At 44.1% G+C, this 576,716-nt stretch overlaps 2 protein-coding genes, 5 long non-coding RNA genes and 8 pseudogenes across 25 annotated transcripts; 9 read left to right on the plus strand and 6 right to left on the minus strand.

Annotated features, from left to right (window-relative positions):
* Nucleotides 1-3,591: 3,591 nt before the first annotated feature.
* On the minus strand, nt 3,592-11,908 carry LOC309621410. Its single transcript, XR_014239991.1, has 2 exons — nt 11,857-11,908; nt 3,592-11,146 (listed from the first exon to the last, which is right to left on the minus strand). It is a non-coding gene; the product is annotated as an uncharacterized lncRNA (long non-coding RNA).
* Nucleotides 11,909-11,943: 35 nt separating this feature from the next.
* Nucleotides 11,944-413,973, minus strand: LOC309621411 (uncharacterized protein). Of its 11 annotated transcripts, XR_014239992.1 has the most exons (12): nt 413,658-413,796; nt 413,454-413,500; nt 412,660-412,743; nt 282,102-282,193; nt 281,861-281,921; nt 275,717-275,890; nt 275,513-275,559; nt 274,719-274,802; nt 18,446-18,537; nt 18,205-18,265; nt 16,734-17,075; nt 11,944-12,234 (listed from the first exon to the last, which is right to left on the minus strand). XR_014239992.1 is itself a non-coding variant. In XM_082408907.1 (8 exons), the coding sequence occupies exons 1-5, from the start codon at nt 331,010-331,012 to the stop codon at nt 280,715-280,717; spliced, it is 417 nt and encodes a 138-aa protein (XP_082265033.1). In that variant the 5' UTR covers nt 331,013-331,362; the 3' UTR covers nt 273,579-274,802; nt 275,513-275,559; nt 275,717-275,890; nt 280,390-280,714. The 11 variants fall into 11 exon arrangements, 5 of the variants coding, with proteins under 5 accessions (XP_082265036.1, XP_082265033.1, XP_082265034.1 ...); XR_014239993.1 differs by lacking the exon at nt 16,734-17,075 and having other exon boundaries at nt 11,954-12,234; nt 413,658-413,973; XR_014239995.1 differs by lacking the exons at nt 11,944-12,234; nt 16,734-17,075 and adding an exon at nt 17,600-17,620 and having other exon boundaries at nt 413,658-413,973.
* On the plus strand, nt 14,759-48,317 carry LOC309621409 (uncharacterized protein C2orf78 pseudogene; annotated as a pseudogene). The gene is made up of 3 exons: nt 14,759-14,899; nt 34,640-35,143; nt 48,195-48,317. The product of its transcript is annotated as an uncharacterized protein C2orf78 pseudogene (transcript).
* Nucleotides 200,660-210,470, plus strand: LOC309621419. Its single transcript, XR_014240000.1, has 2 exons — nt 200,660-200,788; nt 206,579-210,470. It is a non-coding gene; the product is annotated as an uncharacterized lncRNA (long non-coding RNA).
* On the minus strand, nt 218,941-284,846 carry LOC309621412 (mitochondrial import inner membrane translocase subunit Tim8 A pseudogene; annotated as a pseudogene). The gene is made up of 2 exons (XR_014249748.1): nt 284,714-284,846; nt 218,941-220,852 (listed from the first exon to the last, which is right to left on the minus strand). The product of XR_014249748.1 is annotated as a mitochondrial import inner membrane translocase subunit Tim8 A pseudogene (transcript).
* Nucleotides 220,796-378,653, plus strand: LOC309621418. The gene is made up of 3 exons (XR_014239999.1): nt 220,796-224,115; nt 236,975-240,286; nt 378,031-378,653. It is a non-coding gene; the product is annotated as an uncharacterized lncRNA (long non-coding RNA).
* LOC309621414 (uncharacterized protein C2orf78 pseudogene) lies at nt 268,989-273,435 on the plus strand (annotated as a pseudogene). The gene has a single exon. The product of its transcript is annotated as an uncharacterized protein C2orf78 pseudogene (transcript).
* LOC309621415 (RING finger protein 11-like) lies at nt 277,482-280,372 on the plus strand (annotated as a pseudogene). The gene is made up of 2 exons: nt 277,482-278,703; nt 278,918-280,372. The product of its transcript is annotated as an RING finger protein 11-like (transcript).
* LOC309621406 (uncharacterized protein C2orf78-like) lies at nt 281,938-295,269 on the plus strand (the record flags this gene model as incomplete). Its single annotated transcript, XM_082408905.1, has 4 exons — nt 281,938-281,947; nt 288,344-288,427; nt 291,326-292,075; nt 293,354-295,269. 4 exons carry the CDS (start codon nt 281,938-281,940, stop codon nt 295,267-295,269), a joined length of 2,760 nt encoding a protein of 919 aa, XP_082265031.1.
* Nucleotides 315,519-316,591, minus strand: LOC309621407 (heterogeneous nuclear ribonucleoprotein A3 pseudogene; annotated as a pseudogene). Its single transcript has one exon. The product of its transcript is annotated as a heterogeneous nuclear ribonucleoprotein A3 pseudogene (transcript).
* Nucleotides 333,273-334,432, minus strand: LOC309621408 (heterogeneous nuclear ribonucleoprotein A3 pseudogene; annotated as a pseudogene). The gene has a single exon. The product of its transcript is annotated as a heterogeneous nuclear ribonucleoprotein A3 pseudogene (transcript).
* LOC309621420 lies at nt 338,598-346,192 on the plus strand. The gene is made up of 2 exons (XR_014240001.1): nt 338,598-338,726; nt 344,516-346,192. It is a non-coding gene; the product is annotated as an uncharacterized lncRNA (long non-coding RNA).
* On the minus strand, nt 356,878-422,787 carry LOC309621413 (mitochondrial import inner membrane translocase subunit Tim8 A pseudogene; annotated as a pseudogene). Its single transcript, XR_014249859.1, has 2 exons — nt 422,655-422,787; nt 356,878-358,789 (listed from the first exon to the last, which is right to left on the minus strand). The product of XR_014249859.1 is annotated as a mitochondrial import inner membrane translocase subunit Tim8 A pseudogene (transcript).
* On the plus strand, nt 358,716-377,432 carry LOC309621417. Its single transcript, XR_014239998.1, has 2 exons — nt 358,716-362,052; nt 374,913-377,432. It is a non-coding gene; the product is annotated as an uncharacterized lncRNA (long non-coding RNA).
* Nucleotides 415,424-418,313, plus strand: LOC309621416 (RING finger protein 11-like; annotated as a pseudogene). The gene is made up of 2 exons: nt 415,424-416,644; nt 416,859-418,313. The product of its transcript is annotated as an RING finger protein 11-like (transcript).
* Nucleotides 422,788-576,716: the final 153,929 nt, after the last annotated feature.

Genomic DNA, 576,716 nt, shown 5'->3' on the forward strand with positions numbered 1-576,716 from the left:
AATGACAAGTACTTCCATTACATTTTAACTCTACAGTCTCATGGCCTGGAATTTTGGCATTATTCAGATTCGTTATGTCTCTGCAATCTTTACTCATTCATGTATGAAAAGAAATTTTCTGAGGACCATTCTGCAGGCGCAATGCATTTTTGATTTGAGGGGGAGGATATATTAGAGTTATCATCTACCATACTTGCAGAAGTAATTGACCAGTTCTGATTTTCTGATGGTGACTACTAGACAGTTATCACCTTAGTTCCTGCTTTTAGAAGTTCTAATCTTGCCTTTCAGAATTAAATCTACGTCAAAATGTTATTTTGGGGGCAGACGAGCTAGTACGTTTTCGTACTGAAACGCCAGTTGCCAGTTTGAACGGTGCATATCTAAAAACTTTTCACAAGAAAAGACTGTCTTTTGGTGCCATCGACTGTATTTCTAATTTTGACTCTGTCTTATCAATGTGTATCTCTGGTCCTAAACTTTAGTGGTTATAAATAAATGAGCATAAACCCATTTTTCTGAAAGAAAAGCATCTTTCAGCAGGCACCTTGCCGGCAGAAGGTCAGCAATAACAATCTTCATACATGAAGAATAGCTGTATAAGGTGATGTAAGAAAATACAGCCTTTTTCCTATATTAGAGATGTTTTCCTAAGTTCAGTTTCCACCTAAAAAGTCATTATTTAATTGAAAAGCTTTTCTTTTTCCCCCCCTGGGTCTCTATGATGGTTTGTCTGATCAATGAACACGGGAATGAATTTCACCTAGATTTTAATTAAACTAAAAAGTACTACAAAAAGCCTGAAACATCTCTGAGATGGTGGCAGTTACTTTTTCCCCAGTTGTAATAAGGCATTAACAGGTGAGTTTACTCTCACAATAATAGAAATTATAACAGAAGAAGCCAGCCAGTGTGTATCTCCTTTCAAGACTCTCTGCAACAGAAAGCTTAAATCATGGTAGCTGATAATGTGAGTTGACTTGTAGTCACTTCAATCTTTATGCGTAAGCCCAGTTGCAGAGAACAGAGTGGGTTGATTCACATCCAGGCGCTAAGGGATGATGAGATCATTAGAGGAAATGCCTGAGACTCTCCCACGGACTAAGGAAAGTGGATTGTTGTGGTTTACCGACGGCATCTGTAAATGAATTCAGCAACAGTTCTATGTTCTATCCCATGGTGGGTCCTCAGCACAAATTGTCACACACAGTGCAGACCTGTGAATTGTGGTTATTGATTGAATCTGTGGAAGTCAAATTAGCGTGACGGCACGGTTCTGACGGTTTGCACTTAGTGCTAGCCGTAGTGTGTGTAGCACTGCACCAAACGTACAATACCCAGCGCCCACATTTTTGTTGGGACTGTCCACTGTTAAATGGAAATGACGCTGTTGGTCACCTTCCATTGTTCTTGTACCCCTGATTCAGTAACAGAAGATGTAAGAACAGAGAGCCCGAGAAGCTTTTTTCTCCAAATAAGGCTTCATAATCGACATGTATTTTAGTTTGCGTACATGAATAAACACATTGTTATAGCTTTCTTGAGATCCTTAACATACCATAAAAGTCACCTATTTAAAGCGTACAGTTAAGTGTGTTTCAGTGTATTCACCGAGCTGTGCAACCGTCACCCCAGTTTAATTTTAAGACATTTTCAACACCTACCATAAACACCCTATGTACATTAGCAGTCACTCATTTCTCCCAATCTCCCACCCCTGCCCCAGCCCCTGCCCCGGCTGTGGTTACTAATCTGCTTTCTGTCTCTATAGATTTCATTATTCTGGACATTTCATGTAAATGGAATCATACAACATGTGATCTTTTGTGACTGGCTTCTTTCACTTAATATTTTCAGAGTTCATCTACACTGTAGCATGTATTCATTCCTTTTTATGGCCAAATCATATTCCACTGTATGAATGCACATATTTCACTTATCTATTCATCAGTTACTGGACATTTGCATTTCTTCCACTGCTTGGCTACTATTAACAAAGCTGCTGTGAACATCCATGTACAAGTTTTTGTGTGGACGTATTTTACATTTCTTTTGGGCATATGCCGATGAATGGATATACTCTGGATAATACAGTTAACTCTATATTTAACCATTTGGGGAACTACCAGACTGTTATGCAAAGTATTGTTACCATTTTGCATTCCTAGCAGCAATGTATGAAGGTTCCCATTTCTCCACATCCTTGAAAACACTTGTTGGCGTCTGTCCTTTTGATTTTCACCATCCTAGAGGGCTAACTAGATACATTTTGTTGAGAAAGAATTTATTTTTAGACTATTTTCTATTTTTAAATGTTTACCGTTTTATAGGCAGGAATGAACTTAATCAGAAAGATTGAAACTAGAAGCAGAAACACACACACCAAGGCTCCTCCCTCATTTAATCAGATGTAAACGTGTGTGCTTTACACCCAGCGGTGCATACCATGTCCTCTGGAAGTGCCAGAGGTTCTCAGACTCGTTCTCGGAAGGGACCGTCAACACTTCCGCTGCCTCTGCTCCACAGGGTGCTCCAGCCTCTGCTTCAACAGCTCCACCACTCACTTGCCGCTCATTGGCAACTTGTTCCATTTGTCTAAGGCTCCAGCTGGCAAAGGTTTTAAAACTTAAAAAGATCCAAAATCTGCCTGTACTAGATTTCCTGGCTCTGCTTCCAGTTCTGCTCTCTGAAGGCACAAAAGAGACCTAATCTTCTACCTCTCAGGTCCCCACTTCCTTCCCTGAAGTATTTTCCCTCAGGTCTTCACTCTTTGAACCGTTTCTCACAGGTCATCCTTTCTACTCCCCTTTCCTAAGTTGACAGCTTCTGGGTCTATTTGTTGACATCCTGTTTTTAAGCATGTCCCTTTGAACTAAGCATGTTGTGCTTCAGATGGTGACAGAGGATTTATCATCTTCCTTTCTGTAAGCTAGAACATTTCTATGGCCTAACATATGTTTTACTCCTATTGAACTCACCAAAGCCATTAAACCTTTATTGCCACACTCTTCCTTGTAAGTTTTTGTTTTGTTTATTCTCATTTCTTAAACTGACAATACATGGTACAAAATTAAAAATATAGAAAGGAGTATTTGATACAGTGTCTTCCCTCTCCCGTTTCCCAGGCACCCATCTTTCCTTTCCAGAGCTACTCAGTGTGACTTGTTCTGGCATATCTTTACAGAGATTTTTAAAACACTTTATAGAAGTTTAATTTACATACCATAAAATACATCCATTTTAAGTATACAATTCAATTATTTTTAGTAAATTTACAGAGCTGTGCAATCATCACCACAATCCAGTTTTAGAACACTTCTGTTACCCAGAAAAGTCCCTTATACCTGTTTGCAATCAATCCACATTCCCAGCCCCAGACAACCTCCAATCTGCCTTTTTCCTTTTCTGCACATTTCATGTAAATAGAATTATATAATATCTAGTCTTTGCATCTAGCTTCTTAGCATGATGTTTTCAAGATTCATCCTTGTTATAGTGTGTACCAGTACTCCTTTTTATTGCTGGTTAGTATTCCATTGTATGGCTCTACCACATTTTGTTTATCCAGTTGCCAGTTGTTGGACATTTGGATTGTTTCATTTTTTTTTTTTTTTTCCGGATAACGTGAATCATGCTGCTATGAACATTTTTGTAAAAGTTTTTCTGTGGACATAGGTTTTCATTTCTTTTGCATATATACGCAGGACTGGAATTGCTGGGTCATATGGTAAGTTTATGTTTAGCTTTTAAGAAAATGCCAAAGTGCAAGCCCCACAAACAGCAAGAAAGTTGAAGAATGAGGTCAGCATTCAAAAATGGGGTCAAATCTACAGCTGGGAAGTGGTGTACAGACAGGTAGAATTTAGATCCTGAGCCTTTAATAAGCACTACCTTCGCTCAGTGCTCTCTGTTTTTAGACTCTATATGAGAACACCTAGGGCTTCCCTGGTGGCGCCGTGGTTAAGAATCCGCCTGCCAAGGCAGGGGACACGGGTTCGAGGCCTGGTCAGGGAAGATCCCAGATGCAGTGGAGCGACTAAGCGCATGTGCCACAGCTACTGAGCCTGCATTCTAGAGCCCGGGAGCCACAACTACTGAAGCCCATGCGCCTAGAGCCCATACTCCGCAACAAGAGAAGCCACTGCGATGAGAAACCCGCACACCGCAACCAAGAGTAGCCCCCGCTAGCCGCAACTAGAGAAAGCCCGTGCACAGCAATGAAGACCCAGTGCAGCCAAAAAAATTAATACATAAAATAAATAAGTTCAAAAAATAAATAAACAAATTAAAAAAAAAAAACAGAACACCTAATGCAGGTGGGAAGGTGGGAGGGACACTGTAAAGGTCATCTATGCTACATGTACAAGAACCCCGAGAGCACACCAATAGGTACCACATTTTTCACTGCTGTAGCCGATCATTCCCCCTGTACTACCACACTGTAGCATTCCCTTCCCTGATCTACTGCTACAGTCTCTTTGGAAGGTGTTTCAGAACTCTTGTTATGAGAGTGCCAGTTGAACTGTCCTCACTTCCTTCATTTATACCAGGATTGAAGACCTTGTGGTCCGAGATCCTGTCCAGAGAGCAAGCAGGCTAAGACTCTGTCTTTGTTGATGTATTTCATCAGAAAGGGCTCTACCCCCTCTCCTAGTTCATGGTGTGAAGTGTTCTTAGCCTCTCAGGAAAGTGGGGAGAATTGGAAAGACTCTACATGAGAATGCTAGGCTTTGTAAAACACTTTAGTTTTTTAAAAATAAGACTCATTTTGTATTGGACTTATAACAATCCTATGAAATACAAAGAAAGCCAAGAATCAGTGACATGAAATGATCACCAGTAAGAACTACAACAGTCACCGCTTATCTCGTAGCACAGGGCATTGTCCATGATCCTTAAGAAGAGTTACTAGAAATGCCTCGCCCATCCTGCCCCTAAACACCAACACAGCAATCATGTACCTTGAACGGTACATGATTGCTGTGTTGGAGTTTAGCGGGAGCATCTCACTTACCAGGGACTGGACTTTTACCTTGATTCCTTTGTAGTGACGGAGACATCCCTGGTGATGAAAAATTCCCTGGGATTGCAACCTCCAAGCCAGACATTTTGTGTGACACAAACTCAAGAACTCCCCAAGTCCTGCAGTAGCAGAAACAGTCACATATTTGAGAGTAACCCAGCATCTGAACTTGGGGACATTTCAGTGACAGCTCCAGTCCAGAGTGCCAGGCGTCTCCTGGCCCTGCCTCCAGCTCCAAGCCAGGGACAAATAGAGAGTAAGCACGTGGATGATATTAAAACCAAGCTTTCAAAGATTCTGGATGCCTAACACATCCCAAAAGAAAACCAAGATCCTCCACTACTCCCTTTAGGAATCCCTGATATTCACCAGCCGCTGGCCTGCACCGATCCCCTCAGCCAAGAGGAGCAGCCTGGTTCTGAAAATGCTGATCTGGGAAAGAACAGCCTGAGTCGTGAGGACCTAGGGACACTCGAAAATGGGATCGAATCCAGCAGTGGTCTTGCAGACATTACTACACTGGCGGAGGATATTCACCTTCCCCAGCTCTTTAGTTCTTTGAAAGATCTTGATCAATCCCAAGGTCCCAACGGGATCAAAGCCAAAGATGCCAGAGCCTTTAAGGTGAATCAGGTGCAGGAAAAGCCAAGTGTCATAAAGGTTCCCTCTGATCAACCCAGGAAGAACAAACAGAAAGCCTCTGAGCCTATCAGTGGCGCTCCCAAGGCCAAAATCCAGCCAAAGAATCCAGAGTGCCTGTTAGGGGGAGAAGTGGTTACATGCCACGCTGCAGTCAGTGACAGGGCTCCTGTGAACACGGCCAAGCACTCTCAAGGCAAACCTCAGAAAGCTGCATCCAGAAAGATCAGCAAAACTAAGAGCCACGGGCAGGAAAAGACCAAAAGGACCAGAGGAAGAAACAAGGCTGAAGAGAACAAGCAGTCAGGGAACAAAGTCAAGGCAGAAGAGAAGCCAACAATTCCCGAGACGAAGCGAAAAAAACACCAAACTGAGCTTTAAAAAGCCTCGAACCTCCCTAGGCATGCGCATGCTGGAGTCTGTGAAGGTTCTTCATGCGCTGGGGAAGAAGGATGATAAGAAAACTGGGCTCTCTTCCTGTCGGCTCTTGGGAAATTCAAGCAACCCCAAAGACCCCCAGCCATCCAGCCATGGCGGCATACCCCACATGAGGGTAAGAGTGCTGAGAAAACTCAAGTCGAAGCCCAGAAACCAGTCAGCAGTGCTGAAACAGAGTGTCTATCCTCATCCCAGTATGAGCGGCCTCCTCCTGGGAAGGTCAAGTTGATACCTCTGCCTTTTTCTGCCTGGGACAAGCCTCAAGCTCGACCCGCTCCTCGGAGGCCACAGTCTCTGGCCTCACATCGGCCTGCTGGGGCTTACCGTGCCCAGCCTGGTTCTACTGACTCAGCTCAACCTGCTGCAGTCAATTCATCCCAGCCAGTTCCTGCCTCTCTGCCAGGTCCCGCCAAACCAGCTCAGCCAACTGTGACCAACCCAACCCAACCGGCTTGGACCAACCATACCCAGCCTCGTGTCCCCTCAGTCTGCTGCTCTTAGGCCTGCACCCTACAAAACTTCATCTGGCGCTTCTCTCCAGCGGGAAGCCTGTTCCCCCTGCTGTGACTAAGCGCCAGTCCCCATCCAAGCTCCAAACCCAACTTCTATGCCAAGACTTCAGCAAGCAACGAGTTCCATGGAGGGAACCCAACGTGCCTGAGCCAGTCATGTCAAAGCCCATCGAACAAGAGCAGAGGCCAGAGCGAGAGGCCATGAAGAGGCGGGCTCAACAACGTGAGAATGCTGCCAGATACACCTCTTCGGGGAAGCTGCAATTTTTCACTGAGAGGGAAAAAGAAATGGAAATTGCTGTCTACTACGGATACGTCAAGTGAGAGCTGCTAGGATTCTTGGTGCCACCTTGGCTACCAGCTGTTCTTCCATACATAGGTAAGATAGGTATAGAACTGAATAAGTAAATGGAATACAATTAATAGATGAGTAATAAACCTTAAGAATTTTGAGATGCTGCTAACTGGGGCGTGAGAAAGGAAGGACTGAAAGTTGGATGGGAGAATGAAGGAAAGGGGTAAAAACTGAGCAAAGAGGAAGGAACTTGGCCCAGGGCTAGGAAGGCCAAAAGAGACGTATGGATTTAGGAAAGGAAGCAGGAGCGAGGATGAAATGGCAGAAGTAAAAAGCAGGGTCAGAGGTCTGGGTTGAAAGAACACAATTGGAGTAGAGTTGAAGGTGACAGAAGATGAGTCTAGGTTTACTAGGAGAAATAGAAAAAGTCTCTCGGGGACGCTGGCCTTAAGTCTCACAACCACCAGATAGGTATTTCAGAAAACAAGAGGTTCAGGACACATCTCTGAAAGGTCTGAGTTGCCTTATTCAGGTGTGACTATAGTGGGGGAATAGGGAAATCTACCAGAGAAGTGGCTAGGGCTCAGAGTTATCCTAGGGGCAGCTGACGACAGGGGCAGAGCCAAGGGAACTGCTGCATCAGGAGGCCCACGAATAGGGCCTGGTATGTAAATCACGATGTACTCAACACCTAAGCACGAGGGGAGCGAATGCGCTCTTCAGTTAACCTTGGCAAAGACAGGCAAGGCCGGTATTCCTGTGCCACTTCACTTACAGAGGTGCAGCAAAGGGCTGAGGTCACATCCCATGTGGAGGTACAAGGACTCAATTTGAGGCCCAAATGCCTCTGAAGTCCTCTGTATTTGCAGATGCCCGTAGGCGGCCAACCTGGCTTTCAGAGCACAGCATCCTGAGGTTACTGGTGGACGAGATCAAACTTCTGCACGCGCCTAAATATTAACTTGAGGGGCTTCCTCCATTGAGCAGGGCACGTGCCGCCTTTTGTAAACATCACCATCTACTGAAACGCATGAGAAAAAATCCGACGGAAGCGTCCACTCTCACGGGTGAGAGTGGTGGGGGCACGCGCACTGGGCAGCAGCTCCAACAGCCACAGGACGCAGGCGCCCAGGGGTTCAGAGGCTCCCTGGGAGGCCTCGTGGGGCAGCTCGAGGGAGTGACGATGGGAGAGAGCGGCAGGGCTGGGCGTGAAAAGGAATGCAGTGGGGAGAAGGGAGAGATGGAGACAGTGGATAGTGACTATGGGAAAATGGGCAATTTTCATTTTCAAAATTATTTTTTTGAGATGTCATTCACATGCCATAAAATTCACCTTCTGAAACTGCAAATTCAGTGTCATTTAGTACATCCACAAGCCTATGCAACCATCACCGGCATCTAACCCATCACGTTTTCATCACCCCAAAAAGAAGCCCCCTTAAGCATCAGCAGGCACTCTTCATCCCCTCTTCCTTCAGCCCTGGCAACCATTAATTTGCTTTCTGTTGCTATGGTTTTGCCTTTTCTGGACATTTCATGAAATAATACAAATGTGACCGCTGTCTCTGGCTTCTTTCACTTAGCATAATGTTTTCAAGTTCGTCCATGTTGTAGCATGTGTTAGTACTTCATTCCTTTTTATGGCTGTATAATATTTCACATATCCACCACATTTAAAAAAATCCATTCATCCACTGATGGGCATTTGGGTTTTTTTCACTAATAATGTCCATTTTTTGAGAGTTTATTCTGTGCCAGGCAGCACCAGGCTGAGTTACTGACCTTACTTCACAGATTAAGAGGCTTGGAGAGTGTGAAGAGTTTGCCCTAGATTAAGAGCTAGCAATTGGGGGAACTGGGGTTTGAACTCAGGCAAACTTCAGAGGTAATAGATTCACATGACAGAACACTAGAAAAGGTACACAAGGGTATTCAATGAAAAGTGACCCTTTTCCCCACGTTCCCCAGCCACACATTTCCCTCCTCAGAGACATCTGCTTTGGCCGTGCTGTGGATCCTTCCAGAGAAATATTTATACCCCAACATTTATGTATCACAACTTATTGACTAATCTGTCCCACTGATTTGAAATGTCACTTTTATGGTATAACAGATTCTTATACGTATATATATATTTTAATGTATTTATTTATTTATTTTTGGCTGCTTTGGGTCTTTGTTGCTGTGCGCAGGCTTTCTCTAGTTGCGGCAAGCGGGCTTCTCATTGCGGTGGCTCCTCGTGTTGCCGAGCACGGGCTCTAGGCGCGTGGGCTTCAGTAGTTGTGGCACACAGGCTCAGTAGTTGTGTCTCACGGGCTTAGCTTCTCCATGGCATGTGGGATCTTCCTGGGCCAGGGATCGAACCCATATCCCCTGCATTGGCAGGAGGATTTTTAACCACTGCACCACCAGGAAAGCCCCTTATACGTATTTATATTTCTCTTTTCAGAGCTGTCCTGACTCTTTCTTGCCTATCTGTTATGTTTGCCATTTCTCTAAAATTCTTTTTATCTTCTTTTTGATTTAAAAAAATTTTTTCCTCTTCTTGTTTGTTTCTCTTAAGGCATTATCCATTATGTTCATTCACTCGTATTATTTTATTTAATTTATTTAATTAATTAACTTATTTATTTTTGGAGGTGTCGGGTATTAGTTGCAGCACGTGGGCTCTTTGTTGCAGTGCGTGGGCTCTTCCTTGCGGCTCGTGGGCTCTCCAGTTGTGGCGCGTGGGCTCCAGAGCACGTGGGCTCAGTAGTTGCGGCGTGCGGGCTTAGTTGCCCTGCAGCATGTGGGATCTCAGTTCCCCAACCAGGGACCGAACCTGCATCCCCTGCACTGCAAGGTGGATTCTTAACCACTGGACAACCAGGGAAGTCCCCACTCTTGTATTATTTTAAATTTAGTCCTCATTTCTGAAACTTTTTTCTTTTATTTTGAATTCTGTCTTGAGTTCTATCATCTTACCTAATTCTGGTTTATGCTGTTCTTTCATCTTTTTTTTATTATGGTAAAATATACATAAAACAAAATTTATTATTTCAACCATTTTCAAGTATACAATTCAGTGACATTAAATACATTCACAATGCTGTGCAACCATCACCACTGTGCAAATTCAAAATAATTATGTCAAAAGATTGAGCAGGACATCAGAAAGATGGAGGCAGCAGCATAGCTTCTGAATCTCTCCAAACCCTTTCATGGAAGAAGATCAACTAAAACCAAACACCCATAGGTGGCATTTATCAGCATTTACCATTTCCAGAACTTTTCCACCATCCCAAACAGAGACTCTATAGCCACTAAACAATAACTTCCCATTCCCTCCTCGATCCATGTTCTTTCATCTTTCGCATTGTTTTTCCTAACATCTTTTAGCCCACTTTGAAATAATAGGTTACAGTTTTGATCTGTTTTGTGGACCTGTCTTTTCCAACTTGATTTTATTGTCTGAAGACATGCTATTCTGCTCCTTATTCTCTTTTTTCTTACACTACCTCTGTACGGGATTTGATCCCAATCCTTTTCTGTTACTGATTTTTGGATGAAAAAAGTTTTACAGCACTTTGAAAAGGTGGTGCGAGGCCATGTGGAAACATGTTCTTCATGGCTGTTTCATCAATGCTTCACTTATACTGCTTTGGAATAACTGTTTTCCAGGAGGCATAAACCAGTGGGCTTTACCATTGGACAGAGTGCAGAGAAAGGACCCCACGAAAGCTGATCACCTTAGCAGAAATGACTTAGTTATGATTTCACCCAAGATTGGTCACAAACCAGCCTGGGAAACTCAAGGCACCAGAGACAAGGCATAATGCCATCTTTCCTTCTCTCTGCCTCAGCTCTCAAGGATTGGTCACCTCCATGTTATTAGTAACTATTATTTGGTTTCTGTTCATAATTACTATCAGGAGACACAGCACTTAGGGGCCTAATTACACTGCCTAGCTACGCACCATTCTTCTTCATCTTGGCTTCCTGTCCACCAGCAGGAACCTGATTTAGTTTTGTTCTCCCTTCACCACAGCCCAGTAATTTTTGTGCATGACTCTCAGTCTCACCAGAATCTGTATCTCTCACTCTGCCCCAACATTCCACCCCATCATTCGCTCCCTGAAGTGTACTCTAGAAATTTCGGTCAACTGGATATTTTACCACTGTTCACCATCTCTTATGAAACCAGAAGACGAGCAGCTTTCTTATGGAATGACGGAGAACTTGTAAAGATAAAACACCAGTCTGCAGGAGAAAGGGAAGAAGAGAATGATGGAAATCGTTTCTGCAAAACTAGTTTTACATTACGTTTTGTTTGTTCCTGGTAAAGAAACTGAAATCTTCTAAACATTAAAAAAAAAATCTAAACCACTAAAGTCAATAATACAGGAATATAACTTTTGAAAAAAAGTTCTTTGGCTGCGCAGCATGTGGGATCTTAGCTCCCCAACCAGGGGTTGAACCCACGCCTGCTGCATTGGAAGCGCAGAGTCTTCACCACGGGACCACCAGGGAAGTCCCAGGAATATCACTTTTAAAGGAGAAGTTATAAACCCCTTGGTTCTATGAACTGGAGATTTTTAGTAAGAAGTCATGTATTTTAAATGACTTGGAGCTTTAAAGGAAGGAAGGAAGGAAGGGAGGAAGGAAAGAAGGAAGGAAGAAAAAGGGACTTCCTTGGTGGGGCAGTGGATATAATATCAAAAGTAAATTAATTAATTAAATAAATTTTAAAAAGAAAAAAAAAATGCTGAAATCCACTGACTAATTATTCAGGCTATTATATCTTGCTATTTCCAGATACATCCCTTTATAAACTTTTGGTAAAAGGTTATCGTATGTCAGAACAAATGAATTACAGACTTTTCTATTTTTCCAAAATTTGAGAAATTCCCTTACATTTCTCCCTTCAAATTTTATAACAAGGGAAAAGTAGTGACAACCCTTATACTTACATTCAATTGCATCATCTGGCCACATGCCTTCTACATCAATCAAGTATCTACAAAACAACAAAATTCGAGTCATTTGTAAATAAAAAGGAAAGAAAATCAAGTTTTTGCAAAAAAAGGTCCAATTGTGCTTTACAAATACAGATAGAAAAATCCTAAGAAAATATCAGCATATCTAATCAATAATTATTAAAGCATGATATATACCATGACTACAAAAAGGCTTTATTCCGGAGTTTCCCTGGTGGCGCAGTGTTGAGAATCTGCCTGCCAATGCACGGGACACGGATTCGAGCTCTGGTCTGGGAAGATCGCACATGCCCCGGAGCGACTGGGTCCGTGAGCCACAACTACTGAGCCTGCGCGTCTGGAGCCCGTGCTCTGCAACAAGAGAGGCCGCGATAGTGAGAGGCCCGCCCACCGCGATGAACAGTGGCCCCCGCTTGCCGCAACTAGGGAAAGCGCTCGCATAGAAACAAAGACCCAACACAGCCAAAAAAAAAAAAAAAAAAAAAAAAAAAACAGGCTTTATTCCAAGGACCAAGGATGCAAGGATAACGCAACTTTAGAAAATCTATTAATATAGTTATTTACATTAATACAACAATTTAATCAATAAATGAAAGAGAATAAAATACAGGACCAAACTGGCAGATGTTAAAAAGTTATCTGATAACATACAACGGTCAGTTTCGGTCAAAATGCTTTGTACACTAAAAACAGGAGACTTAATATGACAAGAGTATTCATCAAGAACCAACAAATAACAAAAGACAAATTAGGACAAATATTAACATCATATCTAAAAAACCCTATCTAATCAACCACAGGAGCCAGAAACTTAGGAATCACCATCACTGACAGCTATTTCTCCCTCACCCTCATCCTCAACCCACCACCAGTGCTGACAATGATACTGCCTACATACCTCTAGAATCTGTCCACATCTTTCCACCAAAATGACCACCATACCCTGGTCCAAGCCACCATTATGCCCAATTTCTACACAAGTCTCCTAACTTGCTTCCTCGCTTCCACTCTTTCTCCCTGCAGTGTATTCTCCACTCGGTAGCAAAACGATAGGTTGAAAATGCAATTGGGTATGTTCCACACACTCACCTTCAACAAAAATAGTTCAATGGTTTTCTATTACTCTTCAAGTCTGAAACCTTAAACATAAGCCTGCACGATCGAGCTCCTACCCACACTTGCAGCTCCATTATAATGACATGCTCCCCCAACGGCCCCACCTTCCTGGCCAGTTCCTCCAACACAGCATATGCTTTCCTCTTAGAGGGTCTTTTGCTATTCCTTATGCTCAGAAATCTCTCCCCAACGTCCCTATCTGGTTAATACCTACTCATCCTTCAGATATCAGCTGAAACATCCCTAAACCTTCTCTAATCTCCATGATGAGATCAAATCCTCCCTAAAATATGCTCTCATGGTACCATGTCCCTCTCCTTGGCACCTGTCAGAGTTGTAATTCTACATGCAGAGTGTGATTCTTGAATAGCTATTCCCTCTCTGGACTGCTAGAATTCACAAAGGGCAGGCAGGTCAAGTCTCCTCACTCACAAAATTTCTCAAGTCTTTTTGCTAGCACCCAGCACAGTGCTTAAACATAACAGATGCTCAATACGTATTTCCTGCATGAACAACCATACATTGGTACAGTGTAGCAACACCCACAAAAAGCATAAGGGCATAAACTCCTTGATGCAGAAGTCCCATTCTGAGTGAAGTTAACTGAGACAAAGCATATATATTCAAAGATGTTCACACAGGAATGTTCATTACTTTGATGTTTTATAATATCAAAAACTTCTGACTTGTACATGTTCATCAGTAAGCAAAGGAACAATGCAGCCTTAAAAAAAAAAATAAACCGATCAACAAAGGATTAATCTCCAAAATATATCAATAGGTCATGCAGCTCACTATTAAAAACACAAACAACCCAATCAAAAAATGGGCTGAAGACCTAAATAGACATTTCTCCAAAGAAGACATACAGATGGCCAAGAAGCACACGAAAAGCTGCTCAACATCACTAATTATTAAAGAAATGCAAATCAAAACTACAATGAGGTATCACCTCACACCGCTTAGAATGGGCATCATCAGAAAATCTACAAACAGCAAATGCTGGAGAGGATGTGAGGAAAGGGAACCCTCTTGCACTGCTGGTGGGAATGTAAACTGATACAGCCACTATGGAGAACAGTATGCAGGTTCCTTAAAAACTAAAAATAGAATTACCATATGACCCAGTAATCCCACTACTGGGCATATACCCAGAGAAAACCATAATTCAAAAAGACATATGCACCCCAATGTTCACTGCAGCACTATTCACAATAGCTAGGTCACGGAAGCAACCTAAACGCCCATCGACAGGTGCACGGACAAAGAAGATGTGGTACGCATATACAATGGAATATTACTCAGCGATAAAAAAGAACGAACTTGGGTCATTTGTAGAGACGTGGATGGACCTCGAGACTGTCATACAGAGTGAAGTCAGTCAGAAAGAGAAAAACAAATATTATATATTAATGCATATATGTGGAATCTAGAAAAGTGGTACAGAAGAACCGGTTTGCAAGGCAGAAATAGAGACACAGATGTAGAGAACAAACGTATGGACATCAAGGGGGGAAAGCGGGGCAGGGCGGGGGTCGGTGGTGGTGAGATGAATTGGGAGATTGGGATTGACATATATACACTAATATGTATAAAATAGATAACTAATAAGAACCTGCTGTATAAAAAATAAATAAATTTTTTAAATTCAAAAATAAATAAATAAATAAACTAATTAAAAAAAAAAAAAAAAAAAAAAAAGAATGAGGTTGGGAGACTGTCAAAACAGCACACAGATCACACACTCAAGCCCCGGAAGATGGGGAACTGCCTTAAGTCCCCCACTTCGGATGACATCTCCCTGCCTCACAAGTCTCAATCCGACTGGGCTAGCTTTGGCAAGGGGACGGAGCTGGATCAGGAGCTGCTGCTGCCATATCTGGATCAAGTTCCAGTTTTGGTCTCTCATCCAACACCTAGTCAGACTCGCCTAGCACCTCAGCTGAGAGGAGCAAATTAGGATAGCTCAAAGAATAGGCCTCATACAGCATCAGCCTGAAGGAGTTTATGACCCTGGAAGAAATGGATCAGAAAAAAGGATCCGGGGGACTTCCCTGGTGGTGCAGCGGCTAAAGACTCCACACTCCCAACGCAGGGGGCCCGGGTTCGTTCCCCGGTCAGGGAACTAGATCCCACATGCATGCCGCAACTAAGAGTTTGCATGCCACAACTAAGGAGCCCACCGACTGCAATTAAGACCCGGCGCAACCAAATAAATGAATAAATAAAATAAAACAAATATTTAAAAAAAAGATCGGGGAGTGTGTGATCTGTATGATGCACTTTGTTTATGAGAACCCAATTTGATTTCTGCTGTGTATGCAGATCACCTGGGCTGTACAGATGACTGGCTGATGAGATCCTTCACGTGCCCCTCCTGCATGGAGACAGTTGATGCAGCACTGCTTTTGTCCTACGAGACTAACTGAGCCAGTGTCTCTCACCTGACTTCAAGTGAACCATCATTTTTGGTGGTTTTGATCTTTTGTGGTTGAGCCCAAAGAGCCAGGGATTAGGAATTAAGATCATGCATGAAAGTTTCCTAAAAATTCCTGAACGGCTGCAGATGTTGGGGAAAAGCACGTGATATTTTAGAAATTTAGGGGGAAAAAGGAGGATGGTATTTTTATGTAAAGCCTTCACCCAGTGTTGAAAAATATAATTGTTATTTAGATCTTGTTATTCCTCCAGTACATAGGAATTGTGTAAAGTGTTACAGCAGCTATATATGTTTCAACTGTGTGCCAAAGATTAGGATAAAGATAGTGGTTGTTTTTCCTAAGTGAGATAACTTTCTTCTTCCCCCTACCCAAATTCTTTTCTGAAGTTGCTGGCATTTGGGTCAAGGTTTTATGAAAAGCCACATTTTAGAACACTGGCACAAAAAAAGGAGTTTTAAGCTGGTTTGCATAGTTCTTTTTTTGTTTTAGAATAAACATAGAGCACTTATATTTTTTACTTTATAGGAACTCCACAAGTTAAGGTCCCATTGTTCTTTTGCTGTGATTGTTGTTACTATTGATGTTGCTGTTTTCTGTCTTTGCTGGTTCTTTCTAATCTACCATTTGTCATTATTGGCATATGATCATCTCAGGGTCACAAGATGGCTGCTGTAAAACCAAATATCATATTCTCACAAAACAAGGAGGAAGCAGAAAAAGAGCCCAAATGGTCATTTTCCTAATGCCTATTTATCTTTTCTCAGAGAAAAATATCATTCTCATAAGCACAATAACAGCCTTCCCTTAATTACTCATTTGCCAAAACAGACTGATATGACCATTCGTAAGACAATTCATGGCAAAGAGGGATATGATAATGATTGTCTTAGCCTAACAAGGATTTATCCACTCAAGCTGAATGCTTCACTCCTCAAAAAAGTCATAAAGCTCTATGAGCAAGGAAGAACTACTAAGTGACTGTTAAGTAAACCATCAGAATTGTTTGTCCAAGACCATACGATTCTTTCTTTCCACTGGAAATGGAATTCATTGCCTTAGGTCTTTTTCAATAGTGTACTATTACTGTTGGGGCTGGCTCTGTGCTTGAAAACCAGCTGAAAACCAGTTATAACCTGTTACAAGTGCTATATCTGTTTGCAGTTAAGAAATGCAGAATTCAAAGTGATCTCCTAGCTTGTAAGCCAACTGAGATTCACTGTCCCTCTTCTATAAAAAAAATGAGCTAATGTGTCCAGAAACTAACTCTAGTAAAGTGGGGTTTATTAACATTACCCTTTCTTATGAGTTTCGTCAAATTATTTTGGTTGTTAACATGGTGATAATTAAAAGTCAAGGTAAATTTTAAATATTAAGAATTCTGATGTATTGAGCTTGAATTATGCCACCATGCTTATGTAAAAATGAAAGTGGCACCATGGTTACACTGAGAAAAGTTTCTCAGTTGTAACCATTTTGATTTCTTCTTTCCTGTGACCTCCTTCCCTGTTGTCTTGAAGCACAGCAAAAGGATACTGCATGTCTTCTTACTGTAGTGCTGAGGTTATTGAAGTTATATAAAACACATCTCAGTCTCTTGTTTCTTGGAAGGAAAGTCCTGCTAGTTGACTGACAATTCTAAGCAGGGAGAATTAAGAGAAATGTGTTTCATGTTTTGCACACAAATGAAGAATTTGTATAATCACGACTTCACAGCTGTGATCTCAAAAAAGAAGGAATTTCTCTCTTTCTATTTTTCTTGCAATTAACGTAAGAACACTCTAAATCTCTAAGTTTCTGAAGCGTTAGTAGAGATGGTCTAGTAAAGATGTAGTTGTAATGTTTTACCCATTTAGCATGTGTTTATTTTTCCTTATGTACTCCAAGGTGACATATTTGTTCAGCTCAGTGATATTACAGCTAAAACAATCATTCATTAGTAAAAGGAGAAGCAATCTCAACCTAACAAATCAGAAGTGTTTCTTATTATTTTATACTGAGTTGAATATTTGACTCTTAACACTTTTTGCTACATACAAAACACAAGTCTCTTGAAGGGTTCCTCATAAGTGCATTATACAAGGATTTAGTATGTCCTAAGCACTTAAAGATTTGACATTCAACTGTAGTAGTATCCATGTTGGTTACTTTTCTTACGAGCCCCATGATGAGTTGGAGAAACACTGAAAGAATTAAGAGTATCAGGTTCTATTAAATTGTTACATGTATCTTGCTTAAGTTTGTGCTCATTTATTTATATCCAACTACATAAAGCAAATTTGGAGGAAAAAAAAGAATAATAAATAAATAAGAATGAGGTCTCCAAATATTGTCAGACGAAGATGTCCTCCATATATTAAATTATAAACCAGAATGTCTAAAACACTATACCATTAAATCACAGGTACAGTCAGTTCTGTATATCCAACGGTTCCATAACCTGCAGATATGGAAGCCCGACTGTACTACACCATTTTACATACGGGACTTGAGCATCCGAGGATTTTCGGATCCATGGGGAGTCCTAAAACCAATCCCCCTGCAGATACCAAGGGACCATTGTATATGCTTATATCTGCATTTTTTACGTCTGAAAAAATATGTGCTAAATTATTACTGGTGGTAACATCTGAGTAGGGGGCAAAATTGCCTTCCACTTCATACACTTCTCTGACTGCATTTTTTGCATTCAGCTTACATTAGCTTACATTACTATTGTAAACAGAACAATTTAAACATGCTCTGCCTCTTGGGGTTGGCAACTCACCTGCACATGAGGTAGCCAGTCCTGTTGAAACCATGGGTACAGTGGACACCAAGAAGTCTGTCTAGAAAACAGGGAATATGGAATTAAGTAAGCGAAGTAGATACACTAAAAACGAGTTATACAATTTTCTGAAGAGTAGCCTTTATTAGTTACCACAACACTACCACTATCCTGAAAAGGAAAAACTCTGAAGAAAAGAGTGTTTTTGCAGGAACGTACTATAAAGAATTAACTACTATACAGTCAAAATTCATTGTCTCTGGGAAATTTTGCATAGCCTCCAATCAGATGCAATAGTGTGGACTGGAGAATGCCCATCAGGAACTGATCTGACTATAGAAAAAGGGAGTGGAAAAAAAAAACAGGCTATCAGAAGAACAGAATTTGTTTTTGAGTGAAACAAATGGAATGCCTTCACTTTTAATGCTCAATATTAAAAAGAACAAACGGTTTCTGAAGGGCTCTTGGGGTCCCCAAAGCACTTCCATTCCTTCTCTCCTTCACTGCTCCTCACACGCCACGGGTCTATGTGCCTGGGGAGTTCTCGGGTTAAGTAGCACCGTTCTTATTTCACAATGAAAAAGTAAGGCTTGAGAACGTAAGCCCAAGCTGCAGAGCAGGCAAACAGAAAAAAGACTAGAATCGAGTCTCAGATTTTTCCAACGATGCCACAGTATTTTGTGGTCCAGGACTTAAAAAAAATTATATGAGAGAGTAAATAAAAAACAACAACATGTAGCTGATCTCTGCAAAAGCTATGTCTGTGACTAGGTGGTGTCTGGCATTCGTCATCTCCTGCCTGGAATACTACCGCCCTACAATTCTAACAATCTCTTCTATTTCAACTGATCCTCCACATGGAAGATGTTCTCTCTCTAAAATATAAACTTGGCTGGATTGCTCTGTTGCTTAAAAATCTGTTGTAGCAATGCAACTTCCCTAACACGAAGCGTCTGCAACTTCTCCAGAGTCTCTGCCCCTGCCGTCAGTTCGGCATCGGCTACTGGTACCCCTTTCCAGACACTCATGGGTAGTGCCTACCTTTACCAACATTCTAGCACGACTATGTTACCTGGAGTTACGGACCACAGCCAGATCTCCACTTCAGCTGCTTCCTATCCAGGTGTTCTTGAGTGGGACATCACAGCAAGCACTGAAAAGAATTCTTCTTCACTCGGAGACTTTACTCTGGCACTCACTGACCGGCATACAGCTGCTTCCTCCATGTTTCTGGCAGCCCAGTATGATAAAACTTCAGACGCCAATAACATGGTCCCTCTACATCCATCGCTTTCTGCCAGCCTTGCTCAGGGAACACCATCTCAGATTCCAAATCAGGGGCAGAGCCACCTGTCACTTACCTACCAGGAAGGAAGCCAGGTATATTACTATAACCAAGGCACACTGGGGTCTTTACTGTATGGAGAACTTGGCTCCTGCCCGCAATCCTATGGCTCTGTGTCATACACAGGAAGTAGGGCCTCTGTGCAACCAGAAATGGGAATGGGACTGAAGGAGATTCAGCCCACAAATATCCGACCACCAGCTTCCACCTCTGCAATCTGCCACCCTGTGTCTGCTCAACGCATCACAGAAACAAGTTTTCAAGGTGAGTACACAAACGGCAGAGAAAGTTGAAGAATGAGGTCGGCATTCAAAAATGGGGTCAAATCGACAGCTGGGAAGGGGTGTAGAGACAGGTAGAATTTAGATCCTGAGCCTTTAATAACCACTACCTTCTCTCAGTGCTCTCTGTTTTTAGACTCTATGTAAGAACACCTAGGGCTTCCCTGGTGGCGCCGTGGTTAAGAATCCGCCTGCCAATGCAATGCGGGGGACACGGGTTCGAGCCCTGGTCTGGGAAGATCCCACATGCCGTGGAGCAACTAAGCCCATGTGCCACAACGACTGACCCTGCATCCTAGAGCCCGTGAGCCGCAACTACCGAAGCCCACGCGCCTAGAGCGCATGCTCCGCAACAAGAGACGCCACCGCGAGGAGAAGCCCGCACACCACAACCAAGAGTAGACCCCGCTAGCCGCCAACTAGAGAAAGCCCGTGCACAGCAATGAGAGACGCAGTGCAGCCAAAAAAATAAATACGTAGAATAAATAAGTTCAAACAATAAATAAATACATAAACATAAATTACAAAAAAAAGAACACCTAATGCAGGTGGGAAGGTGGGAGGGCCACCGTAGAGGTCATCTATGCTACATGTCCAAGAACCCCGAGAGCACACCAATCGGTACCACACTTTTCACTGCTGTAGCCGATCATTCCCCCTGTACTACCACACTGTAGCACTCCCTTCCCTCATCTACTGCTATAGTCTCTTTGGAAGGTGTTTCAGAACTCTTGTTATGAGAGTGCCAGTTGAACTGTCCTCACTTCCTTCATTTATACCAGGATTGAAGACCTTGTGGTCCGAGATCCTGTCCAGAGAGCAAGCAGGCTAAGACTCTGTCTTTGTTGATGTATTTCATCAAAAAGGGCTCTACCCCCTCTCCTACTTCATGGTGTGAAGTGTTCTTAGCCTCTCGGGAAAGTGGGGAGAATGGAAAGGACCCTATATGAGAATGCTAGGCTCTGTAAAACATTTCAGGTTTTTAAAAATAAGACTCATTTTGTATTGGACTTACAACAGTCCTATGAAATACAAAGAAAGCCGAGAATCAGTGACAGGAAAGGATCACCAGTAAGAATTACAGCAGTCACCGCTTACCTCGTAGCATAGGGCACTGTCCATGATCCTTAAGAAGAGTTAGTAGAAATGCCTTGCCCATCTTGCCCCTGAACCCCTTGAAAGGTACACGACTGCTGTGTTGGTGTTTAGGGGGAGCATCTCACTTACCAGGGACTGACTTCTCCCTTGATTCCTCTGTAGTGATGGAGACTTCCCCGCTGATGAAAAATTCCCTGGGATTGCAACCTCCAAGCCAGACAGCTTTCCTATGGAATGACAGAGAACTTGTCAAGGTGAAACACCAGTCTGCGGGAGAAAGGGAGGAAGAGAATGATGGAAATCGTTTCTGGGAAACTATTCTTACATTATGTGTTGTTTGTTCCCGGTAAATAAACTGAAATCTTCTTAACAGTAAAACAAAATCTAAACCACTAAAGCCAATAATACAGGAGTATAACTTTTGAAAAAAATTTCTTTGGCTGCGCAGCATGTGGGATCTTAGCTCCCCAACCAGGGATTGAACCCACGCCTGCTGCATTGGAAGCGCAGAGTCTTCACCACGGGACCACCGGGGAAGTCCCAGGACTATCACTTTTAAAGGAGAAGGTACAAACCCCTCGGTTCTATGAACTGGAGATTTTTAGTAAGAAGTCAATATATTTGTTGTTAGGCTCATTTTATGTTAGGCTGTCTCCCTGCACAGGATGCAGGCGCCTTGAGGATGGAAGTCATATCCCTCTATAGTACGTCCCTCTTCTTTCTGCTTTGCAGTTTGCTGCTCCACTTGCTCAACCCCACCTAGTAATAACCTATACTTCCCTTGTTCCTGTTTTCCCATCTGGAAAACAGACAAAAGGCAACCAAACAACGCAAAGGTCTCAACAAATAAGGGATATCCAAAACCAGAGATGGCCAGAACTTCTGTACCCCTGATGAAATAGTCCTCATACAAAACCTGATAATCAAATTCCTTAATGCTAGGAATCACAGTGAAAAATAGTATCTGAACTGACTTCTGTCAGATGAGTGAGAACTAAGGTTAATTCAGTGTATCTGAAGCATAGAAAGTGAGGGCAAAAGTGGCACAAGATGGGGCTAGAGAAGCAGAGAGGATTCTAGACCACGCAGAGTCTTAAAGGCCAACAGTGTGTTTTCTATTCTCAAAACAATGCTTGTGAGCGATGTTTATGAGCAACGTTCCAACTTGCTTTGAAGGTTTCTTGTGTGAAGAGTGGATTGGAAGGAAACAAGATATATGGACACCAGTTAGGACCTAATCGCAACAGACAGGCAAGTTCAGTATTAGGAAGTTGAGGAAGAGCTGGCTGACAGATTCCAAAGAAATTCAGGAGATGAACTGAAGCGGGCTTAATGGGGTAGGAGATGGAGGAAAGGAAGGTCTTAGGGAATTCAAGGGTTTACTGCACACATGAGCAAAGTCTCAAAATTAATCATTTGAACGTACAGAGGCGGATCTCCCAAATGACACCGGTTAGGAAGCAACGGTACGCCCTTTAGAATTCCTAGAGACAACACAAATCAACTGTTTCGATGGAAAATTCGGCGGGACTCTTGATTTCCATGGGAATACAGAGAAAAGAGACACTGATCTGGCTTGCAGGTATATTTAGGAAGTTGTTAGCCGGACATCACCTACTAGTATCATGTAAGTAGGCCGTCCGAAGTAGGAAGCTTAGGGGAAAAACCTGGAGGAAAACTTAAAAGCTTAAGCCACACCTCTACACTACACCACCTTTCACAATTTCTTCTCAGATAAGCATCATCCCCATCAGTGAAGAAACTCGTTCGTACCTCATAATAGGAAAAACAGGCCTAAAGATTCAATGTGTGTCTTGGGAGGTCCCATCTATGCGATATCTTCCTGGGACCAGAAAAGGCCCCAGGAAGATCCATCTCTGCACCCCTGAAAGCTTACCACCAAGGAAAATGACTAGGTCCATAGATTGCCTCCCTCAAACCAGCTTACCTCACACATAGATCATTAGCAACTCCGCCCTTACTCACATTATCACAGTCACAAGAGTGGTTAGGGAGAAAAGCACTAACCAGGGGAACTAAAACAGAGGCAATCCAGGCCAAGCTGGGCTGGTGGCAGATATCTTGCTCCTTACGCTCGGGTGCATAATGCGACTCACCACAGTGCCTTTTTCACAGACCCTTTTGAACGTTTCTCCACAGAATCCAACAGCTCAAGTTAGTTCATGACGCTTCAAGGTCAACAATCGTCAAGAGAAAAACATGCAATATGTCTTACAATGTTGGATTCCTTACAAACAGGACAAGGAGATAACCATGTAGACAAAACCAGAGCATTTGAAAACATCTGTATTCTACAAACACACCAGTGAATGCTATAAATAAGGTACTATGACATAAAACAAAATGAAAACTAGATGTGAGACTGTTCTCTTCAGTGTACAGACTTCATGGCAGTTGCTGCACACTATCTAGCTACTTAGATCTTTAACTCTCTGTTCTGTTAATACCAAATGAGGCCCAAGTGTGTCAACCTGTTTCCCACAGAAACCAAAAAGTCTACATGCATCTCTTTTCTCCTGTGCCCTTTCACCTTACCTGCTCCCAATTCTCCACCAACGTCCTCCTCTTTCTCTAATTATTCTCCTCTTCATTTTGCTTGGCCTTGCCCCCAAGCATGCAAGACAGAGAGTCCTAGAGGTCCAAGATTCTAGAGTGGCTGTTTGCAAGGCGGAGGAGATTACAGTAACTGCCACACTGTATATACTTCTGTGCAAAGAAAAAGGGACAGTGTTCAGAATGTCTCTCACATATAACAAGAGCTGGAGATGGCAGGATACCTGTGTGGCCCAAGGAACTAGAGCTAGCAAATTATGGGCCAAACAATTGCAACCAAAGGCTGGAAGAGGAAAGGTCTGCAACCAGCTCTGTCTCCTAGCTCTCTGGTATTTGCTGCCAACGGGCAGAGTCTATTTCGTGAAGCATCAAGCACTGAAAAGAAGACTCCTGCTGCTGGAAGGTGACAGGAAGTAACGTCCAATGCAAGATCAAGGCTTGTCCTCGAAGCAATGCCCATAATGGAAGAAAAAAAAAAAAGAGAAAGCGGAAGAGAAATGTTAAGTCGCAAGTCCAACCTGGCCCCCAGCCTAGCCCAGCCCAAGGAAGGTAGGAGTCAAGGAGAAGAAACTAAAAGAGAAGAGCCTTGGACCACAACATTCTCCACAAGGTACACTCAACAAACTTCACCCTACTCTTGAACCAAGTTACAAAGAGAGCTTCTTAATCCCTACTTTGGCTCCTTAAAAGCTGCTATCAGTTCACTCATTAGACACATATGATTTCAGAACAACTGTAATAGTTCAAACTAGATGGCTCTTTCCTTCCTAAGGATTATTAATTAAAGAAGATCTATATAGCTCTAAGTATATGATACATAAAATAGAATACTCTGTAGAATATAAGTAACTCTTAGTTCAGTGTATTAATGAACGTCTGTAAGAAATGTTGCAATGATTTCCCTAATGGAAGAGCCTGGGGGAGGTAAATCTGTCTTCTAGGATTTCCTCCCCAGAGCTCAGAAACTCAGGTGTTGTTTTAGCTCTCCTACACTCTCTTCACCCAAGCCCGCCTTCCTGTTGGGGATCGGACCTCCCTATTGGCTCTCTCATACCTTTCAACTGCCTGCTTTGTGACATCACTCTCCTACCAAACCTACTACCACTTGGTAGAGTCTTGGGGTTTCCGTGGAGCTGTTTGGACCAGTAACCAGTGACCTCTGTACTGGACACGTGCGCCGTTCAGCTGCAGCCACTCAGACATCCTCTAGTGTTGTCTCCTCATCCCTTGTACCTGCAGTGGATGCTTCCTCTTCTCTGACCATGTCAGGTAAGAAAAGAAACTTTGGAAAGTTTTGCGTTCGATTTCTTTTGCCCCTAAATTGAGTAGGAGATTCAAAATAGCATGGAATAATGAGGGAAAGTATTGAACTACACGTCTGGAGACCTAATTTCACTTTTGACTTTGACGTTTACTATCTGTGTGACTTTGGACAAATCACTGGCTGTCTCACAAAGCCTGTTGCTTTCCTTAACTGTTACGTTAGGATACCACGTTGGGTTGATCACTCTGATCCCCTTCTTTTCCAGTATTGAGCCTTAAAGGGTACCCATGTAGAAAACGAAATCAGACACTTCTCAAGAGTGTTTCAACAGAAACATAGAAAAGCCAGGGGACATAGAAAACTAGCAATATATACCAAGATGTTTCATCTCTAATGGTCTCCCTCCACTAGGATTTCGACTAGTTGAAAAGAGAGAATAGGGAGAGAGGATGGAGAGTACTGGGCTCTACAGGGAGGCACAGAGTCGAGCGTAAGGAAGTTTAGGATGGTTTTCATTAGCACAGGCCAACAGGCACCAAGAGATGGGAGAAAATGTAAGAATGAAGAGGGAAAGCATAGAGGAGCTCTCAAGAAAAACGGAGTTTGCAATGGAATGCTGATGGGAACCAAAGATTTTCAATTAAAGCAGAAACAGCACAGAGGGAAACCTGCTCAGAGCAGGGCAAAACCAAGTTGATGGTAGCAAACCCTTACATTAACAGACTAAGAAGGAAAGTAAGGCCAGAACAGGGGATCACCAGGAAAGGCAGCTTATCAGAAAAGTCATACTCCGTTTTCTTTCTTTTATTGCCTCTCTGAATACAGTTGGCCACTTGACAGTTTTGAATATAAACATTTTAGAAATACGTTTTAGAAATGATGCCTCCTATAAACAAGCAACCACAGTGGTTATCTAGGGGGCTGCTTTTCAGTGTTTTATTCTTTCTAATTTTTAAACTAGGTAGACATTTCACCAATTCAACATTTTAAGTGATATCTTCTAAATTGAATCAGAAGGACTATTTTCCTTGGTGTGATATGTAGGTTCTAAGGCAAGGCTGCTTTTCATTTTTACAGTTATTTCCTTCCTAACACAGAGAGCACATTGATCAACAGCCATCGTTCGCTTGTAGAGCTTAGCTACCGAAGAAGAAGAAGAAAAAGTCAAGCCCCACATCTCTAATTCCCCCCCCCACTTAGGGAATTCCCTGGCGGTCCAGTGCTTAGGACTCGGTGCTTTCACGGCCAGGGCCACGCGGCGCGGCCAAAGAAACAAAACAAACAAACATCCACGTTTATCGAAAACCATATTGTGGAGTCCTGTGGATTTTCTTACATTTGAAAATCTTTTTTAATTGGATTCTAGGCATGATGGTTTTTTGAGGTTTTGGGATGCCATCTTCTTGGATGCTGAAGATGATTCTAATCTAAGTTCTAGGATAAATCCAAAAACCTTCCTGATACATTTTAAGCTTCCTTTCTGCTTATTATATAAGCTATATTCATTGAAATATATATTTCTCCTAGGCTTAATACCTCTTACTTGCTGGGTAAAAATATGAAGGAGCACAATAATGAAACTCTTTTACACTTATTATTTTGCTGTCTGCTTCGTACCGGTTTTCATTGAAATACTTGTCTATATGTGTTGTGGCTACCTATACATGCACATTTATTGCATTCTGTTGCTTGTTATGCATTTTTTACTGACATACCTTCTCTGTCTGTATGCATTGGCTAGGAATTCATTCACCTCTATCACCTCCATCGTGTTTTCTGGTTAATAGTATTCACTAAAATAGAGTGGGCAAAATTCACTTTCATAATATTGCATGGATAGTACAGAATGCCATTTGTTAGTAAATTCATTAGGCTTCGATACTTGCCACATACCCCAGTTTTCATTAATATCTATGGATTTCTTTTTCGTTAACGTAATATGCTTGTCATGATTTTTCTTTGTCTTTCTAGAACTTATTGTATCTTCCTCCATATAAATCATACGCAATAGATCAGCTTATTCATCTATTAATTATTACTGCTATTATTATTGGTGGTGGTGTTATAACCACTTTATAGGTGAGGAATCTGAAGTAATCAGATAACTTTTCCCTTTCCAAAAGCACTTAAGAAATCCACTTTCGGGTAATCATTTTGAGGTAGGATGAGAAACCAGGCTTGAAGAGGGCAAAAATGACTCTTTCAATTCACCAGTTGGACTGAGCTGTACGTCACCTCTAGGTAATAGCGTGGGAACTGCACAAGCAAAGGGAGACACTGAAGACGACCATGGTAATAGCCGTACTGTTTTCTAATGGACAAAAAAAATGCCTATATTATAAGTTCTATTTCTCCTGCTTTCTGGCAGTATCATGCTCAGAGTGGAGTCCTGGCAAGGAAGTCAGGATACTTAGGTTCTGAAACCTGGTAATGATACTAACATAATGAGAGAACTTGAACAAGTCAACCCGACCTCTCTGAGCCTCAGTTTCCTTACTCACGAAATGAGACTGAGAACATCGAAGTTCTCTAAGGGCCTCCTAGTTCTAAAATGCTTCCAGTCTAGGAAATAGCATAGAAGTCAATACGAGTGCAGGCTGAAGGGAAAGACAGGGCAGGGAGAAGGTTGCTTCCAGCCTAGAGAACAATCTCTGAACCACACCACTTGGCTCTTCTGCCCGTCTGTGCCCAAGATGGGAGCACAGGCAGTGAATAGAGAAGAGTGGAAAACTGCTCAGTCCTTACAGCCATCATTAACTGTCTGATTTTGGGTTTCTCAGGAAGTAGTGATAGTAGAGGTGTCCTGATAGCAAGAACCTTCAGATGATGCCGTTCCTCAAACGTAGTGAGAATTTCTCAACCTCCCTGAGTTTTTCATGACCCTCTTGTTCTTACAGAAAATTTCCAACATCCATCTCTACTTGGAACTCTAAATTCTCTGCAGCATTCTCCTCCTGTGGTGAGCAATGCAACTTCCCTAACACGAAGTGTCTGCAACTTCTCCAGAGTCTCTGCCCCTGCCGTCAGTTCGGCATCGGCTACCGGTACCCCTTTCCAGACACTCATGGGTAGTGCCTACCTTTACCAACATTCTAGCACGACTATGTTATCTGGAGTTACTGACCACAGCCAGATCTCCACTTCAGCTGCTTCCTATCCAGGTGTTCTTGAGTGGGACATCACAGCAAGCACTGAAAAGAATTCTTCTTCACTCGGAGACTTTACTCTGGCACTCACTGACCGCCACACAGCTGCCTCCTCCATGTTTCTGGCAGCCCAGTATGATAAAACTTCAGACGCCAAGAACATGGTCCCTCTACATCCATCGCTTTCTGCCAGCCTTGCTCAGGGAACACCATCTCAGATTCCAAATCAGGGGCAGAGCCGCCTGTCACTTCCCTGCCAGGACGGAAGCCAGGTATATTACTATAACCAAGGCACACTGGGGTCTTTACTGTATGGAGAACTTGGCTCCTGCCCGCAATCCTACGGCTCGGCGTCATACACAGGAAGTCGGGCCTCTGGGCAACCAGAAATGGGAATGGGACTGAAGGAGATTCAGCCCACAAATATCCGACCACCAGCTTCCACCTCTGCAGTCTGCCACCCTGTGTCTGCTCAACGCATCACAGAAACAAGTTTTCAAGGTGAGTATAACAAACGCCAGAGAAAGTTGAAGAATGAGGTCGGCATTCAAAAATGGGGTCAAATCGACAGCTGGGAAGGGGTGTAGAGGCAGGTAGAATTTAGATCCTGAGCCTTTAATAACCACTACCTTCGCTCAGTGCCCTCTGTTTTTAGACTCTATATGAGAACACCTAGGGCTTCCCTGGTGGCGCCGTGGTTAAGAATCCGCCTGCCAATGCAATGCGGGGGACACGGGTTCGAGCCCTGGTCTGCGAAGATCCCACATGCCGTGCAGCAACTAAGCGCATGTGCCACAACGACGGAGCCTGCATTCTAGAGCCCGTGAGCCTCAACTACCGAAGCCCACGTGCCTACAGCCCATGCTCCGCAACAAGAGAAGCCACCGCGATGAGAAGCCCGCACACCGCAACCGAGAGTAGCCCCCGCTAGCCGCCAACTAGAGAAAGCCCGTGCACAGCAATGAGAGACCCAGTGCAGCCAAAAACATAAATACGTAGAATAAATAAGTTCAAACAGTAAATAAATACATAAACATAAATTACAAAAAAAAGAACACCTAATGCAGGTGGGAAGGTGGGAGGGCCACTGTAGAGGTCATCTATGCTACATGTACAAGAACGCCGAGAGCACACCAATCGGTACCACACTTTTCACTGCTGTAGCCGATCGTTCCCCCTGTACTGCCACACTGTAGCACTCCCTTCCCTCATCTACTGCTATAGTCTCTTCGGAAGGTGTTTCAGAACTCTTGTTATGTGAGTGCCAGTTGAACTGTCCTCACTTCCTTCATTTATACCAGGATTGAAGACCTTGTGGTCCGAGATCCTGTCCAGAGAGCAAGCAGGCTAAGACTCTGTCTTTGTTGATGTGTTTCATCAGCAAGGGCTCTACCCCCTCTCCTAGTTCATGGTGTGACGTGTTCTTGGCCTCTCGGGAAAGTGGGGAGAATGGAAAGGACCCTATATGAGAATGCTAGGCTTTGTAAAACATTTCAGGTTTTTAAAAATAAGACTCATTTTGTATTGGACTTATAACAGTCCTATGAAATACAAAGCGAGCCGAGAATCAGCGACAGGAAAGGCTCACCAGTAAGAATTACAACAGTCACCGCTTACCTCGTAGCATAGGGCACTGTCCATGATCCTTAAGAAGAGTTAGTAGAAATGCCTTGCCCATCTTGCCCCTGAACCCCTTGAAAGGTACACGACTGCTGTGTTGGTGTTTAGGGGGAGCATCTCACTTACCAGGGACTGACTTCTCCCTTGATCCCTTTGTAGGGATGGAGACCTCCCCCCTGGTGATGAAAAATTCCCTGGGATTGCAACCTCCAAGCCAGACGTTTTGTGTGACACAAAGTCAAGAACTCCCCAAGTCCTGCAGTAGCAGAAACAGCCACATACTTGAGAGTAACCCACCATCTGAACTTGGGGACATTTCAGTGACAGCTCCAGTCCAGAGTGCCAGGCGTCTCCTGGCCCTGCCTCCAGCTCCAAGCCAGGGACAAATAGAGAGTAAGCACGTGGATGATATCAAAACCAAGCTTTCAAAGCCTCTGGATGCCTACCAGATCCCAACAGAGAAACAAGATCCTCCACTACTCCCTTTAGGAATCCCTGATATTCACCAGCCGCTGGCCTGCACCGATCCCCTCAGCCAAGAGGAGCAGCCTGGTTCTGAAAATGCTGATCTGGGAGAGAACAGCCGGAGTCGTCAGGACCTAGGGACACTTGAAAATGGGATTGAACCTAGCAGTGGTCTTGCAGACATTACTACACTGGCGGAGGATATTCACCTTCCCCAGCTCTTTAATCCTTTGAAAGATCTTGATCAATCCCAAGGTCCCAACGTGATCAAAGCTAAAGACACCAGAGCCATTAAGGTGAATCAGGTGCAGGAAAAGCCAAGTGTCATAAAGGTTCCCTCTGATCAACCCAGGAAGAACAAACAGAAAGCCTCTGAGCCTATCAGTGGCGCTCCCAAGGCCAAAATCCAGCCAAAGAATCCAGAGTGCCTGTTAGGGGGAGAAGTGGTTACATGCCACGCTGCAGTCAGTGACAGGGCTCCTGTGAACACGGCCAAGCACTCTCAAGGCAAACCTCAGAAAGCTGCATCCAGAAAGATCAGCAAAACTAAGAGCCACGGGCAGGAAAAGACCAAAAGGACCAGAGGGAGAAACAAGGCTGAGGAGAACAAGCAGTCAGGGAACAAAGTCAAGGCAGAAGAGAAGCCAGCAATCCCCCACACGAAGCGAAAGGAACACCAAACTGAGCTTCTCCAACAGAGCTTTCAAAAGCCTCGAACCTCCCTTGGCGTGCGCATGCTGGAGTCTGTGAAGGTTCTTCATGCGCTGGGGAAGAAGAATGAGACGAAAACTGGGCTCTCTTCCTGTCGGCTCTTGGGAAAGTCAAGCAACCCCAAAGACCCCCAGCCACCCCCAGCTATCCAGCCATGGCGGCATACCCCACGTGAGGGGAAGGGTCCTGAGAAAACGCAAGTCCAAGCCCAGAAACCAGACAGCAGTGCTGAAACAGAGTGTCCGTCTCCAGCCCAGTATGAGCGGCCTCCTCCTGGGAAGGTCAAGTTGATACCTCTGCCTTTTTCTGCCTGGGACAAGCCTCAAGCTCGACCCGCTCCTCGGAGGCCACAGTCTCTGGCCTCACATCGGCCTGCTGGGGCTTACCGTGCCCAGCCTGGTTCTACTGACTCAGCTCAACCTGCTGCAGCCAATTCATCCCAGCCAGCTCCTGCCTCTTTGCCAGGCCCCGCCAAACCAGCTCAGCCAACTGTGACCAACCCAACCCAACCGGCTTGGCCCAACCATACCCAGCCTCGTGTCCCTCAGTCTGCTGCTCCTAGGCCTGCACCCTCCAAAACTTCATCTGGCGCTCCTCTCCAGCGGGGGAGCCTGTTCCCCCTGCTGTGAATAAGCGCCAGTCCCCACCCAAGCTCCAAACCCAATTTCTACTCCAAGACTTCAGCAAGCAACGAGTTCCATGGAGGGAACCCAACGTGCCTGAGCCAGTCATGTCAAAGCCCATCGAACAAGAGCAGAGGCCAGAGCGAGAGGCCATGAAGAGGCGGGCTCAACAACAACGGGAGAATGCTGCCAGATACACCTCTTCGGGCAAGCTGCAATTTTTCACCGAGAGGGAAAACGAAATGGAAATTGCCGACTACTACGGATACGTCAAGTGAGAGCTGCTAGGATTCTTGGTGCCACCTTGGCTACCAGCTGTTCTTCCATACACAGGTAAGACAGGTATAGAACTGAATAAGTAAATGGAATACAATTAATAGACGAGTAACAAACCTTTCGAATTTTCAGATGCTGCTAACTGGGGCGTGAGAAAGGAAGGACTGAAAGTTGGATGGGAGAATGAAGGAAAGGGGTAAAAACTGAGCAAAGAGGAAGGAACTTGGCCCAGGGCTAGGAAGGCCAAAAGAGACGTATGGATTTAGGAAAGGAAGCAGGAGCGAGGATGAAATGGCAGAAGTAAAAAGCAGGGTCAGAGGTCTGGGTTGAAAGAACACAATTGGAGTAGAGTTGAAGGTGACAGAAGATGAGTCTAGGTTTACTAGGAGAAATAGAAAAAGTCTCTCGGGGACGCTGGCCTTAAGTCTCACAACCACCAGATAGGTATTTCAGAAAACAAGAGGTTCAGGACACATCTCTGAAAGGTCTGAGTTGCCTTATTCAGGTGTGACTGTAGTGGGGGAATAGGGAAATCTACCAGAGAAGTGGCTAGGGCTCAGAGTTATCCTAGGGGCAGCTGACGACAGGGGCAGAGCCAAGGGAACTGCTGGATCAGGAGGCCCACGAACAAAGCAGGGGCATAGCCGCCTGTCACTTCCCTGCCAGGAAGGAAGCCAGGTATATTACTATAACCAAGGCACACTGGGGTCTTTACTGTATGGAGAACTTGGCTCCTGCCCGCAATCCTACGGCTCGGCGTCACACACAGGAAGTAGGGCCTCTGGGCAACCAGAAATGGGAATGGGACTGAAGGAGATTCAGCCCACAAATATCCGACCACCAGCTTCCACCTCTGCAGTCTGCCACCCTGTGTCTGCTCAACGCATCACAGAAACAAGTTTTCAAGGTGAGTATACAGACGGCAGAGAAAAGTTGAACAATGAGGTCAGCATTCAAAAATGGGGTCAAATCGACAGCTGGGAAGGGGTGTAGAGACAGGTAGAATTTAGATCCTGAGCCTTTAATAACCACTACCTTCTCTCAGTGCTCTCTGTTTTTAGACTCTATATGAGAACACCTAGGGCTTCCCTGGTGGCGCCTGCCAATGCAGGGGACACGGGTTCGAGCCCTGGTCTGCGAAGATCCCACATGCCGTGCAGCAACTAAGCGCATGTGCCACAACGACGGAGCCTGCATTCTAGAGCCCGTGAGCCTCAACTACCGAAGCCCACGTGCCTACAGCCCATGCTCCGCAACAAGAGAAGCCACCGCGATGAGAAGCCCGCACACCGCAACCGAGAGTAGCCCCCGCTAGCCGCCAACTAGAGAAAGCCCGTGCACAGCAATGAGAGACCCAGTGCAGCCAAAAACATAAATACGTAGAATAAATAAGTTCAAACAGTAAATAAATACATAAACATAAATTACAAAAAAAAGAACACCTAATGCAGGTGGGAAGGTGGGAGGGCCACTGTAGAGGTCATCTATGCTACATGTACAAGAACGCCGAGAGCACACCAATCGGTACCACACTTTTCACTGCTGTAGCCGATCGTTCCCCCTGTACTGCCACACTGTAGCACTCCCTTCCCTCATCTACTGCTATAGTCTCTTCGGAAGGTGTTTCAGAACTCTTGTTATGTGAGTGCCAGTTGAACTGTCCTCACTTCCTTCATTTATACCAGGATTGAAGACCTTGTGGTCCGAGATCCTGTCCAGAGAGCAAGCAGGCTAAGACTCTGTCTTTGTTGATGTATTTCATCAGCAAGGGCTCTACCCCCTCTCCTAGTTCATGGTGTGACGTGTTCTTGGCCTCTCGGGAAAGTGGGGAGAATGGAAAGGACCCTATATGAGAATGCTAGGCTTTGTAAAACATTTCAGGTTTTTAAAAATAAGACTCATTTTGTATTGGACTTATAACAGTCCTATGAAATACAAAGCGAGCCGAGAATCAGCGACAGGAAAGGCTCACCAGTAAGAATTACAACAGTCACCGCTTACCTCGTAGCATAGGGCACTGTCCATGATCCTTAAGAAGAGTTAGTAGAAATGCCTTGCCCATCTTGCCCCTGAACCCCTTGAAAGGTACACGACTGCTGTGTTGGTGTTTAGGGGGAGCATCTCACTTACCAGGGACTGACTTCTCCCTTGATCCCTTTGTAGGGATGGAGACCTCCCCCCTGGTGATGAAAAATTCCCTGGGATTGCAACCTCCAAGCCAGACGTTTTGTGTGACACAAAGTCAAGAACTCCCCAAGTCCTGCAGTAGCAGAAACAGCCACATACTTGAGAGTAACCCACCATCTGAACTTGGGGACATTTCAGTGACAGCTCCAGTCCAGAGTGCCAGGCGTCTCCTGGCCCTGCCTCCAGCTCCAAGCCAGGGACAAATAGAGAGTAAGCACGTGGATGATATCAAAACCAAGCTTTCAAAGCCTCTGGATGCCTACCAGATCCCAACAGAGAACCAAGATCCTCCACTACTCCCTTTAGGAATCCCTGATATTCACCAGCCGCTGGCCTGCACCGATCCCCTCAGCCAAGAGGAGCAGCCTGGTTCTGAAAATGCTGATCTGGGAGAGAACAGCCGGAGTCGTCAGGACCTAGGGACACTTGAAAATGGGATTGAACCTAGCAGTGGTCTTGCAGACATTACTACACTGGCGGAGGATATTCACCTTCCCCAGCTCTTTAATCCTTTGAAAGATCTTGATCAATCCCAAGGTCCCAACGTGATCAAAGCTAAAGACACCAGAGCCATTAAGGTGAATCAGGTGCAGGAAAAGCCAAGTGTCATAAAGGTTCCCTCTGATCAACCCAGGAAGAACAAACAGAAAGCCTCTGAGCCTATCAGTGGCGCTCCCAAGGCCAAAATCCAGCCAAAGAATCCAGAGTGCCTGTTAGGGGGAGAAGTGGTTACATGCCACGCTGCAGTCAGTGACAGGGCTCCTGTGAACACGGCCAAGCACTCTCAAGGCAAACCTCAGAAAGCTGCATCCAGAAAGATCAGCAAAACTAAGAGCCACGGGCAGGAAAAGACCAAAAGGACCAGAGGGAGAAACAAGGCTGAGGAGAACAAGCAGTCAGGGAACAAAGTCAAGGCAGAAGAGAAGCCAGCAATCCCCCACACGAAGCGAAAGGAACACCAAACTGAGCTTCTCCAACAGAGCTTTCAAAAGCCTCGAACCTCCCTTGGCGTGCGCATGCTGGAGTCTGTGAAGGTTCTTCATGCGCTGGGGAAGAAGAATGAGACGAAAACTGGGCTCTCTTCCTGTCGGCTCTTGGGAAAGTCAAGCAACCCCAAAGACCCCCAGCCACCCCCAGCTATCCAGCCATGGCGGCATACCCCACGTGAGGGGAAGGGTCCTGAGAAAACGCAAGTCCAAGCCCAGAAACCAGACAGCAGTGCTGAAACAGAGTGTCCGTCTCCAGCCCAGTATGAGCGGCCTCCTCCTGGGAAGGTCAAGTTGATACCTCTGCCTTTTTCTGCCTGGGACAAGCCTCAAGCTCGACCCGCTCCTCGGAGGCCACAGTCTCTGGCCTCACATCGGCCTGCTGGGGCTTACCGTGCCCAGCCTGGTTCTACTGACTCAGCTCAACCTGCTGCAGCCAATTCATCCCAGCCAGCTCCTGCCTCTTTGCCAGGCCCCGCCAAACCAGCTCAGCCAACTGTGACCAACCCAACCCAACCGGCTTGGCCCAACCATACCCAGCCTCGTGTCCCTCAGTCTGCTGCTCCTAGGCCTGCACCCTCCAAAACTTCATCTGGCGCTCCTCTCCAGCGGGGGAGCCTGTTCCCCCTGCTGTGAATAAGCGCCAGTCCCCACCCAAGCTCCAAACCCAATTTCTACTCCAAGACTTCAGCAAGCAACGAGTTCCATGGAGGGAACCCAACGTGCCTGAGCCAGTCATGTCAAAGCCCATCGAACAAGAGCAGAGGCCAGAGCGAGAGGCCATGAAGAGGCGGGCTCAACAACAACGGGAGAATGCTGCCAGATACACCTCTTCGGGCAAGCTGCAATTTTTCACCGAGAGGGAAAACGAAATGGAAATTGCCGACTACTACGGATACGTCAAGTGAGAGCTGCTAGGATTCTTGGTGCCACCTTGGCTACCAGCTGTTCTTCCATACACAGGTAAGACAGGTATAGAACTGAATAAGTAAATGGAATACAATTAATAGACGAGTAACAAACCTTTCGAATTTTCAGATGCTGCTAACTGGGGCGTGAGAAAGGAAGGACTGAAAGTTGGATGGGAGAATGAAGGAAAGGGGTAAAAACTGAGCAAAGAGGAAGGAACTTGGCCCAGGGCTAGGAAGGCCAAAAGAGACGTATGGATTTAGGAAAGGAAGCAGGAGCGAGGATGAAATGGCAGAAGTAAAAAGCAGGGTCAGAGGTCTGGGTTGAAAGAACACAATTGGAGTAGAGTTGAAGGTGACAGAAGATGAGTCTAGGTTTACTAGGAGAAATAGAAAAAGTCTCTCGGGGACGCTGGCCTTAAGTCTCACAACCACCAGATAGGTATTTCAGAAAACAAGAGGTTCAGGACACATCTCTGAAAGGTCTGAGTTGCCTTATTCAGGTGTGACTGTAGTGGGGGAATAGGGAAATCTACCAGAGAAGTGGCTAGGGCTCAGAGTTATCCTAGGGGCAGCTGACGACAGGGGCAGAGCCAAGGGAACTGCTGGATCAGGAGGCCCACGAACAAAGCAGGGGCATAGCCGCCTGTCACTTCCCTGCCAGGAAGGAAGCCAGGTATATTACTATAACCAAGGCACACTGGGGTCTTTACTGTATGGAGAACTTGGCTCCTGCCCGCAATCCTACGGCTCGGCGTCACACACAGGAAGTAGGGCCTCTGGGCAACCAGAAATGGGAATGGGACTGAAGGAGATTCAGCCCACAAATATCCGACCACCAGCTTCCGCCTCTGCAATCTGCCACCCTGTGTCTGCTCAACGCATCACAGAAACAAGTTTTCAAGGTGAGTATACAGACGGCAGAGAAAAGTTGAACAATGAGGTCAGCATTCAAAAATGGGGTCAAATCGACAGCTGGGAAGGGGTGTAGAGACAGGTAGAATTTAGATCCTGAGCCTTTAATAACCACTACCTTCTCTCAGTGCTCTCTGTTTTTAGACTCTATATGAGAACACCTAGGGCTTCCCTGGTGGCGCCTGCCAATGCAGGGGACACGGGTTCGAGCCCTGGTCTGCGAAGATCCCACATGCCGTGCAGCAACTAAGCGCATGTGCCACAACGACGGAGCCTGCATTCTAGAGCCCGTGAGCCTCAACTACCGAAGCCCACGTGCCTACAGCCCATGCTCCGCAACAAGAGAAGCCACCGCGATGAGATGCCCGCACACCGCAACCGAGAGTAGCCCCCGCTAGCCGCCAACTAGAGAAAGCCCGTGCACAGCAATGAGAGACCCAGTGCAGCCAAAAAAATAAATACGTAGAATAAATAAGTTCAAACAGTAAATAAATACATAAACATAAATTACAAAAAAAAACAACACCTAATGCAGGTGGGAAGGTGGGAGGGCCACTGTAGAGGTCATCTATGCTACATGTACAAGAACCCCGAGAGCACACCAATCGGTACCACACTTTTCACTGCTGTAGCCGATCATTCCCCCTGTACTGCCACACTGTAGCACTCCCTTCCCTCATCTACTGCTATAGTCTCTTTGGAAGGTGTTTCCGAACTCTTGTTATCAGAGTGCCAGTTGAACTGTCCTCACTTCCTTCATTTATACCAGGATTGAAGACCTTGTGGTCCGAGATCCTGTCCAGAGAGCAAGCAGGCTAAGGCTCTGTCTTTGTTGATGTATTTCATCAGAAAGGGCTCTACCCCCTCTCCTAGTTCATGGTGTGAAGTGTTCTTGGCCTCTCGGGAAAGTGGGGAGAATGGAAAGGACCCTATATGAGAATGCTAGGCTCTGTAAAACATTTCAGGTTTTTAAAAATAAGACTCATTTTGTATTGGACTGACAACAGTCCTATGAAATACAAAGAAGGCCGAGAATCAGTGACAGGAAAGGATCACCAGTAAGAACTACAGCAGTCACCGCTTACCTCGTAGCATAGGGCACTGTCCGTGATCCTTAAGAAGAGTTAGTAGAAATGCCTTGCCCATCTTGCCCCTGAACCCCTTGAAAGGTACACGACTGCTGTGTTGGTGTTTAGGGGGAGCATCTCACTTACCAGGGACTGACTTCTCCCTTGATTCCTCTGTAGTGATGGAGACTTCCCCGCTGATGAAAAATTCCCTGGGATTGCAACCTCCAAGCCAGACAGCTTTCCTATGGAATGACAGAGAACTTGTCAAGGTGAAACACCAGTCTGCGGGAGAAAGGGAAGAAGAGAATGATGGAAATCGTTTCTGGGAAACTATTTTTACATTATGTGTTGTTTGTTCCCGGTAAATAAACTGAAATCTTCTTAACAGTACAACAAAATCTAAACCACTAAAGCCAACAATACAGGAGTATAACGTTCGACAAAAATTTCTTTGGCTGCGCAGCATGTGGGATCTTAGCTCCCCAACCAGGGATTGAACCCACGCCTGCTGCATTGGAAGCGCAGAGTCTTCACCACGGGACCACCGGGGAAGTCCCAGGACTATCACTTTTAAAGGAGAAGGTACAAACCCCTCGGTTCTATGAACTGGAGATTTTTAGTAAGAAGTCAATATATTTGTTGTTAGGCACATTTTATGTTAGGCTGTCTCCCTGCACAGGATGCAGGCGCCTTGAGAATGGAAGTCATATCCCTCTATAGTACGTCCCTCTTCTTTCTGCTTTGCAGTTTGCTGCTCCACTTGTTCAACCCCACCTAGTAATAACCTATACTTCCCTTGTTCCTGTTTTCCCATCTGGAAAACAGACAAAAGGCAACCAAACAACGCAAAGGTCTCAACAAATAAGGGATATCCAAAACCAGAGATGGCCAGAACTTCTGTACCCCTGATGAAATAGTCCTCATACAAAACCTGATAATCAAATTCCTTAATGCTAGGAATCACAGTGAAAAATAGTATCTGAACTGACTTCTGTCAGATGAGTGAGAACTAAGGTTAATTCAGTGTATCTGAAGCATAGAAAGTGAGGGCAAAAGTGGCACAAGATGGGGCTAGAGAAGCAGAGAGGATTCTAGACCACGCAGAGTCTTAAAGGCCAACAGTGTGTTTTCTATTCTCAAAACAATGCTTGTGAGCGATGTTTATGAGCAACGTTCCAACTTGCTTTGAAGGTTTCTTGTGTGAAGAGTGGATTGGAAGGAAACAAGATATATGGACACCAGTTAGGACCTAATCGCAACAGACAGGCAAGTTCAGTATTAGGAAGTTGAGGAAGAGCTGGCTGACAGATTCCAAAGAAATTCAGGAGATGAACTGAAGCGGGCTTAATGGGGTAGGAGATGGAGGAAAGGAAGGTCTTAGGGAATTCAAGGGTTTACTGCACACATGAGCAAAGTCTCAAAATTAATCATTTGAACGTACAGAGGCGGATCTCCCAAATGACACCGGTTAGGAAGCAACGGTACGCCCTTTAGAATTCCTAGAGACAACACAAATCAACTGTTTCGATGGAAAATTCGGCGGGACTCTTGATTTCCATGGGAATACAGAGAAAAGAGACACTGATCTGGCTTGCAGGTATATTTAGGAAGTTGTTAGCCGGACATCACCTACTAGTATCATGTAAGTAGGCCGTCCGAAGTAGGAAGCTTAGGGGAAAAACCTGGAGGAAAACTTAAAAGCTTAAGCCACACCTCTACACTACACCACCTTTCACAATTTCTTCTCAGATAAGCATCATCCCCATCAGTGAAGAAACTCGTTCGTACCTCATAATAGGAAAAACAGGCCTAAAGATTCAATGTGTGTCTTGGGAGGTCCCATCTATGCGATATCTTCCTGGGACCAGAAAAGGCCCCAGGAAGATCCATCTCTGCACCCCTGAAAGCTTACCACCAAGGAAAATGACTAGGTCCATAGATTTCCTCCCTCAAACCAGCTTACCTCACACATAGATCATTAGCAACTCCGCCCTTACTCACATTATCACAGTCACAAGAGTGGTTAGGGAGAAAAGCACTAACCAGGGGAACTAAAACAGAGGCAATCCAGGCCAAGCTGGGCTGGTGGCAGATATCTTGCTCCTTACGCTCGGGTGCATAATGCGACTCACCACAGTGCCTTTTTCACAGACCCTTTTGAACGTTTCTCCACAGAATCCAACAGCTCAAGTTAGTTCATGACGCTTCAAGGTCAACAATCGTCAAGAGAAAAACATGCAATATGTCTTACAATGTTGGATTCCTTACAAACAGGACAAGGAGATAACCATGTAGACAAAACCAGAGCATTTGAAAACATCTGTATTCTACAAACACACCAGTGAATGCTATAAATAAGGTACTATGACATAAAACAAAATGAAAACTAGATGTGAGACTGTTCTCTTCAGTGTACAGACTTCATGGCAGTTGCTGCACACTATCTAGCTACTTAGATCTTTAACTCTCTGTTCTGTTAATACCAAATGAGGCCCAAGTGTGTCAACCTGTTTCCCACAGAAACCAAAAAGTCTACATGCATCTCTTTTCTCCTGTGCCCTTTCACCTTACCTGCTCCCAATTCTCCACCAACGTCCTCCTCTTTCTCTAATTATTCTCCTCTTCATTTTGCTTGGCCTTGCCCCCAAGCATGCAAGACAGAGAGTCCTAGAGGTCCAAGATTCTAGAGTGGCTGTTTGCAAGGCGGAGGAGATTACAGTAACTGCCACACTGTATATACTTCTGTGCAAAGAAAAAGGGACAGTGTTCAGAATGTCTCTCACATATAACAAGAGCTGGAGATGGCAGGATACCTGTGTGGCCCAAGGAACTAGAGCTAGCAAATTATGGGCCAAACAATTGCAACCAAAGGCTGGAAGAGGAAAGGTCTGCAACCAGCTCTGTCTCCTAGCTCTCTGGTATTTGCTGCCAACGGGCAGAGTCTATTTCGTGAAGCATCAAGCACTGAAAAGAAGACTCCTGCTGCTGGAAGGTGACAGGAAGTAACGTCCAATGCAAGATCAAGGCTTGTCCTCGAAGCAATGCCCATAATGGAAGAAAAAAAAAAAAGAGAAAGCGGAAGAGAAATGTTAAGTCGCAAGTCCAACCTGGCCCCCAGCCTAGCCCAGCCCAAGGAAGGTAGGAGTCAAGGAGAAGAAACTAAAAGAGAAGAGCCTTGGACCACAACATTCTCCACAAGGTACACTCAACAAACTTCACCCTACTCTTGAACCAAGTTACAAAAAGAGCTTCTTAATCCCTACTTTGGCTCCTTAAAAGCTGCTATCAGTTCACTCATTAGACACATATGATTTCAGAACAACTGTAATAGTTCAAACTAGATGGCTCTTTCCTTCCTAAGGATTATTAATTAAAGAAGATCTATATAGCTCTAAGTATATGATACATAAAATAGAATACTCTGTAGAATATAAGTAACTCTTAGTTCAGTGTATTAATGAACGTCTGTAAGAAATGTGGCAATGATTTCCCTAATGGAAGAGCCTGGGGGAGGTAAATCTGTCTTCTAGGATTTCCTCCCCAGAGCTCAGAAACTCAGGTGTTGTTTTAGCTCTCCTACACTCTCTTCACCCAAGCCCGCCTTCCTGTTGGGGATCGGACCTCCCTATTGGCTCTCTCATACCTTTCAACTGCCTGCTTTGTGACATCACTCTCCTACCAAACCTACTACCACTTGGTAGAGTCTTGGGGTTTCCGTGGAGCTGTTTGGACCAGTAACCAGTGACCTCTGTACTGGACACGTGCGCCGTTCAGCTGCAGCCACTCGGACATCCTCTAGTGTTGTCTCCTCATCCCTGGTACCTGCAGTGGATGCTTCCTCTTCTCTGACCATGTCAGGTAAGAAAAGAAACTTTGGAAAGTTTTGCGTTCGATTTCTTTTGCCCCTAAATTGAGTAGGAGATTCAAAATAGCATGGAATAATGAGGGAAAGTATTGAACTACACGTCTGGAGACCTAATTTCACTTTTGACTTTGACGTTTACTATCTGTGTGACTTTGGACAAATCACTGGCTGTCTCACAAAGCCTGTTGCTTTCCTTAACTGTTACGTTAGGATACCACGTTGGGTTGATCACTCTGATCCCCTTCTTTTCCAGTATTGAGCCTTAAAGGGTACCCATGTAGAAAACGAAATCAGACACTTCTCAAGAGTGTTTCAACAGAAACATAGAAAAGTCAGGGGACATAGAAAACTAGCAATATATACCAAGATGTTTCATCTCTAATGGTCTCCCTCCACTAGGATTTCGACTAGTTGAAAAGAGAGAATAGGGAGAGAGGATGGAGAGTACTGGGCTCTACAGGGAGGCACAGAGTCGAGCGTAAGGAAGTTTAGGATGGTTTTCATTAGCACAGGCCAACAGGCACCAAGAGATGGGAGAAAATGTAAGAATGAAGAGGGAAAGCATAGAGGAGCTCTCAAGAAAAACGGAGTTTGCAATGGAATGCTGATGGGAACCAAAGATTTTCAATTAAAGCAGAAACAGCACAGAGGGAAACCTGCTCAGAGCAGGGCAAAACCAAGTTGATGGTAGCAAACCCTTACATTAACAGACTAAGAAGGAAAGTAAGGCCAGAACAGGGGATCACCAGGAAAGGCAGCTTATCAGAAAAGTCATACTCCGTTTTCTTTCTTTTATTGCCTCTCTGAATACAGTTGGCCACTTGACAGTTTTGAATATAAACATTTTAGAAATACGTTTTAGAAATGATGGCTCCTATAAACAAGCAACCACAGTGGTTATCTAGGGGGCTGCTTTTCAGTGTTTTATTCTTTCTAATTTTTAAACTAGGTAGACATTTCACCAATTCAACATTTTAAGTGATATCTTCTAAATTGAATCAGAAGGACTATTTTCCTTGGTGTGATATGTAGGTTCTAAGGCAAGGCTGCTTTTCATTTTTACAGTTATTTCCTTCCTAACACAGAGAGCACATTGATCAACAGCCATCGTTCGCTTGTAGAGCTTAGCTACCGAAGAAGAAGAAGAAAAAGTCAAGCCCCACATCTCTAATTCCCCCCCCCACTTAGGGAATTCCCTGGCGGTCCAGTGCTTAGGACTCGGTGCTTTCACGGCCAGGGCCACGCGGCGCGGCCAAAGAAACAAAACAAACATCCACGTTTATCGAAAACCATATTGTGGAGTCCTGTGGATTTTCTTACATTTGAAAATCTTTTTTAATTGGATTCTAGGCATGATGGTTTTTTGAGGTTTTGGGATGCCATCTTCTTGGATGCTGAAGATGATTCTAATCTAAGTTCTAGGATAAATCCAAAAACCTTCCTGATACATTTTAAGCTTCCTTTCTGCTTATTATATAAGCTATATTCATTGAAATATATATTTCTCCTAGGCTTAATACCTCTTACTTGCTGGGTAAAAATATGAAGGAGCACAATAATGAAACTCTTTTACACTTATTATTTTGCTGTCTGCTTCGTACCGGTTTTCATTGAAATACTTGTCTATATGTGTTGTGGCTACCTATACATGCACATTTATTGCATTCTGTTGCTTGTTATGCATTTTTTACTGACATACCTTCTCTGTCTGTATGCATTGGCTAGGAATTCATTCACCTCTATCACCTCCATCGTGTCTTCTGGTTAATAGTATTCACTAAAATAGAGTGGGCAAAATTCACTTTCATAATATTGCATGGATGGTACAGAATGCCATTTGTTAGTAAATTCATTAGGCTTCGATACTTGCCACATACCCCAGTTTTCATTAATATCTATGGATTTCTTTTTCGTTAACGTAATATGCTTGTCATGATTTTTCTTTGTCTTTCTAGAACTTATTGTATCTTCCTCCATATAAATCATACGCAATAGATCAGCTTATTCATCTATTAATTATTACTGCTATTATTATTGGTGGTGGTGTTATAACCACTTTACAGGTGAGGAATCTGAAGTAATCAGATAACTCTTCCCTTTCCAAAAGCACTTAAGAAATCCACTTTCGGGTAATCATTTTGAGGTAGGATGAGAAACCAGGCTTGAAGAGGGCAAAAATGACTCTTTCAATTCACCAGTTGGACTGAGCTGTACGTCACCTCTAGGTAATAGCGTGGGAACTGCACAAGCAAAGGGAGACACTGAAGACGACAATGGTAACAGCCGTACTGTTTTCTAATGGACAAAAAAAATGCCTATATTATAAGTTCTATTTCTCCTGCTTTCTGGCAGTATCATGCTCAGAGTGGAGTCCTGGCAAGGAAGTCAGGATACTTAGGTTCTGAAACCTGGTAATGATACTAACATAATGAGAGAACTTGAACAAGTCAACCCGACCTCTCTGAGCCTCAGTTTCCTTACTCACGAAATGAGACTGAGAACATCGAAGTTCTCTAAGGGCCTCCTAGTTCTAAAATGCTTCCAGTCTAGGAAATAGCATAGAAGTCAATACGAGTGCAGGCTGAAGGGAAAGACAGGGCAGGGAGAAGGTTGCTTCCAGCCTAGAGAACAATCTCTGAACCACACCACTTGGCTCTTCTGCCCGTCTGTGCCCAAGATGGGAGCACAGGCAGTTAATAGAGAAGAGTGGAAAACTGCTCAGTCCTTACAGCCATCATTAACTGTCTGATTTTGGGTTTCTCAGGAAGTAGTGATAGTAGAGGTGTCCTGATAGCAAGAACCTTCAGATGATGCCGTTCCTCAAACGTAGTGAGAATTTCTCAACCTCCCTGAGTTTTTCATGACCCTCTTGTTCTTACAGAAAATTTCCAACATCCATCTCTACTTGGAACTCTAGATTCTCTGCAGCATTCTCCTCCTGTGGTGAGCAATGCAACTTCCCTAACACGAAGTGTCTGCAACTTCTCCAGAGTCTCTGCCCCTGCCGTCAGTTCGGCATCGGCTACCGGTACCCCTTTCCAGACACTCATGGGTAGTGCCTACCTTTACCAACATTCTAGCACGACTATGTTATCTGGAGTTACTGACCACAGCCAGATCTCCACTTCAGCTGCTTCCTATCCAGGTGTTCTTGAGTGGGACATCACAGCAAGCACTGAAAAGAATTCTTCTTCACTCGGAGACTTTACTCTGGCACTCACTGACCGCCACACAGCTGCCTCCTCCATGTTTCTGGCAGCCCAGTATGATAAAACTTCAGACGCCAAGAACATGGTCCCTCTACATCCATCGCTTTCTGCCAGCCTTGCTCAGGGAACACCATCTCAGATTCCAAATCAGGGGCAGAGCCGCCTGCCACTTCCCTGCCAGGAAGGAAGCCAGGTATATTACTATAACCAAGGCACACTGGGGTCTTTACTGTATGGAGAACTTGGCTCCTGCCCGCAATCCTACGGCTCGGCGTCATACACAGGAAGTCGGGCCTCTGGGCAACCAGAAATGGGAATGGGACTGAAGGAGATTCAGCCCACAAATATCCGACCACCAGCTTCCACCTCTGCAGTCTGCCACCCTGTGTCTGCTCAACGCATCACAGAAACAAGTTTTCAAGGTGAGTATAACAAACGCCAGAGAAAGTTGAAGAATGAGGTCGGCACTCAAAAATGGGGTCAAATCGACAGCTGGGAAGGGGTGTAGAGGCAGGTAGAATTTAGATCCTGAGCCTTTAATAACCACTACCTTCGCTCAGTGCCCTCTGTTTTTAGACTCTCTATGAGAACACCTAGGGCTTCCCTGGTGGCGCCGTGGTTAAGAATCCGCCTGCCAATGCAATGCGGGGGACACGGGTTCGAGCCCTGGTCTGCGAAGATCCCACATGCCGTGCAGCAACTAAGCGCATGTGCCACAACGACGGAGCCTGCATTCTAGAGCCCGTGAGCCTCAACTACCGAAGCCCACGTGCCTACAGCCCATGCTCCGCAACAAGAGAAGCCACCGCGATGAGAAGCCCGCACACCGCAACCGAGAGTAGCCCCCGCTAGCCGCCAACTAGAGAAAGCCCGTGCACAGCAATGAGAGACCCAGTGCAGCCAAAAAAATAAATACGTAGAATAAATAAGTTCAAACAGTAAATAAATACATAAACATAAATTACAAAAAAAAGAACACCTAATGCAGGTGGGAAGGTGGGAGGGCCACTGTAGAGGTCATCTATGCTACATGTACAAGAACGCCGAGAGCACACCAATCGGTACCACACTTTTCACTGCTGTAGCCGATCGTTCCCCCTGTACTGCCACACTGTAGCACTCCCTTCCCTCATCTACTGCTATAGTCTCTTCGGAAGGTGTTTCAGAACTCTTGTTATGTGAGTGCCAGTTGAACTGTCCTCACTTCCTTCATTTATACCAGGATTGAAGACCTTGTGGTCCGAGATCCTGTCCAGAGAGCAAGCAGGCTAAGACTCTGTCTTTGTTGATGTATTTCATCAGCAAGGGCTCTACCCCCTCTCCTAGTTCATGGTGTGACGTGTTCTTGGCCTCTCGGGAAAGTGGGGAGAATGGAAAGGACCCTATATGAGAATGCTAGGCTTTGTAAAACATTTCAGGTTTTTAAAAATAAGACTCATTTTGTATTGGACTTATAACAGTCCTATGAAATACAAAGCGAGCCGAGAATCAGCGACAGGAAAGGCTCACCAGTAAGAATTACAACAGTCACCGCTTACCTCGTAGCATAGGGCACTGTCCATGATCCTTAAGAAGAGTTAGTAGAAATGCCTTGCCCATCTTGCCCCTGAACCCCTTGAAAGGTACACGACTGCTGTGTTGGTGTTTAGGGGGAGCATCTCACTTACCAGGGACTGACTTCTCCCTTGATCCCTTTGTAGGGATGGAGACCTCCCCCCTGGTGATGAAAAATTCCCTGGGATTGCAACCTCCAAGCCAGACGTTTTGTGTGACACAAAGTCAAGAACTCCCCAAGTCCTGCAGTAGCAGAAACAGCCACATACTTGAGAGTAACCCACCATCTGAACTTGGGGACATTTCAGTGACAGCTCCAGTCCAGAGTGCCAGGCGTCTCCTGGCCCTGCCTCCAGCTCCAAGCCAGGGACAAATAGAGAGTAAGCACGTGGATGATATCAAAACCAAGCTTTCAAAGCCTCTGGATGCCTACCAGATCCCAACAGAGAACCAAGATCCTCCACTACTCCCTTTAGGAATCCCTGATATTCACCAGCCGCTGGCCTGCACCGATCCCCTCAGCCAAGAGGAGCAGCCTGGTTCTGAAAATGCTGATCTGGGAGAGAACAGCCGGAGTCGTCAGGACCTAGGGACACTTGAAAATGGGATTGAACCTAGCAGTGGTCTTGCAGACATTACTACACTGGCGGAGGATATTCACCTTCCCCAGCTCTTTAATCCTTTGAAAGATCTTGATCAATCCCAAGGTCCCAACGTGATCAAAGCTAAAGACACCAGAGCCATTAAGGTGAATCAGGTGCAGGAAAAGCCAAGTGTCATAAAGGTTCCCTCTGATCAACCCAGGAAGAACAAACAGAAAGCCTCTGAGCCTATCAGTGGCGCTCCCAAGGCCAAAATCCAGCCAAAGAATCCAGAGTGCCCGTTAGGGGGAGAAGTGGTTACATGCCACGCTGCAGTCAGTGACAGGGCTCCTGTGAACACGGCCAAGCACTCTCAAGGCAAACCTCAGAAAGCTGCATCCAGAAAGATCAGCAAAACTAAGAGCCACGGGCAGGAAAAGACCAAAAGGACCAGAGGGAGAAACAAGGCTGAGGAGAACAAGCAGTCAGGGAACAAAGTCAAGGCAGAAGAGAAGCCAGCAATCCCCCACACGAAGCGAAAGGAACACCAAACTGAGCTTCTCCAACAGAGCTTTCAAAAGCCTCGAACCTCCCTTGGCGTGCGCATGCTGGAGTCTGTGAAGGTTCTTCATGCGCTGGGGAAGAAGAATGAGACGAAAACTGGGCTCTCTTCCTGTCGGCTCTTGGGAAAGTCAAGCAACCCCAAAGACCCCCAGCCACCCCCAGCTATCCAGCCATGGCGGCATACCCCACGTGAGGGGAAGGGTCCTGAGAAAACGCAAGTCCAAGCCCAGAAACCAGACAGCAGTGCTGAAACAGAGTGTCCGTCTCCAGCCCAGTATGAGCGGCCTCCTCCTGGGAAGGTCAAGTTGATACCTCTGCCTTTTTCTGCCTGGGACAAGCCTCAAGCTCGACCCGCTCCTCGGAGGCCACAGTCTCTGGCCTCACATCGGCCTGCTGGGGCTTACCGTGCCCAGCCTGGTTCTACTGACTCAGCTCAACCTGCTGCAGCCAATTCATCCCAGCCAGCTCCTGCCTCTTTGCCAGGCCCCGCCAAACCAGCTCAGCCAACTGTGACCAACCCAACCCAACCGGCTTGGCCCAACCATACCCAGCCTCGTGTCCCTCAGTCTGCTGCTCCTAGGCCTGCACCCTCCAAAACTTCATCTGGCGCTCCTCTCCAGCGGGGGAGCCTGTTCCCCCTGCTGTGAATAAGCGCCAGTCCCCACCCAAGCTCCAAACCCAATTTCTACTCCAAGACTTCAGCAAGCAACGAGTTCCATGGAGGGAACCCAACGTGCCTGAGCCAGTCATGTCAAAGCCCATCGAACAAGAGCAGAGGCCAGAGCGAGAGGCCATGAAGAGGCGGGCTCAACAACAACGGGAGAATGCTGCCAGATACACCTCTTCGGGCAAGCTGCAATTTTTCACCGAGAGGGAAAACGAAATGGAAATTGCCGACTACTACGGATACGTCAAGTGAGAGCTGCTAGGATTCTTGGTGCCACCTTGGCTACCAGCTGTTCTTCCATACACAGGTAAGACAGGTATAGAACTGAATAAGTAAATGGAATACAATTAATAGACGAGTAACAAACCTTTCGAATTTTCAGATGCTGCTAACTGGGGCGTGAGAAAGGAAGGACTGAAAGTTGGATGGGAGAATGAAGGAAAGGGGTAAAAACTGAGCAAAGAGGAAGGAACTTGGCCCAGGGCTAGGAAGGCCAAAAGAGACGTATGGATTTAGGAAAGGAAGCAGGAGCGAGGATGAAATGGCAGAAGTAAAAAGCAGGGTCAGAGGTCTGGGTTGAAAGAACACAATTGGAGTAGAGTTGAAGGTGACAGAAGATGAGTCTAGGTTTACTAGGAGAAATAGAAAAAGTCTCTCGGGGACGCTGGCCTTAAGTCTCACAACCACCAGATAGGTATTTCAGAAAACAAGAGGTTCAGGACACATCTCTGAAAGGTCTGAGTTGCCTTATTCAGGTGTGACTGTAGTGGGGGAATAGGGAAATCTACCAGAGAAGTGGCTAGGGCTCAGAGTTATCCTAGGGGCAGCTGACGACAGGGGCAGAGCCAAGGGAACTGCTGGATCAGGAGGCCCACGAACAAAGCAGGGGCATAGCCGCCTGTCACTTCCCTGCCAGGAAGGAAGCCAGGTATATTACTGTAACCAAGGCACACTGGGGTCTTTACTGTATGGAGAACTTGGCTCCTGCCCGCAATCCTACGGCTCGGCGTCACACACAGGAAGTAGGGCCTCTGGGCAACCAGAAATGGGAATGGGACTGAAGGAGATTCAGCCCACAAATATCCGACCACCAGCTTCCGCCTCTGCAGTCTGCCACCCTGTGTCTGCTCAACGCATCACAGAAACAAGTTTTCAAGGTGAGTATACAGACGGCAGAGAAAAGTTGAACAATGAGGTCAGCATTCAAAAATGGGGTCAAATCGACAGCTGGGAAGGGGTGTAGAGACAGGTAGAATTTAGATCCTGAGCCTTTAATAACCACTACCTTCTCTCAGTGCTCTCTGTTTTTAGACTCTATATGAGAACACCTAGGGCTTCCCTGGTGGCGCCTGCCAATGCAGGGGACACGGGTTCGAGCCCTGGTCTGCGAAGATCCCACATGCCGTGCAGCAACTAAGCGCATGTGCCACGACGACGGAGCCTGCATTCTAGAGCCCGTGAGCCTCAACTACCGAAGCCCACGTGCCTACAGCCCATGCTCCGCAACAAGAGAAGCCACCGCGATGAGATGCCCGCACACCGCAACCGAGAGTAGCCCCCGCTAGCCGCCAACTAGAGAAAGCCCGTGCACAGCAATGAGAGACCCAGTGCAGCCAAAAAAATAAATACGTAGAATAAATAAGTTCAAACAGTAAATAAATACATAAACATAAATTACAAAAAAAAACAACACCTAATGCAGGTGGGAAGGTGGGAGGGCCACTGTAGAGGTCATCTATGCTACATGTACAAGAACCCCGAGAGCACACCAATCGGTACCACACTTTTCACTGCTGTAGCCGATCATTCCCCCTGTACTGCCACACTGTAGCACTCCCTTCCCTCATCTACTGCTATAGTCTCTTTGGAAGGTGTTTCCGAACTCTTGTTATCAGAGTGCCAGTTGAACTGTCCTCACTTCCTTCATTTATACCAGGATTGAAGACCTTGTGGTCCGAGATCCTGTCCAGAGAGCAAGCAGGCTAAGGCTCTGTCTTTGTTGATGTATTTCATCAGAAAGGGCTCTACCCCCTCTCCTAGTTCATGGTGTGAAGTGTTCTTGGCCTCTCGGGAAAGTGGGGAGAATGGAAAGGACCCTATATGAGAATGCTAGGCTCTGTAAAACATTTCAGGTTTTTAAAAATAAGACTCATTTTGTATTGGACTGACAACAGTCCTATGAAATACAAAGAAGGCCGAGAATCAGTGACAGGAAAGGATCACCAGTAAGAACTACAGCAGTCACCGCTTACCTCGTAGCATAGGGCACTGTCCGTGATCCTTAAGAAGAGTTAGTAGAAATGCCTTGCCCATCTTGCCCCTGAACCCCTTGAAAGGTACACGACTGCTGTGTTGGTGTTTAGGGGGAGCATCTCACTTACCAGGGACTGACTTCTCCCTTGATTCCTCTGTAGTGATGGAGACTTCCCCGCTGATGAAAAATTCCCTGGGATTGCAACCTCCAAGCCAGACAGCTTTCCTATGGAATGACAGAGAACTTGTCAAGGTGAAACACCAGTCTGCGGGAGAAAGGGAGGAAGAGAATGATGGAAATCGTTTCTGGGAAACTATTTTTACATTATGTGTTGTTTGTTCCCGGTAAATAAACTGAAATCTTCTTAACAGTACAACAAAATCTAAACCACTAAAGCCAACAATACAGGAGTATAACGTTCGACAAAAATTTCTTTGGCTGCGCAGCATGTGGGATCTTAGCTCCCCAACCAGGGATTGAACCCACGCCTGCTGCATTGGAAGCGCAGAGTCTTCACCACGGGACCACCGGGGAAGTCCCAGGACTATCACTTTTAAAGGAGAAGGTACAAACCCCTCGGTTCTATGAACTGGAGATTTTTAGTAAGAAGTCAATATATTTGTTGTTAGGCACATTTTATGTTAGGCTGTCTCCCTGCACAGGATGCAGGCGCCTTGAGAATGGAAGTCATATCCCTCTATAGTACGTCCCTCTTCTTTCTGCTTTGCAGTTTGCTGCTCCACTTGTTCAACCCCACCTAGTAATAACCTATACTTCCCTTGTTCCTGTTTTCCCATCTGGAAAACAGACAAAAGGCAACCAAACAACGCAAAGGTCTCAACAAATAAGGGATATCCAAAACCAGAGATGGCCAGAACTTCTGTACCCCTGATGAAATAGTCCTCATACAAAACCTGATAATCAAATTCCTTAATGCTAGGAATCACAGTGAAAAATAGTATCTGAACTGACTTCTGTCAGATGAGTGAGAACTAAGGTTAATTCAGTGTATCTGAAGCATAGAAAGTGAGGGCAAAAGTGGCACAAGATGGGGCTAGAGAAGCAGAGAGGATTCTAGACCACGCAGAGTCTTAAAGGCCAACAGTGTGTTTTCTATTCTCAAAACAATGCTTGTGAACGATGTTTATGAGCAACGTTCCAACTTGCTTTGAAGGTTTCTTGTGTGAAGAGTGGATTGGAAGGAAACAAGATATATGGACACCAGTTAGGACCTAATCGCAACAGACAGGCAAGTTCAGTATTAGGAAGTTGAGGAAGAGCTGGCTGACAGATTCCAAAGAAATTCAGGAGATGAACTGAAGCGGGCTTAATGGGGTAGGAGATGGAGGAAAGGAAGGTCTTAGGGAATTCAAGGGTTTACTGCACACATGAGCAAAGTCTCAAAATTAATCATTTGAACGTACAGAGGCGGATCTCCCAAATGACACCGGTTAGGAAGCAACGGTACGCCCTTTAGAATTCCTAGAGACAACACAAATCAACTGTTTCGATGGAAAATTCGGCGGGACTCTTGATTTCCATGGGAATACAGAGAAAAGAGACACTGATCTGGCTTGCAGGTATATTTAGGAAGTTGTTAGCCGGACATCACCTACTAGTATCATGTAAGTAGGCCGTCCGAAGTAGGAAGCTTAGGGGAAAAACCTGGAGGAAAACTTAAAAGCTTAAGCCACACCTCTACACTACACCACCTTTCACAATTTCTTCTCAGATAAGCATCATCCCCATCAGTGAAGAAACTCGTTCGTACCTCATAATAGGAAAAACAGGCCTAAAGATTCAATGTGTGTCTTGGGAGGTCCCATCTATGCGATATCTTCCTGGGACCAGAAAAGGCCCCAGGAAGATCCATCTCTGCACCCCTGAAAGCTTACCACCAAGGAAAATGACTAGGTCCATAGATTTCCTCCCTCAAACCAGCTTACCTCACACATAGATCATTAGCAACTCCGCCCTTACTCACATTATCACAGTCACAAGAGTGGTTAGGGAGAAAAGCACTAACCAGGGGAACTAAAACAGAGGCAATCCAGGCCAAGCTGGGCTGGTGGCAGATATCTTGCTCCTTACGCTCGGGTGCATAATGCGACTCACCACAGTGCCTTTTTCACAGACCCTTTTGAACGTTTCTCCACAGAATCCAACAGCTCAAGTTAGTTCATGACGCTTCAAGGTCAACAATCGTCAAGAGAAAAACATGCAATATGTCTTACAATGTTGGATTCCTTACAAACAGGACAAGGAGATAACCATGTAGACAAAACCAGAGCATTTGAAAACATCTGTATTCTACAAACACACCAGTGAATGCTATAAATAAGGTACTATGACATAAAACAAAATGAAAACTAGATGTGAGACTGTTCTCTTCAGTGTACAGACTTCATGGCAGTTGCTGCACACTATCTAGCTACTTAGATCTTTAACTCTCTGTTCTGTTAATACCAAATGAGGCCCAAGTGTGTCAACCTGTTTCCCACAGAAACCAAAAAGTCTACATGCATCTCTTTTCTCCTGTGCCCTTTCACCTTACCTGCTCCCAATTCTCCACCAACGTCCTCCTCTTTCTCTAATTATTCTCCTCTTCATTTTGCTTGGCCTTGCCCCCAAGCATGCAAGACAGAGAGTCCTAGAGGTCCAAGATTCTAGAGTGGCTGTTTGCAAGGCGGAGGAGATTACAGTAACTGCCACACTGTATATACTTCTGTGCAAAGAAAAAGGGACAGTGTTCAGAATGTCTCTCACATATAACAAGAGCTGGAGATGGCAGGATACCTGTGTGGCCCAAGGAACTAGAGCTAGCAAATTATGGGCCAAACAATTGCAACCAAAGGCTGGAAGAGGAAAGGTCTGCAACCAGCTCTGTCTCCTAGCTCTCTGGTATTTGCTGCCAACGGGCAGAGTCTATTTCGTGAAGCATCAAGCACTGAAAAGAAGACTCCTGCTGCTGGAAGGTGACAGGAAGTAACGTCCAATGCAAGATCAAGGCTTGTCCTCGAAGCAATGCCCATAATGGAAGAAAAAAAAAAAAAGAGAAAGCGGAAGAGAAATGTTAAGTCGCAAGTCCAACCTGGCCCCCAGCCTAGCCCAGCCCAAGGAAGGTAGGAGTCAAGGAGAAGAAACTAAAAGAGAAGAGCCTTGGACCACAACATTCTCCACAAGGTACACTCAACAAACTTCACCCTACTCTTGAACCAAGTTACAAAAAGAGCTTCTTAATCCCTACTTTGGCTCCTTAAAAGCTGCTATCAGTTCACTCATTAGACACATATGATTTCAGAACAACTGTAATAGTTCAAACTAGATGGCTCTTTCCTTCCTAAGGATTATTAATTAAAGAAGATCTATATAGCTCTAAGTATATGATACATAAAATAGAATACTCTGTAGAATATAAGTAACTCTTAGTTCAGTGTATTAATGAACGTCTGTAAGAAATGTGGCAATGATTTCCCTAATGGAAGAGCCTGGGGGAGGTAAATCTGTCTTCTAGGATTTCCTCCCCAGAGCTCAGAAACTCAGGTGTTGTTTTAGCTCTCCTACACTCTCTTCACCCAAGCCCGCCTTCCTGTTGGGGATCGGACCTCCCTATTGGCTCTCTCATACCTTTCAACTGCCTGCTTTGTGACATCACTCTCCTACCAAACCTACTACCACTTGGTAGAGTCTTGGGGTTTCCGTGGAGCTGTTTGGACCAGTAACCAGTGACCTCTGTACTGGACACGTGCGCCGTTCAGCTGCAGCCACTCGGACATCCTCTAGTGTTGTCTCCTCATCCCTGGTACCTGCAGTGGATGCTTCCTCTTCTCTGACCATGTCAGGTAAGAAAAGAAACTTTGGAAAGTTTTGCGTTCGATTTCTTTTGCCCCTAAATTGAGTAGGAGATTCAAAATAGCATGGAATAATGAGGGAAAGTATTGAACTACACGTCTGGAGACCTAATTTCACTTTTGACTTTGACGTTTACTATCTGTGTGACTTTGGACAAATCACTGGCTGTCTCACAAAGCCTGTTGCTTTCCTTAACTGTTACGTTAGGATACCACGTTGGGTTGATCACTCTGATCCCCTTCTTTTCCAGTATTGAGCCTTAAAGGGTACCCATGTAGAAAACGAAATCAGACACTTCTCAAGAGTGTTTCAACAGAAACATAGAAAAGTCAGGGGACATAGAAAACTAGCAATATATACCAAGATGTTTCATCTCTAATGGTCTCCCTCCACTAGGATTTCGACTAGTTGAAAAGAGAGAATAGGGAGAGAGGATGGAGAGTACTGGGCTCTACAGGGAGGCACAGAGTCGAGCGTAAGGAAGTTTAGGATGGTTTTCAGTAGCACAGGCCAACAGGCACCAAGAGATGGGAGAAAATGTAAGAATGAAGAGGGAAAGCATAGAGGAGCTCTCAAGAAAAACGGAGTTTGCAATGGAATGCTGATGGGAACCAAAGATTTTCAATTAAAGCAGAAACAGCACAGAGGGAAACCTGCTCAGAGCAGGGCAAAACCAAGTTGATGGTAGCAAACCCTTACATTAACAGACTAAGAAGGAAAGTAAGGCCAGAACAGGGGATCACCAGGAAAGGCAGCTTATCAGAAAAGTCATACTCCGTTTTCTTTCTTTTATTGCCTCTCTGAATACAGTTGGCCACTTGACAGTTTTGAATATAAACATTTTAGAAATACGTTTTAGAAATGATGCCTCCTATAAACAAGCAACCACAGTGGTTATCTAGGGGGCTGCTTTTCAGTGTTTTATTCTTTCTAATTTTTAAACTAGGTAGACATTTCACCAATTCAACATTTTAAGTGATATCTTCTAAATTGAATCAGAAGGACTATTTTCCTTGGTGTGATATGTAGGTTCTAAGGCAAGGCTGCTTTTCATTTTTACAGTTATTTCCTTCCTAACACAGAGAGCACATTGATCAACAGCCATCGTTCGCTTGTAGATCTTAGCTACCGAAGAAGAAGAAGAAGAAGAAGAAAAAGTCAAGCCCCACATCTCTAATTCCCCCCACTTAGGGAATTCCCTGGCGGTCCAGTGCTTAGGACTCGGTGCTTTCACGGCCAGGGCCACGCGGCGCGGCCAAAGAAACAAAACAAACAAACATCCACGTTTATCGAAAACCATATTGTGGAGTCCTGTGGATTTTCTTACATTTGAAAATCTTTTTTAATTGGATTCTAGGCATGATGGTTTTTTGAGGTTTTGGGATGCCATCTTCTTGGATGCTGAAGATGATTCTAATCTAAGTTCTAGGATAAATCCAAAAACCTTCCTGATACATTTTAAGCTTCCTTTCTGCTTATTATATAAGCTATATTCATTGAAATATATATTTCTCCTAGGCTTAATACCTCTTACTTGCTGGGTAAAAATATGAAGGAGCACAATAATGAAACTCTTTTACACTTATTATTTTGCTGTCTGCTTCGTACCGGTTTTCATTGAAATACTTGTCTATATGTGTTGTGGCTACCTATACATGCACATTTATTGCATTCTGTTGCTTGTTATGCATTTTTTACTGACATACCTTCTCTGTCTGTATGCATTGGCTAGGAATTCATTCACCTCTATCACCTCCATCGTGTCTTCTGGTTAATAGTATTCACTAAAATAGAGTGGGCAAAATTCACTTTCATAATATTGCATGGATGGTACAGAATGCCATTTGTTAGTAAATTCATTAGGCTTCGATACTTGCCACATACCCCAGTTTTCATTAATATCTATGGATTTCTTTTTCGTTAACGTAATATGCTTGTCATGATTTTTCTTTGTCTTTCTAGAACTTATTGTATCTTCCTCCATATAAATCATACGCAATAGATCAGCTTATTCATCTATTAATTATTACTGCTATTATTATTGGTGGTGGTGTTATAACCACTTTACAGGTGAGGAATCTGAAGTAATCAGATAACTCTTCCCTTTCCAAAAGCACTTAAGAAATCCACTTTCGGGTAATCATTTTGAGGTAGGATGAGAAACCAGGCTTGAAGAGGGCAAAAATGACTCTTTCAATTCACCAGTTGGACTGAGCTGTACGTCACCTCTAGGTAATAGCGTGGGAACTGCACAAGCAAAGGGAGACACTGAAGACGACAATGGTAACAGCCGTACTGTTTTCTAATGGACAAAAAAAATGCCTATATTATAAGTTCTATTTCTCCTGCTTTCTGGCAGTATCATGCTCAGAGTGGAGTCCTGGCAAGGAAGTCAGGATACTTAGGTTCTGAAACCTGGTAATGATACTAACATAATGAGAGAACTTGAACAAGTCAACCCGACCTCTCTGAGCCTCAGTTTCCTTACTCACGAAATGAGACTGAGAACATCGAAGTTCTCTAAGGGCCTCCTAGTTCTAAAATGCTTCCAGTCTAGGAAATAGCATAGAAGTCAATACGAGTGCAGGCTGAAGGGAAAGACAGGGCAGGGAGAAGGTTGCTTCCAGCCTAGAGAACAATCTCTGAACCACACCACTTGGCTCTTCTGCCCGTCTGTGCCCAAGATGGGAGCACAGGCAGTTAATAGAGAAGAGTGGAAAACTGCTCAGTCCTTACAGCCATCATTAACTGTCTGATTTTGGGTTTCTCAGGAAGTAGTGATAGTAGAGGTGTCCTGATAGCAAGAACCTTCAGATGATGCCGTTCCTCAAACGTAGTGAGAATTTCTCAACCTCCCTGAGTTTTTCATGACCCTCTTGTTCTTACAGAAAATTTCCAACATCCATCTCTACTTGGAACTCTAGATTCTCTGCAGCATTCTCCTCCTGTGGTGAGCAATGCAACTTCCCTAACACGAAGTGTCTGCAACTTCTCCAGAGTCTCTGCCCCTGCCGTCAGTTCGGCATCGGCTACCGGTACCCCTTTCCAGACACTCATGGGTAGTGCCTACCTTTACCAACATTCTAGCACGACTATGTTATCTGGAGTTACTGACCACAGCCAGATCTCCACTTCAGCTGCTTCCTATCCAGGTGTTCTTGAGTGGGACATCACAGCAAGCACTGAAAAGAATTCTTCTTCACTCGGAGACTTTACTCTGGCACTCACTGACCGCCACACAGCTGCCTCCTCCATGTTTCTGGCAGCCCAGTATGATAAAACTTCAGACGCCAAGAACATGGTCCCTCTACATCCATCGCTTTCTGCCAGCCTTGCTCAGGGAACACCATCTCAGATTCCAAATCAGGGGCAGAGCCGCCTGCCACTTCCCTGCCAGGAAGGAAGCCAGGTATATTACTATAACCAAGGCACACTGGGGTCTTTACTGTATGGAGAACTTGGCTCCTGCCCGCAATCCTACGGCTCGGCGTCATACACAGGAAGTCGGGCCTCTGGGCAACCAGAAATGGGAATGGGACTGAAGGAGATTCAGCCCACAAATATCCGACCACCAGCTTCCACCTCTGCAGTCTGCCACCCTGTGTCTGCTCAACGCATCACAGAAACAAGTTTTCAAGGTGAGTATAACAAACGCCAGAGAAAGTTGAAGAATGAGGTCGGCACTCAAAAATGGGGTCAAATCGACAGCTGGGAAGGGGTGTAGAGGCAGGTAGAATTTAGATCCTGAGCCTTTAATAACCACTACCTTCGCTCAGTGCCCTCTGTTTTTAGACTCTCTATGAGAACACCTAGGGCTTCCCTGGTGGCGCCGTGGTTAAGAATCCGCCTGCCAATGCAATGCGGGGGACACGGGTTCGAGCCCTGGTCTGCGAAGATCCCACATGCCGTGCAGCAACTAAGCGCATGTGCCACAACGACGGAGCCTGCATTCTAGAGCCCGTGAGCCTCAACTACCGAAGCCCACGTGCCTACAGCCCATGCTCCGCAACAAGAGAAGCCACCGCGATGAGAAGCCCGCACACCGCAACCGAGAGTAGCCCCCGCTAGCCGCCAACTAGAGAAAGCCCGTGCACAGCAATGAGAGACCCAGTGCAGCCAAAAAAATAAATACGTAGAATAAATAAGTTCAAACAGTAAATAAATACATAAACATAAATTACAAAAAAAAGAACACCTAATGCAGGTGGGAAGGTGGGAGGGCCACTGTAGAGGTCATCTATGCTACATGTACAAGAACGCCGAGAGCACACCAATCGGTACCACACTTTTCACTGCTGTAGCCGATCGTTCCCCCTGTACTGCCACACTGTAGCACTCCCTTCCCTCATCTACTGCTATAGTCTCTTCGGAAGGTGTTTCAGAACTCTTGTTATGTGAGTGCCAGTTGAACTGTCCTCACTTCCTTCATTTATACCAGGATTGAAGACCTTGTGGTCCGAGATCCTGTCCAGAGAGCAAGCAGGCTAAGACTCTGTCTTTGTTGATGTATTTCATCAGCAAGGGCTCTACCCCCTCTCCTAGTTCATGGTGTGACGTGTTCTTGGCCTCTCGGGAAAGTGGGGAGAATGGAAAGGACCCTATATGAGAATGCTAGGCTTTGTAAAACATTTCAGGTTTTTAAAAATAAGACTCATTTTGTATTGGACTTATAACAGTCCTATGAAATACAAAGCGAGCCGAGAATCAGCGACAGGAAAGGCTCACCAGTAAGAATTACAACAGTCACCGCTTACCTCGTAGCATAGGGCACTGTCCATGATCCTTAAGAAGAGTTAGTAGAAATGCCTTGCCCATCTTGCCCCTGAACCCCTTGAAAGGTACACGACTGCTGTGTTGGTGTTTAGGGGGAGCATCTCACTTACCAGGGACTGACTTCTCCCTTGATCCCTTTGTAGGGATGGAGACCTCCCCCCTGGTGATGAAAAATTCCCTGGGATTGCAACCTCCAAGCCAGACGTTTTGTGTGACACAAAGTCAAGAACTCCCCAAGTCCTGCAGTAGCAGAAACAGCCACATACTTGAGAGTAACCCACCATCTGAACTTGGGGACATTTCAGTGACAGCTCCAGTCCAGAGTGCCAGGCGTCTCCTGGCCCTGCCTCCAGCTCCAAGCCAGGGACAAATAGAGAGTAAGCACGTGGATGATATCAAAACCAAGCTTTCAAAGCCTCTGGATGCCTACCAGATCCCAACAGAGAACCAAGATCCTCCACTACTCCCTTTAGGAATCCCTGATATTCACCAGCCGCTGGCCTGCACCGATCCCCTCAGCCAAGAGGAGCAGCCTGGTTCTGAAAATGCTGATCTGGGAGAGAACAGCCGGAGTCGTCAGGACCTAGGGACACTTGAAAATGGGATTGAACCTAGCAGTGGTCTTGCAGACATTACTACACTGGCGGAGGATATTCACCTTCCCCAGCTCTTTAATCCTTTGAAAGATCTTGATCAATCCCAAGGTCCCAACGTGATCAAAGCTAAAGACACCAGAGCCATTAAGGTGAATCAGGTGCAGGAAAAGCCAAGTGTCATAAAGGTTCCCTCTGATCAACCCAGGAAGAACAAACAGAAAGCCTCTGAGCCTATCAGTGGCGCTCCCAAGGCCAAAATCCAGCCAAAGAATCCAGAGTGCCCGTTAGGGGGAGAAGTGGTTACATGCCACGCTGCAGTCAGTGACAGGGCTCCTGTGAACACGGCCAAGCACTCTCAAGGCAAACCTCAGAAAGCTGCATCCAGAAAGATCAGCAAAACTAAGAGCCACGGGCAGGAAAAGACCAAAAGGACCAGAGGGAGAAACAAGGCTGAGGAGAACAAGCAGTCAGGGAACAAAGTCAAGGCAGAAGAGAAGCCAGCAATCCCCCACACGAAGCGAAAGGAACACCAAACTGAGCTTCTCCAACAGAGCTTTCAAAAGCCTCGAACCTCCCTTGGCGTGCGCATGCTGGAGTCTGTGAAGGTTCTTCATGCGCTGGGGAAGAAGAATGAGACGAAAACTGGGCTCTCTTCCTGTCGGCTCTTGGGAAAGTCAAGCAACCCCAAAGACCCCCAGCCACCCCCAGCTATCCAGCCATGGCGGCATACCCCACGTGAGGGGAAGGGTCCTGAGAAAACGCAAGTCCAAGCCCAGAAACCAGACAGCAGTGCTGAAACAGAGTGTCCGTCTCCAGCCCAGTATGAGCGGCCTCCTCCTGGGAAGGTCAAGTTGATACCTCTGCCTTTTTCTGCCTGGGACAAGCCTCAAGCTCGACCCGCTCCTCGGAGGCCACAGTCTCTGGCCTCACATCGGCCTGCTGGGGCTTACCGTGCCCAGCCTGGTTCTACTGACTCAGCTCAACCTGCTGCAGCCAATTCATCCCAGCCAGCTCCTGCCTCTTTGCCAGGCCCCGCCAAACCAGCTCAGCCAACTGTGACCAACCCAACCCAACCGGCTTGGCCCAACCATACCCAGCCTCGTGTCCCTCAGTCTGCTGCTCCTAGGCCTGCACCCTCCAAAACTTCATCTGGCGCTCCTCTCCAGCGGGGGAGCCTGTTCCCCCTGCTGTGAATAAGCGCCAGTCCCCACCCAAGCTCCAAACCCAATTTCTACTCCAAGACTTCAGCAAGCAACGAGTTCCATGGAGGGAACCCAACGTGCCTGAGCCAGTCATGTCAAAGCCCATCGAACAAGAGCAGAGGCCAGAGCGAGAGGCCATGAAGAGGCGGGCTCAACAACAACGGGAGAATGCTGCCAGATACACCTCTTCGGGCAAGCTGCAATTTTTCACCGAGAGGGAAAACGAAATGGAAATTGCCGACTACTACGGATACGTCAAGTGAGAGCTGCTAGGATTCTTGGTGCCACCTTGGCTACCAGCTGTTCTTCCATACACAGGTAAGACAGGTATAGAACTGAATAAGTAAATGGAATACAATTAATAGACGAGTAACAAACCTTTCGAATTTTCAGATGCTGCTAACTGGGGCGTGAGAAAGGAAGGACTGAAAGTTGGATGGGAGAATGAAGGAAAGGGGTAAAAACTGAGCAAAGAGGAAGGAACTTGGCCCAGGGCTAGGAAGGCCAAAAGAGACGTATGGATTTAGGAAAGGAAGCAGGAGCGAGGATGAAATGGCAGAAGTAAAAAGCAGGGTCAGAGGTCTGGGTTGAAAGAACACAATTGGAGTAGAGTTGAAGGTGACAGAAGATGAGTCTAGGTTTACTAGGAGAAATAGAAAAAGTCTCTCGGGGACGCTGGCCTTAAGTCTCACAACCACCAGATAGGTATTTCAGAAAACAAGAGGTTCAGGACACATCTCTGAAAGGTCTGAGTTGCCTTATTCAGGTGTGACTGTAGTGGGGGAATAGGGAAATCTACCAGAGAAGTGGCTAGGGCTCAGAGTTATCCTAGGGGCAGCTGACGACAGGGGCAGAGCCAAGGGAACTGCTGGATCAGGAGGCCCACGAACAAAGCAGGGGCATAGCCGCCTGTCACTTCCCTGCCAGGAAGGAAGCCAGGTATATTACTGTAACCAAGGCACACTGGGGTCTTTACTGTATGGAGAACTTGGCTCCTGCCCGCAATCCTACGGCTCGGCGTCACACACAGGAAGTAGGGCCTCTGGGCAACCAGAAATGGGAATGGGACTGAAGGAGATTCAGCCCACAAATATCCGACCACCAGCTTCCGCCTCTGCAGTCTGCCACCCTGTGTCTGCTCAACGCATCACAGAAACAAGTTTTCAAGGTGAGTATACAGACGGCAGAGAAAAGTTGAACAATGAGGTCAGCATTCAAAAATGGGGTCAAATCGACAGCTGGGAAGGGGTGTAGAGACAGGTAGAATTTAGATCCTGAGCCTTTAATAACCACTACCTTCTCTCAGTGCTCTCTGTTTTTAGACTCTATATGAGAACACCTAGGGCTTCCCTGGTGGCGCCTGCCAATGCAGGGGACACGGGTTCGAGCCCTGGTCTGCGAAGATCCCACATGCCGTGCAGCAACTAAGCGCATGTGCCACGACGACGGAGCCTGCATTCTAGAGCCCGTGAGCCTCAACTACCGAAGCCCACGTGCCTACAGCCCATGCTCCGCAACAAGAGAAGCCACCGCGATGAGATGCCCGCACACCGCAACCGAGAGTAGCCCCCGCTAGCCGCCAACTAGAGAAAGCCCGTGCACAGCAATGAGAGACCCAGTGCAGCCAAAAAAATAAATACGTAGAATAAATAAGTTCAAACAGTAAATAAATACATAAACATAAATTACAAAAAAAAACAACACCTAATGCAGGTGGGAAGGTGGGAGGGCCACTGTAGAGGTCATCTATGCTACATGTACAAGAACCCCGAGAGCACACCAATCGGTACCACACTTTTCACTGCTGTAGCCGATCATTCCCCCTGTACTGCCACACTGTAGCACTCCCTTCCCTCATCTACTGCTATAGTCTCTTTGGAAGGTGTTTCCGAACTCTTGTTATCAGAGTGCCAGTTGAACTGTCCTCACTTCCTTCATTTATACCAGGATTGAAGACCTTGTGGTCCGAGATCCTGTCCAGAGAGCAAGCAGGCTAAGGCTCTGTCTTTGTTGATGTATTTCATCAGAAAGGGCTCTACCCCCTCTCCTAGTTCATGGTGTGAAGTGTTCTTGGCCTCTCGGGAAAGTGGGGAGAATGGAAAGGACCCTATATGAGAATGCTAGGCTCTGTAAAACATTTCAGGTTTTTAAAAATAAGACTCATTTTGTATTGGACTGACAACAGTCCTATGAAATACAAAGAAGGCCGAGAATCAGTGACAGGAAAGGATCACCAGTAAGAACTACAGCAGTCACCGCTTACCTCGTAGCATAGGGCACTGTCCGTGATCCTTAAGAAGAGTTAGTAGAAATGCCTTGCCCATCTTGCCCCTGAACCCCTTGAAAGGTACACGACTGCTGTGTTGGTGTTTAGGGGGAGCATCTCACTTACCAGGGACTGACTTCTCCCTTGATTCCTCTGTAGTGATGGAGACTTCCCCGCTGATGAAAAATTCCCTGGGATTGCAACCTCCAAGCCAGACAGCTTTCCTATGGAATGACAGAGAACTTGTCAAGGTGAAACACCAGTCTGCGGGAGAAAGGGAGGAAGAGAATGATGGAAATCGTTTCTGGGAAACTATTTTTACATTATGTGTTGTTTGTTCCCGGTAAATAAACTGAAATCTTCTTAACAGTACAACAAAATCTAAACCACTAAAGCCAACAATACAGGAGTATAACGTTCGACAAAAATTTCTTTGGCTGCGCAGCATGTGGGATCTTAGCTCCCCAACCAGGGATTGAACCCACGCCTGCTGCATTGGAAGCGCAGAGTCTTCACCACGGGACCACCGGGGAAGTCCCAGGACTATCACTTTTAAAGGAGAAGGTACAAACCCCTCGGTTCTATGAACTGGAGATTTTTAGTAAGAAGTCAATATATTTGTTGTTAGGCACATTTTATGTTAGGCTGTCTCCCTGCACAGGATGCAGGCGCCTTGAGAATGGAAGTCATATCCCTCTATAGTACGTCCCTCTTCTTTCTGCTTTGCAGTTTGCTGCTCCACTTGTTCAACCCCACCTAGTAATAACCTATACTTCCCTTGTTCCTGTTTTCCCATCTGGAAAACAGACAAAAGGCAACCAAACAACGCAAAGGTCTCAACAAATAAGGGATATCCAAAACCAGAGATGGCCAGAACTTCTGTACCCCTGATGAAATAGTCCTCATACAAAACCTGATAATCAAATTCCTTAATGCTAGGAATCACAGTGAAAAATAGTATCTGAACTGACTTCTGTCAGATGAGTGAGAACTAAGGTTAATTCAGTGTATCTGAAGCATAGAAAGTGAGGGCAAAAGTGGCACAAGATGGGGCTAGAGAAGCAGAGAGGATTCTAGACCACGCAGAGTCTTAAAGGCCAACAGTGTGTTTTCTATTCTCAAAACAATGCTTGTGAGCGATGTTTATGAGCAACGTTCCAACTTGCTTTGAAGGTTTCTTGTGTGAAGAGTGGATTGGAAGGAAACAAGATATATGGACACCAGTTAGGACCTAATCGCAACAGACAGGCAAGTTCAGTATTAGGAAGTTGAGGAAGAGCTGGCTGACAGATTCCAAAGAAATTCAGGAGATGAACTGAAGCGGGCTTAATGGGGTAGGAGATGGAGGAAAGGAAGGTCTTAGGGAATTCAAGGGTTTACTGCACACATGAGCAAAGTCTCAAAATTAATCATTTGAACGTACAGAGGCGGATCTCCCAAATGACACCGGTTAGGAAGCAACGGTACGCCCTTTAGAATTCCTAGAGACAACACAAATCAACTGTTTCGATGGAAAATTCGGCGGGACTCTTGATTTCCATGGGAATACAGAGAAAAGAGACACTGATCTGGCTTGCAGGTATATTTAGGAAGTTGTTAGCCGGACATCACCTACTAGTATCATGTAAGTAGGCCGTCCGAAGTAGGAAGCTTAGGGGAAAAACCTGGAGGAAAACTTAAAAGCTTAAGCCACACCTCTACACTACACCACCTTTCACAATTTCTTCTCAGATAAGCATCATCCCCATCAGTGAAGAAACTCGTTCGTACCTCATAATAGGAAAAACAGGCCTAAAGATTCAATGTGTGTCTTGGGAGGTCCCATCTATGCGATATCTTCCTGGGACCAGAAAAGGCCCCAGGAAGATCCATCTCTGCACCCCTGAAAGCTTACCACCAAGGAAAATGACTAGGTCCATAGATTTCCTCCCTCAAACCAGCTTACCTCACACATAGATCATTAGCAACTCCGCCCTTACTCACATTATCACAGTCACAAGAGTGGTTAGGGAGAAAAGCACTAACCAGGGGAACTAAAACAGAGGCAATCCAGGCCAAGCTGGGCTGGTGGCAGATATCTTGCTCCTTACGCTCGGGTGCATAATGCGACTCACCACAGTGCCTTTTTCACAGACCCTTTTGAACGTTTCTCCACAGAATCCAACAGCTCAAGTTAGTTCATGACGCTTCAAGGTCAACAATCGTCAAGAGAAAAACATGCAATATGTCTTACAATGTTGGATTCCTTACAAACAGGACAAGGAGATAACCATGTAGACAAAACCAGAGCATTTGAAAACATCTGTATTCTACAAACACACCAGTGAATGCTATAAATAAGGTACTATGACATAAAACAAAATGAAAACTAGATGTGAGACTGTTCTCTTCAGTGTACAGACTTCATGGCAGTTGCTGCACACTATCTAGCTACTTAGATCTTTAACTCTCTGTTCTGTTAATACCAAATGAGGCCCAAGTGTGTCAACCTGTTTCCCACAGAAACCAAAAAGTCTACATGCATCTCTTTTCTCCTGTGCCCTTTCACCTTACCTGCTCCCAATTCTCCACCAACGTCCTCCTCTTTCTCTAATTATTCTCCTCTTCATTTTGCTTGGCCTTGCCCCCAAGCATGCAAGACAGAGAGTCCTAGAGGTCCAAGATTCTAGAGTGGCTGTTTGCAAGGCGGAGGAGATTACAGTAACTGCCACACTGTATATACTTCTGTGCAAAGAAAAAGGGACAGTGTTCAGAATGTCTCTCACATATAACAAGAGCTGGAGATGGCAGGATACCTGTGTGGCCCAAGGAACTAGAGCTAGCAAATTATGGGCCAAACAATTGCAACCAAAGGCTGGAAGAGGAAAGGTCTGCAACCAGCTCTGTCTCCTAGCTCTCTGGTATTTGCTGCCAACGGGCAGAGTCTATTTCGTGAAGCATCAAGCACTGAAAAGAAGACTCCTGCTGCTGGAAGGTGACAGGAAGTAACGTCCAATGCAAGATCAAGGCTTGTCCTCGAAGCAATGCCCATAATGGAAGAAAAAAAAAAAAAGAGAAAGCGGAAGAGAAATGTTAAGTCGCAAGTCCAACCTGGCCCCCAGCCTAGCCCAGCCCAAGGAAGGTAGGAGTCAAGGAGAAGAAACTAAAAGAGAAGAGCCTTGGACCACAACATTCTCCACAAGGTACACTCAACAAACTTCACCCTACTCTTGAACCAAGTTACAAAAAGAGCTTCTTAATCCCTACTTTGGCTCCTTAAAAGCTGCTATCAGTTCACTCATTAGACACATATGATTTCAGAACAACTGTAATAGTTCAAACTAGATGGCTCTTTCCTTCCTAAGGATTATTAATTAAAGAAGATCTATATAGCTCTAAGTATATGATACATAAAATAGAATACTCTGTAGAATATAAGTAACTCTTAGTTCAGTGTATTAATGAACGTCTGTAAGAAATGTGGCAATGATTTCCCTAATGGAAGAGCCTGGGGGAGGTAAATCTGTCTTCTAGGATTTCCTCCCCAGAGCTCAGAAACTCAGGTGTTGTTTTAGCTCTCCTACACTCTCTTCACCCAAGCCCGCCTTCCTGTTGGGGATCGGACCTCCCTATTGGCTCTCTCATACCTTTCAACTGCCTGCTTTGTGACATCACTCTCCTACCAAACCTACTACCACTTGGTAGAGTCTTGGGGTTTCCGTGGAGCTGTTTGGACCAGTAACCAGTGACCTCTGTACTGGACACGTGCGCCGTTCAGCTGCAGCCACTCGGACATCCTCTAGTGTTGTCTCCTCATCCCTGGTACCTGCAGTGGATGCTTCCTCTTCTCTGACCATGTCAGGTAAGAAAAGAAACTTTGGAAAGTTTTGCGTTCGATTTCTTTTGCCCCTAAATTGAGTAGGAGATTCAAAATAGCATGGAATAATGAGGGAAAGTATTGAACTACACGTCTGGAGACCTAATTTCAGTTTTGACTTTGACGTTTACTATCTGTGTGACTTTGGACAAATCACTGGCTGTCTCACAAAGCCTGTTGCTTTCCTTAACTGTTACGTTAGGATACCACGTTGGGTTGATCACTCTGATCCCCTTCTTTTCCAGTATTGAGCCTTAAAGGGTACCCATGTAGAAAACGAAATCAGACACTTCTCAAGAGTGTTTCAACAGAAACATAGAAAAGTCAGGGGACATAGAAAACTAGCAATATATACCAAGATGTTTCATCTCTAATGGTCTCCCTCCACTAGGATTTCGACTAGTTGAAAAGAGAGAATAGGGAGAGAGGATGGAGAGTACTGGGCTCTACAGGGAGGCACAGAGTCGAGCGTAAGGAAGTTTAGGATGGTTTTCAGTAGCACAGGCCAACAGGCACCAAGAGATGGGAGAAAATGTAAGAATGAAGAGGGAAAGCATAGAGGAGCTCTCAAGAAAAACGGAGTTTGCAATGGAATGCTGATGGGAACCAAAGATTTTCAATTAAAGCAGAAACAGCACAGAGGGAAACCTGCTCAGAGCAGGGCAAAACCAAGTTGATGGTAGCAAACCCTTACATTAACAGACTAAGAAGGAAAGTAAGGCCAGAACAGGGGATCACCAGGAAAGGCAGCTTATCAGAAAAGTCATACTCCGTTTTCTTTCTTTTATTGCCTCTCTGAATACAGTTGGCCACTTGACAGTTTTGAATATAAACATTTTAGAAATACGTTTTAGAAATGATGCCTCCTATAAACAAGCAACCACAGTGGTTATCTAGGGGGCTGCTTTTCAGTGTTTTATTCTTTCTAATTTTTAAACTAGGTAGACATTTCACCAATTCAACATTTTAAGTGATATCTTCTAAATTGAATCAGAAGGACTATTTTCCTTGGTGTGATATGTAGGTTCTAAGGCAAGGCTGCTTTTCATTTTTACAGTTATTTCCTTCCTAACACAGAGAGCACATTGATCAACAGCCATCGTTCGCTTGTAGATCTTAGCTACCGAAGAAGAAGAAGAAGAAGAAGAAAAAGTCAAGCCCCACATCTCTAATTCCCCCCCCCACTTAGGGAATTCCCTGGCGGTCCAGTGCTTAGGACTCGGTGCTTTCACGGCCAGGGCCACGCGGCGCGGCCAAAGAAACAAAACAAACAAACATCCACGTTTATCGAAAACCATATTGTGGAGTCCTGTGGATTTTCTTACATTTGAAAATCTTTTTTAATTGGATTCTAGGCATGATGGTTTTTTGAGGTTTTGGGATGCCATCTTCTTGGATGCTGAAGATGATTCTAATCTAAGTTCTAGGATAAATCCAAAAACCTTCCTGATACATTTTAAGCTTCCTTTCTGCTTATTATATAAGCTATATTCATTGAAATATATATTTCTCCTAGGCTTAATACCTCTTACTTGCTGGGTAAAAATATGAAGGAGCACAATAATGAAACTCTTTTACACTTATTATTTTGCTGTCTGCTTCGTACCGGTTTTCATTGAAATACTTGTCTATATGTGTTGTGGCTACCTATACATGCACATTTATTGCATTCTGTTGCTTGTTATGCATTTTTTACTGACATACCTTCTCTGTCTGTATGCATTGGCTAGGAATTCATTCACCTCTATCACCTCCATCGTGTCTTCTGGTTAATAGTATTCACTAAAATAGAGTGGGCAAAATTCACTTTCATAATATTGCATGGATGGTACAGAATGCCATTTGTTAGTAAATTCATTAGGCTTCGATACTTGCCACATACCCCAGTTTTCATTAATATCTATGGATTTCTTTTTCGTTAACGTAATATGCTTGTCATGATTTTTCTTTGTCTTTCTAGAACTTATTGTATCTTCCTCCATATAAATCATACGCAATAGATCAGCTTATTCATCTATTAATTATTACTGCTATTATTATTGGTGGTGGTGTTATAACCACTTTACAGGTGAGGAATCTGAAGTAATCAGATAACTCTTCCCTTTCCAAAAGCACTTAAGAAATCCACTTTCGGGTAATCATTTTGAGGTAGGATGAGAAACCAGGCTTGAAGAGGGCAAAAATGACTCTTTCAATTCACCAGTTGGACTGAGCTGTACGTCACCTCTAGGTAATAGCGTGGGAACTGCACAAGCAAAGGGAGACACTGAAGACGACCATGGTAACAGCCGTACTGTTTTCTAATGGACAAAAAAAATGCCTATATTATAAGTTCTATTTCTCCTGCTTTCTGGCAGTATCATGCTCAGAGTGGAGTCCTGGCAAGGAAGTCAGGATACTTAGGTTCTGAAACCTGGTAATGATACTAACATAATGAGAGAACTTGAACAAGTCAACCCGACCTCTCTGAGCCTCAGTTTCCTTACTCACGAAATGAGACTGAGAACATCGAAGTTCTCTAAGGGCCTCCTAGTTCTAAAATGCTTCCAGTCTAGGAAATAGCATAGAAGTCAATACGAGTGCAGGCTGAAGGGAAAGACAGGGCAGGGAGAAGGTTGCTTCCAGCCTAGAGAACAATCTCTGAACCACACCACTTGGCTCTTCTGCCCGTCTGTGCCCAAGATGGGAGCACAGGCAGTTAATAGAGAAGAGTGGAAAACTGCTCAGTCCTTACAGCCATCATTAACTGTCTGATTTTGGGTTTCTCAGGAAGTAGTGATAGTAGAGGTGTCCTGATAGCAAGAACCTTCAGATGATGCCGTTCCTCAAACGTAGTGAGAATTTCTCAACCTCCCTGAGTTTTTCATGACCCTCTTGTTCTTACAGAAAATTTCCAACATCCATCTCTACTTGGAACTCTAGATTCTCTGCAGCATTCTCCTCCTGTGGTGAGCAATGCAACTTCCCTAACACGAAGTGTCTGCAACTTCTCCAGAGTCTCTGCCCCTGCCGTCAGTTCGGCATCGGCTACCGGTACCCCTTTCCAGACACTCATGGGTAGTGCCTACCTTTACCAACATTCTAGCACGACTATGTTATCTGGAGTTACTGACCACAGCCAGATCTCCACTTCAGCTGCTTCCTATCCAGGTGTTCTTGAGTGGGACATCACAGCAAGCACTGAAAAGAATTCTTCTTCACTCGGAGACTTTACTCTGGCACTCACTGACCGCCACACAGCTGCCTCCTCCATGTTTCTGGCAGCCCAGTATGATAAAACTTCAGACGCCAAGAACATGGTCCCTCTACATCCATCGCTTTCTGCCAGCCTTGCTCAGGGAACACCATCTCAGATTCCAAATCAGGGGCAGAGCCGCCTGCCACTTCCCTGCCAGGAAGGAAGCCAGGTATATTACTATAACCAAGGCACACTGGGGTCTTTACTGTATGGAGAACTTGGCTCCTGCCCGCAATCCTACGGCTCGGCGTCATACACAGGAAGTCGGGCCTCTGGGCAACCAGAAATGGGAATGGGACTGAAGGAGATTCAGCCCACAAATATCCGACCACCAGCTTCCACCTCTGCAGTCTGCCACCCTGTGTCTGCTCAACGCATCACAGAAACAAGTTTTCAAGGTGAGTATAACAAACGCCAGAGAAAGTTGAAGAATGAGGTCGGCACTCAAAAATGGGGTCAAATCGACAGCTGGGAAGGGGTGTACAGGCAGGTAGAATTTAGATCCTGAGCCTTTAATAACCACTACCTTCGCTCAGTGCCCTCTGTTTTTAGACTCTCTATGAGAACACCTAGGGCTTCCCTGGTGGCGCCGTGGTTAAGAATCCGCCTGCCAATGCAATGCGGGGGACACGGGTTCGAGCCCTGGTCTGCGAAGATCCCACATGCCGTGCAGCAACTAAGCGCATGTGCCACAACGATGGAGCCTGCATTCTAGAGCCCGTGAGCCTCAACTACCGAAGCCCACGTGCCTACAGCCCATGCTCCGCAACAAAGAGAAGCCACCGCGATGAGAAGCCCGCACACCGCAACCGAGAGTAGCCCCCGCTAGCCGCCAACTAGAGAAAGCCCGTGCACAGCAATGAGAGACCCAGTGCAGCCAAAAAAATAAATACGTAGAATAAATAAGTTCAAACAGTAAATAAATACATAAACATAAATTACAAAAAAAAGAACACCTAATGCAGGTGGGAAGGTGGGAGGGCCACTGTAGAGGTCATCTATGCTACATGTACAAGAACGCCGAGAGCACACCAATCGGTACCACACTTTTCACTGCTGTAGCCGATCGTTCCCCCTGTACTGCCACACTGTAGCACTCCCTTCCCTCATCTACTGCTATAGTCTCTTCGGAAGGTGTTTCAGAACTCTTGTTATGTGAGTGCCAGTTGAACTGTCCTCACTTCCTTCATTTATACCAGGATTGAAGACCTTGTGGTCCGAGATCCTGTCCAGAGAGCAAGCAGGCTAAGACTCTGTCTTTGTTGATGTGTTTCATCAGCAAGGGCTCTACCCCCTCTCCTAGTTCATGGTGTGACGTGTTCTTGGCCTCTCGGGAAAGTGGGGAGAATGGAAAGGACCCTATATGAGAATGCTAGGCTTTGTAAAACATTTCAGGTTTTTAAAAATAAGACTCATTTTGTATTGGACTTATAACAGTCCTATGAAATACAAAGCGAGCCGAGAATCAGTGACAGGAAAGGCTCACCAGTAAGAATTACAACAGTCACCGCTTACCTCGTAGCATAGGGCACTGTCCGTGATCCTTAAGAAGAGTTAGTAGAAATGCCTTGCCCATCTTGCCCCTGAACCCCTTGAAAGGTACACGACTGCTGTGTTGGTGTTTAGGGGGAGCATCTCACTTACCAGGGACTGACTTCTCCCTTGATCCCTTTGTAGGGATGGAGACCTCCCCCCTGGTGATGAAAAATTCCCTGGGATTGCAACCTCCAAGCCAGACGTTTTGTGTGACACAAAGTCAAGAACTCCCCAAGTCCTGCAGTAGCAGAAACAGCCACATACTTGAGAGTAACCCACCATCTGAACTTGGGGACATTTCAGTGACAGCTCCAGTCCAGAGTGCCAGGCGTCTCCTGGCCCTGCCTCCAGCTCCAAGCCAGGGACAAATAGAGAGTAAGCACGTGGATGATATCAAAACCAAGCTTTCAAAGCCTCTGGATGCCTACCAGATCCCAACAGAGAACCAAGATCCTCCACTACTCCCTTTAGGAATCCCTGATATTCACCAGCCGCTGGCCTGCACCGATCCCCTCAGCCAAGAGGAGCAGCCTGGTTCTGAAAATGCTGATCTGGGAGAGAACAGCCGGAGTCGTCAGGACCTAGGGACACTTGAAAATGGGATTGAACCTAGCAGTGGTCTTGCAGACATTACTACACTGGCGGAGGATATTCACCTTCCCCAGCTCTTTAATCCTTTGAAAGATCTTGATCAATCCCAAGGTCCCAACGTGATCAAAGCTAAAGACACCAGAGCCATTAAGGTGAATCAGGTGCAGGAAAAGCCAAGTGTCATAAAGGTTCCCTCTGATCAACCCAGGAAGAACAAACAGAAAGCCTCTGAGCCTATCAGTGGCGCTCCCAAGGCCAAAATCCAGCCAAAGAATCCAGAGTGCCCGTTAGGGGGAGAAGTGGTTACATGCCACGCTGCAGTCAGTGACAGGGCTCCTGTGAACACGGCCAAGCACTCTCAAGGCAAACCTCAGAAAGCTGCATCCAGAAAGATCAGCAAAACTAAGAGCCACGGGCAGGAAAAGACCAAAAGGACCAGAGGGAGAAACAAGGCTGAGGAGAACAAGCAGTCAGGGAACAAAGTCAAGGCAGAAGAGAAGCCAGCAATCCCCCACACGAAGCGAAAGGAACACCAAACTGAGCTTCTCCAACAGAGCTTTCAAAAGCCTCGAACCTCCCTTGGCGTGCGCATGCTGGAGTCTGTGAAGGTTCTTCATGCGCTGGGGAAGAAGAATGAGACGAAAACTGGGCTCTCTTCCTGTCGGCTCTTGGGAAAGTCAAGCAACCCCAAAGACCCCCAGCCACCCCCAGCTATCCAGCCATGGCGGCATACCCCACGTGAGGGGAAGGGTCCTGAGAAAACGCAAGTCCAAGCCCAGAAACCAGACAGCAGTGCTGAAACAGAGTGTCCGTCTCCAGCCCAGTATGAGCGGCCTCCTCCTGGGAAGGTCAAGTTGATACCTCTGCCTTTTTCTGCCTGGGACAAGCCTCAAGCTCGACCCGCTCCTCGGAGGCCACAGTCTCTGGCCTCACATCGGCCTGCTGGGGCTTACCGTGCCCAGCCTGGTTCTACTGACTCAGCTCAACCTGCTGCAGCCAATTCATCCCAGCCAGCTCCTGCCTCTTTGCCAGGCCCCGCCAAACCAGCTCAGCCAACTGTGACCAACCCAACCCAACCGGCTTGGCCCAACCATACCCAGCCTCGTGTCCCTCAGTCTGCTGCTCCTAGGCCTGCACCCTCCAAAACTTCATCTGGCGCTCCTCTCCAGCGGGAGCCTGTTCCCCCTGCTGTGAATAAGCGCCAGTCCCCACCCAAGCTCCAAACCCACTTTCTACTCCAAGACTTCAGCAAGCAACGAGTTCCATGGAGGGAACCCAACGTGCCTGAGCCAGTCATGTCAAAGCCCATCGAACAAGAGCAGAGGCCAGAGCGAGAGGCCATGAAGAGGCGGGCTCAACAACAACGGGAGAATGCTGCCAGATACACCTCTTCGGGCAAGCTGCAATTTTTCACCGAGAGGGAAAACGAAATGGAAATTGCCGACTACTACGGATACGTCAAGTGAGAGCTGCTAGGATTCTTGGTGCCACCTTGGCTACCAGCTGTTCTTCCATACACAGGTAAGACAGGTATAGAACTGAATAAGTAAATGGAATACAATTAATAGACGAGTAACAAACCTTTCGAATTTTCAGATGCTGCTAACTGGGGCGTGAGAAAGGAAGGACTGAAAGTTGGATGGGAGAATGAAGGAAAGGGGTAAAAACTGAGCAAAGAGGAAGGAACTTGGCCCAGGGCTAGGAAGGCCAAAAGAGACGTATGGATTTAGGAAAGGAAGCAGGAGCGAGGATGAAATGGCAGAAGTAAAAAGCAGGGTCAGAGGTCTGGGTTGAAAGAACACAATTGGAGTAGAGTTGAAGGTGACAGAAGATGAGTCTAGGTTTACTAGGAGAAATAGAAAAAGTCTCTCGGGGACGCTGGCCTTAAGTCTCACAACCACCAGATAGGTATTTCAGAAAACAAGAGGTTCAGGACACATCTCTGAAAGGTCTGAGTTGCCTTATTCAGGTGTGACTGTAGTGGGGGAATAGGGAAATCTACCAGAGAAGTGGCTAGGGCTCAGAGTTATCCTAGGGGCAGCTGACGACAGGGGCAGAGCCAAGGGAACTGCTGGATCAGGAGGCCCACGAACAAAGCAGGGGCATAGCCGCCTGTCACTTCCCTGCCAGGAAGGAAGCCAGGTATATTACTGTAACCAAGGCACACTGGGGTCTTTACTGTATGGAGAACTTGGCTCCTGCCCGCAATCCTACGGCTCGGCGTCACACACAGGAAGTAGGGCCTCTGGGCAACCAGAAATGGGAATGGGACTGAAGGAGATTCAGCCCACAAATATCCGACCACCAGCTTCCACCTCTGCAGTCTGCCACCCTGTGTCTGCTCAACGCATCACAGAAACAAGTTTTCAAGGTGAGTATACAGACGGCAGAGAAAAGTTGAACAATGAGGTCAGCATTCAAAAATGGGGTCAAATCGACAGCTGGGAAGGGGTGTAGAGACAGGTAGAATTTAGATCCTGAGCCTTTAATAACCACTACCTTCTCTCAGTGCTCTCTGTTTTTAGACTCTATATGAGAACACCTAGGGCTTCCCTGGTGGCGCCTGCCAATGCAGGGGACACGGGTTCGAGCCCTGGTCTGCGAAGATCCCACATGCCGTGCAGCAACTAAGCGCATGTGCCACGACGACGGAGCCTGCATTCTAGAGCCCGTGAGCCTCAACTACCGAAGCCCACGTGCCTACAGCCCATGCTCCGCAACAAGAGAAGCCACCGCGATGAGATGCCCGCACACCGCAACCGAGAGTAGCCCCCGCTAGCCGCCAACTAGAGAAAGCCCGTGCACAGCAATGAGAGACCCAGTGCAGCCAAAAACATAAATACGTAGAATAAATAAGTTCAAACAGTAAATAAATACATAAACATAAATTACAAAAAAAAAGAACACCTAATGCAGGTGGGAAGGTGGGAGGGCCACCGTAGAGGTCATCTATGCTACATGTACAAGAACCCCGAGAGCACACCAATCGGTACCACACTTTTCACTGCTGTAGCCGATCGTTCCCCCTGTACTGCCACACTGTAGCACTCCCTTCCCTCATCTACTGCTATAGTCTCTTCGGAAGGTGTTTCCGAACTCTTGTTATGAGAGTGCCAGTTGAACTGTCCTCACTTCCTTCATTTATACCAGGATTGAAGACCTTGTGGTCCGAGATCCTGTCCAGAGAGCAAGCAGGCTAAGGCTCTGTCTTTGTTGATGTATTTCATCACAAAGGGCTCTACCCCCTCTCCTAGTTCATGGTGTGACGTGTTCTTGGCCTCTCGGGAAAGTGGGGAGAATGGAAAGGACCCTATATGAGAATGCTAGGCTCTGTAAAACATTTCAGGTTTTTAAAAATAAGACTCATTTTGTATTGGACTGACAACAGTCCTATGAAATACAAAGAAAGCCGAGAATCAGTGACAGGAAAGGATCACCAGTAAGAACTACAGCAGTCACCGCTTACCTCGTAGCATAGGGCACTGTCCGTGATCCTTAAGAAGAGTTAGTAGAAATGCCTTGCCCATCTTGCCCCTGAACCCCTTGAAAGGTACACGACTGCTGTGTTGGTGTTTAGGGGGAGCATCTCACTTACCAGGGACTGACTTCTCCCTTGATTCCTCTGTAGTGATGGAGACTTCCCCGCTGATGAAAAATTCCCTGGGATTGCAACCTCCAAGCCAGACAGCTTTCCTATGGAATGACAGAGAACTTGTCAAGGTGAAACACCAGTCTGCGGGAGAAAGGGAGGAAGAGAATGATGGAAATCGTTTCTGGGAAACTATTTTTACATTATGTGTTGTTTGTTCCCGGTAAATAAACTGAAATCTTCTTAACAGTACAACAAAATCTAAACCACTAAAGCCAACAATACAGGAGTATAACGTTCGACAAAAATTTCTTTGGCTGCGCAGCATGTGGGATCTTAGCTCCCCAACCAGGGATTGAACCCACGCCTGCTGCGTTGGAAGCGCAGAGTCTTCACCACGGGACCACCGGGGAAGTCCCAGGACTATCACTTTTAAAGGAGAAGGTACAAACCCCTCGGTTCTATGAACTGGAGATTTTTAGTAAGAAGTCAATATATTTGTTGTTAGGCACATTTTATGTTAGGCTGTCTCCCTGCACAGGATGCAGGCGCCTTGAGAATGGAAGTCATATCCCTCTATAGTACGTCCCTCTTCTTTCTGCTTTGCAGTTTGCTGCTCCACTTGTTCAACCCCACCTAGTAATAACCTATACTTCCCTTGTTCCTGTTTTCCCATCTGGAAAACAGACAAAAGGCAACCAAACAACGCAAAGGTCTCAACAAATAAGGGATATCCAAAACCAGAGATGGCCAGAACTTCTGTACCCCTGATGAAATAGTCCTCATACAAAACCTGATAATCAAATTCCTTAATGCTAGGAATCACAGTGAAAAATAGTATCTGAACTGACTTCTGTCAGATGAGTGAGAACTAAGGTTAATTCAGTGTATCTGAAGCATAGAAAGTGAGGGCAAAAGTGGCACAAGATGGGGCTAGAGAAGCAGAGAGGATTCTAGACCACGCAGAGTCTTAAAGGCCAACAGTGTGTTTTCTATTCTCAAAACAATGTTTGTGAGCGATGTTTATGAGCAACGTTCCAACTTGCTTTGAAGGTTTCTTGTGTGAAGAGTGGATTGGAAGGAAACAAGATATATGGACACCAGTTAGGACCTAATCGCAACAGACAGGCAAGTTCAGTATTAGGAAGTTGAGGAAGAGCTGGCTGACAGATTCCAAAGAAATTCAGGAGATGAACTGAAGCGGGCTTAATGGGGTAGGAGATGGAGGAAAGGAAGGTCTTAGGGAATTCAAGGGTTTACTGCACACATGAGCAAAGTCTCAAAATTAATCATTTGAACGTACAGAGGCGGATCTCCCAAATGACACCGGTTAGGAAGCAACGGTACGCCCTTTAGAATTCCTAGAGACAACACAAATCAACTGTTTCGATGGAAAATTCGGCGGGACTCTTGATTTCCATGGGAATACAGAGAAAAGAGACACTGATCTGGCTTGCAGGTATATTTAGGAAGCTGTTAGCCGGACATCACCTACTAGTATCATGTAAGTAGGCCGTCCGAAGTAGGAAGCTTAGGGGAAAAACCTGGAGGAAAACTTAAAAGCTTAAGCCACACCTCTACACTACACCACCTTTCACAATTTCTTCTCAGATAAGCATCATCCCCATCAGTGAAGAAACTCGTTCGTACCTCATAATAGGAAAAACAGGCCTAAAGATTCAATGTGTGTCTTGGGAGGTCCCATCTATGCGATATCTTCCTGGGACCAGAAAAGGCCCCAGGAAGATCCATCTCTGCACCCCTGAAAGCTTACCACCAAGGAAAATGACTAGGTCCATAGATTTCCTCCCTCAAACCAGCTTACCTCACACATAGATCATTAGCAACTCCGCCCTTACTCACATTATCACAGTCACAAGAGTGGTTAGGGAGAAAAGCACTAACCAGGGGAACTAAAACAGAGGCAATCCAGGCCAAGCTGGGCTGGTGGCAGATATCTTGCTCCTTACGCTCGGGTGCATAATGCGACTCACCACAGTGCCTTTTTCACAGACCCTTTTGAACGTTTCTCCACAGAATCCAACAGCTCAAGTTAGTTCATGACGCTTCAAGGTCAACAATCGTCAAGAGAAAAACATGCAATATGTCTTACAATGTTGGATTCCTTACAAACAGGACAAGGAGATAACCATGTAGACAAAACCAGAGCATTTGAAAACATCTGTATTCTACAAACACACCAGTGAATGCTATAAATAAGGTACTATGACATAAAACAAAATGAAAACTAGATGTGAGACTCTTCTCTTCAGTGTACAGACTTCATGGCAGTTGCTGCACACTATCTAGCTACTTAGATCTTTAACTCTCTGTTCTGTTAATACCAAATGAGGCCCAAGTGTGTCAACCTGTTTCCCACAGAAACCAAAAAGTCTACATGCATCTCTTTTCTCCTGTGCCCTTTCACCTTACCTGCTCCCAATTCTCCACCAACGTCCTCCTCTTTCTCTAATTATTCTCCTCTTCATTTTGCTTGGCCTTGCCCCCAAGCATGCAAGACAGAGAGTCCTAGAGGTCCAAGATTCTAGAGTGGCTGTTTGCAAGGCGGAGGAGATTACAGTAACTGCCACACTGTATATACTTCTGTGCAAAGAAAAAGGGACAGTGTTCAGAATGTCTCTCACATATAACAAGAGCTGGAGATGGCAGGATACCTGTGTGGCCCAAGGAACTAGAGCTAGCAAATTATGGGCCAAACAATTGCAACCAAAGGCTGGAAGAGGAAAGGTCTGCAACCAGCTCTGTCTCCTAGCTCTCTGGTATTTGCTGCCAACGGGCAGAGTCTATTTCGTGAAGCATCAAGCACTGAAAAGAAGACTCCTGCTGCTGGAAGGTGACAGGAAGTAACGTCCAATGCAAGATCAAGGCTTGTCCTCGAAGCAATGCCCATAATGGAAGAAAAAAAAAAAAGAGAAAGCGGAAGAGAAATGTTAAGTCGCAAGTCCAACCTGGCCCCCAGCCTAGCCCAGCCCAAGGAAGGTAGGAGTCAAGGAGAAGAAACTAAAAGAGAAGAGCCTTGGACCACAACATTCTCCACAAGGTACACTCAACAAACTTCACCCTACTCTTGAACCAAGTTACAAAAAGAGCTTCTTAATCCCTACTTTGGCTCCTTAAAAGCTGCTATCAGTTCACTCATTAGACACATATGATTTCAGAACAACTGTAATAGTTCAAACTAGATGGCTCTTTCCTTCCTAAGGATTATTAATTAAAGAAGATCTATATAGCTCTAAGTATATGATACATAAAATAGAATACTCTGTAGAATATAAGTAACTCTTAGTTCAGTGTATTAATGAACGTCTGTAAGAAATGTGGCAATGATTTCCCTAATGGAAGAGCCTGGGGGAGGTAAATCTGTCTTCTAGGATTTCCTCCCCAGAGCTCAGAAACTCAGGTGTTGTTTTAGCTCTCCTACACTCTCTTCACCCAAGCCCGCCTTCCTGTTGGGGATCGGACCTCCCTATTGGCTCTCTCATACCTTTCAACTGCCTGCTTTGTGACATCACTCTCCTACCAAACCTACTACCACTTGGTAGAGTCTTGGGGTTTCCGTGGAGCTGTTTGGACCAGTAACCAGTGACCTCTGTACTGGACACGTGCGCCGTTCAGCTGCAGCCACTCGGACATCCTCTAGTGTTGTCTCCTCATCCCTGGTACCTGCAGTGGATGCTTCCTCTTCTCTGACCATGTCAGGTAAGAAAAGAAACTTTGGAAAGTTTTGCGTTCGATTTCTTTTGCCCCTAAATTGAGTAGGAGATTCAAAATAGCATGGAATAATGAGGGAAAGTATTGAACTACACGTCTGGAGACCTAATTTCACTTTTGACTTTGACGTTTACTATCTGTGTGACTTTGGACAAATCACTGGCTGTCTCACAAAGCCTGTTGCTTTCCTTAACTGTTACGTTAGGATACCACGTTGGGTTGATCACTCTGATCCCCTTCTTTTCCAGTATTGAGCCTTAAAGGGTACCCATGTAGAAAACGAAATCAGACACTTCTCAAGAGTGTTTCAACAGAAACATAGAAAAGTCAGGGGACATAGAAAACTAGCAATATATACCAAGATGTTTCATCTCTAATGGTCTCCCTCCACTAGGATTTCGACTAGTTGAAAAGAGAGAATAGGGAGAGAGGATGGAGAGTACTGGGCTCTACAGGGAGGCACAGAGTCGAGCGTAAGGAAGTTTAGGATGGTTTTCAGTAGCACAGGCCAACAGGCACCAAGAGATGGGAGAAAATGTAAGAATGAAGAGGGAAAGCATAGAGGAGCTCTCAAGAAAAACGGAGTTTGCAATGGAATGCTGATGGGAACCAAAGATTTTCAATTAAAGCAGAAACAGCACAGAGGGAAACCTGCTCAGAGCAGGGCAAAACCAAGTTGATGGTAGCAAACCCTTACATTAACAGACTAAGAAGGAAAGTAAGGCCAGAACAGGGGATCACCAGGAAAGGCAGCTTATCAGAAAAGTCATACTCCGTTTTCTTTCTTTTATTGCCTCTCTGAATACAGTTGGCCACTTGACAGTTTTGAATATAAACATTTTAGAAATACGTTTTAGAAATGATGCCTCCTATAAACAAGCAACCACAGTGGTTATCTAGGGGGCTGCTTTTCAGTGTTTTATTCTTTCTAATTTTTAAACTAGGTAGACATTTCACCAATTCAACATTTTAAGTGATATCTTCTAAATTGAATCAGAAGGACTATTTTCCTTGGTGTGATATGTAGGTTCTAAGGCAAGGCTGCTTTTCATTTTTACAGTTATTTCCTTCCTAACACAGAGAGCACATTGATCAACAGCCATCGTTCGCTTGTAGATCTTAGCTACCGAAGAAGAAGAAGAAGAAGAAGAAAAAGTCAAGCCCCACATCTCTAATTCCCCCCCCCACTTAGGGAATTCCCTGGCGGTCCAGTGCTTAGGACTCGGTGCTTTCACGGCCAGGGCCACGCGGCGCGGCCAAAGAAACAAAACAAACAAACATCCACGTTTATCGAAAACCATATTGTGGAGTCCTGTGGATTTTCTTACATTTGAAAATCTTTTTTAATTGGATTCTAGGCATGATGGTTTTTTGAGGTTTTGGGATGCCATCTTCTTGGATGCTGAAGATGATTCTAATCTAAGTTCTAGGATAAATCCAAAAACCTTCCTGATACATTTTAAGCTTCCTTTCTGCTTATTATATAAGCTATATTCATTGAAATATATATTTCTCCTAGGCTTAATACCTCTTACTTGCTGGGTAAAAATATGAAGGAGCACAATAATGAAACTCTTTTACACTTATTATTTTGCTGTCTGCTTCGTACCGGTTTTCATTGAAATACTTGTCTATATGTGTTGTGGCTACCTATACATGCACATTTATTGCATTCTGTTGCTTGTTATGCATTTTTTACTGACATACCTTCTCTGTCTGTATGCATTGGCTAGGAATTCATTCACCTCTATCACCTCCATCGTGTCTTCTGGTTAATAGTATTCACTAAAATAGAGTGGGCAAAATTCACTTTCATAATATTGCATGGATGGTACAGAATGCCATTTGTTAGTAAATTCATTAGGCTTCGATACTTGCCACATACCCCAGTTTTCATTAATATCTATGGATTTCTTTTTCGTTAACGTAATATGCTTGTCATGATTTTTCTTTGTCTTTCTAGAACTTATTGTATCTTCCTCCATATAAATCATACGCAATAGATCAGCTTATTCATCTATTAATTATTACTGCTATTATTATTGGTGGTGGTGTTATAACCACTTTACAGGTGAGGAATCTGAAGTAATCAGATAACTCTTCCCTTTCCAAAAGCACTTAAGAAATCCACTTTCGGGTAATCATTTTGAGGTAGGATGAGAAACCAGGCTTGAAGAGGGCAAAAATGACTCTTTCAATTCACCAGTTGGACTGAGCTGTACGTCACCTCTAGGTAATAGCGTGGGAACTGCACAAGCAAAGGGAGACACTGAAGACGACAATGGTAACAGCCGTACTGTTTTCTAATGGACAAAAAAAATGCCTATATTATAAGTTCTATTTCTCCTGCTTTCTGGCAGTATCATGCTCAGAGTGGAGTCCTGGCAAGGAAGTCAGGATACTTAGGTTCTGAAACCTGGTAATGATACTAACATAATGAGAGAACTTGAACAAGTCAACCCGACCTCTCTGAGCCTCAGTTTCCTTACTCACGAAATGAGACTGAGAACATCGAAGTTCTCTAAGGGCCTCCTAGTTCTAAAATGCTTCCAGTCTAGGAAATAGCATAGAAGTCAATACGAGTGCAGGCTGAAGGGAAAGACAGGGCAGGGAGAAGGTTGCTTCCAGCCTAGAGAACAATCTCTGAACCACACCACTTGGCTCTTCTGCCCGTCTGTGCCCAAGATGGGAGCACAGGCAGTTAATAGAGAAGAGTGGAAAACTGCTCAGTCCTTACAGCCATCATTAACTGTCTGATTTTGGGTTTCTCAGGAAGTAGTGATAGTAGAGGTGTCCTGATAGCAAGAACCTTCAGATGATGCCGTTCCTCAAACGTAGTGAGAATTTCTCAACCTCCCTGAGTTTTTCATGACCCTCTTGTTCTTACAGAAAATTTCCAACATCCATCTCTACTTGGAACTCTAAATTCTCTGCAGCATTCTCCTCCTGTGGTGAGCAATGCAACTTCCCTAACACGAAGTGTCTGCAACTTCTCCAGAGTCTCTGCCCCTGCCGTCAGTTCGGCATCGGCTACCGGTACCCCTTTCCAGACACTCATGGGTAGTGCCTACCTTTACCAACATTCTAGCACGACTATGTTATCTGGAGTTACTGACCACAGCCAGATCTCCACTTCAGCTGCTTCCTATCCAGGTGTTCTTGAGTGGGACATCACAGCAAGCACTGAAAAGAATTCTTCTTCACTCGGAGACTTTACTCTGGCACTCACTGACCGCCACACAGCTGCCTCCTCCATGTTTCTGGCAGCCCAGTATGATAAAACTTCAGACGCCAAGAACATGGTCCCTCTACATCCATCGCTTTCTGCCAGCCTTGCTCAGGGAACACCATCTCAGATTCCAAATCAGGGGCAGAGCCGCCTGCCACTTCCCTGCCAGGAAGGAAGCCAGGTATATTACTATCACCAAGGCACACTGGGGTCTTTACTGTATGGAGAACTTGGCTCCTGCCCGCAATCCTACGGCTCGGCGTCATACACAGGAAGTCGGGCCTCTGGGCAACCAGAAATGGGAATGGGACTGAAGGAGATTCAGCCCACAAATATCCGACCACCAGCTTCCACCTCTGCAGTCTGCCACCCTGTGTCTGCTCAACGCATCACAGAAACAAGTTTTCAAGGTGAGTATAACAAACGCCAGAGAAAGTTGAAGAATGAGGTCGGCACTCAAAAATGGGGTCAAATCGACAGCTGGGAAGGGGTGTACAGGCAGGTAGAATTTAGATCCTGAGCCTTTAATAACCACTACCTTCGCTCAGTGCCCTCTGTTTTTAGACTCTCTATGAGAACACCTAGGGCTTCCCTGGTGGCGCCGTGGTTAAGAATCCGCCTGCCAATGCAATGCGGGGGACACGGGTTCGAGCCCTGGTCTGCGAAGATCCCACATGCCGTGCAGCAACTAAGCGCATGTGCCACAACGACGGAGCCTGCATTCTAGAGCCCGTGAGCCTCAACTACCGAAGCCCACGTGCCTACAGCCCATGCTCCGCAACAAAGAGAAGCCACCGCGATGAGAAGCCCGCACACCGCAACCGAGAGTAGCCCCCGCTAGCCGCCAACTAGAGAAAGCCCGTGCACAGCAATGAGAGACCCAGTGCAGCCAAAAAAATAAATACGTAGAATAAATAAGTTCAAACAGTAAATAAATACATAAACATAAATTACAAAAAAAAGAACACCTAATGCAGGTGGGAAGGTGGGAGGGCCACTGTAGAGGTCATCTATGCTACATGTACAAGAACGCCGAGAGCACACCAATCGGTACCACACTTTTCACTGCTGTAGCCGATCGTTCCCCCTGTACTGCCACACTGTAGCACTCCCTTCCCTCATCTACTGCTATAGTCTCTTCGGAAGGTGTTTCAGAACTCTTGTTATGTGAGTGCCAGTTGAACTGTCCTCACTTCCTTCATTTATACCAGGATTGAAGACCTTGTGGTCCGAGATCCTGTCCAGAGAGCAAGCAGGCTAAGACTCTGTCTTTGTTGATGTGTTTCATCAGCAAGGGCTCTACCCCCTCTCCTAGTTCATGGTGTGACGTGTTCTTGGCCTCTCGGGAAAGTGGGGAGAATGGAAAGGACCCTATATGAGAATGCTAGGCTTTGTAAAACATTTCAGGTTTTTAAAAATAAGACTCATTTTGTATTGGACTTATAACAGTCCTATGAAATACAAAGCGAGCCGAGAATCAGCGACAGGAAAGGCTCACCAGTAAGAATTACAACAGTCACCGCTTACCTCGTAGCATAGGGCACTGTCCGTGATCCTTAAGAAGAGTTAGTAGAAATGCCTTGCCCATCTTGCCCCTGAACCCCTTGAAAGGTACATGACTGCTGTGTTGGTGTTTAGGGGGAGCATCTCACTTACCAGGGACTGACTTCTCCCTTGATCCCTTTGTAGGGATGGAGACCTCCCCCCTGGTGATGAAAAATTCCCTGGGATTGCAACCTCCAAGCCAGACGTTTTGTGTGACACAAAGTCAAGAACTCCCCAAGTCCTGCAGTAGCAGAAACAGCCACATACTTGAGAGTAACCCACCATCTGAACTTGGGGACATTTCAGTGACAGCTCCAGTCCAGAGTGCCAGGCGTCTCCTGGCCCTGCCTCCAGCTCCAAGCCAGGGACAAATAGAGAGTAAGCACGTGGATGATATCAAAACCAAGCTTTCAAAGCCTCTGGATGCCTACCAGATCCCAACAGAGAACCAAGATCCTCCACTACTCCCTTTAGGAATCCCTGATATTCACCAGCCGCTGGCCTGCACCGATCCCCTCAGCCAAGAGGAGCAGCCTGGTTCTGAAAATGCTGATCTGGGAGAGAACAGCCGGAGTCGTCAGGACCTAGGGACACTTGAAAATGGGATTGAACCTAGCAGTGGTCTTGCAGACATTACTACACTGGCGGAGGATATTCACCTTCCCCAGCTCTTTAATCCTTTGAAAGATCTTGATCAATCCCAAGGTCCCAACGTGATCAAAGCTAAAGACACCAGAGCCATTAAGGTGAATCAGGTGCAGGAAAAGCCAAGTGTCATAAAGGTTCCCTCTGATCAACCCAGGAAGAACAAACAGAAAGCCTCTGAGCCTATCAGTGGCGCTCCCAAGGCCAAAATCCAGCCAAAGAATCCAGAGTGCCTGTTAGGGGGAGAAGTGGTTATATGCCACGCTGCAGTCAGTGACAGGGCTCCTGTGAACACGGCCAAGCACTCTCAAGGCAAACCTCAGAAAGCTGCATCCAGAAAGATCAGCAAAACTAAGAGCCACGGGCAGGAAAAGACCAAAAGGACCAGAGGGAGAAACAAGGCTGAGGAGAACAAGCAGTCAGGGAACAAAGTCAAGGCAGAAGAGAAGCCAGCAATCCCCCACACGAAGCGAAAGGAACACCAAACTGAGCTTCTCCAACAGAGCTTTCAAAAGCCTCGAACCTCCCTTGGCGTGCGCATGCTGGAGTCTGTGAAGGTTCTTCATGCGCTGGGGAAGAAGAATGAGACGAAAACTGGGCGCTCTTCCTGTCGGCTCTTGGGAAAGTCAAGCAACCCCAAAGACCCCCAGCCACCCCCAGCTATCCAGCCATGGCGGCATACCCCACGTGAGGGGAAGGGTCCTGAGAAAACGCAAGTCCAAGCCCAGAAACCAGACAGCAGTGCTGAAACAGAGTGTCCGTCTCCAGCCCAGTATGAGCGGCCTCCTCCTGGGAAGGTCAAGTTGATACCTCTGCCTTTTTCTGCCTGGGACAAGCCTCAAGCTCGACCCGCTCCTCGGAGGCCACAGTCTCTGGCCTCACATCGGCCTGCTGGGGCTTACCGTGCCCAGCCTGGTTCTACTGACTCAGCTCAACCTGCTGCAGCCAATTCATCCCAGCCAGCTCCTGCCTCTTTGCCAGGCCCCGCCAAACCAGCTCAGCCAACTGTGACCAACCCAACCCAACCGGCTTGGCCCAACCATACCCAGCCTCGTGTCCCTCAGTCTGCTGCTCCTAGGCCTGCACCCTCCAAAACTTCATCTGGCGCTCCTCTCCAGCGGGAGCCTGTTCCCCCTGCTGTGAATAAGCGCCAGTCCCCACCCAAGCTCCAAACCCACTTTCTACTCCAAGACTTCAGCAAGCAACGAGTTCCATGGAGGGAACCCAACGTGCCTGAGCCAGTCATGTCAAAGCCCATCGAACAAGAGCAGAGGCCAGAGCGAGAGGCCATGAAGAGGCGGGCTCAACAACAACGGGAGAATGCTGCCAGATACACCTCTTCGGGCAAGCTGCAATTTTTCACCGAGAGGGAAAACGAAATGGAAATTGCCGACTACTACGGATACGTCAAGTGAGAGCTGCTAGGATTCTTGGTGCCACCTTGGCTACCAGCTGTTCTTCCATACACAGGTAAGACAGGTATAGAACTGAATAAGTAAATGGAATACAATTAATAGACGAGTAACAAACCTTTCGAATTTTCAGATGCTGCTAACTGGGGCGTGAGAAAGGAAGGACTGAAAGTTGGATGGGAGAATGAAGGAAAGGGGTAAAAACTGAGCAAAGAGGAAGGAACTTGGCCCAGGGCTAGGAAGGCCAAAAGAGACGTATGGATTTAGGAAAGGAAGCAGGAGCGAGGATGAAATGGCAGAAGTAAAAAGCAGGGTCAGAGGTCTGGGTTGAAAGAACACAATTGGAGTAGAGTTGAAGGTGACAGAAGATGAGTCTAGGTTTACTAGGAGAAATAGAAAAAGTCTCTCGGGGACGCTGGCCTTAAGTCTCACAACCACCAGATAGGTATTTCAGAAAACAAGAGGTTCAGGACACATCTCTGAAAGGTCTGAGTTGCCTTATTCAGGTGTGACTGTAGTGGGGGAATAGGGAAATCTACCAGAGAAGTGGCTAGGGCTCAGAGTTATCCTAGGGGCAGCTGACGACAGGGGCAGAGCCAAGGGAACTGCTGGATCAGGAGGCCCACGAACAAAGCAGGGGCATAGCCGCCTGTCACTTCCCTGCCAGGAAGGAAGCCAGGTATATTACTGTAACCAAGGCACACTGGGGTCTTTACTGTATGGAGAACTTGGCTCCTGCCCGCAATCCTACGGCTCGGCGTCACACACAGGAAGTAGGGCCTCTGGGCAACCAGAAATGGGAATGGGACTGAAGGAGATTCAGCCCACAAATATCCGACCACCAGCTTCCACCTCTGCAGTCTGCCACCCTGTGTCTGCTCAACGCATCACAGAAACAAGTTTTCAAGGTGAGTATACAGACGGCAGAGAAAAGTTGAACAATGAGGTCAGCATTCAAAAATGGGGTCAAATCGACAGCTGGGAAGGGGTGTAGAGACAGGTAGAATTTAGATCCTGAGCCTTTAATAACCACTACCTTCTCTCAGTGCTCTCTGTTTTTAGACTCTATATGAGAACACCTAGGGCTTCCCTGGTGGCGCCTGCCAATGCAGGGGACACGGGTTCGAGCCCTGGTCTGCGAAGATCCCACATGCCGTGCAGCAACTAAGCGCATGTGCCACGACGACGGAGCCTGCATTCTAGAGCCCGTGAGCCTCAACTACCGAAGCCCACGTGCCTACAGCCCATGCTCCGCAACAAGAGAAGCCACCGCGATGAGATGCCCGCACACCGCAACCGAGAGTAGCCCCCGCTAGCCGCCAACTAGAGAAAGCCCGTGCACAGCAATGAGAGACCCAGTGCAGCCAAAAACATAAATACGTAGAATAAATAAGTTCAAACAGTAAATAAATACATAAACATAAATTACAAAAAAAAAGAACACCTAATGCAGGTGGGAAGGTGGGAGGGCCACCGTAGAGGTCATCTATGCTACATGTACAAGAACCCCGAGAGCACACCAATCGGTACCACACTTTTCACTGCTGTAGCCGATCGTTCCCCCTGTACTGCCACACTGTAGCACTCCCTTCCCTCATCTACTGCTATAGTCTCTTCGGAAGGTGTTTCCGAACTCTTGTTATGAGAGTGCCAGTTGAACTGTCCTCACTTCCTTCATTTATACCAGGATTGAAGACCTTGTGGTCCGAGATCCTGTCCAGAGAGCAAGCAGGCTAAGGCTCTGTCTTTGTTGATGTATTTCATCAGAAAGGGCTCTACCCCCTCTCCTAGTTCATGGTGTGAAGTGTTCTTGGCCTCTCGGGAAAGTGGGGAGAATGGAAAGGACCCTATATGAGAATGCTAGGCTCTGTAAAACATTTCAGGTTTTTAAAAATAAGACTCATTTTGTATTGGACTGACAACAGTCCTATGAAATACAAAGAAAGCCGAGAATCAGTGACAGGAAAGGATCACCAGTAAGAACTACAGCAGTCACCGCTTACCTCGTAGCATAGGGCACTGTCCGTGATCCTTAAGAAGAGTTAGTAGAAATGCCTTGCCCATCTTGCCCCTGAACCCCTTGAAAGGTACACGACTGCTGTGTTGGTGTTTAGGGGGAGCATCTCACTTACCAGGGACTGACTTCTCCCTTGATTCCTCTGTAGTGATGGAGACTTCCCCGCTGATGAAAAATTCCCTGGGATTGCAACCTCCAAGCCAGACAGCTTTCCTATGGAATGACAGAGAACTTGTCAAGGTGAAACACCAGTCTGCGGGAGAAAGGGAGGAAGAGAATGATGGAAATCGTTTCTGGGAAACTATTTTTACATTATGTGTTGTTTGTTCCCGGTAAATAAACTGAAATCTTCTTAACAGTACAACAAAATCTAAACCACTAAAGCCAACAATACAGGAGTATAACGTTCGACAAAAATTTCTTTGGCTGCGCAGCATGTGGGATCTTAGCTCCCCAACCAGGGATTGAACCCACGCCTGCTGCATTGGAAGCGCAGAGTCTTCACCACGGGACCACCGGGGAAGTCCCAGGACTATCACTTTTAAAGGAGAAGGTACAAACCCCTCGGTTCTATGAACTGGAGATTTTTAGTAAGAAGTCAATATATTTGTTGTTAGGCACATTTTATGTTAGGCTGTCTCCCTGCACAGGATGCAGGCGCCTTGAGAATGGAAGTCATATCCCTCTATAGTACGTCCCTCTTCTTTCTGCTTTGCAGTTTGCTGCTCCACTTGTTCAACCCCACCTAGTAATAACCTATACTTCCCTTGTTCCTGTTTTCCCATCTGGAAAACAGACAAAAGGCAACCAAACAACGCAAAGGTCTCAACAAATAAGGGATATCCAAAACCAGAGATGGCCAGAACTTCTGTACCCCTGATGAAATAGTCCTCATACAAAACCTGATAATCAAATTCCTTAATGCTAGGAATCACAGTGAAAAATAGTATCTGAACTGACTTCTGTCAGATGAGTGAGAACTAAGGTTAATTCAGTGTATCTGAAGCATAGAAAGTGAGGGCAAAAGTGGCACAAGATGGGGCTAGAGAAGCAGAGAGGATTCTAGACCACGCAGAGTCTTAAAGGCCAACAGTGTGTTTTCTATTCTCAAAACAATGCTTGTGAGCGATGTTTATGAGCAACGTTCCAACTTGCTTTGAAGGTTTCTTGTGTGAAGAGTGGATTGGAAGGAAACAAGATATATGGACACCAGTTAGGACCTAATCGCAACAGACAGGCAAGTTCAGTATTAGGAAGTTGAGGAAGAGCTGGCTGACAGATTCCAAAGAAATTCAGGAGATGAACTGAAGCGGGCTTAATGGGGTAGGAGATGGAGGAAAGGAAGGTCTTAGGGAATTCAAGGGTTTACTGCACACATGAGCAAAGTCTCAAAATTAATCATTTGAACGTACAGAGGCGGATCTCCCAAATGACACCGGTTAGGAAGCAACGGTACGCCCTTTAGAATTCCTAGAGACAACACAAATCAACTGTTTCGATGGAAAATTCGGCGGGACTCTTGATTTCCATGGGAATACAGAGAAAAGAGACACTGATCTGGCTTGCAGGTATATTTAGGAAGTTGTTAGCCGGACATCACCTACTAGTATCATGTAAGTAGGCCGTCCGAAGTAGGAAGCTTAGGGGAAAAACCTGGAGGAAAACTTAAAAGCTTAAGCCACACCTCTACACTACACCACCTTTCACAATTTCTTCTCAGATAAGCATCATCCCCATCAGTGAAGAAACTCGTTCGTACCTCATAATAGGAAAAACAGGCCTAAAGATTCAATGTGTGTCTTGGGAGGTCCCATCTATGCGATATCTTCCTGGGACCAGAAAAGGCCCCAGGAAGATCCATCTCTGCACCCCTGAAAGCTTACCACCAAGGAAAATGACTAGGTCCATAGATTTCCTCCCTCAAACCAGCTTACCTCACACATAGATCATTAGCAACTCCGCCCTTACTCACATTATCACAGTCACAAGAGTGGTTAGGGAGAAAAGCACTAACCAGGGGAACGAAAACAGAGGCAATCCAGGCCAAGCTGGGCTGGTGGCAGATATCTTGCTCCTTACGCTCGGGTGCATAATGCGACTCACCACAGTGCCTTTTTCACAGACCCTTTTGAACGTTTCTCCACAGAATCCAACAGCTCAAGTTAGTTCATGACGCTTCAAGGTCAACAATCGTCAAGAGAAAAACATGCAATATGTCTTACAATGTTGGATTCCTTACAAACAGGACAAGGAGATAACCATGTAGACAAAACCAGAGCATTTGAAAACATCTGTATTCTACAAACACACCAGTGAATGCTATAAATAAGGTACTATGACATAAAACAAAATGAAAACTAGATGTGAGACTCTTCTCTTCAGTGTACAGACTTCATGGCAGTTGCTGCACACTATCTAGCTACTTAGATCTTTAACTCTCTGTTCTGTTAATACCAAATGAGGCCCAAGTGTGTCAACCTGTTTCCCACAGAAACCAAAAAGTCTACATGCATCTCTTTTCTCCTGTGCCCTTTCACCTTACCTGCTCCCAATTCTCCACCAACGTCCTCCTCTTTCTCTAATTATTCTCCTCTTCATTTTGCTTGGCCTTGCCCCCAAGCATGCAAGACAGAGAGTCCTAGAGGTCCAAGATTCTAGAGTGGCTGTTTGCAAGGCGGAGGAGATTACAGTAACTGCCACACTGTATATACTTCTGTGCAAAGAAAAAGGGACAGTGTTCAGAATGTCTCTCACATATAACAAGAGCTGGAGATGGCAGGATACCTGTGTGGCCCAAGGAACTAGAGCTAGCAAATTATGGGCCAAACAATTGCAACCAAAGGCTGGAAGAGGAAAGGTCTGCAACCAGCTCTGTCTCCTAGCTCTCTGGTATTTGCTGCCAACGGGCAGAGTCTATTTCGTGAAGCATCAAGCACTGAAAAGAAGACTCCTGCTGCTGGAAGTTGACAGGAAGTAACGTCCAATGCAAGATCAAGGCTTGTCCTCGAAGCAATGCCCATAATGGAAGAAAAAAAAAAAAGAGAAAGCGGAAGAGAAACGTTAAGTCGCAAGTCCAACCTGGCCCCCAGCCTAGCCCAGCCCAAGGAAGGTAGGAGTCAAGGAGAAGAAACTAAAAGAGAAGAGCCTTGGACCACAACATTCTCCACAAGGTACACTCAAGAAACTTCACCCTACTCTTGAACCAAGTTACAAAGAGAGCTTCTTAATCCCTACTTTGGCTCCTTAAAAGCTGCTATCAGTTCACTCATTAGACACATCTGATTTCAGAACAACTGTAATAGTTCAAACTAGATGGCTCTTTCCTTCCTAAGGATTATTAATTAAAGAAGATCTATATAGCTCTAAGTATATGATACATAAAATAGAATACTCTGTAGAATATAAGTAACTCTTAGTTCAGTGTATTAATGAACGTCTGTAAGAAATGTGGCAATGATTTCCCTAATGGAAGAGCCTGGGGGAGGTAAATCTGTCTTCTAGGATTTCCTCCCCAGAGCTCAGAAACTCAGGTGTTGTTTTAGCTCTCCTACACTCTCTTCACCCAAGCCCGCCTTCCTGTTGGGGATCGGACCTCCCTATTGGCTCTCTCATACCTTTCAACTGCCTGCTTTGTGACATCACTCTCCTACCAAACCTACTACCACTTGGTAGAGTCTTGGGGTTTCCGTGGAGCTGTTTGGACCAGTAACCAGTGACCTCTGTACTGGACACGTGCGCCGTTCAGCTGCAGCCACTCAGACATCCTCTAGTGTTGTCTCCTCATCCCTTGTACCTGCAGTGGATGCTTCCTCTTCTCTGACCATGTCAGGTAAGAAAAGAAACTTTGGAAAGTTTTGCGTTCGATTTCTTTTGCCCCTAAATTGAGTAAGTAGGAGATTCAAAATAGCATGGAATAATGAGGGAAAGTATTGAACTACAAGTCTGGAGACCTAATTTCACTTTTGACTTTGACGTTTACTATCTGTGTGACTTTGGACAAATCACTGGCTGTCTCACAAAGCCTGTTGCTTTCCTTAACTGTTACGTTAGGATACCACGTTGGGTTGATCACTCTGATCCCCTTCTTTTCCAGTATTGAGCCTTAAAGGGTACCCATGTAGAAAACGAAATCAGACACTTCTCAAGAGTGTTTCAACAGAAACACAGAAAAGCCAGGGGACATAGAAAACTAGCAATATATACCAAGATGTTTCATCTCTAATGGTCTCCCTCCACTAGGATTTCGACTAGTTGAAAAGAGAGAATAGGGAGAGAGGATGGAGAGTACTGGGCTCTACAGGGAGGCACAGAGTCGAGCGTAAGGAAGTTTAGGACGGTTTTCATTAGCACAGGCCAACAGGCACCAAGAGATGGGAGAAAATGTAAGAATGAAGAGGGAAAGCATAGAGGAGCTCTCAAGAAAAACGGAGTTTGCAATGGAATGCTGATGGGAACCAAAGATTTTCAATTAAAGCAGAAACAGCACAGAGGGAAACCTGCTCAGAGCAGGGCAAAACCAAGTTGATGGTAGCAAACCCTTACATTAACAGACTTAAGAAGGAAAGTAAGGCCAGAACAGGGGATCACCGGGAAAGGCAGCTTATCAGAAAAGTCATACTCCGTTTTCTTTCTTTTATTGCCTCTCTGAATACAGTTGGCCACTTGACAGTTTTGAATATAAACATTTTAGAAATACGTTTTAGAAATGATGCCTCCTATAAACAAGCAACCACAGTGGTTATCTAGGGGGCTGCTTTTCAGTGTTTTATTCTTTCTAATTTTTAAACTAGGTAGACATTTCACCAATTCAACATTTTAAGTGATATCTTCTAAATTGAATCAGAAGGACTATTTTCCTTGGTGTGATATGTAGGTTCTAAGGCAAGGCTGCTTTTCATTTTTACAGTTATTTCCTTCCTAACACAGAGAGCACATTGATCAACAGCCATCGTTCGCTTGTAGATCTTAGCTACCGAAGAAGAAGAAGAAGAAGAAAAAGTCAAGCCCCACATCTCTAATTCCCCCCACTTAGGGAATTCCCTGGCGGTCCAGTGCTTAGGACTCGGTGCTTTCACGGCCAGGGCCACGCGGCGCGGCCAAAGAAACAAAACAAACAAACATCCACGTTTATCGAAAACCATATTGTGGAGTCCTGTGGATTTTCTTACATTTGAAAATCTTTTTTAATTGGATTCTAGGCATGATGGTTTTTTGAGGTTTTGGGATGCCATCTTCTTGGATGCTGAAGATGATTCTAATCTAAGTTCTAGGATAAATCCAAAAACCTTCCTGATACATTTTAAGCTTCCTTTCTGCTTATTATATAAGCTATATTCATTGAAATATATATTTCTCCTAGGCTTAATACCTCTTACTTGCTGGGTAAAAATATGAAGGAGCACAATAATGAAACTCTTTTACACTTATTATTTTGCTGTCTGCTTCGTACCGGTTTTCATTGAAATACTTGTCTATATGTGTTGTGGCTACCTATACATGCACATTTATTGCATTCTGTTGCTTGTTATGCATTTTTTACTGACATACCTTCTCTGTCTGTATGCATTGGCTAGGAATTCATTCACCTCTATCACCTCCATCGTGTCTTCTGGTTAATAGTATTCACTAAAATAGAGTGGGCAAAATTCACTTTCATAATATTGCATGGATGGTACAGAATGCCATTTGTTAGTAAATTCATTAGGCTTCGATACTTGCCACATACCCCAGTTTTCATTAATATCTATGGATTTCTTTTTCGTTAACGTAATATGCTTGTCATGATTTTTCTTTGTCTTTCTAGAACTTATTGTATCTTCCTCCATATAAATCATACGCAATAGATCAGCTTATTCATCTATTAATTATTACTGCTATTATTATTGGTGGTGGTGTTATAACCACTTTATAGGTGAGGAATCTGAAGTAATCAGATAACTTTTCCCTTTCCAAAAGCACTTAAGAAATCCACTTTCGGGTAATCATTTTGAGGTAGGATGAGAAACCGGGCTTGAAGAGGGCAAAAATGACTCTTTCAATTCACCAGTTGGACTGAGCTGTACGTCACCTCTAGGTAATAGCGTGGGAACTGCACAAGCAAAGGGAGACACTGAAGACGACAATGGTAATAGCCGTACTGTTTTCTAATGGACAAAAAAAATGCCTATATTATAAGTTCTATTTCTCCTGCTTTCTGGCAGTATCATGCTCAGAGTGGAGTCCTGGCAAGGAAGTCAGGATACTTAGGTTCTGAAACCTGGTAATGATACTAACATAATGAGAGAACTTGAACAAGTCAACCCGACCTCTCTGAGCCTCAGTTTCCTTACTCACGAAATGAGACTGAGAACATCGAAGTTCTCTAAGGGCCTCCTAGTTCTAAAATGCTTCCAGTCTAGGAAATAGCATAGAAGTCAATACGAGTGCAGGCTGAAGGGAAAGACAGGGCAGGGAGAAGGTTGCTTCCAGCCTAGAGAACAATCTCTGAACCACACCACTTGGCTCTTCTGCCCGTCTGTGCCCAAGATGGGAGCACAGGCAGTTAATAGAGAAGAGTGGAAAACTGCTCAGTCCTTACAGCCATCATTAACTGTCTGATTTTGGGTTTCTCAGGAAGTAGTGATAGTAGAGGTGTCCTGATAGCAAGAACCTTCAGATGATGCCGTTCCTCAAACGTAGTGAGAATTTCTCAACCTCCCTGAGTTTTTCATGACCCTCTTGTTCTTACAGAAAATTTCCAACATCCATCTCTACTTGGAACTCTAAATTCTCTGCAGCATTCTCCTCCTGTGGTGAGCAATGCAACTTCCCTAACACGAAGTGTCTGCAACTTCTCCAGAGTCTCTGCCCCTGCCGTCAGTTCGGCATCGGCTACCGGTACCCCTTTCCAGACACTCATGGGTAGTGCCTACCTTTACCAACATTCTAGCACGACTATGTTATCTGGAGTTACTGACCACAGCCAGATCTCCACTTCAGCTGCTTCCTATCCAGGTGTTCTTGAGTGGGACATCACAGCAAGCACTGAAAAGAATTCTTCTTCACTCGGAGACTTTACTCTGGCACTCACTGACCGCCACACAGCTGCCTCCTCCATGTTTCTGGCAGCCCAGTATGATAAAACTTCAGACGCCAAGAACATGGTCCCTCTACATCCATCGCTTTCTGCCAGCCTTGCTCAGGGAACACCATCTCAGATTCCAAATCAGGGGCAGAGCCGCCTGCCACTTCCCTGCCAGGAAGGAAGCCAGGTATATTACTATCACCAAGGCACACTGGGGTCTTTACTGTATGGAGAACTTGGCTCCTGCCCGCAATCCTACGGCTCGGCGTCATACACAGGAAGTCGGGCCTCTGGGCAACCAGAAATGGGAATGGGACTGAAGGAGATTCAGCCCACAAATATCCGACCACCAGCTTCCACCTCTGCAGTCTGCCACCCTGTGTCTGCTCAACGCATCACAGAAACAAGTTTTCAAGGTGAGTATAACAAACGCCAGAGAAAGTTGAAGAATGAGGTCGGCACTCAAAAATGGGGTCAAATCGACAGCTGGGAAGGGGTGTAGAGGCAGGTAGAATTTAGATCCTGAGCCTTTAATAACCACTACCTTCGCTCAGTGCCCTCTGTTTTTAGACTCTCTATGAGAACACCTAGGGCTTCCCTGGTGGCGCCGTGGTTAAGAATCCGCCTGCCAATGCAATGCGGGGGACACGGGTTCGAGCCCTGGTCTGCGAAGATCCCACATGCCGTGCAGCAACTAAGCGCATGTGCCACAACGACGGAGCCTGCATTCTAGAGCCCGTGAGCCTCAACTACCGAAGCCCACGTGCCTACAGCCCATGCTCCGCAACAAGAGAAGCCACCGCGATGAGATGCCCGCACACCGCAACCGAGAGTAGCCCCCGCTAGCCGCCAACTAGAGAAAGCCCGTGCACAGCAATGAGAGACCCAGTGCAGCCAAAAAAATAAATACGTAGAATAAATAAGTTCAAACAGTAAATAAATACATAAACATAAATTACAAAAAAAAGAACACCTAATGCAGGTGGGAAGGTGGGAGGGCCACTGTAGAGGTCATCTATGCTACATGTACAAGAACGCCGAGAGCACACCAATCGGTACCACACTTTTCACTGCTGTAGCCGATCGTTCCCCCTGTACTGCCACACTGTAGCACTCCCTTCCCTCATCTACTGCTATAGTCTCTTCGGAAGGTGTTTCAGAACTCTTGTTATGTGAGTGCCAGTTGAACTGTCCTCACTTCCTTCATTTATACCAGGATTGAAGACCTTGTGGTCCGAGATCCTGTCCAGAGAGCAAGCAGGCTAAGACTCTGTCTTTGTTGATGTGTTTCATCAGCAAGGGCTCTACCCCCTCTCCTAGTTCATGGTGTGACGTGTTCTTGGCCTCTCGGGAAAGTGGGGAGAATGGAAAGGACCCTATATGAGAATGCTAGGCTTTGTAAAACATTTCAGGTTTTTAAAAATAAGACTCATTTTGTATTGGACTTATAAACAGTCCTATGAAATACAAAGCGAGCCGAGAATCAGCGACAGGAAAGGCTCACCAGTAAGAATTACAACAGTCACCGCTTACCTCGTAGCATAGGGCACTGTCCGTGATCCTTAAGAAGAGTTAGTAGAAATGCCTTGCCCATCTTGCCCCTGAACCCCTTGAAAGGTACACGACTGCTGTGTTGGTGTTTAGGGGGAGCATCTCACTTACCAGGGACTGACTTCTCCCTTGATCCCTTTGTAGGGATGGAGACCTCCCCCCTGGTGATGAAAAATTCCCTGGGATTGCAACCTCCAAGCCAGACGTTTTGTGTGACACAAAGTCAAGAACTCCCCAAGTCCTGCAGTAGCAGAAACAGCCACATACTTGAGAGTAACCCACCATCTGAACTTGGGGACATTTCAGTGACAGCTCCAGTCCAGAGTGCCAGGCGTCTCCTGGCCCTGCCTCCAGCTCCAAGCCAGGGACAAATAGAGAGTAAGCACGTGGATGATATCAAAACCAAGCTTTCAAAGCCTCTGGATGCCTACCAGATCCCAACAGAGAACCAAGATCCTCCACTACTCCCTTTAGGAATCCCTGATATTCACCAGCCGCTGGCCTGCACCGATCCCCTCAGCCAAGAGGAGCAGCCTGGTTCTGAAAATGCTGATCTGGGAGAGAACAGCCGGAGTCGTCAGGACCTAGGGACACTTGAAAATGGGATTGAACCTAGCAGTGGTCTTGCAGACATTACTACACTGGCGGAGGATATTCACCTTCCCCAGCTCTTTAATCCTTTGAAAGATCTTGATCAATCCCAAGGTCCCAACGTGATCAAAGCTAAAGACACCAGAGCCATTAAGGTGAATCAGGTGCAGGAAAAGCCAAGTGTCATAAAGGTTCCCTCTGATCAACCCAGGAAGAACAAACAGAAAGCCTCTGAGCCTATCAGTGGCGCTCCCAAGGCCAAAATCCAGCCAAAGAATCCAGAGTGCCTGTTAGGGGGAGAAGTGGTTATATGCCACGCTGCAGTCAGTGACAGGGCTCCTGTGAACACGGCCAAGCACTCTCAAGGCAAACCTCAGAAAGCTGCATCCAGAAAGATCAGCAAAACTAAGAGCCACGGGCAGGAAAAGACCAAAAGGACCAGAGGGAGAAACAAGGCTGAGGAGAACAAGCAGTCAGGGAACAAAGTCAAGGCAGAAGAGAAGCCAGCAATCCCCCACACGAAGCGAAAGGAACACCAAACTGAGCTTCTCCAACAGAGCTTTCAAAAGCCTCGAACCTCCCTTGGCGTGCGCATGCTGGAGTCTGTGAAGGTTCTTCATGCGCTGGGGAAGAAGAATGAGACGAAAACTGGGCGCTCTTCCTGTCGGCTCTTGGGAAAGTCAAGCAACCCCAAAGACCCCCAGCCACCCCCAGCTATCCAGCCATGGCGGCATACCCCACGTGAGGGGAAGGGTCCTGAGAAAACGCAAGTCCAAGCCCAGAAACCAGACAGCAGTGCTGAAACAGAGTGTCCGTCTCCAGCCCAGTATGAGCGGCCTCCTCCTGGGAAGGTCAAGTTGATACCTCTGCCTTTTTCTGCCTGGGACAAGCCTCAAGCTCGACCCGCTCCTCGGAGGCCACAGTCTCTGGCCTCACATCGGCCTGCTGGGGCTTACCGTGCCCAGCCTGGTTCTACTGACTCAGCTCAACCTGCTGCAGCCAATTCATCCCAGCCAGCTCCTGCCTCTTTGCCAGGCCCCGCCAAACCAGCTCAGCCAACTGTGACCAACCCAACCCAACCGGCTTGGCCCAACCATACCCAGCCTCGTGTCCCTCAGTCTGCTGCTCCTAGGCCTGCACCCTCCAAAACTTCATCTGGCGCTCCTCTCCAGCGGGAGCCTGTTCCCCCTGCTGTGAATAAGCGCCAGTCCCCACCCAAGCTCCAAACCCACTTTCTACTCCAAGACTTCAGCAAGCAACGAGTTCCATGGAGGGAACCCAACGTGCCTGAGCCAGTCATGTCAAAGCCCATCGAACAAGAGCAGAGGCCAGAGCGAGAGGCCATGAAGAGGCGGGCTCAACAACAACGGGAGAATGCTGCCAGATACACCTCTTCGGGCAAGCTGCAATTTTTCACCGAGAGGGAAAACGAAATGGAAATTGCCGACTACTACGGATACGTCAAGTGAGAGCTGCTAGGATTCTTGGTGCCACCTTGGCTACCAGCTGTTCTTCCATACACAGGTAAGACAGGTATAGAACTGAATAAGTAAATGGAATACAATTAATAGACGAGTAACAAACCTTTCGAATTTTCAGATGCTGCTAACTGGGGCGTGAGAAAGGAAGGACTGAAAGTTGGATGGGAGAATGAAGGAAAGGGGTAAAAACTGAGCAAAGAGGAAGGAACTTGGCCCAGGGCTAGGAAGGCCAAAAGAGACGTATGGATTTAGGAAAGGAAGCAGGAGCGAGGATGAAATGGCAGAAGTAAAAAGCAGGGTCAGAGGTCTGGGTTGAAAGAACACAATTGGAGTAGAGTTGAAGGTGACAGAAGATGAGTCTAGGTTTACTAGGAGAAATAGAAAAAGTCTCTCGGGGACGCTGGCCTTAAGTCTCACAACCACCAGATAGGTATTTCAGAAAACAAGAGGTTCAGGACACATCTCTGAAAGGTCTGAGTTGCCTTATTCAGGTGTGACTGTAGTGGGGGAATAGGGAAATCTACCAGAGAAGTGGCTAGGGCTCAGAGTTATCCTAGGGGCAGCTGACGACAGGGGCAGAGCCAAGGGAACTGCTGGATCAGGAGGCCCACGAACAAAGCAGGGGCATAGCCGCCTGTCACTTCCCTGCCAGGAAGGAAGCCAGGTATATTACTGTAACCAAGGCACACTGGGGTCTTTACTGTATGGAGAACTTGACTCCTGCCCGCAATCCTACGGCTCGGCGTCACACACAGGAAGTAGGGCCTCTGGGCAACCAGAAATGGGAATGGGACTGAAGGAGATTCAGCCCACAAATATCCGACCACCAGCTTCCACCTCTGCAGTCTGCCACCCTGTGTCTGCTCAACGCATCACAGAAACAAGTTTTCAAGGTGAGTATACAGACGGCAGAGAAAAGTTGAACAATGAGGTCAGCATTCAAAAATGGGGTCAAATCGACAGCTGGGAAGGGGTGTAGAGACAGGTAGAATTTAGATCCTGAGCCTTTAATAACCACTACCTTCTCTCAGTGCTCTCTGTTTTTAGACTCTATATGAGAACACCTAGGGCTTCCCTGGTGGCGCCTGCCAATGCAGGGGACACGGGTTCGAGCCCTGGTCTGCGAAGATCCCACATGCCGTGCAGCAACTAAGCGCATGTGCCACGACGACGGAGCCTGCATTCTAGAGCCCGTGAGCCTCAACTACCGAAGCCCACGTGCCTACAGCCCATGCTCCGCAACAAGAGAAGCCACCGCGATGAGATGCCCGCACACCGCAACCGAGAGTAGCCCCCGCTAGCCGCCAACTAGAGAAAGCCCGTGCACAGCAATGAGAGACCCAGTGCAGCCAAAAACATAAATACGTAGAATAAATAAGTTCAAACAGTAAATAAATACATAAACATAAATTACAAAAAAAAAGAACACCTAATGCAGGTGGGAAGGTGGGAGGGCCACCGTAGAGGTCATCTATGCTACATGTACAAGAACCCCGAGAGCACACCAATCGGTACCACACTTTTCACTGCTGTAGCCGATCGTTCCCCCTGTACTGCCACACTGTAGCACTCCCTTCCCTCATCTACTGCTATAGTCTCTTCGGAAGGTGTTTCCGAACTCTTGTTATGAGAGTGCCAGTTGAACTGTCCTCACTTCCTTCATTTATACCAGGATTGAAGACCTTGTGGTCCGAGATCCTGTCCAGAGAGCAAGCAGGCTAAGGCTCTGTCTTTGTTGATGTATTTCATCAGAAAGGGCTCTACCCCCTCTCCTAGTTCATGGTGTGAAGTGTTCTTGGCCTCTCGGGAAAGTGGGGAGAATGGAAAGGACCCTATATGAGAATGCTAGGCTCTGTAAAACATTTCAGGTTTTTAAAAATAAGACTCATTTTGTATTGGACTGACAACAGTCCTATGAAATACAAAGAAAGCCGAGAATCAGTGACAGGAAAGGATCACCAGTAAGAACTACAGCAGTCACCGCTTACCTCGTAGCATAGGGCACTGTCCGTGATCCTTAAGAAGAGTTAGTAGAAATGCCTTGCCCATCTTGCCCCTGAACCCCTTGAAAGGTACACGACTGCTGTGTTGGTGTTTAGGGGGAGCATCTCACTTACCAGGGACTGACTTCTCCCTTGATTCCTCTGTAGTGATGGAGACTTCCCCGCTGATGAAAAATTCCCTGGGATTGCAACCTCCAAGCCAGACAGCTTTCCTATGGAATGACAGAGAACTTGTCAAGGTGAAACACCAGTCTGCGGGAGAAAGGGAGGAAGAGAATGATGGAAATCGTTTCTGGGAAACTATTTTTACATTATGTGTTGTTTGTTCCCGGTAAATAAACTGAAATCTTCTTAACAGTACAACAAAATCTAAACCACTAAAGCCAACAATACAGGAGTATAACGTTCGACAAAAATTTCTTTGGCTGCGCAGCATGTGGGATCTTAGCTCCCCAACCAGGGATTGAACCCACGCCTGCTGCATTGGAAGCGCAGAGTCTTCACCACGGGACCACCGGGGAAGTCCCAGGACTATCACTTTTAAAGGAGAAGGTACAAACCCCTCGGTTCTATGAACTGGAGATTTTTAGTAAGAAGTCAATATATTTGTTGTTAGGCACATTTTATGTTAGGCTGTCTCCCTGCACAGGATGCAGGCGCCTTGAGAATGGAAGTCATATCCCTCTATAGTACGTCCCTCTTCTTTCTGCTTTGCAGTTTGCTGCTCCACTTGTTCAACCCCACCTAGTAATAACCTATACTTCCCTTGTTCCTGTTTTCCCATCTGGAAAACAGACAAAAGGCAACCAAACAACGCAAAGGTCTCAACAAATAAGGGATATCCAAAACCAGAGATGGCCAGAACTTCTGTACCCCTGATGAAATAGTCCTCATACAAAACCTGATAATCAAATTCCTTAATGCTAGGAATCACAGTGAAAAATAGTATCTGAACTGACTTCTGTCAGATGAGTGAGAACTAAGGTTAATTCAGTGTATCTGAAGCATAGAAAGTGAGGGCAAAAGTGGCACAAGATGGGGCTAGAGAAGCAGAGAGGATTCTAGACCACGCAGAGTCTTAAAGGCCAACAGTGTGTTTTCTATTCTCAAAACAATGTTTGTGAGCGATGTTTATGAGCAACGTTCCAACTTGCTTTGAAGGTTTCTTGTGTGAAGAGTGGATTGGAAGGAAACAAGATATATGGACACCAGTTAGGACCTAATCGCAACAGACAGGCAAGTTCAGTATTAGGAAGTTGAGGAAGAGCTGGCTGACAGATTCCAAAGAAATTCAGGAGATGAACTGAAGCGGGCTTAATGGGGTAGGAGATGGAGGAAAGGAAGGTCTTAGGGAATTCAAGGGTTTACTGCACACATGAGCAAAGTCTCAAAATTAATCATTTGAACGTACAGAGGCGGATCTCCCAAATGACACCGGTTAGGAAGCAACGGTACGCCCTTTAGAATTCCTAGAGACAACACAAATCAACTGTTTCGATGGAAAATTCGGCGGGACTCTTGATTTCCATGGGAATACAGAGAAAAGAGACACTGATCTGGCTTGCAGGTATATTTAGGAAGCTGTTAGCCGGACATCACCTACTAGTATCATGTAAGTAGGCCGTCCGAAGTAGGAAGCTTAGGGGAAAAACCTGGAGGAAAACTTAAAAGCTTAAGCCACACCTCTACACTACACCACCTTTCACAATTTCTTCTCAGATAAGCATCATCCCCATCAGTGAAGAAACTCGTTCGTACCTCATAATAGGAAAAACAGGCCTAAAGATTCAATGTGTGTCTTGGGAGGTCCCATCTATGCGATATCTTCCTGGGACCAGAAAAGGCCCCAGGAAGATCCATCTCTGCACCCCTGAAAGCTTACCACCAAGGAAAATGACTAGGTCCATAGATTTCCTCCCTCAAACCAGCTTACCTCACACATAGATCATTAGCAACTCCGCCCTTACTCACATTATCACAGTCACAAGAGTGGTTAGGGAGAAAAGCACTAACCAGGGGAACTAAAACAGAGGCAATCCAGGCCAAGCTGGGCTGGTGGCAGATATCTTGCTCCTTACGCTCGGGTGCATAATGCGACTCACCACAGTGCCTTTTTCACAGACCCTTTTGAACGTTTCTCCACAGAATCCAACAGCTCAAGTTAGTTCATGACGCTTCAAGGTCAACAATCGTCAAGAGAAAAACATGCAATATGTCTTACAATGTTGGATTCCTTACAAACAGGACAAGGAGATAACCATGTAGACAAAACCAGAGCATTTGAAAACATCTGTATTCTACAAACACACCAGTGAATGCTATAAATAAGGTACTATGACATAAAACAAAATGAAAACTAGATGTGAGACTCTTCTCTTCAGTGTACAGACTTCATGGCAGTTGCTGCACACTATCTAGCTACTTAGATCTTTAACTCTCTGTTCTGTTAATACCAAATGAGGCCCAAGTGTGTCAACCTGTTTCCCACAGAAACCAAAAAGTCTACATGCATCTCTTTTCTCCTGTGCCCTTTCACCTTACCTGCTCCCAATTCTCCACCAACGTCCTCCTCTTTCTCTAATTATTCTCCTCTTCATTTTGCTTGGCCTTGCCCCCAAGCATGCAAGACAGAGAGTCCTAGAGGTCCAAGATTCTAGAGTGGCTGTTTGCAAGGCGGAGGAGATTACAGTAACTGCCACACTGTATATACTTCTGTGCAAAGAAAAAGGGACAGTGTTCAGAATGTCTCTCACATATAACAAGAGCTGGAGATGGCAGGATACCTGTGTGGCCCAAGGAACTAGAGCTAGCAAATTATGGGCCAAACAATTGCAACCAAAGGCTGGAAGAGGAAAGGTCTGCAACCAGCTCTGTCTCCTAGCTCTCTGGTATTTGCTGCCAACGGGCAGAGTCTATTTCGTGAAGCATCAAGCACTGAAAAGAAGACTCCTGCTGCTGGAAGGTGACAGGAAGTAACGTCCAATGCAAGATCAAGGCTTGTCCTCGAAGCAATGCCCATAATGGAAGAAAAAAAAAAAAGAGAAAGCGGAAGAGAAATGTTAAGTCGCAAGTCCAACCTGGCCCCCAGCCTAGCCCAGCCCAAGGAAGGTAGGAGTCAAGGAGAAGAAACTAAAAGAGAAGAGCCTTGGACCACAACATTCTCCACAAGGTACACTCAAGAAACTTCACCCTACTCTTGAACCAAGTTACAAAGAGAGCTTCTTAATCCCTACTTTGGCTCCTTAAAAGCTGCTATCAGTTCACTCATTAGACACATCTGATTTCAGAACAACTGTAATAGTTCAAACTAGATGGCTCTTTCCTTCCTAAGGATTATTAATTAAAGAAGATCTATATAGCTCTAAGTATATGATACATAAAATAGAATACTCTGTAGAATATAAGTAACTCTTAGTTCAGTGTATTAATGAACGTCTGTAAGAAATGTTGCAATGATTTCCCTAATGGAAGAGCCTGGGGGAGGTAAATCTGTCTTCTAGGATTTCCTCCTCCCCAAAGCTCAGAAACTCAGGTGTTGTTTTAGCTCTCCTACACTCTCTTCACCCAAGCCCGCCTTCCTGTTGGGGATCGGACCTCCCTATTGGCTCTCTCATACCTTTCAACTGCCTGCTTTGTGACATCACTCTCCTCCCAAACCTACTACCACTTGGTAGAGCCTTGGGGTTTCCGTGGAGCTGTTTGGACCAGTAACCAGTGACCTCTGTACTGGACACGTGCGCCGTTCAGCTGCAGCCACTCAGACATCCTCTAGTGTTGTCTCCTCATCCCTTGTACCTGCAGTGGATGCTTCCTCTTCTCTGACCATGTCAGGTAAGAAAAGAAACTTTGGAAAGTTTTGCGTTCGATTTCTTTTGCCCCTAAATTGAGTAGGAGATTCAAAATAGCATGGAATAATGAGGGAAAGTATTGAACTACAAGTCTGGAGACCTAATTTCACTTTTGACTTTGACGTTTACTATCTGTGTGACTTTGGACAAATCACTGGCTGTCTCACAAAGCCTGTTGCTTTCCTTAACTGTTACGTTAGGATACCACATTGGGTTGATCACTCTGATCCCCTTCTTTTCCAGTATTGAGCCTTAAAGGGTACCCATGTAGAAAACGAAATCAGACACTTCTCAAGAGTGTTTCAACAGAAACACAGAAAAGCCAGGGGACATAGAAAACTAGCAATATATACCAAGATGTTTCATCTCTAATGGTCTCCCTCCACTAGGATTTCGACTAGTTGAAAAGAGAGAATAGGGAGAGAGGATGGAGAGTACTGGGCTCTACAGGGAGGCACAGAGTCGAGCGTAAGGAAGTTTAGGACGGTTTTCATTAGCACAGGCCAACAGGCACCAAGAGATGGGAGAAAATGTAAGAATGAAGAGGGAAAGCATAGAGGAGCTCTCAAGAAAAACGGAGTTTGCAATGGAATGCTGATGGGAACCAAAGATTTTCAATTAAAGCAGAAACAGCACAGAGGGAAACCTGCTCAGAGCAGGGCAAAACCAAGTTGATGGTAGCAAACCCTTACATTAACAGACTTAAGAAGGAAAGTAAGGCCAGAACAGGGGATCACCGGGAAAGGCAGCTTATCAGAAAAGTCATACTCCGTTTTCTTTCTTTTATTGCCTCTCTGAATACAGTTGGCCACTTGACAGTTTTGAATATAAACATTTTAGAAATACGTTTTAGAAATGATGCCTCCTATAAACAAGCAACCACAGTGGTTATCTAGGGGGCTGCTTTTCAGTGTTTTATTCTTTCTAATTTTTAAACTAGGTAGACATTTCACCAATTCAACATTTTAAGTGATATCTTCTAAATTGAATCAGAAGGACTATTTTCCTTGGTGTGATATGTAGGTTCTAAGGCAAGGCTGCTTTTCATTTTTACAGTTATTTCCTTCCTAACACAGAGAGCACATTGATCAACAGCCATCGTTCGCTTGTAGATCTTAGCTACCGAAGAAGAAGAAGAAGAAGAAGAAAAAGTCAAGCCCCACATCTCTAATTCCCCCCCCCACTTAGGGAATTCCCTGGCGGTCCAGTGCTTAGGACTCGGTGCTTTCACGGCCAGGGCCACGCGGCGCGGCCAAAGAAACAAAACAAACAAACATCCACGTTTATCGAAAACCATATTGTGGAGTCCTGTGGATTTTCTTACATTTGAAAATCTTTTTTAATTGGATTCTAGGCATGATGGTTTTTTGAGGTTTTGGGATGCCATCTTCTTGGATGCTGAAGATGATTCTAATCTAAGTTCTAGGATAAATCCAAAAACCTTCCTGATACATTTTAAGCTTCCTTTCTGCTTATTATATAAGCTATATTCATTGAAATATATATTTCTCCTAGGCTTAATACCTCTTACTTGCTGGGTAAAAATATGAAGGAGCACAATAATGAAACTCTTTTACACTTATTATTTTGCTGTCTGCTTCGTACCGGTTTTCATTGAAATACTTGTCTATATGTGTTGTGGCTACCTATACATGCACATTTATTGCATTCTGTTGCTTGTTATGCATTTTTTACTGACATACCTTCTCTGTCTGTATGCATTGGCTAGGAATTCATTCACCTCTATCACCTCCATCGTGTCTTCTGGTTAATAGTATTCACTAAAATAGAGTGGGCAAAATTCACTTTCATAATATTGCATGGATGGTACAGAATGCCATTTGTTAGTAAATTCATTAGGCTTCGATACTTGCCACATACCCCAGTTTTCATTAATATCTATGGATTTCTTTTTCGTTAACGTAATATGCTTGTCATGATTTTTCTTTGTCTTTCTAGAACTTATTGTATCTTCCTCCATATAAATCATACGCAATAGATCAGCTTATTCATCTATTAATTATTACTGCTATTATTATTGGTGGTGGTGTTATAACCACTTTACAGGTGAGGAATCTGAAGTAATCAGATAACTCTTCCCTTTCCAAAAGCACTTAAGAAATCCACTTTCGGGTAATCATTTTGAGGTAGGATGAGAAACCAGGCTTGAAGAGGGCAAAAATGACTCTTTCAATTCACCAGTTGGACTGAGCTGTACGTCACCTCTAGGTAATAGCGTGGGAACTGCACAAGCAAAGGGAGACACTGAAGACGACAATGGTAACAGCCGTACTGTTTTCTAATGGACAAAAAAAATGCCTATATTATAAGTTCTATTTCTCCTGCTTTCTGGCAGTATCATGCTCAGAGTGGAGTCCTGGCAAGGAAGTCAGGATACTTAGGTTCTGAAACCTGGTAATGATACTAACATAATGAGAGAACTTGAACAAGTCAACCCGACCTCTCTGAGCCTCAGTTTCCTTACTCACGAAATGAGACTGAGAACATCGAAGTTCTCTAAGGGCCTCCTAGTTCTAAAATGCTTCCAGTCTAGGAAATAGCATAGAAGTCAATACGAGTGCAGGCTGAAGGGAAAGACAGGGCAGGGAGAAGGTTGCTTCCAGCCTAGAGAACAATCTCTGAACCACACCACTTGGCTCTTCTGCCCGTCTGTGCCCAAGATGGGAGCACAGGCAGTTAATAGAGAAGAGTGGAAAACTGCTCAGTCCTTACAGCCATCATTAACTGTCTGATTTTGGGTTTCTCAGGAAGTAGTGATAGTAGAGGTGTCCTGATAGCAAGAACCTTCAGATGATGCCGTTCCTCAAACGTAGTGAGAATTTCTCAACCTCCCTGAGTTTTTCATGACCCTCTTGTTCTTACAGAAAATTTCCAACATCCATCTCTACTTGGAACTCTAAATTCTCTGCAGCATTCTCCTCCTGTGGTGAGCAATGCAACTTCCCTAACACGAAGTGTCTGCAACTTCTCCAGAGTCTCTGCCCCTGCCGTCAGTTCGGCATCGGCTACTGGTACCCCTTTCCAGACACTCATGGGTAGTGCCTACCTTTACCAACATTCTAGCACGACTATGTTATCTGGAGTTACTGACCACAGCCAGATCTCCACTTCAGCTGCTTCCTATCCAGGTGTTCTTGAGTGGGACATCACAGCAAGCACTGAAAAGAATTCTTCTTCACTCGGAGACTTTACTCTGGCACTCACTGACCGCCACACAGCTGCCTCCTCCATGTTTCTGGCAGCCCAGTATGATAAAACTTCAGACGCCAAGAACATGGTCCCTCTACATCCATCGCTTTCTGCCAGCCTTGCTCAGGGAACACCATCTCAGATTCCAAATCAGGGGCAGAGCCGCCTGCCACTTCCCTGCCAGGAAGGAAGCCAGGTATATTACTATCACCAAGGCACACTGGGGTCTTTACTGTATGGAGAACTTGGCTCCTGCCCGCAATCCTACGGCTCGGCGTCATACACAGGAAGTCGGGCCTCTGGGCAACCAGAAATGGGAATGGGACTGAAGGAGATTCAGCCCACAAATATCCGACCACCAGCTTCCACCTCTGCAGTCTGCCACCCTGTGTCTGCTCAACGCATCACAGAAACAAGTTTTCAAGGTGAGTATAACAAACGCCAGAGAAAGTTGAAGAATGAGGTCGGCACTCAAAAATGGGGTCAAATCGACAGCTGGGAAGGGGTGTACAGGCAGGTAGAATTTAGATCCTGAGCCTTTAATAACCACTACCTTCGCTCAGTGCCCTCTGTTTTTAGACTCTCTATGAGAACACCTAGGGCTTCCCTGGTGGCGCCGTGGTTAAGAATCCGCCTGCCAATGCAATGCGGGGGACACGGGTTCGAGCCCTGGTCTGCGAAGATCCCACATGCCGTGCAGCAACTAAGCGCATGTGCCACAACGACGGAGCCTGCATTCTAGAGCCCGTGAGCCTCAACTACCGAAGCCCACGTGCCTACAGCCCATGCTCCGCAACAAAGAGAAGCCACCGCGATGAGAAGCCCGCACACCGCAACCGAGAGTAGCCCCCGCTAGCCGCCAACTAGAGAAAGCCCGTGCACAGCAATGAGAGACCCAGTGCAGCCAAAAACATAAATACGTAGAATAAATAAGTTCAAACAGTAAATAAATACATAAACATAAATTACAAAAAAAAGAACACCTAATGCAGGTGGGAAGGTGGGAGGGCCACTGTAGAGGTCATCTATGCTACATGTACAAGAACGCCGAGAGCACACCAATCGGTACCACACTTTTCACTGCTGTAGCCGATCGTTCCCCCTGTACTGCCACACTGTAGCACTCCCTTCCCTCATCTACTGCTATAGTCTCTTCGGAAGGTGTTTCAGAACTCTTGTTATGTGAGTGCCAGTTGAACTGTCCTCACTTCCTTCATTTATACCAGGATTGAAGACCTTGTGGTCCGAGATCCTGTCCAGAGAGCAAGCAGGCTAAGACTCTGTCTTTGTTGATGTGTTTCATCAGCAAGGGCTCTACCCCCTCTCCTAGTTCATGGTGTGACGTGTTCTTGGCCTCTCGGGAAAGTGGGGAGAATGGAAAGGACCCTATATGAGAATGCTAGGCTTTGTAAAACATTTCAGGTTTTTAAAAATAAGACTCATTTTGTATTGGACTTATAACAGTCCTATGAAATACAAAGCGAGCCGAGAATCAGTGACAGGAAAGGCTCACCAGTAAGAATTACAACAGTCACCGCTTACCTCGTAGCATAGGGCACTGTCCGTGATCCTTAAGAAGAGTTAGTAGAAATGCCTTGCCCATCTTGCCCCTGAACCCCTTGAAAGGTACATGACTGCTGTGTTGGTGTTTAGGGGGAGCATCTCACTTACCAGGGACTGACTTCTCCCTTGATCCCTTTGTAGGGATGGAGACCTCCCCCCTGGTGATGAAAAATTCCCTGGGATTGCAACCTCCAAGCCAGACGTTTTGTGTGACACAAAGTCAAGAACTCCCCAAGTCCTGCAGTAGCAGAAACAGCCACATACTTGAGAGTAACCCACCATCTGAACTTGGGGACATTTCAGTGACAGCTCCAGTCCAGAGTGCCAGGCGTCTCCTGGCCCTGCCTCCAGCTCCAAGCCAGGGACAAATAGAGAGTAAGCACGTGGATGATATCAAAACCAAGCTTTCAAAGCCTCTGGATGCCTACCAGATCCCAACAGAGAACCAAGATCCTCCACTACTCCCTTTAGGAATCCCTGATATTCACCAGCCGCTGGCCTGCACCGATCCCCTCAGCCAAGAGGAGCAGCCTGGTTCTGAAAATGCTGATCTGGGAGAGAACAGCCGGAGTCGTCAGGACCTAGGGACACTTGAAAATGGGATTGAACCTAGCAGTGGTCTTGCAGACATTACTACACTGGCGGAGGATATTCACCTTCCCCAGCTCTTTAATCCTTTGAAAGATCTTGATCAATCCCAAGGTCCCAACGTGATCAAAGCTAAAGACACCAGAGCCATTAAGGTGAATCAGGTGCAGGAAAAGCCAAGTGTCATAAAGGTTCCCTCTGATCAACCCAGGAAGAACAAACAGAAAGCCTCTGAGCCTATCAGTGGCGCTCCCAAGGCCAAAATCCAGCCAAAGAATCCAGAGTGCCTGTTAGGGGGAGAAGTGGTTATATGCCACGCTGCAGTCAGTGACAGGGCTCCTGTGAACACGGCCAAGCACTCTCAAGGCAAACCTCAGAAAGCTGCATCCAGAAAGATCAGCAAAACTAAGAGCCACGGGCAGGAAAAGACCAAAAGGACCAGAGGGAGAAACAAGGCTGAGGAGAACAAGCAGTCAGGGAACAAAGTCAAGGCAGAAGAGAAGCCAGCAATCCCCCACACGAAGCGAAAGGAACACCAAACTGAGCTTCTCCAACAGAGCTTTCAAAAGCCTCGAACCTCCCTTGGCGTGCGCATGCTGGAGTCTGTGAAGGTTCTTCATGCGCTGGGGAAGAAGAATGAGACGAAAACTGGGCGCTCTTCCTGTCGGCTCTTGGGAAAGTCAAGCAACCCCAAAGACCCCCAGCCACCCCCAGCTATCCAGCCATGGCGGCATACCCCACGTGAGGGGAAGGGTCCTGAGAAAACGCAAGTCCAAGCCCAGAAACCAGACAGCAGTGCTGAAACAGAGTGTCCGTCTCCAGCCCAGTATGAGCGGCCTCCTCCTGGGAAGGTCAAGTTGATACCTCTGCCTTTTTCTGCCTGGGACAAGCCTCAAGCTCGACCCGCTCCTCGGAGGCCACAGTCTCTGGCCTCACATCGGCCTGCTGGGGCTTACCGTGCCCAGCCTGGTTCTACTGACTCAGCTCAACCTGCTGCAGCCAATTCATCCCAGCCAGCTCCTGCCTCTTTGCCAGGCCCCGCCAAACCAGCTCAGCCAACTGTGACCAACCCAACCCAACCGGCTTGGCCCAACCATACCCAGCCTCGTGTCCCTCAGTCTGCTGCTCCTAGGCCTGCACCCTCCAAAACTTCATCTGGCGCTCCTCTCCAGCGGGAGCCTGTTCCCCCTGCTGTGAATAAGCGCCAGTCCCCACCCAAGCTCCAAACCCACTTTCTACTCCAAGACTTCAGCAAGCAACGAGTTCCATGGAGGGAACCCAACGTGCCTGAGCCAGTCATGTCAAAGCCCATCGAACAAGAGCAGAGGCCAGAGCGAGAGGCCATGAAGAGGCGGGCTCAACAACAACGGGAGAATGCTGCCAGATACACCTCTTCGGGCAAGCTGCAATTTTTCACCGAGAGGGAAAACGAAATGGAAATTGCCGACTACTACGGATACGTCAAGTGAGAGCTGCTAGGATTCTTGGTGCCACCTTGGCTACCAGCTGTTCTTCCATACACAGGTAAGACAGGTATAGAACTGAATAAGTAAATGGAATACAATTAATAGACGAGTAACAAACCTTTCGAATTTTCAGATGCTGCTAACTGGGGCGTGAGAAAGGAAGGACTGAAAGTTGGATGGGAGAATGAAGGAAAGGGGTAAAAACTGAGCAAAGAGGAAGGAACTTGGCCCAGGGCTAGGAAGGCCAAAAGAGACGTATGGATTTAGGAAAGGAAGCAGGAGCGAGGATGAAATGGCAGAAGTAAAAAGCAGGGTCAGAGGTCTGGGTTGAAAGAACACAATTGGAGTAGAGTTGAAGGTGACAGAAGATGAGTCTAGGTTTACTAGGAGAAATAGAAAAAGTCTCTCGGGGACGCTGGCCTTAAGTCTCACAACCACCAGATAGGTATTTCAGAAAACAAGAGGTTCAGGACACATCTCTGAAAGGTCTGAGTTGCCTTATTCAGGTGTGACTGTAGTGGGGGAATAGGGAAATCTACCAGAGAAGTGGCTAGGGCTCAGAGTTATCCTAGGGGCAGCTGACGACAGGGGCAGAGCCAAGGGAACTGCTGGATCAGGAGGCCCACGAACAAAGCAGGGGCATAGCCGCCTGTCACTTCCCTGCCAGGAAGGAAGCCAGGTATATTACTGTAACCAAGGCACACTGGGGTCTTTACTGTATGGAGAACTTGGCTCCTGCCCGCAATCCTACGGCTCGGCGTCACACACAGGAAGTAGGGCCTCTGGGCAACCAGAAATGGGAATGGGACTGAAGGAGATTCAGCCCACAAATATCCGACCACCAGCTTCCACCTCTGCAGTCTGCCACCCTGTGTCTGCTCAACGCATCACAGAAACAAGTTTTCAAGGTGAGTATACAGACGGCAGAGAAAAGTTGAACAATGAGGTCAGCATTCAAAAATGGGGTCAAATCGACAGCTGGGAAGGGGTGTAGAGACAGGTAGAATTTAGATCCTGAGCCTTTAATAACCACTACCTTCTCTCAGTGCTCTCTGTTTTTAGACTCTATATGAGAACACCTAGGGCTTCCCTGGTGGCGCCTGCCAATGCAGGGGACACGGGTTCGAGCCCTGGTCTGCGAAGATCCCACATGCCGTGCAGCAACTAAGCGCATGTGCCACGACGACGGAGCCTGCATTCTAGAGCCCGTGAGCCTCAACTACCGAAGCCCACGTGCCTACAGCCCATGCTCCGCAACAAGAGAAGCCACCGCGATGAGATGCCCGCACACCGCAACCGAGAGTAGCCCCCGCTAGCCGCCAACTAGAGAAAGCCCGTGCACAGCAATGAGAGACCCAGTGCAGCCAAAAACATAAATACGTAGAATAAATAAGTTCAAACAGTAAATAAATACATAAACATAAATTACAAAAAAAAAGAACACCTAATGCAGGTGGGAAGGTGGGAGGGCCACCGTAGAGGTCATCTATGCTACATGTACAAGAACCCCGAGAGCACACCAATCGGTACCACACTTTTCACTGCTGTAGCCGATCGTTCCCCCTGTACTGCCACACTGTAGCACTCCCTTCCCTCATCTACTGCTATAGTCTCTTCGGAAGGTGTTTCCGAACTCTTGTTATGAGAGTGCCAGTTGAACTGTCCTCACTTCCTTCATTTATACCAGGATTGAAGACCTTGTGGTCCGAGATCCTGTCCAGAGAGCAAGCAGGCTAAGGCTCTGTCTTTGTTGATGTATTTCATCAGAAAGGGCTCTACCCCCTCTCCTAGTTCATGGTGTGAAGTGTTCTTGGCCTCTCGGGAAAGTGGGGAGAATGGAAAGGACCCTATATGAGAATGCTAGGCTCTGTAAAACATTTCAGGTTTTTAAAAATAAGACTCATTTTGTATTGGACTGACAACAGTCCTATGAAATACAAAGAAAGCCGAGAATCAGTGACAGGAAAGGATCACCAGTAAGAACTACAGCAGTCACCGCTTACCTCGTAGCATAGGGCACTGTCCGTGATCCTTAAGAAGAGTTAGTAGAAATGCCTTGCCCATCTTGCCCCTGAACCCCTTGAAAGGTACACGACTGCTGTGTTGGTGTTTAGGGGGAGCATCTCACTTACCAGGGACTGACTTCTCCCTTGATTCCTCTGTAGTGATGGAGACTTCCCCGCTGATGAAAAATTCCCTGGGATTGCAACCTCCAAGCCAGACAGCTTTCCTATGGAATGACAGAGAACTTGTCAAGGTGAAACACCAGTCTGCGGGAGAAAGGGAGGAAGAGAATGATGGAAATCGTTTCTGGGAAACTATTTTTACATTATGTGTTGTTTGTTCCCGGTAAATAAACTGAAATCTTCTTAACAGTACAACAAAATCTAAACCACTAAAGCCAACAATACAGGAGTATAACGTTCGACAAAAATTTCTTTGGCTGCGCAGCATGTGGGATCTTAGCTCCCCAACCAGGGATTGAACCCACGCCTGCTGCATTGGAAGCGCAGAGTCTTCACCACGGGACCACCGGGGAAGTCCCAGGACTATCACTTTTAAAGGAGAAGGTACAAACCCCTCGGTTCTATGAACTGGAGATTTTTAGTAAGAAGTCAATATATTTGTTGTTAGGCACATTTTATGTTAGGCTGTCTCCCTGCACAGGATGCAGGCGCCTTGAGAATGGAAGTCATATCCCTCTATAGTACGTCCCTCTTCTTTCTGCTTTGCAGTTTGCTGCTCCACTTGTTCAACCCCACCTAGTAATAACCTATACTTCCCTTGTTCCTGTTTTCCCATCTGGAAAACAGACAAAAGGCAACCAAACAACGCAAAGGTCTCAACAAATAAGGGATATCCAAAACCAGAGATGGCCAGAACTTCTGTACCCCTGATGAAATAGTCCTCATACAAAACCTGATAATCAAATTCCTTAATGCTAGGAATCACAGTGAAAAATAGTATCTGAACTGACTTCTGTCAGATGAGTGAGAACTAAGGTTAATTCAGTGTATCTGAAGCATAGAAAGTGAGGGCAAAAGTGGCACAAGATGGGGCTAGAGAAGCAGAGAGGATTCTAGACCACGCAGAGTCTTAAAGGCCAACAGTGTGTTTTCTATTCTCAAAACAATGTTTGTGAGCGATGTTTATGAGCAACGTTCCAACTTGCTTTGAAGGTTTCTTGTGTGAAGAGTGGATTGGAAGGAAACAAGATATATGGACACCAGTTAGGACCTAATCGCAACAGACAGGCAAGTTCAGTATTAGGAAGTTGAGGAAGAGCTGGCTGACAGATTCCAAAGAAATTCAGGAGATGAACTGAAGCGGGCTTAATGGGGTAGGAGATGGAGGAAAGGAAGGTCTTAGGGAATTCAAGGGTTTACTGCACACATGAGCAAAGTCTCAAAATTAATCATTTGAACGTACAGAGGCGGATCTCCCAAATGACACCGGTTAGGAAGCAACGGTACGCCCTTTAGAATTCCTAGAGACAACACAAATCAACTGTTTCGATGGAAAATTCGGCGGGACTCTTGATTTCCATGGGAATACAGAGAAAAGAGACACTGATCTGGCTTGCAGGTATATTTAGGAAGCTGTTAGCCGGACATCACCTACTAGTATCATGTAAGTAGGCCGTCCGAAGTAGGAAGCTTAGGGGAAAAACCTGGAGGAAAACTTAAAAGCTTAAGCCACACCTCTACACTACACCACCTTTCACAATTTCTTCTCAGATAAGCATCATCCCCATCAGTGAAGAAACTCGTTCGTACCTCATAATAGGAAAAACAGGCCTAAAGATTCAATGTGTGTCTTGGGAGGTCCCATCTATGCGATATCTTCCTGGGACCAGAAAAGGCCCCAGGAAGATCCATCTCTGCACCCCTGAAAGCTTACCACCAAGGAAAATGACTAGGTCCATAGATTTCCTCCCTCAAACCAGCTTACCTCACACATAGATCATTAGCAACTCCGCCCTTACTCACATTATCACAGTCACAAGAGTGGTTAGGGAGAAAAGCACTAACCAGGGGAACGAAAACAGAGGCAATCCAGGCCAAGCTGGGCTGGTGGCAGATATCTTGCTCCTTACGCTCGGGTGCATAATGCGACTCACCACAGTGCCTTTTTCACAGACCCTTTTGAACGTTTCTCCACAGAATCCAACAGCTCAAGTTAGTTCATGACGCTTCAAGGTCAACAATCGTCAAGAGAAAAACATGCAATATGTCTTACAATGTTGGATTCCTTACAAACAGGACAAGGAGATAACCATGTAGACAAAACCAGAGCATTTGAAAACATCTGTATTCTACAAACACACCAGTGAATGCTATAAATAAGGTACTATGACATAAAACAAAATGAAAACTAGATGTGAGACTCTTCTCTTCAGTGTACAGACTTCATGGCAGTTGCTGCACACTATCTAGCTACTTAGATCTTTAACTCTCTGTTCTGTTAATACCAAATGAGGCCCAAGTGTGTCAACCTGTTTCCCACAGAAACCAAAAAGTCTACATGCATCTCTTTTCTCCTGTGCCCTTTCACCTTACCTGCTCCCAATTCTCCACCAACGTCCTCCTCTTTCTCTAATTATTCTCCTCTTCATTTTGCTTGGCCTTGCCCCCAAGCATGCAAGACAGAGAGTCCTAGAGGTCCAAGATTCTAGAGTGGCTGTTTGCAAGGCGGAGGAGATTACAGTAACTGCCACACTGTATATACTTCTGTGCAAAGAAAAAGGGACAGTGTTCAGAATGTCTCTCACATATAACAAGAGCTGGAGATGGCAGGATACCTGTGTGGCCCAAGGAACTAGAGCTAGCAAATTATGGGCCAAACAATTGCAACCAAAGGCTGGAAGAGGAAAGGTCTGCAACCAGCTCTGTCTCCTAGCTCTCTGGTATTTGCTGCCAACGGGCAGAGTCTATTTCGTGAAGCATCAAGCACTGAAAAGAAGACTCCTGCTGCTGGAAGGTGACAGGAAGTAACGTCCAATGCAAGATCAAGGCTTGTCCTCGAAGCAATGCCCATAATGGAAGAAAAAAAAAAAAGAGAAAGCGGAAGAGAAATGTTAAGTCGCAAGTCCAACCTGGCCCCCAGCCTAGCCCAGCCCAAGGAAGGTAGGAGTCAAGGAGAAGAAACTAAAAGAGAAGAGCCTTGGACCACAACATTCTCCACAAGGTACACTCAAGAAACTTCACCCTACTCTTGAACCAAGTTACAAAGAGAGCTTCTTAATCCCTACTTTGGCTCCTTAAAAGCTGCTATCAGTTCACTCATTAGACACATCTGATTTCAGAACAACTGTAATAGTTCAAACTAGATGGCTCTTTCCTTCCTAAGGATTATTAATTAAAGAAGATCTATATAGCTCTAAGTATATGATACATAAAATAGAATACTCTGTAGAATATAAGTAACTCTTAGTTCAGTGTATTAATGAACGTCTGTAAGAAATGTTGCAATGATTTCCCTAATGGAAGAGCCTGGGGGAGGTAAATCTGTCTTCTAGGATTTCCTCCTCCCCAAAGCTCAGAAACTCAGGTGTTGTTTTAGCTCTCCTACACTCTCTTCACCCAAGCCCGCCTTCCTGTTGGGGATCGGACCTCCCTATTGGCTCTCTCATACCTTTCAACTGCCTGCTTTGTGACATCACTCTCCTCCCAAACCTACTACCACTTGGTAGAGCCTTGGGGTTTCCGTGGAGCTGTTTGGACCAGTAACCAGTGACCTCTGTACTGGACACGTGCGCCGTTCAGCTGCAGCCACTCAGACATCCTCTAGTGTTGTCTCCTCATCCCTTGTACCTGCAGTGGATGCTTCCTCTTCTCTGACCATGTCAGGTAAGAAAAGAAACTTTGGAAAGTTTTGCGTTCGATTTCTTTTGCCCCTAAATTGAGTAGGAGATTCAAAATAGCATGGAATAATGAGGGAAAGTATTGAACTACAAGTCTGGAGACCTAATTTCACTTTTGACTTTGACGTTTACTATCTGTGTGACTTTGGACAAATCACTGGCTGTCTCACAAAGCCTGTTGCTTTCCTTAACTGTTACGTTAGGATACCACATTGGGTTGATCACTCTGATCCCCTTCTTTTCCAGTATTGAGCCTTAAAGGGTACCCATGTAGAAAACGAAATCAGACACTTCTCAAGAGTGTTTCAACAGAAACACAGAAAAGCCAGGGGACATAGAAAACTAGCAATATATACCAAGATGTTTCATCTCTAATGGTCTCCCTCCACTAGGATTTCGACTAGTTGAAAAGAGAGAATAGGGAGAGAGGATGGAGAGTACTGGGCTCTACAGGGAGGCACAGAGTCGAGCGTAAGGAAGTTTAGGACGGTTTTCATTAGCACAGGCCAACAGGCACCAAGAGATGGGAGAAAATGTAAGAATGAAGAGGGAAAGCATAGAGGAGCTCTCAAGAAAAACGGAGTTTGCAATGGAATGCTGATGGGAACCAAAGATTTTCAATTAAAGCAGAAACAGCACAGAGGGAAACCTGCTCAGAGCAGGGCAAAACCAAGTTGATGGTAGCAAACCCTTACATTAACAGACTTAAGAAGGAAAGTAAGGCCAGAACAGGGGATCACCGGGAAAGGCAGCTTATCAGAAAAGTCATACTCCGTTTTCTTTCTTTTATTGCCTCTCTGAATACAGTTGGCCACTTGACAGTTTTGAATATAAACATTTTAGAAATACGTTTTAGAAATGATGCCTCCTATAAACAAGCAACCACAGTGGTTATCTAGGGGGCTGCTTTTCAGTGTTTTATTCTTTCTAATTTTTAAACTAGGTAGACATTTCACCAATTCAACATTTTAAGTGATATCTTCTAAATTGAATCAGAAGGACTATTTTCCTTGGTGTGATATGTAGGTTCTAAGGCAAGGCTGCTTTTCATTTTTACAGTTATTTCCTTCCTAACACAGAGAGCACATTGATCAACAGCCATCGTTCGCTTGTAGATCTTAGCTACCGAAGAAGAAGAAGAAGAAGAAGAAAAAGTCAAGCCCCACATCTCTAATTCCCCCCCCCACTTAGGGAATTCCCTGGCGGTCCAGTGCTTAGGACTCGGTGCTTTCACGGCCAGGGCCACGCGGCGCGGCCAAAGAAACAAAACAAACAAACATCCACGTTTATCGAAAACCATATTGTGGAGTCCTGTGGATTTTCTTACATTTGAAAATCTTTTTTAATTGGATTCTAGGCATGATGGTTTTTTGAGGTTTTGGGATGCCATCTTCTTGGATGCTGAAGATGATTCTAATCTAAGTTCTAGGATAAATCCAAAAACCTTCCTGATACATTTTAAGCTTCCTTTCTGCTTATTATATAAGCTATATTCATTGAAATATATATTTCTCCTAGGCTTAATACCTCTTACTTGCTGGGTAAAAATATGAAGGAGCACAATAATGAAACTCTTTTACACTTATTATTTTGCTGTCTGCTTCGTACCGGTTTTCATTGAAATACTTGTCTATATGTGTTGTGGCTACCTATACATGCACATTTATTGCATTCTGTTGCTTGTTATGCATTTTTTACTGACATACCTTCTCTGTCTGTATGCATTGGCTAGGAATTCATTCACCTCTATCACCTCCATCGTGTCTTCTGGTTAATAGTATTCACTAAAATAGAGTGGGCAAAATTCACTTTCATAATATTGCATGGATAGTACAGAATGCCATTTGTTAGTAAATTCATTAGGCTTCGATACTTGCCACATACCCCAGTTTTCATTAATATCTATGGATTTCTTTTTCGTTAACGTAATATGCTTGTCATGATTTTTCTTTGTCTTTCTAGAACTTATTGTATCTTCCTCCATATAAATCATACGCAATAGATCAGCTTATTCATCTATTAATTATTACTGCTATTATTATTGGTGGTGGTGTTATAACCACTTTACAGGTGAGGAATCTGAAGTAATCAGATAACTCTTCCCTTTCCAAAAGCACTTAAGAAATCCACTTTCGGGTAATCATTTTGAGGTAGGATGAGAAACCAGGCTTGAAGAGGGCAAAAATGACTCTTTCAATTCACCAGTTGGACTGAGCTGTACGTCACCTCTAGGTAATAGCGTGGGAACTGCACAAGCAAAGGGAGACACTGAAGACGACAATGGTAACAGCCGTACTGTTTTCTAATGGACAAAAAAAATGCCTATATTATAAGTTCTATTTCTCCTGCTTTCTGGCAGTATCATGCTCAGAGTGGAGTCCTGGCAAGGAAGTCAGGATACTTAGGTTCTGAAACCTGGTAATGATACTAACATAATGAGAGAACTTGAACAAGTCAACCCGACCTCTCTGAGCCTCAGTTTCCTTACTCACGAAATGAGACTGAGAACATCGAAGTTCTCTAAGGGCCTCCTAGTTCTAAAATGCTTCCAGTCTAGGAAATAGCATAGAAGTCAATACGAGTGCAGGCTGAAGGGAAAGACAGGGCAGGGAGAAGGTTGCTTCCAGCCTAGAGAACAATCTCTGAACCACACCACTTGGCTCTTCTGCCCGTCTGTGCCCAAGATGGGAGCACAGGCAGTTAATAGAGAAGAGTGGAAAACTGCTCAGTCCTTACAGCCATCATTAACTGTCTGATTTTGGGTTTCTCAGGAAGTAGTGATAGTAGAGGTGTCCTGATAGCAAGAACCTTCAGATGATGCCGTTCCTCAAACGTAGTGAGAATTTCTCAACCTCCCTGAGTTTTTCATGACCCTCTTGTTCTTACAGAAAATTTCCAACATCCATCTCTACTTGGAACTCTAAATTCTCTGCAGCATTCTCCTCCTGTGGTGAGCAATGCAACTTCCCTAACACGAAGTGTCTGCAACTTCTCCAGAGTCTCTGCCCCTGCCGTCAGTTCGGCATCGGCTACTGGTACCCCTTTCCAGACACTCATGGGTAGTGCCTACCTTTACCAACATTCTAGCACGACTATGTTATCTGGAGTTACTGACCACAGCCAGATCTCCACTTCAGCTGCTTCCTATCCAGGTGTTCTTGAGTGGGACATCACAGCAAGCACTGAAAAGAATTCTTCTTCACTCGGAGACTTTACTCTGGCACTCACTGACCGCCACACAGCTGCCTCCTCCATGTTTCTGGCAGCCCAGTATGATAAAACTTCAGACGCCAAGAACATGGTCCCTCTACATCCATCGCTTTCTGCCAGCCTTGCTCAGGGAACACCATCTCAGATTCCAAATCAGGGGCAGAGCCGCCTGCCACTTCCCTGCCAGGAAGGAAGCCAGGTATATTACTATCACCAAGGCACACTGGGGTCTTTACTGTATGGAGAACTTGGCTCCTGCCCGCAATCCTACGGCTCGGCGTCATACACAGGAAGTCGGGCCTCTGGGCAACCAGAAATGGGAATGGGACTGAAGGAGATTCAGCCCACAAATATCCGACCACCAGCTTCCACCTCTGCAGTCTGCCACCCTGTGTCTGCTCAACGCATCACAGAAACAAGTTTTCAAGGTGAGTATAACAAACGCCAGAGAAAGTTGAAGAATGAGGTCGGCACTCAAAAATGGGGTCAAATCGACAGCTGGGAAGGGGTGTACAGGCAGGTAGAATTTAGATCCTGAGCCTTTAATAACCACTACCTTCGCTCAGTGCCCTCTGTTTTTAGACTCTCTATGAGAACACCTAGGGCTTCCCTGGTGGCGCCGTGGTTAAGAATCCGCCTGCCAATGCAATGCGGGGGACACGGGTTCGAGCCCTGGTCTGCGAAGATCCCACATGCCGTGCAGCAACTAAGCGCATGTGCCACAACGACGGAGCCTGCATTCTAGAGCCCGTGAGCCTCAACTACCGAAGCCCACGTGCCTACAGCCCATGCTCCGCAACAAAGAGAAGCCACCGCGATGAGAAGCCCGCACACCGCAACCGAGAGTAGCCCCCGCTAGCCGCCAACTAGAGAAAGCCCGTGCACAGCAATGAGAGACCCAGTGCAGCCAAAAACATAAATACGTAGAATAAATAAGTTCAAACAGTAAATAAATACATAAACATAAATTACAAAAAAAAGAACACCTAATGCAGGTGGGAAGGTGGGAGGGCCACTGTAGAGGTCATCTATGCTACATGTACAAGAACGCCGAGAGCACACCAATCGGTACCACACTTTTCACTGCTGTAGCCGATCGTTCCCCCTGTACTGCCACACTGTAGCACTCCCTTCCCTCATCTACTGCTATAGTCTCTTCGGAAGGTGTTTCAGAACTCTTGTTATGTGAGTGCCAGTTGAACTGTCCTCACTTCCTTCATTTATACCAGGATTGAAGACCTTGTGGTCCGAGATCCTGTCCAGAGAGCAAGCAGGCTAAGACTCTGTCTTTGTTGATGTGTTTCATCAGCAAGGGCTCTACCCCCTCTCCTAGTTCATGGTGTGACGTGTTCTTGGCCTCTCGGGAAAGTGGGGAGAATGGAAAGGACCCTATATGAGAATGCTAGGCTTTGTAAAACATTTCAGGTTTTTAAAAATAAGACTCATTTTGTATTGGACTTATAACAGTCCTATGAAATACAAAGCGAGCCGAGAATCAGTGACAGGAAAGGCTCACCAGTAAGAATTACAACAGTCACCGCTTACCTCGTAGCATAGGGCACTGTCCGTGATCCTTAAGAAGAGTTAGTAGAAATGCCTTGCCCATCTTGCCCCTGAACCCCTTGAAAGGTACATGACTGCTGTGTTGGTGTTTAGGGGGAGCATCTCACTTACCAGGGACTGACTTCTCCCTTGATCCCTTTGTAGGGATGGAGACCTCCCCCCTGGTGATGAAAAATTCCCTGGGATTGCAACCTCCAAGCCAGACGTTTTGTGTGACACAAAGTCAAGAACTCCCCAAGTCCTGCAGTAGCAGAAACAGCCACATACTTGAGAGTAACCCACCATCTGAACTTGGGGACATTTCAGTGACAGCTCCAGTCCAGAGTGCCAGGCGTCTCCTGGCCCTGCCTCCAGCTCCAAGCCAGGGACAAATAGAGAGTAAGCACGTGGATGATATCAAAACCAAGCTTTCAAAGCCTCTGGATGCCTACCAGATCCCAACAGAGAACCAAGATCCTCCACTACTCCCTTTAGGAATCCCTGATATTCACCAGCCGCTGGCCTGCACCGATCCCCTCAGCCAAGAGGAGCAGCCTGGTTCTGAAAATGCTGATCTGGGAGAGAACAGCCGGAGTCGTCAGGACCTAGGGACACTTGAAAATGGGATTGAACCTAGCAGTGGTCTTGCAGACATTACTACACTGGCGGAGGATATTCACCTTCCCCAGCTCTTTAATCCTTTGAAAGATCTTGATCAATCCCAAGGTCCCAACGTGATCAAAGCTAAAGACACCAGAGCCATTAAGGTGAATCAGGTGCAGGAAAAGCCAAGTGTCATAAAGGTTCCCTCTGATCAACCCAGGAAGAACAAACAGAAAGCCTCTGAGCCTATCAGTGGCGCTCCCAAGGCCAAAATCCAGCCAAAGAATCCAGAGTGCCTGTTAGGGGGAGAAGTGGTTATATGCCACGCTGCAGTCAGTGACAGGGCTCCTGTGAACACGGCCAAGCACTCTCAAGGCAAACCTCAGAAAGCTGCATCCAGAAAGATCAGCAAAACTAAGAGCCACGGGCAGGAAAAGACCAAAAGGACCAGAGGGAGAAACAAGGCTGAGGAGAACAAGCAGTCAGGGAACAAAGTCAAGGCAGAAGAGAAGCCAGCAATCCCCCACACGAAGCGAAAGGAACACCAAACTGAGCTTCTCCAACAGAGCTTTCAAAAGCCTCGAACCTCCCTTGGCGTGCGCATGCTGGAGTCTGTGAAGGTTCTTCATGCGCTGGGGAAGAAGAATGAGACGAAAACTGGGCGCTCTTCCTGTCGGCTCTTGGGAAAGTCAAGCAACCCCAAAGACCCCCAGCCACCCCCAGCTATCCAGCCATGGCGGCATACCCCACGTGAGGGGAAGGGTCCTGAGAAAACGCAAGTCCAAGCCCAGAAACCAGACAGCAGTGCTGAAACAGAGTGTCCGTCTCCAGCCCAGTATGAGCGGCCTCCTCCTGGGAAGGTCAAGTTGATACCTCTGCCTTTTTCTGCCTGGGACAAGCCTCAAGCTCGACCCGCTCCTCGGAGGCCACAGTCTCTGGCCTCACATCGGCCTGCTGGGGCTTACCGTGCCCAGCCTGGTTCTACTGACTCAGCTCAACCTGCTGCAGCCAATTCATCCCAGCCAGCTCCTGCCTCTTTGCCAGGCCCCGCCAAACCAGCTCAGCCAACTGTGACCAACCCAACCCAACCGGCTTGGCCCAACCATACCCAGCCTCGTGTCCCTCAGTCTGCTGCTCCTAGGCCTGCACCCTCCAAAACTTCATCTGGCGCTCCTCTCCAGCGGGAGCCTGTTCCCCCTGCTGTGAATAAGCGCCAGTCCCCACCCAAGCTCCAAACCCACTTTCTACTCCAAGACTTCAGCAAGCAACGAGTTCCATGGAGGGAACCCAACGTGCCTGAGCCAGTCATGTCAAAGCCCATCGAACAAGAGCAGAGGCCAGAGCGAGAGGCCATGAAGAGGCGGGCTCAACAACAACGGGAGAATGCTGCCAGATACACCTCTTCGGGCAAGCTGCAATTTTTCACCGAGAGGGAAAACGAAATGGAAATTGCCGACTACTACGGATACGTCAAGTGAGAGCTGCTAGGATTCTTGGTGCCACCTTGGCTACCAGCTGTTCTTCCATACACAGGTAAGACAGGTATAGAACTGAATAAGTAAATGGAATACAATTAATAGACGAGTAACAAACCTTTCGAATTTTCAGATGCTGCTAACTGGGGCGTGAGAAAGGAAGGACTGAAAGTTGGATGGGAGAATGAAGGAAAGGGGTAAAAACTGAGCAAAGAGGAAGGAACTTGGCCCAGGGCTAGGAAGGCCAAAAGAGACGTATGGATTTAGGAAAGGAAGCAGGAGCGAGGATGAAATGGCAGAAGTAAAAAGCAGGGTCAGAGGTCTGGGTTGAAAGAACACAATTGGAGTAGAGTTGAAGGTGACAGAAGATGAGTCTAGGTTTACTAGGAGAAATAGAAAAAGTCTCTCGGGGACGCTGGCCTTAAGTCTCACAACCACCAGATAGGTATTTCAGAAAACAAGAGGTTCAGGACACATCTCTGAAAGGTCTGAGTTGCCTTATTCAGGTGTGACTGTAGTGGGGGAATAGGGAAATCTACCAGAGAAGTGGCTAGGGCTCAGAGTTATCCTAGGGGCAGCTGACGACAGGGGCAGAGCCAAGGGAACTGCTGGATCAGGAGGCCCACGAACAAAGCAGGGGCATAGCCGCCTGTCACTTCCCTGCCAGGAAGGAAGCCAGGTATATTACTGTAACCAAGGCACACTGGGGTCTTTACTGTATGGAGAACTTGGCTCCTGCCCGCAATCCTACGGCTCGGCGTCACACACAGGAAGTAGGGCCTCTGGGCAACCAGAAATGGGAATGGGACTGAAGGAGATTCAGCCCACAAATATCCGACCACCAGCTTCCACCTCTGCAGTCTGCCACCCTGTGTCTGCTCAACGCATCACAGAAACAAGTTTTCAAGGTGAGTATACAGACGGCAGAGAAAAGTTGAACAATGAGGTCAGCATTCAAAAATGGGGTCAAATCGACAGCTGGGAAGGGGTGTAGAGACAGGTAGAATTTAGATCCTGAGCCTTTAATAACCACTACCTTCTCTCAGTGCTCTCTGTTTTTAGACTCTATATGAGAACACCTAGGGCTTCCCTGGTGGCGCCTGCCAATGCAGGGGACACGGGTTCGAGCCCTGGTCTGCGAAGATCCCACATGCCGTGCAGCAACTAAGCGCATGTGCCACGACGACGGAGCCTGCATTCTAGAGCCCGTGAGCCTCAACTACCGAAGCCCACGTGCCTACAGCCCATGCTCCGCAACAAGAGAAGCCACCGCGATGAGATGCCCGCACACCGCAACCGAGAGTAGCCCCCGCTAGCCGCCAACTAGAGAAAGCCCGTGCACAGCAATGAGAGACCCAGTGCAGCCAAAAACATAAATACGTAGAATAAATAAGTTCAAACAGTAAATAAATACATAAACATAAATTACAAAAAAAAAGAACACCTAATGCAGGTGGGAAGGTGGGAGGGCCACCGTAGAGGTCATCTATGCTACATGTACAAGAACCCCGAGAGCACACCAATCGGTACCACACTTTTCACTGCTGTAGCCGATCGTTCCCCCTGTACTGCCACACTGTAGCACTCCCTTCCCTCATCTACTGCTATAGTCTCTTCGGAAGGTGTTTCCGAACTCTTGTTATGAGAGTGCCAGTTGAACTGTCCTCACTTCCTTCATTTATACCAGGATTGAAGACCTTGTGGTCCGAGATCCTGTCCAGAGAGCAAGCAGGCTAAGGCTCTGTCTTTGTTGATGTATTTCATCAGAAAGGGCTCTACCCCCTCTCCTAGTTCATGGTGTGAAGTGTTCTTGGCCTCTCGGGAAAGTGGGGAGAATGGAAAGGACCCTATATGAGAATGCTAGGCTCTGTAAAACATTTCAGGTTTTTAAAAATAAGACTCATTTTGTATTGGACTGACAACAGTCCTATGAAATACAAAGAAAGCCGAGAATCAGTGACAGGAAAGGATCACCAGTAAGAACTACAGCAGTCACCGCTTACCTCGTAGCATAGGGCACTGTCCGTGATCCTTAAGAAGAGTTAGTAGAAATGCCTTGCCCATCTTGCCCCTGAACCCCTTGAAAGGTACACGACTGCTGTGTTGGTGTTTAGGGGGAGCATCTCACTTACCAGGGACTGACTTCTCCCTTGATTCCTCTGTAGTGATGGAGACTTCCCCGCTGATGAAAAATTCCCTGGGATTGCAACCTCCAAGCCAGACAGCTTTCCTATGGAATGACAGAGAACTTGTCAAGGTGAAACACCAGTCTGCGGGAGAAAGGGAGGAAGAGAATGATGGAAATCGTTTCTGGGAAACTATTTTTACATTATGTGTTGTTTGTTCCCGGTAAATAAACTGAAATCTTCTTAACAGTACAACAAAATCTAAACCACTAAAGCCAACAATACAGGAGTATAACGTTCGACAAAAATTTCTTTGGCTGCGCAGCATGTGGGATCTTAGCTCCCCAACCAGGGATTGAACCCACGCCTGCTGCATTGGAAGCGCAGAGTCTTCACCACGGGACCACCGGGGAAGTCCCAGGACTATCACTTTTAAAGGAGAAGGTACAAACCCCTCGGTTCTATGAACTGGAGATTTTTAGTAAGAAGTCAATATATTTGTTGTTAGGCACATTTTATGTTAGGCTGTCTCCCTGCACAGGATGCAGGCGCCTTGAGAATGGAAGTCATATCCCTCTATAGTACGTCCCTCTTCTTTCTGCTTTGCAGTTTGCTGCTCCACTTGTTCAACCCCACCTAGTAATAACCTATACTTCCCTTGTTCCTGTTTTCCCATCTGGAAAACAGACAAAAGGCAACCAAACAACGCAAAGGTCTCAACAAATAAGGGATATCCAAAACCAGAGATGGCCAGAACTTCTGTACCCCTGATGAAATAGTCCTCATACAAAACCTGATAATCAAATTCCTTAATGCTAGGAATCACAGTGAAAAATAGTATCTGAACTGACTTCTGTCAGATGAGTGAGAACTAAGGTTAATTCAGTGTATCTGAAGCATAGAAAGTGAGGGCAAAAGTGGCACAAGATGGGGCTAGAGAAGCAGAGAGGATTCTAGACCACGCAGAGTCTTAAAGGCCAACAGTGTGTTTTCTATTCTCAAAACAATGTTTGTGAGCGATGTTTATGAGCAACGTTCCAACTTGCTTTGAAGGTTTCTTGTGTGAAGAGTGGATTGGAAGGAAACAAGATATATGGACACCAGTTAGGACCTAATCGCAACAGACAGGCAAGTTCAGTATTAGGAAGTTGAGGAAGAGCTGGCTGACAGATTCCAAAGAAATTCAGGAGATGAACTGAAGCGGGCTTAATGGGGTAGGAGATGGAGGAAAGGAAGGTCTTAGGGAATTCAAGGGTTTACTGCACACATGAGCAAAGTCTCAAAATTAATCATTTGAACGTACAGAGGCGGATCTCCCAAATGACACCGGTTAGGAAGCAACGGTACGCCCTTTAGAATTCCTAGAGACAACACAAATCAACTGTTTCGATGGAAAATTCGGCGGGACTCTTGATTTCCATGGGAATACAGAGAAAAGAGACACTGATCTGGCTTGCAGGTATATTTAGGAAGCTGTTAGCCGGACATCACCTACTAGTATCATGTAAGTAGGCCGTCCGAAGTAGGAAGCTTAGGGGAAAAACCTGGAGGAAAACTTAAAAGCTTAAGCCACACCTCTACACTACACCACCTTTCACAATTTCTTCTCAGATAAGCATCATCCCCATCAGTGAAGAAACTCGTTCGTACCTCATAATAGGAAAAACAGGCCTAAAGATTCAATGTGTGTCTTGGGAGGTCCCATCTATGCGATATCTTCCTGGGACCAGAAAAGGCCCCAGGAAGATCCATCTCTGCACCCCTGAAAGCTTACCACCAAGGAAAATGACTAGGTCCATAGATTGCCTCCCTCAAACCAGCTTACCTCACACATAGATCATTAGCAACTCCGCCCTTACTCACATTATCACAGTCACAAGAGTGGTTAGGGAGAAAAGCACTAACCAGGGGAACGAAAACAGAGGCAATCCAGGCCAAGCTGGGCTGGTGGCAGATATCTTGCTCCTTACGCTCGGGTGCATAATGCGACTCACCACAGTGCCTTTTTCACAGACCCTTTTGAACGTTTCTCCACAGAATCCAACAGCTCAAGTTAGTTCATGACGCTTCAAGGTCAACAATCGTCAAGAGAAAAACATGCAATATGTCTTACAATGTTGGATTCCTTACAAACAGGACAAGGAGATAACCATGTAGACAAAACCAGAGCATTTGAAAACATCTGTATTCTACAAACACACCAGTGAATGCTATAAATAAGGTACTATGACATAAAACAAAATGAAAACTAGATGTGAGACTCTTCTCTTCAGTGTACAGACTTCATGGCAGTTGCTGCACACTATCTAGCTACTTAGATCTTTAACTCTCTGTTCTGTTAATACCAAATGAGGCCCAAGTGTGTCAACCTGTTTCCCACAGAAACCAAAAAGTCTACATGCATCTCTTTTCTCCTGTGCCCTTTCACCTTACCTGCTCCCAATTCTCCACCAACGTCCTCCTCTTTCTCTAATTATTCTCCTCTTCATTTTGCTTGGCCTTGCCCCCAAGCATGCAAGACAGAGAGTCCTAGAGGTCCAAGATTCTAGAGTGGCTGTTTGCAAGGCGGAGGAGATTACAGTAACTGCCACACTGTATATACTTCTGTGCAAAGAAAAAGGGACAGTGTTCAGAATGTCTCTCACATATAACAAGAGCTGGAGATGGCAGGATACCTGTGTGGCCCAAGGAACTAGAGCTAGCAAATTATGGGCCAAACAATTGCAACCAAAGGCTGGAAGAGGAAAGGTCTGCAACCAGCTCTGTCTCCTAGCTCTCTGGTATTTGCTGCCAACGGGCAGAGTCTATTTCGTGAAGCATCAAGCACTGAAAAGAAGACTCCTGCTGCTGGAAGGTGACAGGAAGTAACGTCCAATGCAAGATCAAGGCTTGTCCTCGAAGCAATGCCCATAATGGAAGAAAAAAAAAAAAGAGAAAGCGGAAGAGAAATGTTAAGTCGCAAGTCCAACCTGGCCCCCAGCCTAGCCCAGCCCAAGGAAGGTAGGAGTCAAGGAGAAGAAACTAAAAGAGAAGAGCCTTGGACCACAACATTCTCCACAAGGTACACTCAAGAAACTTCACCCTACTCTTGAACCAAGTTACAAAGAGAGCTTCTTAATCCCTACTTTGGCTCCTTAAAAGCTGCTATCAGTTCACTCATTAGACACATCTGATTTCAGAACAACTGTAATAGTTCAAACTAGATGGCTCTTTCCTTCCTAAGGATTATTAATTAAATAAGATCTATATAGCTCTAAGTATATGATACATAAAATAGAATACTCTGTAGAATATAAGTAACTCTTAGTTCAGTGTATTAATGAACGTCTGTAAGAAATGTTGCAATGATTTCCCTAATGGAAGAGCCTGGGGGAGGTAAATCTGTCTTCTAGGATTTCCTCCTCCCCAAAGCTCAGAAACTCAGGTGTTGTTTTAGCTCTCCTACACTCTCTTCACCCAAGCCCGCCTTCCTGTTGGGGATCGGACCTCCCTATTGGCTCTCTCATACCTTTCAACTGCCTGCTTTGTGACATCACTCTCCTCCCAAACCTACTACCACTTGGTAGAGCCTTGGGGTTTCCGTGGAGCTGTTTGGACCAGTAACCAGTGACCTCTGTACTGGACACGTGCGCCGTTCAGCTGCAGCCACTCAGACATCCTCTAGTGTTGTCTCCTCATCCCTTGTACCTGCAGTGGATGCTTCCTCTTCTCTGACCATGTCAGGTAAGAAAAGAAACTTTGGAAAGTTTTGCGTTCGATTTCTTTTGCCCCTAAATTGAGTAGGAGATTCAAAATAGCATGGAATAATGAGGGAAAGTATTGAACTACAAGTCTGGAGACCTAATTTCACTTTTGACTTTGACGTTTACTATCTGTGTGACTTTGGACAAATCACTGGCTGTCTCACAAAGCCTGTTGCTTTCCTTAACTGTTACGTTAGGATACCACATTGGGTTGATCACTCTGATCCCCTTCTTTTCCAGTATTGAGCCTTAAAGGGTACCCATGTAGAAAACGAAATCAGACACTTCTCAAGAGTGTTTCAACAGAAACACAGAAAAGCCAGGGGACATAGAAAACTAGCAATATATACCAAGATGTTTCATCTCTAATGGTCTCCCTCCACTAGGATTTCGACTAGTTGAAAAGAGAGAATAGGGAGAGAGGATGGAGAGTACTGGGCTCTACAGGGAGGCACAGAGTCGAGCGTAAGGAAGTTTAGGACGGTTTTCATTAGCACAGGCCAACAGGCACCAAGAGATGGGAGAAAATGTAAGAATGAAGAGGGAAAGCATAGAGGAGCTCTCAAGAAAAACGGAGTTTGCAATGGAATGCTGATGGGAACCAAAGATTTTCAATTAAAGCAGAAACAGCACAGAGGGAAACCTGCTCAGAGCAGGGCAAAACCAAGTTGATGGTAGCAAACCCTTACATTAACAGACTTAAGAAGGAAAGTAAGGCCAGAACAGGGGATCACCGGGAAAGGCAGCTTATCAGAAAAGTCATACTCCGTTTTCTTTCTTTTATTGCCTCTCTGAATACAGTTGGCCACTTGACAGTTTTGAATATAAACATTTTAGAAATACGTTTTAGAAATGATGCCTCCTATAAACAAGCAACCACAGTGGTTATCTAGGGGGCTGCTTTTCAGTGTTTTATTCTTTCTAATTTTTAAACTAGGTAGACATTTCACCAATTCAACATTTTAAGTGATATCTTCTAAATTGAATCAGAAGGACTATTTTCCTTGGTGTGATATGTAGGTTCTAAGGCAAGGCTGCTTTTCATTTTTACAGTTATTTCCTTCCTAACACAGAGAGCACATTGATCAACAGCCATCGTTCGCTTGTAGATCTTAGCTACCGAAGAAGAAGAAGAAGAAGAAAAAGTCAGGCCCCACATCTCTAATTCCCCCCACTTAGGGAATTCCCTGGCGGTCCAGTGCTTAGGACTCGGTGCTTTCACGGCCAGGGCCACGCGGCGCGGCCAAAGAAACAAAACAAACAAACATCCACGTTTATCGAAAACCATATTGTGGAGTCCTGTGGATTTTCTTACATTTGAAAATCTTTTTTAATTGGATTCTAGGCATGATGGTTTTTTGAGGTTTTGGGATGCCATCTTCTTGGATGCTGAAGATGATTCTAATCTAAGTTCTAGGATAAATCCAAAAACCTTCCTGATACATTTTAAGCTTCCTTTCTGCTTATTATATAAGCTATATTCATTGAAATATATATTTCTCCTAGGCTTAATACCTCTTACTTGCTGGGTAAAAATATGAAGGAGCACAATAATGAAACTCTTTTACACTTATTATTTTGCTGTCTGCTTCGTACCGGTTTTCATTGAAATACTTGTCTATATGTGTTGTGGCTACCTATACATGCACATTTATTGCATTCTGTTGCTTGTTATGCATTTTTTACTGACATACCTTCTCTGTCTGTATGCATTGGCTAGGAATTCATTCACCTCTATCACCTCCATCGTGTCTTCTGGTTAATAGTATTCACTAAAATAGAGTGGGCAAAATTCACTTTCATAATATTGCATGGATGGTACAGAATGCCATTTGTTAGTAAATTCATTAGGCTTCGATACTTGCCACATACCCCAGTTTTCATTAATATCTATGGATTTCTTTTTCGTTAACGTAATATGCTTGTCATGATTTTTCTTTGTCTTTCTAGAACTTATTGTATCTTCCTCCATATAAATCATACGCAACAGATCAGCTTATTCATCTATTAATTATTACTGCTATTATTATTGGTGGTGGTGTTATAACCACTTTACAGGTGAGGAATCTGAAGTAATCAGATAACTTTTCCCTTTCCAAAAGCACTTAAGAAATCCACTTTCGGGTAATCATTTTGAGGTAGGATGAGAAACCGGGCTTGAAGAGGGCAAAAATGACTCTTTCAATTCACCAGTTGGACTGAGCTGTACGTCACCTCTAGGTAATAGCGTGGGAACTGCACAAGCAAAGGGAGACACTGAAGACGACCATGGTAATAGCCGTACTGTTTTCTAATGGACAAAAAAAATGCCTATATTATAAGTTCTATTTCTCCTGCTTTCTGGCAGTATCATGCTCAGAGTGGAGTCCTGGCAAGGAAGTCAGGATACTTAGGTTCTGAAACCTGGTAATGATACTAACATAATGAGAGAACTTGAACAAGTCAACCCGACCTCTCTGAGCCTCAGTTTCCTTACTCATGAAATGAGACTGAGAACATCGAAGTTCTCTAAGGGCCTCCTAGTTCTAAAATGCTTCCAGTCTAGGAAATAGCATAGAAGTCAATACGAGTGCAGGCTGAAGGGAAAGACAGGGCAGGGAGAAGGTTGCTTCCAGCCTAGAGAACAATCTCTGAACCACACCACTTGGCTCTTCTGCCCGTCTGTGCCCAAGATGGGAGCACAGGCAGTTAATAGAGAAGAGTGGAAAACTGCTCAGTCCTTACAGCCATCATTAACTGTCTGATTTTGGGTTTCTCAGGAAGTAGTGATAGTAGAGGTGTCCTGATAGCAAGAACCTTCAGATGATGCCGTTCCTCAAACGTAGTGAGAATTTCTCAACCTCCCTGAGTTTTTCATGACCCTCTTGTTCTTACAGAAAATTTCCAACATCCATCTCTACTTGGAACTCTAGATTCTCTGCAGCATTCTCCTCCTGTGGTGAGCAATGCAACTTCCCTAACACGAAGTGTCTGCAACTTCTCCAGAGTCTCTGCCCCTGCCGTCAGTTCGGCATCGGCTACTGGTACCCCTTTCCAGACACTCATGGGTAGTGCCTACCTTTACCAACATTCTAGCACGACTATGTTATCTGGAGTTACTGACCACAGCCAGATCTCCACTTCAGCTGCTTCCTATCCAGGTGTTCTTGAGTGGGACATCACAGCAAGCACTGAAAAGAATTCTTCTTCACTCGGAGACTTTACTCTGGCACTCACTGACCGCCACACAGCTGCCTCCTCCATGTTTCTGGCAGCCCAGTATGATAAAACTTCAGACGCCAAGAACATGGTCCCTCTACATCCATCGCTTTCTGCCAGCCTTGCTCAGGGAACACCATCTCAGATTCCAAATCAGGGGCAGAGCCGCCTGCCACTTCCCTGCCAGGAAGGGAGCCAGGTATATTACTATAACCAAGGCACACTGGGGTCTTTACTGTATGGAGAACTTGGCTCCTGCCCGCAATCCTACGGCTCGGCGTCATACACAGGAAGTCGGGCCTCTGGGCAACCAGAAATGGGAATGGGACCGAAGGAGATTCAGCCCACAAATATCCGACCACCAGCTTCCACCTCTGCAGTCTGCCACCCTGTGTCTGCTCAACGCATCACAGAAACAAGTTTTCAAGGTGAGTATAACAAACGCCAGAGAAAGTTGAAGAATGAGGTCGGCACTCAAAAATGGGGTCAAATCGACAGCTGGGAAGGGGTGTAGAGGCAGGTAGAATTCAGATCCTGAGCCTTTAATAACCACTACCTTCGCTCAGTGCCCTCTGTTTTTAGACTCTCTATGAGAACACCTAGGGCTTCCCTGGTGGCGCCGTGGTTAAGAATCCGCCTGCCAATGCAATGCGGGGGACACGGGTTCGAGCCCTGGTCTGCGAAGATCCCACATGCCGTGCAGCAACTAAGCGCATGTGCCACAACGACGGAGCCTGCATTCTAGAGCCCGTGAGCCTCAACTACCGAAGCCCACGTGCCTACAGCCCATGCTCCGCAACAAGAGAAGCCACCGCGATGAGAAGCCCGCACACCGCAACCAAGAGTAGCCCCCGCTAGCCGCCAACTAGAGAAAGCCCGTGCACAGCAATGAGAGACCCAGTGCAGCCAAAAACATAAATACGTAGAATAAATAAGTTCAAACAGTAAATAAATACATAAACATAAATTACAAAAAAAAAAGAACACCTAATGCAGGTGGGACGGTGGGAGGGCCACTGTAGAGGTCATCTATGCTACATGTACAAGAACCCCGAGAGCACACCAATCGGTACCACACTTTTCACTGCTGTAGCCGATCGTTCCCCCTGTACTGCCACACTGTAGCACTCCCTTCCCTCATCTACTGCTATAGTCTCTTCGGAAGGTGTTTCAGAACTCTTGTTATGAGAGTGCCAGTTGAACTGTCCTCACTTCCTTCATTTATACCAGGATTGAAGACCTTGTGGTCCGAGATCCTGTCCAGAGAGCAAGCAGGCTAAGACTCTGTCTTTGTTGATGTATTTCATCAGCAAGGGCTCTACCCCCTCTCCTAGTTCATGGTGTGACGTGTTCTTGGCCTCTCGGGAAAGTGGGGAGAATGGAAAGGACCCTATATGAGAATGCTAGGCTTTGTAAAACATTTCAGGTTTTTAAAAATAAGACTCATTTTGTATTGGACTTATAAACAGTCCTATGAAATACAAAGCGAGCCGAGAATCAGCGACAGGAAAGGCTCACCAGTAAGAATTACAACAGTCACCGCTTACCTCGTAGCATAGGGCACTGTCCGTGATCCTTAAGAAGAGTTAGTAGAAATGCCTTGCCCATCTTGCCCCTGAACCCCTTGAAAGGTACACGACTGCTGTGTTGGTGTTTAGGGGGAGCATCTCACTTACCAGGGACTGACTTCTCCCTTGATCCCTTTGTAGGGATGGAGACCTCCCCCCTGGTGATGAAAAATTCCCTGGGATTGCAACCTCCAAGCCAGACGTTTTGTGTGACACAAAGTCAAGAACTCCCCAAGTCCTGCAGTAGCAGAAACAGCCACATACTTGAGAGTAACCCACCATCTGAACTTGGGGACATTTCAGTGACAGCTCCAGTCCAGAGTGCCAGGCGTCTCCTGGCCCTGCCTCCAGCTCCAAGCCAGGGACAAATAGAGAGTAAGCACGTGGATGATATCAAAACCAAGCTTTCAAAGCCTCTGGATGCCTACCAGATCCCAACAGAGAACCAAGATCCTCCACTACTCCCTTTAGGAATCCCTGATATTCACCAGCCGCTGGCCTGCACCGATCCCCTCAGCCAAGAGGAGCAGCCTGGTTCTGAAAATGCTGATCTGGGAGAGAACAGCCGGAGTCGTCAGGACCTAGGGACACTTGAAAATGGGATTGAACCTAGCAGTGGTCTTGCAGACATTACTACACTGGCGGAGGATATTCACCTTCCCCAGCTCTTTAATCCTTTGAAAGATCTTGATCAATCCCAAGGTCCCAACGTGATCAAAGCTAAAGACACCAGAGCCATTAAGGTGAATCAGGTGCAGGAAAAGCCAAGTGTCATAAAGGTTCCCTCTGATCAACCCAGGAAGAACAAACAGAAAGCCTCTGAGCCTATCAGTGGCGCTCCCAAGGCCAAAATCCAGCCAAAGAATCCAGAGTGCCTGTTAGGGGGAGAAGTGGTTATATGCCACGCTGCAGTCAGTGACAGGGCTCCTGTGAACACGGCCAAGCACTCTCAAGGCAAACCTCAGAAAGCTGCATCCAGAAAGATCAGCAAAACTAAGAGCCACGGGCAGGAAAAGACCAAAAGGACCAGAGGGAGAAACAAGGCTGAGGAGAACAAGCAGTCAGGGAACAAAGTCAAGGCAGAAGAGAAGCCAGCAATCCCCCACACGAAGCGAAAGGAACACCAAACTGAGCTTCTCCAACAGAGCTTTCAAAAGCCTCGAACCTCCCTTGGCGTGCGCATGCTGGAGTCTGTGAAGGTTCTTCATGCGCTGGGGAAGAAGAATGAGACGAAAACTGGGCGCTCTTCCTGTCGGCTCTTGGGAAAGTCAAGCAACCCCAAAGACCCCCAGCCACCCCCAGCTATCCAGCCATGGCGGCATACCCCACGTGAGGGGAAGGGTCCTGAGAAAACGCAAGTCCAAGCCCAGAAACCAGACAGCAGTGCTGAAACAGAGTGTCCGTCTCCAGCCCAGTATGAGCGGCCTCCTCCTGGGAAGGTCAAGTTGATACCTCTGCCTTTTTCTGCCTGGGACAAGCCTCAAGCTCGACCCGCTCCTCGGAGGCCACAGTCTCTGGCCTCACATCGGCCTGCTGGGGCTTACCGTGCCCAGCCTGGTTCTACTGACTCAGCTCAACCTGCTGCAGCCAATTCATCCCAGCCAGCTCCTGCCTCTTTGCCAGGCCCCGCCAAACCAGCTCAGCCAACTGTGACCAACCCAACCCAACCGGCTTGGCCCAACCATACCCAGCCTCGTGTCCCTCAGTCTGCTGCTCCTAGGCCTGCACCCTCCAAAACTTCATCTGGCGCTCCTCTCCAGCGGGAGCCTGTTCCCCCTGCTGTGAATAAGCGCCAGTCCCCACCCAAGCTCCAAACCCACTTTCTACTCCAAGACTTCAGCAAGCAACGAGTTCCATGGAGGGAACCCAACGTGCCTGAGCCAGTCATGTCAAAGCCCATCGAACAAGAGCAGAGGCCAGAGCGAGAGGCCATGAAGAGGCGGGCTCAACAACAACGGGAGAATGCTGCCAGATACACCTCTTCGGGCAAGCTGCAATTTTTCACCGAGAGGGAAAACGAAATGGAAATTGCCGACTACTACGGATACGTCAAGTGAGAGCTGCTAGGATTCTTGGTGCCACCTTGGCTACCAGCTGTTCTTCCATACACAGGTAAGACAGGTATAGAACTGAATAAGTAAATGGAATACAATTAATAGACGAGTAACAAACCTTTCGAATTTTCAGATGCTGCTAACTGGGGCGTGAGAAAGGAAGGACTGAAAGTTGGATGGGAGAATGAAGGAAAGGGGTAAAAACTGAGCAAAGAGGAAGGAACTTGGCCCAGGGCTAGGAAGGCCAAAAGAGACGTATGGATTTAGGAAAGGAAGCAGGAGCGAGGATGAAATGGCAGAAGTAAAAAGCAGGGTCAGAGGTCTGGGTTGAAAGAACACAATTGGAGTAGAGTTGAAGGTGACAGAAGATGAGTCTAGGTTTACTAGGAGAAATAGAAAAAGTCTCTCGGGGACGCTGGCCTTAAGTCTCACAACCACCAGATAGGTATTTCAGAAAACAAGAGGTTCAGGACACATCTCTGAAAGGTCTGAGTTGCCTTATTCAGGTGTGACTGTAGTGGGGGAATAGGGAAATCTACCAGAGAAGTGGCTAGGGCTCAGAGTTATCCTAGGGGCAGCTGACGACAGGGGCAGAGCCAAGGGAACTGCTGGATCAGGAGGCCCACGAACAAAGCAGGGGCATAGCCGCCTGTCACTTCCCTGCCAGGAAGGAAGCCAGGTATATTACTGTAACCAAGGCACACTGGGGTCTTTACTGTATGGAGAACTTGGCTCCTGCCCGCAATCCTACGGCTCGGCGTCACACACAGGAAGTAGGGCCTCTGGGCAACCAGAAATGGGAATGGGACTGAAGGAGATTCAGCCCACAAATATCCGACCACCAGCTTCCACCTCTGCAGTCTGCCACCCTGTGTCTGCTCAACGCATCACAGAAACAAGTTTTCAAGGTGAGTATACAGACGGCAGAGAAAAGTTGAACAATGAGGTCAGCATTCAAAAATGGGGTCAAATCGACAGCTGGGAAGGGGTGTAGAGACAGGTAGAATTTAGATCCTGAGCCTTTAATAACCACTACCTTCTCTCAGTGCTCTCTGTTTTTAGACTCTATATGAGAACACCTAGGGCTTCCCTGGTGGCGCCTGCCAATGCAGGGGACACGGGTTCGAGCCCTGGTCTGCGAAGATCCCACATGCCGTGCAGCAACTAAGCGCATGTGCCACGACGACGGAGCCTGCATTCTAGAGCCCGTGAGCCTCAACTACCGAAGCCCACGTGCCTACAGCCCATGCTCCGCAACAAGAGAAGCCACCGCGATGAGATGCCCGCACACCGCAACCGAGAGTAGCCCCCGCTAGCCGCCAACTAGAGAAAGCCCGTGCACAGCAATGAGAGACCCAGTGCAGCCAAAAACATAAATACGTAGAATAAATAAGTTCAAACAGTAAATAAATACATAAACATAAATTACAAAAAAAAAGAACACCTAATGCAGGTGGGAAGGTGGGAGGGCCACCGTAGAGGTCATCTATGCTACATGTACAAGAACCCCGAGAGCACACCAATCGGTACCACACTTTTCACTGCTGTAGCCGATCGTTCCCCCTGTACTGCCACACTGTAGCACTCCCTTCCCTCATCTACTGCTATAGTCTCTTCGGAAGGTGTTTCCGAACTCTTGTTATGAGAGTGCCAGTTGAACTGTCCTCACTTCCTTCATTTATACCAGGATTGAAGACCTTGTGGTCCGAGATCCTGTCCAGAGAGCAAGCAGGCTAAGGCTCTGTCTTTGTTGATGTATTTCATCAGAAAGGGCTCTACCCCCTCTCCTAGTTCATGGTGTGAAGTGTTCTTGGCCTCTCGGGAAAGTGGGGAGAATGGAAAGGACCCTATATGAGAATGCTAGGCTCTGTAAAACATTTCAGGTTTTTAAAAATAAGACTCATTTTGTATTGGACTGACAACAGTCCTATGAAATACAAAGAAAGCCGAGAATCAGTGACAGGAAAGGATCACCAGTAAGAACTACAGCAGTCACCGCTTACCTCGTAGCATAGGGCACTGTCCGTGATCCTTAAGAAGAGTTAGTAGAAATGCCTTGCCCATCTTGCCCCTGAACCCCTTGAAAGGTACACGACTGCTGTGTTGGTGTTTAGGGGGAGCATCTCACTTACCAGGGACTGACTTCTCCCTTGATTCCTCTGTAGTGATGGAGACTTCCCCGCTGATGAAAAATTCCCTGGGATTGCAACCTCCAAGCCAGACAGCTTTCCTATGGAATGACAGAGAACTTGTCAAGGTGAAACACCAGTCTGCGGGAGAAAGGGAGGAAGAGAATGATGGAAATCGTTTCTGGGAAACTATTTTTACATTATGTGTTGTTTGTTCCCGGTAAATAAACTGAAATCTTCTTAACAGTACAACAAAATCTAAACCACTAAAGCCAACAATACAGGAGTATAACGTTCGACAAAAATTTCTTTGGCTGCGCAGCATGTGGGATCTTAGCTCCCCAACCAGGGATTGAACCCACGCCTGCTGCATTGGAAGCGCAGAGTCTTCACCACGGGACCACCGGGGAAGTCCCAGGACTATCACTTTTAAAGGAGAAGGTACAAACCCCTCGGTTCTATGAACTGGAGATTTTTAGTAAGAAGTCAATATATTTGTTGTTAGGCACATTTTATGTTAGGCTGTCTCCCTGCACAGGATGCAGGCGCCTTGAGAATGGAAGTCATATCCCTCTATAGTACGTCCCTCTTCTTTCTGCTTTGCAGTTTGCTGCTCCACTTGTTCAACCCCACCTAGTAATAACCTATACTTCCCTTGTTCCTGTTTTCCCATCTGGAAAACAGACAAAAGGCAACCAAACAACGCAAAGGTCTCAACAAATAAGGGATATCCAAAACCAGAGATGGCCAGAACTTCTGTACCCCTGATGAAATAGTCCTCATACAAAACCTGATAATCAAATTCCTTAATGCTAGGAATCACAGTGAAAAATAGTATCTGAACTGACTTCTGTCAGATGAGTGAGAACTAAGGTTAATTCAGTGTATCTGAAGCATAGAAAGTGAGGGCAAAAGTGGCACAAGATGGGGCTAGAGAAGCAGAGAGGATTCTAGACCACGCAGAGTCTTAAAGGCCAACAGTGTGTTTTCTATTCTCAAAACAATGTTTGTGAGCGATGTTTATGAGCAACGTTCCAACTTGCTTTGAAGGTTTCTTGTGTGAAGAGTGGATTGGAAGGAAACAAGATATATGGACACCAGTTAGGACCTAATCGCAACAGACAGGCAAGTTCAGTATTAGGAAGTTGAGGAAGAGCTGGCTGACAGATTCCAAAGAAATTCAGGAGATGAACTGAAGCGGGCTTAATGGGGTAGGAGATGGAGGAAAGGAAGGTCTTAGGGAATTCAAGGGTTTACTGCACACATGAGCAAAGTCTCAAAATTAATCATTTGAACGTACAGAGGCGGATCTCCCAAATGACACCGGTTAGGAAGCAACGGTACGCCCTTTAGAATTCCTAGAGACAACACAAATCAACTGTTTCGATGGAAAATTCGGCGGGACTCTTGATTTCCATGGGAATACAGAGAAAAGAGACACTGATCTGGCTTGCAGGTATATTTAGGAAGCTGTTAGCCGGACATCACCTACTAGTATCATGTAAGTAGGCCGTCCGAAGTAGGAAGCTTAGGGGAAAAACCTGGAGGAAAACTTAAAAGCTTAAGCCACACCTCTACACTACACCACCTTTCACAATTTCTTCTCAGATAAGCATCATCCCCATCAGTGAAGAAACTCGTTCGTACCTCATAATAGGAAAAACAGGCCTAAAGATTCAATGTGTGTCTTGGGAGGTCCCATCTATGCGATATCTTCCTGGGACCAGAAAAGGCCCCAGGAAGATCCATCTCTGCACCCCTGAAAGCTTACCACCAAGGAAAATGACTAGGTCCATAGATTGCCTCCCTCAAACCAGCTTACCTCACACATAGATCATTAGCAACTCCGCCCTTACTCACATTATCACAGTCACAAGAGTGGTTAGGGAGAAAAGCACTAACCAGGGGAACGAAAACAGAGGCAATCCAGGCCAAGCTGGGCTGGTGGCAGATATCTTGCTCCTTACGCTCGGGTGCATAATGCGACTCACCACAGTGCCTTTTTCACAGACCCTTTTGAACGTTTCTCCACAGAATCCAACAGCTCAAGTTAGTTTATGACGCTTCAAGGTCAACAATCGTCAAGAGAAAAACATGCAATATGTCTTACAATGTTGGATTCCTTACAAACAGGACAAGGAGATAACCATGTAGACAAAACCAGAGCATTTGAAAACATCTGTATTCTACAAACACACCAGTGAATGCTATAAATAAGGTACTATGACATAAAACAAAATGAAAACTAGATGTGAGACTCTTCTCTTCAGTGTACAGACTTCATGGCAGTTGCTGCACACTATCTAGCTACTTAGATCTTTAACTCTCTGTTCTGTTAATACCAAATGAGGCCCAAGTGTGTCAACCTGTTTCCCACAGAAACCAAAAAGTCTACATGCATCTCTTTTCTCCTGTGCCCTTTCACCTTACCTGCTCCCAATTCTCCACCAACGTCCTCCTCTTTCTCTAATTATTCTCCTCTTCATTTTGCTTGGCCTTGCCCCCAAGCATGCAAGACAGAGAGTCCTAGAGGTCCAAGATTCTAGAGTGGCTGTTTGCAAGGCGGAGGAGATTACAGTAACTGCCACACTGTATATACTTCTGTGCAAAGAAAAAGGGACAGTGTTCAGAATGTCTCTCACATATAACAAGAGCTGGAGATGGCAGGATACCTGTGTGGCCCAAGGAACTAGAGCTAGCAAATTATGGGCCAAACAATTGCAACCAAAGGCTGGAAGAGGAAAGGTCTGCAACCAGCTCTGTCTCCTAGCTCTCTGGTATTTGCTGCCAACGGGCAGAGTCTATTTCGTGAAGCATCAAGCACTGAAAAGAAGACTCCTGCTGCTGGAAGGTGACAGGAAGTAACGTCCAATGCAAGATCAAGGCTTGTCCTCGAAGCAATGCCCATAATGGAAGAAAAAAAAAAAAGAGAAAGCGGAAGAGAAATGTTAAGTCGCAAGTCCAACCTGGCCCCCAGCCTAGCCCAGCCCAAGGAAGGTAGGAGTCAAGGAGAAGAAACTAAAAGAGAAGAGCCTTGGACCACAACATTCTCCACAAGGTACACTCAAGAAACTTCACCCTACTCTTGAACCAAGTTACAAAGAGAGCTTCTTAATCCCTACTTTGGCTCCTTAAAAGCTGCTATCAGTTCACTCATTAGACACATCTGATTTCAGAACAACTGTAATAGTTCAAACTAGATGGCTCTTTCCTTCCTAAGGATTATTAATTAAAGAAGATCTATATAGCTCTAAGTATATGATACATAAAATAGAATACTCTGTAGAATATAAGTAACTCTTAGTTCAGTGTATTAATGAACGTCTGTAAGAAATGTTGCAATGATTTCCCTAATGGAAGAGCCTGGGGGAGGTAAATCTGTCTTCTAGGATTTCCTCCTCCCCAAAGCTCAGAAACTCAGGTGTTGTTTTAGCTCTCCTACACTCTCTTCACCCAAGCCCGCCTTCCTGTTGGGGATCGGACCTCCCTATTGGCTCTCTCATACCTTTCAACTGCCTGCTTTGTGACATCACTCTCCTCCCAAACCTACTACCACTTGGTAGAGCCTTGGGGTTTCCGTGGAGCTGTTTGGACCAGTAACCAGTGACCTCTGTACTGGACACGTGCGCCGTTCAGCTGCAGCCACTCAGACATCCTCTAGTGTTGTCTCCTCATCCCTTGTACCTGCAGTGGATGCTTCCTCTTCTCTGACCATGTCAGGTAAGAAAAGAAACTTTGGAAAGTTTTGCGTTCGATTTCTTTTGCCCCTAAATTGAGTAGGAGATTCAAAATAGCATGGAATAATGAGGGAAAGTATTGAACTACAAGTCTGGAGACCTAATTTCACTTTTGACTTTGACGTTTACTATCTGTGTGACTTTGGACAAATCACTGGCTGTCTCACAAAGCCTGTTGCTTTCCTTAACTGTTACGTTAGGATACCACATTGGGTTGATCACTCTGATCCCCTTCTTTTCCAGTATTGAGCCTTAAAGGGTACCCATGTAGAAAACGAAATCAGACACTTCTCAAGAGTGTTTCAACAGAAACACAGAAAAGCCAGGGGACATAGAAAACTAGCAATATATACCAAGATGTTTCATCTCTAATGGTCTCCCTCCACTAGGATTTCGACTAGTTGAAAAGAGAGAATAGGGAGAGAGGATGGAGAGTACTGGGCTCTACAGGGAGGCACAGAGTCGAGCGTAAGGAAGTTTAGGACGGTTTTCATTAGCACAGGCCAACAGGCACCAAGAGATGGGAGAAAATGTAAGAATGAAGAGGGAAAGCATAGAGGAGCTCTCAAGAAAAACGGAGTTTGCAATGGAATGCTGATGGGAACCAAAGATTTTCAATTAAAGCAGAAACAGCACAGAGGGAAACCTGCTCAGAGCAGGGCAAAACCAAGTTGATGGTAGCAAACCCTTACATTAACAGACTTAAGAAGGAAAGTAAGGCCAGAACAGGGGATCACCGGGAAAGGCAGCTTATCAGAAAAGTCATACTCCGTTTTCTTTCTTTTATTGCCTCTCTGAATACAGTTGGCCACTTGACAGTTTTGAATATAAACATTTTAGAAATACGTTTTAGAAATGATGCCTCCTATAAACAAGCAACCACAGTGGTTATCTAGGGGGCTGCTTTTCAGTGTTTTATTCTTTCTAATTTTTAAACTAGGTAGACATTTCACCAATTCAACATTTTAAGTGATATCTTCTAAATTGAATCAGAAGGACTATTTTCCTTGGTGTGATATGTAGGTTCTAAGGCAAGGCTGCTTTTCATTTTTACAGTTATTTCCTTCCTAACACAGAGAGCACATTGATCAACAGCCATCGTTCGCTTGTAGATCTTAGCTACCGAAGAAGAAGAAGAAGAAGAAGAAAAAGTCAAGCCCCACATCTCTAATTCCCCCCCCCACTTAGGGAATTCCCTGGCGGTCCAGTGCTTAGGACTCGGTGCTTTCACGGCCAGGGCCACGCGGCGCGGCCAAAGAAACAAAACAAACAAACATCCACGTTTATCGAAAACCATATTGTGGAGTCCTGTGGATTTTCTTACATTTGAAAATCTTTTTTAATTGGATTCTAGGCATGATGGTTTTTTGAGGTTTTGGGATGCCATCTTCTTGGATGCTGAAGATGATTCTAATCTAAGTTCTAGGATAAATCCAAAAACCTTCCTGATACATTTTAAGCTTCCTTTCTGCTTATTATATAAGCTATATTCATTGAAATATATATTTCTCCTAGGCTTAATACCTCTTACTTGCTGGGTAAAAATATGAAGGAGCACAATAATGAAACTCTTTTACACTTATTATTTTGCTGTCTGCTTCGTACCGGTTTTCATTGAAATACTTGTCTATATGTGTTGTGGCTACCTATACATGCACATTTATTGCATTCTGTTGCTTGTTATGCATTTTTTACTGACATACCTTCTCTGTCTGTATGCATTGGCTAGGAATTCATTCACCTCTATCACCTCCATCGTGTCTTCTGGTTAATAGTATTCACTAAAATAGAGTGGGCAAAATTCACTTTCATAATATTGCATGGATGGTACAGAATGCCATTTGTTAGTAAATTCATTAGGCTTCGATACTTGCCACATACCCCAGTTTTCATTAATATCTATGGATTTCTTTTTCGTTAACGTAATATGCTTGTCATGATTTTTCTTTGTCTTTCTAGAACTTATTGTATCTTCCTCCATATAAATCATACGCAATAGATCAGCTTATTCATCTATTAATTATTACTGCTATTATTATTGGTGGTGGTGTTATAACCACTTTACAGGTGAGGAATCTGAAGTAATCAGATAACTCTTCCCTTTCCAAAAGCACTTAAGAAATCCACTTTCGGGTAATCATTTTGAGGTAGGATGAGAAACCAGGCTTGAAGAGGGCAAAAATGACTCTTTCAATTCACCAGTTGGACTGAGCTGTACGTCACCTCTAGGTAATAGCGTGGGAACTGCACAAGCAAAGGGAGACACTGAAGACGACAATGGTAACAGCCGTACTGTTTTCTAATGGACAAAAAAAATGCCTATATTATAAGTTCTATTTCTCCTGCTTTCTGGCAGTATCATGCTCAGAGTGGAGTCCTGGCAAGGAAGTCAGGATACTTAGGTTCTGAAACCTGGTAATGATACTAACATAATGAGAGAACTTGAACAAGTCAACCCGACCTCTCTGAGCCTCAGTTTCCTTACTCACGAAATGAGACTGAGAACATCGAAGTTCTCTAAGGGCCTCCTAGTTCTAAAATGCTTCCAGTCTAGGAAATAGCATAGAAGTCAATACGAGTGCAGGCTGAAGGGAAAGACAGGGCAGGGAGAAGGTTGCTTCCAGCCTAGAGAACAATCTCTGAACCACACCACTTGGCTCTTCTGCCCGTCTGTGCCCAAGATGGGAGCACAGGCAGTTAATAGAGAAGAGTGGAAAACTGCTCAGTCCTTACAGCCATCATTAACTGTCTGATTTTGGGTTTCTCAGGAAGTAGTGATAGTAGAGGTGTCCTGATAGCAAGAACCTTCAGATGATGCCGTTCCTCAAACGTAGTGAGAATTTCTCAACCTCCCTGAGTTTTTCATGACCCTCTTGTTCTTACAGAAAATTTCCAACATCCATCTCTACTTGGAACTCTAAATTCTCTGCAGCATTCTCCTCCTGTGGTGAGCAATGCAACTTCCCTAACACGAAGTGTCTGCAACTTCTCCAGAGTCTCTGCCCCTGCCGTCAGTTCGGCATCGGCTACTGGTACCCCTTTCCAGACACTCATGGGTAGTGCCTACCTTTACCAACATTCTAGCACGACTATGTTATCTGGAGTTACTGACCACAGCCAGATCTCCACTTCAGCTGCTTCCTATCCAGGTGTTCTTGAGTGGGACATCACAGCAAGCACTGAAAAGAATTCTTCTTCACTCGGAGACTTTACTCTGGCACTCACTGACCGCCACACAGCTGCCTCCTCCATGTTTCTGGCAGCCCAGTATGATAAAACTTCAGACGCCAAGAACATGGTCCCTCTACATCCATCGCTTTCTGCCAGCCTTGCTCAGGGAACACCATCTCAGATTCCAAATCAGGGGCAGAGCCGCCTGCCACTTCCCTGCCAGGAAGGAAGCCAGGTATATTACTATCACCAAGGCACACTGGGGTCTTTACTGTATGGAGAACTTGGCTCCTGCCCGCAATCCTACGGCTCGGCGTCATACACAGGAAGTCGGGCCTCTGGGCAACCAGAAATGGGAATGGGACTGAAGGAGATTCAGCCCACAAATATCCGACCACCAGCTTCCACCTCTGCAGTCTGCCACCCTGTGTCTGCTCAACGCATCACAGAAACAAGTTTTCAAGGTGAGTATAACAAACGCCAGAGAAAGTTGAAGAATGAGGTCGGCACTCAAAAATGGGGTCAAATCGACAGCTGGGAAGGGGTGTAGAGGCAGGTAGAATTTAGATCCTGAGCCTTTAATAACCACTACCTTCGCTCAGTGCCCTCTGTTTTTAGACTCTCTATGAGAACACCTAGGGCTTCCCTGGTGGCGCCGTGGTTAAGAATCCGCCTGCCAATGCAATGCGGGGGACACGGGTTCGAGCCCTGGTCTGCGAAGATCCCACATGCCGTGCAGCAACTAAGCGCATGTGCCACAACGACGGAGCCTGCATTCTAGAGCCCGTGAGCCTCAACTACCGAAGCCCACGTGCCTACAGCCCATGCTCCGCAACAAGAGAAGCCACCGCGATGAGATGCCCGCACACCGCAACCGAGAGTAGCCCCCGCTAGCCGCCAACTCGAGAAAGCCCGTGCACAGCAATGAGAGACCCAGTGCAGCCAAAAAAATAAATACGTAGAATAAATAAGTTCAAACAGTAAATAAATACATAAACATAAATTACAAAAAAAAGAACACCTAATGCAGGTGGGAAGGTGGGAGGGCCACTGTAGAGGTCATCTATGCTACATGTACAAGAACCCCGAGAGCACACCAATCGGTACCACACTTTTCACTGCTGTAGCCGATCGTTCCCCCTGTACTGCCACACTGTAGCACTCCCTTCCCTCATCTACTGCTATAGTCTCTTCGGAAGGTGTTTCAGAACTCTTGTTATGAGAGTGCCAGTTGAACTGTCCTCACTTCCTTCATTTATACCAGGATTGAAGACCTTGTGGTCCGAGATCCTGTCCAGAGAGCAAGCAGGCTAAGACTCTGTCTTTGTTGATGTATTTCATCAGCAAGGGCTCTACCCCCTCTCCTAGTTCATGGTGTGACGTGTTCTTGGCCTCTCGGGAAAGTGGGGAGAATGGAAAGGACCCTATATGAGAATGCTAGGCTTTGTAAAACATTTCAGGTTTTTAAAAATAAGACTCATTTTGTATTGGACTTATAAACAGTCCTATGAAATACAAAGCGAGCCGAGAATCAGCGACAGGAAAGGCTCACCAGTAAGAATTACAACAGTCACCGCTTACCTCGTAGCATAGGGCACTGTCCATGATCCTTAAGAAGAGTTAGTAGAAATGCCTTGCCCATCTTGCCCCTGAACCCCTTGAAAGGTACACGACTGCTGTGTTGGTGTTTAGGGGGAGCATCTCACTTACCAGGGACTGACTTCTCCCTTGATCCCTTTGTAGGGATGGAGACCTCCCCCCTGGTGATGAAAAATTCCCTGGGATTGCAACCTCCAAGCCAGACGTTTTGTGTGACACAAAGTCAAGAACTCCCCAAGTCCTGCAGTAGCAGAAACAGCCACATACTTGAGAGTAACCCACCATCTGAACTTGGGGACATTTCAGTGACAGCTCCAGTCCAGAGTGCCAGGCGTCTCCTGGCCCTGCCTCCAGCTCCAAGCCAGGGACAAATAGAGAGTAAGCACGTGGATGATATCAAAACCAAGCTTTCAAAGCCTCTGGATGCCTACCAGATCCCAACAGAGAACCAAGATCCTCCACTACTCCCTTTAGGAATCCCTGATATTCACCAGCCGCTGGCCTGCACCGATCCCCTCAGCCAAGAGGAGCAGCCTGGTTCTGAAAATGCTGATCTGGGAGAGAACAGCCGGAGTCGTCAGGACCTAGGGACACTTGAAAATGGGATTGAACCTAGCAGTGGTCTTGCAGACATTACTACACTGGCGGAGGATATTCACCTTCCCCAGCTCTTTAATCCTTTGAAAGATCTTGATCAATCCCAAGGTCCCAACGTGATCAAAGCTAAAGACACCAGAGCCATTAAGGTGAATCAGGTGCAGGAAAAGCCAAGTGTCATAAAGGTTCCCTCTGATCAACCCAGGAAGAACAAACAGAAAGCCTCTGAGCCTATCAGTGGCGCTCCCAAGGCCAAAATCCAGCCAAAGAATCCAGAGTGCCTGTTAGGGGGAGAAGTGGTTATATGCCACGCTGCAGTCAGTGACAGGGCTCCTGTGAACACGGCCAAGCACTCTCAAGGCAAACCTCAGAAAGCTGCATCCAGAAAGATCAGCAAAACTAAGAGCCACGGGCAGGAAAAGACCAAAAGGACCAGAGGGAGAAACAAGGCTGAGGAGAACAAGCAGTCAGGGAACAAAGTCAAGGCAGAAGAGAAGCCAGCAATCCCCCACACGAAGCGAAAGGAACACCAAACTGAGCTTCTCCAACAGAGCTTTCAAAAGCCTCGAACCTCCCTTGGCGTGCGCATGCTGGAGTCTGTGAAGGTTCTTCATGCGCTGGGGAAGAAGAATGAGACGAAAACTGGGCGCTCTTCCTGTCGGCTCTTGGGAAAGTCAAGCAACCCCAAAGACCCCCAGCCACCCCCAGCTATCCAGCCATGGCGGCATACCCCACGTGAGGGGAAGGGTCCTGAGAAAACGCAAGTCCAAGCCCAGAAACCAGACAGCAGTGCTGAAACAGAGTGTCCGTCTCCAGCCCAGTATGAGCGGCCTCCTCCTGGGAAGGTCAAGTTGATACCTCTGCCTTTTTCTGCCTGGGACAAGCCTCAAGCTCGACCCGCTCCTCGGAGGCCACAGTCTCTGGCCTCACATCGGCCTGCTGGGGCTTACCGTGCCCAGCCTGGTTCTACTGACTCAGCTCAACCTGCTGCAGCCAATTCATCCCAGCCAGCTCCTGCCTCTTTGCCAGGCCCCGCCAAACCAGCTCAGCCAACTGTGACCAACCCAACCCAACCGGCTTGGCCCAACCATACCCAGCCTCGTGTCCCTCAGTCTGCTGCTCCTAGGCCTGCACCCTCCAAAACTTCATCTGGCGCTCCTCTCCAGCGGGAGCCTGTTCCCCCTGCTGTGAATAAGCGCCAGTCCCCACCCAAGCTCCAAACCCACTTTCTACTCCAAGACTTCAGCAAGCAACGAGTTCCATGGAGGGAACCCAACGTGCCTGAGCCAGTCATGTCAAAGCCCATCGAACAAGAGCAGAGGCCAGAGCGAGAGGCCATGAAGAGGCGGGCTCAACAACAACGGGAGAATGCTGCCAGATACACCTCTTCGGGCAAGCTGCAATTTTTCACCGAGAGGGAAAACGAAATGGAAATTGCCGACTACTACGGATACGTCAAGTGAGAGCTGCTAGGATTCTTGGTGCCACCTTGGCTACCAGCTGTTCTTCCATACACAGGTAAGACAGGTATAGAACTGAATAAGTAAATGGAATACAATTAATAGACGAGTAACAAACCTTTCGAATTTTCAGATGCTGCTAACTGGGGCGTGAGAAAGGAAGGACTGAAAGTTGGATGGGAGAATGAAGGAAAGGGGTAAAAACTGAGCAAAGAGGAAGGAACTTGGCCCAGGGCTAGGAAGGCCAAAAGAGACGTATGGATTTAGGAAAGGAAGCAGGAGCGAGGATGAAATGGCAGAAGTAAAAAGCAGGGTCAGAGGTCTGGGTTGAAAGAACACAATTGGAGTAGAGTTGAAGGTGACAGAAGATGAGTCTAGGTTTACTAGGAGAAATAGAAAAAGTCTCTCGGGGACGCTGGCCTTAAGTCTCACAACCACCAGATAGGTATTTCAGAAAACAAGAGGTTCAGGACACATCTCTGAAAGGTCTGAGTTGCCTTATTCAGGTGTGACTGTAGTGGGGGAATAGGGAAATCTACCAGAGAAGTGGCTAGGGCTCAGAGTTATCCTAGGGGCAGCTGACGACAGGGGCAGAGCCAAGGGAACTGCTGGATCAGGAGGCCCACGAACAAAGCAGGGGCATAGCCGCCTGTCACTTCCCTGCCAGGAAGGAAGCCAGGTATATTACTGTAACCAAGGCACACTGGGGTCTTTACTGTATGGAGAACTTGGCTCCTGCCCGCAATCCTACGGCTCGGCGTCACACACAGGAAGTAGGGCCTCTGGGCAACCAGAAATGGGAATGGGACTGAAGGAGATTCAGCCCACAAATATCCGACCACCAGCTTCCACCTCTGCAGTCTGCCACCCTGTGTCTGCTCAACGCATCACAGAAACAAGTTTTCAAGGTGAGTATACAGACGGCAGAGAAAAGTTGAACAATGAGGTCGGCATTCAAAAATGGGGTCAAATCGACAGCTGGGAAGGGGTGTAGAGACAGGTAGAATTTAGATCCTGAGCCTTTAATAACCACTACCTTCTCTCAGTGCTCTCTGTTTTTAGACTCTATATGAGAACACCTAGGGCTTCCCTGGTGGCGCCTGCCAATGCAGGGGACACGGGTTCGAGCCCTGGTCTGCGAAGATCCCACATGCCGTGCAGCAACTAAGCGCATGTGCCACGACGACGGAGCCTGCATTCTAGAGCCCGTGAGCCTCAACTACCGAAGCCCACGTGCCTACAGCCCATGCTCCGCAACAAGAGAAGCCACCGCGATGAGATGCCCGCACACCGCAACCGAGAGTAGCCCCCGCTAGCCGCCAACTAGAGAAAGCCCGTGCACAGCAATGAGAGACCCAGTGCAGCCAAAAACATAAATACGTAGAATAAATAAGTTCAAACAGTAAATAAATACATAAACATAAATTACAAAAAAAAAGAACACCTAATGCAGGTGGGAAGGTGGGAGGGCCACCGTAGAGGTCATCTATGCTACATGTACAAGAACCCCGAGAGCACACCAATCGGTACCACACTTTTCACTGCTGTAGCCGATCGTTCCCCCTGTACTGCCACACTGTAGCACTCCCTTCCCTCATCTACTGCTATAGTCTCTTCGGAAGGTGTTTCCGAACTCTTGTTATGAGAGTGCCAGTTGAACTGTCCTCACTTCCTTCATTTATACCAGGATTGAAGACCTTGTGGTCCGAGATCCTGTCCAGAGAGCAAGCAGGCTAAGGCTCTGTCTTTGTTGATGTATTTCATCAGAAAGGGCTCTACCCCCTCTCCTAGTTCATGGTGTGAAGTGTTCTTGGCCTCTCGGGAAAGTGGGGAGAATGGAAAGGACCCTATATGAGAATGCTAGGCTCTGTAAAACATTTCAGGTTTTTAAAAATAAGACTCATTTTGTATTGGACTGACAACAGTCCTATGAAATACAAAGAAAGCCGAGAATCAGTGACAGGAAAGGATCACCAGTAAGAACTACAGCAGTCACCGCTTACCTCGTAGCATAGGGCACTGTCCGTGATCCTTAAGAAGAGTTAGTAGAAATGCCTTGCCCATCTTGCCCCTGAACCCCTTGAAAGGTACACGACTGCTGTGTTGGTGTTTAGGGGGAGCATCTCACTTACCAGGGACTGACTTCTCCCTTGATTCCTCTGTAGTGATGGAGACTTCCCCGCTGATGAAAAATTCCCTGGGATTGCAACCTCCAAGCCAGACAGCTTTCCTATGGAATGACAGAGAACTTGTCAAGGTGAAACACCAGTCTGCGGGAGAAAGGGAGGAAGAGAATGATGGAAATCGTTTCTGGGAAACTATTTTTACATTATGTGTTGTTTGTTCCCGGTAAATAAACTGAAATCTTCTTAACAGTACAACAAAATCTAAACCACTAAAGCCAACAATACAGGAGTATAACGTTCGACAAAAATTTCTTTGGCTGCGCAGCATGTGGGATCTTAGCTCCCCAACCAGGGATTGAACCCACGCCTGCTGCGTTGGAAGCGCAGAGTCTTCACCACGGGACCACCGGGGAAGTCCCAGGACTATCACTTTTAAAGGAGAAGGTACAAACCCCTCGGTTCTATGAACTGGAGATTTTTAGTAAGAAGTCAATATATTTGTTGTTAGGCACATTTTATGTTAGGCTGTCTCCCTGCACAGGATGCAGGCGCCTTGAGAATGGAAGTCATATCCCTCTATAGTACGTCCCTCTTCTTTCTGCTTTGCAGTTTGCTGCTCCACTTGTTCAACCCCACCTAGTAATAACCTATACTTCCCTTGTTCCTGTTTTCCCATCTGGAAAACAGACAAAAGGCAACCAAACAACGCAAAGGTCTCAACAAATAAGGGATATCCAAAACCAGAGATGGCCAGAACTTCTGTACCCCTGATGAAATAGTCCTCATACAAAACCTGATAATCAAATTCCTTAATGCTAGGAATCACAGTGAAAAATAGTATCTGAACTGACTTCTGTCAGATGAGTGAGAACTAAGGTTAATTCAGTGTATCTGAAGCATAGAAAGTGAGGGCAAAAGTGGCACAAGATGGGGCTAGAGAAGCAGAGAGGATTCTAGACCACGCAGAGTCTTAAAGGCCAACAGTGTGTTTTCTATTCTCAAAACAATGTTTGTGAGCGATGTTTATGAGCAACGTTCCAACTTGCTTTGAAGGTTTCTTGTGTGAAGAATGGATTGGAAGGAAACAAGATATATGGACACTAGTTAGGACCTAATCGCAACAGACAGGCAAGTTCAGTATTAGGAAGTTGAGGAAGAGCTGGCTGACAGATTCCAAAGAAATTCAGGAGATGAACTGAAGCGGGCTTAATGGGGTAGGAGATGGAGGAAAGGAAGGTCTTAGGGAATTCAAGGGTTTACTGCACACATGAGCAAAGTCTCAAAATTAATCATTTGAACGTACAGAGGCGGATCTCCCAAATGACACCGGTTAGGAAGCAACGGTACGCCCTTTAGAATTCCTAGAGACAACACAAATCAACTGTTTCGATGGAAAATTCGGCGGGACTCTTGATTTCCATGGGAATACAGAGAAAAGAGACACTGATCTGGCTTGCAGGTATATTTAGGAAGCTGTTAGCCGGACATCACCTACTAGTATCATGTAAGTAGGCCGTCCGAAGTAGGAAGCTTAGGGGAAAAACCTGGAGGAAAACTTAAAAGCTTAAGCCACACCTCTACACTACACCACCTTTCACAATTTCTTCTCAGATAAGCATCATCCCCATCAGTGAAGAAACTCGTTCGTACCTCATAATAGGAAAAACAGGCCTAAAGATTCAATGTGTGTCTTGGGAGGTCCCATCTATGCGATATCTTCCTGGGACCAGAAAAGGCCCCAGGAAGATCCATCTCTGCACCCCTGAAAGCTTACCACCAAGGAAAATGACTAGGTCCATAGATTGCCTCCCTCAAACCAGCTTACCTCACACATAGATCATTAGCAACTCCGCCCTTACTCACATTATCACAGTCACAAGAGTGGTTAGGGAGAAAAGCACTAACCAGGGGAACGAAAACAGAGGCAATCCAGGCCAAGCTGGGCTGGTGGCAGATATCTTGCTCCTTACGCTCGGGTGCATAATGCGACTCACCACAGTGCCTTTTTCACAGACCCTTTTGAACGTTTCTCCACAGAATCCAACAGCTCAAGTTAGTTCATGACGCTTCAAGGTCAACAATCGTCAAGAGAAAAACATGCAATATGTCTTACAATGTTGGATTCCTTACAAACAGGACAAGGAGATAACCATGTAGACAAAACCAGAGCATTTGAAAACATCTGTATTCTACAAACACACCAGTGAATGCTATAAATAAGGTACTATGACATAAAACAAAATGAAAACTAGATGTGAGACTCTTCTCTTCAGTGTACAGACTTCATGGCAGTTGCTGCACACTATCTAGCTACTTAGATCTTTAACTCTCTGTTCTGTTAATACCAAATGAGGCCCAAGTGTGTCAACCTGTTTCCCACAGAAACCAAAAAGTCTACATGCATCTCTTTTCTCCTGTGCCCTTTCACCTTACCTGCTCCCAATTCTCCACCAACGTCCTCCTCTTTCTCTAATTATTCTCCTCTTCATTTTGCTTGGCCTTGCCCCCAAGCATGCAAGACAGAGAGTCCTAGAGGTCCAAGATTCTAGAGTGGCTGTTTGCAAGGCGGAGGAGATTACAGTAACTGCCACACTGTATATACTTCTGTGCAAAGAAAAAGGGACAGTGTTCAGAATGTCTCTCACATATAACAAGAGCTGGAGATGGCAGGATACCTGTGTGGCCCAAGGAACTAGAGCTAGCAAATTATGGGCCAAACAATTGCAACCAAAGGCTGGAAGAGGAAAGGTCTGCAACCAGCTCTGTCTCCTAGCTCTCTGGTATTTGCTGCCAACGGGCAGAGTCTATTTCGTGAAGCATCAAGCACTGAAAAGAAGACTCCTGCTGCTGGAAGGTGACAGGAAGTAACGTCCAATGCAAGATCAAGGCTTGTCCTCGAAGCAATGCCCATAATGGAAGAAAAAAAAAAAAGAGAAAGCGGAAGAGAAATGTTAAGTCGCAAGTCCAACCTGGCCCCCAGCCTAGCCCAGCCCAAGGAAGGTAGGAGTCAAGGAGAAGAAACTAAAAGAGAAGAGCCTTGGACCACAACATTCTCCACAAGGTACACTCAAGAAACTTCACCCTACTCTTGAACCAAGTTACAAAGAGAGCTTCTTAATCCCTACTTTGGCTCCTTAAAAGCTGCTATCAGTTCACTCATTAGACACATCTGATTTCAGAACAACTGTAATAGTTCAAACTAGATGGCTCTTTCCTTCCTAAGGATTATTAATTAAATAAGATCTATATAGCTCTAAGTATATGATACATAAAATAGAATACTCTGTAGAATATAAGTAACTCTTAGTTCAGTGTATTAATGAACGTCTGTAAGAAATGTTGCAATGATTTCCCTAATGGAAGAGCCTGGGGGAGGTAAATCTGTCTTCTAGGATTTCCTCCTCCCCAAAGCTCAGAAACTCAGGTGTTGTTTTAGCTCTCCTACACTCTCTTCACCCAAGCCCGCCTTCCTGTTGGGGATCGGACCTCCCTATTGGCTCTCTCATACCTTTCAACTGCCTGCTTTGTGACATCACTCTCCTCCCAAACCTACTACCACTTGGTAGAGCCTTGGGGTTTCCGTGGAGCTGTTTGGACCAGTAACCAGTGACCTCTGTACTGGACACGTGCGCCGTTCAGCTGCAGCCACTCAGACATCCTCTAGTGTTGTCTCCTCATCCCTTGTACCTGCAGTGGATGCTTCCTCTTCTCTGACCATGTCAGGTAAGAAAAGAAACTTTGGAAAGTTTTGCGTTCGATTTCTTTTGCCCCTAAATTGAGTAGGAGATTCAAAATAGCATGGAATAATGAGGGAAAGTATTGAACTACAAGTCTGGAGACCTAATTTCACTTTTGACTTTGACGTTTACTATCTGTGTGACTTTGGACAAATCACTGGCTGTCTCACAAAGCCTGTTGCTTTCCTTAACTGTTACGTTAGGATACCACATTGGGTTGATCACTCTGATCCCCTTCTTTTCCAGTATTGAGCCTTAAAGGGTACCCATGTAGAAAACGAAATCAGACACTTCTCAAGAGTGTTTCAACAGAAACACAGAAAAGCCAGGGGACATAGAAAACTAGCAATATATACCAAGATGTTTCATCTCTAATGGTCTCCCTCCACTAGGATTTCGACTAGTTGAAAAGAGAGAATAGGGAGAGAGGATGGAGAGTACTGGGCTCTACAGGGAGGCACAGAGTCGAGCGTAAGGAAGTTTAGGACGGTTTTCATTAGCACAGGCCAACAGGCACCAAGAGATGGGAGAAAATGTAAGAATGAAGAGGGAAAGCATAGAGGAGCTCTCAAGAAAAACGGAGTTTGCAATGGAATGCTGATGGGAACCAAAGATTTTCAATTAAAGCAGAAACAGCACAGAGGGAAACCTGCTCAGAGCAGGGCAAAACCAAGTTGATGGTAGCAAACCCTTACATTAACAGACTTAAGAAGGAAAGTAAGGCCAGAACAGGGGATCACCGGGAAAGGCAGCTTATCAGAAAAGTCATACTCCGTTTTCTTTCTTTTATTGCCTCTCTGAATACAGTTGGCCACTTGACAGTTTTGAATATAAACATTTTAGAAATACGTTTTAGAAATGATGCCTCCTATAAACAAGCAACCACAGTGGTTATCTAGGGGGCTGCTTTTCAGTGTTTTATTCTTTCTAATTTTTAAACTAGGTAGACATTTCACCAATTCAACATTTTAAGTGATATCTTCTAAATTGAATCAGAAGGACTATTTTCCTTGGTGTGATATGTAGGTTCTAAGGCAAGGCTGCTTTTCATTTTTACAGTTATTTCCTTCCTAACACAGAGAGCACATTGATCAACAGCCATCGTTCGCTTGTAGATCTTAGCTACCGAAGAAGAAGAAGAAGAAGAAAAAGTCAGGCCCCACATCTCTAATTCCCCCCACTTAGGGAATTCCCTGGCGGTCCAGTGCTTAGGACTCGGTGCTTTCACGGCCAGGGCCACGCGGCGCGGCCAAAGAAACAAAACAAACAAACATCCACGTTTATCGAAAACCATATTGTGGAGTCCTGTGGATTTTCTTACATTTGAAAATCTTTTTTAATTGGATTCTAGGCATGATGGTTTTTTGAGGTTTTGGGATGCCATCTTCTTGGATGCTGAAGATGATTCTAATCTAAGTTCTAGGATAAATCCAAAAACCTTCCTGATACATTTTAAGCTTCCTTTCTGCTTATTATATAAGCTATATTCATTGAAATATATATTTCTCCTAGGCTTAATACCTCTTACTTGCTGGGTAAAAATATGAAGGAGCACAATAATGAAACTCTTTTACACTTATTATTTTGCTGTCTGCTTCGTACCGGTTTTCATTGAAATACTTGTCTATATGTGTTGTGGCTACCTATACATGCACATTTATTGCATTCTGTTGCTTGTTATGCATTTTTTACTGACATACCTTCTCTGTCTGTATGCATTGGCTAGGAATTCATTCACCTCTATCACCTCCATCGTGTCTTCTGGTTAATAGTATTCACTAAAATAGAGTGGGCAAAATTCACTTTCATAATATTGCATGGATGGTACAGAATGCCATTTGTTAGTAAATTCATTAGGCTTCGATACTTGCCACATACCCCAGTTTTCATTAATATCTATGGATTTCTTTTTCGTTAACGTAATATGCTTGTCATGATTTTTCTTTGTCTTTCTAGAACTTATTGTATCTTCCTCCATATAAATCATACGCAACAGATCAGCTTATTCATCTATTAATTATTACTGCTATTATTATTGGTGGTGGTGTTATAACCACTTTACAGGTGAGGAATCTGAAGTAATCAGATAACTTTTCCCTTTCCAAAAGCACTTAAGAAATCCACTTTCGGGTAATCATTTTGAGGTAGGATGAGAAACCGGGCTTGAAGAGGGCAAAAATGACTCTTTCAATTCACCAGTTGGACTGAGCTGTACGTCACCTCTAGGTAATAGCGTGGGAACTGCACAAGCAAAGGGAGACACTGAAGACGACCATGGTAATAGCCGTACTGTTTTCTAATGGACAAAAAAAATGCCTATATTATAAGTTCTATTTCTCCTGCTTTCTGGCAGTATCATGCTCAGAGTGGAGTCCTGGCAAGGAAGTCAGGATACTTAGGTTCTGAAACCTGGTAATGATACTAACATAATGAGAGAACTTGAACAAGTCAACCCGACCTCTCTGAGCCTCAGTTTCCTTACTCATGAAATGAGACTGAGAACATCGAAGTTCTCTAAGGGCCTCCTAGTTCTAAAATGCTTCCAGTCTAGGAAATAGCATAGAAGTCAATACGAGTGCAGGCTGAAGGGAAAGACAGGGCAGGGAGAAGGTTGCTTCCAGCCTAGAGAACAATCTCTGAACCACACCACTTGGCTCTTCTGCCCGTCTGTGCCCAAGATGGGAGCACAGGCAGTTAATAGAGAAGAGTGGAAAACTGCTCAGTCCTTACAGCCATCATTAACTGTCTGATTTTGGGTTTCTCAGGAAGTAGTGATAGTAGAGGTGTCCTGATAGCAAGAACCTTCAGATGATGCCGTTCCTCAAACGTAGTGAGAATTTCTCAACCTCCCTGAGTTTTTCATGACCCTCTTGTTCTTACAGAAAATTTCCAACATCCATCTCTACTTGGAACTCTAGATTCTCTGCAGCATTCTCCTCCTGTGGTGAGCAATGCAACTTCCCTAACACGAAGTGTCTGCAACTTCTCCAGAGTCTCTGCCCCTGCCGTCAGTTCGGCATCGGCTACTGGTACCCCTTTCCAGACACTCATGGGTAGTGCCTACCTTTACCAACATTCTAGCACGACTATGTTATCTGGAGTTACTGACCACAGCCAGATCTCCACTTCAGCTGCTTCCTATCCAGGTGTTCTTGAGTGGGACATCACAGCAAGCACTGAAAAGAATTCTTCTTCACTCGGAGACTTTACTCTGGCACTCACTGACCGCCACACAGCTGCCTCCTCCATGTTTCTGGCAGCCCAGTATGATAAAACTTCAGACGCCAAGAACATGGTCCCTCTACATCCATCGCTTTCTGCCAGCCTTGCTCAGGGAACACCATCTCAGATTCCAAATCAGGGGCAGAGCCGCCTGTCACTTCCCTGCCAGGACGGAAGCCAGGTATATTACTATAACCAAGGCACACTGGGGTCTTTACTGTATGGAGAACTTGGCTCCTGCCCGCAATCCTACGGCTCGGCGTCATACACAGGAAGTCGGGCCTCTGGGCAACCAGAAATGGGAATGGGACTGAAGGAGATTCAGCCCACAAATATCCGACCACCAGCTTCCACCTCTGCAGTCTGCCACCCTGTGTCTGCTCAACGCATCACAGAAACAAGTTTTCAAGGTGAGTATAACAAACGCCAGAGAAAGTTGAAGAATGAGGTCGGCATTCAAAAATGGGGTCAAATCGACAGCTGGGAAGGGGTGTAGAGGCAGGTAGAATTTAGATCCTGAGCCTTTAATAACCACTACCTTCGCTCAGTGCCCTCTGTTTTTAGACTCTATATGAGAACACCTAGGGCTTCCCTGGTGGCGCCGTGGTTAAGAATCCGCCTGCCAATGCAATGCGGGGGACACGGGTTCGAGCCCTGGTCTGCGAAGATCCCACATGCCGTGCAGCAACTAAGCGCATGTGCCACAACGACGGAGCCTGCATTCTAGAGCCCGTGAGCCTCAACTACCGAAGCCCACGTGCCTACAGCCCATGCTCCGCAACAAGAGAAGCCACCGCGATGAGAAGCCCGCACACCGCAACCGAGAGTAGCCCCCGCTAGCCGCCAACTAGAGAAAGCCCGTGCACAGCAATGAGAGACCCAGTGCAGCCAAAAAAATAAATACGTAGAATAAATAAGTTCAAACAGTAAATAAATACATAAACATAAATTACAAAAAAAAGAACACCTAATGCAGGTGGGAAGGTGGGAGGGCCACTGTAGAGGTCATCTATGCTACATGTACAAGAACGCCGAGAGCACACCAATCGGTACCACACTTTTCACTGCTGTAGCCGATCGTTCCCCCTGTACTGCCACACTGTAGCACTCCCTTCCCTCATCTACTGCTATAGTCTCTTCGGAAGGTGTTTCAGAACTCTTGTTATGTGAGTGCCAGTTGAACTGTCCTCACTTCCTTCATTTATACCAGGATTGAAGACCTTGTGGTCCGAGATCCTGTCCAGAGAGCAAGCAGGCTAAGACTCTGTCTTTGTTGATGTATTTCATCAGCAAGGGCTCTACCCCCTCTCCTAGTTCATGGTGTGACGTGTTCTTGGCCTCTCGGGAAAGTGGGGAGAATGGAAAGGACCCTATATGAGAATGCTAGGCTTTGTAAAACATTTCAGGTTTTTAAAAATAAGACTCATTTTGTATTGGACTTATAACAGTCCTATGAAATACAAAGCGAGCCGAGAATCAGCGACAGGAAAGGCTCACCAGTAAGAATTACAACAGTCACCGCTTACCTCGTAGCATAGGGCACTGTCCATGATCCTTAAGAAGAGTTAGTAGAAATGCCTTGCCCATCTTGCCCCTGAACCCCTTGAAAGGTACACGACTGCTGTGTTGGTGTTTAGGGGGAGCATCTCACTTACCAGGGACTGACTTCTCCCTTGATCCCTTTGTAGGGATGGAGACCTCCCCCCTGGTGATGAAAAATTCCCTGGGATTGCAACCTCCAAGCCAGACGTTTTGTGTGACACAAAGTCAAGAACTCCCCAAGTCCTGCAGTAGCAGAAACAGCCACATACTTGAGAGTAACCCACCATCTGAACTTGGGGACATTTCAGTGACAGCTCCAGTCCAGAGTGCCAGGCGTCTCCTGGCCCTGCCTCCAGCTCCAAGCCAGGGACAAATAGAGAGTAAGCACGTGGATGATATCAAAACCAAGCTTTCAAAGCCTCTGGATGCCTACCAGATCCCAACAGAGAACCAAGATCCTCCACTACTCCCTTTAGGAATCCCTGATATTCACCAGCCGCTGGCCTGCACCGATCCCCTCAGCCAAGAGGAGCAGCCTGGTTCTGAAAATGCTGATCTGGGAGAGAACAGCCGGAGTCGTCAGGACCTAGGGACACTTGAAAATGGGATTGAACCTAGCAGTGGTCTTGCAGACATTACTACACTGGCGGAGGATATTCACCTTCCCCAGCTCTTTAATCCTTTGAAAGATCTTGATCAATCCCAAGGTCCCAACGTGATCAAAGCTAAAGACACCAGAGCCATTAAGGTGAATCAGGTGCAGGAAAAGCCAAGTGTCATAAAGGTTCCCTCTGATCAACCCAGGAAGAACAAACAGAAAGCCTCTGAGCCTATCAGTGGCGCTCCCAAGGCCAAAATCCAGCCAAAGAATCCAGAGTGCCCGTTAGGGGGAGAAGTGGTTACATGCCACGCTGCAGTCAGTGACAGGGCTCCTGTGAACACGGCCAAGCACTCTCAAGGCAAACCTCAGAAAGCTGCATCCAGAAAGATCAGCAAAACTAAGAGCCACGGGCAGGAAAAGACCAAAAGGACCAGAGGGAGAAACAAGGCTGAGGAGAACAAGCAGTCAGGGAACAAAGTCAAGGCAGAAGAGAAGCCAGCAATCCCCCACACGAAGCGAAAGGAACACCAAACTGAGCTTCTCCAACAGAGCTTTCAAAAGCCTCGAACCTCCCTTGGCGTGCGCATGCTGGAGTCTGTGAAGGTTCTTCATGCGCTGGGGAAGAAGAATGAGACGAAAACTGGGCTCTCTTCCTGTCGGCTCTTGGGAAAGTCAAGCAACCCCAAAGACCCCCAGCCACCCCCAGCTATCCAGCCATGGCGGCATACCCCACGTGAGGGGAAGGGTCCTGAGAAAACGCAAGTCCAAGCCCAGAAACCAGACAGCAGTGCTGAAACAGAGTGTCCGTCTCCAGCCCAGTATGAGCGGCCTCCTCCTGGGAAGGTCAAGTTGATACCTCTGCCTTTTTCTGCCTGGGACAAGCCTCAAGCTCGACCCGCTCCTCGGAGGCCACAGTCTCTGGCCTCACATCGGCCTGCTGGGGCTTACCGTGCCCAGCCTGGTTCTACTGACTCAGCTCAACCTGCTGCAGCCAATTCATCCCAGCCAGCTCCTGCCTCTTTGCCAGGCCCCGCCAAACCAGCTCAGCCAACTGTGACCAACCCAACCCAACCGGCTTGGCCCAACCATACCCAGCCTCGTGTCCCTCAGTCTGCTGCTCCTAGGCCTGCACCCTCCAAAACTTCATCTGGCGCTCCTCTCCAGCGGGAGCCTGTTCCCCCTGCTGTGAATAAGCGCCAGTCCCCACCCAAGCTCCAAACCCAATTTCTACTCCAAGACTTCAGCAAGCAACGAGTTCCATGGAGGGAACCCAACGTGCCTGAGCCAGTCATGTCAAAGCCCATCGAACAAGAGCAGAGGCCAGAGCGAGAGGCCATGAAGAGGCGGGCTCAACAACAACGGGAGAATGCTGCCAGATACACCTCTTCGGGCAAGCTGCAATTTTTCACCGAGAGGGAAAACGAAATGGAAATTGCCGACTACTACGGATACGTCAAGTGAGAGCTGCTAGGATTCTTGGTGCCACCTTGGCTACCAGCTGTTCTTCCATACACAGGTAAGACAGGTATAGAACTGAATAAGTAAATGGAATACAATTAATAGACGAGTAACAAACCTTTCGAATTTTCAGATGCTGCTAACTGGGGCGTGAGAAAGGAAGGACTGAAAGTTGGATGGGAGAATGAAGGAAAGGGGTAAAAACTGAGCAAAGAGGAAGGAACTTGGCCCAGGGCTAGGAAGGCCAAAAGAGACGTATGGATTTAGGAAAGGAAGCAGGAGCGAGGATGAAATGGCAGAAGTAAAAAGCAGGGTCAGAGGTCTGGGTTGAAAGAACACAATTGGAGTAGAGTTGAAGGTGACAGAAGATGAGTCTAGGTTTACTAGGAGAAATAGAAAAAGTCTCTCGGGGACGCTGGCCTTAAGTCTCACAACCACCAGATAGGTATTTCAGAAAACAAGAGGTTCAGGACACATCTCTGAAAGGTCTGAGTTGCCTTATTCAGGTGTGACTGTAGTGGGGGAATAGGGAAATCTACCAGAGAAGTGGCTAGGGCTCAGAGTTATCCTAGGGGCAGCTGACGACAGGGGCAGAGCCAAGGGAACTGCTGGATCAGGAGGCCCACGAACAAAGCAGGGGCATAGCCGCCTGTCACTTCCCTGCCAGGAAGGAAGCCAGGTATATTACTATAACCAAGGCACACTGGGGTCTTTACTGTATGGAGAACTTGGCTCCTGCCCGCAATCCTACGGCTCGGCGTCACACACAGGAAGTAGGGCCTCTGGGCAACCAGAAATGGGAATGGGACTGAAGGAGATTCAGCCCACAAATATCCGACCACCAGCTTCCACCTCTGCAATCTGCCACCCTGTGTCTGCTCAACGCATCACAGAAACAAGTTTTCAAGGTGAGTATACAGACGGCAGAGAAAAGTTGAACAATGAGGTCAGCATTCAAAAATGGGGTCAAATCGACAGCTGGGAAGGGGTGTAGAGACAGGTAGAATTTAGATCCTGAGCCTTTAATAACCACTACCTTCTCTCAGTGCTCTCTGTTTTTAGACTCTATATGAGAACACCTAGGGCTTCCCTGGTGGCGCCTGCCAATGCAGGGGACACGGGTTCGAGCCCTGGTCTGCGAAGATCCCACATGCCGTGCAGCAACTAAGCGCATGTGCCACAACGACGGAGCCTGCATTCTAGAGCCCGTGAGCCTCAACTACCGAAGCCCACGTGCCTACAGCCCATGCTCCGCAACAAGAGAAGCCACCGCGATGAGATGCCCGCACACCGCAACCGAGAGTAGCCCCCGCTAGCCGCCAACTAGAGAAAGCCCGTGCACAGCAATGAGAGACCCAGTGCAGCCAAAAAAATAAATACGTAGAATAAATAAGTTCAAACAGTAAATAAATACATAAACATAAATTACAAAAAAAAAGAACACCTAATGCAGGTGGGAAGGTGGGAGGGCCACTGTAGAGGTCATCTATGCTACATGTACAAGAACCCCGAGAGCACACCAATCGGTACCACACTTTTCACTGCTGTAGCCGATCATTCCCCCTGTACTGCCACACTGTAGCACTCCCTTCCCTCATCTACTGCTATAGTCTCTTTGGAAGGTGTTTCCGAACTCTTGTTATCAGAGTGCCAGTTGAACTGTCCTCACTTCCTTCATTTATACCAGGATTGAAGACCTTGTGGTCCGAGATCCTGTCCAGAGAGCAAGCAGGCTAAGGCTCTGTCTTTGTTGATGTATTTCATCAGAAAGGGCTCTACCCCCTCTCCTAGTTCATGGTGTGAAGTGTTCTTGGCCTCTCGGGAAAGTGGGGAGAATGGAAAGGACCCTATATGAGAATGCTAGGCTCTGTAAAACATTTCAGGTTTTTAAAAATAAGACTCATTTTGTATTGGACTGACAACAGTCCTATGAAATACAAAGAAGGCCGAGAATCAGTGACAGGAAAGGATCACCAGTAAGAACTACAGCAGTCACCGCTTACCTCGTAGCATAGGGCACTGTCCGTGATCCTTAAGAAGAGTTAGTAGAAATGCCTTGCCCATCTTGCCCCTGAACCCCTTGAAAGGTACACGACTGCTGTGTTGGTGTTTAGGGGGAGCATCTCACTTACCAGGGACTGACTTCTCCCTTGATTCCTCTGTAGTGATGGAGACTTCCCCGCTGATGAAAAATTCCCTGGGATTGCAACCTCCAAGCCAGACAGCTTTCCTATGGAATGACAGAGAACTTGTCAAGGTGAAACACCAGTCTGCGGGAGAAAGGGAAGAAGAGAATGATGGAAATCGTTTCTGGGAAACTATTTTTACATTATGTGTTGTTTGTTCCCGGTAAATAAACTGAAATCTTCTTAACAGTACAACAAAATCTAAACCACTAAAGCCAACAATACAGGAGTATAACGTTCGACAAAAATTTCTTTGGCTGCGCAGCATGTGGGATCTTAGCTCCCCAACCAGGGATTGAACCCACGCCTGCTGCATTGGAAGCGCAGAGTCTTCACCACGGGACCACCGGGGAAGTCCCAGGACTATCACTTTTAAAGGAGAAGGTACAAACCCCTCGGTTCTATGAACTGGAGATTTTTAGTAAGAAGTCAATATATTTGTTGTTAGGCACATTTTATGTTAGGCTGTCTCCCTGCACAGGATGCAGGCGCCTTGAGAATGGAAGTCATATCCCTCTATAGTACGTCCCTCTTCTTTCTGCTTTGCAGTTTGCTGCTCCACTTGTTCAACCCCACCTAGTAATAACCTATACTTCCCTTGTTCCTGTTTTCCCATCTGGAAAACAGACAAAAGGCAACCAAACAACGCAAAGGTCTCAACAAATAAGGGATATCCAAAACCAGAGATGGCCAGAACTTCTGTACCCCTGATGAAATAGTCCTCATAAAAAACCTGATAATCAAATTCCTTAATGCTAGGAATCACAGTGAAAAATAGTATCTGAACTGACTTCTGTCAGATGAGTGAGAACTAAGGTTAATTCAGTGTATCTGAAGCATAGAAAGTGAGGGCAAAAGTGGCACAAGATGGGGCTAGAGAAGCAGAGAGGATTCTAGACCACGCAGAGTCTTAAAGGCCAACAGTGTGTTTTCTATTCTCAAAACAATGTTTGTGAGCGATGTTTATGAGCAACGTTCCAACTTGCTTTGAAGGTTTCTTGTGTGAAGAGTGGATTGGAAGGAAACAAGATATATGGACACCAGTTAGGACCTAATCGCAACAGACAGGCAAGTTCAGTATTAGGAAGTTGAGGAAGAGCTGGCTGACAGATTCCAAAGAAATTCAGGAGATGAACTGAAGCGGGCTTAATGGGGTAGGAGATGGAGGAAAGGAAGGTCTTAGGGAATTCAAGGGTTTACTGCACACATGAGCAAAGTCTCAAAATTAATCATTTGAACGTACAGAGGCGGATCTCCCAAATGACACCGGTTAGGAAGCAACGGTACGCCCTTTAGAATTCCTAGAGACAACACAAATCAACTGTTTCGATGGAAAATTCGGCGGGACTCTTGATTTCCATGGGAATACAGAGAAAAGAGACACTGATCTGGCTTGCAGGTATATTTAGGAAGTTGTTAGCCGGACATCACCTACTAGTATCATGTAAGTAGGCCGTCCGAAGTAGGAAGCTTAGGGGAAAAACCTGGAGGAAAACTTAAAAGCTTAAGCCACACCTCTACACTACACCACCTTTCACAATTTCTTCTCAGATAAGCATCATCCCCATCAGTGAAGAAACTCGTTCGTACCTCATAATAGGAAAAACAGGCCTAAAGATTCAATGTGTGTCTTGGGAGGTCCCATCTATGCGATATCTTCCTGGGACCAGAAAAGGCCCCAGGAAGATCCATCTCTGCACCCCTGAAAGCTTACCACCAAGGAAAATGACTAGGTCCATAGATTTCCTCCCTCAAACCAGCTTACCTCACACATAGATCATTAGCAACTCCGCCCTTACTCACATTATCACAGTCACAAGAGTGGTTAGGGAGAAAAGCACTAACCAGGGGAACTAAAACAGAGGCAATCCAGGCCAAGCTGGGCTGGTGGCAGATATCTTGCTCCTTACGCTCGGGTGCATAATGCGACTCACCACAGTGCCTTTTTCACAGACCCTTTTGAACGTTTCTCCACAGAATCCAACAGCTCAAGTTAGTTCATGACGCTTCAAGGTCAACAATCGTCAAGAGAAAAACATGCAATATGTCTTACAATGTTGGATTCCTTACAAACAGGACAAGGAGATAACCATGTAGACAAAACCAGAGCATTTGAAAACATCTGTATTCTACAAACACACCAGTGAATGCTATAAATAAGGTACTATGACATAAAACAAAATGAAAACTAGATGTGAGACTGTTCTCTTCAGTGTACAGACTTCATGGCAGTTGCTGCACACTATCTAGCTACTTAGATCTTTAACTCTCTGTTCTGTTAATACCAAATGAGGCCCAAGTGTGTCAACCTGTTTCCCACAGAAACCAAAAAGTCTACATGCATCTCTTTTCTCCTGTGCCCTTTCACCTTACCTGCTCCCAATTCTCCACCAACGTCCTCCTCTTTCTCTAATTATTCTCCTCTTCATTTTGCTTGGCCTTGCCCCCAAGCATGCAAGACAGAGAGTCCTAGAGGTCCAAGATTCTAGAGTGGCTGTTTGCAAGGCGGAGGAGATTACAGTAACTGCCACACTGTATATACTTCTGTGCAAAGAAAAAGGGACAGTGTTCAGAATGTCTCTCACATATAACAAGAGCTGGAGATGGCAGGATACCTGTGTGGCCCAAGGAACTAGAGCTAGCAAATTATGGGCCAAACAATTGCAACCAAAGGCTGGAAGAGGAAAGGTCTGCAACCAGCTCTGTCTCCTAGCTCTCTGGTATTTGCTGCCAACGGGCAGAGTCTATTTCGTGAAGCATCAAGCACTGAAAAGAAGACTCCTGCTGCTGGAAGGTGACAGGAAGTAACGTCCAATGCAAGATCAAGGCTTGTCCTCGAAGCAATGCCCATAATGGAAGAAAAAAAAAAAAGAGAAAGCGGAAGAGAAATGTTAAGTCGCAAGTCCAACCTGGCCCCCAGCCTAGCCCAGCCCAAGGAAGGTAGGAGTCAAGGAGAAGAAACTAAAAGAGAAGAGCCTTGGACCACAACATTCTCCACAAGGTACACTCAACAAACTTCACCCTACTCTTGAACCAAGTTACAAAAAGAGCTTCTTAATCCCTACTTTGGCTCCTTAAAAGCTGCTATCAGTTCACTCATTAGACACATATGATTTCAGAACAACTGTAATAGTTCAAACTAGATGGCTCTTTCCTTCCTAAGGATTATTAATTAAAGAAGATCTATATAGCTCTAAGTATATGATACATAAAATAGAATACTCTGTAGAATATAAGTAACTCTTAGTTCAGTGTATTAATGAACGTCTGTAAGAAATGTGGCAATGATTTCCCTAATGGAAGAGCCTGGGGGAGGTAAATCTGTCTTCTAGGATTTCCTCCCCAGAGCTCAGAAACTCAGGTGTTGTTTTAGCTCTCCTACACTCTCTTCACCCAAGCCCGCCTTCCTGTTGGGGATCGGACCTCCCTATTGGCTCTCTCATACCTTTCAACTGCCTGCTTTGTGACATCACTCTCCTACCAAACCTACTACCACTTGGTAGAGTCTTGGGGTTTCCGTGGAGCTGTTTGGACCAGTAACCAGTGACCTCTGTACTGGACACGTGCGCCGTTCAGCTGCAGCCACTCGGACATCCTCTAGTGTTGTCTCCTCATCCCTGGTACCTGCAGTGGATGCTTCCTCTTCTCTGACCATGTCAGGTAAGAAAAGAAACTTTGGAAAGTTTTGCGTTCGATTTCTTTTGCCCCTAAATTGAGTAGGAGATTCAAAATAGCATGGAATAATGAGGGAAAGTATTGAACTACACGTCTGGAGACCTAATTTCAGTTTTGACTTTGACGTTTACTATCTGTGTGACTTTGGACAAATCACTGGCTGTCTCACAAAGCCTGTTGCTTTCCTTAACTGTTACGTTAGGATACCACGTTGGGTTGATCACTCTGATCCCCTTCTTTTCCAGTATTGAGCCTTAAAGGGTACCCATGTAGAAAACGAAATCAGACACTTCTCAAGAGTGTTTCAACAGAAACATAGAAAAGTCAGGGGACATAGAAAACTAGCAATATATACCAAGATGTTTCATCTCTAATGGTCTCCCTCCACTAGGATTTCGACTAGTTGAAAAGAGAGAATAGGGAGAGAGGATGGAGAGTACTGGGCTCTACAGGGAGGCACAGAGTCGAGCGTAAGGAAGTTTAGGATGGTTTTCATTAGCACAGGCCAACAGGCACCAAGAGATGGGAGAAAATGTAAGAATGAAGAGGGAAAGCATAGAGGAGCTCTCAAGAAAAACGGAGTTTGCAATGGAATGCTGATGGGAACCAAAGATTTTCAATTAAAGCAGAAACAGCACAGAGGGAAACCTGCTCAGAGCAGGGCAAAACCAAGTTGATGGTAGCAAACCCTTACATTAACAGACTAAGAAGGAAAGTAAGGCCAGAACAGGGGATCACCAGGAAAGGCAGCTTATCAGAAAAGTCATACTCCGTTTTCTTTCTTTTATTGCCTCTCTGAATACAGTTGGCCACTTGACAGTTTTGAATATAAACATTTTAGAAATACGTTTTAGAAATGATGCCTCCTATAAACAAGCAACCACAGTGGTTATCTAGGGGGCTGCTTTTCAGTGTTTTATTCTTTCTAATTTTTAAACTAGGTAGACATTTCACCAATTCAACATTTTAAGTGATATCTTCTAAATTGAATCAGAAGGACTATTTTCCTTGGTGTGATATGTAGGTTCTAAGGCAAGGCTGCTTTTCATTTTTACAGTTATTTCCTTCCTAACACAGAGAGCACATTGATCAACAGCCATCGTTCGCTTGTAGATCTTAGCTACCGAAGAAGAAGAAGAAGAAGAAGAAAAAGTCAAGCCCCACATCTCTAATTCCCCCCACTTAGGGAATTCCCTGGCGGTCCAGTGCTTAGGACTCGGTGCTTTCACGGCCAGGGCCACGCGGCGCGGCCAAAGAAACAAAACAAACAAACATCCACGTTTATCGAAAACCATATTGTGGAGTCCTGTGGATTTTCTTACATTTGAAAATCTTTTTTAATTGGATTCTAGGCATGATGGTTTTTTGAGGTTTTGGGATGCCATCTTCTTGGATGCTGAAGATGATTCTAATCTAAGTTCTAGGATAAATCCAAAAACCTTCCTGATACATTTTAAGCTTCCTTTCTGCTTATTATATAAGCTATATTCATTGAAATATATATTTCTCCTAGGCTTAATACCTCTTACTTGCTGGGTAAAAATATGAAGGAGCACAATAATGAAACTCTTTTACACTTATTATTTTGCTGTCTGCTTCGTACCGGTTTTCATTGAAATACTTGTCTATATGTGTTGTGGCTACCTATACATGCACATTTATTGCATTCTGTTGCTTGTTATGCATTTTTTACTGACATACCTTCTCTGTCTGTATGCATTGGCTAGGAATTCATTCACCTCTATCACCTCCATCGTGTCTTCTGGTTAATAGTATTCACTAAAATAGAGTGGGCAAAATTCACTTTCATAATATTGCATGGATAGTACAGAATGCCATTTGTTAGTAAATTCATTAGGCTTCGATACTTGCCACATACCTCAGTTTTCATTAATATCTATGGATTTCTTTTTCGTTAACGTAATATGCTTGTCATGATTTTTCTTTGTCTTTCTAGAACTTATTGTATCTTCCTCCATATAAATCATACGCAATAGATCAGCTTATTCATCTATTAATTATTACTGCTATTATTATTGGTGGTGGTGTTATAACCACTTTATAGGTGAGGAATCTGAAGTAATCAGATAACTTTTCCCTTTCCAAAAGCACTTAAGAAATCCACTTTCGGGTAATCATTTTGAGGTAGGATGAGAAACCAGGCTTGAAGAGGGCAAAAATGACTCTTTCAATTCACCAGTTGGACTGAGCTGTACGTCACCTCTAGGTAATAGCGTGGGAACTGCACAAGCAAAGGGAGACACTGAAGACGACCATGGTAACAGCCGTACTGTTTTCTAATGGACAAAAAAAATGCCTATATTATAAGTTCTATTTCTCCTGCTTTCTGGCAGTATCATGCTCAGAGTGGAGTCCTGGCAAGGAAGTCAGGATACTTAGGTTCTGAAACCTGGTAATGATACTAACATAATGAGAGAACTTGAACAAGTCAACCCGACCTCTCTGAGCCTCAGTTTCCTTACTCACGAAATGAGACTGAGAACATCGAAGTTCTCTAAGGGCCTCCTAGTTCTAAAATGCTTCCAGTCTAGGAAATAGCATAGAAGTCAATACGAGTGCAGGCTGAAGGGAAAGACAGGGCAGGGAGAAGGTTGCTTCCAGCCTAGAGAACAATCTCTGAACCACACCACTTGGCTCTTCTGCCCGTCTGTGCCCAAGATGGGAGCACAGGCAGTTAATAGAGAAGAGTGGAAAACTGCTCAGTCCTTACAGCCATCATCAACTGTCTGATTTTGGGTTTCTCAGGAAGTAGTGATAGTAGAGGTGTCCTGATAGCAAGAACCTTCAGATGATGCCGTTCCTCAAACGTAGTGAGAATTTCTCAACCTCCCTGAGTTTTTCATGACCCTCTTGTTCTTACAGAAAATTTCCAACATCCATCTCTACTTGGAACTCTAAATTCTCTGCAGCATTCTCCTCCTGTGGTGAGCAATGCAACTTCCCTAACACGAAGTGTCTGCAACTTCTCCAGAGTCTCTGCCCCTGCCGTCAGTTCGGCATCGGCTACTGGTACCCCTTTCCAGACACTCATGGGTAGTGCCTACCTTTACCAACATTCTAGCACGACTATGTTATCTGGAGTTACTGACCACAGCCAGATCTCCACTTCAGCTGCTTCCTATCCAGGTGTTCTTGAGTGGGACATCACAGCAAGCACTGAAAAGAATTCTTCTTCACTCGGAGACTTTACTCTGGCACTCACTGACCGCCACACAGCTGCCTCCTCCATGTTTCTGGCAGCCCAGTATGATAAAACTTCAGACGCCAAGAACATGGTCCCTCTACATCCATCGCTTTCTGCCAGCCTTGCTCAGGGAACACCATCTCAGATTCCAAATCAGGGGCAGAGCCGCCTGCCACTTCCCTGCCAGGAAGGAAGCCAGGTATATTACTATAACCAAGGCACACTGGGGTCTTTACTGTATGGAGAACTTGGCTCCTGCCCGCAATCCTACGGCTCGGCGTCATACACAGGAAGTCGGGCCTCTGGGCAACCAGAAATGGGAATGGGACTGAAGGAGATTCAGCCCACAAATATCCGACCACCAGCTTCCACCTCTGCAGTCTGCCACCCTGTGTCTGCTCAACGCATCACAGAAACAAGTTTTCAAGGTGAGTATAACAAACGCCAGAGAAAGTTGAAGAATGAGGTCGGCACTCAAAAATGGGGTCAAATCGACAGCTGGGAAGGGGTGTACAGGCAGGTAGAATTTAGATCCTGAGCCTTTAATAACCACTACCTTCGCTCAGTGCCCTCTGTTTTTAGACTCTCTATGAGAACACCTAGGGCTTCCCTGGTGGCGCCGTGGTTAAGAATCCGCCTGCCAATGCAATGCGGGGGACACGGGTTCGAGCCCTGGTCTGCGAAGATCCCACATGCCGTGCAGCAACTAAGCGCATGTGCCACAACGACGGAGCCTGCATTCTAGAGCCCGTGAGCCTCAACTACCGAAGCCCACGTGCCTACAGCCCATGCTCCGCAACAAGAGAAGCCACCGCGATGAGAAGCCCGCACACCGCAACCGAGAGTAGCCCCCGCTAGCCGCCAACTAGAGAAAGCCCGTGCACAGCAATGAGAGACCCAGTGCAGCCAAAAACATAAATACGTAGAATAAATAAGTTCAAACAGTAAATAAATACATAAACATAAATTACAAAAAAAAGAACACCTAATGCAGGTGGGAAGGTGGGAGGGCCACTGTAGAGGTCATCTATGCTACATGTACAAGAACGCCGAGAGCACACCAATCGGTACCACACTTTTCACTGCTGTAGCCGATCGTTCCCCCTGTACTGCCACACTGTAGCACTCCCTTCCCTCATCTACTGCTATAGTCTCTTCGGAAGGTGTTTCAGAACTCTTGTTATGTGAGTGCCAGTTGAACTGTCCTCACTTCCTTCATTTATACCAGGATTGAAGACCTTGTGGTCCGAGATCCTGTCCAGAGAGCAAGCAGGCTAAGACTCTGTCTTTGTTGATGTATTTCATCAGCAAGGGCTCTACCCCCTCTCCTAGTTCATGGTGTGACGTGTTCTTGGCCTCTCGGGAAAGTGGGGAGAATGGAAAGGACCCTATATGAGAATGCTAGGCTTTGTAAAACATTTCAGGTTTTTAAAAATAAGACTCATTTTGTATTGGACTTATAACAGTCCTATGAAATACAAAGCGAGCCGAGAATCAGCGACAGGAAAGGCTCACCAGTAAGAATTACAACAGTCACCGCTTACCCCGTAGCATAGGGCACTGTCCATGATCCTTAAGAAGAGTTAGTAGAAATGCCTTGCCCATCTTGCCCCTGAACCCCTTGAAAGGTACACGACTGCTGTGTTGGTGTTTAGGGGGAGCATCTCACTTACCAGGGACTGACTTCTCCCTTGATCCCTTTGTAGGGATGGAGACCTCCCCCCTGGTGATGAAAAATTCCCTGGGATTGCAACCTCCAAGCCAGACGTTTTGTGTGACACAAAGTCAAGAACTCCCCAAGTCCTGCAGTAGCAGAAACAGCCACATACTTGAGAGTAACCCACCATCTGAACTTGGGGACATTTCAGTGACAGCTCCAGTCCAGAGTGCCAGGCGTCTCCTGGCCCTGCCTCCAGCTCCAAGCCAGGGACAAATAGAGAGTAAGCACGTGGATGATATCAAAACCAAGCTTTCAAAGCCTCTGGATGCCTACCAGATCCCAACAGAGAACCAAGATCCTCCACTACTCCCTTTAGGAATCCCTGATATTCACCAGCCGCTGGCCTGCACCGATCCCCTCAGCCAAGAGGAGCAGCCTGGTTCTGAAAATGCTGATCTGGGAGAGAACAGCCGGAGTCGTCAGGACCTAGGGACACTTGAAAATGGGATTGAACCTAGCAGTGGTCTTGCAGACATTACTACACTGGCGGAGGATATTCACCTTCCCCAGCTCTTTAATCCTTTGAAAGATCTTGATCAATCCCAAGGTCCCAACGTGATCAAAGCTAAAGACACCAGAGCCATTAAGGTGAATCAGGTGCAGGAAAAGCCAAGTGTCATAAAGGTTCCCTCTGATCAACCCAGGAAGAACAAACAGAAAGCCTCTGAGCCTATCAGTGGCGCTCCCAAGGCCAAAATCCAGCCAAAGAATCCAGAGTGCCTGTTAGGGGGAGAAGTGGTTACATGCCACGCTGCAGTCAGTGACAGGGCTCCTGTGAACACGGCCAAGCACTCTCAAGGCAAACCTCAGAAAGCTGCATCCAGAAAGATCAGCAAAACTAAGAGCCACGGGCAGGAAAAGACCAAAAGGACCAGAGGGAGAAACAAGGCTGAGGAGAACAAGCAGTCAGGGAACAAAGTCAAGGCAGAAGAGAAGCCAGCAATCCCCCACACGAAGCGAAAGGAACACCAAACTGAGCTTCTCCAACAGAGCTTTCAAAAGCCTCGAACCTCCCTTGGCGTGCGCATGCTGGAGTCTGTGAAGGTTCTTCATGCGCTGGGGAAGAAGAATGAGACGAAAACTGGGCTCTCTTCCTGTCGGCTCTTGGGAAAGTCAAGCAACCCCAAAGACCCCCAGCCACCCCCAGCTATCCAGCCATGGCGGCATACCCCACGTGAGGGGAAGGGTCCTGAGAAAACGCAAGTCCAAGCCCAGAAACCAGACAGCAGTGCTGAAACAGAGTGTCCGTCTCCAGCCCAGTATGAGCGGCCTCCTCCTGGGAAGGTCAAGTTGATACCTCTGCCTTTTTCTGCCTGGGACAAGCCTCAAGCTCGACCCGCTCCTCGGAGGCCACAGTCTCTGGCCTCACATCGGCCTGCTGGGGCTTACCGTGCCCAGCCTGGTTCTACTGACTCAGCTCAACCTGCTGCAGCCAATTCATCCCAGCCAGCTCCTGCCTCTTTGCCAGGCCCCGCCAAACCAGCTCAGCCAACTGTGACCAACCCAACCCAACCGGCTTGGCCCAACCATACCCAGCCTCGTGTCCCTCAGTCTGCTGCTCCTAGGCCTGCACCCTCCAAAACTTCATCTGGCGCTCCTCTCCAGCGGGAGCCTGTTCCCCCTGCTGTGAATAAGCGCCAGTCCCCACCCAAGCTCCAAACCCACTTTCTACTCCAAGACTTCAGCAAGCAACGAGTTCCATGGAGGGAACCCAACGTGCCTGAGCCAGTCATGTCAAAGCCCATCGAACAAGAGCAGAGGCCAGAGCGAGAGGCCATGAAGAGGCGGGCTCAACAACAACGGGAGAATGCTGCCGGATACACCTCTTCGGGCAAGCTGCAATTTTTCACCGAGAGGGAAAACGAAATGGAAATTGCCGACTACTACGGATACGTCAAGTGAGAGCTGCTAGGATTCTTGGTGCCACCTTGGCTACCAGCTGTTCTTCCATACACAGGTAAGACAGGTATAGAACTGAGTAAGTAAATGGAATACAATTAATAGACGAGTAACAAACCTTTCGAATTTTCAGATGCTGCTAACTGGGGCGTGAGAAAGGAAGGACTGAAAGTTGGATGGGAGAATGAAGGAAAGGGGTAAAAACTGAGCAAAGAGGAAGGAACTTGGCCCAGGGCTAGGAAGGCCAAAAGAGACGTATGGATTTAGGAAAGGAAGCAGGAGCGAGGATGAAATGGCAGAAGTAAAAAGCAGGGTCAGAGGTCTGGGTTGAAAGAACACAATTGGAGTAGAGTTGAAGGTGACAGAAGATGAGTCTAGGTTTACTAGGAGAAATAGAAAAAGTCTCTCGGGGACGCTGGCCTTAAGTCTCACAACCACCAGATAGGTATTTCAGAAAACAAGAGGTTCAGGACACATCTCTGAAAGGTCTGAGTTGCCTTATTCAGGTGTGACTGTAGTGGGGGAATAGGGAAATCTACCAGAGAAGTGGCTAGGGCTCAGAGTTATCCTAGGGGCAGCTGACGACAGGGGCAGAGCCAAGGGAACTGCTGGATCAGGAGGCCCACGAACAAAGCAGGGGCATAGCCGCCTGTCACTTCCCTGCCAGGAAGGAAGCCAGGTATATTACTGTAACCAAGGCACACTGGGGTCTTTACTGTATGGAGAACTTGGCTCCTGCCCGCAATCCTACGGCTCGGCGTCACACACAGGAAGTAGGGCCTCTGGGCAACCAGAAATGGGAATGGGACTGAAGGAGATTCAGCCCACAAATATCCGACCACCAGCTTCCACCTCTGCAGTCTGCCACCCTGTGTCTGCTCAACGCATCACAGAAACAAGTTTTCAAGGTGAGTATACAGACGGCAGAGAAAAGTTGAACAATGAGGTCAGCATTCAAAAATGGGGTCAAATCGACAGCTGGGAAGGGGTGTAGAGACAGGTAGAATTTAGATCCTGAGCCTTTAATAACCACTACCTTCTCTCAGTGCTCTCTGTTTTTAGACTCTATATGAGAACACCTAGGGCTTCCCTGGTGGCGCCTGCCAATGCAGGGGACACGGGTTCGAGCCCTGGTCTGCGAAGATCCCACATGCCGTGCAGCAACTAAGCGCATGTGCCACGACGACGGAGCCTGCATTCTAGAGCCCGTGAGCCTCAACTACCGAAGCCCACGTGCCTACAGCCCATGCTCCGCAACAAGAGAAGCCACCGCGATGAGATGCCCGCACACCGCAACCGAGAGTAGCCCCCGCTAGCCGCCAACTAGAGAAAGCCCGTGCACAGCAATGAGAGACCCAGTGCAGCCAAAAACATAAATACGTAGAATAAATAAGTTCAAACAGTAAATAAATACATAAACATAAATTACAAAAAAAAAGAACACCTAATGCAGGTGGGAAGGTGGGAGGGCCACCGTAGAGGTCATCTATGCTACATGTACAAGAACCCCGAGAGCACACCAATCGGTACCACACTTTTCACTGCTGTAGCCGATCATTCCCCCTGTACTGCCACACTGTAGCACTCCCTTCCCTCATCTACTGCTATAGTCTCTTCGGAAGGTGTTTCCGAACTCTTGTTATGAGAGTGCCAGTTGAACTGTCCTCACTTCCTTCATTTATACCAGGATTGAAGACCTTGTGGTCCGAGATCCTGTCCAGAGAGCAAGCAGGCTAAGACTCTGTCTTTGTTGATGTATTTCATCAGAAAGGGCTCTACCCCCTCTCCTAGTTCATGGTGTGAAGTGTTCTTGGCCTCTCGGGAAAGTGGGGAGAATGGAAAGGACCCTATATGAGAATGCTAGGCTCTGTAAAACATTTCAGGTTTTTAAAAATAAGACTCATTTTGTATTGGACTGACAACAGTCCTATGAAATACAAAGAAGGCCGAGAATCAGTGACAGGAAAGGATCACCAGTAAGAACTACAGCAGTCACCGCTTACCTCGTAGCATAGGGCACTGTCCGTGATCCTTAAGAAGAGTTAGTAGAAATGCCTTGCCCATCTTGCCCCTGAACCCCTTGAAAGGTACACGACTGCTGTGTTGGTGTTTAGGGGGAGCATCTCACTTACCAGGGACTGACTTCTCCCTTGATTCCTCTGTAGTGATGGAGACTTCCCCGCTGATGAAAAATTCCCTGGGATTGCAACCTCCAAGCCAGACAGCTTTCCTATGGAATGACAGAGAACTTGTCAAGGTGAAACACCAGTCTGCGGGAGAAAGGGAGGAAGAGAATGATGGAAATCGTTTCTGGGAAACTATTTTTACATTATGTGTTGTTTGTTCCCGGTAAATAAACTGAAATCTTCTTAACAGTACAACAAAATCTAAACCACTAAAGCCAACAATACAGGAGTATAACGTTCGACAAAAATTTCTTTGGCTGCGCAGCATGTGGGATCTTAGCTCCCCAACCAGGGATTGAACCCACGCCTGCTGCATTGGAAGCGCAGAGTCTTCACCACGGGACCACCGGGGAAGTCCCAGGACTATCACTTTTAAAGGAGAAGGTACAAACCCCTCGGTTCTATGAACTGGAGATTTTTAGTAAGAAGTCAATATATTTGTTGTTAGGCACATTTTATGTTAGGCTGTCTCCCTGCACAGGATGCAGGCGCCTTGAGAATGGAAGTCATATCCCTCTATAGTACGTCCCTCTTCTTTCTGCTTTGCAGTTTGCTGCTCCACTTGTTCAACCCCACCTAGTAATAACCTATACTTCCCTTGTTCCTGTTTTCCCATCTGGAAAACAGACAAAAGGCAACCAAACAACGCAAAGGTCTCAACAAATAAGGGATATCCAAAACCAGAGATGGCCAGAACTTCTGTACCCCTGATGAAATAGTCCTCATACAAAACCTGATAATCAAATTCCTTAATGCTAGGAATCACAGTGAAAAATAGTATCTGAACTGACTTCTGTCAGATGAGTGAGAACTAAGGTTAATTCAGTGTATCTGAAGCATAGAAAGTGAGGGCAAAAGTGGCACAAGATGGGGCTAGAGAAGCAGAGAGGATTCTAGACCACGCAGAGTCTTAAAGGCCAACAGTGTGTTTTCTATTCTCAAAACAATGTTTGTGAGCGATGTTTATGAGCAACGTTCCAACTTGCTTTGAAGGTTTCTTGTGTGAAGAGTGGATTGGAAGGAAACAAGATATATGGACACTAGTTAGGACCTAATCGCAACAGACAGGCAAGTTCAGTATTAGGAAGTTGAGGAAGAGCTGGCTGACAGATTCCAAAGAAATTCAGGAGATGAACTGAAGCGGGCTTAATGGGGTAGGAGATGGAGGAAAGGAAGGTCTTAGGGAATTCAAGGGTTTACTGCACACATGAGCAAAGTCTCAAAATTAATCATTTGAACGTACAGAGGCGGATCTCCCAAATGACACCGGTTAGGAAGCAACGGTACGCCCTTTAGAATTCCTAGAGACAACACAAATCAACTGTTTCGATGGAAAATTCGGCGGGACTCTTGATTTCCATGGGAATACAGAGAAAAGAGACACTGATCTGGCTTGCAGGTATATTTAGGAAGCTGTTAGCCGGACATCACCTACTAGTATCATGTAAGTAGGCCGTCCGAAGTAGGAAGCTTAGGGGAAAAACCTGGAGGAAAACTTAAAAGCTTAAGCCACACCTCTACACTACACCACCTTTCACAATTTCTTCTCAGATAAGCATCATCCCCATCAGTGAAGAAACTCGTACCTCATAATAGGAAAAACAGGCCTAAAGATTCAATGTGTGTCTTGGGAGGTCCCATCTATGCGATATCTTCCTGGGACCAGAAAAGGCCCCAGGAAGATCCATCTCTGCACCCCTGAAAGCTTACCACCAAGGAAAATGACTAGGTCCATAGATTTCCTCCCTCAAACCAGCTTACCTCACACATAGATCATTAGCAACTCCGCCCTTACTCACATTATCACAGTCACAAGAGTGGTTAGGGAGAAAAGCACTAACCAGGGGAACTAAAACAGAGGCAATCCAGGCCAAGCTGGGCTGGTGGCAGATATCTTGCTCCTTACGCTCGGGTGCATAATGCGACTCACCACAGTGCCTTTTTCACAGACCCTTTTGAACGTTTCTCCACAGAATCCAACAGCTCAAGTTAGTTCATGACGCTTCAAGGTCAACAATCGTCAAGAGAAAAACATGCAATATGTCTTACAATGTTGGATTCCTTACAAACAGGACAAGGAGATAACCATGTAGACAAAACCAGAGCATTTGAAAACATCTGTATTCTACAAACACACCAGTGAATGCTATAAATAAGGTACTATGACATAAAACAAAATGAAAACTAGATGTGAGACTCTTCTCTTCAGTGTACAGACTTCATGGCAGTTGCTGCACACTATCTAGCTACTTAGATCTTTAACTCTCTGTTCTGTTAATACCAAATGAGGCCCAAGTGTGTCAACCTGTTTCCCACAGAAACCAAAAAGTCTACATGCATCTCTTTTCTCCTGTGCCCTTTCACCTTACCTGCTCCCAATTCTCCACCAACGTCCTCCTCTTTCTCTAATTATTCTCCTCTTCATTTTGCTTGGCCTTGCCCCCAAGCATGCAAGACAGAGAGTCCTAGAGGTCCAAGATTCTAGAGTGGCTGTTTGCAAGGCGGAGGAGATTACAGTAACTGCCACACTGTATATACTTCTGTGCAAAGAAAAAGGGACAGTGTTCAGAATGTCTCTCACATATAACAAGAGCTGGAGATGGCAGGATACCTGTGTGGCCCAAGGAACTAGAGCTAGCAAATTATGGGCCAAACAATTGCAACCAAAGGCTGGAAGAGGAAAGGTCTGCAACCAGCTCTGTCTCCTAGCTCTCTGGTATTTGCTGCCAACGGGCAGAGTCTATTTCGTGAAGCATCAAGCACTGAAAAGAAGACTCCTGCTGCTGGAAGGTGACAGGAAGTAACGTCCAATGCAAGATCAAGGCTTGTCCTCGAAGCAATGCCCATAATGGAAGAAAAAAAAAAAAGAGAAAGCGGAAGAGAAATGTTAAGTCGCAAGTCCAACCTGGCCCCCAGCCTAGCCCAGCCCAAGGAAGGTAGGAGTCAAGGAGAAGAAACTAAAAGAGAAGAGCCTTGGACCACAACATTCTCCACAAGGTACACTCAAGAAACTTCACCCTACTCTTGAACCAAGTTACAAAGAGAGCTTCTTAATCCCTACTTTGGCTCCTTAAAAGCTGCTATCAGTTCACTCATTAGACACATCTGATTTCAGAACAACTGTAATAGTTCAAACTAGATGGCTCTTTCCTTCCTAAGGATTATTAATTAAATAAGATCTATATAGCTCTAAGTATATGATACATAAAATAGAATACTCTGTAGAATATAAGTAACTCTTAGTTCAGTGTATTAATGAACGTCTGTAAGAAATGTTGCAATGATTTCCCTAATGGAAGAGCCTGGGGGAGGTAAATCTGTCTTCTAGGATTTCCTCCTCCCCAAAGCTCAGAAACTCAGGTGTTGTTTTAGCTCTCCTACACTCTCTTCACCCAAGCCCGCCTTCCTGTTGGGGATCGGACCTCCCTATTGGCTCTCTCATACCTTTCAACTGCCTGCTTTGTGACATCACTCTCCTCCCAAACCTACTACCACTTGGTAGAGCCTTGGGGTTTCCGTGGAGCTGTTTGGACCAGTAACCAGTGACCTCTGTACTGGACACGTGCGCCGTTCAGCTGCAGCCACTCAGACATCCTCTAGTGTTGTCTCCTCATCCCTTGTACCTGCAGTGGATGCTTCCTCTTCTCTGACCATGTCAGGTAAGAAAAGAAACTTTGGAAAGTTTTGCGTTCGATTTCTTTTGCCCCTAAATTGAGTAGGAGATTCAAAATAGCATGGAATAATGAGGGAAAGTATTGAACTACAAGTCTGGAGACCTAATTTCACTTTTGACTTTGACGTTTACTATCTGTGTGACTTTGGACAAATCACTGGCTGTCTCACAAAGCCTGTTGCTTTCCTTAACTGTTACGTTAGGATACCACATTGGGTTGATCACTCTGATCCCCTTCTTTTCCAGTATTGAGCCTTAAAGGGTACCCATGTAGAAAACGAAATCAGACACTTCTCAAGAGTGTTTCAACAGAAACACAGAAAAGCCAGGGGACATAGAAAACTAGCAATATATACCAAGATGTTTCATCTCTAATGGTCTCCCTCCACTAGGATTTCGACTAGTTGAAAAGAGAGAATAGGGAGAGAGGATGGAGAGTACTGGGCTCTACAGGGAGGCACAGAGTCGAGCGTAAGGAAGTTTAGGACGGTTTTCATTAGCACAGGCCAACAGGCACCAAGAGATGGGAGAAAATGTAAGAATGAAGAGGGAAAGCATAGAGGAGCTCTCAAGAAAAACGGAGTTTGCAATGGAATGCTGATGGGAACCAAAGATTTTCAATTAAAGCAGAAACAGCACAGAGGGAAACCTGCTCAGAGCAGGGCAAAACCAAGTTGATGGTAGCAAACCCTTACATTAACAGACTTAAGAAGGAAAGTAAGGCCAGAACAGGGGATCACCGGGAAAGGCAGCTTATCAGAAAAGTCATACTCCGTTTTCTTTCTTTTATTGCCTCTCTGAATACAGTTGGCCACTTGACAGTTTTGAATATAAACATTTTAGAAATACGTTTTAGAAATGATGCCTCCTATAAACAAGCAACCACAGTGGTTATCTAGGGGGCTGCTTTTCAGTGTTTTATTCTTTCTAATTTTTAAACTAGGTAGACATTTCACCAATTCAACATTTTAAGTGATATCTTCTAAATTGAATCAGAAGGACTATTTTCCTTGGTGTGATATGTAGGTTCTAAGGCAAGGCTGCTTTTCATTTTTACAGTTATTTCCTTCCTAACACAGAGAGCACATTGATCAACAGCCATCGTTCGCTTGTAGATCTTAGCTACCGAAGAAGAAGAAGAAGAAGAAAAAGTCAAGCCCCACATCTCTAATTCCCCCCACTTAGGGAATTCCCTGGCGGTCCAGTGCTTAGGACTCGGTGCTTTCACGGCCAGGGCCACGCGGCGCGGCCAAAGAAACAAAACAAACAAACATCCACGTTTATCGAAAACCATATTGTGGAGTCCTGTGGATTTTCTTACATTTGAAAATCTTTTTTAATTGGATTCTAGGCATGATGGTTTTTTGAGGTTTTGGGATGCCATCTTCTTGGATGCTGAAGATGATTCTAATCTAAGTTCTAGGATAAATCCAAAAACCTTCCTGATACATTTTAAGCTTCCTTTCTGCTTATTATATAAGCTATATTCATTGAAATATATATTTCTCCTAGGCTTAATACCTCTTACTTGCTGGGTAAAAATATGAAGGAGCACAATAATGAAACTCTTTTACACTTATTATTTTGCTGTCTGCTTCGTACCGGTTTTCATTGAAATACTTGTCTATATGTGTTGTGGCTACCTATACATGCACATTTATTGCATTCTGTTGCTTGTTATGCATTTTTTACTGACATACCTTCTCTGTCTGTATGCATTGGCTAGGAATTCATTCACCTCTATCACCTCCATCGTGTCTTCTGGTTAATAGTATTCACTAAACTAGAGTGGGCAAAATTCACTTTCATAATATTGCATGGATGGTACAGAATGCCATTTGTTAGTAAATTCATTAGGCTTCGATACTTGCCACATACCCCAGTTTTCATTAATATCTATGGATTTCTTTTTCGTTAACGTAATATGCTTGTCATGATTTTTCTTTGTCTTTCTAGAACTTATTGTATCTTCCTCCATATAAATCATACGCAACAGATCAGCTTATTCATCTATTAATTATTACTGCTATTATTATTGGTGGTGGTGTTATAACCACTTTACAGGTGAGGAATCTGAAGTAATCAGATAACTTTTCCCTTTCCAAAAGCACTTAAGAAATCCACTTTCGGGTAATCATTTTGAGGTAGGATGAGAAACCGGGCTTGAAGAGGGCAAAAATGACTCTTTCAATTCACCAGTTGGACTGAGCTGTACGTCACCTCTAGGTAATAGCGTGGGAACTGCACAAGCAAAGGGAGACACTGAAGACGACCATGGTAATAGCCGTACTGTTTTCTAATGGACAAAAAAAATGCCTATATTATAAGTTCTATTTCTCCTGCTTTCTGGCAGTATCATGCTCAGAGTGGAGTCCTGGCAAGGAAGTCAGGATACTTAGGTTCTGAAACCTGGTAATGATACTAACATAATGAGAGAACTTGAACAAGTCAACCCGACCTCTCTGAGCCTCAGTTTCCTTACTCACGAAATGAGACTGAGAACATCGAAGTTCTCTAAGGGCCTCCTAGTTCTAAAATGCTTCCAGTCTAGGAAATAGCATAGAAGTCAATACGAGTGCAGGCTGAAGGGAAAGACAGGGCAGGGAGAAGGTTGCTTCCAGCCTAGAGAACAATCTCTGAACCATACCACTTGGCTCTTCTGCCCGTCTGTGCCCAAGATGGGAGCACAGGCAGTTAATAGAGAAGAGTGGAAAACTGCTCAGTCCTTACAGCCATCATTAACTGTCTGATTTTGGGTTTCTCAGGAAGTAGTGATAGTAGAGGTGTCCTGATAGCAAGAACCTTCAGATGATGCCGTTCCTCAAACGTAGTGAGAATTTCTCAACCTCCCTGAGTTTTTCATGACCCTCTTGTTCTTACAGAAAATTTCCAACATCCATCTCTACTTGGAACTCTAAATTCTCTGCAGCATTCTCCTCCTGTGGTGAGCAATGCAACTTCCCTAACACGAAGTGTCTGCAACTTCTCCAGAGTCTCTGCCCCTGCCGTCAGTTCGGCATCGGCTACCGGTACCCCTTTCCAGACACTCATGGGTAGTGCCTACCTTTACCAACATTCTAGCACGACTATGTTATCTGGAGTTACTGACCACAGCCAGATCTCCACTTCAGCTGCTTCCTATCCAGGTGTTCTTGAGTGGGACATCACAGCAAGCACTGAAAAGAATTCTTCTTCACTCGGAGACTTTACTCTGGCACTCACTGACCGCCACACAGCTGCCTCCTCCATGTCTCTGGCAGCCCAGTATGATAAAACTTCAGACGCCAAGAACATGGTCCCTCTACATCCATCGCTTTCTGCCAGCCTTGCTCAGGGAACACCATCTCAGATTCCAAATCAGGGGCAGAGCCGCCTGCCACTTCCCTGCCAGGAAGGGAGCCAGGTATATTACTATAACCAAGGCACACTGGGGTCTTTACTGTATGGAGAACTTGGCTCCTGCCCGCAATCCTACGGCTCGGCGTCATACACAGGAAGTCGGGCCTCTGGGCAACCAGAAATGGGAATGGGACTGAAGGAGATTCAGCCCACAAATATCCGACCACCAGCTTCCACCTCTGCAGTCTGCCACCCTGTGTCTGCTCAACGCATCACAGAAACAAGTTTTCAAGGTGAGTATAACAAACGCCAGAGAAAGTTGAAGAATGAGGTCGGCATTCAAAAATGGGGTCAAATCGACAGCTGGGAAGGGGTGTAGAGACAGGTAGAATTTAGATCCTGAGCCTTTAATAACCACTACCTTCTCTCAGTGCTCTCTGTTTTTAGACTCTATATGAGAACACCTAGGGCTTCCCTGGTGGCGCCTGCCAATGCAGGGGACACGGGTTCGAGCCCTGGTCTGCGAAGATCCCACATGCCGTGCAGCAACTAAGCGCATGTGCCACAACGACGGAGCCTGCATTCTAGAGCCCGTGAGCCTCAACTACCGAAGCCCACGTGCCTACAGCCCATGCTCCGCAACAAGAGAAGCCACCGCGATGAGATGCCCGCACACCGCAACCGAGAGTAGCCCCCGCTAGCCGCCAACTAGAGAAAGCCCGTGCACAGCAATGAGAGACCCAGTGCAGCCAAAAAAATAAATACGTAGAATAAATAAGTTCAAACAGTAAATAAATACATAAACATAAATTACAAAAAAAAAGAACACCTAATGCAGGTGGGAAGGTGGGAGGGCCACTGCAGAGGTCATCTATGCTACATGTACAAGAACCCCGAGAGCACACCAATCGGTACCACACTTTTCACTGCTGTAGCCGATCATTCCCCCTGTACTGCCACACTGTAGCACTCCCTTCCCTCATCTACTGCTATAGTCTCTTTGGAAGGTGTTTCAGAACTCTTGTTATCAGAGTGCCAGTTGAACTGTCCTCACTTCCTTCATTTATACCAGGATTGAAGACCTTGTGGTCCGAGATCCTGTCCAGAGAGCAAGCAGGCTAAGACTCTGTCTTTGTTGATGTATTTCATCAGAAAGGGCTCTACCCCCTCTCCTAGTTCATGGTGTGAAGTGTTCTTGGCCTCTCGGGAAAGTGGGGAGAATGGAAAGGACCCTATATGAGAATGCTAGGCTCTGTAAAACATTTCAGGTTTTTAAAAATAAGACTCATTTTGTATTGGACTGACAACAGTCCTATGAAATACAAAGAAAGCCGAGAATCAGTGACAGGAAAGGATCACCAGTAAGAACTACAGCAGTCACCGCTTACCTCGTAGCATAGGGCACTGTCCGTGATCCTTAAGAAGAGTTAGTAGAAATGCCTTGCCCATCTTGCCCCTGAACCCCTTGAAAGGTACACGACTGCTGTGTTGGTGTTTAGGGGGAGCATCTCACTTACCAGGGACTGACTTCTCCCTTGATTCCTCTGTAGTGATGGAGACTTCCCCGCTGATGAAAAATTCCCTGGGATTGCAACCTCCAAGCCAGACAGCTTTCCTATGGAATGACAGAGAACTTGTCAAGGTGAAACACCAGTCTGCGGGAGAAAGGGAGGAAGAGAATGATGGAAATCGTTTCTGGGAAACTATTTTTACATTATGTGTTGTTTGTTCCCGGTAAATAAACTGAAATCTTCTTAACAGTAAAACAAAATCTAAACCACTAAAGCCAATAATACAGGAGTATAACGTTTGAAAAAAATTTCTTTGGCTGCGCAGCATGTGGGATCTTAGCTCCCCAACCAGGGATTGAACCCACGCCTGCTGCATTGGAAGCGCAGAGTCTTCACCACGGGACCACCGGGGAAGTCCCAGGACTATCACTTTTAAAGGAGAAGGTACAAACCCCTCGGTTCTATGAACTGGAGATTTTTAGTAAGAAGTCAATATATTTGTTGTTAGGCACATTTTATGTTAGGCTGTCGCCCTGCACAGGATGCAGGCGCCTTGAAAATGGAAGTCATATCCCTCTATAGTACGTCCCTCTTCTTTCTGCTTTGCAGTTTGCTGCTCCACTTGTTCAACCCCACCTAGTAATAACCTATACTTCCCTTGTTCCTGTTTTCCCATCTGGAAAACAGACAAAAGGCAACCAAACAACGCAAAGGTCTCAACAAATAAGGGATATCCAAAACCAGAGATGGCCAGAACTTCTGTACCCCTGATGAAATAGTCCTCATACAAAACCTGATAATCAAATTCCTTAATGCTAGGAATCACAGTGAAAAATAGTATCTGAACTGACTTCTGTCAGATGAGTGAGAACTAAGGTTAATTCAGTGTATCTGAAGCATAGAAAGTGAGGGCAAAAGTGGCACAAGATGGGGCTAAAGCAGAGAGGATTCTAGACCACGCAGAGTCTTAAAGGCCAACACTGTGTTTTCTATTCTCAAAACAATGCTTGTGAGCGATGTTTATGAGCAATGTTCCAACTTGCTTTGAAGGTTTTTTGTGTGAAGAATGGATTGGAAGGAAACAAGATATATGGACACCAGTTAGGACCTAATCACAACACACAGGCAAGTTCAGTATTAGGGTGTTGAGGGAGAGCTGACAGATTCCAAAGAAATTCAGGAGATGAACTGAAGCGGGCTTAATGGGGTAGGAGATGGAGGAAAGGAAGGTCTTAGGGAATTAAAGGGTTTACTGCACACATGAGCAAAGTCTCAAAATTAATCATTTGAACGTACAGAGGTAGATCTCTCAAATGACTCCGGTTAGGAAGCAACGGTACGCCCTTTAGAATTCCTAGAGACAACACAAATCAACTGTTTCGATGGAAAATTCGGCGGGACCGGTGCGTTTTTTCACTCCAACTTAGCTCCAGTTCCTATTACTCACATCTTCTGTGCCAAAACAACACAGCTGGAGGAACTGAAGGGGATTCCGTTTTGGTAATTAAGGAGTGTCCCCAACACTGACAGTCCCATCTTAAAAAGCACTCCCTCTGCATTTTACCCGAGGAGCAATGGCCAGAGCCTCCCTTTGAAAACGATGGGCAGAAATGAGAACATCACACACTGTCCCTTTCAGCTACTGTGAACTGAGCCGCGAGACGACCAATACCCCCTGGCACAGCGCGGACGGGCCAGCGCGCGGGGGCAACAGGGACAGGAGACAGCACAAGAGACGAAGCCCAGGCCCAGGGGCCAAGGCCTATTACCTTTCCGGCATGTGCAAAACATAAAACAGAAGCAATATTGTAACAAATTCATTAAAGACTTAAGAAAAAAACAAAAATCAGATGCTAAAGTGCCTACTCTAACCACTATACTATATTGCTTCTATAAAACAAGCACTAAACCTCAGATACAGAAAAAAACCCTTTTCGTGTCCTCACACCTAGGTCAAAATTACAAAGCGTTAATTCAGGAGACAGAAAGGGAAGGAATAAATCTGAATGAATCTGAGTCAGAACACAGTGCTATATAACCTTAGGCAAATTCCACAATACCCATGCCTCAACATGGCAAATTCCACAATACCCATGCCTCAACCTCCCTATCTATAAAGGAGTTAACCACACCAGCGCTAACCATTACTTGCCTCCTGGTAGCTTGTGAGTGTTAATTAATATTTGTAATAAATACACAGATCATCAGTTGAAAGAAACAAGGAAAACTACAGCGTTATTATTATTGCCTTGTTGCTAGAGCTAAACACCACAAATCAACATAAATAACTTATGTACACCAAGAATGTAGGGTTTGAATATGTACTTTGAAAGGCCATCATATAATTAGTTGTTTCACCTCTAATTGCTTTTCCTTTTTTTTTTTTTTTAATTTAAAAAAGCAATACAGGGACTTCCCTGGTGGTTCAGTGGTAAAGAATCCGTCCTGCAATGCAGGGGACGCGGGTTCGATTCCCGGTCGGGGAACTAAGATCCCACATGCCGCGGGGCAACTAAGCCCTCGCACCAAACTACTGAGCTCGCACACCTCAATGAGGTAGCCCACGTGCAGCAAACTACAGAGCCCACGCGCTCTGGAGCCTGCACGCCACAACTACAGAGCCCACGTGCCACAACTAGAGAGAGAAAACCCGCACGCCACAACTAGAGAGAAGCTCTCATGCTGCAACGAAGAGCCCGTGCGCCGCAACGACAATAAAGATCCCACATGCCTTAACGAAGGTCCCGCGTGCCGCAACTAAGACCCAATACAGCCAATCAACCAATCAATCAATCAAGTGGGGCGGGGGGAGCAATACAGGAATTTCCCTGGCAGTCCAGTGGTTAAGACTCCAAGCTCCCAATGCAGGGGGCACGGGCTCGATCCCTGATTGGGGAACCAAGATCCCACATGTGGCACAGCGTAGCCGAAAAAAAAACAAAAAAAGCAACACATACCCTACGGCATTTATCCCAGAGAACGCATGTTCGCACAAAAAAAGGTACACAAATGTCCACAGCATCTCTATCAGTAATAGTCAGGAAATGGGAAAAAAAACTCAGATGTTCTTCAATGGGCAAGTGATTAAACAAACTGAAGTACAGCCAAACCATGGAATACTACTCAGCAATTAAAAAGAAAGCGGCACTGGGACCTCTCTGGTGTTCCAGCGGTTAAGACTCTGCACTCTCAATGCAGGGGGCCCAGGTTCCATCCCTGGTCAGGGAACTAGATCCCGCATGCTGCAACTAAAGACCCGCACAGCCAAATAAATAAATAAATAAATATTTTTTTTAAAAAAGAGGAGCACTGTTGATTCATGCAATTTGGATGACTCTCCAGGGAATTACACTGATTGAAAAAGGCCAATCCAAAAGGTTGCATACTGGGAATTCCCTGGCGGTCCAGTGTTTAGCACTCAGCACTTTCACTACCTGGGCTGGGTTCAATCCTTGGTCGGGGAACTAAGATCGCACAACCGGCAGCGCAGCCAAAAAAAAATTTTTTTTACTTAAAAAAAAAAAAAGGTTACACACTATATGATTTTATTCACATAACATTCTTTTTTTTTTAATTAATTAGTTAATTTATTTTATTTTTGGCTGCGTTGGGTCTTCGTTGCTGCGTGTGGGCTTTCTCTAGTTGCGGCGAGCGGGGGCTACTCTTTGTTGCAGTGTGCGGGCTTCTCGCTGCGGTGGCTTCTCTTGTTGCAGAGCACGGGCTCTAGGCACGCGGGCTTCAGTAGTTGTGGCACGTGGGCTCAGTAGTTGTGGCTCCCGGGCTCTAAAGCGCAGGCTCAGTCGTTGTGGCGCATGGGCTTAGTTGCTCCGCGGCATGTGGGATCTTCCCGGACAAGGGATCAAACCCATGTCCCCTGCAATGGCAGGCAGATTCTTAACCGCTGCGCCACCAGGGAAGTCCCACATAACATTCTTGAAATGACAGGTTGCCAGGGACAGATAGGGCCGGGGGAGTGGGAGACGGGCCATCTTCCCCAGGGGGTATTTTCCCTTGATCATCTGCACAAAAACTTTATTGCAACTTTATCCACTGCACTATCAGATCATTATGATTTGGTGGGGAGTGGGGGAGCAGCAGTGGCTATAAAATGGCATCAGGAGAGATCCTGTGGGATGGAAATGTTCTCTATCTTGACTGTGTCAATGGCAATACCCAGGTTGTGACAGTATACTATGATTCTGTAAGATGTTACCATTGGGGAAAACTGGGTAAAGGACACACAGGAGCTATCGCACTATTATTTCTTACAACTGCATGTAAACCTACAATAATCTGGACACAAAAAGTTTAATCAGAAATGAAGGCAACACATGCCTCTTGTAACAAGTAAAACAATAGTCTGTGGTCAGTCTCTTTCTCTACCCGTCCCATTCCCTCCCTCTTGAGATAACCATGCAAACTCACTGCTCATACAAACAGGCATGCATTTAATACTTTCTGTTTACTGTATCAAAATGGGATCATACATACTACATATTACCCTGCAGCCTACCTTCTTCACCCATCATCCCTATATCATAGAGAGCTTAAAAAAAAAAAATTTTTTTTTAAGTGCCAAGCAGGATGGCAGGTATAGAAAATTTTCTGACTAGGGCAAATCTGACAAATGTTTACCGTGCTAATGTGCCATAGCTCAGCCAGGTGCATTCAGTGAGAGCACAATATGCAAGTAGCATTCTAAAGAGATCTGCAAAAAATGCAAGGTCTTCAGCAGCTCTTCGAGGATCCCATCCCCCTCTCTGCCTCCTCCATGGAACCATCCCATGGAGGTTGAACAGTTTAACTCCATTTGCCCCTCCTGCTGTTTGTGCTTTCGTTGTATACTTCTGTTCTACATCTCCACAAGACATTATTATTGTCACTTATTTACAAAATAACATATAAATATAAAGGTGTATGTACCTGGGTATATGTACATGTATATATTAGACACACACACACTTTAAGTGCTCTTTGTTCTTTCCTGCAGTTGTGTTCTTTTTTTTTGGGGGGGGGGGCAAGTTTTTATATTGGTAAAGTTCTGTACTACTAGAAATATAAGATTTGAAAAGAAAAGTGAGACTTGAGGATCATCTGTGGAGCTTATCCTCATTCTCCTGCTGACGCATTATGTGTTTATAATTTGAGAACTGCAGATAAATACAAACTGGTCTTCTCCATACTTGCTCACTAAGGAATTCCTCATTTCTAGGAAACGTCTATTTCAAGGAAAGGAAACAAACAAAAACACCTAGTGCACTAGATGATTAAAAGGTACACATTTTATAGCCTGAGTTCGAGAAAAAAATTACCCAAGAAACGGCCTTTTTCCCTAGGAGCCAGCTTCTACTAGGGGAGTCTAGGGTTCTCTAGGCAAAGAAAAAAAACTTGCCAGTTTAAACAGAATAACAGAAACGTTCAGCCAATCAAATATACAGAACTCATCACTTGCAGTGAGGAATGAAAGGCCTGTATCAACAGAAAAAATAAATGGCACCGGCAACGTCTGCAACAGAAAACAAACAGGAAATCCTTTAAAAAGCCAAAATTGCAAAGACAGATGAACAGGGTATGAAATTACACGCCGGGCAATGCACCTGTTAAAGGAAAAGAGGCGCACACCAAGTCTGAAGTCTTAAGAATTCGGTGTTTAACACTACTTCTGCATGCTGCCCAGCAGAAAACTCGGGTCCTGGCTTAATCCACAACGCACACTTCATTTAAGGAGGTGAACTGCTTGGTCTGACTCAGTTTCTTATTCTGTAAAATGAATGCAACACAGCTGTCGTGAGTCCCCAAAGAATTCTGCACAAACGCTTTGTAACTCCAAAGTGCTGTGCAAATCAGAGCAGCCCTTCTCTCCTTCACATTCGTTGGACTTAGAATTTCAGAAGTTTAGCTGAAAATATAGACGACTCGGAAGCAAGGGACTGAGAGTGGCCCACACAGGTGGAAAGAAATGCAGAAACTGGAGCACCTCATACAAACCGCAAGAGACCACGTTCACGTGCACACGTTATCAGTAACAGAAAACGCCACCGGTAGCAACTGTAAACCACTGAGAGGACCAGCAACGACATGTGTCCAAATCCAGCCGGCAGCACAGCCTCGTCGGCGGCAATGCCTTAAACACAGCTCCCCGCACTCCGCGGCCTAACAAGATCCACTTTTTCCAAAAAGTTTAGCAACTTGCCAAGTACACTGGCGTAGTTCACCTTTTTTAAATGCTAAGCAAACATGCAGGGGAGTTGAGACAATCAAGGGAATGTTCAGCCTTCCTCAAAAATAAGATCCAGGAAATTCACGTTTTGCTTGAACAGTTTCATGTCTAAAACTGATCACAAACCTCTGTTTGATGTTGTTTTCTCGCTGCTGGCCAATGAGCCCGGGAAAGAGAACCAATTCTTTCAAACAGGGAGGGCTCTCTGCACTCTTCAGCTAAACCAGCGAGGCTTTACCACCGTCACGTTTAAAATAATGAGGAGGATGCCTCCATAGAGTTTACCGGGCTGCGCTAATCACGAGGGGCCTCGGGCGCCCAGGGCGGATCCCAGCGCCGGTGGCCGCGGGACCGGACCCCCTCCCCGGGACGCGGCCGCGGGACAGGACGCCCCCCAGAACCCCTGCCCGGGACGCAGCTGCGGGACAGGACGCCCCCCAGACCCCTGCCCGGGACGCAGCTGCGGGACAGGACGCCCCCCAGAACCCCTGCCCGGGACGCGGCCGCGGGACACGAAGCTCCCCCCTCCCCAGGAACCCCTCCCCAGAGCGCGGGCCTCGCCGCCGTCTCGCAGCACCCGCCGCGCTCACCGCGGGCCGGGAGCCCCCTCAGGCCGACTGGCCCCCGCCCGCCGCCCGGCCTCCCTCCGGCCCGCGCCGCCCGCCGCGCTCACCGCGTTTTTCTTCTGCACCATCTTGTCCATCTTCTTGGCAATGCGGACCACCTCGTCCTCCATGGCCCTGGCAGGCCTGCCCCGCGCCGGGCCGCGGGGGACGGGAAACGAGCGGAGCTGGCCGGGCGGCAGGTAAGCCCAGGCGTCGGCGAGGGCCCTCACCAGGCGTCACCGAGGCGCTTCTTCACTCACGACGACTGCGACGGCGGGGGCGGCGGCGGCGGCGGCGCTCCTCCCACGCAGGCAGCGCCAATCGAGCTCCCAGCTCGCGGCGGCGACGGCGGCGGCGCTCCTCCCACGCAGGCAGCGCCAATCGAGCTCCCAGCTCGCGGCGGCGACGGCGGCGGCGCTCCTCCCACGCAGGCAGCGCCAATCGAGCTCCCAGCTCGCGGCGGCGACGGCGGCGGCGCTCCTCCCCCGCAGGCAGCGCCAATCGAGCTCCCAGCTCGCGGCCGCGGCGGCGGCGGCGCTCCTCCCCCGCAAGCAGCGCCAATCCAGCTCGCGGCGGCGGCGGCGGCGGCGGCGCTCCTCCCCCGCAGGCAGTGCCAAGCGAGCTCCCAGCTCGCGGCGGCGGCGCTCCTCCCCCGCAGGCAGCGACAATCGAGCTCCCGGCTCGCGGCGGCGACGGCGGCGCTCCTCCCCCGCAGGGAGCGCCAGTCGAGCTCCCAGCTCGCGGCGGCGGCGGCGGCGCTCCTCCCCCGCAGGCAGCGCCAACCGAGCTCCCAGCTCACGGCGGCGACGGCGGCGGCGCTCCTCCCACGCAGGCAGCGCCAATCGAGCTCCCAGCTCGCGGCGGCGGCGCTCCTCCCCCGCAGGCAGCGCCAATCGAGCTCCCAGCTCGTGGCGGCGGCGGCGGCGGCGGCGGCGGCGGCGGCGCTCCTCCCCCGCAGGGCAGCGCCAATCGAGCTCCCAGTTCGCGGCGGCGGCGGCGGCGCTCCTCCCCCGCAGGCAGCGCCAAACGAGCTCCCAGCTCGCGGCGGCGGCGGCGGCGGCGCTCCTCCCCCGCAGGCAGCGCCAATCCAGCTCGCGGCGGCGGCGGCGGCGGCGGCGCTCCTCCCCCGCAGGCAGTGCCAAGCGAGCTCCCAGCTCGCGGCGGCGGCGCTCCTCCCCCGCAGGCAGCGCCAAGCGAGCTCCCAGCTCGCGGCGGCGACGGCGGCGGCGCTCCTCCCCCACAGGCAGCGCCAATCGAGCTCCCAGCTCGCGGCGGCGGCGGCGGCGGCGCTCCTCCCCCGCAGGGAGCGCCAGTCGAGCTCGCGGCGGCGGCGGCGGCGGCGCTCCTCCCCCGCAGGCAGCGCCAATGGAGCTCCCAGCTCGCGGCGGCGGCGGCGGCGGCGCTCCTCCCCCGCAGGCAGCGCCAAACGAGCTCCCAGCTCGCGGCGGCGGCCGCGGCGGCGCTCCTCCCCCGCAGGCAGCGCCAATCCAGCTCGCGGCGGCGGCGGCGGCGGCGGCGCTCCTCCCCCGCAGGCAGTGCCAAGCGAGCTCCCAGCTCGCGGCGGCGGCGCTCCTCCCCCGCAGGCAGCGACAATCGAGCTCCCGGCTCGCGGCGGCGACGGCGGCGCTCCTCCCCCGCAGGGAGCGCCAGTCGAGCTCCCAGCTCGCGGCGGCGGCGGCGGCGGCGCTCCTCCCCCGCAGGGAGCGCCAATCGAGCTCCCAGCTCGCGGCGGCGGCGGCGCTCCTCCCCCGCAGGCAGCGCCAATCGCGCTCCCAGCTCTGTTCTTTTGTTTTTTTTTTTTTGAATTCTGAGATTTTTCATTTGAAGTAAATCTTAAAGCTATTAAATTCACAAATATGCTAATTTAAATACCCAATTCTATTATCTAAAACACACATTGCAAACATACAAATATCTATTCTCTCCACATGTCAGAGCCCATTCATTTCATGGTTTGGAAATGGGGAGAATAGATCCCCTTAAACTGCAAGTCAGCAGGTGTTTCTTTACAGTTAACTTTAGCAAAATTCATACAAAATATTAATGAACAATGATCTTCTTTACTTGTTAACTCACAAGGAAACACCTTCAAAACTGCATTTTGTTAAAGTTTCTGTACTAAAATGTAGAAAAACTGAACTACACAAATATTGAAAAGTTTAAAATTCCTTAATTTTTTATTCCTGGTACCACTACCACAATTTACAGGGCAATATACCTGATGTAATGAAAAGAAAAAGACAAAGCTACAACAGATAAAAGACCTCAGGAATGTACATCTAATTGACCCTCCGTTGCATGAATCAATAGCTGCACTTTTTGCAAACTGTGGCTAGGACAGTCCTGAACAAGAAGGGTTTCCTGTTTAAGCTGCAGTAACTTTTCTGACTATGGATCATCGTTCCTTCTGCGGCAGGTTTTTACAGTTCCTCTAATGCATTTGGGACGACTGTCTCAAAGTAACCTGCAGCTTTCCTGACAACTCCTCGCTCTCTCTCCTGCTAAGAACTGTAGCCCTTTTCTTCTGAGTTTTGAGAACCTTCTGCTACCATATCCACCACTTCCACCACCAGATCCATAACCACCACCATAGGGACTTCCCGAGCTTCTTCCACCAAAACTGCCCCCCTTCATGGGTCCATAATTTGATTGCTGTTGTCCACTATAATTTCCAAAATCATTATAGCTCCCACCACCACCACCATAGTTACCTCCAAAATTTCCTCCTTCATTGTAAGCATCATATCCTCCACCACCGCCACCATATCCACCATCTTGGTTTCCATATCCTGGTCCACCACCACCATAGCCTCCTCTACTACTGTAACCAGGACCACCACCATCGTTACCACCGTCGCCTCCAAATCCGTTTTATCCACCATCACCTCCTCCATAACTACCTCTGCTGCCACCACCTCCACCACCATAGCCTCCTCTTCCACCAAAGTTTCCACCACGGCCAAAGTTACCTCCACCACCTCCAAAGTTTCCTCCACGACCCATAAAGTTGCCAGATCCACCTCCACGACCTCTCTGTGATCCAGCAGATTGCATTTCTTGTTTAGAAAGGGCCTTTTTCACTTACAATTATGCCCATTAATAGTGTGGTATTTCTGAACAACAATTTTATCAACTGTATCATGATCATCAAAAGTTACAAAAGCAAATCCTCTCTTTTTTCCACTCTGCCTGTCTTCCATAACTCCTATGGTTTCAATCTTGCCATACTTTTCAAAGTAGTCTCTCGAATTACATTCTTCTGTATCTTCTTTAATACCACCAACAAAAATTTTCTTCACTGTTAGACGGGCACCAGGCTTTACAGAATCCTCTCTAGAAACAGCTCTCTTTGGTTCCACTACACGCCCATCAACCTTGTGTGGTCGAGCACACATTGCTGCATCCACCTCTTCAACCCAAGAGTAAGTCACAAAACCAAAGCCCCTGGAACGGTTTGTCTGGGGGTCTCTCATCACCACACAATCTGTAAGTGTGCCCCATTTCTCAAAATGTTCTCTTAAGCTATCGTCTGTAGTTTCAAAGCTCAGACCACCAATAAACAGTTTTCTCAACTGTTCTGGTTCCTTTGGATCATGGCCCTCCTCCCCCCGGCGGCGGCGGCGGCCGGAGTCGGGCTGGGGGCGACCGGGCGGCGGTTTTACCTCCGTTTTGAGACCGGACTCGCCTCTTCCAACTCGAGTTCAATATGGGACCGAGAGCCCAGCTCTGTTCTATGTTGGGCCATTTTACTTCAGCCCAAAAAAATTTCTTCTAGTATTCCCTAAGGTCTGCTGGGGATCAGTTTTCTTATTTTTCATTTATCTGTATTTGATTTTTTAAAATTGATTCCAATTTTCTGTTGAGATTCTCCATATTTTAATCTATTAATCCCCATCTTTTACTCTCAATATAGTCATTTTAAAGTTCTGTGCTAACTCCAGAATCTGAATTCCCTCTAAATCAATTTTTCTTGGTTTTTTTTTTTTTTTTTTTTTTTTTGTCTTAAGTTTTAGTCACTTTTTCCTGCTTCAGGAATTTCATAATTTTTGATTGTGTGCTGGACGTGGTGAATAAAAAATTCATAGAGACTGAAGATGCTATTACTTTGCACCAGAGAAGATTTACCCTTTTCTCTGTTAATCAGAGTGGCTGATCATTTCAGTCATTTCAGGAATTTTACTAGGTCAGAACTGGGTTGGAGCTTTAGTTGTCTCATCCTACCTATGATTTTTCCTAATTTGTGGCCTCCCTGGATTTTTGCTGTGAGCCTGACAGGTCTTTGATTCTTCAATAAATACAGTCAGTTATTGACTTCAGTCTTTCAGATGTTTGAATTCAGCTCTTTAGGCTCTCAGTTCTCACAGCTTCAGAGTATGGCAAATGTAAGGAGAGACCAGCTATGTATTTGTTGCCGTTACACTTTCTCAGTGAAAATTTGTCTCATAAACACTGAAACATTGCAGATGACTTCACTTTTTCTGACTCAGCCCCCTTCTTGGGGATGGCACTTCTGGGTTTTTACTGTGAGTCTGGTAGGTCTCTAATTCCTCACTTTGGAAAGTTCTCTCCCTCAGGCATTAGGTATTTAGCTTCCTGCTTTATATAGGTTCAAAAACTGGCAAATGTCTTGAAGAGGAGACCTAATGATTGTCACAGGCCCCTTTATCTAGCGGGATTTGGTTTGTTAGTGCCATGACTGTGCAGGAAATTTCACTCTGCTTTCTTGGCTCAGTCCCCCATCATCCTATACCACCCTGACACTAAGGAAATGTCCTGTGGGGGAAATCGGCTTGACATTCTGCTAGATTTCACTCCATCATGCCAGCAAATGAGTTCATCAAAAGATATGGTGATTTCTCTTTTCCAGTGGAGTATGTCTCCCTACACCAAACCCCTGCTCCAAATCTCTAAATGTCCCTCTCTAGCATATTAGTTGATATTGTTTCTTGATTGCTTCCTTAGCTCGATGATCTTTTATTCAAGTTTGTTTGCTCGTTGCAGCAGGAGTGATGGCCTGTGCCTACCTAGTGCAGGCATATTATTATGGAGATATGGCTTTGGTCCCAGACACCACAATAAGGAGAATATCATAAGAAAGCAAGTCACACGAGTTGTTTGGTTTCCCAGTGCATGTACAAGTTATGTTTATGCTATACTGTAGTCTATTAAGTGTGCAATAGCATTATGTCTAAAAAAAGTACATATCTTAATTTGAAAGTAGACTTTAAGAATGCTACCCATCATCTGAGCCTTCAGCAAGCTGTAATCTTTTTGCAATAGTAACATCAAAGATCACTGATCACAGATCATGTAACAAGTATAATAGTGAAAAAGTTTGAAATATTGTGAGACTTACCAAAACATGACATAGAGACACGAAGTGAGCAAATGCTGTTGGAAAAATGGCACCACCAGTAGAGCTGCTTGACACAGGGTTGCCACAAACCTTCAATTTGTAAAAAAAAAAAAAAAAAAAAAAAAAAAAAAAAAAAAGCATTATCTGCAAGGTACAATAAAGTGAAGTGCAATAAAGTGAGGTATGCCTATACATCCTGCCTCAAAGCAGAAATCCTATTTAGATCACCTTTAATTTCTCTCTATGATATATCAATAGTTTTCTATTCTAATAGGGTTCTTACATTTTTTATTACACTTATTATTAGGTATATGATGTTTTGATGATAATGTAGATGGCATATTTTTTAGTTTTTAATTTTATAACTTTTCAGACACAGAAAAATGTTAGTGGAATTTTTTAATGTTTGGTCTCTTATCTGGCAACTCTTCTAAAAACTAACTGATATTCTAATAAGTTATCTGTAGATGGTTTTGGATTTTCTGTATCCTTAATTATATCAACTATGGAAAGTGACAGTATGATTTCTTCCTTTCTTAGCCTTATATTTCTGATTTCTTTTTCCTGCCTTACTGCTAATGCCATTTAATACTTTTACTAATAGGTTGAATAGAAAAGGTAAGAGTTGGCATTCTTATTTTGTTCCTAATCTTACAGTGGACGTTCTCCACATTTCACTATAAATAGGATGGTGGCTCTAAAGTTTTTTGTAGTTTCCCTTTGCTATGAGTTTTTAATCATACATAATTATTGAATTTTATCAAATGCTTTATCTGACTATACTGATATGATCATATACATTTTCTCCTTTATTTTATGGATGTGGTGCATGACATTTATTGATATTTGAATGTTAACTCACCTAGCATTTCTGGAGTAAAACAACTTGGTAGGAATTCACACACACACACACACACACACACACACACACACACACACATTCACTCACTCACACACTCTACATTTGATTGTCTAACATTTTGTGTATGATTTTTGCTTCTGTATACATAAGGGAGATGGGCCTATTTTCTTTTCTCATAATTGTCCTTTTAATTAGTGAATAGTATATAGAGGGTAGAGATTTAAAAGACCTTTTAAAAGGTCTTCTTCTTCTGTGATATAATACAATACAGTATTACTCCATTTTTTAAAAATGACCTTTTTCATTTTCAAATAATTTCAAATCTGCAGAAAAGATACAAACAGAGTTCCCTTTACCTCTCTCCCAGTTTTTCCTATTGCTAACATCTTATACTACCATAGTATATTTTTCAAAATTAAAAAGCCAACATTTATACATTACTATTAACTAAACTTAAGACTTTTTTTGGATTTCACCAGTTTTCCTGTTAATGACCTTTTTCTGTTCTAGGACCCAATCCAGTATATCACATTCCACTTAGTTAGTTGTCATGTCTCCTTAGTCTTCTCTGGTCTATGACAGTTCCTCATTCCTTCCTTGTTTTTCATGATTTTGACAGTCTTGAGGAATATTTGTCTGATATTTTGTAGAATTGTTCTCAGTCTGGGTTTGGCTGATGTTTTTCTCATGATTCGACTGGAGTTATAGGTTTTGACAAAGAATACCGCAGAAGCGAAGTAACCGTCTCATCACATCATAACAGAGAGTATGTAGTGTCTCCGTGACATCACTGGTGATGTGAAACATCATCACTTGCATAACATGGTGTTTGCTTGGTTTCTCCACTGTAAAGTTACTTTTTCTCCCATTTTATACTGTCTCTGGAATTCAATCATTAAGGCCAGCCCAGGACTGGACTTAAGGGGAAGATTAAGCTTCACCTCCACCTCCTTGGGGAGGAGATGGATGCCGGGGGGGGGCGGGGGGGAGGTTACCTACATATGGAATTCTTCTGTTGGCAAGATTTGTCTTCTCCCTCCCTCCTATTATTTATTTATTTATACACTCATTTATTTACTCCATTATGTTTTAATATGGATTCTTTATAATCTATATACATAATTACAACCTTAAAAACCTCTGGTTCCCCCACTGACATATAAACTTTTTGAGGAAAGGCTCTGTTTCTTTTTTATTTTTGTACACTCTATGCGTTTAGCATAGTCCCCTAATTTATAGTGGACTTCCAGTAATTATTTTTTAATGGATATCTTTCCACTTCAACTGAAAAGTACCCTTTCCTTATATAATAGCATTCTAAATCCAAAATAAAAGTAGATTTTAAAATAAGTAAAAGTAAACTCATGCATGATCACCCTGTAATAAGTATGTAAAAAAGCACAGGGTACTGCAGAAATAACTTAACCATTTGAGTTGGATGTGTCTCCAAAAAATATTGAAGCCACATTTGGAAAGAAATTACAGTATTTGATAAGCCAAGGATATGACCTGCTGTGTGCTTTCTCTTTTTTGTTCAGATCACCAAAGGAGATTAAGACCCCGTTTTCTCCCTTCTCTGGAAAATTATCATCTGATGCAGTCACTCAGATAACAACAGAGAGTCCAGGAAAAACCATGTTTTCATCTGAGATTTTTGTTAATGCTGAAGATCGTGGACATGATATTCCAGACCTCAGTACACAGAAGTTGGGCAAAGTTCCTGTCAAGTTTGCTTCATCATCTTCAGTCCAACAGATTACTGTTCTTCATGGCACAGATGGTAAGAGAATTTTAGGTCACATTACCAACTTTTGTGTGTCATTAACTAAGAAATTTCTTGATTGGGTCTTTCTAGTTAGAAAACCTAATTTTAATTTTAAGCATTAGGTTGTACATGATTAAAACATCTTTTATTTACATAGCTATGAAGAGAATATAATTTATTATGTTTTTACTTCAATTTCTAGTGAAGTTAACAACCTATGTGAAACTCATGCTACTTGTGGCTGACGTATTTTCAACTCATAATACTTGTCATAAGAATGCAAGTAGTTCATGAAAACATAAAAACTATAGAGGTTCAATTTTAGGGAGGTAGATAACTATTTGGCATTGTTTCTTTTACTATTGTTTTGCATGATACAGTGAACAGATAGCAAACACAATACCAGTCTATTTCTTGCTCAAGAAACGTTGAGCAGGGACCCAGGTTGACTGTGACTCTGCTTTCTTTAAAACATGGAACCTTGGATTCATCATCATAGTCAACTGGAAGGGACGAAAAGCATGGAGGAGCACATGTTGGGAGGCTTTTATGGGCTAGGCCTAGGTGTGGCCCACATCACTTTCCACTGACTAGGAATAGTTTAGCTGTGCTTTCCAGGATGAAGAAGAAATGAGTTTTGGTGAACAGCTAGCAATTTCTACCATAAGGTCTACATTTAGAGTGTTCCTATGCTATCATGACAGTGATATTTTTATAGTGCTTATACTATATAACATTCAAAATTATAGCAAGTTATTTTCTTTTTCAGACCAGTAACTGGAAAGTTAAGTTCCCATTCTACCTCCAAATGAGGGTGGGAACTTTCAATTACTAATTTTAAAGTATTCAACAGTTTGTACAAATCTATTCAAAATATATTTTAAGTTTTCCTACTTGTGCAAAAAGTTTACCTGTCTGTAGGTATAAATGGAATATGCCTAAATGTATAAAGAAAATTGCTTAGTTCCACATGTAAATTGCACTGAATTTAATTTGAATAAATACATTTATATGTTGAAATGGTTATATTTCTTTTCTTTTTTTTTTTTTTTACTTTTATTTATTTTATTTTTGGCTGTGTTGGGTCTTCATCGCTGCGTGCAGCCTTTCTCTAGTTGCGGCGAGCGGGGGCTACTCTTCGTTGCGGTGCACGGGCTTCTCATTGCGGTGGCTTCTCTTGTGGTGGAGCACGGGCTCTAGGCGCGTGGGCTTCGGTGCATGGGCTCAGTAGTTGTGGCTCGCGGGCTCTAGAGCGCAGGCTCAGTAGTTGTGGCACATGGGCTTAGTTGCTCCGCGGCATGGGGGATCTTCCCGGACCAGGGCTGGCACCCGTGTCCCCTGCATTGGCAGGCGGATCCTTAACCACTGCGCTATCAGGGAAACCCGAGATGGTTATATTTCTTATACATTTTTATTGTGATATAAAATTATGCCCCCCAAATGTATAGTCTAATCAATATCACACAGAACACCTTTAATGTGTCAGTTACCTATTGCCACCGTGATACTGTATAAGAACCTCGAAAATCTCAGTGCTTTATAACAACAGACATTTGCTTTCCTCACTCATGGGCTTATGAGTCAGTTGGAGTTTGGCATCAGGATGCAAAAACGGTTTGGGTCTGTTCCACATGCCTTGTACTGAAACCCAGGCTACTCTGGGTATGCTGTTTTCATGTTGGTGGCAGAGCACAGGAGAGGAAATCCAACTGTGAAAGTGTATTTTATACCTCTTCTGACATCAAATGGATCGGTCTACATAGAGCCCACAGTTCACGGTCTTACCTTTACATACAGGTACTTGGTAGAAAAGACTCCTTTAAAAGAGAAATATTATTTGGTTTAATAATAAAAGATTTTTAACTCTGTGGATTCAGAAGTAAAATTTTAAAAATATTTTAAAAGTATACAGAATAGCATGTTGAATTTATGACTATGTGTCCACTGCTCTGAATTAACAAATTAAGAGTAATATGCTATATGTTTATATTTAGTTCCATTTGCAAGTTTTTTGAAGGAATAAAGTTTATGGTTGGACTTTCTTCTTTACCCTTCTGCAGTCCTTTCTTTCTCTCCCAGGAACAACCATTATTTGCTGAATAGTCGCTTCTTCCCCCAGAGATAGGCAGTCCAAAGTAACTTTAAGACTTCTGCATCCAAACAGAAAGTTGTTGAGAATTTCAAAAAGCCACTTATCTTGCCTCTGAATTCTCCATCTCCACATGGTAGCCATTCTTGCCCTGGGTCCATTGTAATTCTGCCCAATTGTTGTTGTCCATTTTCTGCAAACTTTGAACTAAATGGTAAATTTAACCATCACCACCAAGCTTTATATACACTGGTGGAGGAAGAAAACTACTAAGTCAATATTCTAACAATAATGACTACAGCAACGTCCAAAGAGAAGTAGAGGCTACAGCCTATTTTTCCTGTTATTTAAATTCTTCCAGCCTCTATACATTTCTTCATTCTCCTTGAATTCAGCCAGGTTCTCATTGGCTGGGGCTTTGCCTGATAGGTTGGTACAAGTATTCCTAAGTAGTCTAAGGCTTTGCTAGCCCTGCATAGGTTTAAGGTCATTTTTTGTTAATTTCTATGACCAGGCTTGGTAAAGTGGTCCCCTAGGTGTAAGCCATACTCCTACTGACTTTCTTCTTTTAAGGTAACCTTATTTCTCCCTGATAGTTAAGGTCAATTGTAGTTTTAGTCAACACTATGGCATCCTATTCCCTGTATTGTTTCAGTGACATAAAGAATGTAAAATGACTAGATGGCTCCTGTCTCCCGGTAGAAGTGCCCCTCCCTTATTTCTAAGATCTTCCATCAAACAAAGCAGAGTCACAGAGATAGAAAGCAAAAGATTTTAAAGGCTTCTGCCTTTGTTCCTAAATATATGCATTCTGTCTGTAGGATAGGCAAGTGCCATATGTGGTTCTGAGCACATGCCGTATTTGGCAAGCTAGCATTCCAGCCTCAGAAAGTGATGCCTCCCAGCTTGTGCCATGACAGTTATCAGTAAATTGTTCACTCGCTTTTTTGTTTTTGAGTTTACCATAGCTGTGGGTGATCAGGCTTGTGAGGAGAACAGTGACTCCCTTTAGGCATCAGCCTGTTGTCTCATTTCCTTCACTATGAAGTCAGTTCCTTGGTTGGAAGCAGGGTACTAGTAATATGGATTCCATGTCAAATCATCAGAATGATGGAGTGGTCAAGGATGGTAACACAATTCTAAGTAATATAAAAGTTGTTATTGCGTCCAGAATGAAGGAGATCTCATTCTACTCTGGGACTATCAGACTCTGTCTAGAGTATTTTGATTTTTATAAACTAGACATGGGCAACTAGGAGTCCATCTAGAGGTGATTACAGGATGCAAGAGAAGACCATGGTCCATAAGGATAAACTGAAGAAGCTGTTGTGTTTAATCAGGAGAAGTGGTAGCTATCTACAAAATTCTATTTGAATGAGCAGTACAACCCCATGAATACTGAGGAGTAACCTAAACAAGAATTTTATAGGACTCATGTGATGGCAATACTAATCCTTTGTGTAGGCATAGAAAAGGAGAGTAGACTAAAAGGAGGGATGGGATATTTCTGAATGGGAAAATTGAATATTTAAAGATGTCATTTATTCCCAAATGAATTTAAACTCTAATGTAATTCTACTCAAAATTCTAATGGAATTGTTCTTTTGAACTTGTTTAATTGATCTTAAGTTTTTTCCGGAAGACTAATAAAGAAAATACTGGAAAAGAAGAGTAATGGGGAGGATAAATTTTAGCAGCAGCCGGTGGAGTGTTTTAATGGGATGCCTGGAAGTTGCAGACATTATTCTCACCCTTGACCTATGGGCCCAGACTTAGTCATATGTCCATACATGTCTGCAAGGGAGATTGGGAAATACAGTGTACAGATGAGCAGTATGTACCCAGCTAAATATCAAAATGCTGTTACAGAGAGAGAGAGAGTTTCTACCACATCATGAAAGAAAAACAAGTGTATAGAAAAAGATTTCAGGGACTTCCCTGGTGGCGCAGTGGTTAAGAATCCACCTGCCAGTGCAGGGGACACGGGTTCGAGCCCTGGTCCGGGAAGATCCCACATGCCGCAGAGCAACTAAGCCCGTGTGCCACAACTACTGAGCCTGTGCTCTAGAGCCTGCGAGCCACAACTACTGAGCCCATGCTCCACAACTACTGAAGCCTGCGTGCCTAGAGCCTGTGCTCCACAACAAGAGAAGCCACTGCAGTGAGAAGAGTGAGAAGCTCGCGCACCACAACGAACAGTAGCCCCCCCACACCGCAACTAGAGAAAGCCCGCGTGCAGCAATGAAGACCCAATGAAGCAAAAAAATAAGAAGAAGAAGAAAAAGATTTCATCTTCTATAATAATCAAATTACTACCATGTCACAGACATTTTAGAAAGAATTTTAGCAGTTAGTATTTAAAAAAAAGAAACTTTATAAATGACATAATTTTTCACTCTGAAATCAGAAAACTTATGTGAAATGGGGCAGCAGGGGAGAATGGGTATGCTATAAACAGGAAGTCTTTATTACAGAATTCTTTATTATTGAAAATTTAATCCAGCCTAAATTTTTAACATTATGAGAAGGGTTAAATACACTTAATGTGTAGTAGAATGATAAAAAATGTGACGATAGGAAATAAAATGAATATTTTATTATCAATGTAAAGTAGAAAAACTGAATTCCACATTATACATACTATACACAACTATGTAAACAAATAAGAAATACAGAGGAAAGACCTGTAGAAATACATTAAAATATTAATAATAGTTATCTTTGAGTGGTAAGACTTTGTCTTTTTTATTTCTGTGTATTTTTTTAATATTGAGAAGTTATACTTTTTTAATGGGAAACTTATTTTGAAAATCTGCCACATAGAAGAGAATTAGATTTACTTTCTATGACTCTGGAGGGAGAACCTTCAAAGATCAGTAGTAGGGGTTAACAACGACCAGGTTTGGGTTCAATATAAGATAAAGTGTTTCTTAGTTAGAGCCATCTAAATATGGAATAGATTGCTAGGAAGTCGTCTTCTCAATGAATCCTACCCTTACCACTCTATTTAAACTGCATCCTGCTGCAATTTCCCAAATACTTCTAATCTTCCTCAGCATTTTCTAATTTTTGGGGGGGGAGTGGCTGTTTTGGGTCTTTGTTGCTGCACACGGGCTTTCCCTAGCTGTGGTGAGTAGGGGCTACTCTTCGTTGTGGTGCATGGGTTTCTTATTGTGGTGGCTTCTCCTGTTGCAGAGCGTGGGCTCTAGGCGCACAGGCTTCAGTAGTTGCAGCACGAGGGCTCAGTACTCGCAGCACAAGGGCCCTAGAGCACGTGGGCTTCAGTAGTTGCGGCACATGGGCTCAGTAGTTGTGGCGCTCGGGCTCTAGGGCGGGCGGGCTTTGGTAGTTGTGGCACGCAGGCTCAGTAGTTGTGGTGCACAGGCTTAGTTGCTCCACAGCATGTGAGATCTTCCCAGACCAGGTATCGAACCCCTGTCCCCTGCATTGGCAGGCAGATTCTTAACCCACTGCACCACCAGGGAAGTCCCAGTATTTTCTAATTTTTTATGTCACTAATAATTTATAAAAATACTAGATGATTTACTTATTTAGTATGCTAATTGTTTACTGTCTATCTCCCTCTTCTAGAATGCTAGTTTACTGATACATTCCAAGAATCTTGACCACTGCTTGGCACATTAAAGGTGCTTAATATTTGTTCAGTTAATTAATAAATGTTTTCTTATTAATTATTCTGATCTTTATGTCCTTAGGCCAGCCTTTACTGTTGCCATATAAGCCTTCTGGTAGTACAAAGATGTACTATGTTCCCCAATTAAGACAAATTCCTTCATCTCTGGATTCCAAGTCAGACACCACCATTGAGAGCTCACACTCAGGTATTATGCAGAAATTATTCAAAATTTTATTTTTTGAAATTTTATTTGTGGATTGGCTGTTTAATTCTGGATGACATATGAAAGCTCAGTGCTCTTTAATCTTTAAGTGAAACATGGAGATTTTCATGACACAGGCTCTGGTTCAGATAGGTGAGTTATTTGGTCAGATGTATTGTGTACACTCAAACATTTGATAAATATTTGAAGAAAATTGTATGAACAGTTACTTGTTTGGGTTAGTGGACTCCATCTAGGACAAAGGTTTCCAAGTTTTCTCTGTTCACAGTCACCTTAGTGTTTGGGTGATTTCTTTTCTCATCATCGTGGGGATATAAATCATCAGCAGCATATAAATACATGAAGTATTTTTTCAGACACTAAGCTATTATGTTATTAGGGTATAAAAATACTTAGCGTTTTGATCTTACAGCTTAATAAGCAAAAATATTTTTCGTTTTGTGTTTGAAAGAAAACATTTTACTTTGTTCAGAAATATGCATAATTACTTGCTAACGAGATATGTGTGGCTATTAGGGCACAGTTTCTCAAACCTTGAGATGAGATTGGACACAACCACCCTCATTTATTGCTTTTGTTACAGAAACCGTCAAAAATCCAACTCTGCAGAGATACAGACAGCAGCATTGAAAGGAATGTAGCAGTATCTAATGTTGAAACTTTAAACTATCTTTAGCGATTAGTTTTTGTCCTGTACACCAGATATTACATATCACTCTTTCTCTAGAATTTTAAAATATCCCACAACATCCCTGTGAGATCACCACAATAGAACTGCAGATTTAGAAAATGAATAGCATCCTGTGGAGGAACTGAATAAATATTTTCTGTGGAAAATTATAAGGATACAGAGTTGGTATGGTGCGGGGTTTTGATTGTTGGGATAACATATTGATTGGTCCACAGGAGTTGACTTGGTTCAGTTTAGATATAAATTGTTCATGATTTGTCAATAGACATCTTTATAGGTGTAGAAATTAAAAAGAAAGTAGTTGTCCCTGGTCTTACGCAGATTTTCTGTTAATTTTAAGAGGACCCAACTAGTATCTAATGGTAACTGAGTTAAAGCCCCGATATAATTGCTCCTGATTTCCCACTGTGATGCCACTGAAAAAAAGAACCACAAAATGCTCATATGTTAGGATTGATTATGAAGCCTATAACCAGGAACTGGAAGAAATTTTCACTACCTGCATGGCTATGATTTTAAAAACTCACTTAGTGGCTACGAGACATAAAACAAGCTTACTTAATTGATTGTAGGTAGGAAAATCTTTTATCTCAGTCTCACTTTCAGCCCCCTAGTTCAGAAGACAGAATGTACCAATAGAAGTCTAATCAGGTGTTCCAGTATTTTTTGAGGCCTCCTGTGTACTTCTATTCATTTACATCCTAACTCTTCCCTTTGGAGACATTAACTTTGAGAAAAATTGGACAGTAGTGGGAAGAGGAAATGACTCAGGGATGGTACACTGTATCCTGAGAAATACTGTCCGTATAAATAAAGTACTGAATGCATCAGTTAGACAAGAAGAGATCTGTTGGCTATATATACTTGAGGTTGTCATTTATCATGTTCTGCATCTATTCTGAGAGTGAGGGAGTTGACAGTAGAAAATAATAGTTTCTTAGACCAGTAGAGCTGATCTAGATGAAAGCCTAGGAATTGTTCTGATAGATAGTGTCTATTAGTATGTTGTGATTCTATAGATACTAGAAAGATCCAACTAGAGTTTGGGGCCAAGGGCAAGTCATAAACCATTGCAGATATTTGGACCAAATAATTTCTCCTCAGTTGAGAATGAGTAAACAATTGAACTCATAAAATTCTTTTAGAGACAAAAACAAAGGGACTTCCCTGGTGGCGCAGTGGTTAAGAATCCGCCTGCCAATACAGAGGACACGGGTTCCAGCCCTGGTCCGGGAAGATCCCACATGCCACAGAGCAACTAAGCCTGTGCGCCACAACTACTGAGCCTGCGCTTTAGAGCCTGCGAGCCACGACTACTGAAGCCCGCATGCCTAGAGCCCGTGCTCCACAACAAGAGAAGCCACTGCAATGAGAAGCCCGCGCACTGCAACGAAATGTAGCCCCCGCTCGCCGCAACTAGAGGAAGCCCGTGCACAGCACCGAAGACCCTACACAGGCAAAAATAAAAATAAATAAATTAAAAACAAAACAAAAACAAAAAAACAAGGCAAAGGTAACCTCGCAAAGAAAGAGATAGATGTTAGAGATTTACTCATTAGGTCAAGTAACACTCTGAAGTAGTAACAGGATTTCATTTATATCTGACAGTAAGTTCTGTGAAGATAGGTACTATGTCTTTTTTTTTGTAAGCCATTTTATACCTCATACCAATATATAATATAGATGTTATTTTTATATTCATTTAAAGACATTTAAATATTTTGTGTACTAGTACTGTCAATAGGAGCAAAAAGCCATGGGGAGAGAACTGGTTGGGATTTTTAAAACAAAGTGAGGAGTTAATAGCAGAAAAAAATGGTGGAGTAAAGACCTCCAACATTTTGCCCTGTGATAAAAGCAACAGAATTTTGGCAAAACTTTATGGAAAACTTTTCCAAAACTCGAAATTAACCAAAGGCTTGTAGCTTTTGTAGTAAGCATTTATTCAAGAAAAATGGCTGAACCTTGATAAGAATAGTAAGCTTGTGGCATTTTACCTTGCCCTATTCTCATTGCCACACTCAGCTCAGTGATAACCTTGAAAAATATCAGCCTGCATTCCCAGGACTGGAGGGAGCAGAACAGAGCTGGACCTCTTTCACAATTTCATTCCCAAAGAATTGTCAGTATTTGATCTGTCTGATGGCTCTCTGGAAGACTCCACTCAAAAGGCTTATCTTTATTTGACCTTACCCAGAGCTATCCAGTGCGTATGAGCCTCTGTGTCTATGTGTGAGGTGTTTGTCAAAAAACACTTACAGGCAAGTGTTTTATTTTAGTTTCTTAAATATTTATTTATTTTATTTATTTATTTTGGCTGCGCCGGGTCTTAGTTGCACCACTCAGGATCTTCGTTGCGGCATGCGGACTCCTTAGTTGCAGGACCTAGTTCCCTGACCAGGGATCGATCCCGGGGCCCCTGCATTGGGAGCCCGGAGTCTTACCCCCTAGACCACCAGGGAAGTCCCCAGGCAACTGTTTTAATGTCACAATGCAGGAGGCAGTGGATAACACTTTAGACAAACAATAGACTAACCAAAAGCTTTAACGGAAAAACTGAGGATGAGATGTCCATAGATATTTTGAAAAGCATTGATATATTCCTAGGACTCTAGAAGACCACAAGTGTGCACAGGCCTGAGTGCATGCTCAGGAAAGATCTGAGAGGGGCCTACCCTTTACCTTTGGCTGCCCTTGAGGCTCTGGGCAAGAAGAAAGGGAAGGCTAAGGCAGAATTGATAACTCCCTGCCCTCAGCATTGATGGCTATGTGCACGTAGTCCCTCGGCAAAGACTGGGAGATTTATTGTTTCTAGATGTTTAAGGATACCTCCATCTAGGCATTAGCTGACCACTAAGCTAGTTGAGTGGCAGCTTCAGTAGACTTCATAGAATTTGTTCAGAAAAGTTACTTAAAAAAAAAACAGCGTAAAGCAACAGCAGGAAACTGTAGGGAGGTAGTAGACTCTGATTTCCAGGGTTGTCACATTATATTTTTTAAGATGTCGAGTTTTCAACAAAAAGTTACAAGATATGGAAATTCAAAGTAAAAACAAAATATATGGACCATACAAAAGTTTAGAAACTGTCTGTGAGGAATCTCAGACATTGGACTTACTAAATGAAGATGTTAAAATAGCTATTTAAAATATGTTCAAAGAACTAAATGAAACCATGTCTAAAGAAGTATAGGGAGAGGGGCAAGATGGCGGAAGAGTAAGACGAGGAGATCACCTTCCTTCCCACAGATACAGTAGAAATACATCTACACGTGGAACTGCTCCTACAGAACACCCACTGAACGCTGGCAGAAGACGTCAGAACTCCCAAAAGGCAAGAGACTCCCCACGTACTTGGGTAGGGCAAAAGAAAAAAGAAAAAACAGAGACAAAAGAATAGGGACAGGACCTGCACCAGTGGGAGGGAGCTGTGAAGGAGGAAAGGTTTCCACACACTAGGAAGCCCCTTCACGGGCAGAGACTGTGGGTGGCAGAGGGGGGAAGCTTCGGAGCCACGGAGGAGAGCGCAGCCACAGGGGTGCGGAGGGCAAAGCGGAGAGATTCCCGCACGGAGGAGCGGTGCTGAGTGGCACTCACCAGCCCGAGAGGCTTGTCTGCTCAGCCGCTGGGGCGGGTGGGGGCTGGGAGCTGAGGCTCGGGCTTCGGTGCTAGCCGAGAGGGAGTCCGGGAAAAAGTCTGCAGCTGCCAAAGAGGCAAGAGACTTTTTCTTGCCTCTTTGTTTCGTGGCGCGCAAGGAGAGGGGATTCAGAGCGCCGCCTAAACGAGCTCCAGAGACGGGCGCGAGCCGCGGCTATAAGCGCGGACCCCAGAGGCGGGCGCGAGCCGTGGCTAACAGCGCGGACCCCAGAGACGGGCGTGAGCCGCGGTTATCAGCGTGGACCCCAGAGACGGGCGGGAGACGCTAAGGCTGCTGCTGCCGCCACCAAGAAGCCTGTGTGCGAGCACAGGTCACTCTACACACCGCCCCTCCCGGGAGCCTGTGCAGCTCGCCACTGCCAGGGTCCCGTGATCCAGGGACAACTTCGCCGGGAGAACGCACGGCGCGCCTCAGGCTGCTGCAACGTCACGCCGGCCTCTGCTGCCGCAGGCTTGCCCCGCCTCCTCCATACCGCTCCCTCCCCCCGGCCTGAGTGAGCCAGAGCTCCCGAAGCAGCTGCTTCTTTAACCCCGTCCTGTCTGGGCGGGGAACAGACGCCCTCAGGCGACCTACACGCAGAGGCGGGTCCAAATCCAAAGCTGAACTCCGGGAGCTGTACGAACAAAGAAGAGAAAGGGAAGTCTCTCCCAGCAGCCTCAGAAGCAGTGGGTTAAAGCTCCACAAACAACTTGATGTGCCTGCATCTGTTGAATACCTGAATAGACAACGAATCATCCCAAATTCAAGAGGTGGACTTTGGGAGCAGAATATATTAATTTTTCCCCTTTTCCTTTTTTTGTGAGTGTATATGTGTATGCTTCTGGGTGAGATTTTGTCTGTATAGCTTTGCTTTCACCATTAGTCCTAGGGTTAGGTCCGTCCATGTTTTTTTTCTTTGTTTTTTTGTTCACTCAAAAAAATTTTTTTTCCTAATAAATGTTTTCTTAATATTTTTTCCCTTATTTTCTATTTTTAGAAATTAAAAAAAAATTTTAATAAGTTTTTTCATATTTTTTATTTTAAAAAATTAAACATTTTTTCTTAATAAATTTTTTTCTTAATAATTTTTTTCTTATTTTTTACTACAAAAAATTAATAAATCTATTTTTAAAAATTAAAAAAAATTTTTTTTCTGAATACATTTATTCTTAATTTTTTTTCTTATTTTTTATTATAATAGCTTTATTTTATTTTATTTTATCCTCTTTCTTTCTTTCTTTCTATTTTTTTCTCCTTTTTATTCTGAGCCATGTGGACGAAAGGCTCTTGGTGCTCCAGCCAGGCATCAGGGCTGTGCCTCTGAGGTGGGAGAGCCAACTTCAGGACACTGGTCCACAAGAGACCTCCCTTCTCCACGTAACATCAAACGGTGAAAATCTCTCAGAGACCTCCATCTCAACATCAAGACCCAGCTTAACTCAACGACCAGCAAGCTACAGTGCTGGACACCCTATGCCAAACAACTAGCAAGACAGGAATACAGCCCCATCCATTAGCAGAGAGGCTGCCTAAAATCATAATAAGGCCACAGACACCCCAAAACACACCACCAGACGTGGACGTGCCCACCAGAAAGACAAAATCCAACCTCATCCACCAGAACACAGGCACTAGTCCCCTCCACCAGGAAGCCTACACAACCCACTGAACCAACCTTAGCCACTGGGGACAGATACCAAAAGCAACGGGAACTACGAACCTGCAGCCTGTGAAAAGGAGACCCCAAACACAGTAAGATAAGCAAAATGAGAAGACAAAAAACCACACAGCAGGTGAAGGAGCAGGGTCAAAACACACCAGACCTAACAGATGAAGAGGAAATAGGCAGTCTACCTGAAAAAGAATTCAGAATAATGATAGTAAAGATGATCCAAAATCTTGGAAATAGAATAGACAAAATGCAAGAAACATTTAACAAGGACGTAGAAGAACTAGAGAGGAACCAAGCAACGATGAAAAACACAATAAATGAAATTAAAAATACTCTAGACGGGATCAATAGCAGAATAACTGAGGCAGAAGAACGGATAAGTGACCTGGAAGATAAAATAGTGGAAATAACTACTGCAGAGCAGAATAAAGAAAAAAGAATGAAAAGAACTGAGGACAGTCTCAGAGACCTCTGGGACAACATTAAACGCACCAACATTCGAATTATAGGGGTCCCAGAAGAAGAAGAGAAAAAGAAAGGGACTGAGAAAATATTTGAAGAGATTATAGTTGAAAACTTCCCTAATATGGGAAAGGAAATAGTTAATCAAGTCCTGGAAGCACAGAGAGTCCCATACAGGATAAATCCAAGGAGAAACATGCCAAGACACATATTAATCAAACTATCAAAAATTAAATATAAAGAAAGCATATTAAGAGCAGCAAGGGAAAAACAACAAATAACACACAAGGGAATCCCCATAAGGTTAACATCTGATCTTTCAGCAGAAACTCTGCAAGCCAGAAGGGAGTGGCAGGATATACTTAAAGTCATGAAGGAGAAAAACCTACAACCAAGGTTACTCTACCCAGCAAGGATCTCATTCAGATTCGATGGAGAAATGAAAACCTTTACAGACAAGCAAAAGCTGAGAGAGTTCAGCACCACCAAACCAGCTTTACAACAAATGCTAAAGGAACTTCTCTAGGCAAGAAACACAAGAGAAGGAAAACACCTACAATAACAAACATAAACTATTTAAGAAAATGGGAATAGGAACATACATATCAATAATTACCTTAAATATAAATGGATTAAATGCTCCCACCAAAAGACACAGACTGGCTGAATGGATACAAAAGCAAGACCCATATATATGCTGTCTACAAGAGACCCACTTCAGACCTAGAGACACATACAGACTGAAAGTGAGGGGATGGAAAAAGATATTCCATGCAAATGGAAATCAAAAGAAAGCTGGAGTAGCAATTCTCATATCAGACAAAATAGACTTTAAAATAAAGACTATTACAAGAGACAAAGAAGGACACTATATAATGATCAAGGGATCGATCCAAGAAGAAGATATAACAATTGTAAACATTTATGCACCCAACATAGGAGCACCTCAGTACATAAGGCAAATACTAACAGCCATAAAAGGGGAAATCAACAGCAACACAATCATAGTAGGGGACTTTAACACCCCACTTTCACCAATGGACAGATCATCCAAAATGAAAATAAATAAGGAAACACGAGCTTTAAATGATACATTAAACAAGATGGACTTAATTGATATTTATAGGACATTCCACCCAAAAACAACAGAATACACATTTTTCTCAAGTGCTCATGGAACATTCTCCAGGATAGATCATATCTTGGGTCACAAAACAAGCCTTGGTAAATTTAAGAAAATTGAAATCGTATCAAGTATCTTTTCTGACCACAACGCTATGAGACTAGATATCAATTACAGGAAAAGGTCTGTAAAAAATACAAACACATGGAGGCTACACAATACACTACTTATTAACGAAGTGATCACTGAAGAAATCAAAGGGGAAATCAAAAAATACCTAGAAACAAATGACAATGGAGACACGACGACCCAAAACCTATGGGACGCAGCAAAAGCAGTGCTAAGAGGGAAGTTTATAGCAATAGAAGCCTACATCAAGAAACAGGAAACATCTCGAATAAACAACCTAACCTTGCACCTAAAGCAATTAGAGAAAGAAGAACAAAAAAACCCCAAAGCTAGCAGAAGGAAAGAAATCATAAAGATCAGATCAGAAATAAATGAAAAAGAAATGAAGGAAACAATAGCAAAAATCAATGAAACTAAAAGCTGGTTCTTCAAGAAGATAAACAAAATTGATAAACCATTAGCCAGACTCATCAAGAGAAAAAGGGAGAAGACTCAAATCAATAGAATTAGAAATGAAAAAGGAGAAGTAACCACTGACACTGCAGAAATACAAACGATCATGAGAGATTACTACAAGCAACTCTATGCCAATAAAATGGACAACCTGGAAGAAATGGACAGATGCTTAGAAATGCACAACCCACCGAGACTGAACCAGGAAGAAATAGAAAATATGAACAGACCGATCACAAGCACTGAAATTGAAACTGTGATTAAAAATCTTCCAACAAACAAAAGCCCAGGACCAGATGGCTTCACAGGCGAATTCTATCAAACATTTAGAGAAGAGCTAACACCTATCCTTCTCAAACTCTTCCAAAATATTGCAGAGGGAGGAACACTCCCCAACTCATTCTACGAGGCCACCATCACCCTGATACCAAAACCAGACAAAGATGTCACAAAGAAAGAAAACTACAGGCCAATATCACTGATGAACACAGATGCAAAAATCCTCAACAAAATACTAGCAAACAGAATCCAACAGCACATTAAAAGGATCATACACCATGATCAAGTGGGGTTTATTCCAGGAATGCAAGGATTCTTCAATATACGCAAATCAATCAACGTGAATACATCATATTAACAAATTGAAGGAGAAAAACCATATGATCATCTCAATAGATGCAGAGAAAGCTTTCGACAAAATTCAACACCCATTTATGATAAAAGCCCTGCAGAAAGTAGGCATAGAGGGAACTTTCCTCAACATAATAAAGGCCATATATGACAAACCCACAGCCAACATTGTCCTCAATGGTGAGAAACTGAAACCATTTCCACTAAGATCAGGAACAAGACAAGGTTGCCCACTCTCACCACTATTATTCAACATAGTTTTGGAAGTTTTAGCCACAGCAATCAGAGAAGAAAAAGAAATAAAAGGAATCCAAATCGGAAAAGAAGAAGTAAAGCTGTCACTGTTTGCAGATGACATGATACTATACATAGAGAATCCTAAAACTGGCACCAGAAAACTACTAGAGCTAATCAATGAATTTGGTAAAGTAGCAGGATACAAAATTAATGCACAGAAATCTCTTGCCTTCCTATATACTAATGATGAAAAATCTGAAAGTGAAATTAAGAGAACACTCCCGTTTACCATTGCAACAAAAAGAATAAAATATCTAGGAATAAACCTACCTAAGGAGACAAAAGACCTGTATGCCGAAAATTATAGGACACTGATGAAAGAAATTAAAGATGATACAAATAGATGGAGAGATATACCATGTTCTTGGATTGGAAGAATCAACATTGTGAAAATGACTCTACTACCCAAAGAAATCTACAGATTCAATGCAATCCCTATCAAACTACCACTGGCATTTTTCACAGAACTAGAACCAAAAATTTCACAATTTCTATGGAGAACAAAAGACCCCGAATAGCCAAAGCAATCTTGAGAACGAAAAATGGAGCTGGAGGAATCAGGCTCCCTGACTTCAGACTATATTACAAAGCTACAGGAATCAAGACAGTTTGGTACTGGCACAAAAACAGAAATATAGATCAATGGAACAGGATAGAAAGCCCAGAGATAAACCCACGCACATATGGTCACCTTATCTTTGATAAAGGAGGCAAGCATATACAGTGGAGAAAAGACAGCCTCTTTAATAAGTGGTGCTGGGAAAATTGGACAGGTACATGTAAAAGTATGAAATTAGAACACTCCCTGACACCATACACAAAAATAAACTCAAAATGGATTAAAGACCTAAGTGTAAGGCCAGACACTATCAAACTCTTAGAGGAAAACATAGGCAGAACACTCTATGACATAAATCACAGCAAGATCCTTTTTGACCCAGATCCTAGAGAAATGGAAATAAGAACACAAATAAACAAATGGGACCTAATGAAACTTAAAAGCTTTTGCACAGCAAAGGAAACCATAAACAAGACCAAAAGACAACCCTCAGAATGGGAGAAAATATTTGCAAATGAAGCAACTGACAAAGGATTAATCTCCGAGATTTACAAGCAGCTCATGCAGCTCAATAACAAAAAAACAAACAACCCAATCCAAAAATGGGCAGAAGACCTAAATAGACATTTCTCCAAAGAAGATATACAGATGGCCAACAGACACATGAAAGCATGCTCAACATCATTAATCATTAGAGAAATGCAAATCAAAACTACAATGAGGTATCATCTCACACCGGTCAGAATGGCCATCATCAAAAAATCTAGAAACAATAAATGCTGGAGAGGGTGTGGAGAAAAGGGAGCACTCTTGCACTGTTGGTGGGAATGTAAATTGATACAGCCACTATGGAGGACAGTATGGAGGTTCCTTAAAAAACTACAAATAGAACTACCATACGACCCAGCAATCCCACTTCTGGGCATATACCCTGAGAAAACCATAATTCAAAAAGAGTCATGTACCAAAATGTTCATTGCAGCTCTATTTACAATAGCCAGGACATGGAAGCAACCTAAGTGTCCATCATCGGATGAATGGATAAAGAAGATGTGGCACATATATACAGTGGAATATTACTCAGCCATAAAAAGAAATGAAATGGAGGTATTTGTAATGAGGTGGATGGAGTTAGAGTCTGTCATACAGAGTGAAGTAAGTCAGAAAGAGAAAAAAAAATACAGTATGCTAACACATATATATGGAATCTAAGGGAAAAAAAAAGGGCCATGAAGAACCTAGTGGCAAGATGGGAATAAAGACACAGACCTACTAAAGAATGGACTTGAGGATATGGGGAGGGGGAGGGGTGAGATGCGACAGGATGAGAGAGTGTCATGGACATATATACACTACCAAATGTAAAATAGATAGCTAGTGGGAAGCAGCCGCATAGCACAGGGAGATCAGCACGGTGCTTTGTGACCACCTTGGGGGGGGGTGGGATGGGGAGGGTGGGAGGGAGGGAGATGCGGAAGGGAGGAGATATGGAAACGTGTGTATATCTGTAGCTGATTCACTTTGTTATAAAGCAGAAACTAACACACAATTGTGAAGCAATTATACTTCAATAAAGATGTTTAAAAAAAAAAAAAAGAAGTATAAGAACAGTGTCTTACCAAATAGAGAATATCAATAAAGAGAAATTACAAAAAAGAACCAAATAGAAGATCTGTAGTTGAAAAGTACAATAACTAAAATAAAAAATTGACTGGAGAAAGCTCAGTATCAGATTTGAACAGGCAGAAGTATGAGTCAGTGAACTTGAAGATAGGCCAATTGAGATTATCCAGTGTGAGAAACAGAAAGAAAAAAGAATGAAGAGAAATTAACAGAATCTCAGAGTCCTATGGGACACCTTCAAGCATCCTATTATACACATAATGGGAGTTCCAGATGAAGAGACAGAAAAAGAGACTGAAGGAGTATTTGGAGAAATAATGGCCTAAAATTTCACAAATTTGATGACTGCTGTTAATCTGCACATCCCAAAAGCTCAAGGAAGTCCAAGCATGATACAGTCAAAGAGAGCCACATCTACATACATCATAAACCATCAAATGACAAAGACAGTGTTAAAGCAGCAAGAGCGGAGTTATCATGTACAAAGAATCTTCAATAAAACTAATTGCTGATTTTTCATCAGAAACCATAGAGGCCAGAAGGCATTGCAATGACATATGCAAAGAGCTGAGGAAAAGAACCTGCCTACCAAGTATTCTGTACCTAGCAAAACTACCCTTCAGAAATGAAGGAGAGATGAAGACATTCTCAGATAAACAACAGTTGAAAGACTCCACTGCTAGCAAACTGACCCACAGAAAATACTAAAGAGATTTTTTTCAAGATGGAATGGTGAACACCAGACAGTAACTTAAATCCACATGAAAAAAGTACTAAAGGTAACTACATAAGTAAATACAAAAGACAGTATAAATGTATTTTTGTTTGTAAGTCAGTTTTTCTCCTATATGACTTAAAAGACAAATGCAGTATAAGCAAGTCCCAAATACATAAAGAAAAACTAACAGAATTAAAATGAAAAAACCTGACACTATTTTTTTAAATAAATAAATAAATTTATTTATTTATTTATTTGTATTTTTATTTTTGGCTGCGCTGGGTCTTCGTTGCCGCGCGCGAGTTTTCTCTAGCTGTGGCGAGCAGGGGCTACTCTTTGTTGTGGTGCGCGGGCTTCTCATTGTGCTGGCTTCTCTTGTTGAGGAGCACGGGCTCTAAGTGCATGGGCTTCAGTAGTTGTGGCTCTTGGGCTCTAGAGCGCAGGCTCAGTAGTTTTGGCGCGCAGGCTTAGTTGCTCCGCGGCATGTGAGATCTTCCCAGACCAGGGCTCGAGCCCGTGTCCCCTGCATTGGCAGGCGGATTCTTAACCACTGTACCACCAGGGAAGTCCGAAAAACTGACACTATTAAACGGAGAAATATTTCAAGCCAATAGCAAACGGTCATATATTGTATAATTCCATGTATATGAAATGTCCAGAATGAGCAAATCCATATAGACAGAAAGTAGATTAGTGGATGCCAGGGGATGTTGGGGAGGGGAAAATAGGGAGTAACAGCTAACATATACAAGATTTCTTTGTGGGGGCGTGACAAAAATGTTCTGGAATTAGATAGCAATATTGGTTGTGAAAATACTAAGAACTAGTGAATTGTACACTTACTTTAATCGGTGAATTTTTTTTTTTGAATCTTGTAGAAGTTTTTATTTCAGTGATGAAAAGAACGCAGTAAATGGAAACTATGCTGGTTTACGTTAGGCATGCACCTCTACCTGAAACTGCTGTTAGTTTTTGACTGGCCTAAATCTTTATAACTTATTTTTTCATTTAGGCACATCTTTAAATTTTTTTGGACCCTGACATACAGGGTAAGTTAACGTCTTCCTTGTGGCAGTTTAGTATGAGAATTATGTTCGCTGGCTAGATTCCTTTAACTAAAGTCCTCTAGACTCTCAGGCTACCTGTACTAGCTCAAGACTGTACTTTATATATAGAAATTTAAGTGAATCACAGTATAAGGGAGGGAGATAATCTAGAAAAGTGAAATGTACTGTATGAATACTCCATACATTTTTTTTCCAGCACTGATAATCAAACACTAGATAAGGAGGCCTACAGTCAAGTACCAAATTACTCTTTCCCCCACTGCTGCCCTTTCTGAGAGACACAAAGATGTATATCGATCTCTCCAGAAATCTGAAAGGAATCCACACAAATAACAGATTATTACCTATGTGGTCCCACATATCAAATTATAGAGCAGTTCCACTATTAAAATTATAGGAAGCAGTTAATGGGACTATGAGGAAAGCATCGTCCCACATACAGTAACATACACCTAGTAGAGTTTTCCATTCATCTGTCAATTGTTTTCCCAAGATTAGCATTAAAAAACACAACCCCAAACACATTTGACCCTCAAACCACCCCCACACACAAAAATCGGTCTTTATTCATTCTCAGATGACAGGATGTCCCAAGAGTGACAAAGGTGGGAGCCGATCCCCCCACAGCCTTTTCTTCAACCATCCCATCAACTGCTCTTCATTTCTTGAACTACCTTCCTTTTCCAGAGAGGTAATACTCAGGTCAGTCAGAAAGGCTTTCTGAGAAGACTGGCTTGGATTTCTGGGTCTGTTCCAGTCGATTCTAGATGAATTGGCTTGTATCAATGAAGCGCTCAACGCAGTTCACAAAACAAGCCTCAGCCCGACTGTCCAACTTTGGCCCAGGCTTGTCCATGCACATTTCCCAACAAAGTTCCGTCATCTGGTGCACCAGCTGCTGGAAGCGCTGCTTCTGAGTCTCTACCTCCGTGCAATGCTGCAGCTGCGGGTCGACCGAGCCCAAACCCGCTGCGGAGGAAGACGAGGAGGACGCCATCCCAGCGCGGCCACGCGTGCCGAGACAAACTCCGCACCAAGTCACCGACCTTCACGTGTCTCCGCGGCAGAACCCTTAAATGGTGAATTTCATGTTTTGTCTCAATTTAGAAAAAAAGTGTGTGTGTGTGGGGGAGGGGGTGGGCAGGAATGAACATATGAAGGAAAAGACTGCCTAAAACTGTAAAGATTTGGTAACAGATTTAAAATACATTTTGCAGGCAAGAAAGGGTGGAATTAACATGAAGGAAGTTAAATTAGTGATGAGGACAAATCTGAGAGTCTGCAAAATTACAGAGGAAAAAGGAGAAGAAAATGAAAATGCTGTGAAAGATGATGAGAGACATAAGAAACATAGCTAAGTAAACCAAACCAAGAATTATATCTGCAGCTGAAGAAGAAAGTAATATTCAAACACTTAATTGAATAAAACATCCTCCTCCTGAAAAGGGGAACACTGTATGCAGATTGAAAGTTGCCATAAAAATCCAGGGAAAAATCAGAGACTGAGACACATATCAGAAAAAGATTTTTGAGTCAAAATAAATAGAAGAAAATCCCATAAATATACAATTTAAAAAAAAAAGTTAAGAGAAGAAAATTTAGTCTGATATCAGGCTTATTTAAAATACTAAATGTAAAAATAATGGAACCAAATCTGTATTTATTGGGGAAATTATATAATTCAAGGATTTATGGACCCAGTGCATTTTCATTAAGCACTATGACAATGAAAAGACATTTTCACAAGTACACAGCAGCTAGAAAGTATATTCAACCTCTGTACCTTCTTGAAAAATTCACTTGAAGACTCACCCAGCTGAAGAGATGAATCAAAATGAAGAATTCATTACAGAGAAATGAAGCAATGCTGAAAGTGATCAGTGGTGAACTTTGAAGTCAGTTTGACACAACACTCATCTAAATAGCAAATTTAGTTACAAGGTGGAAAAAAAAATGCCAAAAGTTAATTTTGGAATGAAAGGCATGAAAAGAAAAAACAATTGTATTTTTTTGTCTTTTTGACTAAAGAGCTGTCATTTTATTCATGACTTGGTGATCAGATAGGTTAAAGAAGTTTTCATAAAAAATAAATTTGACTTGATTAAAATTTAAAACTTGTGTGCACCAAAAAAAAAAAAAAAAAAAAAAAACACCATCAACATAGTAAAAAGGTTGCACACAGAATTGGGAAAAACATTTGCAATTCATATATCTGATGAGAGATGACTATCCATAATATATGAAGAACTCTTACAGTTCAACAACAGCAAAAAGCAATCTAATTTTTAAATGAGTACAGAATCTGAAGAGACATTTCTCCAGGAAAGATACAGATGGCCAAAAAGAACGTGAAAAGATGTTTTACTTCATTAGTCATGAAGGAAATGTAAATAAAAACTACAAAGAGATACCACTTCATACCCATTAGGATGGCTTTTATGAAATAAAAAAGAGCAAGGGTTGGCAGGGATATGGTGAAATTGGAACTCTTGTGTATTGCTGATGGGAATGTAAAATGGTATAGCCACCGTGGAAAACAGTGTAGTGGTTCCTCAAAAAATGAAACATAGAATTACTATATGATCTAGCAATTCTTCTTCTAAGTATATACCCAAAAGAATCGAAAGCAGGGATTTGAACAGATTTTGAACACCCAGGTTCATAGCAGCATTATTAACAATAGCCAAAGGGTGAGAACAATCCAGATGTCTACCACCTGATGAATGGATCAATACAATGTGATACATACATACAATAGAATATTATTCAGCCTTAAAAAGGAGTGAATTTCTGACACATGCTACACTGTGGATGGACTTTGAAGGCATTGTGCTAAGTAATACAAGCCAGTCACAAAAGGGTTGGAGGAGGAGGAAAAGGGAGTTATTGTTTAATAGGTACAGAGTTTCCATTTGGGAAAATGAGTTAATTCTGGAGATGGATGGTGTGATGGTTGCCCAACAATGTGAATATACTTAATGCCTTAACTTGTATACTTAAAAATGTTTGAAATGGTAAATTTTATGTATATTTTACCACAATGGAAAAAAGCTACCAAAAAATGAAACTCGAAAAGAATTTTAAAACTAGATATCTGTCTTCCAAATTATTGTTGAGTATATAAAATAAGCAAAATAACATAGAACAAGAACAGGAAACAAGAGGGGCTTCCGTGGTGGCGCAGTGGTTAAGAATCTGCCTGCCGTCGCAGGGGACACGGGTTCAAGCCCTGGTCCAGGAAGACCCCACATGCCGTGGAGCAGCTAAGTCCATGCACCACAACTACTGAGCCCGCATGCCACGACTACTGAAGCCCGCGAGCCTAGAGCCCATGCTCCGCAACAAGAGAAGCCACCGCAATGAGAAGCCCGCGCACCACAACGAAGAGTAGCCCCGCTCGCCGCAACTACAGAAAGCCCGCGCGCAGCAATGAGCACCCAATGCAACCAAATAAATAAACAAATAAATACATTTATTAAAGAAAAAGAATGAAAACTAAACTTTTTAAGCCTAGTCTTTCAGAACAGTAGAATGGGCTCCCAAAGAACCTTTCAAATGCTAATTTTTCTCTTTTCCTTACAAATTCTATAATCTAATAAATTATATACTTGCACTGTTTCTTAGATGTTCAATTGCTTTCCTGATTCCATTTTTTTTCATATGTATTCACCTTTGCCCAAAATGCTTTTCTCTTTCCATCTCAGTTTTTTTGGTTTTGTTTTAAACATCTTTATTGGAGTATAATTGCTTGACAATGGTGTGTTAGTTTCTGCTTTATAACAAAGTGAATCAGCTATACATATACATATATCCCCATATCTCCTCCCTCTTGCATCTCCCTCCCACCCTCCCGATCCCACCCCTCTAGCTGGTCACACCACACTGAGCTGATCTCCCTGTGCTATGCGGCTGCTTCCCACTAACTATCTATTTTACATTTGGTAGTATATGAGTCCGTGCCACTCTCTCACTTCGTCCCAGCTTCCCCTTCCCCCTCCCCGTGTCCTCACGTCTGTTCTCTACGTCTGCGTCTTTATTCCTGTCCTGCATCCATCTCACTGTTTATCCAGTGTAACTCTCTTCTCACACTAGTAGATGCTTGAGAGGTATTTTAAAATAATTTTTGTCAGCTTCCTGTCTGAATCGTGATTTCCCTCTCTTAGGTTCCAGGGCTGCTGCTGCTTCAGAGCAGTCAGCTCAACTACAAGACACGAAGATTGATAATCTAGCAGACACTAAAGCCATTAAACAGAAAGGGGAGATCCACAGTAAGAGGACCGTTCCTAAGGAAGCCTGGCCCGAAGAGAAGAAATCCTTGCAAATAGATATTGCAGGTAATGGGGAGTGGGGTAGGGGGTGTGAGAGAGAGAGAGCATGCACACGCAAACGCCTGTGTCTACGTGTTTCCACTTAATTCTGATGAGACTATAGTCTCACAATTTAAACAGAGTTCCATCTTTTTATTTTTTGCTTTCTTATGCATATCACTTCAGTGCTTCTTTGTCTGTGTGGATGTATGTATTTATTTGTAAGATAATTGTTACTTCTGGGAAAAGACACTGGCAATTTAGAAACAAAATTACAATTAAATACCCAAGGCTGATAGTATTAGAAGTGAAGTATCATGTCTCAACACTGAAACAGGGGAGGGAAAGCTTAAGGCATTCCAGATGACTGTGACAAAGACAGAAAGAATCTCAATACAAACTTTTAAAAAATTACAATAAAAAAGACCCAAGATCAAATCTATTTATGTTCACCCATGGCCCCCTTTTTCTAATAACATAAAAGAAAAGTGTATAGGACACAAGCCATTACTACCTAGCTGTCAAAGGAAAACTGGATATCCACATGCAGAAGAATTAATTTGGACCATTACCTTTTACCATATACAAAATTAACCCAAAATGGATCAAAGATCCAAACAGAAGAGCTAAAATTATAAAACTCTTAGAAGAAAACATGGGGGGAAAGCTTCATGACATTGGATTTGGCAATGATTTCGTGGCTATGACACCAACAGTATAGGCAACAAAAGCAAAAATAAATAAATTATACTATATCAGAATTTAAAACTCTGCTTCAAAGGACACAATCAACAGAGTTAAAAGACAACCTGTGGAATAGGAGAAAATATTTGCAAATCATGATAAGTGACCAATATCCAGATTATATATGGAACTTCTAAAAGTCAACAACAAAGAAACCCAATTTAAAAATGGGTAAAGGACTCGAATAGACACTTCTCCAGGGAGTATATATGAATGGCCAACAAGTATATGAAAAGATGCTTAATATCACTAATCATCAAAGAAATGCAAATCAAAACCACAATGAGATACTACTGCACACCTATTAGGATGGGTAGTATCAAAAGAACAGAAAATAACAATCGTTGTCAAGGATGCAGAGAAATTGGATCCCTTGTGCACTGCTGGTGGAAATATAAAACGGCACAGCCATTATGGAAAACAGTGTGGAGGTTCCTAAAAAATTAAAAATAGAATGACGATATGATACAGCAATCCCACTTCTGGGTGTATATCCAAAGGAATTCAAAGCAGGATCTCACAGATATCTGCACACCCATGTTCATTGCAGCATTACTCACGATAATCAAGATACGTCCATCAGCAGATGAATGGATAAATATAATGTGATATCTATACAATAGAATGTTATGCAGCCTTAAAAGAAGAAAATCCTGTCACATGCTATAACATAGGTGAATCTCAAGGACCTTGTGCTGAGTGAAATAAGCCAGTCACAAAAAGATAAACACTGTATATTCCGCCTACGTGAAGTATCTGAAATAGTGAAAATCATAGAAACAAAGTAGAAAAGTGGCTGCCAACGGCTGGGGAGAGAAAGGAGGGGGAGTTCATGTTTATTGGGTATAGAGTTTCAGTGTTGCAAGATGAAGATGTTCTAGAGATCTGTTGTGCAACAGTGTGAACATACTTAACACTGCTGAACTGTATGCTTAAAAATTGGTTAAGATGGTAAATTTAATCTTCTGTGTTTATCACACACAAAAAAGAATGTGTAAGATGAAAAAACAACATTGCAATTCTGCAGTGGGTAGTCTAGGAGACATAGCTTGGAAAAGAAAGATGGAAATATAACCTGCAGAAGCATACTCTAGCCCAGGCCGCACAGAGGAGGTGAGCGGCGGGCGGGCGAGCGAGAGAAACTTCATCTGCAGCTCCCTATCGCTCCCCATTCCTCACGTTACCGCCTGAACCATCCCCCCACCCCCCAACCCCGTCTGTGGAAAAATTGTCTTCCATGACACCGGTCCCTGGTGGCAAAAAGGTTGGGGACCGCTGCCCTAGAGGACCCTCAAGGAGAAATGGATAATACAGAACACTAGAGAGCTTGAACACACATACTTAGCCCATGACAGACCATAGAAATGAAATTAAAAAAAAAAAAAGCAGAGTTAGAGAAACATCTGGAAATATTGAGGTTGATGTGTATAAATGTTTGTATGCTTTTAAAACACAACCTTTCAAATGCTCATAGAACATTTTTTTTTCAAACAGCTTTTTTAATATGTAATGCACATATATAATTCTCCCACTTAAAGTGTACCATTTAATGATTTTTACCCTATTCACAGATATGTGCAACCATCAACACAGTTGACTTTAGAACATTTTTATCACCTCAGAAAGAAACTCTATACCCCTTAGCTATCACCCCTCTATTTCCTCATCACCCACCTCCCCCCAAGCCCTAAGTCAACCACTGATCTACTTTGTCTCTATTATAAATTTTCCTATTCTAGACCTTAATACAAATGGAATCATTTAATGTGTGGACTTTTGTGACTGGCTTCTTGTAACTCAGCATGATGTTTTTGGGTTCATCCAAGTTAGGGCTTGTATCATTATTTTATTCCTTCTAATGGCTCAATAATATTTCATCGTATGTATGTATCACAGTTTGTTTATCTGTTTGTTGATGGACATTTGGTTGTTTCCACCTTTTGGCTACTATGAATAATGCTTTTATAAAATAATGATTTTATATTTATAAAATATAAATGCTTTTCTATTCATGTACAGGTTTTTATATGGACAATATGTTTTCATTTGTCTTGGGTACGTACCCAGGAATGGAATTCCTAGATCATGTGATAACTTTATATTTCATCATCTGAGGAGTTGTCAGACTGTTTGCCAAAGTGGCTGCACCATTTTACATTCCCAGTAGCAATGTATGAGGATTTCAATTTCTCTACTAACTCACCAACACTTATTATCTGACTTTTTCATTGGATCTATTCTAGTGGATGTGAAGTTGTATCTCATTTTGCTTTTGATTTGCATTTGCCTCCTGATTATGATGTTGAACATCTTTCTGTGTGCTTATTGGCCAGTTGTGTGTTATCCTTGGAGAAATGTGTATTCAGATCCTGGCCTGGTTTTTATTTGGGCTATTTCTCTTTTTTATTGAGTTTTAAGAGTTCTATGTATTCTAGATACACATTCTTATCAAAATTTTGATTTTGATATATTCTCCCATTCTGTGAGTTAAAATTGGGAAGTATGAGTCCTCCAACATGACCTTATTTTTCATGATTGTCTTGGCTCTTCTGGGTCCTTGACAATTCCATATGCTTGCAAAATTTCTACTAAGAAATCAGCTAGGATTCTGATAGGGATTGTGTTGAATCTGTGATCACTTTGGTGAGAATTGCTTTCTTAACAGTAAGTCCGTGGACTTGGGATGTTTGATTTAGATAGATATTTATTGATTTAGATATTTATTTAGATATTCTTTAATTTCTTGCAGTCATTTTTTGTAGCTTTCAGAGTAGAAGTTTTTCTCTTCTTATGTTAAATTTACATTAATATTTTAATTTTTTTGAGGCTGTTGTGAACAGAATGGTTTCCTTTTGCTTTTCTTTTTGTTTTTGGCTGTGCTGCTTGACTTGAGGGATCTTAGTTCCCCAACCAGGGATCTAACTTATGCCCTCTTGCAGTGGAATTGCAGAGTCCTAACCACTGGACTGCCAGAGAATTCCCCCAGAATGGTTTTCTTAATTTCATTTTCAGTTTGTTAATTGCAAGTATATCATAATACAATTGATTTTTTTAATATTTAACTTTTATCCTGCAACGATGCTGACTCGTTTATTAGTTCTAAATGGTGAATGGGATTGTTTGCTTAATTGGTCTTTCTTAGCTTTCGTTGTTAGTATGTAGAAATGCAGCAGATTTCTGTGTATTAATTTCATATCCTGAAACTTTAGCGAATTCACTGATGAGCTCTAGTAGTTTTCTGGTAGCAGCTTTAGGATTTTATAGTATCATGTCATCTGTAAAAACTGACAGTTTTACTTCTTCTTTTCCAATTTGGATTCGTTTTATTTCTTTTTCTTCTCTGCTTGCCGTGACTAGGACCTTCAAAACTATGTTGAAAAAAAGTGGCGAGAGTGGACATCCTTGTCTTGTTCCTGATCTTAGGGGAAATGCTTTCAGCTTTTCACCATTGAGTATAATGTTAGCTGTGGGTTTGTCATATATGGCCTTTATTGTGTTGAGGTATGTTCTCTCTGTGCCCACTTTCTAGAGAGTTTTTATCATAAATGTGTGTTGAAATTTGTCAAAAGCTTTTTCTGCATCTATTGAGATGATCATATGTTTTTTTTTTAATAAATTTATTTTATTTATTTATTTTTGGCTGTGTTGGGTCTTCATTACTGTGTGCGGGCTTTCTCTAGTTGCAACGAGCGGGGGCTACTCTTTGTTGCGGTGTGCGGGCTTCTCATTGCGGTGGCTTCTCTTTGTTGCGGAGCACAGGCTCTAGGCGCACAGGCTTCAGTAGTTGTAGCACGCGGGCTCAGTAGTTGTGGCTCACAGGCTCTAGAGCACAGGCTCAGCAGTTGTGGCACACGGGCTTAGTTGCTTCACGGCATGTGGGATCTTCCGGGACCAGGGCTCGAATCCGTGTCCCCTGCAGTGGCAGGTGGATTCTTAACCACGGTGCCACCAGGGAAGCCCGATCATATGGTTTTTATTCTTCAGTTTGTTAATGCGGTGTATCACACTGATTGATTTGCAGATATTGAAAAATCCTTGCATCCCTGGGATGAATCCCACGTGATCATGGTGTATGAGCCTTTTAATTTATTAGTGGATTCGGTTTGCTAGTATTTTGTAGAGGATTTTTGCATCTATGTTCATCAGTGGTATTGGTCTGTAGTTTTCTTTTGTGTAATATCTTTATCTGGTTTTGGTATCAGGGTGATGGTGGCCTCCTAGAATGAGTTCAGAAGTTTTCTTTCCTCTGCAAACTTTTGGAAGGGTTTCAGAAGGATGGGTGTTAACTCCTCTCAATGTTTGGTAGAATTCACCTGTGAAGCCATTTGGTCCTGGACTTTTCTTTGTTGGGAATTTTTAAATTGCTGATTCAATTTCAGTTCTGGTAATTGGTCTGTTCATATTTTCTGTGTCTTCCTGATTCAGTCTTGGGAGGTTGTACCTTTCTAAGAATTCATCAGTTCCTTCTAGGTTGTCCGTTTTATTGGCATGTAGTTGCTCATAGTAGTCTCTTATGATCCTTTGTATTTCTGTGGTGTCGGTTGTAACTTCTCCTTTTTCATTTCTGATTTTATTGATTGGGGCCCTCTCCCTTTTTTTCTTGATGAGTCTTCCTAAAGGTTTATCAATTTTGTTTATATTTTCAAAGAGCCAGCTTTTAGTTTCATTGATCTTTCCTATTGTTTTTTTTAGTCTCTATTTCATTTATTTCTGCTCTGATATTTATGATTTCTTTCCTTCTACTAACTTTGGTTTTTATTTATTCTTCTTTCTCTACTTGCTTTAGATGTAAGTTTAGGTTGTTAATTTGAGATTTTTCTTGTTTCCTGAGGTAAGCCTGTATTACTATAAACTTCCCTCTTAGAACTGCTTTGTCTGCGTCCCATAAGTCTTGGATCATCGTGCTTTCGTTTTCATTTGTCTCTAGGTAGTTTTTGATTTCCTCTTTGATTTCTTCAGTGATCCATCAGTTGTTTAGTAGCATATTGTTTAGCCTCCACGTGTTTGTGGTTTTTGCAGGTTTTTTTTCTTGTAGGTGATTTCTAGTTCCATAGAGTTGTGGTTGGAAAAGAAGCTTGATATGATTTCAGTTTTCTTAAATTTACCAAGGCTTGTTTTGTGGCCTAACATGTGATCTGTCCTGGAGAATGTTACATGTGCACTTGAAAAGAATGTGCATTCTGCTGCTTTTGGGTGGAATGCTCTATAAATATCAGTTAAGTCCCTTTGGTCTAATGTGTTATTTAAGGCCTGTGTTTCCCTGTTGATTTTCTCTCTGGATGATCTGTCCATTGATGTAAGTCAGGTGTTAAAGTCCTTACTATTATTGTGCTGCTGTTGATTTCTCCTTTTATGTCTATTAATATTTTGCCTTCTGTATTCAGGTGCTCCTATGTTGGGTGCATATATATTTACAGTTGTTATATCTTCTTCTTGGATTGATCCCTTGATCATTCTGTAGTGTCCTTCTTTGTCTCCTGTGACAGTTTTTATTTTAAAGTTGATTTCATCTAATATAAATATTGGTACTCTGGCTTTCTTTCGATTTTCATTTGTGTGGACTACCTTTTCCATCCCCTCACTTTTAGTCTGTATGTGTCTCTAGATCTGTAGTGAGTCTCTTGTAGGCAGCAAATACACGGGTCTTATTTTTGTATCCATTCAGCCAGTTTGTGTCTTTTGGTTGGAGCATTCAGTCTGTTTACGTTTAAGGTAATTATCGATATGTATGTTCGTACTGTCATTTTGTTAATTGTTTTGGATTTGTTTCTGTAGGTCTTTTTTTCCCCCTTCTTTTGTTCTCTTCTCTTGTGATTTGATGACTATCTTCAGTGTTATGTTTAGATTCCTTTTTTGTGTATGTGTGTATCTGTTACAGATTTTTGGCTTGTGGTTACCTTGAGGTTATTGTATAGCAGTCTCTGTATACATATGGTGATTCTTCTAAATTGCTGATGTCTTAATTTCAAATGCATTTGCCATTACCCTCCATGTGTACTCTCCTCCCCTCATGATTACTGTTTTTTATGTCATGTTTTACATCAAATTGTTTTGTGTATCCCTTAACTGCTTATCGTGGATACAGATGATTTTACTACTTTCGTCTTTTAATCTTCCTGCTAGCTTTGTTTGCGAATGATTTCCTACCTTTACTGTATGTTTACTGGTGAGCTTTTTTGTTCCATAGTTTTCTTATATCTAGTTGTGGCCTTTTCTTTTGCACCTGGAGAAGTTCCTTTAACATTTGTTGTAAAGCTGGTTTAGTGGTGCTGAATTCTTTTAGCCTTTGCTTGTCTGTACAGCTTTTGATTTCTCTGTCAAATCTGAACAAGAGCCTTGCTGAGTAGAGTATTCTTGGATGTAGGTTCTTCCCTTTCATCACTTTAAATATATCATGCCAGTCCCTTCCGACCTGCAGAGTGCCTGCTGAAAAGTCAACTGATAGTCTTATGGGAGTTCCTTTGTATGTTATTTGCTGCTTTCCCCTTGCTGCTTTTAGTATTCTCTGTATCTTTAATTCTTGACATTTTGATTACAGCGTGTCTTGGTGTGTTCCTCTTTGGGTTATCCTGTATGGGATTTTCTGCGCTTCTTGGACTTGGATGACTATTTCCTTTCCCAGGTTAGGGAGGTTTTCAGCTATTATCTCTTCAAATATTTTCCTGAGCTCTTTCTTTCAAATATGTTCCCGGGCTCTTTCTCTCTTCTTCTGGGACCCCTGTAGTGCGAATATTAGTGCTCTTGATGTTGTCTCAGAGATCTTTTAAACCGTTCTCATTTCTTTTCTTTTTTAAATCTTTTTTCTGTTCAGTGGCAGTGATTTCCACTACTCTGTCTTCCAGCTCACTGATCCATTCTTCTGAATCCTTTAGTCTACTTTGATTCCTTGCACTGTATTTTTCATTTCAGTTATTGTATTCTTCATCTCTGGTTGTTCTTTACATTTTCTAACTCTTTTCTTAAAACTTATAACTTCTCGTTCTGTGCATCCATTCTCCTCCTGAGTTCTTTGATCATCTGTATGATCATTGCTCTGAACTATTTCTTGGGTAGATTGCCTATTTCCACTTCACTTAGTTCTTCTTCTGGGATTTTATCTTGTTCCTTCATCTGAAACATATTGCTCTGCCATCTCATTTTGTCAATAAGTTGCTATTTGTATTTTTATGTATGTAGTAGGTAAGTTACATCTGTCAACCTTGGAGAAGTGGCCCTCTGTAGGAGGCGTCCTGTGCATTTCAGCAGCACACTCCCCTCTCGTTACCCAAGCTGTGTGCTCTAGGGGTTCACCCTAAGAGGGCTACTTGGGCCTTCTGTTGTGGTGGGCTAACTATGTGGGCAGTCTGGTAGGCCCCTAGTCTGGTTGGTTGCCAGGTCCTGCCTTGTGTGGATGCTGCTGGCTGCTGTTTAGCAGGGCCTGGTCACAACGTGGCTGGTTGCAGAATGCTAGGGGCCCCGGGGCTAATGCTGGCTCACTGGTGGGTGGAGTCAGGGTCCTGAAGACCCTAGGGTTGTTGCCTACCCACTGGTAGTTGAAGCCAGATCATGGGGTTAGTGCTGGTCTACTGGCAGGCAGAGCTGGTCCCTGGAGTCCAGCTGCAGGGTCCTGGGATCCCAGAGCTCATTTCAGATTGTTGAGGGGGTGGTGTCGGTTCCTGACACAGTTGGGTACAGGGTCTGGAGTGTCCTGAAGGTTTCCTTGGCCTGCTAGTGGGCCAGTCCAAGGCCCAGCTGGTCCCAGGGTAGGCTCTGGCCTGCATTGAGGAATCATAGTTTTCTTGCTTTTGGTGCCTGCATCCTGGTGAATGAGACTGGTCTAGAAGCTTGGCCTGGCTTCCTGGTGGGAGAGTCCTGTGCCTGTCTACTGGTGGGTGGTGCTGGGTCTTGGCCCTCTGGTGGGCTGGGCCATATCTAGGGGCTAGTCCAAAGGCAGCTGTGAGCTTTTTTGTCTTTAGGCAGCCTGTCTGCTAATGGGTGGAGCTGTGTCCTGACCCAGTTAGTTCTTTGGCCTGAGGCGTCCCAGCACTGTTGCCTGCAGGCTGTTGGGTGGGGCCAGGTTTTGGAGCTAATGAGCCAATATGTCATCCACCAACAGTATTCCCCAATATGTCTGCCACCAGTGTCTATGTCCCCAGGGTGAGCCGCAGCCACCCTCCCCCAACCCCTGCCGCTCCAGGAGACTCTCCAAGACGAGCAGGTAGGTCTGGCCCAGGCTCCTATCAAATTACTTCTTTGGCCCTGTGTCCCAGGGTATATGAGATTTCATGTGCACCCTTTAAGGGTGATATCTCTATTTTCCCCAGTCCTGTGGGGCTCCTGCAATTAAGCCTTTCTGGCCTTCAAAGCCAAATGCTCTGTGGGCTCATCTCAACAATGCCAGACCCCCAACCTGGGAGAACCTCTGGAATATATTTACTCTCCAGTTTTCGTTGCCTACATAGGGGTTATGGAATTTGATTATATTGTGAGTCTCCCCCTATTACCGGTTTTGTTGCCGTTCCTTCTTTATGTCTTTTGGTGTAGGAGATCTTTTCTGGTGGGTTCCAGTGTTTTGTGTGTGTGCGTTTTTTTTTTATTGGTTGCTCTGCGGATAGTTGTGATTTTGGTGTGCTTGTGAGAGGAGGTGAGCTCAAGGTCTTTTTACTCTGCCATCTTGCCCACTTTCCTCTATACCACATTTTCTTTTTTTTTGTTTTGTTTTAATTTTTATTGGAGTATAGTTGCTTTACAGTGTTGTGTTAGTTTCTACTGTACAGCAAAGTGAACCAGCTATACATACATATATATATATATATATATATATATATATATATATCCCCTCTTTTTTGGATTTCCTTCCCATTTAGGTCACCACAGAGCATTGAGTAGAATTCCCTGTGCTATATACAGTAGGTTCTCATCAGTTATCTATTTTATACATAGTATCAATAGTGTATATATGTCAGTCCCAATCTCCCAATTCCTCCCACCCCCCCCCATACCACACTTTCCTTATCTATTCATCCATCAGTGGACACTTAGGTGGTTTCCATGTCTTGGCTATTTTAAATAATGCTGCAGTGAGCACAGATCTACGAATATCTCTCCAAGACCAAGCTTTCAATTGTTTTGTGTGTAGACCCAGAAGCAGAATTGCTGGATCGTATGGTAGTTGCATTTTAACTCTTTGGGTAACCTCCATACTGATTTCCATAGTGGCAACACCAATTACATTCTCACTAACAGTGCACAGAAAAAGGAACCTTTAGCTCCATAACCTCACTAATGCTTGTTATTTCTTGTCTTTTTGATGATAGCCATTCTAACAGGTGTGAGGTGATATCTCATTGTGGTTTTGGTTTACATTTCCCTGATGATTATTGGTGCTGAGCATCTTTTCCTGTATTTGTTAGCCATTCGTATGTCTTCTTCACAAAAATGTCTATTAAGATCCTGTGCCCTCATTTTTTAATTGGGTTGTTTGTTTGTTTGTTTTTATTTGAGTTGAATTCTTTGTCTATTTTGGATGTTAACCCCTTGTCAGATATGTCATTTGCAAATATCTTCTTCCATTCAGTAGTCTGATGGTTTCTTTTGCTGTGCAGAAGCCTTTCAGTTGGATGTACTCCTACTATTTACTTTCGCTTTTGTTGTCTTTGCTTTGGGCGTCAAATTCAAAAAATTATTGCTAACACCAGTGTCAAAGCTCTTACTGCCTATGTTTTCTTCTAGGAATTTTATGGTTTCAGACCTTACATTTAAATCTTCAATCCATTTAGAATTGATTTTTGTGTATGGTGTAAGATAACGCTTCAGTTTCATTCTTTTGCATGTGGCTATCGAGTTTTCCCAGTACCATTTATTGAAGAGACTATCCTTTCCCCATTGTATATTCTTGGCTGCTTTGTCATAAGGTAATTGACCTTATATGTGTGAGTTTATTTCTGGTCTCTCTATTCTTTTCCATTGATCTACATGTCTGTTTTTATGTCAGTACTATACCATTTTGATTACTGTAGCTTTGTAATATAGTTTGAAATCAGGAAGTGTGATGCCTACAGTTTTCTTCTACTTTTTAAAGATTGCTTTGGCTATTTGGAGTCTTTTGTGGTTACATACAAATTTTAGGATTGTTCAATTTTTGTGAAAAATGCCATTGGAATTTTGATAGGGATTGCATTGAATCTGTAGATTGTTTTGAGTAGTATGGACATTTTAACAATATTAATTCTTCCAATCTGTGAACACAGAATATTTTCCCATTTGTTCATGTCTTTTTCAGCTTTTTTCATCAATGTTTTCAGTATACAGGTCTTTCACCTCCTTGGTTAAATTTATTCCTAGGTATTTTATTCTTTTGATGCAATTATGAACAGGATTGTTTTAATTTGTTTTTCTGGCAGTTTATTATTAATGTATAGAAATGCAACAGATCTTTGTCTGTTAAATAATTTTGTATACTGCAACTTTACTGAATGTTTTAGTTGTAACAGTTTTTTTGGTGGCGTCTTTAGGGTTTTCTATATCTAAAACCATGTCATTTTCACATAGTGACAATTTTGCTTCTCTTCTGATTTGGGTGCCTTTTGTTTCTTTTTCTTGCCTAATTGCTCTGGCTAGAACTTCCAATACTGTGTTCAATAAACGTGATGCCGGTGGATATCCTTGTCTTGTTCCTGATCTTAGAGGAAATGCTTTCCATTTTTCAACATTGAGTATGTTAGCTATGGTCTTGTCAGAAATGGTCGTGAGCTATGTTTCCTGTATACCTACTTTGGTGAGAGTTTTTATCATGAATGGATTTTGAGTTTTCTCAAATGCTTTTTCTACATCTATTGACTATATGATTTTTGTCCTTTATTTGGTTAGTGTCATGTACCACATTGATTGATTTGTAAGATGTTGAATCATCCTTGCATTCCTGGAATAAATCCCACTTGATCATAGTGTATAATCCTTTTAATATATTATTGAATTTGGTGTGCTAATGTTTTGTTTGGTTTCTTTTTGCATCTATGTTCATCAGGGATATTGGCTTGTAATTTTTTTGTAGTGTATCTACACTGGGTATCTAGGTAACGTCTGGATAACAGGGTAATGTGGGCCTTATAAAATAAGTTTGGAAGTGTTCTCTCCTGTTCTGCTTATTGGAAGAGTTTGAGAATCTTTCATATTAATCCTTCCTTAAGTATTCGGTAGAATTCAGCAGTGAAGCCACCTGGTCCTGGACTTTTGTTCATTGGGAGGTTTGAGAGTCTTTTTATCCTTTAGATATAAAAGCAGACTCCATGTATCCCACTATATTTTCGGGAAATTGTCTTAGGGATTCCCAGAGTATTTTGTGAAAATTCTGATTACCAATAATCTATAGAGAAGGTAAAATGGATCCCATAGTTACAAGTGATACTGTGTTTCATATGTATGTCTGTTTCTTCCATGACTTAGAACTCTAAAAATGTGTATGGACACTGAATTAACGTTTGCAATTATGGTTTATAGTTGTTAAGATGTTCTACATCTTAAAATGCCTATTTTGATATAGAATGACTGTCAAAATGTGAAGATGGAAGATGGTAAATTATAGTAGGTGTATTTTACCACAATAAAAAAAATGGAGGGGGTGTGAAGATGGTTCAGAAAAAAGAATTTTTCAAGGCTCTAAAACATACAAAGAGTTGGAGTTTTAAAAATTCCATCCATTTAATTACTGATGATAAAAATAAAGTCTCAGGTTTCTTAGCTGAAAATGAGATTAATAATACCTCTCTCTCAGTTTGATAAGAGGGGAAAAAACAGATATAGAGCATATATCATAATAGCCCACACATAGCAAGCAGTAATACATAGCAGCTGCTGTTACAATCCCAAGAACCTAAATGCCCTCCTCAAGGTCATACAGCCAGTCTGTGGCAGAATCCAGCCCAGAATCTGGGTCTTTTGATCCTGAGTCTCTTAAACTATTACCATGCCAATCTAGCCACTAGGCACAAGGCATGAATCCTTTGTCCAGGCAGTGAATTTTCTGAATCTTTATATAGACCATTCTTTCCTTCAGTCTTTGTTTTGTATCTAAAGAATTAAATGTGAATACTATTTCTAAAGGGAATGCAAATATTTTGAAAGTCCTTCAAAATCTTTTTTTTTTTTTTTTTCACCTTTTCAGAGTCCAGATGTCATTCAGAATTTGAAAATACCACCCATTCTGTCTTCAGGTCAGCTAAGTTTTACTTTCATCATCCAGTGCACCTACCAAGTGATCAAGATTTTTGCCATGAATCCTTAGGAAGAAGAGTTTTCATGAGGCATTCTTGGAAAGATTCCTTTCAGCATCATCCAGACAAACAAAGAGAACACACTTGTCTTCCTTCCTCTTATCAAAATGTGGCAAAGACAAAGTCAGATTATACCAGAATAGAGAGCCTCAGTATCAATGTAAGCTTGGAAAACAAAGAAGTACAGCATACTACTAAAAGTCAGGCTAGAGATTTTCCAAAATATGACAAACAAGTTAATGACCTAAAAAGGGATCATAAGGCCACCCCAGAGTTAACAACTCAGCACACTGTGAGTTTAAATGAACTCTGGAACAGGTATCAGGAGCGACAGAGGCAACAGAAACCTCCTGAGTTCAGTGCCAAGAAGGAACTTTCCTTGGTGGAGCGACTTGATCGTTTGGCTAAACTTCTTCAGCGTCCCATCACACATTCTCTCCAGCCCTCAGAAAGTACACAGGATGATAGCAAGGGGGAACAAGATGTTAAGGAATGGAGTGGTAGACAGCAACAGCAGAACAACAAGCTTCAGAAAAACAAACGGTATAAAAGCCTGGAGAAATGCCGTAAAAACACAGGCGATCTTAAAAAAAAAACAAGGTTCTTTCTACTCATCAAGCTGGGAGGGCCAATCAGATTACAATTGAACAGATTAAATTTGATAAATATATTCTGAGAAAACAGCCAGGTTTTCATTATATAAATAACACTTCTTCAGATTCTAGACACTCAGAGGAGAGTGAGCTGCTCACAGATACTGCCGCCAACATCCTTTCCACCACCACTTCTGTGGAATCAGATATATTGACCCAAACAGATAAGGAAGTGACTCTGCATGAGAGGGGCAGCTCTATTTCCACCATTGATACTGCCCGACTGACTGAGCCATGCTTTTGGCCATGAAAGAGTTTGTTTGTCACCCAGGCGAATTAAACTAGACAGCAGCATCACCGACCATCAGAGGAGATACCTTGAGAAGCGGAGCGAGAAAAACAAGAAACCATTGAATACAGGTTACCCCCAAATTACTTCAGAGCACACCAGAAGGAAACACATCCAGGTACATGGCTACAAATTCCATCTGGCAATGTGACTGCATTTTTCATGGACTTTTTAGTTAAGCTTTGCACACAGGTGAAAAATAGCCAATTGCCCTTTCCTCACTATAACATTTCTTACCAGCTGGAAAAGAGTGAGAAAGTGTAGTACAGTGCTGTTTGAGTCGTCATGCTTTTCATCAACACTCATTTACGAATTACCCTTTGGATGAAAGGCTTTGCTGCTAAATGCTTCAAAATCTGCAAAGTCTATACCTTTGGTACAGGGGAGCTTCAAGTTTAGAATGACCTCCATTCTGAACAATATTGCCTGGTTTTTTTGCCTGTTGGTTTTTGTTTATTCATTCCTTCCTGTCTTTTAAGAAATTTTGAGGTGCTTTTAAGCGCGCGCACACACACACACACACACACATACATATATAAGTAATATGATATGATTGTTTTTTAAGTAAATGAAGAATTGGAATGATGGAAAATTAGACTGAAGCCAGGGAGGGGTGAGCTACAACATGATTTGAAAAATAAATACATGAAGAATTAAGAGTGACGGGAAGGCAAGTTGATACCTTGTGGATGTGGTTGCTAAAAATGAGCCACAAATTTTGCTTTATGTTTTCTAGCAATTAGTGTTGCTAGAATTTTGTGATCACTTACATAACTCGAATATAAAAGCAAGCGAAATTTTCAAAAGCATTACAGATATTTCTGGTACTGAGACTTCTTAAATTTCTCTCGTCTGTCCTCATAAAGAAGGCGTTGTGGTGTAACAAAATCCTCAACGGCGTCCTTACAGTACATTCTCAGTAACAACAATCATGTAAGGCTAATAGGGCCTTAGTTTAGGGAATTCCATAAAGGCAGATTTCAAGGGGTCAGTAAATGCAGACCATTACTTTAACCCAAGATAAAATTGATTTGGAGAGGTGCTCTCCAAATAGGGATACTTGCAAAATGGTTCATTGGAGTATGAACCTTTTAAAATTTATATTTTTGTATATGTTTTACAGGGCATGAGTACAGCAATAATATATAATTTATAAATAAGTATCTACTTTAGTAGTTTGTACTCAAAAATATTTTATCAGTGGGACCCCATGATCAAAACAATTTGGAGACCACTAGTTTAGCTGAAAGAAGGCACAAAACATTCAGACATTTAACCATAAATATTATTTCTCAATTGAGTTTTTGGTAGGTATTAAATGACAGTAATTACACATATAAATAGTACAATCAGACTCTTTTTTAAAGTAAGCCAAAAATTGGGACAGACACAGATTGAGGCTTTTTGTTCCATAGAGGAGGTAGGGGGAAAGGATGCAGATAGAGGGGTTTTTGGTGTGTGTACTAGAATACATATACGTAACAAAGTTTACAGTTTTATCATTTTAAAGTATGCAGTTCAGTGGCGCTGAGTATATTCACAGTGTCTTACAACTATCACCACTATCTAGTTCCAGAGCTTTTTCATCACCCTAGTGGAAACCTCATACCCATTAAGCAGTTACTCTCTATTCCCCCTTCCTACCAGCCCCTGTCAATCACTAATCTACTTTTTGCCTCTGTGACCTTGCCTATTCTGGTTATTTCATTTAATTGGAATCATATCATATGTGGCCTTTGTGTCAGTCTTCTTTGACTCTAGAATAATCTTTCTGAGATTTATCCATGTCCCAGCATCTGTCAGTACTTCATTGCTTTTTATGGCTGAATAATATTTCATTATATGTTTAGACACATTTTGTCTATGTGTTCATCCATTCATGAACATTTAGGTTGTTTCTACCTTTTGGCTATTGTGAATAGACCTGATATGCACATTTGTGTACAAGTTTTTATTTGAACAGCTACATACAGTTCTTTTGGGTATACATGTAAGAGTTGAAAATGCTGGGTCATTTGGTAGTTTTATTTTAAGCTTATTTAGGAACCATCAAACTGTTTTTCACAGTGGCCACACCATTTTACATTCCCAGCAGCAATTTCTAAGGGTTCCAATTTCTCCACATTCACCAACACTCTTTGTTTACTTTTTTTTTTTTTTTTTTGCCATCCCAGTAGGTACAAAGTGGTATCTCACACTCATTGTCATTTTGATTGTGGTTTGTTTTGCCTTTCCCTTTGCATAATGACTAATGATGTTAAGTATCTTTTTATGTGCTTGTTGGCCATTTTAAAAATTTAATTAATTAATTAATTAATTAATTTTTGGCTGCATTTGGTCTTCGTTGCTGTGCATAGGCTTTCTCTAGTTGTGGCGAGCGGGGGCTACTCTTCGTTGTGGCGTGTGGGCTTCTCATTGCGGTGGCGTCTCTCGTTGCAAAGCACGGGCCCTAGGTGCGTGGGCTTCAGTAGTTGTGGCTTGCTGGCTCAGTACTTGTGGCTCGTGGGCTCTAGAGTGCAGGCTCAGTAGTGTGGCGCCTGGGCTTAGTTGCTCCGTGGCATGTGGGATCTTCCTGGACCAGGGCATGAACCCTGCGTTGTCAGGTGGATTCTTAACCACTGAGCCACCAGGGAAGTCCCTGCCCACTTTTTAATTAAGTTGTTTGGCCTTTTTGTTTTTGAGTTGTAAGAGTTCTTCATATATTCTGGATTGTGGAATCTTATCAGATGTGTAATTTGCAAATATTTGCTTCCACTCTCTGGGTTGTGTTTTCACTCACTTACTACTGTTTTGTGAAGCACAGCAGTTTACTTTCAGTGAAGCCCCAGTGTACCTATTTTTTCTTTTGTTGCCTGTGCTTTTGGTGTCATATTTAAGAAACCATTGCCAAATCCAAAGTCATGAAGATTTGTCCGTATATTTTCTTTCAAGAATTTTATACTTTTAGTTCTTTCATTTGCATCTTGGATGTATATTGAGTTAATTTATTTATATGGTATGAGGTAGGGGTCAAACATTCTTTCCACATGGAATTGTCCCAAAATCAGCTGTTGAGACTGTTCTTTCTCCATTGAATGGTCTTGGCACCCTTGTCAAAAATCAGTTGACCATAGATGTGAGGGTTTATTTCTAGGCTCTCAGTTCTGTTCCATTGATCTATATGCCGATCTGTATGCCATTACTGCACTGATCTGGTTACTGGAGCTTTGTTGTAAGTTTTAAAATTGAGAAGTATGAGTCTTCCAACTTTGTTCTTTTTAAAGACTGTTTTGGCCAATCAGGGCCCTTGTGTCTCCATATGAATTTTAGGATCAGCTTTTTTTCATTTCTGCTGAAAAGGTTGTTGGGAATCTTATGTTAATTGCATTTAATATGTAGCTTGCTTTGGGGTTTATTGCCATCTTAACAACATTGTCTTCCAGCCGATGAACACAGGATGTTTTTCAATTTATTTAGGTCTTTAATTTCTTCCAGTAAGGTCTTGTAGTTGCCAATGTACAAGTGTTATACCTTCTTGTCTAAATTCATTCCTAAGTATTTGATTCTCGTGTTTTCTTTCTTTTTCTTTATTATTTTTAATTGTGGTAATATATGCATAACAAAATTTATCATCTTAACCATTTTTTCTTTGTAATTCTAGTTTATTTATTTTTCTTCCAGTTTTATCGATTTAATTGACATACAGCACTGTTTGTTTGAGTACAGCATAATGATTTGACTTACATACATCATGAAATGATTATCACAGTAAGTTTAGTGAACATCTATCATCTCATACAGATACCAAATTAAAGACATAGAAAAAAATATTTTCCTTGTGATGAGAACTCTTAGGATTTACTCTCTTAACCACTTTCATCTATAATATACAGCAGTGTTAGTTTTATTTATCATGTTGTACATTACATCCTTAAGAGTTGTTTACCTTATAACTGGAAGTTTGACTGCCCTCAACCAATTCCCACTCCCTCCCCCCACCCGTTGCCTCTGTTAACCACAAATCTGATCTCTTTCTATGAGTTTGTTATCTTGTTTCTGAAGTATAATTAATCTACAACATTCTGTTAGTTCCTGTGCACAAAATAGTGATTTGATATTTCTATACATTTCAAACACCACGGTAAGTCTAGTTACGATATGCCACTATGCAAAGATATTACATAGTTATTGACTGTATTCCCCACACTGTACACTTAATACCCGAGACTCATTTGTTTTACAAATGGAAGTTTGGACTTCTTAATCTCCCTCACTTATTTCTTTCCTCCCTTCACCACCTCCCCTCTGACAACCACCTGTTTGTTTTCTATCTATAACTCTGTTTCTGTTTTGTTATGTTTGTTTGTTTTGGTTTTTAGATTTCACTTAGCATAATACCCTCTAGGTCCATCCATGTTGTTGCAAATGGCAAGATTTCATTCTTTTTATGGCTGAGCAATATTCCATTTCATAAATATATACACCACATTTTCTTTATCCATGGGCATTTAGGTTGCTTCCATATCTTGGCTATTGTAAATAATGCTGCAGTGACCATAGGGGTGTATATACCTTTTCGAATGAGTGTTTTTGTTTTCTTCAGAAAAATACCCATATGTTAATTGTTGGATCATGTGATAGTTCTGTTTTTAATTTTGTGAGGAGCCTCCAAACTGTTTTCCATAGTGGCTGCACCAATTTACATTCCCACCAACAGTGCACGAGTGTTCCCTTTTCTCTTCATCCTTGCCAGTACTTGTTGTATTTTGCTAATAGCCATTCTGACAAGTGGGAGGTGATATTTCATTGTGGTTTTGATTTTCATTTCCCTGATGATTAATGATGTTGAGCATCTTTTCATGTGCCTCTTGGCCATCTGTATGTCTTCTTTGCAAAAATGTCTATTCAGATCCTTTGCCCATTTTTAAAAATCAGGTTGTTTGGGTTTTTGATGTTGAGTTGTATGAGTTCTTTGTATATTCTGGGTATTAACCCCTTATCAGATAGATTGCTTGCAGATATCTTCTCCCATTCAGTAGATGATAGTTCCCTTCACTGTGGAAAAGCTCTTTAGTTTGATGTAGTCCCATTTGTTTATTTTTGGTTTTGTTTCCCTTGCCTGAGGAGACATATGCAAAAAAAAATTATTAAGATCAGTGTCAAAGAGCTTAGTGCCTGTGTTTTCTTCAAGAAGTTTTGTCTCTTTTTTTGGTTGTGGTTTCAGTTCTTACATTTAAGTCTTTAATCCATTTTGAATTTGTTTTTGTGCATGGTGTAGTTTAATGGTATTAAATACATTCATATTGTTGTGCAGACATCACCGTCACCCATCTCTAGAACTCTTTTCATCTTGCAAAACTGAATTTCTACATTGACTCAAATAGCAACTCCCCATTCCACCTTATGCTCAAGCCCCTGGCAACCACCATTCTAAGAATTTGACTACTCTAGGTACCTCACGTAATTGGAATACAGTATTTGTCCTTAAGTAACAAGTTTACTTCACTTAGCATAATGTCCTCAAGGATCATCAGTGTTGTACTATCTGACAGGATTGTCTTTTTTTTAAGACTGAATGATACTGCGTTGTATGTATATACCACATTTTGTTTGTTCATTCATTCATCCATCCGTTAATAGATACTTGTGTTGCTTCCACCTTTAGACCATTGTGAATAATGCTGCTATGAACATGAGTGTACAAATATCCATTCAAGATCCTACTTTCAATTTTGGGGGTTACATATCCAGAAGTGGAATGGCTGGATTATATGGTAGTTCTATTTTTAATTATTTGAGGAACCACCCTACTGTTTTCCACAGCAGCTGCCCATTTTACAGTCCCACCAACAGCACACAATGGTTCCACTTTTTCCACATCTTTGTCAACACTTGTTATTTTCTGTTTTTTTTTTTATAGTGGCATCCTAGTGTGTATGAAGTGATATGTTTTTGACTTGCATTTCTTTCATGATTATATTGAGCATCTTTTTATATACTTCTTGGCCATTTGTATATCATCTTTGGAGAAATGTCTATTCAAGTACTTTGCCCATTCTTGAATCGCGTTATTTTTTGGTCATTGAGTTGTAGTAGTTCTTTACATATTCTGAGTATTAACCTCTTATCAGATATATGATTTATAAATTTTTCTCCCAATCAGTGGGTTGCCTTCTCACCTTTGTTGATTGTGTCCTTTGATGCCCAGAAATTTTTAATATTGATGTAGTCCCAATTGTCGAGTTTTACTTTTGCTGCCTGTGCTTTTGGTGTCATATCTAAGAAGTCATTACCAAGTCCAATGCCATGAAGCTTTTCCCCTGTGTGTTCTTCCAAGAATGTTATGGTTTTAGGTCTTTAATCCATTTTGAGGTAATTTTTGTATACGATGTAAGATAAGGCTCCAACTTCATTCTTTTTTTTTTTTCCCCATTTCATTCTTTTTAAGAGCATGTGCATATCCAGTTTTCCCAGCACCATTTGTTAAGGAGACTGCTCTTTTCCTGTTGAATGGTCTTGGCCCCTTGTCAAGGGTCAGAGATCATTTGACCATGTGGCACAAAGGTTTATTTCTGGGCTCTCTATTCTAGTCCATTGATCTATTTATCTTTATGCCAGTACCACAGTGTTATTGTATTACTGTTTTGAAATCAGGAAGTGTGAATCCTCCAACTTTGTTGTTCTCTTTCAAAGTTGTTTTGGTTCTTCAGGGTTTCTTATCATTTTTAATGATTTCTTATTGTTTTCCATTTTTTTTATTGCTATATGATTTTCTTTGAGTTGTTTTTTTTTGCTAACTTAGCAGCCATGTAATTAACAAATATGCTTAAGCCACTGTCTCAATGTACCACTCAGATATGAAATAGTATCTATTGACTCCATTATATAAAAAATTAAGAAACTGGTTGCACTTGCCCTACTTCTCCCCACTCTCCACCTACACACACTTCCCCCAACATAACAATATTCGTTAATTTTGTGAATGTTGTCTCAGTTCATTATGGTAGTATTACTACTGTATTGATTAGCTTTATTTTTAAGAAGTATAGCATTTTTCTTCCATGTTATAAGCAAAATCACCATTTTATGTGTTTTTTAAAGGGGGTCAATATCATCAGTCTTTTCAGTGTAACTGTTTGTGAGTTTATTAATTTAAATAATTTTATTATTTAGCTAGATTTTTCAACAGTTGTTCAGGAGTGAGCATCTCTTCAGTTCTTATAAATTTGAGATTATCATTCTGTAACCTTTGTATAGGAATAACAACTTGTTTGGGTATAAAACTTTTGAATAATAATCTTTAATTCAAAACTCAGTCAGATTTGCTCCCCCTTTCTGGGCACATACAATTAATATTTCTGTGCCAGAGGCAACCCTAATATTTTTTCCCTATTGGATCCTGGATTGTTGTTGGGTTTTTAAAATTTAAGTTTTCTTACTTTCCCAGGGTATGTCTCAGCGTTGGTCAATCTCTATTGATTTTTTAAAAATAAAATTTACATACCTTACAATTCATTCTTGTAAAGTATACAATTCAGTGGTTTTTAATATATTCAGAGGAGGTTATACAACTGTCACCACTAATTCCAGAACTTTTTGTCATACCAAAAAGAAACCCTGTGCCCCTTCACAGTCATTTCCTAGCCTTCAACCATTAATCTACTTTCTGTATCTATGGATTTGCCCATTGGGCACATTTTCTATAAGCAAATCATGCAATATGTGGCCTTTTGTGTCTGGCTTCTTTTACTTAATATTTTCAAGGTTCATCCATTTTGTAGCAGGAATCAGTACTTGTTGTTTGTTATGAACAGTAACAAACAGTATTTCAAATACATATACAACATGTTTATTCATGAGTTGTTGGACATGTGGATTGTTTCTGCTTTTTTGGCCATTATGAAAAATGCTGCTGTAAACATTAATGCACAGGTTTTTGTGTGGACATGTTCCTTCAATTTTCTTACGTATATACCTAGGCGTAGAATTGCTGGATCATATGGTAACTCTGTTTAAGCTTCTGAGTAACTGCCAAAGTGTTTTCCAAAGTGGCTGCACCATTTTATATTCCCACCTGGATCATATTTCAGTTTGTCTACATCCTCATCAACACTTGTTGTCTGTCTTTTGATAATAACTATCTTAATGGGTGTGAAGAGGTATCTCACTTTTTAATGATTTTAATTTGCATTTCGCTAATGACTAAGATGTTGAGCATCTTTTCATATGCTTATTGGCCATTTGTTTACCTTTAGAGAAATGTCTATTCCAATCCTTTGCCCATTTTAAAATTGGCTTATTTGTCATTTTATTACTGAGTTCTGTTTCTTTGTCTATTCTGAATACAAGTCCCTTATTAGGATATGTTTTGCAAACATGTTCTTTCATTCTGTGCCATCCTTTTCACTTTCTTGATGACTTTACTTGTGGTACAAAAGTTTTAATTTTGACAAAGTACAATTTGTCTGTTTCTTCTTTTGTCACTTGTGCTTTTCATGTCATATCTAAAACTATTGTCTAACCCAAGGTTACAAAATATTTACTCTTTATTTTCTTCTAAAAGTTTTATAATTGTAGTTCTTACTTTTAGTTCTATGATCATTTTTTAGTTAACTTTTGTTATGTGGCATTGAGGTAGTACAGTTTTATTCTTTTGCCTGTGGATAGCCAGTGTCGTAGTACCATTTGTTGCAAAGACTATTCTTTCTTCCATTGAATTGTCTGGGCACCCTTGGCAAAAATCAATTGATCATAAGAAAAAAAAAAATCAGAAAAATAAAAATAAACTTAAAAAATGAAAAAAAAAAGCGATTGATTATAAATGTAAGGGTTTATTCTAGACTATAAACCCTATTTTATTGATCTATATGTCACTCTTTATGCCACTACCACACTGTCTAATTAGTGTGACTCCTCCAACTTTGTTTTTTCTTTTTCAAGATTGTTTTATCTATTCTTAGGTCATAGGAATATTCAGATCAGCTTGTCAATAATTTCTGCCAAAAAGAAAAAAAAAAAGACAACTTGAATCTTGGGTAGGGATTGCATTGAAACTGTAGAAAAATTTAGGGAGTACTGCTGTCATAACGATATAAAATCTTCTAATCCATGAACTGGGGTGTTTTTCCATTTATTTAGGTCATCTTTAATTTCTTCAACGATGTTTGTGGGTTCCACTTCTTTGTAGTTTGGCACTTCTGTTGTTAAAAGTATCCCTGAGGGGGGAGAAGAGAAGATGGCGGAAGAGTAAGACGCGGAGATCACCTTCCTTCCCACAGATACAGTAGAAATACATCTACACGTGGAACTGCTCCTACAGAACACCCACTGAATGCTGGCAGAAAACGTCAGACCTCCCAAAAGGCAAGAAACTCCCCCCGTACTTGGGTAGGGCAAAAGAAAAAAGAAATAACAGAGACAAAAGAATAGGGACGGCACCTGCACCAGTGGGAGGGAGCTGTGAAGGAGGAAAGATTTCCACGCACTAGGAAGCCCCTTCGCGGGCAGAGACTGCGGGTGGCAGAGGGGGGAAGCTTCGGAGCCACGGAGGAGAGCGCAGCCACAGGGGTGCAGAGGGCAAAGCGGAGAGATTCCCGCACGGAGGATCAGTGCCGACCAGCACTCAGCAGCCCGAGAGGCTTGTCGGCTCACCCGCCGGGGCGGGCGGGGCTGGGAGTTGAGGCTCGGGCTTCGGTCGGATCGCAGGGAGAGGACTGGGGTTGGCGGCGTGAACACAGCCTGAAGGGGTTAGCGCACCACAGCTGGCTGGGAGGGAGACCGGGAAAAAGTCTGCAGCTGCCGAAGAGGCAAGAGACTTTTTCTTGCCTCTTTGTTTCGCGGCGCGCAAGGAGAGGGAATTCAGAGCGCCGCCTAAACGAACTCCAGAGATTGGCGCGAGCCGCGGCTATCAGCGCGGACCCCAGAGACGGGCGTGAGACGCTGGGGCTGCTGCTGCCGCCTCCAAAAATCCTGTGTGCGAGCACAGGTCACTCTCCACACCGCCCCTCCCAGGAGCCTGTGCAGCCCACCACTGCCAGGGTCCCGTGATCCAGGGACAACTTCGCCGGGGGGAACGCACGGCGCGCCTCAGGCTGGTGCCACGTCACGCCGGCCTCTGCCGCCGCAGGCTCGCCCCGCCTCCTCTGTACCCCTCCCTCCCCGCGGCCTGGGTGAGCCAGAGCCCCCGAAGCAGCTGCTCCTTTAACCCCGTCCTGTCTGGGCGGGGAACAGACGCCCTCAGGCGACCTACACGCAGAGGCGGGTCCAAATCCAAAGCTGATCCCCAGGAGCTGTGCGAACAGAGAAGAGAAGGGGAAATCTCTCCCAGCAGCCTCAGAAGCAGCGGATTAAAACTCCACAAACAACTTGATGTGCCTGCATCTGTTGAATACCTGAATAGACAACGAATCATCCCAAATTCAGGAGGTGGACTTTGGGAGCAGGATATATTAATTTTTCCCCTTTTCCTTTTTTTGTGAGTGTATATGTATATGCTTCTGGGTGAGATTTTGTCTGTATAGCTTTGCTTTATAATAGCTTTCTTTTACTTCACTATATTATAGCCTCTTTCTTTCTTTCTTTCTTTCTTTCTTTCTATTTTTTCTCCCTTTTACTCTGAGCCGTGTGGACGAAAGGCTCTTGGTGCTCCAGCCAGGCATCAGGGCTGTACCTCTGAGGTGGGAGAGCCAACTTCAGGACACTGGTCCACAAGAGACCTCCCAGCTCCACGTAATACCAAACGGCAAAAATCTCTCAGAGATCTCCATCTCAACATCAAGACCCAGCATCACTCAATGACCAGCAAGCTACAGTGCTGAACACCCTATGCCAAACAACTAGCAAGACAGGAACACAGCCCCATCCATTAGCAGAGAGGCTGCCTAAAATCATAATAAGGCCTCAGACACCCCAAAATACACCACCAGACGTGGACGTGCCCACCAGAAAGACAAGATCCAGCCTCATCCACCAGAACTCAGGCACTAGTCCCCCCCACCAGGAAGCCTACACAACCCACTGAACCAACCTTAGCCACTGGGGACAGATACCAAAAACAACGGGAACTACGAACCTGCAGCCTGTGAAAAGGAGACCCCAAACACAGTAAGATAAGCAAAATGAGACGACAGAAAAACACACAGCAGATGAAGGAGCAGGGTCAAAACACACCAGACTTAACAAATGAAGAGGAAATAGGTAGTCTACCTGAAAAAGAATTCAGAATAATGATAGTAAGGATGATCCAAAATCTGGGAAATAGTATAGACAAAATGCAAGAAACATTTAACAAGGACGTAGAAGAACTAAAGAGGAACCAAGCAACGATGAAAAACACAATAAATGAAATTAAAAATACTCTAGATGGGATCAATAGCAGAATAACTGAGGCAGAAGAACGGATAAGTGACCTGGAAGATAAAATGGTGGAAATAACTACTGCAGAGCAGGATAAAGAAAAAAGAATGAAAAGAACTGAGGAAAGTCTCAGAGACCTCTGGGACAACATTAAACGCACCAACATTCGAATTATAGGGGTCCCAGAAGAAGAAGAGAAAAAGAAAGGGACTGAGAAAATATTTGAAGAGATTATAGTTGAAAACTTCCCTAATATGGGAAAGGAAATAGTTAATCAAGTCCTGGAAGCACAGAGAGTCCCATACAGGATAAACCCAAGGAGAAACACGCCAAGACACATATTAATCAAACTGTCAAAAATTAAATATAAGGAAAACATATTAAAAGCAGCAAGGGAAAAACAACAAATAACACACAAGGGAATCCCCATAAGGTTAACATCTGATCTTTCAGCAGAAACTCTGCAAGCCAGAAGGGAGTGGCAGGATATACTTAAAGTGATGAAGGAGAAAAACCTACAACCAAGATTACTCTACCCAGCAGGGATCTCATTCAGATGTGATGGAGAAATGAAAACCTTTACAGACAAGCAAAAGCTGAGAGAGTTCAGCACCACCAAACCAGCTTTACAACAAATGCTAAAGGAACTTCTCTAGGCAAGAAACACAAGAGAAGGATAACACCTACAATAACAAACCCAAAACAGTTACGAAAATGGGACTAGGAACATACATATCGATAATTACCTTGAATGTAAATGGATTAAATGCTCCCACCAAAAGACACAGGCTGGCTGAATGGATACAAAAACAAGACCCATATATATGCTGTCTACAAGAGACCCACTTCAGACCTAGAGACACATACAGACTGAAAGTGAGGGGATGGAAAAAGATATTCCATGCAAATGGAAATCAAAAGAAAGCTGGAGTAGCAATTCTCATATCAGACAAAATAGACTTTAAAATAAAGACTATTACAAGAGACAAAGAAGGACACTATATAATGATCAAGGGATCGATCCAAGAGGAAGGTATAACAATTGTAAATATTTATGCACCCAACATAGGAGCACCTCAATACAGAAGGCAAATACTAACAGCCATAAAAGGGGAAATCGACAGCAACACAATCATAGTAGGGGACTTTAACACCCCACTTTCACCAATGGACAGATCATCCAAAATGAAAATAAATAAGGAAACACAAGCTTTAAATGATACATTAAACAAGATGGACTTAATTGATATTTATAGGACATTCCACCCAAAAACAACAGAATACACATTTTTCTCAAGTGCTCATGGAACATTCTCCAGGATAGATCATATCTTGGGTCACAAATCAAGCCTTGGTAAATTTAAGAAAATTGAAATCGTATCAAGTATCTTTTCCGACCACAACGCTATGAGACTAGATATCAATTACAGGAAAAGATCTGTAAATAATACAAACACATGGAGGCTACACAATACACTACTTAATAACGAAGTGATCACTGAAGAAATCAAAGGGGAAATCAAAAAATACCTAGAAACAAATGACAATGGAGACACGACGACCCAAAACCTATGGGACGCAGCAAAAGCAGTGCTAAGAGGGAAGTTTATAGCAATACAAGCCTACCTCAAGAAACAGGAAACATCTCGAATAAACAACCTAACCTTGCACCTAAAGCAATTAGAGAAAGAAGAACAAAAAAACCCCAAAGCCAGCAGAAGGAAAGAAATCATAAAGATTAGGTCAGAAATAAATGAAAAAGAAATGAAGGAAACAATAGCAAAAATCAATGAAACTAAAAGCTGGTTCTTCGAGAAGATAAACAAAATTGATAAACCATTAGCCAGACTCATCAAGAGAAAAAGGGAGAAGACTCAAATCAATAGAATTAGAAATGAAAAAGGAGAAGTAACCACTGACACTGCAGAGATACAAACGATCATGAGAGATTACTACAAGCAACTCTATGCCAATAAAATGGACAACCTGGAAGAAATGGACAGATTCTTAGAAATGCACAAACTGCCGAGACTGAACCAGGAAGAAATAGAAAATATGAACAGACCAATCACAAGCACTGAAATTGAAACTGTGATTAAAAACCTTCCAACAAACAAAAGCCCAGGACCAGATGGCTTCACAGGCGAATTCTATCAAACATTTAGAGAAGAGCTAACACCTATCCTTCTCAAACTCTTCCAAAATATTGCAGAGGGAGGAACACTCCCCAACTCATTCTACGAGGCCACCATCACCCTGATACCAAAACCAGACAAAGATGTCACAAAGAAAGAAAACTACAGGCCAATATCACTGATGAACATAGATGCAAAAATCCTCAACAAAATACTAGCAAACAGAATCCAACAGCACATTAAAAGGATCATACACCATGATCAAGTGGGGTTTATCCCAGGAATGCAAGGATTCTTCAACATACGCAAATCAATCAATGTGATACACCATATTAACAAACTGAAGGAGAAAAACCATATGATCATCTCAATAGATGCAGAGAAAGCTTTCGACAAAATTCAACACCCATTTATGATAAAAGCCCTGCAGAAAGTAGGCATAGAGGGAACCTTCCTCAACATAATAAAGGCCATATATGACAAACCCACAGCCAACATTGTCCTCAATGGTGAAAAACTGAAACCATTTCCACTAAGATCAGGAACAAGACAAGGTTGCCCACTCTCACCACTATTATTCAACATAGTTTTGGAAGTGTTAGCCACAGCAATCAGAGAAGACAAAGAAATAAAAGGAATCCAAATCAGAAAAGAAGAAGTAAAGCTGTCACTATTTGCAGATGACATGATACTATACATAGAGAATCCTAAAGATGCTACCAGAAAACTCCTAGAGCTAATCAATGAATTTGGTAAAGTAGCAGGATACAAAATTAATGCACAGAAATCTCTTGCATTTCTATACACTAATGACGAAAAATCTGAAAGTGAAATTAAGAAAACACTCCCGTTTACCATTGCAGCAAAAAGAATAAAATATCTAGGAATAAACCTACCTAAGGAGACAAAAGACCTGTATGCAGAAAATTATAAGACACTGATGAAAGAAATTAAAGATGATACAAATAGATGGAGAGATATACCATGTTCCTGGATTGGAAGAATCAACATTGTGAAAATGACTCTACTACCCAAAGAAATCTACAGATTCAATGCAATCCCTATCAAACTACCACTGGCATTTTTCACAGAACTAGAACCAAAAATTTCACAATTTCTATGGAGACACAAAAGACCCCGAATAGCCAAAGCAATCTTGAGAACGAAAAATGGAGCTGGAGGAATCAGGCTCCCTGACTTCAGACTATATTACAAAGCTACAGGAATCAAGACAGTTTGGTACTGGCACAAAAACAGAAATATAGATCAATGGAACAGGATAGAAAGCCCAGAGATAAACCCACACACATATGGTCACCTTATCTTTGATAAAGGAGGCAAGCATATACAGTGGAGAAAAGACAGCCTCTTCAATAAGTGGTGCTGGGAAAATTGGACAGGTACATGTAAAAGTATGAAATTAGAACACTCCCTGACACCATGCACAAAAATAAACTCAAAATGGATTAAAGACCTAAGTGTAAGGCCAGACACTATCAAACTCTTAGAGGAAAACATAGGCAGAACACTCTATGACATACATCACAGCAAGATTCTTTTTGACCCAGCTCCCAGAGAAATGGAAATAAGAACACAAATAAACAAATGGGACCTAATGAAACTTAAAAGCTTTTGCACAGCAAAGGAAACCATAAACAAGACCAAAAGACAACCCTCAGAATGGGAGAAAATATTTGCAAATGAAGCAACTGACAAAGGATTAATCTCCAAGATTTACAAGCAGCTCATGCAGCTCAATAACAAAAAAACAAACAACCCAATCCAAAAATGGGCAGAAGACCTAAATAGACATTTCTCCAAAGAAGATATACAGATGGCCTACAGACACATGAAAGAATGCTCAACATCATTAATCATTAGAGAAATGCAAATCAAAACTACAATGAGATATCATCTCACACCGGTCAGAATGGCCATCATCAAAAAATCTAGAAACAATAAATGCTGGAGAGGGTGTGGAGGAAAGGGAACACTCTTGCACTGTTGGTGGGAATGTAAATTGATACAGCCACTACGGAGAACAGTATGGAGGTTCCTTAAAAAACTACAAATAGAACTACCATACGACCCAGCAATCCCACTCCTGGGCATATACCCTGAGAAAACCATAGGTCAAAAAGAGTCATGTACCAAAATGTTCATTGCAGCTCTATTTACAATAGCCAGGACATGGAAGCAACCTAAATGTCCATCGACAGATGAATGGATAAAGAAGATGTGGCACATATATACAATGGAATATTACTCAGCCATAAAAAGAAATGAAATGGAGATATTTGTAATGAGGTGGATGGAGTTAGAGTCTGTCATACAGAGTGAAGTAAGTCAGAAAGAGAAAAACAAATACAGTATGCTAACACATATATACGGAATCTAAGGAAAAAAAAAAAAAAAGGCCACGAAGAACCTAGTGGCAAGACGGGAATAAAGACACAGACCTACTAGAGAATGGACTTGAGGATATGGGGAGGGGGTGGGGTGAGATGTGACAGGGTAAGAGAGTGTCATGGACATATATACACTACCAAATGTAAAATAGATAACTAGTGGGAAGCAGCCGCATAGCACAGGGAGATCAGCTCGGTGCTTTGTGACCACCTAGAGGGGTGGGATGGGGAGGGTGGGAGGGAGGGAGATGCAAGAGGGAAGAGAAATGGGAACATATTGTATATGTATAACTGATTCACTTTGTTATAAAGCAGAAGCTAACACACCATTGTAAGGCAATTATACTTCAATAAAGATGTTTAAAAAAAAAAAAGTATCCCTGAGTATTTCATTCTTTTTGATACCAGTGTAACTAGTATTGGTTTCTTAAGTTCATTTTGGGAATTTTCCTTGTGGTACAGGAATATTACTGGTTTTTGTATGTATTTTGGTTCCTGCAACTTTGCTGAACTTGCTTATAAGTTTGAGTAATTTGTGTTTGTGTGTTCCTTAGTGTTTTCTATATAAAATATTGTGTCATTTGCAAAGAGAGATAGTTTTCCTTCTTCTTTCCGATATCATGTCATTTATCTCTTTTTCTTGCCTAGTTGCCCTTGCTAGAACCTCCAGTACTGTGTTGAATAGAAGTGTTAAGAATGAGTATCCTTGTCTTGTTCCTGATTTTAAGGAGAAATCTTTCTGGTCATTAAGCATGATGTTAGCTGTGAGTTTTTTTTATAAATGCCGTTTATCAGGTTGAGGAACTTCTATTCCTGTTTTGTTGAGTGTTTTTATTATGGAAGGGTTTTGGGTTTTGCCATATGCTTTTTCTACGTATAATGAAATGATCCTATGTTTTCTTTATGAAGATGGTGTGTTACGTTGATTGATAATCATATATTGAACCAACTTTGCCTTCCTGGGATAAATTCCTCTTGGTTTTAATGTATAATCCCTCTTCTGTGTTGCTGGATTCAGTTTGCTAGTATTTTGTTGAGGATTTTCCTTCTATATTCATAAGGGGTATTGGTCTGTAGTTTTACTGTATCTTTGCCTTTTTTATCAGGGTAATAATCTCCTTATAGAAAGAATTGGGAAGTAATCCTTCTTCTCATTTTGTTTTGATGATGATGTTGTTTTTTGAGTTTGTGAATGGTTGTTGTTAATTCTACTTTAAATGTTTTTTAGAATTCACCAGTTTGGGCCTGGGCTTTTCTTTGGGGGGTGTTTTCTGATTACTGACTCAGCCTCTGTCCTTATTATAGGTTTGTTCAGATTTTCTATTTTTGCTTGAGTCAGTTTTGCTAGGTTGTTTTTCTAGGAATTTGTCTATTTCATCTGGGTTACCTAATTTGTTGACATGTGATTGTTCATAATATTCCCTTATGATCCTTTTTAATTTCTGTGTGATTGGTAGTAACATCCCCTGGTTCATTCTTAATGTAAATGATTTGAGTTTTCCCCTTTTTGCTTTTGGTGAATTCTAGCTAAAGATTTGTCCATTTTTGTTGACCTTTTCCAAGAACCAACTTTTGATTTCTTTGATTTTTCTCTTTTTTTGATTCTCTGATTCATTTATTTTCATTCTAATCTATATAATTTCCTTCATTTTGCCTGCTTTGGGTTTTATTTGGTCTTCTTTTTCTGGTTTCTTAAGGTTGAAGGTGAGGTTATAGTTTCGAAATCTTTCTTCTTTTAATATGGACATTTACAGATACAAATATCTGTAAGCTCTGCCTTCACTGCATCCCAAAGGTTTTGGGATGTTTTGCTTTCGTTTTCATTCATCTCAAAGTATTTTCTAATTGCCCTTGTGATTTCTTCTTTGAACATTGGTAGTTAAGAGTGTGTCATTTAATTTCTCTATATTTTTGAATTTCCCAAATTTCCTTATTGATTTCTAGTTTCATTCCATTGTGGTCAGAAAACATACTTTGTATAGTTTGTAAATATATTGTGACTTGTTTTATGGCCTAGCACATGGTCTCTCCTGGAGAACATTATTATGTTCCCTCAGAAGAATGTGTATTCTGCTTCTGTTGGTTGGAGTATTATGTATATGTCTTTAGGTCTAGTTGGATTATAGTGTTGTTCAAGCCTTCTATTTCCTTATTGGTCTGTCGAGTTTTTCTATCCATTTTGAAAGTGTACTATTGCAGTCTCCAGCTATTACTATTGAATTGTCTATGTCTCCCTTCATTTCTGTCAGTTTTTTTCCTTTGGTACCTGTCCTTGGTTTTCCAACACATGGCAGACATTCATTAATTTTTGGATGAAGTGTGTTAATTTGTCAACTACCTTTTAGTCTCCCTGTATTGTCCTAGCTTATCTTGGATCCATTTCATTAAGTCCATGTTCTTTTTAAATTTTCTCTAGAGTGAGAGTACAAATTCTTTATTGACTAAAATGGGTAAACCTTCTGGCAAAATAAATTCTTTCTCTTTCCCTTCTTTTTTTCCTTCCTTTCTTCCACTTGTTTCTTTATACATTTATTTATTTTATTTATTTATTTTTGGCTGCATTGGGCCTTCATTGCTGCGCCCAGGCTTTCTCTAGTTGTGGTGAGCGAGGGCTACTCTTCATTGTGGTGCGGGAGCTTCTCATTGCCGTGGCTCCTCTTGTTGTGGCGCACAGGCTCTAGGCACACAGGCTTCAGTAGTTGTGGCGCGTGAGCTCAGTAGTTGTGGCTCGCAGGCTCTAGAGCACAGGCTCAGTAATTCTGGCACCCTGGCTTTCTTGCTCCGCGGCATATGGGACCTTCCCAGACCAGGGCTCGAACCCGTGTCCCCTGCATTGGTAGGCGGATTCTTAACCACTGCGCCACCAGAGAAGCCCCCTTTCTTCCACTTTAATGCTATAGAATATTTTCATAAATCCTTCTCTTTTGTTTTCAGATGACCTTTGTCTCAAAACAGTTCTGTGGAAGCCATTTATTTGATCACAACCATTTATTTGATCACATTTGATGACCTTATTACCTATTTACAAGATACTGCTTGAGTCCCCTTCCTAGGACATGAACTTGAAGGCTCATTGTGTATGGCTTGTATTTCTTTTGCCCCTCAGAGTTTGGGAAAGGCAGAAAGATAGTAATTGATTCTAGGACTCTGGACAGCTACAGTAGGTGACATTTTTCTCTGCCATTGTTTTGAAACTCATAAATTGATGGCCACCTTATCAAGTGTGGAGGTGAGGAAAGTATCTTGTTCTATAGGACATGCCCTTGGGGTTTTGCTATTACACTACTGTAAAGTCACCTGGCAGCTGCTTTCATAGCATTGTCGTGTGGGCAGTGATATGGCTGAGGCCTTATTTTTTTCTAGCAAATCTTAGTAATAAAACTAAGACATTTAGACTTAAAAGGTTATTTCCCATCCCTTTTTCTGACTTCTTCCTGGCCAGAGTAGGCATACAGTGAACCATTCTGGCAAGGACATAAGGAGCTATTTTTTCACAGGGAACGTGTCTCCAATTGGGACATTTATCTTTCTCCTGGGCCACTTATTACCTCAGTCCCCTTTCTGAGATACCAGTGGGATATTTTGAATTGTTGACTCACCTTTTACCCTTCTGCTGTATGGTCCTTTGTGTAGGAAGAGCTTTGTGGTGGCTCCTTATATTTATTCCCAGTTGTTTCTTTAGACATTATTTCTGGGATTTTGTGGTGTGAGTTGAGTCTGTTCCCTAGATTCTGAATATTTTTTTACTTTTTTAATAAATTTGTTTATTTATGTAGTTAGTTATTTTGGCTGCGTTTGGGGCTTTGTGCACGGGCTTTCTCTGGTTGTGGCGAGTGGGGGTTACTCTTCGTTGTGGTGCACAGGCTTCTCATTGTGGTGGCTTCTCTTGTTGTGGAGCACGGACTCTAGGCATGTGGGCTTCAGTAGTTGTGGCACATGGGCTCAGTAGCTGTGGCACACGGGCTTAGTTGCTCCACGGCATGTGGGATCTTCCCTGACCAGGGCTCGAACCCATGTCCCCTGCCTTGGCAGGCGGATTCTCAACCGCTGTGCCACCAGAGAAGCCCTATTTTTTTACTTTTTGATGTTTTTTGTTTGTGTCTTTCAGTTATGAAAGAAAAGGTTCATTAAGGTCTCTGTGCTGTCATATTTTCTAAAATCCATTATCTGTTTTCTCAGTTTTGTTTTCGCTCTCTCTTTTATATTCCATTTCTTCCTTTTCTGTAGGCTCCTTCCTCTCAGCTAGAACCATGCTTATGTCTCTCCTTATCATAGACTGGGGAGTGGAGGGCTTGCCTGTGGTTGATGCTTCTACCACTTTACATCTCTCTCTTCTCTTTATTACTAAATACTTTGGTCAAAAAAGATATTTTATTACTTTTGAGTATAAAAGTAAAAAGGTAACTAAATATAAAGAGTTTAGATAATATATAAAATATAAAGACCTTGGAAATCACCCATAATTCTCACCATCCTGAAATAGTCGTGATTAACATTACAGATAAGCTTCCAGGTTTATATTTTATGATTCACATACCTACTGCCTATCTTGGATCTATTTTATTAGGTCTGCAATCTAATGAAGCTAAATATCAAATGAAGAACTCCATGAGAGCATAAAATGAGAGCTTTATTAATGTTTAATTAAATGTTTACCAGTGTTTCTTACACTTTTATAAAACAGGCCGATTTCATACCAGTCTTCAAAATCATGTTCATATATGGAGAGAAACAACAGTCCAAAAAAATGAAATCATACTATGTATATGTATGAATACATATGTATGAATACATACTATGTATATGTATGAATACAATATATGTATTGTTTTGAAGCTCTGCACTTAGTATATCATAGACATCTTTCTATGCAGTAAATAAAGATTTATGTAGTCATTGTTAATAGCTTTATGGGTTCCATTGTATAAATATAATATTTAGTTAGTTCCTAATGACAGATATTTAAGTTTTTTTGGAATTTTTCTTTATCATAATCTGCACTTCGATGGGTAGTCTTGTTACATCTTTCTGAATTTTTCAATTTCCTTGAGAAACATTTCTAAACATGGAATTTCTGGGTTACCAAGTAGGCACATTAAAAATGTTTAAGCCACACTACTAAATTGTCCTTCTGAAATGTTGATTCAATTATTTGTTCACCAGTAATGTGCAATAATATTTTGGTCAATACCTGCCAACAGCATCCTTGTTAATACTTGCCACATTGGCCAGAAATATGGTATCTATCCTGATCCACGTTTCTTTAATCACATGGAGTTTTTAGTTTCTTTTGTGTGTTGATCGACCGTATTTCTTCTTTTTGGAACTGCCTATCTTATCTTTAACCCAGGTTTCCTTAGATATGTTAATGCTTTTTTCCCCCTGAACATGTGTACCCAGGACATGTACATTTGAGGGGTTAAGAGTGAATATAAGGGAATAAGTGCAACTGCCTGCTTGTTCTTCCCTTCTTCCTTTGATTACACCTACTCTTTCTTTGACTCATTCTTTCTGTGCCTCTCTCTGCTGTGTCTATGCAGGCTGTCCCCAGGCTCTATAGTTCATGCTTTTCTCTTATTACAGTGTCTTTGCACCCTGTCTGCTTCTGTGTTCTTTCTCTCTGCCTCTGTGCACCCGCATTCTGTGCACTTGTGCTCTCCTCCACCCCACCCCATGCTGTCTCTTGTCTCACTGTCTCTGCTGTGTAGCTCTCTTGTTCTTCTGCTTACTCCTTTTCTCCTCTCCTTCTCTCATGTTCTTGCTGTGTTTGTCTCTGTGCTCTTTCTCTCTCTCCTTCTTGTTTTTTCTTTCTTTCCCCCTCCCTTTCCCATCTTTTTCTCTCAATGTCTGGGTGTATACTGGGATCAAAGAAAAGGGATAGTTTACTACTGTCAGTACAAAAGAAGCCATATTTAACAGTTTTTGTTTACAGAGAAAAAGCTGAAGATGAATAATTTCTCTGTATTTTTGACCTCTCATTATTTCCAGTTGCCCACGTTTTCAGCAGTGGGGCAAATGAACAACACAAACTAACTACCAAACAAAGAGACCTCCATGAGAGAATAAAATGAGAGCTTTAGTAATATTTAATTAAATGTTTACCAGTGTTTCTTACATTTTTATAAAACAGGCTAATTTCGTATCACTCTTCACAATCACACATATATGGAGAGAAACAACAGTCCAAAGCAGTATCTTGGAACCCAAGGATACATTTCATTATATGCTAAGAGGTAAAAAGCAAGATATAATATTTACATGTATTTATACGACTGGATCAAAATTAAATATTAGCAGATTATTTTAAGATTATGGGATTATACTTTTTTTAAAAAAAATTTTTCATGTTTTTTTTTAAACAAGAAGCACATCTTTTCTACTATGAAACCATAAAAATTTCTTTGTGACATTAATTAAAAAGTGACCTCAGCCAGACTGATCAAACATAAAACGTTAGTTATGAGCTGGAAGAGAGAATTCTCAAGCTTTTCATTGTGTTCTAGTTTCTGCCTAAAGTACCTGTTTGAACCTCCAATCTAGTCATAACAAATCCTTCTAGAAGCAGAGCGAAAGCATAGAATTAGTACGCAGTTTCTATGCCAAGATAAAGTTAAAAAAATTTTTTTAACTTCAGCTGCCAAGAGTTGAGTTAAGTATACTCCTAGGTTCATGGCCTCTCTTTTTAAAATTTCATTCCCATATCCCATCCTCATTCCTGTCCTCCCGTCGGAACTGGCCTTGTTATGTAAATATCTTTTGGCTTACAAGAGTTCTTACAAAATATGTATTCTGTGTTGTCATGTATTTTCAATGTATATAAAAGGTATGTCATTACTTTTGTTATTTTCACTAAGCTTGTATTTTTAAGATTCATCACATTGCTATACACACGTCTAATTCAGGTTTCTGATCACTGCATAGTACTCCATGGAGTGCATCTACCAATCTACCTATGCACTTGCCCTGTAATGGACACCCAGGTCGCCGTCAATTCCCAACAAGGCAAAACACCAGCAGTGCACATCCTTGTCCATATTGCCTTATGGACCTTGTGAGACTACCTTTGTTGCACAGACCCAGAAGTGGAAATCTTGGATCATAAGCTATATGTATACTTAATTTTCTACATTAGTACCAAATTAATTTCCAGTCTATATTCCTACCTGCAATGCATGAAAATTCCTATACTTCCACCTTTCTGCCAATAATTTATAGTTTTTCCGGATTAGAAATACAAGTTTCTATACCATGGAAAGGTAGCGTTTTGGGGTCATTTCTAATTAAATGTTACTTGTCTTGAGAATCTACCCTATCTCCACTCTGTAATTTCCAAGGGAAGAAAGAGTCTTTCAGAGACTTCCAAAATTACTGCTGTGCTTTCAACCAGAGTGCATTCATATGTTCATCCAGACATAATTACAATATACAACGTGACAAAAGTACAAGAATGGGATATTTTCATTGTTTTTATCAGATTTTGACATATAACAGATAAAAGATATGGAAGATTTTAATAGCAATATTAAGAAGTTTGATTTAAAGTATCTATAGAAAACTTTATTCCCAAAACACAGCAGCCACAGTTGTTCCAAATGCCCACGGAATATTTACAAAAATTAACTGTACATTTAGGCAAAATGTTGATAAATCCGCAAAGTAGAACATTTCTAACTAAGCTTATATTCTCTAACCACAGTACAATAAGGTTGGAATTTAACAACTATAACTTTTTCCTTAAATAAACATTTTAAAACAGTCTAAGCTTTTGGGCTACAGGAGAACTAAAAATTGAGATTATAGAATTTTTTTCATTAATGACAGTAAAAGCACATATCCAAAACTTACGGGATGTGACTAAATCTATATTGAGAGGAAAATGTATAGCCTTCAATGATATTTTAGTTCAACAAACTCAACTAGGAAACAATTGAAATAAGCATTCTATAAATCAGTCCCCAGAATTGATCGATATAACCAAGATCTGGTTCTTTCAAAAAAAAAATAGACCAAATCTCTGGTTATTCTGACCATGAGAAAAGGATCAACACTAATAGTATGGAAGGGTATAACCACAGTCAAAGAAGTGTTTTTTTTAAAAAGATTACTGTATGCAACTTTAAGCTGATATATATATTTTTTTTTCTTCTTTTTTTTTTTTAATATGAATGGCTGGATTTTATTTATTTATTTATTTTATTTTTTTGGCTGTGTTGGGTCTTCGTTTCTACGCGAGGGCTTTCTCTAGTTGTGGCAAGCGGGGGCCACTCTTCATCGCGGTGCGCGGGGTTTTCACTGTCGTGGCCTCTCTTGTTGCGGGGCACAGGCTCCAGACGCGCAGGCTCAGTAGTTGTGGCTCACGGGCCTAGTTGCTCCGCGGCATGTGGGATCCTCCCAGACCAGGGCTCGAACCCGTGTCCCCTGCATTGGCAGGCAGATTCTCAACCACTGCGCCACCAGGGAAGCCCTAGGCTGATATATTTTAAAACCGAAATTAGATGGGTGATTTTCTAAGAAAATATAAATTAACAGAGTTGACCAAGAAGTTTTAAATCCTAAGTAGATCATTAATAATAGAAATTTAAAAGACTGTCAGTAATCTGTAGACCTCCCCACCTCTAACTATGTGCCCTCCGGGAATTTTGTACAAATATATGTGCCCACCAAAAGTATGAGAGGATGTGTTTCTTCATTCCTTTGCCAACTATGGGTAGTATCAGTCTTTTTAATATTTGCTAATCTAATGTGTGAAAAAACTCATTGCTTTAAATTGCATTTTTTAAATATTAGGTTTCAGAGATTGCTCTTTACATTTCTTGTTTTGAGAATTAGCTGCTTATATCCTTTGCCCATTTTTCTCTGAAGAATTTTTCTTATTAATTCTTGAGCATTATTGATATTGTATTAATAGTGTAATAGCATTGTTGTGTACTCAACTTCTTTATTTCTTTTTTCCATGCTAAGAAAGATGTCCCCAACCACAAGATTATAAAAAAGTATTCTCCTTTTTTTTTTTTTTTTTTAATACTTATTTAGGGTGGAGGGCAATGCATTTAAACACTTAATCCACATGGAATTTATTTTGTGTGTCTAGATATAATTTTATTGCCAAATGTTTAGCTAATTGTCAGCAGAGATTTTTAAATAAGAAAGTGATATTCATCAATTAATTTATGAGAAGAAACTAAGCTGGACTCTCATCACTTGGACTTGGTAATTAATAGCCGTGGTTCTTTTGAAATTTCTACCCAAAGCAACTAAAATACTATGCAAACACCTTATCAAAATGGAGAGATTGGAAGAGGAAACTAATTCTGACTGAAATATGAAGGAGTTTTATTGATTAAAGTTGAAGTTAGATCAAAACATCCAAGTGAAACTATCTAAAAACATAGCTACGTATGACCTCATGAGTATGTCATGAGTGGAATAAAGATTTTAGAGCCATCCATGTAAAAAAGGTGATCATAATCCTCACAAATACTAAAGCTAAGAGGAAAGATTTCAGAGAATGCAGAGAAGCAGAGAGTGAGAGGGTCACTTCCAGACCATAATTTTTCAAACCTGATAGAAAATCCTTTGGGACTTAAGTCATCTAGCTCTACCACCCTCTACAAGATTTTAATGATCATTTGCTAACCTTCCAGTTTTTCCTGTATATTGAGGGCTTTAGCTCTTGATTTTCTTTCTTTTCTACCCCAAACCCAGCCACTATCTGGGAACCTTACCATCCTGTTAGTTTCTTGACCTCGGTTCTAATGACAAGTACTTCCATTACATTTTAACTCTACAGTCTCATGGCCTGGAATTTTGGCATTATTCAGATTCGTTATGTCTCTGCAATCTTTACTCATTCATGTATGAAAAGAAATTTTCTGAGGACCATTCTGCAGGCGCAATGCATTTTTGATTTGAGGGGGAGGATATATTAGAGTTATCATCTACCATACTTGCAGAAGTAATTGACCAGTTCTGATTTTCTGATGGTGACTACTAGACAGTTATCACCTTAGTTCCTGCTTTTAGAAGTTCTAATCTTGCCTTTCAGAATTAAATCTACGTCAAAATGTTATTTTGGGGGCAGACGAGCTAGTACGTTTTCGTACTGAAACGCCAGTTGCCAGTTTGAACGGTGCATATCTAAAAACTTTTCACAAGAAAAGACTGTCTTTTGGTGCCATCGACTGTATTTCTAATTTTGACTCTGTCTTATCAATGTGTATCTCTGGTCCTAAACTTTAGTGGTTATAAATAAATGAGCATAAACCCATTTTTCTGAAAGAAAAGCATCTTTCAGCAGGCACCTTGCCGGCAGAAGGTCAGCAATAACAATCTTCATACATGAAGAATAGCTGTATAAGGTGATGTAAGAAAATACAGCCTTTTTCCTATATTAGAGATGTTTTCCTAAGTTCAGTTTCCACCTAAAAAGTCATTATTTAATTGAAAAGCTTTTCTTTTTCCCCCCCTGGGTCTCTATGATGGTTTGTCTGATCAATGAACACGGGAATGAATTTCACCTAGATTTTAATTAAACTAAAAAGTACTACAAAAAGCCTGAAACATCTCTGAGATGGTGGCAGTTACTTTTTCCCCAGTTGTAATAAGGCATTAACAGGTGAGTTTACTCTCACAATAATAGAAATTATAACAGAAGAAGCCAGCCAGTGTGTATCTCCTTTCAAGACTCTCTGCAACAGAAAGCTTAAATCATGGTAGCTGATAATGTGAGTTGACTTGTAGTCACTTCAATCTTTATGCGTAAGCCCAGTTGCAGAGAACAGAGTGGGTTGATTCACATCCAGGCGCTAAGGGATGATGAGATCATTAGAGGAAATGCCTGAGACTCTCCCACGGACTAAGGAAAGTGGATTGTTGTGGTTTACCGACGGCACCTGTAAATGAATTCAGCAACAGTTCTATGTTCTATCCCATGGTGGGTCCTCAGCACAAATTGTCACACACAGTGCAGACCTGTGAATTGTGGTTATTGATTGAATCTGTGGAAGTCAAATTAGCGTGACGGCACGGTTCTGACGGTTTGCACTTAGTGCTAGCCGTAGTGTGTGTAGCACTGCACCAAACGTACAATACCCAGCGCCCACATTTTTGTTGGGACTGTCCACTGTTAAATGGAAATGACGCTGTTGGTCACCTTCCATTGTTCTTGTACCCCTGATTCAGTAACAGAAGATGTAAGAACAGAGAGCCCGAGAAGCTTTTTTCTCCAAATAAGGCTTCATAATCGACATGTATTTTAGTTTGCGTACATGAATAAACACATTGTTATAGCTTTCTTGAGATCCTTAACATACCATAAAAGTCACCTATTTAAAGCGTACAGTTAAGTGTGTTTCAGTGTATTCACCGAGCTGTGCAACCGTCACCCCAGTTTAATTTTAAGACATTTTCAACACCTACCATAAACACCCTATGTACATTAGCAGTCACTCATTTCTCCCAATCTCCCACCCCTGCCCCAGCCCCTGCCCCGGCTGTGGTTACTAATCTGCTTTCTGTCTCTATAGATTTCATTATTCTGGACATTTCATGTAAATGGAATCATACAACATGTGATCTTTTGTGACTGGCTTCTTTCACTTAATATTTTCAGAGTTCATCTACACTGTAGCATGTATTCATTCCTTTTTATGGCCAAATCATATTCCACTGTATGAATGCACATATTTCACTTATCTATTCATCAGTTACTGGACATTTGCATTTCTTCCACTGCTTGGCTACTATTAACAAAGCTGCTGTGAACATCCATGTACAAGTTTTTGTGTGGACGTATTTTACATTTCTTTTGGGCATATGCCGATGAATGGATATACTCTGGATAATACAGTTAACTCTATATTTAACCATTTGGGGAACTACCAGACTGTTATGCAAAGTATTGTTACCATTTTGCATTCCTAGCAGCAATGTATGAAGGTTCCCATTTCTCCACATCCTTGAAAACACTTGTTGGCGTCTGTCCTTTTGATTTTCACCATCCTAGAGGGCTAACTAGATACATTTTGTTGAGAAAGAATTTATTTTTAGACTATTTTCTATTTTTAAATGTTTACCGTTTTATAGGCAGGAATGAACTTAATCAGAAAGATTGAAACTAGAAGCAGAAACACACACACCAAGGCTCCTCCCTCATTTAATCAGATGTAAACGTGTGTGCTTTACACCCAGCGGTGCATACCATGTCCTCTGGAAGTGCCAGAGGTTCTCAGACTCGTTCTCGGAAGGGACCGTCAACACTTCCGCTGCCTCTGCTCCACAGGGTGCTCCAGCCTCTGCTTCAACAGCTCCACCACTCACTTGCCGCTCATTGGCAACTTGTTCCATTTGTCTAAGGCTCCAGCTGGCAAAGGTTTTAAAACTTAAAAAGATCCAAAATCTGCCTGTACTAGATTTCCTGGCTCTGCTTCCAGTTCTGCTCTCTGAAGGCACAAAAGAGACCTAATCTTCTACCTCTCAGGTCCCCACTTCCTTCCCTGAAGTATTTTCCCTCAGGTCTTCACTCTTTGAACCGTTTCTCACAGGTCATCCTTTCTACTCCCCTTTCCTAAGTTGACAGCTTCTGGGTCTATTTGTTGACATCCTGTTTTTAAGCATGTCCCTTTGAACTAAGCATGTTGTGCTTCAGATGGTGACAGAGGATTTATCATCTTCCTTTCTGTAAGCTAGAACATTTCTATGGCCTAACATATGTTTTACTCCTATTGAACTCACCAAAGCCATTAAACCTTTATTGCCACACTCTTCCTTGTAAGTTTTTGTTTTGTTTATTCTCATTTCTTAAACTGACAATACATGGTACAAAATTAAAAATATAGAAAGGAGTATTTGATACAGTGTCTTCCCTCTCCCGTTTCCCAGGCACCCATCTTTCCTTTCCAGAGCTACTCAGTGTGACTTGTTCTGGCATATCTTTACAGAGATTTTTAAAACACTTTATAGAAGTTTAATTTACATACCATAAAATACATCCATTTTAAGTATACAATTCAATTATTTTTAGTAAATTTACAGAGCTGTGCAATCATCACCACAATCCAGTTTTAGAACACTTCTGTTACCCAGAAAAGTCCCTTATACCTGTTTGCAATCAATCCACATTCCCAGCCCCAGACAACCTCCAATCTGCCTTTTTCCTTTTCTGCACATTTCATGTAAATAGAATTATATAATATCTAGTCTTTGCATCTAGCTTCTTAGCATGATGTTTTCAAGATTCATCCTTGTTATAGTGTGTACCAGTACTCCTTTTTATTGCTGGTTAGTATTCCATTGTATGGCTCTACCACATTTTGTTTATCCAGTTGCCAGTTGTTGGACATTTGGATTGTTTCATTTTTTTTTTTTTTTTCCGGATAACGTGAATCATGCTGCTATGAACATTTTTGTAAAAGTTTTTCTGTGGACATAGGTTTTCATTTCTTTTGCATATATACGCAGGACTGGAATTGCTGGGTCATATGGTAAGTTTATGTTTAGCTTTTAAGAAAATGCCAAAGTGCAAGCCCCACAAACAGCAAGAAAGTTGAAGAATGAGGTCAGCATTCAAAAATGGGGTCAAATCTACAGCTGGGAAGTGGTGTACAGACAGGTAGAATTTAGATCCTGAGCCTTTAATAAGCACTACCTTCGCTCAGTGCTCTCTGTTTTTAGACTCTATATGAGAACACCTAGGGCTTCCCTGGTGGCGCCGTGGTTAAGAATCCGCCTGCCAAGGCAGGGGACACGGGTTCGAGGCCTGGTCAGGGAAGATCCCAGATGCAGTGGAGCGACTAAGCGCATGTGCCACAGCTACTGAGCCTGCATTCTAGAGCCCGGGAGCCACAACTACTGAAGCCCATGCGCCTAGAGCCCATACTCCGCAACAAGAGAAGCCACTGCGATGAGAAACCCGCACACCGCAACCAAGAGTAGCCCCCGCTAGCCGCAACTAGAGAAAGCCCGTGCACAGCAATGAAGACCCAGTGCAGCCAAAAAAATTAATACATAAAATAAATAAGTTCAAAAAATAAATAAACAAATTAAAAAAAAAAAACAGAACACCTAATGCAGGTGGGAAGGTGGGAGGGACACTGTAAAGGTCATCTATGCTACATGTACAAGAACCCCGAGAGCACACCAATAGGTACCACATTTTTCACTGCTGTAGCCGATCATTCCCCCTGTACTACCACACTGTAGCATTCCCTTCCCTGATCTACTGCTACAGTCTCTTTGGAAGGTGTTTCAGAACTCTTGTTATGAGAGTGCCAGTTGAACTGTCCTCACTTCCTTCATTTATACCAGGATTGAAGACCTTGTGGTCCGAGATCCTGTCCAGAGAGCAAGCAGGCTAAGACTCTGTCTTTGTTGATGTATTTCATCAGAAAGGGCTCTACCCCCTCTCCTAGTTCATGGTGTGAAGTGTTCTTAGCCTCTCAGGAAAGTGGGGAGAATTGGAAAGACTCTACATGAGAATGCTAGGCTTTGTAAAACACTTTAGTTTTTTAAAAATAAGACTCATTTTGTATTGGACTTATAACAATCCTATGAAATACAAAGAAAGCCAAGAATCAGTGACATGAAATGATCACCAGTAAGAACTACAACAGTCACCGCTTATCTCGTAGCACAGGGCATTGTCCATGATCCTTAAGAAGAGTTACTAGAAATGCCTCGCCCATCCTGCCCCTAAACACCAACACAGCAATCATGTACCTTGAACGGTACATGATTGCTGTGTTGGAGTTTAGCGGGAGCATCTCACTTACCAGGGACTGGACTTTTACCTTGATTCCTTTGTAGTGACGGAGACATCCCTGGTGATGAAAAATTCCCTGGGATTGCAACCTCCAAGCCAGACATTTTGTGTGACACAAACTCAAGAACTCCCCAAGTCCTGCAGTAGCAGAAACAGTCACATATTTGAGAGTAACCCAGCATCTGAACTTGGGGACATTTCAGTGACAGCTCCAGTCCAGAGTGCCAGGCGTCTCCTGGCCCTGCCTCCAGCTCCAAGCCAGGGACAAATAGAGAGTAAGCACGTGGATGATATTAAAACCAAGCTTTCAAAGATTCTGGATGCCTAACACATCCCAAAAGAAAACCAAGATCCTCCACTACTCCCTTTAGGAATCCCTGATATTCACCAGCCGCTGGCCTGCACCGATCCCCTCAGCCAAGAGGAGCAGCCTGGTTCTGAAAATGCTGATCTGGGAAAGAACAGCCTGAGTCGTGAGGACCTAGGGACACTCGAAAATGGGATCGAATCCAGCAGTGGTCTTGCAGACATTACTACACTGGCGGAGGATATTCACCTTCCCCAGCTCTTTAGTTCTTTGAAAGATCTTGATCAATCCCAAGGTCCCAACGGGATCAAAGCCAAAGATGCCAGAGCCTTTAAGGTGAATCAGGTGCAGGAAAAGCCAAGTGTCATAAAGGTTCCCTCTGATCAACCCAGGAAGAACAAACAGAAAGCCTCTGAGCCTATCAGTGGCGCTCCCAAGGCCAAAATCCAGCCAAAGAATCCAGAGTGCCTGTTAGGGGGAGAAGTGGTTATATGCCACGCTGCAGTCAGTGACAGGGCTCCTGTGAACACGGCCAAGCACTCTCAAGGCAAACCTCAGAAAGCTGCATCCAGAAAGATCAGCAAAACTAAGAGCCACGGGCAGGAAAAGACCAAAAGGACCAGAGGAAGAAACAAGGCTGAAGAGAACAAGCAGTCAGGGAACAAAGTCAAGGCAGAAGAGAAGCCAACAATTCCCGAGACGAAGCGAAAAAAACACCAAACTGAGCTTTAAAAAGCCTCGAACCTCCCTAGGCATGCGCATGCTGGAGTCTGTGAAGGTTCTTCATGCGCTGGGGAAGAAGGATGATAAGAAAACTGGGCTCTCTTCCTGTCGGCTCTTGGGAAATTCAAGCAACCCCAAAGACCCCCAGCCATCCAGCCATGGCGGCATACCCCACATGAGGGTAAGAGTGCTGAGAAAACTCAAGTCGAAGCCCAGAAACCAGTCAGCAGTGCTGAAACAGAGTGTCTATCCTCATCCCAGTATGAGCGGCCTCCTCCTGGGAAGGTCAAGTTGATACCTCTGCCTTTTTCTGCCTGGGACAAGCCTCAAGCTCGACCCGCTCCTCGGAGGCCACAGTCTCTGGCCTCACATCGGCCTGCTGGGGCTTACCGTGCCCAGCCTGGTTCTACTGACTCAGCTCAACCTGCTGCAGTCAATTCATCCCAGCCAGTTCCTGCCTCTCTGCCAGGTCCCGCCAAACCAGCTCAGCCAACTGTGACCAACCCAACCCAACCGGCTTGGACCAACCATACCCAGCCTCGTGTCCCCTCAGTCTGCTGCTCTTAGGCCTGCACCCTACAAAACTTCATCTGGCGCTTCTCTCCAGCGGGAAGCCTGTTCCCCCTGCTGTGACTAAGCGCCAGTCCCCATCCAAGCTCCAAACCCAACTTCTATGCCAAGACTTCAGCAAGCAACGAGTTCCATGGAGGGAACCCAACGTGCCTGAGCCAGTCATGTCAAAGCCCATCGAACAAGAGCAGAGGCCAGAGCGAGAGGCCATGAAGAGGCGGGCTCAACAACGTGAGAATGCTGCCAGATACACCTCTTCGGGGAAGCTGCAATTTTTCACTGAGAGGGAAAAAGAAATGGAAATTGCTGTCTACTACGGATACGTCAAGTGAGAGCTGCTAGGATTCTTGGTGCCACCTTGGCTACCAGCTGTTCTTCCATACATAGGTAAGATAGGTATAGAACTGAATAAGTAAATGGAATACAATTAATAGATGAGTAATAAACCTTAAGAATTTTGAGATGCTGCTAACTGGGGCGTGAGAAAGGAAGGACTGAAAGTTGGATGGGAGAATGAAGGAAAGGGGTAAAAACTGAGCAAAGAGGAAGGAACTTGGCCCAGGGCTAGGAAGGCCAAAAGAGACGTATGGATTTAGGAAAGGAAGCAGGAGTGAGGATGAAATGGCAGAAGTAAAAAGCAGGGTCAGAGGTCTGGGTTGAAAGAACACAATTGGAGTAGAGTTGAAGGTGACAGAAGATGAGTCTAGGTTTACTAGGAGAAATAGAAAAAGTCTCTCGGGGACGCTGGCCTTAAGTCTCACAACCACCAGATAGGTATTTCAGAAAACAAGAGGTTCAGGACACATCTCTGAAAGGTCTGAGTTGCCTTATTCAGGTGTGACTATAGTGGGGGAATAGGGAAATCTACCAGAGAAGTGGCTAGGGCTCAGAGTTATCCTAGGGGCAGCTGACGACAGGGGCAGAGCCAAGGGAACTGCTGCATCAGGAGGCCCACGAATAGGGCCTGGTATGTAAATCACGATGTACTCAACACCTAAGCACGAGGGGAGCGAATGCGCTCTTCAGTTAACCTTGGCAAAGACAGGCAAGGCCGGTATTCCTGTGCCACTTCACTTACAGAGGTGCAGCAAAGGGCTGAGGTCACATCCCATGTGGAGGTACAAGGACTCAATTTGAGGCCCAAATGCCTCTGAAGTCCTCTGTATTTGCAGATGCCCGTAGGCGGCCAACCTGGCTTTCAGAGCACAGCATCCTGAGGTTACTGGTGGACGAGATCAAACTTCTGCACGCGCCTAAATATTAACTTGAGGGGCTTCCTCCATTGAGCAGGGCACGTGCCGCCTTTTGTAAACATCACCATCTACTGAAACGCATGAGAAAAAATCCGACGGAAGCGTCCACTCTCACGGGTGAGAGTGGTGGGGGCACGCGCACTGGGCAGCAGCTCCAACAGCCACAGGACGCAGGCGCCCAGGGGTTCAGAGGCTCCCTGGGAGGCCTCGTGGGGCAGCTCGAGGGAGTGACGATGGGAGAGAGCGGCAGGGCTGGGCGTGAAAAGGAATGCAGTGGGGAGAAGGGAGAGATGGAGACAGTGGATAGTGACTATGGGAAAATGGGCAATTTTCATTTTCAAAATTATTTTTTTGAGATGTCATTCACATGCCATAAAATTCACCTTCTGAAACTGCAAATTCAGTGTCATTTAGTACATCCACAAGCCTATGCAACCATCACCGGCATCTAACCCATCACGTTTTCATCACCCCAAAAAGAAGCCCCCTTAAGCATCAGCAGGCACTCTTCATCCCCTCTTCCTTCAGCCCTGGCAACCATTAATTTGCTTTCTGTTGCTATGGTTTTGCCTTTTCTGGACATTTCATGAAATAATACAAATGTGACCGCTGTCTCTGGCTTCTTTCACTTAGCATAATGTTTTCAAGTTCGTCCATGTTGTAGCATGTGTTAGTACTTCATTCCTTTTTATGGCTGTATAATATTTCACATATCCACCACATTTAAAAAAATCCATTCATCCACTGATGGGCATTTGGGTTTTTTTCACTAATAATGTCCATTTTTTGAGAGTTTATTCTGTGCCAGGCAGCACCAGGCTGAGTTACTGACCTTACTTCACAGATTAAGAGGCTTGGAGAGTGTGAAGAGTTTGCCCTAGATTAAGAGCTAGCAATTGGGGGAACTGGGGTTTGAACTCAGGCAAACTTCAGAGGTAATAGATTCACATGACAGAACACTAGAAAAGGTACACAAGGGTATTCAATGAAAAGTGACCCTTTTCCCCACGTTCCCCAGCCACACATTTCCCTCCTCAGAGACATCTGCTTTGGCCGTGCTGTGGATCCTTCCAGAGAAATATTTATACCCCAACATTTATGTATCACAACTTATTGACTAATCTGTCCCACTGATTTGAAATGTCACTTTTATGGTATAACAGATTCTTATACGTATATATATATTTTAATGTATTTATTTATTTATTTTTGGCTGCTTTGGGTCTTTGTTGCTGTGCGCAGGCTTTCTCTAGTTGCGGCAAGCGGGCTTCTCATTGCGGTGGCTCCTCGTGTTGCCGAGCACGGGCTCTAGGCGCGTGGGCTTCAGTAGTTGTGGCACACAGGCTCAGTAGTTGTGTCTCACGGGCTTAGCTTCTCCATGGCATGTGGGATCTTCCTGGGCCAGGGATCGAACCCATATCCCCTGCATTGGCAGGAGGATTTTTAACCACTGCACCACCAGGAAAGCCCCTTATACGTATTTATATTTCTCTTTTCAGAGCTGTCCTGACTCTTTCTTGCCTATCTGTTATGTTTGCCATTTCTCTAAAATTCTTTTTATCTTCTTTTTGATTTAAAAAAATTTTTTCCTCTTCTTGTTTGTTTCTCTTAAGGCATTATCCATTATGTTCATTCACTCGTATTATTTTATTTAATTTATTTAATTAATTAACTTATTTATTTTTGGAGGTGTCGGGTATTAGTTGCAGCACGTGGGCTCTTTGTTGCAGTGCGTGGGCTCTTCCTTGCGGCTCGTGGGCTCTCCAGTTGTGGCGCGTGGGCTCCAGAGCACGTGGGCTCAGTAGTTGCGGCGTGCGGGCTTAGTTGCCCTGCAGCATGTGGGATCTCAGTTCCCCAACCAGGGACCGAACCTGCATCCCCTGCACTGCAAGGTGGATTCTTAACCACTGGACAACCAGGGAAGTCCCCACTCTTGTATTATTTTAAATTTAGTCCTCATTTCTGAAACTTTTTTCTTTTATTTTGAATTCTGTCTTGAGTTCTATCATCTTACCTAATTCTGGTTTATGCTGTTCTTTCATCTTTTTTTTATTATGGTAAAATATACATAAAACAAAATTTATTATTTCAACCATTTTCAAGTATACAATTCAGTGACATTAAATACATTCACAATGCTGTGCAACCATCACCACTGTGCAAATTCAAAATAATTATGTCAAAAGATTGAGCAGGACATCAGAAAGATGGAGGCAGCAGCATAGCTTCTGAATCTCTCCAAACCCTTTCATGGAAGAAGATCAACTAAAACCAAACACCCATAGGTGGCATTTATCAGCATTTACCATTTCCAGAACTTTTCCACCATCCCAAACAGAGACTCTATAGCCACTAAACAATAACTTCCCATTCCCTCCTCGATCCATGTTCTTTCATCTTTCGCATTGTTTTTCCTAACATCTTTTAGCCCACTTTGAAATAATAGGTTACAGTTTTGATCTGTTTTGTGGACCTGTCTTTTCCAACTTGATTTTATTGTCTGAAGACATGCTATTCTGCTCCTTATTCTCTTTTTTCTTACACTACCTCTGTACGGGATTTGATCCCAATCCTTTTCTGTTACTGATTTTTGGATGAAAAAAGTTTTACAGCACTTTGAAAAGGTGGTGCGAGGCCATGTGGAAACATGTTCTTCATGGCTGTTTCATCAATGCTTCACTTATACTGCTTTGGAATAACTGTTTTCCAGGAGGCATAAACCAGTGGGCTTTACCATTGGACAGAGTGCAGAGAAAGGACCCCACGAAAGCTGATCACCTTAGCAGAAATGACTTAGTTATGATTTCACCCAAGATTGGTCACAAACCAGCCTGGGAAACTCAAGGCACCAGAGACAAGGCATAATGCCATCTTTCCTTCTCTCTGCCTCAGCTCTCAAGGATTGGTCACCTCCATGTTATTAGTAACTATTATTTGGTTTCTGTTCATAATTACTATCAGGAGACACAGCACTTAGGGGCCTAATTACACTGCCTAGCTACGCACCATTCTTCTTCATCTTGGCTTCCTGTCCACCAGCAGGAACCTGATTTAGTTTTGTTCTCCCTTCACCACAGCCCAGTAATTTTTGTGCATGACTCTCAGTCTCACCAGAATCTGTATCTCTCACTCTGCCCCAACATTCCACCCCATCATTCGCTCCCTGAAGTGTACTCTAGAAATTTCGGTCAACTGGATATTTTACCACTGTTCACCATCTCTTATGAAACCAGAAGACGAGCAGCTTTCTTATGGAATGACGGAGAACTTGTAAAGATAAAACACCAGTCTGCAGGAGAAAGGGAAGAAGAGAATGATGGAAATCGTTTCTGCAAAACTAGTTTTACATTACGTTTTGTTTGTTCCTGGTAAAGAAACTGAAATCTTCTAAACATTAAAAAAAAAATCTAAACCACTAAAGTCAATAATACAGGAATATAACTTTTGAAAAAAAGTTCTTTGGCTGCGCAGCATGTGGGATCTTAGCTCCCCAACCAGGGGTTGAACCCACGCCTGCTGCATTGGAAGCGCAGAGTCTTCACCACGGGACCACCAGGGAAGTCCCAGGAATATCACTTTTAAAGGAGAAGTTATAAACCCCTTGGTTCTATGAACTGGAGATTTTTAGTAAGAAGTCATGTATTTTAAATGACTTGGAGCTTTAAAGGAAGGAAGGAAGGAAGGGAGGAAGGAAAGAAGGAAGGAAGAAAAAGGGACTTCCTTGGTGGGGCAGTGGATATAATATCAAAAGTAAATTAATTAATTAAATAAATTTTAAAAAGAAAAAAAAAATGCTGAAATCCACTGACTAATTATTCAGGCTATTATATCTTGCTATTTCCAGATACATCCCTTTATAAACTTTTGGTAAAAGGTTATCGTATGTCAGAACAAATGAATTACAGACTTTTCTATTTTTCCAAAATTTGAGAAATTCCCTTACATTTCTCCCTTCAAATTTTATAACAAGGGAAAAGTAGTGACAACCCTTATACTTACATTCAATTGCATCATCTGGCCACATGCCTTCTACATCAATCAAATATCTACAAAACAACAAAATTCGAGTCATTTGTAAATAAAAAGGAAAGAAAATCAAGTTTTTGCAAAAAAAGGTCCAATTGTGCTTTACAAATACAGATAGAAAAATCCTAAGAAAATATCAGCATATCTAATCAATAATTATTAAAGCATGATATATACCATGACTACAAAAAGGCTTTATTCCGGAGTTTCCCTGGTGGCGCAGTGTTGAGAATCTGCCTGCCAATGCACGGGACACGGATTCGAGCTCTGGTCTGGGAAGATCGCACATGCCCCGGAGCGACTGGGTCCGTGAGCCACAACTACTGAGCCTGCGCGTCTGGAGCCCGTGCTCTGCAACAAGAGAGGCCGCGATAGTGAGAGGCCCGCCCACCGCGATGAACAGTGGCCCCCGCTTGCCGCAACTAGGGAAAGCGCTCGCATAGAAACAAAGACCCAACACAGCCAAAAAAAAAAAAAAAAAAAAAAAAAAAACAGGCTTTATTCCAAGGACCAAGGATGCAAGGATAACGCAACTTTAGAAAATCTATTAATATAGTTATTTACATTAATACAACAATTTAATCAATAAATGAAAGAGAATAAAATACAGGACCAAACTGGCAGATGTTAAAAAGTTATCTGATAACATACAACGGTCAGTTTCGGTCAAAATGCTTTGTACACTAAAAACAGGAGACTTAATATGACAAGAGTATTCATCAAGAACCAACAAATAACAAAAGACAAATTAGGACAAATATTAACATCATATCTAAAAAACCCTATCTAATCAACCACAGGAGCCAGAAACTTAGGAATCACCATCACTGACAGCTATTTCTCCCTCACCCTCATCCTCAACCCACCACCAGTGCTGACAATGATACTGCCTACATACCTCTAGAATCTGTCCACATCTTTCCACCAAAATGACCACCATACCCTGGTCCAAGCCACCATTATGCCCAATTTCTACACAAGTCTCCTAACTTGCTTCCTCGCTTCCACTCTTTCTCCCTGCAGTGTATTCTCCACTCGGTAGCAAAACGATAGGTTGAAAATGCAATTGGGTATGTTCCACACACTCACCTTCAACAAAAATAGTTCAATGGTTTTCTATTACTCTTCAAGTCTGAAACCTTAAACATAAGCCTGCACGATCGAGCTCCTACCCACACTTGCAGCTCCATTATAATGACATGCTCCCCCAACGGCCCCACCTTCCTGGCCAGTTCCTCCAACACAGCATATGCTTTCCTCTTAGAGGGTCTTTTGCTATTCCTTATGCTCAGAAATCTCTCCCCAACGTCCCTATCTGGTTAATACCTACTCATCCTTCAGATATCAGCTGAAACATCCCTAAACCTTCTCTAATCTCCATGATGAGATCAAATCCTCCCTAAAATATGCTCTCATGGTACCATGTCCCTCTCCTTGGCACCTGTCAGAGTTGTAATTCTACATGCAGAGTGTGATTCTTGAATAGCTATTCCCTCTCTGGACTGCTAGAATTCACAAAGGGCAGGCAGGTCAAGTCTCCTCACTCACAAAATTTCTCAAGTCTTTTTGCTAGCACCCAGCACAGTGCTTAAACATAACAGATGCTCAATACGTATTTCCTGCATGAACAACCATACATTGGTACAGTGTAGCAACACCCACAAAAAGCATAAGGGCATAAACTCCTTGATGCAGAAGTCCCATTCTGAGTGAAGTTAACTGAGACAAAGCATATATATTCAAAGATGTTCACACAGGAATGTTCATTACTTTGATGTTTTATAATATCAAAAACTTCTGACTTGTACATGTTCATCAGTAAGCAAAGGAACAATGCAGCCTTAAAAAAAAAAATAAACCGATCAACAAAGGATTAATCTCCAAAATATATCAATAGGTCATGCAGCTCACTATTAAAAACACAAACAACCCAATCAAAAAATGGGCTGAAGACCTAAATAGACATTTCTCCAAAGAAGACATACAGATGGCCAAGAAGCACACGAAAAGCTGCTCAACATCACTAATTATTAAAGAAATGCAAATCAAAACTACAATGAGGTATCACCTCACACCGCTTAGAATGGGCATCATCAGAAAATCTACAAACAGCAAATGCTGGAGAGGATGTGAGGAAAGGGAACCCTCTTGCACTGCTGGTGGGAATGTAAACTGATACAGCCACTATGGAGAACAGTATGCAGGTTCCTTAAAAACTAAAAATAGAATTACCATATGACCCAGTAATCCCACTACTGGGCATATACCCAGAGAAAACCATAATTCAAAAAGACATATGCACCCCAATGTTCACTGCAGCACTATTCACAATAGCTAGGTCACGGAAGCAACCTAAACGCCCATCGACAGGTGCACGGACAAAGAAGATGTGGTACGCATATACAATGGAATATTACTCAGCGATAAAAAAGAACGAACTTGGGTCATTTGTAGAGACGTGGATGGACCTCGAGACTGTCATACAGAGTGAAGTCAGTCAGAAAGAGAAAAACAAATATTATATATTAATGCATATATGTGGAATCTAGAAAAGTGGTACAGAAGAACCGGTTTGCAAGGCAGAAATAGAGACACAGATGTAGAGAACAAACGTATGGACATCAAGGGGGGAAAGCGGGGCAGGGCGGGGGTCGGTGGTGGTGAGATGAATTGGGAGATTGGGATTGACATATATACACTAATATGTATAAAATAGATAACTAATAAGAACCTGCTGTATAAAAAATAAATAAATTTTTTAAATTCAAAAATAAATAAATAAATAAACTAATTAAAAAAAAAAAAAAAAAAAAAAAAGAATGAGGTTGGGAGACTGTCAAAACAGCACACAGATCACACACTCAAGCCCCGGAAGATGGGGAACTGCCTTAAGTCCCCCACTTCGGATGACATCTCCCTGCCTCACAAGTCTCAATCCGACTGGGCTAGCTTTGGCAAGGGGACGGAGCTGGATCAGGAGCTGCTGCTGCCATATCTGGATCAAGTTCCAGTTTTGGTCTCTCATCCAACACCTAGTCAGACTCGCCTAGCACCTCAGCTGAGAGGAGCAAATTAGGATAGCTCAAAGAATAGGCCTCATACAGCATCAGCCTGAAGGAGTTTATGACCCTGGAAGAAATGGATCAGAAAAAAGGATCCGGGGGACTTCCCTGGTGGTGCAGCGGCTAAAGACTCCACACTCCCAACGCAGGGGGCCCGGGTTCGTTCCCCGGTCAGGGAACTAGATCCCACATGCATGCCGCAACTAAGAGTTTGCATGCCACAACTAAGGAGCCCACCGACTGCAATTAAGACCCGGCGCAACCAAATAAATGAATAAATAAAATAAAACAAATATTTAAAAAAAAGATCGGGGAGTGTGTGATCTGTATGATGCACTTTGTTTATGAGAACCCAATTTGATTTCTGCTGTGTATGCAGATCACCTGGGCTGTACAGATGACTGGCTGATGAGATCCTTCACGTGCCCCTCCTGCATGGAGACAGTTGATGCAGCACTGCTTTTGTCCTACGAGACTAACTGAGCCAGTGTCTCTCACCTGACTTCAAGTGAACCATCATTTTTGGTGGTTTTGATCTTTTGTGGTTGAGCCCAAAGAGCCAGGGATTAGGAATTAAGATCATGCATGAAAGTTTCCTAAAAATTCCTGAACGGCTGCAGATGTTGGGGAAAAGCACGTGATATTTTAGAAATTTAGGGGGAAAAAGGAGGATGGTATTTTTATGTAAAGCCTTCACCCAGTGTTGAAAAATATAATTGTTATTTAGATCTTGTTATTCCTCCAGTACATAGGAATTGTGTAAAGTGTTACAGCAGCTATATATGTTTCAACTGTGTGCCAAAGATTAGGATAAAGATAGTGGTTGTTTTTCCTAAGTGAGATAACTTTCTTCTTCCCCCTACCCAAATTCTTTTCTGAAGTTGCTGGCATTTGGGTCAAGGTTTTATGAAAAGCCACATTTTAGAACACTGGCACAAAAAAAGGAGTTTTAAGCTGGTTTGCATAGTTCTTTTTTTGTTTTAGAATAAACATAGAGCACTTATATTTTTTACTTTATAGGAACTCCACAAGTTAAGGTCCCATTGTTCTTTTGCTGTGATTGTTGTTACTATTGATGTTGCTGTTTTCTGTCTTTGCTGGTTCTTTCTAATCTACCATTTGTCATTATTGGCATATGATCATCTCAGGGTCACAAGATGGCTGCTGTAAAACCAAATATCATATTCTCACAAAACAAGGAGGAAGCAGAAAAAGAGCCCAAATGGTCATTTTCCTAATGCCTATTTATCTTTTCTCAGAGAAAAATATCATTCTCATAAGCACAATAACAGCCTTCCCTTAATTACTCATTTGCCAAAACAGACTGATATGACCATTCGTAAGACAATTCATGGCAAAGAGGGATATGATAATGATTGTCTTAGCCTAACAAGGATTTATCCACTCAAGCTGAATGCTTCACTCCTCAAAAAAGTCATAAAGCTCTATGAGCAAGGAAGAACTACTAAGTGACTGTTAAGTAAACCATCAGAATTGTTTGTCCAAGACCATACGATTCTTTCTTTCCACTGGAAATGGAATTCATTGCCTTAGGTCTTTTTCAATAGTGTACTATTACTGTTGGGGCTGGCTCTGTGCTTGAAAACCAGCTGAAAACCAGTTATAACCTGTTACAAGTGCTATATCTGTTTGCAGTTAAGAAATGCAGAATTCAAAGTGATCTCCTAGCTTGTAAGCCAACTGAGATTCACTGTCCCTCTTCTATAAAAAAAATGAGCTAATGTGTCCAGAAACTAACTCTAGTAAAGTGGGGTTTATTAACATTACCCTTTCTTATGAGTTTCGTCAAATTATTTTGGTTGTTAACATGGTGATAATTAAAAGTCAAGGTAAATTTTAAATATTAAGAATTCTGATGTATTGAGCTTGAATTATGCCACCATGCTTATGTAAAAATGAAAGTGGCACCATGGTTACACTGAGAAAAGTTTCTCAGTTGTAACCATTTTGATTTCTTCTTTCCTGTGACCTCCTTCCCTGTTGTCTTGAAGCACAGCAAAAGGATACTGCATGTCTTCTTACTGTAGTGCTGAGGTTATTGAAGTTATATAAAACACATCTCAGTCTCTTGTTTCTTGGAAGGAAAGTCCTGCTAGTTGACTGACAATTCTAAGCAGGGAGAATTAAGAGAAATGTGTTTCATGTTTTGCACACAAATGAAGAATTTGTATAATCACGACTTCACAGCTGTGATCTCAAAAAAGAAGGAATTTCTCTCTTTCTATTTTTCTTGCAATTAACGTAAGAACACTCTAAATCTCTAAGTTTCTGAAGCGTTAGTAGAGATGGTCTAGTAAAGATGTAGTTGTAATGTTTTACCCATTTAGCATGTGTTTATTTTTCCTTATGTACTCCAAGGTGACATATTTGTTCAGCTCAGTGATATTACAGCTAAAACAATCATTCATTAGTAAAAGGAGAAGCAATCTCAACCTAACAAATCAGAAGTGTTTCTTATTATTTTATACTGAGTTGAATATTTGACTCTTAACACTTTTTGCTACATACAAAACACAAGTCTCTTGAAGGGTTCCTCATAAGTGCATTATACAAGGATTTAGTATGTCCTAAGCACTTAAAGATTTGACATTCAACTGTAGTAGTATCCATGTTGGTTACTTTTCTTACGAGCCCCATGATGAGTTGGAGAAACACTGAAAGAATTAAGAGTATCAGGTTCTATTAAATTGTTACATGTATCTTGCTTAAGTTTGTGCTCATTTATTTATATCCAACTACATAAAGCAAATTTGGAGGAAAAAAAAGAATAATAAATAAATAAGAATGAGGTCTCCAAATATTGTCAGACGAAGATGTCCTCCATATATTAAATTATAAACCAGAATGTCTAAAACACTATACCATTAAATCACAGGTACAGTCAGTTCTGTATATCCAACGGTTCCATAACCTGCAGATATGGAAGCCCGACTGTACTACACCATTTTACATACGGGACTTGAGCATCCGAGGATTTTCGGATCCATGGGGAGTCCTAAAACCAATCCCCCTGCAGATACCAAGGGACCATTGTATATGCTTATATCTGCATTTTTTACGTCTGAAAAAATATGTGCTAAATTATTACTGGTGGTAACATCTGAGTAGGGGGCAAAATTGCCTTCCACTTCATACACTTCTCTGACTGCATTTTTTGCATTCAGCTTACATTAGCTTACATTACTATTGTAAACAGAACAATTTAAACATGCTCTGCCTCTTGGGGTTGGCAACTCACCTGCACATGAGGTAGCCAGTCCTGTTGAAACCATGGGTACAGTGGACACCAAGAAGTCTGTCTAGAAAACAGGGAATATGGAATTAAGTAAGCGAAGTAGATACACTAAAAACGAGTTATACAATTTTCTGAAGAGTAGCCTTTATTAGTTACCACAACACTACCACTATCCTGAAAAGGAAAAACTCTGAAGAAAAGAGTGTTTTTGCAGGAACGTACTATAAAGAATTAACTACTATACAGTCAAAATTCATTGTCTCTGGGAAATTTTGCATAGCCTCCAATCAGATGCAATAGTGTGGACTGGAGAATGCCCATCAGGAACTGATCTGACTATAGAAAAAGGGAGTGGAAAAAAAAAACAGGCTATCAGAAGAACAGAATTTGTTTTTGAGTGAAACAAATGGAATGCCTTCACTTTTAATGCTCAATATTAAAAAGAACAAACGGTTTCTGAAGGGCTCTTGGGGTCCCCAAAGCACTTCCATTCCTTCTCTCCTTCACTGCTCCTCACACGCCACGGGTCTATGTGCCTGGGGAGTTCTCGGGTTAAGTAGCACCGTTCTTATTTCACAATGAAAAAGTAAGGCTTGAGAACGTAAGCCCAAGCTGCAGAGCAGGCAAACAGAAAAAAGACTAGAATCGAGTCTCAGATTTTTCCAACGATGCCACAGTATTTTGTGGTCCAGGACTTAAAAAAAATTATATGAGAGAGTAAATAAAAAACAACAACATGTAGCTGATCTCTGCAAAAGCTATGTCTGTGACTAGGTGGTGTCTGGCATTCGTCATCTCCTGCCTGGAATACTACCGCCCTACAATTCTAACAATCTCTTCTATTTCAACTGATCCTCCACATGGAAGATGTTCTCTCTCTAAAATATAAACTTGGCTGGATTGCTCTGTTGCTTAAAAATCTGTTGTAGCAATGCAACTTCCCTAACACGAAGCGTCTGCAACTTCTCCAGAGTCTCTGCCCCTGCCGTCAGTTCGGCATCGGCTACTGGTACCCCTTTCCAGACACTCATGGGTAGTGCCTACCTTTACCAACATTCTAGCACGACTATGTTACCTGGAGTTACGGACCACAGCCAGATCTCCACTTCAGCTGCTTCCTATCCAGGTGTTCTTGAGTGGGACATCACAGCAAGCACTGAAAAGAATTCTTCTTCACTCGGAGACTTTACTCTGGCACTCACTGACCGGCATACAGCTGCTTCCTCCATGTTTCTGGCAGCCCAGTATGATAAAACTTCAGACGCCAAGAACATGGTCCCTCTACATCCATCGCTTTCTGCCAGCCTTGCTCAGGGAACACCATCTCAGATTCCAAATCAGGGGCAGAGCCACCTGTCACTTACCTACCAGGAAGGAAGCCAGGTATATTACTATAACCAAGGCACACTGGGGTCTTTACTATATGGAGAACTTGGCTCCTGCCCGCAATCCTATGGCTCTGTGTCATACACAGGAAGTAGGGCCTCTGTGCAACCAGAAATGGGAATGGGACTGAAGGAGATTCAGCCCACAAATATCCGACCACCAGCTTCCACCTCTGCAATCTGCCACCCTGTGTCTGCTCAACGCATCACAGAAACAAGTTTTCAAGGTGAGTACACAAACGGCAGAGAAAGTTGAAGAATGAGGTCGGCATTCAAAAATGGGGTCAAATCGACAGCTGGGAAGGGGTGTAGAGACAGGTAGAATTTAGATCCTGAGCCTTTAATAACCACTACCTTCTCTCAGTGCTCTCTGTTTTTAGACTCTATGTAAGAACACCTAGGGCTTCCCTGGTGGCGCCGTGGTTAAGAATCCGCCTGCCAATGCAATGCGGGGGACACGGGTTCGAGCCCTGGTCTGGGAAGATCCCACATGCCGTGGAGCAACTAAGCCCATGTGCCACAACGACTGACCCTGCATCCTAGAGCCCGTGAGCCGCAACTACCGAAGCCCACGCGCCTAGAGCGCATGCTCCGCAACAAGAGACGCCACCGCGAGGAGAAGCCCGCACACCACAACCAAGAGTAGACCCCGCTAGCCGCCAACTAGAGAAAGCCCGTGCACAGCAATGAGAGACGCAGTGCAGCCAAAAAAATAAATACGTAGAATAAATAAGTTCAAACAATAAATAAATACATAAACATAAATTACAAAAAAAAGAACACCTAATGCAGGTGGGAAGGTGGGAGGGCCACCGTAGAGGTCATCTATGCTACATGTACAAGAACCCCGAGAGCACACCAATCGGTACCACACTTTTCACTGCTGTAGCCGATCGTTCCCCCTGTACTGCCACACTGTAGCACTCCCTTCCCTCATCTACTGCTATAGTCTCTTCGGAAGGTGTTTCAGAACTCTTGTTATGAGAGTGCCAGTTGAACTGTCCTCACTTCCTTCATTTATACCAGGATTGAAGACCTTGTGGTCCGAGATCCTGTCCAGAGAGCAAGCAGGCTAAGGCTCTGTCTTTGTTGATGTATTTCATCAGAAAGGGCTCTACCCCCTCTCCTAGTTCATGGTGTGAAGTGTTCTTGGCCTCTCGGGAAAGTGGGGAGAATGGAAAGGACCCTATATGAGAATGCTAGGCTCTGTAAAACATTTCAGGTTTTTAAAAATAAGACTCATTTTGTATTGGACTGACAACAGTCCTATGAAATACAAAGAAAGCCGAGAATCAGTGACAGGAAAGGATCACCAGTAAGAACTACAGCAGTCACCGCTTACCTCGTAGCATAGGGCACTGTCCGTGATCCTTAAGAAGAGTTAGTAGAAATGCCTTGCCCATCTTGCCCCTGAACCCCTTGAAAGGTACACGACTGCTGTGTTGGTGTTTAGGGGGAGCATCTCACTTACCAGGGACTGACTTCTCCCTTGATTCCTCTGTAGTGATGGAGACTTCCCCGCTGATGAAAAATTCCCTGGGATTGCAACCTCCAAGCCAGACAGCTTTCCTATGGAATGACAGAGAACTTGTCAAGGTGAAACACCAGTCTGCGGGAGAAAGGGAGGAAGAGAATGATGGAAATCGTTTCTGGGAAACTATTCTTACATTATGTGTTGTTTGTTCCCGGTAAATAAACTGAAATCTTCTTAACAGTAAAACAAAATCTAAACCACTAAAGCCAATAATACAGGAGTATAACTTTTGAAAAAAATTTCTTTGGCTGCGCAGCATGTGGGATCTTAGCTCCCCAACCAGGGATTGAACCCACGCCTGCTGCATTGGAAGCGCAGAGTCTTCACCACGGGACCACCGGGGAAGTCCCAGGACTATCACTTTTAAAGGAGAAGGTACAAACCCCTCGGTTCTATGAACTGGAGATTTTTAGTAAGAAGTCAATATATTTGTTGTTAGGCTCATTTTATGTTAGGCTGTCTCCCTGCACAGGATGCAGGCGCCTTGAGGATGGAAGTCATATCCCTCTATAGTACGTCCCTCTTCTTTCTGCTTTGCAGTTTGCTGCTCCACTTGCTCAACCCCACCTAGTAATAACCTATACTTCCCTTGTTCCTGTTTTCCCATCTGGAAAACAGACAAAAGGCAACCAAACAACGCAAAGGTCTCAACAAATAAGGGATATCCAAAACCAGAGATGGCCAGAACTTCTGTACCCCTGATGAAATAGTCCTCATACAAAACCTGATAATCAAATTCCTTAATGCTAGGAATCACAGTGAAAAATAGTATCTGAACTGACTTCTGTCAGATGAGTGAGAACTAAGGTTAATTCAGTGTATCTGAAGCATAGAAAGTGAGGGCAAAAGTGGCACAAGATGGGGCTAGAGAAGCAGAGAGGATTCTAGACCACGCAGAGTCTTAAAGGCCAACAGTGTGTTTTCTATTCTCAAAACAATGCTTGTGAGCGATGTTTATGAGCAACGTTCCAACTTGCTTTGAAGGTTTCTTGTGTGAAGAGTGGATTGGAAGGAAACAAGATATATGGACACCAGTTAGGACCTAATCGCAACAGACAGGCAAGTTCAGTATTAGGAAGTTGAGGAAGAGCTGGCTGACAGATTCCAAAGAAATTCAGGAGATGAACTGAAGCGGGCTTAATGGGGTAGGAGATGGAGGAAAGGAAGGTCTTAGGGAATTCAAGGGTTTACTGCACACATGAGCAAAGTCTCAAAATTAATCATTTGAACGTACAGAGGCGGATCTCCCAAATGACACCGGTTAGGAAGCAACGGTACGCCCTTTAGAATTCCTAGAGACAACACAAATCAACTGTTTCGATGGAAAATTCGGCGGGACTCTTGATTTCCATGGGAATACAGAGAAAAGAGACACTGATCTGGCTTGCAGGTATATTTAGGAAGTTGTTAGCCGGACATCACCTACTAGTATCATGTAAGTAGGCCGTCCGAAGTAGGAAGCTTAGGGGAAAAACCTGGAGGAAAACTTAAAAGCTTAAGCCACACCTCTACACTACACCACCTTTCACAATTTCTTCTCAGATAAGCATCATCCCCATCAGTGAAGAAACTCGTTCGTACCTCATAATAGGAAAAACAGGCCTAAAGATTCAATGTGTGTCTTGGGAGGTCCCATCTATGCGATATCTTCCTGGGACCAGAAAAGGCCCCAGGAAGATCCATCTCTGCACCCCTGAAAGCTTACCACCAAGGAAAATGACTAGGTCCATAGATTTCCTCCCTCAAACCAGCTTACCTCACACATAGATCATTAGCAACTCCGCCCTTACTCACATTATCACAGTCACAAGAGTGGTTAGGGAGAAAAGCACTAACCAGGGGAACTAAAACAGAGGCAATCCAGGCCAAGCTGGGCTGGTGGCAGATATCTTGCTCCTTACGCTCGGGTGCATAATGCGACTCACCACAGTGCCTTTTTCACAGACCCTTTTGAACGTTTCTCCACAGAATCCAACAGCTCAAGTTAGTTCATGACGCTTCAAGGTCAACAATCGTCAAGAGAAAAACATGCAATATGTCTTACAATGTTGGATTCCTTACAAACAGGACAAGGAGATAACCATGTAGACAAAACCAGAGCATTTGAAAACATCTGTATTCTACAAACACACCAGTGAATGCTATAAATAAGGTACTATGACATAAAACAAAATGAAAACTAGATGTGAGACTGTTCTCTTCAGTGTACAGACTTCATGGCAGTTGCTGCACACTATCTAGCTACTTAGATCTTTAACTCTCTGTTCTGTTAATACCAAATGAGGCCCAAGTGTGTCAACCTGTTTCCCACAGAAACCAAAAAGTCTACATGCATCTCTTTTCTCCTGTGCCCTTTCACCTTACCTGCTCCCAATTCTCCACCAACGTCCTCCTCTTTCTCTAATTATTCTCCTCTTCATTTTGCTTGGCCTTGCCCCCAAGCATGCAAGACAGAGAGTCCTAGAGGTCCAAGATTCTAGAGTGGCTGTTTGCAAGGCGGAGGAGATTACAGTAACTGCCACACTGTATATACTTCTGTGCAAAGAAAAAGGGACAGTGTTCAGAATGTCTCTCACATATAACAAGAGCTGGAGATGGCAGGATACCTGTGTGGCCCAAGGAACTAGAGCTAGCAAATTATGGGCCAAACAATTGCAACCAAAGGCTGGAAGAGGAAAGGTCTGCAACCAGCTCTGTCTCCTAGCTCTCTGGTATTTGCTGCCAACGGGCAGAGTCTATTTCGTGAAGCATCAAGCACTGAAAAGAAGACTCCTGCTGCTGGAAGGTGACAGGAAGTAACGTCCAATGCAAGATCAAGGCTTGTCCTCGAAGCAATGCCCATAATGGAAGAAAAAAAAAAAAGAGAAAGCGGAAGAGAAATGTTAAGTCGCAAGTCCAACCTGGCCCCCAGCCTAGCCCAGCCCAAGGAAGGTAGGAGTCAAGGAGAAGAAACTAAAAGAGAAGAGCCTTGGACCACAACATTCTCCACAAGGTACACTCAACAAACTTCACCCTACTCTTGAACCAAGTTACAAAGAGAGCTTCTTAATCCCTACTTTGGCTCCTTAAAAGCTGCTATCAGTTCACTCATTAGACACATATGATTTCAGAACAACTGTAATAGTTCAAACTAGATGGCTCTTTCCTTCCTAAGGATTATTAATTAAAGAAGATCTATATAGCTCTAAGTATATGATACATAAAATAGAATACTCTGTAGAATATAAGTAACTCTTAGTTCAGTGTATTAATGAACGTCTGTAAGAAATGTTGCAATGATTTCCCTAATGGAAGAGCCTGGGGGAGGTAAATCTGTCTTCTAGGATTTCCTCCCCAGAGCTCAGAAACTCAGGTGTTGTTTTAGCTCTCCTACACTCTCTTCACCCAAGCCCGCCTTCCTGTTGGGGATCGGACCTCCCTATTGGCTCTCTCATACCTTTCAACTGCCTGCTTTGTGACATCACTCTCCTACCAAACCTACTACCACTTGGTAGAGTCTTGGGGTTTCCGTGGAGCTGTTTGGACCAGTAACCAGTGACCTCTGTACTGGACACGTGCGCCGTTCAGCTGCAGCCACTCAGACATCCTCTAGTGTTGTCTCCTCATCCCTTGTACCTGCAGTGGATGCTTCCTCTTCTCTGACCATGTCAGGTAAGAAAAGAAACTTTGGAAAGTTTTGCGTTCGATTTCTTTTGCCCCTAAATTGAGTAGGAGATTCAAAATAGCATGGAATAATGAGGGAAAGTATTGAACTACACGTCTGGAGACCTAATTTCACTTTTGACTTTGACGTTTACTATCTGTGTGACTTTGGACAAATCACTGGCTGTCTCACAAAGCCTGTTGCTTTCCTTAACTGTTACGTTAGGATACCACGTTGGGTTGATCACTCTGATCCCCTTCTTTTCCAGTATTGAGCCTTAAAGGGTACCCATGTAGAAAACGAAATCAGACACTTCTCAAGAGTGTTTCAACAGAAACATAGAAAAGCCAGGGGACATAGAAAACTAGCAATATATACCAAGATGTTTCATCTCTAATGGTCTCCCTCCACTAGGATTTCGACTAGTTGAAAAGAGAGAATAGGGAGAGAGGATGGAGAGTACTGGGCTCTACAGGGAGGCACAGAGTCGAGCGTAAGGAAGTTTAGGATGGTTTTCATTAGCACAGGCCAACAGGCACCAAGAGATGGGAGAAAATGTAAGAATGAAGAGGGAAAGCATAGAGGAGCTCTCAAGAAAAACGGAGTTTGCAATGGAATGCTGATGGGAACCAAAGATTTTCAATTAAAGCAGAAACAGCACAGAGGGAAACCTGCTCAGAGCAGGGCAAAACCAAGTTGATGGTAGCAAACCCTTACATTAACAGACTAAGAAGGAAAGTAAGGCCAGAACAGGGGATCACCAGGAAAGGCAGCTTATCAGAAAAGTCATACTCCGTTTTCTTTCTTTTATTGCCTCTCTGAATACAGTTGGCCACTTGACAGTTTTGAATATAAACATTTTAGAAATACGTTTTAGAAATGATGCCTCCTATAAACAAGCAACCACAGTGGTTATCTAGGGGGCTGCTTTTCAGTGTTTTATTCTTTCTAATTTTTAAACTAGGTAGACATTTCACCAATTCAACATTTTAAGTGATATCTTCTAAATTGAATCAGAAGGACTATTTTCCTTGGTGTGATATGTAGGTTCTAAGGCAAGGCTGCTTTTCATTTTTACAGTTATTTCCTTCCTAACACAGAGAGCACATTGATCAACAGCCATCGTTCGCTTGTAGATCTTAGCTACCGAAGAAGAAGAAGAAGAAGAAGAAAAAGTCAAGCCCCACATCTCTAATTCCCCCCACTTAGGGAATTCCCTGGCGGTCCAGTGCTTAGGACTCGGTGCTTTCACGGCCAGGGCCACGCGGCGCGGCCAAAGAAACAAAACAAACAAACATCCACATTTATCGAAAACCATATTGTGGAGTCCTGTGGATTTTCTTACATTTGAAAATCTTTTTTAATTGGATTCTAGGCATGATGGTTTTTTGAGGTTTTGGGATGCCATCTTCTTGGATGCTGAAGATGATTCTAATCTAAGTTCTAGGATAAATCCAAAAACCTTCCTGATACATTTTAAGCTTCCTTTCTGCTTATTATATAAGCTATATTCATTGAAATATATATTTCTCCTAGGCTTAATACCTCTTACTTGCTGGGTAAAAATATGAAGGAGCACAATAATGAAACTCTTTTACACTTATTATTTTGCTGTCTGCTTCGTACCGGTTTTCATTGAAATACTTGTCTATATGTGTTGTGGCTACCTATACATGCACATTTATTGCATTCTGTTGCTTGTTATGCATTTTTTACTGACATACCTTCTCTGTCTGTATGCATTGGCTAGGAATTCATTCACCTCTATCACCTCCATCGTGTTTTCTGGTTAATAGTATTCACTAAAATAGAGTGGGCAAAATTCACTTTCATAATATTGCATGGATAGTACAGAATGCCATTTGTTAGTAAATTCATTAGGCTTCGATACTTGCCACATACCCCAGTTTTCATTAATATCTATGGATTTCTTTTTCGTTAACGTAATATGCTTGTCATGATTTTTCTTTGTCTTTCTAGAACTTATTGTATCTTCCTCCATATAAATCATACGCAATAGATCAGCTTATTCATCTATTAATTATTACTGCTATTATTATTGGTGGTGGTGTTATAACCACTTTACAGGTGAGGAATCTGAAGTAATCAGATAACTCTTCCCTTTCCAAAAGCACTTAAGAAATCCACTTTCGGGTAATCATTTTGAGGTAGGATGAGAAACCAGGCTTGAAGAGGGCAAAAATGACTCTTTCAATTCACCAGTTGGACTGAGCTGTACGTCACCTCTAGGTAATAGCGTGGGAACTGCACAAGCAAAGGGAGACACTGAAGACGACAATGGTAACAGCCGTACTGTTTTCTAATGGACAAAAAAAATGCCTATATTATAAGTTCTATTTCTCCTGCTTTCTGGCAGTATCATGCTCAGAGTGGAGTCCTGGCAAGGAAGTCAGGATACTTAGGTTCTGAAACCTGGTAATGATACTAACATAATGAGAGAACTTGAACAAGTCAACCCGACCTCTCTGAGCCTCAGTTTCCTTACTCACGAAATGAGACTGAGAACATCGAAGTTCTCTAAGGGCCTCCTAGTTCTAAAATGCTTCCAGTCTAGGAAATAGCATAGAAGTCAATACGAGTGCAGGCTGAAGGGAAAGACAGGGCAGGGAGAAGGTTGCTTCCAGCCTAGAGAACAATCTCTGAACCACACCACTTGGCTCTTCTGCCCGTCTGTGCCCAAGATGGGAGCACAGGCAGTTAATAGAGAAGAGTGGAAAACTGCTCAGTCCTTACAGCCATCATTAACTGTCTGATTTTGGGTTTCTCAGGAAGTAGTGATAGTAGAGGTGTCCTGATAGCAAGAACCTTCAGATGATGCCGTTCCTCAAACGTAGTGAGAATTTCTCAACCTCCCTGAGTTTTTCATGACCCTCTTGTTCTTACAGAAAATTTCCAACATCCATCTCTACTTGGAACTCTAAATTCTCTGCAGCATTCTCCTCCTGTGGTGAGCAATGCAACTTCCCTAACACGAAGTGTCTGCAACTTCTCCAGAGTCTCTGCCCCTGCCGTCAGTTCGGCATCGGCTACTGGTACCCCTTTCCAGACACTCATGGGTAGTGCCTACCTTTACCAACATTCTAGCACGACTATGTTATCTGGAGTTACTGACCACAGCCAGATCTCCACTTCAGCTGCTTCCTATCCAGGTGTTCTTGAGTGGGACATCACAGCAAGCACTGAAAAGAATTCTTCTTCACTCGGAGACTTTACTCTGGCACTCACTGACCGCCACACAGCTGCCTCCTCCATGTTTCTGGCAGCCCAGTATGATAAAACTTCAGACGCCAAGAACATGGTCCCTCTACATCCATCGCTTTCTGCCAGCCTTGCTCAGGGAACACCATCTCAGATTCCAAATCAGGGGCAGAGCCGCCTGTCACTTCCCTGCCAGGACGGAAGCCAGGTATATTACTATAACCAAGGCACACTGGGGTCTTTACTGTATGGAGAACTTGGCTCCTGCCCGCAATCCTACGGCTCGGCGTCATACACAGGAAGTCGGGCCTCTGGGCAACCAGAAATGGGAATGGGACTGAAGGAGATTCAGCCCACAAATATCCGACCACCAGCTTCCACCTCTGCAGTCTGCCACCCTGTGTCTGCTCAACGCATCACAGAAACAAGTTTTCAAGGTGAGTATAACAAACGCCAGAGAAAGTTGAAGAATGAGGTCGGCATTCAAAAATGGGGTCAAATCGACAGCTGGGAAGGGGTGTAGAGGCAGGTAGAATTTAGATCCTGAGCCTTTAATAACCACTACCTTCGCTCAGTGCCCTCTGTTTTTAGACTCTATATGAGAACACCTAGGGCTTCCCTGGTGGCGCCGTGGTTAAGAATCCGCCTGCCAATGCAATGCGGGGGACACGGGTTCGAGCCCTGGTCTGCGAAGATCCCACATGCCGTGCAGCAACTAAGCGCATGTGCCACAACGACGGAGCCTGCATTCTAGAGCCCGTGAGCCTCAACTACCGAAGCCCACGTGCCTACAGCCCATGCTCCGCAACAAGAGAAGCCACCGCGATGAGAAGCCCGCACACCGCAACCGAGAGTAGCCCCCGCTAGCCGCCAACTAGAGAAAGCCCGTGCACAGCAATGAGAGACCCAGTGCAGCCAAAAAAATAAATACGTAGAATAAATAAGTTCAAACAGTAAATAAATACATAAACATAAATTACAAAAAAAAGAACACCTAATGCAGGTGGGAAGGTGGGAGGGCCACTGTAGAGGTCATCTATGCTACATGTACAAGAACGCCGAGAGCACACCAATCGGTACCACACTTTTCACTGCTGTAGCCGATCGTTCCCCCTGTACTGCCACACTGTAGCACTCCCTTCCCTCATCTACTGCTATAGTCTCTTCGGAAGGTGTTTCAGAACTCTTGTTATGTGAGTGCCAGTTGAACTGTCCTCACTTCCTTCATTTATACCAGGATTGAAGACCTTGTGGTCCGAGATCCTGTCCAGAGAGCAAGCAGGCTAAGACTCTGTCTTTGTTGATGTATTTCATCAGCAAGGGCTCTACCCCCTCTCCTAGTTCATGGTGTGACGTGTTCTTGGCCTCTCGGGAAAGTGGGGAGAATGGAAAGGACCCTATATGAGAATGCTAGGCTTTGTAAAACATTTCAGGTTTTTAAAAATAAGACTCATTTTGTATTGGACTTATAACAGTCCTATGAAATACAAAGCGAGCCGAGAATCAGCGACAGGAAAGGCTCACCAGTAAGAATTACAACAGTCACCGCTTACCTCGTAGCATAGGGCACTGTCCGTGATCCTTAAGAAGAGTTAGTAGAAATGCCTTGCCCATCTTGCCCCTGAACCCCTTGAAAGGTACACGACTGCTGTGTTGGTGTTTAGGGGGAGCATCTCACTTACCAGGGACTGACTTCTCCCTTGATCCCTTTGTAGGGATGGAGACCTCCCCCCTGGTGATGAAAAATTCCCTGGGATTGCAACCTCCAAGCCAGACGTTTTGTGTGACACAAAGTCAAGAACTCCCCAAGTCCTGCAGTAGCAGAAACAGCCACATACTTGAGAGTAACCCACCATCTGAACTTGGGGACATTTCAGTGACAGCTCCAGTCCAGAGTGCCAGGCGTCTCCTGGCCCTGCCTCCAGCTCCAAGCCAGGGACAAATAGAGAGTAAGCACGTGGATGATATCAAAACCAAGCTTTCAAAGCCTCTGGATGCCTACCAGATCCCAACAGAGAACCAAGATCCTCCACTACTCCCTTTAGGAATCCCTGATATTCACCAGCCGCTGGCCTGCACCGATCCCCTCAGCCAAGAGGAGCAGCCTGGTTCTGAAAATGCTGATCTGGGAGAGAACAGCCGGAGTCGTCAGGACCTAGGGACACTTGAAAATGGGATTGAACCTAGCAGTGGTCTTGCAGACATTACTACACTGGCGGAGGATATTCACCTTCCCCAGCTCTTTAATCCTTTGAAAGATCTTGATCAATCCCAAGGTCCCAACGTGATCAAAGCTAAAGACACCAGAGCCATTAAGGTGAATCAGGTGCAGGAAAAGCCAAGTGTCATAAAGGTTCCCTCTGATCAACCCAGGAAGAACAAACAGAAAGCCTCTGAGCCTATCAGTGGCGCTCCCAAGGCCAAAATCCAGCCAAAGAATCCAGAGTGCCCGTTAGGGGGAGAAGTGGTTACATGCCACGCTGCAGTCAGTGACAGGGCTCCTGTGAACACGGCCAAGCACTCTCAAGGCAAACCTCAGAAAGCTGCATCCAGAAAGATCAGCAAAACTAAGAGCCACGGGCAGGAAAAGACCAAAAGGACCAGAGGGAGAAACAAGGCTGAGGAGAACAAGCAGTCAGGGAACAAAGTCAAGGCAGAAGAGAAGCCAGCAATCCCCCACACGAAGCGAAAGGAACACCAAACTGAGCTTCTCCAACAGAGCTTTCAAAAGCCTCGAACCTCCCTTGGCGTGCGCATGCTGGAGTCTGTGAAGGTTCTTCATGCGCTGGGGAAGAAGAATGAGACGAAAACTGGGCTCTCTTCCTGTCGGCTCTTGGGAAAGTCAAGCAACCCCAAAGACCCCCAGCCACCCCCAGCTATCCAGCCATGGCGGCATACCCCACGTGAGGGGAAGGGTCCTGAGAAAACGCAAGTCCAAGCCCAGAAACCAGACAGCAGTGCTGAAACAGAGTGTCCGTCTCCAGCCCAGTATGAGCGGCCTCCTCCTGGGAAGGTCAAGTTGATACCTCTGCCTTTTTCTGCCTGGGACAAGCCTCAAGCTCGACCCGCTCCTCGGAGGCCACAGTCTCTGGCCTCACATCGGCCTGCTGGGGCTTACCGTGCCCAGCCTGGTTCTACTGACTCAGCTCAACCTGCTGCAGCCAATTCATCCCAGCCAGCTCCTGCCTCTTTGCCAGGCCCCGCCAAACCAGCTCAGCCAACTGTGACCAACCCAACCCAACCGGCTTGGCCCAACCATACCCAGCCTCGTGTCCCTCAGTCTGCTGCTCCTAGGCCTGCACCCTCCAAAACTTCATCTGGCGCTCCTCTCCAGCGGGAGCCTGTTCCCCCTGCTGTGAATAAGCGCCAGTCCCCACCCAAGCTCCAAACCCACTTTCTACTCCAAGACTTCAGCAAGCAACGAGTTCCATGGAGGGAACCCAACGTGCCTGAGCCAGTCATGTCAAAGCCCATCGAACAAGAGCAGAGGCCAGAGCGAGAGGCCATGAAGAGGCGGGCTCAACAACAACGGGAGAATGCTGCCAGATACACCTCTTCGGGCAAGCTGCAATTTTTCACCGAGAGGGAAAACGAAATGGAAATTGCCGACTACTACGGATACGTCAAGTGAGAGCTGCTAGGATTCTTGGTGCCACCTTGGCTACCAGCTGTTCTTCCATACACAGGTAAGACAGGTATAGAACTGAATAAGTAAATGGAATACAATTAATAGACGAGTAACAAACCTTTCGAATTTTCAGATGCTGCTAACTGGGGCGTGAGAAAGGAAGGACTGAAAGTTGGATGGGAGAATGAAGGAAAGGGGTAAAAACTGAGCAAAGAGGAAGGAACTTGGCCCAGGGCTAGGAAGGCCAAAAGAGACGTATGGATTTAGGAAAGGAAGCAGGAGCGAGGATGAAATGGCAGAAGTAAAAAGCAGGGTCAGAGGTCTGGGTTGAAAGAACACAATTGGAGTAGAGTTGAAGGTGACAGAAGATGAGTCTAGGTTTACTAGGAGAAATAGAAAAAGTCTCTCGGGGACGCTGGCCTTAAGTCTCACAACCACCAGATAGGTATTTCAGAAAACAAGAGGTTCAGGACACATCTCTGAAAGGTCTGAGTTGCCTTATTCAGGTGTGACTGTAGTGGGGGAATAGGGAAATCTACCAGAGAAGTGGCTAGGGCTCAGAGTTATCCTAGGGGCAGCTGACGACAGGGGCAGAGCCAAGGGAACTGCTGGATCAGGAGGCCCACGAACAAAGCAGGGGCATAGCCGCCTGTCACTTCCCTGCCAGGAAGGAAGCCAGGTATATTACTATAACCAAGGCACACTGGGGTCTTTACTGTATGGAGAACTTGGCTCCTGCCCGCAATCCTACGGCTCGGCGTCACACACAGGAAGTAGGGCCTCTGGGCAACCAGAAATGGGAATGGGACTGAAGGAGATTCAGCCCACAAATATCCGACCACCAGCTTCCACCTCTGCAATCTGCCACCCTGTGTCTGCTCAACGCATCACAGAAACAAGTTTTCAAGGTGAGTATACAGACGGCAGAGAAAAGTTGAACAATGAGGTCAGCATTCAAAAATGGGGTCAAATCGACAGCTGGGAAGGGGTGTAGAGACAGGTAGAATTTAGATCCTGAGCCTTTAATAACCACTACCTTCTCTCAGTGCTCTCTGTTTTTAGACTCTATATGAGAACACCTAGGGCTTCCCTGGTGGCGCCTGCCAATGCAGGGGACACGGGTTCGAGCCCTGGTCTGCGAAGATCCCACATGCCGTGCAGCAACTAAGCGCATGTGCCACAACGACGGAGCCTGCATTCTAGAGCCCGTGAGCCTCAACTACCGAAGCCCACGTGCCTACAGCCCATGCTCCGCAACAAGAGAAGCCACCGCGATGAGATGCCCGCACACCGCAACCGAGAGTAGCCCCCGCTAGCCGCCAACTAGAGAAAGCCCGTGCACAGCAATGAGAGACCCAGTGCAGCCAAAAAAATAAATACGTAGAATAAATAAGTTCAAACAGTAAATAAATACATAAACATAAATTACAAAAAAAAAGAACACCTAATGCAGGTGGGAAGGTGGGAGGGCCACTGTAGAGGTCATCTATGCTACATGTACAAGAACCCCGAGAGCACACCAATCGGTACCACACTTTTCACTGCTGTAGCCGATCATTCCCCCTGTACTGCCACACTGTAGCACTCCCTTCCCTCATCTACTGCTATAGTCTCTTTGGAAGGTGTTTCCGAACTCTTGTTATCAGAGTGCCAGTTGAACTGTCCTCACTTCCTTCATTTATACCAGGATTGAAGACCTTGTGGTCCGAGATCCTGTCCAGAGAGCAAGCAGGCTAAGGCTCTGTCTTTGTTGATGTATTTCATCAGAAAGGGCTCTACCCCCTCTCCTAGTTCATGGTGTGAAGTGTTCTTGGCCTCTCGGGAAAGTGGGGAGAATGGAAAGGACCCTATATGAGAATGCTAGGCTCTGTAAAACATTTCAGGTTTTTAAAAATAAGACTCATTTTGTATTGGACTGACAACAGTCCTATGAAATACAAAGAAGGCCGAGAATCAGTGACAGGAAAGGATCACCAGTAAGAACTACAGCAGTCACCGCTTACCTCGTAGCATAGGGCACTGTCCGTGATCCTTAAGAAGAGTTAGTAGAAATGCCTTGCCCATCTTGCCCCTGAACCCCTTGAAAGGTACACGACTGCTGTGTTGGTGTTTAGGGGGAGCATCTCACTTACCAGGGACTGACTTCTCCCTTGATTCCTCTGTAGTGATGGAGACTTCCCCGCTGATGAAAAATTCCCTGGGATTGCAACCTCCAAGCCAGACAGCTTTCCTATGGAATGACAGAGAACTTGTCAAGGTGAAACACCAGTCTGCGGGAGAAAGGGAGGAAGAGAATGATGGAAATCGTTTCTGGGAAACTATTTTTACATTATGTGTTGTTTGTTCCCGGTAAATAAACTGAAATCTTCTTAACAGTACAACAAAATCTAAACCACTAAAGCCAACAATACAGGAGTATAACGTTCGACAAAAATTTCTTTGGCTGCGCAGCATGTGGGATCTTAGCTCCCCAACCAGGGATTGAACCCACGCCTGCTGCGTTGGAAGCGCAGAGTCTTCACCACGGGACCACCGGGGAAGTCCCAGGACTATCACTTTTAAAGGAGAAGGTACAAACCCCTCGGTTCTATGAACTGGAGATTTTTAGTAAGAAGTCAATATATTTGTTGTTAGGCACATTTTATGTTAGGCTGTCTCCCTGCACAGGATGCAGGCGCCTTGAGAATGGAAGTCATATCCCTCTATAGTACGTCCCTCTTCTTTCTGCTTTGCAGTTTGCTGCTCCACTTGTTCAACCCCACCTAGTAATAACCTATACTTCCCTTGTTCCTGTTTTCCCATCTGGAAAACAGACAAAAGGCAACCAAACAACGCAAAGGTCTCAACAAATAAGGGATATCCAAAACCAGAGATGGCCAGAACTTCTGTACCCCTGATGAAATAGTCCTCATACAAAACCTGATAATCAAATTCCTTAATGCTAGGAATCACAGTGAAAAATAGTATCTGAACTGACTTCTGTCAGATGAGTGAGAACTAAGGTTAATTCAGTGTATCTGAAGCATAGAAAGTGAGGGCAAAAGTGGCACAAGATGGGGCTAGAGAAGCAGAGAGGATTCTAGACCACGCAGAGTCTTAAAGGCCAACAGTGTGTTTTCTATTCTCAAAACAATGTTTGTGAGCGATGTTTATGAGCAACGTTCCAACTTGCTTTGAAGGTTTCTTGTGTGAAGAGTGGATTGGAAGGAAACAAGATATATGGACACTAGTTAGGACCTAATCGCAACAGACAGGCAAGTTCAGTATTAGGAAGTTGAGGAAGAGCTGGCTGACAGATTCCAAAGAAATTCAGGAGATGAACTGAAGCGGGCTTAATGGGGTAGGAGATGGAGGAAAGGAAGGTCTTAGGGAATTCAAGGGTTTACTGCACACATGAGCAAAGTCTCAAAATTAATCATTTGAACGTACAGAGGCGGATCTCCCAAATGACACCGGTTAGGAAGCAACGGTACGCCCTTTAGAATTCCTAGAGACAACACAAATCAACTGTTTCGATGGAAAATTCGGCGGGACTCTTGATTTCCATGGGAATACAGAGAAAAGAGACACTGATCTGGCTTGCAGGTATATTTAGGAAGCTGTTAGCCGGACATCACCTACTAGTATCATGTAAGTAGGCCGTCCGAAGTAGGAAGCTTAGGGGAAAAACCTGGAGGAAAACTTAAAAGCTTAAGCCACACCTCTACACTACACCACCTTTCACAATTTCTTCTCAGATAAGCATCATCCCCATCAGTGAAGAAACTCGTACCTCATAATAGGAAAAACAGGCCTAAAGATTCAATGTGTGTCTTGGGAGGTCCCATCTATGCGATATCTTCCTGGGACCAGAAAAGGCCCCAGGAAGATCCATCTCTGCACCCCTGAAAGCTTACCACCAAGGAAAATGACTAGGTCCATAGATTTCCTCCCTCAAACCAGCTTACCTCACACATAGATCATTAGCAACTCCGCCCTTACTCACATTATCACAGTCACAAGAGTGGTTAGGGAGAAAAGCACTAACCAGGGGAACTAAAACAGAGGCAATCCAGGCCAAGCTGGGCTGGTGGCAGATATCTTGCTCCTTACGCTCGGGTGCATAATGCGACTCACCACAGTGCCTTTTTCACAGACCCTTTTGAACGTTTCTCCACAGAATCCAACAGCTCAAGTTAGTTCATGACGCTTCAAGGTCAACAATCGTCAAGAGAAAAACATGCAATATGTCTTACAATGTTGGATTCCTTACAAACAGGACAAGGAGATAACCATGTAGACAAAACCAGAGCATTTGAAAACATCTGTATTCTACAAACACACCAGTGAATGCTATAAATAAGGTACTATGACATAAAACAAAATGAAAACTAGATGTGAGACTGTTCTCTTCAGTGTACAGACTTCATGGCAGTTGCTGCACACTATCTAGCTACTTAGATCTTTAACTCTCTGTTCTGTTAATACCAAATGAGGCCCAAGTGTGTCAACCTGTTTCCCACAGAAACCAAAAAGTCTACATGCATCTCTTTTCTCCTGTGCCCTTTCACCTTACCTGCTCCCAATTCTCCACCAACGTCCTCCTCTTTCTCTAATTATTCTCCTCTTCATTTTGCTTGGCCTTGCCCCCAAGCATGCAAGACAGAGAGTCCTAGAGGTCCAAGATTCTAGAGTGGCTGTTTGCAAGGCGGAGGAGATTACAGTAACTGCCACACTGTATATACTTCTGTGCAAAGAAAAAGGGACAGTGTTCAGAATGTCTCTCACATATAACAAGAGCTGGAGATGGCAGGATACCTGTGTGGCCCAAGGAACTAGAGCTAGCAAATTATGGGCCAAACAATTGCAACCAAAGGCTGGAAGAGGAAAGGTCTGCAACCAGCTCTGTCTCCTAGCTCTCTGGTATTTGCTGCCAACGGGCAGAGTCTATTTCGTGAAGCATCAAGCACTGAAAAGAAGACTCCTGCTGCTGGAAGGTGACAGGAAGTAACGTCCAATGCAAGATCAAGGCTTGTCCTCGAAGCAATGCCCATAATGGAAGAAAAAAAAAAAAGAGAAAGCGGAAGAGAAATGTTAAGTCGCAAGTCCAACCTGGCCCCCAGCCTAGCCCAGCCCAAGGAAGGTAGGAGTCAAGGAGAAGAAACTAAAAGAGAAGAGCCTTGGACCACAACATTCTCCACAAGGTACACTCAAGAAACTTCACCCTACTCTTGAACCAAGTTACAAAGAGAGCTTCTTAATCCCTACTTTGGCTCCTTAAAAGCTGCTATCAGTTCACTCATTAGACACATCTGATTTCAGAACAACTGTAATAGTTCAAACTAGATGGCTCTTTCCTTCCTAAGGATTATTAATTAAATAAGATCTATATAGCTCTAAGTATATGATACATAAAATAGAATACTCTGTAGAATATAAGTAACTCTTAGTTCAGTGTATTAATGAACGTCTGTAAGAAATGTTGCAATGATTTCCCTAATGGAAGAGCCTGGGGGAGGTAAATCTGTCTTCTAGGATTTCCTCCTCCCCAAAGCTCAGAAACTCAGGTGTTGTTTTAGCTCTCCTACACTCTCTTCACCCAAGCCCGCCTTCCTGTTGGGGATCGGACCTCCCTATTGGCTCTCTCATACCTTTCAACTGCCTGCTTTGTGACATCACTCTCCTCCCAAACCTACTACCACTTGGTAGAGCCTTGGGGTTTCCGTGGAGCTGTTTGGACCAGTAACCAGTGACCTCTGTACTGGACACGTGCGCCGTTCAGCTGCAGCCACTCAGACATCATCTAGTGTTGTCTCCTCATCCCTTGTACCTGCAGTGGATGCTTCCTCTTCTCTGACCATGTCAGGTAAGAAAAGAAACTTTGGAAAGTTTTGCGTTCGATTTCTTTTGCCCCTAAATTGAGTAGGAGATTCAAAATAGCATGGAATAATGAGGGAAAGTATTGAACTACAAGTCTGGAGACCTAATTTCACTTTTGACTTTGACGTTTACTATCTGTGTGACTTTGGACAAATCACTGGCTGTCTCACAAAGCCTGTTGCTTTCCTTAACTGTTACGTTAGGATACCACGTTGGGTTGATCACTCTGATCCCCTTCTTTTCCAGTATTGAGCCTTAAAGGGTACCCATGTAGAAAACGAAATCAGACACTTCTCAAGAGTGTTTCAACAGAAACATAGAAAAGTCAGGGGACATAGAAAACTAGCAATATATACCAAGATGTTTCATCTCTAATGGTCTCCCTCCACTAGGATTTCGACTAGTTGAAAAGAGAGAATAGGGAGAGAGGATGGAGAGTACTGGGCTCTACAGGGAGGCACAGAGTCGAGCGTAAGGAAGTTTAGGATGGTTTTCATTAGCACAGGCCAACAGGCACCAAGAGATGGGAGAAAATGTAAGAATGAAGAGGGAAAGCATAGAGGAGCTCTCAAGAAAAACGGAGTTTGCAATGGAATGCTGATGGGAACCAAAGATTTTCAATTAAAGCAGAAACAGCACAGAGGGAAACCTGCTCAGAGCAGGGCAAAACCAAGTTGATGGTAGCAAACCCTTACATTAACAGACTAAGAAGGAAAGTAAGGCCAGAACAGGGGATCACCAGGAAAGGCAGCTTATCAGAAAAGTCATACTCCGTTTTCTTTCTTTTATTGCCTCTCTGAATACAGTTGGCCACTTGACAGTTTTGAATATAAACATTTTAGAAATACGTTTTAGAAATGATGCCTCCTATAAACAAGCAACCACAGTGGTTATCTAGGGGGCTGCTTTTCAGTGTTTTATTCTTTCTAATTTTTAAACTAGGTAGACATTTCACCAATTCAACATTTTAAGTGATATCTTCTAAATTGAATCAGAAGGACTATTTTCCTTGGTGTGATATGTAGGTTCTAAGGCAAGGCTGCTTTTCATTTTTACAGTTATTTCCTTCCTAACACAGAGAGCACATTGATCAACAGCCATCGTTCGCTTGTAGATCTTAGCTACCGAAGAAGAAGAAGAAGAAGAAGAAAAAGTCAAGCCCCACATCTCTAATTCCCCCCACTTAGGGAATTCCCTGGCGGTCCAGTGCTTAGGACTCGGTGCTTTCACGGCCAGGGCCACGCGGCGCGGCCAAAGAAACAAAACAAACAAACATCCACATTTATCGAAAACCATATTGTGGAGTCCTGTGGATTTTCTTACATTTGAAAATCTTTTTTAATTGGATTCTAGGCATGATGGTTTTTTGAGGTTTTGGGATGCCATCTTCTTGGATGCTGAAGATGATTCTAATCTAAGTTCTAGGATAAATCCAAAAACCTTCCTGATACATTTTAAGCTTCCTTTCTGCTTATTATATAAGCTATATTCATTGAAATATATATTTCTCCTAGGCTTAATACCTCTTACTTGCTGGGTAAAAATATGAAGGAGCACAATAATGAAACTCTTTTACACTTATTATTTTGCTGTCTGCTTCGTACCGGTTTTCATTGAAATACTTGTCTATATGTGTTGTGGCTACCTATACATGCACATTTATTGCATTCTGTTGCTTGTTATGCATTTTTTACTGACATACCTTCTCTGTCTGTATGCATTGGCTAGGAATTCATTCACCTCTATCACCTCCATCGTGTCTTCTGGTTAATAGTATTCACTAAAATAGAGTGGGCAAAATTCACTTTCATAATATTGCATGGATAGTACAGAATGCCATTTGTTAGTAAATTCATTAGGCTTCGATACTTGCCACATACCCCAGTTTTCATTAATATCTATGGATTTCTTTTTCGTTAACGTAATATGCTTGTCATGATTTTTCTTTGTCTTTCTAGAACTTATTGTATCTTCCTCCATATAAATCATACGCAATAGATCAGCTTATTCATCTATTAATTATTACTGCTATTATTATTGGTGGTGGTGTTATAACCACTTTACAGGTGAGGAATCTGAAGTAATCAGATAACTCTTCCCTTTCCAAAAGCACTTAAGAAATCCACTTTCGGGTAATCATTTTGAGGTAGGATGAGAAACCAGGCTTGAAGAGGGCAAAAATGACTCTTTCAATTCACCAGTTGGACTGAGCTGTACGTCACCTCTAGGTAATAGCGTGGGAACTGCACAAGCAAAGGGAGACACTGAAGACGACAATGGTAACAGCCGTACTGTTTTCTAATGGACAAAAAAAATGCCTATATTATAAGTTCTATTTCTCCTGCTTTCTGGCAGTATCATGCTCAGAGTGGAGTCCTGGCAAGGAAGTCAGGATACTTAGGTTCTGAAACCTGGTAATGATACTAACATAATGAGAGAACTTGAACAAGTCAACCCGACCTCTCTGAGCCTCAGTTTCCTTACTCACGAAATGAGACTGAGAACATCGAAGTTCTCTAAGGGCCTCCTAGTTCTAAAATGCTTCCAGTCTAGGAAATAGCATAGAAGTCAATACGAGTGCAGGCTGAAGGGAAAGACAGGGCAGGGAGAAGGTTGCTTCCAGCCTAGAGAACAATCTCTGAACCACACCACTTGGCTCTTCTGCCCGTCTGTGCCCAAGATGGGAGCACAGGCAGTTAATAGAGAAGAGTGGAAAACTGCTCAGTCCTTACAGCCATCATTAACTGTCTGATTTTGGGTTTCTCAGGAAGTAGTGATAGTAGAGGTGTCCTGATAGCAAGAACCTTCAGATGATGCCGTTCCTCAAACGTAGTGAGAATTTCTCAACCTCCCTGAGTTTTTCATGACCCTCTTGTTCTTACAGAAAATTTCCAACATCCATCTCTACTTGGAACTCTAAATTCTCTGCAGCATTCTCCTCCTGTGGTGAGCAATGCAACTTCCCTAACACGAAGTGTCTGCAACTTCTCCAGAGTCTCTGCCCCTGCCGTCAGTTCGGCATCGGCTACTGGTACCCCTTTCCAGACACTCATGGGTAGTGCCTACCTTTACCAACATTCTAGCACGACTATGTTATCTGGAGTTACTGACCACAGCCAGATCTCCACTTCAGCTGCTTCCTATCCAGGTGTTCTTGAGTGGGACATCACAGCAAGCACTGAAAAGAATTCTTCTTCACTCGGAGACTTTACTCTGGCACTCACTGACCGCCACACAGCTGCCTCCTCCATGTTTCTGGCAGCCCAGTATGATAAAACTTCAGACGCCAAGAACATGGTCCCTCTACATCCATCGCTTTCTGCCAGCCTTGCTCAGGGAACACCATCTCAGATTCCAAATCAGGGGCAGAGCCGCCTGTCACTTCCCTGCCAGGACGGAAGCCAGGTATATTACTATAACCAAGGCACACTGGGGTCTTTACTGTATGGAGAACTTGGCTCCTGCCCGCAATCCTACGGCTCGGCGTCATACACAGGAAGTCGGGCCTCTGGGCAACCAGAAATGGGAATGGGACTGAAGGAGATTCAGCCCACAAATATCCGACCACCAGCTTCCACCTCTGCAGTCTGCCACCCTGTGTCTGCTCAACGCATCACAGAAACAAGTTTTCAAGGTGAGTATAACAAACGCCAGAGAAAGTTGAAGAATGAGGTCGGCATTCAAAAATGGGGTCAAATCGACAGCTGGGAAGGGGTGTAGAGGCAGGTAGAATTTAGATCCTGAGCCTTTAATAACCACTACCTTCGCTCAGTGCCCTCTGTTTTTAGACTCTATATGAGAACACCTAGGGCTTCCCTGGTGGCGCCGTGGTTAAGAATCCGCCTGCCAATGCAATGCGGGGGACACGGGTTCGAGCCCTGGTCTGCGAAGATCCCACATGCCGTGCAGCAACTAAGCGCATGTGCCACAACGACGGAGCCTGCATTCTAGAGCCCGTGAGCCTCAACTACCGAAGCCCACGTGCCTACAGCCCATGCTCCGCAACAAGAGAAGCCACCGCGATGAGAAGCCCGCACACCGCAACCGAGAGTAGCCCCCGCTAGCCGCCAACTAGAGAAAGCCCGTGCACAGCAATGAGAGACCCAGTGCAGCCAAAAAAATAAATACGTAGAATAAATAAGTTCAAACAGTAAATAAATACATAAACATAAATTACAAAAAAAAGAACACCTAATGCAGGTGGGAAGGTGGGAGGGCCACTGTAGAGGTCATCTATGCTACATGTACAAGAACGCCGAGAGCACACCAATCGGTACCACACTTTTCACTGCTGTAGCCGATCGTTCCCCCTGTACTGCCACACTGTAGCACTCCCTTCCCTCATCTACTGCTATAGTCTCTTTGGAAGGTGTTTCACAACTCTTGTTATGAGAGTGCCAGTTGAACTGTCCTCACTTCCTTCATTTATACCAGGATTGAAGACCTTGTAGTCCGAGATCCTGTCCAGAGAGCAAGCAGGCTAAGACTCTGTCTTTGTTGATGTATTTCATCAGAAAGGGCTCTACCCCCTCTCCTAGTTCATGGTGTGAAGCGTTCATAGCCTCTTGGGAAAGTGGGGAGAATTGAAAGGACTCTATATGAGAATGCTAGGCTTTGTAAAACATTTCAGTTTTTTAAAAATAAGACTCATTTTCTATTGGACTGACAACAGTCCTATGAAATACAAAGAAAGCCGAGAATCAGTGACAGGAAATGATCACCAGTAAGAATTACAACAGTCACCGCTTACCTCGTAGCTTACGGCACTGTCCATGGTCCTTAAGAAGAGTTAGTAGAAATGCCTAGCCCATCTTGCCCTTGAACCCCTTAAAAGGTACACGACTGCTGTGTTGGTGTTTAGGGGGAGCATCTCACTTACCAGGGACTGACTTCTCCCTTGATCCCTCTGTAGTGATGGAGACTTCCCCGCTGATGAAAAATTCCCTGGGATTGCAACCTCCAAGCCAGACAGCTTTCCTATGGAAAGACAGAGAGCTTGTAAAGATGAAACACCAGTCTGCGGGAGAAAGGGAAGAAGAGAATGATGGAAATCGTTTCTGGGAAACTATTTTTACATTATGTTTTGTTTGTTCCTGGTAAATAAACTGAAATCTTCTTAACATTAAAACAAAATCTAAACCACTAAATTCAATAATACAGGAGTATAACTTTTGAAAAAAATTTCTTTGGCTGCGCAGCATGTGGGATCTTAGCTCCCCAACCAGGAATTGAACCCACGCCTGCTGCATTGGAAGCGCAGAGTCTTCACCACTGGACCACCAGGGAAGTCCCAGGAATATCACTTTTAAAGGAGAAGTTATAAACCCCTTGGTTATATGAACTGCAGATTTTTAGTAAGAAGTCAATATATTTGTTGTTAGGCACATTTTATGTTAGGCTGTCTCCCTGCACAGGATGCAGGCGCCTTGAGAATGGAAATCATATCCCTCTATAGTACGTCCCTCTTCTTTCTGCCTTGCAGTTTGCTGCTCCACTTGTTCAACCCCACCTAGTAATAACCTATACTTCCCTCGTTCCTGTTTTCCCATCTTGAAAACAGACAAAAGGCAACCAAACAACGCAAAGGTCTCAACAAATAAGGGATATCCAAAACCAGAGATGGCCAGAACTTCTGTATCCCTCATGAAACCTAGCCCGGTGTTCAATATGTAGGTATCATTAATACATGCGTGTTGACTGAAACAGTTTAAACTCAATTCTTCCACTTCCCAGTTTAGTTTTAGTCCTCATACAAAACGTGATAATCAACTTGCTTAATGCTAGGGATCACAGTGAAAAATAATATCTGAACTGACTTCTGTCAGATGAGTGAGAACTAAGGTTAATTCAGTGTATCTGAAGCATAGAAAGTGAGGGCACAAGTGGCACAAGATGGGGCTAGAGAAGCAGAGAGGATTCTAGACCACGCAGAGTCTTAAAGGCCAACAAACACTGTGTTTTCTATTCTCAAAACAATGTTTGTGAGCGATGTTTATGAGCAATGTTCCAACTTGCCTTGAAGGTTTTTTGTGTGAAGAATGGATTGGAAGGAAACAAGATATATGGACACTAGTTAGGACCTAATCGCAACACACAGGCAAGTTCAGTATTAGGGTGTTGAGGGAGAGCTGACAGATTCCAAAGAAATTCAGGAGATGAACTGAAGCGGGCTTAATGGGGTAGGAGATGGAGGAAAGGAAGGTCTTAGGGAATTAAAGGGTTTACTGCACACATGAGCAAAGTCTCAAAATTAATCATTTGAACGTACAGAGGTAGATCTCTCAAATGACTCCGGTTAGGAAGCAACGGTACGCCCTTTAGAATTCCTACAGACAACACAAATCAACTGTTTCGATGGAAAATTCGGCGGGACCGGTGCGTTTTTTCACTCCAACTTAGCTCCAGTTCCTATTACTCACATCTTCTGTGCCAAAACAACACAGCTGGAGGAACTGAAGGGGATTCCGTTTTGGTAATTAAGGAGTGTCCCCAACACTGACAGTCCCATCTTAAAAAGCACTCCCTCTGCATTTTACCCGAGGAGCAATGGCCAGAGCCTCCCTTTGAAAACGATGGGCAGAAATGAGACCATCACACACAGTCCCTTTCAGCTACTGTGAACTGAGCCGCGAGACGACCAATACCCCCTGGCACAGCGCGGACGGGCCAGCGCGCGGGGGCAACAGGGACAGGAGACAGCACAAGAGACGAAGCCCAGGCCCAGGGGCCAAGGCCTATTACCTTTCCGGCATGTGCAAAACATAAAACAGAAGCAATATTGTAACAAATTCATTAAAGACTTAAGAAAAAAACAAAACTCAGATGCTAAAGTGCCTACTCTAACCACTATACTATATTGCTTCTATAAAACAAGCACTAAACCTCAGATACAGAAAAAAACCCTTTTCGTGTCCTCACACCTAGGTCAAAATTACAAAGCGTTAATTCAGGAGACAGAAAGGGAAGGAATAAATCTGAATGAATCTGAGTCAGAACACAGTGCTATATAACCTTAGGCAAATTCCACAATACCCATGCCTCAACATGGCAAATTCCACAATACCCATGCCTCAACCTCCCTATCTATAAAGGAGTTAACCACACCAGCGCTAACCATTACTTGCCTCCTGGTAGCTTGTGAGTGTTAATTAATATTTGTAATAAATACACAGATCATCAGTTGAAAGAAACAAGGAAAACTACAGCGTTATTATTATTGCCTTGTTGCTAGAGCTAAACACCACAAATCAACATAAATAACTTATGTACACCAAGAATGTAGGGTTTGAATATGTACTTTGAAAGGCCATCATATAATTAGTTGTTTCACCTCTAATTGCTTTTCCTTTTTTTTTTTTTTGAATTTAAAAAAGCAATACAGGGACTTCCCTGGTGGTTCAGTGGTAAAGAATCCGTCCTGCAATGCAGGGGACGCGGGTTCGATTCCCGGTCGGGGAACTAAGATCCCACATGCCGCGGGGCAACTAAGCCCTCGCACCAAACTACTGAGCTCGCACACCTCAATGAGGTAGCCCACGTGCAGCAAACTACAGAGCCCACGCGCTCTGGAGCCTGCACGCCACAACTACAGAGCCCACGTGCCACAACTAGAGAGAGAAAACCCGCACGCCACAACTAGAGAGAAGCTCTCATGCTGCAACGAAGAGCCCGTGCGCCGCAACGACAATAAAGATCCCACATGCCTTAACGAAGGTCCCGCGTGCCGCAACTAAGACCCAATACAGCCAATCAACCAATCAATCAATCAAGTGGGGCGGGGGGAGCAATACAGGAATTTCCCTGGCAGTCCAGTGGTTAAGACTCCAAGCTCCCAATGCAGGGGGCACGGGCTCGATCCCTGATTGGGGAACCAAGATCCCACATGTGGCACAGCGTAGCCGGAAAAAAAACAAAAAAAGCAACACATACCCTACGGCATTTATCCCAGAGAACGCATGTTCGCACAAAAAAAGGTACACAAATGTCCACAGCATCTCTATCAGTAATAGTCAGGAAATGGGAAAAAAACTCAGATGTTCTTCAATGGGCAAGTGATTAAACAAACTGAAGTACAGCCAAACCATGGAATACTACTCAGCAATTAAAAAGAAAGCGGCACTGGGACCTCTCTGGTGTTCCAGCGGTTAAGACTCTGCACTCTCAATGCAGGGGGCCCAGGTTCCATCCCTGGTCAGAGAACTAGATCCCGCATGCTGCAACTAAAGACCCGCACAGCCAAATAAATAAATAAATAAATATTTTTTTTAAAAAAGAGGAGCACTGTTGATTCATGCAATTTGGATGACTCTCCAGGGAATTACACTGATTGAAAAAGGCCAATCCAAAAGGTTGCATACTGGGAATTCCCTGGCGGTCCAGTGTTTAGCACTCAGCACTTTCACTACCTGGGCTGGGTTCAATCCTTGGTCGGGGAACTAAGATCGCACAACCGGCAGCGCAGCCAAAAAAAAATTTTTTTTACTTAAAAAAAAAAAAAGGTTACACACTATATGATTTTATTCACATAACATTCTTTTTTTTTAATTAATTAGTTAATTTATTTTATTTTTGGCTGCGTTGGGTCTTCGTTGCTGCGTGTGGGCTTTCTCTAGTTGCGGCGAGCGGGGGCTACTCTTTGTTGCAGTGTGCGGGCTTCTCGCTGCGGTGGCTTCTCTTGTTGCAGAGCACGGGCTCTAGGCACGCGGGCTTCAGTAGTTGTGGCACGTGGGCTCAGTAGTTGTGGCTCCCGGGCTCTAAAGCGCAGGCTCAGTCGTTGTGGCGCATGGGCTTAGCTGCTCCGCGGCATGTGGGATCTTCCCGGACAAGGGATCAAACCCATGTCCCCTGCAATGGCAGGCAGATTCTTAACCGCTGTGCCACCAGGGAAGTCCCACATAACATTCTTGAAATGACAGGTTGCCAGGGACAGATAGGGCCGGGGGAGTGGGAGATGGGCCATCTTCCCCAGGGGGTATTTTCCCTTGATCATCTGCACAAAAACTTTAATTGCAACTTTATCCACTGCACTATCAGATCACTATGATTTGGTGGGGAGTGGGGGAGCAGCAGTGGCTATAAAATGGCATCAGGAGAGATCCTGTGGGATGGAAATGTTCTCTATCTTGACTGTGTCAATGGCAATACCCAGGTTGTGACAGTATACTATGATTCTGTAAGATGTTACCATTGGGGAAAACTGGGTAAAGGACACACAGGAGCTATCGCACTATTATTTCTTACAACTGCATGTAAACCTACAATAATCTGTACACAAAAAGTTTAATCAGAAATGAAGGCAACACATGCCTCTTGTAACAAGTAAAACAATAGTCTGTGGTCAGTCTCTTTCTCTACCCGTCCCATTCCCTCCCTCTTGAGATAACCATGCAAACTCACTGCTCATACAAACAGGCATGCATTTAATACTTTCTGTTTACTGTATCAAAATGGGATCATACATACTACATATTACCCTGCAGCCTACCTTCTTCACCCATCATCCCTATATCATAGAGAGCTTAAAAAAAAAAAATTTTTTTTTAAGTGCCAAGCAGGATGGCAGGTATAGAAAATTTTCTGACTAGGGCAAATCTGACAAATGTTTACCGTGCTAATGTGCCATAGCTCAGCCAGGTGCATTCAGTGAGAGCACAATATGCAAGTAGCATTCTAAAGAGATCTGCAAAAAATGCAAGGTCTTCAGCAGCTCTTCGAGGATCCCATCCCCCTCTCTGCCTCCTCCATGGAACCATCCCATGGAGGTTGAACAGTTTAACTCCATTTGCCCCTCCTGCTGTTTGTGCTTTCGTTGTATACTTCTGTTCTACATCTCCACAAGACATTATTATTGTCACTTATTTACAAAATAACATATAAATATAAAGGTGTATGTACCTGGGTATATGTACATGTATATATTAGACACACACACACTTTAAGTGCTCTTTGTTCTTTCCTGCAGTTGTGTTCTTTTTTTTGGGGGGCGGGGGGGGCAAGTTTTTATATTGGTAAAGTTCTGTACTACTAGAAATATAAGATTTGAAAAGAAAAGTGAGACTTGAGGATCATCTGTGGAGCTTATCCTCATTCTCCTGCTGACGCATTATATGTTTATAATTTGAGAACTGCAGATAAATACAAACTGGTCTTCTCCATACTTGCTCACTAAGGAATTCCTCATTTCTAGGAAACGTCTATTTCAAGGAAAGGAAACAAACAAAAACACCTAGTGCACTAGATGATTAAAAGGTACACATTTTATAGCCTGAGTTCGAGAAAAAAATTACCCAAGAAACGGCCTTTTTCCCTAGGAGCCAGCTTCTACTAGGGGAGTCTAGGGTTCTCTAGGCAAAGAAAAAAAACTTGCCAGTTTAAACAGAATAACAGAAACGTTCAGCCAATCAAATATACAGAACTCATCACTTGCAGTGAGGAATGAAAGGCCTGTATCAACAGAAACAATAAATGGCACCGGCAACGTCTGCAACAGAAAACAAACAGGAAATCCTTTAAAAAGCCAAAATTGCAAAGACAGATGAACAGGGTATGAAATTACACGCCGGGCAATGCACCTGTTAAAGGAAAAGAGGCGCACACCAAGTCTGAAGTCTTAAGAATTCGGTGTTTAACACTACTTCTGCATGCTGCCCAGCAGAAAACTCGGGTCCTGGCTTAATCCACAACGCACACTTCATTTAAGGAGGTGAACTGCTTGGTCTGACTCAGTTTCTTATTCTGTAAAATGAATGCAACACAGCTGTCGTGAGTCCCCAAAGAATTCTGCACAAACGCTTTGTAACTCCAAAGTGCTGTGCAAATCAGAGCAGCCCTTCTCTCCTTCACATTCGTTGGACTTAGAATTTCAGAAGTTTAGCTGAAAATACAGACGACTCGGAAGCAAGGGACTGAGAGTGGCCCACACAGGTGGAAAGAAATGCAGAAACTGGAGCACCTCATACAAACCGCAAGAGACCACGTTCACGTGCACACGTTATCAGTGACAGAAAACGCCACCGGTAGCAACTGTAAACCACTGAGAGGACCAGCAACGACATGTGTCCAAATCCAGCCGGCAGCACAGCCTCGTCGGCGGCAATGCCTTAAACACAGCTCCCCGCACTCCGCGGCCTAACAAGATCCACTTTTTCCAAAAAGTTTAGCAACTTGCCAAGTACACTGGCGTAGTTCACCTTTTTTAATTGCTAAGCAAACATGCAGGGGAGTTGAGACAATCAAGGGAATGTTCAGCCTTCCTCAAAAATAAGATCCAGGAAATTCACGTTTTGCTTGAACAGTTTCATGTCTAAAACTGATCACAAACCTCTGTTTGATGTTGTTTTCTCGCTGCTGGCCAATGAGCCCGGGAAAGAGAACCAATTCTTTCAAACAGGGAGGGCTCTCTGCACTCTTCAGCTAAACCAGCGAGGCTTTACCACCGTCACGTTTAAAATAATGAGGAGGATGCCTCCATAGAGTTTACCGGGCTGCGCTAATCACGAGGGGCCTCGGGCGCCCAGGGCGGATCCCAGCGCCGGTGGCCGCGGGACCGGACGCCCTCCCCGGGACCCCCCCAGGACCCCCTCCCCGGGACGCGGCCGCGGGACAGGACGCCCCCCAGAACCCCTGCCCGGGACGCAGCTGCGGGACAGGACGCCCCCCAGACCCCTGCCCGGGACGCAGCTACGGGACAGGACGCCCCCCAGAACCCCTGCCCGGGACGCGGCCGCGGGACACGAAGCTCCCCCCTCCCCAGGAACCCCTCCCCAGAGCGCGGGCCTCGCCGCCGTCTCGCAGCACCCGCCGCGCTCACCGCGGGCCGGGAGCCCCCTCAGGCCGACTGGCCCCCGCCCGCCGCCCGGCCTCCCTCCGGCCCGCGCCGCCCGCCGCGCTCACCGCGTTTTTCTTCTGCACCATCTTGTCCATCTTCTTGGCAATGCGGACCACCTCGTCCTCCATGGCCCTGGCAGGCCTGCCCCGCGCCGGGCCGCGGGGGACGGGAAACGAGCGGAGCTGGCCGGGCGGCAGGTAAGCCCAGGCGTCGGCGAGGGCCCTCACCAGGCGTCACCGAGGCGCTTCTTCACTCACGACGACTGCGACGGCGGGGGCGGCGGCGGCGGCGGCGCTCCTCCCACGCAGGCAGCGCCAATCGAGCTCCCAGCTCGCGGCGGCGACGGCGGCGGCGCTCCTCCCACGCAGGCAGCGCCAATCGAGCTCCCAGCTCGCGGCGGCGACGGCGGCGGCGCTCCTCCCACGCAGGCAGCGCCAATCGAGCTCCCAGCTCGCGGCGGCGACGGCGGCGGCGCTCCTCCCCCGCAGGCAGCGCCAATCGAGCTCCCAGCTCGCGGCGGCGGCGGCGGCGGCGCTCCTCCCCCGCAAGCAGCGCCAATCCAGCTCGCGGCGGCGGCGGCGGCGGCGGCGCTCCTCCCCCGCAGGCAGTGCCAAGCGAGCTCCCAGCTCGCGGCGGCGGCGCTCCTCCCCCGCAGGCAGCGACAATCGAGCTCCCGGCTCGCGGCGGCGACGGCGGCGCTCCTCCCCCGCAGGGAGCGCCAGTCGAGCTCCCAGCTCGCGGCGGCGGCGGCGGCGCTCCTCCCCCGCAGGCAGCGCCAACCGAGCTCCCAGCTCGCGGCGGCGACGGCGGCGGCGCTCCTCCCACGCAGGCAGCGCCAATCGAGCTCCCAGCTCGCGGCGGCGGCGCTCCTCCCCCGCAGGCAGCGCCAATCGAGCTCCCAGCTCGTGGCGGCGGCGGCGGCGGCGGCGGCGGCGGCGGCGCTCCTCCCCCGCAGGGCAGCGCCAATCGAGCTCCCAGTTCGCGGCGGCGGCGGCGGCGCTCCTCCCCCGCAGGCAGCGCCAAACGAGCTCCCAGCTCGCGGCGGCGGCGGCGGCGGCGCTCCTCCCCCGCAGGCAGCGCCAATCCAGCTCGCGGCGGCGGCGGCGGCGGCGGCGGCGCTCCTCCCCCGCAGGCAGTGCCAAGCGAGCTCCCAGCTCGCGGCGGCGGCGCTCCTCCCCCGCAGGCAGCGCCAAGCGAGCTCCCAGCTCGCGGCGGCGACGGCGGCGGCGCTCCTCCCCCACAGGCAGCGCCAATCGAGCTCCCAGCTCGCGGCGGCGGCGGCGGCGGCGCTCCTCCCCCGCAGGGAGCGCCAGTCGAGCTCCCAGCTCGCGGCGGCGGCGGCGGCGGCGGCGGCGGCGGCGCTCCTCCCCCGCAGGCAGCGCCAATGGAGCTCCCAGCTCGCGGCGGCGGCGGCGGCGGCGCTCCTCCCCCGCAGGCAGCGCCAAACGAGCTCCCAGCTCGCGGCGGCGGCCGCGGCGGCGCTCCTCCCCCGCAGGCAGCGCCAATCCAGCTCGCGGCGGCGGCGGCGGCGGCGGCGCTCCTCCCCCGCAGGCAGTGCCAAGCGAGCTCCCAGCTCGCGGCGGCGGCGCTCCTCCCCCGCAGGCAGCGACAATCGAGCTCCCGGCTCGCGGCGGCGACGGCGGCGCTCCTCCCCCGCAGGGAGCGCCAGTCGAGCTCCCAGCTCGCGGCGGCGGCGGCGGCGGCGCTCCTCCCCCGCAGGGAGCGCCAATCGAGCTCCCAGCTCGCGGCGGCGGCGGCGCTCCTCCCCCGCAGGCAGCGCCAATCGCGCTCCCAGCTCTGTTCTTTTGTTTTTTTTTTTTTGAATTCTGAGATTTTTCATTTGAAGTAAATCTTAAAGCTATTAAATTCACAAATATGCTAATTTAAATACCCAATTCTATTATCTAAAACACACATTGCAAACATACAAATATCTATTCTCTCCACATGTCAGAGCCCATTCATTTCATGGTTTGGAAATGGGGAGAATAGATCCCCTTAAACTGCAAGTCAGCAGGTGTTTCTTTACAGTTAACTTTAGCAAAATTCATACAAAATATTAATGAACAATGATCTTCTTTACTTGTTAACTCACAAGGAAACACCTTCAAAACTGCATTTTGTTAAAGTTTCTGTACTAAAATGTAGAAAAACTGAACTACACAAATATTGAAAAGTTTAAAATTCCTTAATTTTTTATTCCTGGTACCACTACCACAATTTACAGGGCAATATACCTGATGTAATGAAAAGAAAAAGACAAAGCTACAACAGATAAAAGACCTCAGGAATGTACATCTAATTGACCCTCCGTTGCATGAATCAATAGCTGCACTTTTTGCAAACTGTGGCTAGGACAGTCCTGAACAAGAAGGGTTTCCTGTTTAAGCTGCAGTAACTTTTCTGACTATGGATCATCGTTCCTTCTGCGGCAGGTTTTTACAGTTCCTCTAATGCATTTGGGACGACTGTCTCAAAGTAACCTGCAGCTTTCCTGACAACTCCTCGCTCTCTCTCCTGCTAAGAACTGTAGCCCTTTTCTTCTGAGTTTTGAGAACCTTCTGCTACCATATCCACCACTTCCACCACCAGATCCATAACCACCACCATAGGGACTTCCCGAGCTTCTTCCACCAAAACTGCCCCCCTTCATGGGTCCATAATTTGATTGCTGTTGTCCACTATAATTTCCAAAATCATTATAGCTCCCACCACCACCACCATAGTTACCTCCAAAATTTCCTCCTTCATTGTAAGCATCATATCCTCCACCACCGCCACCATATCCACCATCTTGGTTTCCATATCCTGGTCCACCACCACCATAGCCTCCTCTACTACTGTAACCAGGACCACCACCATCGTTACCACCGTCGCCTCCAAATCCGTTTTATCCACCATCACCTCCTCCATAACTACCTCTGCTGCCACCACCTCCACCACCATAGCCTCCTCTTCCACCAAAGTTTCCACCACGGCCAAAGTTACCTCCACCACCTCCAAAGTTTCCTCCACGACCCATAAAGTTGCCAGATCCACCTCCACGACCTCTCTGTGATCCAGCAGATTGCATTTCTTGTTTAGAAAGGGCCTTTTTCACTTACAATTATGCCCATTAATAGTGTGGTATTTCTGAACAACAATTTTATCAACTGTATCATGATCATCAAAAGTTACAAAAGCAAATCCTCTCTTTTTTCCACTCTGCCTGTCTTCCATAACTCCTATGGTTTCAATCTTGCCATACTTTTCAAAGTAGTCTCTCGAATTACATTCTTCTGTATCTTCTTTAATACCACCAACAAAAATTTTCTTCACTGTTAGACGGGCACCAGGCTTTACAGAATCCTCTCTAGAAACAGCTCTCTTTGGTTCCACTACACGCCCATCAACCTTGTGTGGTCGAGCACACATTGCTGCATCCACCTCTTCAACCCAAGAGTAAGTCACAAAACCAAAGCCCCTGGAACGGTTTGTCTGGGGGTCTCTCATCACCACACAATCTGTAAGTGTGCCCCATTTCTCAAAATGTTCTCTTAAGCTATCGTCTGTAGTTTCAAAGCTCAGACCACCAATAAACAGTTTTCTCAACTGTTCTGGTTCCTTTGGATCATGGCCCTCCTCCCCCCGGCGGCGGCGGCGGCCGGAGTCGGGCTGGGGGCGACCGGGCGGCGGTTTTACCTCCGTTTTGAGACCGGACTCGCCTCTTCCAACTCGAGTTCAATATGGGACCGAGAGCCCAGCTCTGTTCTATGTTGGGCCATTTTACTTCAGCCCAAAAAAATTTCTTCTAGTATTCCCTAAGGTCTGCTGGGGATCAGTTTTCTTATTTTTCATTTATCTGTATTTGATTTTTTAAAATTGATTCCAATTTTCTGTTGAGATTCTCCATATTTTAATCTATTAATCCCCATCTTTTACTCTCAATATAGTCATTTTAAAGTTCTGTGCTAACTCCAGAATCTGAATTCCCTCTAAATCAATTTTTCTTGGTTTTTTTTTTTTGTTTTTTTTTTTGTCTTAAGTTTTAGTCACTTTTTCCTGCTTCAGGAATTTCATAATTTTTGATTGTGTGCTGGACGTGGTGAATAAAAAATTCATAGAGACTGAAGATGCTATTACTTTGCACCAGAGAAGATTTACCCTTTTCTCTGTTAATCAGAGTGGCTGATCATTTCAGTCATTTCAGGAATTTTACTAGGTCAGAACTGGGTTGGAGCTTTAGTTGTCTCATCCTACCTATGATTTTTCCTAATTTGTGGCCTCCCTGGATTTTTGCTGTGAGCCTGACAGGTCTTTGATTCTTCAATAAATACAGTCAGTTATTGACTTCAGTCTTTCAGATGTTTGAATTCAGCTCTTTAGGCTCTCAGTTCTCACAGCTTCAGAGTATGGCAAATGTAAGGAGAGACCAGCTATGTATTTGTTGCCGTTACACTTTCTCAGTGAAAATTTGTCTCATAAACACTGAAACATTGCAGATGACTTCACTTTTTCTGACTCAGCCCCCTTCTTGGGGATGGCACTTCTGGGTTTTTACTGTGAGTCTGGTAGGTCTCTAATTCCTCACTTTGGAAAGTTCTCTCCCTCAGGCATTAGGTATTTAGCTTCCTGCTTTATATAGGTTCAAAAACTGGCAAATGTCTTGAAGAGGAGACCTAATGATTGTCACAGGCCCCTTTATCTAGCGGGATTTGGTTTGTTAGTGCCATGACTGTGCAGGAAATTTCACTCTGCTTTCTTGGCTCAGTCCCCCATCATCCTATACCACCCTGACACTAAGGAAATGTCCTGTGGGGGAAATCGGCTTGACATTCTGCTAGATTTCACTCCATCATGCCAGCAAATGAGTTCATCAAAAGATATGGTGATTTCTCTTTTCCAGTGGAGTATGTCTCCCTACACCAAACCCCTGCTCCAAATCTCTAAATGTCCCTCTCTAGCATATTAGTTGATATTGTTTCTTGATTGCTTCCTTAGCTCGATGATCTTTTATTCAAGTTTGTTTGCTCGTTGCAGCAGGAGTGATGGCCTGTGCCTACCTAGTGCAGGCATATTATTATGGAGATATGGCTTTGGTCCCAGACACCACAATAAGGAGAATATCATAAGAAAGCAAGTCACACGAGTTGTTTGGTTTCCCAGTGCATGTACAAGTTATGTTTATGCTATACTGTAGTCTATTAAGTGTGCAATAGCATTATGTCTAAAAAAAGTACATATCTTAATTTGAAAGTAGACTTTAAGAATGCTACCCATCATCTGAGCCTTCAGCAAGCTGTAATCTTTTTGCAATAGTAACATCAAAGATCACTGATCACAGATCATGTAACAAGTATAATAGTGAAAAAGTTTGAAATATTGTGAGACTTACCAAAACATGACATAGAGACACGAAGTGAGCAAATGCTGTTGGAAAAATGGCACCACCAGTAGAGCTGCTTGACACAGGGTTGCCACAAACCTTCAATTTGTAAAAAAAAAAAAAAAAAAAAAAAAAAAAAAAAAAGCATTATCTGCAAGGTACAATAAAGTGAAGTGCAATAAAGTGAGGTATGCCTATACATCCTGCCTCAAAGCAGAAATCCTATTTAGATCACCTTTAATTTCTCTCTATGATATATCAATAGTTTTCTATTCTAATAGGGTTCTTACATTTTTTATTACACTTATTATTAGGTATATGATGTTTTGATGATAATGTAGATGGCATATTTTTTAGTTTTTAATTTTATAACTTTTCAGACACAGAAAAATGTTAGTGGAATTTTTTAATGTTTGGTCTCTTATCTGGCAACTCTTCTAAAAACTAACTGATATTCTAATAAGTTATCTGTAGATGGTTTTGGATTTTCTGTATCCTTAATTATATCAACTATGGAAAGTGACAGTATGATTTCTTCCTTTCTTAGCCTTATATTTCTGATTTCTTTTTCCTGCCTTACTGCTAATGCCATTTAATACTTTTACTAATAGGTTGAATAGAAAAGGTAAGAGTTGGCATTCTTATTTTGTTCCTAATCTTACAGTGGACGTTCTCCACATTTCACTATAAATAGGATGGTGGCTCTAAAGTTTTTTGTAGTTTCCCTTTGCTATGAGTTTTTAATCATACATAATTATTGAATTTTATCAAATGCTTTATCTGACTATACTGATATGATCATATACATTTTCTCCTTTATTTTATGGATGTGGTGCATGACATTTATTGATATTTGAATGTTAACTCACCTTGCATTTCTGGAGTAAAACAACTTGGTAGGAATTCACACACACACACACACACACACACACACACACACACACATTCACTCACTCACACACTCTACATTTGATTGTCTAACATTTTGTGTATGATTTTTGCTTCTGTATACATAAGGGAGATGGGCCTATTTTCTTTTCTCATAATTGTCCTTTTAATTAGTGAATAGTATATAGAGGGTAGAGATTTAAAAGACCTTTTAAAAGGTCTTCTTCTTCTGTGATATAATACAATACAGTATTACTCCATTTTTTAAAAATGACCTTTTTCATTTTCAAATAATTTCAAATCTGCAGAAAAGATACAAACAGAGTTCCCTTTACCTCTCTCCCAGTTTTTCCTATTGCTAACATCTTATACTACCATAGTATATTTTTCAAAATTAAAAAGCCAACATTTATACATTACTATTAACTAAACTTAAGACTTTTTTTGGATTTCACCAGTTTTCCTGTTAATGACCTTTTTCTGTTCTAGGACCCAATCCAGTATATCACATTCCACTTAGTTAGTTGTCATGTCTCCTTAGTCTTCTCTGGTCTATGACAGTTCCTCATTCCTTCCTTGTTTTTCATGATTTTGACAGTCTTGAGGAATATTTGTCTGATATTTTGTAGAATTGTTCTCAGTCTGGGTTTGGCTGATGTTTTTCTCATGATTCGACTGGAGTTATAGGTTTTGACAAAGAATACCGCAGAAGCGAAGTAACCGTCTCATCACATCATAACAGAGAGTATGTAGTGTCTCCGTGACATCACTGGTGATGTGAAACATCATCACTTGCATAACATGGTGTTTGCTTGGTTTCTCCACTGTAAAGTTACTTTTTCTCCCATTTTATACTGTCTCTGGAATTCAATCATTAAGGCCAGCCCAGGACTGGACTTAAGGGGAAGATTAAGCTTCACCTCCACCTCCTTGGGGAGGAGATGGATGCCGGGGGGGGGCGGGGGGGAGGTTACCTACATATGGAATTCTTCTGTTGGCAAGATTTGTCTTCTCCCTCCCTCCTATTATTTATTTATTTATACACTCATTTATTTACTCCATTATGTTTTAATATGGATTCTTTATAATCTATATACATAATTACAACCTTAAAAACCTCTGGTTCCCCCACTGACATATAAACTTTTTGAGGAAAGGCTCTGTTTCTTTTTTATTTTTGTACACTCTATGCGTTTAGCATAGTCCCCTAATTTATAGTGGACTTCCAGTAATTATTTTTTAATGGATATCTTTCCACTTCAACTGAAAAGTACCCTTTCCTTATATAATAGCATTCTAAATCCAAAATAAAAGTAGATTTTAAAATAAGTAAAAGTAAACTCATGCATGATCACCCTGTAATAAGTATGTAAAAAAGCACAGGGTACTGCAGAAATAACTTAACCATTTGAGTTGGATGTGTCTCCAAAAAATATTGAAGCCACATTTGGAAAGAAATTACAGTATTTGATAAGCCAAGGATATGACCTGCTGTGTGCTTTCTCTTTTTTGTTCAGATCACCAAAGGAGATTAAGACCCCGTTTTCTCCCTTCTCTGGAAAATTATCATCTGATGCAGTCACTCAGATAACAACAGAGAGTCCAGGAAAAACCATGTTTTCATCTGAGATTTTTGTTAATGCTGAAGATCGTGGACATGATATTCCAGACCTCAGTACACAGAAGTTGGGCAAAGTTCCTGTCAAGTTTGCTTCATCATCTTCAGTCCAACAGATTACTGTTCTTCATGGCACAGATGGTAAGAGAATTTTAGGTCACATTACCAACTTTTGTGTGTCATTAACTAAGAAATTTCTTGATTGGGTCTTTCTAGTTAGAAAACCTAATTTTAATTTTAAGCATTAGGTTGTACATGATTAAAACATCTTTTATTTACATAGCTATGAAGAGAATATAATTTATTATGTTTTTACTTCAATTTCTAGTGAAGTTAACAACCTATGTGAAACTCATGCTACTTGTGGCTGACGTATTTTCAACTCATAATACTTGTCATAAGAATGCAAGTAGTTCATGAAAACATAAAAACTATAGAGGTTCAATTTTAGGGAGGTAGATAACTATTTGGCATTGTTTCTTTTACTATTGTTTTGCATGATACAGTGAACAGATAGCAAACACAATACCAGTCTATTTCTTGCTCAAGAAACGTTGAGCAGGGACCCAGGTTGACTGTGACTCTGCTTTCTTTAAAACATGGAACCTTGGATTCATCATCATAGTCAACTGGAAGGGACGAAAAGCATGGAGGAGCACATGTTGGGAGGCTTTTATGGGCTAGGCCTAGGTGTGGCCCACATCACTTTCCACTGACTAGGAATAGTTTAGCTGTGCTTTCCAGGATGAAGAAGAAATGAGTTTTGGTGAACAGCTAGCAATTTCTACCATAAGGTCTACATTTAGAGTGTTCCTATGCTATCATGACAGTGATATTTTTATAGTGCTTATACTATATAACATTCAAAATTATAGCAAGTTATTTTCTTTTTCAGACCAGTAACTGGAAAGTTAAGTTCCCATTCTACCTCCAAATGAGGGTGGGAACTTTCAATTACTAATTTTAAAGTATTCAACAGTTTGTACAAATCTATTCAAAATATATTTTAAGTTTTCCTACTTGTGCAAAAAGTTTATCTGTCTGTAGGTATAAATGGAATATGCCTAAATGTATAAAGAAAATTGCTTAGTTCCACATGTAAATTGCACTGAATTTAATTTGAATAAATACATTTATATGTTGAAATGGTTATATTTCTTTTCTTTTTTTTTTTTTTACTTTTATTTATTTTATTTTTGGCTGTGTTGGGTCTTCATCGCTGCGTGCAGCCTTTCTCTAGTTGCGGCGAGCGGGGGCTACTCTTCGTTGCGGTGCACGGGCTTCTCATTGCGGTGGCTTCTCTTGTGGTGGAGCACGGGCTCTAGGCGCGTGGGCTTCGGTGCATGGGCTCAGTAGTTGTGGCTCGCGGGCTCTAGAGCGCAGGCTCAGTAGTTGTGGCACATGGGCTTAGTTGCTCCGCGGCATGGGGGATCTTCCCGGACCAGGGCTGGCACCCGTGTCCCCTGCATTGGCAGGCGGATTCTTAACCACTGCGCTATCAGGGAAACCCGAGATGGTTATATATCTTATACATTTTTATTGTGATATAAAATTATGCCCCCCAAATGTATAGTCTAATCAATATCACACAGAACACCTTTAATGTGTCAGTTACCTATTGCCACCGTGATACTGTATAAGAACCTCGAAAATCTCAGTGCTTCGTAACAACAGACATTTGCTTTCCTCACTCATGGGCTTATGAGTCAGTTGGAGTTTGGCATCAGGATGCAAAAACGGTTTGGGTCTGTTCCACATGCCTTGTACTGAAACCCAGGCTACTCTGGGTATGCTGTTTTCATGTTGGTGGCAGAGCACAGGAGAGGAAATCCAACTGTGAAAGTGTATTTTATACCTCTTCTGACATCAAATGGATCGGTCTACATAGAGCCCACAGTTCACGGTCTTACCTTTACATACAGGTACTTGGTAGAAAGGACTCCTTTAAAAGAGAAATATTATTTGGTTTAATAATAAAAGATTTTTAACTCTGTGGATTCAGAAGTAAAATTTTAAAAAATATTTTAAAAGTATACAGAATAGGGCTTCCCTGGTGGCGCAGTGGTTAAGAATCCACCTGCCAATGCAATGCGGGGGACACGGGTTCGAGCCCTGGTCTGCGAAGATCCCACATGCCGTGGAGCAACTAAGCCCATGTGCCACAACTACTGAGCCTGCATTCTAGAGCCCGTGAGCCGCAACTACCGAAGCCCACGCGCCTAGAGCGCATGCTCCGCAACAATAGACGCCACCGCGATGAGACGCCCGCACACCGCAACCAAGAGTAGCCCCCGCTAGCCGCCAACTAGAGAAAGCCCGTGCACAGCAATGAAGACCCAGTGCAGCCAAAAAAATAAACACATAGAATAAATAAGTTCAAACAATAAATAAATAAATAAACATAAATTTAAAAAAAAAAGAACACCTAATGCAGGTGGGAAGGTGAGAGGGCCACTGTAAAGGTCATCTATGCTACATGTACAAGAACCCCGAGAGCACACCAATAGGTACCACATTTTTCACTGCTGTAGCCGATCATTCCCCCTGTACTACCACACTGTAGCACTCCCTTCCCTCATCTACTGCTATAGTCTCTTTGGAAGGTGTTTCACAACTCTTGTTATGAGAGTGCCAGTTGAACTGTCCTCACTTCCTTCATTTATACCAGGATTGAAGACCTTGTAGTCCGAGATCCTGTCCAGAGAGCAAGCAGGCTAAGACTCTGTCTTTGTTGATGTATTTCATCAGAAAGGGCTCTACCCCCTCTCCTAGTTCATGGTGTGAAGCGTTCATAGCCTCTTGGGAAAGTGGGGAGAATTGAAAGGACTCTATATGAGAATGCTAGGCTTTGTAAAACATTTCAGTTTTTTAAAAATAAGACTCATTTTCTATTGGACTGACAACAGTCCTATGAAATACAAAGAAAGCCGAGAATCAGTGACAGGAAATGATCACCAGTAAGAATTACAACAGTCACCGCTTACCTCGTAGCTTACGGCACTGTCCATGGTCCTTAAGAAGAGTTAGTAGAAATGCCTAGCCCATCTTGCCCTTGAACCCCTTAAAAGGTACACGACTGCTGTGTTGGTGTTTAGGGGGAGCATCTCACTTACCAGGGACTGACTTCTCCCTTGATCCCTCTGTAGTGATGGAGACTTCCCCGCTGATGAAAAATTCCCTGGGATTGCAACCTCCAAGCCAGACAGCTTTCCTATGGAAAGACAGAGAGCTTGTAAAGATGAAACACCAGTCTGCGGGAGAAAGGGAAGAAGAGAATGATGGAAATCGTTTCTGGGAAACTATTTTTACATTATGTTTTGTTTGTTCCTGGTAAATAAACTGAAATCTTCTTAACATTAAAACAAAATCTAAACCACTAAATTCAATAATACAGGAGTATAACTTTTGAAAAAAATTTCTTTGGCTGCGCAGCATGTGGGATCTTAGCTCCCCAACCAGGAATTGAACCCACGCCTGCTGCATTGGAAGCGCAGAGTCTTCACCACTGGACCACCAGGGAAGTCCCAGGAATATCACTTTTAAAGGAGAAGTTATAAACCCCTTGGTTATATGAACTGCAGATTTTTAGTAAGAAGTCAATATATTTGTTGTTAGGCACATTTTATGTTAGGCTGTCTCCCTGCACAGGATGCAGGCGCCTTGAGAATGGAAATCATATCCCTCTATAGTACGTCCCTCTTCTTTCTGCCTTGCAGTTTGCTGCTCCACTTGTTCAACCCCACCTAGTAATAACCTATACTTCCCTCGTTCCTGTTTTCCCATCTTGAAAACAGACAAAAGGCAACCAAACAACGCAAAGGTCTCAACAAATAAGGGATATCCAAAACCAGAGATGGCCAGAACTTCTGTATCCCTCATGAAACCTAGCCCGGTGTTCAATATGTAGGTATCATTAATACATGCGTGTTGACTGAAACAGTTTAAACTCAATTCTTCCACTTCCCAGTTTAGTTTTAGTCCTCATACAAAACGTGATAATCAACTTGCTTAATGCTAGGGATCACAGTGAAAAATAATATCTGAACTGACTTCTGTCAGATGAGTGAGAACTAAGGTTAATTCAGTGTATCTGAAGCATAGAAAGTGAGGGCACAAGTGGCACAAGATGGGGCTAGAGAAGCAGAGAGGATTCTAGACCACGCAGAGTCTTAAAGGCCAACAAACACTGTGTTTTCTATTCTCAAAACAATGTTTGTGAGCGATGTTTATGAGCAATGTTCCAACTTGCCTTGAAGGTTTTTTGTGTGAAGAATGGATTGGAAGGAAACAAGATATATGGACACTAGTTAGGACCTAATCGCAACACACAGGCAAGTTCAGTATTAGGGTGTTGAGGGAGAGCTGACAGATTCCAAAGAAATTCAGGAGATGAACTGAAGCGGGCTTAATGGGGTAGGAGATGGAGGAAAGGAAGGTCTTAGGGAATTAAAGGGTTTACTGCACACATGAGCAAAGTCTCAAAATTAATCATTTGAACGTACAGAGGTAGATCTCTCAAATGACTCCGGTTAGGAAGCAACGGTACGCCCTTTAGAATTCCTACAGACAACACAAATCAACTGTTTCGATGGAAAATTCGGCGGGACCGGTGCGTTTTTTCACTCCAACTTAGCTCCAGTTCCTATTACTCACATCTTCTGTGCCAAAACAACACAGCTGGAGGAACTGAAGGGGATTCCGTTTTGGTAATTAAGGAGTGTCCCCAACACTGACAGTCCCATCTTAAAAAGCACTCCCTCTGCATTTTACCCGAGGAGCAATGGCCAGAGCCTCCCTTTGAAAACGATGGGCAGAAATGAGACCATCACACACAGTCCCTTTCAGCTACTGTGAACTGAGCCGCGAGACGACCAATACCCCCTGGCACAGCGCGGACGGGCCAGCGCGCGGGGGCAACAGGGACAGGAGACAGCACAAGAGACGAAGCCCAGGCCCAGGGGCCAAGGCCTATTACCTTTCCGGCATGTGCAAAACATAAAACAGAAGCAATATTGTAACAAATTCATTAAAGACTTAAGAAAAAAACAAAACTCAGATGCTAAAGTGCCTACTCTAACCACTATACTATATTGCTTCTATAAAACAAGCACTAAACCTCAGATACAGAAAAAAACCCTTTTCGTGTCCTCACACCTAGGTCAAAATTACAAAGCGTTAATTCAGGAGACAGAAAGGGAAGGAATAAATCTGAATGAATCTGAGTCAGAACACAGTGCTATATAACCTTAGGCAAATTCCACAATACCCATGCCTCAACATGGCAAATTCCACAATACCCATGCCTCAACCTCCCTATCTATAAAGGAGTTAACCACACCAGCGCTAACCATTACTTGCCTCCTGGTAGCTTGTGAGTGTTAATTAATATTTGTAATAAATACACAGATCATCAGTTGAAAGAAACAAGGAAAACTACAGCGTTATTATTATTGCCTTGTTGCTAGAGCTAAACACCACAAATCAACATAAATAACTTATGTACACCAAGAATGTAGGGTTTGAATATGTACTTTGAAAGGCCATCATATAATTAGTTGTTTCACCTCTAATTGCTTTTCCTTTTTTTTTTTTTTGAATTTAAAAAAGCAATACAGGGACTTCCCTGGTGGTTCAGTGGTAAAGAATCCGTCCTGCAATGCAGGGGACGCGGGTTCGATTCCCGGTCGGGGAACTAAGATCCCACATGCCGCGGGGCAACTAAGCCCTCGCACCAAACTACTGAGCTCGCACACCTCAATGAGGTAGCCCACGTGCAGCAAACTACAGAGCCCACGCGCTCTGGAGCCTGCACGCCACAACTACAGAGCCCACGTGCCACAACTAGAGAGAGAAAACCCGCACGCCACAACTAGAGAGAAGCTCTCATGCTGCAACGAAGAGCCCGTGCGCCGCAACGACAATAAAGATCCCACATGCCTTAACGAAGGTCCCGCGTGCCGCAACTAAGACCCAATACAGCCAATCAACCAATCAATCAATCAAGTGGGGCGGGGGGAGCAATACAGGAATTTCCCTGGCAGTCCAGTGGTTAAGACTCCAAGCTCCCAATGCAGGGGGCACGGGCTCGATCCCTGATTGGGGAACCAAGATCCCACATGTGGCACAGCGTAGCCGGAAAAAAAACAAAAAAAGCAACACATACCCTACGGCATTTATCCCAGAGAACGCATGTTCGCACAAAAAAAGGTACACAAATGTCCACAGCATCTCTATCAGTAATAGTCAGGAAATGGGAAAAAAACTCAGATGTTCTTCAATGGGCAAGTGATTAAACAAACTGAAGTACAGCCAAACCATGGAATACTACTCAGCAATTAAAAAGAAAGCGGCACTGGGACCTCTCTGGTGTTCCAGCGGTTAAGACTCTGCACTCTCAATGCAGGGGGCCCAGGTTCCATCCCTGGTCAGGGAACTAGATCCCGCATGCTGCAACTAAAGACCCGCACAGCCAAATAAATAAATAAATAAATATTTTTTTTAAAAAAGAGGAGCACTGTTGATTCATGCAATTTGGATGACTCTCCAGGGAATTACACTGATTGAAAAAGGCCAATCCAAAAGGTTGCATACTGGGAATTCCCTGGCGGTCCAGTGTTTAGCACTCAGCACTTTCACTACCTGGGCTGGGTTCAATCCTTGGTCGGGGAACTAAGATCGCACAACCGGCAGCGCAGCCAAAAAAAAATTTTTTTTACTTAAAAAAAAAAAAAGGTTACACACTATATGATTTTATTCACATAACATTCTTTTTTTTTAATTAATTAGTTAATTTATTTTATTTTTGGCTGCGTTGGGTCTTCGTTGCTGCGTGTGGGCTTTCTCTAGTTGCGGCGAGCGGGGGCTACTCTTTGTTGCAGTGTGCGGGCTTCTCGCTGCGGTGGCTTCTCTTGTTGCAGAGCACGGGCTCTAGGCACGCGGGCTTCAGTAGTTGTGGCACGTGGGCTCAGTAGTTGTGGCTCCCGGGCTCTAAAGCGCAGGCTCAGTCGTTGTGGCGCATGGGCTTAGCTGCTCCGCGGCATGTGGGATCTTCCCGGACAAGGGATCAAACCCATGTCCCCTGCAATGGCAGGCAGATTCTTAACCGCTGCGCCACCAGGGAAGTCCCACATAACATTCTTGAAATGACAGGTTGCCAGGGACAGATAGGGCCGGGGGAGTGGGAGATGGGCCATCTTCCCCAGGGGGTATTTTCCCTTGATCATCTGCACAAAAACTTTAATTGCAACTTTATCCACTGCACTATCAGATCACTATGATTTGGTGGGGAGTGGGGGAGCAGCAGTGGCTATAAAATGGCATCAGGAGAGATCCTGTGGGATGGAAATGTTCTCTATCTTGACTGTGTCAATGGCAATACCCAGGTTGTGACAGTATACTATGATTCTGTAAGATGTTACCATTGGGGAAAACTGGGTAAAGGACACACAGGAGCTATCGCACTATTATTTCTTACAACTGCATGTAAACCTACAATAATCTGGACACAAAAAGTTTAATCAGAAATGAAGGCAACACATGCCTCTTGTAACAAGTAAAACAATAGTCTGTGGTCAGTCTCTTTCTCTACCCGTCCCATTCCCTCCCTCTTGAGATAACCATGCAAACTCACTGCTCATACAAACAGGCATGCATTTAATACTTTCTGTTTACTGTATCAAAATGGGATCATACATACTACATATTACCCTGCAGCCTACCTTCTTCACCCATCATCCCTATATCATAGAGAGCTTAAAAAAAAAAAATTTTTTTTTAAGTGCCAAGCAGGATGGCAGGTATAGAAAATTTTCTGACTAGGGCAAATCTGACAAATGTTTACCGTGCTAATGTGCCATAGCTCAGCCAGGTGCATTCAGTGAGAGCACAATATGCAAGTAGCATTCTAAAGAGATCTGCAAAAAATGCAAGGTCTTCAGCAGCTCTTCGAGGATCCCATCCCCCTCTCTGCCTCCTCCATGGAACCATCCCATGGAGGTTGAACAGTTTAACTCCATTTGCCCCTCCTGCTGTTTGTGCTTTCGTTGTATACTTCTGTTCTACATCTCCACAAGACATTATTATTGTCACTTATTTACAAAATAACATATAAATATAAAGGTGTATGTACCTGGGTATATGTACATGTATATATTAGACACACACACACTTTAAGTGCTCTTTGTTCTTTCCTGCAGTTGTGTTCTTTTTTTTGGGGGGCGGGGGGGGCAAGTTTTTATATTGGTAAAGTTCTGTACTACTAGAAATATAAGATTTGAAAAGAAAAGTGAGACTTGAGGATCATCTGTGGAGCTTATCCTCATTCTCCTGCTGACGCATTATATGTTTATAATTTGAGAACTGCAGATAAATACAAACTGGTCTTCTCCATACTTGCTCACTAAGGAATTCCTCATTTCTAGGAAACGTCTATTTCAAGGAAAGGAAACAAACAAAAACACCTAGTGCACTAGATGATTAAAAGGTACACATTTTATAGCCTGAGTTCGAGAAAAAAATTACCCAAGAAACGGCCTTTTTCCCTAGGAGCCAGCTTCTACTAGGGGAGTCTAGGGTTCTCTAGGCAAAGAAAAAAAACTTGCCAGTTTAAACAGAATAACAGAAACGTTCAGCCAATCAAATATACAGAACTCATCACTTGCAGTGAGGAATGAAAGGCCTGTATCAACAGAAACAATAAATGGCACCGGCAACGTCTGCAACAGAAAACAAACAGGAAATCCTTTAAAAAGCCAAAATTGCAAAGACAGATGAACAGGGTATGAAATTACACGCCGGGCAATGCACCTGTTAAAGGAAAAGAGGCGCACACCAAGTCTGAAGTCTTAAGAATTCGGTGTTTAACACTACTTCTGCATGCTGCCCAGCAGAAAACTCGGGTCCTGGCTTAATCCACAACGCACACTTCATTTAAGGAGGTGAACTGCTTGGTCTGACTCAGTTTCTTATTCTGTAAAATGAATGCAACACAGCTGTCGTGAGTCCCCAAAGAATTCTGCACAAACGCTTTGTAACTCCAAAGTGCTGTGCAAATCAGAGCAGCCCTTCTCTCCTTCACATTCGTTGGACTTAGAATTTCAGAAGTTTAGCTGAAAATACAGACGACTCGGAAGCAAGGGACTGAGAGTGGCCCACACAGGTGGAAAGAAATGCAGAAACTGGAGCACCTCATACAAACCGCAAGAGACCACGTTCACGTGCACACGTTATCAGTGACAGAAAACGCCACCGGTAGCAACTGTAAACCACTGAGAGGACCAGCAACGACATGTGTCCAAATCCAGCCGGCAGCACAGCCTCGTCGGCGGCAATGCCTTAAACACAGCTCCCCGCACTCCGCGGCCTAACAAGATCCACTTTTTCCAAAAAGTTTAGCAACTTGCCAAGTACACTGGCGTAGTTCACCTTTTTTAATTGCTAAGCAAACATGCAGGGGAGTTGAGACAATCAAGGGAATGTTCAGCCTTCCTCAAAAATAAGATCCAGGAAATTCACGTTTTGCTTGAACAGTTTCATGTCTAAAACTGATCACAAACCTCTGTTTGATGTTGTTTTCTCGCTGCTGGCCAATGAGCCCGGGAAAGAGAACCAATTCTTTCAAACAGGGAGGGCTCTCTGCACTCTTCAGCTAAACCAGCGAGGCTTTACCACCGTCACGTTTAAAATAATGAGGAGGATGCCTCCATAGAGTTTACCGGGCTGCGCTAATCACGAGGGGCCTCGGGCGCCCAGGGCGGATCCCAGCGCCGGTGGCCGCGGGACCGGACGCCCTCCCCGGGACCCCCCCAGGACCCCCTCCCCGGGACGCGGCCGCGGGACAGGACGCCCCCCAGAACCCCTGCCCGGGACGCAGCTGCGGGACAGGACGCCCCCCAGACCCCTGCCCGGGACGCAGCTGCGGGACAGGACGCCCCCCAGAACCCCTGCCCGGGACGCGGCCGCGGGACACGAAGCTCCCCCCTCCCCAGGAACCCCTCCCCAGAGCGCGGGCCTCGCCGCCGTCTCGCAGCACCCGCCGCGCTCACCGCGGGCCGGGAGCCCCCTCAGGCCGACTGGCCCCCGCCCGCCGCCCGGCCTCCCTCCGGCCCGCGCCGCCCGCCGCGCTCACCGCGTTTTTCTTCTGCACCATCTTGTCCATCTTCTTGGCAATGCGGACCACCTCGTCCTCCATGGCCCTGGCAGGCCTGCCCCGCGCCGGGCCGCGGGGGACGGGAAACGAGCGGAGCTGGCCGGGCGGCAGGTAAGCCCAGGCGTCGGCGAGGGCCCTCACCAGGCGTCACCGAGGCGCTTCTTCACTCACGACGACTGCGACGGCGGGGGCGGCGGCGGCGGCGGCGCTCCTCCCACGCAGGCAGCGCCAATCGAGCTCCCAGCTCGCGGCGGCGACGGCGGCGGCGCTCCTCCCACGCAGGCAGCGCCAATCGAGCTCCCAGCTCGCGGCGGCGACGGCGGCGGCGCTCCTCCCACGCAGGCAGCGCCAATCGAGCTCCCAGCTCGCGGCGGCGACGGCGGCGGCGCTCCTCCCCCGCAGGCAGCGCCAATCGAGCTCCCAGCTCGCGGCCGCGGCGGCGGCGGCGCTCCTCCCCCGCAAGCAGCGCCAATCCAGCTCGCGGCGGCGGCGGCGGCGGCGGCGCTCCTCCCCCGCAGGCAGTGCCAAGCGAGCTCCCAGCTCGCGGCGGCGGCGCTCCTCCCCCGCAGGCAGCGACAATCGAGCTCCCGGCTCGCGGCGGCGACGGCGGCGCTCCTCCCCCGCAGGGAGCGCCAGTCGAGCTCCCAGCTCGCGGCGGCGGCGGCGGCGCTCCTCCCCCGCAGGCAGCGCCAACCGAGCTCCCAGCTCGCGGCGGCGACGGCGGCGGCGCTCCTCCCACGCAGGCAGCGCCAATCGAGCTCCCAGCTCGCGGCGGCGGCGGCGGCGGCGCTCCTCCCCCGCAGGCAGCGCCAATCCAGCTCGCGGCGGCGGCGGCGGCGGCGGCGGCGCTCCTCCCCCGCAGGCAGTGCCAAGCGAGCTCCCAGCTCGCGGCGGCGGCGCTCCTCCCCCGCAGGCAGCGCCAAGCGAGCTCCCAGCTCGCGGCGGCGACGGCGGCGGCGCTCCTCCCCCACAGGCAGCGCCAATCGAGCTCCCAGCTCGCGGCGGCGGCGGCGGCGGCGCTCCTCCCCCGCAGGGAGCGCCAGTCGAGCTCCCAGCTCGCGGCGGCGGCGGCGGCGGCGGCGGCGGCGGCGGCGGCGGCGGCGCTCCTCCCCCGCAGGCAGCGCCAATGGAGCTCCCAGCTCGCGGCGGCGGCGGCGGCGGCGCTCCTCCCCCGCAGGCAGCGCCAAACGAGCTCCCAGCTCGCGGCGGCGGCCGCGGCGGCGCTCCTCCCCCGCAGGCAGCGCCAATCCAGCTCGCGGCGGCGGCGGCGGCGGCGGCGCTCCTCCCCCGCAGGCAGTGCCAAGCGAGCTCCCAGCTCGCGGCGGCGGCGCTCCTCCCCCGCAGGCAGCGACAATCGAGCTCCCGGCTCGCGGCGGCGACGGCGGCGCTCCTCCCCCGCAGGGAGCGCCAGTCGAGCTCCCAGCTCGCGGCGGCGGCGGCGGCGGCGCTCCTCCCCCGCAGGGAGCGCCAATCGAGCTCCCAGCTCGCGGCGGCGGCGGCGCTCCTCCCCCGCAGGCAGCGCCAATCGCGCTCCCAGCTCTGTTCTTTTGTTTTTTTTTTTTTGAATTCTGAGATTTTTCATTTGAAGTAAATCTTAAAGCTATTAAATTCACAAATATGCTAATTTAAATACCCAATTCTATTATCTAAAACACACATTGCAAACATACAAATATCTATTCTCTCCACATGTCAGAGCCCATTCATTTCATGGTTTGGAAATGGGGAGAATAGATCCCCTTAAACTGCAAGTCAGCAGGTGTTTCTTTACAGTTAACTTTAGCAAAATTCATACAAAATATTAATGAACAATGATCTTCTTTACTTGTTAACTCACAAGGAAACACCTTCAAAACTGCATTTTGTTAAAGTTTCTGTACTAAAATGTAGAAAAACTGAACTACACAAATATTGAAAAGTTTAAAATTCCTTAATTTTTTATTCCTGGTACCACTACCACAATTTACAGGGCAATATACCTGATGTAATGAAAAGAAAAAGACAAAGCTACAACAGATAAAAGACCTCAGGAATGTACATCTAATTGACCCTCCGTTGCATGAATCAATAGCTGCACTTTTTGCAAACTGTGGCTAGGACAGTCCTGAACAAGAAGGGTTTCCTGTTTAAGCTGCAGTAACTTTTCTGACTATGGATCATCGTTCCTTCTGCGGCAGGTTTTTACAGTTCCTCTAATGCATTTGGGACGACTGTCTCAAAGTAACCTGCAGCTTTCCTGACAACTCCTCGCTCTCTCTCCTGCTAAGAACTGTAGCCCTTTTCTTCTGAGTTTTGAGAACCTTCTGCTACCATATCCACCACTTCCACCACCAGATCCATAACCACCACCATAGGGACTTCCCGAGCTTCTTCCACCAAAACTGCCCCCCTTCATGGGTCCATAATTTGATTGCTGTTGTCCACTATAATTTCCAAAATCATTATAGCTCCCACCACCACCACCATAGTTACCTCCAAAATTTCCTCCTTCATTGTAAGCATCATATCCTCCACCACCGCCACCATATCCACCATCTTGGTTTCCATATCCTGGTCCACCACCACCATAGCCTCCTCTACTACTGTAACCAGGACCACCACCATCGTTACCACCGTCGCCTCCAAATCCGTTTTATCCACCATCACCTCCTCCATAACTACCTCTGCTGCCACCACCTCCACCACCATAGCCTCCTCTTCCACCAAAGTTTCCACCACGGCCAAAGTTACCTCCACCACCTCCAAAGTTTCCTCCACGACCCATAAAGTTGCCAGATCCACCTCCACGACCTCTCTGTGATCCAGCAGATTGCATTTCTTGTTTAGAAAGGGCCTTTTTCACTTACAATTATGCCCATTAATAGTGTGGTATTTCTGAACAACAATTTTATCAACTGTATCATGATCATCAAAAGTTACAAAAGCAAATCCTCTCTTTTTTCCACTCTGCCTGTCTTCCATAACTCCTATGGTTTCAATCTTGCCATACTTTTCAAAGTAGTCTCTCGAATTACATTCTTCTGTATCTTCTTTAATACCACCAACAAAAATTTTCTTCACTGTTAGACGGGCACCAGGCTTTACAGAATCCTCTCTAGAAACAGCTCTCTTTGGTTCCACTACACGCCCATCAACCTTGTGTGGTCGAGCACACATTGCTGCATCCACCTCTTCAACCCAAGAGTAAGTCACAAAACCAAAGCCCCTGGAACGGTTTGTCTGGGGGTCTCTCATCACCACACAATCTGTAAGTGTGCCCCATTTCTCAAAATGTTCTCTTAAGCTATCGTCTGTAGTTTCAAAGCTCAGACCACCAATAAACAGTTTTCTCAACTGTTCTGGTTCCTTTGGATCATGGCCCTCCTCCCCCCGGCGGCGGCGGCGGCCGGAGTCGGGCTGGGGGCGACCGGGCGGCGGTTTTACCTCCGTTTTGAGACCGGACTCGCCTCTTCCAACTCGAGTTCAATATGGGACCGAGAGCCCAGCTCTGTTCTATGTTGGGCCATTTTACTTCAGCCCAAAAAAATTTCTTCTAGTATTCCCTAAGGTCTGCTGGGGATCAGTTTTCTTATTTTTCATTTATCTGTATTTGATTTTTTAAAATTGATTCCAATTTTCTGTTGAGATTCTCCATATTTTAATCTATTAATCCCCATCTTTTACTCTCAATATAGTCATTTTAAAGTTCTGTGCTAACTCCAGAATCTGAATTCCCTCTAAATCAATTTTTCTTGGTTTTTTTTTTTTGTTTTTTTTTTTGTCTTAAGTTTTAGTCACTTTTTCCTGCTTCAGGAATTTCATAATTTTTGATTGTGTGCTGGACGTGGTGAATAAAAAATTCATAGAGACTGAAGATGCTATTACTTTGCACCAGAGAAGATTTACCCTTTTCTCTGTTAATCAGAGTGGCTGATCATTTCAGTCATTTCAGGAATTTTACTAGGTCAGAACTGGGTTGGAGCTTTAGTTGTCTCATCCTACCTATGATTTTTCCTAATTTGTGGCCTCCCTGGATTTTTGCTGTGAGCCTGACAGGTCTTTGATTCTTCAATAAATACAGTCAGTTATTGACTTCAGTCTTTCAGATGTTTGAATTCAGCTCTTTAGGCTCTCAGTTCTCACAGCTTCAGAGTATGGCAAATGTAAGGAGAGACCAGCTATGTATTTGTTGCCGTTACACTTTCTCAGTGAAAATTTGTCTCATAAACACTGAAACATTGCAGATGACTTCACTTTTTCTGACTCAGCCCCCTTCTTGGGGATGGCACTTCTGGGTTTTTACTGTGAGTCTGGTAGGTCTCTAATTCCTCACTTTGGAAAGTTCTCTCCCTCAGGCATTAGGTATTTAGCTTCCTGCTTTATATAGGTTCAAAAACTGGCAAATGTCTTGAAGAGGAGACCTAATGATTGTCACAGGCCCCTTTATCTAGCGGGATTTGGTTTGTTAGTGCCATGACTGTGCAGGAAATTTCACTCTGCTTTCTTGGCTCAGTCCCCCATCATCCTATACCACCCTGACACTAAGGAAATGTCCTGTGGGGGAAATCGGCTTGACATTCTGCTAGATTTCACTCCATCATGCCAGCAAATGAGTTCATCAAAAGATATGGTGATTTCTCTTTTCCAGTGGAGTATGTCTCCCTACACCAAACCCCTGCTCCAAATCTCTAAATGTCCCTCTCTAGCATATTAGTTGATATTGTTTCTTGATTGCTTCCTTAGCTCGATGATCTTTTATTCAAGTTTGTTTGCTCGTTGCAGCAGGAGTGATGGCCTGTGCCTACCTAGTGCAGGCATATTATTATGGAGATATGGCTTTGGTCCCAGACACCACAATAAGGAGAATATCATAAGAAAGCAAGTCACACGAGTTGTTTGGTTTCCCAGTGCATGTACAAGTTATGTTTATGCTATACTGTAGTCTATTAAGTGTGCAATAGCATTATGTCTAAAAAAAGTACATATCTTAATTTGAAAGTAGACTTTAAGAATGCTACCCATCATCTGAGCCTTCAGCAAGCTGTAATCTTTTTGCAATAGTAACATCAAAGATCACTGATCACAGATCATGTAACAAGTATAATAGTGAAAAAGTTTGAAATATTGTGAGACTTACCAAAACATGACATAGAGACACGAAGTGAGCAAATGCTGTTGGAAAAATGGCACCACCAGTAGAGCTGCTTGACACAGGGTTGCCACAAACCTTCAATTTGTAAAAAAAAAAAAAAAAAAAAAAAAAAAAAAAAAAGCATTATCTGCAAGGTACAATAAAGTGAAGTGCAATAAAGTGAGGTATGCCTATACATCCTGCCTCAAAGCAGAAATCCTATTTAGATCACCTTTAATTTCTCTCTATGATATATCAATAGTTTTCTATTCTAATAGGGTTCTTACATTTTTTATTACACTTATTATTAGGTATATGATGTTTTGATGATAATGTAGATGGCATATTTTTTAGTTTTTAATTTTATAACTTTTCAGACACAGAAAAATGTTAGTGGAATTTTTTAATGTTTGGTCTCTTATCTGGCAACTCTTCTAAAAACTAACTGATATTCTAATAAGTTATCTGTAGATGGTTTTGGATTTTCTGTATCCTTAATTATATCAACTATGGAAAGTGACAGTATGATTTCTTCCTTTCTTAGCCTTATATTTCTGATTTCTTTTTCCTGCCTTACTGCTAATGCCATTTAATACTTTTACTAATAGGTTGAATAGAAAAGGTAAGAGTTGGCATTCTTATTTTGTTCCTAATCTTACAGTGGACGTTCTCCACATTTCACTATAAATAGGATGGTGGCTCTAAAGTTTTTTGTAGTTTCCCTTTGCTATGAGTTTTTAATCATACATAATTATTGAATTTTATCAAATGCTTTATCTGACTATACTGATATGATCATATACATTTTCTCCTTTATTTTATGGATGTGGTGCATGACATTTATTGATATTTGAATGTTAACTCACCTTGCATTTCTGGAGTAAAACAACTTGGTAGGAATTCACACACACACACACACACACACACACACACACACACACACATTCACTCACTCACACACTCTACATTTGATTGTCTAACATTTTGTGTATGATTTTTGCTTCTGTATACATAAGGGAGATGGGCCTATTTTCTTTTCTCATAATTGTCCTTTTAATTAGTGAATAGTATATAGAGGGTAGAGATTTAAAAGACCTTTTAAAAGGTCTTCTTCTTCTGTGATATAATACAATACAGTATTACTCCATTTTTTAAAAATGACCTTTTTCATTTTCAAATAATTTCAAATCTGCAGAAAAGATACAAACAGAGTTCCCTTTACCTCTCTCCCAGTTTTTCCTATTGCTAACATCTTATACTACCATAGTATATTTTTCAAAATTAAAAAGCCAACATTTATACATTACTATTAACTAAACTTAAGACTTTTTTTGGATTTCACCAGTTTTCCTGTTAATGACCTTTTTCTGTTCTAGGACCCAATCCAGTATATCACATTCCACTTAGTTAGTTGTCATGTCTCCTTAGTCTTCTCTGGTCTATGACAGTTCCTCATTCCTTCCTTGTTTTTCATGATTTTGACAGTCTTGAGGAATATTTGTCTGATATTTTGTAGAATTGTTCTCAGTCTGGGTTTGGCTGATGTTTTTCTCATGATTCGACTGGAGTTATAGGTTTTGACAAAGAATACCGCAGAAGCGAAGTAACCGTCTCATCACATCATAACAGAGAGTATGTAGTGTCTCCGTGACATCACTGGTGATGTGAAACATCATCACTTGCATAACATGGTGTTTGCTTGGTTTCTCCACTGTAAAGTTACTTTTTCTCCCATTTTATACTGTCTCTGGAATTCAATCATTAAGGCCAGCCCAGGACTGGACTTAAGGGGAAGATTAAGCTTCACCTCCACCTCCTTGGGGAGGAGATGGATGCCGGGGGGGGGCGGGGGGGAGGTTACCTACATATGGAATTCTTCTGTTGGCAAGATTTGTCTTCTCCCTCCCTCCTATTATTTATTTATTTATACACTCATTTATTTACTCCATTATGTTTTAATATGGATTCTTTATAATCTATATACATAATTACAACCTTAAAAACCTCTGGTTCCCCCACTGACATATAAACTTTTTGAGGAAAGGCTCTGTTTCTTTTTTATTTTTGTACACTCTATGCGTTTAGCATAGTCCCCTAATTTATAGTGGACTTCCAGTAATTATTTTTTAATGGATATCTTTCCACTTCAACTGAAAAGTACCCTTTCCTTATATAATAGCATTCTAAATCCAAAATAAAAGTAGATTTTAAAATAAGTAAAAGTAAACTCATGCATGATCACCCTGTAATAAGTATGTAAAAAAGCACAGGGTACTGCAGAAATAACTTAACCATTTGAGTTGGATGTGTCTCCAAAAAATATTGAAGCCACATTTGGAAAGAAATTACAGTATTTGATAAGCCAAGGATATGACCTGCTGTGTGCTTTCTCTTTTTTGTTCAGATCACCAAAGGAGATTAAGACCCCGTTTTCTCCCTTCTCTGGAAAATTATCATCTGATGCAGTCACTCAGATAACAACAGAGAGTCCAGGAAAAACCATGTTTTCATCTGAGATTTTTGTTAATGCTGAAGATCGTGGACATGATATTCCAGACCTCAGTACACAGAAGTTGGGCAAAGTTCCTGTCAAGTTTGCTTCATCATCTTCAGTCCAACAGATTACTGTTCTTCATGGCACAGATGGTAAGAGAATTTTAGGTCACATTACCAACTTTTGTGTGTCATTAACTAAGAAATTTCTTGATTGGGTCTTTCTAGTTAGAAAACCTAATTTTAATTTTAAGCATTAGGTTGTACATGATTAAAACATCTTTTATTTACATAGCTATGAAGAGAATATAATTTATTATGTTTTTACTTCAATTTCTAGTGAAGTTAACAACCTATGTGAAACTCATGCTACTTGTGGCTGACGTATTTTCAACTCATAATACTTGTCATAAGAATGCAAGTAGTTCATGAAAACATAAAAACTATAGAGGTTCAATTTTAGGGAGGTAGATAACTATTTGGCATTGTTTCTTTTACTATTGTTTTGCATGATACAGTGAACAGATAGCAAACACAATACCAGTCTATTTCTTGCTCAAGAAACGTTGAGCAGGGACCCAGGTTGACTGTGACTCTGCTTTCTTTAAAACATGGAACCTTGGATTCATCATCATAGTCAACTGGAAGGGACGAAAAGCATGGAGGAGCACATGTTGGGAGGCTTTTATGGGCTAGGCCTAGGTGTGGCCCACATCACTTTCCACTGACTAGGAATAGTTTAGCTGTGCTTTCCAGGATGAAGAAGAAATGAGTTTTGGTGAACAGCTAGCAATTTCTACCATAAGGTCTACATTTAGAGTGTTCCTATGCTATCATGACAGTGATATTTTTATAGTGCTTATACTATATAACATTCAAAATTATAGCAAGTTATTTTCTTTTTCAGACCAGTAACTGGAAAGTTAAGTTCCCATTCTACCTCCAAATGAGGGTGGGAACTTTCAATTACTAATTTTAAAGTATTCAACAGTTTGTACAAATCTATTCAAAATATATTTTAAGTTTTCCTACTTGTGCAAAAAGTTTACCTGTCTGTAGGTATAAATGGAATATGCCTAAATGTATAAAGAAAATTGCTTAGTTCCACATGTAAATTGCACTGAATTTAATTTGAATAAATACATTTATATGTTGAAATGGTTATATTTCTTTTCTTTTTTTTTTTTTTACTTTTATTTATTTTATTTTTGGCTGTGTTGGGTCTTCATCGCTGCGTGCAGCCTTTCTCTAGTTGCGGCGAGCGGGGGCTACTCTTCGTTGCGGTGCACGGGCTTCTCATTGCGGTGGCTTCTCTTGTGGTGGAGCACGGGCTCTAGGCGCGTGGGCTTCGGTGCATGGGCTCAGTAGTTGTGGCTCGCGGGCTCTAGAGCGCAGGCTCAGTAGTTGTGGCACATGGGCTTAGTTGCTCCGCGGCATGGGGGATCTTCCCGGACCAGGGCTGGCACCCGTGTCCCCTGCATTGGCAGGCGGATTCTTAACCACTGCGCTATCAGGGAAACCCGAGATGGTTATATATCTTATACATTTTTATTGTGATATAAAATTATGCCCCCCAAATGTATAGTCTAATCAATATCACACAGAACACCTTTAATGTGTCAGTTACCTATTGCCACCGTGATACTGTATAAGAACCTCGAAAATCTCAGTGCTTCGTAACAACAGACATTTGCTTTCCTCACTCATGGGCTTATGAGTCAGTTGGAGTTTGGCATCAGGATGCAAAAACGGTTTGGGTCTGTTCCACATGCCTTGTACTGAAACCCAGGCTACTCTGGGTATGCTGTTTTCATGTTGGTGGCAGAGCACAGGAGAGGAAATCCAACTGTGAAAGTGTATTTTATACCTCTTCTGACATCAAATGGATCGGTCTACATAGAGCCCACAGTTCACGGTCTTACCTTTACATACAGGTACTTGGTAGAAAAGACTCCTTTAAAAGAGAAATATTATTTGGTTTAATAATAAAAGATTTTTAACTCTGTGGATTCAGAAGTAAAATTTTAAAAATATTTTAAAAGTATACAGAATAGCATGTTGAATTTATGACTATGTGTCCACTGCTCTGAATTAACAAATTAAGAGTAATATGCTATATGTTTATATTTAGTTCCATTTGCAAGTTTTTTGAAGGAATAAAGTTTATGGTTGGACTTTCTTCTTTACCCTTCTGCAGTCCTTTCTTTCTCTCCCAGGAACAACCATTATTTGCTGAATAGTCGCTTCTTCCCCCAGAGATAGGCAGTCCAAAGTAACTTTAAGACTTCTGCATCCAAACAGAAAGTTGTTGAGAATTTCAAAAAGCCACTTATCTTGCCTCTGAATTCTCCATCTCCACATGGTAGCCATTCTTGCCCTGGGTCCATTGTAATTCTGCCCAATTGTTGTTGTCCATTTTCTGCAAACTTTGAACTAAATGGTAAATTTAACCATCACCACCAAGCTTTATATACACTGGTGGAGGAAGAAAACTACTAAGTCAATATTCTAACAATAATGACTACAGCAACGTCCAAAGAGAAGTAGAGGCTACAGCCTATTTTTCCTGTTATTTAAATTCTTCCAGCCTCTATACATTTCTTCATTCTCCTTGAATTCAGCCAGGTTCTCATTGGCTGGGGCTTTGCCTGATAGGTTGGTACAAGTATTCCTAAGTAGTCTAAGGCTTTGCTAGCCCTGCATAGGTTTAAGGTCATTTTTTGTTAATTTCTATGACCAGGCTTGGTAAAGTGGTCCCCTAGGTGTAAGCCATACTCCTACTGACTTTCTTCTTTTAAGGTAACCTTATTTCTCCCTGATAGTTAAGGTCAATTGTAGTTTTAGTCAACACTATGGCATCCTATTCCCTGTATTGTTTCAGTGACATAAAGAATGTAAAATGACTAGATGGCTCCTGTCTCCCGGTAGAAGTGCCCCTCCCTTATTTCTAAGATCTTCCATCAAACAAAGCAGAGTCACAGAGATAGAAAGCAAAAGATTTTAAAGGCTTCTGCCTTTGTTCCTAAATATATGCATTCTGTCTGTAGGATAGGCAAGTGCCATATGTGGTTCTGAGCACATGCCGTATTTGGCAAGCTAGCATTCCAGCCTCAGAAAGTGATGCCTCCCAGCTTGTGCCATGACAGTTATCAGTAAATTGTTCACTCGCTTTTTTGTTTTTGAGTTTACCATAGCTGTGGGTGATCAGGCTTGTGAGGAGAACAGTGACTCCCTTTAGGCATCAGCCTGTTGTCTCATTTCCTTCACTATGAAGTCAGTTCCTTGGTTGGAAGCAGGGTACTAGTAATATGGATTCCATGTCAAATCATCAGAATGATGGAGTGGTCAAGGATGGTAACACAATTCTAAGTAATATAAAAGTTGTTATTGCGTCCAGAATGAAGGAGATCTCATTCTACTCTGGGACTATCAGACTCTGTCTAGAGTATTTTGATTTTTATAAACTAGACATGGGCAACTAGGAGTCCATCTAGAGGTGATTACAGGATGCAAGAGAAGACCATGGTCCATAAGGATAAACTGAAGAAGCTGTTGTGTTTAATCAGGAGAAGTGGTAGCTATCTACAAAATTCTATTTGAATGAGCAGTACAACCCCATGAATACTGAGGAGTAACCTAAACAAGAATTTTATAGGACTCATGTGATGGCAATACTAATCCTTTGTGTAGGCATAGAAAAGGAGAGTAGACTAAAAGGAGGGATGGGATATTTCTGAATGGGAAAATTGAATATTTAAAGATGTCATTTATTCCCAAATGAATTTAAACTCTAATGTAATTCTACTCAAAATTCTAATGGAATTGTTCTTTTGAACTTGTTTAATTGATCTTAAGTTTTTTCCGGAAGACTAATAAAGAAAATACTGGAAAAGAAGAGTAATGGGGAGGATAAATTTTAGCAGCAGCCGGTGGAGTGTTTTAATGGGATGCCTGGAAGTTGCAGACATTATTCTCACCCTTGACCTATGGGCCCAGACTTAGTCATATGTCCATACATGTCTGCAAGGGAGATTGGGAAATACAGTGTACAGATGAGCAGTATGTACCCAGCTAAATATCAAAATGCTGTTACAGAGAGAGAGAGAGTTTCTACCACATCATGAAAGAAAAACAAGTGTATAGAAAAAGATTTCAGGGACTTCCCTGGTGGCGCAGTGGTTAAGAATCCACCTGCCAGTGCAGGGGACACGGGTTCGAGCCCTGGTCCGGGAAGATCCCACATGCCGCAGAGCAACTAAGCCCGTGTGCCACAACTACTGAGCCTGTGCTCTAGAGCCTGCGAGCCACAACTACTGAGCCCATGCTCCACAACTACTGAAGCCTGCGTGCCTAGAGCCTGTGCTCCACAACAAGAGAAGCCACTGCAGTGAGAAGAGTGAGAAGCTCGCGCACCACAACGAACAGTAGCCCCCCCACACCGCAACTAGAGAAAGCCCGCGTGCAGCAATGAAGACCCAATGAAGCAAAAAAATAAGAAGAAGAAGAAAAAGATTTCATCTTCTATAATAATCAAATTACTACCATGTCACAGACATTTTAGAAAGAATTTTAGCAGTTAGTATTTAAAAAAAAGAAACTTTATAAATGACATAATTTTTCACTCTGAAATCAGAAAACTTATGTGAAATGGGGCAGCAGGGGAGAATGGGTATGCTATAAACAGGAAGTCTTTATTACAGAATTCTTTATTATTGAAAATTTAATCCAGCCTAAATTTTTAACATTATGAGAAGGGTTAAATACACTTAATGTGTAGTAGAATGATAAAAAATGTGACGATAGGAAATAAAATGAATATTTTATTATCAATGTAAAGTAGAAAAACTGAATTCCACATTATACATACTATACACAACTATGTAAACAAATAAGAAATACAGAGGAAAGACCTGTAGAAATACATTAAAATATTAATAATAGTTATCTTTGAGTGGTAAGACTTTGTCTTTTTTATTTCTGTGTATTTTTTTAATATTGAGAAGTTATACTTTTTTAATGGGAAACTTATTTTGAAAATCTGCCACATAGAAGAGAATTAGATTTACTTTCTATGACTCTGGAGGGAGAACCTTCAAAGATCAGTAGTAGGGGTTAACAACGACCAGGTTTGGGTTCAATATAAGATAAAGTGTTTCTTAGTTAGAGCCATCTAAATATGGAATAGATTGCTAGGAAGTCGTCTTCTCAATGAATCCTACCCTTACCACTCTATTTAAACTGCATCCTGCTGCAATTTCCCAAATACTTCTAATCTTCCTCAGCATTTTCTAATTTTTGGGGGGGGAGTGGCTGTTTTGGGTCTTTGTTGCTGCACACGGGCTTTCCCTAGCTGTGGTGAGTAGGGGCTACTCTTCGTTGTGGTGCATGGGTTTCTTATTGTGGTGGCTTCTCCTGTTGCAGAGCGTGGGCTCTAGGCGCACAGGCTTCAGTAGTTGCAGCACGAGGGCTCAGTACTCGCAGCACAAGGGCCCTAGAGCACGTGGGCTTCAGTAGTTGCGGCACATGGGCTCAGTAGTTGTGGCGCTCGGGCTCTAGGGCGGGCGGGCTTTGGTAGTTGTGGCACGCAGGCTCAGTAGTTGTGGTGCACAGGCTTAGTTGCTCCACAGCATGTGAGATCTTCCCAGACCAGGTATCGAACCCCTGTCCCCTGCATTGGCAGGCAGATTCTTAACCCACTGCACCACCAGGGAAGTCCCAGTATTTTCTAATTTTTTATGTCACTAATAATTTATAAAAATACTAGATGATTTACTTATTTAGTATGCTAATTGTTTACTGTCTATCTCCCTCTTCTAGAATGCTAGTTTACTGATACATTCCAAGAATCTTGACCACTGCTTGGCACATTAAAGGTGCTTAATATTTGTTCAGTTAATTAATAAATGTTTTCTTATTAATTATTCTGATCTTTATGTCCTTAGGCCAGCCTTTACTGTTGCCATATAAGCCTTCTGGTAGTACAAAGATGTACTATGTTCCCCAATTAAGACAAATTCCTTCATCTCTGGATTCCAAGTCAGACACCACCATTGAGAGCTCACACTCAGGTATTATGCAGAAATTATTCAAAATTTTATTTTTTGAAATTTTATTTGTGGATTGGCTGTTTAATTCTGGATGACATATGAAAGCTCAGTGCTCTTTAATCTTTAAGTGAAACATGGAGATTTTCATGACACAGGCTCTGGTTCAGATAGGTGAGTTATTTGGTCAGATGTATTGTGTACACTCAAACATTTGATAAATATTTGAAGAAAATTGTATGAACAGTTACTTGTTTGGGTTAGTGGACTCCATCTAGGACAAAGGTTTCCAAGTTTTCTCTGTTCACAGTCACCTTAGTGTTTGGGTGATTTCTTTTCTCATCATCGTGGGGATATAAATCATCAGCAGCATATAAATACATGAAGTATTTTTTCAGACACTAAGCTATTATGTTATTAGGGTATAAAAATACTTAGCGTTTTGATCTTACAGCTTAATAAGCAAAAATATTTTTCGTTTTGTGTTTGAAAGAAAACATTTTACTTTGTTCAGAAATATGCATAATTACTTGCTAACGAGATATGTGTGGCTATTAGGGCACAGTTTCTCAAACCTTGAGATGAGATTGGACACAACCACCCTCATTTATTGCTTTTGTTACAGAAACCGTCAAAAATCCAACTCTGCAGAGATACAGACAGCAGCATTGAAAGGAATGTAGCAGTATCTAATGTTGAAACTTTAAACTATCTTTAGCGATTAGTTTTTGTCCTGTACACCAGATATTACATATCACTCTTTCTCTAGAATTTTAAAATATCCCACAACATCCCTGTGAGATCACCACAATAGAACTGCAGATTTAGAAAATGAATAGCATCCTGTGGAGGAACTGAATAAATATTTTCTGTGGAAAATTATAAGGATACAGAGTTGGTATGGTGCGGGGTTTTGATTGTTGGGATAACATATTGATTGGTCCACAGGAGTTGACTTGGTTCAGTTTAGATATAAATTGTTCATGATTTGTCAATAGACATCTTTATAGGTGTAGAAATTAAAAAGAAAGTAGTTGTCCCTGGTCTTACGCAGATTTTCTGTTAATTTTAAGAGGACCCAACTAGTATCTAATGGTAACTGAGTTAAAGCCCCGATATAATTGCTCCTGATTTCCCACTGTGATGCCACTGAAAAAAAGAACCACAAAATGCTCATATGTTAGGATTGATTATGAAGCCTATAACCAGGAACTGGAAGAAATTTTCACTACCTGCATGGCTATGATTTTAAAAACTCACTTAGTGGCTACGAGACATAAAACAAGCTTACTTAATTGATTGTAGGTAGGAAAATCTTTTATCTCAGTCTCACTTTCAGCCCCCTAGTTCAGAAGACAGAATGTACCAATAGAAGTCTAATCAGGTGTTCCAGTATTTTTTGAGGCCTCCTGTGTACTTCTATTCATTTACATCCTAACTCTTCCCTTTGGAGACATTAACTTTGAGAAAAATTGGACAGTAGTGGGAAGAGGAAATGACTCAGGGATGGTACACTGTATCCTGAGAAATACTGTCCGTATAAATAAAGTACTGAATGCATCAGTTAGACAAGAAGAGATCTGTTGGCTATATATACTTGAGGTTGTCATTTATCATGTTCTGCATCTATTCTGAGAGTGAGGGAGTTGACAGTAGAAAATAATAGTTTCTTAGACCAGTAGAGCTGATCTAGATGAAAGCCTAGGAATTGTTCTGATAGATAGTGTCTATTAGTATGTTGTGATTCTATAGATACTAGAAAGATCCAACTAGAGTTTGGGGCCAAGGGCAAGTCATAAACCATTGCAGATATTTGGACCAAATAATTTCTCCTCAGTTGAGAATGAGTAAACAATTGAACTCATAAAATTCTTTTAGAGACAAAAACAAAGGGACTTCCCTGGTGGCGCAGTGGTTAAGAATCCGCCTGCCAATACAGAGGACACGGGTTCCAGCCCTGGTCCGGGAAGATCCCACATGCCACAGAGCAACTAAGCCTGTGCGCCACAACTACTGAGCCTGCGCTTTAGAGCCTGCGAGCCACGACTACTGAAGCCCGCATGCCTAGAGCCCGTGCTCCACAACAAGAGAAGCCACTGCAATGAGAAGCCCGCGCACTGCAACGAAATGTAGCCCCCGCTCGCCGCAACTAGAGGAAGCCCGTGCACAGCACCGAAGACCCTACACAGGCAAAAATAAAAATAAATAAATTAAAAACAAAACAAAAACAAAAAAACAAGGCAAAGGTAACCTCGCAAAGAAAGAGATAGATGTTAGAGATTTACTCATTAGGTCAAGTAACACTCTGAAGTAGTAACAGGATTTCATTTATATCTGACAGTAAGTTCTGTGAAGATAGGTACTATGTCTTTTTTTTTGTAAGCCATTTTATACCTCATACCAATATATAATATAGATGTTATTTTTATATTCATTTAAAGACATTTAAATATTTTGTGTACTAGTACTGTCAATAGGAGCAAAAAGCCATGGGGAGAGAACTGGTTGGGATTTTTAAAACAAAGTGAGGAGTTAATAGCAGAAAAAAATGGTGGAGTAAAGACCTCCAACATTTTGCCCTGTGATAAAAGCAACAGAATTTTGGCAAAACTTTATGGAAAACTTTTCCAAAACTCGAAATTAACCAAAGCCTTGTAGCTTTTGTAGTAAGCATTTATTCAAGAAAAATGGCTGAACCTTGATAAGAATAGTAAGCTTGTGGCATTTTACCTTGCCCTATTCTCATTGCCACACTCAGCTCAGTGATAACCTTGAAAAATATCAGCCTGCATTCCCAGGACTGGAGGGAGCAGAACAGAGCTGGACCTCTTTCACAATTTCATTCCCAAAGAATTGTCAGTATTTGATCTGTCTGATGGCTCTCTGGAAGACTCCACTCAAAAGGCTTATCTTTATTTGACCTTACCCAGAGCTATCCAGTGCGTATGAGCCTCTGTGTCTATGTGTGAGGTGTTTGTCAAAAAACACTTACAGGCAAGTGTTTTATTTTAGTTTCTTAAATATTTATTTATTTTATTTATTTATTTTGGCTGCGCCGGGTCTTAGTTGCACCACTCAGGATCTTCGTTGCGGCATGCGGACTCCTTAGTTGCAGGACCTAGTTCCCTGACCAGGGATCGATCCCGGGGCCCCTGCATTGGGAGCCCGGAGTCTTACCCCCTAGACCACCAGGGAAGTCCCCAGGCAACTGTTTTAATGTCACAATGCAGGAGGCAGTGGATAACACTTTAGACAAACAATAGACTAACCAAAAGCTTTAACGGAAAAACTGAGGATGAGATGTCCATAGATATTTTGAAAAGCATTGATATATTCCTAGGACTCTAGAAGACCACAAGTGTGCACAGGCCTGAGTGCATGCTCAGGAAAGATCTGAGAGGGGCCTACCCTTTACCTTTGGCTGCCCTTGAGGCTCTGGGCAAGAAGAAAGGGAAGGCTAAGGCAGAATTGATAACTCCCTGCCCTCAGCATTGATGGCTATGTGCACGTAGTCCCTCGGCAAAGACTGGGAGATTTATTGTTTCTAGATGTTTAAGGATACCTCCATCTAGGCATTAGCTGACCACTAAGCTAGTTGAGTGGCAGCTTCAGTAGACTTCATAGAATTTGTTCAGAAAAGTTACTTAAAAAAAAAACAGCGTAAAGCAACAGCAGGAAACTGTAGGGAGGTAGTAGACTCTGATTTCCAGGGTTGTCACATTATATTTTTTAAGATGTCGAGTTTTCAACAAAAAGTTACAAGATATGGAAATTCAAAGTAAAAACAAAATATATGGACCATACAAAAGTTTAGAAACTGTCTGTGAGGAATCTCAGACATTGGACTTACTAAATGAAGATGTTAAAATAGCTATTTAAAATATGTTCAAAGAACTAAATGAAACCATGTCTAAAGAAGTATAGGGAGAGGGGCAAGATGGCGGAAGAGTAAGACGAGGAGATCACCTTCCTTCCCACAGATACAGTAGAAATACATCTACACGTGGAACTGCTCCTACAGAACACCCACTGAACGCTGGCAGAAGACGTCAGAACTCCCAAAAGGCAAGAGACTCCCCACGTACTTGGGTAGGGCAAAAGAAAAAAGAAAAAACAGAGACAAAAGAATAGGGACAGGACCTGCACCAGTGGGAGGGAGCTGTGAAGGAGGAAAGGTTTCCACACACTAGGAAGCCCCTTCACGGGCAGAGACTGTGGGTGGCAGAGGGGGGAAGCTTCGGAGCCACGGAGGAGAGCGCAGCCACAGGGGTGCGGAGGGCAAAGCGGAGAGATTCCCGCACGGAGGAGCGGTGCTGAGTGGCACTCACCAGCCCGAGAGGCTTGTCTGCTCAGCCGCTGGGGCGGGTGGGGGCTGGGAGCTGAGGCTCGGGCTTCGGTGCTAGCCGAGAGGGAGTCCGGGAAAAAGTCTGCAGCTGCCAAAGAGGCAAGAGACTTTTTCTTGCCTCTTTGTTTCGTGGCGCGCAAGGAGAGGGGATTCAGAGCGCCGCCTAAACGAGCTCCAGAGACGGGCGCGAGCCGCGGCTATAAGCGCGGACCCCAGAGGCGGGCGCGAGCCGTGGCTAACAGCGCGGACCCCAGAGACGGGCGTGAGCCGCGGTTATCAGCGTGGACCCCAGAGACGGGCGGGAGACGCTAAGGCTGCTGCTGCCGCCACCAAGAAGCCTGTGTGCGAGCACAGGTCACTCTACACACCGCCCCTCCCGGGAGCCTGTGCAGCTCGCCACTGCCAGGGTCCCGTGATCCAGGGACAACTTCGCCGGGAGAACGCACGGCGCGCCTCAGGCTGCTGCAACGTCACGCCGGCCTCTGCTGCCGCAGGCTTGCCCCGCCTCCTCCATACCGCTCCCTCCCCCCGGCCTGAGTGAGCCAGAGCTCCCGAAGCAGCTGCTTCTTTAACCCCGTCCTGTCTGGGCGGGGAACAGACGCCCTCAGGCGACCTACACGCAGAGGCGGGTCCAAATCCAAAGCTGAACTCCGGGAGCTGTACGAACAAAGAAGAGAAAGGGAAGTCTCTCCCAGCAGCCTCAGAAGCAGTGGGTTAAAGCTCCACAAACAACTTGATGTGCCTGCATCTGTTGAATACCTGAATAGACAACGAATCATCCCAAATTCAAGAGGTGGACTTTGGGAGCAGAATATATTAATTTTTCCCCTTTTCCTTTTTTTGTGAGTGTATATGTGTATGCTTCTGGGTGAGATTTTGTCTGTATAGCTTTGCTTTCACCATTAGTCCTAGGGTTAGGTCCGTCCATGTTTTTTTTCTTTGTTTTTTTGTTCACTCAAAAAAATTTTTTTTCCTAATAAATGTTTTCTTAATATTTTTTCCCTTATTTTCTATTTTTAGAAATTAAAAAAAAATTTTAATAAGTTTTTTCATATTTTTTATTTTAAAAAATTAAACATTTTTTCTTAATAAATTTTTTTCTTAATAATTTTTTTCTTATTTTTTACTACAAAAAATTAATAAATCTATTTTTAAAAATTAAAAAAAATTTTTTTTCTGAATACATTTATTCTTAATTTTTTTTCTTATTTTTTATTATAATAGCTTTATTTTATTTTATTTTATCCTCTTTCTTTCTTTCTTTCTATTTTTTTCTCCTTTTTATTCTGAGCCATGTGGACGAAAGGCTCTTGGTGCTCCAGCCAGGCATCAGGGCTGTGCCTCTGAGGTGGGAGAGCCAACTTCAGGACACTGGTCCACAAGAGACCTCCCTTCTCCACGTAACATCAAACGGTGAAAATCTCTCAGAGACCTCCATCTCAACATCAAGACCCAGCTTAACTCAACGACCAGCAAGCTACAGTGCTGGACACCCTATGCCAAACAACTAGCAAGACAGGAATACAGCCCCATCCATTAGCAGAGAGGCTGCCTAAAATCATAATAAGGCCACAGACACCCCAAAACACACCACCAGACGTGGACGTGCCCACCAGAAAGACAAAATCCAACCTCATCCACCAGAACACAGGCACTAGTCCCCTCCACCAGGAAGCCTACACAACCCACTGAACCAACCTTAGCCACTGGGGACAGATACCAAAAGCAACGGGAACTACGAACCTGCAGCCTGTGAAAAGGAGACCCCAAACACAGTAAGATAAGCAAAATGAGAAGACAAAAAACCACACAGCAGGTGAAGGAGCAGGGTCAAAACACACCAGACCTAACAGATGAAGAGGAAATAGGCAGTCTACCTGAAAAAGAATTCAGAATAATGATAGTAAAGATGATCCAAAATCTTGGAAATAGAATAGACAAAATGCAAGAAACATTTAACAAGGACGTAGAAGAACTAGAGAGGAACCAAGCAACGATGAAAAACACAATAAATGAAATTAAAAATACTCTAGACGGGATCAATAGCAGAATAACTGAGGCAGAAGAACGGATAAGTGACCTGGAAGATAAAATAGTGGAAATAACTACTGCAGAGCAGAATAAAGAAAAAAGAATGAAAAGAACTGAGGACAGTCTCAGAGACCTCTGGGACAACATTAAACGCACCAACATTCGAATTATAGGGGTCCCAGAAGAAGAAGAGAAAAAGAAAGGGACTGAGAAAATATTTGAAGAGATTATAGTTGAAAACTTCCCTAATATGGGAAAGGAAATAGTTAATCAAGTCCTGGAAGCACAGAGAGTCCCATACAGGATAAATCCAAGGAGAAACATGCCAAGACACATATTAATCAAACTATCAAAAATTAAATATAAAGAAAGCATATTAAGAGCAGCAAGGGAAAAACAACAAATAACACACAAGGGAATCCCCATAAGGTTAACATCTGATCTTTCAGCAGAAACTCTGCAAGCCAGAAGGGAGTGGCAGGATATACTTAAAGTCATGAAGGAGAAAAACCTACAACCAAGGTTACTCTACCCAGCAAGGATCTCATTCAGATTCGATGGAGAAATGAAAACCTTTACAGACAAGCAAAAGCTGAGAGAGTTCAGCACCACCAAACCAGCTTTACAACAAATGCTAAAGGAACTTCTCTAGGCAAGAAACACAAGAGAAGGAAAACACCTACAATAACAAACATAAACTATTTAAGAAAATGGGAATAGGAACATACATATCAATAATTACCTTAAATATAAATGGATTAAATGCTCCCACCAAAAGACACAGACTGGCTGAATGGATACAAAAGCAAGACCCATATATATGCTGTCTACAAGAGACCCACTTCAGACCTAGAGACACATACAGACTGAAAGTGAGGGGATGGAAAAAGATATTCCATGCAAATGGAAATCAAAAGAAAGCTGGAGTAGCAATTCTCATATCAGACAAAATAGACTTTAAAATAAAGACTATTACAAGAGACAAAGAAGGACACTATATAATGATCAAGGGATCGATCCAAGAAGAAGATATAACAATTGTAAACATTTATGCACCCAACATAGGAGCACCTCAGTACATAAGGCAAATACTAACAGCCATAAAAGGGGAAATCGACAGCAACACAATCATAGTAGGGGACTTTAACACCCCACTTTCACCAATGGACAGATCATCCAAAATGAAAATAAATAAGGAAACACGAGCTTTAAATGATACATTAAACAAGATGGACTTAATTGATATTTATAGGACATTCCACCCAAAAACAACAGAATACACATTTTTCTCAAGTGCTCATGGAACATTCTCCAGGATAGATCATATCTTGGGTCACAAAACAAGCCTTGGTAAATTTAAGAAAATTGAAATCGTATCAAGTATCTTTTCTGACCACAACGCTATGAGACTAGATATCAATTACAGGAAAAGGTCTGTAAAAAATACAAACACATGGAGGCTACACAATACACTACTTATTAACGAAGTGATCACTGAAGAAATCAAAGGGGAAATCAAAAAATACCTAGAAACAAATGACAATGGAGACACGACGACCCAAAACCTATGGGACGCAGCAAAAGCAGTGCTAAGAGGGAAGTTTATAGCAATAGAAGCCTACATCAAGAAACAGGAAACATCTCGAATAAACAACCTAACCTTGCACCTAAAGCAATTAGAGAAAGAAGAACAAAAAAACCCCAAAGCTAGCAGAAGGAAAGAAATCATAAAGATCAGATCAGAAATAAATGAAAAAGAAATGAAGGAAACAATAGCAAAAATCAATGAAACTAAAAGCTGGTTCTTCAAGAAGATAAACAAAATTGATAAACCATTAGCCAGACTCATCAAGAGAAAAAGGGAGAAGACTCAAATCAATAGAATTAGAAATGAAAAAGGAGAAGTAACCACTGACACTGCAGAAATACAAACGATCATGAGAGATTACTACAAGCAACTCTATGCCAATAAAATGGACAACCTGGAAGAAATGGACAGATGCTTAGAAATGCACAACCCACCGAGACTGAACCAGGAAGAAATAGAAAATATGAACAGACCGATCACAAGCACTGAAATTGAAACTGTGATTAAAAATCTTCCAACAAACAAAAGCCCAGGACCAGATGGCTTCACAGGCGAATTCTATCAAACATTTAGAGAAGAGCTAACACCTATCCTTCTCAAACTCTTCCAAAATATTGCAGAGGGAGGAACACTCCCCAACTCATTCTACGAGGCCACCATCACCCTGATACCAAAACCAGACAAAGATGTCACAAAGAAAGAAAACTACAGGCCAATATCACTGATGAACACAGATGCAAAAATCCTCAACAAAATACTAGCAAACAGAATCCAACAGCACATTAAAAGGATCATACACCATGATCAAGTGGGGTTTATTCCAGGAATGCAAGGATTCTTCAATATACGCAAATCAATCAACGTGAATACATCATATTAACAAATTGAAGGAGAAAAACCATATGATCATCTCAATAGATGCAGAGAAAGCTTTCGACAAAATTCAACACCCATTTATGATAAAAGCCCTGCAGAAAGTAGGCATAGAGGGAACTTTCCTCAACATAATAAAGGCCATATATGACAAACCCACAGCCAACATTGTCCTCAATGGTGAGAAACTGAAACCATTTCCACTAAGATCAGGAACAAGACAAGGTTGCCCACTCTCACCACTATTATTCAACATAGTTTTGGAAGTTTTAGCCACAGCAATCAGAGAAGAAAAAGAAATAAAAGGAATCCAAATCGGAAAAGAAGAAGTAAAGCTGTCACTGTTTGCAGATGACATGATACTATACATAGAGAATCCTAAAACTGGCACCAGAAAACTACTAGAGCTAATCAATGAATTTGGTAAAGTAGCAGGATACAAAATTAATGCACAGAAATCTCTTGCCTTCCTATATACTAATGATGAAAAATCTGAAAGTGAAATTAAGAGAACACTCCCGTTTACCATTGCAACAAAAAGAATAAAATATCTAGGAATAAACCTACCTAAGGAGACAAAAGACCTGTATGCCGAAAATTATAGGACACTGATGAAAGAAATTAAAGATGATACAAATAGATGGAGAGATATACCATGTTCTTGGATTGGAAGAATCAACATTGTGAAAATGACTCTACTACCCAAAGAAATCTACAGATTCAATGCAATCCCTATCAAACTACCACTGGCATTTTTCACAGAACTAGAACCAAAAATTTCACAATTTCTATGGAGAACAAAAGACCCCGAATAGCCAAAGCAATCTTGAGAACGAAAAATGGAGCTGGAGGAATCAGGCTCCCTGACTTCAGACTATATTACAAAGCTACAGGAATCAAGACAGTTTGGTACTGGCACAAAAACAGAAATATAGATCAATGGAACAGGATAGAAAGCCCAGAGATAAACCCACGCACATATGGTCACCTTATCTTTGATAAAGGAGGCAAGCATATACAGTGGAGAAAAGACAGCCTCTTTAATAAGTGGTGCTGGGAAAATTGGACAGGTACATGTAAAAGTATGAAATTAGAACACTCCCTGACACCATACACAAAAATAAACTCAAAATGGATTAAAGACCTAAGTGTAAGGCCAGACACTATCAAACTCTTAGAGGAAAACATAGGCAGAACACTCTATGACATAAATCACAGCAAGATCCTTTTTGACCCAGATCCTAGAGAAATGGAAATAAGAACACAAATAAACAAATGGGACCTAATGAAACTTAAAAGCTTTTGCACAGCAAAGGAAACCATAAACAAGACCAAAAGACAACCCTCAGAATGGGAGAAAATATTTGCAAATGAAGCAACTGACAAAGGATTAATCTCCGAGATTTACAAGCAGCTCATGCAGCTCAATAACAAAAAAACAAACAACCCAATCCAAAAATGGGCAGAAGACCTAAATAGACATTTCTCCAAAGAAGATATACAGATGGCCAACAGACACATGAAAGCATGCTCAACATCATTAATCATTAGAGAAATGCAAATCAAAACTACAATGAGGTATCATCTCACACCGGTCAGAATGGCCATCATCAAAAAATCTAGAAACAATAAATGCTGGAGAGGGTGTGGAGAAAAGGGAGCACTCTTGCACTGTTGGTGGGAATGTAAATTGATACAGCCACTATGGAGGACAGTATGGAGGTTCCTTAAAAAACTACAAATAGAACTACCATACGACCCAGCAATCCCACTTCTGGGCATATACCCTGAGAAAACCATAATTCAAAAAGAGTCATGTACCAAAATGTTCATTGCAGCTCTATTTACAATAGCCAGGACATGGAAGCAACCTAAGTGTCCATCATCGGATGAATGGATAAAGAAGATGTGGCACATATATACAGTGGAATATTACTCAGCCATAAAAAGAAATGAAATGGAGGTATTTGTAATGAGGTGGATGGAGTTAGAGTCTGTCATACAGAGTGAAGTAAGTCAGAAAGAGAAAAAAAAATACAGTATGCTAACACATATATATGGAATCTAAGGGAAAAAAAAAGGGCCATGAAGAACCTAGTGGCAAGATGGGAATAAAGACACAGACCTACTAAAGAATGGACTTGAGGATATGGGGAGGGGGAGGGGTGAGATGCGACAGGATGAGAGAGTGTCATGGACATATATACACTACCAAATGTAAAATAGATAGCTAGTGGGAAGCAGCCGCATAGCACAGGGAGATCAGCACGGTGCTTTGTGACCACCTTGGGGGGGGGTGGGATGGGGAGGGTGGGAGGGAGGGAGATGCAGAAGGGAGGAGATATGGAAACGTGTGTATATCTGTAGCTGATTCACTTTGTTATAAAGCAGAAACTAACACACAATTGTGAAGCAATTATACTTCAATAAAGATGTTTAAAAAAAAAAAAAAGAAGTATAAGAACAGTGTCTTACCAAATAGAGAATATCAATAAAGAGAAATTACAAAAAAGAACCAAATAGAAGATCTGTAGTTGAAAAGTACAATAACTAAAATAAAAAATTGACTGGAGAAAGCTCAGTATCAGATTTGAACAGGCAGAAGTATGAGTCAGTGAACTTGAAGATAGGCCAATTGAGATTATCCAGTGTGAGAAACAGAAAGAAAAAAGAATGAAGAGAAATTAACAGAATCTCAGAGTCCTATGGGACACCTTCAAGCATCCTATTATACACATAATGGGAGTTCCAGATGAAGAGACAGAAAAAGAGACTGAAGGAGTATTTGGAGAAATAATGGCCTAAAATTTCACAAATTTGATGACTGCTGTTAATCTGCACATCCCAAAAGCTCAAGGAAGTCCAAGCATGATACAGTCAAAGAGAGCCACATCTACATACATCATAAACCATCAAATGACAAAGACAGTGTTAAAGCAGCAAGAGCGGAGTTATCATGTACAAAGAATCTTCAATAAAACTAATTGCTGATTTTTCATCAGAAACCATAGAGGCCAGAAGGCATTGCAATGACATATGCAAAGAGCTGAGGAAAAGAACCTGCCTACCAAGTATTCTGTACCTAGCAAAACTACCCTTCAGAAATGAAGGAGAGATGAAGACATTCTCAGATAAACAACAGTTGAAAGACTCCACTGCTAGCAAACTGACCCACAGAAAATACTAAAGAGATTTTTTTCAAGATGGAATGGTGAACACCAGACAGTAACTTAAATCCACATGAAAAAAGTACTAAAGGTAACTACATAAGTAAATACAAAAGACAGTATAAATGTATTTTTGTTTGTAAGTCAGTTTTTCTCCTATATGACTTAAAAGACAAATGCAGTATAAGCAAGTCCCAAATACATAAAGAAAAACTAACAGAATTAAAATGAAAAAACCTGACACTATTTTTTTAAATAAATAAATAAATTTATTTATTTATTTATTTGTATTTTTATTTTTGGCTGCGCTGGGTCTTCGTTGCCGCGCGCGAGTTTTCTCTAGCTGTGGCGAGCAGGGGCTACTCTTTGTTGTGGTGCGCGGGCTTCTCATTGTGCTGGCTTCTCTTGTTGAGGAGCACGGGCTCTAAGTGCATGGGCTTCAGTAGTTGTGGCTCTTGGGCTCTAGAGCGCAGGCTCAGTAGTTTTGGCGCGCAGGCTTAGTTGCTCCGCGGCATGTGAGATCTTCCCAGACCAGGGCTCGAGCCCGTGTCCCCTGCATTGGCAGGCGGATTCTTAACCACTGTACCACCAGGGAAGTCCGAAAAACTGACACTATTAAACGGAGAAATATTTCAAGCCAATAGCAAACGGTCATATATTGTATAATTCCATGTATATGAAATGTCCAGAATGAGCAAATCCATATAGACAGAAAGTAGATTAGTGGATGCCAGGGGATGTTGGGGAGGGGAAAATAGGGAGTAACAGCTAACATATACAAGATTTCTTTGTGGGGGCGTGACAAAAATGTTCTGGAATTAGATAGCAATATTGGTTGTGAAAATACTAAGAACTAGTGAATTGTACACTTACTTTAATCGGTGAATTTTTTTTTTTGAATCTTGTAGAAGTTTTTATTTCAGTGATGAAAAGAACGCAGTAAATGGAAACTATGCTGGTTTACGTTAGGCATGCACCTCTACCTGAAACTGCTGTTAGTTTTTGACTGGCCTAAATCTTTATAACTTATTTTTTCATTTAGGCACATCTTTAAATTTTTTTGGACCCTGACATACAGGGTAAGTTAACGTCTTCCTTGTGGCAGTTTAGTATGAGAATTATGTTCGCTGGCTAGATTCCTTTAACTAAAGTCCTCTAGACTCTCAGGCTACCTGTACTAGCTCAAGACTGTACTTTATATATAGAAATTTAAGTGAATCACAGTATAAGGGAGGGAGATAATCTAGAAAAGTGAAATGTACTGTATGAATACTCCATACATTTTTTTTCCAGCACTGATAATCAAACACTAGATAAGGAGGCCTACAGTCAAGTACCAAATTACTCTTTCCCCCACTGCTGCCCTTTCTGAGAGACACAAAGATGTATATCGATCTCTCCAGAAATCTGAAAGGAATCCACACAAATAACAGATTATTACCTATGTGGTCCCACATATCAAATTATAGAGCAGTTCCACTATTAAAATTATAGGAAGCAGTTAATGGGACTATGAGGAAAGCATCGTCCCACATACAGTAACATACACCTAGTAGAGTTTTCCATTCATCTGTCAATTGTTTTCCCAAGATTAGCATTAAAAAACACAACCCCAAACACATTTGACCCTCAAACCACCCCCACACACAAAAATCGGTCTTTATTCATTCTCAGATGACAGGATGTCCCAAGAGTGACAAAGGTGGGAGCCGATCCCCCCACAGCCTTTTCTTCAACCATCCCATCAACTGCTCTTCATTTCTTGAACTACCTTCCTTTTCCAGAGAGGTAATACTCAGGTCAGTCAGAAAGGCTTTCTGAGAAGACTGGCTTGGATTTCTGGGTCTGTTCCAGTCGATTCTAGATGAATTGGCTTGTATCAATGAAGCGCTCAACGCAGTTCACAAAACAAGCCTCAGCCCGACTGTCCAACTTTGGCCCAGGCTTGTCCATGCACATTTCCCAACAAAGTTCCGTCATCTGGTGCACCAGCTGCTGGAAGCGCTGCTTCTGAGTCTCTACCTCCGTGCAATGCTGCAGCTGCGGGTCGACCGAGCCCAAACCCGCTGCGGAGGAAGACGAGGAGGACGCCATCCCAGCGCGGCCACGCGTGCCGAGACAAACTCCGCACCAAGTCACCGACCTTCACGTGTCTCCGCGGCAGAACCCTTAAATGGTGAATTTCATGTTTTGTCTCAATTTAGAAAAAAAGTGTGTGTGTGTGGGGGAGGGGGTGGGCAGGAATGAACATATGAAGGAAAAGACTGCCTAAAACTGTAAAGATTTGGTAACAGATTTAAAATACATTTTGCAGGCAAGAAAGGGTGGAATTAACATGAAGGAAGTTAAATTAGTGATGAGGACAAATCTGAGAGTCTGCAAAATTACAGAGGAAAAAGGAGAAGAAAATGAAAATGCTGTGAAAGATGATGAGAGACATAAGAAACATAGCTAAGTAAACCAAACCAAGAATTATATCTGCAGCTGAAGAAGAAAGTAATATTCAAACACTTAATTGAATAAAACATCCTCCTCCTGAAAAGGGGAACACTGTATGCAGATTGAAAGTTGCCATAAAAATCCAGGGAAAAATCAGAGACTGAGACACATATCAGAAAAAGATTTTTGAGTCAAAATAAATAGAAGAAAATCCCATAAATATACAATTTAAAAAAAAAAGTTAAGAGAAGAAAATTTAGTCTGATATCAGGCTTATTTAAAATACTAAATGTAAAAATAATGGAACCAAATCTGTATTTATTGGGGAAATTATATAATTCAAGGATTTATGGACCCAGTGCATTTTCATTAAGCACTATGACAATGAAAAGACATTTTCACAAGTACACAGCAGCTAGAAAGTATATTCAACCTCTGTACCTTCTTGAAAAATTCACTTGAAGACTCACCCAGCTGAAGAGATGAATCAAAATGAAGAATTCATTACAGAGAAATGAAGCAATGCTGAAAGTGATCAGTGGTGAACTTTGAAGTCAGTTTGACACAACACTCATCTAAATAGCAAATTTAGTTACAAGGTGGAAAAAAAAATGCCAAAAGTTAATTTTGGAATGAAAGGCATGAAAAGAAAAAACAATTGTATTTTTTTGTCTTTTTGACTAAAGAGCTGTCATTTTATTCATGACTTGGTGATCAGATAGGTTAAAGAAGTTTTCATAAAAAATAAATTTGACTTGATTAAAATTTAAAACTTGTGTGCACCAAAAAAAAAAAAAAAAAAAAAAAACACCATCAACATAGTAAAAAGGTTGCACACAGAATTGGGAAAAACATTTGCAATTCATATATCTGATGAGAGATGACTATCCATAATATATGAAGAACTCTTACAGTTCAACAACAGCAAAAAGCAATCTAATTTTTAAATGAGTACAGAATCTGAAGAGACATTTCTCCAGGAAAGATACAGATGGCCAAAAAGAACGTGAAAAGATGTTTTACTTCATTAGTCATGAAGGAAATGTAAATAAAAACTACAAAGAGATACCACTTCATACCCATTAGGATGGCTTTTATGAAATAAAAAAGAGCAAGGGTTGGCAGGGATATGGTGAAATTGGAACTCTTGTGTATTGCTGATGGGAATGTAAAATGGTATAGCCACCGTGGAAAACAGTGTAGTGGTTCCTCAAAAAATGAAACATAGAATTACTATATGATCTAGCAATTCTTCTTCTAAGTATATACCCAAAAGAATCGAAAGCAGGGATTTGAACAGATTTTGAACACCCAGGTTCATAGCAGCATTATTAACAATAGCCAAAGGGTGAGAACAATCCAGATGTCTACCACCTGATGAATGGATCAATACAATGTGATACATACATACAATAGAATATTATTCAGCCTTAAAAAGGAGTGAATTTCTGACACATGCTACACTGTGGATGGACTTTGAAGGCATTGTGCTAAGTAATACAAGCCAGTCACAAAAGGGTTGGAGGAGGAGGAAAAGGGAGTTATTGTTTAATAGGTACAGAGTTTCCATTTGGGAAAATGAGTTAATTCTGGAGATGGATGGTGTGATGGTTGCCCAACAATGTGAATATACTTAATGCCTTAACTTGTATACTTAAAAATGTTTGAAATGGTAAATTTTATGTATATTTTACCACAATGGAAAAAAGCTACCAAAAAATGAAACTCGAAAAGAATTTTAAAACTAGATATCTGTCTTCCAAATTATTGTTGAGTATATAAAATAAGCAAAATAACATAGAACAAGAACAGGAAACAAGAGGGGCTTCCGTGGTGGCGCAGTGGTTAAGAATCTGCCTGCCGTCGCAGGGGACACGGGTTCAAGCCCTGGTCCAGGAAGACCCCACATGCCGTGGAGCAGCTAAGTCCATGCACCACAACTACTGAGCCCGCATGCCACGACTACTGAAGCCCGCGAGCCTAGAGCCCATGCTCCGCAACAAGAGAAGCCACCGCAATGAGAAGCCCGCGCACCACAACGAAGAGTAGCCCCGCTCGCCGCAACTACAGAAAGCCCGCGCGCAGCAATGAGCACCCAATGCAACCAAATAAATAAACAAATAAATACATTTATTAAAGAAAAAGAATGAAAACTAAACTTTTTAAGCCTAGTCTTTCAGAACAGTAGAATGGGCTCCCAAAGAACCTTTCAAATGCTAATTTTTCTCTTTTCCTTACAAATTCTATAATCTAATAAATTATATACTTGCACTGTTTCTTAGATGTTCAATTGCTTTCCTGATTCCATTTTTTTTCATATGTATTCACCTTTGCCCAAAATGCTTTTCTCTTTCCATCTCAGTTTTTTTGGTTTTGTTTTAAACATCTTTATTGGAGTATAATTGCTTGACAATGGTGTGTTAGTTTCTGCTTTATAACAAAGTGAATCAGCTATACATATACATATATCCCCATATCTCCTCCCTCTTGCATCTCCCTCCCACCCTCCCGATCCCACCCCTCTAGCTGGTCACACCACACTGAGCTGATCTCCCTGTGCTATGCGGCTGCTTCCCACTAACTATCTATTTTACATTTGGTAGTATATGAGTCCGTGCCACTCTCTCACTTCGTCCCAGCTTCCCCTTCCCCCTCCCCGTGTCCTCACGTCTGTTCTCTACGTCTGCGTCTTTATTCCTGTCCTGCATCCATCTCACTGTTTATCCAGTGTAACTCTCTTCTCACACTAGTAGATGCTTGAGAGGTATTTTAAAATAATTTTTGTCAGCTTCCTGTCTGAATCGTGATTTCCCTCTCTTAGGTTCCAGGGCTGCTGCTGCTTCAGAGCAGTCAGCTCAACTACAAGACACGAAGATTGATAATCTAGCAGACACTAAAGCCATTAAACAGAAAGGGGAGATCCACAGTAAGAGGACCGTTCCTAAGGAAGCCTGGCCCGAAGAGAAGAAATCCTTGCAAATAGATATTGCAGGTAATGGGGAGTGGGGTAGGGGGTGTGAGAGAGAGAGAGCATGCACACGCAAACGCCTGTGTCTACGTGTTTCCACTTAATTCTGATGAGACTATAGTCTCACAATTTAAACAGAGTTCCATCTTTTTATTTTTTGCTTTCTTATGCATATCACTTCAGTGCTTCTTTGTCTGTGTGGATGTATGTATTTATTTGTAAGATAATTGTTACTTCTGGGAAAAGACACTGGCAATTTAGAAACAAAATTACAATTAAATACCCAAGGCTGATAGTATTAGAAGTGAAGTATCATGTCTCAACACTGAAACAGGGGAGGGAAAGCTTAAGGCATTCCAGATGACTGTGACAAAGACAGAAAGAATCTCAATACAAACTTTTAAAAAATTACAATAAAAAAGACCCAAGATCAAATCTATTTATGTTCACCCATGGCCCCCTTTTTCTAATAACATAAAAGAAAAGTGTATAGGACACAAGCCATTACTACCTAGCTGTCAAAGGAAAACTGGATATCCACATGCAGAAGAATTAATTTGGACCATTACCTTTTACCATATACAAAATTAACCCAAAATGGATCAAAGATCCAAACAGAAGAGCTAAAATTATAAAACTCTTAGAAGAAAACATGGGGGGAAAGCTTCATGACATTGGATTTGGCAATGATTTCGTGGCTATGACACCAACAGTATAGGCAACAAAAGCAAAAATAAATAAATTATACTATATCAGAATTTAAAACTCTGCTTCAAAGGACACAATCAACAGAGTTAAAAGACAACCTGTGGAATAGGAGAAAATATTTGCAAATCATGATAAGTGACCAATATCCAGATTATATATGGAACTTCTAAAAGTCAACAACAAAGAAACCCAATTTAAAAATGGGTAAAGGACTCGAATAGACACTTCTCCAGGGAGTATATATGAATGGCCAACAAGTATATGAAAAGATGCTTAATATCACTAATCATCAAAGAAATGCAAATCAAAACCACAATGAGATACTACTGCACACCTATTAGGATGGGTAGTATCAAAAGAACAGAAAATAACAATCGTTGTCAAGGATGCAGAGAAATTGGATCCCTTGTGCACTGCTGGTGGAAATATAAAACGGCACAGCCATTATGGAAAACAGTGTGGAGGTTCCTAAAAAATTAAAAATAGAATGACGATATGATACAGCAATCCCACTTCTGGGTGTATATCCAAAGGAATTCAAAGCAGGATCTCACAGATATCTGCACACCCATGTTCATTGCAGCATTACTCACGATAATCAAGATACGTCCATCAGCAGATGAATGGATAAATATAATGTGATATCTATACAATAGAATGTTATGCAGCCTTAAAAGAAGAAAATCCTGTCACATGCTATAACATAGGTGAATCTCAAGGACCTTGTGCTGAGTGAAATAAGCCAGTCACAAAAAGATAAACACTGTATATTCCGCCTACGTGAAGTATCTGAAATAGTGAAAATCATAGAAACAAAGTAGAAAAGTGGCTGCCAACGGCTGGGGAGAGAAAGGAGGGGGAGTTCATGTTTATTGGGTATAGAGTTTCAGTGTTGCAAGATGAAGATGTTCTAGAGATCTGTTGTGCAACAGTGTGAACATACTTAACACTGCTGAACTGTATGCTTAAAAATTGGTTAAGATGGTAAATTTAATCTTCTGTGTTTATCACACACAAAAAAGAATGTGTAAGATGAAAAAACAACATTGCAATTCTGCAGTGGGTAGTCTAGGAGACATAGCTTGGAAAAGAAAGATGGAAATATAACCTGCAGAAGCATACTCTAGCCCAGGCCGCACAGAGGAGGTGAGCGGCGGGCGGGCGAGCGAGAGAAACTTCATCTGCAGCTCCCTATCGCTCCCCATTCCTCACGTTACCGCCTGAACCATCCCCCCACCCCCCAACCCCGTCTGTGGAAAAATTGTCTTCCATGACACCGGTCCCTGGTGGCAAAAAGGTTGGGGACCGCTGCCCTAGAGGACCCTCAAGGAGAAATGGATAATACAGAACACTAGAGAGCTTGAACACACATACTTAGCCCATGACAGACCATAGAAATGAAATTAAAAAAAAAAAAAGCAGAGTTAGAGAAACATCTGGAAATATTGAGGTTGATGTGTATAAATGTTTGTATGCTTTTAAAACACAACCTTTCAAATGCTCATAGAACATTTTTTTTTCAAACAGCTTTTTTAATATGTAATGCACATATATAATTCTCCCACTTAAAGTGTACCATTTAATGATTTTTACCCTATTCACAGATATGTGCAACCATCAACACAGTTGACTTTAGAACATTTTTATCACCTCAGAAAGAAACTCTATACCCCTTAGCTATCACCCCTCTATTTCCTCATCACCCACCTCCCCCCAAGCCCTAAGTCAACCACTGATCTACTTTGTCTCTATTATAAATTTTCCTATTCTAGACCTTAATACAAATGGAATCATTTAATGTGTGGACTTTTGTGACTGGCTTCTTGTAACTCAGCATGATGTTTTTGGGTTCATCCAAGTTAGGGCTTGTATCATTATTTTATTCCTTCTAATGGCTCAATAATATTTCATCGTATGTATGTATCACAGTTTGTTTATCTGTTTGTTGATGGACATTTGGTTGTTTCCACCTTTTGGCTACTATGAATAATGCTTTTATAAAATAATGATTTTATATTTATAAAATATAAATGCTTTTCTATTCATGTACAGGTTTTTATATGGACAATATGTTTTCATTTGTCTTGGGTACGTACCCAGGAATGGAATTCCTAGATCATGTGATAACTTTATATTTCATCATCTGAGGAGTTGTCAGACTGTTTGCCAAAGTGGCTGCACCATTTTACATTCCCAGTAGCAATGTATGAGGATTTCAATTTCTCTACTAACTCACCAACACTTATTATCTGACTTTTTCATTGGATCTATTCTAGTGGATGTGAAGTTGTATCTCATTTTGCTTTTGATTTGCATTTGCCTCCTGATTATGATGTTGAACATCTTTCTGTGTGCTTATTGGCCAGTTGTGTGTTATCCTTGGAGAAATGTGTATTCAGATCCTGGCCTGGTTTTTATTTGGGCTATTTCTCTTTTTTATTGAGTTTTAAGAGTTCTATGTATTCTAGATACACATTCTTATCAAAATTTTGATTTTGATATATTCTCCCATTCTGTGAGTTAAAATTGGGAAGTATGAGTCCTCCAACATGACCTTATTTTTCATGATTGTCTTGGCTCTTCTGGGTCCTTGACAATTCCATATGCTTGCAAAATTTCTACTAAGAAATCAGCTAGGATTCTGATAGGGATTGTGTTGAATCTGTGATCACTTTGGTGAGAATTGCTTTCTTAACAGTAAGTCCGTGGACTTGGGATGTTTGATTTAGATAGATATTTATTGATTTAGATATTTATTTAGATATTCTTTAATTTCTTGCAGTCATTTTTTGTAGCTTTCAGAGTAGAAGTTTTTCTCTTCTTATGTTAAATTTACATTAATATTTTAATTTTTTTGAGGCTGTTGTGAACAGAATGGTTTCCTTTTGCTTTTCTTTTTGTTTTTGGCTGTGCTGCTTGACTTGAGGGATCTTAGTTCCCCAACCAGGGATCTAACTTATGCCCTCTTGCAGTGGAATTGCAGAGTCCTAACCACTGGACTGCCAGAGAATTCCCCCAGAATGGTTTTCTTAATTTCATTTTCAGTTTGTTAATTGCAAGTATATCATAATACAATTGATTTTTTTAATATTTAACTTTTATCCTGCAACGATGCTGACTCGTTTATTAGTTCTAAATGGTGAATGGGATTGTTTGCTTAATTGGTCTTTCTTAGCTTTCGTTGTTAGTATGTAGAAATGCAGCAGATTTCTGTGTATTAATTTCATATCCTGAAACTTTAGCGAATTCACTGATGAGCTCTAGTAGTTTTCTGGTAGCAGCTTTAGGATTTTATAGTATCATGTCATCTGTAAAAACTGACAGTTTTACTTCTTCTTTTCCAATTTGGATTCGTTTTATTTCTTTTTCTTCTCTGCTTGCCGTGACTAGGACCTTCAAAACTATGTTGAAAAAAAGTGGCGAGAGTGGACATCCTTGTCTTGTTCCTGATCTTAGGGGAAATGCTTTCAGCTTTTCACCATTGAGTATAATGTTAGCTGTGGGTTTGTCATATATGGCCTTTATTGTGTTGAGGTATGTTCTCTCTGTGCCCACTTTCTAGAGAGTTTTTATCATAAATGTGTGTTGAAATTTGTCAAAAGCTTTTTCTGCATCTATTGAGATGATCATATGTTTTTTTTTTAATAAATTTATTTTATTTATTTATTTTTGGCTGTGTTGGGTCTTCATTACTGTGTGCGGGCTTTCTCTAGTTGCAACGAGCGGGGGCTACTCTTTGTTGCAGTGTGCGGGCTTCTCATTGCGGTGGCTTCTCTTTGTTGCGGAGCACAGGCTCTAGGCGCACAGGCTTCAGTAGTTGTAGCACGCGGGCTCAGTAGTTGTGGCTCACAGGCTCTAGAGCACAGGCTCAGCAGTTGTGGCACACGGGCTTAGTTGCTTCACGGCATGTGGGATCTTCCGGGACCAGGGCTCGAATCCGTGTCCCCTGCAGTGGCAGGTGGATTCTTAACCACGGTGCCACCAGGGAAGCCCGATCATATGGTTTTTATTCTTCAGTTTGTTAATGCGGTGTATCACACTGATTGATTTGCAGATATTGAAAAATCCTTGCATCCCTGGGATGAATCCCACGTGATCATGGTGTATGAGCCTTTTAATTTATTAGTGGATTCGGTTTGCTAGTATTTTGTAGAGGATTTTTGCATCTATGTTCATCAGTGGTATTGGTCTGTAGTTTTCTTTTGTGTAATATCTTTATCTGGTTTTGGTATCAGGGTGATGGTGGCCTCCTAGAATGAGTTCAGAAGTTTTCTTTCCTCTGCAAACTTTTGGAAGGGTTTCAGAAGGATGGGTGTTAACTCTTCTCAATGTTTGGTAGAATTCACCTGTGAAGCCATTTGGTCCTGGACTTTTCTTTGTTGGGAATTTTTAAATTGCTGATTCAATTTCAGTTCTGGTAATTGGTCTGTTCATATTTTCTGTGTCTTCCTGATTCAGTCTTGGGAGGTTGTACCTTTCTAAGAATTCATCAGTTCCTTCTAGGTTGTCCGTTTTATTGGCATGTAGTTGCTCATAGTAGTCTCTTATGATCCTTTGTATTTCTGTGGTGTCGGTTGTAACTTCTCCTTTTTCATTTCTGATTTTATTGATTGGGGCCCTCTCCCTTTTTTTCTTGATGAGTCTTCCTAAAGGTTTATCAATTTTGTTTATATTTTCAAAGAGCCAGCTTTTAGTTTCATTGATCTTTCCTATTGTTTTTTTTAGTCTCTATTTCATTTATTTCTGCTCTGATATTTATGATTTCTTTCCTTCTACTAACTTTGGTTTTTATTTATTCTTCTTTCTCTACTTGCTTTAGATGTAAGTTTAGGTTGTTAATTTGAGATTTTTCTTGTTTCCTGAGGTAAGCCTGTATTACTATAAACTTCCCTCTTAGAACTGCTTTGTCTGCGTCCCATAAGTCTTGGATCATCGTGCTTTCGTTTTCATTTGTCTCTAGGTAGTTTTTGATTTCCTCTTTGATTTCTTCAGTGATCCATCAGTTGTTTAGTAGCATATTGTTTAGCCTCCACGTGTTTGTGGTTTTTGCAGGTTTTTTTTCTTGTAGGTGATTTCTAGTTCCATAGAGTTGTGGTTGGAAAAGAAGCTTGATATGATTTCAGTTTTCTTAAATTTACCAAGGCTTGTTTTGTGGCCTAACATGTGATCTGTCCTGGAGAATGTTACATGTGCACTTGAAAAGAATGTGCATTCTGCTGCTTTTGGGTGGAATGCTCTATAAATATCAGTTAAGTCCCTTTGGTCTAATGTGTTATTTAAGGCCTGTGTTTCCCTGTTGATTTTCTCTCTGGATGATCTGTCCATTGATGTAAGTCAGGTGTTAAAGTCCTTACTATTATTGTGCTGCTGTTGATTTCTCCTTTTATGTCTATTAATATTTTGCCTTCTGTATTCAGGTGCTCCTATGTTGGGTGCATATATATTTACAGTTGTTATATCTTCTTCTTGGATTGATCCCTTGATCATTCTGTAGTGTCCTTCTTTGTCTCCTGTGACAGTTTTTATTTTAAAGTTGATTTCATCTAATATAAATATTGGTACTCTGGCTTTCTTTCGATTTTCATTTGTGTGGACTACCTTTTCCATCCCCTCACTTTTAGTCTGTATGTGTCTCTAGATCTGTAGTGAGTCTCTTGTAGGCAGCAAATACACGGGTCTTATTTTTGTATCCATTCAGCCAGTTTGTGTCTTTTGGTTGGAGCATTCAGTCTGTTTACGTTTAAGGTAATTATCGATATGTATGTTCGTACTGTCATTTTGTTAATTGTTTTGGATTTGTTTCTGTAGGTCTTTTTTTCCCCCTTCTTTTGTTCTCTTCTCTTGTGATTTGATGACTATCTTCAGTGTTATGTTTAGATTCCTTTTTTGTGTATGTGTGTATCTGTTACAGATTTTTGGCTTGTGGTTACCTTGAGGTTATTGTATAGCAGTCTCTGTATACATATGGTGATTCTTCTAAATTGCTGATGTCTTAATTTCAAATGCATTTGCCATTACCCTCCATGTGTACTCTCCTCCCCTCATGATTACTGTTTTTTATGTCATGTTTTACATCAAATTGTTTTGTGTATCCCTTAACTGCTTATCGTGGATACAGATGATTTTACTACTTTCGTCTTTTAATCTTCCTGCTAGCTTTGTTTGCGAATGATTTCCTACCTTTACTGTATGTTTACTGGTGAGCTTTTTTGTTCCATAGTTTTCTTATATCTAGTTGTGGCCTTTTCTTTTGCACCTGGAGAAGTTCCTTTAACATTTGTTGTAAAGCTGGTTTAGTGGTGCTGAATTCTTTTAGCCTTTGCTTGTCTGTACAGCTTTTGATTTCTCTGTCAAATCTGAACAAGAGCCTTGCTGAGTAGAGTATTCTTGGATGTAGGTTCTTCCCTTTCATCACTTTAAATATATCATGCCAGTCCCTTCCGACCTGCAGAGTGCCTGCTGAAAAGTCAACTGATAGTCTTATGGGAGTTCCTTTGTATGTTATTTGCTGCTTTCCCCTTGCTGCTTTTAGTATTCTCTGTATCTTTAATTCTTGACATTTTGATTACAGCGTGTCTTGGTGTGTTCCTCTTTGGGTTATCCTGTATGGGATTTTCTGCGCTTCTTGGACTTGGATGACTATTTCCTTTCCCAGGTTAGGGAGGTTTTCAGCTATTATCTCTTCAAATATTTTCCTGAGCTCTTTCTTTCAAATATGTTCCCGGGCTCTTTCTCTCTTCTTCTGGGACCCCTGTAGTGCGAATATTAGTGCTCTTGATGTTGTCTCAGAGATCTTTTAAACCGTTCTCATTTCTTTTCTTTTTTAAATCTTTTTTCTGTTCAGTGGCAGTGATTTCCACTACTCTGTCTTCCAGCTCACTGATCCATTCTTCTGAATCCTTTAGTCTACTTTGATTCCTTGCACTGTATTTTTCATTTCAGTTATTGTATTCTTCATCTCTGGTTGTTCTTTACATTTTCTAACTCTTTTCTTAAAACTTATAACTTCTCGTTCTGTGCATCCATTCTCCTCCTGAGTTCTTTGATCATCTGTATGATCATTGCTCTGAACTATTTCTTGGGTAGATTGCCTATTTCCACTTCACTTAGTTCTTCTTCTGGGATTTTATCTTGTTCCTTCATCTGAAACATATTGCTCTGCCATCTCATTTTGTCAATAAGTTGCTATTTGTATTTTTATGTATGTAGTAGGTAAGTTACATCTGTCAACCTTGGAGAAGTGGCCCTCTGTAGGAGGCGTCCTGTGCATTTCAGCAGCACACTCCCCTCTCGTTACCCAAGCTGTGTGCTCTAGGGGTTCACCCTAAGAGGGCTACTTGGGCCTTCTGTTGTGGTGGGCTAACTATGTGGGCAGTCTGGTAGGCCCCTAGTCTGGTTGGTTGCCAGGTCCTGCCTTGTGTGGATGCTGCTGGCTGCTGTTTAGCAGGGCCTGGTCACAACGTGGCTGGTTGCAGAATGCTAGGGGCCCCGGGGCTAATGCTGGCTCACTGGTGGGTGGAGTCAGGGTCCTGAAGACCCTAGGGTTGTTGCCTACCCACTGGTAGTTGAAGCCAGATCATGGGGTTAGTGCTGGTCTACTGGCAGGCAGAGCTGGTCCCTGGAGTCCAGCTGCAGGGTCCTGGGATCCCAGAGCTCATTTCAGATTGTTGAGGGGGTGGTGTCGGTTCCTGACACAGTTGGGTACAGGGTCTGGAGTGTCCTGAAGGTTTCCTTGGCCTGCTAGTGGGCCAGTCCAAGGCCCAGCTGGTCCCAGGGTAGGCTCTGGCCTGCATTGAGGAATCATAGTTTTCTTGCTTTTGGTGCCTGCATCCTGGTGAATGAGACTGGTCTAGAAGCTTGGCCTGGCTTCCTGGTGGGAGAGTCCTGTGCCTGTCTACTGGTGGGTGGTGCTGGGTCTTGGCCCTCTGGTGGGCTGGGCCATATCTAGGGGCTAGTCCAAAGGCAGCTGTGAGCTTTTTTGTCTTTAGGCAGCCTGTCTGCTAATGGGTGGAGCTGTGTCCTGACCCAGTTAGTTCTTTGGCCTGAGGCGTCCCAGCACTGTTGCCTGCAGGCTGTTGGGTGGGGCCAGGTTTTGGAGCTAATGAGCCAATATGTCATCCACCAACAGTATTCCCCAATATGTCTGCCACCAGTGTCTATGTCCCCAGGGTGAGCCGCAGCCACCCTCCCCCAACCCCTGCCGCTCCAGGAGACTCTCCAAGACGAGCAGGTAGGTCTGGCCCAGGCTCCTATCAAATTACTTCTTTGGCCCTGTGTCCCAGGGTATATGAGATTTCATGTGCACCCTTTAAGGGTGATATCTCTATTTTCCCCAGTCCTGTGGGGCTCCTGCAATTAAGCCTTTCTGGCCTTCAAAGCCAAATGCTCTGTGGGCTCATCTCAACAATGCCAGACCCCCAACCTGGGAGAACCTCTGGAATATATTTACTCTCCAGTTTTCGTTGCCTACATAGGGGTTATGGAATTTGATTATATTGTGAGTCTCCCCCTATTACCGGTTTTGTTGCCGTTCCTTCTTTATGTCTTTTGGTGTAGGAGATCTTTTCTGGTGGGTTCCAGTGTTTTGTGTGTGTGCGTTTTTTTTTTATTGGTTGCTCTGCGGATAGTTGTGATTTTGGTGTGCTTGTGAGAGGAGGTGAGCTCAAGGTCTTTTTACTCTGCCATCTTGCCCACTTTCCTCTATACCACATTTTCTTTTTTTTTGTTTTGTTTTAATTTTTATTGGAGTATAGTTGCTTTACAGTGTTGTGTTAGTTTCTACTGTACAGCAAAGTGAACCAGCTATACATATATATATATATATATATATATATATATATATATATATCCCCTCTTTTTTGGATTTCCTTCCCATTTAGGTCACCACAGAGCATTGAGTAGAATTCCCTGTGCTATATACAGTAGGTTCTCATCAGTTATCTATTTTATACATAGTATCAATAGTGTATATATGTCAGTCCCAATCTCCCAATTCCTCCCACCCCCCCCCATACCACACTTTCCTTATCTATTCATCCATCAGTGGACACTTAGGTGGTTTCCATGTCTTGGCTATTTTAAATAATGCTGCAGTGAGCACAGATCTACGAATATCTCTCCAAGACCAAGCTTTCAATTGTTTTGTGTGTAGACCCAGAAGCAGAATTGCTGGATCGTATGGTAGTTGCATTTTAACTCTTTGGGTAACCTCCATACTGATTTCCATAGTGGCAACACCAATTACATTCTCACTAACAGTGCACAGAAAAAGGAACCTTTAGCTCCATAACCTCACTAATGCTTGTTATTTCTTGTCTTTTTGATGATAGCCATTCTAACAGGTGTGAGGTGATATCTCATTGTGGTTTTGGTTTACATTTCCCTGATGATTATTGGTGCTGAGCATCTTTTCCTGTATTTGTTAGCCATTCGTATGTCTTCTTCACAAAAATGTCTATTAAGATCCTGTGCCCTCATTTTTTAATTGGGTTGTTTGTTTGTTTGTTTTTATTTGAGTTGAATTCTTTGTCTATTTTGGATGTTAACCCCTTGTCAGATATGTCATTTGCAAATATCTTCTTCCATTCAGTAGTCTGATGGTTTCTTTTGCTGTGCAGAAGCCTTTCAGTTGGATGTACTCCTACTATTTACTTTCGCTTTTGTTGTCTTTGCTTTGGGCGTCAAATTCAAAAAATTATTGCTAACACCAGTGTCAAAGCTCTTACTGCCTATGTTTTCTTCTAGGAATTTTATGGTTTCAGACCTTACATTTAAATCTTCAATCCATTTAGAATTGATTTTTGTGTATGGTGTAAGATAACGCTTCAGTTTCATTCTTTTGCATGTGGCTATCGAGTTTTCCCAGTACCATTTATTGAAGAGACTATCCTTTCCCCATTGTATATTCTTGGCTGCTTTGTCATAAGGTAATTGACCTTATATGTGTGAGTTTATTTCTGGTCTCTCTATTCTTTTCCATTGATCTACATGTCTGTTTTTATGTCAGTACTATACCATTTTGATTACTGTAGCTTTGTAATATAGTTTGAAATCAGGAAGTGTGATGCCTACAGTTTTCTTCTACTTTTTAAAGATTGCTTTGGCTATTTGGAGTCTTTTGTGGTTACATACAAATTTTAGGATTGTTCAATTTTTGTGAAAAATGCCATTGGAATTTTGATAGGGATTGCATTGAATCTGTAGATTGTTTTGAGTAGTATGGACATTTTAACAATATTAATTCTTCCAATCTGTGAACACAGAATATTTTCCCATTTGTTCATGTCTTTTTCAGCTTTTTTCATCAATGTTTTCAGTATACAGGTCTTTCACCTCCTTGGTTAAATTTATTCCTAGGTATTTTATTCTTTTGATGCAATTATGAACAGGATTGTTTTAATTTGTTTTTCTGGCAGTTTATTATTAATGTATAGAAATGCAACAGATCTTTGTCTGTTAAATAATTTTGTATACTGCAACTTTACTGAATGTTTTAGTTGTAACAGTTTTTTTGGTGGCGTCTTTAGGGTTTTCTATATCTAAAACCATGTCATTTTCACATAGTGACAATTTTGCTTCTCTTCTGATTTGGGTGCCTTTTGTTTCTTTTTCTTGCCTAATTGCTCTGGCTAGAACTTCCAATACTGTGTTCAATAAACGTGATGCCGGTGGATATCCTTGTCTTGTTCCTGATCTTAGAGGAAATGCTTTCCATTTTTCAACATTGAGTATGTTAGCTATGGTCTTGTCAGAAATGGTCGTGAGCTATGTTTCCTGTATACCTACTTTGGTGAGAGTTTTTATCATGAATGGATTTTGAGTTTTCTCAAATGCTTTTTCTACATCTATTGACTATATGATTTTTGTCCTTTATTTGGTTAGTGTCATGTACCACATTGATTGATTTGTAAGATGTTGAATCATCCTTGCATTCCTGGAATAAATCCCACTTGATCATAGTGTATAATCCTTTTAATATATTATTGAATTTGGTGTGCTAATGTTTTGTTTGGTTTCTTTTTGCATCTATGTTCATCAGGGATATTGGCTTGTAATTTTTTTGTAGTGTATCTACACTGGGTATCTAGGTAACGTCTGGATAACAGGGTAATGTGGGCCTTATAAAATAAGTTTGGAAGTGTTCTCTCCTGTTCTGCTTATTGGAAGAGTTTGAGAATCTTTCATATTAATCCTTCCTTAAGTATTCGGTAGAATTCAGCAGTGAAGCCACCTGGTCCTGGACTTTTGTTCATTGGGAGGTTTGAGAGTCTTTTTATCCTTTAGATATAAAAGCAGACTCCATGTATCCCACTATATTTTCGGGAAATTGTCTTAGGGATTCCCAGAGTATTTTGTGAAAATTCTGATTACCAATAATCTATAGAGAAGGTAAAATGGATCCCATAGTTACAAGTGATACTGTGTTTCATATGTATGTCTGTTTCTTCCATGACTTAGAACTCTAAAAATGTGTATGGAAACTGAATTAACGTTTGCAATTATGGTTTATAGTTGTTAAGATGTTCTACATCTTAAAATGCCTATTTTGATATAGAATGACTGTCAAAATGTGAAGATGGAAGATGGTAAATTATAGTAGGTGTATTTTACCACAATAAAAAAAATGGAGGGGGTGTGAAGATGGTTCAGAAAAAAGAATTTTTCAAGGCTCTAAAACATACAAAGAGTTGGAGTTTTAAAAATTCCATCCATTTAATTACTGATGATAAAAATAAAGTCTCAGGTTTCTTAGCTGAAAATGAGATTAATAATACCTCTCTCTCAGTTTGATAAGAGGGGAAAAAACAGATATAGAGCATATATCATAATAGCCCACACATAGCAAGCAGTAATACATAGCAGCTGCTGTTACAATCCCAAGAACCTAAATGCCCTCCTCAAGGTCATACAGCCAGTCTGTGGCAGAATCCAGCCCAGAATCTGGGTCTTTTGATCCTGAGTCTCTTAAACTATTACCATGCCAATCTAGCCACTAGGCACAAGGCATGAATCCTTTGTCCAGGCAGTGAATTTTCTGAATCTTTATATAGACCATTCTTTCCTTCAGTCTTTGTTTTGTATCTAAAGAATTAAATGTGAATACTATTTCTAAAGGGAATGCAAATATTTTGAAAGTCCTTCAAAATCTTTTTTTTTTTTTTTTTTCACCTTTTCAGAGTCCAGATGTCATTCAGAATTTGAAAATACCACCCATTCTGTCTTCAGGTCAGCTAAGTTTTACTTTCATCATCCAGTGCACCTACCAAGTGATCAAGATTTTTGCCATGAATCCTTAGGAAGAAGAGTTTTCATGAGGCATTCTTGGAAAGATTCCTTTCAGCATCATCCAGACAAACAAAGAGAACACACTTGTCTTCCTTCCTCTTATCAAAATGTGGCAAAGACAAAGTCAGATTATACCAGAATAGAGAGCCTCAGTATCAATGTAAGCTTGGAAAACAAAGAAGTACAGCATACTACTAAAAGTCAGGCTAGAGATTTTCCAAAATATGACAAACAAGTTAATGACCTAAAAAGGGATCATAAGGCCACCCCAGAGTTAACAACTCAGCACACTGTGAGTTTAAATGAACTCTGGAACAGGTATCAGGAGCGACAGAGGCAACAGAAACCTCCTGAGTTCAGTGCCAAGAAGGAACTTTCCTTGGTGGAGCGACTTGATCGTTTGGCTAAACTTCTTCAGCGTCCCATCACACATTCTCTCCAGCCCTCAGAAAGTACACAGGATGATAGCAAGGGGGAACAAGATGTTAAGGAATGGAGTGGTAGACAGCAACAGCAGAACAACAAGCTTCAGAAAAACAAACGGTATAAAAGCCTGGAGAAATGCCGTAAAAACACAGGCGATCTTAAAAAAAAAACAAGGTTCTTTCTACTCATCAAGCTGGGAGGGCCAATCAGATTACAATTGAACAGATTAAATTTGATAAATATATTCTGAGAAAACAGCCAGGTTTTCATTATATAAATAACACTTCTTCAGATTCTAGACACTCAGAGGAGAGTGAGCTGCTCACAGATACTGCCGCCAACATCCTTTCCACCACCACTTCTGTGGAATCAGATATATTGACCCAAACAGATAAGGAAGTGACTCTGCATGAGAGGGGCAGCTCTATTTCCACCATTGATACTGCCCGACTGACTGAGCCATGCTTTTGGCCATGAAAGAGTTTGTTTGTCACCCAGGCGAATTAAACTAGACAGCAGCATCACCGACCATCAGAGGAGATACCTTGAGAAGCGGAGCGAGAAAAACAAGAAACCATTGAATACAGGTTACCCCCAAATTACTTCAGAGCACACCAGAAGGAAACACATCCAGGTACATGGCTACAAATTCCATCTGGCAATGTGACTGCATTTTTCATGGACTTTTTAGTTAAGCTTTGCACACAGGTGAAAAATAGCCAATTGCCCTTTCCTCACTATAACATTTCTTACCAGCTGGAAAAGAGTGAGAAAGTGTAGTACAGTGCTGTTTGAGTCGTCATGCTTTTCATCAACACTCATTTACGAATTACCCTTTGGATGAAAGGCTTTGCTGCTAAATGCTTCAAAATCTGCAAAGTCTATACCTTTGGTACAGGGGAGCTTCAAGTTTAGAATGACCTCCATTCTGAACAATATTGCCTGGTTTTTTTGCCTGTTGGTTTTTGTTTATTCATTCCTTCCTGTCTTTTAAGAAATTTTGAGGTGCTTTTAAGCGCGCGCACACACACACACACACACACATACATATATAAGTAATATGATATGATTGTTTTTTAAGTAAATGAAGAATTGGAATGATGGAAAATTAGACTGAAGCCAGGGAGGGGTGAGCTACAACATGATTTGAAAAATAAATACATGAAGAATTAAGAGTGACGGGAAGGCAAGTTGATACCTTGTGGATGTGGTTGCTAAAAATGAGCCACAAATTTTGCTTTATGTTTTCTAGCAATTAGTGTTGCTAGAATTTTGTGATCACTTACATAACTCGAATATAAAAGCAAGCGAAATTTTCAAAAGCATTACAGATATTTCTGGTACTGAGACTTCTTAAATTTCTCTCGTCTGTCCTCATAAAGAAGGCGTTGTGGTGTAACAAAATCCTCAACGGCGTCCTTACAGTACATTCTCAGTAACAACAATCATGTAAGGCTAATAGGGCCTTAGTTTAGGGAATTCCATAAAGGCAGATTTCAAGGGGTCAGTAAATGCAGACCATTACTTTAACCCAAGATAAAATTGATTTGGAGAGGTGCTCTCCAAATAGGGATACTTGCAAAATGGTTCATTGGAGTATGAACCTTTTAAAATTTATATTTTTGTATATGTTTTACAGGGCATGAGTACAGCAATAATATATAATTTATAAATAAGTATCTACTTTAGTAGTTTGTACTCAAAAATATTTTATCAGTGGGACCCCATGATCAAAACAATTTGGAGACCACTAGTTTAGCTGAAAGAAGGCACAAAACATTCAGACATTTAACCATAAATATTATTTCTCAATTGAGTTTTTGGTAGGTATTAAATGACAGTAATTACACATATAAATAGTACAATCAGACTCTTTTTTAAAGTAAGCCAAAAATTGGGACAGACACAGATTGAGGCTTTTTGTTCCATAGAGGAGGTAGGGGGAAAGGATGCAGATAGAGGGGTTTTTGGTGTGTGTACTAGAATACATATACGTAACAAAGTTTACAGTTTTATCATTTTAAAGTATGCAGTTCAGTGGCGCTGAGTATATTCACAGTGTCTTACAACTATCACCACTATCTAGTTCCAGAGCTTTTTCATCACCCTAGTGGAAACCTCATACCCATTAAGCAGTTACTCTCTATTCCCCCTTCCTACCAGCCCCTGTCAATCACTAATCTACTTTTTGCCTCTGTGACCTTGCCTATTCTGGTTATTTCATTTAATTGGAATCATATCATATGTGGCCTTTGTGTCAGTCTTCTTTGACTCTAGAATAATCTTTCTGAGATTTATCCATGTCCCAGCATCTGTCAGTACTTCATTGCTTTTTATGGCTGAATAATATTTCATTATATGTTTAGACACATTTTGTCTATGTGTTCATCCATTCATGAACATTTAGGTTGTTTCTACCTTTTGGCTATTGTGAATAGACCTGATATGCACATTTGTGTACAAGTTTTTATTTGAACAGCTACATACAGTTCTTTTGGGTATACATGTAAGAGTTGAAAATGCTGGGTCATTTGGTAGTTTTATTTTAAGCTTATTTAGGAACCATCAAACTGTTTTTCACAGTGGCCACACCATTTTACATTCCCAGCAGCAATTTCTAAGGGTTCCAATTTCTCCACATTCACCAACACTCTTTGTTTACTTTTTTTTTTTTTTTTTTGCCATCCCAGTAGGTACAAAGTGGTATCTCACACTCATTGTCATTTTGATTGTGGTTTGTTTTGCCTTTCCCTTTGCATAATGACTAATGATGTTAAGTATCTTTTTATGTGCTTGTTGGCCATTTTAAAAATTTAATTAATTAATTAATTAATTAATTTTTGGCTGCATTTGGTCTTCGTTGCTGTGCATAGGCTTTCTCTAGTTGTGGCGAGCGGGGGCTACTCTTCGTTGTGGCGTGTGGGCTTCTCATTGCGGTGGCGTCTCTCGTTGCAAAGCACGGGCCCTAGGTGCGTGGGCTTCAGTAGTTGTGGCTTGCTGGCTCAGTACTTGTGGCTCGTGGGCTCTAGAGTGCAGGCTCAGTAGTGTGGCGCCTGGGCTTAGTTGCTCCGTGGCATGTGGGATCTTCCTGGACCAGGGCATGAACCCTGCGTTGTCAGGTGGATTCTTAACCACTGAGCCACCAGGGAAGTCCCTGCCCACTTTTTAATTAAGTTGTTTGGCCTTTTTGTTTTTGAGTTGTAAGAGTTCTTCATATATTCTGGATTGTGGAATCTTATCAGATGTGTAATTTGCAAATATTTGCTTCCACTCTCTGGGTTGTGTTTTCACTCACTTACTACTGTTTTGTGAAGCACAGCAGTTTACTTTCAGTGAAGCCCCAGTGTACCTATTTTTTCTTTTGTTGCCTGTGCTTTTGGTGTCATATTTAAGAAACCATTGCCAAATCCAAAGTCATGAAGATTTGTCCGTATATTTTCTTTCAAGAATTTTATACTTTTAGTTCTTTCATTTGCATCTTGGATGTATATTGAGTTAATTTATTTATATGGTATGAGGTAGGGGTCAAACATTCTTTCCACATGGAATTGTCCCAAAATCAGCTGTTGAGACTGTTCTTTCTCCATTGAATGGTCTTGGCACCCTTGTCAAAAATCAGTTGACCATAGATGTGAGGGTTTATTTCTAGGCTCTCAGTTCTGTTCCATTGATCTATATGCCGATCTGTATGCCATTACTGCACTGATCTGGTTACTGGAGCTTTGTTGTAAGTTTTAAAATTGAGAAGTATGAGTCTTCCAACTTTGTTCTTTTTAAAGACTGTTTTGGCCAATCAGGGCCCTTGTGTCTCCATATGAATTTTAGGATCAGCTTTTTTTCATTTCTGCTGAAAAGGTTGTTGGGAATCTTATGTTAATTGCATTTAATATGTAGCTTGCTTTGGGGTTTATTGCCATCTTAACAACATTGTCTTCCAGCCGATGAACACAGGATGTTTTTCAATTTATTTAGGTCTTTAATTTCTTCCAGTAAGGTCTTGTAGTTGCCAATGTACAAGTGTTATACCTTCTTGTCTAAATTCATTCCTAAGTATTTGATTCTCGTGTTTTCTTTCTTTTTCTTTATTATTTTTAATTGTGGTAATATATGCATAACAAAATTTATCATCTTAACCATTTTTTCTTTGTAATTCTAGTTTATTTATTTTTCTTCCAGTTTTATCGATTTAATTGACATACAGCACTGTTTGTTTGAGTACAGCATAATGATTTGACTTACATACATCATGAAATGATTATCACAGTAAGTTTAGTGAACATCTATCATCTCATACAGATACCAAATTAAAGACATAGAAAAAAATATTTTCCTTGTGATGAGAACTCTTAGGATTTACTCTCTTAACCACTTTCATCTATAATATACAGCAGTGTTAGTTTTATTTATCATGTTGTACATTACATCCTTAAGAGTTGTTTACCTTATAACTGGAAGTTTGACTGCCCTCAACCAATTCCCACTCCCTCCCCCCACCCGTTGCCTCTGTTAACCACAAATCTGATCTCTTTCTATGAGTTTGTTATCTTGTTTCTGAAGTATAATTAATCTACAACATTCTGTTAGTTCCTGTGCACAAAATAGTGATTTGATATTTCTATACATTTCAAACACCACGGTAAGTCTAGTTACGATATGCCACTATGCAAAGATATTACATAGTTATTGACTGTATTCCCCACACTGTACACTTAATACCCGAGACTCATTTGTTTTACAAATGGAAGTTTGGACTTCTTAATCTCCCTCACTTATTTCTTTCCTCCCTTCACCACCTCCCCTCTGACAACCACCTGTTTGTTTTCTATCTATAACTCTGTTTCTGTTTTGTTATGTTTGTTTGTTTTGGTTTTTAGATTTCACTTAGCATAATACCCTCTAGGTCCATCCATGTTGTTGCAAATGGCAAGATTTCATTCTTTTTATGGCTGAGCAATATTCCATTTCATAAATATATACACCACATTTTCTTTATCCATGGGCATTTAGGTTGCTTCCATATCTTGGCTATTGTAAATAATGCTGCAGTGACCATAGGGGTGTATATACCTTTTCGAATGAGTGTTTTTGTTTTCTTCAGAAAAATACCCATATGTTAATTGTTGGATCATGTGATAGTTCTGTTTTTAATTTTGTGAGGAGCCTCCAAACTGTTTTCCATAGTGGCTGCACCAATTTACATTCCCACCAACAGTGCACGAGTGTTCCCTTTTCTCTTCATCCTTGCCAGTACTTGTTGTATTTTGCTAATAGCCATTCTGACAAGTGGGAGGTGATATTTCATTGTGGTTTTGATTTTCATTTCCCTGATGATTAATGATGTTGAGCATCTTTTCATGTGCCTCTTGGCCATCTGTATGTCTTCTTTGCAAAAATGTCTATTCAGATCCTTTGCCCATTTTTAAAAATCAGGTTGTTTGGGTTTTTGATGTTGAGTTGTATGAGTTCTTTGTATATTCTGGGTATTAACCCCTTATCAGATAGATTGCTTGCAGATATCTTCTCCCATTCAGTAGATGATAGTTCCCTTCACTGTGGAAAAGCTCTTTAGTTTGATGTAGTCCCATTTGTTTATTTTTGGTTTTGTTTCCCTTGCCTGAGGAGACATATGCAAAAAAAAATTATTAAGATCAGTGTCAAAGAGCTTAGTGCCTGTGTTTTCTTCAAGAAGTTTTGTCTCTTTTTTTGGTTGTGGTTTCAGTTCTTACATTTAAGTCTTTAATCCATTTTGAATTTGTTTTTGTGCATGGTGTAGTTTAATGGTATTAAATACATTCATATTGTTGTGCAGACATCACCGTCACCCATCTCTAGAACTCTTTTCATCTTGCAAAACTGAATTTCTACATTGACTCAAATAGCAACTCCCCATTCCACCTTATGCTCAAGCCCCTGGCAACCACCATTCTAAGAATTTGACTACTCTAGGTACCTCACGTAATTGGAATACAGTATTTGTCCTTAAGTAACAAGTTTACTTCACTTAGCATAATGTCCTCAAGGATCATCAGTGTTGTACTATCTGACAGGATTGTCTTTTTTTTAAGACTGAATGATACTGCGTTGTATGTATATACCACATTTTGTTTGTTCATTCATTCATCCATCCGTTAATAGATACTTGTGTTGCTTCCACCTTTAGACCATTGTGAATAATGCTGCTATGAACATGAGTGTACAAATATCCATTCAAGATCCTACTTTCAATTTTGGGGGTTACATATCCAGAAGTGGAATGGCTGGATTATATGGTAGTTCTATTTTTAATTATTTGAGGAACCACCCTACTGTTTTCCACAGCAGCTGCCCATTTTACAGTCCCACCAACAGCACACAATGGTTCCACTTTTTCCACATCTTTGTCAACACTTGTTATTTTCTGTTTTTTTTTTTATAGTGGCATCCTAGTGTGTATGAAGTGATATGTTTTTGACTTGCATTTCTTTCATGATTATATTGAGCATCTTTTTATATACTTCTTGGCCATTTGTATATCATCTTTGGAGAAATGTCTATTCAAGTACTTTGCCCATTCTTGAATCGCGTTATTTTTTGGTCATTGAGTTGTAGTAGTTCTTTACATATTCTGAGTATTAACCTCTTATCAGATATATGATTTATAAATTTTTCTCCCAATCAGTGGGTTGCCTTCTCACCTTTGTTGATTGTGTCCTTTGATGCCCAGAAATTTTTAATATTGATGTAGTCCCAATTGTCGAGTTTTACTTTTGCTGCCTGTGCTTTTGGTGTCATATCTAAGAAGTCATTACCAAGTCCAATGCCATGAAGCTTTTCCCCTGTGTGTTCTTCCAAGAATGTTATGGTTTTAGGTCTTTAATCCATTTTGAGGTAATTTTTGTATACGATGTAAGATAAGGCTCCAACTTCATTCTTTTTTTTTTTTCCCCATTTCATTCTTTTTAAGAGCATGTGCATATCCAGTTTTCCCAGCACCATTTGTTAAGGAGACTGCTCTTTTCCTGTTGAATGGTCTTGGCCCCTTGTCAAGGGTCAGAGATCATTTGACCATGTGGCACAAAGGTTTATTTCTGGGCTCTCTATTCTAGTCCATTGATCTATTTATCTTTATGCCAGTACCACAGTGTTATTGTATTACTGTTTTGAAATCAGGAAGTGTGAATCCTCCAACTTTGTTGTTCTCTTTCAAAGTTGTTTTGGTTCTTCAGGGTTTCTTATCATTTTTAATGATTTCTTATTGTTTTCCATTTTTTTTATTGCTATATGATTTTCTTTGAGTTGTTTTTTTTTGCTAACTTAGCAGCCATGTAATTAACAAATATGCTTAAGCCACTGTCTCAATGTACCACTCAGATATGAAATAGTATCTATTGACTCCATTATATAAAAAATTAAGAAACTGGTTGCACTTGCCCTACTTCTCCCCACTCTCCACCTACACACACTTCCCCCAACATAACAATATTCGTTAATTTTGTGAATGTTGTCTCAGTTCATTATGGTAGTATTACTACTGTATTGATTAGCTTTATTTTTAAGAAGTATAGCATTTTTCTTCCATGTTATAAGCAAAATCACCATTTTATGTGTTTTTTAAAGGGGGTCAATATCATCAGTCTTTTCAGTGTAACTGTTTGTGAGTTTATTAATTTAAATAATTTTATTATTTAGCTAGATTTTTCAACAGTTGTTCAGGAGTGAGCATCTCTTCAGTTCTTATAAATTTGAGATTATCATTCTGTAACCTTTGTATAGGAATAACAACTTGTTTGGGTATAAAACTTTTGAATAATAATCTTTAATTCAAAACTCAGTCAGATTTGCTCCCCCTTTCTGGGCACATACAATTAATATTTCTGTGCCAGAGGCAACCCTAATATTTTTTCCCTATTGGATCCTGGATTGTTGTTGGGTTTTTAAAATTTAAGTTTTCTTACTTTCCCAGGGTATGTCTCAGCGTTGGTCAATCTCTATTGATTTTTTAAAAATAAAATTTACATACCTTACAATTCATTCTTGTAAAGTATACAATTCAGTGGTTTTTAATATATTCAGAGGAGGTTATACAACTGTCACCACTAATTCCAGAACTTTTTGTCATACCAAAAAGAAACCCTGTGCCCCTTCACAGTCATTTCCTAGCCTTCAACCATTAATCTACTTTCTGTATCTATGGATTTGCCCATTGGGCACATTTTCTATAAGCAAATCATGCAATATGTGGCCTTTTGTGTCTGGCTTCTTTTACTTAATATTTTCAAGGTTCATCCATTTTGTAGCAGGAATCAGTACTTGTTGTTTGTTATGAACAGTAACAAACAGTATTTCAAATACATATACAACATGTTTATTCATGAGTTGTTGGACATGTGGATTGTTTCTGCTTTTTTGGCCATTATGAAAAATGCTGCTGTAAACATTAATGCACAGGTTTTTGTGTGGACATGTTCCTTCAATTTTCTTACGTATATACCTAGGCGTAGAATTGCTGGATCATATGGTAACTCTGTTTAAGCTTCTGAGTAACTGCCAAAGTGTTTTCCAAAGTGGCTGCACCATTTTATATTCCCACCTGGATCATATTTCAGTTTGTCTACATCCTCATCAACACTTGTTGTCTGTCTTTTGATAATAACTATCTTAATGGGTGTGAAGAGGTATCTCACTTTTTAATGATTTTAATTTGCATTTCGCTAATGACTAAGATGTTGAGCATCTTTTCATATGCTTATTGGCCATTTGTTTACCTTTAGAGAAATGTCTATTCCAATCCTTTGCCCATTTTAAAATTGGCTTATTTGTCATTTTATTACTGAGTTCTGTTTCTTTGTCTATTCTGAATACAAGTCCCTTATTAGGATATGTTTTGCAAACATGTTCTTTCATTCTGTGCCATCCTTTTCACTTTCTTGATGACTTTACTTGTGGTACAAAAGTTTTAATTTTGACAAAGTACAATTTGTCTGTTTCTTCTTTTGTCACTTGTGCTTTTCATGTCATATCTAAAACTATTGTCTAACCCAAGGTTACAAAATATTTACTCTTTATTTTCTTCTAAAAGTTTTATAATTGTAGTTCTTACTTTTAGTTCTATGATCATTTTTTAGTTAACTTTTGTTATGTGGCATTGAGGTAGTACAGTTTTATTCTTTTGCCTGTGGATAGCCAGTGTCGTAGTACCATTTGTTGCAAAGACTATTCTTTCTTCCATTGAATTGTCTGGGCACCCTTGGCAAAAATCAATTGATCATAAGAAAAAAAAAAATCAGAAAAATAAAAATAAACTTAAAAAATGAAAAAAAAAAGCGATTGATTATAAATGTAAGGGTTTATTCTAGACTATAAACCCTATTTTATTGATCTATATGTCACTCTTTATGCCACTACCACACTGTCTAATTAGTGTGACTCCTCCAACTTTGTTTTTTCTTTTTCAAGATTGTTTTATCTATTCTTAGGTCATAGGAATATTCAGATCAGCTTGTCAATAATTTCTGCCAAAAAGAAAAAAAAAAAGACAACTTGAATCTTGGGTAGGGATTGCATTGAAACTGTAGAAAAATTTAGGGAGTACTGCTGTCATAACGATATAAAATCTTCTAATCCATGAACTGGGGTGTTTTTCCATTTATTTAGGTCATCTTTAATTTCTTCAACGATGTTTGTGGGTTCCACTTCTTTGTAGTTTGGCACTTCTGTTGTTAAAAGTATCCCTGAGGGGGGAGAAGAGAAGATGGCGGAAGAGTAAGACGCGGAGATCACCTTCCTTCCCACAGATACAGTAGAAATACATCTACACGTGGAACTGCTCCTACAGAACACCCACTGAATGCTGGCAGAAAACGTCAGACCTCCCAAAAGGCAAGAAACTCCCCCCGTACTTGGGTAGGGCAAAAGAAAAAAGAAATAACAGAGACAAAAGAATAGGGACGGCACCTGCACCAGTGGGAGGGAGCTGTGAAGGAGGAAAGATTTCCACGCACTAGGAAGCCCCTTCGCGGGCAGAGACTGCGGGTGGCAGAGGGGGGAAGCTTCGGAGCCACGGAGGAGAGCGCAGCCACAGGGGTGCAGAGGGCAAAGCGGAGAGATTCCCGCACGGAGGATCAGTGCCGACCAGCACTCAGCAGCCCGAGAGGCTTGTCGGCTCACCCGCCGGGGCGGGCGGGGCTGGGAGTTGAGGCTCGGGCTTCGGTCGGATCGCAGGGAGAGGACTGGGGTTGGCGGCGTGAACACAGCCTGAAGGGGTTAGCGCACCACAGCTGGCTGGGAGGGAGACCGGGAAAAAGTCTGCAGCTGCCGAAGAGGCAAGAGACTTTTTCTTGCCTCTTTGTTTCGCGGCGCGCAAGGAGAGGGAATTCAGAGCGCCGCCTAAACGAACTCCAGAGATTGGCGCGAGCCGCGGCTATCAGCGCGGACCCCAGAGACGGGCGTGAGACGCTGGGGCTGCTGCTGCCGCCTCCAAAAATCCTGTGTGCGAGCACAGGTCACTCTCCACACCGCCCCTCCCAGGAGCCTGTGCAGCCCACCACTGCCAGGGTCCCGTGATCCAGGGACAACTTCGCCGGGGGGAACGCACGGCGCGCCTCAGGCTGGTGCCACGTCACGCCGGCCTCTGCCGCCGCAGGCTCGCCCCGCCTCCTCTGTACCCCTCCCTCCCCGCGGCCTGGGTGAGCCAGAGCCCCCGAAGCAGCTGCTCCTTTAACCCCGTCCTGTCTGGGCGGGGAACAGACGCCCTCAGGCGACCTACACGCAGAGGCGGGTCCAAATCCAAAGCTGATCCCCAGGAGCTGTGCGAACAGAGAAGAGAAGGGGAAATCTCTCCCAGCAGCCTCAGAAGCAGCGGATTAAAACTCCACAAACAACTTGATGTGCCTGCATCTGTTGAATACCTGAATAGACAACGAATCATCCCAAATTCAGGAGGTGGACTTTGGGAGCAGGATATATTAATTTTTCCCCTTTTCCTTTTTTTGTGAGTGTATATGTATATGCTTCTGGGTGAGATTTTGTCTGTATAGCTTTGCTTTATAATAGCTTTCTTTTACTTCACTATATTATAGCCTCTTTCTTTCTTTCTTTCTTTCTTTCTTTCTATTTTTTCTCCCTTTTACTCTGAGCCGTGTGGACGAAAGGCTCTTGGTGCTCCAGCCAGGCATCAGGGCTGTACCTCTGAGGTGGGAGAGCCAACTTCAGGACACTGGTCCACAAGAGACCTCCCAGCTCCACGTAATACCAAACGGCAAAAATCTCTCAGAGATCTCCATCTCAACATCAAGACCCAGCATCACTCAATGACCAGCAAGCTACAGTGCTGAACACCCTATGCCAAACAACTAGCAAGACAGGAACACAGCCCCATCCATTAGCAGAGAGGCTGCCTAAAATCATAATAAGGCCTCAGACACCCCAAAATACACCACCAGACGTGGACGTGCCCACCAGAAAGACAAGATCCAGCCTCATCCACCAGAACTCAGGCACTAGTCCCCCCCACCAGGAAGCCTACACAACCCACTGAACCAACCTTAGCCACTGGGGACAGATACCAAAAACAACGGGAACTACGAACCTGCAGCCTGTGAAAAGGAGACCCCAAACACAGTAAGATAAGCAAAATGAGACGACAGAAAAACACACAGCAGATGAAGGAGCAGGGTCAAAACACACCAGACTTAACAAATGAAGAGGAAATAGGTAGTCTACCTGAAAAAGAATTCAGAATAATGATAGTAAGGATGATCCAAAATCTGGGAAATAGTATAGACAAAATGCAAGAAACATTTAACAAGGACGTAGAAGAACTAAAGAGGAACCAAGCAACGATGAAAAACACAATAAATGAAATTAAAAATACTCTAGATGGGATCAATAGCAGAATAACTGAGGCAGAAGAACGGATAAGTGACCTGGAAGATAAAATGGTGGAAATAACTACTGCAGAGCAGGATAAAGAAAAAAGAATGAAAAGAACTGAGGAAAGTCTCAGAGACCTCTGGGACAACATTAAACGCACCAACATTCGAATTATAGGGGTCCCAGAAGAAGAAGAGAAAAAGAAAGGGACTGAGAAAATATTTGAAGAGATTATAGTTGAAAACTTCCCTAATATGGGAAAGGAAATAGTTAATCAAGTCCTGGAAGCACAGAGAGTCCCATACAGGATAAACCCAAGGAGAAACACGCCAAGACACATATTAATCAAACTGTCAAAAATTAAATATAAGGAAAACATATTAAAAGCAGCAAGGGAAAAACAACAAATAACACACAAGGGAATCCCCATAAGGTTAACATCTGATCTTTCAGCAGAAACTCTGCAAGCCAGAAGGGAGTGGCAGGATATACTTAAAGTGATGAAGGAGAAAAACCTACAACCAAGATTACTCTACCCAGCAGGGATCTCATTCAGATGTGATGGAGAAATGAAAACCTTTACAGACAAGCAAAAGCTGAGAGAGTTCAGCACCACCAAACCAGCTTTACAACAAATGCTAAAGGAACTTCTCTAGGCAAGAAACACAAGAGAAGGATAACACCTACAATAACAAACCCAAAACAGTTACGAAAATGGGACTAGGAACATACATATCGATAATTACCTTGAATGTAAATGGATTAAATGCTCCCACCAAAAGACACAGGCTGGCTGAATGGATACAAAAACAAGACCCATATATATGCTGTCTACAAGAGACCCACTTCAGACCTAGAGACACATACAGACTGAAAGTGAGGGGATGGAAAAAGATATTCCATGCAAATGGAAATCAAAAGAAAGCTGGAGTAGCAATTCTCATATCAGACAAAATAGACTTTAAAATAAAGACTATTACAAGAGACAAAGAAGGACACTATATAATGATCAAGGGATCGATCCAAGAGGAAGGTATAACAATTGTAAATATTTATGCACCCAACATAGGAGCACCTCAATACAGAAGGCAAATACTAACAGCCATAAAAGGGGAAATCGACAGCAACACAATCATAGTAGGGGACTTTAACACCCCACTTTCACCAATGGACAGATCATCCAAAATGAAAATAAATAAGGAAACACAAGCTTTAAATGATACATTAAACAAGATGGACTTAATTGATATTTATAGGACATTCCACCCAAAAACAACAGAATACACATTTTTCTCAAGTGCTCATGGAACATTCTCCAGGATAGATCATATCTTGGGTCACAAATCAAGCCTTGGTAAATTTAAGAAAATTGAAATCGTATCAAGTATCTTTTCCGACCACAACGCTATGAGACTAGATATCAATTACAGGAAAAGATCTGTAAATAATACAAACACATGGAGGCTACACAATACACTACTTAATAACGAAGTGATCACTGAAGAAATCAAAGGGGAAATCAAAAAATACCTAGAAACAAATGACAATGGAGACACGACGACCCAAAACCTATGGGACGCAGCAAAAGCAGTGCTAAGAGGGAAGTTTATAGCAATACAAGCCTACCTCAAGAAACAGGAAACATCTCGAATAAACAACCTAACCTTGCACCTAAAGCAATTAGAGAAAGAAGAACAAAAAAACCCCAAAGCCAGCAGAAGGAAAGAAATCATAAAGATTAGGTCAGAAATAAATGAAAAAGAAATGAAGGAAACAATAGCAAAAATCAATGAAACTAAAAGCTGGTTCTTCGAGAAGATAAACAAAATTGATAAACCATTAGCCAGACTCATCAAGAGAAAAAGGGAGAAGACTCAAATCAATAGAATTAGAAATGAAAAAGGAGAAGTAACCACTGACACTGCAGAGATACAAACGATCATGAGAGATTACTACAAGCAACTCTATGCCAATAAAATGGACAACCTGGAAGAAATGGACAGATTCTTAGAAATGCACAAACTGCCGAGACTGAACCAGGAAGAAATAGAAAATATGAACAGACCAATCACAAGCACTGAAATTGAAACTGTGATTAAAAACCTTCCAACAAACAAAAGCCCAGGACCAGATGGCTTCACAGGCGAATTCTATCAAACATTTAGAGAAGAGCTAACACCTATCCTTCTCAAACTCTTCCAAAATATTGCAGAGGGAGGAACACTCCCCAACTCATTCTACGAGGCCACCATCACCCTGATACCAAAACCAGACAAAGATGTCACAAAGAAAGAAAACTACAGGCCAATATCACTGATGAACATAGATGCAAAAATCCTCAACAAAATACTAGCAAACAGAATCCAACAGCACATTAAAAGGATCATACACCATGATCAAGTGGGGTTTATCCCAGGAATGCAAGGATTCTTCAACATACGCAAATCAATCAATGTGATACACCATATTAACAAACTGAAGGAGAAAAACCATATGATCATCTCAATAGATGCAGAGAAAGCTTTCGACAAAATTCAACACCCATTTATGATAAAAGCCCTGCAGAAAGTAGGCATAGAGGGAACCTTCCTCAACATAATAAAGGCCATATATGACAAACCCACAGCCAACATTGTCCTCAATGGTGAAAAACTGAAACCATTTCCACTAAGATCAGGAACAAGACAAGGTTGCCCACTCTCACCACTATTATTCAACATAGTTTTGGAAGTGTTAGCCACAGCAATCAGAGAAGACAAAGAAATAAAAGGAATCCAAATCAGAAAAGAAGAAGTAAAGCTGTCACTATTTGCAGATGACATGATACTATACATAGAGAATCCTAAAGATGCTACCAGAAAACTCCTAGAGCTAATCAATGAATTTGGTAAAGTAGCAGGATACAAAATTAATGCACAGAAATCTCTTGCATTTCTATACACTAATGACGAAAAATCTGAAAGTGAAATTAAGAAAACACTCCCGTTTACCATTGCAGCAAAAAGAATAAAATATCTAGGAATAAACCTACCTAAGGAGACAAAAGACCTGTATGCAGAAAATTATAAGACACTGATGAAAGAAATTAAAGATGATACAAATAGATGGAGAGATATACCATGTTCCTGGATTGGAAGAATCAACATTGTGAAAATGACTCTACTACCCAAAGAAATCTACAGATTCAATGCAATCCCTATCAAACTACCACTGGCATTTTTCACAGAACTAGAACCAAAAATTTCACAATTTCTATGGAGACACAAAAGACCCCGAATAGCCAAAGCAATCTTGAGAACGAAAAATGGAGCTGGAGGAATCAGGCTCCCTGACTTCAGACTATATTACAAAGCTACAGGAATCAAGACAGTTTGGTACTGGCACAAAAACAGAAATATAGATCAATGGAACAGGATAGAAAGCCCAGAGATAAACCCACACACATATGGTCACCTTATCTTTGATAAAGGAGGCAAGCATATACAGTGGAGAAAAGACAGCCTCTTCAATAAGTGGTGCTGGGAAAATTGGACAGGTACATGTAAAAGTATGAAATTAGAACACTCCCTGACACCATGCACAAAAATAAACTCAAAATGGATTAAAGACCTAAGTGTAAGGCCAGACACTATCAAACTCTTAGAGGAAAACATAGGCAGAACACTCTATGACATACATCACAGCAAGATTCTTTTTGACCCAGCTCCCAGAGAAATGGAAATAAGAACACAAATAAACAAATGGGACCTAATGAAACTTAAAAGCTTTTGCACAGCAAAGGAAACCATAAACAAGACCAAAAGACAACCCTCAGAATGGGAGAAAATATTTGCAAATGAAGCAACTGACAAAGGATTAATCTCCAAGATTTACAAGCAGCTCATGCAGCTCAATAACAAAAAAACAAACAACCCAATCCAAAAATGGGCAGAAGACCTAAATAGACATTTCTCCAAAGAAGATATACAGATGGCCTACAGACACATGAAAGAATGCTCAACATCATTAATCATTAGAGAAATGCAAATCAAAACTACAATGAGATATCATCTCACACCGGTCAGAATGGCCATCATCAAAAAATCTAGAAACAATAAATGCTGGAGAGGGTGTGGAGGAAAGGGAACACTCTTGCACTGTTGGTGGGAATGTAAATTGATACAGCCACTACGGAGAACAGTATGGAGGTTCCTTAAAAAACTACAAATAGAACTACCATACGACCCAGCAATCCCACTCCTGGGCATATACCCTGAGAAAACCATAGGTCAAAAAGAGTCATGTACCAAAATGTTCATTGCAGCTCTATTTACAATAGCCAGGACATGGAAGCAACCTAAATGTCCATCGACAGATGAATGGATAAAGAAGATGTGGCACATATATACAATGGAATATTACTCAGCCATAAAAAGAAATGAAATGGAGATATTTGTAATGAGGTGGATGGAGTTAGAGTCTGTCATACAGAGTGAAGTAAGTCAGAAAGAGAAAAACAAATACAGTATGCTAACACATATATACGGAATCTAAGGAAAAAAAAAAAAAAAGGCCACGAAGAACCTAGTGGCAAGACGGGAATAAAGACACAGACCTACTAGAGAATGGACTTGAGGATATGGGGAGGGGGTGGGGTGAGATGTGACAGGGTAAGAGAGTGTCATGGACATATATACACTACCAAATGTAAAATAGATAACTAGTGGGAAGCAGCCGCATAGCACAGGGAGATCAGCTCGGTGCTTTGTGACCACCTAGAGGGGTGGGATGGGGAGGGTGGGAGGGAGGGAGATGCAAGAGGGAAGAGAAATGGGAACATATTGTATATGTATAACTGATTCACTTTGTTATAAAGCAGAAGCTAACACACCATTGTAAGGCAATTATACTTCAATAAAGATGTTTAAAAAAAAAAAAGTATCCCTGAGTATTTCATTCTTTTTGATACCAGTGTAACTAGTATTGGTTTCTTAAGTTCATTTTGGGAATTTTCCTTGTGGTACAGGAATATTACTGGTTTTTGTATGTATTTTGGTTCCTGCAACTTTGCTGAACTTGCTTATAAGTTTGAGTAATTTGTGTTTGTGTGTTCCTTAGTGTTTTCTATATAAAATATTGTGTCATTTGCAAAGAGAGATAGTTTTCCTTCTTCTTTCCGATATCATGTCATTTATCTCTTTTTCTTGCCTAGTTGCCCTTGCTAGAACCTCCAGTACTGTGTTGAATAGAAGTGTTAAGAATGAGTATCCTTGTCTTGTTCCTGATTTTAAGGAGAAATCTTTCTGGTCATTAAGCATGATGTTAGCTGTGAGTTTTTTTTATAAATGCCGTTTATCAGGTTGAGGAACTTCTATTCCTGTTTTGTTGAGTGTTTTTATTATGGAAGGGTTTTGGGTTTTGCCATATGCTTTTTCTACGTATAATGAAATGATCCTATGTTTTCTTTATGAAGATGGTGTGTTACGTTGATTGATAATCATATATTGAACCAACTTTGCCTTCCTGGGATAAATTCCTCTTGGTTTTAATGTATAATCCCTCTTCTGTGTTGCTGGATTCAGTTTGCTAGTATTTTGTTGAGGATTTTCCTTCTATATTCATAAGGGGTATTGGTCTGTAGTTTTACTGTATCTTTGCCTTTTTTATCAGGGTAATAATCTCCTTATAGAAAGAATTGGGAAGTAATCCTTCTTCTCATTTTGTTTTGATGATGATGTTGTTTTTTGAGTTTGTGAATGGTTGTTGTTAATTCTACTTTAAATGTTTTTTAGAATTCACCAGTTTGGGCCTGGGCTTTTCTTTGGGGGGTGTTTTCTGATTACTGACTCAGCCTCTGTCCTTATTATAGGTTTGTTCAGATTTTCTATTTTTGCTTGAGTCAGTTTTGCTAGGTTGTTTTTCTAGGAATTTGTCTATTTCATCTGGGTTACCTAATTTGTTGACATGTGATTGTTCATAATATTCCCTTATGATCCTTTTTAATTTCTGTGTGATTGGTAGTAACATCCCCTGGTTCATTCTTAATGTAAATGATTTGAGTTTTCCCCTTTTTGCTTTTGGTGAATTCTAGCTAAAGATTTGTCCATTTTTGTTGACCTTTTCCAAGAACCAACTTTTGATTTCTTTGATTTTTCTCTTTTTTTGATTCTCTGATTCATTTATTTTCATTCTAATCTATATAATTTCCTTCATTTTGCCTGCTTTGGGTTTTATTTGGTCTTCTTTTTCTGGTTTCTTAAGGTTGAAGGTGAGGTTATAGTTTCGAAATCTTTCTTCTTTTAATATGGACATTTACAGATACAAATATCTGTAAGCTCTGCCTTCACTGCATCCCAAAGGTTTTGGGATGTTTTGCTTTCGTTTTCATTCATCTCAAAGTATTTTCTAATTGCCCTTGTGATTTCTTCTTTGAACATTGGTAGTTAAGAGTGTGTCATTTAATTTCTCTATATTTTTGAATTTCCCAAATTTCCTTATTGATTTCTAGTTTCATTCCATTGTGGTCAGAAAACATACTTTGTATAGTTTGTAAATATATTGTGACTTGTTTTATGGCCTAGCACATGGTCTCTCCTGGAGAACATTATTATGTTCCCTCAGAAGAATGTGTATTCTGCTTCTGTTGGTTGGAGTATTATGTATATGTCTTTAGGTCTAGTTGGATTATAGTGTTGTTCAAGCCTTCTATTTCCTTATTGGTCTGTCGAGTTTTTCTATCCATTTTGAAAGTGTACTATTGCAGTCTCCAGCTATTACTATTGAATTGTCTATGTCTCCCTTCATTTCTGTCAGTTTTTTTCCTTTGGTACCTGTCCTTGGTTTTCCAACACATGGCAGACATTCATTAATTTTTGGATGAAGTGTGTTAATTTGTCAACTACCTTTTAGTCTCCCTGTATTGTCCTAGCTTATCTTGGATCCATTTCATTAAGTCCATGTTCTTTTTAAATTTTCTCTAGAGTGAGAGTACAAATTCTTTATTGACTAAAATGGGTAAACCTTCTGGCAAAATAAATTCTTTCTCTTTCCCTTCTTTTTTTCCTTCCTTTCTTCCACTTGTTTCTTTATACATTTATTTATTTTATTTATTTATTTTTGGCTGCATTGGGCCTTCATTGCTGCGCCCAGGCTTTCTCTAGTTGTGGTGAGCGAGGGCTACTCTTCATTGTGGTGCGGGAGCTTCTCATTGCCGTGGCTCCTCTTGTTGTGGCGCACGGGCTCTAGGCACACAGGCTTCAGTAGTTGTGGCGCGTGAGCTCAGTAGTTGTGGCTCGCAGGCTCTAGAGCACAGGCTCAGTAATTCTGGCACCCTGGCTTTCTTGCTCCGCGGCATATGGGACCTTCCCAGACCAGGGCTCGAACCCGTGTCCCCTGCATTGGTAGGCGGATTCTTAACCACTGCGCCACCAGAGAAGCCCCCTTTCTTCCACTTTAATGCTATAGAATATTTTCATAAATCCTTCTCTTTTGTTTTCAGATGACCTTTGTCTCAAAACAGTTCTGTGGAAGCCATTTATTTGATCACAACCATTTATTTGATCACATTTGATGACCTTATTACCTATTTACAAGATACTGCTTGAGTCCCCTTCCTAGGACATGAACTTGAAGGCTCATTGTGTATGGCTTGTATTTCTTTTGCCCCTCAGAGTTTGGGAAAGGCAGAAAGATAGTAATTGATTCTAGGACTCTGGACAGCTACAGTAGGTGACATTTTTCTCTGCCATTGTTTTGAAACTCATAAATTGATGGCCACCTTATCAAGTGTGGAGGTGAGGAAAGTATCTTGTTCTATAGGACATGCCCTTGGGGTTTTGCTATTACACTACTGTAAAGTCACCTGGCAGCTGCTTTCATAGCATTGTCGTGTGGGCAGTGATATGGCTGAGGCCTTATTTTTTTCTAGCAAATCTTAGTAATAAAACTAAGACATTTAGACTTAAAAGGTTATTTCCCATCCCTTTTTCTGACTTCTTCCTGGCCAGAGTAGGCATACAGTGAACCATTCTGGCAAGGACATAAGGAGCTATTTTTTCACAGGGAACGTGTCTCCAATTGGGACATTTATCTTTCTCCTGGGCCACTTATTACCTCAGTCCCCTTTCTGAGATACCAGTGGGATATTTTGAATTGTTGACTCACCTTTTACCCTTCTGCTGTATGGTCCTTTGTGTAGGAAGAGCTTTGTGGTGGCTCCTTATATTTATTCCCAGTTGTTTCTTTAGACATTATTTCTGGGATTTTGTGGTGTGAGTTGAGTCTGTTCCCTAGATTCTGAATATTTTTTTACTTTTTTAATAAATTTGTTTATTTATGTAGTTAGTTATTTTGGCTGCGTTTGGGGCTTTGTGCACGGGCTTTCTCTGGTTGTGGCGAGTGGGGGTTACTCTTCGTTGTGGTGCGCAGGCTTCTCATTGTGGTGGCTTCTCTTGTTGTGGAGCACGGACTCTAGGCATGTGGGCTTCAGTAGTTGTGGCACATGGGCTCAGTAGCTGTGGCACACGGGCTTAGTTGCTCCACGGCATGTGGGATCTTCCCTGACCAGGGCTCGAACCCATGTCCCCTGCCTTGGCAGGCGGATTCTCAACCGCTGTGCCACCAGAGAAGCCCTATTTTTTTACTTTTTGATGTTTTTTGTTTGTGTCTTTCAGTTATGAAAGAAAAGGTTCATTAAGGTCTCTGTGCTGTCATATTTTCTAAAATCCATTATCTGTTTTCTCAGTTTTGTTTTCGCTCTCTCTTTTATATTCCATTTCTTCCTTTTCTGTAGGCTCCTTCCTCTCAGCTAGAACCATGCTTATGTCTCTCCTTATCATAGACTGGGGAGTGGAGGGCTTGCCTGTGGTTGATGCTTCTACCACTTTACATCTCTCTCTTCTCTTTATTACTAAATACTTTGGTCAAAAAAGATATTTTATTACTTTTGAGTATAAAAGTAAAAAGGTAACTAAATATAAAGAGTTTAGATAATATATAAAATATAAAGACCTTGGAAATCACCCATAATTCTCACCATCCTGAAATAGTCGTGATTAACATTACAGATAAGCTTCCAGGTTTATATTTTATGATTCACATACCTACTGCCTATCTTGGATCTATTTTATTAGGTCTGCAATCTAATGAAGCTAAATATCAAATGAAGAACTCCATGAGAGCATAAAATGAGAGCTTTATTAATGTTTAATTAAATGTTTACCAGTGTTTCTTACACTTTTATAAAACAGGCCGATTTCATACCAGTCTTCAAAATCATGTTCATATATGGAGAGAAACAACAGTCCAAAAAAATGAAATCATACTATGTATATGTATGAATACATATGTATGAATACATACTATGTATATGTATGAATACAATATATGTATTGTTTTGAAGCTCTGCACTTAGTATATCATAGACATCTTTCTATGCAGTAAATAAAGATTTATGTAGTCATTGTTAATAGCTTTATGGGTTCCATTGTATAAATATAATATTTAGTTAGTTCCTAATGACAGATATTTAAGTTTTTTTGGAATTTTTCTTTATCATAATCTGCACTTCGATGGGTAGTCTTGTTACATCTTTCTGAATTTTTCAATTTCCTTGAGAAACATTTCTAAACATGGAATTTCTGGGTTACCAAGTAGGCACATTAAAAATGTTTAAGCCACACTACTAAATTGTCCTTCTGAAATGTTGATTCAATTATTTGTTCACCAGTAATGTGCAATAATATTTTGGTCAATACCTGCCAACAGCATCCTTGTTAATACTTGCCACATTGGCCAGAAATATGGTATCTATCCTGATCCACGTTTCTTTAATCACATGGAGTTTTTAGTTTCTTTTGTGTGTTGATCGACCGTATTTCTTCTTTTTGGAACTGCCTATCTTATCTTTAACCCAGGTTTCCTTAGATATGCTAATGCTTTTTTCCCCCTGAACATGTGTACCCAGGACATGTACATTTGAGGGGTTAAGAGTGAATATAAGGGAATAAGTGCAACTGCCTGCTTGTTCTTCCCTTCTTCCTTTGATTACACCTACTCTTTCTTTGACTCATTCTTTCTGTGCCTCTCTCTGCTGTGTCTATGCAGGCTGTCCCCAGGCTCTATAGTTCATGCTTTTCTCTTATTACAGTGTCTTTGCACCCTGTCTGCTTCTGTGTTCTTTCTCTCTGCCTCTGTGCACCCGCATTCTGTGCACTTGTGCTCTCCTCCACCCCACCCCATGCTGTCTCTTGTCTCACTGTCTCTGCTGTGTAGCTCTCTTGTTCTTCTGCTTACTCCTTTTCTCCTCTCCTTCTCTCATGTTCTTGCTGTGTTTGTCTCTGTGCTCTTTCTCTCTCTCCTTCTTGTTTTTTCTTTCTTTCCCCCTCCCTTTCCCATCTTTTTCTCTCAATGTCTGGGTGTATACTGGGATCAAAGAAAAGGGATAGTTTACTACTGTCAGTACAAAAGAAGCCATATTTAACAGTTTTTGTTTACAGAGAAAAAGCTGAAGATGAATAATTTCTCTGTATTTTTGACCTCTCATTATTTCCAGTTGCCCACGTTTTCAGCAGTGGGGCAAATGAACAACACAAACTAACTACCAAACAAAGAGACCTCCATGAGAGAATAAAATGAGAGCTTTAGTAATATTTAATTAAATGTTTACCAGTGTTTCTTACATTTTTATAAAACAGGCTAATTTCGTATCACTCTTCACAATCACACATATATGGAGAGAAACAACAGTCCAAAGCAGTATCTTGGAACCCAAGGATACATTTCATTATATGCTAAGAGGTAAAAAGCAAGATATAATATTTACATGTATTTATACGACTGGATCAAAATTAAATATTAGCAGATTATTTTAAGATTATGGGATTATACTTTTTTTAAAAAAAATTTTTCATGTTTTTTTTTAAACAAGAAGCACATCTTTTCTACTATGAAACCATAAAAATTTCTTTGTGACATTAATTAAAAAGTGACCTCAGCCAGACTGATCAAACATAAAACGTTAGTTATGAGCTGGAAGAGAGAATTCTCAAGCTTTTCATTGTGTTCTAGTTTCTGCCTAAAGTACCTGTTTGAACCTCCAATCTAGTCATAACAAATCCTTCTAGAAGCAGAGCGAAAGCATAGAATTAGTACGCAGTTTCTATGCCAAGATAAAGTTAAAAAAATTTTTTTAACTTCAGCTGCCAAGAGTTGAGTTAAGTATACTCCTAGGTTCATGGCCTCTCTTTTTAAAATTTCATTCCCATATCCCATCCTCATTCCTGTCCTCCCGTCGGAACTGGCCTTGTTATGTAAATATCTTTTGGCTTACAAGAGTTCTTACAAAATATGTATTCTGTGTTGTCATGTATTTTCAATGTATATAAAAGGTATGTCATTACTTTTGTTATTTTCACTAAGCTTGTATTTTTAAGATTCATCACATTGCTATACACACGTCTAATTCAGGTTTCTGATCACTGCATAGTACTCCATGGAGTGCATCTACCAATCTACCTATGCACTTGCCCTGTAATGGACACCCAGGTCGCCGTCAATTCCCAACAAGGCAAAACACCAGCAGTGCACATCCTTGTCCATATTGCCTTATGGACCTTGTGAGACTACCTTTGTTGCACAGACCCAGAAGTGGAAATCTTGGATCATAAGCTATATGTATACTTAATTTTCTACATTAGTACCAAATTAATTTCCAGTCTATATTCCTACCTGCAATGCATGAAAATTCCTATACTTCCACCTTTCTGCCAATAATTTATAGTTTTTCCGGATTAGAAATACAAGTTTCTATACCATGGAAAGGTAGCGTTTTGGGGTCATTTCTAATTAAATGTTACTTGTCTTGAGAATCTACCCTATCTCCACTCTGTAATTTCCAAGGGAAGAAAGAGTCTTTCAGAGACTTCCAAAATTACTGCTGTGCTTTCAACCAGAGTGCATTCATATGTTCATCCAGACATAATTACAATATACAACGTGACAAAAGTACAAGAATGGGATATTTTCATTGTTTTTATCAGATTTTGACATATAACAGATAAAAGATATGGAAGATTTTAATAGCAATATTAAGAAGTTTGATTTAAAGTATCTATAGAAAACTTTATTCCCAAAACACAGCAGCCACAGTTGTTCCAAATGCCCACGGAATATTTACAAAAATTAACTGTACATTTAGGCAAAATGTTGATAAATCCGCAAAGTAGAACATTTCTAACTAAGCTTATATTCTCTAACCACAGTACAATAAGGTTGGAATTTAACAACTATAACTTTTTCCTTAAATAAACATTTTAAAACAGTCTAAGCTTTTGGGCTACAGGAGAACTAAAAATTGAGATTATAGAATTTTTTTCATTAATGACAGTAAAAGCACATATCCAAAACTTACGGGATGTGACTAAATCTATATTGAGAGGAAAATGTATAGCCTTCAATGATATTTTAGTTCAACAAACTCAACTAGGAAACAATTGAAATAAGCATTCTATAAATCAGTCCCCAGAATTGATCGATATAACCAAGATCTGGTTCTTTCAAAAAAAAAATAGACCAAATCTCTGGTTATTCTGACCATGAGAAAAGGATCAACACTAATAGTATGGAAGGGTATAACCACAGTCAAAGAAGTGTTTTTTTTAAAAAGATTACTGTATGCAACTTTAAGCTGATATATATATTTTTTTTTCCTTTTTTTTTTTTTTTTTAATATGAATGGCTGGATTTTATTTATTTATTTATTTTATTTTTTTGGCTGTGTTGGGTCTTCGTTTCTACGCGAGGGCTTTCTCTAGTTGTGGCAAGCGGGGGCCACTCTTCATCGCGGTGCGCGGGGTTTTCACTGTCGTGGCCTCTCTTGTTGCGGGGCACAGGCTCCAGACGCGCAGGCTCAGTAGTTGTGGCTCACGGGCCTAGTTGCTCCGCGGCATGTGGGATCCTCCCAGACCAGGGCTCGAACCCGTGTCCCCTGCATTGGCAGGCAGATTCTCAACCACTGCGCCACCAGGGAAGCCCTAGGCTGATATATTTTAAAACCGAAATTAGATGGGTGATTTTCTAAGAAAATATAAATTAACAGAGTTGACCAAGAAGTTTTAAATCCTAAGTAGATCATTAATAATAGAAATTTAAAAGACTGTCAGTAATCTGTAGACCTCCCCACCTCTAACTATGTGCCCTCCGGGAATTTTGTACAAATATATGTGCCCACCAAAAGTATGAGAGGATGTGTTTCTTCATTCCTTTGCCAACTATGGGTAGTATCAGTCTTTTTAATATTTGCTAATCTAATGTGTGAAAAAACTCATTGCTTTAAATTGCATTTTTTAAATATTAGGTTTCAGAGATTGCTCTTTACATTTCTTGTTTTGAGAATTAGCTGCTTATATCCTTTGCCCATTTTTCTCTGAAGAATTTTTCTTATTAATTCTTGAGCATTATTGATATTGTATTAATAGTGTAATAGCATTGTTGTGTACTCAACTTCTTTATTTCTTTTTTCCATGCTAAGAAAGATGTCCCCAACCACAAGATTATAAAAAAGTATTCTCCTTTTTTTTTTTTTTTTTTAATACTTATTTAGGGTGGAGGGCAATGCATTTAAACACTTAATCCACATGGAATTTATTTTGTGTGTCTAGATATAATTTTATTGCCAAATGTTTAGCTAATTGTCAGCAGAGATTTTTAAATAAGAAAGTGATATTCATCAATTAATTTATGAGAAGAAACTAAGCTGGACTCTCATCACTTGGACTTGGTAATTAATAGCCGTGGTTCTTTTGAAATTTCTACCCAAAGCAACTAAAATACTATGCAAACACCTTATCAAAATGGAGAGATTGGAAGAGGAAACTAATTCTGACTGAAATATGAAGGAGTTTTATTGATTAAAGTTGAAGTTAGATCAAAACATCCAAGTGAAACTATCTAAAAACATAGCTACGTATGACCTCATGAGTATGTCATGAGTGGAATAAAGATTTTAGAGCCATCCATGTAAAAAAGGTGATCATAATCCTCACAAATACTAAAGCTAAGAGGAAAGATTTCAGAGAATGCAGAGAAGCAGAGAGTGAGAGGGTCACTTCCAGACCATAATTTTTCAAACCTGATAGAAAATCCTTTGGGACTTAAGTCATCTAGCTCTACCACCCTCTACAAGATTTTAATGATCATTTGCTAACCTTCCAGTTTTTCCTGTATATTGAGGGCTTTAGCTCTTGATTTTCTTTCTTTTCTACCCCAAACCCAGCCACTATCTGGGAACCTTACCATCCTGTTAGTTTCTTGACCTCGGTTCTAATGACAAGTACTTCCATTACATTTTAACTCTACAGTCTCATGGCCTGGAATTTTGGCATTATTCAGATTCGTTATGTCTCTGCAATCTTTACTCATTCATGTATGAAAAGAAATTTTCTGAGGACCATTCTGCAGGCGCAATGCATTTTTGATTTGAGGGGGAGGATATATTAGAGTTATCATCTACCATACTTGCAGAAGTAATTGACCAGTTCTGATTTTCTGATGGTGACTACTAGACAGTTATCACCTTAGTTCCTGCTTTTAGAAGTTCTAATCTTGCCTTTCAGAATTAAATCTACGTCAAAATGTTATTTTGGGGGCAGACGAGCTAGTACGTTTTCGTACTGAAACGCCAGTTGCCAGTTTGAACGGTGCATATCTAAAAACTTTTCACAAGAAAAGACTGTCTTTTGGTGCCATCGACTGTATTTCTAATTTTGACTCTGTCTTATCAATGTGTATCTCTGGTCCTAAACTTTAGTGGTTATAAATAAATGAGCATAAACCCATTTTTCTGAAAGAAAAGCATCTTTCAGCAGGCACCTTGCCGGCAGAAGGTCAGCAATAACAATCTTCATACATGAAGAATAGCTGTATAAGGTGATGTAAGAAAATACAGCCTTTTTCCTATATTAGAGATGTTTTCCTAAGTTCAGTTTCCACCTAAAAAGTCATTATTTAATTGAAAAGCTTTTCTTTTTCCCCCCCTGGGTCTCTATGATGGTTTGTCTGATCAATGAACACGGGAATGAATTTCACCTAGATTTTAATTAAACTAAAAAGTACTACAAAAAGCCTGAAACATCTCTGAGATGGTGGCAGTTACTTTTTCCCCAGTTGTAATAAGGCATTAACAGGTGAGTTTACTCTCACAATAATAGAAATTATAACAGAAGAAGCCAGCCAGTGTGTATCTCCTTTCAAGACTCTCTGCAACAGAAAGCTTAAATCATGGTAGCTGATAATGTGAGTTGACTTGTAGTCACTTCAATCTTTATGCGTAAGCCCAGTTGCAGAGAACAGAGTGGGTTGATTCACATCCAGGCGCTAAGGGATGATGAGATCATTAGAGGAAATGCCTGAGACTCTCCCACGGACTAAGGAAAGTGGATTGTTGTGGTTTACCGACGGCATCTGTAAATGAATTCAGCAACAGTTCTATGTTCTATCCCATGGTGGGTCCTCAGCACAAATTGTCACACACAGTGCAGACCTGTGAATTGTGGTTATTGATTGAATCTGTGGAAGTCAAATTAGCGTGACGGCACGGTTCTGACGGTTTGCACTTAGTGCTAGCCGTAGTGTGTGTAGCACTGCACCAAACGTACAATACCCAGCGCCCACATTTTTGTTGGGACTGTCCACTGTTAAATGGAAATGACGCTGTTGGTCACCTTCCATTGTTCTTGTACCCCTGATTCAGTAACAGAAGATGTAAGAACAGAGAGCCCGAGAAGCTTTTTTCTCCAAATAAGGCTTCATAATCGACATGTATTTTAGTTTGCGTACATGAATAAACACATTGTTATAGCTTTCTTGAGATCCTTAACATACCATAAAAGTCACCTATTTAAAGCGTACAGTTAAGTGTGTTTCAGTGTATTCACCGAGCTGTGCAACCGTCACCCCAGTTTAATTTTAAGACATTTTCAACACCTACCATAAACACCCTATGTACATTAGCAGTCACTCATTTCTCCCAATCTCCCACCCCTGCCCCAGCCCCTGCCCCGGCTGTGGTTACTAATCTGCTTTCTGTCTCTATAGATTTCATTATTCTGGACATTTCATGTAAATGGAATCATACAACATGTGATCTTTTGTGACTGGCTTCTTTCACTTAATATTTTCAGAGTTCATCTACACTGTAGCATGTATTCATTCCTTTTTATGGCCAAATCATATTCCACTGTATGAATGCACATATTTCACTTATCTATTCATCAGTTACTGGACATTTGCATTTCTTCCACTGCTTGGCTACTATTAACAAAGCTGCTGTGAACATCCATGTACAAGTTTTTGTGTGGACGTATTTTACATTTCTTTTGGGCATATGCCGATGAATGGATATACTCTGGATAATACAGTTAACTCTATATTTAACCATTTGGGGAACTACCAGACTGTTATGCAAAGTATTGTTACCATTTTGCATTCCTAGCAGCAATGTATGAAGGTTCCCATTTCTCCACATCCTTGAAAACACTTGTTGGCGTCTGTCCTTTTGATTTTCACCATCCTAGAGGGCTAACTAGATACATTTTGTTGAGAAAGAATTTATTTTTAGACTATTTTCTATTTTTAAATGTTTACCGTTTTATAGGCAGGAATGAACTTAATCAGAAAGATTGAAACTAGAAGCAGAAACACACACACCAAGGCTCCTCCCTCATTTAATCAGATGTAAACGTGTGTGCTTTACACCCAGCGGTGCATACCATGTCCTCTGGAAGTGCCAGAGGTTCTCAGACTCGTTCTCGGAAGGGACCGTCAACACTTCCGCTGCCTCTGCTCCACAGGGTGCTCCAGCCTCTGCTTCAACAGCTCCACCACTCACTTGCCGCTCATTGGCAACTTGTTCCATTTGTCTAAGGCTCCAGCTGGCAAAGGTTTTAAAACTTAAAAAGATCCAAAATCTGCCTGTACTAGATTTCCTGGCTCTGCTTCCAGTTCTGCTCTCTGAAGGCACAAAAGAGACCTAATCTTCTACCTCTCAGGTCCCCACTTCCTTCCCTGAAGTATTTTCCCTCAGGTCTTCACTCTTTGAACCGTTTCTCACAGGTCATCCTTTCTACTCCCCTTTCCTAAGTTGACAGCTTCTGGGTCTATTTGTTGACATCCTGTTTTTAAGCATGTCCCTTTGAACTAAGCATGTTGTGCTTCAGATGGTGACAGAGGATTTATCATCTTCCTTTCTGTAAGCTAGAACATTTCTATGGCCTAACATATGTTTTACTCCTATTGAACTCACCAAAGCCATTAAACCTTTATTGCCACACTCTTCCTTGTAAGTTTTTGTTTTGTTTATTCTCATTTCTTAAACTGACAATACATGGTACAAAATTAAAAATATAGAAAGGAGTATTTGATACAGTGTCTTCCCTCTCCCGTTTCCCAGGCACCCATCTTTCCTTTCCAGAGCTACTCAGTGTGACTTGTTCTGGCATATCTTTACAGAGATTTTTAAAACACTTTATAGAAGTTTAATTTACATACCATAAAATACATCCATTTTAAGTATACAATTCAATTATTTTTAGTAAATTTACAGAGCTGTGCAATCATCACCACAATCCAGTTTTAGAACACTTCTGTTACCCAGAAAAGTCCCTTATACCTGTTTGCAATCAATCCACATTCCCAGCCCCAGACAACCTCCAATCTGCCTTTTTCCTTTTCTGCACATTTCATGTAAATAGAATTATATAATATCTAGTCTTTGCATCTAGCTTCTTAGCATGATGTTTTCAAGATTCATCCTTGTTATAGTGTGTACCAGTACTCCTTTTTATTGCTGGTTAGTATTCCATTGTATGGCTCTACCACATTTTGTTTATCCAGTTGCCAGTTGTTGGACATTTGGATTGTTTCATTTTTTTTTTTTTTTTCCGGATAACGTGAATCATGCTGCTATGAACATTTTTGTAAAAGTTTTTCTGTGGACATAGGTTTTCATTTCTTTTGCATATATACGCAGGACTGGAATTGCTGGGTCATATGGTAAGTTTATGTTTAGCTTTTAAGAAAATGCCAAAGTGCAAGCCCCACAAACAGCAAGAAAGTTGAAGAATGAGGTCAGCATTCAAAAATGGGGTCAAATCTACAGCTGGGAAGTGGTGTACAGACAGGTAGAATTTAGATCCTGAGCCTTTAATAAGCACTACCTTCGCTCAGTGCTCTCTGTTTTTAGACTCTATATGAGAACACCTAGGGCTTCCCTGGTGGCGCCGTGGTTAAGAATCCGCCTGCCAAGGCAGGGGACACGGGTTCGAGGCCTGGTCAGGGAAGATCCCAGATGCAGTGGAGCGACTAAGCGCATGTGCCACAGCTACTGAGCCTGCATTCTAGAGCCCGGGAGCCACAACTACTGAAGCCCATGCGCCTAGAGCCCATACTCCGCAACAAGAGAAGCCACTGCGATGAGAAACCCGCACACCGCAACCAAGAGTAGCCCCCGCTAGCCGCAACTAGAGAAAGCCCGTGCACAGCAATGAAGACCCAGTGCAGCCAAAAAAATTAATACATAAAATAAATAAGTTCAAAAAATAAATAAACAAATTAAAAAAAAAAAACAGAACACCTAATGCAGGTGGGAAGGTGGGAGGGACACTGTAAAGGTCATCTATGCTACATGTACAAGAACCCCGAGAGCACACCAATAGGTACCACATTTTTCACTGCTGTAGCCGATCATTCCCCCTGTACTACCACACTGTAGCATTCCCTTCCCTGATCTACTGCTACAGTCTCTTTGGAAGGTGTTTCAGAACTCTTGTTATGAGAGTGCCAGTTGAACTGTCCTCACTTCCTTCATTTATACCAGGATTGAAGACCTTGTGGTCCGAGATCCTGTCCAGAGAGCAAGCAGGCTAAGACTCTGTCTTTGTTGATGTATTTCATCAGAAAGGGCTCTACCCCCTCTCCTAGTTCATGGTGTGAAGTGTTCTTAGCCTCTCAGGAAAGTGGGGAGAATTGGAAAGACTCTACATGAGAATGCTAGGCTTTGTAAAACACTTTAGTTTTTTAAAAATAAGACTCATTTTGTATTGGACTTATAACAATCCTATGAAATACAAAGAAAGCCAAGAATCAGTGACATGAAATGATCACCAGTAAGAACTACAACAGTCACCGCTTATCTCGTAGCACAGGGCATTGTCCATGATCCTTAAGAAGAGTTACTAGAAATGCCTCGCCCATCCTGCCCCTAAACACCAACACAGCAATCATGTACCTTGAACGGTACATGATTGCTGTGTTGGAGTTTAGCGGGAGCATCTCACTTACCAGGGACTGGACTTTTACCTTGATTCCTTTGTAGTGACGGAGACATCCCTGGTGATGAAAAATTCCCTGGGATTGCAACCTCCAAGCCAGACATTTTGTGTGACACAAACTCAAGAACTCCCCAAGTCCTGCAGTAGCAGAAACAGTCACATATTTGAGAGTAACCCAGCATCTGAACTTGGGGACATTTCAGTGACAGCTCCAGTCCAGAGTGCCAGGCGTCTCCTGGCCCTGCCTCCAGCTCCAAGCCAGGGACAAATAGAGAGTAAGCACGTGGATGATATTAAAACCAAGCTTTCAAAGATTCTGGATGCCTAACACATCCCAAAAGAAAACCAAGATCCTCCACTACTCCCTTTAGGAATCCCTGATATTCACCAGCCGCTGGCCTGCACCGATCCCCTCAGCCAAGAGGAGCAGCCTGGTTCTGAAAATGCTGATCTGGGAAAGAACAGCCTGAGTCGTGAGGACCTAGGGACACTCGAAAATGGGATCGAATCCAGCAGTGGTCTTGCAGACATTACTACACTGGCGGAGGATATTCACCTTCCCCAGCTCTTTAGTTCTTTGAAAGATCTTGATCAATCCCAAGGTCCCAACGGGATCAAAGCCAAAGATGCCAGAGCCTTTAAGGTGAATCAGGTGCAGGAAAAGCCAAGTGTCATAAAGGTTCCCTCTGATCAACCCAGGAAGAACAAACAGAAAGCCTCTGAGCCTATCAGTGGCGCTCCCAAGGCCAAAATCCAGCCAAAGAATCCAGAGTGCCTGTTAGGGGGAGAAGTGGTTACATGCCACGCTGCAGTCAGTGACAGGGCTCCTGTGAACACGGCCAAGCACTCTCAAGGCAAACCTCAGAAAGCTGCATCCAGAAAGATCAGCAAAACTAAGAGCCACGGGCAGGAAAAGACCAAAAGGACCAGAGGAAGAAACAAGGCTGAAGAGAACAAGCAGTCAGGGAACAAAGTCAAGGCAGAAGAGAAGCCAACAATTCCCGAGACGAAGCGAAAAAAACACCAAACTGAGCTTTAAAAAGCCTCGAACCTCCCTAGGCATGCGCATGCTGGAGTCTGTGAAGGTTCTTCATGCGCTGGGGAAGAAGGATGATAAGAAAACTGGGCTCTCTTCCTGTCGGCTCTTGGGAAATTCAAGCAACCCCAAAGACCCCCAGCCATCCAGCCATGGCGGCATACCCCACATGAGGGTAAGAGTGCTGAGAAAACTCAAGTCGAAGCCCAGAAACCAGTCAGCAGTGCTGAAACAGAGTGTCTATCCTCATCCCAGTATGAGCGGCCTCCTCCTGGGAAGGTCAAGTTGATACCTCTGCCTTTTTCTGCCTGGGACAAGCCTCAAGCTCGACCCGCTCCTCGGAGGCCACAGTCTCTGGCCTCACATCGGCCTGCTGGGGCTTACCGTGCCCAGCCTGGTTCTACTGACTCAGCTCAACCTGCTGCAGTCAATTCATCCCAGCCAGTTCCTGCCTCTCTGCCAGGTCCCGCCAAACCAGCTCAGCCAACTGTGACCAACCCAACCCAACCGGCTTGGACCAACCATACCCAGCCTCGTGTCCCCTCAGTCTGCTGCTCTTAGGCCTGCACCCTACAAAACTTCATCTGGCGCTTCTCTCCAGCGGGAAGCCTGTTCCCCCTGCTGTGACTAAGCGCCAGTCCCCATCCAAGCTCCAAACCCAACTTCTATGCCAAGACTTCAGCAAGCAACGAGTTCCATGGAGGGAACCCAACGTGCCTGAGCCAGTCATGTCAAAGCCCATCGAACAAGAGCAGAGGCCAGAGCGAGAGGCCATGAAGAGGCGGGCTCAACAACGTGAGAATGCTGCCAGATACACCTCTTCGGGGAAGCTGCAATTTTTCACTGAGAGGGAAAAAGAAATGGAAATTGCTGTCTACTACGGATACGTCAAGTGAGAGCTGCTAGGATTCTTGGTGCCACCTTGGCTACCAGCTGTTCTTCCATACATAGGTAAGATAGGTATAGAACTGAATAAGTAAATGGAATACAATTAATAGATGAGTAATAAACCTTAAGAATTTTGAGATGCTGCTAACTGGGGCGTGAGAAAGGAAGGACTGAAAGTTGGATGGGAGAATGAAGGAAAGGGGTAAAAACTGAGCAAAGAGGAAGGAACTTGGCCCAGGGCTAGGAAGGCCAAAAGAGACGTATGGATTTAGGAAAGGAAGCAGGAGTGAGGATGAAATGGCAGAAGTAAAAAGCAGGGTCAGAGGTCTGGGTTGAAAGAACACAATTGGAGTAGAGTTGAAGGTGACAGAAGATGAGTCTAGGTTTACTAGGAGAAATAGAAAAAGTCTCTCGGGGACGCTGGCCTTAAGTCTCACAACCACCAGATAGGTATTTCAGAAAACAAGAGGTTCAGGACACATCTCTGAAAGGTCTGAGTTGCCTTATTCAGGTGTGACTATAGTGGGGGAATAGGGAAATCTACCAGAGAAGTGGCTAGGGCTCAGAGTTATCCTAGGGGCAGCTGACGACAGGGGCAGAGCCAAGGGAACTGCTGCATCAGGAGGCCCACGAATAGGGCCTGGTATGTAAATCACGATGTACTCAACACCTAAGCACGAGGGGAGCGAATGCGCTCTTCAGTTAACCTTGGCAAAGACAGGCAAGGCCGGTATTCCTGTGCCACTTCACTTACAGAGGTGCAGCAAAGGGCTGAGGTCACATCCCATGTGGAGGTACAAGGACTCAATTTGAGGCCCAAATGCCTCTGAAGTCCTCTGTATTTGCAGATGCCCGTAGGCGGCCAACCTGGCTTTCAGAGCACAGCATCCTGAGGTTACTGGTGGACGAGATCAAACTTCTGCACGCGCCTAAATATTAACTTGAGGGGCTTCCTCCATTGAGCAGGGCACGTGCCGCCTTTTGTAAACATCACCATCTACTGAAACGCATGAGAAAAAATCCGACGGAAGCGTCCACTCTCACGGGTGAGAGTGGTGGGGGCACGCGCACTGGGCAGCAGCTCCAACAGCCACAGGACGCAGGCGCCCAGGGGTTCAGAGGCTCCCTGGGAGGCCTCGTGGGGCAGCTCGAGGGAGTGACGATGGGAGAGAGCGGCAGGGCTGGGCGTGAAAAGGAATGCAGTGGGGAGAAGGGAGAGATGGAGACAGTGGATAGTGACTATGGGAAAATGGGCAATTTTCATTTTCAAAATTATTTTTTTGAGATGTCATTCACATGCCATAAAATTCACCTTCTGAAACTGCAAATTCAGTGTCATTTAGTACATCCACAAGCCTATGCAACCATCACCGGCATCTAACCCATCACGTTTTCATCACCCCAAAAAGAAGCCCCCTTAAGCATCAGCAGGCACTCTTCATCCCCTCTTCCTTCAGCCCTGGCAACCATTAATTTGCTTTCTGTTGCTATGGTTTTGCCTTTTCTGGACATTTCATGAAATAATACAAATGTGACCGCTGTCTCTGGCTTCTTTCACTTAGCATAATGTTTTCAAGTTCGTCCATGTTGTAGCATGTGTTAGTACTTCATTCCTTTTTATGGCTGTATAATATTTCACATATCCACCACATTTAAAAAAATCCATTCATCCACTGATGGGCATTTGGGTTTTTTTCACTAATAATGTCCATTTTTTGAGAGTTTATTCTGTGCCAGGCAGCACCAGGCTGAGTTACTGACCTTACTTCACAGATTAAGAGGCTTGGAGAGTGTGAAGAGTTTGCCCTAGATTAAGAGCTAGCAATTGGGGGAACTGGGGTTTGAACTCAGGCAAACTTCAGAGGTAATAGATTCACATGACAGAACACTAGAAAAGGTACACAAGGGTATTCAATGAAAAGTGACCCTTTTCCCCACGTTCCCCAGCCACACATTTCCCTCCTCAGAGACATCTGCTTTGGCCGTGCTGTGGATCCTTCCAGAGAAATATTTATACCCCAACATTTATGTATCACAACTTATTGACTAATCCGTCCCACTGATTTGAAATGTCACTTTTATGGTATAACAGATTCTTATACGTATATATATATTTTAATGTATTTATTTATTTATTTTTGGCTGCTTTGGGTCTTTGTTGCTGTGCGCAGGCTTTCTCTAGTTGCGGCAAGCGGGCTTCTCATTGCGGTGGCTCCTCGTGTTGCCGAGCACGGGCTCTAGGCGCGTGGGCTTCAGTAGTTGTGGCACACAGGCTCAGTAGTTGTGTCTCACGGGCTTAGCTTCTCCATGGCATGTGGGATCTTCCTGGGCCAGGGATCGAACCCATATCCCCTGCATTGGCAGGAGGATTTTTAACCACTGCACCACCAGGAAAGCCCCTTATACGTATTTATATTTCTCTTTTCAGAGCTGTCCTGACTCTTTCTTGCCTATCTGTTATGTTTGCCATTTCTCTAAAATTCTTTTTATCTTCTTTTTGATTTAAAAAAATTTTTTCCTCTTCTTGTTTGTTTCTCTTAAGGCATTATCCATTATGTTCATTCACTCGTATTATTTTATTTAATTTATTTAATTAATTAACTTATTTATTTTTGGAGGTGTCGGGTATTAGTTGCAGCACGTGGGCTCTTTGTTGCAGTGCGTGGGCTCTTCCTTGCGGCTCGTGGGCTCTCCAGTTGTGGCGCGTGGGCTCCAGAGCACGTGGGCTCAGTAGTTGCGGCGTGCGGGCTTAGTTGCCCTGCAGCATGTGGGATCTCAGTTCCCCAACCAGGGACCGAACCTGCATCCCCTGCACTGCAAGGTGGATTCTTAACCACTGGACAACCAGGGAAGTCCCCACTCTTGTATTATTTTAAATTTAGTCCTCATTTCTGAAACTTTTTTCTTTTATTTTGAATTCTGTCTTGAGTTCTATCATCTTACCTAATTCTGGTTTATGCTGTTCTTTCATCTTTTTTTTATTATGGTAAAATATACATAAAACAAAATTTATTATTTCAACCATTTTCAAGTATACAATTCAGTGACATTAAATACATTCACAATGCTGTGCAACCATCACCACTGTGCAAATTCAAAATAATTATGTCAAAAGATTGAGCAGGACATCAGAAAGATGGAGGCAGCAGCATAGCTTCTGAATCTCTCCAAACCCTTTCATGGAAGAAGATCAACTAAAACCAAACACCCATAGGTGGCATTTATCAGCATTTACCATTTCCAGAACTTTTCCACCATCCCAAACAGAGACTCTATAGCCACTAAACAATAACTTCCCATTCCCTCCTCGATCCATGTTCTTTCATCTTTCGCATTGTTTTTCCTAACATCTTTTAGCCCACTTTGAAATAATAGGTTACAGTTTTGATCTGTTTTGTGGACCTGTCTTTTCCAACTTGATTTTATTGTCTGAAGACATGCTATTCTGCTCCTTATTCTCTTTTTTCTTACACTACCTCTGTACGGGATTTGATCCCAATCCTTTTCTGTTACTGATTTTTGGATGAAAAAAGTTTTACAGCACTTTGAAAAGGTGGTGCGAGGCCATGTGGAAACATGTTCTTCATGGCTGTTTCATCAATGCTTCACTTATACTGCTTTGGAATAACTGTTTTCCAGGAGGCATAAACCAGTGGGCTTTACCATTGGACAGAGTGCAGAGAAAGGACCCCACGAAAGCCGATCACCTTAGCAGAAATGACTTAGTTATGATTTCACCCAAGATTGGTCACAAACCAGCCTGGGAAACTCAAGGCACCAGAGACAAGGCATAATGCCATCTTTCCTTCTCTCTGCCTCAGCTCTCAAGGATTGGTCACCTCCATGTTATTAGTAACTATTATTTGGTTTCTGTTCATAATTACTATCAGGAGACACAGCACTTAGGGGCCTAATTACACTGCCTAGCTACGCACCATTCTTCTTCATCTTGGCTTCCTGTCCACCAGCAGGAACCTGATTTAGTTTTGTTCTCCCTTCACCACAGCCCAGTAATTTTTGTGCATGACTCTCAGTCTCACCAGAATCTGTATCTCTCACTCTGCCCCAACATTCCACCCCATCATTCGCTCCCTGAAGTGTACTCTAGAAATTTCGGTCAACTGGATATTTTACCACTGTTCACCATCTCTTATGAAACCAGAAGACGAGCAGCTTTCTTATGGAATGACGGAGAACTTGTAAAGATAAAACACCAGTCTGCAGGAGAAAGGGAAGAAGAGAATGATGGAAATCGTTTCTGCAAAACTAGTTTTACATTACGTTTTGTTTGTTCCTGGTAAAGAAACTGAAATCTTCTAAACATTAAAAAAAAAATCTAAACCACTAAAGTCAATAATACAGGAATATAACTTTTGAAAAAAAGTTCTTTGGCTGCGCAGCATGTGGGATCTTAGCTCCCCAACCAGGGGTTGAACCCACGCCTGCTGCATTGGAAGCGCAGAGTCTTCACCACGGGACCACCAGGGAAGTCCCAGGAATATCACTTTTAAAGGAGAAGTTATAAACCCCTTGGTTCTATGAACTGGAGATTTTTAGTAAGAAGTCATGTATTTTAAATGACTTGGAGCTTTAAAGGAAGGAAGGAAGGAAGGGAGGAAGGAAAGAAGGAAGGAAGAAAAAGGGACTTCCTTGGTGGGGCAGTGGATATAATATCAAAAGTAAATTAATTAATTAAATAAATTTTAAAAAGAAAAAAAAAATGCTGAAATCCACTGACTAATTATTCAGGCTATTATATCTTGCTATTTCCAGATACATCCCTTTATAAACTTTTGGTAAAAGGTTATCGTATGTCAGAACAAATGAATTACAGACTTTTCTATTTTTCCAAAATTTGAGAAATTCCCTTACATTTCTCCCTTCAAATTTTATAACAAGGGAAAAGTAGTGACAACCCTTATACTTACATTCAATTGCATCATCTGGCCACATGCCTTCTACATCAATCAAATATCTACAAAACAACAAAATTCGAGTCATTTGTAAATAAAAAGGAAAGAAAATCAAGTTTTTGCAAAAAAAGGTCCAATTGTGCTTTACAAATACAGATAGAAAAATCCTAAGAAAATATCAGCATATCTAATCAATAATTATTAAAGCATGATATATACCATGACTACAAAAAGGCTTTATTCCGGAGTTTCCCTGGTGGCGCAGTGTTGAGAATCTGCCTGCCAATGCACGGGACACGGATTCGAGCTCTGGTCTGGGAAGATCGCACATGCCCCGGAGCGACTGGGTCCGTGAGCCACAACTACTGAGCCTGCGCGTCTGGAGCCCGTGCTCTGCAACAAGAGAGGCCGCGATAGTGAGAGGCCCGCCCACCGCGATGAACAGTGGCCCCCGCTTGCCGCAACTAGGGAAAGCGCTCGCATAGAAACAAAGACCCAACACAGCCAAAAAAAAAAAAAAAAAAAAAAAAAAAACAGGCTTTATTCCAAGGACCAAGGATGCAAGGATAACGCAACTTTAGAAAATCTATTAATATAGTTATTTACATTAATACAACAATTTAATCAATAAATGAAAGAGAATAAAATACAGGACCAAACTGGCAGATGTTAAAAAGTTATCTGATAACATACAACGGTCAGTTTCGGTCAAAATGCTTTGTACACTAAAAACAGGAGACTTAATATGACAAGAGTATTCATCAAGAACCAACAAATAACAAAAGACAAATTAGGACAAATATTAACATCATATCTAAAAAACCCTATCTAACCAACCACAGGAGCCAGAAACTTAGGAATCACCATCACTGACAGCTATTTCTCCCTCACCCTCATCCTCAACCCACCACCAGTGCTGACAATGATACTGCCTACATACCTCTAGAATCTGTCCACATCTTTCCACCAAAATGACCACCATACCCTGGTCCAAGCCACCATTATGCCCAATTTCTACACAAGTCTCCTAACTTGCTTCCTCGCTTCCACTCTTTCTCCCTGCAGTGTATTCTCCACTCGGTAGCAAAACGATAGGTTGAAAATGCAATTGGGTATGTTCCACACACTCACCTTCAACAAAAATAGTTCAATGGTTTTCTATTACTCTTCAAGTCTGAAACCTTAAACATAAGCCTGCACGATCGAGCTCCTACCCACACTTGCAGCTCCATTATAATGACATGCTCCCCCAACGGCCCCACCTTCCTGGCCAGTTCCTCCAACACAGCATATGCTTTCCTCTTAGAGGGTCTTTTGCTATTCCTTATGCTCAGAAATCTCTCCCCAACGTCCCTATCTGGTTAATACCTACTCATCCTTCAGATATCAGCTGAAACATCCCTAAACCTTCTCTAATCTCCATGATGAGATCAAATCCTCCCTAAAATATGCTCTCATGGTACCATGTCCCTCTCCTTGGCACCTGTCAGAGTTGTAATTCTACATGCAGAGTGTGATTCTTGAATAGCTATTCCCTCTCTGGACTGCTAGAATTCACAAAGGGCAGGCAGGTCAAGTCTCCTCACTCACAAAATTTCTCAAGTCTTTTTGCTAGCACCCAGCACAGTGCTTAAACATAACAGATGCTCAATACGTATTTCCTGCATGAACAACCATACATTGGTACAGTGTAGCAACACCCACAAAAAGCATAAGGGCATAAACTCCTTGATGCAGAAGTCCCATTCTGAGTGAAGTTAACTGAGACAAAGCATATATATTCAAAGATGTTCACACAGGAATGTTCATTACTTTGATGTTTTATAATATCAAAAACTTCTGACTTGTACATGTTCATCAGTAAGCAAAGGAACAATGCAGCCTTAAAAAAAAAAATAAACCGATCAACAAAGGATTAATCTCCAAAATATATCAATAGGTCATGCAGCTCACTATTAAAAACACAAACAACCCAATCAAAAAATGGGCTGAAGACCTAAATAGACATTTCTCCAAAGAAGACATACAGATGGCCAAGAAGCACACGAAAAGCTGCTCAACATCACTAATTATTAAAGAAATGCAAATCAAAACTACAATGAGGTATCACCTCACACCGCTTAGAATGGGCATCATCAGAAAATCTACAAACAGCAAATGCTGGAGAGGATGTGAGGAAAGGGAACCCTCTTGCACTGCTGGTGGGAATGTAAACTGATACAGCCACTATGGAGAACAGTATGCAGGTTCCTTAAAAACTAAAAATAGAATTACCATATGACCCAGTAATCCCACTACTGGGCATATACCCAGAGAAAACCATAATTCAAAAAGACATATGCACCCCAATGTTCACTGCAGCACTATTCACAATAGCTAGGTCACGGAAGCAACCTAAACGCCCATCGACAGGTGCACGGACAAAGAAGATGTGGTACGCATATACAATGGAATATTACTCAGCGATAAAAAAGAACGAACTTGGGTCATTTGTAGAGACGTGGATGGACCTCGAGACTGTCATACAGAGTGAAGTCAGTCAGAAAGAGAAAAACAAATATTATATATTAATGCATATATGTGGAATCTAGAAAAGTGGTACAGAAGAACCGGTTTGCAAGGCAGAAATAGAGACACAGATGTAGAGAACAAACGTATGGACATCAAGGGGGGAAAGCGGGGCAGGGCGGGGGTCGGTGGTGGTGAGATGAATTGGGAGATTGGGATTGACATATATACACTAATATGTATAAAATAGATAACTAATAAGAACCTGCTGTATAAAAAATAAATAAATTTTTTAAATTCAAAAATAAATAAATAAATAAACTAATTAAAAAAAAAAAAAAAAAAAAAAAAGAATGAGGTTGGGAGACTGTCAAAACAGCACACAGATCACACACTCAAGCCCCGGAAGATGGGGAACTGCCTTAAGTCCCCCACTTCGGATGACATCTCCCTGCCTCACAAGTCTCAATCCGACTGGGCTAGCTTTGGCAAGGGGACGGAGCTGGATCAGGAGCTGCTGCTGCCATATCTGGATCAAGTTCCAGTTTTGGTCTCTCATCCAACACCTAGTCAGACTCGCCTAGCACCTCAGCTGAGAGGAGCAAATTAGGATAGCTCAAAGAATAGGCCTCATACAGCATCAGCCTGAAGGAGTTTATGACCCTGGAAGAAATGGATCAGAAAAAAGGATCCGGGGGACTTCCCTGGTGGTGCAGCGGCTAAAGACTCCACACTCCCAACGCAGGGGGCCCGGGTTCGTTCCCCGGTCAGGGAACTAGATCCCACATGCATGCCGCAACTAAGAGTTTGCATGCCACAACTAAGGAGCCCACCGACTGCAATTAAGACCCGGCGCAACCAAATAAATGAATAAATAAAATAAAACAAATATTTAAAAAAAAGATCGGGGAGTGTGTGATCTGTATGATGCACTTTGTTTATGAGAACCCAATTTGATTTCTGCTGTGTATGCAGATCACCTGGGCTGTACAGATGACTGGCTGATGAGATCCTTCACGTGCCCCTCCTGCATGGAGACAGTTGATGCAGCACTGCTTTTGTCCTACGAGACTAACTGAGCCAGTGTCTCTCACCTGACTTCAAGTGAACCATCATTTTTGGTGGTTTTGATCTTTTGTGGTTGAGCCCAAAGAGCCAGGGATTAGGAATTAAGATCATGCATGAAAGTTTCCTAAAAATTCCTGAACGGCTGCAGATGTTGGGGAAAAGCACGTGATATTTTAGAAATTTAGGGGGAAAAAGGAGGATGGTATTTTTATGTAAAGCCTTCACCCAGTGTTGAAAAATATAATTGTTATTTAGATCTTGTTATTCCTCCAGTACATAGGAATTGTGTAAAGTGTTACAGCAGCTATATATGTTTCAACTGTGTGCCAAAGATTAGGATAAAGATAGTGGTTGTTTTTCCTAAGTGAGATAACTTTCTTCTTCCCCCTACCCAAATTCTTTTCTGAAGTTGCTGGCATTTGGGTCAAGGTTTTATGAAAAGCCACATTTTAGAACACTGGCACAAAAAAAGGAGTTTTAAGCTGGTTTGCATAGTTCTTTTTTTGTTTTAGAATAAACATAGAGCACTTATATTTTTTACTTTATAGGAACTCCACAAGTTAAGGTCCCATTGTTCTTTTGCTGTGATTGTTGTTACTATTGATGTTGCTGTTTTCTGTCTTTGCTGGTTCTTTCTAATCTACCATTTGTCATTATTGGCATATGATCATCTCAGGGTCACAAGATGGCTGCTGTAAAACCAAATATCATATTCTCACAAAACAAGGAGGAAGCAGAAAAAGAGCCCAAATGGTCATTTTCCTAATGCCTATTTATCTTTTCTCAGAGAAAAATATCATTCTCATAAGCACAATAACAGCCTTCCCTTAATTACTCATTTGCCAAAACAGACTGATATGACCATTCGTAAGACAATTCATGGCAAAGAGGGATATGATAATGATTGTCTTAGCCTAACAAGGATTTATCCACTCAAGCTGAATGCTTCACTCCTCAAAAAAGTCATAAAGCTCTATGAGCAAGGAAGAACTACTAAGTGACTGTTAAGTAAACCATCAGAATTGTTTGTCCAAGACCATACGATTCTTTCTTTCCACTGGAAATGGAATTCATTGCCTTAGGTCTTTTTCAATAGTGTACTATTACTGTTGGGGCTGGCTCTGTGCTTGAAAACCAGCTGAAAACCAGTTATAACCTGTTACAAGTGCTATATCTGTTTGCAGTTAAGAAATGCAGAATTCAAAGTGATCTCCTAGCTTGTAAGCCAACTGAGATTCACTGTCCCTCTTCTATAAAAAAAATGAGCTAATGTGTCCAGAAACTAACTCTAGTAAAGTGGGGTTTATTAACATTACCCTTTCTTATGAGTTTCGTCAAATTATTTTGGTTGTTAACATGGTGATAATTAAAAGTCAAGGTAAATTTTAAATATTAAGAATTCTGATGTATTGAGCTTGAATTATGCCACCATGCTTATGTAAAAATGAAAGTGGCACCATGGTTACACTGAGAAAAGTTTCTCAGTTGTAACCATTTTGATTTCTTCTTTCCTGTGACCTCCTTCCCTGTTGTCTTGAAGCACAGCAAAAGGATACTGCATGTCTTCTTACTGTAGTGCTGAGGTTATTGAAGTTATATAAAACACATCTCAGTCTCTTGTTTCTTGGAAGGAAAGTCCTGCTAGTTGACTGACAATTCTAAGCAGGGAGAATTAAGAGAAATGTGTTTCATGTTTTGCACACAAATGAAGAATTTGTATAATCACGACTTCACAGCTGTGATCTCAAAAAAGAAGGAATTTCTCTCTTTCTATTTTTCTTGCAATTAACGTAAGAACACTCTAAATCTCTAAGTTTCTGAAGCGTTAGTAGAGATGGTCTAGTAAAGATGTAGTTGTAATGTTTTACCCATTTAGCATGTGTTTATTTTTCCTTATGTACTCCAAGGTGACATATTTGTTCAGCTCAGTGATATTACAGCTAAAACAATCATTCATTAGTAAAAGGAGAAGCAATCTCAACCTAACAAATCAGAAGTGTTTCTTATTATTTTATACTGAGTTGAATATTTGACTCTTAACACTTTTTGCTACATACAAAACACAAGTCTCTTGAAGGGTTCCTCATAAGTGCATTATACAAGGATTTAGTATGTCCTAAGCACTTAAAGATTTGACATTCAACTGTAGTAGTATCCATGTTGGTTACTTTTCTTACGAGCCCCATGATGAGTTGGAGAAACACTGAAAGAATTAAGAGTATCAGGTTCTATTAAATTGTTACATGTATCTTGCTTAAGTTTGTGCTCATTTATTTATATCCAACTACATAAAGCAAATTTGGAGGAAAAAAAAGAATAATAAATAAATAAGAATGAGGTCTCCAAATATTGTCAGACGAAGATGTCCTCCATATATTAAATTATAAACCAGAATGTCTAAAACACTATACCATTAAATCACAGGTACAGTCAGTTCTGTATATCCAACGGTTCCATAACCTGCAGATATGGAAGCCCGACTGTACTACACCATTTTACATACGGGACTTGAGCATCCGAGGATTTTCGGATCCATGGGGAGTCCTAAAACCAATCCCCCTGCAGATACCAAGGGACCATTGTATATGCTTATATCTGCATTTTTTACGTCTGAAAAAATATGTGCTAAATTATTACTGGTGGTAACATCTGAGTAGGGGGCAAAATTGCCTTCCACTTCATACACTTCTCTGACTGCATTTTTTGCATTCAGCTTACATTAGCTTACATTACTATTGTAAACAGAACAATTTAAACATGCTCTGCCTCTTGGGGTTGGCAACTCACCTGCACATGAGGTAGCCAGTCCTGTTGAAACCATGGGTACAGTGGACACCAAGAAGTCTGTCTAGAAAACAGGGAATATGGAATTAAGTAAGCGAAGTAGATACACTAAAAACGAGTTATACAATTTTCTGAAGAGTAGCCTTTATTAGTTACCACAACACTACCACTATCCTGAAAAGGAAAAACTCTGAAGAAAAGAGTGTTTTTGCAGGAACGTACTATAAAGAATTAACTACTATACAGTCAAAATTCATTGTCTCTGGGAAATTTTGCATAGCCTCCAATCAGATGCAATAGTGTGGACTGGAGAATGCCCATCAGGAACTGATCTGACTATAGAAAAAGGGAGTGGAAAAAAAAAACAGGCTATCAGAAGAACAGAATTTGTTTTTGAGTGAAACAAATGGAATGCCTTCACTTTTAATGCTCAATATTAAAAAGAACAAACGGTTTCTGAAGGGCTCTTGGGGTCCCCAAAGCACTTCCATTCCTTCTCTCCTTCACTGCTCCTCACACGCCACGGGTCTATATGCCTGGGGAGTTCTCGGGTTAAGTAGCACCGTTCTTATTTCACAATGAAAAAGTAAGGCTTGAGAACGTAAGCCCAAGCTGCAGAGCAGGCAAACAGAAAAAAGACTAGAATCGAGTCTCAGATTTTTCCAACGATGCCACAGTATTTTGTGGTCCAGGACTTAAAAAAAATTATATGAGAGAGTAAATAAAAAACAACAACATGTAGCTGATCTCTGCAAAAGCTATGTCTGTGACTAGGTGGTGTCTGGCATTCGTCATCTCCTGCCTGGAATACTACCGCCCTACAATTCTAACAATCTCTTCTATTTCAACTGATCCTCCACATGGAAGATGTTCTCTCTCTAAAATATAAACTTGGCTGGATTGCTCTGTTGCTTAAAAATCTGTTGTAGCAATGCAACTTCCCTAACACGAAGCGTCTGCAACTTCTCCAGAGTCTCTGCCCCTGCCGTCAGTTCGGCATCGGCTACTGGTACCCCTTTCCAGACACTCATGGGTAGTGCCTACCTTTACCAACATTCTAGCACGACTATGTTATCTGGAGTTACTGACCACAGCCAGATCTCCACTTCAGCTGCTTCCTATCCAGGTGTTCTTGAGTGGGACATCACAGCAAGCACTGAAAAGAATTCTTCTTCACTCGGAGACTTTACTCTGGCACTCACTGACCGGCATACAGCTGCTTCCTCCATGTTTCTGGCAGCCCAGTATGATAAAACTTCAGACGCCAATAACATGGTCCCTCTACATCCATCGCTTTCTGCCAGCCTTGCTCAGGGAACACCATCTCAGATTCCAAATCAGGGGCAGAGCCACCTGTCACTTACCTACCAGGAAGGAAGCCAGGTATATTACTATAACCAAGGCACACTGGGGTCTTTACTGTATGGAGAACTTGGCTCCTGCCCGCAATCCTATGGCTCTGTGTCATACACAGGAAGTAGGGCCTCTGTGCAACCAGAAATGGGAATGGGACTGAAGGAGATTCAGCCCACAAATATCCGACCACCAGCTTCCACCTCTGCAATCTGCCACCCTGTGTCTGCTCAACGCATCACAGAAACAAGTTTTCAAGGTGAGTACACAAACGGCAGAGAAAGTTGAAGAATGAGGTCGGCATTCAAAAATGGGGTCAAATCGACAGCTGGGAAGGGGTGTAGAGACAGGTAGAATTTAGATCCTGAGCCTTTAATAACCACTACCTTCTCTCAGTGCTCTCTGTTTTTAGACTCTATGTAAGAACACCTAGGGCTTCCCTGGTGGCGCCGTGGTTAAGAATCCGCCTGCCAATGCAATGCGGGGGACACGGGTTCGAGCCCTGGTCTGGGAAGATCCCACATGCCGTGGAGCAACTAAGCCCATGTGCCACAACGACTGACCCTGCATCCTAGAGCCCGTGAGCCGCAACTACCGAAGCCCACGCGCCTAGAGCGCATGCTCCGCAACAAGAGACGCCACCGCGAGGAGAAGCCCGCACACCACAACCAAGAGTAGACCCCGCTAGCCGCCAACTAGAGAAAGCCCGTGCACAGCAATGAGAGACGCAGTGCAGCCAAAAAAATAAATACGTAGAATAAATAAGTTCAAACAATAAATAAATACATAAACATAAATTACAAAAAAAAGAACACCTAATGCAGGTGGGAAGGTGGGAGGGCCACTGTAGAGGTCATCTATGCTACATGTCCAAGAACCCCGAGAGCACACCAATCGGTACCACACTTTTCACTGCTGTAGCCGATCATTCCCCCTGTACTACCACACTGTAGCACTCCCTTCCCTCATCTACTGCTATAGTCTCTTTGGAAGGTGTTTCAGAACTCTTGTTATGAGAGTGCCAGTTGAACTGTCCTCACTTCCTTCATTTATACCAGGATTGAAGACCTTGTGGTCCGAGATCCTGTCCAGAGAGCAAGCAGGCTAAGACTCTGTCTTTGTTGATGTATTTCATCAAAAAGGGCTCTACCCCCTCTCCTACTTCATGGTGTGAAGTGTTCTTAGCCTCTCGGGAAAGTGGGGAGAATGGAAAGGACCCTATATGAGAATGCTAGGCTCTGTAAAACATTTCAGGTTTTTAAAAATAAGACTCATTTTGTATTGGACTTACAACAGTCCTATGAAATACAAAGAAAGCCGAGAATCAGTGACAGGAAAGGATCACCAGTAAGAATTACAGCAGTCACCGCTTACCTCGTAGCATAGGGCACTGTCCATGATCCTTAAGAAGAGTTAGTAGAAATGCCTTGCCCATCTTGCCCCTGAACCCCTTGAAAGGTACACGACTGCTGTGTTGGTGTTTAGGGGGAGCATCTCACTTACCAGGGACTGACTTCTCCCTTGATTCCTCTGTAGTGATGGAGACTTCCCCGCTGATGAAAAATTCCCTGGGATTGCAACCTCCAAGCCAGACAGCTTTCCTATGGAATGACAGAGAACTTGTCAAGGTGAAACACCAGTCTGCGGGAGAAAGGGAGGAAGAGAATGATGGAAATCGTTTCTGGGAAACTATTCTTACATTATGTGTTGTTTGTTCCCGGTAAATAAACTGAAATCTTCTTAACAGTAAAACAAAATCTAAACCACTAAAGCCAATAATACAGGAGTATAACTTTTGAAAAAAATTTCTTTGGCTGCGCAGCATGTGGGATCTTAGCTCCCCAACCAGGGATTGAACCCACGCCTGCTGCATTGGAAGCGCAGAGTCTTCACCACGGGACCACCGGGGAAGTCCCAGGACTATCACTTTTAAAGGAGAAGGTACAAACCCCTCGGTTCTATGAACTGGAGATTTTTAGTAAGAAGTCAATATATTTGTTGTTAGGCTCATTTTATGTTAGGCTGTCTCCCTGCACAGGATGCAGGCGCCTTGAGGATGGAAGTCATATCCCTCTATAGTACGTCCCTCTTCTTTCTGCTTTGCAGTTTGCTGCTCCACTTGCTCAACCCCACCTAGTAATAACCTATACTTCCCTTGTTCCTGTTTTCCCATCTGGAAAACAGACAAAAGGCAACCAAACAACGCAAAGGTCTCAACAAATAAGGGATATCCAAAACCAGAGATGGCCAGAACTTCTGTACCCCTGATGAAATAGTCCTCATACAAAACCTGATAATCAAATTCCTTAATGCTAGGAATCACAGTGAAAAATAGTATCTGAACTGACTTCTGTCAGATGAGTGAGAACTAAGGTTAATTCAGTGTATCTGAAGCATAGAAAGTGAGGGCAAAAGTGGCACAAGATGGGGCTAGAGAAGCAGAGAGGATTCTAGACCACGCAGAGTCTTAAAGGCCAACAGTGTGTTTTCTATTCTCAAAACAATGCTTGTGAGCGATGTTTATGAGCAACGTTCCAACTTGCTTTGAAGGTTTCTTGTGTGAAGAGTGGATTGGAAGGAAACAAGATATATGGACACCAGTTAGGACCTAATCGCAACAGACAGGCAAGTTCAGTATTAGGAAGTTGAGGAAGAGCTGGCTGACAGATTCCAAAGAAATTCAGGAGATGAACTGAAGCGGGCTTAATGGGGTAGGAGATGGAGGAAAGGAAGGTCTTAGGGAATTCAAGGGTTTACTGCACACATGAGCAAAGTCTCAAAATTAATCATTTGAACGTACAGAGGCGGATCTCCCAAATGACACCGGTTAGGAAGCAACGGTACGCCCTTTAGAATTCCTAGAGACAACACAAATCAACTGTTTCGATGGAAAATTCGGCGGGACTCTTGATTTCCATGGGAATACAGAGAAAAGAGACACTGATCTGGCTTGCAGGTATATTTAGGAAGTTGTTAGCCGGACATCACCTACTAGTATCATGTAAGTAGGCCGTCCGAAGTAGGAAGCTTAGGGGAAAAACCTGGAGGAAAACTTAAAAGCTTAAGCCACACCTCTACACTACACCACCTTTCACAATTTCTTCTCAGATAAGCATCATCCCCATCAGTGAAGAAACTCGTTCGTACCTCATAATAGGAAAAACAGGCCTAAAGATTCAATGTGTGTCTTGGGAGGTCCCATCTATGCGATATCTTCCTGGGACCAGAAAAGGCCCCAGGAAGATCCATCTCTGCACCCCTGAAAGCTTACCACCAAGGAAAATGACTAGGTCCATAGATTTCCTCCCTCAAACCAGCTTACCTCACACATAGATCATTAGCAACTCCGCCCTTACTCACATTATCACAGTCACAAGAGTGGTTAGGGAGAAAAGCACTAACCAGGGGAACTAAAACAGAGGCAATCCAGGCCAAGCTGGGCTGGTGGCAGATATCTTGCTCCTTACGCTCGGGTGCATAATGCGACTCACCACAGTGCCTTTTTCACAGACCCTTTTGAACGTTTCTCCACAGAATCCAACAGCTCAAGTTAGTTCATGACGCTTCAAGGTCAACAATCGTCAAGAGAAAAACATGCAATATGTCTTACAATGTTGGATTCCTTACAAACAGGACAAGGAGATAACCATGTAGACAAAACCAGAGCATTTGAAAACATCTGTATTCTACAAACACACCAGTGAATGCTATAAATAAGGTACTATGACATAAAACAAAATGAAAACTAGATGTGAGACTGTTCTCTTCAGTGTACAGACTTCATGGCAGTTGCTGCACACTATCTAGCTACTTAGATCTTTAACTCTCTGTTCTGTTAATACCAAATGAGGCCCAAGTGTGTCAACCTGTTTCCCACAGAAACCAAAAAGTCTACATGCATCTCTTTTCTCCTGTGCCCTTTCACCTTACCTGCTCCCAATTCTCCACCAACGTCCTCCTCTTTCTCTAATTATTCTCCTCTTCATTTTGCTTGGCCTTGCCCCCAAGCATGCAAGACAGAGAGTCCTAGAGGTCCAAGATTCTAGAGTGGCTGTTTGCAAGGCGGAGGAGATTACAGTAACTGCCACACTGTATATACTTCTGTGCAAAGAAAAAGGGACAGTGTTCAGAATGTCTCTCACATATAACAAGAGCTGGAGATGGCAGGATACCTGTGTGGCCCAAGGAACTAGAGCTAGCAAATTATGGGCCAAACAATTGCAACCAAAGGCTGGAAGAGGAAAGGTCTGCAACCAGCTCTGTCTCCTAGCTCTCTGGTATTTGCTGCCAACGGGCAGAGTCTATTTCGTGAAGCATCAAGCACTGAAAAGAAGACTCCTGCTGCTGGAAGGTGACAGGAAGTAACGTCCAATGCAAGATCAAGGCTTGTCCTCGAAGCAATGCCCATAATGGAAGAAAAAAAAAAAAGAGAAAGCGGAAGAGAAATGTTAAGTCGCAAGTCCAACCTGGCCCCCAGCCTAGCCCAGCCCAAGGAAGGTAGGAGTCAAGGAGAAGAAACTAAAAGAGAAGAGCCTTGGACCACAACATTCTCCACAAGGTACACTCAACAAACTTCACCCTACTCTTGAACCAAGTTACAAAAAGAGCTTCTTAATCCCTACTTTGGCTCCTTAAAAGCTGCTATCAGTTCACTCATTAGACACATATGATTTCAGAACAACTGTAATAGTTCAAACTAGATGGCTCTTTCCTTCCTAAGGATTATTAATTAAAGAAGATCTATATAGCTCTAAGTATATGATACATAAAATAGAATACTCTGTAGAATATAAGTAACTCTTAGTTCAGTGTATTAATGAACGTCTGTAAGAAATGTGGCAATGATTTCCCTAATGGAAGAGCCTGGGGGAGGTAAATCTGTCTTCTAGGATTTCCTCCCCAGAGCTCAGAAACTCAGGTGTTGTTTTAGCTCTCCTACACTCTCTTCACCCAAGCCCGCCTTCCTGTTGGGGATCGGACCTCCCTATTGGCTCTCTCATACCTTTCAACTGCCTGCTTTGTGACATCACTCTCCTACCAAACCTACTACCACTTGGTAGAGTCTTGGGGTTTCCGTGGAGCTGTTTGGACCAGTAACCAGTGACCTCTGTACTGGACACGTGCGCCGTTCAGCTGCAGCCACTCGGACATCCTCTAGTGTTGTCTCCTCATCCCTGGTACCTGCAGTGGATGCTTCCTCTTCTCTGACCATGTCAGGTAAGAAAAGAAACTTTGGAAAGTTTTGCGTTCGATTTCTTTTGCCCCTAAATTGAGTAGGAGATTCAAAATAGCATGGAATAATGAGGGAAAGTATTGAACTACACGTCTGGAGACCTAATTTCAGTTTTGACTTTGACGTTTACTATCTGTGTGACTTTGGACAAATCACTGGCTGTCTCACAAAGCCTGTTGCTTTCCTTAACTGTTACGTTAGGATACCACGTTGGGTTGATCACTCTGATCCCCTTCTTTTCCAGTATTGAGCCTTAAAGGGTACCCATGTAGAAAACGAAATCAGACACTTCTCAAGAGTGTTTCAACAGAAACACAGAAAAGCCAGGGGACATAGAAAACTAGCAATATATACCAAGATGTTTCATCTCTAATGGTCTCCCTCCACTAGGATTTCGACTAGTTGAAAAGAGAGAATAGGGAGAGAGGATGGAGAGTACTGGGCTCTACAGGGAGGCACAGAGTCGAGCGTAAGGAAGTTTAGGATGGTTTTCATTAGCACAGGCCAACAGGCACCAAGAGATGGGAGAAAATGTAAGAATGAAGAGGGAAAGCATAGAGGAGCTCTCAAGAAAAACGGAGTTTGCAATGGAATGCTGATGGGAACCAAAGATTTTCAATTAAAGCAGAAACAGCACAGAGGGAAACCTGCTCAGAGCAGGGCAAAACCAAGTTGATGGTAGCAAACCCTTACATTAACAGACTAAGAAGGAAAGTAAGGCCAGAACAGGGGATCACCAGGAAAGGCAGCTTATCAGAAAAGTCATACTCCGTTTTCTTTCTTTTATTGCCTCTCTGAATACAGTTGGCCACTTGACAGTTTTGAATATAAACATTTTAGAAATACGTTTTAGAAATGATGCCTCCTATAAACAAGCAACCACAGTGGTTATCTAGGGGGCTGCTTTTCAGTGTTTTATTCTTTCTAATTTTTAAACTAGGTAGACATTTCACCAATTCAACATTTTAAGTGATATCTTCTAAATTGAATCAGAAGGACTATTTTCCTTGGTGTGATATGTAGGTTCTAAGGCAAGGCTGCTTTTCATTTTTACAGTTATTTCCTTCCTAACACAGAGAGCACATTGATCAACAGCCATCGTTCGCTTGTAGATCTTAGCTACCGAAGAAGAAGAAGAAGAAGAAGAAGAAAAAGTCAAGCCCCACATCTCTAATTCCCCCCACTTAGGGAATTCCCTGGCGGTCCAGTGCTTAGGACTCGGTGCTTTCACGGCCAGGGCCACGCGGCGCGGCCAAAGAAACAAAACAAACAAACATCCACATTTATCGAAAACCATATTGTGGAGTCCTGTGGATTTTCTTACATTTGAAAATCTTTTTTAATTGGATTCTAGGCATGATGGTTTTTTGAGGTTTTGGGATGCCATCTTCTTGGATGCTGAAGATGATTCTAATCTAAGTTCTAGGATAAATCCAAAAACCTTCCTGATACATTTTAAGCTTCCTTTCTGCTTATTATATAAGCTATATTCATTGAAATATATATTTCTCCTAGGCTTAATACCTCTTACTTGCTGGGTAAAAATATGAAGGAGCACAATAATGAAACTCTTTTACACTTATTATTTTGCTGTCTGCTTCGTACCGGTTTTCATTGAAATACTTGTCTATATGTGTTGTGGCTACCTATACATGCACATTTATTGCATTCTGTTGCTTGTTATGCATTTTTTACTGACATACCTTCTCTGTCTGTATGCATTGGCTAGGAATTCATTCACCTCTATCACCTCCATCGTGTCTTCTGGTTAATAGTATTCACTAAAATAGAGTGGGCAAAATTCACTTTCATAATATTGCATGGATAGTACAGAATGCCATTTGTTAGTAAATTCATTAGGCTTCGATACTTGCCACATACCCCAGTTTTCATTAATATCTATGGATTTCTTTTTCGTTAACGTAATATGCTTGTCATGATTTTTCTTTGTCTTTCTAGAACTTATTGTATCTTCCTCCATATAAATCATACGCAATAGATCAGCTTATTCATCTATTAATTATTACTGCTATTATTATTGGTGGTGGTGTTATAACCACTTTACAGGTGAGGAATCTGAAGTAATCAGATAACTCTTCCCTTTCCAAAAGCACTTAAGAAATCCACTTTCGGGTAATCATTTTGAGGTAGGATGAGAAACCAGGCTTGAAGAGGGCAAAAATGACTCTTTCAATTCACCAGTTGGACTGAGCTGTACGTCACCTCTAGGTAATAGCGTGGGAACTGCACAAGCAAAGGGAGACACTGAAGACGACCATGGTAATAGCCGTACTGTTTTCTAATGGACAAAAAAAATGCCTATATTATAAGTTCTATTTCTCCTGCTTTCTGGCAGTATCATGCTCAGAGTGGAGTCCTGGCAAGGAAGTCAGGATACTTAGGTTCTGAAACCTGGTAATGATACTAACATAATGAGAGAACTTGAACAAGTCAACCCGACCTCTCTGAGCCTCAGTTTCCTTACTCACGAAATGAGACTGAGAACATCGAAGTTCTCTAAGGGCCTCCTAGTTCTAAAATGCTTCCAGTCTAGGAAATAGCATAGAAGTCAATACGAGTGCAGGCTGAAGGGAAAGACAGGGCAGGGAGAAGGTTGCTTCCAGCCTAGAGAACAATCTCTGAACCACACCACTTGGCTCTTCTGCCCGTCTGTGCCCAAGATGGGAGCACAGGCAGTGAATAGAGAAGAGTGGAAAACTGCTCAGTCCTTACAGCCATCATTAACTGTCTGATTTTGGGTTTCTCAGGAAGTAGTGATAGTAGAGGTGTCCTGATAGCAAGAACCTTCAGATGATGCCGTTCCTCAAACGTAGTGAGAATTTCTCAACCTCCCTGAGTTTTTCATGACCCTCTTGTTCTTACAGAAAATTTCCAACATCCATCTCTACTTGGAACTCTAAATTCTCTGCAGCATTCTCCTCCTGTGGTGAGCAATGCAACTTCCCTAACACGAAGTGTCTGCAACTTCTCCAGAGTCTCTGCCCCTGCCGTCAGTTCGGCATCGGCTACCGGTACCCCTTTCCAGACACTCATGGGTAGTGCCTACCTTTACCAACATTCTAGCACGACTATGTTATCTGGAGTTACTGACCACAGCCAGATCTCCACTTCAGCTGCTTCCTATCCAGGTGTTCTTGAGTGGGACATCACAGCAAGCACTGAAAAGAATTCTTCTTCACTCGGAGACTTTACTCTGGCACTCACTGACCGCCACACAGCTGCCTCCTCCATGTTTCTGGCAGCCCAGTATGATAAAACTTCAGACGCCAAGAACATGGTCCCTCTACATCCATCGCTTTCTGCCAGCCTTGCTCAGGGAACACCATCTCAGATTCCAAATCAGGGGCAGAGCCGCCTGTCACTTCCCTGCCAGGACGGAAGCCAGGTATATTACTATAACCAAGGCACACTGGGGTCTTTACTGTATGGAGAACTTGGCTCCTGCCCGCAATCCTACGGCTCGGCGTCATACACAGGAAGTCGGGCCTCTGGGCAACCAGAAATGGGAATGGGACTGAAGGAGATTCAGCCCACAAATATCCGACCACCAGCTTCCACCTCTGCAGTCTGCCACCCTGTGTCTGCTCAACGCATCACAGAAACAAGTTTTCAAGGTGAGTATAACAAACGCCAGAGAAAGTTGAAGAATGAGGTCGGCATTCAAAAATGGGGTCAAATCGACAGCTGGGAAGGGGTGTAGAGGCAGGTAGAATTTAGATCCTGAGCCTTTAATAACCACTACCTTCGCTCAGTGCCCTCTGTTTTTAGACTCTATATGAGAACACCTAGGGCTTCCCTGGTGGCGCCGTGGTTAAGAATCCGCCTGCCAATGCAATGCGGGGGACACGGGTTCGAGCCCTGGTCTGCGAAGATCCCACATGCCGTGCAGCAACTAAGCGCATGTGCCACAACGACGGAGCCTGCATTCTAGAGCCCGTGAGCCTCAACTACCGAAGCCCGCGTGCCTACAGCCCATGCTCCGCAACAAGAGAAGCCACCGCGATGAGAAGCCCGCACACCGCAACCGAGAGTAGCCCCCGCTAGCCGCCAACTAGAGAAAGCCCGTGCACAGCAATGAGAGACCCAGTGCAGCCAAAAAAATAAATACGTAGAATAAATAAGTTCAAACAGTAAATAAATACATAAACATAAATTACAAAAAAAAGAACACCTAATGCAGGTGGGAAGGTGGGAGGGCCACTGTAGAGGTCATCTATGCTACATGTACAAGAACGCCGAGAGCACACCAATCGGTACCACACTTTTCACTGCTGTAGCCGATCGTTCCCCCTGTACTGCCACACTGTAGCACTCCCTTCCCTCATCTACTGCTATAGTCTCTTCGGAAGGTGTTTCAGAACTCTTGTTATGTGAGTGCCAGTTGAACTGTCCTCACTTCCTTCATTTATACCAGGATTGAAGACCTTGTGGTCCGAGATCCTGTCCAGAGAGCAAGCAGGCTAAGACTCTGTCTTTGTTGATGTGTTTCATCAGCAAGGGCTCTACCCCCTCTCCTAGTTCATGGTGTGACGTGTTCTTGGCCTCTCGGGAAAGTGGGGAGAATGGAAAGGACCCTATATGAGAATGCTAGGCTTTGTAAAACATTTCAGGTTTTTAAAAATAAGACTCATTTTGTATTGGACTTATAACAGTCCTATGAAATACAAAGCGAGCCGAGAATCAGCGACAGGAAAGGCTCACCAGTAAGAATTACAACAGTCACCGCTTACCTCGTAGCATAGGGCACTGTCCGTGATCCTTAAGAAGAGTTAGTAGAAATGCCTTGCCCATCTTGCCCCTGAACCCCTTGAAAGGTACATGACTGCTGTGTTGGTGTTTAGGGGGAGCATCTCACTTACCAGGGACTGACTTCTCCCTTGATCCCTTTGTAGGGATGGAGACCTCCCCCCTGGTGATGAAAAATTCCCTGGGATTGCAACCTCCAAGCCAGACGTTTTGTGTGACACAAAGTCAAGAACTCCCCAAGTCCTGCAGTAGCAGAAACAGCCACATACTTGAGAGTAACCCACCATCTGAACTTGGGGACATTTCAGTGACAGCTCCAGTCCAGAGTGCCAGGCGTCTCCTGGCCCTGCCTCCAGCTCCAAGCCAGGGACAAATAGAGAGTAAGCACGTGGATGATATCAAAACCAAGCTTTCAAAGCCTCTGGATGCCTACCAGATCCCAACAGAGAACCAAGATCCTCCACTACTCCCTTTAGGAATCCCTGATATTCACCAGCCGCTGGCCTGCACCGATCCCCTCAGCCAAGAGGAGCAGCCTGGTTCTGAAAATGCTGATCTGGGAGAGAACAGCCGGAGTCGTCAGGACCTAGGGACACTTGAAAATGGGATTGAACCTAGCAGTGGTCTTGCAGACATTACTACACTGGCGGAGGATATTCACCTTCCCCAGCTCTTTAATCCTTTGAAAGATCTTGATCAATCCCAAGGTCCCAACGTGATCAAAGCTAAAGACACCAGAGCCATTAAGGTGAATCAGGTGCAGGAAAAGCCAAGTGTCATAAAGGTTCCCTCTGATCAACCCAGGAAGAACAAACAGAAAGCCTCTGAGCCTATCAGTGGCGCTCCCAAGGCCAAAATCCAGCCAAAGAATCCAGAGTGCCCGTTAGGGGGAGAAGTGGTTACATGCCACGCTGCAGTCAGTGACAGGGCTCCTGTGAACACGGCCAAGCACTCTCAAGGCAAACCTCAGAAAGCTGCATCCAGAAAGATCAGCAAAACTAAGAGCCACGGGCAGGAAAAGACCAAAAGGACCAGAGGGAGAAACAAGGCTGAGGAGAACAAGCAGTCAGGGAACAAAGTCAAGGCAGAAGAGAAGCCAGCAATCCCCCACACGAAGCGAAAGGAACACCAAACTGAGCTTCTCCAACAGAGCTTTCAAAAGCCTCGAACCTCCCTTGGCGTGCGCATGCTGGAGTCTGTGAAGGTTCTTCATGCGCTGGGGAAGAAGAATGAGACGAAAACTGGGCTCTCTTCCTGTCGGCTCTTGGGAAAGTCAAGCAACCCCAAAGACCCCCAGCCACCCCCAGCTATCCAGCCATGGCGGCATACCCCACGTGAGGGGAAGGGTCCTGAGAAAACGCAAGTCCAAGCCCAGAAACCAGACAGCAGTGCTGAAACAGAGTGTCCGTCTCCAGCCCAGTATGAGCGGCCTCCTCCTGGGAAGGTCAAGTTGATACCTCTGCCTTTTTCTGCCTGGGACAAGCCTCAAGCTCGACCCGCTCCTCGGAGGCCACAGTCTCTGGCCTCACATCGGCCTGCTGGGGCTTACCGTGCCCAGCCTGGTTCTACTGACTCAGCTCAACCTGCTGCAGCCAATTCATCCCAGCCAGCTCCTGCCTCTTTGCCAGGCCCCGCCAAACCAGCTCAGCCAACTGTGACCAACCCAACCCAACCGGCTTGGACCAACCATACCCAGCCTCGTGTCCCTCAGTCTGCTGCTCCTAGGCCTGCACCCTCCAAAACTTCATCTGGCGCTCCTCTCCAGCGGGGGAGCCTGTTCCCCCTGCTGTGAATAAGCGCCAGTCCCCACCCAAGCTCCAAACCCAATTTCTACTCCAAGACTTCAGCAAGCAACGAGTTCCATGGAGGGAACCCAACGTGCCTGAGCCAGTCATGTCAAAGCCCATCGAACAAGAGCAGAGGCCAGAGCGAGAGGCCATGAAGAGGCGGGCTCAACAACAACGGGAGAATGCTGCCAGATACACCTCTTCGGGCAAGCTGCAATTTTTCACCGAGAGGGAAAACGAAATGGAAATTGCCGACTACTACGGATACGTCAAGTGAGAGCTGCTAGGATTCTTGGTGCCACCTTGGCTACCAGCTGTTCTTCCATACACAGGTAAGACAGGTATAGAACTGAATAAGTAAATGGAATACAATTAATAGACGAGTAACAAACCTTTCGAATTTTCAGATGCTGCTAACTGGGGCGTGAGAAAGGAAGGACTGAAAGTTGGATGGGAGAATGAAGGAAAGGGGTAAAAACTGAGCAAAGAGGAAGGAACTTGGCCCAGGGCTAGGAAGGCCAAAAGAGACGTATGGATTTAGGAAAGGAAGCAGGAGCGAGGATGAAATGGCAGAAGTAAAAAGCAGGGTCAGAGGTCTGGGTTGAAAGAACACAATTGGAGTAGAGTTGAAGGTGACAGAAGATGAGTCTAGGTTTACTAGGAGAAATAGAAAAAGTCTCTCGGGGACGCTGGCCTTAAGTCTCACAACCACCAGATAGGTATTTCAGAAAACAAGAGGTTCAGGACACATCTCTGAAAGGTCTGAGTTGCCTTATTCAGGTGTGACTGTAGTGGGGGAATAGGGAAATCTACCAGAGAAGTGGCTAGGGCTCAGAGTTATCCTAGGGGCAGCTGACGACAGGGGCAGAGCCAAGGGAACTGCTGGATCAGGAGGCCCACGAACAAAGCAGGGGCATAGCCGCCTGTCACTTCCCTGCCAGGAAGGAAGCCAGGTATATTACTATAACCAAGGCACACTGGGGTCTTTACTGTATGGAGAACTTGGCTCCTGCCCGCAATCCTACGGCTCGGCGTCACACACAGGAAGTAGGGCCTCTGGGCAACCAGAAATGGGAATGGGACTGAAGGAGATTCAGCCCACAAATATCCGACCACCAGCTTCCACCTCTGCAGTCTGCCACCCTGTGTCTGCTCAACGCATCACAGAAACAAGTTTTCAAGGTGAGTATACAGACGGCAGAGAAAAGTTGAACAATGAGGTCAGCATTCAAAAATGGGGTCAAATCGACAGCTGGGAAGGGGTGTAGAGACAGGTAGAATTTAGATCCTGAGCCTTTAATAACCACTACCTTCTCTCAGTGCTCTCTGTTTTTAGACTCTATATGAGAACACCTAGGGCTTCCCTGGTGGCGCCTGCCAATGCAGGGGACACGGGTTCGAGCCCTGGTCTGCGAAGATCCCACATGCCGTGCAGCAACTAAGCGCATGTGCCACAACGACGGAGCCTGCATTCTAGAGCCCGTGAGCCTCAACTACCGAAGCCCACGTGCCTACAGCCCATGCTCCGCAACAAGAGAAGCCACCGCGATGAGATGCCCGCACACCGCAACCGAGAGTAGCCCCCGCTAGCCGCCAACTAGAGAAAGCCCGTGCACAGCAATGAGAGACCCAGTGCAGCCAAAAACATAAATACGTAGAATAAATAAGTTCAAACAGTAAATAAATACATAAACATAAATTACAAAAAAAAAGAACACCTAATGCAGGTGGGAAGGTGGGAGGGCCACTGTAGAGGTCATCTATGCTACATGTACAAGAACCCCGAGAGCACACCAATCGGTACCACACTTTTCACTGCTGTAGCCGATCATTCCCCCTGTACTGCCACACTGTAGCACTCCCTTCCCTCATCTACTGCTATAGTCTCTTTGGAAGGTGTTTCCGAACTCTTGTTATCAGAGTGCCAGTTGAACTGTCCTCACTTCCTTCATTTATACCAGGATTGAAGACCTTGTGGTCCGAGATCCTGTCCAGAGAGCAAGCAGGCTAAGGCTCTGTCTTTGTTGATGTATTTCATCAGAAAGGGCTCTACCCCCTCTCCTAGTTCATGGTGTGAAGTGTTCTTGGCCTCTCGGGAAAGTGGGGAGAATGGAAAGGACCCTATATGAGAATGCTAGGCTCTGTAAAACATTTCAGGTTTTTAAAAATAAGACTCATTTTGTATTGGACTGACAACAGTCCTATGAAATACAAAGAAGGCCGAGAATCAGTGACAGGAAAGGATCACCAGTAAGAACTACAGCAGTCACCGCTTACCTCGTAGCATAGGGCACTGTCCGTGATCCTTAAGAAGAGTTAGTAGAAATGCCTTGCCCATCTTGCCCCTGAACCCCTTGAAAGGTACACGACTGCTGTGTTGGTGTTTAGGGGGAGCATCTCACTTACCAGGGACTGACTTCTCCCTTGATTCCTCTGTAGTGATGGAGACTTCCCCGCTGATGAAAAATTCCCTGGGATTGCAACCTCCAAGCCAGACAGCTTTCCTATGGAATGACAGAGAACTTGTCAAGGTGAAACACCAGTCTGCGGGAGAAAGGGAAGAAGAGAATGATGGAAATCGTTTCTGGGAAACTATTTTTACATTATGTGTTGTTTGTTCCCGGTAAATAAACTGAAATCTTCTTAACAGTACAACAAAATCTAAACCACTAAAGCCAACAATACAGGAGTATAACGTTCGACAAAAATTTCTTTGGCTGCGCAGCATGTGGGATCTTAGCTCCCCAACCAGGGATTGAACCCACGCCTGCTGCATTGGAAGCGCAGAGTCTTCACCACGGGACCACCGGGGAAGTCCCAGGACTATCACTTTTAAAGGAGAAGGTACAAACCCCTCGGTTCTATGAACTGGAGATTTTTAGTAAGAAGTCAATATATTTGTTGTTAGGCACATTTTATGTTAGGCTGTCTCCCTGCACAGGATGCAGGCGCCTTGAGAATGGAAGTCATATCCCTCTATAGTACGTCCCTCTTCTTTCTGCTTTGCAGTTTGCTGCTCCACTTGTTCAACCCCACCTAGTAATAACCTATACTTCCCTTGTTCCTGTTTTCCCATCTGGAAAACAGACAAAAGGCAACCAAACAACGCAAAGGTCTCAACAAATAAGGGATATCCAAAACCAGAGATGGCCAGAACTTCTGTACCCCTGATGAAATAGTCCTCATACAAAACCTGATAATCAAATTCCTTAATGCTAGGAATCACAGTGAAAAATAGTATCTGAACTGACTTCTGTCAGATGAGTGAGAACTAAGGTTAATTCAGTGTATCTGAAGCATAGAAAGTGAGGGCAAAAGTGGCACAAGATGGGGCTAGAGAAGCAGAGAGGATTCTAGACCACGCAGAGTCTTAAAGGCCAACAGTGTGTTTTCTATTCTCAAAACAATGCTTGTGAGCGATGTTTATGAGCAACGTTCCAACTTGCTTTGAAGGTTTCTTGTGTGAAGAGTGGATTGGAAGGAAACAAGATATATGGACACCAGTTAGGACCTAATCGCAACAGACAGGCAAGTTCAGTATTAGGAAGTTGAGGAAGAGCTGGCTGACAGATTCCAAAGAAATTCAGGAGATGAACTGAAGCGGGCTTAATGGGGTAGGAGATGGAGGAAAGGAAGGTCTTAGGGAATTCAAGGGTTTACTGCACACATGAGCAAAGTCTCAAAATTAATCATTTGAACGTACAGAGGCGGATCTCCCAAATGACACCGGTTAGGAAGCAACGGTACGCCCTTTAGAATTCCTAGAGACAACACAAATCAACTGTTTCGATGGAAAATTCGGCGGGACTCTTGATTTCCATGGGAATACAGAGAAAAGAGACACTGATCTGGCTTGCAGGTATATTTAGGAAGTTGTTAGCCGGACATCACCTACTAGTATCATGTAAGTAGGCCGTCCGAAGTAGGAAGCTTAGGGGAAAAACCTGGAGGAAAACTTAAAAGCTTAAGCCACACCTCTACACTACACCACCTTTCACAATTTCTTCTCAGATAAGCATCATCCCCATCAGTGAAGAAACTCGTTCGTACCTCATAATAGGAAAAACAGGCCTAAAGATTCAATGTGTGTCTTGGGAGGTCCCATCTATGCGATATCTTCCTGGGACCAGAAAAGGCCCCAGGAAGATCCATCTCTGCACCCCTGAAAGCTTACCACCAAGGAAAATGACTAGGTCCATAGATTTCCTCCCTCAAACCAGCTTACCTCACACATAGATCATTAGCAACTCCGCCCTTACTCACATTATCACAGTCACAAGAGTGGTTAGGGAGAAAAGCACTAACCAGGGGAACTAAAACAGAGGCAATCCAGGCCAAGCTGGGCTGGTGGCAGATATCTTGCTCCTTACGCTCGGGTGCATAATGCGACTCACCACAGTGCCTTTTTCACAGACCCTTTTGAACGTTTCTCCACAGAATCCAACAGCTCAAGTTAGTTCATGACGCTTCAAGGTCAACAATCGTCAAGAGAAAAACATGCAATATGTCTTACAATGTTGGATTCCTTACAAACAGGACAAGGAGATAACCATGTAGACAAAACCAGAGCATTTGAAAACATCTGTATTCTACAAACACACCAGTGAATGCTATAAATAAGGTACTATGACATAAAACAAAATGAAAACTAGATGTGAGACTCTTCTCTTCAGTGTACAGACTTCATGGCAGTTGCTGCACACTATCTAGCTACTTAGATCTTTAACTCTCTGTTCTGTTAATACCAAATGAGGCCCAAGTGTGTCAACCTGTTTCCCACAGAAACCAAAAAGTCTACATGCATCTCTTTTCTCCTGTGCCCTTTCACCTTACCTGCTCCCAATTCTCCACCAACGTCCTCCTCTTTCTCTAATTATTCTCCTCTTCATTTTGCTTGGCCTTGCCCCCAAGCATGCAAGACAGAGAGTCCTAGAGGTCCAAGATTCTAGAGTGGCTGTTTGCAAGGCGGAGGAGATTACAGTAACTGCCACACTGTATATACTTCTGTGCAAAGAAAAAGGGACAGTGTTCAGAATGTCTCTCACATATAACAAGAGCTGGAGATGGCAGGATACCTGTGTGGCCCAAGGAACTAGAGCTAGCAAATTATGGGCCAAACAATTGCAACCAAAGGCTGGAAGAGGAAAGGTCTGCAACCAGCTCTGTCTCCTAGCTCTCTGGTATTTGCTGCCAACGGGCAGAGTCTATTTCGTGAAGCATCAAGCACTGAAAAGAAGACTCCTGCTGCTGGAAGGTGACAGGAAGTAACGTCCAATGCAAGATCAAGGCTTGTCCTCGAAGCAATGCCCATAATGGAAGAAAAAAAAAAAAGAGAAAGCGGAAGAGAAATGTTAAGTCGCAAGTCCAACCTGGCCCCCAGCCTAGCCCAGCCCAAGGAAGGTAGGAGTCAAGGAGAAGAAACTAAAAGAGAAGAGCCTTGGACCACAACATTCTCCACAAGGTACACTCAACAAACTTCACCCTACTCTTGAACCAAGTTACAAAAAGAGCTTCTTAATCCCTACTTTGGCTCCTTAAAAGCTGCTATCAGTTCACTCATTAGACACATATGATTTCAGAACAACTGTAATAGTTCAAACTAGATGGCTCTTTCCTTCCTAAGGATTATTAATTAAAGAAGATCTATATAGCTCTAAGTATATGATACATAAAATAGAATACTCTGTAGAATATAAGTAACTCTTAGTTCAGTGTATTAATGAACGTCTGTAAGAAATGTGGCAATGATTTCCCTAATGGAAGAGCCTGGGGGAGGTAAATCTGTCTTCTAGGATTTCCTCCCCAGAGCTCAGAAACTCAGGTGTTGTTTTAGCTCTCCTACACTCTCTTCACCCAAGCCCGCCTTCCTGTTGGGGATCGGACCTCCCTATTGGCTCTCTCATACCTTTCAACTGCCTGCTTTGTGACATCACTCTCCTACCAAACCTACTACCACTTGGTAGAGTCTTGGGGTTTCCGTGGAGCTGTTTGGACCAGTAACCAGTGACCTCTGTACTGGACACGTGCGCCGTTCAGCTGCAGCCACTCGGACATCCTCTAGTGTTGTCTCCTCATCCCTGGTACCTGCAGTGGATGCTTCCTCTTCTCTGACCATGTCAGGTAAGAAAAGAAACGTTGGAAAGTTTTGCGTTCGATTTCTTTTGCCCCTAAATTGAGTAGGAGATTCAAAATAGCATGGAATAATGAGGGAAAGTATTGAACTACACGTCTGGAGACCTAATTTCAGTTTTGACTTTGACGTTTACTATCTGTGTGACTTTGGACAAATCACTGGCTGTCTCACAAAGCCTGTTGCTTTCCTTAACTGTTACGTTAGGATACCACGTTGGGTTGATCACTCTGATCCCCTTCTTTTCCAGTATTGAGCCTTAAAGGGTACCCATGTAGAAAACGAAATCAGACACTTCTCAAGAGTGTTTCAACAGAAACACAGAAAAGCCAGGGGACATAGAAAACTAGCAATATATACCAAGATGTTTCATCTCTAATGGTCTCCCTCCACTAGGATTTCGACTAGTTGAAAAGAGAGAATAGGGAGAGAGGATGGAGAGTACTGGGCTCTACAGGGAGGCACAGAGTCGAGCGTAAGGAAGTTTAGGATGGTTTTCATTAGCACAGGCCAACAGGCACCAAGAGATGGGAGAAAATGTAAGAATGAAGAGGGAAAGCATAGAGGAGCTCTCAAGAAAAACGGAGTTTGCAATGGAATGCTGATGGGAACCAAAGATTTTCAATTAAAGCAGAAACAGCACAGAGGGAAACCTGCTCAGAGCAGGGCAAAACCAAGTTGATGGTAGCAAACCCTTACATTAACAGACTAAGAAGGAAAGTAAGGCCAGAACAGGGGATCACCAGGAAAGGCAGCTTATCAGAAAAGTCATACTCCGTTTTCTTTCTTTTATTGCCTCTCTGAATACAGTTGGCCACTTGACAGTTTTGAATATAAACATTTTAGAAATACGTTTTAGAAATGATGCCTCCTATAAACAAGCAACCACAGTGGTTATCTAGGGGGCTGCTTTTCAGTGTTTTATTCTTTCTAATTTTTAAACTAGGTAGACATTTCACCAATTCAACATTTTAAGTGATATCTTCTAAATTGAATCAGAAGGACTATTTTCCTTGGTGTGATATGTAGGTTCTAAGGCAAGGCTGCTTTTCATTTTTACAGTTATTTCCTTCCTAACACAGAGAGCACATTGATCAACAGCCATCGTTCGCTTGTAGATCTTAGCTACCGAAGAAGAAGAAGAAGAAGAAGAAGAAAAAGTCAAGCCCCACATCTCTAATTCCCCCCACTTAGGGAATTCCCTGGCGGTCCAGTGCTTAGGACTCGGTGCTTTCACGGCCAGGGCCACGCGGCGCGGCCAAAGAAACAAAACAAACAAACATCCACATTTATCGAAAACCATATTGTGGAGTCCTGTGGATTTTCTTACATTTGAAAATCTTTTTTAATTGGATTCTAGGCATGATGGTTTTTTGAGGTTTTGGGATGCCATCTTCTTGGATGCTGAAGATGATTCTAATCTAAGTTCTAGGATAAATCCAAAAACCTTCCTGATACATTTTAAGCTTCCTTTCTGCTTATTATATAAGCTATATTCATTGAAATATATATTTCTCCTAGGCTTAATACCTCTTACTTGCTGGGTAAAAATATGAAGGAGCACAATAATGAAACTCTTTTACACTTATTATTTTGCTGTCTGCTTCGTACCGGTTTTCATTGAAATACTTGTCTATATGTGTTGTGGCTACCTATACATGCACATTTATTGCATTCTGTTGCTTGTTATGCATTTTTTACTGACATACCTTCTCTGTCTGTATGCATTGGCTAGGAATTCATTCACCTCTATCACCTCCATCGTGTCTTCTGGTTAATAGTATTCACTAAAATAGAGTGGGCAAAATTCACTTTCATAATATTGCATGGATAGTACAGAATGCCATTTGTTAGTAAATTCATTAGGCTTCGATACTTGCCACATACCCCAGTTTTCATTAATATCTATGGATTTCTTTTTCGTTAACGTAATATGCTTGTCATGATTTTTCTTTGTCTTTCTAGAACTTATTGTATCTTCCTCCATATAAATCATACGCAATAGATCAGCTTATTCATCTATTAATTATTACTGCTATTATTATTGGTGGTGGTGTTATAACCACTTTACAGGTGAGGAATCTGAAGTAATCAGATAACTCTTCCCTTTCCAAAAGCACTTAAGAAATCCACTTTCGGGTAATCATTTTGAGGTAGGATGAGAAACCAGGCTTGAAGAGGGCAAAAATGACTCTTTCAATTCACCAGTTGGACTGAGCTGTACGTCACCTCTAGGTAATAGCGTGGGAACTGCACAAGCAAAGGGAGACACTGAAGACGACCATGGTAATAGCCGTACTGTTTTCTAATGGACAAAAAAAATGCCTATATTATAAGTTCTATTTCTCCTGCTTTCTGGCAGTATCATGCTCAGAGTGGAGTCCTGGCAAGGAAGTCAGGATACTTAGGTTCTGAAACCTGGTAATGATACTAACATAATGAGAGAACTTGAACAAGTCAACCCGACCTCTCTGAGCCTCAGTTTCCTTACTCACGAAATGAGACTGAGAACATCGAAGTTCTCTAAGGGCCTCCTAGTTCTAAAATGCTTCCAGTCTAGGAAATAGCATAGAAGTCAATACGAGTGCAGGCTGAAGGGAAAGACAGGGCAGGGAGAAGGTTGCTTCCAGCCTAGAGAACAATCTCTGAACCACACCACTTGGCTCTTCTGCCCGTCTGTGCCCAAGATGGGAGCACAGGCAGTGAATAGAGAAGAGTGGAAAACTGCTCAGTCCTTACAGCCATCATTAACTGTCTGATTTTGGGTTTCTCAGGAAGTAGTGATAGTAGAGGTGTCCTGATAGCAAGAACCTTCAGATGATGCCGTTCCTCAAACGTAGTGAGAATTTCTCAACCTCCCTGAGTTTTTCATGACCCTCTTGTTCTTACAGAAAATTTCCAACATCCATCTCTACTTGGAACTCTAAATTCTCTGCAGCATTCTCCTCCTGTGGTGAGCAATGCAACTTCCCTAACACGAAGTGTCTGCAACTTCTCCAGAGTCTCTGCCCCTGCCGTCAGTTCGGCATCGGCTACTGGTACCCCTTTCCAGACACTCATGGGTAGTGCCTACCTTTACCAACATTCTAGCACGACTATGTTATCTGGAGTTACTGACCACAGCCAGATCTCCACTTCAGCTGCTTCCTATCCAGGTGTTCTTGAGTGGGACATCACAGCAAGCACTGAAAAGAATTCTTCTTCACTCGGAGACTTTACTCTGGCACTCACTGACCGCCACACAGCTGCCTCCTCCATGTTTCTGGCAGCCCAGTATGATAAAACTTCAGACGCCAAGAACATGGTCCCTCTACATCCATCGCTTTCTGCCAGCCTTGCTCAGGGAACACCATCTCAGATTCCAAATCAGGGGCAGAGCCGCCTGTCACTTCCCTGCCAGGACGGAAGCCAGGTATATTACTATAACCAAGGCACACTGGGGTCTTTACTGTATGGAGAACTTGGCTCCTGCCCGCAATCCTACGGCTCGGCGTCATACACAGGAAGTCGGGCCTCTGGGCAACCAGAAATGGGAATGGGACTGAAGGAGATTCAGCCCACAAATATCCGACCACCAGCTTCCACCTCTGCAGTCTGCCACCCTGTGTCTGCTCAACGCATCACAGAAACAAGTTTTCAAGGTGAGTATAACAAACGCCAGAGAAAGTTGAAGAATGAGGTCGGCATTCAAAAATGGGGTCAAATCGACAGCTGGGAAGGGGTGTAGAGGCAGGTAGAATTTAGATCCTGAGCCTTTAATAACCACTACCTTCGCTCAGTGCCCTCTGTTTTTAGACTCTATATGAGAACACCTAGGGCTTCCCTGGTGGCGCCGTGGTTAAGAATCCGCCTGCCAATGCAATGCGGGGGACACGGGTTCGAGCCCTGGTCTGCGAAGATCCCACATGCCGTGCAGCAACTAAGCGCATGTGCCACAACGACGGAGCCTGCATTCTAGAGCCCGTGAGCCTCAACTACCGAAGCCCGCGTGCCTACAGCCCATGCTCCGCAACAAGAGAAGCCACCGCGATGAGAAGCCCGCACACCGCAACCGAGAGTAGCCCCCGCTAGCCGCCAACTAGAGAAAGCCCGTGCACAGCAATGAGAGACCCAGTGCAGCCAAAAAAATAAATACGTAGAATAAATAAGTTCAAACAGTAAATAAATACATAAACATAAATTACAAAAAAAAGAACACCTAATGCAGGTGGGAAGGTGGGAGGGCCACTGTAGAGGTCATCTATGCTACATGTACAAGAACGCCGAGAGCACACCAATCGGTACCACACTTTTCACTGCTGTAGCCGATCGTTCCCCCTGTACTGCCACACTGTAGCACTCCCTTCCCTCATCTACTGCTATAGTCTCTTCGGAAGGTGTTTCAGAACTCTTGTTATGTGAGTGCCAGTTGAACTGTCCTCACTTCCTTCATTTATACCAGGATTGAAGACCTTGTGGTCCGAGATCCTGTCCAGAGAGCAAGCAGGCTAAGACTCTGTCTTTGTTGATGTGTTTCATCAGCAAGGGCTCTACCCCCTCTCCTAGTTCATGGTGTGACGTGTTCTTGGCCTCTCGGGAAAGTGGGGAGAATGGAAAGGACCCTATATGAGAATGCTAGGCTTTGTAAAACATTTCAGGTTTTTAAAAATAAGACTCATTTTGTATTGGACTTATAACAGTCCTATGAAATACAAAGCGAGCCGAGAATCAGCGACAGGAAAGGCTCACCAGTAAGAATTACAACAGTCACCGCTTACCTCGTAGCATAGGGCACTGTCCGTGATCCTTAAGAAGAGTTAGTAGAAATGCCTTGCCCATCTTGCCCCTGAACCCCTTGAAAGGTACATGACTGCTGTGTTGGTGTTTAGGGGGAGCATCTCACTTACCAGGGACTGACTTCTCCCTTGATCCCTTTGTAGGGATGGAGACCTCCCCCCTGGTGATGAAAAATTCCCTGGGATTGCAACCTCCAAGCCAGACGTTTTGTGTGACACAAAGTCAAGAACTCCCCAAGTCCTGCAGTAGCAGAAACAGCCACATACTTGAGAGTAACCCACCATCTGAACTTGGGGACATTTCAGTGACAGCTCCAGTCCAGAGTGCCAGGCGTCTCCTGGCCCTGCCTCCAGCTCCAAGCCAGGGACAAATAGAGAGTAAGCACGTGGATGATATCAAAACCAAGCTTTCAAAGCCTCTGGATGCCTACCAGATCCCAACAGAGAACCAAGATCCTCCACTACTCCCTTTAGGAATCCCTGATATTCACCAGCCGCTGGCCTGCACCGATCCCCTCAGCCAAGAGGAGCAGCCTGGTTCTGAAAATGCTGATCTGGGAGAGAACAGCCGGAGTCGTCAGGACCTAGGGACACTTGAAAATGGGATTGAACCTAGCAGTGGTCTTGCAGACATTACTACACTGGCGGAGGATATTCACCTTCCCCAGCTCTTTAATCCTTTGAAAGATCTTGATCAATCCCAAGGTCCCAACGTGATCAAAGCTAAAGACACCAGAGCCATTAAGGTGAATCAGGTGCAGGAAAAGCCAAGTGTCATAAAGGTTCCCTCTGATCAACCCAGGAAGAACAAACAGAAAGCCTCTGAGCCTATCAGTGGCGCTCCCAAGGCCAAAATCCAGCCAAAGAATCCAGAGTGCCCGTTAGGGGGAGAAGTGGTTACATGCCACGCTGCAGTCAGTGACAGGGCTCCTGTGAACACGGCCAAGCACTCTCAAGGCAAACCTCAGAAAGCTGCATCCAGAAAGATCAGCAAAACTAAGAGCCACGGGCAGGAAAAGACCAAAAGGACCAGAGGGAGAAACAAGGCTGAGGAGAACAAGCAGTCAGGGAACAAAGTCAAGGCAGAAGAGAAGCCAGCAATCCCCCACACGAAGCGAAAGGAACACCAAACTGAGCTTCTCCAACAGAGCTTTCAAAAGCCTCGAACCTCCCTTGGCGTGCGCATGCTGGAGTCTGTGAAGGTTCTTCATGCGCTGGGGAAGAAGAATGAGACGAAAACTGGGCTCTCTTCCTGTCGGCTCTTGGGAAAGTCAAGCAACCCCAAAGACCCCCAGCCACCCCCAGCTATCCAGCCATGGCGGCATACCCCACGTGAGGGGAAGGGTCCTGAGAAAACGCAAGTCCAAGCCCAGAAACCAGACAGCAGTGCTGAAACAGAGTGTCCGTCTCCAGCCCAGTATGAGCGGCCTCCTCCTGGGAAGGTCAAGTTGATACCTCTGCCTTTTTCTGCCTGGGACAAGCCTCAAGCTCGACCCGCTCCTCGGAGGCCACAGTCTCTGGCCTCACATCGGCCTGCTGGGGCTTACCGTGCCCAGCCTGGTTCTACTGACTCAGCTCAACCTGCTGCAGCCAATTCATCCCAGCCAGCTCCTGCCTCTTTGCCAGGCCCCGCCAAACCAGCTCAGCCAACTGTGACCAACCCAACCCAACCGGCTTGGACCAACCATACCCAGCCTCGTGTCCCTCAGTCTGCTGCTCCTAGGCCTGCACCCTCCAAAACTTCATCTGGCGCTCCTCTCCAGCGGGGGAGCCTGTTCCCCCTGCTGTGAATAAGCGCCAGTCCCCACCCAAGCTCCAAACCCAATTTCTACTCCAAGACTTCAGCAAGCAACGAGTTCCATGGAGGGAACCCAACGTGCCTGAGCCAGTCATGTCAAAGCCCATCGAACAAGAGCAGAGGCCAGAGCGAGAGGCCATGAAGAGGCGGGCTCAACAACAACGGGAGAATGCTGCCAGATACACCTCTTCGGGCAAGCTGCAATTTTTCACCGAGAGGGAAAACGAAATGGAAATTGCCGACTACTACGGATACGTCAAGTGAGAGCTGCTAGGATTCTTGGTGCCACCTTGGCTACCAGCTGTTCTTCCATACACAGGTAAGACAGGTATAGAACTGAATAAGTAAATGGAATACAATTAATAGACGAGTAACAAACCTTTCGAATTTTCAGATGCTGCTAACTGGGGCGTGAGAAAGGAAGGACTGAAAGTTGGATGGGAGAATGAAGGAAAGGGGTAAAAACTGAGCAAAGAGGAAGGAACTTGGCCCAGGGCTAGGAAGGCCAAAAGAGACGTATGGATTTAGGAAAGGAAGCAGGAGCGAGGATGAAATGGCAGAAGTAAAAAGCAGGGTCAGAGGTCTGGGTTGAAAGAACACAATTGGAGTAGAGTTGAAGGTGACAGAAGATGAGTCTAGGTTTACTAGGAGAAATAGAAAAAGTCTCTCGGGGACGCTGGCCTTAAGTCTCACAACCACCAGATAGGTATTTCAGAAAACAAGAGGTTCAGGACACATCTCTGAAAGGTCTGAGTTGCCTTATTCAGGTGTGACTGTAGTGGGGGAATAGGGAAATCTACCAGAGAAGTGGCTAGGGCTCAGAGTTATCCTAGGGGCAGCTGACGACAGGGGCAGAGCCAAGGGAACTGCTGGATCAGGAGGCCCACGAACAAAGCAGGGGCATAGCCGCCTGTCACTTCCCTGCCAGGAAGGAAGCCAGGTATATTACTGTAACCAAGGCACACTGGGGTCTTTACTGTATGGAGAACTTGGCTCCTGCCCGCAATCCTACGGCTCGGCGTCACACACAGGAAGTAGGGCCTCTGGGCAACCAGAAATGGGAATGGGACTGAAGGAGATTCAGCCCACAAATATCCGACCACCAGCTTCCACCTCTGCAGTCTGCCACCCTGTGTCTGCTCAACGCATCACAGAAACAAGTTTTCAAGGTGAGTATACAGACGGCAGAGAAAAGTTGAACAATGAGGTCGGCATTCAAAAATGGGGTCAAATCGACAGCTGGGAAGGGGTGTAGAGACAGGTAGAATTTAGATCCTGAGCCTTTAATAACCACTACCTTCTCTCAGTGCTCTCTGTTTTTAGACTCTATATGAGAACACCTAGGGCTTCCCTGGTGGCGCCTGCCAATGCAGGGGACACGGGTTCGAGCCCTGGTCTGCGAAGATCCCACATGCCGTGCAGCAACTAAGCGCATGTGCCACGACGACGGAGCCTGCATTCTAGAGCCCGTGAGCCTCAACTACCGAAGCCCACGTGCCTACAGCCCATGCTCCGCAACAAGAGAAGCCACCGCGATGAGATGCCCGCACACCGCAACCGAGAGTAGCCCCCGCTAGCCGCCAACTAGAGAAAGCCCGTGCACAGCAATGAGAGACCCAGTGCAGCCAAAAACATAAATACGTAGAATAAATAAGTTCAAACAGTAAATAAATACATAAACATAAATTACAAAAAAAAAGAACACCTAATGCAGGTGGGAAGGTGGGAGGGCCACCGTAGAGGTCATCTATGCTACATGTACAAGAACCCCGAGAGCACACCAATCGGTACCACACTTTTCACTGCTGTAGCCGATCGTTCCCCCTGTACTGCCACACTGTAGCACTCCCTTCCCTCATCTACTGCTATAGTCTCTTCGGAAGGTGTTTCCGAACTCTTGTTATCAGAGTGCCAGTTGAACTGTCCTCACTTCCTTCATTTATACCAGGATTGAAGACCTTGTGGTCCGAGATCCTGTCCAGAGAGCAAGCAGGCTAAGGCTCTGTCTTTGTTGATGTATTTCATCAGAAAGGGCTCTACCCCCTCTCCTAGTTCATGGTGTGAAGTGTTCTTGGCCTCTCGGGAAAGTGGGGAGAATGGAAAGGACCCTATATGAGAATGCTAGGCTCTGTAAAACATTTCAGGTTTTTAAAAATAAGACTCATTTTGTATTGGACTGACAACAGTCCTATGAAATACAAAGAAGGCCGAGAATCAGTGACAGGAAAGGATCACCAGTAAGAACTACAGCAGTCACCGCTTACCTCGTAGCATAGGGCACTGTCCGTGATCCTTAAGAAGAGTTAGTAGAAATGCCTTGCCCATCTTGCCCCTGAACCCCTTGAAAGGTACACGACTGCTGTGTTGGTGTTTAGGGGGAGCATCTCACTTACCAGGGACTGACTTCTCCCTTGATTCCTCTGTAGTGATGGAGACTTCCCCGCTGATGAAAAATTCCCTGGGATTGCAACCTCCAAGCCAGACAGCTTTCCTATGGAATGACAGAGAACTTGTCAAGGTGAAACACCAGTCTGCGGGAGAAAGGGAAGAAGAGAATGATGGAAATCGTTTCTGGGAAACTATTTTTACATTATGTGTTGTTTGTTCCCGGTAAATAAACTGAAATCTTCTTAACAGTACAACAAAATCTAAACCACTAAAGCCAACAATACAGGAGTATAACGTTCGACAAAAATTTCTTTGGCTGCGCAGCATGTGGGATCTTAGCTCCCCAACCAGGGATTGAACCCACGCCTGCTGCATTGGAAGCGCAGAGTCTTCACCACGGGACCACCGGGGAAGTCCCAGGACTATCACTTTTAAAGGAGAAGGTACAAACCCCTCGGTTCTATGAACTGGAGATTTTTAGTAAGAAGTCAATATATTTGTTGTTAGGCACATTTTATGTTAGGCTGTCTCCCTGCACAGGATGCAGGCGCCTTGAGAATGGAAGTCATATCCCTCTATAGTACGTCCCTCTTCTTTCTGCTTTGCAGTTTGCTGCTCCACTTGTTCAACCCCACCTAGTAATAACCTATACTTCCCTTGTTCCTGTTTTCCCATCTGGAAAACAGACAAAAGGCAACCAAACAACGCAAAGGTCTCAACAAATAAGGGATATCCAAAACCAGAGATGGCCAGAACTTCTGTACCCCTGATGAAATAGTCCTCATACAAAACCTGATAATCAAATTCCTTAATGCTAGGAATCACAGTGAAAAATAGTATCTGAACTGACTTCTGTCAGATGAGTGAGAACTAAGGTTAATTCAGTGTATCTGAAGCATAGAAAGTGAGGGCAAAAGTGGCACAAGATGGGGCTAGAGAAGCAGAGAGGATTCTAGACCACGCAGAGTCTTAAAGGCCAACAGTGTGTTTTCTATTCTCAAAACAATGCTTGTGAGCGATGTTTATGAGCAACGTTCCAACTTGCTTTGAAGGTTTCTTGTGTGAAGAGTGGATTGGAAGGAAACAAGATATATGGACACCAGTTAGGACCTAATCGCAACAGACAGGCAAGTTCAGTATTAGGAAGTTGAGGAAGAGCTGGCTGACAGATTCCAAAGAAATTCAGGAGATGAACTGAAGCGGGCTTAATGGGGTAGGAGATGGAGGAAAGGAAGGTCTTAGGGAATTCAAGGGTTTACTGCACACATGAGCAAAGTCTCAAAATTAATCATTTGAACGTACAGAGGCGGATCTCCCAAATGACACCGGTTAGGAAGCAACGGTACGCCCTTTAGAATTCCTAGAGACAACACAAATCAACTGTTTCGATGGAAAATTCGGCGGGACTCTTGATTTCCATGGGAATACAGAGAAAAGAGACACTGATCTGGCTTGCAGGTATATTTAGGAAGTTGTTAGCCGGACATCACCTACTAGTATCATGTAAGTAGGCCGTCCGAAGTAGGAAGCTTAGGGGAAAAACCTGGAGGAAAACTTAAAAGCTTAAGCCACACCTCTACACTACACCACCTTTCACAATTTCTTCTCAGATAAGCATCATCCCCATCAGTGAAGAAACTCGTTCGTACCTCATAATAGGAAAAACAGGCCTAAAGATTCAATGTGTGTCTTGGGAGGTCCCATCTATGCGATATCTTCCTGGGACCAGAAAAGGCCCCAGGAAGATCCATCTCTGCACCCCTGAAAGCTTACCACCAAGGAAAATGACTAGGTCCATAGATTTCCTCCCTCAAACCAGCTTACCTCACACATAGATCATTAGCAACTCCGCCCTTACTCACATTATCACAGTCACAAGAGTGGTTAGGGAGAAAAGCACTAACCAGGGGAACTAAAACAGAGGCAATCCAGGCCAAGCTGGGCTGGTGGCAGATATCTTGCTCCTTACGCTCGGGTGCATAATGCGACTCACCACAGTGCCTTTTTCACAGACCCTTTTGAACGTTTCTCCACAGAATCCAACAGCTCAAGTTAGTTCATGACGCTTCAAGGTCAACAATCGTCAAGAGAAAAACATGCACTATGTCTTACAATGTTGGATTCCTTACAAACAGGACAAGGAGATAACCATGTAGACAAAACCAGAGCATTTGAAAACATCTGTATTCTACAAACACACCAGTGAATGCTATAAATAAGGTACTATGACATAAAACAAAATGAAAACTAGATGTGAGACTCTTCTCTTCAGTGTACAGACTTCATGGCAGTTGCTGCACACTATCTAGCTACTTAGATCTTTAACTCTCTGTTCTGTTAATACCAAATGAGGCCCAAGTGTGTCAACCTGTTTCCCACAGAAACCAAAAAGTCTACATGCATCTCTTTTCTCCTGTGCCCTTTCACCTTACCTGCTCCCAATTCTCCACCAACGTCCTCCTCTTTCTCTAATTATTCTCCTCTTCATTTTGCTTGGCCTTGCCCCCAAGCATGCAAGACAGAGAGTCCTAGAGGTCCAAGATTCTAGAGTGGCTGTTTGCAAGGCGGAGGAGATTACAGTAACTGCCACACTGTATATACTTCTGTGCAAAGAAAAAGGGACAGTGTTCAGAATGTCTCTCACATATAACAAGAGCTGGAGATGGCAGGATACCTGTGTGGCCCAAGGAACTAGAGCTAGCAAATTATGGGCCAAACAATTGCAACCAAAGGCTGGAAGAGGAAAGGTCTGCAACCAGCTCTGTCTCCTAGCTCTCTGGTATTTGCTGCCAACGGGCAGAGTCTATTTCGTGAAGCATCAAGCACTGAAAAGAAGACTCCTGCTGCTGGAAGGTGACAGGAAGTAACGTCCAATGCAAGATCAAGGCTTGTCCTCGAAGCAATGCCCATAATGGAAGAAAAAAAAAAAAGAGAAAGCGGAAGAGAAATGTTAAGTCGCAAGTCCAACCTGGCCCCCAGCCTAGCCCAGCCCAAGGAAGGTAGGAGTCAAGGAGAAGAAACTAAAAGAGAAGAGCCTTGGACCACAACATTCTCCACAAGGTACACTCAACAAACTTCACCCTACTCTTGAACCAAGTTACAAAAAGAGCTTCTTAATCCCTACTTTGGCTCCTTAAAAGCTGCTATCAGTTCACTCATTAGACACATATGATTTCAGAACAACTGTAATAGTTCAAACTAGATGGCTCTTTCCTTCCTAAGGATTATTAATTAAAGAAGATCTATATAGCTCTAAGTATATGATACATAAAATAGAATACTCTGTAGAATATAAGTAACTCTTAGTTCAGTGTATTAATGAACGTCTGTAAGAAATGTGGCAATGATTTCCCTAATGGAAGAGCCTGGGGGAGGTAAATCTGTCTTCTAGGATTTCCTCCCCAGAGCTCAGAAACTCAGGTGTTGTTTTAGCTCTCCTACACTCTCTTCACCCAAGCCCGCCTTCCTGTTGGGGATCGGACCTCCCTATTGGCTCTCTCATACCTTTCAACTGCCTGCTTTGTGACATCACTCTCCTACCAAACCTACTACCACTTGGTAGAGTCTTGGGGTTTCCGTGGAGCTGTTTGGACCAGTAACCAGTGACCTCTGTACTGGACACGTGCGCCGTTCAGCTGCAGCCACTCGGACATCCTCTAGTGTTGTCTCCTCATCCCTGGTACCTGCAGTGGATGCTTCCTCTTCTCTGACCATGTCAGGTAAGAAAAGAAACGTTGGAAAGTTTTGCGTTCGATTTCTTTTGCCCCTAAATTGAGTAGGAGATTCAAAATAGCATGGAATAATGAGGGAAAGTATTGAACTACACGTCTGGAGACCTAATTTCAGTTTTGACTTTGACGTTTACTATCTGTGTGACTTTGGACAAATCACTGGCTGTCTCACAAAGCCTGTTGCTTTCCTTAACTGTTACGTTAGGATACCACGTTGGGTTGATCACTCTGATCCCCTTCTTTTCCAGTATTGAGCCTTAAAGGGTACCCATGTAGAAAACGAAATCAGACACTTCTCAAGAGTGTTTCAACAGAAACATAGAAAAGTCAGGGGACATAGAAAACTAGCAATATATACCAAGATGTTTCATCTCTAATGGTCTCCCTCCACTAGGATTTCGACTAGTTGAAAAGAGAGAATAGGGAGAGAGGATGGAGAGTACTGGGCTCTACAGGGAGGCACAGAGTCGAGCGTAAGGAAGTTTAGGATGGTTTTCATTAGCACAGGCCAACAGGCACCAAGAGATGGGAGAAAATGTAAGAATGAAGAGGGAAAGCATAGAGGAGCTCTCAAGAAAAACGGAGTTTGCAATGGAATGCTGATGGGAACCAAAGATTTTCAATTAAAGCAGAAACAGCACAGAGGGAAACCTGCTCAGAGCAGGGCAAAACCAAGTTGATGGTAGCAAACCCTTACATTAACAGACTAAGAAGGAAAGTAAGGCCAGAACAGGGGATCACCAGGAAAGGCAGCTTATCAGAAAAGTCATACTCCGTTTTCTTTCTTTTATTGCCTCTCTGAATACAGTTGGCCACTTGACAGTTTTGAATATAAACATTTTAGAAATACGTTTTAGAAATGATGCCTCCTATAAACAAGCAACCACAGTGGTTATCTAGGGGGCTGCTTTTCAGTGTTTTATTCTTTCTAATTTTTAAACTAGGTAGACATTTCACCAATTCAACATTTTAAGTGATATCTTCTAAATTGAATCAGAAGGACTATTTTCCTTGGTGTGATATGTAGGTTCTAAGGCAAGGCTGCTTTTCATTTTTACAGTTATTTCCTTCCTAACACAGAGAGCACATTGATCAACAGCCATCGTTCGCTTGTAGATCTTAGCTACCGAAGAAGAAGAAGAAGAAGAAGAAGAAAAAGTCAAGCCCCACATCTCTAATTCCCCCCACTTAGGGAATTCCCTGGCGGTCCAGTGCTTAGGACTCGGTGCTTTCACGGCCAGGGCCACGCGGCGCGGCCAAAGAAACAAAACAAACAAACATCCACATTTATCGAAAACCATATTGTGGAGTCCTGTGGATTTTCTTACATTTGAAAATCTTTTTTAATTGGATTCTAGGCATGATGGTTTTTTGAGGTTTTGGGATGCCATCTTCTTGGATGCTGAAGATGATTCTAATCTAAGTTCTAGGATAAATCCAAAAACCTTCCTGATACATTTTAAGCTTCCTTTCTGCTTATTATATAAGCTATATTCATTGAAATATATATTTCTCCTAGGCTTAATACCTCTTACTTGCTGGGTAAAAATATGAAGGAGCACAATAATGAAACTCTTTTACACTTATTATTTTGCTGTCTGCTTCGTACCGGTTTTCATTGAAATACTTGTCTATATGTGTTGTGGCTACCTATACATGCACATTTATTGCATTCTGTTGCTTGTTATGCATTTTTTACTGACATACCTTCTCTGTCTGTATGCATTGGCTAGGAATTCATTCACCTCTATCACCTCCATCGTGTCTTCTGGTTAATAGTATTCACTAAAATAGAGTGGGCAAAATTCACTTTCATAATATTGCATGGATAGTACAGAATGCCATTTGTTAGTAAATTCATTAGGCTTCGATACTTGCCACATACCCCAGTTTTCATTAATATCTATGGATTTCTTTTTCGTTAACGTAATATGCTTGTCATGATTTTTCTTTGTCTTTCTAGAACTTATTGTATCTTCCTCCATATAAATCATACGCAATAGATCAGCTTATTCATCTATTAATTATTACTGCTATTATTATTGGTGGTGGTGTTATAACCACTTTACAGGTGAGGAATCTGAAGTAATCAGATAACTCTTCCCTTTCCAAAAGCACTTAAGAAATCCACTTTCGGGTAATCATTTTGAGGTAGGATGAGAAACCAGGCTTGAAGAGGGCAAAAATGACTCTTTCAATTCACCAGTTGGACTGAGCTGTACGTCACCTCTAGGTAATAGCGTGGGAACTGCACAAGCAAAGGGAGACACTGAAGACGACCATGGTAATAGCCGTACTGTTTTCTAATGGACAAAAAAAATGCCTATATTATAAGTTCTATTTCTCCTGCTTTCTGGCAGTATCATGCTCAGAGTGGAGTCCTGGCAAGGAAGTCAGGATACTTAGGTTCTGAAACCTGGTAATGATACTAACATAATGAGAGAACTTGAACAAGTCAACCCGACCTCTCTGAGCCTCAGTTTCCTTACTCACGAAATGAGACTGAGAACATCGAAGTTCTCTAAGGGCCTCCTAGTTCTAAAATGCTTCCAGTCTAGGAAATAGCATAGAAGTCAATACGAGTGCAGGCTGAAGGGAAAGACAGGGCAGGGAGAAGGTTGCTTCCAGCCTAGAGAACAATCTCTGAACCACACCACTTGGCTCTTCTGCCCGTCTGTGCCCAAGATGGGAGCACAGGCAGTGAATAGAGAAGAGTGGAAAACTGCTCAGTCCTTACAGCCATCATTAACTGTCTGATTTTGGGTTTCTCAGGAAGTAGTGATAGTAGAGGTGTCCTGATAGCAAGAACCTTCAGATGATGCCGTTCCTCAAACGTAGTGAGAATTTCTCAACCTCCCTGAGTTTTTCATGACCCTCTTGTTCTTACAGAAAATTTCCAACATCCATCTCTACTTGGAACTCTAAATTCTCTGCAGCATTCTCCTCCTGTGGTGAGCAATGCAACTTCCCTAACACGAAGTGTCTGCAACTTCTCCAGAGTCTCTGCCCCTGCCGTCAGTTCGGCATCGGCTACCGGTACCCCTTTCCAGACACTCATGGGTAGTGCCTACCTTTACCAACATTCTAGCACGACTATGTTATCTGGAGTTACTGACCACAGCCAGATCTCCACTTCAGCTGCTTCCTATCCAGGTGTTCTTGAGTGGGACATCACAGCAAGCACTGAAAAGAATTCTTCTTCACTCGGAGACTTTACTCTGGCACTCACTGACCGCCACACAGCTGCCTCCTCCATGTTTCTGGCAGCCCAGTATGATAAAACTTCAGACGCCAAGAACATGGTCCCTCTACATCCATCGCTTTCTGCCAGCCTTGCTCAGGGAACACCATCTCAGATTCCAAATCAGGGGCAGAGCCGCCTGTCACTTCCCTGCCAGGACGGAAGCCAGGTATATTACTATAACCAAGGCACACTGGGGTCTTTACTGTATGGAGAACTTGGCTCCTGCCCGCAATCCTACGGCTCGGCGTCATACACAGGAAGTCGGGCCTCTGGGCAACCAGAAATGGGAATGGGACTGAAGGAGATTCAGCCCACAAATATCCGACCACCAGCTTCCACCTCTGCAGTCTGCCACCCTGTGTCTGCTCAACGCATCACAGAAACAAGTTTTCAAGGTGAGTATAACAAACGCCAGAGAAAGTTGAAGAATGAGGTCGGCATTCAAAAATGGGGTCAAATCGACAGCTGGGAAGGGGTGTAGAGGCAGGTAGAATTTAGATCCTGAGCCTTTAATAACCACTACCTTCGCTCAGTGCCCTCTGTTTTTAGACTCTCTATGAGAACACCTAGGGCTTCCCTGGTGGCGCCGTGGTTAAGAATCCGCCTGCCAATGCAATGCGGGGGACACGGGTTCGAGCCCTGGTCTGCGAAGATCCCACATGCCGTGCAGCAACTAAGCGCATGTGCCACAACGACGGAGCCTGCATTCTAGAGCCCGTGAGCCTCAACTACCGAAGCCCGCGTGCCTACAGCCCATGCTCCGCAACAAGAGAAGCCACCGCGATGAGAAGCCCGCACACCGCAACCGAGAGTAGCCCCCGCTAGCCGCCAACTAGAGAAAGCCCGTGCACAGCAATGAGAGACCCAGTGCAGCCAAAAAAATAAATACGTAGAATAAATAAGTTCAAACAGTAAATAAATACATAAACATAAATTACAAAAAAAAGAACACCTAATGCAGGTGGGAAGGTGGGAGGGCCACTGTAGAGGTCATCTATGCTACATGTACAAGAACGCCGAGAGCACACCAATCGGTACCACACTTTTCACTGCTGTAGCCGATCGTTCCCCCTGTACTGCCACACTGTAGCACTCCCTTCCCTCATCTACTGCTATAGTCTCTTCGGAAGGTGTTTCAGAACTCTTGTTATGTGAGTGCCAGTTGAACTGTCCTCACTTCCTTCATTTATACCAGGATTGAAGACCTTGTGGTCCGAGATCCTGTCCAGAGAGCAAGCAGGCTAAGACTCTGTCTTTGTTGATGTGTTTCATCAGCAAGGGCTCTACCCCCTCTCCTAGTTCATGGTGTGACGTGTTCTTGGCCTCTCGGGAAAGTGGGGAGAATGGAAAGGACCCTATATGAGAATGCTAGGCTTTGTAAAACATTTCAGGTTTTTAAAAATAAGACTCATTTTGTATTGGACTTATAACAGTCCTATGAAATACAAAGCGAGCCGAGAATCAGCGACAGGAAAGGCTCACCAGTAAGAATTACAACAGTCACCGCTTACCTCGTAGCATAGGGCACTGTCCGTGATCCTTAAGAAGAGTTAGTAGAAATGCCTTGCCCATCTTGCCCCTGAACCCCTTGAAAGGTACATGACTGCTGTGTTGGTGTTTAGGGGGAGCATCTCACTTACCAGGGACTGACTTCTCCCTTGATCCCTTTGTAGGGATGGAGACCTCCCCCCTGGTGATGAAAAATTCCCTGGGATTGCAACCTCCAAGCCAGACGTTTTGTGTGACACAAAGTCAAGAACTCCCCAAGTCCTGCAGTAGCAGAAACAGCCACATACTTGAGAGTAACCCACCATCTGAACTTGGGGACATTTCAGTGACAGCTCCAGTCCAGAGTGCCAGGCGTCTCCTGGCCCTGCCTCCAGCTCCAAGCCAGGGACAAATAGAGAGTAAGCACGTGGATGATATCAAAACCAAGCTTTCAAAGCCTCTGGATGCCTACCAGATCCCAACAGAGAACCAAGATCCTCCACTACTCCCTTTAGGAATCCCTGATATTCACCAGCCGCTGGCCTGCACCGATCCCCTCAGCCAAGAGGAGCAGCCTGGTTCTGAAAATGCTGATCTGGGAGAGAACAGCCGGAGTCGTCAGGACCTAGGGACACTTGAAAATGGGATTGAACCTAGCAGTGGTCTTGCAGACATTACTACACTGGCGGAGGATATTCACCTTCCCCAGCTCTTTAATCCTTTGAAAGATCTTGATCAATCCCAAGGTCCCAACGTGATCAAAGCTAAAGACACCAGAGCCATTAAGGTGAATCAGGTGCAGGAAAAGCCAAGTGTCATAAAGGTTCCCTCTGATCAACCCAGGAAGAACAAACAGAAAGCCTCTGAGCCTATCAGTGGCGCTCCCAAGGCCAAAATCCAGCCAAAGAATCCAGAGTGCCCGTTAGGGGGAGAAGTGGTTACATGCCACGCTGCAGTCAGTGACAGGGCTCCTGTGAACACGGCCAAGCACTCTCAAGGCAAACCTCAGAAAGCTGCATCCAGAAAGATCAGCAAAACTAAGAGCCACGGGCAGGAAAAGACCAAAAGGACCAGAGGGAGAAACAAGGCTGAGGAGAACAAGCAGTCAGGGAACAAAGTCAAGGCAGAAGAGAAGCCAGCAATCCCCCACACGAAGCGAAAGGAACACCAAACTGAGCTTCTCCAACAGAGCTTTCAAAAGCCTCGAACCTCCCTTGGCGTGCGCATGCTGGAGTCTGTGAAGGTTCTTCATGCGCTGGGGAAGAAGAATGAGACGAAAACTGGGCTCTCTTCCTGTCGGCTCTTGGGAAAGTCAAGCAACCCCAAAGACCCCCAGCCACCCCCAGCTATCCAGCCATGGCGGCATACCCCACGTGAGGGGAAGGGTCCTGAGAAAACGCAAGTCCAAGCCCAGAAACCAGACAGCAGTGCTGAAACAGAGTGTCCGTCTCCAGCCCAGTATGAGCGGCCTCCTCCTGGGAAGGTCAAGTTGATACCTCTGCCTTTTTCTGCCTGGGACAAGCCTCAAGCTCGACCCGCTCCTCGGAGGCCACAGTCTCTGGCCTCACATCGGCCTGCTGGGGCTTACCGTGCCCAGCCTGGTTCTACTGACTCAGCTCAACCTGCTGCAGCCAATTCATCCCAGCCAGCTCCTGCCTCTTTGCCAGGCCCCGCCAAACCAGCTCAGCCAACTGTGACCAACCCAACCCAACCGGCTTGGACCAACCATACCCAGCCTCGTGTCCCTCAGTCTGCTGCTCCTAGGCCTGCACCCTCCAAAACTTCATCTGGCGCTCCTCTCCAGCGGGGGAGCCTGTTCCCCCTGCTGTGAATAAGCGCCAGTCCCCACCCAAGCTCCAAACCCAATTTCTACTCCAAGACTTCAGCAAGCAACGAGTTCCATGGAGGGAACCCAACGTGCCTGAGCCAGTCATGTCAAAGCCCATCGAACAAGAGCAGAGGCCAGAGCGAGAGGCCATGAAGAGGCGGGCTCAACAACAACGGGAGAATGCTGCCAGATACACCTCTTCGGGCAAGCTGCAATTTTTCACCGAGAGGGAAAACGAAATGGAAATTGCCGACTACTACGGATACGTCAAGTGAGAGCTGCTAGGATTCTTGGTGCCACCTTGGCTACCAGCTGTTCTTCCATACACAGGTAAGACAGGTATAGAACTGAATAAGTAAATGGAATACAATTAATAGACGAGTAACAAACCTTTCGAATTTTCAGATGCTGCTAACTGGGGCGTGAGAAAGGAAGGACTGAAAGTTGGATGGGAGAATGAAGGAAAGGGGTAAAAACTGAGCAAAGAGGAAGGAACTTGGCCCAGGGCTAGGAAGGCCAAAAGAGACGTATGGATTTAGGAAAGGAAGCAGGAGCGAGGATGAAATGGCAGAAGTAAAAAGCAGGGTCAGAGGTCTGGGTTGAAAGAACACAATTGGAGTAGAGTTGAAGGTGACAGAAGATGAGTCTAGGTTTACTAGGAGAAATAGAAAAAGTCTCTCGGGGACGCTGGCCTTAAGTCTCACAACCACCAGATAGGTATTTCAGAAAACAAGAGGTTCAGGACACATCTCTGAAAGGTCTGAGTTGCCTTATTCAGGTGTGACTGTAGTGGGGGAATAGGGAAATCTACCAGAGAAGTGGCTAGGGCTCAGAGTTATCCTAGGGGCAGCTGACGACAGGGGCAGAGCCAAGGGAACTGCTGGATCAGGAGGCCCACGAACAAAGCAGGGGCATAGCCGCCTGTCACTTCCCTGCCAGGAAGGAAGCCAGGTATATTACTGTAACCAAGGCACACTGGGGTCTTTACTGTATGGAGAACTTGGCTCCTGCCCGCAATCCTACGGCTCGGCGTCACACACAGGAAGTAGGGCCTCTGGGCAACCAGAAATGGGAATGGGACTGAAGGAGATTCAGCCCACAAATATCCGACCACCAGCTTCCACCTCTGCAGTCTGCCACCCTGTGTCTGCTCAACGCATCACAGAAACAAGTTTTCAAGGTGAGTATACAGACGGCAGAGAAAAGTTGAACAATGAGGTCAGCATTCAAAAATGGGGTCAAATCGACAGCTGGGAAGGGGTGTAGAGACAGGTAGAATTTAGATCCTGAGCCTTTAATAACCACTACCTTCTCTCAGTGCTCTCTGTTTTTAGACTCTATATGAGAACACCTAGGGCTTCCCTGGTGGCGCCTGCCAATGCAGGGGACACGGGTTCGAGCCCTGGTCTGCGAAGATCCCACATGCCGTGCAGCAACTAAGCGCATGTGCCACGACGACGGAGCCTGCATTCTAGAGCCCGTGAGCCTCAACTACCGAAGCCCACGTGCCTACAGCCCATGCTCCGCAACAAGAGAAGCCACCGCGATGAGATGCCCGCACACCGCAACCGAGAGTAGCCCCCGCTAGCCGCCAACTAGAGAAAGCCCGTGCACAGCAATGAGAGACCCAGTGCAGCCAAAAACATAAATACGTAGAATAAATAAGTTCAAACAGTAAATAAATACATAAACATAAATTACAAAAAAAAAGAACACCTAATGCAGGTGGGAAGGTGGGAGGGCCACTGTAGAGGTCATCTATGCTACATGTACAAGAACCCCGAGAGCACACCAATCGGTACCACACTTTTCACTGCTGTAGCCGATCATTCCCCCTGTACTGCCACACTGTAGCACTCCCTTCCCTCATCTACTGCTATAGTCTCTTTGGAAGGTGTTTCCGAACTCTTGTTATCAGAGTGCCAGTTGAACTGTCCTCACTTCCTTCATTTATACCAGGATTGAAGACCTTGTGGTCCGAGATCCTGTCCAGAGAGCAAGCAGGCTAAGGCTCTGTCTTTGTTGATGTATTTCATCAGAAAGGGCTCTACCCCCTCTCCTAGTTCATGGTGTGAAGTGTTCTTGGCCTCTCGGGAAAGTGGGGAGAATGGAAAGGACCCTATATGAGAATGCTAGGCTCTGTAAAACATTTCAGGTTTTTAAAAATAAGACTCATTTTGTATTGGACTGACAACAGTCCTATGAAATACAAAGAAGGCCGAGAATCAGTGACAGGAAAGGATCACCAGTAAGAACTACAGCAGTCACCGCTTACCTCGTAGCATAGGGCACTGTCCGTGATCCTTAAGAAGAGTTAGTAGAAATGCCTTGCCCATCTTGCCCCTGAACCCCTTGAAAGGTACACGACTGCTGTGTTGGTGTTTAGGGGGAGCATCTCACTTACCAGGGACTGACTTCTCCCTTGATTCCTCTGTAGTGATGGAGACTTCCCCGCTGATGAAAAATTCCCTGGGATTGCAACCTCCAAGCCAGACAGCTTTCCTATGGAATGACAGAGAACTTGTCAAGGTGAAACACCAGTCTGCGGGAGAAAGGGAAGAAGAGAATGATGGAAATCGTTTCTGGGAAACTATTTTTACATTATGTGTTGTTTGTTCCCGGTAAATAAACTGAAATCTTCTTAACAGTACAACAAAATCTAAACCACTAAAGCCAACAATACAGGAGTATAACGTTCGACAAAAATTTCTTTGGCTGCGCAGCATGTGGGATCTTAGCTCCCCAACCAGGGATTGAACCCACGCCTGCTGCATTGGAAGCGCAGAGTCTTCACCACGGGACCACCGGGGAAGTCCCAGGACTATCACTTTTAAAGGAGAAGGTACAAACCCCTCGGTTCTATGAACTGGAGATTTTTAGTAAGAAGTCAATATATTTGTTGTTAGGCACATTTTATGTTAGGCTGTCTCCCTGCACAGGATGCAGGCGCCTTGAGAATGGAAGTCATATCCCTCTATAGTACGTCCCTCTTCTTTCTGCTTTGCAGTTTGCTGCTCCACTTGTTCAACCCCACCTAGTAATAACCTATACTTCCCTTGTTCCTGTTTTCCCATCTGGAAAACAGACAAAAGGCAACCAAACAACGCAAAGGTCTCAACAAATAAGGGATATCCAAAACCAGAGATGGCCAGAACTTCTGTACCCCTGATGAAATAGTCCTCATAAAAAACCTGATAATCAAATTCCTTAATGCTAGGAATCACAGTGAAAAATAGTATCTGAACTGACTTCTGTCAGATGAGTGAGAACTAAGGTTAATTCAGTGTATCTGAAGCATAGAAAGTGAGGGCAAAAGTGGCACAAGATGGGGCTAGAGAAGCAGAGAGGATTCTAGACCACGCAGAGTCTTAAAGGCCAACAGTGTGTTTTCTATTCTCAAAACAATGCTTGTGAGCGATGTTTATGAGCAACGTTCCAACTTGCTTTGAAGGTTTCTTGTGTGAAGAGTGGATTGGAAGGAAACAAGATATATGGACACCAGTTAGGACCTAATCGCAACAGACAGGCAAGTTCAGTATTAGGAAGTTGAGGAAGAGCTGGCTGACAGATTCCAAAGAAATTCAGGAGATGAACTGAAGCGGGCTTAATGGGGTAGGAGATGGAGGAAAGGAAGGTCTTAGGGAATTCAAGGGTTTACTGCACACATGAGCAAAGTCTCAAAATTAATCATTTGAACGTACAGAGGCGGATCTCCCAAATGACACCGGTTAGGAAGCAACGGTACGCCCTTTAGAATTCCTAGAGACAACACAAATCAACTGTTTCGATGGAAAATTCGGCGGGACTCTTGATTTCCATGGGAATACAGAGAAAAGAGACACTGATCTGGCTTGCAGGTATATTTAGGAAGTTGTTAGCCGGACATCACCTACTAGTATCATGTAAGTAGGCCGTCCGAAGTAGGAAGCTTAGGGGAAAAACCTGGAGGAAAACTTAAAAGCTTAAGCCACACCTCTACACTACACCACCTTTCACAATTTCTTCTCAGATAAGCATCATCCCCATCAGTGAAGAAACTCGTTCGTACCTCATAATAGGAAAAACAGGCCTAAAGATTCAATGTGTGTCTTGGGAGGTCCCATCTATGCGATATCTTCCTGGGACCAGAAAAGGCCCCAGGAAGATCCATCTCTGCACCCCTGAAAGCTTACCACCAAGGAAAATGACTAGGTCCATAGATTTCCTCCCTCAAACCAGCTTACCTCACACATAGATCATTAGCAACTCCGCCCTTACTCACATTATCACAGTCACAAGAGTGGTTAGGGAGAAAAGCACTAACCAGGGGAACTAAAACAGAGGCAATCCAGGCCAAGCTGGGCTGGTGGCAGATATCTTGCTCCTTACGCTCGGGTGCATAATGCGACTCACCACAGTGCCTTTTTCACAGACCCTTTTGAACGTTTCTCCACAGAATCCAACAGCTCAAGTTAGTTCATGACGCTTCAAGGTCAACAATCGTCAAGAGAAAAACATGCAATATGTCTTACAATGTTGGATTCCTTACAAACAGGACAAGGAGATAACCATGTAGACAAAACCAGAGCATTTGAAAACATCTGTATTCTACAAACACACCAGTGAATGCTATAAATAAGGTACTATGACATAAAACAAAATGAAAACTAGATGTGAGACTGTTCTCTTCAGTGTACAGACTTCATGGCAGTTGTTGCACACTATCTAGCTACTTAGATCTTTAACTCTCTGTTCTGTTAATACCAAATGAGGCCCAAGTGTGTCAACCTGTTTCCCACAGAAACCAAAAAGTCTACATGCATCTCTTTTCTCCTGTGCCCTTTCACCTTACCTGCTCCCAATTCTCCACCAACGTCCTCCTCTTTCTCTAATTATTCTCCTCTTCATTTTGCTTGGCCTTGCCCCCAAGCATGCAAGACAGAGAGTCCTAGAGGTCCAAGATTCTAGAGTGGCTGTTTGCAAGGCGGAGGAGATTACAGTAACTGCCACACTGTATATACTTCTGTGCAAAGAAAAAGGGACAGTGTTCAGAATGTCTCTCACATATAACAAGAGCTGGAGATGGCAGGATACCTGTGTGGCCCAAGGAACTAGAGCTAGCAAATTATGGGCCAAACAATTGCAACCAAAGGCTGGAAGAGGAAAGGTCTGCAACCAGCTCTGTCTCCTAGCTCTCTGGTATTTGCTGCCAACGGGCAGAGTCTATTTCGTGAAGCATCAAGCACTGAAAAGAAGACTCCTGCTGCTGGAAGGTGACAGGAAGTAACGTCCAATGCAAGATCAAGGCTTGTCCTCGAAGCAATGCCCATAATGGAAGAAAAAAAAAAAAGAGAAAGCGGAAGAGAAATGTTAAGTCGCAAGTCCAACCTGGCCCCCAGCCTAGCCCAGCCCAAGGAAGGTAGGAGTCAAGGAGAAGAAACTAAAAGAGAAGAGCCTTGGACCACAACATTCTCCACAAGGTACACTCAACAAACTTCACCCTACTCTTGAACCAAGTTACAAAAAGAGCTTCTTAATCCCTACTTTGGCTCCTTAAAAGCTGCTATCAGTTCACTCATTAGACACATATGATTTCAGAACAACTGTAATAGTTCAAACTAGATGGCTCTTTCCTTCCTAAGGATTATTAATTAAAGAAGATCTATATAGCTCTAAGTATATGATACATAAAATAGAATACTCTGTAGAATATAAGTAACTCTTAGTTCAGTGTATTAATGAACGTCTGTAAGAAATGTGGCAATGATTTCCCTAATGGAAGAGCCTGGGGGAGGTAAATCTGTCTTCTAGGATTTCCTCCCCAGAGCTCAGAAACTCAGGTGTTGTTTTAGCTCTCCTACACTCTCTTCACCCAAGCCCGCCTTCCTGTTGGGGATCGGACCTCCCTATTGGCTCTCTCATACCTTTCAACTGCCTGCTTTGTGACATCACTCTCCTACCAAACCTACTACCACTTGGTAGAGTCTTGGGGTTTCCGTGGAGCTGTTTGGACCAGTAACCAGTGACCTCTGTACTGGACACGTGCGCCGTTCAGCTGCAGCCACTCGGACATCCTCTAGTGTTGTCTCCTCATCCCTGGTACCTGCAGTGGATGCTTCCTCTTCTCTGACCATGTCAGGTAAGAAAAGAAACGTTGGAAAGTTTTGCGTTCGATTTCTTTTGCCCCTAAATTGAGTAGGAGATTCAAAATAGCATGGAATAATGAGGGAAAGTATTGAACTACACGTCTGGAGACCTAATTTCAGTTTTGACTTTGACGTTTACTATCTGTGTGACTTTGGACAAATCACTGGCTGTCTCACAAAGCCTGTTGCTTTCCTTAACTGTTACGTTAGGATACCACGTTGGGTTGATCACTCTGATCCCCTTCTTTTCCAGTATTGAGCCTTAAAGGGTACCCATGTAGAAAACGAAATCAGACACTTCTCAAGAGTGTTTCAACAGAAACATAGAAAAGTCAGGGGACATAGAAAACTAGCAATATATACCAAGATGTTTCATCTCTAATGGTCTCCCTCCACTAGGATTTCGACTAGTTGAAAAGAGAGAATAGGGAGAGAGGATGGAGAGTACTGGGCTCTACAGGGAGGCACAGAGTCGAGCGTAAGGAAGTTTAGGATGGTTTTCATTAGCACAGGCCAACAGGCACCAAGAGATGGGAGAAAATGTAAGAATGAAGAGGGAAAGCATAGAGGAGCTCTCAAGAAAAACGGAGTTTGCAATGGAATGCTGATGGGAACCAAAGATTTTCAATTAAAGCAGAAACAGCACAGAGGGAAACCTGCTCAGAGCAGGGCAAAACCAAGTTGATGGTAGCAAACCCTTACATTAACAGACTAAGAAGGAAAGTAAGGCCAGAACAGGGGATCACCAGGAAAGGCAGCTTATCAGAAAAGTCATACTCCGTTTTCTTTCTTTTATTGCCTCTCTGAATACAGTTGGCCACTTGACAGTTTTGAATATAAACATTTTAGAAATACGTTTTAGAAATGATGCCTCCTATAAACAAGCAACCACAGTGGTTATCTAGGGGGCTGCTTTTCAGTGTTTTATTCTTTCTAATTTTTAAACTAGGTAGACATTTCACCAATTCAACATTTTAAGTGATATCTTCTAAATTGAATCAGAAGGACTATTTTCCTTGGTGTGATATGTAGGTTCTAAGGCAAGGCTGCTTTTCATTTTTACAGTTATTTCCTTCCTAACACAGAGAGCACATTGATCAACAGCCATCGTTCGCTTGTAGATCTTAGCTACCGAAGAAGAAGAAGAAGAAGAAGAAGAAAAAGTCAAGCCCCACATCTCTAATTCCCCCCACTTAGGGAATTCCCTGGCGGTCCAGTGCTTAGGACTCGGTGCTTTCACGGCCAGGGCCACGCGGCGCGGCCAAAGAAACAAAACAAACAAACATCCACATTTATCGAAAACCATATTGTGGAGTCCTGTGGATTTTCTTACATTTGAAAATCTTTTTTAATTGGATTCTAGGCATGATGGTTTTTTGAGGTTTTGGGATGCCATCTTCTTGGATGCTGAAGATGATTCTAATCTAAGTTCTAGGATAAATCCAAAAACCTTCCTGATACATTTTAAGCTTCCTTTCTGCTTATTATATAAGCTATATTCATTGAAATATATATTTCTCCTAGGCTTAATACCTCTTACTTGCTGGGTAAAAATATGAAGGAGCACAATAATGAAACTCTTTTACACTTATTATTTTGCTGTCTGCTTCGTACCGGTTTTCATTGAAATACTTGTCTATATGTGTTGTGGCTACCTATACATGCACATTTATTGCATTCTGTTGCTTGTTATGCATTTTTTACTGACATACCTTCTCTGTCTGTATGCATTGGCTAGGAATTCATTCACCTCTATCACCTCCATCGTGTCTTCTGGTTAATAGTATTCACTAAAATAGAGTGGGCAAAATCCACTTTCATAATATTGCATGGATAGTACAGAATGCCATTTGTTAGTAAATTCATTAGGCTTCGATACTTGCCACATACCCCAGTTTTCATTAATATCTATGGATTTCTTTTTCGTTAACGTAATATGCTTGTCATGATTTTTCTTTGTCTTTCTAGAACTTATTGTATCTTCCTCCATATAAATCATACGCAATAGATCAGCTTATTCATCTATTAATTATTACTGCTATTATTATTGGTGGTGGTGTTATAACCACTTTACAGGTGAGGAATCTGAAGTAATCAGATAACTCTTCCCTTTCCAAAAGCACTTAAGAAATCCACTTTCGGGTAATCATTTTGAGGTAGGATGAGAAACCAGGCTTGAAGAGGGCAAAAATGACTCTTTCAATTCACCAGTTGGACTGAGCTGTACGTCACCTCTAGGTAATAGCGTGGGAACTGCACAAGCAAAGGGAGACACTGAAGACGACCATGGTAATAGCCGTACTGTTTTCTAATGGACAAAAAAAATGCCTATATTATAAGTTCTATTTCTCCTGCTTTCTGGCAGTATCATGCTCAGAGTGGAGTCCTGGCAAGGAAGTCAGGATACTTAGGTTCTGAAACCTGGTAATGATACTAACATAATGAGAGAACTTGAACAAGTCAACCCGACCTCTCTGAGCCTCAGTTTCCTTACTCACGAAATGAGACTGAGAACATCGAAGTTCTCTAAGGGCCTCCTAGTTCTAAAATGCTTCCAGTCTAGGAAATAGCATAGAAGTCAATACGAGTGCAGGCTGAAGGGAAAGACAGGGCAGGGAGAAGGTTGCTTCCAGCCTAGAGAACAATCTCTGAACCACACCACTTGGCTCTTCTGCCCGTCTGTGCCCAAGATGGGAGCACAGGCAGTGAATAGAGAAGAGTGGAAAACTGCTCAGTCCTTACAGCCATCATTAACTGTCTGATTTTGGGTTTCTCAGGAAGTAGTGATAGTAGAGGTGTCCTGATAGCAAGAACCTTCAGATGATGCCGTTCCTCAAACGTAGTGAGAATTTCTCAACCTCCCTGAGTTTTTCATGACCCTCTTGTTCTTACAGAAAATTTCCAACATCCATCTCTACTTGGAACTCTAAATTCTCTGCAGCATTCTCCTCCTGTGGTGAGCAATGCAACTTCCCTAACACGAAGTGTCTGCAACTTCTCCAGAGTCTCTGCCCCTGCCGTCAGTTCGGCATCGGCTACCGGTACCCCTTTCCAGACACTCATGGGTAGTGCCTACCTTTACCAACATTCTAGCACGACTATGTTATCTGGAGTTACTGACCACAGCCAGATCTCCACTTCAGCTGCTTCCTATCCAGGTGTTCTTGAGTGGGACATCACAGCAAGCACTGAAAAGAATTCTTCTTCACTCGGAGACTTTACTCTGGCACTCACTGACCGCCACACAGCTGCCTCCTCCATGTTTCTGGCAGCCCAGTATGATAAAACTTCAGACGCCAAGAACATGGTCCCTCTACATCCATCGCTTTCTGCCAGCCTTGCTCAGGGAACACCATCTCAGATTCCAAATCAGGGGCAGAGCCGCCTGTCACTTCCCTGCCAGGACGGAAGCCAGGTATATTACTATAACCAAGGCACACTGGGGTCTTTACTGTATGGAGAACTTGGCTCCTGCCCGCAATCCTACGGCTCGGCGTCATACACAGGAAGTCGGGCCTCTGGGCAACCAGAAATGGGAATGGGACTGAAGGAGATTCAGCCCACAAATATCCGACCACCAGCTTCCACCTCTGCAGTCTGCCACCCTGTGTCTGCTCAACGCATCACAGAAACAAGTTTTCAAGGTGAGTATAACAAACGCCAGAGAAAGTTGAAGAATGAGGTCGGCATTCAAAAATGGGGTCAAATCGACAGCTGGGAAGGGGTGTAGAGGCAGGTAGAATTTAGATCCTGAGCCTTTAATAACCACTACCTTCGCTCAGTGCCCTCTGTTTTTAGACTCTATATGAGAACACCTAGGGCTTCCCTGGTGGCGCCGTGGTTAAGAATCCGCCTGCCAATGCAATGCGGGGGACACGGGTTCGAGCCCTGGTCTGCGAAGATCCCACATGCCGTGCAGCAACTAAGCGCATGTGCCACAACGACGGAGCCTGCATTCTAGAGCCCGTGAGCCTCAACTACCGAAGCCCGCGTGCCTACAGCCCATGCTCCGCAACAAGAGAAGCCACCGCGATGAGAAGCCCGCACACCGCAACCGAGAGTAGCCCCCGCTAGCCGCCAACTAGAGAAAGCCCGTGCACAGCAATGAGAGACCCAGTGCAGCCAAAAAAATAAATACGTAGAATAAATAAGTTCAAACAGTAAATAAATACATAAACATAAATTACAAAAAAAAGAACACCTAATGCAGGTGGGAAGGTGGGAGGGCCACTGTAGAGGTCATCTATGCTACATGTACAAGAACGCCGAGAGCACACCAATCGGTACCACACTTTTCACTGCTGTAGCCGATCGTTCCCCCTGTACTGCCACACTGTAGCACTCCCTTCCCTCATCTACTGCTATAGTCTCTTCGGAAGGTGTTTCAGAACTCTTGTTATGTGAGTGCCAGTTGAACTGTCCTCACTTCCTTCATTTATACCAGGATTGAAGACCTTGTGGTCCGAGATCCTGTCCAGAGAGCAAGCAGGCTAAGACTCTGTCTTTGTTGATGTGTTTCATCAGCAAGGGCCCTACCCCCTCTCCTAGTTCATGGTGTGACGTGTTCTTGGCCTCTCGGGAAAGTGGGGAGAATGGAAAGGACCCTATATGAGAATGCTAGGCTTTGTAAAACATTTCAGGTTTTTAAAAATAAGACTCATTTTGTATTGGACTTATAACAGTCCTATGAAATACAAAGCGAGCCGAGAATCAGCGACAGGAAAGGCTCACCAGTAAGAATTACAACAGTCACCGCTTACCTCGTAGCATAGGGCACTGTCCGTGATCCTTAAGAAGAGTTAGTAGAAATGCCTTGCCCATCTTGCCCCTGAACCCCTTGAAAGGTACATGACTGCTGTGTTGGTGTTTAGGGGGAGCATCTCACTTACCAGGGACTGACTTCTCCCTTGATCCCTTTGTAGGGATGGAGACCTCCCCCCTGGTGATGAAAAATTCCCTGGGATTGCAACCTCCAAGCCAGACGTTTTGTGTGACACAAAGTCAAGAACTCCCCAAGTCCTGCAGTAGCAGAAACAGCCACATACTTGAGAGTAACCCACCATCTGAACTTGGGGACATTTCAGTGACAGCTCCAGTCCAGAGTGCCAGGCGTCTCCTGGCCCTGCCTCCAGCTCCAAGCCAGGGACAAATAGAGAGTAAGCACGTGGATGATATCAAAACCAAGCTTTCAAAGCCTCTGGATGCCTACCAGATCCCAACAGAGAACCAAGATCCTCCACTACTCCCTTTAGGAATCCCTGATATTCACCAGCCGCTGGCCTGCACCGATCCCCTCAGCCAAGAGGAGCAGCCTGGTTCTGAAAATGCTGATCTGGGAGAGAACAGCCGGAGTCGTCAGGACCTAGGGACACTTGAAAATGGGATTGAACCTAGCAGTGGTCTTGCAGACATTACTACACTGGCGGAGGATATTCACCTTCCCCAGCTCTTTAATCCTTTGAAAGATCTTGATCAATCCCAAGGTCCCAACGTGATCAAAGCTAAAGACACCAGAGCCATTAAGGTGAATCAGGTGCAGGAAAAGCCAAGTGTCATAAAGGTTCCCTCTGATCAACCCAGGAAGAACAAACAGAAAGCCTCTGAGCCTATCAGTGGCGCTCCCAAGGCCAAAATCCAGCCAAAGAATCCAGAGTGCCCGTTAGGGGGAGAAGTGGTTACATGCCACGCTGCAGTCAGTGACAGGGCTCCTGTGAACACGGCCAAGCACTCTCAAGGCAAACCTCAGAAAGCTGCATCCAGAAAGATCAGCAAAACTAAGAGCCACGGGCAGGAAAAGACCAAAAGGACCAGAGGGAGAAACAAGGCTGAGGAGAACAAGCAGTCAGGGAACAAAGTCAAGGCAGAAGAGAAGCCAGCAATCCCCCACACGAAGCGAAAGGAACACCAAACTGAGCTTCTCCAACAGAGCTTTCAAAAGCCTCGAACCTCCCTTGGCGTGCGCATGCTGGAGTCTGTGAAGGTTCTTCATGCGCTGGGGAAGAAGAATGAGACGAAAACTGGGCTCTCTTCCTGTCGGCTCTTGGGAAAGTCAAGCAACCCCAAAGACCCCCAGCCACCCCCAGCTATCCAGCCATGGCGGCATACCCCACGTGAGGGGAAGGGTCCTGAGAAAACGCAAGTCCAAGCCCAGAAACCAGACAGCAGTGCTGAAACAGAGTGTCCGTCTCCAGCCCAGTATGAGCGGCCTCCTCCTGGGAAGGTCAAGTTGATACCTCTGCCTTTTTCTGCCTGGGACAAGCCTCAAGCTCGACCCGCTCCTCGGAGGCCACAGTCTCTGGCCTCACATCGGCCTGCTGGGGCTTACCGTGCCCAGCCTGGTTCTACTGACTCAGCTCAACCTGCTGCAGCCAATTCATCCCAGCCAGCTCCTGCCTCTTTGCCAGGCCCCGCCAAACCAGCTCAGCCAACTGTGACCAACCCAACCCAACCGGCTTGGACCAACCATACCCAGCCTCGTGTCCCTCAGTCTGCTGCTCCTAGGCCTGCACCCTCCAAAACTTCATCTGGCGCTCCTCTCCAGCGGGGGAGCCTGTTCCCCCTGCTGTGAATAAGCGCCAGTCCCCACCCAAGCTCCAAACCCAATTTCTACTCCAAGACTTCAGCAAGCAACGAGTTCCATGGAGGGAACCCAACGTGCCTGAGCCAGTCATGTCAAAGCCCATCGAACAAGAGCAGAGGCCAGAGCGAGAGGCCATGAAGAGGCGGGCTCAACAACAACGGGAGAATGCTGCCAGATACACCTCTTCGGGCAAGCTGCAATTTTTCACCGAGAGGGAAAACGAAATGGAAATTGCCGACTACTACGGATACGTCAAGTGAGAGCTGCTAGGATTCTTGGTGCCACCTTGGCTACCAGCTGTTCTTCCATACACAGGTAAGACAGGTATAGAACTGAATAAGTAAATGGAATACAATTAATAGACGAGTAACAAACCTTTCGAATTTTCAGATGCTGCTAACTGGGGCGTGAGAAAGGAAGGACTGAAAGTTGGATGGGAGAATGAAGGAAAGGGGTAAAAACTGAGCAAAGAGGAAGGAACTTGGCCCAGGGCTAGGAAGGCCAAAAGAGACGTATGGATTTAGGAAAGGAAGCAGGAGCGAGGATGAAATGGCAGAAGTAAAAAGCAGGGTCAGAGGTCTGGGTTGAAAGAACACAATTGGAGTAGAGTTGAAGGTGACAGAAGATGAGTCTAGGTTTACTAGGAGAAATAGAAAAAGTCTCTCGGGGACGCTGGCCTTAAGTCTCACAACCACCAGATAGGTATTTCAGAAAACAAGAGGTTCAGGACACATCTCTGAAAGGTCTGAGTTGCCTTATTCAGGTGTGACTGTAGTGGGGGAATAGGGAAATCTACCAGAGAAGTGGCTAGGGCTCAGAGTTATCCTAGGGGCAGCTGACGACAGGGGCAGAGCCAAGGGAACTGCTGGATCAGGAGGCCCACGAACAAAGCAGGGGCATAGCCGCCTGTCACTTCCCTGCCAGGAAGGAAGCCAGGTATATTACTATAACCAAGGCACACTGGGGTCTTTACTGTATGGAGAACTTGGCTCCTGCCCGCAATCCTACGGCTCGGCGTCACACACAGGAAGTAGGGCCTCTGGGCAACCAGAAATGGGAATGGGACTGAAGGAGATTCAGCCCACAAATATCCGACCACCAGCTTCCACCTCTGCAGTCTGCCACCCTGTGTCTGCTCAACGCATCACAGAAACAAGTTTTCAAGGTGAGTATACAGACGGCAGAGAAAAGTTGAACAATGAGGTCAGCATTCAAAAATGGGGTCAAATCGACAGCTGGGAAGGGGTGTAGAGACAGGTAGAATTTAGATCCTGAGCCTTTAATAACCACTACCTTCTCTCAGTGCTCTCTGTTTTTAGACTCTATATGAGAACACCTAGGGCTTCCCTGGTGGCGCCTGCCAATGCAGGGGACACGGGTTCGAGCCCTGGTCTGCGAAGATCCCACATGCCGTGCAGCAACTAAGCGCATGTGCCACAACGACGGAGCCTGCATTCTAGAGCCCGTGAGCCTCAACTACCGAAGCCCACGTGCCTACAGCCCATGCTCCGCAACAAGAGAAGCCACCGCGATGAGATGCCCGCACACCGCAACCGAGAGTAGCCCCCGCTAGCCGCCAACTAGAGAAAGCCCGTGCACAGCAATGAGAGACCCAGTGCAGCCAAAAACATAAATACGTAGAATAAATAAGTTCAAACAGTAAATAAATACATAAACATAAATTACAAAAAAAAAGAACACCTAATGCAGGTGGGAAGGTGGGAGGGCCACTGTAGAGGTCATCTATGCTACATGTACAAGAACCCCGAGAGCACACCAATCGGTACCACACTTTTCACTGCTGTAGCCGATCATTCCCCCTGTACTGCCACACTGTAGCACTCCCTTCCCTCATCTACTGCTATAGTCTCTTTGGAAGGTGTTTCCGAACTCTTGTTATCAGAGTGCCAGTTGAACTGTCCTCACTTCCTTCATTTATACCAGGATTGAAGACCTTGTGGTCCGAGATCCTGTCCAGAGAGCAAGCAGGCTAAGGCTCTGTCTTTGTTGATGTATTTCATCAGAAAGGGCTCTACCCCCTCTCCTAGTTCATGGTGTGAAGTGTTCTTGGCCTCTCGGGAAAGTGGGGAGAATGGAAAGGACCCTATATGAGAATGCTAGGCTCTGTAAAACATTTCAGGTTTTTAAAAATAAGACTCATTTTGTATTGGACTGACAACAGTCCTATGAAATACAAAGAAGGCCGAGAATCAGTGACAGGAAAGGATCACCAGTAAGAACTACAGCAGTCACCGCTTACCTCGTAGCATAGGGCACTGTCCGTGATCCTTAAGAAGAGTTAGTAGAAATGCCTTGCCCATCTTGCCCCTGAACCCCTTGAAAGGTACACGACTGCTGTGTTGGTGTTTAGGGGGAGCATCTCACTTACCAGGGACTGACTTCTCCCTTGATTCCTCTGTAGTGATGGAGACTTCCCCGCTGATGAAAAATTCCCTGGGATTGCAACCTCCAAGCCAGACAGCTTTCCTATGGAATGACAGAGAACTTGTCAAGGTGAAACACCAGTCTGCGGGAGAAAGGGAAGAAGAGAATGATGGAAATCGTTTCTGGGAAACTATTTTTACATTATGTGTTGTTTGTTCCCGGTAAATAAACTGAAATCTTCTTAACAGTACAACAAAATCTAAACCACTAAAGCCAACAATACAGGAGTATAACGTTCGACAAAAATTTCTTTGGCTGCGCAGCATGTGGGATCTTAGCTCCCCAACCAGGGATTGAACCCACGCCTGCTGCATTGGAAGCGCAGAGTCTTCACCACGGGACCACCGGGGAAGTCCCAGGACTATCACTTTTAAAGGAGAAGGTACAAACCCCTCGGTTCTATGAACTGGAGATTTTTAGTAAGAAGTCAATATATTTGTTGTTAGGCACATTTTATGTTAGGCTGTCTCCCTGCACAGGATGCAGGCGCCTTGAGAATGGAAGTCATATCCCTCTATAGTACGTCCCTCTTCTTTCTGCTTTGCAGTTTGCTGCTCCACTTGTTCAACCCCACCTAGTAATAACCTATACTTCCCTTGTTCCTGTTTTCCCATCTGGAAAACAGACAAAAGGCAACCAAACAACGCAAAGGTCTCAACAAATAAGGGATATCCAAAACCAGAGATGGCCAGAACTTCTGTACCCCTGATGAAATAGTCCTCATACAAAACCTGATAATCAAATTCCTTAATGCTAGGAATCACAGTGAAAAATAGTATCTGAACTGACTTCTGTCAGATGAGTGAGAACTAAGGTTAATTCAGTGTATCTGAAGCATAGAAAGTGAGGGCAAAAGTGGCACAAGATGGGGCTAGAGAAGCAGAGAGGATTCTAGACCACGCAGAGTCTTAAAGGCCAACAGTGTGTTTTCTATTCTCAAAACAATGTTTGTGAGCGATGTTTATGAGCAACGTTCCAACTTGCTTTGAAGGTTTCTTGTGTGAAGAGTGGATTGGAAGGAAACAAGATATATGGACACTAGTTAGGACCTAATCGCAACAGACAGGCAAGTTCAGTATTAGGAAGTTGAGGAAGAGCTGGCTGACAGATTCCAAAGAAATTCAGGAGATGAACTGAAGCGGGCTTAATGGGGTAGGAGATGGAGGAAAGGAAGGTCTTAGGGAATTCAAGGGTTTACTGCACACATGAGCAAAGTCTCAAAATTAATCATTTGAACGTACAGAGGCGGATCTCCCAAATGACACCGGTTAGGAAGCAACGGTACGCCCTTTAGAATTCCTAGAGACAACACAAATCAACTGTTTCGATGGAAAATTCGGCGGGACTCTTGATTTCCATGGGAATACAGAGAAAAGAGACACTGATCTGGCTTGCAGGTATATTTAGGAAGTTGTTAGCCGGACATCACCTACTAGTATCATGTAAGTAGGCCGTCCGAAGTAGGAAGCTTAGGGGAAAAACCTGGAGGAAAACTTAAAAGCTTAAGCCACACCTCTACACTACACCACCTTTCACAATTTCTTCTCAGATAAGCATCATCCCCATCAGTGAAGAAACTCGTACCTCATAATAGGAAAAACAGGCCTAAAGATTCAATGTGTGTCTTGGGAGGTCCCATCTATGCGATATCTTCCTGGGACCAGAAAAGGCCCCAGGAAGATCCATCTCTGCACCCCTGAAAGCTTACCACCAAGGAAAATGACTAGGTCCATAGATTTCCTCCCTCAAACCAGCTTACCTCACACATAGATCATTAGCAACTCCGCCCTTACTCACATTATCACAGTCACAAGAGTGGTTAGGGAGAAAAGCACTAACCAGGGGAACTAAAACAGAGGCAATCCAGGCCAAGCTGGGCTGGTGGCAGATATCTGCTCCTTACGCTCGGGTGCATAATGCGACTCACCACAGTGCCTTTTTCACAGACCCTTTTGAACGTTTCTCCACAGAATCCAACAGCTCAAGTTAGTTCATGACGCTTCAAGGTCAACAATCGTCAAGAGAAAAACATGCAATATGTCTTACAATGTTGGATTCCTTACAAACAGGACAAGGAGATAACCATGTAGACAAAACCAGAGCATTTGAAAACATCTGTATTCTACAAACACACCAGTGAATGCTATAAATAAGGTACTATGACATAAAACAAAATGAAAACTAGATGTGAGACTGTTCTCTTCAGTGTACAGACTTCATGGCAGTTGCTGCACACTATCTAGCTACTTAGATCTTTAACTCTCTGTTCTGTTAATACCAAATGAGGCCCAAGTGTGTCAACCTGTTTCCCACAGAAACCAAAAAGTCTACATGCATCTCTTTTCTCCTGTGCCCTTTCACCTTACCTGCTCCCAATTCTCCACCAACGTCCTCCTCTTTCTCTAATTATTCTCCTCTTCATTTTGCTTGGCCTTGCCCCCAAGCATGCAAGACAGAGAGTCCTAGAGGTCCAAGATTCTAGAGTGGCTGTTTGCAAGGCGGAGGAGATTACAGTAACTGCCACACTGTATATACTTCTGTGCAAAGAAAAAGGGACAGTGTTCAGAATGTCTCTCACATATAACAAGAGCTGGAGATGGCAGGATACCTGTGTGGCCCAAGGAACTAGAGCTAGCAAATTATGGGCCAAACAATTGCAACCAAAGGCTGGAAGAGGAAAGGTCTGCAACCAGCTCTGTCTCCTAGCTCTCTGGTATTTGCTGCCAACGGGCAGAGTCTATTTCGTGAAGCATCAAGCACTGAAAAGAAGACTCCTGCTGCTGGAAGGTGACAGGAAGTAACGTCCAATGCAAGATCAAGGCTTGTCCTCGAAGCAATGCCCATAATGGAAGAAAAAAAAAAAAGAGAAAGCGGAAGAGAAATGTTAAGTCGCAAGTCCAACCTGGCCCCCAGCCTAGCCCAGCCCAAGGAAGGTAGGAGTCAAGGAGAAGAAACTAAAAGAGAAGAGCCTTGGACCACAACATTCTCCACAAGGTACACTCAACAAACTTCACCCTACTCTTGAACCAAGTTACAAAAAGAGCTTCTTAATCCCTACTTTGGCTCCTTAAAAGCTGCTATCAGTTCACTCATTAGACACATATGATTTCAGAACAACTGTAATAGTTCAAACTAGATGGCTCTTTCCTTCCTAAGGATTATTAATTAAAGAAGATCTATATAGCTCTAAGTATATGATACATAAAATAGAATACTCTGTAGAATATAAGTAACTCTTAGTTCAGTGTATTAATGAACGTCTGTAAGAAATGTTGCAATGATTTCCCTAATGGAAGAGCCTGGGGGAGGTAAATCTGTCTTCTAGGATTTCCTCCCCAGAGCTCAGAAACTCAGGTGTTGTTTTAGCTCTCCTACACTCTCTTCACCCAAGCCCGCCTTCCTGTTGGGGATCGGACCTCCCTATTGGCTCTCTCATACCTTTCAACTGCCTGCTTTGTGACATCACTCTCCTACCAAACCTACTACCACTTGGTAGAGTCTTGGGGTTTCCGTGGAGCTGTTTGGACCAGTAACCAGTGACCTCTGTACTGGACACGTGCGCCGTTCAGCTGCAGCCACTCGGACATCCTCTAGTGTTGTCTCCTCATCCCTGGTACCTGCAGTGGATGCTTCCTCTTCTCTGACCATGTCAGGTAAGAAAAGAAACTTTGGAAAGTTTTGCGTTCGATTTCTTTTGCCCCTAAATTGAGTAGGAGATTCAAAATAGCATGGAATAATGAGGGAAAGTATTGAACTACACGTCTGGAGACCTAATTTCAGTTTTGACTTTGACGTTTACTATCTGTGTGACTTTGGACAAATCACTGGCTGTCTCACAAAGCCTGTTGCTTTCCTTAACTGTTACGTTAGGATACCACGTTGGGTTGATCACTCTGATCCCCTTCTTTTCCAGTATTGAGCCTTAAAGGGTACCCATGTAGAAAACGAAATCAGACACTTCTCAAGAGTGTTTCAACAGAAACATAGAAAAGTCAGGGGACATAGAAAACTAGCAATATATACCAAGATGTTTCATCTCTAATGGTCTCCCTCCACTAGGATTTCGACTAGTTGAAAAGAGAGAATAGGGAGAGAGGATGGAGAGTACTGGGCTCTACAGGGAGGCACAGAGTCGAGCGTAAGGAAGTTTAGGATGGTTTTCATTAGCACAGGCCAACAGGCACCAAGAGATGGGAGAAAATGTAAGAATGAAGAGGGAAAGCATAGAGGAGCTCTCAAGAAAAACGGAGTTTGCAATGGAATGCTGATGGGAACCAAAGATTTTCAATTAAAGCAGAAACAGCACAGAGGGAAACCTGCTCAGAGCAGGGCAAAACCAAGTTGATGGTAGCAAACCCTTACATTAACAGACTAAGAAGGAAAGTAAGGCCAGAACAGGGGATCACCAGGAAAGGCAGCTTATCAGAAAAGTCATACTCCGTTTTCTTTCTTTTATTGCCTCTCTGAATACAGTTGGCCACTTGACAGTTTTGAATATAAACATTTTAGAAATACGTTTTAGAAATGATGCCTCCTATAAACAAGCAACCACAGTGGTTATCTAGGGGGCTGCTTTTCAGTGTTTTATTCTTTCTAATTTTTAAACTAGGTAGACATTTCACCAATTCAACATTTTAAGTGATATCTTCTAAATTGAATCAGAAGGACTATTTTCCTTGGTGTGATATGTAGGTTCTAAGGCAAGGCTGCTTTTCATTTTTACAGTTATTTCCTTCCTAACACAGAGAGCACATTGATCAACAGCCATCGTTCGCTTGTAGATCTTAGCTACCGAAGAAGAAGAAGAAGAAGAAGAAGAAAAAGTCAAGCCCCACATCTCTAATTCCCCCCACTTAGGGAATTCCCTGGCGGTCCAGTGCTTAGGACTCGGTGCTTTCACGGCCAGGGCCACGCGGCGCGGCCAAAGAAACAAAACAAACAAACATCCACATTTATCGAAAACCATATTGTGGAGTCCTGTGGATTTTCTTACATTTGAAAATCTTTTTTAATTGGATTCTAGGCATGATGGTTTTTTGAGGTTTTGGGATGCCATCTTCCTGGATGCTGAAGATGATTCTAATCTAAGTTCTAGGATAAATCCAAAAACCTTCCTGATACATTTTAAGCTTCCTTTCTGCTTATTATATAAGCTATATTCATTGAAATATATATTTCTCCTAGGCTTAATACCTCTTACTTGCTGGGTAAAAATATGAAGGAGCACAATAATGAAACTCTTTTACACTTATTATTTTGCTGTCTGCTTCGTACCGGTTTTCATTGAAATACTTGTCTATATGTGTTGTGGCTACCTATACATGCACATTTATTGCATTCTGTTGCTTGTTATGCATTTTTTACTGACATACCTTCTCTGTCTGTATGCATTGGCTAGGAATTCATTCACCTCTATCACCTCCATCGTGTCTTCTGGTTAATAGTATTCACTAAAATAGAGTGGGCAAAATTCACTTTCATAATATTGCATGGATAGTACAGAATGCCATTTGTTAGTAAATTCATTAGGCTTCGATACTTGCCACATACCCCAGTTTTCATTAATATCTATGGATTTCTTTTTCGTTAACGTAATATGCTTGTCATGATTTTTCTTTGTCTTTCTAGAACTTATTGTATCTTCCTCCATATAAATCATACGCAATAGATCAGCTTATTCATCTATTAATTATTACTGCTATTATTATTGGTGGTGGTGTTATAACCACTTTACAGGTGAGGAATCTGAAGTAATCAGATAACTCTTCCCTTTCCAAAAGCACTTAAGAAATCCACTTTCGGGTAATCATTTTGAGGTAGGATGAGAAACCAGGCTTGAAGAGGGCAAAAATGACTCTTTCAATTCACCAGTTGGACTGAGCTGTACGTCACCTCTAGGTAATAGCGTGGGAACTGCACAAGCAAAGGGAGACACTGAAGACGACAATGGTAACAGCCGTACTGTTTTCTAATGGACAAAAAAAATGCCTATATTATAAGTTCTATTTCTCCTGCTTTCTGGCAGTATCATGCTCAGAGTGGAGTCCTGGCAAGGAAGTCAGGATACTTAGGTTCTGAAACCTGGTAATGATACTAACATAATGAGAGAACTTGAACAAGTCAACCCGACCTCTCTGAGCCTCAGTTTCCTTACTCACGAAATGAGACTGAGAACATCGAAGTTCTCTAAGGGCCTCCTAGTTCTAAAATGCTTCCAGTCTAGGAAATAGCATAGAAGTCAATACGAGTGCAGGCTGAAGGGAAAGACAGGGCAGGGAGAAGGTTGCTTCCAGCCTAGAGAACAATCTCTGAACCACACCACTTGGCTCTTCTGCCCGTCTGTGCCCAAGATGGGAGCACAGGCAGTTAATAGAGAAGAGTGGAAAACTGCTCAGTCCTTACAGCCATCATTAACTGTCTGATTTTGGGTTTCTCAGGAAGTAGTGATAGTAGAGGTGTCCTGATAGCAAGAACCTTCAGATGATGCCGTTCCTCAAACGTAGTGAGAATTTCTCAACCTCCCTGAGTTTTTCATGACCCTCTTGTTCTTACAGAAAATTTCCAACATCCATCTCTACTTGGAACTCTAAATTCTCTGCAGCATTCTCCTCCTGTGGTGAGCAATGCAACTTCCCTAACACGAAGTGTCTGCAACTTCTCCAGAGTCTCTGCCCCTGCCGTCAGTTCGGCATCGGCTACTGGTACCCCTTTCCAGACACTCATGGGTAGTGCCTACCTTTACCAACATTCTAGCACGACTATGTTATCTGGAGTTACTGACCACAGCCAGATCTCCACTTCAGCTGCTTCCTATCCAGGTGTTCTTGAGTGGGACATCACAGCAAGCACTGAAAAGAATTCTTCTTCACTCGGAGACTTTACTCTGGCACTCACTGACCGCCACACAGCTGCCTCCTCCATGTTTCTGGCAGCCCAGTATGATAAAACTTCAGACGCCAAGAACATGGTCCCTCTACATCCATCGCTTTCTGCCAGCCTTGCTCAGGGAACACCATCTCAGATTCCAAATCAGGGGCAGAGCCGCCTGTCACTTCCCTGCCAGGACGGAAGCCAGGTATATTACTATAACCAAGGCACACTGGGGTCTTTACTGTATGGAGAACTTGGCTCCTGCCCGCAATCCTACGGCTCGGCGTCATACACAGGAAGTCGGGCCTCTGGGCAACCAGAAATGGGAATGGGACTGAAGGAGATTCAGCCCACAAATATCCGACCACCAGCTTCCACCTCTGCAGTCTGCCACCCTGTGTCTGCTCAACGCATCACAGAAACAAGTTTTCAAGGTGAGTATAACAAACGCCAGAGAAAGTTGAAGAATGAGGTCGGCATTCAAAAATGGGGTCAAATCGACAGCTGGGAAGGGGTGTAGAGGCAGGTAGAATTTAGATCCTGAGCCTTTAATAACCACTACCTTCGCTCAGTGCCCTCTGTTTTTAGACTCTATATGAGAACACCTAGGGCTTCCCTGGTGGCGCCGTGGTTAAGAATCCGCCTGCCAATGCAATGCGGGGGACACGGGTTCGAGCCCTGGTCTGCGAAGATCCCACATGCCGTGCAGCAACTAAGCGCATGTGCCACAACGACGGAGCCTGCATTCTAGAGCCCGTGAGCCTCAACTACCGAAGCCCACGTGCCTACAGCCCATGCTCCGCAACAAGAGAAGCCACCGCGATGAGAAGCCCGCACACCGCAACCGAGAGTAGCCCCCGCTAGCCGCCAACTAGAGAAAGCCCGTGCACAGCAATGAGAGACCCAGTGCAGCCAAAAAAATAAATACGTAGAATAAATAAGTTCAAACAGTAAATAAATACATAAACATAAATTACAAAAAAAAGAACACCTAATGCAGGTGGGAAGGTGGGAGGGCCACTGTAGAGGTCATCTATGCTACATGTACAAGAACGCCGAGAGCACACCAATCGGTACCACACTTTTCACTGCTGTAGCCGATCGTTCCCCCTGTACTGCCACACTGTAGCACTCCCTTCCCTCATCTACTGCTATAGTCTCTTCGGAAGGTGTTTCAGAACTCTTGTTATGTGAGTGCCAGTTGAACTGTCCTCACTTCCTTCATTTATACCAGGATTGAAGACCTTGTGGTCCGAGATCCTGTCCAGAGAGCAAGCAGGCTAAGACTCTGTCTTTGTTGATGTATTTCATCAGCAAGGGCTCTACCCCCTCTCCTAGTTCATGGTGTGACGTGTTCTTGGCCTCTCGGGAAAGTGGGGAGAATGGAAAGGACCCTATATGAGAATGCTAGGCTTTGTAAAACATTTCAGGTTTTTAAAAATAAGACTCATTTTGTATTGGACTTATAACAGTCCTATGAAATACAAAGCGAGCCGAGAATCAGCGACAGGAAAGGCTCACCAGTAAGAATTACAACAGTCACCGCTTACCTCGTAGCATAGGGCACTGTCCATGATCCTTAAGAAGAGTTAGTAGAAATGCCTTGCCCATCTTGCCCCTGAACCCCTTGAAAGGTACACGACTGCTGTGTTGGTGTTTAGGGGGAGCATCTCACTTACCAGGGACTGACTTCTCCCTTGATCCCTTTGTAGGGATGGAGACCTCCCCCCTGGTGATGAAAAATTCCCTGGGATTGCAACCTCCAAGCCAGACGTTTTGTGTGACACAAAGTCAAGAACTCCCCAAGTCCTGCAGTAGCAGAAACAGCCACATACTTGAGAGTAACCCACCATCTGAACTTGGGGACATTTCAGTGACAGCTCCAGTCCAGAGTGCCAGGCGTCTCCTGGCCCTGCCTCCAGCTCCAAGCCAGGGACAAATAGAGAGTAAGCACGTGGATGATATCAAAACCAAGCTTTCAAAGCCTCTGGATGCCTACCAGATCCCAACAGAGAACCAAGATCCTCCACTACTCCCTTTAGGAATCCCTGATATTCACCAGCCGCTGGCCTGCACCGATCCCCTCAGCCAAGAGGAGCAGCCTGGTTCTGAAAATGCTGATCTGGGAGAGAACAGCCGGAGTCGTCAGGACCTAGGGACACTTGAAAATGGGATTGAACCTAGCAGTGGTCTTGCAGACATTACTACACTGGCGGAGGATATTCACCTTCCCCAGCTCTTTAATCCTTTGAAAGATCTTGATCAATCCCAAGGTCCCAACGTGATCAAAGCTAAAGACACCAGAGCCATTAAGGTGAATCAGGTGCAGGAAAAGCCAAGTGTCATAAAGGTTCCCTCTGATCAACCCAGGAAGAACAAACAGAAAGCCTCTGAGCCTATCAGTGGCGCTCCCAAGGCCAAAATCCAGCCAAAGAATCCAGAGTGCCTGTTAGGGGGAGAAGTGGTTATATGCCACGCTGCAGTCAGTGACAGGGCTCCTGTGAACACGGCCAAGCACTCTCAAGGCAAACCTCAGAAAGCTGCATCCAGAAAGATCAGCAAAACTAAGAGCCACGGGCAGGAAAAGACCAAAAGGACCAGAGGGAGAAACAAGGCTGAGGAGAACAAGCAGTCAGGGAACAAAGTCAAGGCAGAAGAGAAGCCAGCAATCCCCCACACGAAGCGAAAGGAACACCAAACTGAGCTTCTCCAACAGAGCTTTCAAAAGCCTCGAACCTCCCTTGGCGTGCGCATGCTGGAGTCTGTGAAGGTTCTTCATGCGCTGGGGAAGAAGAATGAGACGAAAACTGGGCGCTCTTCCTGTCGGCTCTTGGGAAAGTCAAGCAACCCCAAAGACCCCCAGCCACCCCCAGCTATCCAGCCATGGCGGCATACCCCACGTGAGGGGAAGGGTCCTGAGAAAACGCAAGTCCAAGCCCAGAAACCAGACAGCAGTGCTGAAACAGAGTGTCCGTCTCCAGCCCAGTATGAGCGGCCTCCTCCTGGGAAGGTCAAGTTGATACCTCTGCCTTTTTCTGCCTGGGACAAGCCTCAAGCTCGACCCGCTCCTCGGAGGCCACAGTCTCTGGCCTCACATCGGCCTGCTGGGGCTTACCGTGCCCAGCCTGGTTCTACTGACTCAGCTCAACCTGCTGCAGCCAATTCATCCCAGCCAGCTCCTGCCTCTTTGCCAGGCCCCGCCAAACCAGCTCAGCCAACTGTGACCAACCCAACCCAACCGGCTTGGCCCAACCATACCCAGCCTCGTGTCCCTCAGTCTGCTGCTCCTAGGCCTGCACCCTCCAAAACTTCATCTGGCGCTCCTCTCCAGCGGGAGCCTGTTCCCCCTGCTGTGAATAAGCGCCAGTCCCCACCCAAGCTCCAAACCCACTTTCTACTCCAAGACTTCAGCAAGCAACGAGTTCCATGGAGGGAACCCAACGTGCCTGAGCCAGTCATGTCAAAGCCCATCGAACAAGAGCAGAGGCCAGAGCGAGAGGCCATGAAGAGGCGGGCTCAACAACAACGGGAGAATGCTGCCAGATACACCTCTTCGGGCAAGCTGCAATTTTTCACCGAGAGGGAAAACGAAATGGAAATTGCCGACTACTACGGATACGTCAAGTGAGAGCTGCTAGGATTCTTGGTGCCACCTTGGCTACCAGCTGTTCTTCCATACACAGGTAAGACAGGTATAGAACTGAATAAGTAAATGGAATACAATTAATAGACGAGTAACAAACCTTTCGAATTTTCAGATGCTGCTAACTGGGGCGTGAGAAAGGAAGGACTGAAAGTTGGATGGGAGAATGAAGGAAAGGGGTAAAAACTGAGCAAAGAGGAAGGAACTTGGCCCAGGGCTAGGAAGGCCAAAAGAGACGTATGGATTTAGGAAAGGAAGCAGGAGCGAGGATGAAATGGCAGAAGTAAAAAGCAGGGTCAGAGGTCTGGGTTGAAAGAACACAATTGGAGTAGAGTTGAAGGTGACAGAAGATGAGTCTAGGTTTACTAGGAGAAATAGAAAAAGTCTCTCGGGGACGCTGGCCTTAAGTCTCACAACCACCAGATAGGTATTTCAGAAAACAAGAGGTTCAGGACACATCTCTGAAAGGTCTGAGTTGCCTTATTCAGGTGTGACTGTAGTGGGGGAATAGGGAAATCTACCAGAGAAGTGGCTAGGGCTCAGAGTTATCCTAGGGGCAGCTGACGACAGGGGCAGAGCCAAGGGAACTGCTGGATCAGGAGGCCCACGAACAAAGCAGGGGCATAGCCGCCTGTCACTTCCCTGCCAGGAAGGAAGCCAGGTATATTACTGTAACCAAGGCACACTGGGGTCTTTACTGTATGGAGAACTTGGCTCCTGCCCGCAATCCTACGGCTCGGCGTCACACACAGGAAGTAGGGCCTCTGGGCAACCAGAAATGGGAATGGGACTGAAGGAGATTCAGCCCACAAATATCCGACCACCAGCTTCCACCTCTGCAGTCTGCCACCCTGTGTCTGCTCAACGCATCACAGAAACAAGTTTTCAAGGTGAGTATACAGACGGCAGAGAAAAGTTGAACAATGAGGTCAGCATTCAAAAATGGGGTCAAATCGACAGCTGGGAAGGGGTGTAGAGACAGGTAGAATTTAGATCCTGAGCCTTTAATAACCACTACCTTCTCTCAGTGCTCTCTGTTTTTAGACTCTATATGAGAACACCTAGGGCTTCCCTGGTGGCGCCTGCCAATGCAGGGGACACGGGTTCGAGCCCTGGTCTGCGAAGATCCCACATGCCGTGCAGCAACTAAGCGCATGTGCCACGACGACGGAGCCTGCATTCTAGAGCCCGTGAGCCTCAACTACCGAAGCCCACGTGCCTACAGCCCATGCTCCGCAACAAGAGAAGCCACCGCGATGAGATGCCCGCACACCGCAACCGAGAGTAGCCCCCGCTAGCCGCCAACTAGAGAAAGCCCGTGCACAGCAATGAGAGACCCAGTGCAGCCAAAAACATAAATACGTAGAATAAATAAGTTCAAACAGTAAATAAATACATAAACATAAATTACAAAAAAAAAGAACACCTAATGCAGGTGGGAAGGTGGGAGGGCCACCGTAGAGGTCATCTATGCTACATGTACAAGAACCCCGAGAGCACACCAATCGGTACCACACTTTTCACTGCTGTAGCCGATCGTTCCCCCTGTACTGCCACACTGTAGCACTCCCTTCCCTCATCTACTGCTATAGTCTCTTCGGAAGGTGTTTCCGAACTCTTGTTATGAGAGTGCCAGTTGAACTGTCCTCACTTCCTTCATTTATACCAGGATTGAAGACCTTGTGGTCCGAGATCCTGTCCAGAGAGCAAGCAGGCTAAGGCTCTGTCTTTGTTGATGTATTTCATCAGAAAGGGCTCTACCCCCTCTCCTAGTTCATGGTGTGAAGTGTTCTTGGCCTCTCGGGAAAGTGGGGAGAATGGAAAGGACCCTATATGAGAATGCTAGGCTCTGTAAAACATTTCAGGTTTTTAAAAATAAGACTCATTTTGTATTGGACTGACAACAGTCCTATGAAATACAAAGAAGGCCGAGAATCAGTGACAGGAAAGGATCACCAGTAAGAACTACAGCAGTCACCGCTTACCTCGTAGCATAGGGCACTGTCCGTGATCCTTAAGAAGAGTTAGTAGAAATGCCTTGCCCATCTTGCCCCTGAACCCCTTGAAAGGTACACGACTGCTGTGTTGGTGTTTAGGGGGAGCATCTCACTTACCAGGGACTGACTTCTCCCTTGATTCCTCTGTAGTGATGGAGACTTCCCCGCTGATGAAAAATTCCCTGGGATTGCAACCTCCAAGCCAGACAGCTTTCCTATGGAATGACAGAGAACTTGTCAAGGTGAAACACCAGTCTGCGGGAGAAAGGGAGGAAGAGAATGATGGAAATCGTTTCTGGGAAACTATTTTTACATTATGTGTTGTTTGTTCCCGGTAAATAAACTGAAATCTTCTTAACAGTACAACAAAATCTAAACCACTAAAGCCAACAATACAGGAGTATAACGTTCGACAAAAATTTCTTTGGCTGCGCAGCATGTGGGATCTTAGCTCCCCAACCAGGGATTGAACCCACGCCTGCTGCATTGGAAGCGCAGAGTCTTCACCACGGGACCACCGGGGAAGTCCCAGGACTATCACTTTTAAAGGAGAAGGTACAAACCCCTCGGTTCTATGAACTGGAGATTTTTAGTAAGAAGTCAATATATTTGTTGTTAGGCACATTTTATGTTAGGCTGTCTCCCTGCACAGGATGCAGGCGCCTTGAGAATGGAAGTCATATCCCTCTATAGTACGTCCCTCTTCTTTCTGCTTTGCAGTTTGCTGCTCCACTTGTTCAACCCCACCTAGTAATAACCTATACTTCCCTTGTTCCTGTTTTCCCATCTGGAAAACAGACAAAAGGCAACCAAACAACGCAAAGGTCTCAACAAATAAGGGATATCCAAAACCAGAGATGGCCAGAACTTCTGTACCCCTGATGAAATAGTCCTCATACAAAACCTGATAATCAAATTCCTTAATGCTAGGAATCACAGTGAAAAATAGTATCTGAACTGACTTCTGTCAGATGAGTGAGAACTAAGGTTAATTCAGTGTATCTGAAGCATAGAAAGTGAGGGCAAAAGTGGCACAAGATGGGGCTAGAGAAGCAGAGAGGATTCTAGACCACGCAGAGTCTTAAAGGCCAACAGTGTGTTTTCTATTCTCAAAACAATGCTTGTGAGCGATGTTTATGAGCAACGTTCCAACTTGCTTTGAAGGTTTCTTGTGTGAAGAGTGGATTGGAAGGAAACAAGATATATGGACACCAGTTAGGACCTAATCGCAACAGACAGGCAAGTTCAGTATTAGGAAGTTGAGGAAGAGCTGGCTGACAGATTCCAAAGAAATTCAGGAGATGAACTGAAGCGGGCTTAATGGGGTAGGAGATGGAGGAAAGGAAGGTCTTAGGGAATTCAAGGGTTTACTGCACACATGAGCAAAGTCTCAAAATTAATCATTTGAACGTACAGAGGCGGATCTCCCAAATGACACCGGTTAGGAAGCAACGGTACGCCCTTTAGAATTCCTAGAGACAACACAAATCAACTGTTTCGATGGAAAATTCGGCGGGACTCTTGATTTCCATGGGAATACAGAGAAAAGAGACACTGATCTGGCTTGCAGGTATATTTAGGAAGTTGTTAGCCGGACATCACCTACTAGTATCATGTAAGTAGGCCGTCCGAAGTAGGAAGCTTAGGGGAAAAACCTGGAGGAAAACTTAAAAGCTTAAGCCACACCTCTACACTACACCACCTTTCACAATTTCTTCTCAGATAAGCATCATCCCCATCAGTGAAGAAACTCGTTCGTACCTCATAATAGGAAAAACAGGCCTAAAGATTCAATGTGTGTCTTGGGAGGTCCCATCTATGCGATATCTTCCTGGGACCAGAAAAGGCCCCAGGAAGATCCATCTCTGCACCCCTGAAAGCTTACCACCAAGGAAAATGACTAGGTCCATAGATTTCCTCCCTCAAACCAGCTTACCTCACACATAGATCATTAGCAACTCCGCCCTTACTCACATTATCACAGTCACAAGAGTGGTTAGGGAGAAAAGCACTAACCAGGGGAACTAAAACAGAGGCAATCCAGGCCAAGCTGGGCTGGTGGCAGATATCTTGCTCCTTACGCTCGGGTGCATAATGCGACTCACCACAGTGCCTTTTTCACAGACCCTTTTGAACGTTTCTCCACAGAATCCAACAGCTCAAGTTAGTTCATGACGCTTCAAGGTCAACAATCGTCAAGAGAAAAACATGCAATATGTCTTACAATGTTGGATTCCTTACAAACAGGACAAGGAGATAACCATGTAGACAAAACCAGAGCATTTGAAAACATCTGTATTCTACAAACACACCAGTGAATGCTATAAATAAGGTACTATGACATAAAACAAAATGAAAACTAGATGTGAGACTGTTCTCTTCAGTGTACAGACTTCATGGCAGTTGCTGCACACTATCTAGCTACTTAGATCTTTAACTCTCTGTTCTGTTAATACCAAATGAGGCCCAAGTGTGTCAACCTGTTTCCCACAGAAACCAAAAAGTCTACATGCATCTCTTTTCTCCTGTGCCCTTTCACCTTACCTGCTCCCAATTCTCCACCAACGTCCTCCTCTTTCTCTAATTATTCTCCTCTTCATTTTGCTTGGCCTTGCCCCCAAGCATGCAAGACAGAGAGTCCTAGAGGTCCAAGATTCTAGAGTGGCTGTTTGCAAGGCGGAGGAGATTACAGTAACTGCCACACTGTATATACTTCTGTGCAAAGAAAAAGGGACAGTGTTCAGAATGTCTCTCACATATAACAAGAGCTGGAGATGGCAGGATACCTGTGTGGCCCAAGGAACTAGAGCTAGCAAATTATGGGCCAAACAATTGCAACCAAAGGCTGGAAGAGGAAAGGTCTGCAACCAGCTCTGTCTCCTAGCTCTCTGGTATTTGCTGCCAACGGGCAGAGTCTATTTCGTGAAGCATCAAGCACTGAAAAGAAGACTCCTGCTGCTGGAAGGTGACAGGAAGTAACGTCCAATGCAAGATCAAGGCTTGTCCTCGAAGCAATGCCCATAATGGAAGAAAAAAAAAAAAGAGAAAGCGGAAGAGAAATGTTAAGTCGCAAGTCCAACCTGGCCCCCAGCCTAGCCCAGCCCAAGGAAGGTAGGAGTCAAGGAGAAGAAACTAAAAGAGAAGAGCCTTGGACCACAACATTCTCCACAAGGTACACTCAACAAACTTCACCCTACTCTTGAACCAAGTTACAAAAAGAGCTTCTTAATCCCTACTTTGGCTCCTTAAAAGCTGCTATCAGTTCACTCATTAGACACATATGATTTCAGAACAACTGTAATAGTTCAAACTAGATGGCTCTTTCCTTCCTAAGGATTATTAATTAAAGAAGATCTATATAGCTCTAAGTATATGATACATAAAATAGAATACTCTGTAGAATATAAGTAACTCTTAGTTCAGTGTATTAATGAACGTCTGTAAGAAATGTGGCAATGATTTCCCTAATGGAAGAGCCTGGGGGAGGTAAATCTGTCTTCTAGGATTTCCTCCCCAGAGCTCAGAAACTCAGGTGTTGTTTTAGCTCTCCTACACTCTCTTCACCCAAGCCCGCCTTCCTGTTGGGGATCGGACCTCCCTATTGGCTCTCTCATACCTTTCAACTGCCTGCTTTGTGACATCACTCTCCTACCAAACCTACTACCACTTGGTAGAGTCTTGGGGTTTCCGTGGAGCTGTTTGGACCAGTAACCAGTGACCTCTGTACTGGACACGTGCGCCGTTCAGCTGCAGCCACTCGGACATCCTCTAGTGTTGTCTCCTCATCCCTGGTACCTGCAGTGGATGCTTCCTCTTCTCTGACCATGTCAGGTAAGAAAAGAAACTTTGGAAAGTTTTGCGTTCGATTCTTTTGCCCCTAAATTGAGTAGGAGATTCAAAATAGCATGGAATAATGAGGGAAAGTATTGAACTACACGTCTGGAGACCTAATTTCACTTTTGACTTTGACGTTTACTATCTGTGTGACTTTGGACAAATCACTGGCTGTCTCACAAAGCCTGTTGCTTTCCTTAACTGTTACATTAGGATACCACGTTGGGTTGATCACTCTGATCCCCTTCTTTTCCAGTATTGAGCCTTAAAGGGTACCCATGTAGAAAACGAAATCAGACACTTCTCAAGAGTGTTTCAACAGAAACATAGAAAAGCCAGGGGACATAGAAAACTAGCAATATATACCAAGATGTTTCATCTCTAATGGTCTCCCTCCACTAGGATTTCGACTAGTTGAAAAGAGAGAATAGGGAGAGAGGATGGAGAGTACTGGGCTCTACAGGGAGGCACAGAGTCGAGCGTAAGGAAGTTTAGGATGGTTTTCATTAGCACAGGCCAACAGGCACCAAGAGATGGGAGAAAATGTAAGAATGAAGAGGGAAAGCATAGAGGAGCTCTCAAGAAAAACGGAGTTTGCAATGGAATGCTGATGGGAACCAAAGATTTTCAATTAAAGCAGAAACAGCACAGAGGGAAACCTGCTCAGAGCAGGGCAAAACCAAGTTGATGGTAGCAAACCCTTACATTAACAGACTAAGAAGGAAAGTAAGGCCAGAACAGGGGATCACCAGGAAAGGCAGCTTATCAGAAAAGTCATACTCCGTTTTCTTTCTTTTATTGCCTCTCTGAATACAGTTGGCCACTTGACAGTTTTGAATATAAACATTTTAGAAATACGTTTTAGAAATGATGCCTCCTATAAACAAGCAACCACAGTGGTTATCTAGGGGGCTGCTTTTCAGTGTTTTATTCTTTCTAATTTTTAAACTAGGTAGACATTTCACCAATTCAACATTTTAAGTGATATCTTCTAAATTGAATCAGAAGGACTATTTTCCTTGGTGTGATATGTAGGTTCTAAGGCAAGGCTGCTTTTCATTTTTACAGTTATTTCCTTCCTAACACAGAGAGCACATTGATCAACAGCCATCGTTCGCTTGTAGAGCTTAGCTACCGAAGAAGAAGAAGAAAAAGTCAAGCCCCACATCTCTAATTCCCCCCACTTAGGGAATTCCCTGGCGGTCCAGTGCTTAGGACTCGGTGCTTTCACGGCCAGGGCCACGCGGCGCGGCCAAAGAAACAAAACAAACAAACATCCACGTTTATCGAAAACCATATTGTGGAGTCCTGTGGATTTTCTTACATTTGAAAATCTTTTTTAATTGGATTCTAGGCATGATGGTTTTTTGAGGTTTTGGGATGCCATCTTCTTGGATGCTGAAGATGATTCTAATCTAAGTTCTAGGATAAATCCAAAAACCTTCCTGATACATTTTAAGCTTCCTTTCTGCTTATTATATAAGCTATATTCATTGAAATATATATTTCTCCTAGGCTTAATACCTCTTACTTGCTGGGTAAAAATATGAAGGAGCACAATAATGAAACTCTTTTACACTTATTATTTTGCTGTCTGCTTCGTACCGGTTTTCATTGAAATACTTGTCTATATGTGTTGTGGCTACCTATACATGCACATTTATTGCATTCTGTTGCTTGTTATGCATTTTTTACTGACATACCTTCTCTGTCTGTATGCATTGGCTAGGAATTCATTCACCTCTATCACCTCCATCGTGTCTTCTGGTTAATAGTATTCACTAAAATAGAGTGGGCAAAATTCACTTTCATAATATTGCATGGATGGTACAGAATGCCATTTGTTAGTAAATTCATTAGGCTTCGATACTTGCCACATACCCCAGTTTTCATTAATATCTATGGATTTCTTTTTCGTTAACGTAATATGCTTGTCATGATTTTTCTTTGTCTTTCTAGAACTTATTGTATCTTCCTCCATATAAATCATACGCAATAGATCAGCTTATTCATCTATTAATTATTACTGCTATTATTATTGGTGGTGGTGTTATAACCACTTTACAGGTGAGGAATCTGAAGTAATCAGATAACTCTTCCCTTTCCAAAAGCACTTAAGAAATCCACTTTCGGGTAATCATTTTGAGGTAGGATGAGAAACCAGGCTTGAAGAGGGCAAAAATGACTCTTTCAATTCACCAGTTGGACTGAGCTGTACGTCACCTCTAGGTAATAGCGTGGGAACTGCACAAGCAAAGGGAGACACTGAAGACGACAATGGTAACAGCCGTACTGTTTTCTAATGGACAAAAAAAATGCCTATATTATAAGTTCTATTTCTCCTGCTTTCTGGCAGTATCATGCTCAGAGTGGAGTCCTGGCAAGGAAGTCAGGATACTTAGGTTCTGAAACCTGGTAATGATACTAACATAATGAGAGAACTTGAACAAGTCAACCCGACCTCTCTGAGCCTCAGTTTCCTTACTCACGAAATGAGACTGAGAACATCGAAGTTCTCTAAGGGCCTCCTAGTTCTAAAATGCTTCCAGTCTAGGAAATAGCATAGAAGTCAATACGAGTGCAGGCTGAAGGGAAAGACAGGGCAGGGAGAAGGTTGCTTCCAGCCTAGAGAACAATCTCTGAACCACACCACTTGGCTCTTCTGCCCGTCTGTGCCCAAGATGGGAGCACAGGCAGTGAATAGAGAAGAGTGGAAAACTGCTCAGTCCTTACAGCCATCATTAACTGTCTGATTTTGGGTTTCTCAGGAAGTAGTGATAGTAGAGGTGTCCTGATAGCAAGAACCTTCAGATGATGCCGTTCCTCAAACGTAGTGAGAATTTCTCAACCTCCCTGAGTTTTTCATGACCCTCTTGTTCTTACAGAAAATTTCCAACATCCATCTCTACTTGGAACTCTAAATTCTCTGCAGCATTCTCCTCCTGTGGTGAGCAATGCAACTTCCCTAACACGAAGTGTCTGCAACTTCTCCAGAGTCTCTGCCCCTGCCGTCAGTTCGGCATCGGCTACTGGTACCCCTTTCCAGACACTCATGGGTAGTGCCTACCTTTACCAACATTCTAGCACGACTATGTTATCTGGAGTTACTGACCACAGCCAGATCTCCACTTCAGCTGCTTCCTATCCAGGTGTTCTTGAGTGGGACATCACAGCAAGCACTGAAAAGAATTCTTCTTCACTCGGAGACTTTACTCTGGCACTCACTGACCGCCACACAGCTGCCTCCTCCATGTTTCTGGCAGCCCAGTATGATAAAACTTCAGACGCCAAGAACATGGTCCCTCTACATCCATCGCTTTCTGCCAGCCTTGCTCAGGGAACACCATCTCAGATTCCAAATCAGGGGCAGAGCCGCCTGCCACTTCCCTGCCAGGAAGGGAGCCAGGTATATTACTATAACCAAGGCACACTGGGGTCTTTACTGTATGGAGAACTTGGCTCCTGCCCGCAATCCTACGGCTCGGCGTCATACACAGGAAGTCGGGCCTCTGGGCAACCAGAAATGGGAATGGGACCGAAGGAGATTCAGCCCACAAATATCCGACCACCAGCTTCCACCTCTGCAGTCTGCCACCCTGTGTCTGCTCAACGCATCACAGAAACAAGTTTTCAAGGTGAGTATAACAAACGCCAGAGAAAGTTGAAGAATGAGGTCGGCATTCAAAAATGGGGTCAAATCGACAGCTGGGAAGGGGTGTAGAGGCAGGTAGAATTCAGATCCTGAGCCTTTAATAACCACTACCTTCGCTCAGTGCCCTCTGTTTTTAGACTCTCTATGAGAACACCTAGGGCTTCCCTGGTGGCGCCGTGGTTAAGAATCCGCCTGCCAATGCAATGCGGGGGACACGGGTTCGAGCCCTGGTCTGCGAAGATCCCACATGCCGTGCAGCAACTAAGCGCATGTGCCACAACGACGGAGCCTGCATTCTAGAGCCCGTGAGCCTCAACTACCGAAGCCCACGTGCCTACAGCCCATGCTCCGCAACAAGAGAAGCCACCGCGATGAGAAGCCCGCACACCGCAACCAAGAGTAGCCCCCGCTAGCCGCCAACTAGAGAAAGCCCGTGCACAGCAATGAGAGACCCAGTGCAGCCAAAAACATAAATACGTAGAATAAATAAGTTCAAACAGTAAATAAATACATAAACATAAATTACAAAAAAAAAAGAACACCTAATGCAGGTGGGACGGTGGGAGGGCCACTGTAGAGGTCATCTATGCTACATGTACAAGAACCCCGAGAGCACACCAATCGGTACCACACTTTTCACTGCTGTAGCCGATCGTTCCCCCTGTACTGCCACACTGTAGCACTCCCTTCCCTCATCTACTGCTATAGTCTCTTCGGAAGGTGTTTCAGAACTCTTGTTATGAGAGTGCCAGTTGAACTGTCCTCACTTCCTTCATTTATACCAGGATTGAAGACCTTGTGGTCCGAGATCCTGTCCAGAGAGCAAGCAGGCTAAGACTCTGTCTTTGTTGATGTATTTCATCAGCAAGGGCTCTACCCCCTCTCCTAGTTCATGGTGTGACGTGTTCTTGGCCTCTCGGGAAAGTGGGGAGAATGGAAAGGACCCTATATGAGAATGCTAGGCTTTGTAAAACATTTCAGGTTTTTAAAAATAAGACTCATTTTGTATTGGACTTATAAACAGTCCTATGAAATACAAAGCGAGCCGAGAATCAGCGACAGGAAAGGCTCACCAGTAAGAATTACAACAGTCACCGCTTACCTCGTAGCATAGGGCACTGTCCGTGATCCTTAAGAAGAGTTAGTAGAAATGCCTTGCCCATCTTGCCCCTGAACCCCTTGAAAGGTACACGACTGCTGTGTTGGTGTTTAGGGGGAGCATCTCACTTACCAGGGACTGACTTCTCCCTTGATCCCTTTGTAGGGATGGAGACCTCCCCCCTGGTGATGAAAAATTCCCTGGGATTGCAACCTCCAAGCCAGACGTTTTGTGTGACACAAAGTCAAGAACTCCCCAAGTCCTGCAGTAGCAGAAACAGCCACATACTTGAGAGTAACCCACCATCTGAACTTGGGGACATTTCAGTGACAGCTCCAGTCCAGAGTGCCAGGCGTCTCCTGGCCCTGCCTCCAGCTCCAAGCCAGGGACAAATAGAGAGTAAGCACGTGGATGATATCAAAACCAAGCTTTCAAAGCCTCTGGATGCCTACCAGATCCCAACAGAGAACCAAGATCCTCCACTACTCCCTTTAGGAATCCCTGATATTCACCAGCCGCTGGCCTGCACCGATCCCCTCAGCCAAGAGGAGCAGCCTGGTTCTGAAAATGCTGATCTGGGAGAGAACAGCCGGAGTCGTCAGGACCTAGGGACACTTGAAAATGGGATTGAACCTAGCAGTGGTCTTGCAGACATTACTACACTGGCGGAGGATATTCACCTTCCCCAGCTCTTTAATCCTTTGAAAGATCTTGATCAATCCCAAGGTCCCAACGTGATCAAAGCTAAAGACACCAGAGCCATTAAGGTGAATCAGGTGCAGGAAAAGCCAAGTGTCATAAAGGTTCCCTCTGATCAACCCAGGAAGAACAAACAGAAAGCCTCTGAGCCTATCAGTGGCGCTCCCAAGGCCAAAATCCAGCCAAAGAATCCAGAGTGCCTGTTAGGGGGAGAAGTGGTTATATGCCACGCTGCAGTCAGTGACAGGGCTCCTGTGAACACGGCCAAGCACTCTCAAGGCAAACCTCAGAAAGCTGCATCCAGAAAGATCAGCAAAACTAAGAGCCACGGGCAGGAAAAGACCAAAAGGACCAGAGGGAGAAACAAGGCTGAGGAGAACAAGCAGTCAGGGAACAAAGTCAAGGCAGAAGAGAAGCCAGCAATCCCCCACACGAAGCGAAAGGAACACCAAACTGAGCTTCTCCAACAGAGCTTTCAAAAGCCTCGAACCTCCCTTGGCGTGCGCATGCTGGAGTCTGTGAAGGTTCTTCATGCGCTGGGGAAGAAGAATGAGACGAAAACTGGGCGCTCTTCCTGTCGGCTCTTGGGAAAGTCAAGCAACCCCAAAGACCCCCAGCCACCCCCAGCTATCCAGCCATGGCGGCATACCCCACGTGAGGGGAAGGGTCCTGAGAAAACGCAAGTCCAAGCCCAGAAACCAGACAGCAGTGCTGAAACAGAGTGTCCGTCTCCAGCCCAGTATGAGCGGCCTCCTCCTGGGAAGGTCAAGTTGATACCTCTGCCTTTTTCTGCCTGGGACAAGCCTCAAGCTCGACCCGCTCCTCGGAGGCCACAGTCTCTGGCCTCACATCGGCCTGCTGGGGCTTACCGTGCCCAGCCTGGTTCTACTGACTCAGCTCAACCTGCTGCAGCCAATTCATCCCAGCCAGCTCCTGCCTCTTTGCCAGGCCCCGCCAAACCAGCTCAGCCAACTGTGACCAACCCAACCCAACCGGCTTGGCCCAACCATACCCAGCCTCGTGTCCCTCAGTCTGCTGCTCCTAGGCCTGCACCCTCCAAAACTTCATCTGGCGCTCCTCTCCAGCGGGAGCCTGTTCCCCCTGCTGTGAATAAGCGCCAGTCCCCACCCAAGCTCCAAACCCACTTTCTACTCCAAGACTTCAGCAAGCAACGAGTTCCATGGAGGGAACCCAACGTGCCTGAGCCAGTCATGTCAAAGCCCATCGAACAAGAGCAGAGGCCAGAGCGAGAGGCCATGAAGAGGCGGGCTCAACAACAACGGGAGAATGCTGCCAGATACACCTCTTCGGGCAAGCTGCAATTTTTCACCGAGAGGGAAAACGAAATGGAAATTGCCGACTACTACGGATACGTCAAGTGAGAGCTGCTAGGATTCTTGGTGCCACCTTGGCTACCAGCTGTTCTTCCATACACAGGTAAGACAGGTATAGAACTGAATAAGTAAATGGAATACAATTAATAGACGAGTAACAAACCTTTCGAATTTTCAGATGCTGCTAACTGGGGCGTGAGAAAGGAAGGACTGAAAGTTGGATGGGAGAATGAAGGAAAGGGGTAAAAACTGAGCAAAGAGGAAGGAACTTGGCCCAGGGCTAGGAAGGCCAAAAGAGACGTATGGATTTAGGAAAGGAAGCAGGAGCGAGGATGAAATGGCAGAAGTAAAAAGCAGGGTCAGAGGTCTGGGTTGAAAGAACACAATTGGAGTAGAGTTGAAGGTGACAGAAGATGAGTCTAGGTTTACTAGGAGAAATAGAAAAAGTCTCTCGGGGACGCTGGCCTTAAGTCTCACAACCACCAGATAGGTATTTCAGAAAACAAGAGGTTCAGGACACATCTCTGAAAGGTCTGAGTTGCCTTATTCAGGTGTGACTGTAGTGGGGGAATAGGGAAATCTACCAGAGAAGTGGCTAGGGCTCAGAGTTATCCTAGGGGCAGCTGACGACAGGGGCAGAGCCAAGGGAACTGCTGGATCAGGAGGCCCACGAACAAAGCAGGGGCATAGCCGCCTGTCACTTCCCTGCCAGGAAGGAAGCCAGGTATATTACTGTAACCAAGGCACACTGGGGTCTTTACTGTATGGAGAACTTGGCTCCTGCCCGCAATCCTACGGCTCGGCGTCACACACAGGAAGTAGGGCCTCTGGGCAACCAGAAATGGGAATGGGACTGAAGGAGATTCAGCCCACAAATATCCGACCACCAGCTTCCACCTCTGCAGTCTGCCACCCTGTGTCTGCTCAACGCATCACAGAAACAAGTTTTCAAGGTGAGTATACAGACGGCAGAGAAAAGTTGAACAATGAGGTCAGCATTCAAAAATGGGGTCAAATCGACAGCTGGGAAGGGGTGTAGAGACAGGTAGAATTTAGATCCTGAGCCTTTAATAACCACTACCTTCTCTCAGTGCTCTCTGTTTTTAGACTCTATATGAGAACACCTAGGGCTTCCCTGGTGGCGCCTGCCAATGCAGGGGACACGGGTTCGAGCCCTGGTCTGCGAAGATCCCACATGCCGTGCAGCAACTAAGCGCATGTGCCACGACGACGGAGCCTGCATTCTAGAGCCCGTGAGCCTCAACTACCGAAGCCCACGTGCCTACAGCCCATGCTCCGCAACAAGAGAAGCCACCGCGATGAGATGCCCGCACACCGCAACCGAGAGTAGCCCCCGCTAGCCGCCAACTAGAGAAAGCCCGTGCACAGCAATGAGAGACCCAGTGCAGCCAAAAACATAAATACGTAGAATAAATAAGTTCAAACAGTAAATAAATACATAAACATAAATTACAAAAAAAAAGAACACCTAATGCAGGTGGGAAGGTGGGAGGGCCACCGTAGAGGTCATCTATGCTACATGTACAAGAACCCCGAGAGCACACCAATCGGTACCACACTTTTCACTGCTGTAGCCGATCGTTCCCCCTGTACTGCCACACTGTAGCACTCCCTTCCCTCATCTACTGCTATAGTCTCTTCGGAAGGTGTTTCCGAACTCTTGTTATGAGAGTGCCAGTTGAACTGTCCTCACTTCCTTCATTTATACCAGGATTGAAGACCTTGTGGTCCGAGATCCTGTCCAGAGAGCAAGCAGGCTAAGGCTCTGTCTTTGTTGATGTATTTCATCAGAAAGGGCTCTACCCCCTCTCCTAGTTCATGGTGTGAAGTGTTCTTGGCCTCTCGGGAAAGTGGGGAGAATGGAAAGGACCCTATATGAGAATGCTAGGCTCTGTAAAACATTTCAGGTTTTTAAAAATAAGACTCATTTTGTATTGGACTGACAACAGTCCTATGAAATACAAAGAAAGCCGAGAATCAGTGACAGGAAAGGATCACCAGTAAGAACTACAGCAGTCACCGCTTACCTCGTAGCATAGGGCACTGTCCGTGATCCTTAAGAAGAGTTAGTAGAAATGCCTTGCCCATCTTGCCCCTGAACCCCTTGAAAGGTACACGACTGCTGTGTTGGTGTTTAGGGGGAGCATCTCACTTACCAGGGACTGACTTCTCCCTTGATTCCTCTGTAGTGATGGAGACTTCCCCGCTGATGAAAAATTCCCTGGGATTGCAACCTCCAAGCCAGACAGCTTTCCTATGGAATGACAGAGAACTTGTCAAGGTGAAACACCAGTCTGCGGGAGAAAGGGAGGAAGAGAATGATGGAAATCGTTTCTGGGAAACTATTTTTACATTATGTGTTGTTTGTTCCCGGTAAATAAACTGAAATCTTCTTAACAGTACAACAAAATCTAAACCACTAAAGCCAACAATACAGGAGTATAACGTTCGAAAAAAATTTCTTTGGCTGCGCAGCATGTGGGATCTTAGCTCCCCAACCAGGGATTGAACCCACGCCTGCTGCATTGGAAGCGCAGAGTCTTCACCACGGGACCACCGGGGAAGTCCCAGGACTATCACTTTTAAAGGAGAAGGTACAAACCCCTCGGTTCTATGAACTGGAGATTTTTAGTAAGAAGTCAATATATTTGTTGTTAGGCACATTTTATGTTAGGCTGTCTCCCTGCACAGGATGCAGGCGCCTTGAGAATGGAAGTCATATCCCTCTATAGTACGTCCCTCTTCTTTCTGCTTTGCAGTTTGCTGCTCCACTTGTTCAACCCCACCTAGTAATAACCTATACTTCCCTTGTTCCTGTTTTCCCATCTGGAAAACAGACAAAAGGCAACCAAACAACGCAAAGGTCTCAACAAATAAGGGATATCCAAAACCAGAGATGGCCAGAACTTCTGTACCCCTGATGAAATAGTCCTCATACAAAACCTGATAATCAAATTCCTTAATGCTAGGAATCACAGTGAAAAATAGTATCTGAACTGACTTCTGTCAGATGAGTGAGAACTAAGGTTAATTCAGTGTATCTGAAGCATAGAAAGTGAGGGCAAAAGTGGCACAAGATGGGGCTAGAGAAGCAGAGAGGATTCTAGACCACGCAGAGTCTTAAAGGCCAACAGTGTGTTTTCTATTCTCAAAACAATGCTTGTGAGCGATGTTTATGAGCAACGTTCCAACTTGCTTTGAAGGTTTCTTGTGTGAAGAGTGGATTGGAAGGAAACAAGATATATGGACACCAGTTAGGACCTAATCGCAACAGACAGGCAAGTTCAGTATTAGGAAGTTGAGGAAGAGCTGGCTGACAGATTCCAAAGAAATTCAGGAGATGAACTGAAGCGGGCTTAATGGGGTAGGAGATGGAGGAAAGGAAGGTCTTAGGGAATTCAAGGGTTTACTGCACACATGAGCAAAGTCTCAAAATTAATCATTTGAACGTACAGAGGCGGATCTCCCAAATGACACCGGTTAGGAAGCAACGGTACGCCCTTTAGAATTCCTAGAGACAACACAAATCAACTGTTTCGATGGAAAATTCGGCGGGACTCTTGATTTCCATGGGAATACAGAGAAAAGAGACACTGATCTGGCTTGCAGGTATATTTAGGAAGCTGTTAGCCGGACATCACCTACTAGTATCATGTAAGTAGGCCGTCCGAAGTAGGAAGCTTAGGGGAAAAACCTGGAGGAAAACTTAAAAGCTTAAGCCACACCTCTACACTACACCACCTTTCACAATTTCTTCTCAGATAAGCATCATCCCCATCAGTGAAGAAACTCGTTCGTACCTCATAATAGGAAAAACAGGCCTAAAGATTCAATGTGTGTCTTGGGAGGTCCCATCTATGCGATATCTTCCTGGGACCAGAAAAGGCCCCAGGAAGATCCATCTCTGCACCCCTGAAAGCTTACCACCAAGGAAAATGACTAGGTCCATAGATTTCCTCCCTCAAACCAGCTTACCTCACACATAGATCATTAGCAACTCCGCCCTTACTCACATTATCACAGTCACAAGAGTGGTTAGGGAGAAAAGCACTAACCAGGGGAACTAAAACAGAGGCAATCCAGGCCAAGCTGGGCTGGTGGCAGATATCTTGCTCCTTACGCTCGGGTGCATAATGCGACTCACCACAGTGCCTTTTTCACAGACCCTTTTGAACGTTTCTCCACAGAATCCAACAGCTCAAGTTAGTTCATGACGCTTCAAGGTCAACAATCGTCAAGAGAAAAACATGCAATATGTCTTACAATGTTGGATTCCTTACAAACAGGACAAGGAGATAACCATGTAGACAAAACCAGAGCATTTGAAAACATCTGTATTCTACAAACACACCAGTGAATGCTATAAATAAGGTACTATGACATAAAACAAAATGAAAACTAGATGTGAGACTCTTCTCTTCAGTGTACAGACTTCATGGCAGTTGCTGCACACTATCTAGCTACTTAGATCTTTAACTCTCTGTTCTGTTAATACCAAATGAGGCCCAAGTGTGTCAACCTGTTTCCCACAGAAACCAAAAAGTCTACATGCATCTCTTTTCTCCTGTGCCCTTTCACCTTACCTGCTCCCAATTCTCCACCAACGTCCTCCTCTTTCTCTAATTATTCTCCTCTTCATTTTGCTTGGCCTTGCCCCCAAGCATGCAAGACAGAGAGTCCTAGAGGTCCAAGATTCTAGAGTGGCTGTTTGCAAGGCGGAGGAGATTACAGTAACTGCCACACTGTATATACTTCTGTGCAAAGAAAAAGGGACAGTGTTCAGAATGTCTCTCACATATAACAAGAGCTGGAGATGGCAGGATACCTGTGTGGCCCAAGGAACTAGAGCTAGCAAATTATGGGCCAAACAATTGCAACCAAAGGCTGGAAGAGGAAAGGTCTGCAACCAGCTCTGTCTCCTAGCTCTCTGGTATTTGCTGCCAACGGGCAGAGTCTATTTCGTGAAGCATCAAGCACTGAAAAGAAGACTCCTGCTGCTGGAAGTTGACAGGAAGTAACGTCCAATGCAAGATCAAGGCTTGTCCTCGAAGCAATGCCCATAATGGAAGAAAAAAAAAAAAGAGAAAGCGGAAGAGAAATGTTAAGTCGCAAGTCCAACCTGGCCCCCAGCCTAGCCCAGCCCAAGGAAGGTAGGAGTCAAGGAGAAGAAACTGAAAGAGAAGAGCCTTGGACCACAACATTCTCCACAAGGTACACTCAAGAAACTTCACCCTACTCTTGAACCAAGTTACAAAGAGAGCTTCTTAATCCCTACTTTGGCTCCTTAAAAGCTGCTATCAGTTCACTCATTAGACACATCTGATTTCAGAACAACTGTAATAGTTCAAACTAGATGGCTCTTTCCTTCCTAAGGATTATTAATTAAAGAAGATCTATATAGCTCTAAGTATATGATACATAAAATAGAATACTCTGTAGAATATAAGTAACTCTTAGTTCAGTGTATTAATGAACGTCTGTAAGAAATGTGGCAATGATTTCCCTAATGGAAGAGCCTGGGGGAGGTAAATCTGTCTTCTAGGATTTCCTCCTCCCCAAAGCTCAGAAACTCAGGTGTTGTTTTAGCTCTCCTACACTCTCTTCACCCAAGCCCGCCTTCCTGTTGGGGATCGGACCTCCCTATTGGCTCTCTCATACCTTTCAACTGCCTGCTTTGTGACATCACTCTCCTCCCAAACCTACTACCACTTGGTAGAGCCTTGGGGTTTCCGTGGAGCTGTTTGGACCAGTAACCAGTGACCTCTGTACTGGACACGTGCGCCGTTCAGCTGCAGCCACTCAGACATCCTCTAGTGTTGTCTCCTCATCCCTTGTACCTGCAGTGGATGCTTCCTCTTCTCTGACCATGTCAGGTAAGAAAAGAAACTTTGGAAAGTTTTGCGTTCGATTTCTTTTGCCCCTAAATTGAGTAGGAGATTCAAAATAGCATGGAATAATGAGGGAAAGTATTGAACTACACGTCTGGAGACCTAATTTCAGTTTTGACTTTGACGTTTACTATCTGTGTGACTTTGGACAAATCACTGGCTGTCTCACAAAGCCTGTTGCTTTCCTTAACTGTTACGTTAGGATACCACATTGGGTTGATCACTCTGATCCCCTTCTTTTCCAGTATTGAGCCTTAAAGGGTACCCATGTAGAAAACGAAATCAGACACTTCTCAAGAGTGTTTCAACAGAAACATAGAAAAGCCAGGGGACATAGAAAACTAGCAATATATACCAAGATGTTTCATCTCTAATGGTCTCCCTCCACTAGGATTTCGACTAGTTGAAAAGAGAGAATAGGGAGAGAGGATGGAGAGTACTGGGCTCTACAGGGAGGCACAGAGTCGAGCGTAAGGAAGTTTAGGATGGTTTTCATTAGCACAGGCCAACAGGCACCAAGAGATGGGAGAAAATGTAAGAATGAAGAGGGAAAGCATAGAGGAGCTCTCAAGAAAAACGGAGTTTGCAATGGAATGCTGATGGGAACCAAAGATTTTCAATTAAAGCAGAAACAGCACAGAGGGAAACCTGCTCAGAGCAGGGCAAAACCAAGTTGATGGTAGCAAACCCTTACATTAACAGACTTAAGAAGGAAAGTAAGGCCAGAACAGGGGATCACCGGGAAAGGCAGCTTATCAGAAAAGTCATACTCCGTTTTCTTTCTTTTATTGCCTCTCTGAATACAGTTGGCCACTTGACAGTTTTGAATATAAACATTTTAGAAATACGTTTTAGAAATGATGCCTCCTATAAACAAGCAACCACAGTGGTTATCTAGGGGGCTGCTTTTCAGTGTTTTATTCTTTCTAATTTTTAAACTAGGTAGACATTTCACCAATTCAACATTTTAAGTGATATCTTCTAAATTGAATCAGAAGGACTATTTTCCTTGGTGTGATATGTAGGTTCTAAGGCAAGGCTGCTTTTCATTTTTACAGTTATTTCCTTCCTAACACAGAGAGCACATTGATCAACAGCCATCGTTCGCTTGTAGAGCTTAGCTACCGAAGAAGAAGAAGAAGAAGAAAAAGTCAAGCCCCACATCTCTAATTCCCCCCACTTAGGGAATTCCCTGGCGGTCCAGTGCTTAGGACTCGGTGCTTTCACGGCCAGGGCCACGCGGCGCGGCCAAAGAAACAAAACAAACATCCACGTTTATCGAAAACCATATTGTGGAGTCCTGTGGATTTTCTTACATTCGAAAATCTTTTTTAATTGGATTCTAGGCATGATGGTTTTTTGAGGTTTTGGGATGCCATCTTCTTGGATGCTGAAGATGATTCTAATCTAAGTTCTAGGATAAATCCAAAAACCTTCCTGATACATTTTAAGCTTCCTTTCTGCTTATTATATAAGCTATATTCATTGAAATATATATTTCTCCTAGGCTTAATACCTCTTACTTGCTGGGTAAAAATATGAAGGAGCACAATAATGAAACTCTTTTACACTTATTATTTTGCTGTCTGCTTCGTACCGGTTTTCATTGAAATACTTGTCTATATGTGTTGTGGCTACCTATACATGCACATTTATTGCATTCTGTTGCTTGTTATGCATTTTTTACTGACATACCTTCTCTGTCTGTATGCATTGGCTAGGAATTCATTCACCTCTATCACCTCCATCGTGTTTTCTGGTTAATAGTATTCACTAAAATAGAGTGGGCAAAATTCACTTTCATAATATTGCATGGATGGTACAGAATGCCATTTGTTAGTAAATTCATTAGGCTTCGATACTTGCCACATACCCCAGTTTTCATTAATATCTATGGATTTCTTTTTCGTTAACGTAATATGCTTGTCATGATTTTTCTTTGTCTTTCTAGAACTTATTGTATCTTCCTCCATATAAATCATACGCAATAGATCAGCTTATTCATCTATTAATTATTACTGCTATTATTATTGGTGGTGGTGTTATAACCACTTTATAGGTGAGGAATCTGAAGTAATCAGATAACTTTTCCCTTTCCAAAAGCACTTAAGAAATCCACTTTCGGGTAATCATTTTGAGGTAGGATGAGAAACCGGGCTTGAAGAGGGCAAAAATGACTCTTTCAATTCACCAGTTGGACTGAGCTGTACGTCACCTCTAGGTAATAGCGTGGGAACTGCACAAGCAAAGGGAGACACCGAAGACGACAATGGTAATAGCCGTACTGTTTTCTAATGGACAAAAAAAATGCCTATATTATAAGTTCTATTTCTCCTGCTTTCTGGCAGTATCATGCTCAGAGTGGAGTCCTGGCAAGGAAGTCAGGATACTTAGGTTCTGAAACCTGGTAATGATACTAACATAATGAGAGAACTTGAACAAGTCAACCCGACCTCTCTGAGCCTCAGTTTCCTTACTCACGAAATGAGACTGAGAACATCGAAGTTCTCTAAGGGCCTCCTAGTTCTAAAATGCTTCCAGTCTAGGAAATAGCATAGAAGTCAATACGAGTGCAGGCTGAAGGGAAAGACAGGGCAGGGAGAAGGTTGCTTCCAGCCTAGAGAACAATCTCTGAACCACACCACTTGGCTCTTCTGCCCGTCTGTGCCCAAGATGGGAGCACAGGCAGTGAATAGAGAAGAGTGGAAAACTGCTCAGTCCTTACAGCCATCATCAACTGTCTGATTTTGGGTTTCTCAGGAAGTAGTGATAGTAGAGGTGTCCTGATAGCAAGAACCTTCAGATGATGCCGTTCCTCAAACGTAGTGAGAATTTCTCAACCTCCCTGAGTTTTTCATGACCCTCTTGTTCTTACAGAAAATTTCCAACATCCATCTCTACTTGGAACTCTAAATTCTCTGCAGCATTCTCCTCCTGTGGTGAGCAATGCAACTTCCCTAACACGAAGTGTCTGCAACTTCTCCAGAGTCTCTGCCCCTGCCGTCAGTTCGGCATCGGCTACTGGTACCCCTTTCCAGACACTCATGGGTAGTGCCTACCTTTACCAACATTCTAGCACGACTATGTTATCTGGAGTTACTGACCACAGCCAGATCTCCACTTCAGCTGCTTCCTATCCAGGTGTTCTTGAGTGGGACATCACAGCAAGCACTGAAAAGAATTCTTCTTCACTCGGAGACTTTACTCTGGCACTCACTGACCGCCACACAGCTGCCTCCTCCATGTTTCTGGCAGCCCAGTATGATAAAACTTCAGACGCCAAGAACATGGTCCCTCTACATCCATCGCTTTCTGCCAGCCTTGCTCAGGGAACACCATCTCAGATTCCAAATCAGGGGCAGAGCCGCCTGCCACTTCCCTGCCAGGAAGGGAGCCAGGTATATTACTATAACCAAGGCACACTGGGGTCTTTACTGTATGGAGAACTTGGCTCCTGCCCGCAATCCTACGGCTCGGCGTCATACACAGGAAGTCGGGCCTCTGGGCAACCAGAAATGGGAATGGGACCGAAGGAGATTCAGCCCACAAATATCCGACCACCAGCTTCCACCTCTGCAGTCTGCCACCCTGTGTCTGCTCAACGCATCACAGAAACAAGTTTTCAAGGTGAGTATAACAAACGCCAGAGAAAGTTGAAGAATGAGGTCGGCACTCAAAAATGGGGTCAAATCGACAGCTGGGAAGGGGTGTAGAGGCAGGTAGAATTTAGATCCTGAGCCTTTAATAACCACTACCTTCGCTCAGTGCCCTCTGTTTTTAGACTCTCTATGAGAACACCTAGGGCTTCCCTGGTGGCGCCGTGGTTAAGAATCCGCCTGCCAATGCAATGCGGGGGACACGGGTTCGAGCCCTGGTCTGCGAAGATCCCACATGCCGTGCAGCAACTAAGCGCATGTGCCACAACGACGGAGCCTGCATTCTAGAGCCCGTGAGCCTCAACTACCGAAGCCCACGTGCCTACAGCCCATGCTCCGCAACAAAGAGAAGCCACCGCGATGAGAAGCCCGCACACCGCAACCAAGAGTAGCCCCCGCTAGCCGCCAACTAGAGAAAGCCCGTGCACAGCAATGAGAGACCCAGTGCAGCCAAAAACATAAATACGTAGAATAAATAAGTTCAAACAGTAAATAAATACATAAACATAAATTACAAAAAAAAGAACACCTAATGCAGGTGGGAAGGTGGGAGGGCCACTGTAGAGGTCATCTATGCTACATGTACAAGAACCCCGAGAGCACACCAATCGGTACCACACTTTTCACTGCTGTAGCCGATCGTTCCCCCTGTACTGCCACACTGTAGCACTCCCTTCCCTCATCTACTGCTATAGTCTCTTCGGAAGGTGTTTCAGAACTCTTGTTATGAGAGTGCCAGTTGAACTGTCCTCACTTCCTTCATTTATACCAGGATTGAAGACCTTGTGGTCCGAGATCCTGTCCAGAGAGCAAGCAGGCTAAGACTCTGTCTTTGTTGATGTATTTCATCAGCAAGGGCTCTACCCCCTCTCCTAGTTCATGGTGTGACGTGTTCTTGGCCTCTCGGGAAAGTGGGGAGAATGGAAAGGACCCTATATGAGAATGCTAGGCTTTGTAAAACATTTCAGGTTTTTAAAAATAAGACTCATTTTGTATTGGACTTATAACAGTCCTATGAAATACAAAGCGAGCCGAGAATCAGCGACAGGAAAGGCTCACCAGTAAGAATTACAACAGTCACCGCTTACCTCGTAGCATAGGGCACTGTCCGTGATCCTTAAGAAGAGTTAGTAGAAATGCCTTGCCCATCTTGCCCCTGAACCCCTTGAAAGGTACACGACTGCTGTGTTGGTGTTTAGGGGGAGCATCTCACTTACCAGGGACTGACTTCTCCCTTGATCCCTTTGTAGGGATGGAGACCTCCCCCCTGGTGATGAAAAATTCCCTGGGATTGCAACCTCCAAGCCAGACGTTTTGTGTGACACAAAGTCAAGAACTCCCCAAGTCCTGCAGTAGCAGAAACAGCCACATACTTGAGAGTAACCCACCATCTGAACTTGGGGACATTTCAGTGACAGCTCCAGTCCAGAGTGCCAGGCGTCTCCTGGCCCTGCCTCCAGCTCCAAGCCAGGGACAAATAGAGAGTAAGCACGTGGATGATATCAAAACCAAGCTTTCAAAGCCTCTGGATGCCTACCAGATCCCAACAGAGAACCAAGATCCTCCACTACTCCCTTTAGGAATCCCTGATATTCACCAGCCGCTGGCCTGCACCGATCCCCTCAGCCAAGAGGAGCAGCCTGGTTCTGAAAATGCTGATCTGGGAGAGAACAGCCGGAGTCGTCAGGACCTAGGGACACTTGAAAATGGGATTGAACCTAGCAGTGGTCTTGCAGACATTACTACACTGGCGGAGGATATTCACCTTCCCCAGCTCTTTAATCCTTTGAAAGATCTTGATCAATCCCAAGGTCCCAACGTGATCAAAGCTAAAGACACCAGAGCCATTAAGGTGAATCAGGTGCAGGAAAAGCCAAGTGTCATAAAGGTTCCCTCTGATCAACCCAGGAAGAACAAACAGAAAGCCTCTGAGCCTATCAGTGGCGCTCCCAAGGCCAAAATCCAGCCAAAGAATCCAGAGTGCCTGTTAGGGGGAGAAGTGGTTATATGCCACGCTGCAGTCAGTGACAGGGCTCCTGTGAACACGGCCAAGCACTCTCAAGGCAAACCTCAGAAAGCTGCATCCAGAAAGATCAGCAAAACTAAGAGCCACGGGCAGGAAAAGACCAAAAGGACCAGAGGGAGAAACAAGGCTGAGGAGAACAAGCAGTCAGGGAACAAAGTCAAGGCAGAAGAGAAGCCAGCAATCCCCCACACGAAGCGAAAGGAACACCAAACTGAGCTTCTCCAACAGAGCTTTCAAAAGCCTCGAACCTCCCTTGGCGTGCGCATGCTGGAGTCTGTGAAGGTTCTTCATGCGCTGGGGAAGAAGAATGAGACGAAAACTGGGCGCTCTTCCTGTCGGCTCTTGGGAAAGTCAAGCAACCCCAAAGACCCCCAGCCACCCCCAGCTATCCAGCCATGGCGGCATACCCCACGTGAGGGGAAGGGTCCTGAGAAAACGCAAGTCCAAGCCCAGAAACCAGACAGCAGTGCTGAAACAGAGTGTCCGTCTCCAGCCCAGTATGAGCGGCCTCCTCCTGGGAAGGTCAAGTTGATACCTCTGCCTTTTTCTGCCTGGGACAAGCCTCAAGCTCGACCCGCTCCTCGGAGGCCACAGTCTCTGGCCTCACATCGGCCTGCTGGGGCTTACCGTGCCCAGCCTGGTTCTACTGACTCAGCTCAACCTGCTGCAGCCAATTCATCCCAGCCAGCTCCTGCCTCTTTGCCAGGCCCCGCCAAACCAGCTCAGCCAACTGTGACCAACCCAACCCAACCGGCTTGGCCCAACCATACCCAGCCTCGTGTCCCTCAGTCTGCTGCTCCTAGGCCTGCACCCTCCAAAACTTCATCTGGCGCTCCTCTCCAGCGGGAGCCTGTTCCCCCTGCTGTGAATAAGCGCCAGTCCCCACCCAAGCTCCAAACCCACTTTCTACTCCAAGACTTCAGCAAGCAACGAGTTCCATGGAGGGAACCCAACGTGCCTGAGCCAGTCATGTCAAAGCCCATCGAACAAGAGCAGAGGCCAGAGCGAGAGGCCATGAAGAGGCGGGCTCAACAACAACGGGAGAATGCTGCCAGATACACCTCTTCGGGCAAGCTGCAATTTTTCACCGAGAGGGAAAACGAAATGGAAATTGCCGACTACTACGGATACGTCAAGTGAGAGCTGCTAGGATTCTTGGTGCCACCTTGGCTACCAGCTGTTCTTCCATACACAGGTAAGACAGGTATAGAACTGAATAAGTAAATGGAATACAATTAATAGACGAGTAACAAACCTTTCGAATTTTCAGATGCTGCTAACTGGGGCGTGAGAAAGGAAGGACTGAAAGTTGGATGGGAGAATGAAGGAAAGGGGTAAAAACTGAGCAAAGAGGAAGGAACTTGGCCCAGGGCTAGGAAGGCCAAAAGAGACGTATGGATTTAGGAAAGGAAGCAGGAGCGAGGATGAAATGGCAGAAGTAAAAAGCAGGGTCAGAGGTCTGGGTTGAAAGAACACAATTGGAGTAGAGTTGAAGGTGACAGAAGATGAGTCTAGGTTTACTAGGAGAAATAGAAAAAGTCTCTCGGGGACGCTGGCCTTAAGTCTCACAACCACCAGATAGGTATTTCAGAAAACAAGAGGTTCAGGACACATCTCTGAAAGGTCTGAGTTGCCTTATTCAGGTGTGACTGTAGTGGGGGAATAGGGAAATCTACCAGAGAAGTGGCTAGGGCTCAGAGTTATCCTAGGGGCAGCTGACGACAGGGGCAGAGCCAAGGGAACTGCTGGATCAGGAGGCCCACGAACAAAGCAGGGGCATAGCCGCCTGTCACTTCCCTGCCAGGAAGGAAGCCAGGTATATTACTGTAACCAAGGCACACTGGGGTCTTTACTGTATGGAGAACTTGGCTCCTGCCCGCAATCCTACGGCTCGGCGTCACACACAGGAAGTAGGGCCTCTGGGCAACCAGAAATGGGAATGGGACTGAAGGAGATTCAGCCCACAAATATCCGACCACCAGCTTCCACCTCTGCAGTCTGCCACCCTGTGTCTGCTCAACGCATCACAGAAACAAGTTTTCAAGGTGAGTATACAGACGGCAGAGAAAAGTTGAACAATGAGGTCAGCATTCAAAAATGGGGTCAAATCGACAGCTGGGAAGGGGTGTAGAGACAGGTAGAATTTAGATCCTGAGCCTTTAATAACCACTACCTTCTCTCAGTGCTCTCTGTTTTTAGACTCTATATGAGAACACCTAGGGCTTCCCTGGTGGCGCCTGCCAATGCAGGGGACACGGGTTCGAGCCCTGGTCTGCGAAGATCCCACATGCCGTGCAGCAACTAAGCGCATGTGCCACGACGACGGAGCCTGCATTCTAGAGCCCGTGAGCCTCAACTACCGAAGCCCACGTGCCTACAGCCCATGCTCTGCAACAAGAGAAGCCACCGCGATGAGATGCCCGCACACCGCAACCGAGAGTAGCCCCCGCTAGCCGCCAACTAGAGAAAGCCCGTGCACAGCAATGAGAGACCCAGTGCAGCCAAAAACATAAATACGTAGAATAAATAAGTTCAAACAGTAAATAAATACATAAACATAAATTACAAAAAAAAAGAACACCTAATGCAGGTGGGAAGGTGGGAGGGCCACCGTAGAGGTCATCTATGCTACATGTACAAGAACCCCGAGAGCACACCAATCGGTACCACACTTTTCACTGCTGTAGCCGATCGTTCCCCCTGTACTGCCACACTGTAGCACTCCCTTCCCTCATCTACTGCTATAGTCTCTTCGGAAGGTGTTTCCGAACTCTTGTTATGAGAGTGCCAGTTGAACTGTCCTCACTTCCTTCATTTATACCAGGATTGAAGACCTTGTGGTCCGAGATCCTGTCCAGAGAGCAAGCAGGCTAAGGCTCTGTCTTTGTTGATGTATTTCATCAGAAAGGGCTCTACCCCCTCTCCTAGTTCATGGTGTGAAGTGTTCTTGGCCTCTCGGGAAAGTGGGGAGAATGGAAAGGACCCTATATGAGAATGCTAGGCTCTGTAAAACATTTCAGGTTTTTAAAAATAAGACTCATTTTGTATTGGACTGACAACAGTCCTATGAAATACAAAGAAAGCCGAGAATCAGTGACAGGAAAGGATCACCAGTAAGAACTACAGCAGTCACCGCTTACCTCGTAGCATAGGGCACTGTCCGTGATCCTTAAGAAGAGTTAGTAGAAATGCCTTGCCCATCTTGCCCCTGAACCCCTTGAAAGGTACACGACTGCTGTGTTGGTGTTTAGGGGGAGCATCTCACTTACCAGGGACTGACTTCTCCCTTGATTCCTCTGTAGTGATGGAGACTTCCCCGCTGATGAAAAATTCCCTGGGATTGCAACCTCCAAGCCAGACAGCTTTCCTATGGAATGACAGAGAACTTGTCAAGGTGAAACACCAGTCTGCGGGAGAAAGGGAGGAAGAGAATGATGGAAATCGTTTCTGGGAAACTATTTTTACATTATGTGTTGTTTGTTCCCGGTAAATAAACTGAAATCTTCTTAACAGTACAACAAAATCTAAACCACTAAAGCCAACAATACAGGAGTATAACGTTAGAAAAAAATTTCTTTGGCTGCGCAGCATGTGGGATCTTAGCTCCCCAACCAGGGATTGAACCCACGCCTGCTGCATTGGAAGCGCAGAGTCTTCACCACGGGACCACCGGGGAAGTCCCAGGACTATCACTTTTAAAGGAGAAGGTACAAACCCCTCGGTTCTATGAACTGGAGATTTTTAGTAAGAAGTCAATATATTTGTTGTTAGGCACATTTTATGTTAGGCTGTCTCCCTGCACAGGATGCAGGCGCCTTGAGAATGGAAGTCATATCCCTCTATAGTACGTCCCTCTTCTTTCTGCTTTGCAGTTTGCTGCTCCACTTGTTCAACCCCACCTAGTAATAACCTATACTTCCCTTGTTCCTGTTTTCCCATCTGGAAAACAGACAAAAGGCAACCAAACAACGCAAAGGTCTCAACAAATAAGGGATATCCAAAACCAGAGATGGCCAGAACTTCTGTACCCCTGATGAAATAGTCCTCATACAAAACCTGATAATCAAATTCCTTAATGCTAGGAATCACAGTGAAAAATAGTATCTGAACTGACTTCTGTCAGATGAGTGAGAACTAAGGTTAATTCAGTGTATCTGAAGCATAGAAAGTGAGGGCAAAAGTGGCACAAGATGGGGCTAGAGAAGCAGAGAGGATTCTAGACCACGCAGAGTCTTAAAGGCCAACAGTGTGTTTTCTATTCTCAAAACAATGCTTGTGAGCGATGTTTATGAGCAACGTTCCAACTTGCTTTGAAGGTTTCTTGTGTGAAGAGTGGATTGGAAGGAAACAAGATATATGGACACCAGTTAGGACCTAATCGCAACAGACAGGCAAGTTCAGTATTAGGAAGTTGAGGAAGAGCTGGCTGACAGATTCCAAAGAAATTCAGGAGATGAACTGAAGCGGGCTTAATGGGGTAGGAGATGGAGGAAAGGAAGGTCTTAGGGAATTCAAGGGTTTACTGCACACATGAGCAAAGTCTCAAAATTAATCATTTGAACGTACAGAGGCGGATCTCCCAAATGACACCGGTTAGGAAGCAACGGTACGCCCTTTAGAATTCCTAGAGACAACACAAATCAACTGTTTCGATGGAAAATTCGGCGGGACTCTTGATTTCCATGGGAATACAGAGAAAAGAGACACTGATCTGGCTTGCAGGTATATTTAGGAAGCTGTTAGCCGGACATCACCTACTAGTATCATGTAAGTAGGCCGTCCGAAGTAGGAAGCTTAGGGGAAAAACCTGGAGGAAAACTTAAAAGCTTAAGCCACACCTCTACACTACACCACCTTTCACAATTTCTTCTCAGATAAGCATCATCCCCATCAGTGAAGAAACTCGTTCGTACCTCATAATAGGAAAAACAGGCCTAAAGATTCAATGTGTGTCTTGGGAGGTCCCATCTATGCGATATCTTCCTGGGACCAGAAAAGGCCCCAGGAAGATCCATCTCTGCACCCCTGAAAGCTTACCACCAAGGAAAATGACTAGGTCCATAGATTTCCTCCCTCAAACCAGCTTACCTCACACATAGATCATTAGCAACTCCGCCCTTACTCACATTATCACAGTCACAAGAGTGGTTAGGGAGAAAAGCACTAACCAGGGGAACTAAAACAGAGGCAATCCAGGCCAAGCTGGGCTGGTGGCAGATATCTTGCTCCTTACGCTCGGGTGCATAATGCGACTCACCACAGTGCCTTTTTCACAGACCCTTTTGAACGTTTCTCCACAGAATCCAACAGCTCAAGTTAGTTCATGACGCTTCAAGGTCAACAATCGTCAAGAGAAAAACATGCAATATGTCTTACAATGTTGGATTCCTTACAAACAGGACAAGGAGATAACCATGTAGACAAAACCAGAGCATTTGAAAACATCTGTATTCTACAAACACACCAGTGAATGCTATAAATAAGGTACTATGACATAAAACAAAATGAAAACTAGATGTGAGACTGTTCTCTTCAGTGTACAGACTTCATGGCAGTTGCTGCACACTATCTAGCTACTTAGATCTTTAACTCTCTGTTCTGTTAATACCAAATGAGGCCCAAGTGTGTCAACCTGTTTCCCACAGAAACCAAAAAGTCTACATGCATCTCTTTTCTCCTGTGCCCTTTCACCTTACCTGCTCCCAATTCTCCACCAACGTCCTCCTCTTTCTCTAATTATTCTCCTCTTCATTTTGCTTGGCCTTGCCCCCAAGCATGCAAGACAGAGAGTCCTAGAGGTCCAAGATTCTAGAGTGGCTGTTTGCAAGGCGGAGGAGATTACAGTAACTGCCACACTGTATATACTTCTGTGCAAAGAAAAAGGGACAGTGTTCAGAATGTCTCTCACATATAACAAGAGCTGGAGATGGCAGGATACCTGTGTGGCCCAAGGAACTAGAGCTAGCAAATTATGGGCCAAACAATTGCAACCAAAGGCTGGAAGAGGAAAGGTCTGCAACCAGCTCTGTCTCCTAGCTCTCTGGTATTTGCTGCCAACGGGCAGAGTCTATTTCGTGAAGCATCAAGCACTGAAAAGAAGACTCCTGCTGCTGGAAGTTGACAGGAAGTAACGTCCAATGCAAGATCAAGGCTTGTCCTCGAAGCAATGCCCATAATGGAAGAAAAAAAAAAAAGAGAAAGCGGAAGAGAAATGTTAAGTCGCAAGTCCAACCTGGCCCCCAGCCTAGCCCAGCCCAAGGAAGGTAGGAGTCAAGGAGAAGAAACTAAAAGAGAAGAGCCTTGGACCACAACATTCTCCACAAGGTACACTCAACAAACTTCACCCTACTCTTGAACCAAGTTACAAAGAGAGCTTCTTAATCCCTACTTTGGCTCCTTAAAAGCTGCTATCAGTTCACTCATTAGACACATCTGATTTCAGAACAACTGTAATAGTTCAAACTAGATGGCTCTTTCCTTCCTAAGGATTATTAATTAAATAAGATCTATATAGCTCTAAGTATATGATACATAAAATAGAATACTCTGTAGAATATAAGTAACTCTTAGTTCAGTGTATTAATGAACGTCTGTAAGAAATGTGGCAATGATTTCCCTAATGGAAGAGCCTGGGGGAGGTAAATCTGTCTTCTAGGATTTCCTCCTCCCCAAAGCTCAGAAACTCAGGTGTTGTTTTAGCTCTCCTACACTCTCTTCACCCAAGCCCGCCTTCCTGTTGGGGATCGGACCTCCCTATTGGCTCTCTCATACCTTTCAACTGCCTGCTTTGTGACATCACTCTCCTCCCAAACCTACTACCACTTGGTAGAGCCTTGGGGTTTCCGTGGAGCTGTTTGGACCAGTAACCAGTGACCTCTGTACTGGACACGTGCGCCGTTCAGCTGCAGCCACTCAGACATCCTCTAGTGTTGTCTCCTCATCCCTTGTACCTGCAGTGGATGCTTCCTCTTCTCTGACCATGTCAGGTAAGAAAAGAAACTTTGGAAAGTTTTGCGTTCGATTTCTTTTGCCCCTAAATTGAGTAGGAGATTCAAAATAGCATGGAATAATGAGGGAAAGTATTGAACTACACGTCTGGAGACCTAATTTCAGTTTTGACTTTGACGTTTACTATCTGTGTGACTTTGGACAAATCACTGGCTGTCTCACAAAGCCTGTTGCTTTCCTTAACTGTTACGTTAGGATACCACATTGGGTTGATCACTCTGATCCCCTTCTTTTCCAGTATTGAGCCTTAAAGGGTACCCATGTAGAAAACGAAATCAGACACTTCTCAAGAGTGTTTCAACAGAAACATAGAAAAGCCAGGGGACATAGAAAACTAGCAATATATACCAAGATGTTTCATCTCTAATGGTCTCCCTCCACTAGGATTTCGACTAGTTGAAAAGAGAGAATAGGGAGAGAGGATGGAGAGTACTGGGCTCTACAGGGAGGCACAGAGTCGAGCGTAAGGAAGTTTAGGATGGTTTTCATTAGCACAGGCCAACAGGCACCAAGAGATGGGAGAAAATGTAAGAATGAAGAGGGAAAGCATAGAGGAGCTCTCAAGAAAAACGGAGTTTGCAATGGAATGCTGATGGGAACCAAAGATTTTCAATTAAAGCAGAAACAGCACAGAGGGAAACCTGCTCAGAGCAGGGCAAAACCAAGTTGATGGTAGCAAACCCTTACATTAACAGACTTAAGAAGGAAAGTAAGGCCAGAACAGGGGATCACCGGGAAAGGCAGCTTATCAGAAAAGTCATACTCCGTTTTCTTTCTTTTATTGCCTCTCTGAATACAGTTGGCCACTTGACAGTTTTGAATATAAACATTTTAGAAATACGTTTTAGAAATGATGCCTCCTATAAACAAGCAACCACAGTGGTTATCTAGGGGGCTGCTTTTCAGTGTTTTATTCTTTCTAATTTTTAAACTAGGTAGACATTTCACCAATTCAACATTTTAAGTGATATCTTCTAAATTGAATCAGAAGGACTATTTTCCTTGGTGTGATATGTAGGTTCTAAGGCAAGGCTGCTTTTCATTTTTACAGTTATTTCCTTCCTAACACAGAGAGCACATTGATCAACAGCCATCGTTCGCTTGTAGATCTTAGCTACCGAAGAAGAAGAAGAAGAAGAAAAAGTCAAGCCCCACATCTCTAATTCCCCCCACTTAGGGAATTCCCTGGCGGTCCAGTGCTTAGGACTCGGTGCTTTCACGGCCAGGGCCACGCGGCGCGGCCAAAGAAACAAAACAAACAAACATCCACGTTTATCGAAAACCATATTGTGGAGTCCTGTGGATTTTCTTACATTCGAAAATCTTTTTTAATTGGATTCTAGGCATGATGGTTTTTTGAGGTTTTGGGATGCCATCTTCTTGGATGCTGAAGATGATTCTAATCTAAGTTCTAGGATAAATCCAAAAACCTTCCTGATACATTTTAAGCTTCCTTTCTGCTTATTATATAAGCTATATTCATTGAAATATATATTTCTCCTAGGCTTAATACCTCTTACTTGCTGGGTAAAAATATGAAGGAGCACAATAATGAAACTCTTTTACACTTATTATTTTGCTGTCTGCTTCGTACCGGTTTTCATTGAAATACTTGTCTATATGTGTTGTGGCTACCTATACATGCACATTTATTGCATTCTGTTGCTTGTTATGCATTTTTTACTGACATACCTTCTCTGTCTGTATGCATTGGCTAGGAATTCATTCACCTCTATCACCTCCATCGTGTTTTCTGGTTAATAGTATTCACTAAAATAGAGTGGGCAAAATTCACTTTCATAATATTGCATGGATGGTACAGAATGCCATTTGTTAGTAAATTCATTAGGCTTCGATACTTGCCACATACCCCAGTTTTCATTAATATCTATGGATTTCTTTTTCGTTAACGTAATATGCTTGTCATGATTTTTCTTTGTCTTTCTAGAACTTATTGTATCTTCCTCCATATAAATCATACGCAATAGATCAGCTTATTCATCTATTAATTATTACTGCTATTATTATTGGTGGTGGTGTTATAACCACTTTATAGGTGAGGAATCTGAAGTAATCAGATAACTTTTCCCTTTCCAAAAGCACTTAAGAAATCCACTTTCGGGTAATCATTTTGAGGTAGGATGAGAAACCGGGCTTGAAGAGGGCAAAAATGACTCTTTCAATTCACCAGTTGGACTGAGCTGTACGTCACCTCTAGGTAATAGCGTGGGAACTGCACAAGCAAAGGGAGACACCGAAGACGACAATGGTAATAGCCGTACTGTTTTCTAATGGACAAAAAAAATGCCTATATTATAAGTTCTATTTCTCCTGCTTTCTGGCAGTATCATGCTCAGAGTGGAGTCCTGGCAAGGAAGTCAGGATACTTAGGTTCTGAAACCTGGTAATGATACTAACATAATGAGAGAACTTGAACAAGTCAACCCGACCTCTCTGAGCCTCAGTTTCCTTACTCACGAAATGAGACTGAGAACATCGAAGTTCTCTAAGGGCCTCCTAGTTCTAAAATGCTTCCAGTCTAGGAAATAGCATAGAAGTCAATACGAGTGCAGGCTGAAGGGAAAGACAGGGCAGGGAGAAGGTTGCTTCCAGCCTAGAGAACAATCTCTGAACCACACCACTTGGCTCTTCTGCCCGTCTGTGCCCAAGATGGGAGCACAGGCAGTTAATAGAGAAGAGTGGAAAACTGCTCAGTCCTTACAGCCATCATCAACTGTCTGATTTTGGGTTTCTCAGGAAGTAGTGATAGTAGAGGTGTCCTGATAGCAAGAACCTTCAGATGATGCCGTTCCTCAAACGTAGTGAGAATTTCTCAACCTCCCTGAGTTTTTCATGACCCTCTTGTTCTTACAGAAAATTTCCAACATCCATCTCTACTTGGAACTCTAAATTCTCTGCAGCATTCTCCTCCTGTGGTGAGCAATGCAACTTCCCTAACACGAAGTGTCTGCAACTTCTCCAGAGTCTCTGCCCCTGCCGTCAGTTCGGCATCGGCTACTGGTACCCCTTTCCAGACACTCATGGGTAGTGCCTACCTTTACCAACATTCTAGCACGACTATGTTATCTGGAGTTACTGACCACAGCCAGATCTCCACTTCAGCTGCTTCCTATCCAGGTGTTCTTGAGTGGGACATCACAGCAAGCACTGAAAAGAATTCTTCTTCACTCGGAGACTTTACTCTGGCACTCACTGACCGCCACACAGCTGCCTCCTCCATGTTTCTGGCAGCCCAGTATGATAAAACTTCAGACGCCAAGAACATGGTCCCTCTACATCCATCGCTTTCTGCCAGCCTTGCTCAGGGAACACCATCTCAGATTCCAAATCAGGGGCAGAGCCGCCTGCCACTTCCCTGCCAGGAAGGGAGCCAGGTATATTACTATAACCAAGGCACACTGGGGTCTTTACTGTATGGAGAACTTGGCTCCTGCCCGCAATCCTACGGCTCGGCGTCATACACAGGAAGTCGGGCCTCTGGGCAACCAGAAATGGGAATGGGACCGAAGGAGATTCAGCCCACAAATATCCGACCACCAGCTTCCACCTCTGCAGTCTGCCACCCTGTGTCTGCTCAACGCATCACAGAAACAAGTTTTCAAGGTGAGTATAACAAACGCCAGAGAAAGTTGAAGAATGAGGTCGGCACTCAAAAATGGGGTCAAATCGACAGCTGGGAAGGGGTGTAGAGGCAGGTAGAATTTAGATCCTGAGCCTTTAATAACCACTACCTTCGCTCAGTGCCCTCTGTTTTTAGACTCTCTATGAGAACACCTAGGGCTTCCCTGGTGGCGCCGTGGTTAAGAATCCGCCTGCCAATGCAATGCGGGGGACACGGGTTCGAGCCCTGGTCTGCGAAGATCCCACATGCCGTGCAGCAACTAAGCGCATGTGCCACAACGACGGAGCCTGCATTCTAGAGCCCGTGAGCCTCAACTACCGAAGCCCACGTGCCTACAGCCCATGCTCCGCAACAAAGAGAAGCCACCGCGATGAGAAGCCCGCACACCGCAACCAAGAGTAGCCCCCGCTAGCCGCCAACTAGAGAAAGCCCGTGCACAGCAATGAGAGACCCAGTGCAGCCAAAAAAATAAATACGTAGAATAAATAAGTTCAAACAGTAAATAAATACATAAACATAAATTACAAAAAAAAGAACACCTAATGCAGGTGGGAAGGTGGGAGGGCCACTGTAGAGGTCATCTATGCTACATGTACAAGAACCCCGAGAGCACACCAATCGGTACCACACTTTTCACTGCTGTAGCCGATCGTTCCCCCTGTACTGCCACACTGTAGCACTCCCTTCCCTCATCTACTGCTATAGTCTCTTCGGAAGGTGTTTCAGAACTCTTGTTATGAGAGTGCCAGTTGAACTGTCCTCACTTCCTTCATTTATACCAGGATTGAAGACCTTGTGGTCCGAGATCCTGTCCAGAGAGCAAGCAGGCTAAGACTCTGTCTTTGTTGATGTATTTCATCAGCAAGGGCTCTACCCCCTCTCCTAGTTCATGGTGTGACGTGTTCTTGGCCTCTCGGGAAAGTGGGGAGAATGGAAAGGACCCTATATGAGAATGCTAGGCTTTGTAAAACATTTCAGGTTTTTAAAAATAAGACTCATTTTGTATTGGACTTATAACAGTCCTATGAAATACAAAGCGAGCCGAGAATCAGCGACAGGAAAGGCTCACCAGTAAGAATTACAACAGTCACCGCTTACCTCGTAGCATAGGGCACTGTCCGTGATCCTTAAGAAGAGTTAGTAGAAATGCCTTGCCCATCTTGCCCCTGAACCCCTTGAAAGGTACACGACTGCTGTGTTGGTGTTTAGGGGGAGCATCTCACTTACCAGGGACTGACTTCTCCCTTGATCCCTTTGTAGGGATGGAGACCTCCCCCCTGGTGATGAAAAATTCCCTGGGATTGCAACCTCCAAGCCAGACGTTTTGTGTGACACAAAGTCAAGAACTCCCCAAGTCCTGCAGTAGCAGAAACAGCCACATACTTGAGAGTAACCCACCATCTGAACTTGGGGACATTTCAGTGACAGCTCCAGTCCAGAGTGCCAGGCGTCTCCTGGCCCTGCCTCCAGCTCCAAGCCAGGGACAAATAGAGAGTAAGCACGTGGATGATATCAAAACCAAGCTTTCAAAGCCTCTGGATGCCTACCAGATCCCAACAGAGAACCAAGATCCTCCACTACTCCCTTTAGGAATCCCTGATATTCACCAGCCGCTGGCCTGCACCGATCCCCTCAGCCAAGAGGAGCAGCCTGGTTCTGAAAATGCTGATCTGGGAGAGAACAGCCGGAGTCGTCAGGACCTAGGGACACTTGAAAATGGGATTGAACCTAGCAGTGGTCTTGCAGACATTACTACACTGGCGGAGGATATTCACCTTCCCCAGCTCTTTAATCCTTTGAAAGATCTTGATCAATCCCAAGGTCCCAACGTGATCAAAGCTAAAGACACCAGAGCCATTAAGGTGAATCAGGTGCAGGAAAAGCCAAGTGTCATAAAGGTTCCCTCTGATCAACCCAGGAAGAACAAACAGAAAGCCTCTGAGCCTATCAGTGGCGCTCCCAAGGCCAAAATCCAGCCAAAGAATCCAGAGTGCCTGTTAGGGGGAGAAGTGGTTATATGCCACGCTGCAGTCAGTGACAGGGCTCCTGTGAACACGGCCAAGCACTCTCAAGGCAAACCTCAGAAAGCTGCATCCAGAAAGATCAGCAAAACTAAGAGCCACGGGCAGGAAAAGACCAAAAGGACCAGAGGGAGAAACAAGGCTGAGGAGAACAAGCAGTCAGGGAACAAAGTCAAGGCAGAAGAGAAGCCAGCAATCCCCCACACGAAGCGAAAGGAACACCAAACTGAGCTTCTCCAACAGAGCTTTCAAAAGCCTCGAACCTCCCTTGGCGTGCGCATGCTGGAGTCTGTGAAGGTTCTTCATGCGCTGGGGAAGAAGAATGAGACGAAAACTGGGCGCTCTTCCTGTCGGCTCTTGGGAAAGTCAAGCAACCCCAAAGACCCCCAGCCACCCCCAGCTATCCAGCCATGGCGGCATACCCCACGTGAGGGGAAGGGTCCTGAGAAAACGCAAGTCCAAGCCCAGAAACCAGACAGCAGTGCTGAAACAGAGTGTCCGTCTCCAGCCCAGTATGAGCGGCCTCCTCCTGGGAAGGTCAAGTTGATACCTCTGCCTTTTTCTGCCTGGGACAAGCCTCAAGCTCGACCCGCTCCTCGGAGGCCACAGTCTCTGGCCTCACATCGGCCTGCTGGGGCTTACCGTGCCCAGCCTGGTTCTACTGACTCAGCTCAACCTGCTGCAGCCAATTCATCCCAGCCAGCTCCTGCCTCTTTGCCAGGCCCCGCCAAACCAGCTCAGCCAACTGTGACCAACCCAACCCAACCGGCTTGGCCCAACCATACCCAGCCTCGTGTCCCTCAGTCTGCTGCTCCTAGGCCTGCACCCTCCAAAACTTCATCTGGCGCTCCTCTCCAGCGGGAGCCTGTTCCCCCTGCTGTGAATAAGCGCCAGTCCCCACCCAAGCTCCAAACCCACTTTCTACTCCAAGACTTCAGCAAGCAACGAGTTCCATGGAGGGAACCCAACGTGCCTGAGCCAGTCATGTCAAAGCCCATCGAACAAGAGCAGAGGCCAGAGCGAGAGGCCATGAAGAGGCGGGCTCAACAACAACGGGAGAATGCTGCCAGATACACCTCTTCGGGCAAGCTGCAATTTTTCACCGAGAGGGAAAACGAAATGGAAATTGCCGACTACTACGGATACGTCAAGTGAGAGCTGCTAGGATTCTTGGTGCCACCTTGGCTACCAGCTGTTCTTCCATACACAGGTAAGACAGGTATAGAACTGAATAAGTAAATGGAATACAATTAATAGACGAGTAACAAACCTTTCGAATTTTCAGATGCTGCTAACTGGGGCGTGAGAAAGGAAGGACTGAAAGTTGGATGGGAGAATGAAGGAAAGGGGTAAAAACTGAGCAAAGAGGAAGGAACTTGGCCCAGGGCTAGGAAGGCCAAAAGAGACGTATGGATTTAGGAAAGGAAGCAGGAGCGAGGATGAAATGGCAGAAGTAAAAAGCAGGGTCAGAGGTCTGGGTTGAAAGAACACAATTGGAGTAGAGTTGAAGGTGACAGAAGATGAGTCTAGGTTTACTAGGAGAAATAGAAAAAGTCTCTCGGGGACGCTGGCCTTAAGTCTCACAACCACCAGATAGGTATTTCAGAAAACAAGAGGTTCAGGACACATCTCTGAAAGGTCTGAGTTGCCTTATTCAGGTGTGACTGTAGTGGGGGAATAGGGAAATCTACCAGAGAAGTGGCTAGGGCTCAGAGTTATCCTAGGGGCAGCTGACGACAGGGGCAGAGCCAAGGGAACTGCTGGATCAGGAGGCCCACGAACAAAGCAGGGGCATAGCCGCCTGTCACTTCCCTGCCAGGAAGGAAGCCAGGTATATTACTGTAACCAAGGCACACTGGGGTCTTTACTGTATGGAGAACTTGGCTCCTGCCCGCAATCCTACGGCTCGGCGTCACACACAGGAAGTAGGGCCTCTGGGCAACCAGAAATGGGAATGGGACTGAAGGAGATTCAGCCCACAAATATCCGACCACCAGCTTCCACCTCTGCAGTCTGCCACCCTGTGTCTGCTCAACGCATCACAGAAACAAGTTTTCAAGGTGAGTATACAGACGGCAGAGAAAAGTTGAACAATGAGGTCAGCATTCAAAAATGGGGTCAAATCGACAGCTGGGAAGGGGTGTAGAGACAGGTAGAATTTAGATCCTGAGCCTTTAATAACCACTACCTTCTCTCAGTGCTCTCTGTTTTTAGACTCTATATGAGAACACCTAGGGCTTCCCTGGTGGCGCCTGCCAATGCAGGGGACACGGGTTCGAGCCCTGGTCTGCGAAGATCCCACATGCCGTGCAGCAACTAAGCGCATGTGCCACGACGACGGAGCCTGCATTCTAGAGCCCGTGAGCCTCAACTACCGAAGCCCACGTGCCTACAGCCCATGCTCCGCAACAAGAGAAGCCACCGCGATGAGATGCCCGCACACCGCAACCGAGAGTAGCCCCCGCTAGCCGCCAACTAGAGAAAGCCCGTGCACAGCAATGAGAGACCCAGTGCAGCCAAAAACATAAATACGTAGAATAAATAAGTTCAAACAGTAAATAAATACATAAACATAAATTACAAAAAAAAAGAACACCTAATGCAGGTGGGAAGGTGGGAGGGCCACCGTAGAGGTCATCTATGCTACATGTACAAGAACCCCGAGAGCACACCAATCGGTACCACACTTTTCACTGCTGTAGCCGATCGTTCCCCCTGTACTGCCACACTGTAGCACTCCCTTCCCTCATCTACTGCTATAGTCTCTTCGGAAGGTGTTTCCGAACTCTTGTTATGAGAGTGCCAGTTGAACTGTCCTCACTTCCTTCATTTATACCAGGATTGAAGACCTTGTGGTCCGAGATCCTGTCCAGAGAGCAAGCAGGCTAAGGCTCTGTCTTTGTTGATGTATTTCATCAGAAAGGGCTCTACCCCCTCTCCTAGTTCATGGTGTGAAGTGTTCTTGGCCTCTCGGGAAAGTGGGGAGAATGGAAAGGACCCTATATGAGAATGCTAGGCTCTGTAAAACATTTCAGGTTTTTAAAAATAAGACTCATTTTGTATTGGACTGACAACAGTCCTATGAAATACAAAGAAAGCCGAGAATCAGTGACAGGAAAGGATCACCAGTAAGAACTACAGCAGTCACCGCTTACCTCGTAGCATAGGGCACTGTCCGTGATCCTTAAGAAGAGTTAGTAGAAATGCCTTGCCCATCTTGCCCCTGAACCCCTTGAAAGGTACACGACTGCTGTGTTGGTGTTTAGGGGGAGCATCTCACTTACCAGGGACTGACTTCTCCCTTGATTCCTCTGTAGTGATGGAGACTTCCCCGCTGATGAAAAATTCCCTGGGATTGCAACCTCCAAGCCAGACAGCTTTCCTATGGAATGACAGAGAACTTGTCAAGGTGAAACACCAGTCTGCGGGAGAAAGGGAGGAAGAGAATGATGGAAATCGTTTCTGGGAAACTATTTTTACATTATGTGTTGTTTGTTCCCGGTAAATAAACTGAAATCTTCTTAACAGTACAACAAAATCTAAACCACTAAAGCCAACAATACAGGAGTATAACGTTCGAAAAAAATTTCTTTGGCTGCGCAGCATGTGGGATCTTAGCTCCCCAACCAGGGATTGAACCCACGCCTGCTGCATTGGAAGCGCAGAGTCTTCACCACGGGACCACCGGGGAAGTCCCAGGACTATCACTTTTAAAGGAGAAGGTACAAACCCCTCGGTTCTATGAACTGGAGATTTTTAGTAAGAAGTCAATATATTTGTTGTTAGGCACATTTTATGTTAGGCTGTCTCCCTGCACAGGATGCAGGCGCCTTGAGAATGGAAGTCATATCCCTCTATAGTACGTCCCTCTTCTTTCTGCTTTGCAGTTTGCTGCTCCACTTGTTCAACCCCACCTAGTAATAACCTATACTTCCCTTGTTCCTGTTTTCCCATCTGGAAAACAGACAAAAGGCAACCAAACAACGCAAAGGTCTCAACAAATAAGGGATATCCAAAACCAGAGATGGCCAGAACTTCTGTACCCCTGATGAAATAGTCCTCATACAAAACCTGATAATCAAATTCCTTAATGCTAGGAATCACAGTGAAAAATAGTATCTGAACTGACTTCTGTCAGATGAGTGAGAACTAAGGTTAATTCAGTGTATCTGAAGCATAGAAAGTGAGGGCAAAAGTGGCACAAGATGGGGCTAGAGAAGCAGAGAGGATTCTAGACCACGCAGAGTCTTAAAGGCCAACAGTGTGTTTTCTATTCTCAAAACAATGCTTGTGAGCGATGTTTATGAGCAACGTTCCAACTTGCTTTGAAGGTTTCTTGTGTGAAGAGTGGATTGGAAGGAAACAAGATATATGGACACCAGTTAGGACCTAATCGCAACAGACAGGCAAGTTCAGTATTAGGAAGTTGAGGAAGAGCTGGCTGACAGATTCCAAAGAAATTCAGGAGATGAACTGAAGCGGGCTTAATGGGGTAGGAGATGGAGGAAAGGAAGGTCTTAGGGAATTCAAGGGTTTACTGCACACATGAGCAAAGTCTCAAAATTAATCATTTGAACGTACAGAGGCGGATCTCCCAAATGACACCGGTTAGGAAGCAACGGTACGCCCTTTAGAATTCCTAGAGACAACACAAATCAACTGTTTCGATGGAAAATTCGGCGGGACTCTTGATTTCCATGGGAATACAGAGAAAAGAGACACTGATCTGGCTTGCAGGTATATTTAGGAAGCTGTTAGCCGGACATCACCTACTAGTATCATGTAAGTAGGCCGTCCGAAGTAGGAAGCTTAGGGGAAAAACCTGGAGGAAAACTTAAAAGCTTAAGCCACACCTCTACACTACACCACCTTTCACAATTTCTTCTCAGATAAGCATCATCCCCATCAGTGAAGAAACTCGTTCGTACCTCATAATAGGAAAAACAGGCCTAAAGATTCAATGTGTGTCTTGGGAGGTCCCATCTATGCGATATCTTCCTGGGACCAGAAAAGGCCCCAGGAAGATCCATCTCTGCACCCCTGAAAGCTTACCACCAAGGAAAATGACTAGGTCCATAGATTTCCTCCCTCAAACCAGCTTACCTCACACATAGATCATTAGCAACTCCGCCCTTACTCACATTATCACAGTCACAAGAGTGGTTAGGGAGAAAAGCACTAACCAGGGGAACTAAAACAGAGGCAATCCAGGCCAAGCTGGGCTGGTGGCAGATATCTTGCTCCTTACGCTCGGGTGCATAATGCGACTCACCACAGTGCCTTTTTCACAGACCCTTTTGAACGTTTCTCCACAGAATCCAACAGCTCAAGTTAGTTCATGACGCTTCAAGGTCAACAATCGTCAAGAGAAAAACATGCAATATGTCTTACAATGTTGGATTCCTTACAAACAGGACAAGGAGATAACCATGTAGACAAAACCAGAGCATTTGAAAACATCTGTATTCTACAAACACACCAGTGAATGCTATAAATAAGGTACTATGACATAAAACAAAATGAAAACTAGATGTGAGACTCTTCTCTTCAGTGTACAGACTTCATGGCAGTTGCTGCACACTATCTAGCTACTTAGATCTTTAACTCTCTGTTCTGTTAATACCAAATGAGGCCCAAGTGTGTCAACCTGTTTCCCACAGAAACCAAAAAGTCTACATGCATCTCTTTTCTCCTGTGCCCTTTCACCTTACCTGCTCCCAATTCTCCACCAACGTCCTCCTCTTTCTCTAATTATTCTCCTCTTCATTTTGCTTGGCCTTGCCCCCAAGCATGCAAGACAGAGAGTCCTAGAGGTCCAAGATTCTAGAGTGGCTGTTTGCAAGGCGGAGGAGATTACAGTAACTGCCACACTGTATATACTTCTGTGCAAAGAAAAAGGGACAGTGTTCAGAATGTCTCTCACATATAACAAGAGCTGGAGATGGCAGGATACCTGTGTGGCCCAAGGAACTAGAGCTAGCAAATTATGGGCCAAACAATTGCAACCAAAGGCTGGAAGAGGAAAGGTCTGCAACCAGCTCTGTCTCCTAGCTCTCTGGTATTTGCTGCCAACGGGCAGAGTCTATTTCGTGAAGCATCAAGCACTGAAAAGAAGACTCCTGCTGCTGGAAGTTGACAGGAAGTAACGTCCAATGCAAGATCAAGGCTTGTCCTCGAAGCAATGCCCATAATGGAAGAAAAAAAAAAAAGAGAAAGCGGAAGAGAAATGTTAAGTCGCAAGTCCAACCTGGCCCCCAGCCTAGCCCAGCCCAAGGAAGGTAGGAGTCAAGGAGAAGAAACTAAAAGAGAAGAGCCTTGGACCACAACATTCTCCACAAGGTACACTCAAGAAACTTCACCCTACTCTTGAACCAAGTTACAAAGAGAGCTTCTTAATCCCTACTTTGGCTCCTTAAAAGCTGCTATCAGTTCACTCATTAGACACATCTGATTTCAGAACAACTGTAATAGTTCAAACTAGATGGCTCTTTCCTTCCTAAGGATTATTAATTAAAGAAGATCTATATAGCTCTAAGTATATGATACATAAAATAGAATACTCTGTAGAATATAAGTAACTCTTAGTTCAGTGTATTAATGAACGTCTGTAAGAAATGTGGCAATGATTTCCCTAATGGAAGAGCCTGGGGGAGGTAAATCTGTCTTCTAGGATTTCCTCCTCCCCAAAGCTCAGAAACTCAGGTGTTGTTTTAGCTCTCCTACACTCTCTTCACCCAAGCCCGCCTTCCTGTTGGGGATCGGACCTCCCTATTGGCTCTCTCATACCTTTCAACTGCCTGCTTTGTGACATCACTCTCCTCCCAAACCTACTACCACTTGGTAGAGCCTTGGGGTTTCCGTGGAGCTGTTTGGACCAGTAACCAGTGACCTCTGTACTGGACACGTGCGCCGTTCAGCTGCAGCCACTCAGACATCCTCTAGTGTTGTCTCCTCATCCCTTGTACCTGCAGTGGATGCTTCCTCTTCTCTGACCATGTCAGGTAAGAAAAGAAACTTTGGAAAGTTTTGCGTTCGATTTCTTTTGCCCCTAAATTGAGTAGGAGATTCAAAATAGCATGGAATAATGAGGGAAAGTATTGAACTACACGTCTGGAGACCTAATTTCAGTTTTGACTTTGACGTTTACTATCTGTGTGACTTTGGACAAATCACTGGCTGTCTCACAAAGCCTGTTGCTTTCCTTAACTGTTACGTTAGGATACCACATTGGGTTGATCACTCTGATCCCCTTCTTTTCCAGTATTGAGCCTTAAAGGGTACCCATGTAGAAAACGAAATCAGACACTTCTCAAGAGTGTTTCAACAGAAACATAGAAAAGCCAGGGGACATAGAAAACTAGCAATATATACCAAGATGTTTCATCTCTAATGGTCTCCCTCCACTAGGATTTCGACTAGTTGAAAAGAGAGAATAGGGAGAGAGGATGGAGAGTACTGGGCTCTACAGGGAGGCACAGAGTCGAGCGTAAGGAAGTTTAGGATGGTTTTCATTAGCACAGGCCAACAGGCACCAAGAGATGGGAGAAAATGTAAGAATGAAGAGGGAAAGCATAGAGGAGCTCTCAAGAAAAACGGAGTTTGCAATGGAATGCTGATGGGAACCAAAGATTTTCAATTAAAGCAGAAACAGCACAGAGGGAAACCTGCTCAGAGCAGGGCAAAACCAAGTTGATGGTAGCAAACCCTTACATTAACAGACTTAAGAAGGAAAGTAAGGCCAGAACAGGGGATCACCGGGAAAGGCAGCTTATCAGAAAAGTCATACTCCGTTTTCTTTCTTTTATTGCCTCTCTGAATACAGTTGGCCACTTGACAGTTTTGAATATAAACATTTTAGAAATACGTTTTAGAAATGATGCCTCCTATAAACAAGCAACCACAGTGGTTATCTAGGGGGCTGCTTTTCAGTGTTTTATTCTTTCTAATTTTTAAACTAGGTAGACATTTCACCAATTCAACATTTTAAGTGATATCTTCTAAATTGAATCAGAAGGACTATTTTCCTTGGTGTGATATGTAGGTTCTAAGGCAAGGCTGCTTTTCATTTTTACAGTTATTTCCTTCCTAACACAGAGAGCACATTGATCAACAGCCATCGTTCGCTTGTAGATCTTAGCTACCGAAGAAGAAGAAGAAGAAGAAAAAGTCAAGCCCCACATCTCTAATTCCCCCCACTTAGGGAATTCCCTGGCGGTCCAGTGCTTAGGACTCGGTGCTTTCACGGCCAGGGCCACGCGGCGCGGCCAAAGAAACAAAACAAACAAACATCCACGTTTATCGAAAACCATATTGTGGAGTCCTGTGGATTTTCTTACATTCGAAAATCTTTTTTAATTGGATTCTAGGCATGATGGTTTTTTGAGGTTTTGGGATGCCATCTTCTTGGATGCTGAAGATGATTCTAATCTAAGTTCTAGGATAAATCCAAAAACCTTCCTGATACATTTTAAGCTTCCTTTCTGCTTATTATATAAGCTATATTCATTGAAATATATATTTCTCCTAGGCTTAATACCTCTTACTTGCTGGGTAAAAATATGAAGGAGCACAATAATGAAACTCTTTTACACTTATTATTTTGCTGTCTGCTTCGTACCGGTTTTCATTGAAATACTTGTCTATATGTGTTGTGGCTACCTATACATGCACATTTATTGCATTCTGTTGCTTGTTATGCATTTTTTACTGACATACCTTCTCTGTCTGTATGCATTGGCTAGGAATTCATTCACCTCTATCACCTCCATCGTGTTTTCTGGTTAATAGTATTCACTAAAATAGAGTGGGCAAAATTCACTTTCATAATATTGCATGGATGGTACAGAATGCCATTTGTTAGTAAATTCATTAGGCTTCGATACTTGCCACATACCCCAGTTTTCATTAATATCTATGGATTTCTTTTTTGTTAACGTAATATGCTTGTCATGATTTTTCTTTGTCTTTCTAGAACTTATTGTATCTTCCTCCATATAAATCATACGCAATAGATCAGCTTATTCATCTATTAATTATTACTGCTATTATTATTGGTGGTGGTGTTATAACCACTTTATAGGTGAGGAATCTGAAGTAATCAGATAACTTTTCCCTTTCCAAAAGCACTTAAGAAATCCACTTTCGGGTAATCATTTTGAGGTAGGATGAGAAACCGGGCTTGAAGAGGGCAAAAATGACTCTTTCAATTCACCAGTTGGACTGAGCTGTACGTCACCTCTAGGTAATAGCGTGGGAACTGCACAAGCAAAGGGAGACACCGAAGACGACAATGGTAATAGCCGTACTGTTTTCTAATGGACAAAAAAAATGCCTATATTATAAGTTCTATTTCTCCTGCTTTCTGGCAGTATCATGCTCAGAGTGGAGTCCTGGCAAGGAAGTCAGGATACTTAGGTTCTGAAACCTGGTAATGATACTAACATAATGAGAGAACTTGAACAAGTCAACCCGACCTCTCTGAGCCTCAGTTTCCTTACTCACGAAATGAGACTGAGAACATCGAAGTTCTCTAAGGGCCTCCTAGTTCTAAAATGCTTCCAGTCTAGGAAATAGCATAGAAGTCAATACGAGTGCAGGCTGAAGGGAAAGACAGGGCAGGGAGAAGGTTGCTTCCAGCCTAGAGAACAATCTCTGAACCACACCACTTGGCTCTTCTGCCCGTCTGTGCCCAAGATGGGAGCACAGGCAGTTAATAGAGAAGAGTGGAAAACTGCTCAGTCCTTACAGCCATCATCAACTGTCTGATTTTGGGTTTCTCAGGAAGTAGTGATAGTAGAGGTGTCCTGATAGCAAGAACCTTCAGATGATGCCGTTCCTCAAACGTAGTGAGAATTTCTCAACCTCCCTGAGTTTTTCATGACCCTCTTGTTCTTACAGAAAATTTCCAACATCCATCTCTACTTGGAACTCTAAATTCTCTGCAGCATTCTCCTCCTGTGGTGAGCAATGCAACTTCCCTAACACGAAGTGTCTGCAACTTCTCCAGAGTCTCTGCCCCTGCCGTCAGTTCGGCATCGGCTACCGGTACCCCTTTCCAGACACTCATGGGTAGTGCCTACCTTTACCAACATTCTAGCACGACTATGTTATCTGGAGTTACTGACCACAGCCAGATCTCCACTTCAGCTGCTTCCTATCCAGGTGTTCTTGAGTGGGACATCACAGCAAGCACTGAAAAGAATTCTTCTTCACTCGGAGACTTTACTCTGGCACTCACTGACCGCCACACAGCTGCCTCCTCCATGTTTCTGGCAGCCCAGTATGATAAAACTTCAGACGCCAAGAACATGGTCCCTCTACATCCATCGCTTTCTGCCAGCCTTGCTCAGGGAACACCATCTCAGATTCCAAATCAGGGGCAGAGCCGCCTGCCACTTCCCTGCCAGGAAGGAAGCCAGGTATATTACTATAACCAAGGCACACTGGGGTCTTTACTGTATGGAGAACTTGGCTCCTGCCCGCAATCCTACGGCTCGGCGTCATACACAGGAAGTCGGGCCTCTGGGCAACCAGAAATGGGAATGGGACCGAAGGAGATTCAGCCCACAAATATCCGACCACCAGCTTCCACCTCTGCAGTCTGCCACCCTGTGTCTGCTCAACGCATCACAGAAACAAGTTTTCAAGGTGAGTATAACAAACGCCAGAGAAAGTTGAAGAATGAGGTCGGCACTCAAAAATGGGGTCAAATCGACAGCTGGGAAGGGGTGTAGAGGCAGGTAGAATTTAGATCCTGAGCCTTTAATAACCACTACCTTCGCTCAGTGCCCTCTGTTTTTAGACTCTCTATGAGAACACCTAGGGCTTCCCTGGTGGCGCCGTGGTTAAGAATCCGCCTGCCAATGCAATGCGGGGGACACGGGTTCGAGCCCTGGTCTGCGAAGATCCCACATGCCGTGCAGCAACTAAGCGCATGTGCCACAACGACGGAGCCTGCATTCTAGAGCCCGTGAGCCTCAACTACCGAAGCCCACGTGCCTACAGCCCATGCTCCGCAACAAAGAGAAGCCACCGCGATGAGAAGCCCGCACACCGCAACCAAGAGTAGCCCCCGCTAGCCGCCAACTAGAGAAAGCCCGTGCACAGCAATGAGAGACCCAGTGCAGCCAAAAAAATAAATACGTAGAATAAATAAGTTCAAACAGTAAATAAATACATAAACATAAATTACAAAAAAAAGAACACCTAATGCAGGTGGGAAGGTGGGAGGGCCACTGTAGAGGTCATCTATGCTACATGTACAAGAACCCCGAGAGCACACCAATCGGTACCACACTTTTCACTGCTGTAGCCGATCGTTCCCCCTGTACTGCCACACTGTAGCACTCCCTTCCCTCATCTACTGCTATAGTCTCTTCGGAAGGTGTTTCAGAACTCTTGTTATGAGAGTGCCAGTTGAACTGTCCTCACTTCCTTCATTTATACCAGGATTGAAGACCTTGTGGTCCGAGATCCTGTCCAGAGAGCAAGCAGGCTAAGACTCTGTCTTTGTTGATGTATTTCATCAGCAAGGGCTCTACCCCCTCTCCTAGTTCATGGTGTGACGTGTTCTTGGCCTCTCGGGAAAGTGGGGAGAATGGAAAGGACCCTATATGAGAATGCTAGGCTTTGTAAAACATTTCAGGTTTTTAAAAATAAGACTCATTTTGTATTGGACTTATAACAGTCCTATGAAATACAAAGCGAGCCGAGAATCAGCGACAGGAAAGGCTCACCAGTAAGAATTACAACAGTCACCGCTTACCTCGTAGCATAGGGCACTGTCCATGATCCTTAAGAAGAGTTAGTAGAAATGCCTTGCCCATCTTGCCCCTGAACCCCTTGAAAGGTACACGACTGCTGTGTTGGTGTTTAGGGGGAGCATCTCACTTACCAGGGACTGACTTCTCCCTTGATCCCTTTGTAGGGATGGAGACCTCCCCCCTGGTGATGAAAAATTCCCTGGGATTGCAACCTCCAAGCCAGACGTTTTGTGTGACACAAAGTCAAGAACTCCCCAAGTCCTGCAGTAGCAGAAACAGCCACATACTTGAGAGTAACCCACCATCTGAACTTGGGGACATTTCAGTGACAGCTCCAGTCCAGAGTGCCAGGCGTCTCCTGGCCCTGCCTCCAGCTCCAAGCCAGGGACAAATAGAGAGTAAGCACGTGGATGATATCAAAACCAAGCTTTCAAAGCCTCTGGATGCCTACCAGATCCCAACAGAGAACCAAGATCCTCCACTACTCCCTTTAGGAATCCCTGATATTCACCAGCCGCTGGCCTGCACCGATCCCCTCAGCCAAGAGGAGCAGCCTGGTTCTGAAAATGCTGATCTGGGAGAGAACAGCCGGAGTCGTCAGGACCTAGGGACACTTGAAAATGGGATTGAACCTAGCAGTGGTCTTGCAGACATTACTACACTGGCGGAGGATATTCACCTTCCCCAGCTCTTTAATCCTTTGAAAGATCTTGATCAATCCCAAGGTCCCAACGTGATCAAAGCTAAAGACACCAGAGCCATTAAGGTGAATCAGGTGCAGGAAAAGCCAAGTGTCATAAAGGTTCCCTCTGATCAACCCAGGAAGAACAAACAGAAAGCCTCTGAGCCTATCAGTGGCGCTCCCAAGGCCAAAATCCAGCCAAAGAATCCAGAGTGCCTGTTAGGGGGAGAAGTGGTTATATGCCACGCTGCAGTCAGTGACAGGGCTCCTGTGAACACGGCCAAGCACTCTCAAGGCAAACCTCAGAAAGCTGCATCCAGAAAGATCAGCAAAACTAAGAGCCACGGGCAGGAAAAGACCAAAAGGACCAGAGGGAGAAACAAGGCTGAGGAGAACAAGCAGTCAGGGAACAAAGTCAAGGCAGAAGAGAAGCCAGCAATCCCCCACACGAAGCGAAAGGAACACCAAACTGAGCTTCTCCAACAGAGCTTTCAAAAGCCTCGAACCTCCCTTGGCGTGCGCATGCTGGAGTCTGTGAAGGTTCTTCATGCGCTGGGGAAGAAGAATGAGACGAAAACTGGGCGCTCTTCCTGTCGGCTCTTGGGAAAGTCAAGCAACCCCAAAGACCCCCAGCCACCCCCAGCTATCCAGCCATGGCGGCATACCCCACGTGAGGGGAAGGGTCCTGAGAAAACGCAAGTCCAAGCCCAGAAACCAGACAGCAGTGCTGAAACAGAGTGTCCGTCTCCAGCCCAGTATGAGCGGCCTCCTCCTGGGAAGGTCAAGTTGATACCTCTGCCTTTTTCTGCCTGGGACAAGCCTCAAGCTCGACCCGCTCCTCGGAGGCCACAGTCTCTGGCCTCACATCGGCCTGCTGGGGCTTACCGTGCCCAGCCTGGTTCTACTGACTCAGCTCAACCTGCTGCAGCCAATTCATCCCAGCCAGCTCCTGCCTCTTTGCCAGGCCCCGCCAAACCAGCTCAGCCAACTGTGACCAACCCAACCCAACCGGCTTGGCCCAACCATACCCAGCCTCGTGTCCCTCAGTCTGCTGCTCCTAGGCCTGCACCCTCCAAAACTTCATCTGGTGCTCCTCTCCAGCGGGAGCCTGTTCCCCCTGCTGTGAATAAGCGCCAGTCCCCACCCAAGCTCCAAACCCACTTTCTACTCCAAGACTTCAGCAAGCAACGAGTTCCATGGAGGGAACCCAACGTGCCTGAGCCAGTCATGTCAAAGCCCATCGAACAAGAGCAGAGGCCAGAGCGAGAGGCCATGAAGAGGCGGGCTCAACAACAACGGGAGAATGCTGCCAGATACACCTCTTCGGGCAAGCTGCAATTTTTCACCGAGAGGGAAAACGAAATGGAAATTGCCGACTACTACGGATACGTCAAGTGAGAGCTGCTAGGATTCTTGGTGCCACCTTGGCTACCAGCTGTTCTTCCATACACAGGTAAGACAGGTATAGAACTGAATAAGTAAATGGAATACAATTAATAGACGAGTAACAAACCTTTCGAATTTTCAGATGCTGCTAACTGGGGCGTGAGAAAGGAAGGACTGAAAGTTGGATGGGAGAATGAAGGAAAGGGGTAAAAACTGAGCAAAGAGGAAGGAACTTGGCCCAGGGCTAGGAAGGCCAAAAGAGACGTATGGATTTAGGAAAGGAAGCAGGAGCGAGGATGAAATGGCAGAAGTAAAAAGCAGGGTCAGAGGTCTGGGTTGAAAGAACACAATTGGAGTAGAGTTGAAGGTGACAGAAGATGAGTCTAGGTTTACTAGGAGAAATAGAAAAAGTCTCTCGGGGACGCTGGCCTTAAGTCTCACAACCACCAGATAGGTATTTCAGAAAACAAGAGGTTCAGGACACATCTCTGAAAGGTCTGAGTTGCCTTATTCAGGTGTGACTGTAGTGGGGGAATAGGGAAATCTACCAGAGAAGTGGCTAGGGCTCAGAGTTATCCTAGGGGCAGCTGACGACAGGGGCAGAGCCAAGGGAACTGCTGGATCAGGAGGCCCACGAACAAAGCAGGGGCATAGCCGCCTGTCACTTCCCTGCCAGGAAGGAAGCCAGGTATATTACTGTAACCAAGGCACACTGGGGTCTTTACTGTATGGAGAACTTGGCTCCTGCCCGCAATCCTACGGCTCGGCGTCACACACAGGAAGTAGGGCCTCTGGGCAACCAGAAATGGGAATGGGACTGAAGGAGATTCAGCCCACAAATATCCGACCACCAGCTTCCACCTCTGCAGTCTGCCACCCTGTGTCTGCTCAACGCATCACAGAAACAAGTTTTCAAGGTGAGTATACAGACGGCAGAGAACAGTTGAACAATGAGGTCAGCATTCAAAAATGGGGTCAAATTGACAGCTGGGAAGGGGTGTAGAGACAGGTAGAATTTAGATCCTGAGCCTTTAATAACCACTACCTTCTCTCAGTGCTCTCTGTTTTTAGACTCTATATGAGAACACCTAGGGCTTCCCTGGTGGCGCCTGCCAATGCAGGGGACACGGGTTCGAGCCCTGGTCTGCGAAGATCCCACATGCCGTGCAGCAACTAAGCGCATGTGCCACGACGACGGAGCCTGCATTCTAGAGCCCGTGAGCCTCAACTACCGAAGCCCACGTGCCTACAGCCCATGCTCCGCAACAAGAGAAGCCACCGCGATGAGATGCCCGCACACCGCAACCGAGAGTAGCCCCCGCTAGCCGCCAACTAGAGAAAGCCCGTGCACAGCAATGAGAGACCCAGTGCAGCCAAAAACATAAATACGTAGAATAAATAAGTTCAAACAGTAAATAAATACATAAACATAAATTACAAAAAAAAAGAACACCTAATGCAGGTGGGAAGGTGGGAGGGCCACCGTAGAGGTCATCTATGCTACATGTACAAGAACCCCGAGAGCACACCAATCGGTACCACACTTTTCACTGCTGTAGCCGATCGTTCCCCCTGTACTGCCACACTGTAGCACTCCCTTCCCTCATCTACTGCTATAGTCTCTTCGGAAGGTGTTTCCGAACTCTTGTTATGAGAGTGCCAGTTGAACTGTCCTCACTTCCTTCATTTATACCAGGATTGAAGACCTTGTGGTCCGAGATCCTGTCCAGAGAGCAAGCAGGCTAAGGCTCTGTCTTTGTTGATGTATTTCATCAGAAAGGGCTCTACCCCCTCTCCTAGTTCATGGTGTGAAGTGTTCTTGGCCTCTCGGGAAAGTGGGGAGAATGGAAAGGACCCTATATGAGAATGCTAGGCTCTGTAAAACATTTCAGGTTTTTAAAAATAAGACTCATTTTGTATTGGACTGACAACAGTCCTATGAAATACAAAGAAAGCCGAGAATCAGTGACAGGAAAGGATCACCAGTAAGAACTACAGCAGTCACCGCTTACCTCGTAGCATAGGGCACTGTCCGTGATCCTTAAGAAGAGTTAGTAGAAATGCCTTGCCCATCTTGCCCCTGAACCCCTTGAAAGGTACACGACTGCTGTGTTGGTGTTTAGGGGGAGCATCTCACTTACCAGGGACTGACTTCTCCCTTGATTCCTCTGTAGTGATGGAGACTTCCCCGCTGATGAAAAATTCCCTGGGATTGCAACCTCCAAGCCAGACAGCTTTCCTATGGAATGACAGAGAACTTGTCAAGGTGAAACACCAGTCTGCGGGAGAAAGGGAGGAAGAGAATGATGGAAATCGTTTCTGGGAAACTATTTTTACATTATGTGTTGTTTGTTCCCGGTAAATAAACTGAAATCTTCTTAACAGTACAACAAAATCTAAACCACTAAAGCCAACAATACAGGAGTATAACGTTCGAAAAAAATTTCTTTGGCTGCGCAGCATGTGGGATCTTAGCTCCCCAACCAGGGATTGAACCCACGCCTGCTGCATTGGAAGCGCAGAGTCTTCACCACGGGACCACCGGGGAAGTCCCAGGACTATCACTTTTAAAGGAGAAGGTACAAACCCCTCGGTTCTATGAACTGGAGATTTTTAGTAAGAAGTCAATATATTTGTTGTTAGGCACATTTTATGTTAGGCTGTCTCCCTGCACAGGATGCAGGCGCCTTGAGAATGGAAGTCATATCCCTCTATAGTACGTCCCTCTTCTTTCTGCTTTGCAGTTTGCTGCTCCACTTGTTCAACCCCACCTAGTAATAACCTATACTTCCCTTGTTCCTGTTTTCCCATCTGGAAAACAGACAAAAGGCAACCAAACAACGCAAAGGTCTCAACAAATAAGGGATATCCAAAACCAGAGATGGCCAGAACTTCTGTACCCCTGATGAAATAGTCCTCATACAAAACCTGATAATCAAATTCCTTAATGCTAGGAATCACAGTGAAAAATAGTATCTGAACTGACTTCTGTCAGATGAGTGAGAACTAAGGTTAATTCAGTGTATCTGAAGCATAGAAAGTGAGGGCAAAAGTGGCACAAGATGGGGCTAGAGAAGCAGAGAGGATTCTAGACCACGCAGAGTCTTAAAGGCCAACAGTGTGTTTTCTATTCTCAAAACAATGTTTGTGAGCGATGTTTATGAGCAACGTTCCAACTTGCTTTGAAGGTTTCTTGTGTGAAGAATGGATTGGAAGGAAACAAGATATATGGACACTAGTTAGGACCTAATCGCAACAGACAGGCAAGTTCAGTATTAGGAAGTTGAGGAAGAGCTGGCTGACAGATTCCAAAGAAATTCAGGAGATGAACTGAAGCGGGCTTAATGGGGTAGGAGATGGAGGAAAGGAAGGTCTTAGGGAATTCAAGGGTTTACTGCACACATGAGCAAAGTCTCAAAATTAATCATTTGAACGTACAGAGGCGGATCTCCCAAATGACACCGGTTAGGAAGCAACGGTACGCCCTTTAGAATTCCTAGAGACAACACAAATCAACTGTTTCGATGGAAAATTCGGCGGGACTCTTGATTTCCATGGGAATACAGAGAAAAGAGACACTGATCTGGCTTGCAGGTATATTTAGGAAGCTGTTAGCCGGACATCACCTACTAGTATCATGTAAGTAGGCCGTCCGAAGTAGGAAGCTTAGGGGAAAAACCTGGAGGAAAACTTAAAAGCTTAAGCCACACCTCTACACTACACCACCTTTCACAATTTCTTCTCAGATAAGCATCATCCCCATCAGTGAAGAAACTCGTACCTCATAATAGGAAAAACAGGCCTAAAGATTCAATGTGTGTCTTGGGAGGTCCCATCTATGCGATATCTTCCTGGGACCAGAAAAGGCCCCAGGAAGATCCATCTCTGCACCCCTGAAAGCTTACCACCAAGGAAAATGACTAGGTCCATAGATTTCCTCCCTCAAACCAGCTTACCTCACACATAGATCATTAGCAACTCCGCCCTTACTCACATTATCACAGTCACAAGAGTGGTTAGGGAGAAAAGCACTAACCAGGGGAACTAAAACAGAGGCAATCCAGGCCAAGCTGGGCTGGTGGCAGATATCTGCTCCTTACGCTCGGGTGCATAATGCGACTCACCACAGTGCCTTTTTCACAGACCCTTTTGAACGTTTCTCCACAGAATCCAACAGCTCAAGTTAGTTCATGACGCTTCAAGGTCAACAATCGTCAAGAGAAAAACATGCAATATGTCTTACAATGTTGGATTCCTTACAAACAGGACAAGGAGATAACCATGTAGACAAAACCAGAGCATTTGAAAACATCTGTATTCTACAAACACACCAGTGAATGCTATAAATAAGGTACTATGACATAAAACAAAATGAAAACTAGATGTGAGACTCTTCTCTTCAGTGTACAGACTTCATGGCAGTTGCTGCACACTATCTAGCTACTTAGATCTTTAACTCTCTGTTCTGTTAATACCAAATGAGGCCCAAGTGTGTCAACCTGTTTCCCACAGAAACCAAAAAGTCTACATGCATCTCTTTTCTCCTGTGCCCTTTCACCTTACCTGCTCCCAATTCTCCACCAACGTCCTCCTCTTTCTCTAATTATTCTCCTCTTCATTTTGCTTGGCCTTGCCCCCAAGCATGCAAGACAGAGAGTCCTAGAGGTCCAAGATTCTAGAGTGGCTGTTTGCAAGGCGGAGGAGATTACAGTAACTGCCACACTGTATATACTTCTGTGCAAAGAAAAAGGGACAGTGTTCAGAATGTCTCTCACATATAACAAGAGCTGGAGATGGCAGGATACCTGTGTGGCCCAAGGAACTAGAGCTAGCAAATTATGGGCCAAACAATTGCAACCAAAGGCTGGAAGAGGAAAGGTCTGCAACCAGCTCTGTCTCCTAGCTCTCTGGTATTTGCTGCCAACGGGCAGAGTCTATTTCGTGAAGCATCAAGCACTGAAAAGAAGACTCCTGCTGCTGGAAGGTGACAGGAAGTAACGTCCAATGCAAGATCAAGGCTTGTCCTCGAAGCAATGCCCATAATGGAAGAAAAAAAAAAAAGAGAAAGCGGAAGAGAAACGTTAAGTCGCAAGTCCAACCTGGCCCCCAGCCTAGCCCAGCCCAAGGAAGGTAGGAGTCAAGGAGAAGAAACTAAAAGAGAAGAGCCTTGGACCACAACATTCTCCACAAGGTACACTCAACAAACTTCACCCTACTCTTGAACCAAGTTACAAAAAGAGCTTCTTAATCCCTACTTTGGCTCCTTAAAAGCTGCTATCAGTTCACTCATTAGACACATATGATTTCAGAACAACTGTAATAGTTCAAACTAGATGGCTCTTTCCTTCCTAAGGATTATTAATTAAAGAAGATCTATATAGCTCTAAGTATATGATACATAAAATAGAATACTCTGTAGAATATAAGTAACTCTTAGTTCAGTGTATTAATGAACGTCTGTAAGAAATGTGGCAATGATTTCCCTAATGGAAGAGCCTGGGGGAGGTAAATCTGTCTTCTAGGATTTCCTCCCCAGAGCTCAGAAACTCAGGTGTTGTTTTAGCTCTCCTACACTCTCTTCACCCAAGCCCGCCTTCCTGTTGGGGATCGGACCTCCCTATTGGCTCTCTCATACCTTTCAACTGCCTGCTTTGTGACATCACTCTCCTACCAAACCTACTACCACTTGGTAGAGTCTTGGGGTTTCCGTGGAGCTGTTTGGACCAGTAACCAGTGACCTCTGTACTGGACACGTGCGCCGTTCAGCTGCAGCCACTCGGACATCCTCTAGTGTTGTCTCCTCATCCCTTGTACCTGCAGTGGATGCTTCCTCTTCTCTGACCATGTCAGGTAAGAAAAGAAACTTTGGAAAGTTTTGCGTTCGATTTCTTTTGCCCCTAAATTGAGTAAGTAGGAGATTCAAAATAGCATGGAATAATGAGGGAAAGTATTGAACTACAAGTCTGGAGACCTAATTTCAGTTTTGACTTTGACGTTTACTATCTGTGTGACTTTGGACAAATCACTGGCTGTCTCACAAAGCCTGTTGCTTTCCTTAACTGTTACGTTAGGATACCACGTTGGGTTGATCACTCTGATCCCCTTCTTTTCCAGTATTGAGCCTTAAAGGGTACCCATGTAGAAAACGAAATCAGACACTTCTCAAGAGTGTTTCAACAGAAACATAGAAAAGCCAGGGGACATAGAAAACTAGCAATATATACCAAGATGTTTCATCTCTAATGGTCTCCCTCCACTAGGATTTCGACTAGTTGAAAAGAGAGAATAGGGAGAGAGGATGGAGAGTACTGGGCTCTACAGGGAGGCACAGAGTCGAGCGTAAGGAAGTTTAGGATGGTTTTCATTAGCACAGGCCAACAGGCACCAAGAGATGGGAGAAAATGTAAGAATGAAGAGGGAAAGCATAGAGGAGCTCTCAAGAAAAACGGAGTTTGCAATGGAATGCTGATGGGAACCAAAGATTTTCAATTAAAGCAGAAACAGCACAGAGGGAAACCTGCTCAGAGCAGGGCAAAACCAAGTTGATGGTAGCAAACCCTTACATTAACAGACTAAGAAGGAAAGTAAGGCCAGAACAGGGGATCACCAGGAAAGGCAGCTTATCAGAAAAGTCATACTCCGTTTTCTTTCTTTTATTGCCTCTCTGAATACAGTTGGCCACTTGACAGTTTTGAATATAAACATTTTAGAAATACGTTTTAGAAATGATGCCTCCTATAAACAAGCAACCACAGTGGTTATCTAGGGGGCTGCTTTTCAGTGTTTTATTCTTTCTAATTTTTAAACTAGGTAGACATTTCACCAATTCAACATTTTAAGTGATATCTTCTAAATTGAATCAGAAGGACTATTTTCCTTGGTGTGATATGTAGGTTCTAAGGCAAGGCTGCTTTTCATTTTTACAGTTATTTCCTTCCTAACACAGAGAGCACATTGATCAACAGCCATCGTTCGCTTGTAGAGCTTAGCTACCGAAGAAGAAGAAGAAAAAGTCAAGCCCCACATCTCTAATTCCCCCCCCCACTTAGGGAATTCCCTGGCGGTCCAGTGCTTAGGACTCGGTGCTTTCACGGCCAGGGCCACGCGGCGCGGCCAAAGAAACAAAACAAACAAACATCCACGTTTATCGAAAACCATATTGTGGAGTCCTGTGGATTTTCTTACATTTGAAAATCTTTTTTAATTGGATTCTAGGCATGATGGTTTTTTGAGGTTTTGGGATGCCATCTTCTTGGATGCTGAAGATGATTCTAATCTAAGTTCTAGGATAAATCCAAAAACCTTCCTGATACATTTTAAGCTTCCTTTCTGCTTATTATATAAGCTATATTCATTGAAATATATATTTCTCCTAGGCTTAATACCTCTTACTTGCTGGGTAAAAATATGAAGGAGCACAATAATGAAACTCTTTTACACTTATTATTTTGCTGTCTGCTTCGTACCGGTTTTCATTGAAATACTTGTCTATATGTGTTGTGGCTACCTATACATGCACATTTATTGCATTCTGTTGCTTGTTATGCATTTTTTACTGACATACCTTCTCTGTCTGTATGCATTGGCTAGGAATTCATTCACCTCTATCACCTCCATCGTGTTTTCTGGTTAATAGTATTCACTAAAATAGAGTGGGCAAAATTCACTTTCATAATATTGCATGGATAGTACAGAATGCCATTTGTTAGTAAATTCATTAGGCTTCGATACTTGCCACATACCCCAGTTTTCATTAATATCTATGGATTTCTTTTTCGTTAACGTAATATGCTTGTCATGATTTTTCTTTGTCTTTCTAGAACTTATTGTATCTTCCTCCATATAAATCATACGCAATAGATCAGCTTATTCATCTATTAATTATTACTGCTATTATTATTGGTGGTGGTGTTATAACCACTTTATAGGTGAGGAATCTGAAGTAATCAGATAACTTTTCCCTTTCCAAAAGCACTTAAGAAATCCACTTTCGGGTAATCATTTTGAGGTAGGATGAGAAACCAGGCTTGAAGAGGGCAAAAATGACTCTTTCAATTCACCAGTTGGACTGAGCTGTACGTCACCTCTAGGTAATAGCGTGGGAACTGCACAAGCAAAGGGAGACACCGAAGACGACAATGGTAATAGCCGTACTGTTTTCTAATGGACAAAAAAAATGCCTATATTATAAGTTCTATTTCTCCTGCTTTCTGGCAGTATCATGCTCAGAGTGGAGTCCTGGCAAGGAAGTCAGGATACTTAGGTTCTGAAACCTGGTAATGATACTAACATAATGAGAGAACTTGAACAAGTCAACCCGACCTCTCTGAGCCTCAGTTTCCTTACTCACGAAATGAGACTGAGAACATCGAAGTTCTCTAAGGGCCTCCTAGTTCTAAAATGCTTCCAGTCTAGGAAATAGCATAGAAGTCAATACGAGTGCAGGCTGAAGGGAAAGACAGGGCAGGGAGAAGGTTGCTTCCAGCCTAGAGAACAATCTCTGAACCACACCACTTGGCTCTTCTGCCCGTCTGTGCCCAAGATGGGAGCACAGGCAGTTAATAGAGAAGAGTGGAAAACTGCTCAGTCCTTACAGCCATCATTAACTGTCTGATTTTGGGTTTCTCAGGAAGTAGTGATAGTAGAGGTGTCCTGATAGCAAGAACCTTCAGATGATGCCGTTCCTCAAACGTAGTGAGAATTTCTCAACCTCCCTGAGTTTTTCATGACCCTCTTGTTCTTACAGAAAATTTCCAACATCCATCTCTACTTGGAACTCTAAATTCTCTGCAGCATTCTCCTCCTGTGGTGAGCAATGCAACTTCCCTAACACGAAGTGTCTGCAACTTCTCCAGAGTCTCTGCCCCTGCCGTCAGTTCGGCATCGGCTACTGGTACCCCTTTCCAGACACTCATGGGTAGTGCCTACCTTTACCAACATTCTAGCACGACTATGTTATCTGGAGTTACTGACCACAGCCAGATCTCCACTTCAGCTGCTTCCTATCCAGGTGTTCTTGAGTGGGACATCACAGCAAGCACTGAAAAGAATTCTTCTTCACTCGGAGACTTTACTCTGGCACTCACTGACCGCCACACAGCTGCCTCCTCCATGTTTCTGGCAGCCCAGTATGATAAAACTTCAGACGCCAAGAACATGGTCCCTCTACATCCATCGCTTTCTGCCAGCCTTGCTCAGGGAACACCATCTCAGATTCCAAATCAGGGGCAGAGCCGCCTGCCACTTCCCTGCCAGGAAGGAAGCCAGGTATATTACTATCACCAAGGCACACTGGGGTCTTTACTGTATGGAGAACTTGGCTCCTGCCCGCAATCCTACGGCTCGGCGTCATACACAGGAAGTCGGGCCTCTGGGCAACCAGAAATGGGAATGGGACTGAAGGAGATTCAGCCCACAAATATCCGACCACCAGCTTCCACCTCTGCAGTCTGCCACCCTGTGTCTGCTCAACGCATCACAGAAACAAGTTTTCAAGGTGAGTATAACAAACGCCAGAGAAAGTTGAAGAATGAGGTCGGCACTCAAAAATGGGGTCAAATCGACAGCTGGGAAGGGGTGTAGAGGCAGGTAGAATTTAGATCCTGAGCCTTTAATAACCACTACCTTCGCTCAGTGCCCTCTGTTTTTAGACTCTCTATGAGAACACCTAGGGCTTCCCTGGTGGCGCCGTGGTTAAGAATCCGCCTGCCAATGCAATGCGGGGGACACGGGTTCGAGCCCTGGTCTGCGAAGATCCCACATGCCGTGCAGCAACTAAGCGCATGTGCCACAACGACGGAGCCTGCATTCTAGAGCCCGTGAGCCTCAACTACCGAAGCCCACGTGCCTACAGCCCATGCTCCGCAACAAAGAGAAGCCACCGCGATGAGAAGCCCGCACACCGCAACCAAGAGTAGCCCCCGCTAGCCGCCAACTAGAGAAAGCCCGTGCACAGCAATGAGAGACCCAGTGCAGCCAAAAACATAAATACGTAGAATAAATAAGTTCAAACAGTAAATAAATACATAAACATAAATTACAAAAAAAAGAACACCTAATGCAGGTGGGAAGGTGGGAGGGCCACTGTAGAGGTCATCTATGCTACATGTACAAGAACCCCGAGAGCACACCAATCGGTACCACACTTTTCACTGCTGTAGCCGATCGTTCCCCCTGTACTGCCACACTGTAGCACTCCCTTCCCTCATCTACTGCTATAGTCTCTTCGGAAGGTGTTTCAGAACTCTTGTTATGAGAGTGCCAGTTGAACTGTCCTCACTTCCTTCATTTATACCAGGATTGAAGACCTTGTGGTCCGAGATCCTGTCCAGAGAGCAAGCAGGCTAAGACTCTGTCTTTGTTGATGTATTTCATCAGCAAGGGCTCTACCCCCTCTCCTAGTTCATGGTGTGACGTGTTCTTGGCCTCTCGGGAAAGTGGGGAGAATGGAAAGGACCCTATATGAGAATGCTAGGCTTTGTAAAACATTTCAGGTTTTTAAAAATAAGACTCATTTTGTATTGGACTTATAACAGTCCTATGAAATACAAAGCGAGCCGAGAATCAGCGACAGGAAAGGCTCACCAGTAAGAATTACAACAGTCACCGCTTACCTCGTAGCATAGGGCACTGTCCGTGATCCTTAAGAAGAGTTAGTAGAAATGCCTTGCCCATCTTGCCCCTGAACCCCTTGAAAGGTACACGACTGCTGTGTTGGTGTTTAGGGGGAGCATCTCACTTACCAGGGACTGACTTCTCCCTTGATCCCTTTGTAGGGATGGAGACCTCCCCCCTGGTGATGAAAAATTCCCTGGGATTGCAACCTCCAAGCCAGACGTTTTGTGTGACACAAAGTCAAGAACTCCCCAAGTCCTGCAGTAGCAGAAACAGCCACATACTTGAGAGTAACCCACCATCTGAACTTGGGGACATTTCAGTGACAGCTCCAGTCCAGAGTGCCAGGCGTCTCCTGGCCCTGCCTCCAGCTCCAAGCCAGGGACAAATAGAGAGTAAGCACGTGGATGATATCAAAACCAAGCTTTCAAAGCCTCTGGATGCCTACCAGATCCCAACAGAGAACCAAGATCCTCCACTACTCCCTTTAGGAATCCCTGATATTCACCAGCCGCTGGCCTGCACCGATCCCCTCAGCCAAGAGGAGCAGCCTGGTTCTGAAAATGCTGATCTGGGAGAGAACAGCCGGAGTCGTCAGGACCTAGGGACACTTGAAAATGGGATTGAACCTAGCAGTGGTCTTGCAGACATTACTACACTGGCGGAGGATATTCACCTTCCCCAGCTCTTTAATCCTTTGAAAGATCTTGATCAATCCCAAGGTCCCAACGTGATCAAAGCTAAAGACACCAGAGCCATTAAGGTGAATCAGGTGCAGGAAAAGCCAAGTGTCATAAAGGTTCCCTCTGATCAACCCAGGAAGAACAAACAGAAAGCCTCTGAGCCTATCAGTGGCGCTCCCAAGGCCAAAATCCAGCCAAAGAATCCAGAGTGCCTGTTAGGGGGAGAAGTGGTTACATGCCACGCTGCAGTCAGTGACAGGGCTCCTGTGAACACGGCCAAGCACTCTCAAGGCAAACCTCAGAAAGCTGCATCCAGAAAGATCAGCAAAACTAAGAGCCACGGGCAGGAAAAGACCAAAAGGACCAGAGGGAGAAACAAGGCTGAGGAGAACAAGCAGTCAGGGAACAAAGTCAAGGCAGAAGAGAAGCCAGCAATCCCCCACACGAAGCGAAAGGAACACCAAACTGAGCTTCTCCAACAGAGCTTTCAAAAGCCTCGAACCTCCCTTGGCGTGCGCATGCTGGAGTCTGTGAAGGTTCTTCATGCGCTGGGGAAGAAGAATGAGACGAAAACTGGGCGCTCTTCCTGTCGGCTCTTGGGAAAGTCAAGCAACCCCAAAGACCCCCAGCCACCCCCAGCTATCCAGCCATGGCGGCATACCCCACGTGAGGGGAAGGGTCCTGAGAAAACGCAAGTCCAAGCCCAGAAACCAGACAGCAGTGCTGAAACAGAGTGTCCGTCTCCAGCCCAGTATGAGCGGCCTCCTCCTGGGAAGGTCAAGTTGATACCTCTGCCTTTTTCTGCCTGGGACAAGCCTCAAGCTCGACCCGCTCCTCGGAGGCCACAGTCTCTGGCCTCACATCGGCCTGCTGGGGCTTACCGTGCCCAGCCTGGTTCTACTGACTCAGCTCAACCTGCTGCAGCCAATTCATCCCAGCCAGCTCCTGCCTCTTTGCCAGGCCCCGCCAAACCAGCTCAGCCAACTGTGACCAACCCAACCCAACCGGCTTGGCCCAACCATACCCAGCCTCGTGTCCCTCAGTCTGCTGCTCCTAGGCCTGCACCCTCCAAAACTTCATCTGGCGCTCCTCTCCAGCGGGAGCCTGTTCCCCCTGCTGTGAATAAGCGCCAGTCCCCACCCAAGCTCCAAACCCACTTTCTACTCCAAGACTTCAGCAAGCAACGAGTTCCATGGAGGGAACCCAACGTGCCTGAGCCAGTCATGTCAAAGCCCATCGAACAAGAGCAGAGGCCAGAGCGAGAGGCCATGAAGAGGCGGGCTCAACAACAACGGGAGAATGCTGCCAGATACACCTCTTCGGGCAAGCTGCAATTTTTCACCGAGAGGGAAAACGAAATGGAAATTGCCGACTACTACGGATACGTCAAGTGAGAGCTGCTAGGATTCTTGGTGCCACCTTGGCTACCAGCTGTTCTTCCATACACAGGTAAGACAGGTATAGAACTGAATAAGTAAATGGAATACAATTAATAGACGAGTAACAAACCTTTCGAATTTTCAGATGCTGCTAACTGGGGCGTGAGAAAGGAAGGACTGAAAGTTGGATGGGAGAATGAAGGAAAGGGGTAAAAACTGAGCAAAGAGGAAGGAACTTGGCCCAGGGCTAGGAAGGCCAAAAGAGACGTATGGATTTAGGAAAGGAAGCAGGAGCGAGGATGAAACGGCAGAAGTAAAAAGCAGGGTCAGAGGTCTGGGTTGAAAGAACACAATTGGAGTAGAGTTGAAGGTGACAGAAGATGAGTCTAGGTTTACTAGGAGAAATAGAAAAAGTCTCTCGGGGACGCTGGCCTTAAGTCTCACAACCACCAGATAGGTATTTCAGAAAACAAGAGGTTCAGGACACATCTCTGAAAGGTCTGAGTTGCCTTATTCAGGTGTGACTGTAGTGGGGGAATAGGGAAATCTACCAGAGAAGTGGCTAGGGCTCAGAGTTATCCTAGGGGCAGCTGACGACAGGGGCAGAGCCAAGGGAACTGCTGGATCAGGAGGCCCACGAACAAAGCAGGGGCATAGCCGCCTGTCACTTCCCTGCCAGGAAGGAAGCCAGGTATATTACTGTAACCAAGGCACACTGGGGTCTTTACTGTATGGAGAACTTGGCTCCTGCCCGCAATCCTACGGCTCGGCGTCATACACAGGAAGTCGGGCCTCTGGGCAACCAGAAATGGGAATGGGACCGAAGGAGATTCAGCCCACAAATATCCGACCACCAGCTTCCACCTCTGCAGTCTGCCACCCTGTGTCTGCTCAACGCATCACAGAAACAAGTTTTCAAGGTGAGTATAACAAACGCCAGAGAAAGTTGAAGAATGAGGTCGGCACTCAAAAATGGGGTCAAATCGACAGCTGGGAAGGGGTGTAGAGGCAGGTAGAATTTAGATCCTGAGCCTTTAATAACCACTACCTTCGCTCAGTGCCCTCTGTTTTTAGACTCTCTATGAGAACACCTAGGGCTTCCCTGGTGGCGCCGTGGTTAAGAATCCGCCTGCCAATGCAATGCGGGGGACACGGGTTCGAGCCCTGGTCTGCGAAGATCCCACATGCCGTGCAGCAACTAAGCGCATGTGCCACAACGACGGAGCCTGCATTCTAGAGCCCGTGAGCCTCAACTACCGAAGCCCACGTGCCTACAGCCCATGCTCCGCAACAAGAGAAGCCACCGCGATGAGATGCCCGCACACCGCAACCGAGAGTAGCCCCCGCTAGCCGCCAACTAGAGAAAGCCCGTGCACAGCAATGAGAGACCCAGTGCAGCCAAAAACATAAATACGTAGAATAAATAAGTTCAAACAGTAAATAAATACATAAACATAAATTACAAAAAAAAAGAACACCTAATGCAGGTGGGAAGGTGGGAGGGCCACCGTAGAGGTCATCTATGCTACATGTACAAGAACCCCGAGAGCACACCAATCGGTACCACACTTTTCACTGCTGTAGCCGATCATTCCCCCTGTACTGCCACACTGTAGCACTCCCTTCCCTCATCTACTGCTATAGTCTCTTTGGAAGGTGTTTCCGAACTCTTGTTATCAGAGTGCCAGTTGAACTGTCCTCACTTCCTTCATTTATACCAGGATTGAAGACCTTGTGGTCCGAGATCCTGTGCAGAGAGCAAGCAGGCTAAGGCTCTGTCTTTGTTGATGTATTTCATCAGAAAGGGCTCTACCCCCTCTCCTAGTTCATGGTGTGAAGTGTTCTTGGCCTCTCGGGAAAGTGGGGAGAATGGAAAGGACCCTATATGAGAATGCTAGGCTCTGTAAAACATTTCAGGTTTTTAAAAATAAGACTCATTTTGTATTGGACTGACAACAGTCCTATGAAATACAAAGAAGGCCGAGAATCAGTGACAGGAAAGGATCACCAGTAAGAACTACAGCAGTCACCGCTTACCTCGTAGCATAGGGCACTGTCCGTGATCCTTAAGAAGAGTTAGTAGAAATGCCTTGCCCATCTTGCCCCTGAACCCCTTGAAAGGTACACGACTGCTGTGTTGGTGTTTAGGGGGAGCATCTCACTTACCAGGGACTGACTTCTCCCTTGATTCCTCTGTAGTGATGGAGACTTCCCCGCTGATGAAAAATTCCCTGGGATTGCAACCTCCAAGCCAGACAGCTTTCCTATGGAATGACAGAGAACTTGTCAAGGTGAAACACCAGTCTGCGGGAGAAAGGGAGGAAGAGAATGATGGAAATCGTTTCTGGGAAACTATTTTTACATTATGTGTTGTTTGTTCCCGGTAAATAAACTGAAATCTTCTTAACAGTACAACAAAATCTAAACCACTAAAGCCAACAATATAGGAGTATAACGTTCGAAAAAAATTTCTTTGGCTGCGCAGCATGTGGGATCTTAGCTCCCCAACCAGGGATTGAACCCACGCCTGCTGCATTGGAAGCGCAGAGTCTTCACCACGGGACCACCGGGGAAGTCCCAGGACTATCACTTTTAAAGGAGAAGGTACAAACCCCTCGGTTCTATGAACTGGAGATTTTTAGTAAGAAGTCAATATATTTGTTGTTAGGCACATTTTATGTTAGGCTGTCTCCCTGCACAGGATGCAGGCGCCTTGAGAATGGAAGTCATATCCCTCTATAGTACGTCCCTCTTCTTTCTGCTTTGCAGTTTGCTGCTCCACTTGTTCAACCCCACCTAGTAATAACCTATACTTCCCTTGTTCCTGTTTTCCCATCTGGAAAACAGACAAAAGGCAACCAAACAACGCAAAGGTCTCAACAAATAAGGGATATCCAAAACCAGAGATGGCCAGAACTTCTGTACCCCTGATGAAATAGTCCTCATACAAAACCTGATAATCAAATTCCTTAATGCTAGGAATCACAGTGAAAAATAGTATCTGAACTGACTTCTGTCAGATGAGTGAGAACTAAGGTTAATTCAGTGTATCTGAAGCATAGAAAGTGAGGGCAAAAGTGGCACAAGATGGGGCTAGAGAAGCAGAGAGGATTCTAGACCACGCAGAGTCTTAAAGGCCAACAGTGTGTTTTCTATTCTCAAAACAATGTTTGTGAGCGATGTTTATGAGCAACGTTCCAACTTGCTTTGAAGGTTTCTTGTGTGAAGAGTGGATTGGAAGGAAACAAGATATATGGACACTAGTTAGGACCTAATCGCAACAGACAGGCAAGTTCAGTATTAGGAAGTTGAGGAAGAGCTGGCTGACAGATTCCAAAGAAATTCAGGAGATGAACTGAAGCGGGCTTAATGGGGTAGGAGATGGAGGAAAGGAAGGTCTTAGGGAATTCAAGGGTTTACTGCACACATGAGCAAAGTCTCAAAATTAATCATTTGAACGTACAGAGGCGGATCTCCCAAATGACACCGGTTAGGAAGCAACGGTACGCCCTTTAGAATTCCTAGAGACAACACAAATCAACTGTTTCGATGGAAAATTCGGCGGGACTCTTGATTTCCATGGGAATACAGAGAAAAGAGACACTGATCTGGCTTGCAGGTATTTAGGAAGTTGTTAGCCGGACATCACCTACTAGTATCATGTAAGTAGGCCGTCCGAAGTAGGAAGCTTAGGGGAAAAACCTGGAGGAAAACTTAAAAGCTTAAGCCACACCTCTACACTACACCACCTTTCACAATTTCTTCTCAGATAAGCATCATCCCCATCAGTGAAGAAACTCGTACCTCATAATAGGAAAAACAGGCCTAAAGATTCAATGTGTGTCTTGGGAGGTCCCATCTATGCGATATCTTCCTGGGACCAGAAAAGGCCCCAGGAAGATCCATCTCTGCACCCCTGAAAGCTTACCACCAAGGAAAATGACTAGGTCCATAGATTTCCTCCCTCAAACCAGCTTACCTCACACATAGATCATTAGCAACTCCGCCCTTACTCACATTATCACAGTCACAAGAGTGGTTAGGGAGAAAAGCACTAACCAGGGGAACTAAAACAGAGGCAATCCAGGCCAAGCTGGGCTGGTGGCAGATATCTTGCTCCTTACGCTCGGGTGCATAATGCGACTCACCACAGTGCCTTTGTCACAGACCCTTTTGAACGTTTCTCCACAGAATCCAACAGCTCAAGTTAGTTCATGACGCTTCAAGGTCAACAATCGTCAAGAGAAAAACATGCAATATGTCTTACAATGTTGGATTCCTTACAAACAGGACAAGGAGATAACCATGTAGACAAAACCAGAGCATTTGAAAACATCTGTATTCTACAAACACACCAGTGAATGCTATAAATAAGGTACTATGACATAAAACAAAATGAAAACTAGATGTGAGACTCTTCTCTTCAGTGTACAGACTTCATGGCAGTTGCTGCACACTATCTAGCTACTTAGATCTTTAACTCTCTGTTCTGTTAATACCAAATGAGGCCCAAGTGTGTCAACCTGTTTCCCACAGAAACCAAAAAGTCTACATGCATCTCTTTTCTCCTGTGCCCTTTCACCTTACCTGCTCCCAATTCTCCACCAACGTCCTCCTCTTTCTCTAATTATTCTCCTCTTCATTTTGCTTGGCCTTGCCCCCAAGCATGCAAGACAGAGAGTCCTAGAGGTCCAAGATTCTAGAGTGGCTGTTTGCAAGGCGGAGGAGATTACAGTAACTGCCACACTGTATATACTTCTGTGCAAAGAAAAAGGGACAGTGTTCAGAATGTCTCTCACATATAACAAGAGCTGGAGATGGCAGGATACCTGTGTGGCCCAAGGAACTAGAGCTAGCAAATTATGGGCCAAACAATTGCAACCAAAGGCTGGAAGAGGAAAGGTCTGCAACCAGCTCTGTCTCCTAGCTCTCTGGTATTTGCTGCCAACGGGCAGAGTCTATTTCGTGAAGCATCAAGCACTGAAAAGAAGACTCCTGCTGCTGGAAGTTGACAGGAAGTAACGTCCAATGCAAGATCAAGGCTTGTCCTCGAAGCAATGCCCATAATGGAAGAAAAAAAAAAAAGAGAAAGCGGAAGAGAAACGTTAAGTCGCAAGTCCAACCTGGCCCCCAGCCTAGCCCAGCCCAAGGAAGGTAGGAGTCAAGGAGAAGAAACTAAAAGAGAAGAGCCTTGGACCACAACATTCTCCACAAGGTACACTCAACAAACTTCACCCTACTCTTGAACCAAGTTACAAAAAGAGCTTCTTAATCCCTACTTTGGCTCCTTAAAAGCTGCTATCAGTTCACTCATTAGACACATATGATTTCAGAACAACTGTAATAGTTCAAACTAGATGGCTCTTTCCTTCCTAAGGATTATTAATTAAAGAAGATCTATATAGCTCTAAGTATATGATACATAAAATAGAATACTCTGTAGAATATAAGTAACTCTTAGTTCAGTGTATTAATGAACGTCTGTAAGAAATGTGGCAATGATTTCCCTAATGGAAGAGCCTGGGGGAGGTAAATCTGTCTTCTAGGATTTCCTCCCCAGAGCTCAGAAACTCAGGTGTTGTTTTAGCTCTCCTACACTCTCTTCACCCAAGCCCGCCTTCCTGTTGGGGATCGGACCTCCCTATTGGCTCTCTCATACCTTTCAACTGCCTGCTTTGTGACATCACTCTCCTACCAAACCTACTACCACTTGGTAGAGTCTTGGGGTTTCCGTGGAGCTGTTTGGACCAGTAACCAGTGACCTCTGTACTGGACACGTGCGCCGTTCAGCTGCAGCCACTCGGACATCCTCTAGTGTTGTCTCCTCATCCCTTGTACCTGCAGTGGATGCTTCCTCTTCTCTGACCATGTCAGGTAAGAAAAGAAACTTTGGAAAGTTTTGCGTTCGATTTCTTTTGCCCCTAAATTGAGTAAGTAGGAGATTCAAAATAGCATGGAATAATGAGGGAAAGTATTGAACTACAAGTCTGGAGACCTAATTTCAGTTTTGACTTTGACGTTTACTATCTGTGTGACTTTGGACAAATCACTGGCTGTCTCACAAAGCCTGTTGCTTTCCTTAACTGTTACGTTAGGATACCACGTTGGGTTGATCACTCTGATCCCCTTCTTTTCCAGTATTGAGCCTTAAAGGGTACCCATGTAGAAAACGAAATCAGACACTTCTCAAGAGTGTTTCAACAGAAACATAGAAAAGCCAGGGGACATAGAAAACTAGCAATATATACCAAGATGTTTCATCTCTAATGGTCTCCCTCCACTAGGATTTCGACTAGTTGAAAAGAGAGAATAGGGAGAGAGGATGGAGAGTACTGGGCTCTACAGGGAGGCACAGAGTCGAGCGTAAGGAAGTTTAGGATGGTTTTCATTAGCACAGGCCAACAGGCACCAAGAGATGGGAGAAAATGTAAGAATGAAGAGGGAAAGCATAGAGGAGCTCTCAAGAAAAACGGAGTTTGCAATGGAATGCTGATGGGAACCAAAGATTTTCAATTAAAGCAGAAACAGCACAGAGGGAAACCTGCTCAGAGCAGGGCAAAACCAAGTTGATGGTAGCAAACCCTTACATTAACAGACTAAGAAGGAAAGTAAGGCCAGAACAGGGGATCACCAGGAAAGGCAGCTTATCAGAAAAGTCATACTCCGTTTTCTTTCTTTTATTGCCTCTCTGAATACAGTTGGCCACTTGACAGTTTTGAATATAAACATTTTAGAAATACGTTTTAGAAATGATGCCTCCTATAAACAAGCAACCACAGTGGTTATCTAGGGGGCTGCTTTTCAGTGTTTTATTCTTTCTAATTTTTAAACTAGGTAGACATTTCACCAATTCAACATTTTAAGTGATATCTTCTAAATTGAATCAGAAGGACTATTTTCCTTGGTGTGATATGTAGGTTCTAAGGCAAGGCTGCTTTTCATTTTTACAGTTATTTCCTTCCTAACACAGAGAGCACATTGATCAACAGCCATCGTTCGCTTGTAGAGCTTAGCTACCGAAGAAGAAGAAGAAAAAGTCAAGCCCCACATCTCTAATTCCCCCCCCCACTTAGGGAATTCCCTGGCGGTCCAGTGCTTAGGACTCGGTGCTTTCACGGCCAGGGCCACGCGGCGCGGCCAAAGAAACAAAACAAACAAACATCCACGTTTATCGAAAACCATATTGTGGAGTCCTGTGGATTTTCTTACATTTGAAAATCTTTTTTAATTGGATTCTAGGCATGATGGTTTTTTGAGGTTTTGGGATGCCATCTTCTTGGATGCTGAAGATGATTCTAATCTAAGTTCTAGGATAAATCCAAAAACCTTCCTGATACATTTTAAGCTTCCTTTCTGCTTATTATATAAGCTATATTCATTGAAATATATATTTCTCCTAGGCTTAATACCTCTTACTTGCTGGGTAAAAATATGAAGGAGCACAATAATGAAACTCTTTTACACTTATTATTTTGCTGTCTGCTTCGTACCGGTTTTCATTGAAATACTTGTCTATATGTGTTGTGGCTACCTATACATGCACATTTATTGCATTCTGTTGCTTGTTATGCATTTTTTACTGACATACCTTCTCTGTCTGTATGCATTGGCTAGGAATTCATTCACCTCTATCACCTCCATCGTGTTTTCTGGTTAATAGTATTCACTAAAATAGAGTGGGCAAAATTCACTTTCATAATATTGCATGGATAGTACAGAATGCCATTTGTTAGTAAATTCATTAGGCTTCGATACTTGCCACATACCCCAGTTTTCATTAATATCTATGGATTTCTTTTTCGTTAACGTAATATGCTTGTCATGATTTTTCTTTGTCTTTCTAGAACTTATTGTATCTTCCTCCATATAAATCATACGCAATAGATCAGCTTATTCATCTATTAATTATTACTGCTATTATTATTGGTGGTGGTGTTATAACCACTTTATAGGTGAGGAATCTGAAGTAATCAGATAACTTTTCCCTTTCCAAAAGCACTTAAGAAATCCACTTTCGGGTAATCATTTTGAGGTAGGATGAGAAACCAGGCTTGAAGAGGGCAAAAATGACTCTTTCAATTCACCAGTTGGACTGAGCTGTACGTCACCTCTAGGTAATAGCGTGGGAACTGCACAAGCAAAGGGAGACACCGAAGACGACAATGGTAATAGCCGTACTGTTTTCTAATGGACAAAAAAAATGCCTATATTATAAGTTCTATTTCTCCTGCTTTCTGGCAGTATCATGCTCAGAGTGGAGTCCTGGCAAGGAAGTCAGGATACTTAGGTTCTGAAACCTGGTAATGATACTAACATAATGAGAGAACTTGAACAAGTCAACCCGACCTCTCTGAGCCTCAGTTTCCTTACTCACGAAATGAGACTGAGAACATCGAAGTTCTCTAAGGGCCTCCTAGTTCTAAAATGCTTCCAGTCTAGGAAATAGCATAGAAGTCAATACGAGTGCAGGCTGAAGGGAAAGACAGGGCAGGGAGAAGGTTGCTTCCAGCCTAGAGAACAATCTCTGAACCACACCACTTGGCTCTTCTGCCCGTCTGTGCCCAAGATGGGAGCACAGGCAGTTAATAGAGAAGAGTGGAAAACTGCTCAGTCCTTACAGCCATCATTAACTGTCTGATTTTGGGTTTCTCAGGAAGTAGTGATAGTAGAGGTGTCCTGATAGCAAGAACCTTCAGATGATGCCGTTCCTCAAACGTAGTGAGAATTTCTCAACCTCCCTGAGTTTTTCATGACCCTCTTGTTCTTACAGAAAATTTCCAACATCCATCTCTACTTGGAACTCTAAATTCTCTGCAGCATTCTCCTCCTGTGGTGAGCAATGCAACTTCCCTAACACGAAGTGTCTGCAACTTCTCCAGAGTCTCTGCCCCTGCCGTCAGTTCGGCATCGGCTACTGGTACCCCTTTCCAGACACTCATGGGTAGTGCCTACCTTTACCAACATTCTAGCACGACTATGTTATCTGGAGTTACTGACCACAGCCAGATCTCCACTTCAGCTGCTTCCTATCCAGGTGTTCTTGAGTGGGACATCACAGCAAGCACTGAAAAGAATTCTTCTTCACTCGGAGACTTTACTCTGGCACTCACTGACCGCCACACAGCTGCCTCCTCCATGTTTCTGGCAGCCCAGTATGATAAAACTTCAGACGCCAAGAACATGGTCCCTCTACATCCATCGCTTTCTGCCAGCCTTGCTCAGGGAACACCATCTCAGATTCCAAATCAGGGGCAGAGCCGCCTGCCACTTCCCTGCCAGGAAGGAAGCCAGGTATATTACTATCACCAAGGCACACTGGGGTCTTTACTGTATGGAGAACTTGGCTCCTGCCCGCAATCCTACGGCTCGGCGTCATACACAGGAAGTCGGGCCTCTGGGCAACCAGAAATGGGAATGGGACTGAAGGAGATTCAGCCCACAAATATCCGACCACCAGCTTCCACCTCTGCAGTCTGCCACCCTGTGTCTGCTCAACGCATCACAGAAACAAGTTTTCAAGGTGAGTATAACAAACGCCAGAGAAAGTTGAAGAATGAGGTCGGCACTCAAAAATGGGGTCAAATCGACAGCTGGGAAGGGGTGTAGAGGCAGGTAGAATTTAGATCCTGAGCCTTTAATAACCACTACCTTCGCTCAGTGCCCTCTGTTTTTAGACTCTCTATGAGAACACCTAGGGCTTCCCTGGTGGCGCCGTGGTTAAGAATCCGCCTGCCAATGCAATGCGGGGGACACGGGTTCGAGCCCTGGTCTGCGAAGATCCCACATGCCGTGCAGCAACTAAGCGCATGTGCCACAACGACGGAGCCTGCATTCTAGAGCCCGTGAGCCTCAACTACCGAAGCCCACGTGCCTACAGCCCATGCTCCGCAACAAAGAGAAGCCACCGCGATGAGAAGCCCGCACACCGCAACCAAGAGTAGCCCCCGCTAGCCGCCAACTAGAGAAAGCCCGTGCACAGCAATGAGAGACCCAGTGCAGCCAAAAACATAAATACGTAGAATAAATAAGTTCAAACAGTAAATAAATACATAAACATAAATTACAAAAAAAAGAACACCTAATGCAGGTGGGAAGGTGGGAGGGCCACTGTAGAGGTCATCTATGCTACATGTACAAGAACCCCGAGAGCACACCAATCGGTACCACACTTTTCACTGCTGTAGCCGATCGTTCCCCCTGTACTGCCACACTGTAGCACTCCCTTCCCTCATCTACTGCTATAGTCTCTTCGGAAGGTGTTTCAGAACTCTTGTTATGAGAGTGCCAGTTGAACTGTCCTCACTTCCTTCATTTATACCAGGATTGAAGACCTTGTGGTCCGAGATCCTGTCCAGAGAGCAAGCAGGCTAAGACTCTGTCTTTGTTGATGTATTTCATCAGCAAGGGCTCTACCCCCTCTCCTAGTTCATGGTGTGACGTGTTCTTGGCCTCTCGGGAAAGTGGGGAGAATGGAAAGGACCCTATATGAGAATGCTAGGCTTTGTAAAACATTTCAGGTTTTTAAAAATAAGACTCATTTTGTATTGGACTTATAACAGTCCTATGAAATACAAAGCGAGCCGAGAATCAGCGACAGGAAAGGCTCACCAGTAAGAATTACAACAGTCACCGCTTACCTCGTAGCATAGGGCACTGTCCGTGATCCTTAAGAAGAGTTAGTAGAAATGCCTTGCCCATCTTGCCCCTGAACCCCTTGAAAGGTACACGACTGCTGTGTTGGTGTTTAGGGGGAGCATCTCACTTACCAGGGACTGACTTCTCCCTTGATCCCTTTGTAGGGATGGAGACCTCCCCCCTGGTGATGAAAAATTCCCTGGGATTGCAACCTCCAAGCCAGACGTTTTGTGTGACACAAAGTCAAGAACTCCCCAAGTCCTGCAGTAGCAGAAACAGCCACATACTTGAGAGTAACCCACCATCTGAACTTGGGGACATTTCAGTGACAGCTCCAGTCCAGAGTGCCAGGCGTCTCCTGGCCCTGCCTCCAGCTCCAAGCCAGGGACAAATAGAGAGTAAGCACGTGGATGATATCAAAACCAAGCTTTCAAAGCCTCTGGATGCCTACCAGATCCCAACAGAGAACCAAGATCCTCCACTACTCCCTTTAGGAATCCCTGATATTCACCAGCCGCTGGCCTGCACCGATCCCCTCAGCCAAGAGGAGCAGCCTGGTTCTGAAAATGCTGATCTGGGAGAGAACAGCCGGAGTCGTCAGGACCTAGGGACACTTGAAAATGGGATTGAACCTAGCAGTGGTCTTGCAGACATTACTACACTGGCGGAGGATATTCACCTTCCCCAGCTCTTTAATCCTTTGAAAGATCTTGATCAATCCCAAGGTCCCAACGTGATCAAAGCTAAAGACACCAGAGCCATTAAGGTGAATCAGGTGCAGGAAAAGCCAAGTGTCATAAAGGTTCCCTCTGATCAACCCAGGAAGAACAAACAGAAAGCCTCTGAGCCTATCAGTGGCGCTCCCAAGGCCAAAATCCAGCCAAAGAATCCAGAGTGCCTGTTAGGGGGAGAAGTGGTTACATGCCACGCTGCAGTCAGTGACAGGGCTCCTGTGAACACGGCCAAGCACTCTCAAGGCAAACCTCAGAAAGCTGCATCCAGAAAGATCAGCAAAACTAAGAGCCACGGGCAGGAAAAGACCAAAAGGACCAGAGGGAGAAACAAGGCTGAGGAGAACAAGCAGTCAGGGAACAAAGTCAAGGCAGAAGAGAAGCCAGCAATCCCCCACACGAAGCGAAAGGAACACCAAACTGAGCTTCTCCAACAGAGCTTTCAAAAGCCTCGAACCTCCCTTGGCGTGCGCATGCTGGAGTCTGTGAAGGTTCTTCATGCGCTGGGGAAGAAGAATGAGACGAAAACTGGGCGCTCTTCCTGTCGGCTCTTGGGAAAGTCAAGCAACCCCAAAGACCCCCAGCCACCCCCAGCTATCCAGCCATGGCGGCATACCCCACGTGAGGGGAAGGGTCCTGAGAAAACGCAAGTCCAAGCCCAGAAACCAGACAGCAGTGCTGAAACAGAGTGTCCGTCTCCAGCCCAGTATGAGCGGCCTCCTCCTGGGAAGGTCAAGTTGATACCTCTGCCTTTTTCTGCCTGGGACAAGCCTCAAGCTCGACCCGCTCCTCGGAGGCCACAGTCTCTGGCCTCACATCGGCCTGCTGGGGCTTACCGTGCCCAGCCTGGTTCTACTGACTCAGCTCAACCTGCTGCAGCCAATTCATCCCAGCCAGCTCCTGCCTCTTTGCCAGGCCCCGCCAAACCAGCTCAGCCAACTGTGACCAACCCAACCCAACCGGCTTGGCCCAACCATACCCAGCCTCGTGTCCCTCAGTCTGCTGCTCCTAGGCCTGCACCCTCCAAAACTTCATCTGGCGCTCCTCTCCAGCGGGAGCCTGTTCCCCCTGCTGTGAATAAGCGCCAGTCCCCACCCAAGCTCCAAACCCACTTTCTACTCCAAGACTTCAGCAAGCAACGAGTTCCATGGAGGGAACCCAACGTGCCTGAGCCAGTCATGTCAAAGCCCATCGAACAAGAGCAGAGGCCAGAGCGAGAGGCCATGAAGAGGCGGGCTCAACAACAACGGGAGAATGCTGCCAGATACACCTCTTCGGGCAAGCTGCAATTTTTCACCGAGAGGGAAAACGAAATGGAAATTGCCGACTACTACGGATACGTCAAGTGAGAGCTGCTAGGATTCTTGGTGCCACCTTGGCTACCAGCTGTTCTTCCATACACAGGTAAGACAGGTATAGAACTGAATAAGTAAATGGAATACAATTAATAGACGAGTAACAAACCTTTCGAATTTTCAGATGCTGCTAACTGGGGCGTGAGAAAGGAAGGACTGAAAGTTGGATGGGAGAATGAAGGAAAGGGGTAAAAACTGAGCAAAGAGGAAGGAACTTGGCCCAGGGCTAGGAAGGCCAAAAGAGACGTATGGATTTAGGAAAGGAAGCAGGAGCGAGGATGAAACGGCAGAAGTAAAAAGCAGGGTCAGAGGTCTGGGTTGAAAGAACACAATTGGAGTAGAGTTGAAGGTGACAGAAGATGAGTCTAGGTTTACTAGGAGAAATAGAAAAAGTCTCTCGGGGACGCTGGCCTTAAGTCTCACAACCACCAGATAGGTATTTCAGAAAACAAGAGGTTCAGGACACATCTCTGAAAGGTCTGAGTTGCCTTATTCAGGTGTGACTGTAGTGGGGGAATAGGGAAATCTACCAGAGAAGTGGCTAGGGCTCAGAGTTATCCTAGGGGCAGCTGACGACAGGGGCAGAGCCAAGGGAACTGCTGGATCAGGAGGCCCACGAACAAAGCAGGGGCATAGCCGCCTGTCACTTCCCTGCCAGGAAGGAAGCCAGGTATATTACTGTAACCAAGGCACACTGGGGTCTTTACTGTATGGAGAACTTGGCTCCTGCCCGCAATCCTACGGCTCGGCGTCATACACAGGAAGTCGGGCCTCTGGGCAACCAGAAATGGGAATGGGACCGAAGGAGATTCAGCCCACAAATATCCGACCACCAGCTTCCACCTCTGCAGTCTGCCACCCTGTGTCTGCTCAACGCATCACAGAAACAAGTTTTCAATGTGAGTATACCAAACGCCAGAGAAAGTTGAAGAATGAGGTCGGCACTCAAAAATGGGGTCAAATCGACAGCTGGGAAGGGGTGTAGAGGCAGGTAGAATTTAGATCCTGAGCCTTTAATAACCACTACCTTCGCTCAGTGCCCTCTGTTTTTAGACTCTCTATGAGAACACCTAGGGCTTCCCTGGTGGCGCCGTGGTTAAGAATCCGCCTGCCAATGCAATGCGGGGGACACGGGTTCGAGCCCTGGTCTGCGAAGATCCCACATGCCGTGCAGCAACTAAGCGCATGTGCCACAACGACGGAGCCTGCATTCTAGAGCCCGTGAGCCTCAACTACCGAAGCCCACGTGCCTACAGCCCATGCTCCGCAACAAGAGAAGCCACCGCGATGAGATGCCCGCACACCGCAACCGAGAGTAGCCCCCGCTAGCCGCCAACTAGAGAAAGCCCGTGCACAGCAATGAGAGACCCAGTGCAGCCAAAAACATAAATACGTAGAATAAATAAGTTCAAACAGTAAATAAATACATAAACATAAATTACAAAAAAAAAGAACACCTAATGCAGGTGGGAAGGTGGGAGGGCCACCGTAGAGGTCATCTATGCTACATGTACAAGAACCCCGAGAGCACACCAATCGGTACCACACTTTTCACTGCTGTAGCCGATCATTCCCCCTGTACTGCCACACTGTAGCACTCCCTTCCCTCATCTACTGCTATAGTCTCTTTGGAAGGTGTTTCCGAACTCTTGTTATCAGAGTGCCAGTTGAACTGTCCTCACTTCCTTCATTTATACCAGGATTGAAGACCTTGTGGTCCGAGATCCTGTGCAGAGAGCAAGCAGGCTAAGGCTCTGTCTTTGTTGATGTATTTCATCAGAAAGGGCTCTACCCCCTCTCCTAGTTCATGGTGTGAAGTGTTCTTGGCCTCTCGGGAAAGTGGGGAGAATGGAAAGGACCCTATATGAGAATGCTAGGCTCTGTAAAACATTTCAGGTTTTTAAAAATAAGACTCATTTTGTATTGGACTGACAACAGTCCTATGAAATACAAAGAAGGCCGAGAATCAGTGACAGGAAAGGATCACCAGTAAGAACTACAGCAGTCACCGCTTACCTCGTAGCATAGGGCACTGTCCGTGATCCTTAAGAAGAGTTAGTAGAAATGCCTTGCCCATCTTGCCCCTGAACCCCTTGAAAGGTACACGACTGCTGTGTTGGTGTTTAGGGGGAGCATCTCACTTACCAGGGACTGACTTCTCCCTTGATTCCTCTGTAGTGATGGAGACTTCCCCGCTGATGAAAAATTCCCTGGGATTGCAACCTCCAAGCCAGACAGCTTTCCTATGGAATGACAGAGAACTTGTCAAGGTGAAACACCAGTCTGCGGGAGAAAGGGAGGAAGAGAATGATGGAAATCGTTTCTGGGAAACTATTTTTACATTATGTGTTGTTTGTTCCCGGTAAATAAACTGAAATCTTCTTAACAGTACAACAAAATCTAAACCACTAAAGCCAACAATATAGGAGTATAACGTTCGAAAAAAATTTCTTTGGCTGCGCAGCATGTGGGATCTTAGCTCCCCAACCAGGGATTGAACCCACGCCTGCTGCATTGGAAGCGCAGAGTCTTCACCACGGGACCACCGGGGAAGTCCCAGGACTATCACTTTTAAAGGAGAAGGTACAAACCCCTCGGTTCTATGAACTGGAGATTTTTAGTAAGAAGTCAATATATTTGTTGTTAGGCACATTTTATGTTAGGCTGTCTCCCTGCACAGGATGCAGGCGCCTTGAGAATGGAAGTCATATCCCTCTATAGTACGTCCCTCTTCTTTCTGCTTTGCAGTTTGCTGCTCCACTTGTTCAACCCCACCTAGTAATAACCTATACTTCCCTTGTTCCTGTTTTCCCATCTGGAAAACAGACAAAAGGCAACCAAACAACGCAAAGGTCTCAACAAATAAGGGATATCCAAAACCAGAGATGGCCAGAACTTCTGTACCCCTGATGAAATAGTCCTCATACAAAACCTGATAATCAAATTCCTTAATGCTAGGAATCACAGTGAAAAATAGTATCTGAACTGACTTCTGTCAGATGAGTGAGAACTAAGGTTAATTCAGTGTATCTGAAGCATAGAAAGTGAGGGCAAAAGTGGCACAAGATGGGGCTAGAGAAGCAGAGAGGATTCTAGACCACGCAGAGTCTTAAAGGCCAACAGTGTGTTTTCTATTCTCAAAACAATGTTTGTGAGCGATGTTTATGAGCAACGTTCCAACTTGCTTTGAAGGTTTCTTGTGTGAAGAGTGGATTGGAAGGAAACAAGATATATGGACACTAGTTAGGACCTAATCGCAACAGACAGGCAAGTTCAGTATTAGGAAGTTGAGGAAGAGCTGGCTGACAGATTCCAAAGAAATTCAGGAGATGAACTGAAGCGGGCTTAATGGGGTAGGAGATGGAGGAAAGGAAGGTCTTAGGGAATTCAAGGGTTTACTGCACACATGAGCAAAGTCTCAAAATTAATCATTTGAACGTACAGAGGCGGATCTCCCAAATGACACCGGTTAGGAAGCAACGGTACGCCCTTTAGAATTCCTAGAGACAACACAAATCAACTGTTTCGATGGAAAATTCGGCGGGACTCTTGATTTCCATGGGAATACAGAGAAAAGAGACACTGATCTGGCTTGCAGGTATTTAGGAAGTTGTTAGCCGGACATCACCTACTAGTATCATGTAAGTAGGCCGTCCGAAGTAGGAAGCTTAGGGGAAAAACCTGGAGGAAAACTTAAAAGCTTAAGCCACACCTCTACACTACACCACCTTTCACAATTTCTTCTCAGATAAGCATCATCCCCATCAGTGAAGAAACTCGTACCTCATAATAGGAAAAACAGGCCTAAAGATTCAATGTGTGTCTTGGGAGGTCCCATCTATGCGATATCTTCCTGGGACCAGAAAAGGCCCCAGGAAGATCCATCTCTGCACCCCTGAAAGCTTACCACCAAGGAAAATGACTAGGTCCATAGATTTCCTCCCTCAAACCAGCTTACCTCACACATAGATCATTAGCAACTCCGCCCTTACTCACATTATCACAGTCACAAGAGTGGTTAGGGAGAAAAGCACTAACCAGGGGAACTAAAACAGAGGCAATCCAGGCCAAGCTGGGCTGGTGGCAGATATCTTGCTCCTTACGCTCGGGTGCATAATGCGACTCACCACAGTGCCTTTGTCACAGACCCTTTTGAACGTTTCTCCACAGAATCCAACAGCTCAAGTTAGTTCATGACGCTTCAAGGTCAACAATCGTCAAGAGAAAAACATGCAATATGTCTTACAATGTTGGATTCCTTACAAACAGGACAAGGAGATAACCATGTAGACAAAACCAGAGCATTTGAAAACATCTGTATTCTACAAACACACCAGTGAATGCTATAAATAAGGTACTATGACATAAAACAAAATGAAAACTAGATGTGAGACTCTTCTCTTCAGTGTACAGACTTCATGGCAGTTGCTGCACACTATCTAGCTACTTAGATCTTTAACTCTCTGTTCTGTTAATACCAAATGAGGCCCAAGTGTGTCAACCTGTTTCCCACAGAAACCAAAAAGTCTACATGCATCTCTTTTCTCCTGTGCCCTTTCACCTTACCTGCTCCCAATTCTCCACCAACGTCCTCCTCTTTCTCTAATTATTCTCCTCTTCATTTTGCTTGGCCTTGCCCCCAAGCATGCAAGACAGAGAGTCCTAGAGGTCCAAGATTCTAGAGTGGCTGTTTGCAAGGCGGAGGAGATTACAGTAACTGCCACACTGTATATACTTCTGTGCAAAGAAAAAGGGACAGTGTTCAGAATGTCTCTCACATATAACAAGAGCTGGAGATGGCAGGATACCTGTGTGGCCCAAGGAACTAGAGCTAGCAAATTATGGGCCAAACAATTGCAACCAAAGGCTGGAAGAGGAAAGGTCTGCAACCAGCTCTGTCTCCTAGCTCTCTGGTATTTGCTGCCAACGGGCAGAGTCTATTTCGTGAAGCATCAAGCACTGAAAAGAAGACTCCTGCTGCTGGAAGTTGACAGGAAGTAACGTCCAATGCAAGATCAAGGCTTGTCCTCGAAGCAATGCCCATAATGGAAGAAAAAAAAAAAAGAGAAAGCGGAAGAGAAACGTTAAGTCGCAAGTCCAACCTGGCCCCCAGCCTAGCCCAGCCCAAGGAAGGTAGGAGTCAAGGAGAAGAAACTAAAAGAGAAGAGCCTTGGACCACAACATTCTCCACAAGGTACACTCAACAAACTTCACCCTACTCTTGAACCAAGTTACAAAAAGAGCTTCTTAATCCCTACTTTGGCTCCTTAAAAGCTGCTATCAGTTCACTCATTAGACACATATGATTTCAGAACAACTGTAATAGTTCAAACTAGATGGCTCTTTCCTTCCTAAGGATTATTAATTAAAGAAGATCTATATAGCTCTAAGTATATGATACATAAAATAGAATACTCTGTAGAATATAAGTAACTCTTAGTTCAGTGTATTAATGAACGTCTGTAAGAAATGTGGCAATGATTTCCCTAATGGAAGAGCCTGGGGGAGGTAAATCTGTCTTCTAGGATTTCCTCCCCAGAGCTCAGAAACTCAGGTGTTGTTTTAGCTCTCCTACACTCTCTTCACCCAAGCCCGCCTTCCTGTTGGGGATCGGACCTCCCTATTGGCTCTCTCATACCTTTCAACTGCCTGCTTTGTGACATCACTCTCCTACCAAACCTACTACCACTTGGTAGAGTCTTGGGGTTTCCGTGGAGCTGTTTGGACCAGTAACCAGTGACCTCTGTACTGGACACGTGCGCCGTTCAGCTGCAGCCACTCGGACATCCTCTAGTGTTGTCTCCTCATCCCTTGTACCTGCAGTGGATGCTTCCTCTTCTCTGACCATGTCAGGTAAGAAAAGAAACTTTGGAAAGTTTTGCGTTCGATTTCTTTTGCCCCTAAATTGAGTAAGTAGGAGATTCAAAATAGCATGGAATAATGAGGGAAAGTATTGAACTACAAGTCTGGAGACCTAATTTCAGTTTTGACTTTGACGTTTACTATCTGTGTGACTTTGGACAAATCACTGGCTGTCTCACAAAGCCTGTTGCTTTCCTTAACTGTTACGTTAGGATACCACGTTGGGTTGATCACTCTGATCCCCTTCTTTTCCAGTATTGAGCCTTAAAGGGTACCCATGTAGAAAACGAAATCAGACACTTCTCAAGAGTGTTTCAACAGAAACATAGAAAAGCCAGGGGACATAGAAAACTAGCAATATATACCAAGATGTTTCATCTCTAATGGTCTCCCTCCACTAGGATTTCGACTAGTTGAAAAGAGAGAATAGGGAGAGAGGATGGAGAGTACTGGGCTCTACAGGGAGGCACAGAGTCGAGCGTAAGGAAGTTTAGGATGGTTTTCATTAGCACAGGCCAACAGGCACCAAGAGATGGGAGAAAATGTAAGAATGAAGAGGGAAAGCATAGAGGAGCTCTCAAGAAAAACGGAGTTTGCAATGGAATGCTGATGGGAACCAAAGATTTTCAATTAAAGCAGAAACAGCACAGAGGGAAACCTGCTCAGAGCAGGGCAAAACCAAGTTGATGGTAGCAAACCCTTACATTAACAGACTAAGAAGGAAAGTAAGGCCAGAACAGGGGATCACCAGGAAAGGCAGCTTATCAGAAAAGTCATACTCCGTTTTCTTTCTTTTATTGCCTCTCTGAATACAGTTGGCCACTTGACAGTTTTGAATATAAACATTTTAGAAATACGTTTTAGAAATGATGCCTCCTATAAACAAGCAACCACAGTGGTTATCTAGGGGGCTGCTTTTCAGTGTTTTATTCTTTCTAATTTTTAAACTAGGTAGACATTTCACCAATTCAACATTTTAAGTGATATCTTCTAAATTGAATCAGAAGGACTATTTTCCTTGGTGTGATATGTAGGTTCTAAGGCAAGGCTGCTTTTCATTTTTACAGTTATTTCCTTCCTAACACAGAGAGCACATTGATCAACAGCCATCGTTCGCTTGTAGAGCTTAGCTACCGAAGAAGAAGAAGAAAAAGTCAAGCCCCACATCTCTAATTCCCCCCCCCACTTAGGGAATTCCCTGGCGGTCCAGTGCTTAGGACTCGGTGCTTTCACGGCCAGGGCCACGCGGCGCGGCCAAAGAAACAAAACAAACAAACATCCACGTTTATCGAAAACCATATTGTGGAGTCCTGTGGATTTTCTTACATTTGAAAATCTTTTTTAATTGGATTCTAGGCATGATGGTTTTTTGAGGTTTTGGGATGCCATCTTCTTGGATGCTGAAGATGATTCTAATCTAAGTTCTAGGATAAATCCAAAAACCTTCCTGATACATTTTAAGCTTCCTTTCTGCTTATTATATAAGCTATATTCATTGAAATATATATTTCTCCTAGGCTTAATACCTCTTACTTGCTGGGTAAAAATATGAAGGAGCACAATAATGAAACTCTTTTACACTTATTATTTTGCTGTCTGCTTCGTACCGGTTTTCATTGAAATACTTGTCTATATGTGTTGTGGCTACCTATACATGCACATTTATTGCATTCTGTTGCTTGTTATGCATTTTTTACTGACATACCTTCTCTGTCTGTATGCATTGGCTAGGAATTCATTCACCTCTATCACCTCCATCGTGTTTTCTGGTTAATAGTATTCACTAAAATAGAGTGGGCAAAATTCACTTTCATAATATTGCATGGATAGTACAGAATGCCATTTGTTAGTAAATTCATTAGGCTTCGATACTTGCCACATACCCCAGTTTTCATTAATATCTATGGATTTCTTTTTCGTTAACGTAATATGCTTGTCATGATTTTTCTTTGTCTTTCTAGAACTTATTGTATCTTCCTCCATATAAATCATACGCAATAGATCAGCTTATTCATCTATTAATTATTACTGCTATTATTATTGGTGGTGGTGTTATAACCACTTTATAGGTGAGGAATCTGAAGTAATCAGATAACTTTTCCCTTTCCAAAAGCACTTAAGAAATCCACTTTCGGGTAATCATTTTGAGGTAGGATGAGAAACCAGGCTTGAAGAGGGCAAAAATGACTCTTTCAATTCACCAGTTGGACTGAGCTGTACGTCACCTCTAGGTAATAGCGTGGGAACTGCACAAGCAAAGGGAGACACCGAAGACGACAATGGTAATAGCCGTACTGTTTTCTAATGGACAAAAAAAATGCCTATATTATAAGTTCTATTTCTCCTGCTTTCTGGCAGTATCATGCTCAGAGTGGAGTCCTGGCAAGGAAGTCAGGATACTTAGGTTCTGAAACCTGGTAATGATACTAACATAATGAGAGAACTTGAACAAGTCAACCCGACCTCTCTGAGCCTCAGTTTCCTTACTCACGAAATGAGACTGAGAACATCGAAGTTCTCTAAGGGCCTCCTAGTTCTAAAATGCTTCCAGTCTAGGAAATAGCATAGAAGTCAATACGAGTGCAGGCTGAAGGGAAAGACAGGGCAGGGAGAAGGTTGCTTCCAGCCTAGAGAACAATCTCTGAACCACACCACTTGGCTCTTCTGCCCGTCTGTGCCCAAGATGGGAGCACAGGCAGTTAATAGAGAAGAGTGGAAAACTGCTCAGTCCTTACAGCCATCATTAACTGTCTGATTTTGGGTTTCTCAGGAAGTAGTGATAGTAGAGGTGTCCTGATAGCAAGAACCTTCAGATGATGCCGTTCCTCAAACGTAGTGAGAATTTCTCAACCTCCCTGAGTTTTTCATGACCCTCTTGTTCTTACAGAAAATTTCCAACATCCATCTCTACTTGGAACTCTAAATTCTCTGCAGCATTCTCCTCCTGTGGTGAGCAATGCAACTTCCCTAACACGAAGTGTCTGCAACTTCTCCAGAGTCTCTGCCCCTGCCGTCAGTTCGGCATCGGCTACTGGTACCCCTTTCCAGACACTCATGGGTAGTGCCTACCTTTACCAACATTCTAGCACGACTATGTTATCTGGAGTTACTGACCACAGCCAGATCTCCACTTCAGCTGCTTCCTATCCAGGTGTTCTTGAGTGGGACATCACAGCAAGCACTGAAAAGAATTCTTCTTCACTCGGAGACTTTACTCTGGCACTCACTGACCGCCACACAGCTGCCTCCTCCATGTTTCTGGCAGCCCAGTATGATAAAACTTCAGACGCCAAGAACATGGTCCCTCTACATCCATCGCTTTCTGCCAGCCTTGCTCAGGGAACACCATCTCAGATTCCAAATCAGGGGCAGAGCCGCCTGCCACTTCCCTGCCAGGAAGGAAGCCAGGTATATTACTATCACCAAGGCACACTGGGGTCTTTACTGTATGGAGAACTTGGCTCCTGCCCGCAATCCTACGGCTCGGCGTCATACACAGGAAGTCGGGCCTCTGGGCAACCAGAAATGGGAATGGGACTGAAGGAGATTCAGCCCACAAATATCCGACCACCAGCTTCCACCTCTGCAGTCTGCCACCCTGTGTCTGCTCAACGCATCACAGAAACAAGTTTTCAAGGTGAGTATAACAAACGCCAGAGAAAGTTGAAGAATGAGGTCGGCACTCAAAAATGGGGTCAAATCGACAGCTGGGAAGGGGTGTAGAGGCAGGTAGAATTTAGATCCTGAGCCTTTAATAACCACTACCTTCGCTCAGTGCCCTCTGTTTTTAGACTCTCTATGAGAACACCTAGGGCTTCCCTGGTGGCGCCGTGGTTAAGAATCCGCCTGCCAATGCAATGCGGGGGACACGGGTTCGAGCCCTGGTCTGCGAAGATCCCACATGCCGTGCAGCAACTAAGCGCATGTGCCACAACGACGGAGCCTGCATTCTAGAGCCCGTGAGCCTCAACTACCGAAGCCCACGTGCCTACAGCCCATGCTCCGCAACAAAGAGAAGCCACCGCGATGAGAAGCCCGCACACCGCAACCAAGAGTAGCCCCCGCTAGCCGCCAACTAGAGAAAGCCCGTGCACAGCAATGAGAGACCCAGTGCAGCCAAAAACATAAATACGTAGAATAAATAAGTTCAAACAGTAAATAAATACATAAACATAAATTACAAAAAAAAGAACACCTAATGCAGGTGGGAAGGTGGGAGGGCCACTGTAGAGGTCATCTATGCTACATGTACAAGAACCCCGAGAGCACACCAATCGGTACCACACTTTTCACTGCTGTAGCCGATCGTTCCCCCTGTACTGCCACACTGTAGCACTCCCTTCCCTCATCTACTGCTATAGTCTCTTCGGAAGGTGTTTCAGAACTCTTGTTATGAGAGTGCCAGTTGAACTGTCCTCACTTCCTTCATTTATACCAGGATTGAAGACCTTGTGGTCCGAGATCCTGTCCAGAGAGCAAGCAGGCTAAGACTCTGTCTTTGTTGATGTATTTCATCAGCAAGGGCTCTACCCCCTCTCCTAGTTCATGGTGTGACGTGTTCTTGGCCTCTCGGGAAAGTGGGGAGAATGGAAAGGACCCTATATGAGAATGCTAGGCTTTGTAAAACATTTCAGGTTTTTAAAAATAAGACTCATTTTGTATTGGACTTATAACAGTCCTATGAAATACAAAGCGAGCCGAGAATCAGCGACAGGAAAGGCTCACCAGTAAGAATTACAACAGTCACCGCTTACCTCGTAGCATAGGGCACTGTCCATGATCCTTAAGAAGAGTTAGTAGAAATGCCTTGCCCATCTTGCCCCTGAACCCCTTGAAAGGTACACGACTGCTGTGTTGGTGTTTAGGGGGAGCATCTCACTTACCAGGGACTGACTTCTCCCTTGATCCCTTTGTAGGGATGGAGACCTCCCCCCTGGTGATGAAAAATTCCCTGGGATTGCAACCTCCAAGCCAGACGTTTTGTGTGACACAAAGTCAAGAACTCCCCAAGTCCTGCAGTAGCAGAAACAGCCACATACTTGAGAGTAACCCACCATCTGAACTTGGGGACATTTCAGTGACAGCTCCAGTCCAGAGTGCCAGGCGTCTCCTGGCCCTGCCTCCAGCTCCAAGCCAGGGACAAATAGAGAGTAAGCACGTGGATGATATCAAAACCAAGCTTTCAAAGCCTCTGGATGCCTACCAGATCCCAACAGAGAACCAAGATCCTCCACTACTCCCTTTAGGAATCCCTGATATTCACCAGCCGCTGGCCTGCACCGATCCCCTCAGCCAAGAGGAGCAGCCTGGTTCTGAAAATGCTGATCTGGGAGAGAACAGCCGGAGTCGTCAGGACCTAGGGACACTTGAAAATGGGATTGAACCTAGCAGTGGTCTTGCAGACATTACTACACTGGCGGAGGATATTCACCTTCCCCAGCTCTTTAATCCTTTGAAAGATCTTGATCAATCCCAAGGTCCCAACGTGATCAAAGCTAAAGACACCAGAGCCATTAAGGTGAATCAGGTGCAGGAAAAGCCAAGTGTCATAAAGGTTCCCTCTGATCAACCCAGGAAGAACAAACAGAAAGCCTCTGAGCCTATCAGTGGCGCTCCCAAGGCCAAAATCCAGCCAAAGAATCCAGAGTGCCTGTTAGGGGGAGAAGTGGTTATATGCCACGCTGCAGTCAGTGACAGGGCTCCTGTGAACACGGCCAAGCACTCTCAAGGCAAACCTCAGAAAGCTGCATCCAGAAAGATCAGCAAAACTAAGAGCCACGGGCAGGAAAAGACCAAAAGGACCAGAGGGAGAAACAAGGCTGAGGAGAACAAGCAGTCAGGGAACAAAGTCAAGGCAGAAGAGAAGCCAGCAATCCCCCACACGAAGCGAAAGGAACACCAAACTGAGCTTCTCCAACAGAGCTTTCAAAAGCCTCGAACCTCCCTTGGCGTGCGCATGCTGGAGTCTGTGAAGGTTCTTCATGCGCTGGGGAAGAAGAATGAGACGAAAACTGGGCGCTCTTCCTGTCGGCTCTTGGGAAAGTCAAGCAACCCCAAAGACCCCCAGCCACCCCCAGCTATCCAGCCATGGCGGCATACCCCACGTGAGGGGAAGGGTCCTGAGAAAACGCAAGTCCAAGCCCAGAAACCAGACAGCAGTGCTGAAACAGAGTGTCCGTCTCCAGCCCAGTATGAGCGGCCTCCTCCTGGGAAGGTCAAGTTGATACCTCTGCCTTTTTCTGCCTGGGACAAGCCTCAAGCTCGACCCGCTCCTCGGAGGCCACAGTCTCTGGCCTCACATCGGCCTGCTGGGGCTTACCGTGCCCAGCCTGGTTCTACTGACTCAGCTCAACCTGCTGCAGCCAATTCATCCCAGCCAGCTCCTGCCTCTTTGCCAGGCCCCGCCAAACCAGCTCAGCCAACTGTGACCAACCCAACCCAACCGGCTTGGCCCAACCATACCCAGCCTCGTGTCCCTCAGTCTGCTGCTCCTAGGCCTGCACCCTCCAAAACTTCATCTGGCGCTCCTCTCCAGCGGGAGCCTGTTCCCCCTGCTGTGAATAAGCGCCAGTCCCCACCCAAGCTCCAAACCCACTTTCTACTCCAAGACTTCAGCAAGCAACGAGTTCCATGGAGGGAACCCAACGTGCCTGAGCCAGTCATGTCAAAGCCCATCGAACAAGAGCAGAGGCCAGAGCGAGAGGCCATGAAGAGGCGGGCTCAACAACAACGGGAGAATGCTGCCAGATACACCTCTTCGGGCAAGCTGCAATTTTTCACCGAGAGGGAAAACGAAATGGAAATTGCCGACTACTACGGATACGTCAAGTGAGAGCTGCTAGGATTCTTGGTGCCACCTTGGCTACCAGCTGTTCTTCCATACACAGGTAAGACAGGTATAGAACTGAATAAGTAAATGGAATACAATTAATAGACGAGTAACAAACCTTTCGAATTTTCAGATGCTGCTAACTGGGGCGTGAGAAAGGAAGGACTGAAAGTTGGATGGGAGAATGAAGGAAAGGGGTAAAAACTGAGCAAAGAGGAAGGAACTTGGCCCAGGGCTAGGAAGGCCAAAAGAGACGTATGGATTTAGGAAAGGAAGCAGGAGCGAGGATGAAATGGCAGAAGTAAAAAGCAGGGTCAGAGGTCTGGGTTGAAAGAACACAATTGGAGTAGAGTTGAAGGTGACAGAAGATGAGTCTAGGTTTACTAGGAGAAATAGAAAAAGTCTCTCGGGGACGCTGGCCTTAAGTCTCACAACCACCAGATAGGTATTTCAGAAAACAAGAGGTTCAGGACACATCTCTGAAAGGTCTGAGTTGCCTTATTCAGGTGTGACTGTAGTGGGGGAATAGGGAAATCTACCAGAGAAGTGGCTAGGGCTCAGAGTTATCCTAGGGGCAGCTGACGACAGGGGCAGAGCCAAGGGAACTGCTGGATCAGGAGGCCCACGAACAAAGCAGGGGCATAGCCGCCTGTCACTTCCCTGCCAGGAAGGAAGCCAGGTATATTACTGTAACCAAGGCACACTGGGGTCTTTACTGTATGGAGAACTTGGCTCCTGCCCGCAATCCTACGGCTCGGCGTCACACACAGGAAGTAGGGCCTCTGGGCAACCAGAAATGGGAATGGGACTGAAGGAGATTCAGCCCACAAATATCCGACCACCAGCTTCCACCTCTGCAGTCTGCCACCCTGTGTCTGCTCAACGCATCACAGAAACAAGTTTTCAAGGTGAGTATACAGACGGCAGAGAAAAGTTGAACAATGAGGTCAGCATTCAAAAATGGGGTCAAATCGACAGCTGGGAAGGGGTGTAGAGACAGGTAGAATTTAGATCCTGAGCCTTTAATAACCACTACCTTCTCTCAGTGCTCTCTGTTTTTAGACTCTATATGAGAACACCTAGGGCTTCCCTGGTGGCGCCTGCCAATGCAGGGGACACGGGTTCGAGCCCTGGTCTGCGAAGATCCCACATGCCGTGCAGCAACTAAGCGCATGTGCCACGACGACGGAGCCTGCATTCTAGAGCCCGTGAGCCTCAACTACCGAAGCCCACGTGCCTACAGCCCATGCTCCGCAACAAGAGAAGCCACCGCGATGAGATGCCCGCACACCGCAACCGAGAGTAGCCCCCGCTAGCCGCCAACTAGAGAAAGCCCGTGCACAGCAATGAGAGACCCAGTGCAGCCAAAAACATAAATACGTAGAATAAATAAGTTCAAACAGTAAATAAATACATAAACATAAATTACAAAAAAAAAGAACACCTAATGCAGGTGGGAAGGTGGGAGGGCCACCGTAGAGGTCATCTATGCTACATGTACAAGAACCCCGAGAGCACACCAATCGGTACCACACTTTTCACTGCTGTAGCCGATCGTTCCCCCTGTACTGCCACACTGTAGCACTCCCTTCCCTCATCTACTGCTATAGTCTCTTCGGAAGGTGTTTCCGAACTCTTGTTATCAGAGTGCCAGTTGAACTGTCCTCACTTCCTTCATTTATACCAGGATTGAAGACCTTGTGGTCCGAGATCCTGTCCAGAGAGCAAGCAGGCTAAGGCTCTGTCTTTGTTGATGTATTTCATCAGAAAGGGCTCTACCCCCTCTCCTAGTTCATGGTGTGAAGTGTTCTTGGCCTCTCGGGAAAGTGGGGAGAATGGAAAGGACCCTATATGAGAATGCTAGGCTCTGTAAAACATTTCAGGTTTTTAAAAATAAGACTCATTTTGTATTGGACTGACAACAGTCCTATGAAATACAAAGAAAGCCGAGAATCAGTGACAGGAAAGGATCACCAGTAAGAACTACAGCAGTCACCGCTTACCTCGTAGCATAGGGCACTGTCCGTGATCCTTAAGAAGAGTTAGTAGAAATGCCTTGCCCATCTTGCCCCTGAACCCCTTGAAAGGTACATGACTGCTGTGTTGGTGTTTAGGGGGAGCATCTAACTTACCAGGGACTGACTTCTCCCTTGATTCCTCTGTAGTGATGGAGACTTCCCCGCTGATGAAAAATTCCCTGGGATTGCAACCTCCAAGCCAGACAGCTTTCCTATGGAATGACAGAGAACTTGTCAAGGTGAAACACCAGTCTGCGGGAGAAAGGGAGGAAGAGAATGATGGAAATCGTTTCTGGGAAACTATTTTTACATTATGTGTTGTTTGTTCCCGGTAAATAAACTGAAATCTTCTTAACAGTACAACAAAATCTAAACCACTAAAGCCAACAATACAGGAGTATAACGTTCGAAAAAAATTTCTTTGGCTGCGCAGCATGTGGGATCTTAGCTCCCCAACCAGGGATTGAACCCACGCCTGCTGCATTGGAAGCGCAGAGTCTTCACCACGGGACCACCGGGGAAGTCCCAGGACTATCACTTTTAAAGGAGAAGGTACAAACCCCTCGGTTCTATGAACTGGAGATTTTTAGTAAGAAGTCAATATATTTGTTGTTAGGCACATTTTATGTTAGGCTGTCTCCCTGCACAGGATGCAGGCGCCTTGAGAATGGAAGTCATATCCCTCTATAGTACGTCCCTCTTCTTTCTGCTTTGCAGTTTGCTGCTCCACTTGTTCAACCCCACCTAGTAATAACCTATACTTCCCTTGTTCCTGTTTTCCCATCTGGAAAACAGACAAAAGGCAACCAAACAACGCAAAGGTCTCAACAAATAAGGGATATCCAAAACCAGAGATGGCCAGAACTTCTGTACCCCTGATGAAATAGTCCTCATACAAAACCTGATAATCAAATTCCTTAATGCTAGGAATCACAGTGAAAAATAGTATCTGAACTGACTTCTGTCAGATGAGTGAGAACTAAGGTTAATTCAGTGTATCTGAAGCATAGAAAGTGAGGGCAAAAGTGGCACAAGATGGGGCTAGAGAAGCAGAGAGGATTCTAGACCACGCAGAGTCTTAAAGGCCAACAGTGTGTTTTCTATTCTCAAAACAATGCTTGTGAGCGATGTTTATGAGCAACGTTCCAACTTGCTTTGAAGGTTTCTTGTGTGAAGAGTGGATTGGAAGGAAACAAGATATATGGACACCAGTTAGGACCTAATCGCAACAGACAGGCAAGTTCAGTATTAGGAAGTTGAGGAAGAGCTGGCTGACAGATTCCAAAGAAATTCAGGAGATGAACTGAAGCGGGCTTAATGGGGTAGGAGATGGAGGAAAGGAAGGTCTTAGGGAATTCAAGGGTTTACTGCACACATGAGCAAAGTCTCAAAATTAATCATTTGAACGTACAGAGGCGGATCTCCCAAATGACACCGGTTAGGAAGCAACGGTACGCCCTTTAGAATTCCTAGAGACAACACAAATCAACTGTTTCGATGGAAAATTCGGCGGGACTCTTGATTTCCATGGGAATACAGAGAAAAGAGACACTGATCTGGCTTGCAGGTATATTTAGGAAGCTGTTAGCCGGACATCACCTACTAGTATCATGTAAGTAGGCCGTCCGAAGTAGGAAGCTTAGGGGAAAAACCTGGAGGAAAACTTAAAAGCTTAAGCCACACCTCTACACTACACCACCTTTCACAATTTCTTCTCAGATAAGCATCATCCCCATCAGTGAAGAAACTCGTTCGTACCTCATAATAGGAAAAACAGGCCTAAAGATTCAATGTGTGTCTTGGGAGGTCCCATCTATGCGATATCTTCCTGGGACCAGAAAAGGCCCCAGGAAGATCCATCTCTGCACCCCTGAAAGCTTACCACCAAGGAAAATGACTAGGTCCATAGATTTCCTCCC

This window comes from Balaenoptera borealis (genome assembly GCF_965194805.1).
Source record: "Balaenoptera borealis genome assembly, contig: HAP1_SCAFFOLD_419, whole genome shotgun sequence".
NCBI lineage: Eukaryota > Metazoa > Chordata > Mammalia > Artiodactyla > Balaenopteridae > Balaenoptera > Balaenoptera borealis.

What these genes read in the sequence shown, in the direction of transcription:
- LOC309621411 (XM_082408906.1), bottom strand. Translation starts at nt 313,080, where the DNA reads ATGGAGGACGAGGTGGTCCGCATTGCCAAGAAGATGGACAAGATGGTG. An exon ending in TGGTGCAGAAGAAAAACGCG is followed by an intron (nt 306,143 to 313,017) that starts GTGAGCGCGGCG and finishes TTTCTCCCGCAG; the next exon opens with ACTGGTGTTTCATCTTTACA. An exon ending in AAGGGAGAAGTCAGTCCCTG is followed by an intron (nt 281,922 to 306,004) that starts GTAAGTGAGATG and finishes CCTGTTTTCTAG; the next exon opens with ACAGACTTCTTGGTGTCCAC.